At 37.7% G+C, this 513,851-nt stretch overlaps 4 long non-coding RNA genes and 1 pseudogene across 5 annotated transcripts, besides 10 other annotated features; 3 read left to right on the top strand and 2 right to left on the bottom strand.

Annotated features, from left to right (window-relative positions):
• The first annotated feature begins 12,402 nt into the window (after positions 1-12,402).
• Positions 12,403-25,691, top strand: LINC01030 (long intergenic non-protein coding RNA 1030). The gene is made up of 3 exons (NR_104062.1): positions 12,403-12,698; positions 24,495-24,634; positions 25,363-25,691. It is a non-coding gene; the product is annotated as a long intergenic non-protein coding RNA 1030 (long non-coding RNA).
• Positions 38,122-39,084: an enhancer, noted in NCBI's record as "OCT4-NANOG-H3K27ac hESC enhancer chr8:91591610-91592572 (GRCh37/hg19 assembly coordinates)". NCBI's record gives its function as "activates a minimal SCP1, AML or CMV promoter by ChIP-STARR-seq in naive H9 embryonic stem cells {active_cell/tissue: H9 hESC(naive)}" and the evidence as "EXISTENCE:reporter gene assay evidence [ECO:0000049][PMID:30033119]".
• Positions 48,867-49,368: an enhancer, noted in NCBI's record as "NANOG hESC enhancer chr8:91581326-91581827 (GRCh37/hg19 assembly coordinates)". NCBI's record gives its function as "activates a minimal SCP1, AML or CMV promoter by ChIP-STARR-seq in naive H9 embryonic stem cells {active_cell/tissue: H9 hESC(naive)}" and the evidence as "EXISTENCE:reporter gene assay evidence [ECO:0000049][PMID:30033119]".
• On the top strand, positions 56,126-323,357 carry LOC124901975 (uncharacterized). Of its 2 annotated transcripts, XR_007061002.1 has the most exons (8): positions 56,196-56,237; positions 63,800-64,115; positions 83,840-83,924; positions 258,463-258,536; positions 260,851-260,920; positions 261,488-261,654; positions 297,129-297,275; positions 322,819-323,357. It is a non-coding gene; the product is annotated as an uncharacterized LOC124901975 (long non-coding RNA). The 2 variants fall into 2 exon arrangements; XR_007061003.1 differs by lacking the exons at positions 258,463-258,536; positions 260,851-260,920; positions 261,488-261,654; positions 297,129-297,275; positions 322,819-323,357 and adding an exon at positions 169,209-177,777 and having other exon boundaries at positions 56,126-56,237.
• Positions 81,431-81,725: a silencer, noted in NCBI's record as "tiled region #14354; HepG2 Repressive non-DNase unmatched - State 24:Quies". NCBI's record gives its function as "represses a minimal TATA promoter and a strong SV40 promoter by Sharpr-MPRA in HepG2 cells {active_cell/tissue: HepG2}" and the evidence as "EXISTENCE:reporter gene assay evidence [ECO:0000049][PMID:27701403]".
• Positions 81,431-81,725: an enhancer, noted in NCBI's record as "tiled region #14354; K562 Activating non-DNase unmatched - State 23:Low". NCBI's record gives its function as "activates a minimal TATA promoter and a strong SV40 promoter by Sharpr-MPRA in K562 cells {active_cell/tissue: K562}" and the evidence as "EXISTENCE:reporter gene assay evidence [ECO:0000049][PMID:27701403]".
• On the bottom strand, positions 107,226-107,338 carry RNA5SP273 (RNA, 5S ribosomal pseudogene 273; annotated as a pseudogene).
• On the top strand, positions 111,833-114,201 carry LOC107986955 (uncharacterized). Its single transcript, XR_001745994.2, has 3 exons — positions 111,833-112,204; positions 112,906-113,063; positions 113,972-114,201. It is a non-coding gene; the product is annotated as an uncharacterized LOC107986955 (long non-coding RNA).
• Positions 150,659-150,778: an enhancer, noted in NCBI's record as "active region_27612". NCBI's record gives its function as "activates an Ori minimal core promoter by ATAC-STARR-seq in GM12878 lymphoblastoid cells {active_cell/tissue: GM12878}" and the evidence as "EXISTENCE:reporter gene assay evidence [ECO:0000049][PMID:35858748]".
• On the bottom strand, positions 230,507-396,978 carry LINC00534 (long intergenic non-protein coding RNA 534). Its single transcript, NR_051989.1, has 4 exons — positions 396,720-396,978; positions 372,196-372,286; positions 266,800-266,925; positions 230,507-230,899 (listed from the first exon to the last, which is right to left on the bottom strand). It is a non-coding gene; the product is annotated as a long intergenic non-protein coding RNA 534 (long non-coding RNA).
• Positions 402,699-403,338: an enhancer, noted in NCBI's record as "OCT4-NANOG hESC enhancer chr8:91227356-91227995 (GRCh37/hg19 assembly coordinates)". NCBI's record gives its function as "activates a minimal SCP1, AML or CMV promoter by ChIP-STARR-seq in naive and primed H9 embryonic stem cells {active_cell/tissue: H9 hESC(naive and primed)}" and the evidence as "EXISTENCE:reporter gene assay evidence [ECO:0000049][PMID:30033119]".
• Positions 430,375-430,809: a transcriptional cis regulatory region, noted in NCBI's record as "candidate enhancer chr8.2225 targeted for multiplex CRISPR interference". NCBI's record gives its function as "positively regulates DECR1 gene expression in K562 cells {active_cell/tissue: K562}" and the evidence as "EXISTENCE:mutant phenotype evidence [ECO:0000015][PMID:30612741]".
• Positions 450,151-450,519: a transcriptional cis regulatory region, noted in NCBI's record as "candidate enhancer chr8.2223 targeted for multiplex CRISPR interference". NCBI's record gives its function as "positively regulates DECR1 gene expression with high confidence in K562 cells {active_cell/tissue: K562}" and the evidence as "EXISTENCE:mutant phenotype evidence [ECO:0000015][PMID:30612741]".
• Positions 450,224-450,368: an enhancer, noted in NCBI's record as "145 bp enhancer 124 fragment used in the MPRA reporter construct; PK_construct_4643". NCBI's record gives its function as "activates an SV40 promoter by MPRA in K562 cells {active_cell/tissue: K562}" and the evidence as "EXISTENCE:reporter gene assay evidence [ECO:0000049][PMID:23512712]".
• Positions 450,287-450,304: a transcriptional cis regulatory region, noted in NCBI's record as "GATA motif; MPRA enhancer 124 activity is reduced when this motif is scrambled". NCBI's record gives its function as "necessary for full MPRA enhancer 124 activity {active_cell/tissue: K562}" and the evidence as "EXISTENCE:site-directed mutagenesis evidence [ECO:0005528][PMID:23512712]".

The following is a 513,851-nucleotide window of genomic DNA, read 5'->3' as shown; positions in this document are numbered from 1 at the left end:
AGCAGAAAGATAAGGTAGAAATAGAAGCTGTGGTGTAACTGTTCAGTGTATTTTTCTTGCCCACTGCCCAGATAGAGCTGATTATTAAGACAGGAGAATTAAAGAGTTCAATACACATAGAGCTGGCTAAATGGGAGACTGGAGTTTTATTACTCAAATTAGCCTCCCTGAAAATTTGGACACTAGGGTTTTTAAAAGGTAGTTTGGCAGGCAGGGGCTAGGAAGTGAGTGCTGCTGACTGGTTGGGGATGCTATCATAGGGGTGTAGAAAATGGCCCTGTGCACTGAGTCCACTTTCGGGTAGGGGCCAGAGAACGAGTTAAGAGTCAGGCTCAGGTGGGGCCATCCTGTTGTCAGAAGTGCGGAAGCCTAAAAAGACACCTCAAAAGGCCAGTCTTCAGTTTATAATAGTGATGTTATTTACAGAAGTAACTGAGGAAGTTGTGAATCTTGTCACCTCCAGAATAATGGTGGACAATTGTTTATGCCTGTGTTTTAGCAGAATTTAGGCCCCTAACTTGGTGGACATTTATTAGTTTTATAAAGGTGGTTTAGTTTTGGGAAGGGCTATTATTATTTGAACTATAAGCTATATTTTTTTCCAAAGTTAGCCTTGGCCCATACCAGGAATGACCAAGGGCAATTTGGAGGTTAAAGGCAAGTTGGAGTTGGTTAGATTGGACCTCTTTTACTGTTATAAAAGTTGACACAAGTTGTTCTAATTTTTGCAAAGATAGTTTCAATCCTCCCTTTTGGGTTTTACCACACTTTATTCTTAAGGTGTGAGCTTTGGAGATTGTATTAGTCACTTCTCATGCTAATAAAGATATACCCAAGACTGGATAGTTTATAAAGGAAAGAGGTTTAACTGACTCTCAGTTCCACATGGCTGGGGAGGCCTCAAAATAGTGGTGGAAGGCAAATAAGAAGCAAAGTTATGTCTTACATAGTGGCAGGCAAGAGAGTGTGTGCAGGGGAGCTCCCTTTTATAAAACCATCAAATCTTGTGAGACTTATTTACTATCACGAGTACAGCACAGGAAAGACCCGCCCCCATGATTCAATTACCCCCATCCCACAACACGTGGGAATTACGGGAGCTACAATTCAAGATGAGATTTGGGTGGAGACATAGCCAAACCATATAATTCCACCTCTGGCCACTCCCAAATCTCACATCCTCACATAAAAACCAATCATGCCTTCCCAGCAGTCCCTCAAAGTCTTAACTCATTTCAGCATTAATTCAAAAGCCCACAGTCCAAAATCTCATCTGAGACAAGTCCCTTCTGGCTATGAGCCTGTAAAATCAAAAGCAAGTTAGTTACATCCTAAATACTATGGGGTACAGGCATTGGATAAATACATCCATTCCAAATGGGAGAAATTGGCCAGAACGAAGGGTCTACAGGCCCCATACAAGTTCAAAATTCAGTGGGCCAGTCAAATCTTAAAGCTCCCAAATGATTTCCTTTGACTCCATGTCTTACATCCAGGTCATACTGATGCAAGTGGGTTCCTGTGGTCTTGGGAAGCTCCACCCCCATGGCTTTGCAGGGTACAGCCCCACCTCCTGGCTGTTTTCACAGGCTGGCATTGAGTATCTGTGGATTTTCCAGACACACGGTACAAGCTTTCAGTGGATCTACCCTTCTGGGGTCTGGAAGACAATGGCCCTCTCCTCACAGCTCCACTAGGCAGTGCCCCAGTGGGGACTCTCTGTGGCAGTTTCCACCCCACATTTCCCTTCTGCAGTCCCCTAGCAGAGTTCTCCCTCAGGGCTCCACCCCTGCAGTGCACCTCTGCCTGGACATCCAGGCATTTCCATACATCCTCTGAAATCTTAAGTGGAGATTCCCAAACCTCAGTTCTTGACTTTTGTGCATCTTCATGCTCAACACCATGTGGAAGCTGCCAAGACTTGGGGCTTTCACCCTCTGAAGCCACAGCCAGAGCTGTATGTTGCCCTCTTTTAGCCACAGCTGGGATGCAGGGCACTAAGTGCTGAGACTGCACAAAGCAGCAAGGTCCTGGGTCCAGCCCACAAAACCATTTTTTTCCTCCTAGGCCTCCAGGCCTGTGATGGGAGGGGCTGCTGTGAAGACCTCTGACGTGCCCTGGAGACATTTTCCCCATTGTCTTGGCAATTAACATTTAGCTTCTTGGTACTTATGCACATTTCTTCAACTGGCTTGAATTTTTTAAAAGAGAATGGGTTTTTATTTCTATTGCATCATCAGGATGCACATTTTTCAGACTTTTATGCTCTGCTTCTCTTTTAAGCATAAGTTCCAGTTCCAAACCAGATCTTTGTGAATACAAAAAACTGAATGTCTTTAATAGCATCCAAGTCACCTCTTGAATGCTTTGCTGCTTAGAAATTTCTTCTGTCAGATGCCCTAAATCATCTCTCTCAAGCTCAAAGCTCCACAAATCTCTAGGGCAGGGGCAAAATGCCACCAGTCTCTTTGCTAAAACATAGCAAGAGTCACCTTTGTTCCAGTTCCCAACAAGTTCCTCATCTCCATCTGACACCGCCTCACCCCGGACCTTATTGTCCATATCACTATCAGCATTTTGGTCAAAGCCATTCGGCAAGTCTCTAGGAAGTTCCAAACTTTCCCACATCTTCCTGTCTTCTTCTGAGCCTTCTAAATTGTTTCAAGCTCTGCCTGTTAGTTCCAAAGTTGCTTCCACATTTTTGGGTATCTTGACGTCAGTGCGCCACTCTCGGTACCAATTTACTTTATTAGTCTGTTTTCACACTGCTAATAAAAACATACCTGAAACTGGGTAATTTATAAAAGAGATTTAATTGACTCTCAGTTCCACATGACTGAAGAGACCTCAAAATCATGGTGGTAGGCAAATGAGGAGCAGTCATGTCTTACATGGTGGCAGGCAAGAAAGCGTGTGCAGGGGGACTCCCCTTTATAAAACCATCAGATTTTGTGAGACTTATTCACTATCAGGAGTACAGCGTGGGAAAGACCTGCCCCCATGATTCAGTTACCTCCCGCGAGGTCCCTCCCACGACATGTGGGAATTATGGGAGCTACAATTCAAGATGAGATTTGGGTGAGGACACAGCCAAACCAGTCAGAGATGGAAAAAAGTCAGTGACTGCTCCAACTTCCTGCTGACAGGGGGCTTAGTGGAGATTGGGGTTAGTCCCAGGGTAAGAGAAATAAAACTGCTTTGCAGCTGTCTGCATGCCTAATATAACAAGCAAAAGTTCTGGCTGCAGGAGTTCTTGTAGAATTCATCTGAGGCCCTGAGAGATTCTGGTGAATAGCCCTGAGAGCCAGTCAGAGATGAGTTTGCTAGTAGAGAGAGATTTGGGTCAGAGGTTGTTAGAAAGACAAATTGGGATAAACAGGAAAGAGTACATTTAAATATACCATATCTTTTATAGTCAGTTTTAGTTCTGTGACTAGATCAGTTAAACAACTGTGTCTCATTTCAGGAGGTTAGGCCTCTATATATGATGGGCTAGGCCTCTATATATGATGAAGGCAAAAGTTTTTAATAAAAGGCATTTTTATAGAAATAAAAGCCAAGGTTAATGTTGGGTACAATTTATCCAGATATTAGACTCAAAGCATTTTTAGTTACAGAGGAAAAAGGTGGTGGCAGTCTGATCTGACATGATTTTCTTGCCTGTATTACAAGGAATAAGTTCTAGCTTTCAAGGTCTTCGGGAAAAGGTAGTCGCAATGTCATTGTCAGAAAAATGGAAGAAAAATTTGAAAACGTTAAGTTTAGGGACCTGTAGCCTGGAAAGAATTCAAGATTCAGTCCAAATTGCAGAAAATAATAAAAACCCCAAAACAGTGGACAAGACTAGAACCTAAAAACAGATGTATTATAGTTTTTTTATTTGAAACATAATGTTTTTCTCTCTCCAGTTTCTATTTTATTAACGACAAATCATAGTAGGACAAATTTATTTGCAAAATGAGTCTAGTTTTTTAATACTTGGCTTGATTATTTGCATTAAGTGCAGCAAGAACAATTATTTGCCATACAGGCTTTCTAAACATTGGCTTTGCTGGAACTTTTTAAAATAAGGAATTGCAGATTTGAATTTTTAAAGCCTTGAGCCAGCCATGGATTTATCTGTGCCTGCAAATAGTTGTATGAATTGGATAATTTTTCTTTTCTCCAGGTCCCAAGATAACTTGAGGCTCCCAGGCCTATCAGAAAGTGATTTTCTTTTTTTAAATCATAGGTCGGAACCCTGTATAGGGACTAGATAGACAAGGTATGAAGTTGATTTTTTCAAGGGGCTTTTATCAACTCTGTAAGTCAATTTGATTCCTTAAAGCAGTCTCTTTATATTTGAAAGCATGCCATTCTAGTCAAAGCCTTGGTAAAATAACCAGTGGTATCTTGTCATAAAAGAAAACAGATTTTTATTGAACTTATGCATGTAACTATACTGTTATAAATTAAGTATATGCTTACAAATAGTTTTTAAATTCTGGAGAAATAAGATAGAAAGAAATGTGTTTTAACTTTTACTTCCATGAGTATACTCTGTAAATAGCTTAAAAGAAAAAAGCTTTCTAGACTCTGCAAAACAAAAGAATTAGCAATATTTTAAACAAAATGTCATAAATATTATTTCAGTCTTCTTTTTTTTTTTTTAAGAGACAGAGTCTCCCAAAGTTGCCCAGGCTGGTCTCAAACTCTCGGGCTCAAGCAGTCCTCCTGCCTCAGTCTCTCAAAGTGCTGTGATTACAGATGTGAGCCACTGCACCTGATGTTGGTCTTTTATTAATTCAGTCCATGCAATTCCTGTTTTGCCCAGTATTGGACCAGCAGTCCTCATGAACACACTAGCTCTCTATGACAGTCCTGGAAGTTAATTTTTTTTTCTTTTTCATTTTAATGGCACAGTCTCTACAATTATCAGACACCTGCATCCAAGAGCACCCATTAGCATCTTATAGCTGCTTATAAACCGCCTTTTGAAAAGGATCAAAACAAGACAGTTATCTGTGGAAGACAAAAGTCAGGACAGCCACAGTTAAAGATGCAACTGAAAAGGAAACCTGGTCATTTTTATGGCACATAACCATATAGTAATTATTATTATTTATAACATATACTCAGTCATATCAGAATTATAGGAAAAGTATATAATGTTGGAACACATATTAATAACACATTTATTGACTGCAGCCAAAAAAAAGTTGAATACCATTTTATATTTGACAATGCTCTCTGTATGATTTTAGTATACCAAATAAGTCAAATACGTCTCTTTTGGACTTCAGGGGACCTAATACTTAAAAGTTAATGAGGTCAAAAATATACTTAAGTCAGAATTTGATTTTGGAATGTTTGTCAAATATCTAACGTTTAACACTTGATATCACAAAATAGAATTCTAGGTCATTGTAAGTCATTTATTTAGCCAAAATAATAATTTAAAATTTCAAAAAGGCAAAAATCTTTACTTGTTAATAGAGAGGAGTCTCAACTTGTTAAGACCAATACAGATAGCATGAAGCCAACTGAAACTGTCTTTTCTCTCTCCCCTGTATTTAAATGACAAATAAATTTTTTTTATTTCTCAATGTTATGAAAATCTTATTTAAAAGAGAAAGCCAAATTTTAATTTTGCATTAGTGTATTCTTAATGTTATACTCAATTTTTAATATTTTGTAAATAAATCTGTCCAATTTTAATTAGTTTGACTATGAGGTATAATTTTTATGTCTATTTTTATAATCCTTTCTAATTTTTTATTAAAGGGAATATCAGTGTTCTAAGGAAACTCTGTTATTTAGACAGATGGACCTAGATTCTGGCCCTGCATCAGTGTACTCTTATTTTAATATTTTAATTTATGGAAGAACTAAGTAATATCCTTTTAATTTTGGCCAACTTGCTTATATACAGAATTTTGTTAAAGCCAATTAATTACAGTTCTTTTATGTATTTTGGTAACAAAATATGTTCCCAGCATATATAAATAGACAGAAGCAGATCTGGTGGGGGGATAAGATGATGATGATGATGATTGTTATTATTATTATTATTAATTAAGACAGTGTCTCTGTTGTCCAGGCTAGAGTGCACTAACATAATCATGGCTCACTGCAGCCTTGACCTTCTGAGCTCAAGCAATCCTCCCACCTCAGCCTCCCAAGTAGCTGGGACTACAGGTGCACACCACCCTGCCTGGCTAACTGTGATAAGATTCTTTGTCAGTTTTTAAGTTTTCCTTTTTGACCTCAGACCATTAGTCTCTTGATTATCTGTTCTCTGATCTAAATAATTGTCAGCCAGGCAATTCTAAATTTGTGTTTTTAAATGGATAATTTTTAGGTGAAACAAAATAAAGAACTTATATTTTATTTAAACCAAGGGAAAATGGTGTGGATAAAAGTTTAGTCAAGATGACCAGGAAAAACAGACACGCTTACACGGGGAGATTTTTTTTTTTTTTTTTTTTTGAGACGGAGTCTTGCTCTGTTGCCCAGGCTGGAGTGCAATGGCGTGATCTCAGCTCACTGCAACCTCCACCTTACACAGAGAGACTTTTTAAAGATCTGTTTCTTGATTGGATTATTGGCTTCAGGTTGGAGTCTTTTAGGGAACAGGGTCAGGAAAGCATGCAGTTTTTAGGGTCCAATAAGCAGGCACAGCTGGAAGGCAAAACAGATCCCCAAGATCAAGGATCTCATTTTTACACCAAATCCTGGGGTCTCCAAAAGAGGGAAATACTATAAGACAAGACAGTGCAATCATTCCACAGTGTATCTCATTGAAAGGACATTTCTCCTAGGCCGCTTGGCAACCCAATGCCAATCAGCCTACGCTATAATCACCCCATCTTCCATTCTGTACCTTCTAGGTGTTTACAAGCATGCTTTCCTTATTTCAACATAGAAAGAAAGACGTACAACCCTGTGGTGATCATCGTTCACTGTAAGCAACTGACATCAGCCATTTAAAAAAGTATATCTCTTATCTAGCTATTATACATTAAGGTTAAATTTTCTCATAATGCAAATTAATCCTGGTGCCCCCAAAAGTCAGAGATTAGATACAGTGGAAGGAGGGACAAACAGGAGTAAATGAGAAACAGAATTCAGTTGACTGAGTAGTTTTTACAGAGGGAGAGCAAGAGCCTTAAAACAATATCTGTACCCATATAGTCCAAATTAAATCAATTTTAACTACAGAACTTTCAAAAAAAATCCTTTAAAAAAATTTCTTATTACCAGATTTCAGCAGGAACAAACAGTGGATATTTTCAGCTTTTGAATTTTTTACCAAAGGTAACCTCCCACATAAAATTAATAATCCTTAACTCAGGCTATGACTTAACCACAGACACATGAGGTGTCTCCAAAGAGATGGCAAGTGAGCTTTACAAGATCTAAAATCACCCTAAAGGTAGCTCAGGGAAAGAAAAATTTAAGACAGGATATCAGAAGCTGTACATGGAGGAAAAAATAATAAATGGCAAAAGTCCCACAATTTTTAAACCAGAAAGGACTTGTTCCCTAATCTGGGAATTGAGCCCAGGCCACCATTGTGAAAGGGCAGTGCCTTAGCTACTGAACTACAGCATGGGACAATTGTCATTGCTCTCCCAGAAGGAGTCTAGAGTGGTCATTTTTAAGCTTGTAAAGGATTTTAACTGCTCAAGAGAATTCTTAAGGCTAGCCATGACATGAACCTGAAAATTCTTTCCCGCCAAATGGCAGAGACCAAGAGAGAGTGCCTCCATGTAGTCACAAAGTCAAGTTTTTAAGGTCATAAGACAAGAGGGAAACCTCATGATTTTGTTTCAGGGATGTGCAGCAAAGTTTGTATCCGATCAGTCTTCAGGGTGGGCTCGAACAATGGGTTTATAGGGGTCTTAGGCCTACATTCTATTCTGTGGTACCCCTCTCCACAATAGAACAACACAGAAAGACAAATTTTGGTACAAAATACACCAGATTTGCTACAGCCTAAGTCTAGTCTCACAAATCTTTTTTCCTATTAATCAAAACCTTGCAGAGGAGACTTCTTTGTTACCATTCATTCAACCAACTGGTTTGCTCAGATAGAGGCCAGAAGCCTGCCTGGTAAGAAATACTTACCCTTTTGCCAGTTTGACAGGTTTCCAGGTTCCCTTTCTCTGAGTGACTTTGGTGACTATGTTTGCTGTGCCATAGATAGAGGGGCCAAGCTGCATTACAAAAGGAAGTCATCCTTCTCCACTTCATGGAACCATAGGCAAAAGCCTCTCAATTTTCATGGGGGAGCTGAATTAACATATCTTATTCTGACTGGAACAAAATACACATAACAAAACACACACCAGTCACCCCACTCAGCACTTGAGTATCGACCTGGCAAGCCTCAAAGTTGCTCCTATTGGACCTTGACATCTTTGATCTACTCAAAGTGGAGTCAGATGATTTCTGACCAGGAATTTCAACAGGTGGTTTCTGGGCAAGATGGAAGAGCAGACGATCACCCTGAGTTAGACCTGTTGAACTCCTGCTAACAGTTCCTTCAGGGCTCACCGAATGTGACCCACCAGACAAACTAGGAGAGGCTGCTAGACTTCAACCAGCAATTCCTTCAGCGATCTCCTTTACATAAACACACGCAACAAATTAAAGACATAAGACCTTCCAAACCAGATTCCAAACCAGAAGAATATTCCTCCAAACAGGTCCCCTATTCTCCATACATTTGGGGAGAAATATCCCCACAGCAAAACTCTTCCTACAATCTACGGAGAGCCAAACAGTCCTCATGATAGACTACACAGCCAGTCTCTGTGATGGGAAAAATGGAGGAAAAAATAATAAATGCCTCTAGAGAGGCCAACAGATCGAGAGAAGTAAGGGGGTGTTGACAGTGCCTGGAATACTCACCAATATTTCTCCATTGCAATTAGATCCATCCACTATAGGTCAACAGCACCCCGCTGGTAGCTGCAGTGCCAGAAATAGCCCTTAGTCCAATAGACTGAGGTGGCCACTTGGGCTGGCCTCCAGACCCATCACCAGTGAGGGGCTGCCAAACTGCAGGCAGGTGCCCGCAACAACTATCCCAGATGAGCTCCCAAATATGTAACTACCCAATGGGTTCCTCTTGCCCTCTGCTGAGATGAAGCCAATTTATCAAGACAGGAGAACTGCAATAGAGAAAGAGCTCAATACACATAGACCCAGCTAAACAGGAAACTGGAGTTATGTTATTACTCAAATCAGCCTGCCTGAAAATGTGGAGGCTAGGGTTTTTCAAAGATAGTTTGCTGGGCAGGAGCTAGAGAATGGAGAATGCTGATTGGTTAGGGATGCAATCATAGAGGTATGGAAAATTGGCTTTGTGCATTGAGTTCACTTCTGGGCAGGATTCACAGGACCAACTGAGTCAGAATCACAGATTCAGGTAGGGACATCTGGTCATCAGAAATGCAAAAGCCTGAAAAGACATTTCAAAGGGTCAGTCTTCAGTTTTATAATAGTGATGTTATTTACAGAAGTAATTGAGGAAGTTGTAAATCTTGTGACTTTTAGAATAATGATGGGTAATTGTTTAACTGTGCCTATATTTTAGCAGAATTTAGGCCCTTATTTTTTTAATCTAGTAAATGTTTATTAGTTTTATAAAGGTGATTTAGTTTTGGGAGGGGCTATTATTATTTAAACTATAATCTAAATTTTTCTCCTAGCTAGCTTGGCCCACACCCGGGAATGACCCAGTTTGGAGGTCAAAGACAGGATGGAGCTGGTTAGATTGTCATAATTTTACTGTCATAATTTTTTCACGGTTATAATTTTTGCAAAGGCCGTTTTGGAGGTAGGGACAGAGGGCACTGGGGGTGCGAGGGGTTGAACCAGAGTTGGAAGGTATGCTACAGCTAGTGGTTGCTGAATTGAATTTGGAAGAATAAACACAAATAGTCCAAGGGGAAAAGAGGAGGAAGGGTGTTCTAAAGACAAAAGCACAGGAGAGAATGGCAAGTAGTTCAGTATAGCTAGAACATAGAGGGCTAGAGGGGGTTATTGAACTGAGGCTGGAGATTTGCATATAGGGGTGTGTGTGTGTATGTCTGCGTGTTACAACATGTATATAAATAGAGTAATGTAAAATATTAAGAATAAACAAGTGTGGGTTTTTATTTTTATTTTATTTATTTGAGATGGAGTCTCGCTCTGTTGCCCAGGCTGGAGTACAGTGGCGCAATCTCAGCTCACTGCAAGCTCTGCCTCCCAGGTTCACGCCATTCTCCTGCCTCAGCCTCCCGTGTAGCTGGGACTACAGGCGCCCACCACCACACCTGGCTAATTTTTTCTTTTGTATTTTAGTAGAGACGGGGTTTCACCATGTTAGCCAGGATGGTCTTGATTTCCTGACCTTGTGATCCACCCACCTCAGCCTCCCAAAGTGCTGGGATTACAGGCATGAGCCACCGCACGTGGACAAGTGTGGGTTTTATATGTATGGATGAGGTGATATTAAAGTGACAATTGTGTCTACATTTTTAAATCACACTCATAGAAGTTTGGAGAAATTGAAGAGGGTCAAAAGTACCAGTCTGAAGACTGACTACAGAAGAAATAATGAAGGCCAGAAATAGGACATGACAACAAATATAGGGAGTGGTTATATTTGAGAGCCATTAGCATAAAGAAAATAAATTTGGCAAGGATAGGATGAATGGTGTCAAAAGAGGGAAGAAGCTGTGATGGCTCCTCAATTTTTGGAATGGATGGTGTCTTAGTCTGTTTTGTGCTGCCATATCAGAATACCTGAGACTGGGTAATTTATAAAGATCAGAAATTTATTGGCTCATGGTTCTGAAGGTTGGGGTCTAAGGTCAAGGCTGGCAGATTTGGTGTCTGGTGAGGCCATTCTCTTCTTCCAAAACTATGCTTTGCAGACTCTGGAGTGGAGAAAGGCTGGTTACTCAGCAAAAGGCAGAAGAACCAAGAGACAAAAAGGGGTTGAACCTGTCCTTTTATAACAGCATTAATTCTACCCAATCACATGTTAAATGTCCCACCTCTTAATACTGTTACAATGGCAATGAAATTTCAACATGAGTTTTGGATGGGACACACATTTAAACTATAGCAGATGGGATGTAAGCATGAGCAATTTGGAGGCAGAGGAGACAATATTTTATTTGAAATGCCTATGTGCCATGGAAATCAAGAGACACTGGGTAAGTGGACTTACGGAGCTGAAACTCAAGAAGAGATAGAGGCTGGAGATAGAGGTTTGAAAATTTATCAACATCCATAGGTGATACATCAAGCGTTTGGTGTGGATTTGGTACCAAGTGAGAAGAAATGGTGACCAAGACTAGGGCCAGGCATGAGAGTCCCACAAAGGAGTCAGATAAAAAAACAGCTAAGAGAAAGTGTTGAGAAACAGGACGCTGTTAAATACTACAGAGAGGCCAAACGTGTTAACTTAAAAACACTGATTGAGTTTGACAATTTAAGCAGTCATTGGTAGCTTGCCGGCAGTAATTACACACAACTTGGGAACACAGAAGTCTTGCCACAGTGCTGAGTTGCGAATGGGAGATGGGAAAATGTAGACCACTCTAGATAAGCTTAGCAGCGGCAGTGGAAGAATACAATATAAACATTGAGGCTTGTTAGAAAAGGGCCTGCTTTTCAGAGACTTGAATTTCTTTACCCTTTACTGTAAATTTCACCTCTTTTGAAGTTTTTAATATAGTTATTATGTCATTGTAAGTGTTAGAAAGTCAGACTGAGTTAACGAGAAAGCAGTAGCTCAGGAATGGGAAAAGATGAAAGAGGTAATGAGAGGTGACAACATGCCAGCAGCCCTCCCTCGCTCTCGGAGCCTCCTCGGCCTCAGCGTCCGCTCTGTCCGCGCTCGAGGAGCCCTTCAGCCCGCCGCTGCGCTGTGGGGGCCCTCTCTCTGGGGCTGGCCTAGGCCGGAGCCGGCTCCCTCTGCTCCTTCTGCTCAGGGAGGTGTGGAGCGGGAGGCGCGGGCGGGAGCCGGGGCTGCGCAAGGCGCTGGCGGGCCAGCGCGGGTTCCAGGTGGGCGCGGGCTCAGCGGGCCTGCACTCCGCACGGCTGGCTGGCGCCTCCTGAGCTTGATCAGTGGTCAAGCTCCCTCTGGGCTGCCAGAGTGCCCAGGCTAGGTGCCGCACAGTCCCCATGGTAAGTGCCAGTGAGAGGTGAAGCCGGCCGGGCTTCTGGGACGGGTGGGGACTTGGAGAACTTTTGTGTCTAGCTAAAGGATTGTAAACGCACCAATCCGTACTCTGTCAAAACGGACCAATCCGCTCTCTGTAAAGTGGACCAATCAACTCTCTGTAAAATGGACCAATCAGCAGGATGTGGGTGGGGCCAGATAAGGGAATAAATCAGGCCGCCCCAGTCAACAGCTGCAACCCGGTAGGTTATCTTACTCAGCTGTGGAAGCTTTGTTCTCTCAGTCTTCTCAGTAAATCTTGCTGCTGCTGACTTTTGGGGTCCGTGCTGCGTATGAGAGCTGTAACACTCACTGCGAAGGTCTGCAGCTTCACTCGTGAAGTCAGTGAGACCACAAACCCACCAGAAGGAAGAAACTCCGGGCACGTCCAACTGCGGACACACCATCTTTAAGAACTGTAACACTCGCCGCGAGGGTCTGTGGCTTCATTCTTGAAGTCAGCGAGACCAAGAACCCAGCAATTCCAGACACGGTAAGACTGTAGTTCTCTCATATTAAAGTCACCTGGAGAACTTTAAAAAAAAAAAAATAGCCTATACCTGGCCATTACCATCAATTAATCATAATCTTTCCAGGTAAGGCTTGGGCGTTGACTTCTATGTAAGAGCTCCAGCTAATTCTGATGCCTAGTAAGAGGGTGAGACTGGAAAACCGCAGAGGAAGGGCTTTTCAGTTAAGATAGGAGTGAGTGAAGCCTACTTAAATACTGAGAGAGATAAACCTTCTATAATTTATATTAGTGTGTTGTAACTCATTGATTAGAGATACCTTTAGCCTATATCACAAGATACTGGTATTATACAAGTAAATGCAGCATTGGTCTGGGAGTTAAGAAACATAATGCATTTTAATTCTCACTCTTGCCAGTTAGCTACATAATTTTGTGCAAGTAAATGATTTCCACATGGGCCGGGGGCGGTGGCTCACGCCTGTAATCCCAGCATTTTGGGAGGCCGAGGTGGGTGGATCACGAGATCAGGAAACCGAGACCATCCTGGCTAACATGGTGAAACTCCATCTCTACTAAAAATACAAAAAATTAGCTGGGCGTGGTGGCGGGTGCCTGTAGTCCCAGCTACTTGGAAGGCTGAGGCAGGAGAATGGCGTGAACCCGGGAGACGGAGCTTGCAGTAAGCCGAGACTGTGCCACTGCACTCCAGCCTGGGCGACAGAGCGAGACTCCATCTCAAAAAAAAAAAAAAAAAAAAAAAAAAAAAAAAAAAAAAAAATTCCACATGTATACAGTGTGGAGGCTGAGATCCTTTACCTAAGGTCCATTTCAGTCTAAATTTGTTTTAGTTTTCAACCACCTTTTTAGCAGAATCATGGCTCTCTAGAACAGGTAACTGATTTGTCCCCGGGGTTAAATATAATTCCAACTCTAATCAATCTTAGGATGCTTTAACATTTTTTCTTTAATTTCCTAAAAAAAAAATCAAAAGATTCATGTGATGAAACACATCTGATACCCTCCTTGGAGAACTGCAGGGCTTAGAGAAAACTCATTCTGTGTTCTCTACCGTCAGCATTTTTATTCCAGTGAAATTTATTTTAAAATTAGTTTAATTTTAGAAAAACATGTTTTAAACCTGAAAGTAATGAAGATTATCTAGTTCAGATTTTTCATGTTGAAAAAAGGGTATTTCCTAGGGTGAGAGAAAGTTAGTGGCAAAGCATTTCAGTATTTCCTTGTCCCATTCTGTGCTTTCCATGCTAGTCAACTCAATGGCAACAGGAGGCCAGCAGAAGCAGTGACAGAACAGCATCCAGCCTGTGTTGCCTTGGTGATACGGGAGGCTCCAGAGCACCTTTAGAACTTCCTAATTTATTGAAAGTTTTACTCCACAACTACTTAAACTACATACAATTTGATTAAAGCTGAATTCTTTAAAAGTATTAAGCTGGGCTGGGCACAGTGGCTCACGCCTGTAATGCCAGCACTTTGGGAGGCCGAGGCGGGCAGATCTCGAGGTCAGGAGATCAAGATTATTCTGGCTAACACGGTGAAACTCCATCTCTACTATAAATACAAAAAATAAGTCGGGTGTGGTGTCACGCGCCTGTAGTCCCAGCTACTCGGGAGGCTGAGGCAGGAGAATCACTTGAACCCAGGAGGCGGAGGTTGCAGTGAACCAAGATCGCGCCACTGCACTCCAGCCTGGGTGATAGAGCGAGACTCCGTCTCAAACAACAACAACAACAAAAATATTAAGTTTTGGAAAATTGCATATCTAATAATAACAAATAGTTTGAGACTCATGGTATATATATATGGGGTGTGTGTGTGTGCGCGTGTGCCACAATTCCTTAGTTTTAAATCTTTGCCATTGAAATAAAAATGAATTTTAGGGTATTTAGTTAGTGATACACAGAAAAGTTTGTTACATGTCAAAGTAGATACACTTTCTACTCAGCAAAAAAAGCAAAATCTTGAAAAATACAGAGACATGTATAAGAAGTAATTGAAAAGAAAGGAAAATTATTCCTAAGGAATAGTTGCAAGCCTTATCATATCTCCTGGCTGTATATATAGGACATTAGGTCAGACATAATTTTTGCTCTAGCATTAGTTTCAAGTTTAAGAAATGATAAAGTTCTGGAGATGCATGTATTCATAATATGCTTTCAGGGTTAAAATGTGTGCTAAACACTTAGGAGCAGATGTTATCAATGGAATTCTTCGAATTTAGCTTACAAACCTTTTGTACTTATTAATTTGATAGACACAATTAGAAACAAAGGATTTATTCAAACAGATCAAAAGAAACAATTGTAATACTATGGAAAGATTGAAGTGTATATAGGAACTACTTTCACTAGTCTTTTAACCTAAGGTTCTGAATTACAGTGCTCAATGAGTTAACTCTGATGTCAGAGAAGTGAAACTTGATTTGGCTTCGGATCACAATTTTTGTGCTACATTCCCCCCCACCACCAAAAGTTATGAAGTGATGATAACATACGCAGACGACCTAAGCTATCCATTATAGACACTTGAGAAACGTGAATTTCTTTCCTCACTGCTTTGCTTTCTTTAAGTGACAGAATTAATGACCATTTCTGCAGGACACACTGTATGGAGGAACATCCAGTGACAAAAGAGGCTCAAATATTTTCACTAAGGTGTAAGAGACCAAATAATTTACAATTACGTGGCCAGGCACGGTGGCTTACGCCTGTAATCCCAGCACTTTGGGAGCCAAGGCGGGTGGATCACCTGTCAGGAGTTTGAGACCGGCCTGGCCAACATGGTGAGACCCGGTCTCTACTAAAAATACAAAAATTATCTGGATGCAGTGGCGCGCATCTGTGGTCCCAACTACTTGGGAGGCTGAGGCTGGAGAATTGCTTGAACCCGGGAGGCAGAGGTTGCAGTGAGCCGAGATCGCGCCACTGTACTCCAGCCTCGGTGACAGAGCAAGACTCCGTCTCGAAACAAACAACAACAAAACAATTACAATTAGTCTTTTTTGAGTGTCAGTTACTCTTGACTAATAAGTTAAGAATTAGCTTGTTTAGGTGCAGCTGTTACCATTTGGTAACACTTGAGTACATTGAATTTCTTGGCTTCATACTTCTGACAAATGAGCTGATTTAATTCGAGGTCTTTTAACCTCTGGATTGATAAAGCATTTTTTTTTTATTTTACTTTAAGTTCTGGAATACATATGCAGAACATGCAGGTTTGTTACATAGGTATACATGTGCCATGGTGGTTTGCTGCACATATCAACCCTTGATAAAGCATTTTTAAATTTTGTAATCAAATTAGAACTACCTTTCTTATTATGATTTACTGTATTTCATATCACCCCTTTAGAATAAAAAAGAAAAAAGATGCCCTATTGCTTTTCTTACAGGGCTTATTATATATTTGTTTTGTATTTAAATGTCTAACTTTTAGTTGGGAATGAGTAGCCAGGACTGTGCCTTTATTGTGAGATGAGAGAGGCCAGTTGAGTCACATCACGTATTGATTTCTTTCAACTTATCCTATCAATGTAGTTTCCTTACAATAAATATTCCAAAGCATTGTTCTTGTTTTTTAATTAACAAAATGATGCAAGGATCATCTGCAATAAAATTTTGTGAAAATGGCCAGGAAAGCTTTAAAATTATAAAGAAGGACTTCCTGTACCAAAATTTAATATGTAAAGTCATGGAAATCAGAAGAAATAGACTAATGGAACCGAAGAGAAAGTCTAGAATGAGACCTAGGTGTACATAGAATATATTATATTTAAAAGGTAATATCAATAAATAGCATTTAGAAAACAATCTTTTGAAAAGTTTAAAGAAAAATCAGAGGTTTAAAACGGGAAAAATTAAATATAACATGCTACTACCAGAATGAAGGGGCATGGATAAATTTAAAATTTTTAACTTGAAAATCCAAGCCTTAATTCCACCTCCATAAAATACTTAATTTATTCTCATCTGTTATTCTATACATACTGTCTAATGCAGAAACACGTGTTTATTACATTTTATATTCCATTTTATTTAGTATTATGCTCTTTCTTAGGTCAGTGTAGTATTTTAAATTACCATTTTAATGGGTATTTTAACAGTCATCTTTTTTTGCAGGTATAGGTAATTCACAGCTAACAGTTTGCGTAAAATACTTTGGAGTTTTTTCTTTTTGTGTACAAGTATATAAAAATATGTTTGTATGCATTTGCTTCACTGACTATAATGGGATTGTGCTATATACATTATTATCTTTAGTTTTTTTTTCAGTGCACAACATATTTTGGAAACAAGATGACCTTTAAAATCACATTATTTACTGTCAACTTCAAAGAAACAAGGTCTGCTGTGATTTTATTTGGAAATCAAATTGTAAAGAAGTTTTTTGTTCTAAATTAATGTCTAGGCTATATTTATAAACCTTCCTACTTTATCTGTTTTGAAGAATGTACTGTTGCATATTATTCTAATTTCTAAAATTCAAAACCTTAATAGTGAAATCAGTAGTAGTATATTGGGTTACTCGATAATATTTACCATTTCACAGAGCAAAACAAGCCAATCTCTTTTCATTTCTTTTCCTTTCTCTGTGTAGCCTGTGCACAATTGCTTTCTCTTTTTCTGGAGTAGACCAGGGACTCCAATTAGGGTTCAGCTGAGGCAGATATATGGAAATAGAATGTTTTATGGAGCTTTAGCGATGCCTACTAAGGTACACTCAAGTTCTCTTGCTTCAACATCCTTGCCTTCTCAGAAGCATTTGTCTTGTTCTCTGTCTTGGTCATTACCATATGGCAGTACCTAGTACATACAGTGCCTGGTACCTAGTAGATATATTATACATTTGTTGACTTGTGAAATAGTAAAATTATTATTACTTTTTACAGTTCAAACGTTAATATTATTTGCTTACTTTATTGGATTTAATAAATATTTAAAAGTGTTGATATTAATCATTTTTCACTTTTAACGTGTTATGTAAATGCCAGGGTATATAATTTAATACTCACAATTATGCTATACTAAGGATGTTGCTTTTTCTGGGTTACTGAAAACAAAAACATTTAATTTCTTGTGAATTTGATAGAAACTTTCTGAATTTTTAAAGTAAATTTATTAAGGAGTGTTATTATAGAATTCAATGTAATAAATATGGTCATTAGGATTTAGAAATTAATTTTCTTGCTTGTACTTTCAGTAGTTCCAGTGTTTGTTTAAAAATCTACTTTTATGTTAGACAATTTTATATTTCACAAAAAGGAGAGGAGTTTATTTTAGATGTATAGACACAGATTTTTAGAAATGAGGAAAAAATACATCAATTACCCTGAAAATATCTCCCCTAAAACAGTATTTTAAAACTGCAAGCATTCTTTGTGGAACTAAAAATTCATATTAATTAAATGGGTTCCAAAGAATCATTATATTTATCAAGATGATTTCTAAGTATGTTTAAATGACACATAGTAATAATTCATATAGATTATATAAATGAATAAATATTGTCCCTTTGCCTTTGTAATAAGAGATATTTTTGTCCTCTGATGATAGAAATAATTTAGTAGAAAGAACATTATGTGATTGGCTTGACACTACTCAATTAAAAATAAATGCTTGATTTTCCTAAACTTAAAAATACCTTTTTCTAATTAGCATGGCTTGTTGCCTCTAAATTTTTATTAAAATTACAAAAAAATGGGTTGGGCATGGTGGCTCATGCCTGCAATCCCAGCACTTTGGAAGGCCAAGGTGGGTGGATCACCTGAGATCAGGAGTTCAAGACCAGCCTGGCTAACATGGTGAAACCCCCGTCTCTACTAAAAATACAAACATTAGCCAGGTATCATGGCGGGCAACTACAATTCCAGCTGTTCAGGAGGCTGAGGCTTCCTTGAACCCATGAGGCAGAGGTTGCAGTGAGCCAAGATCATGCCACTGCATTCCAGCCTGGGCGACAGAGCAAGACTAAGTCTCAAAAAAACAAAAACAAAAAAATAAAAATTACAAAAAATGCACTTATGTTTCCAGGAGAAATTGCTGCATAAATGAGCTGAATATTATTACCGTCATTATATATGTAACTGGGAAGGAATACTGACAATCCAGCCAATATAAAACAAAAAGTCACTGAAATGTTTGGGACTCAGTCAAAGCATATTTGGATAAATTCTATCGAGCATGTCATGTGATATCTCTTGCTTCGGATATATGAACTTATTCCTGTCACTAGAAATAATGACAATAAATGTATCCTAGTATTTTTGCCCAGGTACCTTGATAAATTGATATTGAAAATGTGTCCATCTTGAGTTTTCTTCTTAGGAAAATGCATAAAAATGCTTCTTGAGATTTATATTATTCTAGAGTAGAATTATTTTTTAATTTTATAAAGAAATTTCTTTGCAGCAAATTATCGACGTGAAAACACAGAAAACTCAAAATAATTCTCAGCAGATTTCAGATACTGATTTTATGTTCTAATTTTATCTAGTGGAAAGTAAAGTACTAATTAAATATCCTTCTATCACAGAACATACGAATTCACTAAATGATGCTAATTACACATACAAGGTAGAGATGGAAACTTTGAGAATTAAACTCTATCTAATATTTAAGTATTAACATTCCTTCCATATTAACAACTACTCTGTTTATTTCATATGTTATGGCCCCTTTCATAAGTAAAATTACCTGTTGACTTCATTAAATTTACATTCAATCTTATAAAATTTTCATATTAAGTTGTATTGCAAAGCCCATGTTATTTTAGGTTTACATGCTGGTATGGTCAAAATAAAAAAAAAAAATTTAAATGATTTTTTTTAATGTAGAACATAGAGTTATTTCTGAAATAAGGATCTGTGTTGTGAATCCTGTAAGTTGATTGTTTGCCCATTGAGTTATACTTTCTTAATGTCTGGAGTTATTCTTTGGAAAAATAAATGCCACCATCTAGCTTAGTTGTGACTTTGCTCTCAGGAGAAGAGCACTGAGATTTCCACAGTAACTACGTAGCATTTTCTCTCCTGATCCACCCACTCATCTCCTGGGAAGCTGTGTGCCTTTCTGTTCCACTGCAGCTGATCTGGCTTAACCATAGTCTTTTGGGATAATCCCAGGGTTTGGAACAATGCAACAGGTCATGTTTTTTAAGCTCCAACTCTCCAGGCACTTAAGAGGAATAACCTTAACCATATGAGGTAGACTTTATTAGACCTTTATGGATGAAGCAACTGAAGGGCAGTGAGCTCTAGTGACTGAGAAGTCCTTTAGTTTGATTCTAGAACTGATCTTAGGACCACTATGAAATATGCCTTCCCATTTTCTAGACTAGAGCTTCTCAGCCACGAATGTGCTACAGGTATACCCAGGTACTGATCCCCTCAGCCTTTGACGTTGCTGGACAGGACCTGGAGCCCAGCATTCCAGGTCTCTTCTTCTATCTGTGAGAAGCTTCATCCACTTAGACCAGTGTGCTATACAAAGATGATGGTTTTCTCATGTGCTGTGAAGCAAAAAAGTTTGACAAGCACACACCCTAGAGCAAAGAAAACATTTAGAAATATATTAAATATGTTTTCTAATTTTTAGCTAACATTAAAATAAAATTTCAGATTCAGCAATCCTCTGACAAGGGATAACTCTTATACCTTGTATAATTCTACTTTATTTTGGTTTTTGTCTAAGTATTACATATGAAAAATGGTTTGAGTACAAAGACTTAATTTTTTCCATTGATATTTTGTTATGCTGCATGTCAGTTATTCTTAACTGCTAATTAGGCAACATTTATCCTAGTTAGAGTTAAAATGAAGTCTTTACATCATTAAAATTGAATTCATTTAATTATTATTGATACTTTTTTTTTTACTGTTCTTATGAACTGTCTACTTCCCAATTATCAGAATTGGCAAATGTTTAGGCTTAAATGTTGAAGTACCTAAGGGTGAATGAGGTTAATACGGGAACACTTTGTAAAGAAATGATACTTGCAAGTTTAAAAAAATATGATGGAAAGAATGTGTATACTGTCTTGATAAGGAATGATTTGTGTTGTTCAGGAGCCCTTGAGTAGCACTGAAGTGGTGTTGGAGACTTTATATCACTTAGTACCATTAATGAAGAAAGATAAAATAGTTCAGAATTTCTGACACCAAAGGAACAGCTCAGGAGAACCCAATTGGTAATCCGGATTGGCTTAAATGAGATTGTAGTGACGCACGAACACTTACACTCAAATGTTTTCATTGTGTTTAAAATGATTTTTTTTTTCACAATGCATTAATCATGGAAGCTCATCTGAAAGTGTGTGGTTTGTGGTTTTCCAGATGTCTTCTCAATAGAAGTTTCCAGGTAAAGATAAAACATGTTGCAGATAAATCAAAGAGGAAAAATTCATTTCCTCTTGATTGCAATAGCCAGAGAATGTCCACTTACATACATCTGATCTAGTTTAGTGACTTGCTAGGGACTGTTTAGGGAGCTTTGACTATTGGTGATCTGGTCTGAATACCCGATGACATATGAAATACAAGGCAGGGGGAAGCAAAGAAGGTGACTCAGAGCTTGTAAACCTCATAGACCTAATAAAGTGGGCCATTATCAGGGAAAATATTACCAGGAAGACGAGGTGAATGGATGTGCTGTGAGGTGGAGAGGATGTTGAATTCATTGGGGAGCATGGAGATCTGGAGAAACTAGGGAGAGACCCAAGAGGAGAGTTAATGAAAGCAATCGGAAATTCTTGCTTGGAGTCGTGTGCGGAGATTAGGACTGGAGGTTTAGAGTTAGGGTACTCTACTCATAGGTACTCATAGCAGGAAGGGTGAAAGAGACCTACAAGGAAGAAAGGATAAAGATAAGCTTGATAAAAATAGGCCTCATCACATTACCTGGTTAACCACCTTAACAGGAGGAGAAAGTCAAAAGTTGGGCAGCGAAGGAGACAGGCCAGCTGGCCTCCTTGGTGTTCCTAAACCACCAAGCACAACCCTACTGGGGCCTGCACCTTCCATCCTCAGCCTGCAGTGCTCCTCCCACAGGGGTTGAGGTGCTTCCTTTGTGCTCCCGTAATACTCTATGTTTCTGACACTGCATTTACCAGAATATCATACTTATCTGTTTATGTTCTTGTGTCATAAGAACAAAATTCAGTGATATAAAATATTCATTGAATAAATAAACGGAAGAAATGAAATGAGAAAAGATTGTACTTAAGGCCTCATTTCAGAAATCAAGATCTTGGAGTTCTGATAAAGTGGTCTGATGAAATGTTATTTCAAATAAAATATAATTGGACACCCATTTTGTGCCAACCATTCCTGGAATAAAGGTCAGACATTCTTAGACAATGTCAGCAGGACTCTCTGCATCTCTCAGCTCTGGTGATCTAGGTACTGGCTTCTTTTCAAGCAAGCTCTCTCTAAGTGGCAGCAGATCAACATCTACTTCTTCAAAATGATTCTGTCTCTTGGGGTCACTTGCCTGTCAAGGAGGTAGAGCCCCTGGTGGGACTACCCATGGGAGAAGAAGTGAGTTTGTGAAGCAGGGTGTGATATGGGGCAAAAACAAACTTAACAGAAGTCCATTCTAGAAATCATATAAGAGGCCCTCAGGAAGTGGAGGTGAGAGGATGGCTTAAGCCAGAAGTTCTTGGCTGTAGTGTGCTATGCCAATCCGGGGTCCACATTAAGGTTGGCATCAATATGGTGATTTTCTGGGAGCAGAGTCCCATAAGATTGTCTAAGGAGGAGTGAACTGGCCCAGGTTGAAAAAGAGGCAATCAGGTGCTCATAAGTGGCAGCATGATCTGAAACCAATAGTGGAGGACAGCTAGGGAAATGGAGTGAATTCGCTTTTCTCTTCTTCCCTCTTATTGTCAGAATTACAACTGACTATCAGAGAAAAGGATGCTAGGCCTGGAATTGCCTTTGTTGTATGTTTGAGGTTCCACAGATGAAGGAGAGTTTAAGAAGAGAAAAAGATCAGCTGACAGTAAGGCCACTTGTTGGCATTAGAACATTGAGGCTTGGTGATTTTATTTATTTAAACATTGTTCTTCATTTGATATGAAAAAATAAAAATGAGAGTTTCACCTAAACTTTAAAAAGTTCTATAAAGTCCTAAACATATAATGATAATGATATAGTGTGGGCTTTGCAAATAAACTTAGGTCCAAAGCCTACTCTGCCATTTTCTACCTGTGTAAAGCTTAAGCAGGTAACTTAAGCTTTTGTATCATGTTCTCTGCAGTGCTTAACTTAGGGGTTAAATAACAAAATTCATGAAAAGCACTTAGCATATCATATAGCAGGGCATTCAAGGCTAGTGAATACTATTGGTGGTGTTATTGCTTAAAAATTTTTTATTTTGGGAAAATATACATAACATGAAACTTACAATTTTAACTATTTTAAATGTACGGCTAAGAGACAGTAAGTACATTTACATTGTTGTACCATCATCACGATCATCCATCTTCAGAACATTTTTGCATCCCAAATTGAAACCATATACTCGTTAAACAAATCTTTATTTCTCTCTTCCCTGTACCCTGGTAATCACTATACTAACTCTGTCTCTGTGAATTTGCCTATTCTAAGTACCTCATGTAAATGGAATCATACAATATTTGTCCTTTTGTGTCTAGCTTACTAAGATTTTTTTTGGTAGCAAAGGCTGAGTGAATCCGGACTGGTTAGTCATTGGTTGCCGGGCTTTCTGTACTGCATGGGTCCCAATCCATAAACTTAAATTCTATCATCTTCGTGATAATATCTACTAATTACAGGCATAATGTTCCTAGGAGAAAAGCAGTCTTTATGGCACACACTTTAGGTGTCCAAATATATTTCAACAACATTACAGGAGCAGAACTTTTTTTTAAGAAGACTGTATAAAATCTGAAAACACTTCTGAAAGGTAGCTTTGAAAAATTCTTGGGTACTTTAATTGCAGGTGAGGATAAAAAATTTCAGCCTGTGGATAGCACCCTTTTATTTATCAGCCTCTTGATTCCTCTCCCAAAGTGACTGTATATTGTGCAGTTGGTAAGCAATTAAATAGTTGGCAACACGGTATAAATATTTAAAATTTATTAAAAACTACCAAGGCCTAAATCAAGAGATGTGATTAATTATTCAGGAAAAGTTCTATTTAAAAAAAAAAATGTGCTCACAGATGTGTAGTAATTACACAATCTGTTTCTTTTTATCATGTATATGAGCTAAATGTAATGTTTCCCTGCCTTGAAAGTCTGCATTCCCTCAGTTCTCCATAATGATGCCAATTCATTCATGGAAACAAAGCAAGAGTCATTAAGCTTATAACCATCAGATACCAAGGAAGTTGTTTCTGTAGCAATGAATCAGCCACGTGAAATCTCTTAAGATTTTTACCTCTTTACTCCAGTGACTTATCAATGCAAATAGGCCTCTGTCCATCAACTGGTATGTTTTAAACCTACAACTTAAAAATCAGTTTCTAGTTGGTTCAGCTCCTTCACACTTGGCCTTTCTGATATCCATGGCACAGATTATGATAACTGTTACTACAACCAACAAATGCCACTTCTAACTGCAATTTTTGCTTTCTTTATATAATCTTGGGTGAGCAGTTTATTGTCTCCAAACCTTGGTTGATTCATCTGTAAGACAGGAGGAGAAAGATAGCTTGTGAGAATGAGTAGCACAGTATGTGTACAGGTAAATACTAGATTTAGGAAAGAAATACGTGAACATGTACGTTGTACTTTTCCAGCCTTCTTCCTCCTGGAAACTGTTTCTCTTTTGTCTCCTAGTAACTATATTGTAGCTGCTGGCTCCCATATTTGAGAACTGAAGTTTCCACCTCATTTACCCGTCCACTCTCAAGGCTTTTTCAACCTTGGGCACTCTTCCTGGCATAAGCAAAGACTGCCGCTAGAAACCACTACATTTGGTAATTTAATTACTTTTATCTTATCCATCCATCCCCTTGGCCCTCAGGACTCTGCTCATTTGCAGAGCAAGTTTGACAGCCTCCTATCTGTACCTTTTAATCTAAAAAAAAATGGCATTGATTCAGACAGACATCTGAAAGGACACCGTGATCACCAAGGGAGACAAAAATTCTGTAAGAACAAGAGCAAAAAAAAGTGTTTATAATTTACATTAACCCTGGGCTCTTTATCAGAAAAGGCAATGTTTTGTTTCACATATCCTTTTACTTCTTTGAACAATTATGCTGGTTTATTGAGTACTTACAGTAGCCCAGACACCGTGCTAAGCACCTCACATTATATTATTTAATGTAATACACCCAGGAATCCTAGGAGGTGTAGGTGCTGCTATAACCCATTTTATAAATAAAGAATCAAAGACTTGGGTTAGGTAACTTGCCTAACATCACACAGTAAGTGGCAGAGCTGGATCCAAACCGGACAGACCTGACCCATGGTCTGGCCACTACAGCAGAATATTCAGTGGTATGTTTAAAGGCAGTTACTCAATAAGGGAAAGATAATACTGAACTATTTATTTTATTTAGGAAGCTTATGGAGAGGTTTAAATGATGGTCCTTTTTACTACACATTTTTTTCTTCTTTCCGTCTTTATTTTTCTTTTATTGAGGCCTTTAGTGTTATTTTTTAAATATTAAATCTATCTATTCTTCTCTGTTCCTTGCAGTAAGAAACATAAGGCTTCGAGAAGGCCATACAACTGTACATGTTTGAAATTCCTTGTCCAGGATGTGGTGACATAATACACTGAATCCATTCAAGAGTCAATGGTGATCTCAGTGATGCTTGTGGTTGGAATATTTTTTGTAATGAAAATAGTTAGAATCTGTTGATTAAGTACCTGTTAAGGTGTGCCTTTAAATTAAGAATTAGGAATGCTGCATGCATAATATTATATTTCTTCAAATCAGAAATAAAATATCCCATATGTAGAACTTGTCTATATGAAAAAAAAATCAGGAATCACTTATTAAAATATTTCATGTGGTTTCCAGAGTGGTCCACAAGATTGCCTCTTGGGAGGGTTCTATTTCCTCTATTAGTTTCTGGTTTTGTTTTTTTTTTTTTTTCTTTTCTCATTGTTTTTTATTTTCTATTTTTGTATATATTTTAAAATATACATAAATCTTTTATAATGTGCATAATAGTAATTTATACTTGAAATTATGTACTATTACTATGATGTATGTATCAGGTACAGCTCAAAAACAATTTGTTGATGAAATACATGATCAAAAATGATCTGGAGTGTACTAGTTTATAGATTTGGAATTATAAAGTATTAGGAATTCTTATAAATTTGATAGTTACACTTCTAACTTTTCTAAAATATAACAAGCATTTATTTATTCGTGATCCAACCAACCAGTAGTCCAAATAACCAGAACTTAAAAAAAAAAAAAAAAAAGACTTCTGTAAGAAACAGCTAAATCATAGTACATATATCAGGTGATAAAAGGTCATTTGTAGGACGTGCTGGGTTCATCTCCAGTAAAGTATAATGATGACTGAAAGCCATAACAATGTCCTTGGGGCCTTGCAAAGCTCTTAATTACCCTCTAGTCTAAATTTTCTTAATTGCCTCTAGTTTAAAAGTAAAATTATATATAGTGCCAGTCATTAAGTGATTTTTATTTTTTCAAGTTATTTGCTTGCACTCTCTGTGGCTCCCATTGTCCCTGATATGACCTCCAAGCCCTTCCAGTATCCCGATGGTCCAATCGTACCTGGTTGGTCTCCAGTACTCTCCTCCAAGACTACTTTCACTCCATCTTTAACACATTTCTTGCCTTTGGGCATTTACAGATTCCATTTCCCTTTTCTCAAAGAAAACACCCTTTCCTTGCTTTGCCTGTCTAACTCCTTCCCATGCTTTCAGTCTCAGCTAAAATATTTTCCTTCCCCCAAGTTTAAATGAGTTGCCTCTGCTATGTGTTCCGTGGCATCCTGTAATCTCTTCTCCTTTAACATTTATCACATCACATGTTCAGATGTCTGTCTTCCAGTCCTACATTTGTAACACTCACCTCACATTTTTGCAGATGGGCCTGTCTGGACTCAATTCCCTGGACCCACATTTAGGTGGAGAAATAATGGTGCATGACTGAAGCCTACCTACTCAGGAATTGGGGAAGCTTCTCTGGCCCTTACGTGGTACCGCACACTCTCCCTCATCAGCTGATTTAAGCTTTGTAGACTGTTAATTACATGCTTTGATATCTTCACTTGAATCAATGATTTTGAAGCGGCCTCGTTTGGGGTAAATACCGTAGGTTCGTCCTCTCACGCCAAAGAAATCAAGTACGCAGATACACCAAGAAGTGGGTTCAGGAGGGGAGGTTTAATAGGCAAAAGAAAGAGAAAGGAAAATAGCTGTCTCTCCTGCGAGAGAGAGAGCGCGCGCGCAAAGGTTTTATAGACCGGCTTGAGAAGGTGGTGTCTGAGTGACATGGGGCCCATAGATTGGTTGGACCAGGTGTGACATTTACACAGCACACAGGGAAGCTGGCAGCCCCACCCTAATCATGATGCAAATGGAGTCCTTGCCTGACCTGCAGCCATGTTGTCTGCTCCCTACGGCACACGTGGTTGGCAAGGAAAAGGAAAGATGGAGCTGCCATTTTGAACATGCCTAGTTCCCGGGTAGCCCCTTTCCTATTGGCACAACTGCCAGCATTCGCCTGTGCAAGCTTCTAGCTTACTTATCTGTCTGCAGCTCGATTTTGTGGGCTGTTCTTTGTGAGAAAAGAAATAAGTTTGGAACTGCTTTTCATTAAAAGGGAAACCTTACCAAGGACTTCCTTACCCTATCTGCCCGAATAATTTCTTTTTAATTCCCATCTCAATTTCTTCATTCTTCCTTCCTTTTTCTTTTTCCCTTCTCTTTCTCTTTTCTGGCTTTTCTGTTTATTAGAATGACAGACTAGTCCTGTGAATCCTTCTGGTTTTTCTCCATCTACCTACACTTTATAGAAAATTAATCTTGGTTCTTTAAGCAGTGTCAGCAAAGCATGTGTAGACCCAGCGGCCAGCTGAGAAGTGCTGCTGAGCAGAGAGCCCGCAAGAGAAAGCACTTGGAGCCTGAGAAGAGATGGCGAAGTGGATTTTAGATGGGACAAGATTCTGTAGGATTTTTGACCCTTGAGCTACAATCAGTCTTTTAATACAAATTTCCTCTAATTTGGGAAAGCACTAGGTTTTTTGTTCCCGTAAATTTCGAATCTATTTTTTCCTAAACAAGAAAATGCATTTTCTCTATCTTTATATTCACTTGACTCCAGTGCACGGATGATAGAAATTATGCTGTCAGCAGAATTGTATTTGACTATGAAGGCAAAAACATTGCTGAATTACTTGAAATTCTGTTTTGTTTATGTCCTAATTCAAATATGACTTTGACTTTATTTAATTGCAAGAGATTGTATATTATAGCCACTCTTCAGCCATTTTTCTGGATCGTGAATTCAGATTTATGTTTTATTCCTGTTAGTCGATTTGGAAAGTATTTCATTTAAATTTTTGTTGTGTTGAATATTTCTTTTGTGGATCTGGATTACAGATTTGCTCTGCCCCTCTTTCCCCAGTGCTAACTTAAACAAAATAGATCGTTTAAAAATAGGCACCATCTTCAAGATTTATTTTTACAATAATTTTCTGTTGTTTGTAGGGCTATTGTTGGCTTTAATGTCTTTGCAAGATTGTGCTTTAAATTGTTTGTCAATTTCTTAGTGTACAAAGCTTTGTTTGAAATACTTTAATAAGTAGGAAAAACTCTTTTAACTAGCTGTAAGTGTAACTGTGAATTTTTTTTTTTTTTTTTTTGGTTAAGAGAGAGTCTCTCTCTGTAAGCCAGGCTGGAGTGCATTGGTGTGATCTCAGCTCATTGCAGCCTCCGCCTCAGCCTCCCAAATAGCTGGGATTACAGACATGCGCCACCATGCTCGGCTAATTGTTGTATTTTTAGTAGAGACCAGGTTTCACCATGTTGCCCAGGCTGCTCTTGAACTCCTGACCTCAGGTGATCTACCCACCTTGGCCTCCCAAAGTGCTGGAATTATGGGCATGAGCCACCATGCCTGGCCTTAACTGTGAAATTCTGACTTAAAGATATCTTCACTTGCGTTTAAATGGTTTTTACATGATGAAGTAAACATCCTAAGGCTTTTGTTAGTAGAATTATCATAGTAAATGTCAATAATTTATTTCAATTAAATATACAAATGATTGATTGGAGGACCATGTATATGTGAATCATGTTGCATTTATGAATTAGTGAGTTTATCTTTTCACCAATATAGTGACTTAGTTATCTGATTTGTTTGAAGAGTGATGTCTCATGAGTAATTTTTTAAAGAATAGTTGAAGTAATTCATTTTTTTCAAGTTATACCCTTAAAATCTTTTTTAATGCAGAATATAAGGAATCTAGAAAATACAGATAAACAAAAAGAAAATAATCATCCATAATCCAACTGTCTAGAGACAGCCACTAATTTCCTAATATATATTCTGTTTTTCACTTTCTTTTAATCTAAAATTGTGTGTTGTGTCTATAAAATAAAGTGAAAAAAGCAATAGTGTATAAATAGAATATCTTTGTGAAAAATGAGAGAAAAAGACTACACAAGCAAATTCTTACCAGTTTTTTTTTGATAGAACACTTCCTGATTTTTAATAGTCAAACTTTAAAATACATATTTTTCAAAACTTCTGGAACAATTTTTATAGAGAAAAATACATATTTACATTCTCAAAACTCAATACAAACAATTTTAATAAAACAATGTCAATTGGCCATTGGTATTCTTCAATAAATTGTTTGCTGATAACTTTCACTCATTTTTCTATTAGGTTTTTTGCCTTAGTTCTTGATTTGTAGGAGGAGCTCAATATTTTCTGTCAACTTTTGGCTGTGATTCATGTAGTTCAGCTTTGAACTGCCTTTTACTGCATGGAAATTTACATTATTGTATGTAAACAAATCAGCAAACCAAGTATTTCCTACGTGGCTTCTGAGTTCTGGGTCATACTTGGAAAGGCCATTTTCTCTTCAAGATTATACAAGTATTCACCTCTATTTTCTGGTATATTATACGTGTGTTTATATCTACATATATTATCTATTATATTAAATTTAGATACTTCATACATATGAAATTTGTTTTTTAAATGATTGGGGTTTTTCCCTATATGGCCTAGTTGTCCAAACTTTGCTTTGAAGTCCCACCTTTTTTATAGATGACTTCCCATATACATCTGAGTTTATTTTTGGCCTCTCTGTTCTGTTCCATTGATACATTTATCTATTCTAATATACCAGGGCCAGATTTTTAAATGTCTGTAGCATTATTTTACATTTTTAAATCCAGGAGGACAGCTCCTGTTTTATTATTATTTTATTATTCTTTAAAAAATTTCTTAAGGATACTGGAGTATTTACTCTCTAGCTAAAGTTTTGAATCAATTTGACATTTACTATAGTGAGCTTTCTGATTCAGGAATATGTTATGTTACACCAGTAATCTGAGATTTTTACAGTGTTACTTGAAAAAGTTTTAGAGTTTATTCCTGGATTTTTTTTTTATAAAGAGGATTTCTGGTAAGTGAGGTTTTTTTTTTCTTTTTACAATAAATGTTATTATTTTGATATGTTTGTCATATAGGAAAGTTATTATTTATACTACCTTTTGGGGGACTATCTTATCTAACATACTGTTTCTAAGCAGATGACTTTTGTTACCTGTCCTGTAGACGATTGAGGAGAAAATGATCGGGGAGTGAGCTAAGAAAGGATGCTGAGGTTTTCGCAACCTTGTGTGTCTCTGAAAGTTTACTCAGTAGGCTGTGATTTTGTGTGACCTATTAATGGTTCACAAAAGGAAAATGAGTTGGGTTCCCAATACTCTTGTCCTATCCAGGAAACTCTCAGGACTAGGAAGTGTTGATAACATACCTTTTAAAGCAAATTAACCACTAATTGAAAATAAATTAGAATGTTGGCATTGCATTCTCAAAGGGACAGCAGCGCTCAATTTAAAGCGCTGAAGAAAATGGAAATATGTACTCTCTGTTAAGAATGATTGTATTAAGCAGCACTGATTTGAAATGTTTGCACTGTGATTCAGCATTTTATTAAGGTAGAATTTAAAAAAGTTAATTGACCAGCAACTTGAACCAATTAAACCCATGTTTTATACACAACCATGGGATTACATGGGAAGGTGAAAAATACCAAAGCTCTTTCGAAAGTGAATTCTAACAAATATTTATTTTAGCAGTATTAACCACTAAAATTTTACAGAGCTGTGTAGTTTATGTTACTCTTTATTTGAGGTCATTTAATCCTCATAGAAATCTCTGGAGTTGAAAAAGGAGGTTCTAGTTTTGTTCTTTCTTTGCCCAGGTTAAATGAACTGTCCAAATTTGTATAACTGACTCTCAAATGGTCAAGGGTCTAAATGCAGATACCCTGATGCTTCCACCAGTGTACATTGGAATCCACACTGCTGCCTCCCCTGAGATTCAGCTTATTTTAAATTGAGATATGAAATATTCTGCCTTGCCTTTGCTTGATTGCATAGGTGTGCGGCTGTATCGGATGTTAACATTACATGGGTCAACCAGAGTGTTTCACCAAGCAAGTCTGATGATTGCTTTTCTGCCATGGCCAGTGAAAGATTTCATTAAGTCCTTCCAATGTATATCATTTATTTTTGCTACTCATTGACTTTATGCTGAGCAATTGTTTCTTATATTTTAATTAATTGCAATATAATTCTAAAAGAAAATTCTCACAGTTTTTTTTTTTTTTTTTTGAGACGGAGTCTCACTCTGTGGCCCAGGCTGGAGTGCAGTAGCGCGATCTTGGCTCACTGCAAGCTCCGCCTCCCGGGTTCACGCCATTCTCCTGCCTCAGCCTCCCGGGTAGCTGGGACTACAGGCGCCCGCCACCATGCCCGGCTAATTTTTTTTTTTGTATTTTCAGTAGAGACGGGGTTTCACCATGTTGGCCAGGATGGTCTCAATTTCCTGACCTCGTGATCCGCCCGCCTCGGCCTCCCAAAGTGCTGGGATTACAGGCGTGAGCCACCGTGCCTAGCCAAATTCTCACAGTTTTAACAACCTAAGTTCAATGAGCTTTCAATCTTGCCATTGCGGTATAACTACTTGATGCTGATAAGGATTCAATAATTTTTGGTGAATTTTAGAGTCCACAATATTTTTAAAAACACTTCTGAACTTTCTTTGCATAACAGTCTTTTTTGTGAGGCTCCAAAACTTTTTGAATATTATTTTCCCCATCTCAAATACATCTTCCCAGTGAGAGGGTGTAGGATGAAAGAGGATGGAATATTAGTGGATTATGTTTATCTAAAGTGGTCTGTACTTTTTTTCCAAGGAGTTCCAATGGATATCCTATTGCTGACTGGGGAACATACTTTGAAATAAATGGGCCAAAGGAATTCATTTTCTTTCAAAATTTTTAAAGTTCAAATCTTTTGAGTAGAAGAGCACAGTCTTGACCCATATACATTTATGTTTTTAGTTAATTATATCCTGAACACTTAAAACATTTTTTGAGATCTTGTCATCATCCTTATTTCTAAATATCTCATTTTCTCTCTTCTTGTCTGTTCTTATCCTACTCTATAGATGACCTATCACTTTTTCTTCAGTTCTTCACCAGACCCATAGGACTAACCAATTGATTTAAAGCCATCTGTGTACAACAAAGTATTGGATCAGAGACATGAAAAACTTAAAAGTTTCTTCAAGTTGAGGAATTTTCGATGATAAAAGAATATCTCATTAAGGAAAAACTTTAGGACTCTCTTTTGTTCTGGGTCCTGTCAACTTTAATAATGTGGACTTTGAATAAAAGAATATATGACTTCAAAATTAGTAATCAGAATGAAGTAAATAAATTACCCTTTTTGTGAAACTCAGAAGATTCCACTCAAATAAGGGAAAGTCAGTATTCTGTATACTGTGTTAGTCACTATTTTCAGACCACACGTCAAGGTTTAACATTGCAAACTGTCAACCCAAATTAAGGCTGGGTACAAAGCCTCTTTCCAGACAAGTGACTATAATAAGAGAAGGGAATAAATATCACATTAAAATCCTTTATTTTATTAATTATTATTTTTGAGACATGGTCTCTGTTGCCCAGGCTGGAGTGCAGTGGCATGATCATGGCTCACTACAGCCTCAACTTCCCAGGCTCAGGTGATCTCCCACCTCAGCCTTCCATAGTAGCTGGGACTATAGGCACACACCACCATGTCTGGTGCTAATTTTTTATAGAGACAGGGTTTCACCATGTTGCCCAGGCTGGTCTTGGACTCCTGGGCTTAAGCAATCTGCCTGCTTTGGCCTCCCAAAGTGCTGTGATTACAGGGTGTGAGCCACTAAAATTCTTTATTTTAAATAAAAACTGTGATGCATAAAGTTTTCTAACCAAACCTTTCTTTGTTTCATGCTTATATCTAAAATCCTTTTAGAGATACATTGTCAGGGTATTATGTCTCTAGCACCTCAGGGAAAGTGTTGCCTTATTATAACAAACTAACCTATGTATAAATACATAAAACATTTACTTTTTTTCTATATATCATTCTAGCATCTGTGTAATTTTCTCATTTAGTATTTCTATGAGTTGCTTACTGTTCATTTGGTTGAAGAGTAATATATTACCATAATGAGTCAGAACAGCATATTCGCATATTCCTTTGTTACCAGTAAAGAATTCTCTCAAGGTTTGGTTTCTTAGCATCAGTTTTTGCCTGGTTTTTAGTGTTAACAAGAATGCTTCAGATGCTTTGAGTTTGACTGATGTTAGAAATATTCCAAAAAAGGTTTTAACTGATAATTTGGATATGAATATCTACTCCCTATATTTCTCAACCAATAACATGTGGAACACAGCCACTTTATCAATTAGCATTGAATTGCAGGTTTTTCTTTTCTTCAGAAAAAGTAAACTTAACAATAATTATTCCTGGAAAATATTGGCATTTAATATGTACCTGGAACTATGCTAAAAATCGAATAGCAGAGAATATGTAGCTGCCTCCGAACAGATTCTTTAAAAGATAGATCTTTTTAACAAGAAAAATAGAATGTTATGTTGATGTGATGCTTGTTACGACTATGACAGTGGCAGCAGTGTGAAAATAATAATGTTAAAACCTGGTATCAACCTTGGCTTTAATCACTATAATATAGTGTTTCACAGGACATTGAGTACTTCTTCTTCATGAGGATTTTTTTTTTCTGTTTTATCTGTCCACCCATTACCTGGTTATTTGCTTATTACCTGGTTGTTATTTATTACCGGGTACCTGTATTCTAGTTTTAGAAATGTCTCAGAAGTCAGACATTGGGGGGGTGTTATTGTTTTTGTTTTTTAATTCTCACATTTGGAGAGGAAATATGTGGCCTCCTTCAAATGCTAGAATCGAGGGACTGTATCTTTCTTTCGCTATAATAATAAGCCTATCTTTTATATGAAGCTTATGTCAGTAGATCATGAAATGAAGCTACTTTCCCTGCTAGTGATAGTTGCTGCACATAGACGTAGTCCTATTCTTTCATTTATTCTAGAGGCATGTTTTTAGGACATCTGGTAAGATCCAGAAAGTTAGAGAAGCTTGGAACAATCTTGGAGTATTGAGGTGAAATTTTAATGGAGTGGGTATGGATGTATCCACTTAATCATCATTCCTGGAAAAATAATTCAGAGTGTCCCTTGTAGTTAGAATCTCATTCCTAAGCTGTCAGCGACAAAGACTTTCTACATACACATAGGTAGGAATTAACCATGACCTAGGACTTGTCCAAAGTTTGCTTAAGACATTGTGCAGTGCTGTAGTCTATTTAAGTGCTGCAGGTCTGTGTCTGTGTTGGGACAGCTCATTTGCAACTAAAATATTTATCGTACCTCATCTGAATCTGTTAGGGGTTGAACTGTGCCCCACCCCTGCCTCGCCCAAATTCATATGTTGAAGTCCTAACTCCCAGTACCTCAGAATGTGATCTTATTTGGAAATAGGGTCATTACAGATGTAATTAGTTAAGTAAACATGATGTTACACTGGAGTAAGGTGGGCTCCTAAACGAATATGACTAGTGTCATTAAAAGGGGACATTTGGACACAGGGACATACATACAGGGAGAATGCCATGTGAGCATGAAGGCAGAGGTCAAAGTGATGCATCTACAAGCCAAGGAACCCCAGATTGCCAGCAAAACACCAGAAGCTCAGAGGGTGACATGGAGCAGATTCTCTCTTACAACCTTCAGAAAAAAACAATCCGGCTGACACCTTGATCTTGGATTTCTAACAATAAATTTCTATTGCTTAAGCAATCTAGTTTGTTATGGCTGTTTTGGCAGACTGATATATGTTCCTTCAAAAAAAGACTTTCATTGATTTAGAATTAAATATATTTCTATATGCCTTCAGAATGTTGAAATGAAAATGTTATTTTTAAATAAGACTTTGTTTTGCAAAGCTATTAATATACTGACATGCTATAAGACCATTATAATAAATTTCTACTTGAGTTTAGTTGTGAGAATAGTTTCGTATGCTAATATGTATGCTTTCCTTTTTAAAATCTCAATGTGTTTCCCTTTTTACTCTAGGCATCCAGAATGCTTAGAGCCAAGTGTATTGCTCCAAAGCTATAATCCGTCAAACTCGTGCCTGAACACCTACTCTGTTTCTTCCTTTAAATGTTCTCTCATATTCTTGTCTCATTTTGACTTAATTCATAAGCAGTTTTAAAACCTTTCGGAAATGAAAGAAAAAGTAATTGCAATGTTTACAGAAATAAATGATAGTACATCTTCCCTAGAAGTTAGTCATTATCTGCCATTTTCCCAGAGAAATTAGAATTAATAGCTAGAGAACGGTGTTTGGACCTTGAGTCCTGAACAGCTGTTGATGAGGGAAAAAGGGAGTGGGGGAGGGAATCATGCCTTTTGGATCCAGGAAAACTCTTGTGCACCCATCAGTAAAAAGCAGCAAAGACCCAAAGATATTCCCCATATGGTGTTTGGTCAGCTTACCAATGGTATTACTTTATGTGATTAGTTCATAATGTCTATAAAAGGCTCACCTTTTTGTGTGATCTTTAAATGAGTAGGGCTGATGCATGACCATGGCCTCTAGGAAGTACAAACAACAAGCAGTCAGAAGAAGAGGGCTAATGGTGGCAAATGCCTTGACAGGAAATCTCAATGATGATTGTGGCAGCAGCCTGCAAAACAGGCATCTTGATGTCAATATGAGGCAAGTCAGTGAGTCAATATTGAGTATTAATGAAGTCTTTAATCTGTTGCTACAAACTGCAGCTTGCACCCCTACACGAAAGCTCATTAAGCCAGAGACACAAGAAGTCCAGAAATATAGAGCATTGGCAGTGATGCCACAGACTCACGTGTGCAGGGAAGATAGCATGGAACCTTGCTACACTTGAACCTTAGTAACTCTTTAGGTGACCATTGTGCCATACACAGCAGTAAACCAGGACATGACAACCAATACGCCTGGCAGTGTGGCAATGGAGGCAGAGGTTTATAATCACTGCCTATAGCTGGATGCCCTTAAGCTGTTTCATTAGCTCCACATCATACTCCTCCCTCAGCTACCACTGCCCTTGTACTTACAGCTACATGAACAACCGTGTGTTCCAGGCACTCAGATAATATATGATCTCCTGTTACCTTACCATAATCCTAAGAAATAATTTTATTTTATCTTGCTATAAGGTAAGAAATCTAAGGCTCAGAAAATAACTTGCCTGAGGTAACCCAGCTGGTGAGTGGCAGAGCTGGAATTCAGGCTTAGGTGTGTTAGTATTTAAAATGTTCCTATTCAGCCTGTTCAGGGAATAATCATTGTCATTTATAATACCAACTTAATCACTGTCACTGCCCAGTTCAGACATCTCAAGATTCAATACCATCTGACCTACTTCTTTTAGGAGAGTATTTACAGGTTTTCTGCAAAATGTTCTCCCACCCCTTCCAGCTATCCTTACCATTTCATTAATATTATTTTTTCCCTCATAGTGCTATTGACTGCAGCTTAGCTCTGGGTTCAAGGGCTTTCATGAGAGGGCAGATAATTATGTCCACTTGGAATGTGCTGCAAATATGCCTCCTGATTTCTAATCACCAGCCCAGGATGATTGTCTTTGTTTTTGTCAGCGTGACCTAGCTGGCTTGCCCCTTTAAAAGCTGCAGATCTGGAGTCACAGAGATTTGGGTCTGAACTTGTTTTGTGTAGGAACTTCAGTAGTTCTAGGCTTGCACAATGGACAATGACAAGATGGGTCTTAGCATCACTGGGGATAAGGATCTAACCACCACACTGCGCCTTCTTTCTTTTGGCTCACATTATAGGATTTAAATCAAACAACCATATGGACACTCATTGTGGTAGCCTGAATAATGGCCATTTATGTTCATGTTCTCATTCTGAAAACCTGTGAATGTTACCTTATATGGCAAAAGGGACTTTGCAGATGTGATTAAGGATTCGAGGATGAGAAAGATTATCCTGAAATATCTGGGTGGATACTAAATGTAATTCCAAGTGTCCTTACAAGAGAAGGCAGAGGGAGCTCTGACTACAGAGAAGGCAATGTGTTGGAAGCCGAGAGTCATTTCAAGAGGCTATGCTACTGTATCTGAAGATGAAAGAACAGGCCATGAGCCGAGAAATGTAAGGAATGCAGCTTTGAAAACTGGAAAAGGCAAGGAAAGGGATTCTCCCAAGAGCCTCCAGAGGGAGGGTAGCCTGTCAACACTTTGACTTTAACCCAGTGAAACTAATTTCAGACTTCTAACATTCAGAATCGTAAGAGCATAAATGCGTATTGTTTTAAGCACCACATTTGTGTTAATTTGTAATGATGCCGGTGGGCTGCGGGAGGCCCCCAAAACACCAGTGGGACCTTGACCCCGGCTGGTGTCCAGGCTTTTGACATCATTACAAGAAGGAATTCAAGGATAAGTCAGAAAATAGTGAAAGTATAGAGATCTATTGCAAAGCAAAGAGTACACACTCAAGAAAGGGGAGTGCTGGTGTACTCATGAGAGTTGAGTTGTGCCAGAGGGTTTGGGGTTTCTGCTTTTATGGGTTTCTTTAACCAATGGGTAGAATATTCATGAAGATTCCTGGAAAAACTTTAAGATTTCTCGGAACTGTAGTACCACCCATTTTTTACACCAAATATGGGTGTTTCCAGAACTGTCATGGCCCTGGAAAGGTGTGTGATTTAGCATGGTAATGAGCATGTAATGAAGTTCTAGGTGAAACCTAGGTCAAATCCAGCACCATGTTGGGTCCAGTCGGTCTAGCCAGCTTGGACCACGCCCTTGTTCTTCGGGGTCTTATCAGCCCCTCGCTTATGCAGCTATTTCAGCAGTTTCCTTTTGCTTAGTCATGTGAAACTGCTGCCTGGAATTTTCTTTTCTCCTGTGACCACCCTGTATTATTCCTGCCTCAGTCAGAACAGCCATAGGAAACCAATGCACTCATATTTTGAACTTTAAATAGAATGAGGCTAAGATATCTGAAATGTTATCATTTTTTTCTTTTTCATCAAGACAATTTCAGGAAATAATAACTCCTTCACAGCATTTCACTCAGTTTTACTAATAAGTGGCTGAGTAATTGTCACTGGCAGCCCAGTAATGGATCTTAAAATAATACACAACTCTTCTTTTGAGGAAATGTGTGAGTTAACATGGGTCACAAACTTTGTCTTTTAATATTCTTTCCTCAGTTGACATAATGCAGTGGGTGTCCTACGTTTGCAAGAAACGGCAGGGGGAGTTCTTGAGTGTCCTTGAGAATAACCCACTGACCTCTTAGTGCTGAGGCTCAGGCTGCAGACCACAAATTTATCTACTTGTGTGCATTTCCTATTACTCTCTTCTGTACACCAGGTCTCTATTAGCTGCTTATTTCTAGCATCTGGGCCAAATTGTAAGTCTGGGAAAATGCTGAATAGCCCTTCGCAAAAGTGAAGCAGAGGAAAGGTTATCAAAGAATGTCAAATAAATGTGCATACTAATTACCAGTCTCTTTGGTTTTTATTATGTAAACCAGTTGGAATGTTATCCCTGCTCCCCCGCTATCCCCCATCATACCTTCTTGTGTCTTTTAGGAATTTATATTCAAAACCTCTATTCCAATTAGACTTCACAAAAGACCTTTGGATTCAGCTACTTTCCTTTTCAGATTTCATTCTCAGGAGAGTGTAGTTAATGATAGCAGATCAGCAAGTGGATATTTTAGAGAGGTTCTTAGGCTTTGACCCAGTTCTGCTGCTGCTCAGATTTCTGAGTCCTACCTGGTACTTAGCCAAAAGTACCTCAAAACCACCTTCCACTTAGCCATGGTGATCTCAGGGCTCCATGGTGCTGGTTTATCTTAGGCTAGTACCTTACTGATGAATACACTCTGAAAAAGGAAACACAAAGATGTCTTCCAGCCTTATTTAAAATGACTTGTTGCAAGATGCCACTTTGTTCTTTGTGGCAAGTGATCCTAGTTTAAGAACATCAGTTTTCCAATTTGACTAGGAGTTATTTGTTGGAATGCAGAAATTAATGATTGAAAATTTTTTCTTCAATAATGTTTATGTGAAGATTTGCTGTTGCCTCAAACTTCCTAATAAAGACATTTGGGACAAATGGAATTTTGTCCATATTTGAACCTGCTATCAGTTAAAGCTTTAGAGTTCGTATACATTTGGGTGTTGTTTTTATGGTGCAAGTTGAAAAGCAGTTACTGACTGTAGAGCTAAACTTGAAGTTGCCTGCTCTCCGTGGGTGGTGAGTCCTTTTCATAATTCATTGTGTACACACTTCAAGTCTCAGTGGAAATCTAGGAATACTAAGAAGTAAAAGACAAGATGCTTGGCTAGCAGGTCGAGTATTTGGGTAAGCTTAGCTAGGTTACAGGGAGCACTGGCTAGAAAGAAGGGTTCAATTCTGAGAAGAAACTAAAAATACAAAGAAAAGAGGGGGACAGAGACACAAGTTCAGATGAGGCAGGAGGGCTCAAGGAAGGTTAAATTTGTGACAGAGGAGGGGTACAGTCATGGAATTAGAAGAGAAAGGGAAAAGGTGGGATTAAGTGTTGATTTGCTAGCTTTTGAAATGAGAGTTGAGGGATTTCAGAGGGTATCTATTTCAGTGAGGAAAATACAAATGAGGTTCGAATTTGAAGAGGGGAAATTTCAATACAGTATTTGTGAATAATATGGCAGAAAGTCAATATTTAATGAATGAAAATGTTGTGGATCAGAATGAGAGCCAGGGTGAGGCTGCATATCACAAGTCTGTAATAAAACAATCCGTTAGGCCATAGTGTCCAAATCCAGGTTTCCACACCCTTGGGTCTGTGGACCTTGTGCCTAGGATACATGTGACCATGGAACATAACACATCTTCCTCTAGTGTCAATTTTACTTGGAACATTTGCAGTGAAATTGCAATTGCTTAGATCAATATTTTAAAAATCATTTTAATATAGAAGGATAGGATGAAAATCAGGTTTGTTAAATTTTTAAGGTAAATGAGAAACTTCAAACAAATACTGTAGTAAGCCTTTTTTTTGTTCTTTTCTGTTTTTCTTTGCTTTTTTAGAGATGGGGACAGGGAATCACTCTGTCACACAGGCTGGAGTGTAACGGTACAATCATAGCTCACTGTGACCTTTAACTCCTGGGCTCTAGCAATCTTTCCACTTCAGATTAATCAGTAGCTGGGCCTACAGGCGCACACATCACTACACCCAGCTAGGTTTTTTTGCTTTATTTTTAGTAGAGACAAGGTCTTACTATGTTGCTGATGTGATTGGACTGTGCCCCTATCCAAATCTCACCTTGAATTATAATGATCCCCACGTGTCAAGGGCAGGGCCAGGTAGGAGATAATTGAATCATGGGAGTGGTTTCCCCTATTCTGTTCTCATGGTAGTGAATAAGTCTTATGAGATCTAATGGGTTTATAAATGAGAGTTCCCTGCACAAGCTCTCTTGCCTGCTGCCATGTAAGATGTGACTTTGCTCCTCATTTGCCTTCCACCATGATTGTGAGGCCTCCCCAGCCATGTGGAACTGTGAGTCTATTAAACCTCTTTCCTTTATAAATTACCCAGTCTCAGGTATGTCTTTATTAGCAGTGTGAGAACAGACTAATATGGTTGCCCAGGCTGGTCTTGGATTCCCAGACTCAAGTGATCCTCCCACCTCAACCTCTCAAATTGTTGGGCTTGCAGGCATAAGCCACTGATCATGACCCAGTAAACTGTTCTGAATGATAACCACAACCATCTCTGGGAGGTTAAGGGCATCTGTTCAAATCTCTTTTGCTATTACAGGAAGGCCTGTGGAGAAGTTTGAGAAGCTGGGGTGTTGATCTTCCTAAGTGTAGACAATGTGAGCAGGAGCAGAGAAAACAGAGGGTGGGTTTTTCCCTATGATTGGCAGCAACCATAGACCAAAGAGATTTAGGATTCAAAGGTGCTTGTGTAAGGCACTACAGGGGTTCTTTACTCCATGGGATAAAGTGATTCTCATAATCCCTCTGATATAGATGTTATATTATCCCCATTCCCTCTGATGTAGATGTTATATTATCCCCGTTTTAGAGATACGGAAGCTGAACTTCAGAGTGGTGAGCAATTTCCGTAAGTTACACAGTTGATCATCAGCAAAGAAAACTGAGTATGGTTGGAAAGACTAAAGGCTCACAAGACTAGGAGGCAACAGAGGAACTGCAGGGCTGGATGAGGCAAAAGCCAGGGTCAGCAGGAGGCAGAGGCTGGGCCATGCAGAAAGGTGGCAAAGGGAGGCACTGTTATTTATTGGTTGGTCGATGCCAAAATCATAGCTTAGATTTAACAAAATTCTGTAAGCCCCATTCAAAAATTTCAAAATGGCTCTAAACCTCCATTCAGCTCTTCAGAGTGGCTGCTCCTCTGTCTCCCATTTCTCTTTCCCAACCAACAGAAATTCTGCGATGATGCTGAGGTTTCCTCCTTCTGTTGTATGTGGATCACACATTATACAGACTTTAAGAAACCAGAGTAAATGACACTGGATTAGTTCTAAGTAGCTCAGTTACTTCTCTACCCATCCATTTTGGAGAAAGAATAAACTCTGGCAAATTGTATCTTCCTGCTTCTCCCTAATAACATAAATATATACACATACACTATATATACACACATATATATATACACTATATATGTGTATATATACATATAGTGTATATATGTAGTGTGTATGTATGTCTATATACACTATATATAGTGTGCATATATGCATATATATACACTGTGTATATATATGTGTGTGTGTATATATATATACACACAGCACCAAAGATTTGGAGGCCTATGAGAATTTGTTACCCCAGCTACACAGCACTGAGTTTTTTGCGGTGTGTGCCCAGGCTCTTACATTACTTTAAAAGACTTTTCCAGGTGAACATTAAAAGAGACCTTTTTATTCTGTTGGGGATTTAAAATCATTGTTGTTGTGCATTTAATATGTATTTCTTGAGCACAAGCTACATTTTCAACATTCTGCTACATTTTTATTTTTGGAAAGGCCTCAAGAGACTTATCTACAACTCAGGATCAACTTTAACTGCTACCTAGTTTACTTGGTGAGTCAGTCTTGAAACCATTTGCTTTCTGATAGATGGAAATTCTAAATTAGTAGGGTCAAATATACAGGGAGTTTTTAGTAGCCCTGGTTGGTCCAGTTTGGAATCTGGTGTTTCCAGAGAAGCAGGATCCAGTGTAGGAGTTAGAGGACTCAGGATACTATATGTGAGCTAAAATAATGTGTGCAGTAGAGCTGGAAGATCACAGTGAAATTCTCACATATTAGGGAGCTCAGAGATGCAGATGGTGTGCTGGAAAATGCATTCATGAGCTGTGTGCCAGGCAGATGGGAGTCAGTCAGGGCAGCTCCACCCTTAGGCAGGATTCCCTTCCTAAGTTCAACTCATCAGCAGTAGCAGCTGCAGATTAAAAACAGACATGGCAGCTCTGTGTCTGCTAGCCCCACCCTTCTTCCCTACCCCAGAGAGGCCCTTGGGTCTATATATTGAATGATCCTTTCAAAATATCTCCTTTTGACATGAGATAAGCCTGGCAGAAAGAAGAGGGAATACTGATTAGAAGACCTTGTCTCTCGTGAGCTCAGAAGATTTCTTTATTAAGAACAAGGAGCAATCTTGGTGCATTGTCTTGGAACCAATATTTCTAGATTTTTTTTTGATATATTTTATCCAAACAGTGGAGGCTGATCAGAGGAATGTGACTGATTTTCAGAGTAGGCAAGTTAATTGTTAACCTAATACAGAATTGGCTAACCTAACCAGTGTGAGTCTGGATGGACCAGGAGGCCCTTACCCCATGGGAATCAGTTTTCTGATCAAAATAATTTTTGTGATCATTATCATTTAGCTAAAGGCAACATGAGCTAGCTTTTCATGGAAAATACTAAAAACGTAAGTAAGGCTAAGACGTGAATGATTCGTGATGGTATTTTGAAGTCAAGTTGGTAAAAACTCAAAAATTATTGCTATTCAAAAATAGTATTGCAGAAATGTCCTGGGGAACATAAACACCGAATTCATAACGTACCGTCATACAGACATTTCAGGGGAATGGTAGCAGTATGATTTAAGCAACAATGGCAATAAAGCCTCCAGGGTTCTCTTGTCCTTCCCATCAGAGATTTACACAGCAAGTCTGAGGATGTTTTTACAGGCAGTTTGGATATTTTACCAGAATGACTTTCCCTTTCATGGATTCGAAGGAAGGGACAGACACATGTGCATGCCATTTGTGCAGTTATTGAAGTTAAATATTCTCTTTAGGAGGATGCAGCATTCATTAAATATCACGATATGTGAACTATGTTCCAAGCAGTGGACTAACTGAACATCTGCTTATTCTGTTTTTCAATCATTAAATGGAAAGAGGGTGTGTAGGGAATAGGGCAGTGTGAAGATGGCACTAAGAGGGAGATACTCGGAACACAGGGCAAAATGGAAACAGCTTCCTCATGTTTGGGCAAATTCCAGTATGCTTAGGATAGGAAATTTAGAAACCAGAAGTATAGCATGGCTGGGAAATTAGATATCAGAGTTTGTTTTAAGTCTGTTAACACAGATATAAGTGGAATTTAATATTTAAACTTGTGCTTATATTTACTAAACCAAGTTAAGAACATAATGTGTTTATTTTTTTGAAAATGAGAATTACCTTTATTGATTAAGGCAGTTTTATTGTGAGCAACTACTGTTATCTCCCCAAACTCTGTTCACTCGCTCCTTGGCTGAGTGGAAATGCTTTTTCAGAAGTTGAATTCATGCAGCCTTCAATTTTCTCAATTCTTTGGAGAGGTCCAAGTGGCAGATTGTTTTAGGGAAGGCAACAGTTGGTTGACAGGCAGTGGGTCACTGAAAGTCAGCCGTAAGGGACATATCACTCAGCCTCTTGAGGTCCACCCTCACTGGGTCCTGCAGCCCTGGTGTCCTTAAAGCACCAAGCACTGTGGCAGCAGGATGCCTCTTAAATCCATCCCTCTTCAGCTCATGCCCCACTTTAAAGCAAAAAGCAATATATCCCTTGTCCTCACTGTGGAATTGACCTTTAATGTAACAATTTGTTCTAAATTTAGACTTCACCAACTTTACACTGGAGACAGAGATTGGATTATAATAGCAACTATTTAACTTTTGTTAATCTGTGGCATTCAAAAAGAGAGGTTGCCTCCCTTGAGCAATTTGCCATCTAAAAGGAAGAAGGAAAATTTTAATGGGAAAGGCATTTTGACTTTTATACTCAAAAATAATTTTTAAGTGAATAACATTTAATGTGATGATGACAATGACAAAGAGGAGGAGGAGGAGGTGGTGGAGGAGGAGGAGGCGGAGGAGGTGGTGGCACTGATAGGCATTCTTGCTATGAGCCAGATACTATAAAAGGCTATTTACAGGGGCTATGTCTTTTAACCTTCAGATTAACCTCATGAGGTCTCTCCTAGTGTTTTAGTTTGCAAATGAGGAAACTGAGATTTAAGATTACCTTGCTGAAAGTCCCACAGCTGAAGAACAGTGGAGCAGGAGTCAAACTCAGGCCCATGTACACTTAACCACTGCATTTCGCTGTTCCTGCTTGTCATGGTTTTCAGGTTGAAGGAAAAGGGAAGAAAGGATACTACCTTAATAAATATAGAAAAGCATCTAGAAACAGGAAGAGAAAAGAGAAAGTCAAGATGTGAAAGGAAGAAAGATAGACTGAGAAAGAATAGAAGTCAAAGAGGAATAAGAGTAGGGATGTAAGGCAGAAAGGGTCACCAAATCCATAGCATTTGGGCAGTGTGCATATAGCACAGGGTGCTGCTGGAACAATAGGGAGGTCTGGATTCAAATCCTGGCCCCTCTTCTTATGGGTGTCTTCCTGTGGTGCGCTATTTAATCTCTGGGGCTTGTTTCCTCAGGGGCAGCTGTCTGTCAAGTTTAAAACCCCAGCTTTGTAGCAAGTTCTTTCACCTATCTTGTAACTCAGGTTTCTCATTTGTGAAATGGAGATCAAATTAGTACTTATCTCACAGGGTGATTGTCAGGATTAAAAGGTTATATGTAAAATGCCCAGAACACACATGGTGTGTGCTCAATAAAGATTCACATTGTTGTGTGAAAAATGGGAGTCTCAGTGTTGGGCATCATTAGAGGATTAGATACTAAATTCAGAGCATAACCTAAAGACTCAATGAGCTATTAGCATTTCTTTACTGAGGCTTAGATCTTCCTTTCTTCCTTCCTTCCATCCTTCATCCTTACCTCTCTCTCTCCCTCTCTCTTTCTCTGCTTCCTTCCTTCCCTCTCTCCCTCCCCCATCCTCCCTCCCTCCCTCCCTTCCTTCCTTCTCTATCTTTCTACCTTCCTCTCTCTTGTCTCTATCATTCTATTTCCAGCCCTTAAATCAATGTTTGCAGTCATTTTGAGTTGAACCTTTAAAAAGCTGGCTTTACCAAGGTTACTTCTAATCTCTGCATGTAAATCTTCTCAAGACCCTTGCCCTCAGTAAACCAGTTTGACAATTTAGCTTTAAAGGTTCAGATTAAGGGATACAACTTGCCTGTTCCCACCACAAAGCAAATACAGAGCGAAAGCAGGCTAAAGATCTGAGCTGACCTCTGCCAACCTGTGGCAAACTTACCTAAGCCTCACATTGGAATCTTTTATTTTTATTCAGTGTGTTATGGAGGACATATAAGTCAGATTGTGATGGAGAGTTGAAGCAAAAGACGCCCAGAGGGGGAAGTGGGAATAAGAGCTACAGATGAAAGCAGAAAGCAAAGCTAGAGAAAAGGGAAGGAAGAAGCCTGGAAGAGTTGTAAAGGGACCCTAAAAGTGGGATAAGTAAATGTGTGCACAATGAAATCACAGCCTGATCTTTATTCCAATTTGACCTGAACAATAGTTTGATATAAATTTTAAATAACCTTTTATTTGTCCATTAAGTTCACCAGCTAGATTTATAAATGTACATATTGGCAAGCTGTGGCCCACTTAAAAGCTGAGTGAAAACAAACTGCAGATACTTCCACATATCCAACATTTGATGGTTCTTAGAACAAGATATCAGCAAGTTTTACTAAGTTGTTACTTCTCTAATGGTGCAGGTGGGAATATGAAGATTGTTGTAGATGGTTGCTCATAATTTTTTTGCAGTGTTTACTGGTGGTGGCTGCTGGAGGCCTTTGTAATTGCTTGGCACTGAAGGCGGCTTCCTAACTAGATTTGGGAAAGGTATTGTGTCCGGAATTGGTGGGTTCAACAGTATTCAACTAAATTTAGAATGACAATTCTGGTCCTTCACTCTTTGATAGATGTTTTATTTTATGGGCTTAGTGAAATGTGGGACCCTAGCACAAAATCTGCATTATAAAAATAAAAACCTATTATCTGCCTCTAGACTAAGTTAGGCTGAGGCAGAGGGTGGAAGACTGGGGTAATAAGAGGCTTTACTCCTCTTCAAGCCCAAGAGCTATTCCTAGTGTCCTCCAGATACTTGCTAATCTTTTCAAAGTATCAAACTCACCTGTTCAGTTAAAGATCAGTGCTATGCTTAGAATATTAAAATCATACTTTCTCTGCTTGGTCTGAAAAGATTTTCTGTTTATTAAAATGTAAAAGCTTTAGCTTATTGAGATGTTAACTTGTCATTCATGATATCTGTTAATTGCTTAAGTATCTGTCAAAAACAACATTTAAAACACTGTACATATAATGACAACATTTTCTTTCAGGGACCCAAATCAACCAGGAAGTTTTTATATTTTAGGATGAAATAACTTTGTAGATCCTTTAGAATGCTTCCTTATGTTCTGAGTTCTTTTTAAAGTTAATTTATTGGTGAAGCTAACTGCATTTCTGATTCTTAGGGATACTCAGATGGAAATTGCCAAGACAATGCTGTAGTACTGTTCCTAACCACAGGATGGCAGGACACTAACACTTTTTCACTTAGTGCTTCACTAAACCTGCCTTTATCTTTTTAGGAAAGTCTCCTTTTCTTTTTTTTCTTTTTTTTTTTCTTTTCTTTTTGAGGGAGAGAGTGTTTAAAAGAAAAGAAATGTGAGTGTATATATTTGTTTATTTATTTAGAGTGATAAGTGGATAAATGTAATGCCAATCAAATATTCAGCTGGTAGAAATACATTTTTATTAATCCTAACACAAATAATAATTTTCGTAACTTTTATAAACTTCTGGACTAAATGGACTCTCATTCTAAAACCCCAAAGAAAGGCCTAGTGTGAACCATATATGTGTCAGTTAGTATATAGCTCCATATGGTAGAAGAAATGATACACCTTTCTTTTCATTTAATTATTTTATTTTTTCTTTTTATTTGGATTTGTCATAAGATCTTAAACAAAAGTACAGTCATATACTGCCTAATAATATTTTAGTCAATGATAGACTGCGTATACAATAGTCCCCTAAGATTATAACGGGCTGAAAAATTCCTATCTCTTAATGACCTCATAGCCATTATAACACTACAGCACACTTATAGTGAGTGCCTTTTGTTTTTAAAGTTTGGTGCTTACCTAAGGAAGAGAGTGAGAATTTGCCATACTTTTATTTCCAAAAGTTGTATTGAAACAATACAACTGATTCCACGTGCGTGGTGGCGCATGCCTGTAATTCTAGCTACTTGGGGTGGCTGAGGCAGGAGAATTGCTTGAACCTCATGAGGCGGAGGTTGCGGTGAGCTGAGATCGCGCCATTGAGCTCCAGCCTGAGCAACAAGAGTGTAACTCCGTCTCAAAAAAAAAAAAAAAAAAGCTTAAATACCCTTAAATTTACATGGGAATTAAGAAATTGTTTTAATACTTAGCACTAATATATTATGATTACATGTTTGAAAAAATAAAAGTTTAGAAAAAAATTGAATGAAATTGAAATAGTAATGTGTAAATACTTACATTATCTGGACATGGTAATATTATAAGACTTTCTTTTTGTCATTGAATTTTCCTAAAACTTAATAATTTGATATTTCAAAATCTCTACCATAGGGTAGAGATTTTGTTTGCCTTATTTATTGTGATATCCTCAACATCTATTAGAATGCCTGCCCAGTAAAAATTGTTGAACAAATGAATTACGCACTGGAGGACATACTGAAATCTTCTGGTAAAGCTTCATGTGTTTTTTTTTTGTTTTTTGTTTTTTGTTTTTTTTTTTGAGACGGAGTCTCACTCTGTTACCCAGGCTGGAGTGCAGTGGCATGATCTCGGCTCACTGCAACCTCCACCTTCTGGGCTCAGGCAATTCTCCTCTCTCTGCCTCCTGAGTAGCTGGGATTACAGGCATGTGCCACCACACCCGGCTAATTTTTTGTATTTTTAGTAGAGATGGAGTTTCACCATGTTAGCCTGGCTGGTCTTGAACTCTTGGCTTCAGGGGATCCACCCACCTTGGCCTCCCAAAGTGCTGGGATTACAGTCGTGAGCCACCATGCCTGGCCACCTCATGTGTCATTGATTCTGCAGCAGCCTTGGTAGGATTTTAATCTCCACTGTCATCAGTATTTTCAAAGTCAGAAAAGATATATTTGCTGATGGCAGAATTTCACTGGCACAGAATAGGAAGAGAGTTTCTCTCTCTCTCTTTCTCTCTCTCTCTCTCTGTGTGTGTGTTTTGGGATCAATAGTGTAGTGCAGGCAAAAATTTACCTCTGCCCTTCTAGGGTCTCTGCTGGGCTTGAGAATTAAATTGACGTAAGATAAATTAACAAGAGAAAAGCGTATAAATTTAACATATTTTACATGACACAGGAGCCCTCATGAGAAAATGAAGATAAAAAAAAAAGCAAGGCTTACATGATTTTGTAAAGAGGCAATTGTGGAAAAGTATCTAAATTTTGTGGGGAGGCCAAAGGGAGATAATTCTTTTAACAAGGTCTGTTTATACGGAATTATCTCGGCTATGAGTCTTCATGGAAGAATGTTTCTTTTCTCTTGGCACAGGGAGGGCATCTTCCACATGATAGTTTTTATCTCCTACCTTCAGGGAAAAGAAAGGGAAGATTAGAATACATGTAATCTTCTTGAATCTGCTCTTTTTCAAGTGCCTCTGGCTTGAAGTGATCCTTATGTCAAAGTGGCATATTTGGGGGTGGCATAGCCTGCCACCCTTCAGTAGTGTGACTCAAAGCTGAGTCAGAAAAGTGCATGGTATTTTGAGGGGTAGGGAGCAAACCTTTGTTGTCAGGTAACCCTATAAGCACAGCATGGGGAAAGGGTCTGTCTCCTAGTCTTGCTAGTTCTCCCAAGAGGCATCTTAAGTTGTGCAGAACTCTCAGAATTCTCATATGACCCTTTTGAAAATCAGCAGAGGCCTCTATCAGAATCAGTGAAAGCAGGTGTGCTTTCTAGACCTTAGAGAGACATGGAAGATGCCAGGATCAGGTCCTGGAGAATTTCTGTTTCAAAATGTGCAGTCTCTAGTTTTTTTTCCAAATGAGCTTGAGTTGGAATCTCAATAAGTGGATCCACGTGCCAGTCAAACAAACCAGGTAAAAGTGATTCAGATGGGAAATCTTCTGGGTAAGAAAACTGAATAAGGAATAAAAGAATTTACCCCAGGCAAAACTGACATTATGTTCATTCTTTAAAGGCTCACATATAAACAGCGATTAACAGAGATCCCACAATGCTGGACACTGTGAGAGAAAGATTTACTTTTAGTAGAAATGCACTTACATTTCTTGTTATGCTTGGAAGCAGGGCAGCTAATTCATCCTTAGGAAAATCAAAGAAACATTTGGGAGGAAGGAAACATTGACAGTACCACCAACTGACCCCTTTAAGAACTATCTATAGTTATCTATAATTAGTCAATAAATGATCAGAAACATGTGAGTTCTTTCTTATTTGGTTGAGGAATGTGGCCTTGAGAGCACAGAAAAGCCCTAACATTTAAGTGTGTGAGCAACATGGGAAGAAGGCAAAATGGCCAGTGACCAGGACAGAAAAGACAAACTTATGCAATGGCATGATTTTACATAACCTGGGTTCTCCTAGTACATGGCAGGGATTAAGTTACCAGGTTCACACAAGCTCCACCTGGGATACCAGTCCCGATTAATTTTTCATGGCTTCCTGCAGCACAGCATTGAGATATAAGATGATAAAGATTTCAGCTGTGTAAGAGACTGTGGACAACGTGTTAATGTCTGTCTGGAATAAGGGAGGGGGAGTGTTGATGCAGTGTTTGCCAGTGCTGAATGGAAGCTTGGTGGAGCTTTTTTGTCATGAATGAATTAGAAGCACAACTTGCAAAGTTTGCTTTTACAAGTATTGAATACGGACAACTTATTTTTTACCACATATTTTACTTCTTGTACATTAATCTTTTTTTTTTTTTGTTGTTGTTGTTTTGAAATGGAGTCTCGCTGTGTTGCCCAGGCTGGAGTGCAGAGGCACGACTTTGGCTCATGCAACCTCCACCTCCTGGGTTCAAGCAATTCTCCTGCCTCAGCCTCCCAAGTAGCTGGGATTACAGGCACCCACTACCAAACCTGGCTAATGTTTGTATTTTTAGTAGAGATGTGGTTTCACCATGCTGGCCAGGCTGGTCTCGAGCTCCTGACCTCAGGTGATCCACCTGACTAGGCCTCCCAAAGTGCTGGGATTACAAGCGTGAGCCACTGCACTCAGCCACATTAATCTTAAAGTTTCAGCAAAGCAGATATGACGTGCTTGGTTTCCCTCATTAAAAAGCTCAGGAAGATATTAAAACCCTGTAAAACTATCCTTTGCGGGCTTTGTGTACTGAATTGAGGTAGTGAATGCATTTTTCTTCTCATTACTCAAGGAAAACCTCACTATTTGGTGGCAGTTACGACAAGTGTATTCCCCAGAAGCTATAGCACATTAACTGGGTGACCAAGGTTAGAATGTTCACCAACGGCAGCCCCTGTGCTGCTTCACTTGTTCTGCAAATTCAGTCTCTGGAGATCCCCATATTAAGCTTTCTCCGAATCCTTGATTATTACAGTTTGGAAGTTTCTGTTCAGGCTACCACTCTCCCTTCTGAATTGCCCTTTTATTTCTTGCCCACTCCACTCTCCAGGTACCAGGGTCTTCATGGGCTCTCCCAGGTAATCCACATGTATGGCTCTTTCATGGATCCTTCATCTCACCCTTTATTCCCCAACATGACCGATCTAGTCTCCTCCCATTCTTGTCAGTGGCCTTTTTGAACTAGCCCCAAAAGAGCCACCTAACAAACATATTCATTCTAAGGCATTAGCAACAACTGAATGTGTTGTCCTTCCATTCTAAGAGGTGAGCAATGAGTTAGACAGTACCCTACTCAGTGTCATCCCATCATGTGAGTTCTTTCTTATTTGGTTGAGGAGTGTGGCCTTGAGAGCACAGAAAAGCCCTGAACATTTAAGTGTGTGAGCAACATGGGAAGAAGGTAAAATGGCCTTCTTCCATTGGTCATGCCCTAGCCAATGTCATCCCATCAAGTGATGGGAAGAGGGCTATTTGGGCAGAGGGCACACTGATGTGGCCTCTGTTAAGGCATAAAACCTACCGTCCCACAGGATATATTGACAATTAGGGGTCACAAGTTCTTACTGCAAAACACTGATGAGCAGAAATGTTCTGTTTTCTTCCTAGAACGATGTGTCAACATAAGCTGAAATCAGAAAATCAGAAACAAAATATCTTTATTTTATTTTATTTTATTTTTTTACTTTTCAGTACAGCAGGAAGCTTTTGTAAATGACTGAAACATAAGTTTTTCAAGGTTTCCCTTATGTCTTGGTTCCCGTAACACAGGAAAATCTTCAAAACATTTTAGAAAAAAGGCAAGTTGTCTGTGAAGAAAGAGTTTTAAAAACTAAAGAACTTTATACAGAAACCATTTGAAGGATGGGAAGAGGCTAACAGCAAAAAAAAAAAAGTGAAGATTTAACTTGGAAAGCAAAGCAAAAAATAGATGCGAACAACTAGAAAAGAAAAGAACAAGCAGTTGAACATTAAGCCACTTCCTTTTTAGAGATTAAATACAAACCTGAACACTGAGAAAAAAAAGCAAAAAGAAGAAAAGAAAGAAGAATTTAGAAGTCTTTAGAAAAAGGGCATTAGATAATATTATGCTATAAATGTTTTGAATTTTTATTTTGTCTGAAATTTTTTTAAATATATGGCATCATACTTAGGGTTCCACTGAATTGCTTTTATTGCAACATTTTAAATTTCTGTTGAAAATTTAATCCAGTACCTGACTTAGTCCCTTTATGAAGAGAAGCAGCCCTAGGACAGGACATGACTAGGAGGAAGGAAAATGGAAAATAGAGGAAATTAAAAAAAAAATCACAATACTGGCTAGGCAGGTTGGCTCATGCCTGTAATCTCGGCACTTTGGGAGCTGGAGGCAGGAGGATCACTTGAGCCCAAGAGTTCTAAACCAGCCTGGACAACATAAGACTCCATCTCTACAAAAAAAAAAAAAATAGCTAGTCATGGTGGCATGCACCTCTAGTCCCAGCTACTTGGGAGGCTGAGGTGGGAGGATTACTTAAGCCAGGGAGGTCAAAGCTGCAGTGAGCCGTGATTGCACCACTACACTCCAGCCTGGGCAACAGAGTGAGACCATGTTAAAAAAAAAAAAAAAAAAAAAAGAGAGAAAGAAAGAAAAGAAAGGAAAGAAAGAAAGATAACAGTACCACAATTATAAAAGTTTACTTGCAACATGTGGAAGGAAGTACTGGGTAGTGGTTAGCATTTTTGTAGTTAGAGATCTTGATTTAAATTCAGACTGGCGCCTGATGGTAGTGTGGCCTGTGGACAACTTACTTAAACTTTTCTGTCTGCTCAGCTGTAAACTCTCTGCCTGGAATGGTGTCTGTCACACAGAGGGAATGGAATTAATGTTTGTTGAATGAATGAATAAAAGACTCATACAACATGCATAATTCTTTCCTAATGGGATTGTGGTAAGGATCAAATTAGACAATATCTAGTAGCTTATGACTATTAGAATATATCAAATATATCTGGAATTGAAACTGGCCTATATGTTGGGTAATGTAGAGTTACACATGCAAAGGGCAGCTTTTCCTAGGCCCTTGACACGTGTTCTAAGATCCAAAGTTATACCTGGGCATGTGTGGCCTCAGAGCTTCTGCTGTGTTGTCACCTCATGGATGGGTCATCTGTACCTCACAATCTTTAACACCCCTGCCCTGTGGATTATTATATACCTCATCCCATAACAGAGTGTATAGATGAACGATGTATAATCCCATATACGGTGATTAGGGAATTATTACTAAATGAAAATGAGAGAAAGCTAACAGAGGGTGAGAGGGATGTTAGGGTATCATTGCCTGGAATCCCTTTGCAACACATGCACCTCTTGACCCTCACTACAACATCCTTCTCTTGCCAGTCCAGCACAGTGGAGGTGTTGCAGGTTGCCAGCCCTAGGTATGCCCCCTCCACGTTCAGATCACACATTTTGTTAAGGTACAAAATCCTTGTTTTCTTTCTTTCTGTCTCCTTAAACTTAGGTGTAAATCTTTCTTTTTTCTTCAACTTTAATTTTAAGGTCATGGTTACACGTGTAGGTTTGTTACATGGGTAAATGTGTGCCATGGTGGATTGCAGCACAGATCATCCCATGACCTGGGAATTAGACCCAGCATCCATTCAAAATCCTAGTTCTCTTATAAATCTAGTCATCATTTCCTGAGGTAAAACCAACGTGGGTGAATGTGGAGTATGGATAAGTAAAATTACATGAATTCAAGGAAGTTTGTCATTAAGTGAACAAAAACTGACACAGTACGCAGGAATTCCGATAAGGGATAAAATCCTTAGAGTGAACGTGGAGTTAGCACAGTATCTGCACATCCTTCTTAACCTTTAAGACTCTGCTTCATAATTGTAGAGGCAACAAGGTGGGCTGAGCAGATATGGAAACTGCCACTCCATTCCTCTGCCCTGCCTAGGTCTATACACAGAGAAACACTGGATAAAGTAGATATTAAAATATTACATCTTAGATAAGTTCAACTGAAAGAACAGGAACAAATTAGGAGTCTGATGCAAAGAGAAAACTCAAAGCCATTTTGATGAATGAAAGTGGATGCCAAGTAGTCCTTTGTGGTATGTGTTATGGACTGGTCTCCCAACACCTACAAGGTGTTAGGAAGTTGGCATTGGACTCCTTAAATAGTGGAGCTTTCAAGGAATTGTGTAGTTCATGAATTATGAGTAAATTAACTGTATTCATTAGTAGCAATTCTTGGGCACAGTTGGATGCCAGATGACTGTACTAGACTGTGATAAACAGGCATCCACAAGAAATGTGAGCACCTAAGACTGTGGGTGGGGCATGGATACACACTACTTGCCAGGGCAGGGACTTGGCTGAGAAGCCAGTGTTGAAACTAGCATGGAACCAATGAAACTCACAAAACTTTGCTAGAGGCACATACCAAACTGCCCTAGGCAGGAGGCTACCTGCCCCCCTCATTTCAAAGCAGAGGAAGCATTTCCACAACTTCTGCCAGAAATGAGCTCAGTCAAGTAATATAAAAAAAAACTCACCACCAATAGAGGTTCAAAACACAGAACAGCTGTGACCATTCACGTGCAGAATCTACAGACTGTTGAATTATATGAAAGGAATTTTTCAAATAAATATTTTAAATCAGAGAAATGAATGGGACCTACGAAATAAATTCAGGATATTGGGGAAAAGCACAATTGGATTTATTAAGAACATAATAGTTCTAAAAATGGAAATATGATAGTTGAAGTATGATGATTGAAACTTAAACTAATTAATACATAAATGGTAGGCTAGACCCACCTAAAGAAAGCATTTGTGAATTAGAAACTAGATTTGAGGAACTCACTCAGAATGCAAAATAGTGGAAAAAAGAAATGGAAAATATGAAAAAAATTATAAGATGAATAAATTAAGTTAAAAAGTTAAACATAAGCATCAGTAGAAGTTCCAAAGGTGAATGGTAGGAGAACAGGGTACAGGCAGTGTTCAAAGTGATAATGGCTAGGAGTTTCCAGAACTGAAGAAAAGTAGATGGGGCAGAGGAAGGATTTACATCAGAGCTTAGATTTTTCGAAGACCCTCACCTGATCCCACGAATTGGGTTGGCTGCCCTTGATCTATGCTCCAATTTTATGTATTTTGTCATTATCCCTGACACTCTAGGCTCAGGAGTGGTTTCTTATTTATCATGTACATCAAGTCCCTAATATCCTTGGCACATAAAAGGAGCTTAATGAATATATGTGGAGGAAGCAAAGAAGAAAGAAAGGAGAGAAGGAAAGAGGGAAGACAATGGAAGGAGGGAGAAAAGGAGGGAAGAATAAAGGCCTGGGTGAAGGAGGAGGAAGAGAAGGAGGAGGAGGAGCCTTAAAAACTAAAACAACTCCTGGAAACAGTTACACATATATGTGTGTATGCATATACCGAACATATATATATATATATATATATATATATATATATACACACACACCCATACATATCCACACATACACTGGGTATTGCATAACAAAACTTACAGTTTCACATACAAGCCTATTAAAATTTTTACATAAAGGACTTTATTTCCAGAGAGGTGGGAAAACAATTTCCAAAGTTGGAAATGCTATATACTCAACATCTTTTCAAAGTTCAGCCATGAAGAATAGTAACAAGTAACCAGTTGTATCAAACACAAGTACAAAAGTTAACAAGTGCCGTGAACGCTTAGTACTAATTTGGTAAATGACATCCTGCCTGACTTTTTTTTTTTTTTTTTTGAGATGGAGTCACCCAGCCTGGAGTGTAGTGGTGCCATCTCAGCTCACTGCAACATCTACTTCCCAGGTTCAAGCAATTCTCCTGCCTCAGCCTCCCAAGTAGCTGGAATTACAGGTGGGCACCACCACGCCTGGCTAACTTTTGTATTTTTAGTAGAGACAGGGTTTCATCATGTTGGCCAGGCTGGTCTCAAACTCCTGACCTCAAGCCATCTACCTGCCTCGGCCTGCCAAAGTGCTGGGATTACAGGCGTGAGCTACCACACCTGGCTGGTGCCTGACTTTTGAATGTATCTTGAAGATTTGGGTGATTGAAGTATTTTAACTTTCTATTCAAAGTTGAACCAAGCTGTATCTGCATACCATTTAAAAGCTAACATATTCTACCCCCAGATACTCTGACTTCTCAGCAGTGGTTGACAAGATAAATGCTGATGTTCAATTTATAAAATAATTTTCTTTTTTAAGAGTGAAAATTTGAAGTTATAAAAGTCATGAGAAAAATGTTTGTGGAGGAATTTCAGTATATTTTATTGAATAAACTTTATTCTTTCAAAATAAATTTTAATAAATGTCATAGAAGTATTTGAGGAATAAACTTCCACATATTGAAGACCTCTGTGTAATGTTCTCCAGTGGTGATTCAAGTACATCATATCCTTTAGTCTTCTCCCAAACCCCCCACTTTAGAGATGAAGAAATTGAGACCAAATGTGCTGTGTATATTGCCTAAGGTCACACAGTAGAAAAAAGTAAAGTTGACATAGGCGTGGCTGTCTTCGGATCTCTTCCTCTGTGCTTTGTCAAGTACAGATGTCATAGATTTATTGCCTGGATTGTTGTAACAGTCTGTGTGAGCCATGTTTGATATATTAACATGAGTACTGTGAACATTTAATGTGATATTCTTTCCTGTCCAGCAATGAGGGAGTAAGTGATTGTGAATCCACCCTCCTGCTGTAAACTAAAATGAAACCAGATCAAATACATAAAGCAACTCTTTCAGACTTTAGATATAGGCCACACAGGACCATGTTCCCTAAGAAAGAAGAAACACCTACCTAAGTGAGTCAACAATCATTCTATTCTTTTGTCTGGAAGCAGTTTTTGGACCAAAGCGGGGGTTATAGAATCCAAGCAGATCATGGAGGTCTCACTAAGCTGATGGGGAGTTCAGACAGTGGAAAATCTGGGATGAATTCTAGAGTGTTGGATTGGAATTCAGGTTTTAATGTGAGCTCATGGTTTATAATATAGAAATAAATGTAGATGTAAATATGTGTTTGTATATACATATATATTTTTCAGTCTTATCTACTGAGTGGGATTGGGAGCAGCAATAATCCAATTCTGATTAGCATAACTAGAGCCTAAATCTTGTCTTCCAACTACCATTTTCATCTAAAAGGAACTAGGGCTTCCTAAAAGAATGGTCAATTTCGGGGCTGGATCAGGAAAAGTACAACACAAGCCTAAGTTATCTTATTGTGCCAAAAAGTAACAAAATGTCAAAGAATGCAAAAGCTTAATGACAATAAAAAGAGAGAGAGAAGAGAGAGAGAGAGAGAGACAGAGACCCTCTCAAAAACTGCAAAAGCTCCTACTGGTCTAAGCAGGGATAATTTGACTGTGAAAATAAATGTAGTCAGTAATACATTTTAGCTCATTGAATTAAATAAGAAACCATGAGACCATAAAGATGTAAATAAATTAGTGAATCAATAAAAAGTTTAGTGAAGAATAGCATATTTGCGTAGTTTCAAAGTAACTTCTCACAAAATACATATTAATTACAAATTGGAAAGAGTAATGTCACCTGGCAGACAGGATCCTAAACAAGCGATCAAAGTGCACATCATGAGAGGAGGAAACAATTGATCTTGTGCACTCTCTGATAGGAAGCAACAAGAACACAGTACTACCTCTGATATTCCTGCCAAAGACATAGCACCCAAATGTAATGAGGAACAAGCATTAGACAGGTCCAAACCAGGGGGCTTTCTACAAAATAATTGGCCTGTAAATGCCAAAAGTGTCAAGCTCATGAAAATCAAGGAAATTTTGAGAAAATTTTCCAGACTAAAGCAGACTAAAAAAAAATGACTAAAAATAATGTAATGACTGTTTCTCAACTGAGTCCTCATTCTGTAAAGGTATTACTGGAACAATTGAAAATTGGCCCTGAGTATTCAATGGTAGCGATATGTCAGTATCACCTTCCTGATTTTGATGGTATTATCTAGCTTATATAAGATTGAAATAATACAAGTTTATTTTCTGACCACAACACAGTTAAAATAGAAATCAATAGCAAAAAAAAAAAAAAATTCCTGGAAAAATCCTAAAGTATTTTGAAATTAAATAACATGTTTACAAATAATCCATGAATCAAGAAGAAATAATAAGAAAATTATTAAAATTTTTCAAAATGAATAAGAATGCTAACAAAGTTACAAGTTAGTAAAATTGAGAAAAGAAGTAAAAGCAAATATTGATCTGTTTAATGAAAATCTGTATTTATTACAGAGGTTGAATTTATAATAAAAGCTTTTCCAAAAAAGAAAATTCCAGGCCCAAATTGCTTTGCTGGTATATTCTACAAAATATAGTAGAAAAAAGTAATATAAGTCTTCTGTAAACTCTTTCAGAAAATAGAGAAAAAAGAATTCCCAATTTATTTTAGTAAACCAGCATAATCGTGGTAACTAAACCAGAGAGGGACATTACAAGAAAAAAAAAAATTATGGATCAGTATCTCTCCTGAATATATCAGTTGAATGAAACACTTGGTATCTTGAAGGAATCATTTACAGAAGGAAAAAAAATGACTCCTCGAAGAAACATTCAGCAAGCAAAGATTTTTGAGCACAGCTTGGTAAAAATAAAATTGTTAAGCGGGCACAGACTAGAAGAGAAGACAAAAGCAATCAGTGTGAAAGAGTTTTCAGACTAGGTCATTGAGATTGCATGATATCATTGGCAAGCAATAATATACTTGTATTCATGTGATTTTTAAAAATTGAAATCAAGTTCACATAACATAAAATTAAAAATTTTAAAGTATACAATTCAGGGGCATTCAGTATCTTTATACACATAACCATCACCTTTATCTAGTTCCACAACATTTTCCTCTCTCCAAAAGCAAAATCTATGCCTATTTCCCCTTCCTCCAGCCCTAACAACCACTACTCTATTTTCAATATCTCTAGATTTACTTATTCTGGATATTCCATATAAAGTGAATCGTATGATCTGTGACCTTTTGTGTCTGGTGATTTTCACCAGGGTCTTTACCCTTCGTGCATCTGATTTCTTTGCCCTGAAGGCAGGAGAAAATTATTTATTTCAAAATATCATTCAGTTAATTTAAGCCTAAATTAGAGCTCTGACTTGAGCTTGCATCTTGGAGAGTTGTAAGCAGAGCTCTTAGCACCTGTCTTGGAATGTTATAATGTCCAGTTTGAGTTAGTGGGTTGTGGTGGTGTTGGTGGTGGTGAGAACAGGATTGGAACCTTTACCAGGCCATATGCATGAAAGACCAAGCAGTGTGTCCCAAAGAGAGATCTGGGATTCAGGGCAGAAGCTATACTCTCAGAAAACATTTCTGCGGGCATCCCCACTGTGTGGTGAACAGGGCAACTGCATGGGAAATGGAAGCGCTGCTGCTAGCTCCTGCGTGGTTGCTGCATCAGTGAGCCCATAGGCCATTTCACTCATCTGGGTCCTGGATTTCTCATCATTAAATTGAGCAGGTTGGACTATATCATGTCCAAAGTTGCTTCCTATTCTACACTTTCTGGACTCTCAACTGGAATGCCATTCCCAGAAATAAATACAATGACTGTGGGAACAGACATGGTAGCCTGGAAGCTGATGGGCACAAAAGAAAATTTACTGTGCTCTGTTATGTAATAAATTGTTACATAACAGTTTATTATGAGGAAAAGAGAGATGCATGACAGGATAGTCACCATTCACTTAGTGCTTTTTATGAGTTACTGTGGTAAACACTTAGATTTACTAATTCATTTGTATCTTACAAGAATCCATGATGTAAAAATTGTTATCCTCTTTAATTTCAGAAAGCTGAGGTTTAGAGAGATTAACTTTTTAATCTCTCTAGTAGAGACAGCTAGTAAGTGGGAGGTTGGCATGTCACCCATAGCTTATTTTCTTTTGGTAAATTCACTCATGGTGGTAATTAAATGGAGACATGTTGACTAAACAGAGACATGTCAGACAGGGCTCTTAGGATGGCCATGTGAATGTTCAACTTCTGAGACCTCAAAATTTCATTCAGTCAATAGTATTCCAAAAGCTATATTAAGAGAATGTTGGGCACTTTTTATGGAACTGGAGATTTCAATTCTATGTGTAATGCTCCTAACCCCTAACTCTGAATCTAGAGAGCACTAATTTAAACTCTCTCCCTCTTATTTATAACATCATTTGCCAGGAGGGATTGAATTGTGGATTGGCATTATGCACCTGGAAAGGTCTTCCAAATAGTATTAAATATATGACACTTTTGCATTGGTCATAAGTAACTTTTTAAGCATTTGTAGTTTATGAAAAGAGATTAAGTATAGAGTCTATTTGCAGCCTTTCAACTGGCTGCTAAATATCAACTATCTGTTGTTAGTCAGACACTGTATCAGTCAGAGCCCTGTAGGAAAGAAAGGGCATTCTCCAGCTGGAAACTTCAGTAAAGAGGCATTTCCAATGTTTAAGAGACTATTTACTCTAGTAAGGGAAACCAATGAGAGGTAATAAAACACTATGGGGCTAGCAATTGCATGGAACCGACATCAATCCTAGAAGGAGCAATTAATGCAAACTTGCTGAGTAACTGGAGGTAACTTCCTGCAACCTAGAGGTCAACCTACTGGACGTGTGGACTTCTGTAGAGAGGCATCTTACCTGTTGTAACCCACAGGGAGGGAACCAGTTGGACAATTGTACAGAACCTTTTCTCCAACCTCTGATTCACTGTTCATGCAGCCTATGAACAAACCTAGTCAGAAGAGATAAGGGAACTTGTAGACACAGTTAGTAAAGGTCAGCTCCCAGAGTCAAGAGGAGTAGAGAATGGATATAGAAAGGCAAATGGAAATATTCCAGAAATATATTTTTATATAGTCACATATACATTGCTATCTCTCCATGCCAACTATATCCCAGAAGATGGTGGATGAAAATGGGAAAGAATCTTGGAATTATCTTTCTGATATAAGCTCTGGCCATCTCTCATGCTAAAAATGCAAACAAGGGAAGATAATTATGCATTATATATTTACAGGATGGCATACAACAGATCAATGCTAAGAAAAATAAAGGTGATTTCCACTGGAAGATGACAACTTTGCCTGGTGCTGCTACTGGGTAGTTGACTAGTTAGTGGAGCTAGCTGAGCCCTTGTTAAGGTCATCAGGCCACTGCATTTATAACTATTAAAATATAATCCAAAGCGCTGTTCGAGGGAAAAAACAATGAAAGTTGAGATTTGTCTAATAGATATACATACATATATATGTATATTATAAAAACAGATTTATTGAGATACAATTCACATACCATAAAGTTATTTATTTATTTATTTTTGAGACAGAGTCTCATTCAGTTGCCCAGGCTGGAGTGCAATGGCGCCATCTTGGTTCACTACAACCTCTGCCTCCCGGGTTCAAGTGATTCTGCTGCCTCAGCCTCTCAAGTAGCTGGGATTACAGGTGTGTACCACCATGCTCGGCTAATTTTTGTATTTTTAGTAGAGACGGGGTTTCACCATGTTGGTCAGGCTGGTCTCGAACTCCTGACCTCAAGTGATCTGCCTGCCTCAACCTCTCAAAGTAATTACAGTTCACTCTGAGCTGTGTCTGAGCTGGTATCCATGATGCAAGACAAAGTCTTCCCCCACTCTTTTCTCTCCTTTCCTCAAGCAGAGGGAAAAGGTCTCTTTTAAAGCTATGAGCTGTGCAGCTTGGGGTTAGGGGAGTGGTAATGCCAGCACTCCCTTAGCCACCCCTCTGGTGTCTCTGTAGGTGGCGTGCCCCCCCCACCCCAGTTTATTGTCTCTGGGCCCAGTTTAACATTAGGACTTACCAAGGATTTCCTGTCCATGTCACCTAGATTGTCTTTTTAGTTTAGGTAGAACTCCAGAGTACTTTAGCCCACTGTAGTGAGGTTTGTAGGAACTGACGTTTGGGCCACTGGGATCAGTGATACCCCTCTGGTTAGGGATGGTTTAAATGCTCCCTCCACGGGTGAGTGTCAGCTGAGTTTGGTTTAGTTTTGTTTTCTGTTATAATATGGCAACAATGAGTTCAATGCCTCATAAATGCTGTGTCTTCCTCACCCCAGCATGGCAAAATGCTGTCTGCACCTCATTGCCACTGTGGGGAGATGGGGAAGGGGTGGCGTTGGTGATTCAAGATTGTTTTTCCTATCTCTTTAGTGCTTCTTTCAGTGATATGAAGTTAAAACCAGGTACTGACTGTGGGTGCTCACCTGATTTTTGGTTCTTATGAAAGTGCTTTTTTTGGCGTAGATAGTTGTTAAGTTGGTGTCCTTATTGGGGGTGCAATTGGTGGAGGTCTCTATTCTGCTATCTTGCCCTGCCCCTCTGTCCTTACCACTTATTCGTGTGTCCTTTGGGCCTCAGTCCTATGTTTTTATGCTATATCTGGCTATCTAAGACCTCCAGCGTGGTATAAAATCCAGGTCTTTGTTCATTAAATAGCCCATAATCTGAATATATTTTTAAGTTTTAAAATCTCAGCTCTTACTAAAACACTTCTTCTGGGTCCTATTCTGATGGAGTCTGCATAACAATTTGATGTGCAAACTGAGAAACCAATCCAAGAAAGGCTGTGTTTAATGGTGAATATATGTTTAATACAGTGCCCCATTTGCAATATGAAAGGGATATTCAATAGTTCAACACACACAAGTGTCTGAAGTAGGGGACTCTTTGCTTACACCTATCAAATTGCAATGGAAACCATCTTGACTACTCTGTAATATGATATAAGGGTTTTTTTAAAATTGTCTTTAAACAGTCATTCATTTATTTAAACAAGCATTTATTCAATGTCTGCTACACGCCAGGTATCATGTAGTATTAAGCACAATGAGAAAAAGCAATTTTGTCACCCACAAGATGCTCACAATCAAAATGTTCTGGACCATGTCAAAGGTATACAATGGAGTGAGGTCTATGAGTGTGGAATGCCAGGGGCTATTAGAATGGAGAACAAGAGCAACAATTTCAAATTGGGAAGCAGAAGGTGATGGAGATTCAGAAAAAGCTTTCTGAGTTGACTCTTGAACTGAGCTCTGAGAAGCTAGTAGGAAAGAGTTAAGTGAAGAAATGGGGAAAGGTTTTTCAGACCCCCAAATTGGCATGACAGCATGGGACATTTTGGGAATAAGGACAGGGAATGCCTGTGAAAAGCACCAAAAGCTGAGTCTGAAAAGTGAGTCAGGAATAGAATCTTAAGATCACTGAAGGTCAAGCACAGGACTTGGGACTTTATACTGAAGGCAATGAGGAGTAATTTTTATGTGTAATACAACCCAATAAATTACCCACAATGTGTTTGAGTTTGTATTACTCTGATAAAAATTGTAACAGAGATAATACTTTATAGTCACTGTGCTATTTCATTTTCATTCTAGGCACACAACAAGACATTCTCCAGATCACCTGGCATCTAGCTGGGGCCACAAGGTTTTTTTCTGCCAACGGAATATGTGCAGAAGTGATGTATATGACCTCAGAGCCCAGCCTCTAAATATCCTGTGTCATGCTCCACATTCTGTCCATTCATCTCTCAGTTAACTAAATAGAAGTGATGCAAGGGAGGACTCCAAGGAAGCCCTAGGGATCATGAAGCTACAGAATGGGAGAATTGCTGTCACCACAGTTCTGGAAGAAGAATTGTTCAGGAGAACAGCCATTGGACTATGGCATGCCAAAGAAATCTCTGTTGTGGTAAGTGGCTGGGATTTGGCAATTGCTTTTTAGAGCAGATAACATGAATTACGTTAATACAAGAAAGTCCATCAGATCCTCAGCAAGGGAGTAATATAATCAAGTTTTTATGTTAGTAAGATTCCTCCAGCAGCTGCGGAAAGCATGAAGTAGAGATGGTGTGAGAAACTTGAAGGGAGGGAAGTCAGTCATGTGATCAGTGCAACCGTGCAAGCAGGAAACGATGTCTTGAATCAGAGCAAGGGCAGTAAAGATGACAAGACGATGCAATTACAGGATGTTAACAGGACAGAGTCAAAGTGTTCAGTGATTAGCTTCATGGATCTAGAGCAGTGGTTCTTAAATTTGGCTGTACTCTAGAATCACCTGAGAAGCTTTTAAAAAGGACAATTACCTGGCTGCACCTGAGATCAGTTAGATCAGAATAAATATTGTTTTTACACTCCTCAAATAATTCTAATGGACAGCCAAGGATGAGAACCATAGGTATAGAGCAGTAGTTCTCAATATGTGGCCCCTGGATCAGCAGTATATGTATCATTTGGGAACTTGTTAAAAATGCAAATTCTTATGCTGTACCTTGGGTGAACAACTAGACTGGCTTACCTGAGACTGAAGAGTTTCTTGAGATAAAAAAGCTGGGCAAGGTGGCACACATGTATAATCCCAGCACTTTGGGAGACCAAGGCAGGAAGATTGCTTGAGCCTAGGAGCTCAGCACCAGCCCCAGCCTGAGCAAAATAGCAAGACCCCTATCTCTACAAAATTTTTTTTAAAAAAATAGCCAGGCATTGTGGTGTGCACCTGTAGTCCCAGCTACTTGGGAGGCTGAGCTGAGAGGTTCCCTTGAGTCCAAGAGTTTGAAGCTTGCAGTGAGCCATAATCATGTCACTACACTTCAGGTTGGGCAACAGAATAAGACTCTGTATCCAAAAAAAAAAAGAGGGGAGGCTGGAGAGAGAAAAGACTTTTAGTGCTAAAACTTGATAGTCCCAGGAAACGTGGGATAGTTGGTCATTTTAATCTGCCACATCAGACCTACTAAAACAGAAACTCTGGAGGTGAGGCGTAGCTGTCAACATTTGAAGACCACTGGTATAGCGTATTCTGAAACTGCATACTTAAAGGCTGTTTTAGTCCATTTTGTGATGCTTATAACAGAATATCTTGAACTAGGTAATTTAAAATGAACAGAAATTGACGGACTCATGGTTCTGGAGGCTGGGAAGTTCAAGATTGAGGGGCTGGAATCTGGCAAACCACCTTTATAATCAGCGTTAATCCATTCTTGAGAGCCAAGCCCTCATGATCCAAACCTCCCATTAGGCTTCTCTCCCAACACTGTTGCATTGGGGATTAAATTCCAACACCTGCTTTCTGGGGGACACATTCAGACCATAGCACATACTGATAAACAACCACATGGAAAATGTGGCCTGAAGAGAGTGAACAAAGGGAAAATTATGGGGGAAAGGAAAACATCTCTTTTTTTCAACAGAATGACTATGGAAACAAACAGAAGCATGCCTATTGTATTTTCAAAACTTTCCTAACATTATTATCTAATATAATGAAACCAGATAAAGGCTAACATTTATCCAGACAGAACTTCTGAGTTCATAAAATTTAACTAGCCAAATGACGATTTTTAGTGATCATGCATTTTTAGTTCCCTCATTTTACTTTAAGGAAACCGAGACTCAGAAAAGTTAAATGACATATCCAAAGCCTCACTGCACTTATATGGCAGTGTCAAGATCAGACTGATATTTCCTCCAGGCAAGGGTTATGTTTTTACTTAGTTGTATCATCAGCCCATAGCAATGTTTGGCACATAACAAGCTCTTGCCAATCCGTTAAATGAATACATGAATGAAGACTCTAAGATCTCTTGCCAATGCTCTTTGTACAAACTCAAAATTCCTTTAAATCAGGTCACATTGTTCTCAGTGTCATACTGGTTGGAGGTACCCAAGTTAGCTGTTTAGTCTTGAGGACTCAAAATTAAAAAATGTTTTGAATTAAATTAATTCTTTCTTTCTAATTGGCAGCCTTTCTTGGGCATTGGTTTTGTTTTGTTTTATTTTTGCAGTACTGATTGTCTGGGCATTAAGCCTACTTGGAATTAACTTGCATTTGTTTTCTCTTGCACAATTTCAATTTAATATAAATGTGGTCAGTTTATAAATTGCTGTAGTTATTACTTTATTTACTAGAATAAAAATGTCCTAATCTAGCACAGACCTTGTTAACCATTACGGGGTTAAGTCAGACCTCTGAGTTTTCCTTCTGCCTCTTACTAAATGATCCTAATACTTTGGACAAACAGTCGGTCAAACAAACACAAACACACCCACTACAACTAGAAGTGAATTTAGGGATCAGCTCTTGTAGCCTCATTTCGATACATAAGTTGAACAACAATCTACTGTGGTTTGCCTGGCAATATCGTCCCAGTGTAATTATTAATAGGGCCCCCCTTCATTGCTAAGTGTCCCCATTTGGACAATTAATTATGTGATCACCCACCATATGAGGAATTTCAAGTCTGGAGAGTTGATGTGATCTAACCCTTAGACATGCAGTAGGTTAGTGACAGAACTGGACAAATTTTTAAAAATTGCTTTTCTTTACCACTTTACATATTAATCTGCTTTTCTAACAGTTCAGAAAGGGATGGTTTTTAGTTTCCAGTTTTGATTATAAATATCACTGCAATAATTTCACAAAAATATAGCATGTCTACATTTCCCACTTAGAATCCTAGAGGATTTCACAAGATTAGTTTCAGTCTAATGGCATTGTATTTAAAGTTTCTGATTTTAAAATTCAACTTACATAAAACAATCTCATGCCAGCAGTAGGGTGGTGGAGAAGCATATAGATTCGGCAGCCAGATGCCTGTGTCTACATCCCAACTTCATCAATAACCAGCTCTATGGCTCTCATTATTTTGTGTTTCAGTTTCCTCATTTGTAAAACAAGAATGATGATGGTAACAATAGTATCTAATTCCTAGAGTCTTTTGAGAACAAAATAATTATATGTGAGTTGTATGTAAAGGACATACTGTCACCTGGCACATAGCAAGCACCATGCATGTCTTAGCTTTGAACACTGTTTTTATTATCTCATCTGCCATGAGCCACTCTTCCCTGATGTGCACTTCATACTCCTGCAGTGATAAACCTTGGCCAGATCATGTAGCTTTATGAACCCTGCATGCTCCCAAAAGTGAGTATTACAAAGGCAGAGGCTTTGTGATACTGTATCCCAAGTAACCAATTTCCATACTGGTTACTTGTATCCCAAGTATGGAAAAGACAACAAGGTAGGCTCTTAATACATACTTCTTAAATAAAAAGGAATAAAAGGATGATTAAGTTAGTTGACCTATATAGAAGACAGCTACTCCTGTTCCACATTTCTCTTGTAACTTCACCTCACCTCCTTTAAGAAAAATAAATCCCACAAAACCCTGGATTTTGCAAAGAATCTTGCAAAGAGTCTCTGACTAAGGAATGGAAGAAGACAAACTGAATGAAGAGGCAGTTAGGGATGTGGACACTAGGGATAGAATCCGATAGGGAATTTTCCTGCTCTTTTGGTGGTCCATTGTACACATATCTTTAGAATTTTAAAATCTCATTTTTCTACACTGCCTGTAATTCTAAAGGTTGGACAGTAATTTACATTAATAAGTATCTTCTTTGAAAGACCAGAAAACCTATAGGGAGGGTAAAAGTATTATTAGTCAAAAACATTCATACATTTGAGTTCCATCTGATTACACTTTTCCTGACACCAGCTAATTCACTTGCACTGAATTTATTGGAGGTTTTTACTGCTAAAGTGGAGAAGATGGAAGGAGGAATAAAAAATTTGGAGCATGGTATACGTCATGGATCAGGGATCAAGCCTGGAAGTGATTCTCAGACAGGCTTAGAACCTGGAGAGAGAGGAAGTAAGAGATAAGAAAGAGGTATAAAAGGAGAGAGGGATATTAAAATAATATGCTTTCTTGGTTCCAGGATTTATTTTTCTAGAGCCATCGTTAAACATAAGAAATAGAAGGAAAGTTAATTTTTCTGACTTATTTTCTCTCATAACTATGTGGACACTGCTTCCGTCATAGAGTTTATAATAAATAATAAGAATAGCAGAAAAAATTACATATATATATGTATATATATATATGCAGACATACAGGCAAGAATGAGTCATTTATTTAAAAACACAGCTGGACATAATGAGGGAGAAATTATTGTTAACTGATCTATTGTAATCAAAGGCGATAGAGGTAAGGCAAGTTCAAAATAACCAATAAGCCGAATATTTCTAGACCTTAAGCTTCTTGGATATGGAAACTAAGTCTTAGTTATTACTGGGTTACCAGCATCTGGCCCAGGGCCTAGCACAGGGCCTCTGTAGAATGAATGAGTGGATGAATTTTGGCTTCACAATCAAGGCAGTGACATGTTTATTCTCCCTTTCTCATTTTTCTCCTCTCTTCCCCCTTTCACCTTTCTCTTGGCTTGCATCTGGTCCCTTCTTGACTTACTTCTATTTTCTGAGGTAAGAATTCTTCGAAATTTTTTACTCCAGCTTATGTTAAGGCCACAGACTATGTAGAATCCCAAACAAACAAACAAACAAAAAAGAGGGGAACAACCACCGAGCCCAACAAACGGCCCACATAGAAGCAAGACCCACTACAGTGCTCTGCCCTTAAAGACAACGTCCTCCTTTTCAGCTTTGCCTTTTGGTTCAGATTTTTGAGAAACTCTTATTGGCTGCTGGACAGTCAGTGGTTTTGCTCTCTTGGATTAGGTGTACTCCTCTGGTGCAATCAGCTGTGAACAGGAGGGATGGAGTCAGCTAGGCCTAGGTGTTCCTGCCTTGGGTTGACAGAAGAATGCTGTGTTAGTTTGCTAGGGCTGCAATAACATGGTATCAGACACTGGGTGGCTTAAAAATCGGAAATGTATTTTTTCACATTTCTGAAGACTTGAAGTCTGAGATCAAGATGTTAAGCCATAAAGGAATGGTCTGTCTATTCCAGGCTTCTTTCCTTGGCTTATAGATGGCTGTCTTCTCCCTGTTATGTTCACATCATCATCCTTCTGTTAGGTGACTGTCCAAATTTCCTCTTTTTATAAAGGTACCAGTCATACTGGATTAGGGCTCACTCTAATGACTTAATTTTAACCTAACTACATCTGTAAAGATCATGTCTGTAAATATGGCCACATTCTGAAGTGCTGGAGAAACTTAAGCATATAAATTTTGTGTAGGGCAGTGGGGAGTAGTGCATTTCAGCTGCATTCTTTTAAAAAAATTTTTTTAATTTTAGATTTTGGGGGGTACATAGTGGGTGTATGTATGTATTTATGGGATACATGAGATATTTTGGTACAGGAATGCAATGCGTAAAAATCATGTCATGGAAAATTGGGTATCCAGCCCCTCAAGCATTTATCCTTGGTATTAGAAACAATCCAATTATATCCTTTTAGTTATTTTTAAGTGTACAATTAATTTATTATTTACTATAGTTCCCTTGTTATGCTATCAAATACTAGGTCATTCATTTTTTTCTATTTTTTTGTGTGCCCATTAACCAACCCCACCTCTCCTCCATCCTCTCCGCTACCCTCCCCATCCTCCAGCAACCATCCTTCTATTCTCTATCTCCATGAGTTCAATTGTTTTGATTTTTAGGTCCCACAAATAAGTGAGAACATGTGATATTTGTTTTTCTATGCCTGGCTTATTTCACTTAACATGATGACCTCCAGTTTCAGGTGCATTCTGTAATACAGTAGCAGAGAAGTGTGAGCATCTTTGGTATTCCTATTAATGAAGGTTCTACCATGACTGATTATCTAGGGAAAGCAATTGAATGATACAAGGAGCATAGAGTTTTGGACATAATTTTCTACAATCCCTTGTAAAATGAAAACATTTATTTCCAAAATAGTTAGAAAAGATATATTTTCCCAAAAAGAGGGCTATAAAATTCTCTTTATCATTCTTGACATTTATTAAGATATCTAAAACTATTCCTAATGATGTAGGAAGTCATCTGTGTCCCCTGTTCATTTTTGAGGTGTGTCACATATGGGGTATAGTAATTATTCCTGACATGGGAGCCTGGCCCTTGATGTTTCAGAGAACACAAAACCAAATCAGCATAAAAAACCACTTCCAAGGCATACCAAATTAAGCTCATGTTCAGTTTTCAATTATTCATCATCCCCAGGGCAGGAGGAATAGATGCCAGAATCTAAACAATGGAAACAAGCAGTCTGGGTTCAGACTCTGTGGTATAGAGCTGTGTACATGGAGTAGAAACAAGAAGAATGTGACAGAATGAATATGCAGTTCCAGCACCACTGCTGCTGCCTTTGAACCCTACCAGGCAACAGCAGCCTCAATCAGTGGAATCACAGTTCTCATAATCTATGCACATGCACAGCAAGCAGGGGACAAATATGAAAACAAAATGAGGAAAGGAAGGAGATGCAAGTGAACAATTTCGGAATACTTGGAATCTGCCCATGTATCATCGGAAGAGTAGGGACATAACATCATGGGACGCTTACTGTGGACCAAGTAGAATCTAAAAGTCTAAGTACTTCCCTCTGTACCCTGATTCCCTTATCTTTACCTAAAAGTGAGAAACTAATATATATATATATATATATATATATATATATATATATATATATATGCATTATATATCTCATATATATCTTATATATATAGTCACAATTCTCACATCCACATTATCTGCTGTTTAGTTTAGCCCTAAATCAGGAAAAGAGTGGTTTCTAGGTCATAGTGGAGCTATGAACATGAAGATGAGCTTAGGTGGAGCACCAGTGGGTGACAGTACCTCACAGTGCCTACCGTTATTTTCTAGGGCAACAGTGATATATATCCCCTCATAGAGTTAATTAACACTGCAAGCTCAACTGCCTCATAGCAGTAATAAATGAACTTGGTAATGATAAGGCTGACCCACAAGCCCTTTCCACTGAAAAATTAAAGGGTGGTACTTTTTCTTTTGTTCTAAATGTTGAAATTTGATCAACAATTTTATTTCTGTAGAATTTTGTAAAGATTCATGGGCTAAAGTTTGAAATTCAGAAGAGAAAGGGTTTAGAAAGATCTTGGAAAAGGCACTCTGTGTTTTACCAACATACAGGTAATACTTCATTTCTTAATGAAAGTGTAGGAGAGAGAAAGGAGCTTATTTAATGAGTACTTAAGAGTCAGAATTTCTTCCAGAAATATGAATTTTCCCATTAAACTCACAACCATTCTATGAAGTACATTATCTTTGTGCCAGAGTATGAACATAATTGTTTAAGTATGAAAACTTAGCACTGTTTTTCATTTTCCCTCTTCTTTTTTTTTTTTTCTACATTGGGAAGTCAAAATGTAAAATTTCCTCCTTACCCTCCACTCACTGGGAGGGTTTGAAAATTCCTTCTTCCAATCCTTGATGAAAAAGAAACTCATTTTTTGTTGGTTGATTTTCCTTGTAATGGGCCACTGAGGTCAATTAGGAAACAAACAAAAAGAATAGAGATATTTCCCAAAGAAGCAGAGTGACTTGGAAGAAAAGGGAAGTAGACAGGAGCCCACTCCTCCAAGCCCTTATGCCCCTGCCTATAAAGAAAAAGAGAGGCTGGGCGCGGTGGCTCACGCCTGTAATCCCAGCACTTTGGGAGGCCGAGGCGGGCGGATCACAAGGTCAGGAGATCGAGACCATCTTGGCTAACACGGTGAAACCCCGTCTCTACTAAAAATACAAAAAATTAGCCGGGCGCGGTGGCGGGCGCCTGTAGTCCCAGCTACTCGGGAGGCTGAGGCAGGAGAATGGCGTGAACCTGGGAGGCGGAGCTTGCAGTGAGCCAAGATTGTGCCATTGCAATCCGGTCTGGGCTAAAGAGCAGGACTCCGTCTCAAAACAAAAAAAGAAAAAGAGAACTCCCTCACTAGGGTTGATGGACAGAGGGCTGAAGCACTGGAGCAGGGTACTCGTAACACTTTTCCCTGGCGCAAACTCCTGGGAAGCTGAAAGACTCCAGAGAAGAGTGCCTGATACTGCCAGGACCAAGACTTATAGGACCTTAAACAGATCCTCCACATTGACCAAGATGCCTTCATTCTTCCCTGCAGCCTGACTATATTTCAGATAGGTTTCTTTCTGACTGTTAAGTCCCCGGCATCTTTTTTCTTAGCGCATTTGCCCTAGAAAACTTGCAATTTCAAGTTATTTTTCTGCCCCTTTGAGATATAAATCTCTCAGCCTCTTGCTAGTTTTACACCCAAAGAATGTAATTTTCAAGGACCTGTGAGTCATCCCCTTGAAATGTAATCATCAAGAAAGATAGGGTCCTATCTCCTCATCTTTGTAGGAGGGTAGGGGCCTGACTTATATCACGCCAGTGAGAAAATACCAAAGGCCTAATCACATTTGTCAATCTCCCCACTCAATGGTCCTCCAATACTTTTCCAGCAGCTCACCCCAATGCTTAAAAGCTGTCTTGCTTTTCATTCCAACAAAGTTGAGTTCAACATCTCTCCCCTATTGTCATAGTCTTGATCCCTATTGCCATAGTCTCGAATAAAGTTTCCTTGCCTATTTAAGTTTTTTCAGTGTAATTTTTCTTTGACGACACCCTAAGGCTGGAAGAAAAGAACACAAAGAGGGGGTTATGGAGCCATTCACATGGACACTTCAGAAGAAACCTATGTGGAGAAATGACCAATAACCAGAAAGATCCTCTACTTAACTCTTTGACACTGCATAAAATACAAAATGTGGCATAGACTGGGGGGCCTTCTGCATGACTTTTAAGTTTCCTATCATCAGTTCAGCAGAATGGGAGCTCATGGTAAAGGTACACACAATAAAGTGTTCCTTCTCACCCTCACAGCTGTTCATGCTGTTGTCACTACCATGATGCCCTTTTGTGATGGACTGAATGTTTCTGTCCCTGTATAATTCATACGTTGAAGCCTTGCCCTACAATGTGATGGTATTTGGACATATGGCCTTTGGGAGGTAACTAGGTTTAGATGAGGTCATGAGGGTGGGCCCCCATGATGGGATCAGTGCCTTTATAGGATGACAAAGAAGGGAAAGATAGGAGCTCACCCACCTCACCACATGAGGGCCCTCACCAGAACCCAACCACACTGGCACCATAATCTCAAACGTGCAGCCTCCAAAACTGTGAGAAATCAATTTCTGTTGTTTAAACCACCCAGTCTATGGCATTTCGTCAAGGCAGCCTGAGTTAAGTTGCTGATCAGTGGAGAAAGAGCAAACAGAGGCTCAGATTTAGTTCATGAGTCAAGAGATATGAGGATGGGGTAGAGCCATCTGAAAAAGAGAAGCCAAGAAAAGTTAAGGAGGTTAAGTAACAGACTGGTAGATGAGAAATAATCACCTGGGGAAGTGGAGGAAGAGTTCATGAGAAACTACAGGTAAGACAGGGGATGTTACAAGAGATGAGGCACAAGCAATCATGCTTAATTCTGGAAAACGGGCAGGGTTGGCCTAGAATTATTTTCAATACATCAAATTACTTTTGCATCATGACATAATAATAATAGTGATGCTAATATCTTATGACTACTGAGGACTTTTATAGTCTGGGTTTGTACATTGCAGTCCTTTTTCCACAATAATAACATGAAATTTAGATAACATAAGACACAGAACATTAATCAAACCACCATTCACTCAGTAGTTTCAAATCATCTCTTTTCCTCATCCTTCTCATTGTTTATGAACAACCATCCTTCTCATCATTTGTGAATAAGCCCTGACAATCTCTAAAATAGTGGATTCCAACCACTTCTCACCTTCTCCACAGCTGTGGACCCAGGCCACCCTCATTTCTCCCTTAGACTATTGCAACAGCCTCCCCTCTGGTCTCCCTGTTTCCATGCTTGCATGCCTATGATCCACTCTCCAGAGAGGAGCATGAGTAAGTTAAAAATTGTATATTTTATCGTTTCACTCCACTGCTTGAAACCATCCAGTGGCTTCCCATTATCCCTAGATGAAATTCCTAATTCCTTATCGTAATGTAATCTGCTTCCTGCCCACATCTTAGGCCACATTTCAGATCTCTGCTTTAGAATAGTCTCATTTTCTATATCTCATACACAGTATGCCTTTTCCTCAGCTTTTTTGCCTCCTCATTATTTGGTTCTTAGCTTCAATGTCCCCATTTCAGACCAGTCTTTCCTGATATGTCTAGCTGCATAGCCCAGTCACTCTTTATCCCACTGCCCTTTCATCAATATACTTCTATTTAAAATTGTTATTTACTATTTATGTAATTATACGTTACCCCTCACCCCCAAATCTAATGAAGGCAGGGCTTCCATTTGTCTCCTGTGCATTGATATGCCCCCAGTACCAGAGTAGGGGCTCAAGTTCCTTGACTGAAGCCATTCAATTACAAGCAAAAGATCTGAAAGTCAAGAGAGGTTCTGATTGTCACCGAGTTTATGCTATTTAAGTCGTGCCATAATCCTTTATAGTGTATCCCTATTTCTATGCATCCCAAATATCTCATGATGCTGGATCCAGATCTTTGGATGGGGTTCAAGGCTGACTCTTTGTCCTGCCTCCCCATCTAGCCTCAATTCTCAGCAGTTCTCTCCCCTGTCTCTTGTCTTTGCATGCTTCTGTATGCTAGGATTTGTGACTTCTCTAAGTGCCTCAGATTTTCTGGTTGGAATGCCCTCACACTTGTCCTTCTGCCAGAAATACCATTTTCCTTCTTTCTGAACCTGCATGAGTCTTACACACCTTATGATCTCAAGGGTAATCACCTCCTTTTCCTGACAGGATTGACTATGAAGCTAATGTTTCTGCAGCAGATGTCTACATGCCCTCGGACTTATGTGTGCATGTGATGGGAAGTACTGCATATCTACCAAGCTTCTAACAGCCAACAACTGCCTCTCTTTGCCTGAAGGCCTTCTGAAGCTCACTCTTTGCTTCTCATATGCAGGTGGAGAATGCTGGGAAGCTTATGGCCCTCCCAGACTTTGAGGTGTGTGTTCCACACTGTCACGCTGAGTTCCCCAGCAGTGGCTCACAGCAGTACCTTGCTTTATATTGCATCCATTATTGGTGGCCTTTCCTTCCTTTCTCACTTTTTTTTTTTTTTAAATTCCCAACTGGTGTTTCCTTCACCTCCCAAATAAACAATGTTCACTCAAATCCTTGTATTAGGTCTGGTTCTTGGGGGAAGCAAAACTAAGAAAGAATCCCATCACACTTATCTCAGTATGTTATAATTATTTGTTTGCTGTTGACCTGGCTAGAGTGCTTTCAAGAGCAAGGTTTGCATTTTCTATCTGTATTCCCTGCACTTAGCAAAAACATGTGCCTAGCAAGCATGGAGTAAGTGTTCACCAAATCAGTGAACAGTGCTTAATAGATACCTGCTGAGCTGAACTAGAAAATAGGATTTCTTAATCCAAGAGGGAAGGAGACATGTATTTCTCACGTGACTTGGCTTGGGGATGCTTTTTCAGTTTCTTGGAGCATTTCTGCTAGAAACTGTTGGTGGATATTTATAAGATAACTTTTTTCAACTCTTATTTTGTTCATTCCTTAGCACTGATTATTCGTAACATAATTTAGTAGCTCTCAGTGGTCTGGGTTGCTCTTCAGAAATGGACAAATATGCTGTGATTAATCTCAGAAAATTCCTTTTCTTTACCTTACAGCATAGCCATCGCTTCAGGGTAGTGAACTCTGTACTTATTTTTAATTCTGGGAAATGATGTGTTTTGTTCTTTATTTTAATTTTGGTTAAATTTTTATCCAAATCTATTCAGAAAAAAATTTCACAGAGTATAGTACAACATGGTGATGATAGTTTATAGCATTGTATTATATTTTGAAAATTGCTGGAGAATATATTTTAAGTGTTCTTACTATAAAAAATGGTAAGCATATGAGGTGATGGATATGTTAATTAGCTCAGTTGAGCCATTCCGCAATGTGTACGTATTTCAAAACATCATGTTGTACACAATAAATATATTCTATTTTTATTTGCCAATTAAAATCAACAGAAGAGAAAGTGTTTTATTTTTTATGGTAACAATTTTAGACTTTGTTCTTTCTGGATAGGACTAGTCAGTAACACAGTAATTACATTTATTGCAAGCAACAACATAGCTTTAAAAAAAACTTAAAGCTGAAAAAGTAAAACTAAAACTCCAAGAAAGTTTTTATCCTCAATGTTGTCTTTTGGAGCAGAAATTTTTAAAAATATGCTGTTTGCTCTCCTCTGGTGATAAGCTCAAATTGCATTCCACAGGGATTAAAACTGCCCCTGCTGGAACAGATTAGCCTGTCTGATTTCCTCCTTATGTCACCACTCACTTTCTCTTTCTCTGGAGTCCTGGCCTTTGATTATCTTAGATGTTTATGATTTTGTATATGTAAAGTATTTTTGAAACTTCCAAATAAAATTTTTCTTTTATATTTTGAACTTCACTTTTAACTTTGCAACTGTTGTTTAGTAAATATTCACTGTTCCTTTTCCTCTTCTCTAATGCAAAAAGAAAACATTCTTGTTCCATTGATGTTGGACTTGACTGTGTTCCTTGCATTGGAGTATGAGTGATTGTGATTTCACCAGGCTTTCTCGGGCTTTTTATGGACTTCCATGGTTATGATTTGACTCACTTGGCCTTTTTCACTGCTGCCTCTGAATGGGAAAATGAGAAAGGAATGTCTCAGGGGATTGCTGCCCCTTTGACCTGGGTCCTGCAATGACAGACAAAGGAAGTCGACCTAAACATGACTTTCAGCCTGAAGTGGAACCATTGCAGCCCATCTCTAGATGTGTGAATAATACCTTAGCTTATGTTGGTGGCCACTGCAATGTTTTTGGGGTTGTTTTATATGCAGTATTAGTATCCCCAAAACCAACAAACAGAGAAAATCTCCATGCAAATAAGTAAAACAGTTAAAATTTTAATATTCACAAACTGGTTTAATATTTTGCCACAGTTTATTATGTGTATTCACTTAGGAATAGCTGAATTTGTGAATTGATCTCATAAAACAGCATTAATAAACACATGTGGAGCACCTGGAAAATGCCTTTATGTCAATGAGTTTTCATTTTGTATTTCTTCCTTTTTGAAGTCTGAGTTATTACATTTGTTCACTTGTGCTTTCTAATACCACCAAATATAGCTAAATACATTTTCATTAAAATATCACAGTTAAAAAATGAATCTTAGGCAGTTTTTGTTAGAATACTTATGAGACTAATTTGGGCACTAAGCCTCTGAGTGTAGGCTACATGCTGTGGGAGGAAGCAGAAAATTCACCTTTCCTTGTATTCACAGCATTTGCACTGTGACTGACACACGGTAGGTGACTTATAAGCATTTGATTGAATTTAAAATGTCTTGATGCTATTCTATTCTGTGGTTAACTGCCAGAAATAGGGGAAGTGCTGTGACAGAATGATTCAGCTATGGACTTCCAGACAGCAGCCCTATGATCCACCTGTGTTTTCCTCATCATGTGTTGAAAATTATTATTCAGGCTTTACTTATTCATAAATATATACTGATCATCAATGTGGCCTGGGTATCTATGCTCCTTTCCCCAAGCAGTGCACAGTCTAGTTGAACAGAAATGCAAATATGAATCTGGCAGAAAGGTAAGGGATGTTCTCTTGCCTGCTACTGAGGAGAGCATGTTTTGTTTCCTTTCAGTACTAGGAGAGGGAATCAGTGGCATGGTAATTATGCTCATCTTTGGGGAGGAAGAGTTTTCAACACATTGTGTGATTCTGCCTAGGCTAATTCTGAAGATAATTTTTCTTGACCATTCATTGCCAGTTTAGCTTCTAGTAATGATGTCAGTAATCTTGACATCTGCTTGAAGAAAGGATGTAAAAATTTTCTTTTGAACTATACAATATTAGCACATTTTACAAAAAAATCAGAATTTGGAATAGATGCCTGCAGTGCCTATTTCTCACCGAAGAACACAGCACTGTGCTAGTTTCAGGTCTTACTTACAATTTACTTGATCAGGGAATTAATCCTTTATGTAGTTAATTAATCAAGATCAAACCTTAACTTTACATTTTCTTGCTGTTCAAAGGGCTTTAAAGTTCAATTCTAACGTGCCTGAGGCCCTGCTAATTCTAAGAAGAAAAAGTCTTTGTGAGACTTATACTCAATAACAGAGATGAGCAAACTATGGCCTACTGCCCAAATCCACCCACTGTCTGTTTTGATAAAGTTTTATTAGAACATGGCCATATTAGTTTACGTATTGACTGCAACAGAGACAATATGGACTGCAAAGCCTAAAATAGTTTCCATCTGGACGTTTACAGAAAAATGTTGCAGATCTCTACTCTATTAGCTGTTTCATGATCAGTGACAGACTATGATTTTTTTCTGCATTATTGCCTGAAATCTAACTGATTTAGGCATTATCTCAATGGCAATAAATTAATTCAAAATTGATAAGCGGTTAGAAAGGAAATAACACATTATACTTGAAAGTCTCCTTTGCTAGGAGATTTAAAGGGCTTTTGCTATGTTGTTTATTCATCTCTTCAGCAAGCCTGAAACTATTGGGTCTATTTAATTCCACTTTGTAAAAATCCTGATGGGAAATGTGTGGCTATATATTGAAAAATACTAGTGTATGTTGGGTGCTAAGAGGATCAGAAAATTTTTCAAATGATAATGAGTCTCTTAAATTACCTGTAAACATTTTCTGTAAATGTGGATAAACAGGAAGGAAACAGGAAGAAAATTACATTTCTTTAAAAAATACTCTATAATTCATTCCAAAATAGTCTTTTACTCTTCTGAAACATTCTTTTCCTGTACAGTCTGAATTTAGTGAGTTCCCATAATATCTATTGATACCGTCTCTCAATTTCTGCATTACAGCATCTATTGTCTCTACAGGAACAATCTGAAAAAAAAAAAAAAAGTGATTTCTTGACTTGCTCTTGGCTCATGTTCATATATTTATAAGATGCTGTCATGATTACTTGACAAATCTACAAAGTGAACCACATCTGCTGGTTTTGAGCTAGCACAGCTGGAAGTTCCTTAGCTTCTGTACTAAACTTTTTATATGGGTATGATTCTTAGTTGCCTATTCTGTCTGTATTTATGCAAATTACAGTGTTATTTATAAGCAAGTAAATAATCATTTCTAAGACAACATCTGCACTACTGTCTGCTTATTAGACACCTGCAGAATCAGCTTGCTCTGAATAGAAGGCCATATAGTGCATGGATCAGACCATAGCTTGAAATAAATTGCAATTATTTGTGTGCTTATTGATTTCAATCTTAATTTGAGGCATTTCTTTATTAGTGATTGGTTTTAGGGATGCCTTTTATTTCGAAGCCTTTTTAGATCTTCCAAATATAAAAATGTAATGGGATGAGAACTAAAGAAAGATACAAACTTTAATTCTGGTCTCCCAAGTCACTTACAAAGTATGTGACCTTATGACTATGTGATTTGACATCTTAATTCATCTTTCTTCATCTGTGAAGTAGAAATAATAGCACCAATCTCACTGGGATATCCTGAGGATTAAATGAGAAATGTACATAAACACACTTTATTGCCTGATAGGCAGTGTATGCAATAATTACTGCTTCTCTTTCTTTACCTTTCTCTTACTCCTTCCAAAGCATAAACTATCTTTTCCCTCAGCCACCAAAAATGTTAGAAAATGAGTTATAGGAAGAGTCTGTAGACAGGAAGAGGGAATCCTAAGCTATGCCTAGAACTACTAGAATTAATTATTATTCAAATTTACAATGCTTTCTTTGGAGAAACAATAAAAATCTTAAAAAAAGAAATAAACTGGAGGTAGCAATTGTATCATTTCAATATCTAAATGACTTGCAGGTAAGAGGATGGAGCCGAGAATAAATCATTGTGAAATCCATTTATGTAATGAATATAATGGTGTGTAGTAGTGTACCATCTATCTGAAGACTCCGTCAGACACTGAAATAGAAATTAGGGATTATATTTATTTTAGTCTTATCTCTAGCATTAATGTTTCTATGAACTGAACAAGTTCACAAGCATGCTTATAATGGGAAATTGGATTAAAGGAGAGTTTATAATAAACTAAAAGTTACCTCAGTTTAGTATCTATGCTGTTTAATGACATTGATCTTTTTTAATCCATCTCCTGTATTCACTCTTTGTATGACCACTAGCCAATTATAGAAAAATTGTTTCCACTTGTTTTCCTAACTAATTTATTGGTCATTCCTCTATCAGTTGTGCTCTTACATCTATCCTACTTATGAGCTTTTTTCTCTCTAGTCAATGCTGACCTCTATTCATTAGAGGCAACATCTGTGGACTGAAAAGCAAAATAGTTCTGTTCCTACCTTTACCCTACCACCAGTTAGTCATATAATATAGAAATAAATTGTTCTTCAAGCCTTAATCCCCTTGTTTGCTGGACTCTTATATAATCATGGAATTGGATTAGTTGGATTAATTGAAAAAAAAATGGACCAAAGGTCAGGACACTTGAAGTCCAGCTTTGTGTTGACCTTAGGCAATTCAATCAACCCTGTTAGGCTTCAATTCCCGCCTTTGTAAACTAGTAGATCTCATAGTTTCGTGGAACTTCAGCTCCAGAATGATCTTAGGGGTCATCTAGTCAACCCTCTTGCTTTGCTCATGAGGAAGCTCAAAAAACTTATGTCCTGCCCAACGTCCCAGCAGTTGATTGAAGAGTAGCAGACCATGTCTTCTGACCCCTGGGCTGAGCTCTTCTCACCCTAGCACCTGAGGCCCTTTCCATCTAGATCATATAATTCTAATAAGTATCAAATGAAAAATTGTGGAGGCTTTTCTGGCATCTAGGTATATGAATTTAATTAACAATAATAATAATAATTCAGTTATATATTTTAAATGGTTCACAGATTATGGTAAAATAGTCCTAAACACTGCTTAGTACTGTCCTCCAAATTTAAAAGCAGGAGATTCTGAATATTTGCAGGGTGACATCTGTCACTTCTCACCTGCCTTCTCTTTCTGTATAATGAAAGAGACGGGTTGGGGAGGAAAGCCTCAGGGGACTCCAGTTAGCTGGTATGGCTGATGAGGCCGCAGAAATTAAGTATTTTTTAGTTTGTGATTTCATAGCCAAGGAGACATTCTAATATTTGCTGGGCTATCAGACACAAAATCTCTGGTTTCACCTGGATTGGCTGCAAGAGTAGAGAGGGGATAATTCTGGCCTTCATTTATAGGTTGTCTTTGGCTTATGAGACCTGATATTCTGGGTTTACTGACTTCTTTGGAGCACATGAGAACAAAACAGTACTGGAGGTAAGGCGGAACTGAGTCATCCTAGAAATGCAGGCAGGGTTGATTTAATCATCCATCGGGACATAAAACACATTTTTTGAATTTATGCCCAAATTTTCCTCACCCAGAAGGGAAAGTTCAGGAAGTCAGTGTTGTACTTTCTAAGGACTACTAGACATTTACTCACTTGCTAAATCTCAGAGTTGTAAGGTACTTCAAGTCCAATTCCCCTATTTTGTGTATGGGAAAACTGAGTAGTAGAAAGAATTGAGGTTAATTCACTCAATTAACTGGACATAGGCACTCAAGAACAGAAGCAAGCCTAGATTCTGGGTCTCCTTAGCCCAGTTCATTTTCTGTTATATCACATCAAATTTGAGAAAAGAAAACTATTATGTTGATGGAATAAAGAACACACTTAATATGTGTAAGTGAGTGATCCTCCAGAAAAAGTGACACAGTGAAAGATGAGAAGAACTTCAAGTCAATCAAATACCATCTGGATAAAGAAGACTCAAATCTAAAAGAAACGTTCAGGCATGAGACTCTTTGAAACAAATGCATATTGGACAGATCCTTATTTCAGGAGTATATTTTGGTAAAAGTTTTTACCCATCAGGCTACCATGTTCTGTGTCATTGAGTAAATTACTGCGAAGTCTTAACTCTTGTTACACTTGCCACTAATGGGTAGTGACAGAGTTGAACCCCTCCTTTCTTTCCTTTTCCTTTTCCTTTTATACTAAAAAGCCTGAGTCTGTGTTGGGAGGGGACAGCTCAGAAACAACAAAAAGAGCCATAACATTTCTTCAGGCTGGAGGGCAGGAGCTCTCTTTGCAAATGCAATATGTCGCCAGATGAGCTTGTTATAAGGCAGAGCCCCATGCTTATCCACAGGTATTCTGAATTGGTCTGGGTTGGGGACCAGCTACATCAGCTTTTCTACATTTTCAGACATGCTGCCCTTGGGATTGGGTGTCATTACCTCGATCCTATGGCCAAGGGCCTGAAAAAAGTAAGTTATCTTTGACCTTGATGAATTGAAGATCATTCTGGAGCAGCTTAAGATTTTGTTAAGAGTAATGAAAACAGTATAAGGCAGAATGAATCTATTGCATCTTACTTTCACACAAGTATTTCTCACAGTTACTGGTACCATGTACATTCCTAACAACTGAGCATTGGGTCTATGAGTGATCCATGGGAAACAGGAGGAATGCCCTGACTACGAAAGTCAGTTTCCTTAATTTAAGGGATTGCATGTCAGTTGGTCTGCTTATTCTGGGTACTGAAATTCTGAGTAGACTTTTATCTTTAACAAAATAAAAATTACTTATGATTACAACAAAATAAAAAGTCAAGAATAATCAAACCACCCTCTGGGATAAGAATTGTATGAAGTTGCTATGCAGGAAACAACAACAAAATGAAGATCTAAGCAAGGGATTGCAAATGAATTTAGTGGAATTCTGTCATAAACTTCCTGACGTCCTCCTATGGGAGTGGTAAAACCCCTCAGCAGGTGGGACTATGGGGTGGTTTTAGTAATTGGGTCTGTAACTGGGTCTTCAGCTGTCTTTGTTCATTGATCCACTTTTTTCCCTCTGTCTCACTGACCTTCTCCCATGCCAGTCCGTGCTGCAATGCTTGTTTCTATGGATTAAATTTCTAAATATCTCTTGTAGAGGATTCCTCAGTTTCTCTTCCTGCAGTTGCTCAATGGTTAGATTTTAAAGAAATTGCTTGTGAAGTGAATCACTAAAAGCACTTGCTTTTGCTTATATACTGTACAAAATTGTATTTTTGGAAATTCTGGTTGATAACCCCTTTTTCGCCCTTTGTATCTCTACCAATTTGCAGCAATGTTTCAGGAGAATAACATTACACCCTCTATTTGATCCATAAGGAACTTGTACATTAAAACCTGCCTGCATTTACTCTGACATTGGTGGAATAACAGCCTCACGGTCTTTCTTAAGAGACATCTTCTCTGATTGTAGCAGCCTGAGGCTTTTCTATTTACTTCTATGTGTATGTGTTGTATAGGTGCAGTACGGTTTTTATAAGCACTGTCCTAACTCAGTTTGGAGATCCTGGCTTGAGGCTAGTCAGTTTTTCTTCTAGAGAAGCTGATTAAATCCAAAACTCCAACCACCTCCCTTCTTGGTCTTTTCTAATTTGGGTCACTATCAATGAGCTCCAATCACCCCAGGGCCAGGTACCAGATAACCAGGGACAGCCCCTGTGCCCCAGAACCTGCTGATAGTATTCAAAGTAGCCAATTCTAAACCTGTTTACCATGCCTTGTCTGTTTCTTCCTGCAGAAACCACAATTAAAAGTTGTTCTTCCTGCCTCTGCTTCTTGACCAACCCCTGAGTGGCCCTGTATAGTGTTCTCCCTAGGAAACTGTGAGTATAACAAAACTATAAAAACCGTGCTTTTTCTCTCTTGACCTGCATCTGGCCTCACCATAGCCACCATACCTCACCCATGGTAAAATGGTCAAAACAATAGTTCATGCATGTTCCAAGTTTTCTCGATGATTATACTTCTTTTCTGTCACTCTAATACATACCGAAGAAGAGAAGAAAAGGAAATGATATAATAGCAAACAAATTCTCCATGTTCTAACAGATCTTCAATAGTTTTAAGGTAAATACCTAAAACAATTTGATGTAATACATGTGGGAGCAGGCTATGAGCGATTCCATTGGAATTCACTCAACATTTTTCAGATGGTTTGTTTTTACAGTTGTGTTCCACATAATGACATTTCCATTAATGGCAGACTGCATACATGACGGCAGTCCTGTAAGATTATAACACTGCATTTTTATTGTCCCTTTTCTGCTTACACATGTTTAGTTACACAAATACTTTCATTGTGTTGCCACTGCCTTATGGTATTCAATAGAGTAACATGCTGCATGAATTTGTTGCCTAGAAATCATGGGCTATAACTGTATAGTCTCAGTGTATTGTAGGCTGCACCATCTAGGTTTGTGTAAGTGCACTGTATGATATTTATATACCAATGAAATCGCCTCAGGATGCATTTCTCAGAATGTGTACCAGTTATTAAGTGACACATGACTGTATTTCATCATTTCTAGCATTTGAAGATTCACACTTCGTGGCATTATTTAAGGTTTGTAAGCTCAACTACTCTTTTGAAAAAGCCAAAACAACGTACAAAACATCTAAGCTTTCAGCAACTTCCAGGGAATAGAAAGTTAGTTTCATGTTAGCTGAAGTTATCCAAGGTTCCCAGCCTGGGACCCTGTGGCTGTAATCTTGTAGGCTGTCTCTGACTTCTAATGAGTTCATTCCATCCCTAGTGCTTATTCAGTCCTTCAAGGGACCCAGTTGTTTTCTCAAGTATATTATAATCTGAAGTAGGGGTGGACACAATTTTCCTGTAAATATCTTCAATGCCTTATCTACTTTCTAAACTTATGAGTAAAGGAAATTTGGAGAAATTGAAAAGAAGAAAAAAGAAAACAATAAGTAAAGAAGGAATTGCTGTTTGTTGCAATAAATTTAAAATAGTGATACATACTGCTTATAAAATAATGAAATATACCTAGCTATAAACTTCAGATATACATAAGAATGGTACTTAATATTGAGTTATATCTACATTAATACTCAACATAAAATGAAGAATTGAAATAGATTCTTTAATTAATTTACCTCTTTCCATCTCCCTTCCTCCAGTGTTTTCTCAGGAGGTTTTATTCTATATTTTTCTTTGCTTGGATAACTAGTAAGTGCTGTATAATTTTCTGAACAAATTCATGAGGGATAAATAATGTCACCAAGTTTACTATGGATCAATATTTCGAGTATAGTTAAGAAAAAACTATCCCCAACAGAATCTTACTTGTAATATGATTCATCATTTAGAGCTACTGTAAATAAAGCACTTTTGAAATTTAAGATAAATCTTATCACTGTGGTCTTATGTGCACCTGATGAACAATTCATCAATAATTAATCTAAAAAAAATTCCCAGTTGATGAATTCAAACAGAATTTTTCTCTCTAATTAGTTCACTGTAGAAATGGGTATTTCCTACTGTTATTGTATATTCTTGAATATGCATAAAACTGATGAAAATTACATGACTTGCTTTGATAGCTTAACAATACTGAATTGTGGTAATTGGGCTAAATTTTTTATGCCTGGATTCATTCAATGAAGTATTTCCTGTGCATATAAAATAAGATTCAGTTTCTAAAGCCCATATATATACTACACAGCTCATACCTCAAGAATATCATTTTAAATAGTGGGTCACGTTTGTAAGAGCAAAAAAGACTATTTACTAGAAGAAGTGGAATATTTAATTTTTAATTTTTTAAATAAACTAACAAATATTTGATATATACCAAAGAATACATTTAACATATATGTAAGTTACAGGGCATGATCAATGGATTTAATGACTGGCTTTTATACTTTAACTCTTAACAGGTCCATCAATGGATCTGTCTTGCATTTTTCCTGTTTGGTCCATGAATGGGCATTCTGCTGGAAAGAGGTCCCCAAGAGGTAGCTTGATCTCCTTGTGTCTCTTCTCTAACCTTCAATCACTGCTTTCATCACCCATCTGTCTAAGAGCCAGCCTTCTTTGTTTCAAGGAATAGAAACCAAGTTCCAGGAAATAGAAATAGAAGATGCCCCCTAACCACATCTGGCCATCCCACAATTCCTGTATTTGCATGTCAATGGTCCAGTTGCATTTGTAGACCAGTTCCTACGTGTATGGCTCTGATTGACCCAGTTTTATTGGTCCACTGTTGGATCAAACTACCATTTCCAGAGACATAGGGTCACAGGGTATAAATGTGGCTGTTGAGGCCAGACCTGGGGATTGAAGGAAGCTTCCAGAGGGAGATACACAGTTAACTGAGTACACAGTCTAAAGTTGTCCACAGTGAAATATCCATTTCCCATTTCCTAGTGTTTTGCCTGTAGCAATCATTTCTAGGTGAAGAATCAGAATTTCTAGCTTTCATTCAGGTGATAGCTCTGAAGTAGCTACTGCATGTGGGCATTATAAATATTGGATATTTTGCTTCAGACCCGGATTTTTTGAGAGAAAGCAGCTTATCCACTTCTTAGTTGTACAAAATGCTTGGTAGTTAAGCACCATCTGATTATTGGTCATCTCTTTCCAGAACCAATTTCTGTAGGGTGAATTGGATTTTCTCTAATTTTCTAGCTTGCTCTTTGGCATTTGTGCTAAAAGTTGAAGGCTGCAGGGAAGAAACTGGCTGGGTTGTATCTACCTGGATCCTATGTTTTGATACATTTAAATATTGGGAGGAAAATATTTTGTTTCCACTCATCAAGAAAAATTGCAGTGCACGAATCTGTATCTTTATCTGAAGTATAGCCAAATATATGTAGTGGTTATGGCATAAATATTCTAGACACAGAGAAAGAAATTTCTATTTTTTTTCAGAGAATTTTGGGTTAAGTCGGTAAGCAAAGAGTAAGTAAGGGATCAATTTGTTTTCCAGAAGAAACTGGCTGAAGCTACCTAGCATTACCCTGTGAACCCCACCTCAAGGCAGTGGGGGAATATAATAGATCCAGTAGCACAGAGTTATTCTATAGTAATTTGCCATTGCTTTTAATGGCAAAAACCACAATTACTTTCGCACCAACCTAATACTTCTTACTTAACATATGGGGAACTTGGTGATTTCTCTATGTCATTATCAGCACCTCACACAACACTGCAGGAGAGCATACTTGCTCAGATCTTGGACTCTGCATCAGTCAGAGTTGGGCTGGAATCTTTCCTCCATCTCTGTTTGTGTAATGTTGATCAATAACCCAGGCTCTTTGAATTTAATTGTCTCCATCTAAAATAATGTAATAGGCTCACCCTGTGGATCATATTAATGTTGGAAAAGGACTTAGTATAGGATCTAGGATCTGATTAACACTCAACAGGAATGGCTAACATTTACTGAGTACTTACAGTATGCCAGACAGAACACTATGTACTTTACATACACACTGAATCCTCATTATGATCCTATGAAGAGGTGCTACTTCACAGATTAGGAAATTGAGGCAGAAAATGTTCAGAACCTTGCCCAGGGCAACAGTGACAAAGCGAGGCAATCTGGCTAACATCTATGATCTTAACACTCTGTCGTGATGCCTTCTCAATGAATGATAGTTACTATTATTGGTGTCATTGCTGTTATTGTTGTTGCTGCTGTTACTTGGAAATTAGAGAATTCTGCACTCAAACTGAAGCACCAGTCACTAATTTGGGAAAGAGCTCTCACTATTCCAAAGGGATAACCAAGTTAGGTATATCTGGAAAAGGGTATTTGATGATATTAGTGTATAGGTAAAGGATATTCTATATAAGCACAGATCTTATTTTCCTCAAGCCCTCAATCTGCTTCCAAAATATCCCAGAATCTTCAATACTGTCTTTGGCTACTCAAAGTCTCAAAGTTGGCTGTCCTCCCCAACTTCCTCTTGCTCCTTAATTACTTCCACTTTCTGTCCATCAACAATACTCCTAAATCCCTTGGTGTGACTCACATCTCAACCATGTGCTAGAATGAAATATAGCTAGTTATCTAGTTAACCCCAAAAGGTAGATTACCTGAAAGGTTCCCAAAGAAATAATATTTTGAAATAAGAGCATATTAACAGAAATAAAGTTATAATCTCACACACTGTGTTAAAGTTTTGATGAATTTCAAGTAGCGTAGGGATTGGGGTAGGAAGAAGGGTTTGAAAGGAGGGGGGATGATTTTCTAACAGTTAAAATCACACTGAAGATTTTATCCTGCTATTAGGTTACACTGATTATAAAATTATTCCTAGAGAATAAGATAGCCTCTGGACCGTGCATCTCACTCTCCTCAAACATTGAGTACTTTTAATTTGACCAGCTGAAGGGGTACATTCAGCTACTCTCATTTAATCATTATGTTTCCAAATTAGCTCTTTACAGTAAGACTTAATACCATCAACTCTTATTAAGAAGAGGGACGGCCGGGCGCGGTGGCTCACGCCTGTAATCCCAGCACTTTGGGAAGCCGAGGGGGGCGGATCACGAGGTCAGGAGGTCGAGACCATCTTGGCTAACACGGTGAAACCCCGTCTCTACTAAAAATACAAAAAATTAGCCGGACGTGTTGGCAGGCGCCTGTAATCCCAGCTACTCAGGAGGCTGAGGCAGGAGAATGGCGTGAACCCAGGAGGCGGAGCTTGCGGTGAGCCAAGACAGCGCCACTGCAGTCCGGCCTGGGCAACAGAGCGAGACTCCGTCTCAAAAAAAAAAAAAAGAAGAGGGGGTAGGGCATATGAGCTGTCACTAGCCTCTCCGTTAAAGTCAGTTTACAAGAAATATGGATCTGAATAATAACATGACCAGGAGAAAGCTTGATTAAATCATACCATAGACTTTGCTTTAGGTAAAGAGTCAATTTTGATAAACAGATGAAAATTGTGTGTTTATGTAATAATGTTTTTGTTAAAAAATTATATTTCCTATCTTAGCATTGTGGTGTGTTGAGACATATACAATCACAGACTTACATGACATGAAGACACACTTTTAGGAATCAGTGCTAATACGTAACCTAAAGACCCTCATACTCAATGCTTATGAGAATTTGTTAGACAGTGGCTGCAGGAATTGATATTAAACATATTTTTTCTAACAAGTGGGACTCAGAAACACTAAGAGTTTCCTGCATGGCATCAGCTGTTCTATGGTCAAACCAGGAACTGAGCCCAATCCTGGGAAAACAAAGGTCAGGCTCTTTTCAGGATACCTTATGGACCAGAGGCCAGCTTGTCTTGCTGTGCCATGCTTGGGGCATTTGCTCAGCTTGTGTATATGCTTCGACTCACCACTTCATGTCTGTTTCTATCTTCATTTCTTGCCACATCCCATCTGCTTCTTTGTCTTACAAGAGCACCATACTATTTGTAATTTCCAGAACACATTACAATTTTTCTTTTCTTTTTCTCACAATGTTCTCACTGATAGGCTTGACCCCCAAACTCAATTATAAAAGAATGACATAAAAATTGATAGAAATAGAATTTTCTTGTATTTTCTTCCCCCACCCCATTGTCATGTGCACTCCACTTGGGAGACCACTGACCTAAAGCAGGTGGTTCTGAAATTTAAAAAGGGTAATTCTGTGAGCTCCATTGTGGTAATCATTTCATAATGTATACCTATATCCAAACAACACACTGTGTACCTTGGATATGTATAATTTTTATTTGTCAATTATACCTCAAGCTAAAAAAAATAAATTGGAAACACACACATACACACACACATAATAATCAGCAGATGCTCTTTGTGAAAGTGCAAATTTCCAGGTTTTCTCTCAGACACTGTCTTCAGTGGAGACAAGATGGGGCCAGGAATCTGTAATTTTGAGATACTCCTCAGGTGATTCTGATGCAGAGGCTTCATAGATCACATTTGAGAAAAACTGTTCTAGAGAAAAGAAGGCATTTGAAACCATCCCTTATTAAAATATGAGTTCATCCCAGGATTCTTCTGTTAGTAGGATTCTTGTAGTAGAAATCACATGAGCAGATGTGTATTAGTTATGTGTTGCTGTGTAACAAACGATGACAAACCTCGTGGCTTAAAATAAAACCCATCTTATTTGCTCATGATTCTGCGGGTTAACACACTGGGCTGGTCCCAGCTGAGTTGTTCTGCTGACCTTGTTGGGGGTCACTTCTTGCAACTGCAGTAGCTGTCAGGTAGGCCGAGCGCAAGTGTTCTAGGAATCCTGAGCTGTGATGTTTGCTTTCTGCTCCATGTGTCTCATCTTCTAATAGGCTGGCCTGGATTTCTTCACATTTGTGGTTTCAGGGCAGCAAGAAGGGACAAGACCCTCCACACAGGCACCTTTCGAGCCTCTGCTTGCATTGCATTTGCTTATATCTCATTTGCCAAAGCAATTCACATGGCTAAACTCAGAGTCAATAATGTACAAGTTAATCTACCAGGGCATGAATGCGGGCAGGTGTGCATCACTGGGAGATTCATTTGTATGTAGACCACTCATGACATAAGATAACATAACATTTTTAAATTAAATACAAATTGAATCTGTAGTACAGTCATCCCTTGGTATCCACAAAGAATTGTTTCTGGCCGGGCGTGGTGGCTCACGTCTATAATCCCAGCACTTTGGGAGGCGGAGGCAGGTAGATCATCTGAGATCAGGAGTTCGAGACCAGCCTGACCAACATGTTGAGAGCCCATCTCTATTAAAAATAAATTAGCCGGGCATGGTGGCAGGCGCCTGTAATCCCAGCTACTTGGGAGGCTGAGACAGGAGAATTGCTTGAACCTGGGAGGCAGAGGTTGCAGTGAGCCAAGATCGGACCACTGTACTCCAGCCTGGGTGACAGAGTGAGACACTGTCTCAAAAAAACAAAAACAAAAATAAAAATAAACAAAAACAAAAAAGAATTGTTTCCAAGATCCACCACAGAAACAAAAATCCAAGAATGCCCAAGTGCTGTGGTCTGCGGATCCTGAAGATAGGAAAAGTCTGCCCTGCTGTATTTTCATTTATGGTTGGTTGAATCTGTGGATGTGGAGCCCATGGATATGGAGGGCCAACTGTAATTTTTCTGACAGTACTTTACAAACAAATGTTTTCTAGAAATTACTGAGGAGACTTGAATATTATACTGCTAGATGCTTCAAATACACATTATAGAAAAAAATATGACTTAGGTGAGGAAACTCTTCTGCATCATAGTTGGAATTAGAGAAGTAATACAAGGTTTACTCCCTCTTCAAATTCTGCTCAATAGCAGCTTTTAGGTTTTCATGGAGAGGAAGCCTGATGACTGCTGGGTCAGTTGATGTCAAGCACTAAAAACCAAAGAAGTGGTTTATCACCCTCTATGTGTGGAGTTGGCCAAGCAGGGAACCTGGGTAGAGGGGTGCTAAGAGGAGAGTGAAATATCATATGACATAGGATTTTAAGCATGTTTGAGCTGATGCTATATCTATCAGAGGAATAAAGCTTTGTGTTCATTAGTTGGTAACACCTTAGGATTTTTAAAATAAAAAAGCTACCAGGCAAAATCAAGAGGTAAAGCATAAATGGATTGTGGAGTAACATGAGATAAATTTAAGTCATATTAGCCAGTATAGGAAAGCATTAGATTTTTTTCATCCATATGTGTCTAATTTAATCTAGAAAGTTAAAGTGAACATCTGTTGGGTCAATTAATCAATATTATTTCATAAGTGTCTCCTGTTTATGTAAAGCACTGATTGTGTTAAGTATGATTTTCAAACTTATATGAAAAAGCTGACATTTCAGTTGGCCAAAAGGCAAACCATCTCAATTCTTGCTTTTAAAATTATGTTTATTAACAGGGAAAATGTTTACATTAGGGAATTTGTGGGAACCATTTATTTAATTTTTGCTCTGAATTTTATACTTTATATTTTACCTTTTTGTCTTTTTGGATAATTTTGAAGTGCAAGGTTACAGTTTTCTCAGTCTCTGTTCATGGTTCCAGGTTAACAACATTTGGTAAGAGTAAAGAAAATCTTTCATTTGTTTATATCAAACACGTGTGTTTAAATTAACTATGTCCAAACACTAAAGCTGTTTCTGTTCTAAAGGGATATTTTTTAACTTTCCATATCTCTCTTCTGTTTCATAAGTCTTTGTTAAGTACAAACTGTCCAGTATAAAACGAAAGATATCTTGGTCAGTAAATAATTTATTTGATCCATATAGACAGCTGGACCAGAACATCTCACCCCAGAGGAACAATGTTTCGCCACTTTTTAGTGTTGAGAGCATGGATTCAAAGCTCTGTTTGGTACTGTAGAAATCATTCCCACAAAGCCAAGAAATAGGGCACTCAAAGCAAACACCAGATGAAGGGGTTATTGCCTCAGAGCTAATGGGCCTCATTCCAAGGTTGATGCTTTCCTTTCATAGAACACAAATACAAACCTCAGTCACTGCTTCTCTTCATTCCTCACTTCCTGCCTCACCTGCTTCTCTTTTCTGCTGAAATTCATTTTCACCGTAATGATCCGGAGTAGGAATGGGTGCAATGTATACATGTCTAAATGAGGCTGAGTACTGCATCTGCAACATACCTTGATTGAGGGCCTACAATATGCCAGGCATATTTTTAGATGCTGAGGATACAACTGTGGAACATCACAAGGTCCTTACCCTCAAGGGGCTCGCATTCTCTTGGGAGAGACAGACAGTGTATAATTCTATAGATTGGTGAGTGCTTTGCATCAAATAGAAACCAGACTTAGGGGACAATGTGATGGTGGTTATTATTTTAGCTGCATGGCTAGGAAATATCTTTCTGAGGAGGTAATGTTTTACATAAATATGAATAAAATGAAATAGAAAGTCATGTGTAAATTGAGGAGAGGGGAATTCCAGGCAGGGGAAACAGCAAGAGCCTAAGCCTAAGATGTGAGTTTGCTTTGGTGGAGTGGAGTGAAGCATGGTGGCCAAGAATCAGATCACATGAGGTCTTGCAGGCTGTGGTAAGGAATTTAGACCTGATTCTAAAAGTCACATGACCAGATTTACATTTTAACTATTTCACTTAAGACCCCCACTTTAGCTAATAATAGTATAGCTCCAATTTATTGACCAATTCCTTCATGGCCGCCATTGTTTAGTTTTACGTATTATTTTCTTTCATCTTTGCAACAACCCTATTAGGAGATAGTCTAGCCTTAAAGATGGGAAAATAGAAGAACAAGGGGTTTAATAAACAATTTGTCTCTGCTAATAACTGATTGAGCTGGGATTCAAGCCCAGGGCTGTCTGGCTCTAAAGCCCACACTCATTTCACCACAATGCTGTTTCTTCTACATAAGGAATCCTACAGAGACAAAGTATCCAAGGAAACCAAGAATGACTTGGGTATTGATCTGTGTATTGATGGCAGGAGAAGGATGAAAGGATTCTAAATTCCTAAGCATGAGTCTTGTTTACTAGCCTTGAGCTGAATGTTGCATGGGAAAAAAAAATAAACTTCTGCCTTATTTTGGAGGTCTCTATAACAGGGGCTGAATCTAAATTCTAAACGATACAGAGCTCTAATACTTGAGAACAAAGCTTCCATTTTGTATAACTCTCCTTTACCATCCACAATTATCATATACTGTTCTTTACATTGTAGGTGTTACTTTTTTTAAAAAGTACATTTAAAAGTATACTTTCAAAACATCGATTTCTATTTTTGTCAAAGTCATATATGTACATAGATTTAACAATGCTATAAGGCTTATCATAAAACAGCTGTCTTCTGCCTCGTCACCAACCTGCTCCCAATTGCATTCCCCATTTCCAAAGCCAAACCCTTCTAATTGTTCATATTGTTTTTCTCTGACTTTTGTCTCTATGTTTCAAATAATGTGCTTACACTGCTATTTTTTGATTCTTCAGTTGAAAGGTAGGATTTAGTTCTTTTATAACACTCACGACACACACACACACACAGAAACACACCCAACACATAGAGACATCTTTCTTTTTATCTCCTCAATGTATTTCTATTACTATTTTGTTTTAAATCAACATTCAGAGTTTACATTATTTTATAAGTTATATTGTTTTATTGTCATAATATGGCTGTCCATTCCAAATACATCCAAAAATCTATCTACTTCTCATCCTCTTATATCATCAGTCCAAGATACCCTCATTTTCCAAATTTTTGCAGTAGCCTATTAACTGGTCTGTCTGCTTCTGCCCTTTTCTACCTGCTGAAAATTTGCAGCACACCAGTCAGAGTGAGCTTCAAAACTCTTACATCAGATCCGGGCAGTCCTGCTCAAAACCCTTCAATGGCTTCCCATTCATTCTAAGTAAGAGCAGGGGCCTTGCAATGGCAGTTAAGTTCCCAGATGGAGCACCACCTGCCCCCACCCACCTCTCCAATATCACATCATCTTCTGTCACTCTTACTAATCTTTTTCAGCCACACTGGTCCCCATAATGGTCCTAAAAAATTCCAACTCTGTTGCCCCCTCGAGGATTTACTTTCTTTCCTTGAAGACTCCTCTTTCAGATGCCTCATAGCTCAATCCCTCACATCCTTTAAAGCTCAGTACAAATGTACATTTTATGTAAAAAATAGCTGCTTCCCATGGCAAGCCTTTTTCCCTCTTGCTTTATTTTTCTCTGATTTACTTGATATAGTTACTTGATATTTATTTATTGTCTGTATCCACACACTCTAATAAGTGCTGATTACATATCTGTTGAGTGAATAAGTTGCTGATACTTGAGTCATATAGTATACTACTATTCATTTCTTATGCAACTGTTTCACTGCCTTGGTGTTAATACCACTTTCGTTTGTTAGATTGTTTGGTTTTCTAAATATTTAGTCACTTTGGGCTAAATTATGCTGAGGTAACAAATAACCCCCAATTCCCAGAAACTTATAACAGTGAAGGCTCATTTCTTGCTGGGTTATTTTCCATGTCAAAATGGCTGCTGATATCCTCCAGGTTTCCCTTTTCTAGGACCTGGGATGAAGAAGCAGTCTTTATCTAGGACCTGCTGGACTCCTGGCAGGAAGAAAAGAATGAACGGAAAATTCTGTCATGGCTTTTCAAACTTCCATACAGAAGTGGCTGTGCTACTTTTGCTTGCATTGCATTGGCCATTCCTGACATCGATAATTCAGAAAATGTGCTTTTCCCCTAGAGTAGAGTATTAGGGAGATGCAGCAATATTTTCGAACAAATAACACTGTCTACCACAGTATCACCACTTCTTTCCCAAACTTTCTCACACTATGACACCACACTTTTCAACAGGATTAAACACAGCAGGTAATTTTCTTCTGGAGACATCCTTCCTGGAGCATCTGGCCTCCAATGTGGGCTCTTGACTTCTAGTCCTGCTACTCATATGTCATCCTAACACATCCTGGGTATTTTCTTTCTCTCTTTCCTGCACTTGATCCCCTAGCTGCTAGTCTTTCACCTTCTTGGTGTCCTCTCTAGACTTGGGGGATCACATCCTCCAGTTGCTTTCTGAGAAAAAAAATTCCTCCACAGCAGTACATTTTAGAGGACCTTTGATTTTTGTTAATATCTCTATCTTCATACATGATTAATCATACTTCTAGATTTATAATTCATGTTACCTAAAAATATTATGTAAGAATTGTAAATTCTAGGCTAGAAATAATTTTGCCTGTTTTGAAGGCATTACTTCATTTACTTTTAGTGTTCAGGGTTGAGCACCTGAGGTCATTGTGATAGTAAAGTTTTGAATGTTTTCCTCTCATCTCATCTCTGACAAGCTTTTAGGATTTCTTCTTTTATCATTGGTGTTTGGGAATTTCATGCTAATGTACTATAATCATCAGGTTTGTTCAGGAATGTAGAATCAAGTATTCTGTATCATCTAGATATTTCTAGAGTATTTCAAGGAGGAAGGGGTTTAATAAATTGGGTTATAAGTTTACAAAACTTTGGAAAACTGAGGAGTGAAAGTGAATAAGTATAGGTCCCTCAGGAAGGTGGCAATTATGAATCTCAGCTTTCTGCAACACCAAAGTGGATGGTCCTCAAGAAGAATCTAAAACTGTGGGGAAAACTCCACTTTTGCCAATACCTGTGAGCCACTCCACAGCCGCTGCCCAGGAATAATAGTTTTCCCTTCTCTTCTGCCTTCCAAATCTCTCATGAGCGCTTCTCACTGGTAAAATTTAACCAAAATCCTGAGGTAAGGAAACATGGGAAAAATATAGTTTCCAGGCTCTATGCCCATGGTGGAAGAAAGAACTTAGAAAGGCAGGGATGACCCTTTGCACAAGTTGCCTTGATTCAGTCCTTTATTTATTCTGCTTGCACTTGGTGAGCTTTCTAATCTGGAAACCCAGGCCATAGGAAGTTTTACTGACTTCCTTATTTGATAAGCTCCTAACTTATTTTTTCTTGGCTATATTTTTTAGGAAATCGTATCAATCAATTGTTGAAAACTGGAGTTCTTCATTTTTATAGGCATACTCTCTTCTTTCCCATTTTTTTCTTTATATTTTATTTTTTAAAGGTACTTCTATTGAATTTCTTGAGTTTTCACTCTATTGAATTTTCAAGTTTATATATTATATGTATATAAATCTAATATATATGTTATATATAATATATAAATTCTGTTTATTAAATACAACTTAATATAATTATCTATAATTTAATTTTCAAAGGCAATTTATGTTCTTCGTCTATTTTTTATGACATTCTCTTCTTGTCTAATGGATACAATATTTTAAAATGTATTCAAGTATGTTCGTTATAGCTTAAAATAAAACTTTCCATGAATTACCTGTTTCCTTTTTGTAGGTGCTATTCACTAATATTTTCACATTTCTGCCTTCTTCATACATGGTAATATGCTGCTTTGGATTCCTGTGTTGTTGAATGGAACCATATGACCACTTCAGGACAATTGTAATGAGCAGAAAGAACACGTGTCACTTCCAGTCCAGAGAATTTAACTGCTCATTCCAGCCTCTCCAGTTTTTCCCTGTACCTGGCATGGTGATTGGCCAGGGTCAAGAGAATGGTTTCTCTACCCATCTAGGTCACTGAGTTACTATAATGTGCAGAGCCTGCCTGGCAACCCATGAGAGCACATACAGAGAAGAAAAACCAGTTGTCATAATTTTATACTGCTGAAATGTCGAGGTTGTTGTGTAGCATAAACTTGCCTATATTTAATAATTAAGACAGGGATTTCACTTTGTTTTGTTTTGGTCTTAGTTTTCAGACTATATAAATTTCTCAAATACCTAGTGATCCTTGGCCATTCTTTCGGATTTGACAGTGAGGCTTGAAAAGCTGATACATACTTAGTGGCTGTGGGCAGGCTTTTCACCAGGCTGACTACACAGGGATGTGGCTGCTGTGCATTCCTTGAGCCTGTGGTTGGCTGGTATTTCCAGAGGAATTCTCCAACATTCTACTTGGTGGTGAAAAGGAGATGAGAAGTATAAATCTGGACTCGAGCTTTCTGAAAACCCAGAGGAGGAAATTTGGAGTTCTCACTCTGGAGTCAGTATACTTCCCCTTAACATTCCATGTTTTCTGCCCAATTTCTCACCCTTTTCTGTATCCCAAGTTAGAATCTTGCTATTTCTTTCCAGAGAATTAACCTCCTCTCTCTTACTAGGATTGGAAAAAGGTTTGTTATCTGGGAGCATGGGATAAGGGATAGGAGTTAGACAGGTTCTAACTTTTAGATATACAGACTTTCAGTTTTCTTATACTTAATTCCACCCTAATCCTCCAAATCTGAAATCCCTTGGCACCTGAAAAGCCAGGTATCTTCTCCTGCAAGGCATTTCAGCATTCTGTCTTTCAAAAAGCTATTGACATTTCTTGTTTGTTGTTATTTCCTCTCTTGTTCTCTTTTTCTTTGTGGTTTTATAGCATTTTTATTTTCTTACTGCTTTACTATTGTTATTTGATAAAGAAATGGTGATAACTCTGTTCAATCTTACACTTTTAACCAGATATCCCTCAAAAATGCATGCTCTTCTTAGTGTAACTTGACTTAAAGCTTCTGGCAATCTTCAACAAAGTCAGAACCCCAATGCATTTTATGCCATCCAGCTATGTGTTTACTATAGTTACTATTCCCTAATTATTAGGCTACACGGCAGAAAGAAAAAAGTTATGTTAAGTGACACTCCATGGGAGGCAATTTGTTATAGAATTTATTTCTCACTGACATTCCTATAGCATAAAATTCACACTTTTAAATTTTAAAAATGTAAGTATAATGCATAAAATTTAGTGATTTCTAATATAGCCACATATTTGTGCAACTTGCTATGTGCTTTCTACAGACTTCATTTCATTTAATTCTGTCAATCTTAACAGTAGCTGTATTAATCTGTTCTCATGCTGCTATAACTACTTGAGACTGGGGACTTTATGAAGAAAAGAGGTTTAAGTGACTCACAGTTCTTCAATCTTAACAAGAAGCATTAATAGAAGGCCTCAGGAAAGTTGCAATCATGGCATAAGGTGAAGGGGAAGCCAGCACCTTCTCTACATGGCAGCAGGAGAGACAGAGGGTGAAGGGAGAAGTGCCACACACTTTTAAATCAACAGATCCTGTGAGAAGTCATTTACTGTCATGAGAACAAGGGGGAAATCTGCCCACATGATACAATCACCTTCCACCAGGTCCCTTTCCCAACACTAAGAATTATAATTCAACATGAGTTTTTGGTGGGGACACAGACCCAAGCCATATCGTTACTCCCCTGGTCCTTCCCAAATCTAATGTCCTTTTCATATTTCAAAACACAATCATGCCTTCCCAACAGTCCCCCAAAGTTTTCATTCATTTCAGCATTAACTCAAAAGTCCAAGTCCAAAGTCTCATCTGAGACAAGACAAGTCCCTTCTGCCTATGAGCCTGTAAAATAAAATAATAAAAAAAGGTAGTTATTTCCAAGATACAATGAGGGTACAGGCATTTGGTAAATACTTCTGTTCCAAAAGGGATAAATTGGGCAAAACAAAGGGGCTACAGGACCCATGCAAGTCTGAAACCCAGCAGGGCAATCATGAAATCTTAAGACTTCAAAATAATCTCGTTTGACTTCATGTTGCACATCCAAGGCACCCTAATTCAAGGGGTGGGCTCCTAAGGGTGGGCAGCTCTGCCCCTTTGGTTCTGCAGGGTACAGCCCCCTTGGCTGCTTTCAAGGGTTGGTGTTGAGTGCCTGCAGCTTTTCCACGTGCACAGTGCAAACTTATGAATCTATCATTCTTGGGTCTGGAGGACAGTGGCCCTCTTCTCATAGCTCGACTAGGCCATGCCCCAGTGGGGACTCTGTGTGGGAGCTCCAACCCCACTGCACAGTGCAAACTGTTGGTGAATCTACCATTCTGGGGTCTGGAGGACAGTGGCTCTCTTCTCATAGCTCGACTAGGCAGTGCCCCAGTGGGGACTCTGTGTGGAAGCTCCAACCCCACATTTCCCCTCTGCACTGCCCTAGTAGAGGTTCTCCATAAGGGTTCCACCCCTACAGCTGCCTGGACATCCAGGCATTCCCGTACATCCTCTGAAATCTAGGTGAAGGTTTCCAAACCTCAGCTCTTCTCTTCTGTGTACTCACAGGCCCAATGCCATGTATAAGCTGCGAAGGCTTGGGGCTTTCACCCTGTGAAGCAATGGCCCAAGCTTTACCTTGGCCCCTTTTAGCCACAGCTGGAAACAGAGTGGCTGGGACACAGAAGCCATGTGCTGAGGCTGCACAGAGCAGCAGGGCCCTGGGCCTGGACCACAAAACTTTTTCCTTCGTAGGCCTCTGGGCCTGTGATGGGAGAGGCTGCCACAAAGGTCTCTGAAATGACCTGGAGGCATTTTACCCATTTTCTTGGCTATTAAAGTCTGGCTCTTCTTTACTTATGCAAACTTATGCAACCAGCTTGAATTCCTCCCCAGAAAATAGAAGGGCTGCAAATTTTCCAAACTTGTATACTTTACTTTTCTTTTAAATATGTTATCTTTGTTTATGCAAATGAATATAGGCTTTTAGAAACAGCCAGGCCACATCTTGAATGCTTTGCTGCTTAGAAATTTCTTCCACCTGATACTCCAAGTTATCTCTGTCAAGTTCAAAATTCCACAGATCCCTAGAGCAAGGGCACAATAACACCAGTCTTTTTGCTAAAGCACAGCAAGAGTGACCTTTGCTTCAATCCCCAATAAGTTCCTCATCTCTATCAGTGGCCACATCAGCCTGGGCTTCACTGTCTATGTCACTATCAGCATTTGGGTCACAACCATTCAACAAGTCTCTAGGAAGTTGCAAAGTTTCCCTCATCTTCCTGTCTTCTGATCCCTCCAAAGAGTTCCAACCTCTGCCCATTACCCAGTTCCAAAGTTGCTTCCACATTTTCTGGGATCTTTATAGCAATGACCCATTTCCCTGGTACCAATTTATGTATTAGTCTGTTCTCACACTGCTCTAAAGAACCACCTGAAGGCCGGGCGCTGTGGCTCATGCCTGTAATCCCAGCACTTTGGGAGGCCAAGGCGGGAGGTTCACAAGGTCAGGATATCAAGACCATCCTGGCCAACATAGTGAAACCAGTCTCTACTAAAAATACAAAAATTAGCTGAACATGATGGTGTGTGCCTATAATTCCAGCTACTCGGAAGGCTGAGGCAAGAGAATTGCTTGAACCAGGGAGTCGGGAGGTTGCAGTGAGCTGAGATTGTGCTAGTGCACTCCAGCCTGGCGACAAAGCGAGACTCCATCTCAAAAAAAAAAAAAAAAAAAAAAAAAAAGAACCACCTGAGACTGGGTAATTTATGAACAAAAGAGGTTTAAGTGACTCAAAGTTCCACAGGCTTAACAGTAAGCATGGCTGGGAGGCCTCAGGAAACTTGCAATCATGGCAGAAGGTGAAGAGGAAGCAAGCACATCATACCATATTGGAGCAAAAGAGATAGAGAGAGAGCAAAGAGGGAGGTGCTATACACTTTTAAATCATCAGATCTCATGAGAACACACTCATTATCATGAGAACAGCAAGGGGGAAGTCTGCCTCCAAGATCCAATCACCTCCCACCAGGACTCTCCCCCAACATTGGGGATTACAATTCAACCTGAGATGTGGGTGGGGACACAGAACCAAACTGTATCTGTATCAGTAGCTATCATTACCACCACCATACTGGATCAGGCTCAAAGAGACTAAGAGGCTTGCCCAAAACCTCACATGTAGGAAGGATGGGTTCTGTATTTGAACAAAAGTCTGTCTCCAAAGTCCAAGATTTTCCCTCTTATTCATTCACTTAATCACTTCTTAAGTCCCACTTACTCACTCACTTAGAAATAGTGAGTTTTCATCATGTTCTTGATTGTACCAGTGAGCCTAGAGAGGTATTTGTTAAACCCTTTTTGTCCAGTTCTCTCATTCAGATGATGGAAAAAAAGTAACTACCATCACACTTTTACATTTGTATTGAACTCTCTTTCTGAGCTCCTTCACATATATTGCTTCACTTGATTCAAATGTAAATGATGGGAATTTAATATGTAACACTAAGCAAATGTAATAAAATTCATATCTATATAAATTAAATGAAAGATAATGTAGCTAAATTGAATGTTAGATGGATTTATCCAAAATTATGTTTTCATCTCTATTCCTGTAGGATCTCAGGTCAGTGACTTTACACTCTTTTCTTTTTCTTTCTTTTTTTTTTTTTTTTTGAGATGGAGTCTTGCAGTGGTACCACCTCAGCTCAGTGTAACCTCCACCTCCTGGGTTCAAGCGATTCTCCTGTCTCAGCCTCCCAAGAAGCTGGGATCACAGGCATGCGCCACCATGCCCAGCTATTTTATTTTATTTATTTTTTTGTATTTTTAGTAGAGATGGGGTTTCACCATGTTGGCCAGGCTGATCTCGAACTCCTGGCCTCAGATGATCCACCTGTGTCAGCTTCCCAAAGTGCTGCGATTACAGGCATGAGCCACTGCACCCGGCTGACTTTATACTTTTTATAAAACTCATTTAAAATCAGGCTGAGAGTAAAGAGCTCTGACTCTGCTAGAGAGGCTTGGAGTATAGACTGAAAGTTCTCAGAATATAATACTTAATCTTTTCTTTGATGACAACTTTTACACATTTTACAGATAATCCCCTGATATCGCCTTCTGAGAGTTTTATTACAAAAAAACTTCATGTTCATTCATTAATGTGTGCCATTGAGGAAGGAGCACATAATCCCAATGTTTATGTGAGATGTGCCACTATTCCTTGGGCATACTGCAGTCATGGTAACAGGAATTAAAGGCACCAGTGTTGTATTTCATATAACTGATCTGTGGCCTTATTTCTGTTTGGAGGTGGAGGCGTGCTTATGCCATTAGTATCTGTTATCAAAAATTTCCATTGAAGGGAATGAGAAGTACTCCCATCCCCCTACCTCCAAAAAATAAGTGACTAGAGTAAATATTATTGATGAAAACAGATGATCTTCTGCTTTAAGTAAGCTTACAATACCAGTTGAAATGATCAGTGTGGAGCAGTGGCTTTCAGACCAGCAGCATCAGAATCACCTGAGACCTTGTTAGAAGTGGGAATTCATAAGTGGCCCCAGACTTACCAAATCAGACACTGTGAGGGTGCACTATAATAATCTGATTTGACAGGCCCTCTAGCCTGGTGATTCTGACACCTGATAAAGTTTGAGACCCGCTCTGGAGAGTAATGTAAACATGAAGATGACAACATAAGCATAACAAATAATCACATAGAGGTAGCAATATATTCAAATTATTTTGTAGCAGTATTCTACACTATTATCATAATTGTGTCTGAATGAAACTGAAGGTCATATTTGATCCCAGTCTTCACATAAAATCAGTCATATGTCTAAACAAAAGACAACAGATTTCTATTTTCTCACTGATGTAAAGAAAGGAGATTGCTCTATTGCCCCCATATCTACTTTATACTACGTGTCATGTGGGCTAGAAAAACCTGATAAGATCTAATTTATAACTCAAGATCCAATTTATAACCCAATTTACACATGAAACAAAATCAAAGGAAAAATAACAAAGATGCTAATTATAAACTGTATTTTATCATATGAAAAGCAATGACTTCTTTATATCTACTACATTCTTTTGTATTTTAATTTATTCTCCAATGAGTATAGATTAATTGTTCTTAATGATTGCTAAAGTGATACTACTGTGATCACAGACTGGAAATTTTCTGAGAGCTCATCTGAACTGTATATCACACCAGACTTACATGATGTATTTGCTTAGTTAAAATGTAATATGTATTCATTATTGCATCTTTGGGAAATACAGAAAATTATATGGAAAATAAGTTAACTGTAAAGCCCCCAGAATTAACCAATATTAATACTTCACATACAGTCTTTCAGTTTTTAATCTATGCATTTCAATGGAATTGACGTATGGTACTTACAACTTTGTATTCTTTGGTTAATCCAGCTCATATATCATAATTTTTTATGTTGTTAAGAAATCTTCACAATTATTACTTAATACAATCACATAATATGCCAACATATACATATACCATGATTTACTTATGTACTTATAATTTGGGGAATTAGAACTATTTAACTATTTCATTTCCTTTTTCTTTTCTTTCTTTGCAATTATGCAATTACATGTGTCTGTGATGAACATCTTTGCACATAAGTCTGTATCTAAAGTTTTGGTCAGTTACATTAGATGTTTTCCCACACATAGAATTATTAGGCATGGGACCATCAATATTTTAAAAAAACCTCCTGAGACTTATTGCTAACTTTTCCCTACAATACTGTATTAATTTATATGCTTATTGGCATTTTTTCAGAGGTCCTGTTTCATTTATCTTCACCAGCAAGGTTTTCATCTTGTTTTACTTACAAGTAAGTGGATGCAGGAGGATTGCTTGAGGCTGGGAGTTTAAGACCCAGCCTAGTCAGTTTAAGACTAAGCCTAGTCAACATAGTGAGACCCCATTTGGGAAAAAACATTAGCAAGGCATTGTGGTGCGCACCAGTAAGCCCAGCTACTCTGGGAGGCTGAGGTGAGATGACTTGACTAGGAGTTTGAGGGTGCAGTGAACTATGATCATGCCACTGCACTGGGTGACACAGAGACTTCATCTAAAAAAAATTATTATTATAAAAGTTATTTTATTACATTAATATGCATTTATTTTATTACTAATTAGGTTGAGCATGTATTCAAATATTTATTAACTATAGTTGCTTTTTAAAGAATTCTTTTTTCATATTCTTTGTCCATTTATCTATTAGAGTCTGATTGCTTTTCTTTTTTTTATTTCTAACTTTTAAGTTCAGGAGTACATGTGCAGGATGTGCAGGTTTGTTACATAAGTAAATGTGTGCCATTGTGGTTTGCTGCACAGATCATCTTATCACCTAGGTATTAAGCCCAACATCCATTAGCTATTCTTTCTGATGCTCTCCCTCCTCCCACCCCACACTCTGACAGGCCCCAGTGTGCGTTGTTCCCCACCATGTGTTCTTGTGTTCTCATAATTCAGCTCCCACTTGTGAGAGCATGCAGTATTTGGTTTTCTGTTCCTGTGTTAGTATGCTGAGGATAATGTCTTCCAGCTTCATCTATGTCCCCACAAAGGACATAATCTCATTCTTTTTTATGGGTGCATAGCATTCCATGGTGTATATGTACCACATTTTCTTTACCCAGTCTATCACTGATGGGCATTTGGGTTGATTCCATGTATTTGCTGTTGTGAATAGTGCTGCAGTGGACATACATGTGCCTGTATCTTCATAAAAGAAAGACTTATCTTCCTTTGGGTACATACCCAGTAATGGGATTACTGTGTCAAATGGTATATCTGCCTCTAGGTCTTTGAGGAATCACCACACTGTCTTCCACAATAATTGAACTAATTTACACTCCCACCAGCAGTGTAAAAGCTTTCCGTTTTCTCCACAACCTTGTCAGTATCTGCTGTTTTTTCACTTTATAATAATAGCCATTCTGACTGGTGTGAGATGGTATCTTGTGCTTTTGATTTGCATTTCTCTAATGATCAGTGATGTTGAGCTTTTTTTTATATGTCTGTTGGCCTCATGTAAGTCTTCTTTTGAGAAGTGTCTGTTCATATCCTTTGTTTAGCTAAAGAGAAGTAAAGTTTGATTAAGTTCCTTGTGGGTTATGGATATTAGACTTTTGTCAGATGAATAGATTGCAAAAATTTTCTCCCTTTCTGTGGGTTGTCTGTTCACTCTGATGATAGTTTCTTTTACTGCACAGAAGCTCTTTAGTTTAATTAGATCTCATTTGTCAATTTTTGCTTTCGTTGCAATTGCTTTTGGCATTTTTGTTATGAAATCTTTGCCTGTGCCTATGTCCTAAATGGTATTGCCAAGATTTTCTTCTAGGTTTTTTATAGCTTTGGGTTTTACATTTAAGTGTTTAATCCATCTTGAGTTGATTTTTGTATATGGTGTAAAGAAGGGGTTCAGTATCAATTTTCTGCATACTGATTTTTGGAACTTTTTTTGAGAATTTTTCTCTAATAAGAGTATTGAGATTTTGGTCTATATTAAATAATAATATTAATAAAAATGGGAACAGTCAATTATAAACCCAAGCAAAATTCAATATTAAGGCTTTTTTGCAAAGAGTGTCTTCTCAGACTGCTCAGTGGGTGGCCCCTCTGTATCCTGTGCACAATCAAAACACCTCTTCAGCTACAAGACATTCCTTTCTCTCAATCTCTGTAACAATCCTTCACCAAGACCTGTCATATTGCTTTCTCAGCATCTTGGATTCATCAACTTTACTTATCTCTAGCTAAACCATCATCAGTGATCCCCTGAACTATTTCAAGAACCTCCTGATTCCTAAAATTATATCTGGTCTCAATTTAACGAAAATATTATATCCCCTCCCCCTGCTCAAGCTTAAAGCCTTTCAGAGTTCATCTATTGTCCTTAGGATTAAGAAAAAGCTCTCTATTATGTCTTCTTCTCTAGTTTTATTCAGTGCTAGCTTTTCCCCTTTTTCCTGGGTCCATCACAGTCTTCTTTGAGCTCTTATTACCATGCCTTCTTTGGTTACAGGGCCTTTGCTAGTGTTCATCCCTCTTCCTAGAACATTCACTAGCACCTCGTCCCTTTACACTCCCTTCACCTTGTTGACTCCTAGCATTTCACAACTTTCACTTCTCAGCCCAAACGTTCTTCCACACCCAAATATCTAGGCTAGTTTCCTTTGATATGTGCATTCAGAGATCTGTGTTCTATTCCATTGGGGTACTTTTCTTATTGCAATTATATATTACTATGAATTTAATTAATATTTGTCTTTCTCACTATGTGGCTAACTTTGTATCTTCATGACAAGAAGAACAAGGTGTCCACTAAAGTTAGGCTCCTACCCTCACAAAGAGACTGGAAAATAGAGGTGCCATCTTCTTTGATGACTCCATTTCAAAGAGTTGGTTTCTAGGTCCTCGAGAAAGACATTCTTGCATTTACTGGTGGCAAGAGGCTTTTTAAAAGATTTATATCTCAAAGGGGTAGATAAAGCATTTATAAATATAAGTTTTCTAAAGCAAATGCTCTAAGAAAAGAGAGGTCAGGGTCTAGAGTTAGGGAGAAGCCTGTCTAAAGTTCAGCCAAACTGCAGGGAACCTTAGGGCTGTCTTGGCTGTTTGCCATCACGCAAGCTCCCTTCCTACCTGCTGCTCAGGAGGCTTGTGACTGGGTTCAGGGACTGCGACTGTTGATCAGTAGTCATTTCCAAGCAGTGACTCTGTTAGGGTGTGGGTGTGGGTGTGGGTGTGGTTTTTTTGAGACAGAGTCTCGCTTTGTCATCCAGGCCATAGTTCAGTGGCACCATCTCAGCTCACTCTAACCTCTGCTTCCTGGGCTCAAGTGATCTTCATACCTCAGCCTCCCAAGTAGTTAGTTGGAACTACCAGTGTGAACCACCATGCCAGGCTAATTTTTGTATTTTTAATAGTAGAGACAGGGTTTCACCATGTTGGCCAGGCTGATCTTGAGCTCCTGGCCTCAAGTGATCTGCCTGCCTGGGCCTCCCACAGTGCTGGGATTACAGGCACGAGCCACCATGCCTGGCCAAGCCTATAGCACCCGGTATTCCCAGGTGGTCTCCCATCAAAGTACTAACCAGGCATGACCCTGCTTAGCTTCCACATTCAGACAAGATCAGGCCTGTTCAGGGTGTTCGAGACTTCTTTATCTTCTGAGATTCTGCCCTAGAGTGACTGCATCTTCTCATCTTCCTCCCTCCAAATTCCTCCTCCTTTCATTCATTTTAATTTTACTTCACTTCTTCCCTTTAGGCTGATATTATCTAATAGCTTGAAAGCTTTTTGTTTTTTAAAAGACCCTGTACAGATGTCTCCAAGAAAAGAATCTTTGTCTTGAATTTGGTGCAGCCATTTTTTGAATCTTTGTTAGTAATGCGGTAAAAAGCTGGAGAGAGGGAAAAATGCCCTCTGGTTATGAGTGAGAGAGAAAGATAGAGAGAAAGATAGAGAGAAAGGGGTCAGAAACATCACATACAACCAGGTTCATACTTTGAGATATAACCTTGCCTCACACTCAGGAAGCTAAATCCTTTGTAGAGTCTTTTGGGGTTCTGCCTACCCTAACTTCTAATCAGGCTCCCTTGTCCAAAAGTAGTATTTGCTCTGTAAAAACTCTTCTCCCAACCTCTAGACTGTATTTCCACTGATACTTTAGATAACCCCATGCCTCACCCCCAAAGTGTGTTCTTAACCCCAGAGCCCATTCTTTTCTTCCCCCGGATATCAAATATTTACTGAGAACTGGGAAAGCTGCAACCATGAACAAAACAGAAACAGCCAATCCAATAATAATTTTCCACCCTCAGAGAATTTATATTTCAGTGGAGAGATGCTGATAATAAAATAATAAGTAAATGGTTCAGTAGAGCCAACAGTGAGAAGTACTACAATAAAACAAAATCAGAGAAGGAGCTGAGGAAGTGCCGAGACGGGTAACAATTTTACACAGAAGGCAGTCGGGCTAAGCCTCATTAAGATGATATTTGAGTAGAGACTTAAAGGAAATGGGTGACTGGAGGAAGAGCGTTCTGGGCAGAGTTTCTCAACTTTGGCACTATTGACATTTGGGGCTATTTCTTTGCTGTGGGGGCTATGCTGTGTGCATTGTTGGATGCTTAGCTGCATCTCTGGCCCTACCCACTAGATGCCAGTAGCATTCCTTCCCCAGTTGTGAAGATCAAAAATGTCCCCAGACATTGCCAAATATCCTCTGGGGTAGAGGGATAATAAATGCTTGTTGACTAAGTATTTTCTGAGCCTCCTTCAATGTCTCCATCATCTGAAGAAGAAGAAAAAACAAATAGAATGTAGTAATGTGTTTTCTTTTTTATTAATAGAAAGATTACTTCCTGGTTCTCGTGTATCATAATAATCTTATATCTCAGTCTCCCTAGTCTCCTGGGAGAGCCAGAGTTTGGTTTATTCTGTCTCTTCCTCCTTCTTAATTTAATCTTAATACCTTTCTCTCTCCTATATTCAATGCTATTTGTTACTCCTTCTTCTTTTTCTTCTTTAGTTCTTGCAAACTTACCTGTTAGAATTCCTCTAGTGAGATCTCTGGTGCTTGTCACTAGAGTAAGATCAGTTCTGTGAATCTCAGAGAACTTTAATAGATTCTCAAATATGTGAGGATAAGAAAAGGGCAGAGAAGAAAAAAGAGGAGAGGAGGAAGAAGGGAGTGATGAAGGGAGAGAAGATGAAAGAGAAAGAGATTATTTAGAGTAGACAATTTAGCCCATTATTATAACTAATAGAAAAGCAATAGCCCCTGTGTATTGGAGAACATACTGGTGGTGAATATTTAATTTTCACTTTGGTGATTAATTTGGTTTGACTTATTTATCCACTCATCTGATTTTTAGATTAGACTCCAATTTTTACCAATGTGCAATTACCTTTATTATCTGGCAGTTATAAATCAATAAGCAATAACATCCTTGCCTGAAAGAATATCCCCATCTCTGAACTCCCTAACACTTTATTTTTCATTATCTCATCATACTTATCACTCATTCTCTTTTATAATCATTATTGGAATATGTGTCTTCTCTCTTCTGTTAGATTACACAAAGATAGGAACTTTATCTTGCATACCTTTCTGTAAGCCCTTAAGTACCCAGTTTACTCAGTAAGTTCTACATTCTCAGGAAACAATAGAAAAATAGCATCAGGTAGCAATTTATATTTCCTGACCTAAACCACTCTATTAAATATACTTTCATGTAAGTCTTTTCTGATCTGCTTTCTGAACGGCTACCATCTTCCTATCCATGGCTAATTAAACTTCTGGTGCCTGCCCTGCTTCTGAGCCTCTCTCACCTCTCAGTAGACATCTGTCCATAATGTATTCCTTTCCTCTCTTTTATTTTTACCATTTCTCTCTTTACTGGCTTATTGGACAGGTGAAATGTTTGTCTTAACTATTTTTCAAACAAAGGGAGGAAAATGAGAGGAAGTGAAGTGGGTGGAAACGGCAAGGAGCAGGAACAGAAGGTCTCCATTTCCCTAATGACCAGGCCCTTCAGCGCTGAAACATAGCGTCCTTATCTTCAGGTTGTTTTTCCTTTGAGCATTCTTCCCTACTAACCTCATTTAATTAATAACTGCTCATTCTTCGAGACTCAGGCCAAGACACTTCTTTCAGGAAGTCTTCTGTGGTATTTCCAGATTACGTTAGGCACCCTTCTTCTGTGTTCACATAATAATTATCCTAAGATAGTTAGCAAATTGAATATAAGAATTGCATCCTTCATGACTGTATCCTTGTGTGGATAAGCACTCAATACCTACTTGTTTGCTGAATGGTTAGATTATTCCCATATGGCTTGATTTCGAAATATTGCAAAATTGTATTCTAAGAAAAAGCATATATCTGAACTCTACCAGTGTTCATTTCTAGGTTCCATTTAGAAAACTTCAACTTTTTAATAAAGATTTTATATCATGTTTTTAATGCAAGAATATAGTGTTCCTGTTATTAAATACTCACATATATAGAAAAGTATTTTTTAAAAAGTCATCTTTCATATCCCTGTCTTCTTCATTTTCATTCTCCAAAATAAACCATTGTTAACAATCTTTTTAAGCATACATAAATAAATAGAATTTAGTTTTAAATATGAACAAAGACCACTTTGGAGTTTTCTTTTCTTTTCTTTTTTTAACAAACAGTATTTTCTTTAAAAAAAGAAAAAGAAAAAAAGTGCTGTTACCTATTACTCCACATCTACTGCATCTTTAATCACTGCCTAGCTACCAGCTATGAGGGCAGACTTCATGTAGCGGAGACAAAGGACAACACATGCATTTTCCTGGGGTAATGGTATTAAGGAAGAACACAGAATGAAATAAATTAGGATATGAAAGAGGTGGCTTAAAGCAGAGCTTCTTAACCTCATCACTATTTATATTTTGGACCAAAATAAATCATTAAAACATTAATCAAGCAAACAAACAAAAGTTCTGTGGCCTAAATATGTCACTTTTCTCTGGGCTTTAATTTTATTTAACATGACTGGCCAGATTAATTTCTAAGATTCTCTATAATTACAGAATTCCAATCAAGGAGAATTTAAAAAGAGTACCATAAATACGAGATCAATAAGTTATTTCCACCTATGAAATGGGAGTAGATTTTCTGCCTCAGAAGATTAATATAAAGAAAAAAATAATACAATATATATGACCCAGTGACTTGATAAATATGAAGCACTGTCACTGTTACATCTTGTGTTGGGTTATTCTTACTATAATTCTTCCTTTGTAGTAACTTTGCACATTAAGATTACAAATGAGTTAGTAGAGTTAAGATGTTTTAATAGCCTTAAGTAACTACATCATGTAAATAATACATAATTATTACTACAATTAAGACTTACAATGCTATTTTTAGATTTGTTACCCAAGTTTACAAGCACTTCTTCCAGAAAAATTATAAACATATATTTTAACTGCAATTAACCTTGAAGGATAGAGCCGGCCTATATTGTTCCCAAATGACAAGGGAATTGCCTCAAACATTAATATTTGATAGCTTTTTACACTAACAAAGCTAGCTCAAAATTCTATTCAATTTGCTGGAACTATCTAGAACAAAGTAATAAAATAAAATTTTCCTTTATTTAGATGGGGAGAAAAAAGTTATTAGAGAAAGCATCAAAAAAGCGAAAATGATATTTTTATCCATATATGGACACAAATGGTCACCCAATGATAGAGGCACTCCACACAACTTGCAATGTTGTGAAACCATGCTCTCCCTTCTTCTAAATACTGCTGTATTAGTCAGGGTTCTCTAGGGGGACCGAACTAATAGGATAGATGTATATATAAAGGGGAGTTTATTAAAGAGTATTGACTCGGACAATCACAAGGTGAAATCCCACAATAGTCTGCAAGCTGAGGAGCAAGGAAGCCAGTCTGAGTCCCAAAGCTGAAGAACTTGGAGTCCAATGTTCCAGGGCAGGAAGCATTCAGCCGGGGAGAAAGATGTAGTCCAGAAGACTAAACCAGTCCAGTCTTTCCATGTTCTTCTGTCTGCTTGTATTCTGGCCATGCTGGCAGCTAATCAGATTGTGCCCACCCAGGTTGAGGGTGGGAATACCTTTCCCAGTCCACTGACTCAAATGTTAATCTTTTTGGGAACACCCTCACAGATACACCCAGGAACAATACTTTGCATCCTTCAATCCAATCCAGTTGACACTCGATATTAACCACCAGAACCCCCAAATAAGCATTTGCCTGTCCTTGCTAAATCCTACCCTTTCCCTCTTGCCTTCCAGATGCATTTGTTTCTCTTTCTTTAATTTCTCTGTGCTCTGTTCCTGGTAAATCTCTTAAATCATCTCAAACTTCTCAATTCTCTTCCCTCATCCCACAGCTCCCAGTTTATTTATGATAGTTGCAGACACATATGGAGAACAGTGTGCTGCCTCTCAGACCCAAGTCTAAATTCACTGGAGAGAGAATCTGTTTGACTCAACATGGGACAGTTATCCACCACTGGTCAGTCTCATCCCTATTTTCCGAGGGACAAGATCACTCAGCATGTACACAGCTTCTGGATTTTAACCTCCAAGGAGCTGGTATATATAAAGGGGAGTTTATTAAGGAGTATGGACTCGGACAATCACAAGGTGAAATCCCACAATAGTCTGCAAGCTGAGGAGCAAGGAAGGGGAGAACAATTTACAGAGAAAGAGGACTGTAAGAACACCTTAGAAAGCATTATCCATATAAAATGCAACAAGATAAAGTAGAAAATATAAAAGTTCACTGTAAACTTTCTAAATCAAATGCTATTTAGAAGGAAGATAATACTATTGTTCTAAATGAAGACATGACGAGAATAGCTGTTATTATTAGGCTTCTGTCAATTACATTTCCAAAGACAGTAATTGATTCTTTTTACAAAAAAATTACTGTCAGAACATTTCTTTATTGGCTTTGATGAAAAATAAGTAAAAATTATCAAGCTCTGTGTGTGGTTCATGGGAATTAATAACATTAAATCTGCCCTCAAGGAGCTTATGGTCCAATTAGAAATAATTATAGGCTAACAGTGGCTACGTGTTCAACGTGTATTTATTAAGCATCATTTATGCCTATCTAATATATATAATATACATATTTTTTAATCTCCCACTAAAATATAAGGCTCATAAAATCAGATGGTTTGTCTCTTTTGTTCACTTTTATGTCATCAGTGCCTAGAACAGTATCTGGTACAAATTAGACACTCAAAAACTTTTGATACGTGAGTGGATGGATGAGTCTTCTGTGAGCTTGGCACTGTGGTATGTGCTGGGATATTATGAATAAAATGACAGGAATTTTGCCTTCAAGGAGCTTGCAATATAACAAGGTAAAGAAACATTAAGCCAATATATTTATAAGTATATAATTAAAGCAATGTGATAGGAAAGAGTGTACAATTCTACCTGAGCTTTGAGTAACAGCATATTCAGAAATGCACAGAGAAGAGATACAGCCTGAGCCGTCTTCAAAGATGACCAATAATTGCTTAGGCAAAGATAAAATTCCCCCTATCTGGGGAAATAGTTTTATCACAGAAAGGAAGCAGCATGCATAAAGGCTTAGGGTTTTAAATATCCAGGTAGGTTCACAAAACTGTAAGACATTTGAGGTGTGGGAAGTAAACAAAGATGAAATAGCTCAGTGTTAAGAGAAACCACAAGTGGTCTAGGGAGACTGGAATGGAAGGTGCTGGGTGGGCAAGATCAGGTCAAGCCCAGCTTTAGGCTGTTTCCCAAAGGCAATGAAGAGTTTTAAGCAAGTGAGCTCTAGAAAGACCACTTCATTTATATTTTTATGTAACATACAAATAAAGGAACATTATATAAGCCAGATATGGAAAGTCTAAAATCTGAAATTAGAGGAGGAATGGCAAGGATACTGGTTAGAAAAAATGGTTAGAATAGAAAGGAGAAACACAAAGTGTTTAGATTTTTCATAGACGAAAATTTGCAGAATCTACTTCACTTAAAATATAGTAAATTGGGTTTCATTTTTATTTTTCTGAACTATGAACCTGTGGAATATAGAGTTGGTTTATAGCTGTACTGGAAATACTCTACCTTTACCTGAGGGGAATCCTGGGTACTTGATTTATGACTCTTGGCCAAGATAAAAACAGTGCTGTTTAAGGTATATGCTGTTTAAAATTCTAAGCTCCCTTGGTTGACCCTCGGGGTCAGAATATTTACCAGTGGCTTACAATTGGCATAACCTGATCTGTTCATATGCCCATAGGAGCATAGAACCACCAATGGGAACTCCTGCTTTGAGCTCTCCTGAAGCCTGGATTCTTTACAGAGATCTTGATGATTCAGTCTGGAGACAGAGCGTGATCAGATCCTTTTGTGACTAATGACACTGGGAACTTGCTCATGGGATGCCAGTCGGACCCCTAATGATTCCTGCCCTTTCTTTCTCTTGAGGCATTGTATCCATTGCCTTTGAATAAAAACTGTACATGACTATGCTCTGTGCAGTGTGGTGAGTTCTTTCAAATATCTGAACTAAGGCATTTTTTTGACTCTGACAGAGAGAGAGATGCTTTTACTGTCCTTCCCATTTCTAATAGTCTTTTAACAGCATATTTTAGAATTTTAAGGAAAAGATAAGTCTATTAAAATATACCCTTTAAATTTTAGTAATTTTTAAAAAGTGAACTTTAAAAAACACAGTAAACAAACATAATTAAATTCTAGAATTTCATAATTCAATTTGGCCCCTTAAATAAAACATATTACAGAACATATTTAACTACCTAGAATATTTTTTCTTCTGTTCTAGGACTAAAGCTGCATTTTTTGAGGCAATGAATCCTCCACAACTTAAATATAGTGTAGGTGGCTTTAGCAAATAATTTCTATTTTTGATATCCATGTTTTTACTTTATAGGAGTTAATTCATTTTAGGTGTGGCATAATGTCTGATAGGCTGTGGGTCCCTGTGTAATGCATGGTTAGAGGAAAACAACTTTGAGGAGTCAAAATTCAACTAGATATATATTCTTTTGAAAACAGAAAAAGGAAATTAGGAGTTCTTCTTGGTGGCTCTGTACTCTGGTTTCACATAAATATCACCTGAGGATGGGTTCTCGAAACAGGGCCAGGCAGGCTCAGTCCCCAGAGTCTGACTGAATCATTTGTTCGTGGGTGTGACCTGTATATGTGTATATATATTTTTAAAGTTCATCAATTACTTTATGTGTAGCAAGGGTTGAGAACTATGGAGCTAGAGGAAGTGAAGTAACTGAACAGTTAGCTCCCCAACACCGTATCTCTTTTTTTTTTTTTTTTTTTTTTTTTTTTGAGACGGAGTCTCGCTCTGTCGCCCAGGCCGGAGGACTGCGGACTGCAGTGGCGCAATCTCGGCTCACTGCAAGCTCCGCCTCCCGGGTTCACGCCATTCTCCTGCCTCAGCCTCCCGAGTAGCTGGGACTACAGGCGCCCGCCACCACGCCCGGCTAATTTTTTGTATTTTTAGTAGAGACGGGGTTTCACCTTGTTAGCCAGGATGGTCTCGATCTCCTGACCCCCAACACCGTATCTCAAGCATGAGGTGACATATGGGATGGCCGCTCCTTAGAGTCTGATGTTCCTGGGATTACAAAGATATGAGGACTAGCATGATGCCTGTCTGACAGGAAATAAAGAGGTTATCTTGACATGATTGTATTTTGAAACCATTTGAATTGATCCATTAGTTATTTCCCCAGCTTTTGTCTGATAGTCATACAATTTAAATTTACTTTAGCATTCTTAAAAATTACCTTACAATGGGAGTTTTCAAACTGTGTTCTGTGGAACCCTGGAACTCCTGGTGGTGTCTCAGGGATCATTTTAGGGATTGGGTAGGATAGCAGGAAGTCTGTGGGTCCCCTCCACTTCAACCAGAGCAGCTGGGCTCTATACTTGTGCGTGTGTTTATGTGTGATAGGTAGGTAGGTAGGTAGATAGATTCTTTCCTTTGGAAAAAAGGAGGCCTTGAAACTGCAGAAAATATTTAAAAACATGGTGTTATAAAACAAATGTTTGTGTACCCCTAAAATCCTTATGTTGAAATTCCAACCTCCAATGTGATAATATTAGGAAATGATACCTTTGGGAGGTGATGAGGTTATGAGGGTAGAGGTCGTGTAAATGGGATTAGTGCATCATAGAAGAGAGAGGAGCTCTCTTTTGCTCTTTCTTTCTCTTCTCTGCTATGTGAAGATGCAATGAGGAGATGGCTATCTGAAAACCAGGAAGTGGGACCTCACCAGACACCGGGTCTGTAGGCACCTTTACCTTGGACTTCCCCGCCTCCAGAACCGTGAGAAATAAATGCTCGTTATTTAAGTCACCAAGTCTATTGTAATTTCTTATAGCGGCCTGAACTAACACATATGGTTTTAGAATAATTGTAATAGGTCAATAAAGTCATGCTCTCCAATAGCTGGTATTTACTTGTCTCTTCAAAGACTCAAATATTTAACGTACTAACTCTTGAGCTGGTGGTAGATAGGAAAAAGAGAAACCCTTCTTTGGTATAAGTATGCTAGCAAATAATTGTCCAAGCCTTTTCTTTATTAGAAAGATGACCACTAATATCTTCTAGAAGAAAATAAATAAATATATATATATATATCTGTGGATGGATACACACACACACACAAACACACACACCAGAAAGTATTAACACTGGTTGATTATATGTATAAATATATGTATATTTGTATAGCAGAAAGTAGTAAAAGTGTTCATGCAACAAAAGATAAAAAAACACTCAATAAGAGTAGAAATTGTTAGTTCTGAAGAAAAACAGCAGCAGCTAAGAAAAAAAAAACCCTTAGGATTACTAAAATTTCCACTGTAAAAAGAATGTTGACCACTCAGTAGAGTAAAAATCAAAATCATTTGTCACAGGGCTGGAGAGGAAATAAGTGAAAATGAGAACAAATAGCCGAAAGATCCAGCAAGCCCCCACAGTGAGCGTTTGGACTGGGAGCTACCTGTTAGTTGAGGAGATGATGATGAGCCCCCCAAGGGGACTCTAGTGGGTTTCTTTGCCTCCAGTGAAAATAAGAAGGGAAAAATGGGAAGTAGCAGGCGGTAAAAGATACATTAAAGAAATATTAAACTGATGAGCTGGTTAAATAGTAGACAGGGCATATATAAAGTATATTTTAATGGATGGAAATGTACTAAAATGCTGAAAATTGCTGCCACCTCCTGGAGATTGTTTTTACAACTTCATGTTGCCATGGTCACTTCTATTCTGTGAAATAGACATTTCCATTAAATAGAATAATGAATAAACAGGGCTGGTTTTGCAGTGCTTGCTGACAATGCTGATATTTAAAAAGAAAAAAAATGAGTCTCTCCCAAGATCAGATAACAGATATCAGCTATTTTCAACAGAGCCAGTCAGGAAATAACACAATAAATGTCTCATTAATTACAGAAGGAAAACGAAACACACTTATGAACAGGTTTAAAAAGGTTCATACAGCTAAGGAAAGGTTGAAAAGACTATGCAAATAATCTTGAAATAAATATTGACAAAAAACTTGAAAAGAGCTTAGAAATAGGTGAAAATCTTAGCAGCTAAGAAAAATTGCTGTCTGAAAATCTGATGTGGTTGTTTCTTGAAACTTCGTGGAATGTTTTACTGTTCAAAAAAAAAAAAAGTAACCACAACAACAAAATATTCATGCATTTAAATATTCATGCTGTTGCTTACACTATTTATTCAAACCTGTCTGTTAAAAATCATCTCCTACACTGAGTTACACAATTTATGTTTCATAAAAAGTTAGAACATAGAAACTTTACTAAAGCTTCTAGTTTTTTGGCAATGATGCATGAAGGCTTCCATTTTTTTCCTGTCTAATTGGAGGACCCACGTAAGGAGGTAAATCATCTGAAAAAAGCAAGGAAGATTTTCTTCAAGAAAACCCAGCTGGCTATACAGAGAAGGCTGGGAGCTAGCCAACAGACTACAAGGCAGTTATTCAGATGTGTGCTGGTACTAATGTGGAGAGAATTCTGCCAGCTGCCTGTTTAATATTTGCTGATTGTTAAATATCAGATATTAAATACACACACACACACACACACACATGCACTTTTCCCCAAAATCATTTGATTCCATTATATACTTCCTTACATATTAAATTATATTTTCTTCATTCAAAGGAAACAAAAATTATTATATTAATTTACTATTACACTAATTTTTCTTCATCTTTTATCCTTTCCTTTCTTTTTATTATTATTATTTTTTTGAGATAGAGTCTCGCTCTGTCACCCAGGCTGGAGTGCAGTAGCACTGTCTTGGCTCACTGCAACCTCCGCCTCCTGGGTTCAAGCGATTCTCCTTCCCTAGCCTCTTGAGTAGCTGGGATTACAGGCCTGCACCACCATGCCCAGCTAATTTTTGTATTTTCAGTAGAGACGGGGTTTCACCATGTTGGCCAGGCTGGTCTCAATCTCCTGACCTCAGGTGATCCACCCTCCTCGGCCTCTCAAAGTTTTGAGATTATAGGCATGAGCCACTGCGCCTTTCCTTTCTTTTCAAGCATACCATTGCAAAGGCAAACTCATGGCTTGATCCCCTTCTCCAAAACTCCTGGGGAAACATGCCCTCTGGAAGGAGAAAAGAGAGACAATTTTCTCTCTACATTCTCAATTTTTTTCTTTTATCTTTTTTTTTTTTTTTTTGAGATGGAGTTTTGCTCTTGTTGCCCAGCAGTGGTGTGATCTTGGCTCACTGCAATCTCCGCCTCCTGGGTTCAAGCGATTCTCCTGCCTTGGCCTCCTGAGTAGCTGGGATTATAGGCGCACTCACCACCACACCCAGCTATTTTTTTGTATTTTTAGTAGAGATGGGGTTTCATCATGTTGGCCAGGCTGGTCTCGAACTCCTGACCTCAGGTGATCTACCTGCCTCGGCCTCCCAAAGTCCAGGGATTACAGGTGTAAGCCACCATGCCCGGGCACATTCTCATTTTTTTTAATGGAGAAATCTTAAATAGGATGATGGGAAATATAATTTTCTTAATTTGCGTTTTATGGTCAGTTTTATCTTTATTTTCTAGCTTCAAAGAATGAAAATATTTTTAAAGAAAACCTACTGATCACATTAGTCCCATGAAAACAATCTATTTGTAGATGAAGGGGTGTTTAGTTTGAATGCATGCGAGATAAAGTAAGTGGGAAGGAAATTCTGTCCCTTTAGGTTTCTCCATAAAGCCTGTTTTTACCATTTTATTTCATAAATAAAAGGCCTATTTTATTCTGTTGATTTTCTAATGACTTAAAAAAATCATGAGGGTAAACATCTATAATCCAACCAAATGGTTTAGAAATAGGTAATAGTATTATGCAAATAATTGTAGTGAAACATTTTTTCATCCAATTATTTGCACAATTGCATGATCATTTTCTTAATATATTGTAAGCCTTACAACTTAAAGAATGAGAATGAAAATACAGGTATATTTTCAACATGCTGATTTCAATTCCTTTGGATATATACCCAGAAGTAGGGTTGCTAAATTATATGGTAGGTATATATATATTTTTATTTTCGGGGAATCTCTACCCAGTTTTCTCTAATGGCTTTACCAATGAACATTTCTACCAACAGTGTAAAAGGGTTCTTTTTTCCATATCCTTGCCAACAGTTGTTACCTTTTGTCTTTTTTATAGCAGCCATTCTAATAGGTGTGAAGTGATATCTCATTGTGGTTTTGATTTGCATTTTTCTGACATAAATGTTACAACATTTTTTCATACACCTGCTGGCCATTTGTACTTCTTTTGGGAAATGTCTATTTTTGTCCTTTGATTTTCGAATCAGGTGATTCTCTTTCTTGCTATTGAGTTGTTTGCGTTCCTTATATATTTGGGATATTGACCCTTTATCAGGTACATTATTTGCAGATATATTTCTCCCATTCTGTAGATTGTCTCTGCCTTCTGCTGATTGTTTCCTTTGCCTTGAGGAGCTTTTTAGTTTGACGCAGTCTCATTTGTCTGTTTGCTTTTGTTGTCCGTGCTTTCGGTGTTACAGCCAAGAAATCGTTGCCCAGATCAATGTCAATAGATTTTTTCCCTATGTTTTCTTCTAGTTTTAGACTTAAGTTCTGGGACTTATGTTGTATTCACAATAGCCAAGATATGGAAATAACCCAGGTGTCCATCGATGAATGAATGGAAAAGGAAAATGTGGTGTGTGTGTGTATATATATACACGATGGAACATTGCTCAGCCTTAAAAAAGGAAATCCTGTCATTTGTCATGGAATTTTTTAATTTTCCTTAAAAAAGGAAATCCTGTCATGGAGGAACCTGAGGAACATTTAGTGAAATAAGCCAAGCATGAAAAGACAAATACTGCGTGATCTCATTTTATGTAAAATCTAAAAAAGATGAACTCACAGAAGCAGAAAGTAGAATGGTGGTTACTAGGGGCTGCAGATGGGTTGTTGGAAAGATGTTGGGAGAGGGTACAAAGTTTAAGTTAGACAGGAGGAACACATTCTGCAGATCTAATGTACAGCATGGTGACGACAGTTAATAATACTGTATTATATACTTGAAATTTGTTAAGTGAGCAGATTTTTAAATTGTATTTTTTATTTTAATTTTGGAGATTAAATGCTAGTTTGTAGCAAAATAATTTTTTAAATTTCAATAGCTTTAGGGTTACAAGTGTTTTTTGGTTACATGTATGAATTGTCCAGTCTTTTTGATATAATGACTTATTTTCCTGTGGGTAGATACCCACTAGTAGGATTGCTGGGTCAAATGGTATATCTACTATTAGTTATTTGAGACATCTCCTCTTTTCCACAGAGGTGGTATTAATACACATTCTTACCAACAGTGTGTAAGTGTTCTCTTTCTACCACATCTGCACCATCTATTGTTTTTTGACTTTTTAATAATGACTATTCTGATTGGGGTACGGTGGTACCTCATTGTGTTTTTTGTTTGTTTGTTTTTGAGATGGAGTCTCACTTTGTTACCCAAGCTGGAGTGCAGTGGGGCTATGGAGAATTGCTTGAATCAGGTCCAAGCAATGTTCAAGCGATTCTCCTCCCTCAGCCTCCCAAGTAGCTGGGATTATAGGCTTGTGCCACCATTCCCAGCTAATTTTTTTTTTTTTGGTGTGAATAGTAATTATAATTAACCCTTTCTAAAAGAAAAGGTAAATGTAATAGTACATAATAGAGTAACAATTGTAACTCAAGTCTTTTTTTTTTCATTTTTACTCAAAAGCATAAACCGGAGACAATATGTTATACCAGATTAACATGCAACTTAAAAAGAGGTTAATGTACATATTAAGCATGGAAATTCACCAGTAAAACCTTATTTGTCATTTTACCCCAACTACCTTGACATTATTCTTCCATTTCATAATCAACAAGGTTCTACTTGTGGTCAACTGTAGAACGCCTTGCATTCCTGGAGCTTGACATTTCAGTCAATTATGGACACAAGAACATTGTTACAAGTATAATGAAAAAACACATCTACAAAACAGCTGACTGCACTGCTTTCAAAGGAAAGATCCCCAGTCCAACCTGCCCACTCCCTCCCTTTTCTCAGCACAAACATAAATATCCCCCAGTCATTTATGAATCTGTGTTGTCAAAAAGGTCCTGAAGCATTATTTCCCTAGACACCTAACACATCAGCACTGACCAAATAAAAACCACCCAAGCACTCTAAAATTCTCACTTTTTCAAACATTCCTTGTGTGTAAAATTTTCTTAGCACACAGAGAAACACAAGTTCACAAAATGATAAAAAGATGAGACAAAATTTCTGCCTCTCCTTGAATGCAAATCTTGAGTCAAAACCTATTGTTTTGGAAATTCAAATACAAGAAACCTAAGGTTTTCTTATTTGCTTGTCAGTATGCATAGAGTCCAATGGATGGGGAGGGGACGGGGGAAGGTGTTACACAAAGAGACTAGGTGGAACCCATTTTTATCTAGGCTTCTCTAGGACAATATGATAAACAAGAAAGATTAATATCTACAAGAAGAATTTGTCATTTAAAATCAATAAGTAAAATGTATTTTAAGTGCAAATTAAAATGGTTAGTATACATTTCACTCATCTCTAGCAACCAAGAGAGCCCTCATTAGACATAGCTGCCTCCTCAATGATGTATCTTGGACATTAGCCTAAAAAAAATCTTTAAAAGTGCTTTGCAGGTATCACCTCATCTCATGGAAACATAGAGGGATGTAAGAAAAGGCTACTCCAATCTAAAGGACTATTTTCAAGCAAAAATAGAGGAATTCTGTGTATCATCAATGAAAGAAGTTTAGGGGAAGGGTATAGTACATATTACAATAATTTAAAATCATATGCACATTTCACTTTCCATGCACGATGATTTTAACACGAAACAATGTAATTATACATCACTGAAAATACAATCAAGCTTTGCCCCACTCTACAGTCTGTTAACAGAAACCCTGGAGAATATATGATAAATGTATTCAGATTCTATTAGTTTGATTTGTAAGCAGAATCTAACAAAGAGGAGGAATTTGGGCACATATACACATGCACAAATGAAATGGCTCAACATCTAAATGATATGACACAAAATTACCACTAACTATGAGAATCAAGAGGCTACTCTTATGCAAGCAACAAACTTTTACTTATGATTTCAAGCATACAGTTTAATTTTCTGTTAAAACTGTTTTAAAAAAACAGTAGTAGGGTTCAGTTTTCTAGTCTCGGCATGAACTAATGCCAGGGACATATTTGTATTAGAAAAGAGACAAAATGGTGTGACTCATGCTTCATTACATCATGGTTTGTTGAGGATTAGGTGGATATCTTCAATTTCAAGACTTTTTATTCAGGCCAGGTGCAGTAGCTCACACCTGTAATCCCAGCACTTTGGGAGGCCGAGGTGGGAGGATTACGAAGTCAGGAGATTGAGACCATCCTGGCTAACATGGTGAAACCCCGTGTCTACTAAAAATACAAAAAATTAGCCGGGCGTGGTGGCAGGCGCCTGCAGTCCCAGCTACTTGGGAGGCTGAGGCAGGACAATGGCGTGAACCCAGGAGGCAGAGGTTGCAGTGAGCTGAGATTGCGCCACTTCACTCCAGCCTGGGCGACAAAGTGAGACTCTGTCTAAAAAACAACAACAACAACAACAAAAAAGACTTTTTATTCAAATAAAGCACAAATTGTGACAGAAACCCTCTAGGCTGTGTCATCAGTTAAGACAAGCCATACAATACCATAGAAAATACATATAATTTATTAGATGGGCTTAAAATCAACAAATCCATTTTTAGGCACTTCTTGAGTACAGATTTGGGAATTTTCTACCAAAGAATGGGATATCTACTAAAGTTTACATCTTTATGCTGTTGCCTCCCAGCTAATTTTTTATGTTTTTAGTAGAGATGGGGTTTCCCCATGTTGACGAGACTGGTCTCAAACTCCTGATCTCTAGCAATCTACCCATCTCGGCCTCCCTAAGTACTGGGATTACAGGTATGAGCCACTGCACCCTACCTCATTGTGTTTTTAATTTGCATTCCCCTGGTGATGAGTGATGTTGAACATTTTTTTCATATATTTATTGGCCATTTGTATATCTTCTTTTGAAAAATGTCTGTTCATGTCATTTGCCCACTTCTTAATGGGATTATTCTTTTTTTTTCTTGCTGATTTATTTGAGTACCTTGTAGATTCTGGATGTTAGTTGTTTGTCAGATGCATAGTTTGGGAATAATTGTTCCCATTCTGCAGGTAGTTTATTTACTCTGTTGATTATTTCTTTTGCTGTGGAGGAGCTTTTTAGTTTGATTAAGAACTAGTTCTTTATTTTTGTTTGTCTTGCATTTGCCTTTAGGGTCTAACTCATTAATTCTTTGCCTAAGCCAATGTCCAGAAGAGTTTTTCCTAGGTTTTTTTTCTACAAATTTTGTGGTTTCACATCTTAAATGTAAGTCTTTAATCCATCTGGAGTTAATTTTTCTATATGGTGAGAGACAGGGATCCAGTTTTATTCTTCTAAGACAGTAGATCTTAAATATTCTCACCACACACACACACATACACACACCACATACGGTAACAAAATGAGGTGATCGATATGTTAATTATGGTACTCATTTAATCGTATATGGATATATCAAAATATTACATTTTATGACTTAAATCTATACAATTTAATTTGTCAATTATACTTTAATAAAGCTGAGGAAAAAAGAATGATAATGATTTATATTAAGAATTTGTTATTTATCAGTGTGAAACTATGTGCAAGGCATAAAAGACATTATTGTCTGTACACTAAGATTCCTGGGAAATTTGGTCAAGTCTCCAGAAAGAAAGATATGTTCCTGTTGGAGAGGTCACAATGGAGAGGGCAATGACCTTCGTACCAGGACAATTGGTTAACTGGAAGGACAAGTATTTCCTTGCCTAGAGAATGCTGGACTTTTCTGGGATATTTTTACCCCAGAAAATTTCAATAGGTTTTTGAGGATCAGGTGGTGTTTGGTTACATAAATAAATTCTTTAGTGGTGATTTCTGAGATTTTGGTGCACCCATTATCTGAGCAGTATACACTGTACCCAGTATGTAGTCTTTTATCCCTTACTCCCCTCCTACCCTTTCCTCAAGTCCCCAAGTTTATCATTTGTTTGCCTTTGCATCCTCACAACTTAGCTCCCACTTTTTAGTGAGAACATATGATTTTTGGTTTTCCATTCCTGAGTTACTTAGAATAATGGTCTCCAATTCCATCCAGGTTGCTCCAAATGCCATTATTTCACTCCTTTTTATGGATGAGTAGTATTCCATGGTATGTATATATACCACATTTTCTTTATGTACTTGATGACTGATAGGCGTTTGGGCTGGTTCTATATTTTGCAATTGCAAATTTTGCTGCTATAAACATGTGTGTGCAGGTATCTTTTTTGTATAATGACCCCTTTTCCTCTGGGTAGATACCCAGGAGTAGGATTGGGAAAAGTAGATGAAATGGTAGATCTACTTTTAGTTATTTAAGGAACCTCCACACTGTTTTCCATAGTGGTTATACTAGTTTACATTCCCACCTACAGTGTAAAATTGTTCCTTTTTCACCACATCCATGCCTACATCTATTATTTTTAAATTTTTTTATTATGGCCATTCTTGCAGGAGTAAGGTAGTATTGCAATGTGGTTTTGATTTGGATTTCCCTGATAATTAGTGATGTTGAGCATTTTTTTCAGGTTTGCTAGCAATCTGTGTATCTTCTTTTGAGAACTGTCATTCATGTCCTTAGCCCACTTTTTGACAGGATTGTTTGTTTTTATCTTGCTAATTTGTTTGTGTTCCTTGTAGATTCTGGATATTCGTCCTTTGTTGGATGTGTAGATTGTGAAGATCTTATCCCACTCGGTGGTTGTCTGTTTACTCTGCTGATTATTTCTTTGGCTGTACAAAAGCTTTTAAGTTTAATCAGGTTCCATCTATTTATCTTTGTTTTTGTTGCATTTGCTTTTGGATTCTTGGTCATGAAGTCTTTGCCTAAGCCAATGTCTAGAAGGGTTTTTCCAATGTTATTTTCTAGAATTGTTATGGTTTCATGTCTTAGATTTAATTTTTTGATCCATCTTGAGTTTATTTTTGAATAAGGTGAGAGATGAGGATCCAGTTAAATTCTTTTACATGTGGCTTGCCTATTATCCCAGCACCATTTGTTGAATAGGGTGTCCTTTCCCCACTTTATGTTTCTGTTTGCTTTGTCGAAGAACAGTTTACTATAAGTATTTGGCTTTACTTCTGGGTTCTCTATTCTGTTTCGTTGGTCTATATGCCTGTTTTTATACCAATACCGTGCTGTTTTGGTCACTACGGCCTTGTAGAATAGTTTAAAGTAGGGTAATATAACGCCTCCAGATTTGTTCTTTTTGCTTAGGCTTACTTTGGCTATGCAGGAACTTTTTTGGTTTCATATGAATTTTAGGATTTTTTTTTCTAGTTTTGTGAACAATGATGGTGGTATTTTGATGGGAATTGCATTGAATTTGTAGACTGCTTTTGAAAGTATGGTCATTTTCACAATATTCATCCTCCCCATCTCTGAGCATGGGATGTGTTTTCATTTGTGTCATCTATGATTTATTTCAGCAGTGTTTTGTAGTTTTCCTTGTAGAAGTCATTCACCTCCCTGGTTAGGTCTATTTCTAAGTTTTGTTTTGGTTTGGTTTGGTTTTCTGCAGCTATTGTAAAACGGATTGAGTTCTTGATTTGATTCTCAGCTTGGTCACTGTTGGTGTATAGCAGGGCTACTGATTTGTGTACATTAATTTTGTATCCTGAAACTTTGCTGAATCATTTATCAGTTCTAGGAGCTTTTTGAATGACTCTTTAGGGTTTTCTAGTTATACAATTATATCATTAGCAAATGGCAACAGTTTGAATTCCTCTTTACAGATCTGGATGCTCTTGATTTCTTTCTCTTGTCCAATTGCTCTGGCTAGGACTTCTAGTACTGTGTTGCATAGAAGTGATGAAAGTGGGCATCTTTGGCTCTGTTCCAAGATGGCTGAATAGGAAAAGCTCTGGTCTGCAGCTCGCAGCGTGATCAACACAGAAGATGGGTGATTTCTGCATTTGCAACTGAGGTACCTGGTTCATTTCACTGGGACTGGTTGGACAGTGGGTGCAGCCCATGGAGGGTGAGTTGAAGCAGGGCAGGGTGTTGCCTTACCCAGGAAGTGCAAGGGATCAGGGATTTCCTTTTCCTAGCCAAGGGAAGCTGTAACAGACTGTACCTGGAAAAATGGGACACTTCTGCCAAACACTGTGCTTTTCCCAAGGTCTTAGCAACTGACAGACAAGGAGATTCTCTCCTGTGCCTGGCTTAGCAGGTCCCACGCCCACGGATCCTTGCTCACTGCTAGCAGAGCAGTCTGAGATCGAACTTCGAGGTGGCAGCCTGGCTGGGGGAGGGCCATCCACCATTGCTGAGGCTTGAGTAGGTAAACAAAGTGGCCAGGAAGCTCGAACATGGCGGAGCTCACTGCAGCTCAGCAAGGCCTACTGCCTATATAGACTCCACCTCTGTGGGCAGAGCATAGACGAACAAAAGGCAGCAGACAACTTCTGCAGACTTAAACGTCCCTGTCTGACAGCTCCAAAGAGAGCTGTGGTTCTCCTAGCGTGGTGTTTGAGCTCTGAGAACAGACAGACTGCCTACTCAAGTGAGTCCCTGAACCCTGAGTAGCCTAACTGGGAGGCACCCCCCAGTAGGGGCAGACTGACACCTCACATGGCCAGGTACCCCTCTGAGACAAAGCTGCCAGAGGAAGGATCAGGAAGCAATATTTGATGTTCTGCAATATTTGCTGTTCTGCAGCCTCTGCTGGTGATACCCAAGCAAACAGGATCTGGAGTGGACCTCCAGCAAACTCCAACAGACCTGCAGCTGAGGGACCTGACTGTTAGAATGAAAACTAACAAACAGAAAGGAATAGCATCAACATCAACCAAAAGGACATCTACGCCAAAACACCATCTGTAGGTCACCATCATCAAAGATCAAAGTTAGATAAAAACCACAAAGATGGGGAGAAACCAGAACAGAAAAGCTGAAAATTCTCAAAACCAGAGCACCTCTTCTCCTCCAAAGGATCACAGCTCCTTGCCAGCAATGGAACAAAACTGGATGGAGAATGACATTAATGAGTTGACAGAAGTAAGCTTCAGAAGGTTGGTAATAACAAACTTCTCTGAGCTAAAGGAGCGTGTTCGAACTCATTGCAAGGGAGCTACAAACCTTGAAAAAAGGTTAGATGAATGGCTAACTAGAATAAACAGTGTAGAGAAGACCTTAAATGACCTGATGGAGCTGAAAACCATGGCATGAGAACTTCGTGACACATGCACAAGCTTCAATAGCCGATTCGATCAAGTGGAAGAAAGGGTATCAGTGATTGAAGATCAAATTAATGAAATAAAGTGAGAAGACAAGTTTAGAGAAAAGAGTAAAAAGAAATGAACAAAGCCTCCAAGAAATATGGGACTATGTGAAAAAACCAAATCTACGTTTGATTGGTTTACTGAAAGTGATGAGGAGAATGGAAACAAATTGGAAAACACTCTGCAGGACATTATCCAGGAGAACTTCCCCAACCTAGCAAGACAGGCCAACATTCAAATTCAGGAAATACAGAGAACACCACAAAGATACTCCTCAAGAAGAGCAACCCTAAGACACATAATTGTCAGATTCATCAAAGTTGAAATGAAGGAAAAATGGTAAGGGCAGCCAGAGAGTAAGGTCAGGTTACCCACAAAGGGAAGCCCATAAGACTAACAATGGATCTCTCAGCAGAAACCCTAGAAGCCAAAAGAGAGTGGGGGCCAATATTCAACATTCTTAAAGAAAAGAATTTTCAACCCAGAATTTCATATCCAGCCAAACTAAGCTTCATAAGTGAAGGAGAAACAAAATCCTTTACAGACAAGCAAATGCTGAGAGATTTTGTCACCACCAGGTCTGCCTTACAAGAGCTCCTGAAGGAAGCACTAAACATGGAAAGAAACAGCCAGTACCAGCCACTTCAAAAAATGCCAAATTGTAAAAATCGTCGATGCTATGAAGAAACTGCATCAATTAATGGGCAAAATAACCAGCTAACATCATAATGACAGGACCAGATTGACACATAACAATATTAACCTTAAATGTAAATGGGCTAAATGGCCCAATTAAAAGACACAGACTGGCAAATTGGATGAACAGTCAAGACCCATCAGTGTGCTGTATTGAGGAGAACCATCTCATGTGCAGAGACACACATGGGCTCAAAATAAAGGGATGAAGGAAGATCTACCAAGCAAATGGAAAACAAAAAAAAGCAGGGGTTGCAATCCTAGTCTTTGGTAAAACAGACTTTTAAACCAACAAAGATCAAAAGAGACAAAGAAGGCCATTACATAATGGTAAAGGGATCAATTCAACAAGAAGAGCTAACTATCCTAAATATATATGCACCCATTACAGGAGCACCCAGATTCATAAAGCAACTCCTTAGAGACCTACAAAGCGACTTAGACACCCACACAATAATAATGGGAGATTTTAACACCCCACTGTCAATATTAGGTTTATCAATGAGACAAAAGGTTAGCAAAGATATCTAGGACTTGAACTCAGCTCTGCACCAAGCAGACCTAAGAGACATCTACAGAAATCTCCACCCTAAGTCAACAGAATATACATTGTTCTCGGCACCACATTGCACTTACTCTAAAATTGACCATATAATTGGAAGTAAAACACTCCTCAGCAAATATAAAAGAACAGAAATCACAACAAATTGTCTCTCAGACCACAGTGCAATCAAATTAGAACTCAGGATTAAGAAACTTACTCAAAACCACACAACTACATGGGAACTGAACAATCTGCTCCTGAATGACTACTGGGTAAATAACGAAATGAAGTCAGAAATAAAGATGTTCTTTGAAACTAATGAGAACAAAGACACAACATAGCACAATCTCTGGGACACATTCAAAGCAGTGTGTAGAGGAAAATTTATAGCACTAAATGCCCACAAGAGAAAGCAGGAGAGATCTAAAATCCACACCCTAACATCACAGTTAAAAGAACTAGAGAAGCAAAAGCAAACAAATTCAAAAGCTAGCAGAAGGCAAGAAATAACTAAGATCAGAGCAGAACTGAAAGAGATAGAGACACAAAAAACACTTCAAAAAAATCAGTGAATCCAGGAGCTGTTTTTTTGAAAAGATCAACAAAATTGATAGACCACTAGCAAGACTAATAAAGAAGAAAAGAGAGAAGAATCAAACAGATGCAATAAAAAATAATAAAGGGGATATCACCACTGATCCCACAGAAATATAAACTACCATCAGAGAATACTATAAACACCTCTATGCAAATAAACTAGAAAATCTAGAAGAAATGGATAAATTCCTGGTCACATATACCCTCCCAAGACTAAACCAGGAAGAAGCTGAATCTCTGAGTAGACCAATAACAGGCTCTGAAATTTAGGCAGCAATTAATAGCCTACCAACCAAAACAAGTCCAGGACCAGAAGCATTCACAGCTGAATTCTACCAGAGGTACAAAGAGGAGCTCGTACTATTCCTTCTGAAACTATTCCAATCCATAGAAAAAGAAGGAATCCTCCCTAACTCATTTTATGAGGCCAGCATCATCCTGATACCAAAGCCTGACAGAGACACAACAAAAAAAAGATAATTTTAGACCAATATCTCTGAGGAACATCGATGCAAAAATCCTCAATAAAATACTGGCAAACTGAATCCAGAGCACATCAAAAAGCTTATCCACCAAGATCAAGTCGACTTCATCTTTGGGATGCAAAGCTGTTTCAACTTAACACAAATCAAAAAACATAATCCATCACATAAACAGAACCAATGACAAAAACCACATGATTATCTCAATAGATGCAGAAAAGGCCTTTGATAAAATTCAACAGCCCTTCATGCTAAAAACTCTCAATAAACTAGGTATTCATGGAACTTATCTCAAAATAATAAGAGCTATTCATGACAAACCCACAGCCAATATCATACTGAATGGGTACAAGCAGGAAGCACTCCCTTTGAAAACTGGCACAAGGCAACGATGCCCTCTTTCACCACTCCTATTCAACATAGTGTTGGAAGTTCTGGCCTGGACAATCAGGCAAGAGAAAGAAATAAACGGTATTCAATTAGGAAAAGAGGAAGTCAAATTGTCCCTGTTTGCAGATGACATGATTGTATATTAAGAAAACCCCATTGTCTCAGCCCAAAATCTCCTTAAGCTGATAAGCAACTTCAGCAAAGTCTCAGGATACAAAATCAATGTGCAAAATTCACAAGTATTCCTATACACCAGTAACAGACAAACAAAGAGCCAAATCATGAGTGAACTCCCATTTACAATTGCTACAAAGAGAATAAAATACCTAGGAATGCAACTTACAAGGGATGGGAAGGACCTCTTCAAGGAGAGCTACAAACTACTGCTCAACGAAATAAAAGAGGACACAAACAAATGGAAGAACATTCCATGCTAATGGATAGGAAGAATCAATATCATGAAAATGGTCATACTGCTCAAGGTAATTTATAGATTTAATGCCATCCCCATCAAGCTACCAATGACTTTCTTCACAGAATTGGAAAAAACTACTTTAAAGTTCATATGGAACCAAAAAAGAGCCTGCATTGCCAAGACAATCCTAAGCAAAAAGAACAAAGCTGGATGCATCATGCTACCTGACTTCAAACTATACTACAAGGCTACAGTAACCAAAACAGCATGGTACTGGTACCAAAACAGATATGTAGACCAATGGAACAGATCAGTGGTCCCAGAAATAACACCACACATCTACAACCATCTGATCTTTCACAAACCTGACAAAAACAAGAAATGGGAAAAGGAATCCCTATTTAATCAATGGTGCTGGGAAAACTGGCTAGCCATATGTAGAAAGCTGAATCTGGATCCCTTCCTTATACCTTATACAAAAATTAATTCAAGATGGTATTAGACCTAAATTAAATATTAGACCTAAATTAAATGGTATGGTATTAGATAGTATTAGACCTAAATTAAATATTAGACCTAAAACCATAAAAACTCTAGAAGAAAACATAGACAATACCATTCAGGACATAGGCATGGGCAAGGACTTCATGACTAAAATACCAAAAGCAATGGCAACAAAAGCCAAAATAGACAAATGGGATCTAATTAAACTAAAGAGCTACTGCACAGCAAAAGAACCTACCATCAGAGTGAACTGGCAACCTAAAAAATGGGAGAAAATTTTTGCAATCTACCCATCTGACAAAGGGCTAATATCCAGAATCTACAAAGAGCTCAAACAAATTTACAAGAAAAAAATAACCCCATCAAAAAGTGGGCAAAGGACATGAACAGACACTTCTCAAAAGAAGACATTTGTACAGCCAACAGACACGTGAAAAAATGCTCATTACTGGTCATCAGAGAAATGCAAATCAAAACCACTATGAGATACCATCTCACACCAGTTAGATTGACAATCATTAAAAAGTCAGGAAACAACAGATGCTGGAGAGGATGTGGAGAAATAGGAACACTTTTACGCTGTTGGTGGGAGTGTAAATTAGTTCAACCATTGTGGAAGACAGTGTGGCAATTCCTCAAGGATCTAGAACTAGAAATACTACTTGACTCAGCAATCCCATTACTGGGTATATACCCAAGGATTATAAATCATGCTACTATAAAGACACATGCACACGTATGTTTATTGCAGCCCTATTCACGATAGCAAAGACTTGGAACCAACCCAAATGTCCATCAGTGATAGACCGGATTAAGAAAATGTGGCACATATAACACCATGGAATACTATGCAGCCATAAAAAAGGATGCGTTCATCTCCTTTGCAGGGACATGGATGAAGCTGGGAACCATCATTCTCAGCAAACTATCATAAGGACTGAAAACCAAACACCGCATGTTCTCCCTTATACGTGGGAATTGAACAATGAGAATCCTTGACACAGGGCGAGGAACATCACACACCAGGGCCTGTTGGGGGGTGGGGAGCTGGGGGAGGGATAGCATTAGGATAGATACCTAATGTAAGTGACCAGTTGCTAGGTGCAGCAAACCAACATGGCACATGTATACCTATGTATCAAACTTGCATGTTGTGTACATGTACCCTAAAACTTAAAGTATGATAATAATAATAATAAAGAAAGTGGGCATCTTTGTCTTGTTACAGTTCTCAAGGGGAATGCTTTCATCTTTTCCCCGTTTAGTATAATGTTGGCTGTGGGTTTGTTATAGATGGCATTTATTACCTTAAGTTATGTCCTTTCTATGCTGATTCTGCTGATGGTTTTAATCATAGAAGGATGCTGGATTTTGTCAAATGCTTTTTCTGCATCTATTAAGATGATCATCTGATTTTTGTTTTTAATTCTGTTTATGTGGTGTATCTTATTGACTTGCATATGTTAAACCATCCCTGCATCCCTGGTTTGAAACGTACTTGATCATGATGGATTATCTTTTTGATATGCTGTTCAATTCACTTAGCTAGTAATTTGTTGAGGATTTTTGCACCTATGTTCACCAGGGATATTTGTCTGTAGTTTTCTTTTTCTCTTATGTCCTTTCCCGGTTTTGGTGTTAGGGTGATACTGGTTTCATCAAATAATTTAGGGAGGAATCCCTCTTTCTATATCTTTTGGAAGAGTGGCAATAGGATTGGTACCAATTCTTCTCTGGATGTCTGATGGAATTTAGCTGTGAATCCGTCTGGTCCTGGACTATTTTCTGTTGGTAACTTTTTAATTACCATTTCAATCTCACTGCTTGTTATTGGTCTGTTCAGAGTGTCTATTTCTTCCTGGCTTAATTTAGGAGAGTTGTGCATTTCCAGGAATTTATCCATCTCCTCTAGGTTTTCTAGTTTATGCACATAAAGCTGTTCATAGTAGCTTTGAATGATCTTTGGTATTTCTGTGGTAGCAGCTGTAATATCTCCCTTTTTTTTCTAATTGAGCTTATTTGGATCTTCTCTCTTCTTTTCTTGGTTAATTTAGCTAGTGGTCTATCAGTTTTATTTATCTTTTCCAAGGACCAGCTTTTTTGTTTCATTTATCTTTTGTATTTGTTTTTGTTTCAATTTCATTTAGTTCTGCTCTGATCTTGGTTATTTCTTTTCTTCTGCTGTGCTTGGGTTTGGTTTGTTCTTGTTTCTCTAGTTCCTTGAGGTGTGACATTAGATTGTCTATTTGTGATCTTTCAGACTTTTTGATGTAGGCATGAAATATGCTATGAACTTTCCTCTTAGCACTGCCTTGCTGTATCCCAGAGGTTTTGATAAGTTGTGTCACTATTATCATTCAGCTCAAAGAATTTTTTAATTTTCATCTTGATTTCATTGTTGACCCAGTGATCATTCAGGAGCAGGTTATTTAATTTCCATGTATTTGCTTGGTTTTGAGGGTGCCTTTTGGAGTTGATTTCCAATTTTATTCCACTGAGGTCTGAGAGTACTTGCTATAATTTCGATTTTCTTAAATTTGTTGAGACTTGTTTTGTAGCCTATAACATGGTCTATCTTGGAAAATGTTTCATGTGCTGTTGAATAGAACGCATATTCTGCAGTCGTTGGGTAGAATGTTCTGTTTATATCTGTTAAGTCCATTTGTTGTAGGGTGTAATTTAAGTCCATTGTTTTCTTGTTGACTTTTTCTCTCTTGATGACCTGTCTAGTGCTGTCAGTGGAGTATTGAAGTTCCCCACTATTATTGTGTTGCTGTCTATCTCATTTCTTAGGTCTAGTAGTAATTTTTTTATAAATTTGTGAGCTCCAGTGTTAGGTACATCTGTATTTAGAATTGTGATATTTTCCTGTTGGATGAGTTCTTTTATCATTATATAATATTCCTCTTTGTCTTTTTAAACTGCTTTTGCCTTAAAGTTTGTTTTATCTGATATAAGAATAGCGACTCCTGCCTGCTTTTGGTGTCCATTCGCATGAAATATCTTTTCCACCACTTTACCTTAAGTTTATGTGAGTCCTTATGTATTAAGTGAGTCTCTTGAAGACAGCATATACTTGGTTGGTTAATTCTTATCCATTCTGCCATTCTGTATCTTTTAAGTGGAACATGCAGACCATTTATATTCAATGTTAGTATTGAGATGTGAGGTACTATTATTCTATTAATCATACTATTTGTTGCCTGACTACCTTGGCTTTTTTTCATTGTGTTGTTGTTTTATAGGGCCTGTGAGATTTACGCTCTAGGGAGATTCTATTTTGTTGTATTTCAAAGCTTTGTTTTAAGATTTATAGTTCCTTTCAGCAGTACTTGTGGTGCTGGCTTGGTAGTGGCAAATTCTCTCAGCATTTGTTGGTCAGAAAAAGACTGTCTTTCCTTCATTTATGAAGCCTAGTTTTTCCAGATCCAAAATTCTTGGCTGATAATTGTAAATCAAAAACACAATGAGATATCATCTCATGCCAGTTAGAATGGTGATCGTTAAAAAGTCAGGTAACAACCGATGCTGGAGAGGATGTAGAGAAATAGGAACACTTTTACACTGTTGGTGGCAGTGTAAATTAGTTCAACCAATGTGGAAGACAATGTGGCAATTCCTCAAGGATCTAGAACCAGAAATACCATTTGACCCGGCAATCCCATTACTGGGTATATACCCAAAGGATTATAAATCATTCTACTATAAAGACACATGCACACGTATGTTTATTGCAGCACTGTTCACAATAATAAAGACTTGGAACCAACCGAAATGCCCATCAGTGATAGACTGGATTAAGAAAATGTGGCACATATACACCATGGAATACTATGCAGCCATAAAAAATGATTTCATGTCTTTTGCAGCAAACTAACACAGGAACATTAAACATGAGTTCTTGTCTCAGCAAACTAACACAGGAACATTAAACCGAACACTGCGTGTTCTCACTCACAAGTGGGAGTTGAACAATGAGATCACATGGACACAGGGAGGGGAAGATCACACACTGGGGCCTTTTAGGGGATGGGGGGCTGGGGGATGGTTAGCATTAGGAGAAATACCTAATGTAGATGACAGGTTGATTAGATGGTATCTTATTGTGGTTTTGATTAGCATTTATCTGATAGTTAGTGATGGTGAGCATTTTTTCATATGTTTGTTGGCCACTTGTATGTCTTCTTTTGAGATGTGTCAGTTCATGCCCTTTGCTTTTTTTCTTTCTTTCTTTTTTTCTTTTCTTTTCCTTTTTTTTTTTTGAGACAGGTTCTCATCACTCTGTCACCCAGCCTGGAGTGTAGTGGCACAATCATGGCTCACTGCAGCCTTAATCACCCTGGGCTCAGATGATTCTCCCACCCAAGCCTCCTGAGTAGCTGAGTCTACAGGTGCACACCACCATGTCTGGCAATTTTTAAAATTTTTTTGTAGAGATGAGGTTTTGCCATGTTGAACAGGCTGTTCTTGAACTCCTGGGTTGAAGCGATCCACCTCTGTTAGCCTCCCAAAGTGCGGAGATTACAGGTGTAAGCCACTGTACCTGGCTTCTTTGACTACTTTTTAATGGGGTTATTTGTTTTTTTCTCTCATTGATTTAAGTTCATTATAGATTCTAGATATTAGACAATTCTTGAATACCTAGTTTGTGAATATTTTCTCCCATTCTGTAGGTTGTCTGTTTATTCTGTTGATAGTTTCTTTTGTTGCGCAGATCTTTAGTTTAATTAGGTCACACTTGTCAATTTTTGTTTGTATTGCGATTACTTTTGAGGACTTAGTAATAAATTCGTTGCCAAGGCTGATGTCTAGAAGGTTATTTCCTAGGTTTTTTTCTAGAATTTTTATAGTTGGAGGCCTTACATTTAAGTCTTGAATCCATCTTGAGTTAATTTTTGTATATGATGACAATTAGTTGTCCAGTTTCATTCTTTACATATGAATACTTATGCTCTAATATTTAACAGTAGCTTTAAGTGACAAGGATTTTGCATAATATTTGTATTACTAGTGTAGGGAAGTTAGAACACTTTGTCTTGAATCAGAAAATTAAAATATTATATATATATATATATATATATTCTTTCTTGAGCGTATGGGCAGGATGTTACCTTGAAATTTAAAAATATTGTTTTCTGTTTGGAAAAAATTATCATAAAGATATATTACAATGTAATTGTATTTATGTTATGCTTTTTTATTACTAATTTACATATAGGAGAAAACTGAGCTGTAAAAAATAATTTTAAATCTTTGTGAAATTATTCTAATAGTTAAGCAAGGAAGAAATCCAGGGAAGTGAGTGGCTGTTATTTTGATAGAGATAAAAAAATAGCGGCTACCATTTATTGAGCCCTTTGATTGTTCCATGTCTCAAATAAGTAATTCATATGCTTTCATTTAATCCACACATTCATTCAACAAATATTTATTATGTGCTTACAATGCTGCAGATATTGTTCTAAATGCTGGAGATACGGCAGTAAACCAAAAAAGTGGTGGGGGTTGAGCAGACGTGGGGTCTCTGGTCTTGCTCCATTATTCTATCCTCCACAGAGGGTTCCTTCTAAACATTAAATCAGATGGTCTCTCTTTGCACAAATGCCTCTACTGGCTTCTTGTCTCATTCAGAGTAAAGCTTTCCTGACAATAGTGCTAAAGGTTCTGGAGGATCTTTAGTCTCCCTGTCCTACCCCATTTTCTACCACTCTCTCTTTTGCCTGGCCCACTTCTGCCATCATAACCACCTTGCTTTCCTTTGAATATGTCAAGAATATTCTTGCTTCAAAATTTTTATACTTGCTACTTCCCTACCAGAAATGCTCTTTCACTGAAAGATTCTCAGTCAAGGTTTTGGGTCTCTCCTCCACTGTCAGTGTTTCAAAGAGCTTTTCCATGACCATCTTAAAAAACAGCAATACCCTACCCACACCAATTATTTACTATTTCCTTTAACTTTCTTTAATCCTCTCTATGACTCTTATCACCACCTGACATAAGATCTGTTTTTTGGCTGTGTTTTTGAGGTCTTACCTCAAAAAATCTTTGTTCACACCAATGTCCTGAAGTGTTTCCAGCATATTTTCTTTTAGTAGTTTCATAGTTTGAGGTCTTATATTTACATCTTTACATCAGTTTGATTTGATTTTTGTATGTGGTAAGAGATGGAGGTGTAGGTTCATTCTGCTGCATATGGATACTCAGTTTTTCCAGCACCATTTATTGATGAGACCAAAAGACATACAAATGGCCAACAGGTATATGAAAAAATGCTCAAAATCACTAACCAAGAGGGAAATGCAAATCAAAACCACAATAAGATATAATCTCACTCCAGTTACAATGGCTATTATTAAAAAAAACAAAAAAGTAACAATTGCTGGCAAGGATGCAGAGAAAGGGGAACTCTCCTATACTATTGGGGGAATGTAAACTAGTGCAGCCACTATGAAAAACAGGATGGAGTTTCCTCAAAAAATTAAAAATAGAACTACCATATGATCAGCAATCCCACTGCTGGATATATATGCAAAAGAAAGAAAAGCAGTATGAGATATGCTTGAGGAGATATTTGTACCCCCATATTTATCACAGCATAATCACAATAGCAAAGATATGGAATCAACCTAAATATCCAACAATGCATGAATGAATAAAGAAAATGTGGTATATATACACAAAAGGATATTATTCAGCCATACACAAGAATGAAATCCTGTCATTGGCAGCAAAATGGATGAGTCTGGAGGACAAAAGTGAAACAAGCCAGGCGCAGAAAGACAAATATCACATGTACTCTCTCACATGTGGGAGCTAGAAAGAGTTGGTCTCAAACAGATGGAGAGTGGAATGGTTGCCAGGAGCTAGAAAGGGTATGGGACAGGATGGGATGAAGAGAGCTTGGTAATGAGTGCAGAAAAATGGTTGGGGGACTATAGTTAACAATAATTTATTTTATATTTCAAAACAGCCATAAGAGAAGATTTGGAATTTCCCCAACACAAAGAAATGATAACTGTTTGAGGTGATGGATGTCCCAATTACTCTAATTTGATTATTACACATTGTATGCATGTGTCAAAATATCACACATACACCCTAAATATTTACAAATACTATGTATCAATTGAAAAGAGAAATGAAATATGGGAAAAAAGCAAGGCTTAGTAAATCAACCTCCAGAAAGACACACGGTAAATAAGTGGTGGAACTGTGAGTCACACTCAAAACCTATTTTATCTCCTGGAAAACCGTAAGGTTTATAAACTCCAAAAGGAATATCAACTCTAAGAGCCAAGGGGTCATTGACACTTCTATTATCAAAGGAGGGGAATTAAAAAATCCTTCTCACTAACATTACAAAGGAGAAAAGAAGACATGGACAATGATCCATAATTCTTAAGGTTCATGTATAAAGATATGTAGGATTTTGCCTTTTAAAAAGTACTTGTATTTTAAGTATTGTGCTCAACTCTTTTGCTTTTGGTGAGTACATAACTGGATACTTTAATATAAGAGGTCTAATTGTAAGGAGAAGAATAATTGAATGAAAAACATGTTACTCCATGCATTTCTATTAAGCTGATCTACAGTGGGTCTGGTTGTTTAGAATGGCAAGCCACAATCCAGATTTCAATATTCAGTTGGGAGTAGCTTAATCTAAGCTTTATTATGAGTCAATAGTTTCTTAAAAACTCAAAAGTAGAAAAGAATGGCACATGTCATAATGACTTACTTGGATTTTTTTTTTTTTACCCTAAAAAGGTTTCACTTTTGCTTTACAGACCTATTCAAAACAAAGGATCAATTATTTTAGTAGAAGATTAGCACTCTCAGAAAAGTTACTTCTCTTCAAACAAATTCTAGTTTGGGAATTATGGCATTTCATTGAGTTTCTTTTAGCCTTTGGAAGCTATGATTCTGTTGGGAGTTTGTTGGTTAGGACATAATGTCAGTGAGGACAATGTCATAGATTTTAAATTTCTCTAGACTAATGAAATTCATTCAGCCTCATAAATGGAGACTTCACATTTCTGCATTATTTAGGCTACAAACAAACCTGCTGCAACAGCTATTTGTTGACTTAAAATAGAAGTTTATTTTTCTTTCATAGATAGTTCAGAAGTGAGTGGTTCAAGGCCAGTACAGAGGATCTTTGAACCTTACCATGTGGCTTTTGGGTTTTCTTCAGTCATTGCAATTCTCTAGCCAGTGGGAAATGAGGAAATCAGGGTAAGCAGAAGTTGCACCTATCACCACTTATATCCTATTGGCTTAACTTTTTCATATATCCACTCTAAGCTGCAAGCAAGGTTGGAAAATGTGATGTCTAGCTTAGGCATCCATTTCCCAGCTAAAACTCAAGGAGGTCTACTATAGGAAAGAAAGACGAGAAAACAAATATTGGGGCATAATTCACAGTTTTTTGACACAACTTGTATTCAGAAAGTCATGCCACAAAAGCCATAGCATGAATGCCATCATTGATGAATTGATGGCAATTAATAAATGGATTGAAGCAGTATTGTCATTGGAGAGAAATTTCAAAGCTTATCCGTTATTCCAAGTCTGTAGTTTTAGCCTTATAAATGAAATACCATATGTTATTGCAATTCTAAAGTTACAAAGATTCCAGTGCCCCATTCCTCTAGCCATGTTAGCACTCGCCTAAAACAAGTCTTTAAGCTTTTTTGTATATACTACATATCTATTTTATTATTTATTTATTTATTTTAGATTCAAGGGATACATGTGCTTGTTTATTACATGGGTATTACATACATAATAGTGGGGTTTAAGCTTCTAGTGTACCTGTCATCTAAATATTGAACATTGTAGCCATACACTACACATTTAAATACTAGCATTTCAGTGGTGCATAAGAAGGAATATAGCACTCATAATAACACTGAACAAGTCAGCAATAATGGTGATGAAATCACTATTACAGAGTTACAGTGTCTTCCAGTGACTATAAAAGCTGCACAATAATGACAACAATTCCTTGGTTGACCCTTCAGCACTGTGTTATACTGAATCTAATTATTCCCTTCCTGAGCTGTTCTTCCTTATATGTTTCATTCTACCCTAGAGCTTATTTTGGCCCTGACTTGACATTTTGCTATGTCTCTTAACTCATAGTGAGCCTAATTCTACTGCTTGCAATATGCAGTGGAGTCAACACTTCACTTGATAGAATGCTACTGAAACAATAGGTAAGCTCAATTAAAGCAAAAATAAATGTTATATGTTGAATGAAATTTAATGGCAAGCACATAAAGTGTTCCTGGCACTCAGAGAGTATGTCTGCATGACATAAAAATGCCCAAGCTGCTCAGACCACTCTGAATGGCCAGCATGGAAAGGGTTTTTCAGTGGTGTTCCCTTAAATACTGGCATTCTTTTGGAAGAGCAGATATTTGCAACATTAACAAGTTGAATGTCTTGCTCTATAAGTTGACTTAGTGTGGAAGCATAAAAGGTCATACAGGAAAACAAGCATTTTATGGAGTGGACCTTTAAAGGTTAGTACTTTGTATATTTGGATTAAAGATACTATTAGTCCTTTTATCTCTCCCAAAAGGAAGAGACTTGGGGGTCTAATATAACCAGTGCACGTTAAGACAGAAGAAAGAAAAGCACCAAAGACCCAAGCAAAGGGAAGTGCTTTTGCACAGATCCCACTAAAAATTGGGAGATTGCTTTTATAAACTGCTTTCATAAACTTTCCATGTTAATTAGAAAACTAATTCAGGACTTACAATAATGAGACAATTGATTTTTTCATCATTCATTGGGAAATTGAAATTCTTTGTTGACTTGAAAACTATCAGAAGTTCTTGACTCTGGCAATAGCTGCCTGACATTGGACAAGGCACAGATATACAAAAGGCTTTACTTTCTCATTTAGAAACTGTTGTAAATGTCAAAAGAGCTGATGTACTTGAAAGTGCTTCACAGACTGTTAGGCATATGTAAGTATGAGCTAGCTGTAATGAAGATGAAGTTCCTACTGAAATGTATTTTACGTGAACATAGCATTCAGCTAAGTGCATCATACACAAATATACAGTAGGTAAAATTTGTCTTCAATCTCACACCCTTTTTAAAATATTATATTTTTCCTCTTTTCTGTAACCATTTCCCTTTAAGCATATGTTTAATGTCCCATTCTTGCTAACTTTTTAGCTTAAGGATGGGAACATTTGGTGTCTGTGGCTTACTTCTCCCTAGAAACCCGTCAGATGAAATGAGAGGTACTTACAAGGCATGTGTCACAAACTCTTAGGTGTATCTAGTGCAAAGTAGAAATAAAGGATAGATAATTTACAGTTCTCACAGACAATATTAACTGAACATCATTTTAATAGAGGCATCATTGCTTTACATTTGTGTGTACACATAAATATAAACATATGTAACGATATGTATAACTTTGAAAAGCAGGAAACAATTTGGCTTCTTAAATTAATTTTCAAATCTGGAGCACATATCAGCTAGAGGAGTGGCAGAGACAAACAGGACTGAAAGAAAAATAGGTCATTGATTATAAAAACTTATAATCTTCATCAAGTTTGTTACGTGATCATGGAATTTTCACTCTGAATTCAATATTACTGTTCCTGGATATAAAATTTTTATTCAGAATATATATCACTTAATTAAACAAATGTTATTCACCTGACTAGCATAGAAAACACTTGACAAGATATGATAGGAAATAAAATGTAAATAAAACTTGTATATTGACCATGAGATGTTCAGAGTCCACTGAGAGACAAAAGCATATAAAAATCCTCAATGAAAGAGAGGCTCTAATTCAAAGAAATGAATAAATAATGTGCTGTGAGGGGAAAAGAGTAATTTGAATGTCATATTAATTTATAAAATAATTAATGGAAACTGTAAGTCATGAATAGAACTAGGTCCTAAAAAGTTAACCTCCACTAATATCAAGAAACCAACACTTCACTAGATTTTACATGTTTATATATATATTTATATATAATATAATTATATAATGTATACATTTTTTAATCAAGGCACTGCAGTTACTACAAAGAAGGCATTATGAACTGATTCCAGCTCTACAGTAATTTAAAAGCTTCTTGGTGAAGTAATGTGAACAAAATAAAAGATTTGAATCACATTTCAAGACCATGAAGTTCCACAAGGCAGATTATTAATTGCTGAAAATATCCTTCAGATGCTAACTAAAGAAATGCTCACCTCAGCTGGGGACAGAAACGATGTATGGGAGAGGTGCAATTAAAGTTGGTACTGAACTTTGGGAGGGCTTTGCATAGTTAATCAGGAGGCAGGAGGTCATGGGCAGAAGGAAGCATGAGGAAAAACAAACAGGTGTGTAAATGCTAGGCCGGAAGTCCCATCCTCTGTGAAGGCTTCTCCAAGCCATTCTCACTTCTGGTCCATCTATGTCTTTTGCACATTCACATTTTGTTGTATGTATCACGTTGCAATGTAATTACTGATTAGACAGTTGTTTCCCCTACTTCACTGAGTATTCCCTGAAAACAGGAATTCTGATCTACCTTTGTATTTCTAGTCCCTCCATGGTCCCCGGCACATTGAAGACGCATTTAATAACTTAACCTTGAAATGAGCCAATAGAACTCTGTGGGAAAATTGAGATGACAAGTATGGAATAGCAAATTGGAATGAGTTTGAGAAAGACTTTAAAAACACAAATATAAAAATTTTGAACTTCGTACTACAGACAATCGATTTTATTTTGTTAAATTGAAAAGTGGCCTCAAAAATTATTTGTAAGCATATTCTCCCAGGCGTCACCAGCCTTTGATCAAAATGTGTACATTAACAGCTGATTTTTTAGTATATGGTCTCTACCATCACTTCTTCAGGAACTCCAGAACCACCCTCCAAGGCTAATTAATTGTGGAGGTCCCAGGGAGTAAACTGCATATGCTTAGCAACAAACTTGTTCATATTCTTTTCCTCTAGCCTTTTGTATAGGTTTGCTGCTCACAAAGTACTGGAGAGAAGCAACTCAAGAGCCTAAATTCCACAGGTTCCAACAGGTTCTTGCTTCCCTCTTTCTTATACAAGGGGCAGACCTGGTGGTTCAGACTCTCTAAGAAGTGAGCCCTCTCCATCTCTCCTGCTCACCCTAGATTTCTCTCCTTCAGCTATTATTCCACTTCAGGTATCCACTCATGCCTCAAGCATTATCTCTCTTTTTTGCAGTCAACCCCTGTCCTAAACAAAATCATCATTATACAGACATATTCCTAGTCAGAGAAATGGGTCATGGGTCTACAAGTTCCACACACCCACCTCCCAATTGGCTTATTTAAGAGATTCTACTAAGAAAGATTGATCTGACAGTAGTGTGCAGATGGAGGAAAGAAAAATAAACATGGAGGCAAGAGGATTCATTTCAAAGTTTATAATGTAGGAATAAGTTGATAATAAAGGTCTAATAGGACTGTGGTTGTCAAGATCACATGGGAGAAAAGATGAATGGGAAGAGTGTGTGGAGTGGCGAGTGATTGCAAATATGAGTAAGAAAGAAGTTGAATATGCTGTGAGCAAATAATATGGCCGTTCTCAGGAAACAGAGGAGGAAGGAGAGACCATTATTTTGATATTCAAGTGAATTGGGCTTGGGGTGCTGGCAACATTTCAAATGGACATACTCAGCAGGAAATTGGAAAACATTGGAGAGCATGTAGAATGAGTTGTTCGAATTGTTTAACAATGTTATAGATTTGTTTTGTTGTTCAGGAACATCTTGAGTATTCTTGGGATACCCGAGAGAGGGTACAAGGAGAGAAGCAGAAGGGCAGAATCACCTAAGTTCCACTACATTTCTAAAAGTACCCACATTTTACTAACTCGATGTCTTCACAATGCTTGATGTTATTCCGTAAGCATGACACAGGGTTTTTCCTTCCAGGACAAAGGTACCAGTGGATGAGAATAGTACCAGGCAATAAATAATTAAAATTGTTACTTAAATTTGCTTGTAAACTAAAAATATAATTATATATGGTATATCCTATTCTATGCATATTACAGATAAAGAATAATTCTGTCTCTTTATTTTTTCTTCAACTAAATACTTCTGATTCTTGAGGATTTGTGTCACAAATATAGCAAATATTAATGTTTCCTAAATCTACATACATAGAACCATCCCTTGTTCATATTCAAAGTCAGCAAAAGAAAATAATCTCTGAATTCTCAATGTCTAGCAAGGTGTCTGGCACAAATCAAGTGCTCAATAAATTTTTATTGACTGAGTGAATTAGAGAAAAAAATTGGTGTAATTCTTAAATGAGAAAATTTTTAAAGTATCCAAAAAGCTATAAAGAAAATTTAGCATACGGTGCTATTTAGAAAACATGGTGCAGTTTTTCACTTTGAAAAAAAAATTAAACATTGTACCTTCAAAATAGATTTTTAAGGCTTTTAAAAACCCAAATAGCTTATTTATTTCCAAAAATGAAATTGCAAACATCTGGAAGCAAGATGCAAACTCTTGCCCTTGGAGATTATTTCTTATTTTAAGATTTATCCTCCTGTGTTGCCATGACTACTGACCATGAACTGAAATTGCTGTGTAATACATTCTAACTCCCATAGTGATTATACTGAAACCAGTGGTAAGTTTCTAATAATTAGAGGAGACAACTTCAAAGGTGGACTTGACAGAATCTTCATACATTATGTTAAAATCTTCTCCAGGGTTTTGGGCTATTGGTTGTTTATTCAAATGTGGCATTAGTATGGACAGGGTAATTAAATATGGAGCAAGAATTTCTGCCAAATATAAATTCTTTTGTCACATTCTAATGTGTCAAGTCATGTCAAAAAGGAGAAAAAGAGACAACCCAATTCAATGTTAGTTGGATGTGCAAGAGAGTGGTTGTGTATTTGGTAAACAAATGCTCATCCTCTGAGAGCTCCTAAAATAGTAATTTCTACTCTGAGGCATATAAATTCTCAGTTGGAGAGAAAGAAATAATGTTTGGTGTTCCAGAAAATAAAATGAACCCACTTAGGCATACTGACACCTATAATACTTAATAATTTACTCTTTCATTAGCACTAGGGTGATTTACATTATTTTTATATAAGATTACCAAGCTTGTGAATCATGTAGGAGAAAGTTATTTGTGCTTTAATAGCATATGGTTTCACATAACTGCATTCTTCCTGAAGGCAGATAGATGGCTACCTTTAGCTAGTATATTTCAGACTGACCAGGAAAAGGGAAAGACAGAGTGAGATATTGTTGAGATCGTATCTCACAACTGCCCTAATCTATGGGCAAGAGTGATGTATTTGTTTTCCACTGGGGCTAAGAACCATGCATTTTCCAAAATCAGACGTATCTTTTGCTTCCAGAAATGTTGCATTCTCATCGCAGTATTTTAACCTAAAAGTAAGCACTAGGAGTATTATTCTAATTGTGCTTCTGCATTGAGTTAGATGATGGGTGCGCTATCAAGAACAGGAGGGAATAAGCCGCTTCCCTCATGCTGATGGTGCTTCCACAGTAGGAGTGGATGAGATAAATCGCAAAAGGAAAGAGAGAGAAGGAAGGAAGGGAGGGAGGGACGGAGGGAAGGAAAGAAGGAAGGAAGGAGGGAAGGAAAGAAGGAAGGAAGGAAGGAGTTGGGAGAAAGGAAGGATGGGAGAAAGGAAGGGAGGGAGGGTGGATGAGAAAACGAGTTGATAAGTGTCACGAAGGAAAGAAGACAGGATGCTGAGGTACAGAATGATGGGTGGCAGTGGAAGGTAGGAGAGACAGCTACTGTAGATAGGGAGGTCAGGAAAAGTCCATGTGAAGAAGTGACATTTCAGAGGGATCCAAAGGGCTTATATGCTATAGGCAGACTGTTGGAAGTGAAAGAATGAGAAGTTTGAAGTTTAAATCCTGCATCTTTTATTTAAACTCTTATTAATTCAATGAATATTACACCGGGTATCTGCTACCTGTAAGTCACTGTGTTGTGTGCAGGAGGGTCCCTCATAGGACAAAACAGACATGGCTCCTCATTTATGGCACTTACAGTGTCATAGGGAAGAGAGCTGTTAACCAAGGAGTTTCCACTGTGAGGTATGGCACTGTAAAGTTGACTACATCATTGTAGAATAAAGTGAATCACAGGAAGTGTGGAATACAAGATTCCAGAGAGATGAAACTGATGTTTTGTCAGCCTCAGGACACATAAGCTCCTCCGGGTCCCAGGAGATGTGAGAAGAGACCTTGAAAAGGACCTTGAAAAGGGCTTTTTGTGCATAGACTAGAGTTCTATTTAAGGAACCTAAAACAAAGGAGGAACAGAGCCCTCTTTTCCTCTTCTCACCTGCTCCCCAAATCTCTACTCTTTGCACCTCACATTTGATGTGTGTGTGTGTGTGTGTGTGTATGCGCACAGGAGCACCATACACACATCCTGGGAAGAGAAGCTTTTGGTTCACTCCTTTTGCAAACAAGTGTGAAGAGCACTGCACCTTGTCACCAGCTACATATAAAAGAGAAAATCTAAAGAAATAGAGCACAGGATACCCTACATGCACTCTGAACTTAACTGATTGACTTGCTCATCAGAATGAAAGCACTGTTCCCAAAACTGGAGTTAAATAAAATGTCCTTGTCCTTGACCTTGATCTTTCCTTATGGAATAAGTGAGTAGAAACGCATATGCTCTCCTGGCCAAAGACAACGATGATTGAACCTCTTTACTCAGATTATGACCAAAAGCAACACATACTGTCTATCCTCTGTGGATCGTGCTCTCCTGAGCACTGAATCATCCCTGTGGTGTTGTAGGCCTCCACACTCCCATGTCTCTGTCTTAGAAAAATAGCCTCTGAGGATCTCTGCTCAATGAGAAAATAAGAGAACTGAGATCTAAAAAATATTGCCACAGTTATATTGATTCTTTTATCAATGATTGACAAGAAATATTTTTGTTAAATTGAAATAGCTAATTCATAGGTTTCTATAAGTGATATATAATATCTCCCAGTCAATTTGAGTCAATATTTTATGATAAAATTAGAATCCTTATTTAGTTTGCAAGACCTAGGACATTATGGTCTGTAAGTCAAAACAGTGGTCTGTCTTCCTCAGGAAAAGTACAAACTAATAAGCTTAGTGATAATTAAAAATTTGCTTGAGCAAGGACTTTTTATTAATTTGAGTTCAGAAGCAGTCTATTACTAATACAGATTGGAGAAGCATAAAAGTATCATAAAATATGGCCTCCCCACCACTGTTCTCCAAGTTGTCTCTGAATGGAAAGGTATTTGGTGATATATAGATGACAAAACCAATCATATAACAATAAACCACAGCAAAGCTCTTACATATTAAAAACTAATAAATACAAGTAGATAAGACACTGTCAGTTTATGTAGTTCATAGTACTCAAGAATGCATTATTTTCACAAGAGCAGAAATTGAATCCTAGAAATGTAACCTTCGGAGGATAGTTTCATTCTAAGAAGAATCATCAACCTTCTAGGCTTCTAAGCTAAAGGAGGAAGAAAAATGATTTGGAGAATCCCATGTGACTTTCATCATATGATTGCTTTACTATCATATTTATTTCCTAATTTACTGTGCATTGGTAATTTACTGTGCATTGGTTAATGTTTGTTTCAAAATAAAGAGGTGGTATTGAGTTGAAATAGCCATTCCTATATAAACAAGTCCTTGGATGTAAAGAATTAAAAATTAAATTCATAGTTCATAAGCAAATAATTGAAAGATAAGAAATTACAGGCCATATAAAACCCTATCGAAAGATTATATGAAATACTAAGGCTTGAGAATTATTTTTTAAGAGTTTCACCATGTATAAAATAACTTATGTCAAGAATATTCTAATTCTGAAATTTAAATGTAATACATAAATGTACATGTAAATATAAATGAAACTTCAAAAAGAATAATTATTACAACTTTAAGAAAAAGTTAAAAAATTATTACTATGATAAATTGACAGTAGAGATTATAAAATTGTATCTGAGTCAAGTTATTCATCAATTGGAAGGATCATAGGTAAAGCTATCAAAAGTCATTGCCAATTTCTGAATACTGTTGTTACTATTTTATTTTTATGAAGATTTATTCCTATATTTGAATAAGGGTATGTAACATTTTGGAGTAGCCATCCTTTAAATATGACATTAACATTATAAAATCCAAATGGTATATTTACATTTCTTTCTACTAGATTCCTAATCTCCCTTTCCACTGGGAAGAGACTGCATTACTATTAAATCAGTGAAAAATTCTGGCCTAAAACAAAACTAACCTTTATTTCTAAACCTCTTTTTTCATACTTTTCTTAAATTAGAAACCATTACGTTGACTTAAAATCATGCTCTTGTAGCTAATGCCACGCTATTAAAAATCCTACCTTTATCAATAAAAAATGAATTAAGCAGAATAGATGAGAATACTGCAAATTATGGTAACTTGAGTTAACTCTATTAAAATGTATCTTATCAACTATTAAAAAGGTAAATACAAGTACAGAGCTAGTAGTTGGTCAAATATAGGAACAGCTTAAATGCTTAAAGAAAATACCTTAGAATGGTAAAGAGGAAGAATTTGAGCCTTTGACGTGTCAACCATTGCAACAAAGAAAGGAAGCTCAGTTTAGAAATGTAATAAATAGAAACTGAGTGATAGCCATTAGATACTAAATAGCCAGCATAAATTTCTAAACAAACATTGGTAGTCCCAATACCTCTTGGTACAAGTAGCATAGCATGACAACATGCGGGGGCTTACACCTGTAATTCCAACACTTTGGGAGGCCAACACGGGTGGATTGTTTGAGCTCAGGAGTTCGAGAGCAGCCTGGGCAACATGGCAAAAGCCCATCTTTACAAAAAATACAAAAAAAAAATTAGCCGGGCATGGTGGCATGCACTTGTAGTCTCAGTTTCTTGGGAGATTGAGGCGGGAGGATTGCTTGAGCTGGGGAGTTGGAGGTTGTAGTGAGCCAAGATCATGCCACTGTACTCCAGCCTGGGTGACAGAGTGAGACTCTGTCTCAAAAACAAAACAAACAAAAATAAACTTATCTCACTTGACTCTATTTTTGTTTTTATGGCTTGAATCAACCAATACATTTTATGAAAAGTACTGAGATATTTATAGCAAACTAAGGAAATTTCAATAGAAAATAAAAAGAAAATCTAAACATGTACTCAGAATTTCCAGATAAATGTCTCAAGAAGTTTGCAGATTTAAGACACTAATAAAATAAATAATAACATTTCTAGAATTTAACTATCTTTTAACAGAAGAAAGATGCTGCTACAACAAATAGGTCTATCTCTGCACCCAATTCATATTTAAGAATACATCAAAGATGAAAATGTTGAAATGTACAATGTTTAAATTAGTGGGAAGAGTATGTGTGACTAAAATCTGCACCTGGCTCTGCCATTTACAGCTATGTAGCATGTCATGTATCTTTCTACATGTCTGTATACATGTCTGCAAAATGAAAGGGGTTGTCTCATTAATTAAATTAATGCTTAATGTTTTGGTTTTGAGAGGTAAGGATTATTTGAGACAATGTATATGAAGGTACTTTAAAAAAAATCAGACGTAGCACAAATATAAGGTATTGTTACTATGTTTAAAGTACTGTTAAATATATGAAGTAGGATTTATGTAGCAAAGAATAGAGATCTGGTAACCTAATTAAGATACAAAAACTAGGCTATCCTAAAATTTTTTTAAATGATATAAAGTTGGAGTTTGTCTCTAAAACTTGAAAATTTGACTAGATATTTTGAAGATAAGAAGCAGCAAAAATTAGTGAGTGAGTAAATTTTTAATCATGAAGAATTAGGATTGGTCTTTATTTCCAGACTTCTGTTTACACTGAATGCTTGCTGCTCAGAAATTGGTCTGAGAGAGAGAGAAAAAAAAAGTGAATTAGCCCTTTATGGGATTTCAAAAGGAGGTCAGTGCCTCCCTTAGCATATCTCAGATTACTCTGGAAAAGTGCCACAGTGAACTGTCAAGGAGAAGGCATTTTGAGGTGTGGCTGCATCGGGTGCCACAGCCCTAGCATAGACACACAGTTGACCCCTGGACATTGGTGGAAGCAATGGGCACTGCCATTTGAATGGGATGGATTTGCTAATTGATGGCTCAATTTGCCCCCTTGCTAAAATCTACTCTTGAATCTAGACACAGATGAAACTCAATGTGGGCCATGTACTTAGGAGCTGTGGTTAGCACACGCTGAAAGCCATGCTCACAAGCACAGGAAGTGAGAGCCCCTTGTGCAATCTCACTTGGTTTGACGTCATTGGAAATGCATGTTTTGTAAAAAGCAGGCATCGTGTCTGACTAATTACAGATCTTCTGGCTCTTTTACACAAGGAGAAGTTCATGATGTGGGTCCTAGCAGCATTTCTTTCAGGATTTCAAGGAGAAAGTCTTATGAAACCCTCTGATTATGACTCAATTTAATGTATTAATCAGTATAGAGATAGCTCAGTGCTCTCATTTATGAATATGAGCTTAGCTTACACCTCTCAGTGGCCTACATGATACTCTTTATAAGAAATGTACCAATATTTCTTATGCTCTCTCTGGTGGTTTAATTGTTATTTACATGCTAATAATCAGAATCTCCCTCACCTTCACCTGATTTCTTAATAGGCAGGCTGGCCACTGAACTCAGATTTCGTAAGAAATGACCTTGTTTTGTGTTTATAACTAGCTCTGTGGTAATATAAAAGATCCAAAAGATTGGAACAAAAGGAATGACAGTATATTTAGAACACATAGTGAAGGGTCTCATTCACAAATGCCAAGATATTTGAATATGTCTTCTTAGAAAATTATGAAAGTATTCAAATATATTGAAAACAAGTTGATGAAAACCATCGCTTTGTTTCCTGTGATGAGAAAACTGAAGTGAAAGCATTTCTAGCCTAGATTTGTAATGAACACATATTTCTCTGAATCAGAACTCTTAAATTAGTACTGATGATGGGCAAGGCTGAAATCTCTATTATGAAACACTTCACCAAAAAACGTCAAAGCCAGTCATCCTTTAAAATGGGTATGTTAATGACACTAGAAATATCAAATTGGAGCAGATAACAAATGGCTTAACACAGAAAAAGCATCATATGGAGCTTTCCCTAGATAATTTATTTTCCATTAATGAACCTATTTAAAGTGGATAATATATATCAGACAACATCTATATCTATATATCTATATTTATATCTATCTATCCATCTATCTATTTATTTACAATCTGGGGCCATAAATAATTTCAGAGTACAAGTTTATTTTAGGTAAGCAGCCTTTAGTAACATCTATTGAAAAAATTAGATACTACTGTTTCAGAATAACTATGAAAAACAAATGACTATACTCACTATGGCAATAAGGACTTGATTAGCTAGGTTACAGGGAGAGTAGCAAAAAATAGACAGAACCCTGAGCTTCAAAGTCAGATTCTACCCAGGTATGCTTGGGTTATATGTTTGTTGTTTTGAAGACATGATGTCTCTTTCAGCAAACAGGCATCATTATTTTATTTCTTTTATAAAAATAGATGATATTACTTAAATACGTCTTTCCAAATTACGCCTACTGTCAGAATACAACTCTTTTTCTTTCCTGTTAACATTTCCACATTTTTACACTGCTATTTTGGAAAGTTTAAGAAATTCTTCTCTGCATGTAATAGTCATAACTGCTCTCCCGCTTCTCAGAGAGCAGCACAGCATGAGGGGTAGAATGCATACAGCTTGCCTGGGATGTGCTAAATGTAGCCAAGAAAGGGTGTGTTCCTGCCCTTGATATAAGTATAAAGTGATGGAAGCACATTATAAACCCAGAGCAATCAAAAGGAAAGGATGGATAAATTAACCTAAAATTGTGTTAACATAATCCACTTTCCCCCAAACATGATTTTTTTTCCATTTCAATCCCCAAAAGTTGGGAATTTGATCATTGTTTCTAAATATTATCATCCTTTATCTCTTTTGTTTTACCTTTGAATTCCCATTACAATTTAAAATATTAATTTGACAAAAGACCTCCAAGAAGGCTTCCACTTACTTAAAGAAAAGTGTGGTATCATAGTATACAAATAGAGTCTAGATTTGGGTATTCATATTACCATCTATGCATAAGCACAGACTTATTTGTAAGAAAAATCTGATGTGTGATAAATGTCATTATTAAGAAAATTCTTATCAAAAGTAATTGAAAGAATACATGGGAAATATGGGCTTTTACCATGAAGGGGTCACTTCTCTACAGCCTACAGCCTCACTGAAAAGTATATAAGACTTTTAAGACTTAATGTTATATTAGCCTGCTTTTACACTGCTGACAAAGACATACTGGAGACTGGGTAATTTATAAAGAAAAAGCGGTTTAATGGACGCACAGTTCCTCGTGGATGGGGAGGCCTCATAATCATGGCAGAAGGCGAAAGTCACGTCTTATATGGCAGCAGGCAAGAGAGAATGAGAACCAAGTGAAAGGGGTTGCCCCTTATAAAACCATCAGATCTTGTGACTTATTCACTACCACAAGAACAAGATGGCAGAAACTGCCCCAATGATTAAATTATCTCCCACTAGGCCCCTCCCACAACATGTGGGAATTATGGGAGCTACAATTCAAGATGACATTTGGGTGGGGTCATAGCCAAACCATGTAAAATGCCCTCATCATTTTGCAGGTATTTATTGCAAAATCCTCTTAATATCTTCCTACATTTCCCCATCCAGCCCTGTTCCAACCTGTTCTCCACACTTTTCTAGATGAATCTTACAAGGTCTCCATGAAAATCTGACTGAATCATACATCCTTGTATAAAGTCCTTCAAAGACTGGTGCTGGTAGCAGCAGCCTGCCTAACAGCATGGTTTATAAGGCTTTTCCCGACGTGGAACTTGCTTAATTCTGCAGTCTCATCTCTCAGCACTGTCAGACCCTTCACTGAAGCTTTTCTGAATTGTTTTTCTTACCTTAGTCTTCTAGCTTTATTACTTCAGTGCCTTTGCAAATGCTTCTTCCACACTTGAAACCCCAACTCTTCTCCCCTCTCTGCATATTTAACTCCTGCTCACTGTTCACCCCCTTCTCATGATGGAATCTGACATCCTCCTTGATATTTCTGTAAGATCCTCTGCTCACTACACTCATAGAGCATACTACCATGCTCTATTGTCATTATACACTTTGCTTTGCTCTCTTAATAAAATATAATTTCCCCAAGGGCAGGGATAATATAGTTTCTGTTTTCATGACTACCTTGTTGGTTTTATTGGAGGCAGTACCGACTAGTAGCTATGTGCACAGACACTGCGGCCAGAGTGCTTGGGTTCAAATATCAGTGCTGCCACTTCTTGGCCGTGTGATTCAGTGAAAGTTACCTAACCCTTCTGTGCCCCAGTGTCCTCATATGTAAAATGGGAATAATAAGAGTATTTACCTTATAGCATTGTGAGGATCAAGTAAATTAACATATGTAAATGCTCAGAACATGCTTCGCACTTATATTTGTGTGAGCTGTCATTCTGGCTGCAGCATTTCCAGTGTCTGACTCATAGTAGGGGATGCACACAACTCTGTTGTAAAAATTAAAGGATGATGAAATAACAAATATAATGCTTTTTCAATTATCCCCTTTTTATTGTCTCGTCTTCTACCCTTTATTATTAATAACTGACCCATTCATTCAACAAGTATTTATTATCTACTCTCATAGAACTGAGGATTATCTTTAAAATACCCACTTCATTTTGTGGAGGGCTTTGGAAAAAAAGTACCTGCCAGAAAAATGATAGAATTGGGTAAAAACTCATTCTCCTAGAGTGCTCATAATAATAGCCTCCAGTTAAGTTTATACTGGGAGCTCTCTGGGGTCTTTCCAAAGGTGAAGAAAATGATTACAACTTCTGATTTTTTTTTCATTTCCAATTTGTATGAACTTTTAAACTTCTTTTAGCACTTCACCTAACTATTATGAAATCAAGATCAAAGGCAATTTCTTAAAGAAAAAAAAGACGTAACTCTACTGTGAAGCTAGTTATTTCATAAAACTACATCTTCTGAAAAACCACATAAAAGAAGTGACCAGGAGAAAAGATTGAAAACCTCACAAGAATAGTCAGAAATTTCAATGAAATTAGAACTTGTTTTCAAAAAATCCAATTAAAAACAACAATGGACATGATCAAGTGTACCATTGCCCCATTCTGCACTTTTTAACTTTCTTACAAAGGAATGTGCTAAGCGAGGCTGACTTTTTCTAACTCTATTTCCCACTGCCTTCCATAATCTTTTCTTCCTGTTTTGTATATGTTCTCTTCAGTCTTGAACCCTGTTTTGGGGGACATAAGGTTCTGGTAACATTGTAGGTAAATGATCTGTATTCTCTGTGTGATGTGAGTGTGTGGAGGCCTTTCTGGAGAGTCATGAGAGAGCAGAGGTTAAGTGTCTCTGTCTCCAATCATTTCTTTCTGTGCATCTCTTCTCTCCTCCAATACTTTCTGGCTATGTTATTCCACCAATGTCATATGCCCTATGTCCACCTATATTATGGTGGCCATAATATAGGTTCTAAGTTATCTCTCTATCTGGTTAACCAGGTCTAGCATAGCATAGGGTGGCTGTAGGCACAGGTAAAGTAGCCCATGACAGGCAGAGGTTGGGGTCATTTACTTTATTTTGAGTTTCACTGTATCCCAGCATGTGGTGAAGCCCTGGCACTCAGTTTCTACTGGGTGAGTGCCTGCTACATGCCAGGCATTGTGCTAGCTGCTGGGTATTAAAAGATGAAAGGCAGTACAGCCCTTTCATGTACTAGCTCAGTGACCTGGGCTAGATAATTCACTCTCAGCAGAAATGTCTTCATTTTCAAAGAGGGCTGATGCCCATTCTATAAAGCTGTTGTAAGGACAAAATAGATAAAAGTTCTAGTACAGTCCTTTGTACATAGTAGGTGTTTAAAAATGATAACTGTTATTTTTGGTGATGACAGTGATGATGATGAGGAGGAGGATGAGAATGACAAGTCATCCTAGCATTCCAAGAGCCTAATGTCTAGTGAGGTTTGATGAATGCACGAGTCTCCCATACCTAATTATTGTGCTTGAAACTTAGAAGACAGTGCAAACCATGACTATTTTTGGATTATTTTGTTCCTTAATTTTGTACGATGGGTCCAAGAGTAAGCTATTGAATGATCAAAGATGCCACTATGAGAATGACAATTCTGACTCCTGCACAAGTGATCCTCGATAACTGGGGAGTGAATCCACCTCTTCTGGTAAAGAGAATCCCAGCAGAAAAGGAATGTGATTCTCAGAGAAGACACAAGGTACTTTGTAGGTTGATCACCCCTAACTTGAAGACAGAGAAGGCTGAGGTTCCCCAGAGCTAAAGCCTACATATGCAGAGAAGAGAGACTTGCTTAAAGAGGCTTCCACTGCGGGGATGAGAAAAAGCCCTTGAGAAGATGCTGAGCTTCTCACAATTAACATAAATTGAAAGATTTGTAGGGAAGCTTAAATCAATTACATTTTTTCAGTCAGCAACATTTATTGTGTTCTGATTACAGGCCAGGAAACATGGTCAGGCTGCTAAGGAAACAATGATGCACAAAAATCTGGGTTCTCATTGTTTCAGGGCTCATAGGTTAGTGAGGAACTCAGGGGAACTCAAACTAAGACCTTGTGAGAGAAAATAGAATGCTGGGGAAGGACAACCCAGATCTGAAGGACGAAGAGGTGCTAACAAGTCTAGGCACAGGGAACTGTGTATACAGATCCTGCAATACATACACAAGATACTGGCGAGTGTGTGGAACAGAAAGCTACTCAGGTGTCTGGGGAGCAGCCAGTGGGGTGATGAGTGGCTGCAAACAATACTGCAAAGGGAGGCAGAAAGATCTTATTATCATGTTCTTCTAGGAAAGCAAGGAGTACATATTGCTAGTATTCTGTAGCAGAGAGTGACATGGGACCTGGAAAGATGAACATCATGACATTTTGTGCCAATGAGCTTCATGTTTTTTCTAGCCCAAGGATTTTATCATTCCTGCAGGTGGGGTTTTGGGTATATTCAAGATACAGACTCTCTTCTCTTTCTCTCTTGCCAAAACACCTTCAGTAACCTGCTTAATATTCACGGCATTTTTTAAAAAACCCAAATTCTTTTTCACAGTATACATGGCCATCTCAGTCTTGGGTTTGACTCTCCATTCTGTCAGTTATAGCCTCATGGCTGGCCTTTAACAGGCTGCTTAAACAGTCTTTACTCTTCTTCATCTGATAAAAGAAATAACCACCTCATAGAGACATTGTGGATATTTTTCGAGCAAATATATTCATTAAGCACTTAACTCAGCATTTGACCCATAGTAATAGCTCAACAAATGGTAATTTTTTAGCAGTAAAATAACAATGTACATATTAGAACACCTATAATTAGAAGGAAAACATGTGCCTAAAAGATTTAGCTAAGAAATTTCATTGCTATGTTCAAGCAGAAAAATCCGTGTCCTTTCAGGTTGTAGTGTATTGAATATGTGAAATTGAGTTTCAGAAACACCTATGTACTCCTGATAAAAAAAAAGTTGTGAATGTCACTTGAACATATACTTTACAGATTTTTTTAAGACCATGGCTCAAATATGTAGCTTTGTGTATAATTGCTCTGCTTTCTGATGGGTAACAAACAATAAAATCTAGTAAGGTTTTCATTCTAATACTGTCTTTATTTAAATCTGATCAAAGCCTCAAATATATAGTGTGGTATTAAGAGTGTGATGGCTTCCACACTATGCCTATGCATGTTTAGAAGAGCCTCCTAGAGGATGGACTTCCTTCTGGAGGTGAATAACTAGTGAGAACTGCACACTGTGAGATCTGTAATAAAACACCTTGAATTCTGATTTTCCAACTTGCTCAAGTACTCTCCAGTTGATGCTATGTCCTGAATTAAATTTGAGTTACTGATCTCAAGCATTTGATTTTTTTATGGCTATGATGCATTTCATAGGGTTAAGATAACTCCTTGAAATAGAAATTATCCAAATGGGAAAGCTTGGGTGAAAGTATATGGATAAGCAATTCTGTCCTCCTACAAATTCGCTCCTCTTGAAAAGTCATTATCATTCTTTTGTTGCATATTTGAAGCATCCTGTAAGTAAGCACATTGCTGCTTGAGGAAGTTGCTGTTGGAAAGGCCCCATTTTCATGGTTCATAATAAAGAAATACTGCAACATTATGAAAGAATATTCACCAACTGGTGCGCTCTCAAAAAAGTATTCACAGCCATTGTGTATGATTTGTGAATAAAATAAAACATTAAAATGTGCATTCAGAATATTAGCATGTTAATCATATGCTTCCATATGGTGCTTACAGTTGTCTCCATTGTGTCCATTCAAAGTTATTTGATTTTAAACTTGTACAAGGACTTTATAAACACTTGGTAACCATCATTCATTGCCTTAGCAATATGTAGCTATTCTGACCTAAAGCTAAATGAGACAAAGTATTTTACAGCACTGGTGTGCTGTAAAAATTGAAATATTTGGTTCTGGTCTAAATTTTTAGGTTTGGGGGTTACTTAACAGGAAGAATATAAATTTCAATACTAGCTAATAATTGCAGTTTAACAGTGGATTAATAAAAGCATTCTTTTTCAAGAGTCAAATCACTTACTGAGCAATAATCAGCTATCAAAATTATGTCATGGGTTGCTTGTCCACAAACTCAATCAGATCTTTGCGTAAATTGTACTTTCACATTTCCATTCTTGTGTCCAGAGTCAACAAATGTCAACTCCGTAGGCAGGAGCTGACGCAGCCCTTGAGCCTTGTTTCCTAAATATGGCTTTTGCACAAAAGCATTAGAAAGCTCAATGAGCTTATATTTATTGAATTCTTACTGTGTCCCACTAAGCTAAACTCTGAAATGGATAATCTTATTTAATTCTTACATATCAATGAGTTAAGTACTATTTTTAGCATTTCCACTTAAAAAAAAAAACTGATGTGCAGAGATTAAAGAGCATGGCAAATACATAGTGCTAGTGAATGGCAGGAGAGGCACTTGGAGTGAGCTCTCTATATCCAAAGCCCACAACTTTACCCACTGTGCTCGTCTGTGTTTTGTCTACAACAAACTTTTCATGACCTCTTTTACTGCCCAAAAAGCCCATCCAGTTCAGGAAAGAACAAGCAGACTGGAACATTCTGCATAGTGCTCCCATTACTGCCACATTATACCCCTGGGCACTGACCTGTATTTCATCAAATTTCATACATATTGATGCTGGAGTTTTCTTTATCTTACCAAAAGGTTTTCACACAACTGTATCATGTCTATCCCATGACTGATGGTAATTTTGAGTTGTCATTGCTTTTAAGATGTATCCTAACTTCATTGTGGTTAATTTTTTAAAATTTAATTTTTTAAAGTCAATATAGTGTAATAAATATTGATTAGTATTGTCAAAGCCCTTTAGTGTAGTCTGGGGCCTTACTCAGCAACCTAATTTTGATTTACCTGTCACTAACATATTTTCCAAGAAAATAATCATTTAATTCTAACAGAGCTTAATCCGCTTTTTCAAACCATGCATCATGTTTACTAACTCACGTGTGACTCTCATCCAAGCAGCCACAATTAGAGTCAGCTGCATCCTTTTTCTTTCCAGAATTAAGTACATATATATTTAATTAATTAATATATGTGCGTATATATATGTAGTGACTGTAGAACTTAGTAATTGGTGACAGGTTTCATGATAACTGCTTTAGTTGAAAATAATTTTGAACTTTCAATGATTATATAATCACAGAATCTCGAGTCTGAGGAAATCTTTACATTCCAACTGGTCCAATCTCCCACCCTGGGTAGGAATTCTTGGCTGTAGCTCATCATCCAACCTTGGTGGCTGTGATATATGATACAGCAAATAACATTCTCTATTGATTTAGGTAGGTAAAATGTGATGTATTTTATGTTGCAAAATAAAAGATTTAAAATATTGGGTACATTATGTTGCAAAGTCTCCACCAAGTATCTTTATTTCTTGTTACATGTGGTAGCAACAGCACCAAGTGCCTCAGGGCCTAGACATCTCAGTGATGACTGGCCCTAGGAGACCATCGCTGAGTCCTGATTGCTGCAAATTGGGCTGGCAAATAATACCTGCCTGTACTTAACGTGGTATCCTTGCAACAGTGAATCCTGCTGTGCCCCTATGGGTTCCCTGAATAGCAGCCTCTTGAGTATCTTTTTGACAAGTTCTCTTTAGTTGTCACTGCAGGCCTGGTGTTTGGCCAAGCTTTACATCCATGCTATTAGTGATTTTATTATTCCAGTCAACACATTTCTGCAATAATGATAAAGTACCAATTATGTAATTCTATATTGTTTTGTTATGAATAATAATTAAATGGCTATGAACAATAATTATAGCTACCACTTTTTTATTGACCAGTATGCTAAGTGTTTTGTAATATATTATGTCACCATTATCACTTATTAAGCTTTCATAACTTATCCATAATCAGACTACCTGACCTAATGCCCAAATTTTCAACCTCAACCCTAACTTACTGGGAAGAAAGAAAGTTTATGAAACTTGGCCTAGAGAATTTATAGGAAGTGTGTAAGTTCACACAGCCAACAAGGGGTGAAATTCAGACTTGTGTTACAAGTCTTGCTTTTGGTCCATAGCTCCTTCTAAAACTCAACATTTGATGAAACACATGCAATTTTTGAATACATGGCTGGCTTACTTCTAGTGTAATTAAATTTAGTCTTTGATGTTGCATCCATTTTAATATGTCAGAAATTATACACAAATGTCTGTCTTAGTCTATTTGGGTTGTTCTAACAAAATACTATAAACTGAGTGGCTTTTTTTTTTTTTTTTTTTGAGATGGAGTCTCCCTCTGTCGCCCAGGCTGGAGTGCAGTGGTGTGATCTCGGCTCACTGCAAGCTCTGCCTCCCAGGTTCACGCCATTCTCCTGCCTCAGCCTCCCGAGTAGCTGGGACTACAGGTGCCCGCCACCATGCCCGGCTAATTTTTTTGTATTTTTAGTAGAGACGGGATTTCACCATGTTAGCCAGGATGGTCTCGATCTCCTGGCCTTGTGATCCGCCCGCCTTGGCCTCCCAAAGTGCTGGGATTACAGGCGTGAACCACTGCGCCCAGCCAACTGAGTGGCTTATAAACAACATAAATTTATTTCTCACAGTTCTGGAGGCTGGGAAGTCCCAAGATCAAGGTGCCAGCAGATTTGGTGTCTGGACAATGCCTACTTCTTGGTTCATAGATGGCCATCTTCTCACTGTAAACTCACATGACAGATGTCTAAGATTGAACTAAAAGTCAGAATCAGGAATGATTGGTCTGAAAACGCTGGATTCTATTTCTGCAGCTCCTCCCAAACTAAAGCAGTGGTACCAGGTGGCTCAAAAGTCACATAACTACTTCTGAACCTGACAAATACAGAATTACAATGACAAAGCCAATATTTGAAAGTAGAATAAAATCCATTCCTAAATCCTACCTGTGTCTTTGTGTAAAAGGTATAAACTAAATTTAAGTATTCATTAATGAAAGAAAAATTAAAGCTGTCTATCTAGCCAACATCTCAAGAAAATGTAAATTATAATTCAAATTTATATTCTTGTCTTTAAGTTATAAGGAAAAGGGTGGTTTAACATGTATAAAATAAAAGTCAATTACAAAATAAACCAGAGAGAATAAAAGTTCAAGAGAAGGAATTGGGAAATTGCTTCTTCATTTGATCAATGCTGGTCCCAAAGAACAACTAAAAAAATATTGAGGCTATGAGTCAAGATTGACAGTTCATTAATTGACATTTACAACTTTGTTGACACTTAGTAGACTAAAGTTAGTTTTTGGGTTCCCCAGAAGACAGAATATTTTTTTCATCATTAAAAGCCCAGAGGGCCTGGATTTCATAGTATTTTATTCTTAAGAATATTAGTTCTTTCAGCAATCATTTAAAATATCACAGTGTCTCCTATGAGAGCACTTATATTTTATTGTGTTATATTTTATTGTGTTACTCTCTGGGTTATGACCTTTCAAGTCGATTATTTCCCTCTCCCTTCCCAGAGGCAATCTCATCCTGATTTATATCACCATGGATGGTTTTGCCTGTTCTAGAACTTTCTGTAAATGGAACCATATAATATGTACTTCCTTCTTCCTGTATTTTTTACTCAACATAAATATATTGAGGTTCATCCATGTTAATGCCTTCATCAGTAGTTCATTCCCCTTTGTGTGCCGAGTAGTAGTCCATTGTATGAATATAGTACAGTTTCTTACTCATTTTTCTTTTGATGACCATTTGGATTTTTTCCATTTAGGGGCCACTATGAAGAATGTTTTGAAGATTATTATTCTTCAAGTTTTTGTTTGTTGGTTGGTTGATTGTTTGTGGACATATGTTTTCATATATTTTGAGTAGATCCTGTTAATATTTTCTCTCCTCACTGATTTAATTAACCATTTCCAGAGAAAAAATCCTCAGTTTTAAAAGGCCTGAAATATTTCCATTAAAAAAATAGAAAATATATTTGTTAATAAAACCAGGACCAGCCAATGAGAAAGAATTACAAACAAACTAATATTACTTGAAATACACATTTTGCTGGTCTATCTGTTCTCATAAGATTTTAATGAGAAAATAGTATATTGTCCTTGTCAAGATAGAACTGATAATCTGATTTTTGCTTCCTGCACCAGGAGACACTGAGGGTACTAGTTAGAACATTTGCCATGACACATTTTCCAATGTCAAAACCTTAATATACATTAGGAAAAAAGGAGGGAAAAAAACTAGAAAAGGAAGAAAACACTATTTTTGTGTTTCTATGTAACATATGTTGTGTCAGATATTTTCACATACTTTTTGTAATAATAATTATAATAAACAGCTACCAAACACAGGGAATTTGTTTTTTGCCAGGCACTGTGCTTCATGCTTTGTAAGCATTTCCTCATTAAATTCGCAGGATTCATGTAATTTTTCCAAGATCATGAAACTAGTAAGTAGTATAGCTAGCACTCAGATCCAGTGCTGTGTGAAACCAGATTCTGAGTTCTTCCTACTATGCAATCCTCACTCCCATTTTTGTCACTTATTACTTATAAGACCTCTGCAAAATAGCTGTTTCAAAACTCCTTTGCCAATGAAAACACTGTTGCCTGAAGAGGTTACATGATTTGCCCATAGTGTGGGTTACTGTTTCTTAGTGACATATAGTTCCTAAATTTGTTTCCTAGAAATGTCTTACTTATTGCTAATACTGGTGAGAGAAAAATACAAAAGGCTTATAATCTGTCTCTTTAACACGCAGAATTTTATATAACACTCCACAAGAACTCCTTTGTTATTTAACATGAAATGATGGAAAGTGAGAAAAGAATGGTAGAAACAGAAATTGTCATCTTGAAGGGTACCTGGCAGCTTCATAGTTATAGCATGGACCCTGCCCTTCTTTTTCAGGTTATGGCTCCCCAGGAAAACAAGGTGATGACGTGTGCTCTTTAAGCTGCACCACTGCCTTTGTAGGCTGCCCACTACTTACTGTGACCATATCTGTGCTTAGACAGGAAAGACAAAAGCAAAGACAGAAATTTTGACAAGAGAAATGGTTCCTAATTTCCTCCATGCAATAGACCCTATTCATGTTAGTCTTGTCAATCAGATTATGCAACAACAAAAGAACAATTCATTTCTTGTCAGAGAAGAATGCTAGTGAAGGATTCTGAAAATCCAGAAGGCTTTTGATGTGACAGCTTTAGTGATTCCACTTACTAACAGTGTAATAAACTGAAGCAAGGCTGTGATAGTGCCAATCATAAGAAGCAACTCCCTAAACAGAATATGTCCAGGATTCAGAACATGTTGATTATTTGTGTTTTAAAAGAGGCCATTGTCTGACCAAAGGCTAGCATTATGAATAAATGATTACAAAAAATAAAAAGACAGCAATTTGTTTCTTGCTAATAAATACCTTGAATGAATGGTTTATGAAAATTATTCAGCTGTCCTGACATTTTCATTAATGAAAACTGATAGGTGGGAGACATTTTTTATGACTTTGAGAACTCACTCCCATAGAACCCAGATACACGTTCCCTGATGCTTTGTAGGTGACTATCTATGGAGTATCGTTCAAAAAGTGCAAAGCAGATGAAACAATTTTCTCCGGATTCTTATACCCTCTCCCTTTTCTGTCATTCCATCCCATTACCCCATAAGCATGTATGCACATATATACATACACACAAGCTTTAATTAAAGGGTACCACTAACACAGATTAGTTCTTGGAGGGGCTCCAGCCTAGAAGGTGTTGAGGCCTGGGTGCAAGCCCAAATTGTTATGATGCCTAAAACTTATGTGCTATCTGAAGGAGAAGCATTTCAAGGGGAAAATTCCAAAGTGCCTGTGTTCCAAATTTAAAGGGTTTTATTTGCCTAAAATGAAAGGCTGATGAGGGCACAAAGGAAAAATGAAGTTAAATAATAGAAAAATAAAGATGGCTACATACCTTGCATGCCTTCATTTGAGGGTGGCGAAAATGAAAAGGTCTTCAGATATCTGGTCTCACTTGAGCTGATCTCACTTGAGCATAGGATTCATGATGTTCAATAGAACTTGGTGGCCTGATGAAAAAGTTCTATATTAGTCTATCCATTATGTTAGCCTGTAGCCTCATGTAGCCATCAAGTTCCTGAAATGTGACTAGTGTAATAGAGGAACTACATTTTAAATTTTATTTAATTTTTAATTAATTTAAATGTAAATAGCTACATGTGGCTAGTGGCTACCATATTAGACAATATAAGTATAAGTCATTGTCTTATCTCATTGTATTTTACGAATGAAGAGACAAACTCTGAAATGCTCTGAAATACCTTAAAATTATGTGGCTAGTAATGAAAGATAACATCTTGATTCCTAGACTGGAGTCCTAGGAAGTATGTTCCTTACCTTCCAACACTTTAGGAAAGATTATTTAGGCTAAGATTAAGGTTCTAGGAGAGTGAGCCTGAGCAGGGATATTTAGGAGTAGGCAGAGGCATTGTCAATATAAGAGGGATTTGGAAAGGGAAGGTAGAGAGGGCCAGTGCCAACTCCACTGTTTTCATCATGTCTAGTACCATTGTTTCCCATGCGGCCAAATCATCATCTTCTGAACATTAAAAAAACATAAAATGTCAAATGCCATTCTCAGAGAACTACAGTTTTAAAAGTCTCCTCTGGTCATTCTGATACACAGTCACATAGGAAACCACTTACTGAGATCACCCCTTGGAGAGTAAAAACCTGCAGGAACGGCCAGGAGCAGTGGCTCACGCCTGTAATCCCAGCACTTTGGGAGGCCGAGGCAGGCGAATCGTGAGGTCAGGAGATCGAGACCATCCTGGCTAACATGGCAAAACCCCGTCTCTACTAAAAATGCAAAAAAAAAAAATTAGCTGGGCGTGGTGGCAGGCGCCTGTAGTCCCAGCTACTTGGGAGGCTGAGGCAGGAGAATGGCGTGAACCTGGGAGGTGGAGCTTGCAGCGAGCCGAGATCGCGCCACTGCATTCCAGCCTAGGTGACAGAGCAAGACTCCATCTCAAAAACAAACAAACAAACAAACAAAAAAAAACCCTGCAGGAACTAGTGGAGTGAAATGACCAAATGAGTGCTAATAAATATTTATTGTGTGGCTTCTATATGCTACTGAGGGGCTGTGTAGTTGCATGTGGTTTCAAATCCTAGCTCTGTCACTAGATGTGCTACTTGGGCAAGCTATTTAACCTCTTTATGCCTCAGTTTCCACATCTATAAAATTAAGATAGAAATTATATTTTTCTCATAGAGTTTTTGTCAGGATTAAAGGACATAAAGCACTTACAAAAGTGCCTGGCAGGTGGTACCTATTATATAGATTTTGGATATTACAGTTTTGTGCATGAGACCAACACTTAAACAGAAACTGTCACCACAATAGGAAAGATGTTCATGGGCACCACAGAAGAGGAGCCATTAGCTCAGCAGGAGCTAACGGAAGGACAAGAGGGACTGGAGAGACAGGAAATCAATTCCTGCATTGTCTGCTTGAACTAGACCAAGGCACTTTCAAAAGAAATCATTTCTCTGGATTGCAGGGTATCCACGTCTAAATTTTTTCTACTTCCAGCCTTACTGTGAAGGATGCATGAAGGCCAGCACAATGGGCTTTGTTCCTGCAGTGGACATGGGTTGGCCCTGCCCTGCCCAGCTGTAGCTCAGAGGCTGGATTTGAGACCACCCAAGGACAGGCTGCCCGTAAATGGGAAAACAATTATCTCCCTTTCTTTTCCTTTGACAGAAACTTCAAAATCATCCTGCTGTGGGTTCACATCTGTATGACTTCTACCCAAAGCGTTTTATGTGTGGATATAGTGTGCATGGGAGAAATTAAGGCCACTGGCATTTCATGTTCCTGTCATGGTTTTTATGATAATATCTCATAGGGAGAAATGTCATGCTCTGCAATGACCCATTGCAGTTCTTATTGAAATTGAAGGACAACATAGTCTTCAATTACACAACGTGTGGCTAATTCAGGGAGGGTTAGCATTCATTTGGCTTCCTTTTAAAAAGGCAGGACTACTGCATTTCACTGATGTCCAAATATCTCGAAAAAAACACAGTGCCTGGTGCTCAGTAGATGGTGAATAAATTTTGTTAAAAGAAGGAATGGCTGTGTCACTGTGTCTTCCTATTACAGAGGACAAACACTCCCTAGAAAAACCCACAGCCATTTTTGAGTAGATCCATTGGATCAATTATGAATATTCCTTTTAATATTGCTACTGGTTTTTGTCTTCTTTATCAGATGTAAGCCTCATATGTTGAAACACATCTGACTTATTCACTGGTTTATTCCTACAGTTTATCAAAGTATTAGGTATATAATAGATGCCCTGTAAATACACATTGAAGGAATGAAGAAGTAAAGAAAGAGGTTGCTACCCTTCCCAGGTTGATGTAAGCTTTTCTTCTCTCCTATATGTTAGAGAATTGATCTTCTTTTGAAATTTGTCAGGGCAATTATTAGGAGTTACTATGTCCAGGTGAAAACCTTCTGATAGTGGTGTATTTTAAATCTTAAGGGTAGTGAAAATTTTCAGTGCAAAGAACTACAGAATGTACCAGCAACTCTGCGTGTTACTGATTCATCTAATGGAAACACAAGGAGCCTACGTTATAGTCCCTTCCTTAGTGAACATCCGTATTGTGTCTCAGGCTGAAACAGGCACCATGAAAGAGGGATGGCTGGGTGCTATAAGGAGGACCTGGTTCCACATCGAATTGTGCCAGATTTGAATTCTAACTCTGTTTATTGATCTTGCTTTACTCTAAAATATTATTTCAGGTTTTCCTTACTATCTCAGCCAAATTTCTAGCCCAGAAACTGTTTTTAGGTCCCCTGAGAACCATGCATTATTCCAACTAAAAGACAGTGATTTACAGGCATATCTCATTTTATTGTGGTTCATAGATACTGCCTTTTTGTTAAAAAAAAAAAAAAAAGGAAAAGAAAAAAGTGGAAGGTTTGCAGCAACCCTGCATTGAGCAAGTCTATGCAAAGTCTGTCCATGCCATTTTTCCAACACTGCGTGCTCACTTCATGTCTCTATGTCACATTTTGGTAATTCTCACAATATTTCAAACATTTCCTCATGATTATGTCTGTTATTGTAATCTGTGATCAGTGAACTTGGGTGCTATTTTAATGGTTTTGGGGCACCAAAAACCATGCTCACGTAAGATAGGGAACTTAATCCCTAAATGTTTATGTCCTGGTCCTTCCACTTATTGGCCCTTCCCTCATCTCGCTCCCTCTCCTGAAGCCTCCCTGTTCCCTGAGAAACAACAACATTGAAATCAGTCCAATTAGTAACCCTGCAATGGTTGTTACATTAAGTTTAGCCTAAAGCTGCCTCCATGTAATTTTGGCCTAAAGGTTTCTCATACATAATAAACTGTATCCTAACTGGACATCTAAACAGACTGTAACCTACTCTTATGCCAATCATGGAGTTTCAGCCAATCACAGTCAGCCAGCTGTTCAAATAAGGCAAACACCCCAAGCTGTAACCAGTCCAGCTGTTTCTGTACCTCACTTCAGTTTTTGCATTCACTTTCCTTGTTCTTCCCAGAAATCTTCTCTAACCACGTGGAAGTGCCACAATGTCTCTGAAAGCATTCTGGCCTGGGAGACAGCCCAATCTTGAATTACCCTTTTTTGAATTAAACTCGGTTAAATTAGAAAAAAATAATCTTACAATGTCATCTAAGTGTTCAAGTGAAAGGAAATTTCATACATCTCTCACTTTAATCAAAAGCTAGAAATGATTATGCTGAGTAAGAAGAAGGCATGTTGAAAGCTGAGATGGGATGAAAGCTAGGTGTCTTGCATCAAACAGTTGGCTAAGTTGTGAATGCGAAGGAAAGGTTCTTGAAGGAAATTGAAAGTTCTACTCTAATGAACACACAAATGATAAGAAAGCAAAATAGCCTTATTACTGATATGGAGAAAATTTTTGTGGTCTCAATAGAGGATAAAACCAGCTACAACAGTATCTTAAGCCAAAGCCTAACCCGGAGCAATGTCCTAACTCTCTTCAATTCTATGAAGGCTGAGAGATGTGAGGAAGCTGCAGAAGAAAAGTTTGAAACTAGCAGAGGTTGGTTCATGAGATTTAAGAAGTCATGTCCATAACATAAAAGTGCAAGATGATACTCTGGTGATTTCTCTTCAGATCATATGCATCTTTCTCCTTTTACTAAAAGTGCAAGGTGAAGCAGCAATTGCTGATGTAGAGGCTGCAGCAAATTATCCAGAAGATCTAGCTAAGATAATTGATGAAGATGGCTACACGATACAACAGATTTTCAAAGTGCATAAAATAGCCTTATATTATATTGGAAGAAGATGCTATCTAGAACTCTTACAGCTAGAGAAGTCAGTGCCTGGCTTCAAAGCTTTGGAAGGACAGGCTGACTCTCTAATTAGAGACTAATGCAGCTGGTGACTTTAAGTTGAAACCAACCTTAATTTCCCATTCCAAAATCCCTAGAGTACTTAAGAATTATGCTGAATCTAATCTGTCTGTGCTCTATAAATGGAACAAAGCATGGATGACAGCACATCTGTTTATAGTATGGTTTACTGAATATTTTAAGCCCATTAGTGATACCTACTGCTCAGAAAAACAGATTCCTTTCAAAAATATTACTGCTTATTGACAATGCACCTGGTCACCCAGGATGCGTCTGATGGAGACGTGCAAGGAGATTAACATTGTTTTCATGTCTGCTAACACAAAATCTATTCTGCAGCCCATGGATCAAGGAGTAATCTGGACTTCAAGTCTTATTATTCAAGAATGACCTTTTACAAGGCTATAGTTGCCATCGATAGCGATTTTTCTGAAGGATCTGGGCAAAGTAAATTGAAAACCTTCTGGAAGGAATTTACCATCTAGATGACATTGTGAACATTTGTGATTTATGGGAAAAGGTAAAAATATCCACATTAATTGGGGGTTGGAAGACACTGATTCTAGTTCTCATGAATGACTTTGAGGAGTTTAAGACTTCAGTAGAGGAGTAACTGCAGAGATGGTGGAAATAGCAAAATAACTAGAATTAGATGTGGAACCTGAAGACATTACTGAATTGCTTCAATCTTATGATTAAACTGTAATGGATGAGGAGTTGCTTCTTATGGATGAGTAAAGAAACTTTTTTTTTGTTGTTGTTCTTTTTTTGAGGTGGATTCTACTTCTGGTGAAGATGACGTGAACATTGCTGAAATGGCAACAAAGGATTCAGAAGATTACATCAACTTAGTTTGGCAAAGCAGTGGCAGAGTTTGAGAGGACTGACTCCAATTTTGAAAGTGGGTAAAATGATGTCAAAGAGCATCACATGGTGCAGAGAAATCTTTCATAAAAGAATCAACTGATGTGATCAACTTCATGGTTTCTTATTTTAAGAAATTGTCAAAAGCACCTTAACCTTCAGCAACTGCTGCCCCATCAGCCAGGAGCCATCAACATCAGGAAGACCCCCCCACCAGGAGAAAGATTAGGTCTCACTGAAGGCTTGAATGGTTGTTAGTATTTTTCAGCTCTAACGTATTTTTAAATTAAAGCTTTTACACTGCTGTTTTAAACATTATGCTGTTACATACTTAATAGACCATGGCATAGGGTGAACACAACTTTTATATGCAGTGAGAAACTAAAAAATTCATATCATGTATTCTATTGTGATATTCACTTTATTGCAGTGGTCTGGAACTAAGCCCCCAATATCTCTGAGGTATGCCTGTAATTGAGCATTCCCATAATTATAAACTGTGATACAGGCTATGAAGGAAAAGTGCAACATGTCAGGAGACTGTGTAACAGAGATATCTGGTCTAATGGGGCGAGACAGTCTGAAAAAATTGCTTTAATTGCTGAGAGCTGGAGAAATAATAGTTAACCAGGAAAGGGAGAGGAATCTGGAGGAGGAGCTTCTGGCAGCAGGAATAGAATGGCAAAGTCCAAGTTGTGGGAAGGATAGGGGCCCATTTAAAGAATGGAAAGGAAAATAAAATAGGAACACAGTACAGGAAGGAGTGAGGGATATGAGAAGAAACCAGAGAAAGAAAGGGGCTAATATCGAGGTTCTCTACCTTGGCACTGTTGATTAACATTTGGGGCTGGATGATTCTCTGTTGTGGGGAGTGGCCCTTTGCACAATTTTAGCAGCACCCTCTGGCCTCTACACACTAGATGCCATTCACATCCCTTCCCTTCAGTTATAACAACTGAAAATATTTCCAGATATTGCCACATGTTCCCTGGTGGGGGCAAGGGTGAAATCATCGCCCCCAGGTAAGAGTCACTGTTTTTGATCATGCAGAGCTCTTTAGGCCATATACGGATTGGGGCCTTTATAGGCAGAGCACTAGGAAACTCCTGAAGGATTTCAGTAGAATCCTGTCAGAGAATGTGATAGATCTATGGCACACAAGATAAGGACATCTTCTTTTTCCTGTAAAATAATCATTTTACCTCCTCACATAGCCCCCTCCAGCTATACCAAGATAAAAACTTTTATGTGTGATTCTTATCACCTACCACTAAAATGCATATGCTTAGCTATCAATTATGTTCAAAGAGTACCCAAACATTGCTTTTGAGCATATTGTTGTGTCATGATTGCAAAGTTATAATTATGAATCCTGCAGGGTTCATTAGCAATTCATATCTTCACTAGCTTAGAACTTTCAGAAATGTGTTTTTTGGGGAATCAAATGTATATTATGGCTCTAATTCTGAAAGAGAGATGTTTGGAGAGCTTTGTGACTATTTGATTTTTCTTGCATTAATCAAATGACAACCCTTATTTAGCTAGAGATGCTCTTCAACTTCTTTTACCATTTTATTCCTAAGACTCTTAAAGTGGTGTATATTTTTTTACATTTGGACTTAGCATTTGGTAAAACCAAATACAGAACACATACTCTGGCCAAAGGAAAATTGGCCTTGATTCCAGCCTCAGATATTTAAATAAATCATCGTTGGTGGATGTATTTTTCTTCTGTAGATAGAAGTAGACATTGAGGTAAGAATCTTGGCTCAGAGATGATAAGGAAATACTAAAGAGTTATGTTTAAATATGCAACTTGGCTAGGCACAGTGGTTCATGCCTGTAATCCCAGCATTTTGGGAGAACAAGGTGGAAGGATCGCTTGAGCCCAGGAGTTTGAGACCAGCTGGGCAACATGGTGAGACCCCGTTTCCACAAAAAATTAAAAAATAAAATAATAAAAAAATTATCCAGGTATGGTGGTGCATGCCTATAGTCCCAGCTACTAGGGAGGCTGGGGCAGGAGGATCACTTAAACCTGGGAGGTTGAAGCTGCAGTAAGCCATGATCATGACACTACACTCCAGCCTGGGTGATAGAGCAAGACTCTGTCTCAAAAAGTAATCAGACAAATATGCAACCTTTTGGAGAGCTAATGGTTGATTCTTCTCAAAAGGCAGAACCTCTGGGGATTGGGTGGAGGGAGGGAGAGGAGAAGGAAAGAGGGGCTAAAGCTGCTGAGGGCAATAGTAGGGAGGAAGGATAATAGAATCCAATGCTGTCATAGAGGAGAGGAACAGAAAAACACTGCATGATGCTTGTTGGTAACCTATTTCATCCCTTCAGGAGAGTGGTGTTGAGTGATACAGAATTCTAGCAGGAGAAATTGACCTAAAATGCTTTAAAGAAAGAATCAGGAAGTAGACTTAGTGCCTGGTGTAGGAGTTGGTGGATGCAGAGTCTCTAACACACTGCCTGGAAGAAGGTTCAGCTGTGCATATATGTCCCAGTGACCAACTATTCCAGTTTGCTTGGGCGTTCAGGATTTTCTGAGACATTGGACTTCCAGTGCTTCAAACCTAGACAGTCACAGGCAACCAGGACAGCTGGTGAGCCTACACACAAGGACACTTTTCACAGAGGATCATGGCAAAAATGCAGGGGGCAGACACAGCTTCAGTTCTGATACCACCAGCAGCAGCAGCAATGGAACCGATTTGGGGATGAGCCACAGTACACAGAACAAGTGCTGCTTGGGCTCAAGTAGTTGGTGGTGTGAGCTGTGCTGAAGGTGGCTGCAAAAAGTTTTTGTGAACTCTTCTTTCCCCGTAGAGCTCTACCATGTTACAGAAAGATCTAGGGAGCAGAAATAAGTGGAGAGGTGGAGAACCAAATAAATGATCCATAATTGAGATTGATTGTAAATCTTTCTGGTCTCATATTTAAAATTGATACAGATTATTAAAATTATTATGGATCTACAAAAATATAAATTAGTAAAACTCTTGTTGTACTCATAAAACTGTGAGCAGTTTGAGAGAAAGAACAATGTCCTGTAGACCACTGGTACTCAGTTTAGTTTAGTGCACAACAGACAGTCCAAAGATTTTCTTGAAGATGGAAACAAAATACGAACTGTTTCATGATGTCTTCCCAGGCTTTTATACATCTGTGTTTTCTTAGACTGCTCTCCGGGACACTAGAGCAGCAAAATCAAATGCAGAGAGCAGCCCCATAAGCATAGATTCCCGTGGAAGCCAACTGACATCACACCCACAGATTGGTGGGTGCAGAGTAGTTGGGAGGAGAGGTTTGGCTTAATGGCACTGTACCTGCTTTTTATTACCCTTATTCTAATTTATTTTAAGCCTGGAGCATTTAGGCTGGAGCCTGTTTTCCTAGGTAGAAGGATACCTTATAAAAATTAGTACACACTTGAAGTCACACCGTCCTCAAGATGCTTATGTCTAACAGCAGAAATAGCTGCATATGTGAAATAGCAGCAAATGTTGTAAGGTAATATACAATTAAATGCAATGGCTGTTTAGAAGAAGAGATCATTAGGAGTTAGAGAAACTGGAGATTGTGGTACAGCATTGAAAGATGGCACAGATTGAGAGCATTTTCCAGGTGGGAGGAGAGACAAAAGTGAAAAGAAAAAAAAATCTAAGAAACACAGAATAGAGAATGAGAAGGCTGAAGTTACCAAAAAAAGCTGACACTTTATTATTATTATAAATACAATGATATTTATTTGTATATAACCTATGTATTATGCAATTATTGTGCACTCACTGTGCCACAATTAATGCCCTAAATGACTAAAATGTATTCATTAATCTTCACAGGAGCCCTCCATAGAGGGTAATGTTATTGGCCCATTTTAAAAATGAGAAGAGGTTCTTAGAGGGGTTGAGCAACTTGCCTGGAGCCTCTTAATCAGGACTCAAAGCAATGAATCTGGCTTCAGAGCCTTTGTCCTCATGCAGAGACTCTAAGTGACCTTGATATGTGCCCAAATCAAGCCTGTATGTTGGGAAATTGCAGAGAACTATTTTGGGAGAAACATGAAAGACCTTGGTATTTAGGCAGAGGCATATAGACATGGATATTGCAAAAACAATTCATCAACCTTGTGGAAATGTAATTCTGGGTAGGTCCACATCGGTCAGAGCAAGGTCATTTTATCTGACAACCATGATAGAGAGTATCTGTGTACTCTGCCCTTTCAAAAGCTATAGAAATTCATGTGTCATGAAAAAAAGGTAATGGCTTTAAAATATGAAACAGTACAATGTGTATTTCAAGTGTAACCTTAGTACTCACTACAGATTTGCAACTCAATTTTCATATCTGCTAATAGAGTACGGAGTGAGCTTTCTACAATTCTTTACATACAAGAAAACAAACCAAAGAATCAATACTCATAACAGTGTTTTAGTGAAATATAGATATTTACTGGTGGTACTTTAAAACTTTTGAGAAGCATCGCCTGCACAATTTACTATTTTTGTCAGAAAAATTATCAAAAACTGGAAAAAAGGCATAAAATTGTGGTATGCTTTTTTCATATAATATTGGGGGAAAGGCCACTCAAGGACTGGCTAGAAGAATGTTCTTAGTTCATCTTATTGTTAGTTATTGACAAAAGGTCCCAGACTTAATGAAGTTACCTTACTGATAGATTTTTGTCCAGTAACGATGAAAATAATTTTTGTTTAGTGAAATAAATGGTGCCAAAGACTTATGATCTGTTGGACTATAATGGAGCCCGTTTTTTTTTTTTTTTGAGACAGAGTCTCTCTCTTTTGCCCAGGCTGGAGTGCAGTGGCATGATCTCAGTTCACTGCAACCTCCACCTCCCACTTTCAAGCAATTCTCCTGCCTCAGCCTCCCTAGTAGCTGGGATTACAGGTGCATGCCACCATGCCTGGCTAATTTTTGTATTTTTAATAGAGACGGGTTTCACCACATTGTCCAGTCTGGTCTCGAACTCCTGACCTCATAATCTGTCCACCTTGGCCTCCCAAAGTGCTTGGATTACAGGCTTGAGCCACCGTGCCCAGCCCCTTTCGTTTTTCTTTTTAATCAAAATCAGCAATCTTATCCTAACATTTCTTTGCTAAATCTCCTATAAATATCCTAGCATTTTGAATATTTTTGAGGCAGTCATAACACTTATTGAGTCCCTCATAAATTGAAGAGTTAAATAAAGTTTTTTAGAGTCATGATTTTTATCTTCCGATACGTATACTTTAACACTTTGAAAATATATTTTGGTGGCAGTTTTCTCACATCTGTAATTCTAAAAGACAGAAAAAGGACACCCTCTGACTGTTGGTGTGGATTTGACTGTAGAATCTAGAACTCAAGAGTGAATTTATTTTCTCTGTTTTACTCACTGATTTTTGGAATAAGTTCATAAAATATTCTTAAAACATCTCATTCTGAAATTGTTGCTCTCTCTCTTTACTTAAGATGATCTTTATGACTGGTGGGAAAATCATGGTGTCTGTTGTGAATGGGAAATAATGAAAATGTCTTATGGTGGTAGCAGTGTGCCACTTGCTTGTATAGTAATGATCTATTTTAACATACAGGCCTCTGATTCCACACTTGCAATTTATCAAATTTTCTGACTTGTACTTATAAAAATGAAATTCTAGAAATTTATTTGGCAACATTGCCACACCTATAAAAGCACTATAGTCTTTATCTGTACCCTATATAAAAGATAGAAATAAGACTTTTGGATAACCAAGCACTTTCTTTTTCAGGAAATAATGTGAATAAGATGACTTCAACTCTCAGGAAAAAAAAAAAGAGCTTTAATGAAAAGATTTTTAAAGGGTTTGACATTTAGCTAACAATGGGGTTCAAATTTCAAATGTGGCCACAAATGTATATTTGGGTAAAAAGGAATTTAGTAGACTTTAATGCATGCAAAGATATTCAAAACTATTAGAAGGAAGAATTCCAATGAAGCAAATTAGAATAAATTAAAATATTGTTCAACAATTCAATTAACCTTTCAAAATTGCACAAGTAGTGTCATACTGTGCTCATGTTACCTTAATAAAATACTATATACATATAGATGGTGCTCAAATTATACCATTAGTAGCATTTTTCTGAAGTAAATTCTAACATTATTGACACTCAGCAGTGATATTTACTATATGGAAATAGAAAAGTTCAGGATAAACCTGTTCACTAACAATCTGGGGTATTTTACCACAAACACCCCAGTTTTATTTATGTATGTACTTATTTATTTTGAAAGGAAAAAGGGAAAACCACACAAACAATTTATGAAAGCTTCCAATTAGGTACATTTTAGCAAAAATGCATATTACAGCTTGTCATTAACTAAGACTGTTTTGGTTCATAGGTTGAGCATATCCATATTGTCAGCATGAATAATATGTATGGTTTTCTCTCTAAAAACATTTCTTTCCAAGATCCAAGAAATAGAACTTTCTTTTCATTATCTGGAGCAGGGGAGTTCATTAAAAGGAATTCAAGCTCAGTACTGTCCTTACTTTCCCATCTGGGATAACTAATTCTGTCTCACTTATGTTACAACCAGCATTCTATAGCATTTCTCAAACTAAGGACTGGAGGAATTAGAAAAATTTCCCATTATATCCATTGTAATTTTGAGGAAATTGCTGAATATACTTAATTCTTAATGTAAAAATGTCTTTTTTTTTCAAAGGAAGATAAATAGCATTAATGAGCACTTACTCTGAACCAGACATTGAGATATTTTATGCTATTTGGAGCTGTTGTAATTCTAATGTTGGGGGCTAGTGGGGTGAGGCATGGAGAAGTTATATAACCTGTCCAGGGACACACTGTGTATAAATGGCAAAGCTGGTGAGCAACCTCAGGACTTCTAGCTGCAATCTGCATGTTTTTTCAACTGTACCATGCTGCACTCAGTTCAATGAGCAATACATCTATCTGTTTACCCATGACCTCAGTTGAACTAAGGTATCTCTAAAGAATATTGGACAGTTTAGAAAAAGACCTTTTTGTCATGCTTTGTATTCATCCTCTCCTAGGAACATTTCAAATGTGACATGTGTAACTGCATTCTAACAGAGAGGGCAAGAAAAAAAAAAGACTCATTCAAAAACAGATTATTCTCATTGCAGAAAGCCTGGTAAAAAATGTCCCCAGCTCTGCCTCCTTTTACTAGTTCTATAACCACCCCTTCTACTTCTGTTCCTTCTTCTTCTCTTTTGGCTTCTGGAATATAACTATACATTTCCCTCAAATCAAATACTCTGAGTTCATACTACCAAAAGAGAAAAGAAGACAAATATAGTATAAGACTTTAACTTAAATAAAATAGAAGAAAGAGTGAAGCCTGATAAATGAGGACATTACCCATTTATTTATTGAACCTAGTTAGAGATATGAATAGGAAATAGGAAATAATGTAATCCAGTAGACGACTAAGACAGGTAGACAGTTACGTAATCATGCTATAATATTATTAATGCTCTCATAAAGGCCTACACAAATTATTTCAGGAGCTCAGAGGCTGTAAAAGTTAATTTTGCTTGAAGGGATCAAGAGATTCTTCAGAAATACTTTAACTGAGCTACATATTGGAGAACCAAGAGTTTTACCAGAGAAGCAGGTGCAGGAGGCATTTCCAGGAGATGGAATACAGTGAGCCAAGGCATACAGAAATGTGAAAGTAAAAAGAAGGTTGGAAAATATTGAATTGTTCCCTGTGTTAGAGGACACATGGGTTAGGGTAAGGAGTAGTTATTTAAAGATTTGCTATTCTTGAGAGTTTGGATTTATCCTGTGATCAAAAGAGAGCCAAACATTGAAACATGGAAGGGCATGCCTTTAATGCTATGAAGGACTGGATGGATTTTATCTATCTAGGCAGATTTCTTGCATGGTATTAGGCATATTTATGTGATGACTTTAGGGGAAGAGTTAGTTCTCTCAGTTGATATCTGAGATGTAGAAGGAAAAAGGACCAGTCTTCCCAAATTCACCCATATTTTCTAGAGCAATCAACTAACACCTCCAAGGCCATCCCTTCTAGACACTGCTTTTCGACAGAAGTATTACAGGGGCCAACTCTATGCAGTGTGTATACTCTATGCCCCATGGTGATCAGAGTCAGCTAGGTATCTGTGGTGGCCAGCTCTGTTCACATCCTTTCTAAGCCCAAGGAGTGGCCTTTTGAAAAGTCTAAACAAGCCGGAGTCATATATAGAGGAACTAAATACCTTGCATTGTGCCACAGAATATAACTTGGTGCAGAAAGACTTGAGTCTAAATTCTGACTCAACTACTTACTAGCTGCGTTGGGTATGTTATGTAACTTGTTTGAAGCCGGGTTCTCATTTGTAAAATGAAAATATTTATCTTGCAGGGTTCTTGTGAGAATTCAGCGTGATAATACATGGAAATAACAGATTCTCAATAAATGATACCTCTGCTGCAGAGGCTTAATTTTCTTTCCTTGACCTTATAAAACATTACACTCCATCAGGGTGAGAATCACACAAGAGAGAGAAGAAAGTTTAGCATAGCATGCATGCTAATTGCAGCTTAGATACAGCATATTTTCTTTACTTTCCTGAGATTTCCTGAAAACAAATGACATTATTCCCTATCCCTTGCTGATTAGTCATTTACTGTTGAGAACGGTCGTGTTGCTATGTAATAACATGAAATAGCCAATTGTCTAGTTGGAAGCTAAGAGATGTATGCCTTAGTGAAGCTGGCAGACAAGCTCATAATTTTACATTTCCTCTGAGGGTTTTTTTCATTTTGATTATGAAGCAGAAGCAGAATATTTTCAACATTAGATCATTTTACACATGTTAACTTATTTAAACACCACTAAGGCTTTTTGGCAGAAACTGAAATTTGTTTCTCTGCTTTCAATTAACCATGGTGAGATTTTCCTGAGACTGTCAACTGACAGTTCACTGGTATCTCTTGGTTCCAGTTAAAATCAGACACTATTTTGACAAAGGTCACAGTTGAGTACTTTCTTTGTCTGCCTCCCATTTAGATATATAACTCTATGCATAGAGTTTGGGTTCAATTTGTATTTGTTGAGTAAGTACAAAAATGCAAGACCATCCTAAAGATAGACATCTGGGTCATCAGCTGTGTGTGCTTGGGATTATGTGCGGTTGCCTATTTTCCTGTCTCCACCTTTATTAGATCAAGATCTTCTTGATGGAGGGGACCATCTCCAGTATTAGTACAGATAGAAGGCAGATTAAAAAACTGTTGGAAACAAAAACGTATCATAATATCTATGGCATTTTTCATCTGCATTGTTTTCTGGAGGTGTCGTATGATTTTAGCATTCTTAGTGGGTTGGATAGGGTAGACCGTGGTAAAGGGACAAATTCAGAGAATGTGGTCAGTGGAATGAAGAGGAACCATTCTAAGGACAGTCTTAGTGCACATTGGGACCTGGAAATGAAGTGTCTTCTCTCCAGGCTCCGCATTCCCTGCCATCGGTGTGACTCTGTGACTCTTGACATCTTAACAGGACCTTGCCAGGAAGATAAGTAGAAAACAGATTGGGAGAGAACCCACAGTCTGTTTCCTCCTGCCCCACAGTCCATTCCTTTTGTTTATATTCAGAAAAACTGAAGAAACATCCAGGTAAATGTGGGGCCAGAAACTTATGTAATTTGGGAGTAGGCCCTTTAAGGAAAAAAATACAAAATTATATATACAAAATTAAGTATAAAAGTTATTATCTATTAATTATAAAAAAGAACTCATTAAAATTACAAACTTTAAAAAACTGACTAAAACAACAAACATCAGAACATCCAGAAAAATAATGTAATATTTTAATTAGTTAATGACAACTTACTTGAACAGAAATAACTGCCAATTCAACTAGTATATCCCACGAAATCCAAACTAAATGTATCCAGGATTCAGTTTCCCCTTAGCCAGTTTTCAGAAATGCCTCCAGCTAATCCAGCATGACAGGATAACAGGAAAAATAATGACAGAAGAGAAGCTGGAGTGAAAGAGACCACTGTGGTTAAAATACTGTGCTTTTTTAAAATTTACAATATCACAGGACTGTGATTACACTGGTAGGTCCCTTCTGGGACTTTGGAAGATACTGTGCATCTGAGGGGCTCTGAAATTTCAGCTCCACCAGCTTCACAGTAAGTCTTCCTTAAAGGGAAATCCAGGTGACAGTTTTTCATCTGCCTAATAACAGGGGTCACTACCTAAGATCTCTCAGCATCTCATATAGCATTTAGTCAAATGAAAAACTCAAAAGCCTTCTTGGTCTACTATAAATATTGCTAGCTTTAGTTCCATTTAGAAGTTCTACAGTATGCATACATTTATTTATTTAAAATGCCAATAAGTACATGTAAAGTGTGTACATATATATATTTATATATAAGTATATATATATTTTATATATATACTTATATATAAATATATATATTTATATATAAATATATATATATATCAAGCATTCATACATGTGAGACAATGGTGAAAATAATAGAGAATCTTAGCCCTCAAAGGCTTACTGTTGATGGAAGGTTACAAATAAGTAAATATCACAATACAAAGTGATTAAGGGATATTACAAGAAAAGTACCGCATGGCAACCTGCTGGAGGGATACAACTCCTCCACAAAGTCAAAGCCAAGACTTGAAGGATGAATTAGGAGTTTCCCAATGAAGGTGGGAAGGAAATGGCAATAATGTAAAACTCCTGATAGAAAGAACTGGATGTAACAGAGTTCATGGCATGACTAAAAAATTGGAAAAAAAATTAGATTACTAAATTGTGCTATGAGATGCAGGAATGGTATTCAAGGGCATAGGTTTTGGGGAGGAGATGAGAGTAGGAAGGGTTATAGGTATAACATCAGGCAGTAACTTATGGGCCATATGAATGGGTGGGCTTTCCTTCAAGAATATTGGGGAAATCACTGAAGAGTTTTAAGCAGAGAGAGTCCTGATAAAAGCTGTATTCTTTTGTATTATTTTTCTTAAAAATCCCACTCCCAAATTATATATTTTTAAAAAGGTGGCTCTGACTGTACTGTGAAGAATGGTTTGAGTGGGATTTGATTAAAACCAATAGAGAGCAGTTAGGCACCTTTTTTAGTAATCTAGGCAAGAGTTAATAGGGGGTAAATTCAAGTGATAGGATATATCATAATAGAACTTAGGAACTTAGGATGAAGGTAAGAGAGAAAAAAAGAACAAGAGGCAAGTGCTTTGCCTGATAATAGGATGCCATTCACAGAATAAGAAAACAGACCAATTTTTGAGATCTTGAGTTTGAAGTGCTAAAAGATTTCAAGAGATAAGATCCACGAGGCAGATGGATGAAAGGTGGCCAGAGCTTCTAAACAGATATCTGGCTTGCTTTAGAGATGTCTAAGTCCTTACTACAGAGGAATTTGAATTAATTATTTCTGGCAAAATCATGGAGTGGGATGGAAGTGTGTGATTCAAACCTGGTCTTGGTTCATGTTGGGTCTCACTCATCAGGTCCTTGTTCACATTCAGTTTCTCAGTTACACTAGACTGTAAACTCTATAAGGGAAGGGGCCAAATTTGCCTTGTTGATTGTTGTATGCCCAGTGCTGAGAACGGTGCCAGCTACATGGTGGATACTGAACAAACATTTGTTAAATGAAAGAATAAGTAGCATCAGTTACAGAGCAAGCAGTAGAAGAATTCATAAGAGAGATTGAATTGCAAAAAAAAAAAATAATAGTAAAAGTATCAGAATTTTTTAGTGTCATGAGATTCCACCAAAAGAGAGGGTTTAAAGGAAGGAATGGTCAACGAAGTCACCTGTTATAGGTCAAATATGAAAATGTCTAAAACACATCCATTAGATCTAGCACGAATGACAGTTGTTGCTTACCTTGACATAAATTTCAGCCTAGATATTTGGTTATGCTGTTTCAATTGCACATGTTAGAGAGACACAAACTATCACCTCTTTTGGAGGCTTCTCCCATCTTTGGGATCTAATCAAGTTTCGGAGGAGGTTTGGCACTCGGGAATGTTGCGAGAGGGTGTTTTTCACCCATTGATACATACAGGATGCTTCTAACTTAGACATCCCCTGTTTGCGCTTTCAGGGCCTCTTAAGTTCTGAGGCTCCCACTCAACTTCTATGCCACACTTTGGAAACAAGCATTCATGGTCCCAATGGCTAGATACACAAGGAAGACATTTCTTTCTGGGGCCTCCTAAAGAGCGAGGCCTTCTACCTTTGTCCTCTCAATCTACTGCCCTCACTGGGAAGTGCCACATCTATGAGGCTACTTGCCCTTCTTCTTTCCTACCCTCAACCCAAATGCATCCTTCAACAGGGAGAGGGAATGACAGGGCAAGCACAGCAATTCTTTTCTCTCCTTCCCCAAATATTTTATCTACAGTCTGAACATCTTTTTTCACAATGGAATTAAAGAGAAGACTCAAAGTCACATTCTAATTTCTCCCCGGTCAATCATTCTCTTGAGAAAATGATCAAAAAGGCAATTACCTGCTTAAATAGGGAGAAAGAGATGTGTGAAATATTGTGAGTAATTATTTGGTATTAATAACTTAAACATACTTCCATTCATATAAGGACAATATTTTTTCCAGAAGCATGACTATAAAAGAAAGGAGCATGGAAGCTGGAGGCAGATGTGGGTTTAAGTGGGGGTTTCATTTTGTAAGAAGAAAACGACTTAAGCATATTGAAATAATAGTGGGAAGAGGCCAATAGAAAGAGAGAAGTAGAAATAGCAAGAAGGAGAGATTTATCAATAGAGCGAGGTCCCTGTGAGAGTTATAGGTGCTGGGACCCAGATCACTGTGGAGTCCAATAATCTTAGACTGAAAGAGTAATGTCTCTTACAGTACAGAATGAAGGAGGGAGGGTGGTTTTATAGGCTCCTCAGTGGGAAATAGAGGGATATCCATTGCAGCAGCATCTAGTTTCTCAGTGAAGTAGAACGCAAAGCAGCACACATGGGTCTAGGATTGAGGAGAATGGAGCTTTGGGAGAATAAATAAATCCTGAGCGTTGAGGGCCCAGTTTGGGTCACTGACTGTAGTTTTAATCATACTCATCTCAGTGGTTCTATAATTTTCTTTAGCAGGACTTGGCAATACAGATTTAGACAAAGAGCAGGCTTGAGCCTAGTTTGGAGTTTTGCTAAGGTTGAGCCTAGTTTGGAGTTTTGCTAAGAAAGTATAATGGATGAGCAGAAGAGTTTTCTCAACTTGTTTATTAAAAAAAAAAAAGAATAATGGGTAGAGTGGCTTTCTTTATTTGCTTAGAAATAGTTCACCTTTCTGCCCAAGTCCAATATCTTCCATTTTTCTCTTGAATTTGACATCATAAAATTATATTTTTAATAGATCCCCTTAAGCCTAATGGCCCAAAAGAATTGTAGCAGCTGTAAAGCGAATTTAATTAACTGAAGTCTGATTTAGTGAGGCATATGCAGTGGAAACAACTAAGGAGTCTCTGGGAATCAACAGAGAAGTTGAATTTATGTTCATTAAAAGGGAAAAAGAATGTTTACAAAAGTTTCAGTAGCAGTAGAGAGACTGTGAGCAAACCATGTCTTGTGTTTTCTTACAAATGAGATGACATTTTGGTAATTTGTAATCTAAGCTATACATTCTAGAGGGACGTGTCCTCACTTGACACAAAAGTGAACTCTCATTAATACATTTGTGCTTCAAGTTGGGTGCATTTTCTATTTGTGTAGACAGTTCTAACTCAATGCAATTATTTTTTAAAGTAAATACATTAAGTAATACATAAGTATTAAGTAATGAAGATATTCTTACTCTAAAATATTCAGTGATATAGAAGTATACAAAGTGAGTATTTTTTCTCCTCCCTTCTCCAATCTTACCCTCCATCTCCTCCAGAAGTAAAACTGGTGTGAGACCTACCTAAATTTGTAAATTTTCTCTAATCAAAATATTGGGAATTTGTGTTCTAAAAGTGTCAGCCCAATTTATATAACCACAGAGAATATGAAATTTGCCCATACTTCAATTTTGAATGTTATCTGTTGACTTTTAATATTATTTTTGTCAATCTAATGAGAAAAAATTGTTTGTATATTAATTTGCCCTTTCTTGAACACTAATGAAACTGATCATTTTTCACTTTTTTTATGTACATTTATATTTCTTCTGCATATAATTTTTGTTCAGTCTTTGTCAATTTTTTCAATTATATTATTTGTCTTTTTCCTAAACGCTTATAAAACATTATACACTGTGAATATGTATCTTCACCTTTTAAATAGATAACAATAAATACAGCTATGTTGCTGTTTTGCTCCGTGTGTTGCTTTATTTTTTACTTTGTTTATGGTATCACTCATAGATCAGCAGCTTTTAATTTTAATGTAGTAAAAGCTCAGTCTTTTCCTTTATGTCTTTAGGTTGTAAATCTTATATAGTAAGGACTTTCCAACCACCAAAATTACAAAACTTGTCCCCTGTATTTCTTTCTAATATTTAACCTTTTAATGTGTCTGCAATTTATTTTTGTACATGATGTTATTTAAAAACCATTTTTTCCCTTGCTTTGGTTGCCAATCATCTCTGTGCCATTTGTTGAAAGCTCTATCTTTTGCTCACTGATAGAACAAATTTTCTTTACCATAAACTAAATATCACATACAAATGAATATTTTTATGACTCTCTTGTGTTCTACTAATCTGTCTGTTTCTAAAATAATACTTTAATGATTTAATCTTTCTAGCTTTATAATATGTTTTCATATTGAGTAGAAATCATTCCTTATTTTATCCCAAAAAGTTTTCTATTTCTGTGTATTTTTCTCAGATGACCTTTAGAATTATCTAAAGTTCTATTGATAAATCCTCTTGCAATTTTTATTACAACTTATTAAATATATAATCTATAAATATATAGGTGCTAATGTATAATTTTAAAGTAGTAAATCTTACCTTTTATAAACACAGGATATTTCTCCATTTATTCAGGTATTATCTTTGTTCAGTAAAGTTTTATAGCTTTATTCATAAAGGTTTTGAAAATTTCTTATTAAGTTTATCTGTACTTATTTTGAATTCATTGTTATTATAAATATTTTGACCGTTGCTGGTGAAATTTAACCATTCTTATCTATATCTGCTTTTCTTGTTGAACTCTCTTATTAGGTGTGAAAGCTTCTCAGTTGATTCTCTTTTGATTTCTAAGTAGGCAATCATTATGGCTGCTAATAATGATATTTTTTGCCTTTATTTAATTTTCTTATTATATTGCATTATTAGGAGCCCTGCTTGAATAGTAGTGGTAATAGCATAAATTCTTGTCTTATTCCTGATTGTATTAGGAATGTTTCCAATGTTGCAACATTATGATGCTTACTGTAGATTTATAGTCAATAGCCTTTTCAAGCTAAGAAAGTGTTTTTTTCCTTTGTTTGCTAAAATAGATTTTTAAAAATTAAGGCATGAGTATAAATTTCATTAAGTTATAGTAGCATTAATGAGTCTAGGGGATTGTCCTTAGAATGTTTCTAGGTAATTATATTTAAACCTTTTCTGAAGAATTGCACTTATAATTTTTTCAAATGTTAAATAATTATTTCATTCTTGGAATCAGTTCACGTCTTTATGTTTTATATTTTTGATACCTTTGTATTCTATTTACTAACAATTTATTTAAGACTTTTCACCTCCTTTTATAAATGAGTTATAACATATGGGCTTTTTTTTAGTGCTATTCTTGTATGGCTTAAATATTAGTATGATGCTAACCCTTTTGAGTGAATTAAAAAATTATCCTTTTTTCCTAAAGCTCTCTATGCTTTGGGATAGTGTATAAAGTATCAAAATTTATCATTCCTTGAAATCTACCCAGATCCTTTGCCTTCTTTTGGGAGCAGATCTTTTACCGATTTTTAATTACCATAATTGTCACTAGTATGTTTTAATTTTCTTTTCCTTTGTGATTCAAATTTAGCAATTCACATTTTCCTAGAAAATTGTCTGTCCAATCTATATTCCAATCAATTGTTTTAAACTATTATACTATTTTATTTTAAAATTCCTTTCATGATTCCATTTATGTCATCTTTCTCATTCCTAATATAGTTTGTTTGCATCACCTCTTTTGTCCTTAACCAAACATTTTGTCTATGTTGCATAGAATCTTCTGATTTTATTAAGTCTACTGTTTTGTTTTCTGCTTGTTGTTGCATTTAGATTTTTAATTACTGTTCTTTAAAGGATTTTCTTTATTAATCATGTTTGGCTTCTTTACTTAAATGTTTAGTTTATTCCTCATCTTTCTCCGTATCATATAAGCAGTGCAACAATGTTTTTAATATTATCTTAAGCACCAAGGCTGTAAATATTTCTCTGTTTTGGCTGTTTCAAACAAGTTTTGATATTGCAGATTATAAGCAATATCAGAGATATTTTGGGGTCAATTCCAGATCACTGCAATAAAGCAAATATTGCAATTAAGTAAGTCACACACGTTTTTTGGTTTTCCAGTGCATATAAAAGTTATAATATACTATGCCGTAGTCTGTTAAGTATGCAATAGCATTACGTGTAAAAAATAATGTACATGCCTTAATTAAAAATACTTAATTGCTAAAAAATGCTAACAATCATCTAATCCTTCAGTGAGTCCTAATATTTTTGCTGGTAGAGAGTCTTGACTCCATGTTATTGGCTGCATGTTGATGGCTGCTGACTGGGTCATAGTTGTTGAAAATTGGGGTGGCTGTGTCAGTTTCTTAAAACAAAATAACAATAAAGTTTGTTGTATTGGTTGTTTATTTTCTGAAAGAGTTCTCTGTAGGATGCAATGCCATTTGATAGTATATTACCCACAGTAGCATGTCTTTCAAAATTGAAGTCAACTCTCTCAAACCCTACCACCTTATCAGATACATTTACGTAAGCTTCTAAGTCTTTTGTTGTCACTTCAACAATGTTTACAGCCTCTTCACCAGGCTGAATCCATCTCAAAAAACACCTTCTTTGCTCATCCATAAGAAGCAACTCCTCATCTATTATAGTTCAATTCTGAGATTGCAGCAATTCAGTCACATCTTTAAGTTCCACTTTTAATTCTAGTTCTTTTGTTGTTCACCAGACGTCTCTGCAGTTACTTCCTCTGCTGAAGTCTTGAATCTTTCAAAGTAATCCATGAGGGTTAGAGTCAGCTTCTTCTAAACTTCAATTAATGTGGATATTTTGACCTTTTACCATGAACCATGAATGTTTTTAATAGCATCTAGAATGGTAAATCCTTTCCAGAAGGTCATTTCAATTTACTTTGTTCAGGTCCATCAGAGGAACCATGGTATGTAGCAGCTATAGCCTTACAAAATGTATTTCTTAAATAACAATACTTGAATGTCAAGATTACTCCTTAATCCATGGGCTGCAGAATAGGTGTTGTGTTAGCAGGCATGAAAACATTGTTAATCTCCTTGTACGTCTCCATCAGGGCTCTTGAGTGACCAGGTGCAATGTCAATGAGCATTAATATTTTTAAAGGAATCTGTTCTTCTGAGTAGTGGATATCAATAGTGGGCTTAAAATATTCACCCAACGATGCTCTAAACAGATGTGCTGTCATCCATTTGTGCACAAGGGAGAGTAGATTTGGCATAATTCTTAACGGACCTAGGATTTTTGGAATGGTAAAGGAGCACTGGTTTCAACTTAGTCACCAGCTGGATTAGCCCCTCACAAGACAGTCATTGACTTTTCCTCTTTAGCTATGAGAGCTTTTTGTTTTGGGGGGGTTTGTTGTTGTTGTTGTTCTTTTTTTGAGACAGTCTTGCTCTTCCACCCAGGCTGGAAAGCAGTGGCATGATCATGGCTCACTGTAGCCTTGATCTCCTGGGTTCAAGCGAGTCTCCTACCTCAGCCTCGCAAGTCTCAAGTAGCTGGGATTACAGGCACATGCCCCTACACCTGGCTAATTTTTATATTTTTGGTAGAGACTGGGTTTTGCCATGTTGCCCAGACTGGTCCTCAACTCCTGGGCTCAAGTGATCCTCCTGCCTTAGCCTCCCAAAGTGCTGGGATTATAGGTGTGATCCAACGCACCTGACTCGCTATGGGAGTTTTATATGGCTTCTTCTTCTAATACAGGATAAGGCTGTTTCATCTACATAAAAAATCTATTGTTTAGCATAGTCATGTTCATTAATGATTGTAGGTAGATCTTCTGGATAACTTACTGCAACTTCCCTATCAGCACTTATGGCCTAACCTTGCACTTTTATGTTATGGAGATGGCTTTTTTCCTTAAACCTCATGAACCAAGCTCTGCTAGCTTTAAACTTTTCTTTGCAGCTTCCTCACCTCTCTCACTCTTCACAGACTTAAAGAGTTAGGTTCTTGCCCTGGATTAGACTTTGGCTTAAGTGAATGTTATGGCTGGTTTGACCTTCTATCCTGATCACGTGGACTTTCTCCATATCAGAAATAAGGTTGTTTTGCTCTCATTCTTATCATTTGTGAACACACAAATAACATTTTCAATTTCTCCCAAGAACCTTTCCTTTGCATTCACAACTTGGCTGTTAGGCACAAAAGACCCAGGTTTCAGCTCATGGTGGCTTTTGACATGCCTTTCTCTCTAAGCTTCATCATTTCTAGCTTTTGATTCCAAGTGAGAGACATGAAACTCTTCCTTTCCCTCAAACACTTAGAAGCCATTGTAGGGTTATTAATTGGCCTAACTTCAATATTGCTTTGTGGAAAATAGAGATGCCTAAAAAGAGAGAGAGAGAGATGGGAAATGACCAGTGAGTGGAGTAGTCAGAACACACCCAACATATATAAAGTTTGCCATGTATATGGGACCACTTTGTGGTGCCCCAAAACAATTACAAGAGTCACATTAAAGATTACTGATCATAGATCACCACTACAAATATAATAATAACAAAAAGTTTGAAATATTATGAAAATTACCAAAATGTGACACAGAGACATGAAATGGGCACATGATGTTGGATAAATGGCACTGATAGACTTGCTCGATGCAGGGTTGCCACAAAACTTTAATATGCTAAAAAATGCAATATCTGTGAAGCACAATAAAACAAGTCCCCCCGAAAATGAGGTATGGCTGCATTTCTAAAAGTTTTTAATTTCTGCTGTTAACTTCTTCTTTAATATAAGTTACTAATGGGGTAATTTATTAGTATTATTTTATTTTAATTTTTACTTTTATTACACTGTGCCCAAAGAATATAACTGCTTGGGACTTATTGAGAAATTTTTTGTAGGTAATATAGTCAATTTTAAATGTTGACTGAGCAAAAATAATGTGTATTCTCTGAATGGGGGTTATACCAAATTTTGTGTTTACTATATATTCAGGTTTGTGAATGTGGATTGACTGAAAATAGTGTGTATCCTCTGATTTGTGGTATCTCAACACAGAGCAATCATTTGTGCTACTTAATTTGTTTTATATCAACTTGATCTGTTGATTTCTGAAGAACATATGTTAAAGACACATTAGATGATTGTCAATATGTGGATTTTTTATTTTAACCATATCAGTTTTTATGTTACATATTTTGAAACTATCATCATGATTTTAATAATATTCTTGATAAATTATACCCTTTTGTCAATACGAGATATCCTTCTTTGGTTCATAAAGTGCTTCATGCACTAAAGATTATCTGGTAATCAAATTCTGGTCCAAATCTCCGGTAACTTGTCCAAAGTCTCAGAGGTGGACCTGTTGTTGGACTTTCAACTCCATTCTTTTAACTTTAATTCCTGAGTTCTCTGCACAAGACAGTCCTCTATTTATAAATAGGGGAAAGTTGAATGACTTTCCCAGGAAACATTTTTTTTTTCTCTCCAGGCAGATATGGCAATTTTCATTTGTTCATTATGGTGTGTTGATATTTAAGACATCTTAGAAATATGAATTAACTCTGGCAACACACAGTAGTTTTCTGACAAGATGGAATGGAAACCAAAGAAAACAAAGCAGGAAAATAAATATAGCCTAAGAAGAAAATAGAAGCAATGTTTTGTCATTCACTTTTCTTTCATAGTCTTTTGCAGGTGGAGCCTTCACAATACTAAAGAAATTTTAAAAAAATACTTATTGCAGTCTAAAATGAGACTAATAATGTTGCATCTTATCCTTAAGACTCAACTTCTTTTAATTAATAATTTACACTGAAAATCCACACACCTTTAGATAATATATTAGGGAAGAAAGAATTAATAGTTTAAAGCTGTGCTTCCTTTTCTTCCTGACAAGTCTCCTTCCTTCTATCCTCCTTGTAGCATAAACCAGAATCACCTAGAGAGCTCCTTAAAATGAAGATCACTGGATTCCATCCCCAGAGTTTTTGATCAGTGGATTTAGGGTGGGGCCTAAGAATTTGCATTTCTAAGAAGCTGCTAGGTAGTCCTGATGCTGCTGGCTTAGGATCCACACATTGAGAGCTACTGTTCTTAAGTAATAGCAGTTTTATTTGGGTATACAACCATGAAAGACTTCCTTTCCCAGTGTCTCTTGCAACTGGGTATGCCATGTACCTGAGTCCCAGCCAACGCATTGTGAGTGAAACAGATGTTCTCTCAACATCTAGGTCACAATTAAAGGCAAGGCAGCATGCCCTCTCTTTCCCTTTCTGTCTTCCTGCAGCCATGGGGCTGAGCCATTTTTGACTCTGGAAAGGTAGGAAGTACCATGCAAATAACAGAGTCCTGACGCTGTGTTATCATTTTACCAGTCCTGATCACAACCTAAACTGCTTTGGGAAATAATAATCTGTCTTTTCTAAGCCATTGCTGTTTAGGACCTCTTATGACTGCAACCTAGACTAATCCTAACAAACACACAAAGATTTTGGTGTTTTAGAATCTACTTTCAATACATCAGCCAGAGCGATTCTTTTAAACTGTAAATCAGATCTATGCGCTTCTCTATTTTAAAGATGAGCTCTCACTCCAGAATAAAAGCCAAAGTCATTACACTGGTCCAGGAAGTTCCATAACCATCAGCTACCCTTCATCTCCTACTTCTCCCACCCTTGCTGACTCTGTTCCAGCTACATGGGCTAGCTCGCTGTTCACAGCACATCCCACCAGTCATACTTCTGCACTCAACTTCCTCCTTCACCTCCTTCAGGTCTTGCAGCAGCACCTTCTCAGTAAGGCCTTCCCCACCTGATCTGAGAGACCAAAATAGATGCCCCTTTACAAACTAAGATGGACTTTAAGGTTAAAGAAACAAAATGCTACCTATGGGTCAGGGGTTTAGGGCCTTGCTGACATGGCAAATTTCTAAATCCCTACAAGAAAAACCACACTCTTGTTAAACTCCCTAACAATCGGAGCTATCAGGTATCTAACAAATTGTCAGAACTGATTTACAACCCAGATCACTCCAACTCTTACTGGACAGAGGACTAGCCTTATATGTTTTTCTGATAAGCAACTGACCTCTAGACAGTTTTGGCCAGTTTATAAAGGCTACACACAAACTGTCTTTGTGTCCTATATTTCACCTTTTGATGTAAAGAACCAAAGTCCACTTCACTTTAATGCTAAATCCCAAAATGAACCTGGGATGTATGTTACATATATCTTTATCCATTGCACATGTGCTCAGCTACCTTTATAAATTTGTATCGCTTTTAGCCCAAACGTACTGAATATGTATGACTCTATTGTCTAATACAGAGCTTCTGAGGCATAAAACCCAATCTGTGTTTCCCCTCTTCAAACAGAAAGCACCTTGAGTACATTTTGGAGAATTTCTTTTCCTGGTTTGCAAGCTGATATCACAAATGAAGCTCTCTTTTTTACTATTTAGCCATCCTGGTGGTCTTTCAAATGACATCGAACTACCCCTATTTAAAATGATAATGGTAATTGTTTTCTCTCCCCTGGTGCTGCCTATAATCCTTCCCTGGTCTATTTTTCTCCATATCACCTGTCACCTTCTGAGACTATGTATGGTTTATTTATATTATTTAATGTCTAGAGAATATCCTACTTCTCTAGAATATAGCTCCTGGAGGGTGGGGACTTTTGCCTGTTTTGTTCACTGCTATGTCCCAGAACCTACTATATATAACCTGGAACATATGATGAGTGCTCAAATAATAATTAATGAATACATTCTTTAATTCAGGCATCAATGAATGAATAAAAATATAACAAGTGGGATTCAGCATTGCATGATGAGAAGCAATTTTACATGGAAACACAAAAGTCCTTGAATAATCAAAGCAATCCTGAGCAGAAAGAACAAAGCTGGAGCCATCACACTACCTGACTTCAGAATATACTACAAAGTTATAATAACCAAAACAGCATGGTACTGGCATAGAAGTAAACAGGCACACAGACCAATGGAGCACAATTTTTAAAGCTAAGAAATAAATCCATGTATTTTCAGCCAACTCATTTTTGACAAAGGTACCAAAAACATATAGTAGGGAAAGGACACCCTTTTCAGTAAATAGTGCTGGAAAAACTGGATATCCACATGCAAAAAGAATAAAAACTAGACTTCCATCTCTTACCATATGCAAAAACCAGGCCAGGCATGGTGATTCATACTTGTAATCCCAACACTTTGGGAGGCCTCACTGGCATGGCAAATTTCTAAAATTAATTTTTACCATTCCTGACCCATCTCAAAGTTAGTTTTCCCAGTATGGGTTTCCAGAACAACCTCTATCAGGATCACCTGTTGTGCTTTAAAAATTTCATATTCCCATTTCTCCCAGATCTACTGAATGGGGGGGCTCTGAAGGAGTGGAGCCTAGGAATCTGTATGCAATAAGTTTTCCCAGTTTTTATTATGCATGTTAATATTTGAGAATGATATATAAAGTCTTATCAAGTTTTGATTACTCACTCTTCAGACAATGTGGCTAAACAGGGTCACAGTGCTACAGGCATGAGTTATCTGAAGCAAAAGTTTCTCAGGGTGCTTTTGATTTCCTCACTAAGAAATGAAGACTTGAGCCTGAACTCAACTAAATCTGTATAACCCTCTGGAAAAACAGATACCAAGCATTACATGCTTATTTGTGTCAAATATTACATTTAGATAAGCATAAAATTAAGATGAGATCATTTAAGAACATACAGCTAGAACCAAGTTAACAAAAAAACTTCTATTTAAATAGATGCTGAAAAAGCATTTGATAAAGTTTGACATACCTTCATGATTAAGAGGTCTCCACAAATTGGGTATAGGAGGAACATACCTCAAAATAATAAAGGTCATATATGACGAACCCACAGCTAACATCACACTGAATGGGGAAAAATTGATAGCCTTTCTTCTAAGATCTGGAATAAGATAAGGATGCCCACTTTTTCCACTTTTATTCAACATAGTATTTACTGGAAGTCCTAGTCAGAGCAATTAGGCAAGAGAAAACAACAAAAGGCATCCAAATTGGAAAGGAAGAAATCAAATTATTCCTAGTCACAGATGACATGATTCTATATTTAGAAAACCCTAAAGATTCCACACACAAAAACTGTTAGCACTGATAAAGTATTTAGTAAATTTGTGAGATACAAAATCAACATACAAAAATCAGCATGGGCCTGATGGCTCACGCCTGTAATCCCAGCACTTTGAGAGGCCAAGGTAGGCAGCTCACTTGAGCCCAGGAATTGGAGGCCAGGTTGGGCAACATGGTGAAATGCCACCTCTACAAAAAATTTCAAAAATTAGCCAGGCATGTTGCCACACCCCTGTGGTTCCAGACACTTGAAAGGCTGAAGTGGGAGGATGACCCAAGCCTGGGAGTTCAAGGCTGCAGTGAGATGAGATCACACTACTGCATTCCAGCCTGAGCATTGGAGTGAGACCCTGTCTCAAAAAAAAAAAAATTTAAAAAATTTAAAAAAAATCAGTAGCATTTCTATACACCAACAGCAAATGACCTGAAAAAGAAATTGAGAAAGCAATCTCATTTATGATAGCTATAAAAAGTTTAAAAAACTGGACATACATTTAACCAAAGAAGTGAAAAAAAATCCCTACAATTAAACCTATAAAACACTGGTGAAAGTAATTGAAGAGAACACATCAAATAAATGGAAAGATATCCTATGCTCATGGATTAGTATTGTTAAAATGTCCTTACTACCCAAAGCAATCTATAGATTCACTGTAATCACCATCAAAATACCAATGACATTCTTCAAGAAAAAAGAAAAAAATGCTAAAATTTACATGGAACTGCAAAAGTCCTTGAGTAATCAAAGCAATTCTGAGCAGAAAGAACAAAGCTAGAGCCATCACACTACCTGACTTCAAAATATACTACAAAGTTATAGTAACCAAAACAGCATGGTGCTGGCATAAAAACAGACAGACACACAGACCAATGGAACACAATTTTTAAAACTCAGAAATAAATCCATGCATTTTCAGCCAACTCATTTTTGACAAAGGTACCAAAAACATGTATTAGGGAAAGGACACCCTTTTCAGTAAATAGTGCTTCCATCTCTTACCACATGCAAAAATCAGGTTAGGCATGGTGGTTCATACGTGTAATCCCAACACTTTGGGAGGCCGAGGTGGGAGAGGATTATTTGAGCCCAGGAATTTGGAAAACCAGCCTGGGCAACATAGCAAGACCCTGTCTCAAGAAAAATTAAAATATTTTTAAAAAATCATTAAGCAGGAGCGATGGCACATTCCTGTAGTCCCAGCTACTCAGGAGGCTGAGGTGGGAGGATTGTATGACTCCAGGAGGTCAAACTTGCAGTGAGCTGTGATAGCACCCCTGTACTCCATCCTGGGTGACAGAGTGAGAATCTACCTCTGAAAAAAACAAAATAAATCAAAATGGATTAAGACTTAAAGGTAAGACCTAAAACTATGAAACTACTAGAAGAAAACACTGGAGAAACATTCCGGGACATTGGTCTAGGCAAAGAATTTTTAAAAAAATAAGACCTCAAAAGCACAGGCAACAAAATCAAACATAGACAAATGGGATTACATTGAGCTAAAAAGCTTTTGCACAGCAAAGAAAACAATCAGCAGAGTGAAGAGACAACCTACAGAATTGGGGAGGGGGAGGAATATGCAAACTATCCATTTCATAAGGGATTAATAACCAGATTACATAAAGACATCTAACAACTCAATAGCAAAAAGCCACAAATAATTTGATTTAAAACAGGGAAAATGATCTGAATAGACATTTCACAAGAGAAGACATACAAATGGCCAACAAGTGTAGGAAAAAATGTTCAACATCATTAATCGTCAGGGAAACGAAAACCAAAACCTCAATGAGATATTATCTCACCTGTTAAATGGCTACTTTCAAAAACACAAAAAGTAATAAATGTTGGCAAGGATGTGGAGAAAGGGGACCACTCATACACCGTTGCTGGGAATATAAATTAGTATAGCCACTATGGAAAATAGTATGGAGGTTTCCCAAAAATCTGAAAACACGCCTACCATATGATCCAGCAATTCCACTGCTGGGTATATACCCATAAGAAAATAAGTCAGTACATCAAAGAGATTTGCATTCTCATGTTTATAACAGCAGTATTCACAATGGTCAAGATATGGAGTCAATCTAAATATTTGTCAATGGATGACTGTTAAAGAAAATGTGATATGTATACACAGTGGAATATCATTCCTCCACAAAAAAGGAATAAAATCTGTAATTTGCAGCAACATGAATGGAAATAGAGTCATTATGTTAAGTGAAATAATTCAGGCACAGAAAGACAAGTATCACACGTTCTCACCCAAATAGGGGAGCTAAGTTGATCTCAAGGAGGTAGAGAGTAGAATGATGTTTACTAGAGGCTGAGAAGGGTAGGGAGAAGGGAGGGATGAATAGAGGTTGGTTAATGGAAACAAAAATATAGTCACACAGAAGAAATAAATTCTACCATTTGATAGCACAGTAGGGTAACTATAGTCAACAATAATTTATTTGTATATTTCAAAATAGCTAGAATAAATGATTTAGAATGTTTCCAACACAAAGAAATGATAAATGTTTGAGATGATGATATCCTAATTACCCTGATTTCATCATTACACATTGTATGAAAATGTGTCAAAATATCACATATATCCCTAAATAGATACAATGATTATGTATCAATAAAAATTAAAATTAGAAAAAAGCAGAAGAGGAAGGCAGAAGAGCCCTTCAGAAGTATGTGGAGGAGAAGGTGAAGCAGGAGAGATAAGGTAGAAAAGGAGAGCAGAGCAGAGAGAAGTGTTAGAAGAACTCTACCTACCATTTCTATGCAGGCAGACTCTAGTAGCTGGGAATGACCCCCAGGCAATAGCCAGCAAGGAAACAGGGACTTCCGTCCTTCCATTGCATACAGCTGAATTCTGCCAATATCTTTTTCTTTTCTTTTTTTCTTTTTTTGAGACGGAGTCTCGCTCTGTTGCCCAGGCTGGAGTGCAGTGGCGCAATCTCAGCTCACTGCAAGCTCTGCCTCCCAGGTTCATGCCATTCTCCTGCCTCAGCCTCCCAAGTAGCTGGGACTACAGGCGCCCGCCACCACGCCTGGCTAATTTTTTTGTATTTTTAGTAGAGATGGGGTTTCACTGTGTTAGCCAGGATGGTCTCCATCTCCTGACCTCATGATCCGCTAACCTCGGCCTCCCAAAGTGCTGGGATTACAGGCGTGAGCCACTGCGCCCGGCCTGATCCATGAAAATTGAGAGAGAATAAATGGGTGTTTTAAACAAAAGAAAATAAAAATTCTTTATATAAAAAGCCAAAAAAAAAAAAAAAGAAAAGTAGCATTTTAAATTTCATTTCTTCTCAGCAATCCCTGAGACACTTCATCTATCCTGGCTGGTTCCACTCCAGCTCTGACTGGGGAGCAAGTGTAGCAGGAGTTTCCATTCACCACATGGTATAGATTTGTATTAGTTCTGTTGCCAAAGGCCTGGTATCCTCTCTGCTCACAATCTTCCTTTGACCACCCCCAATCATGTTGGCCAATTCACATGACCTGTCCCTCTGAGTATCCAGATTCTAACTGGGGTTCTGAATTGAAGATGTTGACTATTGTAGCTATAGTGTTACTTGATCTAATGTATCACTGGGGCCTGAAAACTCCTGGTTTGCAGTTGAAACCTTTGGATGTTGACACAGCCACAGGCTCATATCAGGAGCAAGATCACCAATATGTTCTCTGGTTCTCAGGCAACCTTCCCCAGAGCATCTGCTCAACAGCAAGGTCAGTTTCCCCAACCCTAATTCTACATGTTTCTGGCTTCTTCCCCTTTCATGCTAGAACAAACTCCTGGGATCCCATAGTCTTTCTGGCTGAATCCAGCTGAGTATGACATGTTTTGCTTACCAAGGGAATGCTTAGGGTTATTGACAAAGATACAACGTCAGAACCCGACCTCAAGTGAAATGAGTTAGAATGAGGAAAGCAGAACCAGGGGATTTAAGCAAACTAGGAACTCTGATTAAAAGCAGTTGTGTATCTGAGTTCTACCCCAAAGGATAGTGCCTCTATTTGAGGGATGATTATGGAGAAATGTGAGTTGGAATAAAGACTCAAAAGAGCAAAGTCAGCTTATGGGGAAAGGGGGCAGCAAGATGCCAGTATCATTAGCTAAAAGACCAAGCTGATGTCAAAGCCAGGGTGTCTCCAAGGCCAGAGTGGCCTGGTTCTTGATAGTAATTGCTGGGATCAAAACATATAGTGTCAGACAGATGTAGAATCAGATATAAGTGGTGTTGTCTTAAGGATCCCAAGGATGGAAGTGTCACAGTGAGTAGAACTCAGGGTAACAAAGGTGAGAATAAGCTCAGTGACCCACAGGTAGGAAGTCCCAAGTTGGCATGGCAGCAGGCAGGTGAGATGGGATGCTTCATACCCTCTGGTCCCAGAGTGGAGCTTTGGGTAAAACCCAATTTGAAATTTGAGGGATCCACATAGGAAGGTTTAGTCTACAAGAAGCAGCCCTTTTCTAATAACTACTGAAAAGTAAGACCTATAAAGACAAGCACAGGAATGCAAATCCATTCAACTGACTGAGGATTTAACATGGTCAGCTTTATACATAATCCCAATTGGATTTTTTTTTTTTTTTTGAGATAGAGTCTTGCTCTGTCTCCTAGGCTGTAATGCAGTGGTGCAATCTCCATTCACTGCAACCTATGCATCCCTGGTTCAAGCAATTCTCCTGCCTCAGCCTTCCAAGCATCTGGGACTACAGGTGCCCACCACCACATCTGGCTAATTTTTATATTTTTTTAGTAGAGACAGGGTTTCACCATGTTGGCCAGGCTGGTCTCGAACTCCTGACCTCAAGTGATCCACCCACCTTGGTCTCCCAAAATGCTGGGATTACAGGCATGAACCATCATGTCTGGCCCCAGCTGGAAATACTAACATAAATTTGTGGCACCCTATTGGGAACATTTGGATCACACTGGAGGACAAAGTTATTAACATTATTTTTCCTAGAGCCTCTGCTTCTCCTCTGTAAAATGAATGTTTTTCACAAGTTTGCTATGAGTATCAAATGAAATATGTTTATGAAAATCCTTCTCATCCAGAGGTAGGTTATTCTCTTTATGATTTTTATATGTTATGGTTATGGATGGATGAGGAAGAAAACATGTGGATATCATGGAATGTTTTCGGAAATGTAAGGAACAGTGGGGTGGAACTAAGCCAGCTGGACTAGAAAATTTATCCTGAGGCAATAGGTAATTTACAAAGCAGTGCTGACCAATGTCAAAGATGGCAGCCAGGGCTAACATACATGGAAGCTGCCTAAAGCATAAGGACAAAGACCAAGGCAAATCTATACATGGAAAAACCGTCTGAGAGCCGGAACTGGTGTCAGAAATAAATTTGAAAACAAACACAAGATGAGCTCTGGTCAAGGCAGACCCTGAAAACATTTTGGGGGCATCGGGGACCATGTTTTTGTGATGCCAGCTCTGTGATTTTGATAGGGACAGGAGGCAGAGAAATTCTGGGCAGAAGAGTGTGGGTCCCCGACATGGTCCCCACCCTCAAACTGAAAAGCCTGACACTGTGGCCCAAAGTGAAGACTTACATCCCTGTTTTCTTGCTCGAATGTTGCCTTTTCCAAAACCACCCATGGCCTGCCCTTCCCCGCATCCTGTGCCCATAAAAACCCCAGGCTCAGCTGATAGAGGAGAAGCAGCTGGACATTGGAGACTGTGGTTGGATGTCAGAGAGAAGCGGCTTGACATCAGAGGGACAGTTCCCAGCCGGACTTCAGGAGAAGATTGCTTTCCCACTCCATCCCTTTTTCAGCCCCCACCTTTTCACTGAGAGTCACTTTCATTGGCAATAAAATCCTCCGCTTTTACCACCTTCATTCCTCCTGGATGCCGGACAAGAACTTGGGTGTCACCTGTGTGGGTGCAAGAGGCTGTCACACTGACCCTCCACTGAGCTATTAACACTTAAGCCATCCACAGACAGCAAAACTAAACAGGCACTTCTACACTTCCTCTGGGGCTTCAGGGGTCGCAGGCACCCTCTTCTAGATGCTCCTAGATGCTGCTGAGGGACCACTACAGAGTTTGTTCTTGCCGGCACCCAAAAATGCTCACCCTAGCTCTTGCACCTGCTCACCTACGCTCCCCCTCCCACAAGGGGTAGACCAGTGAGTGAGTGGAGTGAGTGGAGTTCACCCCTGACAGTGCCTGTGCACTCCAGTTCCCACCAGCAAAGGGGTCAGGGAAATATCCTGCTTCAGTTTGGGTCAGGTCTGCTGGATTTATGAGGCCTTAGACATTCAGACATGCTGTAATGAACATCATCCTGATTATTCCAAGCTGCTATTGGTTTATACTTGTCGTTCCAGTATAATAATTCTACTTTCTAATGGCTTCTGGGAAGTTGAGAATGTGTGGGAAAATTGAGATCAGATTTAGAAGAGAACACCAGAAAAGATTGCAAAGGGAGCAAGAAACACAGGTGAACCAGGAAAAACCCCCACCCATTCCACTGGATTTAAGATATGTTGGATGATGTTTTAGGCCTCAATGATATTATCTGTCCTAGAGCCAGCATGTATTTTCCAGAGTGAGCAAATATTTTCTCCTCATATTCTGTGATGCTCTGCTTGGATTTGGAAATGTCCCAGTCAGTACCTAACAGGGCGCTAAAAAGTTTAAGAATAAACAGCAGTTTAACATAACTTTAAAAGTTAAAAGAGGTTTTCTGTTTGTTTGTTTGTTTGTTTGTTTGTTTGTTTAGTAGCCCTATACCTGTTTCCATGTTGGCCATTCAGAGGCACCACCTTGAGTGGTTCTGACAGCTCATTTGGACTACCTGAGCCTACCGATAATTTGTCTGCAATGTTGGCTTCTTCCAGAGGCATTCAATCAAGAATTTGCACTGTGGGGAGGTCATGGAAAACCAGAACAATAAAAGCAAAGGATGGATTGGGTTAAAAGGCAAGGTTAGGGAAATTGTATTCATAATAGGAGAAAACAGTTCAGGATATGAAAACAGGCTGAAGATCTATACCAGGTTGACACAGAAGGTGATGCAGAAATGATTAAACATGAATCAAAGGCAAATAGATACTGTAAGTTGCAATATGTCACATAGTGTGTGGTCCTGCACTCTGCTCAATAATTTATTTCTCACTTGGATGAGGGCACAGATATCTAAGACATTTATTTTTTTCCCTCATACTATTCCAGTCCTTTGGCATGTGCTTGGTTTTGTGTAATTCACACTAACTTTGTTAACGAAGTCACAGAGGTTCATCCTGTCCACCTCCTGGCATCTATGGAATCCACAGCCTTGGCCTGTCAAAGCCTCAGAGATTCAGGCTCCATCTCTGTCCCCTCCAGGCCTAACCCTATCTATTTTATATAGCAGAGCATCAAAAGTGAATGTCTGTTATCTTTGCAACAGTATGTGAGGATACTTAAAATTGATACTTGGTGAAGGAACTTCATCCCTTCCAGTGACATGGTTATTTATTGAATCTTTCATTTAATTCTGTGCTGAGTCATGTATTGCTCCAGCCAGGTAGGTCTTTAAACTAGGACTGACCCTCAGGCACAATCTTGGCATTGAAAAGCCCTGTTGTATGAGGACAGGGTATTTGAGTGCAATGCTGGATGAAAGTATATGAATAGAGTATACCCAGAGACAGAGCCCCAAAACTCAACTCGGAGAACCTCTTCTTGTCTTGTAATTTCTAATGGACTGCATTCTTCATTTGCTGAACACTTTCTAAGAAATTTGAAGCTGAGTATGATTCTCCACTTTGTGGGAGACTGATGAAAAGCTTTGAGGCAGGCAGTAAAGAGAATTGGCGAGAGAATGTGTACCAAAGCACATTATTAGGGGATTTCATGAGTGTAAGAAAGTGCTTTTCTGTCTTTTATCCACCTTTTTTTTTAACAACCTTATAAAACAAAGCAGATGAGAAACAGAAATACAGAAAACACTTCCACAGGCTCTGAGACTTAAGTAAGCATCTTAGCTAAGTTACTCAGTTAGAGATTCATGATGACAAGATTTACTCTGTATTTTTAAATTTAATTTACATTATTAATTTTTTCTTGATTTTAAGCTTTTGAAGCCTGAAATCTGTAAACAGAGCTCTGAGATCTTCCACAAACCAGGGATGAATATCAGGACTTCCTGGGGGCACTTTCAAAATGGAGATGCTTCGGTCTCACTCCACACCTCCTAAATCTAAACTCCCAGAAGACCTCACCTTTACAGAGTGCCTCAGGCGACTCTGATGGGTTGCAGAGTGAAGAACCATTAAACTATACCATGTCACCAAAAACAAGAAGAAAACCAGTAGAAATGACTATATGCAGTTATTTTTCTGTCATTTTCTAAGATTAAAGATCCTTATGACAAGAACAGTTTCCCTTCTCTCAGATAAAGTATATTTAAGGTTAAGTATCTAGAATAACGAATGTAAATATATCTTATTCTAGGAATAGATCTCAGAAATGCTGACTCCTTAGCCTAGTAAAAAAAATATATATGTAGAAAGTTGAACTTAGATTCAGCCACACTTACAGTAAATAATAGCAATGAGTTGATGTGTTATTGAAGCTGACCAGTTGGCTGGATATAGCCAGGAGGGTGTCTTGCAATAGTTTTTATGTGCTCTGGAGAACCTTTTTTGTTTCAACCCACCATAGTTGAAACAAATTTTAAAATATATTAATCACTCTTTGTAGTTCCCTGTAATGGTTAATACTGAGTGGCAACTTGATTGGATTGAAGGATGCAAAGTATTGATCCTGAGTGTGTCTGTGAGGGTGTTGCCAAAGGAGATTAACATTTGAGTCAGTGGAGTGGGAGAGGCAGACCCACCCTCAATCTGGGTGGGCACCATCTATCAGCTGTCAGTGAGGCTAGGATGAAAGCAGGCAGAGGAACGTGGAAGGACTAGACTGGCTAAGCCTTCTGGCCTCCATCTTTCTTCTGTGCTAGATGCTTCCTGCCCTCGAACATCAGATTCCAAGTTCTGCTTTAGGACTCTTGGACTTACAACGGTGATTTGCCAGGGGCTCTCAGTACTTCAGCCTCTGACTAAAGGCTGCACTGTTGGCTTCTCTACTTTTGAGTTTTGGGACTCAGACTGGCTTCCTGGCTCCTCAGCTTGCAGACGGCCTATTGTGGGACTTCACCTTGTGATCATGTGGGTCAATTTCCCTAATAAACTCCCCTTCATATATTCATCTATCCTATTAGATCTGTCCCTTTAGAGGACCCTGACTGATACCGATTTTGGTACCAGGAGTGGTTCTAGAGGAAAAGAATTTTGAGGATGGAGTTCTTTAGTTGGTTTTGGGTTTTCTGGAGTTGGCTGCTTAATCCGCTTAACCTGATTCAACCCAAAAATGCTAAGGACTCTATGTGTTTTTTGTTTGTTTTTCATTTTTGGGTTTTTTTTTTTTTTTTTTTTTTTGAGACAAGGTCTCACTCTGTCACCCAGACTGGAATGCAGTGGTATGATCTCAGCTCACTGTAACCTCTGCCTCCTGGGTTCCAGTGATTCTCCTGCTTCTGTCTCCCTAGTAGCTGGTATTACAGGCGCCCGCCACCACGCCCGGATAATTTTTGTATTTTTAGTAGAGACAGGGTTTCACCATGTTGGCCAGGCTGGTGTCAAACTTCTGACCTCAGGTGATCTGCCTGCCTCGGCCTCCTAAAGTGCTGGGGTTACAGGCATGAGCCACCACACCCGGCCAGAGACTTTACTTCTAATAGTATGGAGAACACTGATAGTCATTGGTGTGAACCATTTAGAGAGTTATGCAAAATAAATGTATTCGATACTCCTGTTTCACTGCTTGTGAGAGGCAAGGAGTTTGGTGACTCTATACATAATACCTTTGACCATACATAGAGGACCAAGGAATATAATGAAGTTGGTTGGTTGCTCCTAAATTCACTGCACAATGTGATGAAAGAAAAGGATGAACTCAGAGATTCTAACTCCTAGCTCCAGAAGCCCATACTGAGCCTCAAATCTTCTAAGATTGCCCTGGGTGAGAATTTTATCTCCTGTAGAGAAAGAGCTGAAATTGTGGAAAATCATGAACTCATCATGCGAGTGGCTGACCTGCAATGAAAAGTGCATGCACAGCCTCACCAGATGTCTACTGTTAAAGTGGGGGCATTGACTGGAAAAAAATTGGGACCCTGCAACTTAAAATGGGGATGTGTGGGAGGACCCTGGTGCAGCTGGGGACACTGAGCTTGTAAGCTCTGATGAGCCTTTTTTGCCAGAGGAAACAGCCTCCCCACCCCCAGTAGTGGCAACATCCCCTCCCTGACTCACACTGCCATCAGCCTTTCCACCTTTGTCTGATGAGATTAACCATGCACTGCCTGCGGCAACAGTGATGGCTGCTTAATCTGCTTAATCTGATTCGACCCAAAAATGCTAAGGACTCTATGTGTTTTTTGTTTGTTTGTTTTTTGTTTTTTGTTTTTTGGGTTTTTTTTTTTTTTTTTTTTTTGAGACAAGGTCTCACTCTGTCACCCAGACTGGAATGCAGTGGTATGATCTCAGCTCACTGTAACCTCTGCCTCCTGTGTTCCAGCGATTCTCCTGCCTCTGTCTCCCTAGTAGCTGGTATTACAGGCGCCCGCCAGGCAAGTGGGCAGTTGCCTGGCAAGACAATGTTGATTCTCCTCAGGACCCACCCCCACCACCCCTGTTTGCTTCTAGACCTATAGCTAAAATCCCAGAAAGCCCCTAGAGGGGAGGTTCAGAGTGTGACCCACGAGGAGGTGTGCTACACTCCAAAAGAATTGCCTGAGTTTTCTAATTGATATAAGCAGAAATCTGGAGAACAGGCATAGGAATGGATATTAAGGGTATGGGATAATTGTGGAAGGAACATAATGTTGGATCAGGCTGAATTTATTAATTTGGGACCAACAAGCAGGGATTCTGCATTTAATGTTGCAGCTCAGGGAGTTATAAAGAGGCTGTAATAGTTCATTTGCTTCTTTAGCTAAATATGGATCAAAAGATGGCCCACTGTGAGCAAGCTGAAAATGCCTGATCTCCCTTGGTTTAATGTAGAGGAAAGAATCCAAAGGCTTAGGGAGATTGGGATGCTAGAGTGGATTAGTCACTTTAGACCTACTCATCCCAGCTGGGAGGGTCCAGAAGACATACCCTTTACCAACACTTTGTGAAATAGATTTGTGAGGGCAGCACCTGCCTCCTTGAAGAGCTCTGTGATTGCTCTTCTCTGTATGCCAGATCTAACAGCAGGAACCACAGTCACTCAACTACAAAATTTAAATGCAGTGGGAATAATTGGATCCCAAAGTGGCAGGGGACAAGTGGTGGCACTCAACCATCAAAGGCAAGGTGGGCATAGTTACCATAATGGACAGCAGAGGCAAAGCAGCAATTAAAATAGTCTGACTCATGTAGAGCTCTGGCATTGGCTAATTAATCACGGTGTTCTAGAAGTGAAGTTGATAGGAAGCCTACTGCATTCTTACTTAATTTATATAAGCAGAAAACTTCCAGGTCGACTGGAGAAAAGACAGTTTGAATTATAAAAACAGAGAATCATAGCCCCTCAATCAATTTCCAGACTTCAACCAGTTCACAGACCCAGAACCCCTTGAATGAAGGGGAGACCAGGTCCCCTTGAGGAAGGACCCCACTACACTACTGACAATTTATGCTGTTAATCTTTCTTCCATCCTTCCTCAAGGAGACTTCCGGCCTTTTACCAAGGTAACTGTGCATTGGGGAAAGGGAAATGATCAGACGTTTTGGGGACTACTGGACACTGGCTTTGAGCTGAGGTTGATTCCAGGGGACCCAAAACGTCATTGTGGTCTCCAGTTAAAGCAGGGGCTTATGAAGGTCAGGTAATTAATGGAGTTTTAGCTGAGGTCCAACTTTCAGTGGGCCCAGTGGGTCCCCAGACTCATCCTGTCATCATTTCCCCAGTACCAGAATGCATAATTGGCATAGACATATTTAGTAGCTGGCAGAACCCCCCCATTGGCTCCCTGACTGGTAGGGTGAGGGCTATTATGGAGGGAAAGGCCAAATGGAAGCCATTAGAGCTGCCTCTATCTATAAAAATAGTAAATCAAAAACAATAAGGAATCCCTGCAGGGATTGCAGAGATTATTGCCACCATCAAGGACTTGAAAGACGCAAGGGTGGTGATTCCCATCACATCCTTCATCAACTCTCCTATTCAGCCTGTGCAGAAGGCAGATGGATCTTGGAGAATGACAGTGGATTATTGTAAACTTAACAAAGTGGTGACTCCAATTGCAGCTGCTGTACCAGATGTGGTTTCATTGCTTGAGCAAATTAACACATCTCCTGGTACCTGGTATGCAGCCATTTATTTGGCAAATGCCTTTTTCTCCATTCCTGTCCATAAGGTCCACCAGAAGCAATTTGCCTTCAGCTGGCAAGACTAGCAATATACTTTTACTGTCCTACCTCAGGGGTATATCAACACTCTGGCTTTGTGTCATAATCTTGTTCAGAGAGATCTTGAGCACTTTTTCCTTCCATAAAATATCACATTGGTCCATTACATGGATGACATTATGCTGACTGGATCCAGTGAGTGAGAAGTAGCAAACACACTGGACTTATTGCTGAGACATTTGCTTACCAGAGGATGGGAAATAAATCCAACTAAAATTCAGGGACCTTCTACCTCAGTAAAACTTCTAGGGGTATTGTGGTGTGGGTTCTCTCAAGATATTCCTTCTAAGTTGAAGGATAAGTTGCTGCATTTGGTTCCTCCTAAAAGCAAGAAAGAGGCACGACACCTAGCGGGCCTATTTGGATTTTTGAAGCAACACATTCCTCATTTGGTTATGTTACTCCAGCGCATTTATCAAGTGATCCAAAAGACTGCCAGTTTTGAGTGGGGTCCAGAACAGGAGAAGGCTCTGCAACAGGTCCAGGCTGCTGTGCAAGCTGCTCTGCCACTTGAGCCATATGATCCAGCAGTTCCAATGGTGCTTGAGGTGTCAGTGACAGATAGGGATGCTGTTTGGAGCCTTTTACAGGCCCCTATAGGTGAATCACAGCAGAGGCCTCTAGGATTTTGGAGCAAAGCCCTACCATCTTCTGCAGATAACTACTCTCATTTTGAGAGACAGCTCTTGTTCTGCTACTGGGTTTTGGTAGAAACTGAATGTTGACTATGGATCATCAAGTCACCATGCAACCTGAACTGCCTATCATAAACTGGGTGCTCTCTGACCCATCTAGCCATAAAGTGGGGCATGCACAGAAGCACTTCTTTGTCAAATGGAAGTGGTATATATGTGATTGGGCTTGAGCAGGTCGTGAAGGCACAAGTAAGTTACATGGGGAAGTGGCTGAAATGCCCATGGTCTCCACTCCTGACACCCTGCCTTCTCTCCCCTAGCCTGCACTGATGGCCTCATGGGGAGTTCCCTATGATCAGTTGACAGAGGAAGAGAAGACTAGGGCCTGGTTCACAGATGGTTCTGCACAATATGCAGACACCTCCAGAAAGTGGACAGCTGCAGCACTACAGCCCCTTTCTAGGACATCTCTGAAGGACAGTGGTGAGGGAAAATCTTCCCAGTGGGCAGAACTTTGAGCAGTGTACCTCATTCTGCACTTTGGTTGGAAGAAGAAATGGTCAGATATGCAATTATATACTGATTCATGGGCTGTAGCCAGTGGTTTGGCTGGATGGTCAGGGACTTGGAAGAAGCATGATTGGAAAATTGGTGACAAAGAAATTTGGGGAAGAGGTATGAGGATGGACCTCTGTAAATGGTAAAAAACTGTGAAGATATTCGTATCCCATGTGAGTGCTCACCAATGGGTGACATCAGTAGAGGAGGATTTTGATAATCAAGTGGATAGGATGACTCGTTCTGTGGACACCACTCAGCCTCTTTCCCCAGACATTCCTGTCATTGCCCAATGGGCCCATGAACAAAGTGGCCATGGTGGCAGGGATGGAGATTACGCATGGGCTCAGCAACGTGGACTTTTGCTCATCAAGGCTGACCTGGCTACAGCCACCGCCGAGTGCCCAATTTTCCAGCAGCAGAGACCAACACTGAGCCCTCGATATGGCACCATTCCTCAGGGTGATCAGCCAACTACTTGGTTACAGGTTGATTATATTGGACCTCTTCCATCATGGAAAAGGCAGAGGTTTGTCCTCACTGGAATAGACACCTACTCCAGATATGGGTTTGCTTATCCTGCACACAGTGCTTCTGCCAAGACTTACCATCCATGGATTCATAGAATGCCTTATCCACCATCATGGTATTCCACATAGTATTGCCTCTGACTAAGGTGCCCACTTTACAGCTAAAGAAGTGCAGCAGTGGGCTCATGCTCATGGAATTCACTGGTCTTACCATCTTCCCCATCATCCTGAAGCAGCTGGATTGATAGAATGGTGGAATGGCCTTTTGAAGTCATAATTACAATGCCAGCTAGGAGACCATACTTTGCAGGGGTAGGGCAAAGTTCTTCAGAAGGCTGTGCATGCTCTGAATCAGCATCAAATATATGGAACTGTTCCTCTCATAGTCAGGATTCACAGGTCCAGGAATCAAGGGGTAGAAGTGGAAGTGGCACCATTCACCATCACCCCTAGAGAACCACTAGCAAAATTTTTGCTTCCTGTTCCCACAACATTATGTTCTGCTGGCCTAGAGGTCTTAGTTCCAGGGGGAGGAATGCTGACACCAGGAGACACAACAACAGTTTCATTAAACTGAAAGTTAAGATTGCTACCTGGACACCTTGGGCTCCACCTACCTCTAAATCAACAGGATAAGAAGGGAGTTACAGTGTTGGCTGGGGTGATTGACCTGGACTATCAGGATGAAATCAGTCTACCACTCAGCAATGGAGGTAAGGAAGAGTACGCATGGAATACAGGAGATCCATTAGGGGATTACCATGCCCTGTGATTAAGATCAATGGGAAACTACGACAGCCCAAACCAGACAGGACTGCAAATGGCCCAGACCCTTCAGGAATGAATGTTTGGGTCACTCCACCAGGTAAAAAACCACAACCTGCTGAGGTGCTTGCTGAAGGCAAAGGGAATACAGGATAGGTATTAGAAGAATGTAATCATCAATATCAGCTACAACCATGTGACAAGTTGCAGGAAATGAGAAGTGTAATTGTCATGAGTATTTCCTCCTTTTGTTGAAAACATGTTAACCTTATGTAATAGCATTTGGGTTAGGGATTGGTGTGCTTCCAGTTGTATGAAGGATAGTTGTATTATATTAGGCATAATTATGACCTATTATTGTCTTTATTTGAAGATTTTGTATGATTTCAGGAGATCTGTATGGGTTCAAGTTGACAAGGGTTGGACTTACGATGGTTGATATTGAGTGTCAACTTGATTGGATTGAAGGATGCAAAGTATTATTTCTGGGTGTGTCTGTGAGGGTGTTGCCAAAGGAGATTAACATTTAAGTCAGTGAACTGGGAGAGGCAGACCCACCCTCAATCTGGATGGGCACCATCTAATCAGCTGCCAGCGTGGCTAGGATAAAAACAGGCAGAGGAACGTGAAAGGACTAGACTGGCTAGGTCTTCTGGCCTCCATCTTTCTCTCATGCTAGATGCTTCCTGCCCTCAAACATCAGACTCCAAGTTCTTCAGCTCTTGGACTCTTGGACCTACACCAATGATTTGCCAGGGGCTCTTGGGCCTTTGGCCACAGACTGAAGGTTGCACTATCAGCTTCCCTACTTTTGAGGTTTTGGGACTCAGACTGGCTTCCTGGCTCCTCAGCTTGCAGATGGCCTATTGTGGGACTTTACCTTTTGATCATGTGAGTCAATTTTCCTAATAAACTCCCCTTCATATATTTATCTATCCTATTAGTTTTGTCCCTTTCAATAACCTTGACTAATATATTCCCTTATAAGTGAACGGGAAAATCAGAGGTAATGCACTGAATGAAATGCAACAGGGTATATATAATATTTCTACTTGCGTAATCTTGCCAACACTTGGAGCTGTCAGTCTTTTTAACATTAGGCATTCTAAAAGTTGTACAGGGTTTCCCATTATAATTTTTATTTTTTAACTTTTTTGCAGGCAGATAACCCTTATGAACATTGATGCAAAAATCCTCAAATAAATTCTAGTAAACTACACTCACCAGCACATCAAAAGGTTTATCCACCAGAATCAAGTGAGATCTATCCATGAAAGGCAAAGAGAATTCAACATATGAGTCAACATTTGTTGATTACAACAATTAGTGTAACACAAACAATGTGAAATAAACAACATATTACAACAAACAGTGTAATACATCACACTTGTAGAATGATGGAAAAACCACAATCGTATTATTTGATGCAGAAAAAGCATTAGACAAAATTCAAGATCAATTCATGACAAAAACCCATGACAAACCAGGAATAGAAGGAAACAATCTGAACATAATAAAGGCCATATATGAATAATCCACAGCACCATTATACTCAATGGTGAAATTTGAAAAGCTTGAAGTAGCTTGACATAGCATTGAAAGATCCAGCCAGAGGAACCAGGCAAGGAAAATAAACAAAAGGCATCCAAATGGACAAGAAAGAAACAAAACTATCTCAGTTCACAGACAACAGGATCTCATGTGCAGAAAATTCCAAAGATTACACATACACAAACTGTTTGAACTAATACATGAATTTAGCAAAGTTGCAAGATACAAAATCAACATGAAAAAATTGTATTTCAACACACCAACAATGTGATTGAGATTAAGAAAACAATAACATTAACAACTATATATATATATATAAAACCACTAAGAAATTAACCAAGAGATTAAGAAAACAATCATCAACAAATATATATATATATACATATATATAAAACCACCAAGAAATTAACCAAGAAGACAAAACACTCAGACACTGCAAACCACAAAACGTTTCTGAAAGAATTTAAAAAGATACAAACAAATGGAAGATGTCTATGGTCTCCTCAGTCTGTCTCCAGGCTGTACTCACACTTCCTATTCTTTCTTTGCTCACAGTTCTGTTATCCACTTCAAGCAATTCTCCTTCCTTCCTCCCTTCTTTTCTCTCTCTTGCTGTCTCTATTTCATTGGCTTTTCCCCAACTTCCCTCAGTAAAACAAATGTTCTTCCACTCTCTTTCTCTTCCTCATTCCCATTCACTTGGGAGCCAAAAATTTCCCCCGTACCGTATATGAATTATATTAATTGTCCAATACAAGAAAATCTAAAAAAAAAAAAAAGTAAATTAGTTGTTGCTTCAGGCTAGTGGAGGAGGCTGGGAGGAATAGGAGGGTAATAGCTAAAGGTTGTGGAGTTTCTTTTAGAGATGATAGAAATGTTCTAAAGTTGACTATAGTGTTGCTTGCACATACACATGATTGTTATGATAAACATGAAAAAGCGAATTGTATGTAAATTGCATCTCAATAAACTTTTTAATTTAAAAGTAAAAACAAAATATTATGAACAATTTTATACATACAAATAGACACACATACAGCTGTCCTTCAGTATCTATACAAAATTGGTTCCAAAACCTCCCACAGATAAAAAAATCCTAGATGCTCAGGTCCTTTATATAAAATGGAGTATTACTTGCATATAACATATCTCACTTTAAATAAGCTCTGCATTACTTATAATACAATGTAAATGTTATGTAATTAGTTATTAAACTACTGTTTGTTTAGAGGACATTGTTTAGAGGATACTATATGGTTTGTTTAGAGGATAACACTTGTTATCAATAGTTGTTTAGGGGATATTGATAACAAAATATCTGTACATGTTCAGTACAGATAAAACCATCATAGGCCTAACTACATATTTGATTCATAGTTTGTTTGAATCCACAGGTGTGGAACCCATAGATATTGAAGGCTGGTGCTGTGTGTGTGTGTGTGTGTGTGTGTGTGTGTGTGTGTGTGCAGAAAAATAAAATCAACACCCTGTATCTGTTATTTGCTTATTAAAATTTTGCCATTACTTTTGAAGTTGGCAGTATGGTCTTTCCCAAATACAACTCTTTGCCTTCCCATCATTCATCTTAAGTTTTGAAAAATTATAATTCCTTTGATTTTCATTTTAATTACACTTCATATGTAGGTATCTCTAAATAATACGTTGTTTAACTTTGTAAGTTTTAAAACTTTCTATAAAGGTACATGCTATACATACTTCTGTAATTTTCATTTTTCATTCAACATTATATTTTTGAAAGCCTTCTATGAATGTTTTAGATAATTTCTTATTCAACTATATGTATTTCACAAATTAGCCTCTAAATTAAAGATACTAAAACTGACCTATATATATATGTATGTATTTCATAACTCTCTCTATATATATCTTTCATAAATTAGCCTCTAAATTAAAGATACTAAAACTGACCTCAGAGAGAATTATTGGGAGATAATGAAAGTAAAGTGCTTATAGGAGTACCTGACCCATTGTAGGCATTCAATAGTACATATGTAATATTAATAGTATATACCACATTATAATTATTAATAATTATATATTATATTATAGTGACTGCACCTTTCTTTTTGAATCTATATTATTTTGTGAGCTGTACTATGCATAAACAGTTTTTTTAAATTTAGTTTCGGGGGTACATGTACAGGTTTGTTACATGGGTATATTATGTAATGCTGAGGTTTGGGCTTCTAGTGAATCTATCACCCAAACAGTGAACATAATATCCAATAGGTAGTTCTTTAACCGTCAACCCTCCCACCTACCCTCCTCCCTTTTGGAGTTCTTAGTATATATTATTTCTATCTTTATTCCTATGTGTAGCCATTGTTTAGCTCCCACTTATAAGTGAGACCATGCAGTATTTGATTTTCTGTTTCTGAGTTATTTCATTTAGAATAATGGCCTCCAGTTCCATTCATATTTCTGTGAAGAATGTGATTTCATTATTCGCTATGGCTGTGTAGTATTCCATGATGTATATATACCATGTTTTCTTTATCCAGTCAACCGCTGCTGGACACTTAGGTTGATTCCTTGACTTTGGTATTGTGAATAGTGTTGCAATCAACATATGTCTTTTTGATAAAATGATTTCTTTTCCTTTTCCAATAAATGGGATTGCTGGATCAAATGGTAGTTCCATTTTTATTTTTTTTGAGATGTTTCCATACTGTTTTCCATAGAGGCTGTGCTAATTTACATTCCCATCAACAGTTTATAAGCATTACATTTTTTTCACATCCCCATCAACATCTGTTAGTTTTTTGGCTTTTTAATAATAGCCATTCTGACTGGTGTGACATGGTATCTCATTGTGGTTTTAATTTGCATCTCTCTCATGATTAGAAATGTTGAGCATTTTATTCATCCTTATTGGCCAATTGTATGTTTTCCTTTGAGAAGTGTCTGTTCCTGTCCTTCACTCACTTTTTATTGAGGTTATTTGATTTTTGCATGTTGAATTGATTATGTTCCTTGTAGATTCTGAATATTAGCCATTTGCCAGATGCATCACTTACAAATATTTCTCCCACTCTGTATGTTGTCTGTTTCTTCTGTTGATTTTTTTTCTGCAGTGCAGAAGCTTTTTAGCTTCATTTAGTCTCATTTGTCTATTTTTGCTTTTGTTGCATTTGCTTTTGAGGTCTTAGTTAAGAATTCATTGCCTAGGCCAATGTCCAGAAGTTTTTCCTAAGTTTTCTTCTAGAATTTTTATAGTTTGAGGTCTCATACTGAAGCCTTTAATCCATTTTGAGTTAATTTTTTATATGATTGGAGATAGGGTTCCAGCTTCATTCTTCTGCATATGGCTTACCAGTTTTTCCAGCAACATTTATTGAATAGAGTGTCCTTTCCCCATGGTTTCTTTTTGTATCTTTGTTGAAGACCAGTTAGTTGTAGGTGTGTGGCTTTATTCTGGGTTCCCTATTCTGTTTTATTGATCTATGTGTCTACTTTTGTATTAGTACCATGCTGTTTTGATTACTATAGGATTGCAGTATAGTTTGAAGTCAGGTAGTGTGATGGCTTCAGCTACCATTACAATTTTTGTTTGAATTTTCCAGATGCTTAAAGACATTCAGCATTTTTTATATGTTTATTGGCTATTTAGATATCCTCTTTTGTGGAGTTCCTATCAGGTGTTTTTCTCATTGTTTTCTTAGATCATCTGTCTTTTCTTACTGATTTGTAAAAGTTCTTTATATTTTTTGAATATGAGCTTTTTCTCTCTTTAGTACTGTCTTTCAATGAATAAAGTTTCTAATTTTAATCTAACCCAATATATAAATATTTTCTCATATAGTTGGTGCTTTTTGTGTCCCGTTTAAGAGAGCATTATCTCCACGAAAAGCTTAGACTCTGGAGCCAAATAGCCAGAATTTGAATCCCAACAGTTCACTCACTGAAGCGTAGCTTGAACACATTATTTAACCTCTATATGCCTCAATTTTCTGAGATAATAGTAGCTCCTAACTCGGGGTTGTTATAAGATTTAAATACCTTGATATACTTAAAGTGCTTAGAAGAGTGCCTGACACGTAGTAAGAACTATATTTGGCATTTGCCAGAATGTGCCTTTCCTAATGCACAATCTCATAGACTCTCTTTGTCATTTTTTAGCTTCCAGCATGAGAGTTTTGGTTATTATTATTTGACTAGATGATTACCTAGATGCCTGCCTTCAACATGAATACATATGAACTTGTTACCTTAATTCCAGTGGTTTCTCCTGACTCAGCTGGAGAAAAACAATCAGAGATATAAAGATAATCGCCAAAGTAGCAGCATGTCTGCCAATGACAGTTACCATATCCAGTTGGTTTTCCCTCTCTTCATCTTGGCTGTCAGTGACATTATATGTTAAGTTTAAGGTCTTGATTTCATTTTTTAGATAATGAAAAGGCACAATCCTAGCTGTCTTTGAGATTATTATATTTCTAATTTCTCATTACTGTTCTTGAGCTTTGGTAAAACACAAAGGAGAGCTTCGTAGCTTGCCATGCCCACAATTCTGTCCTACAGCCATTGTATTCACTTCAGCTCTAACTTAAGAACCAAGTACTTTTATATGTGGTTCATTCAACAGGCTAACAAAGTGAATTCCTTTAGGGAGGAAACTGGGTCTTATGGCGGGTATAATTTTGCTGTCACTTAGTAGCTCATCATGAGTTGATGATATTGATTTAATGAATATATATAGCAAATTGTATATATGTTATGACACAATATAGCATACATTCTTTGCGGATATGCTTCTAGTTGGATAAATAAGTGAATACCTCACTTTTCTAATTTAAATCTTGATCAGGGCTCAGCCCACTATTGGGGTGGGGGGTCTTGTTGTAACCACCAATTATATGTAGCAGGCTTCAAGCCCATTTAACTCTTAAGATGATTCCAACCCTGATTTATCTATCTGATCATCAAAAAAAATTTGTCAGTCACATAATATGTGTAAGGCATTGTATTAAATGCTGTGGAGAACAAAGGAAAATAAAAAGATGTGTTCCCTACCACTTAGAGGAATCTTGATCCAGTTGAATGATACTTATAAGCCAATATTTATCAAATGTTGGTTTTACAGAAATTGCATGGAAAATGTATAAAGTGTCCACGCTCTTATCTGCAAAACTTTTGATTTAGTAGATCTAGGTCTCAGACTAGAAATCTGCATTTTAAACACAGACTCTGGTAATTCTGAGACAGAATGATGTAGGGCCCATAGTTTAAGAAGCATTGGTCTATACTGTAGATGCAAACTTTAGAAGCAGGATTCTAACTGCTGCATACTATTAAAGCCAAGCCAGTAGGCTTCAGTGAGTGGTGAAAAATATTTTGGTCCATCTAGATCACAGTGGTTCTCTCAATCTTCTTATCTTGAGAATTGGGCTAAATAACAACTGAGCACTTGGAGTTCTGATAACATAATCCTCAAATAAAAATAGTAATACTTCTAATATTTAAACTATAAATGATAGATTTAAAATAAAAAATTTAATAAATCTTAATCTACAGCTGAGTTTGCTGGATAGTTAACGGAAACCCACAGTTGTCAGATAGAAAGATAAAAGAAGAAGTTTAAGTAAATGAGCAATCTGGTATTTCTTCAACTATGGAAGGTGGAGAGTAACACCCAGACATGTGGGCCTATATGAGGCTGAAAATTAGAGCTCAGGCCTTGCATAAAGCAGGAGCTCCAGTAACTCACTAACTTAGAAGGGAGTAGGAATCTTGTTCCCATCAGGCCTTTGTGGAAAAAAGTCTGTCATAAAAAACTGATGCTCTGGCCTGTGAGTCTTATGGGTTTGGAGTCTCATTTTACATTATTCATGTAATTTTATGGTTCCCAAGACAAAAAACTAACAAAAGATTATGAGGTGAGTGGCAGAAGAAAACAAAACCACCGAGGAGGAATACTTACAAATTTCAAAACATAAAGATTTCCACAGGTAAAGAACAGTCCCAGTGAAGATTAGATCACAGTAAAAATTTACAAAATATATGAGCAACAATCAGTCATGAATGAAAAATCAGATGAAATGAATATGACATTAAGCACTTAAAGACTTGAAACAATAGAAAGGTAGTCATAAAGAAAATTTTAAAATAAGTGACTTGAAAATGATTAATGAATTTTAAAAAATAAACATCTTACAGAATAAAACCAAGTAGGAATTTAAAATAAATAATTAGTTGAAATTTAAGACTTGATGATTATTTAAATAACATAGTGGCAATAGCTACAGCGAAATCAATAAATAAAAAAATGGCTCTGAGAATACAAAAAAAAACCAGGTCAATATTTATATAACATTTGTTCTGTGAGGAGAGAACACTAATATTTAAAATAAATAGGCCGGGCACAGTGGCTCACGCCTATAGTCCCAGCACTTTGGGAGGCTGAGGCGGGCGGATCACGAGGTCAGGAGATCGAGACCATCCTGGCTAACACAGTGAAACCCCGTCTCTACTAAAAATACAAAAATTAGCCAGGCATGGTGGCGGGCGCATGTAGTCCCAGCTACTCAGGAGGCTGAGGCAGGAGAATGGCGTGAACCCAGGAGGCGGAGCTTGCAGTGAGCCCAGATCGCGCCACTGCACTCCAGCCTGGACGACAGAGCAAGACTCTGTCTCAAAAAAAAATAAAAATAAAAATACAGAATCATTGTATTATTTGGGAGAAGGATGGAGTTTTTTTAATAAATTTCAGACATTGAAAGTCAAATATTCATGTTAAGTATTTAAGAATAAATAGTAAAAAGAAAATAGAAATAGATCGTATAACTTTTAAACTAATAAAGGGCAAAAAGGAAACAATAAAAGCTTATCCTATTTCAAGGATGCCCATTCAACGTGGGACTAAAAGACCTAGCCAGAACAATCAGACAAGAGAAACAAAAGAAGGCATCCAAATTGGAAAAGAGGAAGTCAAATTATCTCTGTTTGCTGATGATGTGATCTTATATCTAGAAAATCCTAAAGACTCTGCCAAAAGATTCCTAGATTTGAAAATTAATTCACTAAAGTTACAGGATATAAGCCCAAAATACAATAATCAGTACTATTTCTATACACCAATAAGGCTGAGAATCAAATCAAGAAGTCAATTCCATTTACAATAGCTATAAAAAACAAAACAAAACAAAACCCAAACCTAGGTATACATTTAACTTAGGTGAAAGGTGTCCACAAGAAACACTGCAAAACATGAATGAAAGAGATTGTAGATGACACAAACAAATGAAAAGACAGCCCAAGTTCATGGATTGGAAGAATCAATATCTTTAAAATGATCATACTGCCCAAGGTAATTTACAGATTCAATGCAACTTCTATCAAAATGCCGATGTCATTTTTTACAGAATTAGAAAACACAATCCTAAAATCTATATGGAACCGAAAAAAGATCCCAAAGAATGACAGCAATCTGAAGCAAAAGAACAAACCTGGAAACATCTCATTAACTGACTTCAAATTATACTACAAGGCTATAGTACCCAGAAACAGCATGGTACTTGTGTAAAAAAATAGACATATAGATCAATAGAACAGAATAGAGAACTCAGAAATAAAGCCACATACATACAGCCAACTAATCTTTGACAAAGCTGACAAAAAACATACACTAGGGAAAGGACATCTTGCTCAATAAATTGTGCTGGGAAAATTGGATAGCCACATGCAGAAGAATGAAACTGAATCCTATCTCTAGCCGTATGCAAATATTAACTCAACATGGATTAAAGACTTAAATGTAAGACCGGAAACTGTAAAGGTTCCAGAAGAAAACCCAGGAAAAACTCTTCTGGACATTGGCCTAGGCAAAGAATTCATGACTAAGACATCAAAAGCAAATGCAACAAAAATGAAAATAGACAAATGGGATTTAATTAAACTAAAAAACTCTGCACAGCAAGAAATAAACAAAAAAGACAACCTACATACAGAATGGGAGAAAATATTTGCACACTACGCATCTGGCAAAGGATGAAATATCCAGAATCTACAAGGTGCTCGAACCACTCAACAACAACAAAACCCAAATAACCTTGCTAAAAAGTGGGCAAAGGGTGTGTAGAGACATTTTGCAAAAGAAGATATATAAATGGATGAAGAGCATATGAATAAAATGCTCCACATCCCCAATCATCAGAGAAATACAAATTAAAACCACAACAATACAGCCTCACATCAGTCAAAATAGCTATTACTAAAATGTTAAAAAATAGCAGATGTTGGCAAAAGTGTGGAGAAAAAGGAATGCTTATACATTGTCAGTGGGAATGTAAATTAGTGTAACCTCTGTGTAAAACAATATGGAGGCCAGGCACGGTGGCTCACGCCTGTAATCCCAGCACTTTGGGAGGCTGAGGCAGGCAGATCACGAGGTCAGGAGATCAAGACCATCCTGGGTAACACAGTGAAACCCCGTCTCTATTAAAAACCCAAAAAAAACTAGCCAGGCATGGTGGTGGGTGCCTGTAGTCCCAGCTACTCAGGAGGCTGAGGCAGGAGAATGGCAGAACCTGGGAGGCAGAGCTTGCAGTGAGCCAGATGATGCCACAGCATTCCAGCCTGGGGGACAGAGTGAGACTCCGTCTCAAAACAAACAAACAAAAAATATGGAAAGTTCTCAAAAAAACTAAATATTCAACTACCATTGGATCCAGCAATCCCACTTCCTGTGTATCTTCCTAAAGGGAAGGAATCATTATATCAAAAAGATACCTCCACTTGTATGCTTATCATAGCACTATTCACAATAGCAAAGATATGGAATCAACCTAAGTGCCCATCAATGAATGAATGAAGAGAGAAAATATGGAATAGATGCTATATATATATATATAATCTGTAAATATCTCTATCATGACATCTATCAGTCTATCCATATATACACACCATGGAATACTACTGTACCATAAAACAGAATAAAATCATGTATTTTGTATCAACATGGATGTAACTGGAGGACATTATGTTAAGTGAAATAACTCATAAACAGAAAGTCAACTACCCCATGTTGTAACTTGTAAGTGAGAGCTAAATAATGTGTACACATGGACAGAGAATATGAAATTATAGACAGTGGACCCTTGCAAAGATGGAAGAGTAGGAGGAGAGTGAGGGATGAGAGATTATCTAATGGGTACAATGTATATTATTTGAGTAATGGTTACATTTTAGCCCAGACTTTACCAGTATGCAATATGTCCATGCAACAAAACTGCACTTGTACCCCTAAATCTATAGAAATAAAAATTTAAAAATGATGCAAATTATAAAAAGAAAATGTGTTCTATCCAATAGAAGGTAAGAAGAATGAAAAATAAAGCTAATCTTAAATAAAACAGAAGAATATGCTAAACTAAATCCAAGAATATGAATAAGTCCTACTAACGTAAACAGACTAAAAACAGTGTTAAAAGAAATAGCTTCTCAAAAAAAAAAAAGGCCAGCCGTAGGCTCTATATAAAAAATGCATCTAGAACAAACAAGAAAGCTTGAAGGTAAGTGAGTGGAAAATGATATTAACAAACCACACAGATGGGGGGAGCCAAGATGGCCGAATAGGAACAGCTCCGGTCTACAGCTCCCAGCATGAGCGATGCAGAAGACAGGTGATTTCTGTATTTCCATCTGACTTACCAGGTTCATCTCACTAGGGAGTGCCAGACAGTGAGTGCAGGACAGTGGGTGCAGCGCACCATGCACGAGCCGAAGCAGGGCGAGGCATTGCCTCACTCGGGAAGCGCAAGGGGTCAGGGAGTTCCGTTTCCTAGTCAAAGAAAGGGGTGACAAACGGCACCTGGAAAATCAGGTCACTCCCACTCTAATACTGTGCTTTTCCGACGGGCTTAAAAAACGGCGCACCAGGAGATTGTATCCTGCACCCGGCTTGGAGGGTCCTACGCCCACAGAGTCTCGCTGATTGCTAGCACAGCAGTCTGAGATCAAACTGCAAGGCGGCAGCGAGGCTGGGGGAGGGGTGCCCGCCATTGTCCAGGCTTGCTTAGGTAAACAAAGCAGCTGGGAAGCTCTAACTGGGTGGAGCCCTCCACAGCTCAAGGAGGCCTGCCTGCCTCTGTAGGCTCCACCTCTGGGGGCAGGGCACAGACAAACAAAAAGCAGTAACCTCTGCAGACTTAAATGTCCCTGTCTGACAGCTTTGAAGAGAGCAGTGGTTCTCCCAGCATGCAGCTGGAAATCTGAGAGCTGGCAGACTGCCTCCTCAAGTGGGTCCCTGACCCCCGACCCCCGAGCAGCCTAACTGGGAGGCACCCCCAAGTAGGGGCAGACTGACACCTCACAGGGCTGGGTACTCCTCTGAGACAAAACTTCCAGAGGAACGATCAGACAGCAGCATTTGCGGTTCACGAAAACCCGCTGTTCTGCAGCCACCACTGCTAATACCCAGGCAAACAGGGTCCGAAGTGGACCTCTAACAAACTCCAACACACCTGCAGCTGAGGGTCCTGTCTGTTAGAAGGAAAACTAACAAACAGAAAGGACATCCACACCAAAAACCCATCTGTACATCACCATCATCAAAGACCAGAAGTAGATAAAATCACAAAGATGGGGAAAAAACAGAGTAGGAAAACTGGAAACTCTAAAAAGCAGAGAGCCTCTCCTCCTCCAAAGGAACGCAGTTCCTCACCAGCAATGGAACAAAGCTGGATGGAGAATGACTTTGACGAGTTGAGAGAAGAAGGCTTCAGACAATCAAACTACTCCAAGCTACAGGAGGAAATTCAAACCAAAGGCAAAGAAGTTAAAAACTTTGAAGAAAATTTAGATGAATGTATAACTAGAATAACCAATACAGAGAAGTGCTTAAAGGAGCTGATGGCAGTGAAAGCCAAGGCTCGAGAACTATGTGAAGAATGCAGAAGCCTCAGGAGCTGATGCGATCAACTGGAGAAAGGGTATCAGTGATGGAAGATGAAATGAATGAAATGAAGCGAGAAGGGAAGTTTAGAGAAAAAAGAATAAAAGGAAACGAACAGAGCCTCCAAGAAATATGGGACTATGTGAAAAGACCAAATCTACGTCTGATTGGTGTACCTGAAAGTGACAGGGAGAATGGAACCAAGTTGGAAAACACTCTGCAGGATATTATCCAGGAAAACTTTCCCAATCTAGCAAGGCAGGCCAACATTCAGATTCAGGAAATACAGAGAACACCACAAAGATACTCCTCGAGAAGAGCAACTCCAAGACACATAATTGTCAGATTCACCAAAGTTGAAATGAAGGAAAAAAAGTTAAGGGCAGCCAGAGAGAAAGGTCGGGTTACCCACAAAGGGAAGCCCATCAGACTAACAGCGGATCTCTCAGCAGAAACTCTACAAGCCAGAAGAGAGTGGGGGCCAATATTCAACATTCTTAAAGAAAAGAATTTTCAACCCAGAATTTCATATCCAGCCAAACTAAGCTCCATAAGTGAAGGAGAAAGAAAATCCTTTACAGACAAGCAAATGCTGACAGATTTTGTCACCACCAGGCATGCCCTAAAAGAGCTCCTGAAGGAAGCACTAAACATGGAAAGGAACAACTGGTACCAGCCGCTGCAAAATCATGCCAAAATGTAAAGACCATCGATGCTAGGAAGAAACTGCATCAACTAACAAGCAAAATAACCAGCTAACATCATAATGACAGGATCAAATTCACACATAACAATATTAACTTTAAATATAAATGGACTAAATGCTCCAATTAAAAGACAAAGACTGGCAAATTGGATAAAGAGTCAAGACCCATCAGTGTGCTGTATTCAGGAAACCCATCTCACGTGCAGAGACACACATAGGCTCAAAAAAAGGATGGAGGAAGATCTACCAAGCAAATGGAAAACAGAAAAAGGCAGGGGTTGCAATCCTAGTCTCTGATAAAACAGACTTTCAACCAACAAAGATCAAAAGAGACAAAGAAGGCCATTACATAATGGTAAAGGGATCAATTCAACAAGAAGAGCTAACTATCCTAAATATATATGCACCCAATACAGGAGCACCCAGATTCATAAAGCAAGTCCTGAGTGACCTACAAAGAGACTTAGACTCCCACACAATAATAACGGGAGACTTTAACACCCCACTGTCAACATTAGACAGATCAACAAGACAGAAAGTCAACAAGGATACCCAGGAATTGAACTCAGCTCTGCACCAACCGGACTTAATAGACATCTACGGAACTCTCTACCCCAAATCAACAGAATATATATTCTTTTGAGCAACACACCACACCTATTCCAAAACTGACCACATAGTTGGAAGTAAAGCTCTCCTCAGCAAATGTAAAAGAACAGAAATTATAACAAACTGTCCCTCAGACCACAGTGCAATCAAACTAGAACTCAGGATTAAGAAACTCACTCAAAACCGCTCAACTACATGGAAACTGAACAACCTGCTCCTGAATGACTACTGGGTACATAACGAAATGAAGGCAGAAATAAAGATGTTCTTTGAAACCAATGAGAACAAAGACACAACATACCAGAATCTCTGGGACACATTCAAAGCAGCGTGTAGAGGGAAATTTATAGTACTAAATGCCCGCAAGAGAAAGCAGGAAAGATCCAAAATTGACACCCTAACATCACAATTAAAAGAACTAGAAATGCAAGAGCAAACACATTCAAAAGCTAGCAGAAGGCAAGAAATAACTAAAATCAGAGCAGAACTGAAGGAAATACAGACACAAAAACGCTCCAAAAAATTAATGAATCCAGGATCTGGTTTTTTGAAAGGATCAACAAAATTGATAGACTGCTAGCAAGACTAATAAAAAAAGAGAGAAGAATCAAATAGACACAATAAAAAATGATAAAGGGGATATCACCACCGATCCCACTGAAATAAAAACTCCCCATCAGAGAATACTACAAACAACTCTATGCAAATAAACTAGAAAATCTGGAAGAAATGGATAAATTCCTGGACACATACACTCTCCCAAGACTAAACCAGGAAGAAGCTGAATCTCTGAATAGACCAATAACAGGATCTGAAATTGTGGCAATAATCAACAGCTTACCAACCAAAGAGAGTCCAGGACCAGATGGATTCACAGCCGAATTCTACCAGAGGTACAAGGAGGAACTGGTACCATTCCTTCTGAAACTATTCCAATCAATAGAAAAAGAGGGAATCCTCCCTAACTCATTTTATGAGGCCAGCATCATCCTGATACCAAAGCCTTCCAGAGACACAACCAAAAAAGAGAATTTTAGACCAATATCCTTGATGAACATTGATGCAAAAATCCTCAATAAAATACTGGCAAACTGAGTCCAGCAGCACATCAAAAAGCTTATCCACTACGGTCAAGTGGGCTTCATCCCTGGGATGCAAGGCTGGTTCAATATATGCAAATCAATAAATGTATCCAGCATATAAACAGAACCAAAGACAAAAGCCACGTGATTATCTCAATAGATGCAGAAAAGGCCTTTGACAAAATTCAACAACGCTTCAGGCTAAAAACTCTCAATAAATTAGGTATTGATGGGACGTATCTCAAAATAATAAGAGCTATCTATGACAGACACACAGCCAATATCATACTGAATGGGCAAAAACTGGAAGCATTCCCTTTGAAAACTGGCACAAGACAGGGATGCCCTCTCTCACCACTCCTATTCAACATAGTATTGGAAGTTCTGGCCAGGGCAATTAGGCAGTAGAAGGAAATAAAGGGTATTCAATTAGGAAAAGAGGAAGTCAAATTGTCCCTGTTTGCAGATGACATGATTGTATATCTAGAAAACCCCATTGTCTCAGCCCAAAATCTCCTTAAGCTGATAAGCAACTTCAGCAAAGTCTCAACATACAAAATCAATGTACAAAAATCACAAGCCTTTCTATACACGAACAACAGACAAACAGAGAGCCAAATCATGAGTGAACTCCCAGTCACAATTGCTTCAAAGAGAATAAAATACCTAGGAATCCACCTTACAAGGGACATGAAGGACATCTTCAAGGAGAACTACAAGCCACTGCTCAATGAAATAAAAGAGGATACAAAGAAACGGAAGAACATTCCATGCTCATGGGTAGGAAGAATCAATATCGTGAAAATGGACATACTGCCCAAGGTAATTTATAGATTCAGTGCCATCCCCATCAAGCTACCAATGACTTTCTTCACAGAATTGGAAAAAACTACTTTAAAGTTCATATAGAACCAAAAAAGAGCCTGCATCACCAAGTCAATCCTAAGCCAAAAGAACAAAGCTGGAGGCATCACGCTACCTGACTTCAAACTATACTACAAGGCTACAGTAACCAAAACAGCATGGTACTGGTACCAAAACAGAGATATAGACCAATGGAGCAGAACGGAGCCCTCAGAAATAACGCCTCTTATCTACAACTATCTGATCTTTGACAAACCTGACAAAAACAAGCAATGGGGAAAGATTCCCTATTTAATAAATGGTGCTGGGAAAACTGGCTAGCCATATGTAGAAAGCTGAAACTGGATCCCTTCCTTACACCTTATACAAAAATTAATTCAAGATGGATTAAGGACTTAAACATTAGACCTAAAACCATAAAAAACCTAGAAGAAAACCTAGGCATTACCATTCAGGACATAGGCATGGGCAAGGACTTCATGTCTAAAACACAAAAAGCAATGGCAACAAAAGCCAAAATTGACAAATGTGATCTAATTAAACTGAAGAGCTTCTGCACAGCAAAAGAAACTACCATCAGAGTGAACAAGCAACCTACAAAATGGGAGAAAATTTTCGCAACCTACTCATCTGACAAAGGGCAAATATCCAGAATCTACAATGAACTCAAACAAATTTACAAGAAGAAAGCAAATAACCCCATCAAAAAGTGGGCAAAGGATATGAACAGACACTTCTCAAAAGAAGACATTTATGCAGCCAAAAGACACATGAAAAAATGCTCATCATCACTGGCCATCAGAGAAATGCAAATCAAAACCACAATGAGATACCATCTCACACCAGTTGGAATGGCAATCATTAAAAAGTCGGGAAACAACAGGTGCTGGAGACGATGTGGAGAAATAGGAACATTTTTACACTGTTGTTGGGACTGTAAACTAGTTCCACCATTGTGGAAGTCAGTGTGGCGATTCCTCAGGGATCTAAGACTAGAAATACCATTTGACCTAGTCATCCCATTACTGAGTATGTACCCAAAGGACTATAAATCATGCTGCTATAAAGACACATGCACACGTATGTTTATTGCGGCACTATTCACAATAGCAAAGACTTGGAACCAACCCAAATGTCCAACAATTATAGACTGGATTAAGAAAATGTGGCACATATACACCATGGAATACTATGCAGCCATAAAAAAGGATGAGTTCATGTCCCTTGTAGGGACATGGATGAACTTGGAAATCATCATTCTCAGTGAACTATTGCAAGGACAAAAAACCAAACACCGCATGTTCTCACTCATAGGTGGGAATTGAACAATGAGAACACATGGACACAGGAAGGGGAACATCACACTCTGGGGACTGTTGGGGGGTGGGGGGAGGGAGGAGGGATAGCATTAGGAGATACACCTAATGCTAAATGATGAGTTAATGGGTGCAGCGCACCACCATGGCATATGTATACATATGTAACTAACCTGTACATTGTGCACATGTACCTTAAAACTTAAAGTATAATAATAATAAAATTTAATTTAAAAAAACCACACAGATAAAGAGCGCCATTACATAATGTGAAAATAAACAACTCACTAGGAAAACAAAATAACGTTGAGCCTGTAGACTCCTAACAACACAGCATAAAAATTCATATAAGCAAAAAATGAGTTACAAAGAAAATTTGACAAATATGCAGTGATAATGGAGAATTTTAACCTGTGTCTTTCAGTAATTGATAATGAGAGCTAAGTCAGTGGAAGCATTTTTAAAAAATTAGTCAGTGGCTGAGACTAGTCACTAGTCTCATTAATTAGTCAGCTAGCTGTCCACCAGAAATGTGTGCTCCTTCCACAATGTGGAGTTGGCACTGTGGGGTGGCTGTCCAAGGCCGGACTTCATTTCCCAGTCTTTTATGACCATGTGACTATTTGTTTTCTCCCAAAAGAAGGGGAACAGAAGTTAAAATATCATTAAGGCATTATCTTCTGCCTATCAGGGTGGGGACTTTTTTTTTTATTATTATACTTTAAGTTCTGTTTACATGTGCAGAACGTGAAGGTTTGTTACATAGGTATATACCTGCCATGGTGCTTTGCTGCACCAATCAACCCAACATCTACATTAGGTATTTCTTCTAATGCTATCCCTCCCCTTGCTCTCCAGCCCCCGGCAAGCCCCAGTGTGTCATGTTCCCCTCCTTGTGTCCATGTGTTCTCATTGTTCAACTCCCACTTATGAGTGAGAACATATAATGTTTGGTTTTCTGTTTTTATGTTAGTTTGCTGAGAATGATGGTTTCCAGCTTCATCCATGTCCCTGCAAAGGACATGAAATCATCCTTTTTTATGGCTGCCTAGTGTTCCATGGTGTATATGTGCCACATTTTCTTTATCCAGTCTATCATTAGTGGAAATTTGGGTTGGTTCCAAGTCTTTGCTATTGTGAATAGTGCTGCAATAAACATACATGTGCATGTGTCTTTATAGAATAATTTATAATCCTTTGGGGATATACCCAGTAATGGGATTGCTGGGTCAAATGGTATTCCAAGTCCTAGATCCTTCAGGAATTGCCACACTGTCTTCCACAATGGTTGAACTAACTTACACTCCCACCAACAGTGTAAAAGTGTTCCTATTTCTCCACATGCTCTCCAGCATCTGTTGTTTCCTGACTTTTCAATGATCGCCATTCTAACTGGCATGAGATGGTATCTCATTGTGATTTTGATTTGCATTTCTCTAATGACCAGTTATGATGAGCTTTTTTTCATGTTTGTTGGCTGCATAAATGTCTTCTTTTGAAAAGTGTATGTTCATATCCTTCACCCACTTTTTGAAGGGGGGTTTTATTTTTTTCTTGTAAGTTTGTTTAAGTTCCTTGTAGATTCTGGATATTAGCCCTTTGTCAGATGAGTAGATTGCAAAACTTTTCTCCCATTCTATTAGGTTACCTGTTCACTCTGATGGTAGTTTCTTTTGCAGTGCAGAAGCTCTTTAGTTTAATTAGAACCAATTTGTCAATTTTGGCTTCTGTTACCATTGCTTTTGGTGTTTTAGTCATGAAGTCTTTGCCCATGCCTATGTCCTGAATGGTATTACCAGGTTTTCTTCTAGGGTTTTTATGGTTTTATGTCTTACGTTTAGGTCTTTAATCCATCTTGAGTTAATTTTTGTATAAGGTGTAAGGAAGGGGTCCAGTTTCAGTTTTCTGCATATGGCTAGCCAGTTTTCCCAACACCATTTATTAAATAGGGATTCCTTTCCCTATTGCTTGTTTGTGACATGTTTGTCAAAGATCAGGTGGTTGTAGATGTGTGGTGTTATTTCTGAGGCCTCTGTTCTGTTACATTGGTCTATGTATCTGTTTTGGTGCCAGTACCATGCTGTATTGGTTACTGTAGCCTTGTAATATAGTTTGAAAACAGGTAGCGTGATGCCTCTAGCTTTGTTCTTTTTGCTTAGGATTGTCTTGGCTATATGTGCTCTTTTTTGGTTCCATATGAAATTTAAAGTTTTTCCTAATTCTGTGAAGAAAGCCAATGGTAGCTTCATGGGTATAGCATTGAATCTACGAATTACTTTGGCCAGTATGGCCATTTTCAGGTTATTGATTCTTCCTATCCGTGAGCATGAAATGTTTTTCCATTTCTTTGTGTCCTCTCTTATTTCCTTGAGCAGTGGTTTGTAGTTCTCTTTGAAGAGGTCCTTCACATCCCTTGTAAGTTGGATTCCTAGGTATTTTATTCTCTTTGTAGCAATTGTGAATGGGAGTTCACTCATGATTTAGCTCTCTGTTTGTTTATCATTGGTGTATATTAATGCTTGTGATTTTTACACATTGATTTTGTATCCTGAGAGAGACTTTCCTGAAGTTGCTTATCAGCTTAAGGAGATTTTGGGCTGAGACGATGGGATTTTGTAAAAATACAATTATATCATCTGCAAACAGAGACAGTTTGACTTCCTTTCTTCCTATTTGAATACACTTTATTTCTTTCTGTTGCCTGATTGCCCTGGCCAGAACTTCCAGTACTCTGTTGAATTGGAGTGGTGAGAGAGGGCATTCTTGTCTCGTGTCAGTTTTCAAAGGGAATGCTTCCAGCTTTTGCCCATTCAGTATGATATTGGCTGTGGGTTTTTCATAAATAGCTCTTATTATTTTGAGATACATTCCACCAATACCTAGTTTATTGAGAGTTTTTAGCATGAAGGGGTGTTGAATTTTATCAAAGGCCTTTTCTGCATCTATTGAAATAATCATATGGTTTTTGTCATTGTTTCTGTTTATGTGATAGATTATGTTTATTAATTTGTGTATATTGAACCAGCCTTGCATCCCAGGGATGAAGCCAACTTGATCATGGTGGATAAGCTTTTTGATGTGCTGCTGGATTCAGTTTGCCAGTATTTTATTGAGGATTTTTGCATCAGTGCTCATCAGGGATATTAGCCTAAGATTTTCTTTTTTTGTTGTGTCTCTGCCAGGTTTGGATATCAGGATGATGCTTGCCTCATAAAATGAGTTCAGGAGGAGTCCCTCTTTTTCTATTGATTGGAATAGTTTCAGAAGGAGTGGTACCAGCTTTTCTTTATACATCTGGTAGAATTCGGCTGTGAATCCATGTGGTCCTGGTCTTTTTTTGGTTGGTAGGTATTAACTACTGCCTCAGTTTCAGAACTTGTTATTGGTCTGTTCATGGATTCAACTTCTTTCTGGTTTAGTCTTGGGAGGGTGTATGTGTCCAGGAATTTTATCTATTTCTTCTAGATTTTCTAGTTTATTTGCGTAGAGGTGTTTATAATATTCTCTGATGGTAGTTTGTATTTCTGTGGGATCAGTGGTGATATCCCCTTTATCATTTTTTATTGTGTCTATTTGATTATTCTCTCTTTTCTACTTTATTAGTCTGGCTAGTGGTCTATCAATTTTGTTGATCTTTTCAAAAAGCCAGCTCCTGGATTCATTGATTTTTTTGAAGGTTTTTTTGTGTCTCTGTCTCCTTCAATTCTGCTCTGATCTTAGTTATGTTTTGTCTTCTGCTAGTTTTTGAATGTGTTTGCTCTTGCTTCTCTAGTTCTTTTAATTGTGATGTTAGGGTGTTGATTTTAGATCTTTCCTGCTTTCCCTTGTGGGCATTTAGTGCTATAAATTTTCCTCTAAATACTGCTTTAGCTGTGTCCCAGAGATTCTGGTACATTGTGTCTTTGTTCCATTGGTTTCAAAGAACTTATTTATTTCTGCCTTCATTTCATTATTTACCCAGTAGTCATTCAGGAACAGGTTGTTCAGTTTCCATGCAGTTGTGCAATTTTCAGTGAATTTCTTAATCCTGAGTTCTAATTTGATTGCACTGTGGTCTGAGAGACTGTTATGATTTGCATTCTTTTGCTTTTGCTGAGGAGTGTTTTACTTCCAATTATGTGGTCAATTTTAGAATAAGTGTGATGTTGTGCTGAGAAGAATGTATATTCTGTTGATTTGGGGTGGAGAGTTATGTAGATGTCTGTTAGGTCTGCCTGGTTCAGAGCTGAGTTCAACTCCTGAATATCCTTGTTAATTTTCTGTCTCGTTGATCTAATATTGACAGTGGAGTGTTAAAGTCTCCCACTATTATTGTGTGGGAGTCTAAGTCTCTTTGTAGATCTCTAAGAACTTGCTTTATGAATCTGAGTGCTCCTGTATTGGGTTCATATATATTTAGAATAATTAGCTCTTCTTGTTGCATTGATCCCTTTACCATTATGTAATGCCCTTCTTTGTCTTTTTTGATCTTTGTTGGTTTAAGGTCTGTTTTTATCAGAGACTAGAATTGCAAGCCCTGCTTTTTTTTGTTTTTGTTTTTGCTTTCTATTTGCCTGGTAAATATTCCTCCATCCGTTTATTTTGAGCCTATGTGTGTTTTTGCACATGAGATGGGTCACCTGAATACAGCATACCTATGGGTCTTGATTCTTTATCCAATTTGCCAGTCTGTGCCTTTGAATTGGAGCATTTAGCCCATTTACATTTCAGGTTAATATTGTCATGTGTGAATTTGCAGGATGGGAACATTTTAAGTGTTACAAACACCAAGTATTGGCAAGAATATGAAAAAGTAGAAACCAGCATACTGTTTATGTGAATATATACTGGTAAAACTACTTTGAAATGCAACTTGGCAATACCCTAAAAAGCTAAAGATGTTAGTGTTAATGATTCAAAAAGTCTATGCCTAGATTTCTAGACAACTAGAAAGCAAAGAAAATTTTAAGAATTGTACAAGGATATTCATTACACCAGTGTTATAGCAAAAAGAAGAAACAGCCTAACTGTCCATCAGTAGGAAATAAATATACCATAGTTTATTCATATATTAAGTACCATAAAGCAATTGTAGTGGAGTGAGGAGATCTACATGTACCAAGAATAAATTATCCCCAAAAAAGAAATGAAGAGTGAGAAAATCAAACTCACAAATGATATGCCCTCTGGGATGTTACTAATGAAACTATATAAGAACATTAAAAAGTAGTACGAAGTTAATGAATACATACATAAGTAGAACATGTACAAAGCCAAACATGGAAATATTACATACCGACTTCAATGTAATAGCTACCTCTGGAGAGAAGAGGAAGGGATTGATAGATGGGGTTTTGGCTGCATCTCTAGTATTTTGTGTGTGTGTTAGAAAAGTCTGAAGCAAACGTAGTAACATCTTAACATCTCTTAAATCTGGATGCTGAGACCATGGTGTCTATTATATTATTTTTGTGCCTTATTGTAAGTTTGAAACATTTCAAAATAAAACACTATTGGCCTATAGGCATGACCAAATCAGACAATAAACACATAACCTTTATGCAAAAATGAGCCACAGGTCTACAGTGTCCCTGGTCAGCATAGTTTTCAGTTCTTAATCAGAAAAATTAAGTGCATTTAGAAAACCAACATGTGAGTATGACATAATCATTTTATACTAATCAATTAAGTACTTTGTGTTCCTGGGAGCTATTCTAGGAAGTCAAACCAGCAAAGCTATATACACAAATATCCTATAATTTTTTAAATGTACAAAAACTTTTCCTGGCTGAATGTGGTGGCTCATGCCTGTAATCCCAGCACTTTGAGAGTCTGAGGCAGAAGGATTGCTTGACTCCAAGAGTTCAAGACCAGCCTGTTCAAGATAACAAGACTGCGTCTCCACAAAAGAAAAATTAAAAAATTAGTGGGGCGTGGTGGCACATGCCTGTAGTCCTAGCTGCTTGCGAGGCTGAGGTGAGAAGATTGTTTGACCTCAGGAGATTGAAGCTGCAGTAAGCAATGTTCACGCCACTGCATTCCAGCTTGACTGACAAAATAAAACCCTGTATCAAAAAAAAAAAAAAGTAAAAGTTTCAATAAAACAGAAAGAGACTTAAAACTTTTCAGTAAACTTATTCAGCATTGAGATTCCTATTGTGAAAGCAGGAGAATAATTTACCTATCGCTACCAGTGAGACCAACAGTATCCTGAGATGTTGTAGAAGTGGAAGACAGACTATTGGCAGGGCAGTGAGATTCATGCTCAGTGTTGTAGATTCTTCATTCATGATCAAGATTTTGATCTACTTGATAGAGTGTATAAAGCCTTATTTCTTTTCCTTTCCTTAATTTCCTTTTTCTCCTCCTCTTTCTTTTCTCTTAATTTTTCTCCCTATTCCTCTTCTTATTATTATTCTTTTTCTTCTGCTTCTTGTTCTTGTTTTTGTTCTTTTCTTCTCCATCAAATAACTAGCACTTGCTAAATGCTGGATACAATGTTTTACAAACATTATCTCATTTAATTTTCACAGCAGTTAGGTAGATATTTTTATTCCCATTCACCAGATGCTAGAATTGAGGCTTCAAGAAGTGAAAAACATGTACAAGTCATGCAGATAGTACTTGGAAAAGTCACGATTATAAACCAGGTTTGGGCCGGACATGGTGGCCCATGCCTGTAATCCCAGCATTTTGGGAGGCCAAAGCGGGAAGATCGCTTGTGGCCAGGAGTTTGAGACCAGCCTGGGCAACACAGTGAGACCCTGTCTCCACAGGAAAAAAAAAAAAAACAAAAAACAGGCAAGGCATGCCTGTTGTCCTAACTACTTGGGAAGCTGGGAGGATTGCTTGAGCCCAAGGCTTTGAGGCTGCAGAGAGCTATGATCACATGGCTGAACTCCAGCCTTGGCAACAAAGAGAGACCCCATCTCCCATCTCAAAAGAGAAAAGAGAAAAGAAAAAAAAAGTTTGCCTGCAGTTTCAAATGCATGGATATTTGTAACTGCTGTGAAATGAGACCTCCTAAAAAGTTGAGTGACCTGAGGCACCATTTGAAATGAGTATCTTTGCCAAGTTTTATTTTTTAAAAAGAGAAGCTTTTACGCTGGTTGGACCTTTTAACTATAAATCTACTAGAAAACATTCTGAATGAGGAAAGAAAAATCCAGAAAGTTCTGATACTCTCGAACAGAATTTTTAGATGTCAGTTAGGACCCTTTCTTTAAAAAATTACCAATTCAAAATAGCTCTAGTGAAAGAGGTAATTCATTCACTCAAAGTGTCATCTCCTTTGATCCAAGGTAAAGAGTTTTCGTCAGGCATGGCTCAATTTGGGTTCCATAAAGTATCATCCAGACTTGCTTTCTCTCAATTCTCTCACTTGATGACTTCCAACACAGCCAGATTCATCCGTGGGGGATCAGAAGAGCTACAGCAGCCTCTGATTCATAACCTCCCCACTGCAAGTGCAGAAGAAAAGATCAAAAGCCTTTTTTGCAGGGGTAGGCCCCCTAAAAGGAACATGAAGTAGCTTAGGTCAGGTGACAAACTCTAAAATGGTCAACATTCCTTGGAAAGCATTTTGATTGTCTAGACCTTTGTCAAATGCTCCACCACTGGAATCAAGAGTGTAGGCCTGACAGAGCCTTCTGAGGACATTCCAAGACAGTATACAGTCCTGGGTTCTCCTTGGAAATCTGTATAGATAACATTTCAAGGGCAATACCTTGTTGGTTTTGACTGGATATTCATATAAGATTTTTAAAGAGTTGAGTGATAGAGGTAACTCTTATCTGTAAGTTTTGAATTTATACTGTTTCATCCCATGGACCAAATCATTTTTTCCTACAAATTGTTTGGGTTTTCATTGTTTTTTTTGTTTTTGTTTTTGTTTTTTTTTGCATTCGGGGGGTTGTAAAAGAAAAGAAAGCAGGATGTTTTATCATGGTTTTTGCTTCAGCAGCTTTAGGACAAATTAAAAGTCAATTCTAGTGCCAGGAAAAAAAAAAACAGTTGGAGTAGATTCTGGGGCACCAAGCAACCCTATCCACTAAACCTACTAAATTACAGGATCCCAGTGTCCTCTCTCTATCTCTCATCACTCAACCCTTGTCTCATATAATCAATCACCAAGTATTGCAGACTACTTCTTAAATAATCCCTTTCTTTCCATCGATATTATAACATCGATATGTTACCTTGAAACATTTCATTAGTTCATTTCTTCAACAAGTATGCATTATCTATAATGTGCCAACATTATAAATTATCACTGAGTAAGGATATATAGATGAAGCAAACTTAGATTTTGCCATTAAGGAGCTCACAGTCCGTGCAGGAGAAAACAGATTATTATTATAAGATATGTTGTGATACAAATATACACAGGGTGCTATGTGAATAGAATTTAAGGCTAACAAAGAATTACTAAAGGAGGTGATGTCTGACTGAGACTAGGTAATGAGCATTATTGCAAACAGAAGGATCAGCTTGAGCAAGGCTACTGAGGTAACAAACAGCAGAGTTAACATTCTGGTTTCAATGATGCATTATAGTTATATAGGATGTCATTGCTGGGGGAAACTGGGTAATGGGTACACAGGACCTCTCTGTATTATTTTTGCAACTTCCCATGAGTCTACAGTTATTTTTCCCCAACAGGTTTTTTAAAATCAATATAGCATGTGAAGTGTTCTAAACTTCTTGGACACTGCTGGTGCATCTGCTTGAAAGGCAGAGTTTTGAAAATGTTGCAGAAAAGGTGGACAGGTGCCATCTTGAAAAGTAGGCTTACTACTTTTTTGGCCCCATACCATAGTATTGGAGAAGTTGGTGGGTTTTAAGCTGGAGATTGACTTGATTCCTGCTTATTTGTGTCATCTTTTCCTTGTGTATCAACGTGGACACTAGTCCTTACTCTGCAACAGCTTCCCGAAGCCTCTAGTACTTTGCTTGTTTTTCTCAGATTTTTTGACCGTTTGAACTTGGTAGGGAGATTATTGTCTTATCCTCTGAGGGACTTCAGCTAATTCTCCAAGGCCTAATTTTCTTCCCCACCATGTGAGTCTTGAAGCAAACCTTGCCAACTCTCTACTACAGGCTAACCTTGATACCTATGTTAGAATGTAATCACAACTGTGGAGAAGTCAGGCTGGATAAACACAGCATTACCCAGGGGTCTAGCCAACAAAAGCCCAGCAACAAAGAGACATGAAAAACAGTTTTCAGTTTCTTCCAGCAGTTTATTCATTAGCTATTAATATTTGTTTAAAAACATTTATCACGCACTAACTTCATAGTAGATTCCATAGAAAAATGAGTTGGACAAAATCTCTGTCCTGGATCACCTTCAGCTGAGGGATCAGGGATATAAAATAGTCTCAGTGGAAGATAAGAGCCGTGCTTGTGGTTTATAAAAGCAGAGTGTTGTCACAAAGAGAGAGAATCAATTCATCCCGAGATGGCTGGGTCACCAAGGGGGCAAGGAATCAAATCTAACATATGAGGCATGGAAACAGCAATGAGTAACAGTGACCTGAAGTATATAAACTGTATTTATCTTCATGTCCTAGAGAGTCATCAATTTTGCATGTTACAAAAGCAGTCTGTTACCCTCTCCAGAGTGGAATGTGAAAAGACTTCAGCAATGCCTTCCTGTACCCCTGCACATTAGAGATTAGACGTCCCAAGACATAATTTTAATAAAAATTCCAGAGGGAGAACTTTCCCTAGAAATGAAAGAATCTAAATGTGTGACAACCATTTTAGATGAAGGACAAGACAGAGACTAAAGGAAAGAAGGAGATTCATTCATGGACTCATTCAATGAATATTTATTGAGCCCTACTTTATGCAAAGCACTCTAGTAGTATCTCAGTATTCTGAGAATTACAAAAATCAACCATTGGCATGAGTCTCTAAAAATACTTATCTTGTTAGCAAGTTCTGATGCAGCCTCTCACAACTGCCTTCCCATTCAAAAATAAATTAAAACACAGTGAAAAGAGGAACAATTATCTTAGAGAAAGTAGGAAACAACATAAACATTCTTTGTTGTCTTGTTCAGTTTAGAGACCTAGAAACTACTCACCCTGAAAACCTAGGTTGACATTTCTTTACTGGTTAGGTGCTACATTTTAGGTTTGCCAGAGAAGTGTCCCCACAACACTCATCTTTGTATAGCTAAACAGAGAGAGGGAAGAAAGGGCAGAATATTATGGGAGTGAGGGATGGAGGTGTAAGGATGGAGGAGAAAGAGGAATGGAAGAGGAACTGTACACTCCCAGGGCTATAGATTCTATTAAAACAACTGAAGCATAAAAAAGAGCCCTGTGCTTCCCAAAGTTTGCTGTATGCTGTGGAGAGTTTTTGTTTTTTTGTTTTGTTTTGTTTTTCAATATATTCTATCACTTCCATAGGAGAAAGTCCCAACTTGGTTATGCAAAGTTGTATGAGATACAGGACTCCCAGTCTCTAGAGTGTTTAGTGGGAGCTATCACAACGAGACTTCCAATCAAGTATATAAGGGTCCAAGCATCCAGTTAGTCACAGAGCGAGGTCACTAGCAACGCACACTCCTCACCTAAAAAAATGGCACAATTTGGAGAAATTTCTTCTCATTTGAGGATGATTGTTAATATTACTATCAATAATGAGAATAAGAATAATTAACATTAATTAAGGACTTTCTATGTGCCGAGCACTGAACTAAACACTTTAAATGTTTTATCTACTTTATCATTTCAACTCCATGAAATAAAATCTATTACTCCCTAAACTGGTTGTATTTAAAAATTCACAAAAGAGAAATTTTATGGTATAAATTATAATAATTTAATGACAATATTTTGTTAACAATGGTAAATTCTCAAACAGAATGGGTAAATAATAGGACCAAACATTTAAAAAAGAAATACAAAAGGTCAGCAAATAATGGAAAATGGTACTTTCAACTGATTAACAAAAACAGCAAGTTAAAAACAATAGGTAACAATCAACTACATTTTAGGAAACATTACAGCATTATAATATCTAACGTGTTCTTAAATTCAGGAAATTTTCAAGCATGCTGGTAAGGCTATTATATTTTCAGAACTTTACTAAAAGCCTTTTGGACTTATGTCTCAAAACCTGCAAGTAATTCATACATTTTCCCCTGGTAATTCAGCTCCCCAAAACTTATTCTAAGGTATCAAAGATCTGCATAAAAATGTATAAAAATATTATTGCATTATGCAAAAAAGTGAAGACCTCCTAAATATTCAACAATTCAAAATTTGTTTTGAAATACATTGTGCATTGAAGTAACAGAATGTTATGCAACAATTAATAATAATAATTTTGAGTTCTCCCACTTTGAGTTTCTTTTTCAAAATGGTTTGGCATCTCTTTCAAGATGGTTTGCATTTCCATATGAACTTTAGGATCAGCCTGTCCATTTTTGCAAAAATACCAGCTGATATTTTGATAAGGTTTTTGTCAAATCTGCAGATCAATTTGAAGAGTATTGCCATCTTTACAGTAATAAGTGATATGATCCATATCATGGACCCATTTATGGATTTCCATTTATTTAGATTTGCTTTGATTTCTTTCCATGAATTTTTGTGGTATTCAGTGTACAAATGTTGTACTTATATCACTAAATTCATGCAAAGTGTTTTATTATTTTAGATGCTATTGCGAATATAATTATTTTCTCAGTTTCATTTTTGGATTATTAACTGCTGAGGTATAGAAAAACAATTGAATTTTGTAGGTTGATTGGTATGTCCTGCAACATTTCTGAATTCATTTATTAGCTCTAGTAGATTTTAGTGAATTCTTTAGGATTTTCTATACACAAAATCATACCATCTTCAGATAGACATAATTTTTACTACATCACTTCTAAACTTGATGTCCTTTGTTTCTTTTTTTTTTTGTAATTGTCCTGGCTAGAAACTTCATTAAAATGTTGAATACTAGTGATGGAAGCAGACATCTTCTCATCCTGATGTTATGAGAAAAATATTACTCACAATTATTATATTAACTATGAGGTTTTTTTATTATTATACTTTAAGTTCTAGGGTACATGTGCACAACGTGCAGGTTTGTTACATATGTATACATGTGCCATGTTGGTGTGCTGCAACCATTAACTCATAATTTACATTAGGTATATCTCCTAATGCTTTCCCTCCCCCCTGCCCCCACCCCATGACAGGCCCATCCTGTGTCCCTTCCTGTGATGTTCCCCTTCCTGTGTCCAAGTGTTCTCATTGTTCAAATCCCACCTATGAGTGAGAACATGAGGTGTTTGGTTTTTTTCCTTGCGATAGTTTGCTGAGAATGATGGTTTCCAGCTTCATCCATGTCCCCACAAAGGACATGCACTCATCATTTTTTATGGCTGCATAGTATTCCATGGTTTATATGTGCCAAATTTTCTTAGTCCAGTCTATCATTGACGGACATTTGTGTTGGTTTCAAGTCTTTGCTATTGTGAATAGTGCCACAATAAACATACGTGTGCATGTGTCTTTATAGCAGCATGATTTATAATATGTTGCTTATATACCCAGTAATGGGATGGCTGGGTCAAATGGTATTTCTAGTTCTAGATCCCTGAAGAATCGCCACACCGACTTCCACAATGGTTGAAATAGTTTACAGTGCCACCAACAGTGTAAAAGTGTTCCTATTTCTCCACATCCTCTCCAGCACCTGTTGTTTCCTGACTTTTTAATGATCGCCATTCTAATTGGTGTGAGATGGTATCTCATTGTGGTTTTGATTTGCATTTCTCTGATGGCCGGTGATGATAAGCATTTTTTTCATGTGTCTGTTGGCTACATAAATGTCTTCTTTTGAGAAGTGTCTGTTCATATCCTTTGTGCACTTTTTGATGGGGTTGTTTGTTTTTTTCTTGTAAATTTGTTTGAGTTCTTTGAAGATTCTGGATATTAGCCCTTTGTCAGATGGGTAGATTGCAAAAATCTTCTCTCATTCTGTAGGTTGCCTGTACACTCTGATGGTAGTTTCTTTTGCTGTGCAGAAGCTCTTTAGTTTAATTAGATCCCATTTGTCAATTTTGTCTTTTGTTGCCATTGCTTTCGGTGTTTTAGACATGAAGTCCTTGACCATGCCTATGTCTTGAATGGTATTGCCTAGGTTTTCTTCTAGGGTTTTTATGGTTTTAGGTCTAACATTTAAGTCTTCAATCCATCTTGGATTAATTTTTGTATAAGGAGTAAGGAAGGGGTCCAGTTTCAGCTTTCTACATATGGCTAGCCAGTTTTCCCAACACCATTTATTAAATAGGGAATCCTTCCCCCATTTCTTGTTTTTGTTAGGTTTGTCAAAGATCAGATGGTTGTAGATGTGTGGCATTATTTCTGAGGGCTCTGTTCTGTTCCATCGTCTATATCTCTGTTTTCGTACCAGTACCATGCTGTTTTGGTTACTGTAGCCTTGTATAGTTTGAAGTCAGGTAGTGTGATGCCTCCTGCTTTGTTCTTTTGGCTTAGGATTGTCTTGGCAATGTGGGCTCTTTTGTGGTTCTATATGAACTTTAAAGTAGTTTTTTCCAATTCTGTGAAGAAGCTCATTGGTAGCTTGATGGGGATGGCATTGAATCTATACATTACTTTGGGCAGTATGGTCATTTTCACGATATTGGTTCTTCCTATCCTTGAGCATGGAATGTTCTTCCATTTGCTTGTGTCCTCTTTTATTTCATTGAGCAGTGGTTTGTAGTTCTCCTTGAAGAGGTCCTTCACATCCCTTGTAAGTTGGATTCCTAGGTATTTTATTCTCTTTGAAGCAATTGTGAATGGGAGTTCACTCATGATTTGGCTCTCTGTTTGTCTGTTATTGGTGTGTAGGAATGCTTGTGATTTTTGCACATTGATTTTGTATCCTGAGACTTTGCTGAAGTTGCTTATCAGCTTAAAGAGATTTTGGGCTGAGACGATGGCGTTTTCTAAATATACAATCATGTCATCTGCAAACGGGGACAATTTGACTTCCTCTTTTCCAAACTGAATACCCTTTATTTCTTTCTCCTGCCTGATTGCCCTGGCCAGAACTTCCAACACTATGTTGAATAGGAGTGATGAGACAGGGCATCCCTGTCTTGTGCCAGTTTTCAAAGGGAATGCTTTCAGTTTTTGCCCATTCAGTATGATATTGGCTGTGGGTGTGTCATAAATAGCTCTTATTATTTTGAGATACATCCCATCAATACCTAATTTATTGAGAGTTTTTAGCATGAAGTCCTGTTGAATTTTGTCAAAGGCCTTTTCTGCATCTATTGAGATAATCATGTGGTTTTTGTCTTTGGTTCTGTTTATATGCTGGATTACGTTTATTGATTTGCATATGTTGAACCAGCCTTGCATCCCAGGGATGAAGCCCACTTGATCATGGTGGATCAGCTTTTTGATGTGCTGCTGGATTCGGTTTGCCAGTATTTTATTGAGGATTTTTGCATTAATGTTCATCAAGGATATTGGTCTAAAATTCTCTTTTTTTGTTGTGTCTCTGTCAGGCTTTAGTATCAGGATGATGCTGGCCTCATAAAATGAGTTAGGGAGGATTCCCTCTTTTTTATTGATTGGAATAGTTTCAGAAGGAATGGTACCAGCTCTTCCTTGTACCTCTGGTAGAATTTGGCTGTGAATCTGTCTGGTCCTGGATGTTTTTTGGTTGTTAGGCTATTAATTATTGCCTCAATTTCAGAGCCTGCTATTGTTGTATTCAGGGATTCAACCTCTTCCTGGTTCAGTCTTGGGAGAGTTTATCTGTCGAGGAATTTATCCATGGCTTCTAGATTTTCTAGTTAATTTGCGTTAAGGTGTTTATAGTATTCTCTGATGGTAGTTTGTATTTCTGTGGGATCAGTGGTGATATCCCCGTTGTCATATTTTATTGCATCTATTTGATCTTCTCTCTTTTCTTTATTAGTCTTGCTAGCAGTCTATCAATTTTGTTGATCTTTTCAAAAAACCAGCTCCTGGAATCATTGATTTTTTCACGGTTTTTTATGTCTCTATTTCCTTCAGTTCTGCTCTGATCTTAGTTATTTCTTGCTTTCTGCTAGCTTTTGAATGTGTTTGCTCTTGCTTCCCTAGTTCTTTTAATTGTGATATTAGGGTTTCAATTTTAGATCTTTCGTGCTTTCTCTTGTGGGCGTTTAGTACTATAAATTTCCCTCTACACACTGCTTTAAATGTGTCCCAGAGATTCTGCTATGTTGTGTCTGTGTTCTCATTGGTTTCAAAGAACATCTTTATTTCTGCCTGCATTTCGTTATGTACCCAGTAGTCATTCAGGAGCAGGTTGTTCAGTTTCCATGTAGTTGAGCGGTTTTGAGTGAGTTTCTTAATCCTGAGTTCTAGTTCTTTGCACAGTGGTCTGAGAGACAGTTTGTTATAATTTCTGTTCTTTTACATTTGCTGAGGAGAGCTTTACTTCCAACTATGTGGTCAATTTTGGAATATGTGAGATGTGGTGCTGAGAAGAATGTATATTCTGTTGATTTGGGGTGGAGATTTCTGTAGATGTCTATTAGGTCCACTTGGTGCAGAGCTGAGTTCAATTCCTGGGTATCCTTGTTAACTTTCTGTCTCATTGATCTGTCTAATGTTGACAGTGGGGTGTTAAAGTCTCCCACTGTTATTGTCTGGGACTCTAAGTCTCTTTGTAGATCCCTAAGGACTCACTTTATGAATCTGGGTGCTCCTGTATTGGGTGCATATATATTTAGGATAGTTAGCTCTTCTTGTTGAATTGATCCCTTTACCATTATGTAATGGCCTTCTTTGTCTGTTGATCTTTGTTGGTTTAAAGTCTGTTTTATCCGAGACTAGGATTGCAACCCCTGCCTTTTTTTGTTTTCCATTTGCTTGGTAGGTCTTCCTCCATCCCTTCATTTTGAGCCTAAGTGTGTCTCTGCCCATGAGATGGGTCTCCTGAATACAGCACACTGATGGGTCTTGACTCTTTATCCAATTTGCCAGTGTGTGTCTTTTAATTGGAGCATTTAGCCCATTTACATTTAAGGTTAGTAGTGTTATGTGTGAATCTGGTCCTGTCATTATGATGTTACCTGGTTATTTTGCTTGTTAGTTGATGCAGTTTCTTCCTAGCATCGATGGTCTTCACAATTTGGCATGGTTTTGCAGTGGCTGGCAGTGGCTGGTACCTGTTGTTCCTTTCCATGTTTAGTGCTTCCTTCAGGAGCTCTTGTAGGGCAGGCCTGGTGGTGACAAAATCTCAGCATTTGCTTGTCTGTAAAGGATTTTATTTCTCCTTCACTTTTGAAGCTTAGTTTGGCTGGATATGGAATTCTGGGTTGAAAATTCTTTTCTTTGAGAATGTTGAATATTGGCCCCCACTCTCTTCGGGCTTGTAGAGTTTCTGCCAAGAGATCAGCTGTTAGTCTGATGGGCTTCCCTTTGTGGGTAACCCGACCTTTCTCTCTGGCTGCCCTTAACATTTTTTCCTTCATTTCAACTTTGGTGTATCTGACAATTATATGTCTTTGAGTTGCTTTTCTCGAGGAGTATCTTTGTGGCGTTCTCTGTATTTCCTGAATTTGAATGTTGGCCTACCTTGCTAGGTTGGGGAAGTTCTCCTGGATAATATCCTGCAGAGTGTTTTCCAGCTTGGTTCCATTCTCCCTGTCACTTTCATGTACACCAATAAGACGTAGATTTGGTCTATTCACATAGTCCCATATTTCTTGGAGGCTTTGTTCATTTCTTTTTACTCTTTTTTCTCTAAACTTCTCTTCTCACTTCATTTCATTCATTTGATCTTTAATCACTGATACCCTTTCTTACAGTTGATCAAATCAGCTACTGAAGCTTGTGCATTCATCACGTAGTTCTTGTGCCATGGTTTTCAGCTCCATCAGGTCATTTAAGGACTTCTCTACATTGGTTATTCTAGTTAGCCATTTGTCCAATCTTTTTTCAAGGTTTTTAGCTTCTTTGCGATGGGTTCAAACTTCCTTCTTTAGCTCGGAGAAGTTTGATCATCTGAAGCCTTCTTCTCTCAACTCGTCAAGTCATTCTCCATCCAGCTTTGTTGCATTGCTGGTGAGGAGCTGCATTCCTTTGGAGGGAGAGAAGTGCCCTAATTTTCAGAATTTTCAGCTTTTCTGCTCTGTTTTTTCCCCATCTTTGTGGTTTTATCTACCTTTGGTCTTTGATGATGGTGATGTACAGATGGGGTTTTGGTGTGGATGTCCTTTCTGTTTGTTAGTTTTCCTTCTAACAGTCAGGACCCTCAGCTGCAGGTCTGTTGGATTTTGCTGGAGATCCACTCCAGACCCTGTTTGCCTAGGTGTCAGCAGCAGAGGCTGCAGAACAGCGAATATTGCTGAACACAAATGTTGCTGCCTGATCCTTCCTCTGGAAGCTTCATCTCAGAGGGGTACCCTGCCGTGTGAGGTGTCAACCTGCCCCTACTGGGGGGTGCCTCCCAGTTAGGCTATTCGGGGGTCAGGCACCCACTTGAGGAGGCAGTCTGTCCGTTCTCAGATCTCAAACTCTGTGCTGGGAGAACCACTACTCTCTTCAAAGCTGTCAGACTGGGACATTTAAGTCTGCAGAGGTTTCTGCTGCCTTTTGTTCAGCTATGCCCTGCCCCGAGAGGTGGAGTCTACAGAGGCAGGCAGGCTTCCTTGCGCTGTGGTGGGCTCCACCCAGTTTGAGCTTCTCAGCTGCTTTGTTTACCTACTCAAGCCTCAGTAGTGGCGGGCACCCCTCCCCCAGCCTCACTGCCGCCTTGCCGTTCGATCTCAGACTGCTGCGCTAGCAATGATGATTTTATAAGGCATTTCTCCTTTTGCTTGGTTCATTCTCTGGTGCGTGCCACCATGTAAGACCGTGCCTTTCACCTTCCACCATGATTGTGAGGCCTCCCCAGCCATGTGGAATGGTGAGTCCATTAAACCTCTTTTTCTTTATAATCTGGTGCGTGCCACCATGTAAGACCGTGCTTTTCACCTTCCACCATGATTGTGAGGCCTCCCCAGCCATGTGGAATGGTGAGTCCATTAAACCTCTTTTTCTTTATAAATTACCCAGTCTCAGGTATGTCTTTTTCATCAGTATAAAAATAGACTAATGCAGTAAATTGGTACCAGTAGAGTGGGGTGCTGCTGTGAAGATACCCAAAAATGTGGGTGCAACTTTGGAACTGGGTAAAAGGCAGAGGTTGAAACAGTTTGAAGGGCTCAGAACAAGACAGGAAAATGTGGGAAAGTTTGGAACTTCCTAGAGACTTGTTGAATGGCTTTGACCAATAATGCTGATAATAATATGGACAATGAAATCTAGGCTGACGTGGTCTTAGATGGAGATGAGGAACTTGTTGGGAGCTGGGGTAAAGGTGACTCTTGCTATGTTTTAGCAAAGAGACTAGTGGCATTTTGCTCCACCCTAGAGATTTGTGGAACTTTGAACTTGAGGGAGATGATTTAGGGTATCTGGCAGAAGAAATTTCTAAGCAGCAAAATATTCAAGAGGTGACTTGGGTGCTGTTAAAAGTACTCAGTTTTAAAAGGGAAACAGCATAAAAGTTTGAAAAATGTGCAGCCTTGCAATGCGATAGAAAAGAAAAACCCATTTTCTGAGGAGAAACTCATACTGGTTGCAGAAGTTTGCATAAGTAATAAGGAGCCAAATATTAATTGCCAAAACAATAGGGAAAATGTCTCCAGGGCATACCAGAGACGTTTGTGGCAGTCCCTCTCATCACAGGCCCAGAGTCTAGGAGAACAAAATTGTTTCCTGGTCTGGGCCCAGGGCACCCCCTGCTGTGTGCAGACTAGGGACTTGGTGCCCTGCATCCCAGCTGCTCTACCAATGGCTAAAAGCGGCCAAGGCACAGCTCGGGCCATGGTTTCAGAGGGTGCTAATTATTGATTTCTGGTTGTTTTTTTTTAATCCTTATTATTTACTTCCAAATTGCTTTCGGTTCATTTTATTCTATCTTTTCTATTTTCATAGGTAAGAGCCTAGATTAATGATTTGAGACCTTTCCTCATTTCCAGTGCAAGTTTTAGTGCCTTAAATCCCACCCACCCTAAGCACAGCTTTAGCTATATGCCACGTTTTGATATATTGCATTTCATTTTCATTCACTTCTATTGGTTTTTAATTTTCTTTGAGACTTTTTCTTTGATCCATCAATTGTTCAGAATATGTTGTTAAGTTCCACGTGTTGAGAGATTTTCCTATTGTCTTTCTAGCTTAATTATATTATGATCAAAGAGTGTACTCTATAATTTCAATTCTTTTAAATTCATCGAGGTTTGCTTTATGGTCCTGGATATAATCTATGTTAGTAAATATTCCATGGGCATATTAAAATGTGTGATTCTGCTATTGGTGGGTAAAGTGTGCTTTGTATATCAAATAGATCCTGTTGGTTGGCTGCATGCATTAGATTTTCTATATTCTTGTGGATTTTCTTTCTGATAGTTCTATCTGTTGCTGAAAAAGAAATGTTGAAGTCCTTATTTAAGACTGTTGATTTGTCTATTTCTCCTTTCAGCTCTATCAGCTTTTGCTTCATACATGCTGACATACTGTTTCTTGGTACATAAACACTTAAACCATTATGTCTTCTTGGTAGACTCTTTCTTTTATCGTTACATGGTGTCCCACTTTTATTTAGTAATTTCCTTTGCTGTGAAATTTAATTTATCTGATATCAATATGGCTGCATGTCCCTTTTCAAAATAATGGTTGCATTAAATATATTTTTCCATCCTATCTATCTATGTTGTTGAATTTGAAGTTAGTTTCTTATAAACACCATATTGTTGGCTTTTTCATTATGTCCACTCTACATATATCTGCCTTTTGATGGTAAATTATACCATTTACCTTACAGCAATTACTGATACTTAGTGCCCACATTTGCCATTTTATTACTTATTTTCTGTTTATTTCCTCTAAGTCTTATTCCTGTATTTCTTTTTTCTTGTCTACCTGAATATTAATTGAACTTTTTGAAAAAAGAATTTTTATTTCTTTATAGTGGCTTTGAGTGTATCTCCTTCTATAGTTTTCTTAGTGGTTGCTCTGAATATTTTTTTAAATGCATATGTGGCTGGATTAGCAAGCTAGGGCTTCCATAACAACATATTACAGACTGGGTAACTTAAACAACCGAAATTTATTTTCTCACAGTTCTGGAGGCTGGAAGTCTATGATCAAGGTGTCAACAGGTTTGTTTTCTTCTGAGGCCTCTTTGACTTGCAGCTGGTTGCCTTCTTGCTGTGTCTCACCTGGTCTTTTCTCCATGTGCACACACATCTCTGTCTTAATCTCGTCTTCTTATAAAGACACTGGTCATATTGGATTACAGCCCATACATATGACCTCATTTTCCTCTAATTCCCTCTTTAAGAGCCCTATCTCCCAACACAGCCACATTTTGAATTATTGGGGGTTAGGACTTCAACACATAAATTTTGGGGAAGCACAATTCAGCCTGTAACAGTGACTGACTTACAATCTACTGGTATCAACATTTTATTACTTCAAGTGAAATGTGGAAATTTTATGTACATTTAGGTTTATTTACCATTTCTACTTTAAATATCATTGTTTTGAGTATTAGAAGTTGCTATAATTTTTGCTTCTATCCTCAAACATGGTTTAGAAAGTTCATTAGGAAAATATACCCATATGTCTGCTGTCTGTTGTTTTTCTTCCTTTCTGATGCTCCAAGTTTGTTTCTTTTATGATTTCCTTTTTGTTTGAGTAACTTTCATTTGCCAATCTTTTTTTTTTTTTTTTTTTTTTTTTGAGACAGGGTCTCACTCTGTTGCCTAGCCTGGAGTGCAGTGGCATGATCACAGCTCACTGTAGTCTCAAATTCCCAGGCTCAAGTGATCCCCCAACTTTATCCTCCTGAGTAGCTGGGACTACAGGTGTGCACCACCACACCCAGCTAATTTTAAATTTTTTTTAGAGACAGAGTTTCACCGTGTTGCCTAGACTGCTCTCAAACTCCTGACCTCACTGATCTGCCTGCCTCAGCCTCCCAAAATGCTGGGATTACACGCATGAGCTACCACGCTCAGCTTTTTAAGAGAATGTTTGCTAGTAACAAATTCTTTTAACTTTACTTTCTCTGGGAATGTCTTCAATTCCTTTTTATTCCTGAAGAATAATTTCACTGAGTTTAGACTTTGCAGTTGACAGTTCTTTCTTTCAACACAGGAAAAATGTTGTGCCACTTCCTCTGACCACCATGATATCAAAAATAAATTCATTCAAATTGGTATTCCCATGTAAGTAATGTGTCATTTCTCTGTGCCTGCTTTCAAGATTTATCTTTGTTTTAAGTTTTCAGAAGTTTAATTATGGTATATATTGGTATAATTTATTTGGATTTATATTATTTATGGTTCACTCAACTTCTTGAATCTGTGGATTCATGTCTTTCACCAATTTGGAAAACTTTTAGGCATCATTTATTCAAAGTTTCTTTCAGTCTAGCTCCCTCCCTTGCCTTTCCTTCTAGGGTTCCAATGATACAAATGTTGGATCTTTGGTTATTGTGTTAATAGGTTCCTGATGTTCTATTTTCTATTTTATTGTTTTGGTGTAGTATATTTTCTCTCTGTTGTTCAGACTGGGTAAATTTTATCATTCTAACTTTAAGTTCACTTATTCTATGTTTTGTTATCACTATTCTACTATTAAGTCCATCTAGTAAGTTTTAAATTTTCTGTTGTATTTTTTAGTTCTGTATTTACCTTGTTTCTTTTTTATACCTTCTCTTTCTTTGCTACAATTTTCTATTTTTTCATTTGTTTCAAGAGAATTTATAATTGATTGTTGAAACATTTTTATTATGATTGTTTTAGAATCCTTGCCAGATAATTTCAACGTGTGATTTACTTAAGTGCTGGCATTCATTATCTCTCTGCTCTCAAGTTTTGATTTCCTTGATTCTTGATTATCATGTTTGGTTGTCAATTGCATTCTGGATATTTTGTCTCTTACTCTAGTAAACTCTAGGTTCTACTGAAATGTTCTATTTTAGCAAGAAATCAGCACATTTAGGTTTAGCAAGCAGATCCTGGCCTACTTCATGGACTGTAGTTCCAATAACAGTTTAATTTTCAGAGCCATTGCAATGTTATTTTGGTCTGCTTTATCTGTTGCCATTGTTCCTATTTGTGCCTGCTAATGCTCTCTGAGAGGATGGAAAGTGTTTCCCTAGGTCAGGCTGCTAGATGTGCTTCGTTGTAGAATGGGGAGGCAATGTGGGTGTTGAAGGAGGACTACTGGGACTGTGGTGATGAAGATGCCTCCCAGGACAGGGGCTTGTTGTAGTAGCATGATAGGGCCCTGCCATCCCAGGTGTCTCTGGGTAGGGAAGAGGAATCTCAGGTTCACAAGTACAAAGTCAGGCTGCTTGTTGTGGCAGGGTCTCTTTTGTTGGTGCCACAAGGACATCTCAGTTTCTCTCAGCAGGGGAGTAGTCTCAGGTCAGGTGTGAAAGGAGGGCACTTCCCTTGGCCCCTTACTATTTGCAGGGCAGTTGATTCTACTTACCAGTGGTGCTGGGCTCACATGGTATTGTTGGAGGTATAAGCATTCTATCTAGGGAGAGGAATAAGCTTCCCTGGGCTGCCTTTTGTGGAAATTGCCTGGTCTCGGTCACATTCTGCAGCTGAGTGAAGGTAGAAGGAATAGTTCACCATACTGCTGTGTTGTTCTTCCAGTCCTAGGGTTTCTAAATAGTTTGTCATTCTCTTACCACTTTTCAAAGTTTTCCCTTGGTTGCCCCTTGTTCTGTTTTCCAGATTTATTGTTATATTTATCAGGAAGGAGCAGAGAGTAATGTATCCATAACAACGTTTTCCAGACTATAATTCCTTTCTTCCTGGGTGACTTTTCAGGCTTATGAAAATTTTCTAAAATCAGAGTGTGCTGATGGTTGTATAACTCTGTGAATATACTAAAAACCACTGAATTATATGCTTACATGGATATTTTAATGGTATGTAAATTGTATCTCCAGAAATATATATATTTTTAAAAAGAAGCCAAGGTTCTTTTCATAGAAAGTGGCTTTGGACTTTGCAAAAAAAAAAATGTGTTTCATATTTCACAAAGCTAAAGTATATTTACAGTGAAGCTAGAAGAATGCTTTTATCAGTTCCAGCAACAGGCGACTATCTGGATACCGTGGTGGTGATGTGAAGTGTAACAAGAAGTGTTTCTGACTCCCTGGGTAGTCTGTTGAAATCCATCAAACCCACTGCCAGGTCTTAGTGATCACTGACTGGATGATACATATATAAAGACAAAGTGTCATTTCTGTAATGTTGAAACCCTCAACTAAAGAAATTGCCACTCAAGTACAGAAAAGGTTTTCATTACTTTTTCCAGTCAAGGGAAGGATGTAGTACAACTTGAAAATGTCAGGTTTAGTATTTTAATCACTGGTTTTAATCAAGAGGATTTCAAACTTCACATATTTCTATAGTGGTTAAAAAATGTCTATGAAAAAACACAAAACAGCAGCATGGAAGACTAAAGATATACTAGAAAAATAAGCCCAATCATTCTAAGGAAATAGTAATAAATCAAAACTAATTTCTAGAAAAACAGAGAAAGCAATGTGCAAGATATAGATAGATAATATATAGATATATAGATAAGTAAAACACTGAAACTTTTAACATCCCAAGAAAATATAAACAAATAGTTATTAATGAGAGATTTGAGGGGATATCTCATTCTTGAAATAGAACAATAGAAATTTTCCTTTTCAAAAGAATCAGCTGTAATAGTAGAAAACAATATTGCATGTTAACTAATGCATTTGTAGGACAAGATGCTGAGAAAGTGCAAATTGAGCAATATTGAGTTAAGATAAAAGGAGAACCAGACATTCTTTGTGGTATGTACTACAAATTTTGTAGCCTTCACTTTGGACAGGCAAAGCATAGGAATGATGTTTTCCTAGTGTCCATTATGATACCAGCACTGAGGGAAGGCTTTAAATCTCCAAGTTTTTGATGACCACTGTGGTTTTGAGTCCCAAGCAACTAATTTTTTTAGAAATTGTATACTGAGGGTGGGGTCAAAACAATGAAAAGTGGTGCTGTATACAAAGAAAAACAACACTCCTATAATATTCTGCCATAGTCCAGCCACATACAGGGACCTGAATTTATTTCCAGATTCTAAATTTTAGTAGGAAGTTTGAAAATTAAAGCATATTCCTAGGAGAGTGACAGGAAGAAGGGTACAGATACCATGTCATATGAGGAATTCTGACAGACATCTTATCATGGGAGGCTTGGAAATAAGGCTTAATGAGACAAGATAACAAGATACCTATCTGAAATTTGGCCCCATGAAAGGTAGACTAACAAAAGATAAGATACTTAGGGGAAAATATCTAGCAACCATAATGATGAAAATAGTTGACCATTCCAGCTCAGCTGGAAAATAGTTATTAACTTACATTTTTGTCTCTAATCAGACTTAAAACCAATGAAAATTTAGGTTGGAAGTGGGCTATTATCAGAAGGATCTGAAAGTCATTCTTTGATGGATGGGTGAATAGATGTAGATAAGTAGAATTCTAGAATTGAACTGAAGCTTTCTATCTAATATCTAATCTCTTTTCCTAACTTCTTTCTGGCCTTGGTTTATTCATGTCTTTTACATTTCTTCATACCCATCTTCATTTGTTTAGAATTTTGCCTCAAACTTCAGCTAAGATATGAGGAATTCTCATTCCCAGCTATTGCTTAACTATGGGGTCAGAAAAGACTGTCAGGCCTCTCCCAGATTCACAGCTGGACTCAAGATACAAACAAGGTGCCAGGGCTAGCCGGAAGTCTGGATAGCATATACCACCTTGTCCCTTCAGATGAGATGCCACAAATATTAACAAATGTTAGGAACTGACTTGAGCCTGTTGAAACTCATTTGTTTAAAATAATTTGTTCAAAAGCATATTTCAGATATTTTCAAAGTATTTGTGGCAAATGCAAGACTGTGTGTTTACCAGGCTCTCTTTCTTTCCCTCCTGGGCACACAATTTATTCACATTTCTGAGTCTTGCCTGCAGCTAGTTTGGGATGTGTAACTCATTTTGTCTACTTGAGTATCAGTGGGAGTGGCATGCTTTACTTTCCAACCTTCATTCCTCCATACTTTTCTCTTTCCACCCTCTGAAAGCAGAGGAGCATGAACAGAGGATGACAGAGCTACATGATGTGTGGATCCTGGATTCCCTAATGACTGTGTGGAGCAGAGCATCCCACTGGTCCTCATTGGATATAGTGTGAGAAATAAACTTTTACTGGGTTAACCACAGAAATTTTGGCATTGTTATGCAGTCAACCTATCTTGCTTGATAAGACAGGTATTCATTGCTTGAAAAGAGTGCTGCCGGCCAGGCAAGGTGGCTCATGCCTGTAATCCCAGCACTTTGGGAGGCCAAGGCAGGTGGATCACGAGGTCAAGAGTTCAAAGCTAGCCTGGCCAAGATGGTAAAACCCCGTCTCTACTAAAAATACAAAAAAATTAGCCGGGTGCGGTGGCAGGCACCTGTAATCCCAGCTACTCGTGAGGCTGAGGCAGGAGAATTGCTTGAACTCGGAGGGCGGAGGTTGCAGTGAGCCAAGGTGGTGCCACTGCAACTCCAGTCTGGGCAACAGAGTGAGACTCCATCTCAAAAAAAAGAAAGAAAATAAAAGGGTGCTGCCAAAACAAAACCTAAAATGTGTGAAATTGGCTTAGCAGTCAGATAGTACATGGTAAGGAAAATGATACTGGAGGTTGGAATATTGATAATTCATGCAGTGTCAAAAACATTTGGTAAAGCTGTCACCTGCAGCTGGGCACAGTGGCTTACACCTGTAGTCCTGGCACTTTGGGAGGCCAAGGCAGGCAGATCACTGGAGGCCAGGAGTTCAAGACCAGCCTGGCCAACATGGTGAAACCCCACTGCTACAAAAAAAATACAAAAATTATCTTGGTGTGGTGGTGCATGCCTGTAGTCCCAGCTACTCATGAGGCTAAGGCATGAGAGAATCGCTTGAACCTGGGAGGTAGAGGTTGCAGTGAGCTGAGATCATGCCACTGCACTATTGCCTGGGCAAAAGAGTGAGACTCTGTCTCACAAGAAACAAAAACAAAAAAAAATGTCACCTGCAATAACTTGGAAGACAGATGATATGCTATTATGGGTTGAATTGTGTCTCCCAAAATAAATATGTTGAAGTATTTTTCTTTTTTTTTTCCCAAGATAGAATCTCGCTCTGTTGCCAGGCTGGAGTGCAGTGGCACGATCTCAGCTCACTGCAACCTCTGCCTCCCAGGTTCAAGTGATTCTCCTGCCTCAGCCTCCTGAGTAGCTGGTACTACAGGCGCCTGCCACTGCACCTAGCTAATTTTTTTTGTATTTTTAGTAGAGACAGGGTTTCACCATGTTGGCCAGGATGGTCTTGATCTCCTGACCTTGTGATCCACCCACCTCGGCCTCCCAAAGTGCTGGGATTACAGGCGTGAGCCACCGCGCTGGGCCAATATGTTGAAGTCTTAATCCCTAGTACATGTGAATGTGACCTTATTTTGAACTAGGATCTTTGTAGCTGTACTCAAGTTAAGAAGGGATTATTTGAGTAGGCCCTATTCCAACATGACTGGCGTCCTAATAAGAAGAGGGAAATTTGGACACAGACAGAGATACATATACACAGAGGGAGGATGATGTGAACACACATAGGGAAGACACCACGCGAAGACATAAGTAAAGGTTGGAGCAATGCATCAACAGCCAAAGTGACATCAAGGATTGCCGATTACCACCAGTAGCTAGGAGAGAAGCATGGGACAGACTTTCCCTCAGACCCTTGCAGTAGAAACCAACCCTGCCAACACCTTGATTTCAGACTTCTAGCCCCCATACCTGTGAGACAATACATTTCTATTGTTGTAAGTCACCCAATTTGTGATACTGTTATGGCAGCCCTAGGAATTTATTAATAATCCATATACCTATTGAATCTGTTGCTCTAGGGGAAGTGATTAGCATTAGAGTATCACTATATTTTTATTATCATTGGTTTTCAGTATCTTATTTTTAAGCAGAAATGAAAGGGAATACAGAGTCCAGAAATATGAAGCTTCCTAGAGAGAACAGCTGATTGCTTCAGATCCCAGTTAGTAAGATAAAAAATTAAAAGATCTTGACCAACAAGGCAGCAGGAAACATTCTCAGTTGATCAACCCTACAGTAAACCCAACTGCACAGCACTAGTGTGGTCTTCCTAATCATTGTTTTGGATGATATTATGGTAATTTATTAAACTGAGAAAGACATGAGGAAAATAAACTTTAAAATAAGGCATATTTTACAGCTATGATTAGAAAAGTTCTGTATAGTCATTTACATGTGGAACTGACTGGGACCAAATAAATCAGAAGCCTACTGATTTGTTGAGACAATCATATTGCCAAAGACACCACGAGTCTTTGATGGTCCGAACTATAAAACAAACTTTATGTTTTCCACTTGCTCTGGCTAGAAGCAGTTGAGAAAGTTGTGCATATTCCTCAATTCCCATTTCAGATATGGTCCAGTAGAATAATAAACCAAAAAAAAATCTCTTACTGTTGAGCCAGATGCTGTGGAGGAAAAATGGACACTGGAATTCTTCCCAAAAAGGGAGATCAGGCCCTAATCAAGCAACTCTCCCCATCTCTAAGTTAGGCAGACTTCAGAATGTTTGTCTCAAGCATAGATCTGTAGACTACAGGCCAGGTGCATGTGTACTGTTTTTATAAATAAAGCTTCATTGAAATATAGCGGGGCTTTATATATTCTCCATAGCTTCTTTTGAACTACAATGGCATAGTTGAGTAATTGCAGTGGGCAGTATATAGCCTGCAAACCTAAAATATTGGCCATTTTAGGAAATAGGAACTGAATGTTCTTTAGGAAAGCATTTGTTTGGGAGGCTGAGGTGAGAGGATGGCTTGAGTCCAGAAGTTCAAGACCAGCCTGGGCAACATGGCAAGATCCCATCTCAAAAGGAGAAACAGAGACAGAGAGAGAGAAGAAAAAGAGAGAGGAAGGAAGAAAGAAAGAAAAAAAAGGAAGGAAGAAGGAAGGAAAGAAGTGAGGGAGGGAGGGGAAAATATTTGCTGACGCCTGGCCTAAAGGATTTTTATATGCTATGAATAAGTTACTGCTGCATCTTTTATTTTTCACTTTTCTGAATGGGAGATATTATTGCAGTTATTTTGTTCTTGTTGTACCACTGTACATTGGGTGCATAAGATTAGAATGGGGTGGCACTTGCAGAAAACTTGTCTTTCTAATTCTTAACTTACAGGATCATGGTGGAGAGAACTGAGCATCACCAAGAGATTCTGAACTTTGAGCTGTACACCATGATTGAATGGGACTTTGAGTTGTCTCTCCTGTGAGAGAAAGAATGATATTTGGTGGCCAGAAATGTGTATTGTGGTATAAGTAATCCTTTGCGTTAACTAAATGACATTTCTTCTTCTTCCTGACCTCACAGTTAGACTTCATTTTCCAACTCCCTGGCAGTTAGGTGGGGACAAGAGACTAAGTTCTAGTGGGGACAAGAGACTAAGTTCTAGTCAAAGGAACACACACGGAAGTCATATATACCTCTTCCAGGTCTACCATCTAAAAAGTAGTATACCTCTGCCACAATTATTTATTTTTTTCTTTTTCTATTTCCTTTATAAAGGAGAAGAAAATAGAAGTCTAAAATATGGCAGAGTTGAATCATAAAAATAGCCTGGGTTCCTGAATGACTGGGTGGAGCATAGCCTCCACTGACCCAAATTGAACGATAATGTGAGTAAGCAATAGATGTTTATTCAATAAATATTTACTGAGTCAAGCCATTGCAATGTTCATATTGTTTGTTAAAGGAGTTATCCATCCCTGATGAATACTGTTAGACACTATATTTCAACATGAGGATGAATAATTTGTGGACCTGTCCTTCAACGAGCTCACAATGCAAAAGGAGGATGAATAATTTGTAGACCTGTCCTTCAAGGAACTCACAATACAATGAGAGAGACACGCACCCACAAAGTGATGATGATAATTAAATATTACAAGTACAAAGATAATTCACTTGATACTATGGCAGAGACAACTGACCCAGTATTGGAGAATTAAGGAAGGCTTTCTAGTAGAGGTAATGCCCAAACTTGACCTTGAATCAGGAAAACCCACAGAAAGAAAAGGAAATAAAGCAAAGAGACAATAAACATAAAGATGCAAAGGCAAGAAATGGCAATGTATTTGCTCAGTGGACTCCAAGCAGGTGTTGATATTAATTTTTAGGTAAGGATAGGCAGAAGTGAATGTCAGGACCAGATCATGATGAATCACACATTCATCATGTTGGGAGAACAAGAGGGTGAAGAGGTTGGTGGAATAGTTCATACTGTTTGCAAATCTTATGAATTTGTGGGATTCATCCCAGATTGCTCAGATACTGCTGATGGCCTGGGAAGAAGTCAGTTTGCCCAAGTCCGTTGTCCTCATGAGCTATTGCTCAGGTCCCTGCTCACAGCTCCCACCCCACTGTGGCAGATGTTGTGAATGGTCAACTCACTTGATGTGTTTAGACAAATGAAACGTTAAAAAGTCTATTTCTAAGGTTCCAGTGGAGGAGGTTCCTGATTTGTTAGAGTCCACCAATCAGACACACTCATGCAGGGTTTTAATTTGAAATGTAGTTAAGAGTGGAGAGAAACAGCTGAAAGGCATTCAGTCAGCCATGCACACCCTGGTAGACTTGGTATGGTTCCAGAGCAGGCAGCAGGAACTCTCTCACCCTGAACCATTGGATCCAGCAGCAGCACAAGTAAAAGCCCAGTTGTGTGGTGCGGTTTGGGGCTTTCCTGGAAACAAAGAGTCTGTTTCTTCAGGCTACTCAATGATTCTATGCTGTTTATGACTCTTATCTCCGTTTAAACATGCTAAAGTGAGTTTTATTGTCTGTAACTAAGAACCCGGGCCAATACATTCACCAAATAAGTTTCTAGCACATATGAAACTGGCACTGTGCTTTAAAAAGATTTATTGACTCAACTAATAGTTACTGAGGCCTTACCATGTGTTGGATACTGTGTACCACCCTTTGTACATTAATTATTTGTTTATTCATTTAATAATAATAACAATATTAACAATACTTAGAATGTGGAATTTATAGCATGAGGTTTAAATGAAAAAGAACATAAACCCATACAATTGTTCGTTGTGGTATCTGTGATACTTAAAGGTGTATATATAAATGCAACCTTTCCTCAAAAGGACTGGATTATCAAGTAGGTTTCCCACTACTAAAGTTGTTCAGAGATAGAATAATAATCTGACACAGATATTGTGTAAGAGATCTCTGCATTGTAGTGAAGTTTGATTAAATAATACTCTGAGAATCTCGGCTTATCCAAGTAGGGAATCCATCTTTCAGCCCCTGCTTCACACCATCAAAGCAAAGCAACAACAGGTCGGGCGCGGTAGCTCACGCCTATAATCCCAGCACTTTAGGAGGCAGAGGCGGGCGGATCACGAGATCAGGAGATCGAGATCATCCTGGCTAACACAGTGAAACCCCGTCTCTACTGAAAATCCAAAAAAAAAAAAAAAAAATTAGCCGGGCGTGGTGGCGGGCGCCTGTAGTCCCAGCTACCAGGAGGCTGAGGCAGGAGAATGGCGGGAACTCGGGGGCGGAGCTTGCAGTGAGCCGAGATCGCGCCACTGCACTCTCGCCTGGGTGAGAGCGAGACTCCGTCTAAAAAAAAAAAAAATCATACAAAGCAAAGCAACAACAATTTGCAGTGGACTGTCTCCAAAATTCTTCATCTCCTTTATATGTGCAATTGGAGCTGGTCTGTGGCTCCTTTTGGGAGACAGATGTAGCTTGAAGGGTTTCTTCCCTCCTTGTTCTTAATTCTTCCTGCCCTGATACGGCATTCCATTTCCGAACATGGCAAGCATCTTCCCCCTGGTGCCGCCCCCACCTCGCCCACACTAGGGGAGTGTGGGAGAGCAGTATGCAGCCAATGTGGACACTCTGTTCTATATTTTTGTCTCCTCCTCCAGGTGTCTGAACCTATCCTTACTGGTAATTACAGTACCAGATTCTAGTTGGAAAAAAAAAAAAAGAAACCCACAGTTTCACAAAACTCCATCTCCACTCAGACTCCTAATATTCTGTCATTAGTCGCAGTTCATTTAGTTGTGTTTTGATGGTGGGAATGGTTTGGTGTGTTTTCCATTGGAAGAAAAATGAATTTCAGCAAAGAGAGCTACATGTTCTTGTTCCTAATGTATTTATAAAATCAGTTTATCTAATCCTAGAGAGTTGCAGTTTGAACACTTTGATGTTCAGGGATCACATAAGGGGAACAATAGTAAGCTTAATGAAGAAATGTTCCCGGTGATCTGCAGGTGTCTCTGTCTAATGAACCATTCACATAACAATTAAGGTCATCTATAAAGGTCCTTTCTGTCTGAAATTGCTGCCCGCATGAGAAACTCAAATCTGGTTGGTCCCATTGGCTGGTACCGAGTATTGAAATGTGCCCCTGAAAAATATGACTTAGGAGAAGCCTGAAAACAAACACTAATCTGTGTGTCCGGGACCTAGAAGAAAACCAGGCAGTGGGCCAACTCCTTTTATATTTGGTTTTCATGAGAATCTGTCTGTGGGGGAGCTCTGAGTGTTTTTAGTGCAATAACAAGCTTGTGTTCTCTGAGCCAATTAGTATGTAATTAGGTGTTGGCTAATGAGGGGGAGGATAAAAGGTGGAGCTGGCAGAGAGAGCGGGTGTGGGTGTGACTCATGTGTATGCAGGTGGTGAAGCGGCACATGTTGAGAACTAAATTGAATTTCTAAAACCCAATAATTTGTTACACACTATTAGTAAGTTCTGTGCTAGACCTTCAGCAGCTTTTTCACATCTCTATTGAAATATGCTTCTATTCCTCTCTGCAAAATAAGATGTGTTCAGCAAATGCATGTTAACATTTTTCCCTGGCCATCTTCTAGAAGTTTAAAATGAGAGTTGGTTGGGATGCTTGTTAGTATTGAGTTACCTATAAGAAGGACAAAAGAAAACCATTGGTTTGTTCTTCCACTCAACATATATTTCTTTGCGTGTTCATCAGTGAACTAAACAAAGATCCCTGCCCTCCTGGAGTTTGCGTTCTAGTGAGGAGAGATGGATTGTGAACAACAAACATAAATACAAAAATTATATACTACCTTAGAAGGTGATGAAAAAATTTAGAGTGAGACAGGGGATCATCACCCCCCACCATACACACACACACAGACACCCAATGTTAAGGGATGTGTGCAAGTTTCAAAAGATAAACCTCCCTGAGAAGGTAAGATTTGAGCAAATACTTGAAGAACTTATGGAAGGAAAAGGTTGAGGGAAAGGAGGTAAGAATTGACACAAATAAGTAATGTCATGTGCCTAAAATGACTGAAGATTCAGTAAAGACCAAATGGAAAAAAATCTCATTTTTTTAATTCCTCTCATATTTGATGTTTGTGAAAGTCTGTATTGGTGCAGGCACTTTGGGTGTTTCTGTGGCCGCAAGAGGCTCCTGATCTTGCCCTCAGATGAGTTTTTTTTTTGAAAAAAGGAGCACAATGGAGAGCAAGAAAAATAAAGGGAAATACAGCCTTTGTGAATGGGAAGGAACTGTGGTTTCAGTTGCAGAGGTGGGCCAAATAGTTTTGGCCTTTTTTTTGTCAGGCAGACACATGCACACGTATGTTTATTGCGGTACTATTCACAATAGCAAAGACTTGGAACCAACCCAAATGTCCAACAATGATAGACTGGATTAAGAAAATGTGGCACATATACACCATGGAATACTATGCAGCCATAAAAAACGATGAGTTCATGTCCTTTTTAGGGACATGGATGAAATTGGAAATCATCATTCTCAGTGAACTATCACAAGAACAAAAAACCAAACACCACATATTCTCACTCATAGGTGGGAATTGAACAATGAGAACACATGGACACAGGAAGGGGAACATCACACTCTGGGGACTGTTGTGGGGTGGGGGGGGGGAGGGATAGCTTTAGGAGATATAGTTAATGCTAAATGACAATTTAATGGGTGCAGCACACCAGCATGGCACATGTATACATATGTAACTAACCTGCACATTGTGCACATGTACCCTAAAACTTAAAGTATAATAATAATAAAATAAAATAAAAAGTTTTAAATGTAAAAAAAAAAAACAGAAAATGTGTTTTAATTCTGTGAGTCCTTCCCGAGTACACTTGACACTGTGACGTGTGCTTTTCATGAATGCACCCTTCACCATGTCTCCTGTTAGCTCATCCTGGTCTCCATAAAGCTGCATAGTTAGGAAGGTAATCTTCTTGGTTCTCCTGACTTCTGCGTGTCGGAGAGCTACTGCAAGTGAAAGCACCCAAGAGAGTGTAAAATACTTTAAAGATGTGAGATACTACTTTATTGTTAATCTGTGTTGTTAAAAAAATTCTAAATGATGATGAATATGCTTGTTCTCCTTCTCCAGGCAAGCAAGATGATAATTTGATTTTTGAGTTAACCTGATGAGTTTTTGTAGCTGTCAAGAGCTCTTAAATTGAGGTAAGCCCCAAATGATAAGTAAATTATGATATTATGGTCTGTTTTTCACCAGACTAATTCAGTAAAGCATCATCCCCACTACTTATCAAGGTACGTCTTACACTGCCTGTGCCAAAGGATTCGCCAATGGCAGAAACCAGAAAAAAATCAAATCCTTTTATTCATAGGTTCTCTTCCTATTAGCACCTCGCTATTATATTCATACATCATCAAGGAAACCACATTACCAGGAGATGTTTGCTTTTGCTCTTCTGTGCCTCTGGCAAGCTGATAATCTGAAACTAATATCATTTTATTATTTATACAACATTTGGCGAGAGTGGAATAATCACCAGTAAAGAGTGTTTATCTTTTGGCTTTGTTTTAAATTTCTACTCAAGAGTGCTTCTTTATTGGAAAGGGAACCAATTTACACATCTCCAATTTTGTAAGGAATTTCATATGACAGTATGGTTTAATTGACATCATAGATCCAAATTATTCCAGTCATATTTAGTCCTTCTTATAACTAGTTCTGTGGCAGTAGCCTCACCAAGCTCCTGCTTGAAATCTACTCACTGTGAACTTCCTTTCCAATCTAACTTTGCTCTTTCTTAAGATTCTGCTAATTCATTGACTTCTCCCAATCCTCAAAGTTAACTGCAAGTGAACATTTTATTTTTGAGCAGACGGACTTAACATTAATATTGCTCTTCATGTATGAGGCTGACCTTACTGACTGACCAGCCTTGGGGCAGACATTTTGATTTTTTTCTCCAGTAATGGATATAGATTTATTCTGGCATACTTATGCCCTTGCCGAGTAAAGCTGAGGCCATGAATCAGAGTAAGGCTGATTGGCCTCCATAGAGCATTGACCACATACCATACAGTTGTTAGCACCATGGGCTAATTTGCTGCATTAATGGTTACAGATGTTGTGTTTAATGTCCAAGTCAAAGCTGACCTTTACAAAGCAGAACAGACACTGTGCTAAGTACCAGACATAGACTATTTTCTATGCTCTACAACTCAGTAAGATTGGTAGTCTTAATCTATTTAGAGTGAGAAGATGAATACTTAAAAGGATTAGGTAATTTGTCTAAGGTGACAATGAGAATAAGTAGTAAGCCCAGGATTCGAATCCAGCTTTACTATAAAGCCATCATTTTTAACCTCTACACTAAACTGTGTCCTTCACTAATGGTATACCTAAATTTTAGCCTGTAATCTATAATGTAGTCTAGCCCTGTAATAATCAGGAATAAGATGACTGCTATACAAGGGCTATGTTATACTATCCTTGACCAAGAAATATCTCAAAGTTTCAAACAAACTCTCAAAGCTTCAGGTCAAACGTCCTCTTGAGAGATGGCCAGAGAGAATCTAGGCCAATATATGGTATATTGTCTTGATACTTAAAGTATTTTCTGTAAGCAAAGATTTATCAGGAAATTGATTTACTGAATGGCCATGAGGGCACCATTACATCCACTACTGCTTCAGTGAGCTGACCAATTGGGTCCTTTATTCCTCACAAGCAGGTTGCTTGCTGAAAGCTAATTTATTGAATCCATCAAATTTTGGTTTATAGTGAATACCCGACAAAAGCAAAAAAATCTCAATTTCAAAGATAAACTTATACAAATTGTATAATTCATGGAATAGATTGCTCTACTGATAATCAATGAATAAAAATATGTCATATTTTAAGATGGTTTTGCAATTGGGGAAAAAGGTGATTTTCCTCAATTAAAAAAATTAGGAGGCATATGTAGAATACAGAATGTTTTAAGTGAAAAATCAGAAACATGGATTTAGAAATTATTTCTTCATCTTTGAAGGGTTTAAGCTATTTTAAAGAGAAATTTAAACCTTTGAGCTTCAGAGGAGAAAATGGTCCATCAGTAGTCACAAACATAAAATGTAAATTAACTTTTGCTTTAAGAAGCAAAATATGAAACGTTCCACAAGATTTATTTTTATGCAGTTATTTCTTTTTTGGTTTTACTTTGAGCAAGAGACACAAAGTGCCATGAAATAATTACAAGTAGTAACAAATTTTTTATAAGACTGGAAAACATTGCTCTCAGATGAGTTTGAGGTGTAATCTCAACTCTAACACTTACTGTATTACTTTATATGCGTTAGTTAACTCTCTAAGTCCTAAAAAATGTTTAATGTAAAGTAGGACACTCTTCCATAGAATCTTGGAATAACCAAGTTGTGGCAGACTATGTATGCAAAGGGGTCGGCATAGTGCATGCCTTATAGCAAGTGCTCGATGAGTGTAAATTGCAATCTTTTTAAAATTTCTATTTATTTTCTATTTTAGCCAATGAAAGCAAAATTCAATAGAAGAAAGCAAAAAAATGAAGAAGACAGCATTAAAGGAAAAGATCAAGGTAATTTTACTCTAAGAGATTGTAGAAAAATACAGAAAGTAACAGGAAAAATATGATTTTTATAGAAACATAATATTGATGCTTTCAAAGTTTTAAGAAAAAGACAGTTAATTTATTAATAATGTAATACCCAAATTTCATCATGGGAACTAAGCAATCTCAATATGAGTAATAAAAGTATTTCAACTGATACATAAAAGATGGACACATAAGACTTCCTGAAGGCTTTTTTTAAAATTTCCAACAGAGAAAGCCCTAAATTTCCATTTTGAGTAATATGACATCTAATTATACAAGGAAAGCCGTTCTAATTTCATTGAACATCATCTACATAACATAACCTTTTAAGAAAGCATTGTTAAAGCACTTAAAGCTATGTATTGTTTTCACAACTCTGAGAATAAATGAAGATTATTGCCACTTGGAATTTCCCTATCATGTCACTGTCTGAGTAACAGACATAGCCACGTTTCTAAATGTTGCTCCACTATTGACAAGCTACTATTTGATCCTGGCAGAAGTGGCTTCAGTTTTTTTTTTTTTTTTTTTTTTTTTTCTGTTTTTCAGCTTTCTAGAATCATACTGGCTATTAATAATGCCTTTGGCTTTGGGATTGGGAATTTTTGATGTGACCAAACAGCCATTTATGTTCTCAGAAAACTGGAATAGGAATATCCTATGGTGGAAGAAAAGAATGGACCATGATGAAAATTTCTACACCAGAAGAGTTTAAAGTAATTATGTCCTTCCTCCCCTCTAGCCCCAACTCCCTACCCATCATCCCTAATTTCACTACATTTGATACATCAGTCAAGGGACTGATGTGATTTAAATAGCAAATAGAGAATCTTCCAAGAACCCTGACTATTTGAACATTGCTTCTATGGTCTGAGCAGCTAAGCCCTTGCCCACCCTTAGTAGGGCAAGGAAGAGACCCTTACTCCTAAGCTTTTGATGCCAAATACATTTGTCTTTCTACTAACATTAGTGCAAACAATAAGATTGAGATTGTAAACACCTGAATCTCTTTTAGCTGGATCACATTTGATAGGTAGTAGCTATGATCAGAGTAACCTAGTTGCTCATTATGTAGTAAACAGTGCCCAGGGCACCCTGGGGCTGTGGAGTGACCTCTTATGACTAAATTGCAAATGGTAACCCTTGATGAGACATTTATAAGTTGGTATATTATTTCTACTTCAAACAGCTGCTCTTAACTTATATCATGATTTTCACAATGGAGAAATAACAACTAAATAACGAACTAATGGAGGTGAGGGTTTGGAGTGTGTATGCACTGTGCACTCTCTGATCACAGCTGGGGTTTTTCCCCTTAAATTGTTTGAAGCTATTATACTATATCATTTTGTAGTAACAAATGGTGTTGGGATGATGAAGAATTATTTAAGTGAAACATTATAAGTTCTCTATAATAATAACTTCACCGTATCATTTTGAAAAGTCACATAATAGAGACATCTGAAATGTCGTATTCAGTGGCAGTGTACTCATCAGACCAGGGCAGTAAAACAAGATGCTCCACTGAGATTTTGAATAGAATGTAATGGTCTTTGTGCATAGATGTGAGTGGATCCAAGGGAACCAACAAGTATGTTGAGGTACCCAGGGACTCAGAACCCATTACTGCCCATGGGCATGAGAGGCTAAAGAGAGATGATGATGTCACTAGAGCCCAGTGACAGAGTCAAGAAAGGAGGAGAGCATGACAAAAGCAACCACTGACAGAGCCCCCAAAGTTGAGGAAGAGAGAGAGTAGAGAAAACAGTATCTTGACCTCTCCCTGCTTCCACTCTCAGATCCCCTTCCTGTGTCTTACCACTGGCAGATCCAACCAGAAGCCAAAGGGAAAAAGTGCTCCATTTATGTAGTCAGTAAGAGTAAATTTCTGGAGCAAAAGCAAGGTAGAAAAGGGTAAGCAGATTAGGGGTAAAGGCGTGGCACGAAATGTGGAATAATCACAACTCCTCACTGCTGGTGAGCCCTAGTGTTTGCTTTTGGTCCTGCTCAACATTTTTAACCACTTGGGTAAAGAAATAGTGCCAGAATATCAGACTGTGAATAGCAAAAAGCTGAAATCTGTGATTAACCAAGAAGTTTTCTGTCTATCAAGATGCAAAATTATCTTGACAGATAGAAATCTACAAAATAAAAGTTTATAAGAAAATTAGATAAGTTTCCCAGTTAGGATAATAAAAAGCTTTTTTTCAGGACAATGGGAGGGGTGGGAAAAGTGCTTGATAACAATACACATCCTAAAAGATGTGAATGTCAGTTGATGATGGGTCATGATTGCTTACAAAGCAAATGTAATTTGAGGTTGCACTTTCATTGGCTGCTAGACATCTCCAGCTGCCTATTCCACATGTTCCTCAAATGCAGTTTGCCAAAGCCTAATCCTGTTACCTTCCCAATCTCCCTGTGAAACTGTTTGAACTCCTCTGTTCTTTCTTTGGTTATCGGTATACTGCCCACAGGGATCTCAGCTAGGAGCCTTGGAATTATCACATTTCTCCTTCCCGTCCCATGTTTAATGCATCACTAAATCATGCTGATTCTATCTCAAGACATCACCTGAATACCCAATTTTATTTCTGTACTCCATTGTCCTTGCCTTTTTCAAGCCCCACTGTTTCCAGTCTCTAGACTTCTATACCAGCTTTCTCATTTTCGTGACTTCAGTCCAGTCTCCCTACAGCTGTCAGTTACCTTCAGATAAACAAATGGGCATTTGTCAGTCCTAACTTTATAAACTCTGTTCTCATGGTGGTATTTAGGACTAAGGGCGGACTCATTATTTAGTATAAAAGACACATGCCAGTCTCATGTCCATGTAGGACTTGACTTCTAGTACATACACGTCTTTACTCCAGCAACAAAGAACTGCTGTTCTGAAAATACCACAAGGCTTTGTGCTTTTGTGCTTGTGTATTCCCTCTGCCTGAAGTGCTTCTCCTCCTCTGCCACTCTTGATACACCCATATTCAGCTTTCCTGACACCTCCCAAGCATCTACTTCTGATTTCCTCCTAGAAAATGTGCAGCCACAGTTCTTTGCTCTAACTTTTGCAATAACACTTGCCTGTTTGTATGTATCCTTCCACCACTATTTCTAATTTATTTTTACTCCCCTAGCACTCAGTAGAATATCTTCCATATAGATTTCATCCAATCTAATTCCATTAGATTTCAACTAAATCTTTGTTGACTTATGAGTGCATTAATTAATTAATTGAAATGTATTGTCTAGAATATAGAAGCTAATGATATCACTACATTGGTCAGGCTATGTGTATTTTGCTTGACTTGGCCATTTTAAGAAATCCACAAACTATATTATAACCAGAAGATGACACATGGCATAGAGACCATATCATATTTGGTCCTTCTATTGGTCTTTCTTCTGAAATAGGAATAAGATAATTTATTCTGAGGTTACCTCATATTTCTAATCATATAACAATATCAAGGCAAAAATAGTCCTCATGCTATGAAGTTGAAATACAGCTATGCAGCACATAATGACATTCCAGTCAAAGAAGGACTATATATACCATGGTGGTCTCATAAGATTTTAATGGAGCTGAAGAATTTGTATCCCCTAGTGATATTGTAGCCCCGTAACATTGTAGGACAATGCATTATTCATGTTTTTGTGATGATGCTGGTATAAACAAACCTACTGTGATGACTGTCATATAAAAGTATAGCACACACAATTATATATAGTACCCAATACTTGATAATAAATGATTGTGTTACTGGTTTATGAATTTATTATACTATTTATTATTTGTGAGTATGCTCCACTTATTAATATAAAAAATGTTAACTGTAAAACAGCCTTAGGCAGATCCTTCAGGAGGTATTCTAGAAGAAGGCATTGTTATCATGGGAGATGACAGCTCCCATATGTGTTATTGCCCCTGAAGACCTTCGGGTGGGACAATGTGGAGGCAAAAGACAGTGTGATATTGATGATCCTGACCCTGTGTAGGCCTAGTTTAATGTATGTGTCTGTGTCTTAGTTTTTAACAAAAAAGTTTAAAAAGTGAAATAAAAATAAAAATGTTTGTTTAAAAATAGAATAAAACCTTATAGGATAAGGCTATCAAAAAAGAAAACATTTTTGCACAACTGTACAATGTGTGTTTTAAGCTAAGTGTTATTACAAAACAATCAAAAAGTTTTTAAAAACTTAAAAGCTTATAAATTGAAAAAGTTACAGTAAACTAAGGTTACTTTATTATTGAAGAAACTTTTTTATAAATTTAATGTAGCCTAAGTGTACAGTATTTATAAAATTTATAGCAGTGCACAGTAATGTCTTAGGTTTTTACATTCACATACCACTCACTCATTGACCATCCAGAGGAAATTCCAGTCCTGCAAATTCCATTTATGGTAAGTTCCCTATATAGTGGCACCATTTTTTTATCTTATACCATATTTTTACTGTAATTTTTCTACGTTTATATATGTTTAGATACATACTTACCACTGTGTTACAATTGCCTGCAGTATTCAATACAGTAACATGCTGTACAGGTTTGTAGCCTAGGAGCAATAGGCTATACCAAATAGCCTAGGTGTGTAGTAGGCTATACCGTCTAGGTTTGTGTAAGTTCACTCTACAATGTTCGTATGACAAAATCGCCTAATGACACATTTCCCATAAGATATCCTCGTCCTTAAGTGACCCATGACAGTAGTAGAGCAAATGCATGCAAAGTGTTTACATACTTGATAAATACTAAGTATTCAATAAATATAGGATTAAAATTATTATTGGGATTTTTAGTAGCAGAATGTAACACTATTATCATATACTTTTTACTTAAAATGTTATTTTTACCCATTTTCAAGATAGGAGTCCTGCATAAGATAGCTGTACCTATGCAAGTTAACCTTTAGCTAAGAACAGTACTTTTCACTCAATTATATCAAGAGAAGAAAACTTCCAATGTTATTAATTCCTTCTGCTTTCAGGGTGGTTTCTCCTAAATGATCCAAAATGTTATAATTTACCTCTCTCTGCATTAAATGTCGTTTAATTGCAAGCTACAGAACACATTCAGCATAACAATACAGTATGTGCAATGTATTGGGAGGACACCAGGGATTTGCCTGTAACCTACAATCAGGAAGGACAGCCAGGTTTCACAGGAACTGGTCAGTCTCTGCTCTCCTCGGCACCATCGTCATTCGCTCTTGTATTTCTGTTTGTATAGGCTGATTTTTTCATACTCCAGAATTAACTTTGGCTATTCCTTGGGGCACATGATGGGCAATGCCATCACCCCTAGGTTTGTACTGCTTCCAAACCCGGTGTCCCAGGTAACAGGCTGTGCTCTCTAAATTCCAATGGCACATTTCTAAGAATTAAATTTATTGTTCTTGTTTTAGCCAGTTGTCTTCCTATGACCAATCTACTATGGCCAGGAACAGTGAGAACAAACTCTCCTGCAGGCACCCATCCCTGTCCTAAGGAGCATGACTTTCAGGGAAGCTAGGATGGCCAACTATCTCAACTCTTCCTACTCCACAGTGCAATTGCTCATGATGCCCAAGGCAGGAAACTAAAATAGGTTTAATCCCATTCTTCAAAAATTTCCATACATAAAGTCTTCTTCCTTAAATCTAAATTAAACACTTTCTGTTATTGGTTAACAACTTCAATTCTTTTTCTATTTCTACTGCATGTAAAATTGCCTGGTCATGTTAACTCTGCATAAAAACCTTTGGAATAAGATTACCAATTTCATTGCAGCAAAAGGCTCTGGGAAACTATTTTTATTTCAATTTCCAAATGTTTAAAGATAAAGAATTATAAATTTGCACTAATTTGACTATTATAAATACCTCTCTGGAGACTTCTGGGCTAGGAGGGCCATTTGCTGATATCTGGAAAGGGAGTGGAACTGTGAGAAAACCAACTTTCCATATAGAATAGGCCATAAGTTATATCCAGGCAGAGTCCCAGCTCAGCTGCCAAGAAAGAGAAAAGATAAACAGAATTGGATTTTAAACTGCAAGGATGGTGATCCTCTTTCTGATGATAATAGGAGCTGATGCTGTGTGAGGGAATAAAAATGCTGATGGTGTGGGAAAGACGAATAAAATGATGTGCTTGACCCAAAATGCACTAGAAGGGCATGGAGTCAATGTTCCAGGTAGGACTGATGCATCAGAGAAACTGGCCTCATGTAAAGATAGATACTGACTTAGTATTCTGGCAATAACTACATCATTAGGAAGTTCCATCAGAAGAGAAAAGTCAGGATTTGCTCAGGGGAAAAAATGCAAGATTTATAGTAGTGAAAAACACAAAGAGAAGAAAGAATAGACTCTCCTGGTGCCAGAAACAGTGGAAGAGTCAGCAAGAGGTGATGGAGGTCTCTCTGCAAGGTCAGGGTGGGATGGCAGGAAGCCAGTAGCACAGGCAAGAGAAAAACTTTCTTTTATTCACAAGGTTTCAGGAAACAGTGTATCTCAAGAGGGCAGAACTGGTGGACAGAGTACAAGCAGCAAGTTCTGATGCACGGAAAATCCTGGGACCCCTCCAGACACCCTGACGGGTATAGACAAGGCAAGGGTAGGACACCAGGAGTGGAGTTAGAGTTCTAATTAGATCCTCCTCTTTCCAGGCTAAGGCAGAGTCATAGGCTCCCATGAGTCACTGAAGGATAGAGGAAGGGCAGCCAAAACTGAGAACAAGACAAGACCAGCTGCAGATTTTGCAGGGGTGGCAATCAGACAGGAAGTCCAAGAACCTCTGGATAAAACTACATGAACTTAGATGTTACTAGATGTCTATGTGCCTTAATTTTCTCATCTGTAAGTTTGAAATAGTAATAATCTCTGTCTGATAATGCTATGAGAATTAAATAATATATAAATTATGTGTTGTTAACAGAATGTGTATATGTGTATGGGCAAGTGAGGGGCAAATTTAGAATCATTTATAACAGGTATAAGAGAAAAAACTCAAATACTAAGATTCTTTGAAATTTTAAAACTTTTCTCCATACATTCTTTCGTATTTACCAAGCATTTAGATGGGACAGAAAATGGGAATCTGAGAGATGATCTCTAGAGAAATACATTTTCGCAGACGTTTTTATTGGGATGAAAATTGGTATAAACTTTTGATGGGCAATTTTTTAATGTTAATCAAAATTTAAAATTCATACACATTTTGTTGGAGGAATTTAGCTTCTAAAATATGATATAGCTGTATTCACAATGAGGCAATGGTTTTCACTATAGCATTTTTCTGCAATAATAACATACAAAAAAATTAGCCCAAACATCATCAATTAAATCAAAATTGGTTAAAAAAAATTCAGCACATTCATAAAATGAAATACTTTGTAAAAGTTAAAAAGAACAGTGTAAACTTACACTTCTGGCCAAGATACATTGAAAGTGACTGGATTTATTCTCCTACCTGAAACAACCAAAAGACATTCAAACCAGGCAGTGAAGAATAGCAACCACTGGGAGAAGAGAACAGATGAGATGAGCCCAACTATTGCTTCAGCTTCTTGCCTTGAGAGCATTTCCAGGCCACAGTCCACGGGAGTGGCCAGGGGAACTCAAGCAAAACCTGGTGGACTCCTTAAAAAGATGGAGATGAGAGTCTGGGAAAACCTAGACAGTGAAAGCTCACAGAACAAAGCACTAGAGTAGAGAGAGTTCACAGAGAGAGAAGTCTGAAAGTCTTCAAAAGGGGTCTTCAAGTATTCAGATGAGTCATGGTTAGTGCATGTACCTGTGGCCAAAGAAAGAGTCATATCAAAGGATTAAAGGCAGCAGTGCCTTCTGCTCATATAGAGCTGAAAATAGTGCCCTCTTCCCACCAGTCAAACTGTAAGGTCTCAAGAGTCACAGGATGTTGGATAGAGAACACAGGAGCATCTTATATCAGAAATGCAGAACCATTTGCCTTGGACTTAGCAATGTTCTGCTCACACTTAACAAATCTTAAAAGCAACAATTGAAATGATAAATTGTTTTCAACTAACTTAACTACATCACAGAAAAGTTCAAAAGTATTTATAGGAACAAAAAATACATATAGCACCCAACAAGGTAAAATTTACAATGTCTGGAATCTCATAATCAATAATTACCAGGTATGCAAACAAACTAGAAAATATGACCCATAATGAGTAGATAAACCAATCACTTGGAATTAACCCAGATCTAACACAGATATTAGAATTAGTACACAAAAATATAAAAAGGGTATATATAACTATATTCCATGTGTTCAAAAGATAAAAGTAGAGCATGGACACAGAAAATATTTTAAAATTCCAAATCAAACTTCTGTAGATGAAAACCACAATGTACGAGATTTAAAATGAAGAAATCACTAGAATAGTTTAGCCTCAATTTAGACAGTGCAGAAGAAAAAAAAAAATAGCGAACTTGAAGAGATAGCAATAGAAACTATCCAAAATTAAGTACAGAGAGAGAAGTGAATTTTTAAAAAATAAATAGATCAGCAGAAATCAAAGTATGTTGTTGTAAGGTTCATATACTATATGTGAAGTGGTATACTATCATTTGAAGGTAGAATTTGATAAGTTAAATATGTACATCATAAAACCCTAAATTAACCATAAGATAAGAAAACAAAGAGTTATAATTAACAAGCCAACAAAGAAGATAAAATGAAATAATAAAAATAAGAGCCAGTTCTTCAGAAAAACTAATAAAGTTACTCAAATTCTTGCAAGCCTATTTAATTAAAATAAAAAAACCCACAAATATAGAATATTAGGAAAGAATTGTGGGTATCATCATAAAAATGAAAAGATTTTAAAAATTGGGTACACTTATTTCTACAATAGGAGTTGGCAATGTTTTTTATAAAAGTCCATATAGCAAATATTTTATGCTTCGTGTGTCAAATAGAGTCTGTTGCATAATTCCTTTGTTTCGTTTTACAACCCTTTAAAAACCGTAAGACTCATTCTCAGCTCATGGGTGATACAATACAGTGTGCATGTCATATTTGGCTCACCATTTAACTACATTATGACCCTTAAAGCAACCTGTAAAATTTTTTAAGTGTTATATTAAAAAGGCGATAAAATTGAATCATAATACATTTACAATAAATACAAAATACAGAAAAGAGGAAAAAGGGAAGAAAGAATGAATTGGACAAACAGAAAACAAACAGAAATATGGTAAATTTAGAACTAATGATATAAATAAATTAAATATAAGTGGTTTAGATACTCCCATTTAAAAAGCAGAGCTTGTCAAAGTAGATGAAAAAGCAAGATCCAACAATAAACTACCTATAAGAAATGCACTTAAGATATAAAGACACAAATAGGCTAAAATAAACAAAAAAATAGGCAGTATTAGTACTAATCAGAAGACAGCTGGTGATCTATAGATTCAACACAATCCTGATCAAAACTGCAGTAAGTTAGTTTGTAGCTGTCAAATAACTGAATCTAAAATGTGTATGAAAAGGCAAAGGATCTAGAATAGCTAGCACAATACCCAAGAAGAACACATTAGAAGGATTGGCACTACTTGACTTTAAGACTTACTGTAAAGCTACAGTAATGCTGACAGCATGGTGTTGGTGAAAGAATAGACAAATTGATCAGTGGAACAGATTGGTAGACCAAAAATAGATTTACACGAACTGATCTTTGACAAAGGAGTAAAGGTAATTCGATAGAAAAAAGGATAATCTTTTCAACAAATGGTGCTGTGAAAATTGGATGCCCATATGCAAAAAAATGTGAATCCAGTAGACACAATCTTTATGCCTTTTACATACAAAAAATTCAAAATGGATTTTAGCCTTAAATTTAAGGCAAAGCTGTAAAACCTATGGAATAGAACAGAAGAACATCAAGGTAATCTTGGGTTTGGTGATGAGTTTTTAGATACAATATGAAAAGGGCAATTCACAAAGAAAAAAATGGATAGGTTGGACTCTTAAAATTTAAAGCTTCTGCTTTGTTAGAGAATGAAGAAACATTTTGGGAAAAAAAATGTTTGCGAACATATATCTGATAAAGGACTTTTGTTTAAAATTACAAAGAACACTTAGAACTCAACAGTAAGAAAATAAGCAACCCAATTAAAAATTGCACAAATAATCTGAGCAGATCCCTCGCCAAAGAAGGTACACAGCTGCAAATGAGCATATGAAAAGATGATAATCATATGTCATTAGGGAATTGCAAATTAAAACAAGATACCCTAAATACCTATTAGAATGTCCAAAATCGGAAAAGCAGATAACATCAAGTGATGGTAAGGATGTGGAAAAACAGGAATACCCATTCGTTGCTGGTAGAAATGTAAAATGGTGTAGCCACTTTGGCTGTTTGGCAGTTCCTTATAAAGATAAACATAGTCTTACCACACTATCCAACAACCATGATCCTAGATATTTACCCAAACGATTTGAAAACTTAGGCCCACATAAAGACCTGCACACAAATGTTTATAGTAGCTTTACTTATAATCTGCAGAAATAGGAAGCAACCAAGATGTTTTTCAATAGATAAATGGATACACTGTGATACATACATACAATGAAATTTTATTCAATAATAAAAGGAAGGCCAGGCGTGGTGGCTCACGCCTGTAATCCCAGCACTTTGGGAGGCCGAGGCGGACGGATCATGAGGTCAGGAGATCGAGACCATCCTGGCTAACACGGTGAAACCCCATCGCTACTAAAAAGTACAAAGAAAAAAATTAGCCGGGCGTGGTGGCATGGTGGCTGGCGCCTGTAGTCCCAGCTACTCGGGAGGCTGAGGCAGGAGAATGGCGTTAACCCGGGAAGCGGAGCTTGCAGTTAGCGGAGATCGTGCCACTGTACTCCAGCCTGGGCGACAGAGCAAGACTCTGTCTCAAAAAAATAAATAAAATAAAATAAAAGGAAATGAACTAACTATCAAGCCACAGAAAGACATAGGGGAACATTAAATGCACATTGCTAAAGAAAAAAGTCGGTTTTGATATGGAAGAACGCTAAATGCATATTGCTAAAGAAAGAAGTCAGTCTGAAGAGACCATGTACTATACGATTCCAGCTGTATGACATTTTAGAAAAGGCAAAACTATACAAACAGTAAAAATATCGGTGGTTGCCAGGGGTTCGGATAAGAAGCAGAGTATAAGTAAGGGAGGAATGAATGGGGAAAGGACAGGGCAATAAAAATATTCTGTATAAGAAAAAAAAAACTATAATAGTAGGTACATGTCATTATGTAATACATTTGTCAAAACCCCTAGAACCATAAAACACAGAGTGGAACTTAATGTAAACTATGGACTATAGTTAAAATTAATGTATCAATATTTATTAATTTTAATAAACATACTACACTAATACAAGCCGTTAATAATAGGGAAAGCTGGGTACAAGAGCAGGGGGTGGGGTTGAGCATATGGAACTCTATGTACTGTCTGTGTAATTATTCTGTAAATCTTGAACTGTACTAAAAAATAAAAATTATTTTTAAGTGGGGGGTGGAGCTATTTATCTATTTTTATACTGCAGTAGAATTTTTCTAGTTACAAGAATGTGAAAGTAATGATTATCCCTGGAGGGGGAGCCTGGAAATCTAGGGTGGGGAGGACAGGAATATACTTTTCACTAAAAACTCCTTTTTACTATTTAAATTTTTAAAACAAAACGTGTGTATTGCCTTTCCAATTAAACAAAAGGTAGCCTATCAGGACCCATTCCATTAACATTGGGATTGCCCAAAGACGTTTTGGGGGTTTGGAATTTTGAAATCCAGTGAACTTGGGAGAGGAGAATAGTTCACAGCTTCAGAACAGGCAGATGAATAGTGACCAGTAGGATGAGCATTTGTGCTTGCCTTCACTTCCTAGGGCTGGTCTGTGCAGTCCTACACAGTCATTTCTATTAGAATCAAATTCGAAGAGCCTCAGTGGCAGAGCCATGTTTTCCATTTTTTTTTTTCCATTTCCTATAAGGGCTTTGTACTTAGTAGCCACGTAAGCCCACCTGTGGTCATTATACTCTTGGCATGCTGTGTGCACCACTCTGGTGTTCAAGAATAATTTGTTGACTGTTTTTGAAAGCGATTGCAACTCTATTATCAATTCCAAACCTGCAGAGCTTTTAAGATGCAGAACAAAAGAATGAATGAATCAGAAATGATGAATGCCTGTAAAGCTTCCTGGCTCAAGAGAAGTCTAAGAAGCTGAGTTGATTGAACCAGAAGAAAAAGGATGACTCAATGCTTATTTTAGAATAGCAGAATTAATAGGTGTTCTGTATTTGGATCCATTTTGGTGAGGGTGAAAGGGGCAGAACAAGATGAAAAATTGACTTTTTGGGTTTTATAAAATGCTTGTTCCATGCAAGAACATGGTGTTTCAGGAATCCACATGCTCTCCATCTCAGTGGCATGAATATTGTCCTTCATATACATCTTATTCATCAAACTTCCAATTATTAGGGCTGGGGCTTTGATTAGTGATGTATTTATCCCAAAGTGTTATTTTCCATGTATATTCTTTTAAAGCCTGTCTGTCTCTGGCTTCCACAACAGTTTTGTTTTTGTTTTGTTTTGTATATTCACTGTCATTAACATATTAATAAGGCTATTTTCCTACTTAAGAAACATATCTCTTCCTTTCACAAAAAGCAGTAGAAAACTTTATGCTCTTTAGATGATCTTTTCCTTTATTTTATTTAAGTAGGATGAGCTATAAGCAACTGAAAGATACGTAAGCATAACTATGAATTGCTATAGATCAAAGTTTCTATGTGCAGGTTATTATTTCTGTTTTAATCTTTCAGCATGGTATTTTTAAGGCATCTAATAGATTTAGACCTTTATTAATAATAAAATAGTACAAATGACACTCTTAATATAATGAAATGCTTCCTTTCACATATATATGTATCTGATTTCTTAGAAGTATTTCATAAACTCCTGAGGTCTTCCTTCTTGTACTCACAAATAACATCATACATCACAAGTTTTCTTACAGCTCTCTTGAAGTGTGAAAGCTGTCCTCTGTGCCACTTCTTGTGTACTTAAAATATCATTCTGCCTTCCTTACTGCTGTTTATTCAAAAGATTATGCCCCAGATTTTCCCTGGCTAGCTCTTTCCTTCAATGTGAATTTTATTTATTTCCTTAGTGGCCATTTGTCATATTGACCAAGTCACATGCTCCCACAGACACATAGAACACCTCCAGAGAGATGCAAACCCACAAATGTAAGGTCTGCTCAGAAGTGCCCAGTCTAAGGTGTCTTCACCCTCCCTGCCCTGCAGACATTTGTAGACACCAGAGTTTACAGGTTCACTGTTCCCTTTGTCCTTTTCTTCTTTCATGTAAGCCTCCCTATTCTCATTTTGATCTGATGGTAACCTAGTTTAAATGACCCATTTATTTTTATATTGTAAATGAGCACGTTGTTGTCTAGCAGTTAACAGTCCACTTGGAAGAAATTTAGCTTTGTGAATGTTTTCAATATGTGTTGGTGCTTTTGCACAGGACCTAAATCTCCCTTCTGAGGATTGTACACTGTAACCTAAAAGGATATACCAAGAGCTCCCACTGCCACTGCCTTCAGACATCCCTGTAGTGAAGCATGTAATCCACCAAGCATAAAATTTCACTTGCTAAGTTTGAAACCTAACTTCCTTTATCTGGTTCTGCCTTAGTTCCCTCACTCTAAATGGCCATAGTTTGGGACAGATCTGTATTCTCCTTACTAAATACTTGAATACCCTTACATAGTTTTCCACTGGCCTTGTTATGATATATTTTAGGCAAATTCAATTCCTATGATAGGCTAATGGCTGATTTATTTGATTATCAAATCCTAAGACAGGAAGAAACTGTTATAGGTCAACTCAAAATGAAATCATTTTGTGTTCAAAATCCCTAAAATGTTATATCTCCTGTGCAGATTGCTTGAGCTTTGCTAGGCATGTTCATAGTGAAAGAAGAGGTGAGAGTTAACTTGTAAACATGTGACTTATAATACACTTCTAACAAAAGAACTTCTTAGTAGGGTCATAGTTCATGGAAGTCTGAAAAACATCCCAGAATATAACATCATTCTCTGCAGCCTATGAAACAGCTCATAGTCTTGCCAACAAGACTTAAGTGTAATCCTTATGAAAAATTCAGCTTCAATTAATGTTACTAATAGATGATCTTCTTACAAGAATACATTATAAACAAAAATGGAATGTTGTTACTATTCAGTCAGCAATGCTATTCATAAGTATCCCTTTTAAGAAGCATTATGCATGGAAACATACAGGCTGGAACAAACTATCCTTTGTCCCACTCTGCACATAATAACACATGCTAAGTTTACATTTTGTAAAAGGTGCAACCAAAGCACAGTTCAGTGTGAAGGATGCCAGCTGGGAAGTAAGAGACTCCAGAGGGTCAGACAGGGCTAAGGGATATGGTCCAGAACCTCAGATTTGAAAAATCTTTGGCGTCAGACAGAAACTGCTATAAATCCCAGTTTTACAACAATTATCTCTATGACTTTGGGAAATAATTTTTTTCGAGACAGAGTCTCGCTGTGTCACCCAGGCTGCAACGGAGTGTGGTTGTGTGATCTTGGCTCACCGCAACCTCTACCTCCTGGGTTCAAGAGATTATCATGCCTCAGCGTCCCGAGTAGCTGGGACCACAGGCACGTGCCACCATGCCCAGCTAATTTTTGTAATTTTAGTAGAGATGGGGTTTTGCCATGTAGGCCAGGCTGGCTTCAAACTCCTGACCTCAGGTGATCCACCTGCCTCAGCCTCCCAAAGTGCTGGGATTATAGGTGTGAGCCACCGTGCCCAGCTGGGAAATAATTTTAATTCTTAGTTTTTCTTGTCTGTGAAGGTGAAATAATATTACCTACCAATAGAACTGCATAGTTAATTAAATTAGGAATTAAATTATGTAACATATATTAGGTTCATCACGGTTTCCAGCACAAAGTAAATTTTCATTAAGTAATAGCTATTTATTATTATTACTTCCAAAGGGCTCCAATGCATGATGTTGAAAGGAGTAATGTGAGGTGTACAGATTTTGATGGAAACCAAATTCAAGACCAGCAAGGCCCTAGAGGCTCAGAATCAGGAAATACTTGGCATGTTGCTCACATGCCCCTACAATACCACTAAGACTGTGGCAGACATCATTAAATAAGCATGATGTCCTTCTCCACTGAGCCCTGAAGGCCTCCCAGTGCTTTTCAACACAAAACTTTAGTATCCACTGCCAATCATCAGAATAGACCCACTTTGCTGGGAGTGAGGATCCAGGTATCAGGAAATAGAACTAAAATCAGAGAAACTAGAAAAGATTATTTGAAAGGTAAGATAGTCTTTGAAGTAAATATGGCAGTAGCAGCCATCTACTACATTTTAATTGGAAATGTGGTTGTGAATTTGGGCAAGGAACATATTGTGGAAGCCACTGTATTAGTCCGTTTTCACATTGCTGATAAAGACATACCCGAGACAGGAAAGAAAAAGGTTTAATTGGACTTACATTCCACATGACTGAGGAGGCCTCAGAATCATGGTGGGAGGTGAAAGGTACTTCTTACATGGTGGCAGCAAGAGAAAACGAGGAAGAAACAAAAGCAGAAATCCCTGACAAACCCATCAGATCTTGTGAGACTTATTCACTATCATGAGAATAGCATGGGAAAGACCAGCCCCCACATGACTCAATTACCTCCCCCAAGTCCCTCACCATATCATTCTACTCCTAGCCCCTCAAAATCTCATGTCCTCACATTCCAAAATCAATCATGGCTTCCCAACAGTCCCCCAAAGTCTAAACTCATTTCAGCATTAACTCAAAAGTCCACAGTCCAATGTCTCATCTGAGACAAGGCAAGTCCCTTCTACCCATGAGCCTGTAAAATCAAAAACAATCTAGTTACTTCCTAGATACAATGGGATACAGGTATTGGGTAAATACAGCTGTTCCAAATGGGAGAAATTGGCCAAAACAAAGGGGTTACAGGGCCCATGCAACTCCACAATCCAGTGGGGCAGTCAAATTTTAAAGCTCCAAAATGATCTCCTTTGACTATGTCTCAAATCCAGGTCACGCTGATGCAAGAGGTGGGTTCCCCTGGTCTTAGGCAACTCTGCCCCTGTGGCTTTGCAGGGTACAGTTGGCTGCTTTCACGGGCTGGCATTGAGTGTCTGTGGCTTTTCCAGGTGCATGGTGCAAGCTGTCGGTGGATCTACCATTCTGGAGTCTGGAGGATGGTGTCCCTCTTCTCACAGCTCTACTAAGCAGTGCCCCAGTAGGGACTCTTTGTGGGGGCACCGACCCCACATCTCCCTTCTGCACTGCCCTAGCAGAGGTTCTCTGTGAGGGCCCCACCCCTGCAGTAAACTTTTCCCTGGGCATCCAGGTGTTTCCATACATCTGAAATCTAGGCGGAGCTTGCTAAACCTCAGTTCTTGACTTCTGTGCACCCACAGGCTCAACACCATGTGGAAGCTGCCAAGGCTTAGGGCTTCCACCCTCTGAAGCCATAGCCCAAGCTGTACATTGGACCCTTTCAGCCATTGCTAGAGCAGCTGGGACACAGGGCACCAAATCCCAAGGCTGCACACAGAATGAGGACCCTGGGCCCAGCCCACAAAACCATTTTTTCCTCCTGGACTTCTGGGCCTTTGATGGGAGGGGTTGCCATGAAGTTCTCTGACATGGCCTGGAGACATTTTCCCCATGATCTTGGGGATAAACATGAGGCTCCTTGCTACTTATACAAATTTCTGCATCTGGCTTGAATTTGTCCCCAGAAAATGTTTTTTTCTTTTCTATTGAATAGTCAGGCTGCAAATTTTCCAAACTTTTATGCTCTGCTTCCCTTATAAAATTGAATGCCTTTAACAGTACCCAAATTACCTCTTGAATTCTTTTCTGCTTAGAAATTTCTTTTGCCAGATACCCTAAATCATCTCTCTCAAGTTCAAAGTTCCACAAATCTCTAGGGCAGGGGCAAAATGCCACCAGTCTCTTTGCCAAAATGTAACAAGAGTCACATTTGCTCCAGTTCCCAACAAGTTCCTCATCTCCATCTGAGACCACCCTAGCCTGGATTTTATTGTCCATATTGCTATCAGCACTTTGGGCAAAGCTATTCAACAAGTCTCTAGGGAGTTCCAAACTTTCCCACATTTTCCTCTCTCTTCTGAACCCTTCAAACTGATCCAATCTCTGCCTGTTACTCAGTTCCAAAGCTGCTTCCACATTTTCAGGTATCTTTTCAGCAGTGCCCACTCTACTAGTTCCAGTTTTCTATATTAGTTCTCTGTAGGCACATACCCAAGACTGGGAAGAAAAAGAAGTTTAACTGGACTTACCATTCCACATGGCTGGGGAGGCCTCAGAATCATGGTAGGAGGCAAAAGGCACTTCTTACATGGTGGCAGCAAGAGAAAATGAGGAAGAAGCAAAGGCGAAACCTCTGATAAACCCCTCAGATCTTGTGAGACTTATTCACTATCATGAGAATAACATGGGAAAGACCAGCCCCCATGATTCAATTACCTTCCCCTGGGTCCCTCCCATAACACATGGGAATTCTGGAAGGTACAATTCAAGTTGAGATTTGGGTGGGGACACAGCCAAACAATATCAGGCACCAATCTGGACTGACCATGGAAATGGAGTAAAAATAAAAGCTAGAATATATAAAAATAACTACAGGAATATAACACACATATGATACATAAACTTGGTCAGTGTTATGGGTTGAATTGTTTCCCCCTCAAAAAAGAAATGTTGATATCCTAACCTCTGGTACCTCAGAATATGACCTTATGTGGAAATGGGGTCTTTGCAAATGTAATTAGTTAAGATGAGGTCATGCCGGAGTAAGATGGGCTTCTGATCCCACATTACCAGTGTCCTTATAAGAATACAGCCATGTGAAGACACAAAAATACAGGGAGAACACGACGTGAAGATGGAGGCAGAGATTAGAGTTACGCTGTCACGAACTAGGAACACCTGGGACAATAGAAGCTGAAAGAGGCAAGGAAGGCCCCACCCCCTAGAGGCTTCGGAGAGAGCACTGCCTAGCTGACACTATGATCTCAGACTTCCAGCCTCCAGAACTGTGAGAGAGTACTGTTCTGTTGTTTAAGCCACCCAGTTTGTGGTACTTTATTACGGCAGCCCTAAGAAATTGATACAGTTAGTAAGCAAGCAAGGTTATTGCACACAGACCACAATAGGCACCAGGAAAGCTAGCCTCAAATCCTCCAGCTGAGCCTCAGTATGGGAAGCCAGGCAGGCAAGGAAAGCTTCCTCTTAACAAGCGGTTTTGCTTCACCTCCCTGAACGTGCCACAGGTGTCTCTAGGAGATGGGGACAGAAGTTCCATGATTCTTTTTTTGACAGGCAAGTAGAAACACCCAGACACAGTGGGAAACACCCACTTTATGTTCACAGAAAATATCACAGGAACATAAAGTGGGAAACATCCACTTTATGTTCACAAGAAATATCTCACATGATAGATGGTGGGGAGCTAGGATGTCGGTGAAGTTTCCCTTGTAGCTGCCCCGGACCGGGTAACTCATGCCATCTGTGGTGGGCAGAATAATGGCTCCCTGAAGTGTCTTTTTCCTAACCCTCATAATCTATGAAAAGGTTAGCTTATATGGCAAAGGGGGCTTTGCAAATGTCATGCAATTAAGGACATTGAGATGGGGAAGAGTATCCTGGTATTGTCCAGGTGGGCCCAATCTAATCACAGGAGTCCTTAAAGCAGAAAATCTTCCCTGGATTTGGTCAGAGGGAGATTTGGCAAACACAGTAGGGTCATAGAGAAGGAACGTTGCAGGCTTTGAAGATGGAGGAAGAGGCAGTGAACCAAGGAATGTGGGCGGCTTCTAGAAGTTGGGAAAGGCAAGGAAATGGATTCAGCCCTAGAGTCTCCAGAAGCAATGTGGTTCTGCTAATGCCTCGGTTTTGGCCAAGCGAGACTCATGTTGGAATTCTGAACTGCAGAACTGTAAGATAATAAATTTGTGTTGTTTAAGCTGCTAAGTTTGTGATAATTTGGCAAGTGGATGGGTGTGCTGACAGCCTTTGGGGGATCTCTGTAGGCACATTCCCTCGGCTGACACAACATTATGCCAGAACCCTCTGTTGTCTTCACACTCTCCCTACTCTCTATCATGTGCTCAGCCCTTTCAGTCCTCTTTGTCTGTCCCTCCACCTCCAAATTTCCACTTCTCCCAGCTTCCTGGGATGACTCCTTTCACACCCCCAAAGCATCTCTTTTTTCAGATGCTGGAAATCTTTGGCCTCCTAGATGTTCTTCCTCCACCCATTTCTATTGCTGAGAAGAGACATTTTCTGAGCTGCAGAAAGGAGAAATCTTTTAAAATACATTTTTACAATGTTTATAAATTCTAAATTTGGGGGCCGTGGGAACAAAATCCCAATTGCACTTTCCTTGCTAAGGCACCAACTCTATGTCTGATAGATTCATTCTAACCAACTCTGCGAAACTGCAGCCAAATCAATCTTGTAGCAGTTTGCACAAACCCATTAAAATACTCAAAAAGGACAGATAAGGGTTCATTTATTTCGAAAGATTAGAAATGGTTCCTGAGTTGTCATCAGCCCCAAATCACTTTATTTTCCATTTGAAAGAACTGTATTAAAATGTTTTTTTTGTGGGTGATAATGCTTCTCAAATGAAAAAGAACTGAAATGATTTAAGGTTTTCAAGCAACCGCTAGGCACTTAAAACAACTAAAAGTAGAGCATTTTTTAAGTGGAGATGAGTGAGCTTTCTCAATTTGTAAGTGGGACAGGATGAGTTGCCAAGTGTCAGTGGGGTGGAGTCCTTCCCGTTACTGTGGGTTCTCCCATCTGGAGGCGAAACCTACTGGTTTCCAGTGTATTGTAGAGGGCTCACCCCAACAGCAGAGATCCTGACCCTAAATTGCTACATCTAGAGAAGCTCTATTCTTAATGTAAAACCAAAAGATTGGAGATAGTTTTGTGCATAGAAAAAAAAATTGATCGGGTTGGTGTGGGGAAAGGGGGGTGTAGAGGGGGATGGTAAGAAAGGGAGTAGTGACCATTGCAAGCACAAAACAGTGTAAGTACAAACAGTGAGAAAACTGATGGATTTTGTTCCCCTTGACCTCTTAGAGCAGAATTTTAAGGGAGTAGGGGTGAGAGAGGTTGGGACGGAGGGAACAAAACACAAGTAAGCTCCTCATGAAGTTTAGAGGGCATTTAAAAGAACAGGGGTTAGAATTATTTCCTGTCTACGCCTTTAGAGTGACAAACCTACAAATTGGTCTCACCCAAATGAGTTGGAGGAAGCCAGAGATATGGCAGCATGGCATGAATAGTTATACCATCGACCTCAGACTCTCCCCTACTGTCTCTTGGTGAATGGTGGCCCTCAAAACATAGGTTCACATCTTAAGCTCTGCAACCTGTGAAAGGGAGCTTATTTGGAAAAAGGGTCTTTACAGATGTAACTAAGTTAAGGATTTCAAGATGAGATCATCCTATATTATCTGGATGAGCCCTAAATCACAAGAACAAGTGTCCTTATAAGAGACAGAAGACATGGACACAGGGAGAAGAGAGGCCATATCAAGCATGAGGTAAAGTTATGCAGCCACAAGTCAAGGAACACCAGGAGACACCAGGAGCTGGGAGAGGCAAGGGAGAATTCTCCCCTAGAGCCCTGGAGAGGCCCTGTGGGCAGGTTGATCTGGGATCTCCAGCCTCCCAAACTGTGAGGGAATATATTTCTGTTATTTTAAGCCACCAAGTGTGTGCTAATTTGCTAAGTCAGCTCTAAGATAATAGGATTCATCCTTTCTGTAGTGACTGAGGACTCAAGAGGAGTGTGGGGAGGACTCATTCATAAGCTTGCTGGGCCTCCAGAATAAGGAGGGAACTTTCTAGTTCCAGAAAGGTGTGCTGCAAGGGCAGGCAGAAGCAGCTGGATCACTTACAAGGGATGGGGGAAGAAGAGAAGCTGCATCACTGTGGGATTTTCTGTCTCCTGCACTGTATGGTTACACTGGAACCAAACATGCCACCCAGCAAAGCCACCACTAGGTATCATCTGCACCATGAGTGCAGACCACAAAGACAATGATTGTTGATCACAGTGTGGGAGCCTGAAGTGGAAGAAGTCCAAGGAGTGCATACTACCCCTCCCCTCAAAGCCGCTTTTGAATGTGTTTGCACTTGCTTCTCTAGTTCTTTTAACTGTGCTGTTAGGATGTCAATTTTAGATCTTTCCTGCTTTCTCTCCTGGGCATTTAGTGCTATAAATTTCCCTCTACACGCTGCTTTGAATGTGTCCCAGAGATTCTGGTATGTTGTGTCTTTGTTCTCATTGGTTTCAAAGAACATCTTTATTTCTGCCTTCTTTTCGTTATGTACCCAGTAGTCATTCAGGAGCAGGTTGTTCAGTTTCCATGTAGTTGAGCAGTTTTGAGAGAGTTTCTTAATCCTGAGTTCTAGTTTGGTTGCACTGTGGCCGGACAGTTTGTTATAATTTCTGTTCTTTTACATTTGCTGAGGAGAGCTTTACTTCCAAGTATGTGGTCAATTTTGGAATAGGTGTGGTGTGGTGCTAAGAAGAATGTATATTCTGTTGATTTGGGGTGGAGAGTTCTGTAGATGTCTATTAGGTCTGCTTGGTGCAGAGCTGAGTTCAATTCCTGGATATCCTTGTTAACTTTGTGTCTCGTTGATCTGTCTAATGTTGACAGTGGGGTGTTAAAGTCTCCCGTTATTATTGTGTGGGAGTCTAAGTCTCTTTGTATGTCACTAAGGACTTGCTTTATAAATCTGAGTGCTCCTGTATTGGGTGCATATATATTTAGGATAGTTAATTCTTCTTGTTGAATTGATCCTTTTACCATTATGTAATGGCCTTCTTTGTCTCTTTTGAGCTTTATTGGTTGAAAGTCTGTTTTATCTGAGACTAGGATTGCAACCCTTGCCTTTTTTTGTTTTCCATTTGCTTGGTAGATTTTCTTCCATCCCTTTATTTTGAGCCTGTATGTGTCTCTGCATGTGAAATGGGTTCCTGAATACAGCACACTGATGGGTCTTGACTCTTTATCCAATTTGCTAGTCTGTGCCTTTTAATTGGAGCATGTAGCCCATTTACATTTAAGGTTAGTATTGTTATATGTGAATTTGATCCTGTCATTATGATGTTAGCTGGTTATTTTGCTCGTTAGTTGATGCAGTTTCTTCGTAGCATCGATGGTCTTTACAATTTGGCATGTTTTTGCAGTGGCTGGTACCTGTTGTTCCTTTCCATGTTTAGTGCTTCCTTCAGGAGGTCTTTTAGGGCAGGCCTGGTGGTGACAAAATCTCTCAGCAATTTGCTTGTCTGCAAAGTATTTTATTTCTCCTTCACTTATGAAGTTTAGTTTGGCTGGATATGAAATTCTGGGTTGAAAATTCTTTTCTTTATGAATGTTGAATCTTGGCTTCCACTCTCTTTGGGCTTGTAGAGTTTCTGCCGAGAGATCAGCTGTTAGTCTGATGGGCTTCCCTTTGTGGGTAACCCGACCTTTCTCTCTGGCTGCTCTTAACATTTTTTCTTTCATTTCAACTTTGGCGAATCTGAGAATTATGTGTCTTAGAGTTGCTCTTCTCGAGGAGTATCTTTGTGGTGTTCTCTGTATTTCCTGAATTTGAATGTTGGCCTGCCTTTCTAGATTGGGGAAGTTCTCCTGGATAATATCCTGCAGAGTGTTCTCCAACTTGGTTCCATTCTCCCCGTCACTTTCAGGTACACCAAGCAGATGTAGTTTTGGTGTTTTCACATAGTCCCATATTTCTCGGAGGCTTTGTTTGTTTCTTTTTATTCTCTTTTTTCTAAACTTCTCTTCACACTTCATTTCATTCATTTCATCTTCCATCACTGATATCCTTTCTTCCAGTTGATCGCATCGGTTACTGAGGCTTTTGCATTCACCACGTAGTTCTTGTGCCATGGTTTTCAGCTCAAAATTTTTAACTTCTTTGCCATTGGTTCGAACTTCCTCCTTTAGCTCGGAGTAGTTTGATCTTCTGAAGCCTTCTTCTCTCAACTCGTCAAAGTCATTCCTCGTCCAGCTTTGTTCCATTGCTGGTGAGGAGCTGCGTTCCTTTGGAGGAGGAGAGGCGCTCTGATTTTTAGAGTTTCCAGTTTTTCTGCTCTGCTTTTTCCCCATCTTTGTGGTTTTATCTACCTTTGGTCTTTGATGATGGTGATGTACAGATGGGTTTTTGGTGTGGATGTCCTTTCTGTTTGTTAGTTTTCCTTCTAAGAGTCAGGACCCTCAGCTGCCGGTCTGTTGGAGTTTACTGGAGGTCCACTTCAGACCCTGTTTGCCTGGGTATCAGCAGCAGTGGCTGCAGAACAGCAGATATTGGTGAACCGCAAATGCTGTTGCCTGATTGTTCCTCTGGAAGTTTTGTCTCAGAGTAGTACCGGGCCATGTGAGGTGTCAGTCCGCCCCTACTGGGGGGTGCCTCCCAGTTAGGCTACTCATGGGTTAGGGACCAACTTGAGGAGGCAGTCTGCCCATTCTCAGATCTCAAGCTGCGTGCTGGGAGAACCACTACTCTCTTCAAAGCTGTCAGACAGGGATATTTAAGTCTGCAGAGATTATTGCTATCTTTTGTTTGTCTGTGCCCTGCCCCTAGAGGTGGGGCCTGCAGAGGCAGGCAGGCCTCCTTGAGCTGTGGTGGGCTCCACCCAGTTCGACCTTCCCGGCTGCTTTGTTTACCTGCTCAAGCCTGGGCAATGGCAGGCGCCCCTCCCCCATCCTGGCTGCCACCTTGCAGTTTGATCTCAGACTGCTGTGCTAGCAATGACCGAGGCTCCGTGGGTGTAGGACCCTCCGAGTCATGTGCGGGATATAATCTCCTGCTGTGCCATTTGTTAAGCCCATTGGAAGAGCGCAGTATTAGGGTAGGAGTGACCCGATTTTCCAGGTGCCATCTGTCACCCCTTTCTTTGACTAGGAAAGGGAATTCCCTGACCCCTTGTGCTTCCTGGGTGAGGCGATGCCTCTCCCTGCTTCGGGTCACGTGCAGTGCACTGTACCCACTGTCCTGCACCTACTGTCTGGCACTCCCCAGTGAGATGAACCTGGTACCTCAGTTGGAAATGCAGAAATCACCTGTCTTCTGGGTCGCTCACGCTGGGAGCTGTAGACTGGAGCTGTTCCTATTCATCCATCTTGGCTCCACCCCACAATGGCTATTTCAAAGACAATAACCTGTTCTTAGTGTCTACTTAATATATAAAAGAAGGCAAGGCAACGTGAGAGATTTTGGATGGATATAAAGGAGGACTTTCCAATGGGTATTATAATATTAGAAGAGATTATAGATAGAGATGATAAAATTCCTTGAGCTAACCTAACAAGTTTGTGGAGAAAGGTAAAATAAGAAAAAAAAAAGATGTCTGTGCAAATTTTATGGCCAAAAAAATTGTCTACAATGGAGTAATTAAAGAAATGTAAACTTAAAAAAACTGAGATTCATAAAATATGATGCTGTAGTTAGAAATAATATCACAATTGAGAAAAAAGAAATAAGATATAATTAAAATAATGTACAGTGTCTATTGAGATGAAGAAAATGTGACTATGGCACACAAAAGGAACAGTGATAGCTTAAGTATAGAGCTCATTAAAGCACAGCTCAGCTCTCATAGCATACCTAAAATGCAGTTATTTTAGCAAGTTTCAGTGATATGCCTTGTAAAACCTATCATCCACAGAACTGATTTACAGTTCCTTCAGGGTACTTTGAATATGATTTCAAAGCTGTCATTTTAAGCTTGCCCTCAGCAAGTTGACTTGCTAAACTTACCTGTGTATGCCCTTTACTACACTCCATTTCTCACCTACACTCTAATTTTGCCTCTGTCAAGTCATCTACTCTTTCAAACTCTTCTCAAGGTCTATCTCCTTGGGGAATCTTCCTAACCTTTCAGGAAAATTAGACAATATCCACTGTTTCAAATACCTGATGCATAAACAGACCTCTGTATCTATTCACAACCCAACATTTGAAAAATTTTTAAAAGTCAGTAATCTAAGAACAAACCTTGAATAATACTCGTGGTTACAGGAATAAAATTTAAGATAAAGGTCACTCTTGGATCTCATTTTTCATTAAACAGGATGAAATCTTATTATTATTGCTCAAATTTGATGATAAAATATTTCATAAGGTAGGCTAATGATCTTTTAGCAATCTGAAAGACTCTTACTGTATTGAAACACTGAATAATTATCTAAATCTTTTGTTCCCCAGGAAGCTATAAAACTTTGGTGAACTCAAGTCATTGCTAGTAACATCAACTCACCTCCTTCTAGAAACATTTCAGGGAATGCCTAGACAGCAGTTGCTGCTTGAAAACTCTGTTGGAGGAAGCTTGTTCTAGAAATTTCCCTTTTTCCGATTGCAAAAACTAGTTATATTTTCATCAGCATCATGATGCCACTTTAATGTTCGCTACCCTTTCTCTGATGCATAGAAGAAAAATAAGGGCTCTAGTGATGTTGAAACCTTTGGAACTTAAAAGGAATTGCCAAGTAGAAAGCACTCAGAAGACTGATTCATTTGGAAGATATACTTGAAGGAAAAGCTGTGGGGATTCATAGTGAATTTTGATGGCCAAATATCTTAAAAGAAGGATCTGATAGCAATTTAACAACACCAGTGTGTCAGAAAGAAGCATTCTAATTATGGTTCTACAAAACATGGTTGTATGAGTAAGTCATAATATCTAAGATTAGTAAGTTGCAGATACTTTTGTCCTTCCATACATCTTCCTTTTATTTTCCCCTCTGTGGGATTTCTATTGTTTAATATTTTAGATTAGTATTAATAAAAATTTCTAATTACCAAACATTTGATAAAACAAAATGAATTTAACGTACATTCATTTTAAAACATGAAATGTTTTCTCATTTCCCCTAGCTTTCCACTAAGATCATATAATGTGACTGGTGCATAATCCAACTCTAGATAAAATTCTTACTGATAAACAACCACGTTAACATGAAGGAGAACTGTGAAAGTAGAAACTAGGTAATCAGAGAAAATATTTATATTCTTGCACTGAAAATATTAAATATATGCTGTTTCCACAAATCAATAAAGATAACTCAATAGGAAAATAGGCAAAAGGCTTGAAAGGTTTCACAAAAAGCACATCTACGTATCTACATGACCCATAAATATATGAAAAGCTGCTAAGCTTTGTTAACTACCAGAGAAATGCAAGTTAAAAATACAATATAGTAGCAGTATGTACCCATCAGATTGGCTAAATTAAAAATTTTAAAGAATGCAGTGATGATGGTGAGGATGTGGAGCAACTAGAACTCTCATTTTCTTCTGGGAGTGTAAATTGGTACAACTCTGGAAAATTCCATGGCAATATTGTGTACAACTATAATTTTCTTTTAAGTACTTTAGTATAAATAGTTATGTGTATGTGTAGTTAATCTATATCCTAGATGCAGTTAATTAACATTTGGAAGATTTTAACTAGAAGCTCACACTGTAATAGCAGCTAGTTAACATTTGAAAGATCCTAATCAAGAGTCTTCTTAGGGCTTGCAAGCACGTCAAAAATGAAAGTGCTTTCTAAAGCATTTCTAACTGGCAAAGACAGTATCAGAAATGATTTTTCGTTGGTAAAATGAGTGGTGTTCAGGAAATGCGGTTGCTTAAATATGTTCTGCAGGTATCTTCACCTTTCCAGGTGTACAGTAAAATAACCTGGTGAGCCCAGCAACTTAACATCTTCAAGTTATGTCTTAGAATCAAAACTCAGCTTCTAGTTATCTTCCTTATGGAGAATTTAATATCTAATTCAGCTGGAAGGTTAACTTTTCCTGCCATCATCATGTACTTTTCATTCAAGGTGCTTGTGGCATACCCAAAATGACAGAGAAAAGGGACGTCAGGAGCCAGCAGAACAGGTTACATCACTGTGTCGCTTGCTGAGAAGTGTTCAAATGTGTGGCACACTCTCATCTGAGACCCACTTTCATTGTAATATAACACCCATATGTGGCAAGGTTGTGGCAGCCCAGGCTTTTTGTCCTTATCCACCTCTAGTCCTTTCAGATTGTAGATACCTTTTTTTTTCTTTTTTTTTTTTTTTTTTGAGATGGAGTCTTGCTCTGTTGCCCAGGCTGAAGTGCAGTGGTGCAGTCTCGGCTCACTGCAACCTTCCCCTCCCAACTTCAAGCAATTTTCCTGCCTTAGCCTCCCAAGTAGCTGGGATTACAGGCATGCACTACCAGGCCCAGCTAATTTTTGTATTTTTAGTAGAGACTTGGTTTTGCCATGTTGGCCAAACTGGTCTCAAATTCCTGATCTCAAATGATCCGCCACCTCGCCCTTCCAAAGTGCTGGAATTACAGTCATGAGCCATGTGCCCGGCCTTGTAGATATCTTCTAAAAACAACTGGACAATTATAAAGGCCAAACCAACTTAGGTTAGTTCATAAGTGGAGAACAAAACTCCTGAAAGCAGAATCAATAAGCACTGTTGGTAGACAATGCCAAATAAATCCATTAAGGTACTTATTTACAAAACATCAAACTCTTAATTTTCAGCTATTCATTGAAATCATAGCCATAGCCCAGCATAAACCTGAAAAGTAATCTGACAAAAGAGCATAATAAGGCGTTAGGATTATTTCAACAAATATGTGTCAACCACAGAATATATTATAGCCACATGCTCAATGCTTCAGGAAACTATAATGTTAATTCGGTCAGTCCTTGACCCCACATTGCTAATTGCCCAATGAGAGGGACAGATGTATCAATTACAATCAATGTGGGTACTATGATAAGGGGCATATGCAGTACAATAGGAACCCAGAGGAAAACAGAGAGGTTTCATCTGAGTCACAGTGATGGTGCAATTTTATTTTGGTCAAGAGCAGCAAGAGCAGAGGAAGGCCGAGCACGGTGGCTTACACCTGTAATCCCAGCATTTTCGGAAGCTGAGGCGGGTGGATCACCTGAGGTCACGAGTTCGAGACCAGCCTGGCCAACATGGTGAAACCCCATCTCTATCAAAAATACAAAAATTAGCCAGGCATGGTGACGGGTGCCTGTAATCCCAGCTACTCGGGAGACAGAGGCCGAAGAATCACTTGAACCCCAAGGCAGAGGTTGCAGTGAGCCAAGATTATGCCACTGCACTCCAGCCTGGGTGACAAGAGCAAAACGCTGTCTCAAAAAAAAAAAAAAGGCAGAGGAGGGAGAGTATCATCTTCAAAGTCTTAAAAAACTCCAGGATCATGGTACTCTCCCTGCAGCAATGCAGGAAGTCAGAGGTGTCTCAAGCTTAGAACATAAAAAGGGGTGTGGCAGGCAGCACAGAGTACATTCAATCTCAATTCCTTTTAAATTTGCATTTCTTAGTAAAGTAAAAAATAAAATGCAGTAGCACTACATACCCACCAGAGGCTTAGCAGCCATTCATATATTTATGGGTCACGTAGATATGTAGATACACCTTTTGTGAAACTTCAAGTATTTTGCCTATTTTTGTATTGAGTTGTCTTTGTTTCCTTTATTGATTTGTGGAAACAGTTGATATTTAATATTTTCAGGGCAAGACTACACATAACTTCTCTGATTACCTAGTTTCTACTTTTGCGTTCTTTCTAGCTATTTAACACAACATTAAACCTCTCTACTGCAGCTTCCCCATCCACATACAAGAAATAAAAGTAATACTGTCTTACAGTTGTTGTGAGTACTAAATAAGTTTAAAAACATAGACCATATCAAACAAAACATGGCACACACTAAACACTCAAAAACCATACTAGCTATTATTATTTCTCTCTTTTTTTTTTTTTTTTTTTTTTGAGACAGGGTCTTGCTCTGTGGCCCAGGCTGGAGTGCAGTGGCACGATCACGGCTCACTGCAGCCTCAAACTCCTGGGCTCACATCGTCCTTTCTCCTCAGCCTCCTGAGTAGTCAGGACCATAGGTGTGCACCACCACAGCCAGCTAAGTTTTAGTTTTTAATTTTCTTTCTTTTTTTTTTTTCTGTAGAGGTGAGGTCTCACTACATTGCCCAGGCTGGTCTTAAACCCCTGGGTTCAAACAATTCTCCCACCTCACCCTCCCCAAGTATTGGGATTACAGGCATGAGCACTGCGCCCAGCCTATTATTATTTCTTATAGTAGCATTGTGTTAGTTTGCTAGGGCTACCATAACAAAGTACCACAGACTGGGTGGTTTAAACAACAGAAGCTTATTTTCTCACTGTTCTAGAAGTCAAAGATCAAGGTGTTGGCATGGTTGGCTTATTCTGAGGCTTCTTTTTTTCTGAGGCTTGTAGATGGCTGTCTCTTCCCTGTGTCTTCATGTGATCTTCCATCTCTACATGTCTATATCCTGATTTCCTCTTCTTACAACATACCAGTGATTTTAGGTTACAGCCCACCTTAATTACCTTATTTTATTGTAATCACCTCTTTCAAGACTCTATCTCCAAATACAGTCACATTCTGAGAAACATATTTCAACTCATAACAAATATATCAGAGATACTAGCAGGCTGTGTATCTTGGCAGTGAGAAAGGTTTAATCTTTACTTTTTGTAGAGATGGGGTCTCACTATGTTGCCCAGCCTGGTCTCAAACTCTTGGACTCAAGTGATTCTCCCACCTCAGCCTCCTGAGTAGCTGGGATTATAGGCAGGCATGTACCATTTGTGCCCTGCTGCTTTAATTTGGTTGGGTTTGGTTTGGTTATATTTGTTTTGTTTTTAATAATCTACCCTAAATTTAGGTCTTGATGATTCTTTCTTCCAGTAAGCCTCTCCTCTAGCATCAGTGGCTATACTACCCCCTTGAGGCTGAATACAAGAGGAGAGTAGATGGAGGAGTAGGTTGGTAGAGAGGTAAGGAATTAGATAGACCGAGGGACCACGGAGAGGGTAAGAAGCAAGATGTCCCAAACAAGAGCTGTATCTTTCCTTCTCAGCCTCAATTTGCACTTTCAAAGCTACTGTTCTCATCTTGACTCTGCAAATTTGGCTCTCAGACTGCTTCAGTGTGAGAAATGGAAGGCAGGTAAAGCAAGTTGGCCACAACCATTTTACTATTATTTTTTAAAATATTATATTGGTATGGATAGACAAGAGCTCTGTTTGAAAGAGCTTGCCAGCCATCTTGAGTTTGGATTTTATATTATGAATGATAGAAAGCTGATCTATATTTCTAGATACCGCATTAAGATGGTCAAAGTTTGGAGAATTATAATCTTGTAAATAAAGAGGAAGAAATAAACAGAAGAGAGAAAAACTAATGGCAGGGCAGGCAAACAAGGCAGGTGACACACACCTAAGATAAAGTAAAGGCTGCAGAGGTAGAAGAAACAGCTGGATTAGAAAAATGATCCCTAATCTCAAGTGGGCAGGGTTTGGGTGAGTGCAAAGTAGCAATTGCTGATTGTGAATTACAAGTCAGAAATGATGTCATTAACTAAGACTCAGAATACAGGAAGAGAAGCAAGTCCGGGAACAGAGCCTATCCACTAGGCTGTGGAGTCTTTTATTTATTTATTTATTTATTTATTTATTTATTTATTTATTTTCCTCTCGTTTATTTTCAAATATAAACATTTAAAGCCTACAGGTGTGTCTTGGTCCATTTAAGCTGCTATAACAAAATACCATAGACATAACAACAGAAATGCATTTCTTACAGTTCCAGAGTCTGGGGAGTCTAAGATCAAGGTGCTGGTAAAGCTGGTGTCTGATGAAGCCCTGTTCCCTCATAGACAGTGGTCTTCTCATTCTAATCTCACATGGCATAGGGGCAAGGAGCCTCTCTTGGACCTCTTTTATAAGAGTACCAATCCCATTTATGAGGGCTTCAACCCCATGAGTCCCCACCTCCTAATACCACTACCTGAGAGGTAAAGATTTCAACAAATGAATTTTAGGGAGATATAAACATTTATACCATAGCAACATGTAACTCAAAAATGTAGAGCCATTTTTAGACATGTTGAGTTTCAGGAGCCTGTGGAACAGTCAGGTGCTGATAGACAAAAGTCAGCTAGAAATGGGTTTGGTAGTTAAGGTAGAGATATGTATTTGGAAATATATTAGTTTTTGATTACTAATCCTGGAATTGATACCAACCAGGAGGAGGAAATAGAGTGAGAAGAAAAGACAGCTGTGGGTATTGCTATCTAGAATGAGACAAAGGCAGTGGGCAACATGAGGACAGAGAAGAGAAGGCGAATGGTGCCCAAATGAAGGCTAATCAGGAAGGGCAGTAGGAAAAGCACAGCTGACACTCATCAGAAGAGGCAAGGTCACCGCATGCTTGACTGTACCTTATTGTCCTTCATTCTCCACTCCAAGACATGTGCAAATCCTATTTTTTTTCAGGCTCCTGATACAGTTTGGGTAGTGGTTAAACCACATAGGCTCTGGAGCCAGACTACTGAATTTCAATATCCATCTCTATTACTTACCAGGTATATGACCTTGGACTAATTACAGAACCTCTTCCTTCAGTTTTCTCATTTATGAAATGAAAGTAATTTATGAAATGATTTTATGAAATTTTTTTGAAATTTCATAAATTATGAAAGTATGAAATGATTTTATGAAATTATGAAATGATTTATGAAAATAACTCATGAAATTAAAGTACCTGTATCATGGGGTTTGGTCATTTAAAAAATGGGAAACTATATGTGTAAGGATTAACACTCAATAAGTGTTAGTTGTCATTAATATGGAGCAAAGGTACCATGTTGTAAGATGGTTGCAACTTAAAGCAGGTCTTGCCATGGGACCCCAGAGAGAATCCACTGAACTAATGTGCAAGTGAATAAATGCACTTATTCCTTTCAATTTTAAGTCTTTTCTAGAAAGAAATATGCCCAGGAGTTTTACTCAGCATCATCTATTATGTTGCTGCCACTTGAGCCAGTGTAGGGAAACAACTAAATAAAAAACTTGAAGCAGAATATTCAAATACACAAATTCCTAACTCCATACCTCCTCATAATTATAAGCAAGGAGACTCTTCCAGGTATCTGGCTAGACAACCTCAATGGCTTCATCTCTGAAGACATGCTACCATTAAGCAAACTTGGGTTTACATTACCATGACATGTTCTTGTCATACATCAATTATTGCTGCCCACAGCATACTCAGAGTAGAATAAGTATTTTTGCTTGGACTTTCACTCATATACAATAAGCACTTAAGAGTCAAAATCCGTAAGGAAACAGTGGTTTCAGTGCAGCACCTCGGGTACCTTCCATTTCTAGATTTAGTACAGCCTTCTTCACAGTTTACACAGGGTTTGGTTCTCTGATTTACTGTACAGCATTTTCTTCCCCAGACAGTTCAGAGAAAACAAAGTGTTCCTGTGTTTTCTCCACTTTCACATATGTGAGACAAGAGCACCCAGGGCTGGAAATGAGTGAAATCTAGGCACAGCAGGGCAGGACTGGAGCTCAGGTTGGCCTTGGCTGTCATTCTTCCCACTTGAGCATTTCAGCCCAGTGTGTTATGGAGTGGTGAGAGAATCCCGTTTCCTATTAGCAATTTGTATATTTCCTCACACTCTCTCTGCAGTGGAAACTCACCATTTCAGCCTTCTGCCAGCACCTGCCACTTCCTTTTCTTTTGTGTATCTTTTATCTCCTCTTTATCTCTCCTCGCTCCAACAATGAGGTTATATTCCAGTTCCTTTCTTTTTAATATGAAACTCTGATATCACTAGAGCCCAGGCCTCACACTTCTGTCAAATTCCCAGGACATTCAACCTTCCCCAGAGTTATAGGGAGTGGGAGGAAGCAAACAAGGCTGAATAGGACGGCCACGCTGCATCGCACTGACCTCTGAGTCAGTTTCCAAGTGGGGATAATGATGTTCCATGATCAGGACAGGATTAAAGCAGTATATAAGAAAGAGCAAAATGTATGAGTCTGTGATAAATACCAGGAGGGGAATGAGTCACGATGTTCTCTCAGAATCCATTGTGTTAACCCAGCAGGGGTCAGGTAGAGAGGTTTTCTGGTGAACAGCTGCTCCTGTTTACCTTCAGCTCCACTTTTCCAATCATTTTGAACATCTTGTAAAGAGGATTAAAATTCATGGACTGAATCTAAGGGATCAAACTGCTAATAACGTATGCATTAAATCCAGAGGTCATCATTTGCTCTAGATGGAGGACATCACTTGAACTTGGATGTAGAGCTGTTACAAGTCCTCCATGGTCTATAGTTTAATGAGGATCTTTAATTCATGAGCTGGACTGATTTTTAAAAGTCACATTTTCTCAATTAAAAGTGTTATTAAAGCATTAATTTAACTTAGCTCATGTTTTCATTTTATCTAGTAGTCTCTGAAAGATCTAATTTTTTTTTAAAAAAATACCTGTATTACCAAATCTAATAGGTTAGTCTACATCCAGTGGATGAGAAAAGACAAAGTCCACAAAATATGTCTGGGGACTTTATCTACTCTTGTTATTTTGTTACAACCAAATATGGTCAAAAATCCTCAGAGTTGGGGAGCATCTATTTATGATCTTCCCACCCCATCCTGCAAAAAGCCACACCGTTACACTAGTCCTGGAAAGTACTTTAATATAGCAAACAATTGCCATTTGCAAGGATGAAGCCAATGATATAAGTATGTGCAAGATCCACAGGCTGTAAAGAAAACAGAATAAATAACTGAAGGTGAAGGTGTAGTGATAAGGAAGTCCCATAGAGGAGAAAGGAACAGATGGAAGGATTAATAAACTCTTTTCTTGCCGCACAAATGAGAATCCAACCTATGGTCACTGGCTAACAATGCTGCCTGGAAGCCAGATAAGATGGTATGTATTAACCATATTGCCAGGCTACCTTACCGGTGGTAGAATGACCCCTGATTGGTAAGTTGCATTTAGAATGGGAGAACAATAAGTGAACTACAAATATCAGATGGGGAGCCATAGCTTCAAGCTTCTCTGAGTATAGTGACCTGTGGAAGCAGTGACTATGGACTTTTTACAAGATCTATTGGCCCTGTGAGGCAGGTATCTTCTTCTATGCCAGGGCAGAAACTGAACTGCCCAGATGTGGATTTCATCTCCTTGCCCTTGAGCTGTCCCTGGGGACATGATAGTCGTATGGGCTTTTTCCCTGAGATTTCACTTGGTTATACCCTGCTGGCAAGCTGTGCTTCCTATGTGGCACCTTCTGATAAGTTGATGCCAACTGTGGCCTAGTCTAGCCTTGTGAGCCTGTGTGTTTAATAGAGCCTTAGAGGATCCTTTGATGGGCATAGCAAAAGGGAACCAAAGGTGTTGGCAAATCAGACAAGGCAGGAAAAAGGTATTCCAGGAACAGAAACACTTTCACAGGAAGGAAAAAACTCTGGGAAATTAATCAGTGTTGCTGGGTGGAGAAGAATGGTAGAAAATTAAGTAGGGAGGTGGGCAGGGGCCAGATCAAAGCTTGAGAAGCTGTGCTGTCATCAATGGGAAGCTACTGGTGTATTCCAGGAAAGGGAGTGGTATAATTTGCATTTTAGATTATTCTGGCTATAATATGAAGGATGGACAGAAGGGGATATGATCAGAGGCAGGGAGACTACAGAAGAAGCTATTGCAATAGCCCACGTGACAGACGGTGAGTACTTGAACTAGGGCTGTAGGAATAAATTGGAAAAGAGGAAACTGATTTGACAGCTACTTTCATGAGACATAATTTAGTGACTGATTAAGTGGAAAATGAGGAAGAGAAGTCTAGGTGATTCTCAGGTGAGGCTTGGATGACATCTTTAGTAGCAATAATGAGCCCATTATCCTGAACTTTGGCAGACTTCTTTTACAATGAAATATTTAAAAAGATATTCAGCATTTCTATTTATCATTATACTCCTGGCATTTTATTTCAGAGAACTGTACGAATCCTGCTGCCTTGCCATTTCCTAATTAATAAGGGCTATTTTTAGTTCATTTCATTGTATAAATAATGTTTATTGAATGGGCGAACGCAGCTATGCCGATCAGAAAAATCTTTATTTTTCTTCTCCTGAAAGTCCTTCAAACCCACTCTAGCTAATCTCCCTTCTAATCTCTCCTCCCTGCCTCTAATAATATCTCTGACAGATCCCAATTTTAAGCAATACAGCAATCTCCTTTCCAGGTGTTAACATAACAAGTCAGATGTATATAAGCACTCCAACTCCCTTGCAGTGTCAAGATTTTCTCCCTGCAGTAGTGGTAGGGGAGGTAACGTACTGCTTTCCGCCCCTTCCCACCTCCTGCCCACTGACTCCACTGCCTCTGGCTGGTCCAGAATAAAGGAGGGGACTGAGATGAAAGATCTCACTTGGTTGGGACTGTTGTTCTCTGGCGTCTTTGTCTGGAAGAGAATTGGTACTACCTTGAAATTCTTGGGAGAACTAGCGCTGTGTCCACTGGAATACGCAACGATGTGTCCCGGAAACTGTGGTGTTTGACTCTCTCTGGAAAGGCCTGAAGGTAAAGGGCTTCCAGGCAGATCAGACAAGGCAGGAAAAGGGTATTCGAGGAACAGAAATGCTTTCACAGAAAGGAAAAAACTATTTGGGGAATTACTCAGTGTTGCTGCGTGGAGAATCTGTCTGGGTAGTAGATGGGGCTTTTCTGTGAGTTCTGGGACTGCGTGGAAACCCTGGAGTTGGCCATGTTTCCCGCTCCAAGCAATTGCCTCTCCCTCTGTCTTTTTGGCAAGGTCTCAGCAATTGCTCCCAAGGCACAATCTACTTTTCTCTGACAGGCAGTCCTCCCCTACAGTGTTCTCCCGCCCAGCTACTTGTACATTCTGGTCCCTGGGAAGCAAAGCCCATCTGTACCCTCCCCCACCTTGCATGTGCAGAGTCTTTCCTGTGGTCTTGCTGCTCACTCTCCCTCATATTGTCCCCACCCAGCCCTTTATCTTCAGGTCTTTCCAGGGAAAGTCAAACACCACAATTTCTGGGACATATTCCAGTGGACACAGTGCTAGTTCTCCCATGAATTTCAAGGTAGCTCCAATTCTCTTTCATTTATCTTATCAATTATTTTTTAAACTTCCATTTCTTACATAGGATGAAGAAAGCACCACAGAAGCAGTTCATGTCTCACTAAGGCTAGACACTGATGGATCTAACGTCTCTCTTTGGAATTTATTGGCATTTAACACCTATTATCGTCAACTCTGGAGTCCTCAGCTAAACTCTAAGAGAACAGGCAAGGTACCATTAATCATCCAGTTACATGCATTAATTACATGTCAATGCAAGTAAGCCAAACACTTTTACACTGGACCAGAAGCCCAAGGGGGTAGTTAATGGCACAATGGGACTTGCATGACCAGGCAGATGGAAATAAGGGTCCACCTCAGGGAGGGGAGCTCAGTGATTTTTTTGGTTTTGATTTTTGTATTTACCTGGCAACAAGGGTTATTATTTGCACGTTTATAGCTAGTGTGCTAAATGGCACTTTGACAGCCTGCCAGGAAGGTCAGTCAGAATTTCCCACTGATGAATGCTTCTAGGCTTGAGTTTTGTTTTCCTTTAGGACCAACAAATAACTAGCAAAAACAGCAACAAAAAAGAGCTATGCAGCTCACATAGAGTAAAGCAATTACCCTAATTTGGAATTTTATTTTTGCTTTTTGCTTTGGAAAATCATCAATTAATTTTTTACAGACAGCCAATATGTAGAACAACAACCTCTCTTCAAAAATGTTTAATTCAGCATCTGGGGTGTATATTCATTATTATGAAATTTTCTTGCAAGGTTTACTCAGTTTGGACACCAGCTAAAAAAACTAAACAAAGCTGTGGGTATTGAAAGAACTGAGGTGGGGGCAGGGAGTTATGAATAGTTATTTTGCTTTTAGACAAGCAATTCATTCCACATTTGTTAAAGCTTGCTGGATTGAGTCCTGTAACAGCTTTTATGCAATAGATTTGTTCCTGTAAAGTTGTATATAAATCAATTTTTTATAAATTGATTCATACTTTGACTGCATTGAAGTCTTGCTATTTAAAGAAACCGTACTCTAAATCTTCTTGTAACATGAAGAATTCATCTTGTGAAATGGATACGAGACAGAGAGAACAGCTTTATTTAAAGACATGCCTATGTAATTGGTCATAGGAGACGATTTGAAAAAGTATATAGGTTTATGACTTATTTTTAAAGCAGCCTAGCACTGGGGTCACAGAAACTATAATGACTAACAGTTTTGTGACAAAATTGTATTCCCCAAATCCTGTAAAGAAATCTTTACACTACAGTACATGTCCAGAGGGCTCTTGTTCTCATTTCTGCTTTTATTTGAGTATCTCACATTGGTGAATGGAAAGGAATCAATGAGATCACTTTTTTGTTCCCTCGCAGCAGGCATGAAAATGCCCAGAAAGTTAAGAACATTACTGGAGATGCAGGACAAAATTAATCTCAGTATTCAGAACAGTTCTATGCCATGCCAACTGCCATTAGCCACATTTTACAGATGAGGAAACTGAGGCAGTGAAAGGTTAAGTAAATGCCCAAGGATGCTTCATTAATAGCTATGAGTCAAGGTTTGGACATCAGCAGTCTGACACTCAAGCTCAGATTCTTTAATAACCATGCCACATACCTCAGAGACATATGTGTATTGATGGATGGATGGATGGGTGGGGGGGCTGGGTGGACGGACAGATGGACAGATGGACAGACAGATGGACGGATGGATGGACGGATGGATGGATGGATAAATGGGTGGATAGGTGGATGAATGAATGGGTGGGCGGGTGGATAGATAATTTGAGATAATTATATAAAATTTTTATGTACTAATAAATGATATAAAATTATATAAATAATCTATAACTAACATTTTTAGTGTTAAATGAAATAGTCCTTGTCAAAATGGATCTTGGATATAGCTCATTGGTTTTCACTGTTCAAGAGGCCAAACATTTGTCACATTTATAAGATATAAAAGTTTACAAGGGATATCAATGTTGATCCTGAAGCCTAGATCCCCTCATAGCCTTGCTTTGTAGCATACAAGAGTTTCTTTCATTGGGAAATTCTGTATCAAATTTCAGCATTTTAGCTTCTCACAAAATTGAGTATTTGGCAGTAGTAGCTCCCATTTTTATAGGAGACAATCAGTTTGGGAATAGCTATGCTCTTCAGTTTACCATCTTTGCTGTAACGCCTCTTAGTTTTCCCCATGGCCTTCCTCATGCATTCACTTACCTCTTGGCATCTCTGGGTAAGAGAGTTTTTGAATCTTGAACCAAAAATGCAAATAAACAAGCCTCATTGTTAGAGAGCTCAAAGTAAATTTGTGCACATCAGATGACTATTGTGTGCAAAAATATACATAGTTCTTCTAATCAGAAAGAACTTTCAAAAAATTATAAAAAACACGAACCACATGCACATAGTTTTAACATAATTATCTATTTAATTAATATTGAAAATTTCCACTGCAAGGCAGCATTTGATATCTTAGTCCTACCAGATTTGTTTTAAGCATTCATGGCTCTGCAGATGAATGAAGGAGTGAAGAAGTTATAGAAGAAAGATAAGGTCTCCTAGAAGCCCTTGCACACAGGAAGAAAACTGGAGAGTTTACATCATTTTTGTGTATATTCCAAGTATGAACAAAAATGAGGTAGCAAAAAGGATCTCTATACACACATAGACCAGAAACTAACAAAAAGAAAGCATGACATAAAAAATACTTCTTTCCATACATTCCTTAATTCACAACTAGATGGAAATTATCACTTGAAAGTTATAGTTCTAATAGACATGTATTTTAAAATCCTATCATTTGATAGAAATATTAGCTGGCTTAAGCCTTTCATCTTATTTTATTTGTACTCTATTCTATCTGAAATTAGGTTCTGATTGTCTCAGTAGGAGACTCGGGCAATATTTGTAGGAATTATAGTACTTTAAAGGAAGTCTATGAAAATAATTGTGTGCTGTTATATTTCTTTTCACAACTCTCCAAACACCATTAATGAGGAATCAAAAGTGCCCTGCAATCAGAACAGGAATATAAATACCCACTCACCCTCCCGCGTAGCCAGCACAAACAATGGGTGAAAGCTTCCTGACTAAACAAATATGTTCCCTACTTCCTGTTCCGTTGGGAGGAAGATGCCAAACGTACGAGGCAGCCATGAATTTCGTTCACTGAAACGGCCTCTTTCAATGTGCTGCTAGTCGTATTTTAAAGAATATTTTGTAATCAGCCTTGACAACTGCCTTCCAGAAGAGAATAACTGAACCATTTTAACACCCAAACATTTGGAAGCCAGTTGAAACAACATACCACTTGTGAAGAGGTTTATCATGCTTGGATATCTACCACCAACTGAACAGGAAGGAAAAACAACTTAGTTGAGGATGAAATATTTTATAAACTCCTTCACAAAAACCAGGACTTGTTTTTTTGTGAGCATGGACAGAATCATATGTTTAAAATGCCCTTCAGACAGTTTATGAAATGCTTGATAATTTCTTCTTCTACACCCAAGATGAATGCTTTTATCTGTGATATTGCTTTCTGTGAATGCCTTGGCTGAGTTGGTATTCAGTATTTATTAAATTTAACTTTGCATTTGCCCATGCTGTTCACCCAACCTGTTATTTCCTCCCTTCTTTTTTTTGTGCTTAGCTACATATTACCAAGTCTAGAAGCATCCGTGTATTATATCAGCCATTAATGATCCAGTCTCTGACCTATGTATGTATACTTACACTAACACTTCAATATCTAAAACATTTATTCATGTCTTGCCAGTTTTTGTATTTCAACTGTAAATGTATATGTGTCTTCCTTGCCAAGCCTTATTTCAGTTTTTGAGTGGAAGAGACTATATATTATGCTGATTGGTATTCTCCACAACATCAAGTATCATATTCCTAAGCTTTAAGTGAAATAGAGAATGATCACATTTTAAGTTAGTAAAGGACATACATAGAATTCCTTACAACATCATTATGAAGCTCCATTATCATGAAATGAGCTAAAAACTGAAAATCTAAACCCTTAATATTTCAGGCTTTTCTTTTTCTGAAGTTATTTTGTTTATGGGGCAAAAATCAACATATTGGTCTATAGGTACACAAATCTAAATGTATGCTTACTAGGTAGAAATTCACAAACTGGACAAAATATGAGCAGTCATGTTAGTAAGAATTTCTTGCATTGAGGTATTATCTTTTACATGAGCATCTTAAAATATGTATTTTCCCCACACACTATATTGTAGAAGTCTCTTCCTATGCCTATAAAATTTGGAACAATTTATAAAATTGGCAGTTTATATATAAACACACTGATGAAGAGTTTGTGATGCTCAAGTTTTAACTCCTCATCCAGAGCTTTCTCCACAAGACCATCTTTTATTCCTTATTTGATACCTCAGGTCCTATAAACCAGGGAAAGAACAAAAGACAGCATCATTTGAGAATCTGAAGGATGGATAACCATCTGGCTGCTGGATTAAGAGTTGAGAAAGGGAGAGCTGGTCAATAAGTCAATGAAAGGCTGTTGTCGCTGTGCCTGGCAGTGGATATGAGATTAGTGGTATGGTCACTACAAAGCTGGCAGTCGGAAAGAAGAGGTGGTTGCAGAGCAAGGAGGGCAAAGACAGCTGGACCTTGCTGGGACTTCTGTATGCTTTCTCAGCACATTTACCCACTAGGACCTTAACAGAGCAATGGCTGCCTGCATAGGGCTGCCTTCCAAACCCTGCCATATTTCTTTTTAGGACAAAACTGGCCATACAGGAAATGGGATTCTGGAAAGTATAGTTCTAACTTAGCCCTTTTCCTCCTTAAATCAATCTTTCACTTGGGTTTCCAGCAGGTCACTGCCTCATCTCTCCCTTACTGTCTCTCTGAATGCTGCTTCTTAAACAAAAATAGATAGGGACATGAGTGTGAATATAAATATGGATATGTATCTAGATATATGGATATGAAGATTAATTCTATTTGGACTTGGATTTGCTTAGATATATTTAGATAGATTACAAAACGATTCAAACCAATTAGGTTACTCAGCAAATGTTAGATTCTTTTAGTAAATGTTAGTAGACTCTGTAAATAGTTAAGTGGCAATTTTATATATATCCCTTGTCTCACAAACTTACTAATAGATGCTATCTTACAATAAAACCAAATTTCAGACCAAGTTCCATCAAACTTATGATCATTTGTTACCAAAATGGCTCCTAAGTGGTTATGCAACAGTTACACAGCTTGGAGGAAATCCAATTTCTGCCTAGATACATTGATTTTACCACCTTGTATGAGAGGCTTACTGAAGTGAATGCACTGATGTTCTGACAGCGTATCAAGTCAGGCTTAGAGTAGAATCCTTCATCTGATTTCTCCAGGAAGTAGGGAAACAGGACCAATGAGACTGTAGACTTTGGTTATTCCACCAATGACATTAAACTGCTGGGCTTGTTGAACTTTTGTATTTCACTTATTCAAGGTGGTGAGGCTTCTATAATGTATTTTAACCATGCATCTATCTTGAAAATTGTCATTTTACCAATTATGATTAACAAACACTGTGGGATATATTTCAATAAATATATGTCACATGTTAAGTAACCATTTTGAAAATGTTGATTCCTGGTTAAATGGACTTCAAATGCTAATAACCACACCTAAAGTGGTTAGAGTTCATTTACACACTCACACACATACACACACACCTGTTTATATAAAACTATTGTAAAGTAAATCAACACATAAGCAATAGAATTATAAATAATTAATAAACAATCTAAGTATAGCTATGTATAGCTGTATAACCCACCAGCTGAGCTACTCTAGGTTTGGAAAGGCAAAAATAACAATTATGTTTGGAATATAATTTACTATAACTATAACATAGTCCATTTTCAAAAACCTTTTGCTGTTATTTAAGCAACATCCTTTACACAGAGGACATAAGATAATGCTTATGTATGCTTATGGCTAGTTTAGCAATTCGTCCCAGTTTGCCTCAATGGATGGACCCTACAGTCTTCTTAAATCAGAGTTCTAATCATAGGATATCTGCTTGACAGCCTCTAGTAGCTCATTGTCCATCTCCTTTTATCTTTTACCACACCTTGTTAAGCTGTCAGTTCTCTGGGAATAACCTGGAAATAGATCTGCTATGTTTTACCAACCTCAGATTTAACGAAATTGGAAAATCCATCCTGCCTCTTTAATCATGGAAGATGGGGGAGGATATACATGTGGCCTAGACAATGGTCTTTTGTGTGGCTGTGGTCTCCTTCCGCTGCACTGAGTGTATGTATCTGGCTTCCTTTCTCAGGATCTTCTTTGTCCAAGATCTTCTCTCCTCACATGATTTTTTGGTATCCTTCATACCCGAGGACTCCCTCGAAGGAAACCTTGACCAGATATAGTACACCAATAGACTTATTTCTGAGAGTTAAAAAAAAATTCTACAAATCAGGTACTAAAAGGAATGTAAGAGAATTCCAAATATGGGAGGAAGAGCAGGTCGAGCAAGAAGTGGCATCCACATAGTAGTTACACTCTATGACACAAAGCTATTGATAATACCATGAGATTTTCTGAGAAAATACTATTTATTTTTTCATACGTTTATGTTCTGCATCCCCAACAAGGTCATAAGCACTTAAAAAGCATGAATTTATTCTATCCTCCCACCATCAGTTTCTAGTATTATGCCAAAACTACCAGAATGACTTGTACCTATTAAAACCTCAACATTTTAGACATTTTAAGAAGATATCTTATTCAATTTCTCCTTTAGATAAATTTTAGAGACTTTAGATGTTTTGTGGATTCAATTACAGAAAAGGAAGAGAAAATGAAAATGGCTGGTAAATGTAAAAGTCATTACTTATTAATGACATTAGAGAAGAGGACTATTTATTCCCTGTGGCCAGATGCAAAAATAAAATAAATAAAATAGTTAAAACCTATTAGATGCATAGTATGGGAACATTTATGGCAATTATACTGTTGTGCTAGTTACAGCCTAGCAGTACTCAAGTAATCACATCTAAAACAAACACAGCATGTAAATTTATCTAGTTAGCACTGAATATATTAATTAATGTGATTTCATTAAAGCTTATTTTTGTAAAGGATACATTCTGATTCAATGAAATTTAGTTCATATTAACTTTCCATTCTTATCCATTTTTATTAGATGTCTTGATAATTGCAAACGTTTATTGAACATATGAGTCATCCTTTCTTCCAAGCTCCCATTTCTTCAGGCAAATAATAATTTTCAACATTCAAGTCTTCAACTTCCATCTGATTATTTGTATATTACAGATAATAAATTATTGAAATTCCTGGCTTGGTAGCTGTGTAACAAGGGCACTGTGGTCTCTGTAATGTAGATTAAATTGAACAGGCATTCCCTCTTTTTGCATTAATGCCTGGATTTCTAAATGTATGATGGATTTACTAGAAGGTTCACAATGTGAGGATCAATTATTAAACAAGTTACCCTAATTATTAAGCATACTCAAATCACAGAGATATTTTATCAAACAGGCTTATTATAGAATCATAACCACAGTACATTTTGACAGGATGAATCTTGAAGAAAATAATTTTTGATTTTACAGTATAAATGATTTTATAGTTTATAAAAGTCAGGGCTCTTTAAGCAGATGCAGATGCTCTATGCTGGCACCATGAGGATGAATATTTCTCATTTATAGCTGTATAGTCAAGAAGGACTGAGGGCCTGTAAACTATCTTAAATTATTTTTTCCACAACCTCTGTGGTGTACCACTGGATCACCTTCATTAAGCATCAGTTAAGTAATATAAGGATCAGTAAAGGGATTTTCTGACCTGTCAGACCACTCTACCATTTGAGTGTTACTATTCATGAATACTTGAAAACAGGGTGCAGAGTCAGTTCTAAATTTTGAGGCTGGCCTGGCATCCACTGGCTGTGAAACCTGAGATAAGCCACTCAACCTCCCTGAGCTTCTGTGTCTTCTTTTGCCCAGCCTAACCCTTAAGATTGCTTTGGGACCAAATGAGTTAGTGACTGTGAGAGTTCTATGACCTGTCAAACAAATGTATACCAGTTGTATTAATGTTCTATTGCTGTGGTAACAAATTACTGCAAATTAGAAGCTTAAACAATACACATTTATTTTCTTACAGTTCTGAAGGTCAAAAGTCTGACACAAGTCAATCTGGGCTATAAACAATGCAAGGATGGTGTTTCTTTCTGGAGACTTAGGGAGGAATTGGGTTTCTTGCCTTTTCCACATTCTAGAGGCTGCTAGCATTCCTTAGCTCACAGCCATTTCTTCCATCTTCGAAGTCAGCAACATTGAGTTTTTCTCTGACCCTTCTTCAGTCATCACAAATCTTTCTCTGACACCTAGGTAAAGTGTTCTGCTTTTAAAGCCTCATATAATTAGTTTGGGCCCAGCATGAAACTCCAGGATAATCTCCCCATTTCAAATTCCTTAACTTTGATAATATCTGCAGAGTCCCTTTTGGCATGTAAGGTAACATATTCAGAGCTCCTGGGATTAGAAGCTGAATATCTTTTGGGGGCTCATTATTCACCTTACCATACTTCATATTGTTCTTATTAAATCAAGTCTGAAATGATTAAACTTTCCCCAATAATTTCTCTCTTCTCCACCGAGATTCTTTCTTATAAGTATTTATGTATATGGATTGATCCATATAATCATCTATTTGTTCACAGATTGTATATTAGTCGATTTTCACACTGCTATAAAAATACTACCTGAGAATTGGTAATTTATAAAGCAATGAGATTTAATTGACTCACAGTTTTGCATGGCTTGGGAAGCCTCCGGAAACTTACAATCATGGCAGAAGGTGAAGGGAAAGCAAAGCACGTCTTACATGGTGGCAGGAGAGAGAGAGTGAAGGGGGAACTGCCACACACTTTTAAACCATCAGATCTCATGAGAACTCACTCACTATTGCAAGAACAGCATGGGGAAAACTGCCACCATGATCCAGTCACCTCCTACCAGATCCTTCCCTCAGTGTGTGGGAATTACAATTCGAGATGAGATTTGGATGGGGACATAGAGTCAAACCATATCAGGTTGCTTTATAATCACATCATTAAATCTAAATCTGCCTCACACATTCATTTCTTCTCTCCCAATTAGTAATCAAGTTCTTCTAGTACACAAAGTATACTCTATAGATACTCAAAAAATGCCAATAATTAAATATAGATTAATGAATGATATGGGAGGTTTTGAGAGACTAAAGGTCTGACAATTCACATACATGTGTTTTAGATAGGTCAGGAGCATATGAGCAGCATTGCAAGTGGTTAAGTGGGTGGTCTTTCCCACCAGACTGCCCGGGTTCAAGTCAAAGTTTTTTTTTCTAGTTAGTTGCATGATCATGGTCTACTTATGCCTCCATTTTCTTAGCTATGAAATAGTGTTAATAATAGTCACAACTTAGGGGTTTTATGAGGATATAAGAAATACAAGTAAAACTCTCACAGTCTTGATAAGAGTGGCTAGCACATAGTAGGCACTTGATAAGTATTGCTGGACAGTGGGCCCATAAATCCAGTCATATGTATTCTTGAGGCTTCATCTTACACTTATCTTTTCCACAGCTTTTTAATAATAGCCATTTATGAAAAAAAGACATGAGGATTTTCTCTTTGGATTAGAAAAATATTGACCATTTTTTTGCAATTTAAAATTACACACAGATTTGCAATTTCTACTTGTGAATTATTTGGCCCTGTTCCTACTCCTTTTTACTACTACTGCCTGACTTTGGGGCAATGCTTTGCTATTATCAGCTGTGGGGGTCCTTCCCGCAGACCCTGACCCAATGACGGATGAATAATGTACTCTGACATAGATATTATGCTTGTCAGTCCAGCTGAGAGTTGGGGCCGGCCGCTTACAGACTCCCAGGAGAGTGCTGTAAAAAGTTGCAACTACGACCCTGACTCACTGGCCTTCCCAGCATTTATTCAGCACACATTAAATGATAAAAGTCTCAAGTAAACATCACTAGAAGGTAATTACCACTGCTGACCCCCCAAGTAGAGAGCAATCACACACCCACAGATGGTTAAAGGTTAGTCTTAGGACCACATGAGTAAACAAGCTATTTAGATAGACTCTTCTACATTCCTGTTAATTACCCTTGCTATAGCTCAAAGAGGATTAGGCTGCCTTCAGCCATAACTCTATTCTGAGGCTTTTGCAAAAACCTTCTGGCCTTCCAATAAGGCTTATTTTACAATTTTTCCCACCATCGTGACTGAACCCCTACAATCAGCTGTAATCCAGAGTGGGCAGAAGGAAGGTAATAGGAAGAGAAACCCAAATCAGTCTTTTTGGGTTTCTACTGAATCAATTTGTTTGAAGCTTAAAACTGTTGGCCATCAGAAAGTCTTGCAATTATCTATGAATTTAATATTTTTGTATTTTTCTTGTCCTTAAAGTATAAGAGAGAATTCAAATTTGAGATTCCTATATTTTTTCCTATTCAATGACATAAAACCTAGACATTCACAACATCATGTTCCTGAGAGATTCTGAAACTCTTAGTTGTATGAGTCTGAAAGAAACCACTCTGTGTCTATCCATACAACACAATAAAACCTCCAGACCCTGGAGACTTTAAGCAGAAGTCATCCTCTTGAAAGGGAAGCTGTTATAATGCTTTTTCAAATCCATTTATGTGTAAGGGCTTTACAGACAAGCACACTATAGTTCTTGAGAAGTCCATAATTATTTCAATGATTTCAGTCCATTCCGAGCAGGCTGTATATTATCTTCCTTTTTGTGGGTGTGCTTTGGAAAGCTGAAGCTCTCTCTAGTAATGTCTGCTCTTCTGTTCTATTAACACCTCCCAATGCAGAAACATCTCAGGCCCTGCCAGGTTCTTCATTATAAATTCTAGTTTTCAACAGTTTATAAATCATCTATAAATATTCACTTGTGGTACGAAGAGACTTGACAGGATTTTCACAGTGATCATTTGAGGAATTATGGAACAAGAAATTATGTCTTACAGTTGACATGTTAGAAGAGAGAAGAAAAGAAGGGGATCATGTGGATAGAGCAAAATGAACTATTTGGAAATTCAGAAGTTTTAAACAATATTTTCACAGTATAAATTAATTGCTCATGATCTTATCAGAATCAAAGCAAATTCAAAAATTCTTTTGGTGAGATACCTACAAAAATAAATACTTGAGAAGGTATACATTTCCTATGTGTGTTATTTAATCCAATCTCTTTCATGTGGGGAGGGCACACTGTTTATGTTGATGTTGGAAGACCATTTGTAAGTCAAAACAGGGGAATTCTATTGTTGCAAACTGGCTGTCACCCAGTTTCTCCAACATATTTTGGCAAGACTTGTGATGGCATACACACAAAGAAGCCAAAACATGCACTGGAAGTAGCAAAAATAAGTAAGTAAAACACTGAACTTGCAAGAACAGAAAAATGACAAAGATCCCAAGAAACATTATTATGGTTCTTTCTCCACCAAACACTCATTTTATTTTTATGATGAATCCCGACACTGTTTTTAGGTTTTTGAAGAAAGAAATAAAGGTTAAAACAACTCTTTAAATGAATCTCTTTTTAGAAAAATACACAGAAGAAGGTGGAAAAAAAGAAGAGTCCTAACAACAACAAATGCAAACCAGTCAGTCCTCTGTGATTACTGATTTGGGTGGGAAGGAAGCCTTTGTGGGCAGCAAATGTGTTTTCTCTAATTAAATGAACAGAAGGAGGAACAGAAGAAACAGAAGAAAGGCCAGCTATGCTTACAGAGGCTCAGACAAAGCCATATACTTCAAAGGGCAAGATTTCTTTAAATGAGATAAAATAGCATTAAAACAAAATAAGACTTTTGAAAATAAAGATACAGTAGCACAACATCTTAGCACCTTGCAATTCTAATTCTCAGGGTACTGCAGACCACCCATTTCTCTGTGTGTGTGTGTGTGTATCTATGAGTTAAGTCACTGTGGTCATTTTGATGTTACAGAAAAGCAAACTAAAACGAAACATAGAGAATAGACATGCCAGAACAAAGGTCAGACATAATTTAGGGACAGACCTAACTGAGAACTGCAAAATTCGAGATGCTGGTTATTTCATTCTCCATTCATTTTGGCCATACAAACATATCTTTTTTACCTTGTTACTTATCTGCAGGTATAATCTAGTTTTCACTTTTTAAATAATATCTGGAACAGAATCATTAATATGTAGGACAGAAGAAATTGAAAGTCTATGACCTACCAATAAACAGCATTAAGAATACAAATAAACAAAACTTGAAAAACATAGCAGTATATGAAAATATTTTTAAAAATTTTCAATGGACATCTTTAAAGTAACATTTCCATCTGAAACCTACTCCTGCTTTAAATGTAAACACGAGGATTACCTTATCTCTAGGTATATTTAATAATTCCATTGTTTCATTCATTTATTCAGCAGATATTTATTGAATATTTCTTCATAGCAAATATTGTATTAAACACATAAAGTATGAAGATAAATATGGCTCAATTTCTGCCTTCAAAGGGCTTACAGGCAAGTGAGGAAGAAAGGTAAACATATCATGGCAATGCAGTATGATAAGGGCAATCATTACCCATTATTGCTGTTTGCAGTTACTGTTGGTGACAGACAACAAGGCATGCACTCTTTTTTCTGCTTCTAAGAAAGTGGTTCACAAATTTCAATATTCCTAAAAATCACCACAAGAGTTTAGTAAAAGATAAAACATTAAAATCCTGGATGCACACAGACACTATTAAATTCAAATTCAGTAGGTAGGGCTCTGTCAAGGTGATACTGCATCAGGTGGGCCACTTTGAGAGACACTGATACATGAGCAGTATGAGCACACATGATCCCTGAGTGATATGTGAAGAGAGCTAACTGCAGAAATTAAGGGCCAGTATTTAAGCAATGCATAACACTAGGAACCAAATGGCCCTTTATATTGCTTTTTATCTCCTAGACATCAAGAGCCAATGCAATTTTGAAGGAGAAAATTATCTTTGGAATCCCAAATTGGAATTCTGAGCATACTTTTCCATAGAAATATTATATGCTTAGTGGTTAAATTCAATGACTGCTGGTTATATTCTACAAGACTATTGGTTAGGCTTCTCAACTGTCTTATAGATTTCATGGATTTTGTTAGCCAAGCATGAAACCAAGCCAATTCTCTATAATTCAGTTTCTGTGAGGAAAGATTTTCTCAGGTGTGACAGTGCACCCTGTTGGAAATTGAACGTGATTTTTATCTCACTTTTGATAAGAGTGACATTGCTATGACATGGAAAATATTTCACTTTTATGCAGGGAACAAGTTTTTTTTTGTTTTTTTTTTTTTTTTTAATGTGTGGAAGGTATGGGCTCCTGAAGACAACCTATACACAGAACTTCAGCATATGAAATGACTGCTTCCCACTGAAAACAGTCAACTTTGATTGTCCAGAAAATGGGCTACAGTCAATATTTTGTTTTCTATGATTTAAAAGTGGAGGCTGTGGGATCCCAGTGGATGACTGCCTTTCCTGGGCAAACTATCACTGACTGATAGATTCTGGCCCTCATTAGCATTCATGTGCACTGAATGCCTACCCACAAGTCCTTATCAGTTTATAAAGGACAATTTCATAAACACCCTTAAACCTCACAAATAATAGACCTCACTGAATGTGTAATAGAGACAAGTGGTTAAAAGGTGGTTGATTGGAAAGTGCTGCCTTACCAGTCATGTAGTGAAAACTTTAATACCTATGATCTTGGGGTCAGATGTGGTACACAGAGCTGGAGGCAAAGAGATGTGGACATCACTATTACAAGAACACAAAAATAAATTTGAACTCCCACTTGTAGTGTCATGTGATCATTCAACAACTCAACTAACTATAGATTTTTTAAAAAAAGATTGCCTCAATCAGTTATTGAATTCTCTATTCTAAGCACCTTTATGTTTTTTGTTTTAAAGAAACTCATGAGAAAAATTAGGAAAAATGAACAAGTATGTATTTGACAAGGACTTTCTTAACTACTGGAAACAACCTCAGATCTGAGGTCTTCACCCTTGAAACATTTGGGTGTCCCTGGATTTCAGTCACAGAGTGGGGATGCCCTGTATGCATTAACCTTTTTCTCCATTCTGGCTGGGCTGCAAGATGGCATCTGCCAATTGAGGGATGCCAACGTCATGGCAGAGTAACTGTTACTCCATATGATTTTTAAAAATCTTGTCATTGAAGATTTTAATGTATATTCATTGATGAGAAGTTTCCCATCAGTGAATATATATTAAAAGGTAAAATTAATAAAAGTTCTCATTACTTCAGACTAGTGATTACAGAGGGCAAATTTCAGTAGGATTTCTTGTTCCTCGTTTATATGAAGGAGAAAGGGTAACAGGGCTTCAAATGAATGGCATAAGAATGAAAGGTCTACTAAATGACATTGAGCTCAAGTATGAGCAATCACTAATATAAATCCATCAGTGATAGTTTATGTCAAGAGGTTGCTTCATAAACCTAGTGGGTTTCTGTTGCTCAGAGGTATCGTTTACATTTCAGCCATCCAATAATTTAAAATTGTTCATTTCTTTGGATTCTCAAGAAAATCTATGATCAGAAACTTTTCCCCACAGGCATCTACTGTACAAATGAGTGAAGGAAAAATATGTGAATGAAATTTCAAATCACATCATAAATACAATAGTTGTATTTGGGTGATGCTGTGGGAGAGATTGTTCAACAATTTTACCATTTTGATATTCCTATGGAATATGTCACCATAATTTTTTAATGTCAACCTCTCTAATGCATATTTATCCCAGGAGAAAACTTCCAATTTTTGTTTTTTAGGCTAAATTCAGTGGAATGCAATTTACATTACATGGAGAAGACTTGGGAAAGGAAACTGTTAATTGAAAATAAGGATTTTTTTTTCAACAACTCAAGCTGGAGTCCAGAGATGGTATCACCAACTAAAAATAGAAAATCAAACTCATCCTCAACTTTTCCTGCTTCCTTATCTTTTAATTTCAATTGCTTACTGCTTATTTTGCTTTTTAAGTCTTTCTTTCATCTGACCCTTCATCACCATTTCTATGGTCTTTATTATCTCTTATTTAACTACAATCATCCCATATTCTTTCCTCACCCTTGTCTGGGCTCTATAGTTACTTTACTTAGTACTATTCTATCAAGATGTAATTCACACGCCATACCATTCATCCATGAAGCATGTACAAATCAGTGGTTTCTAGTATACTCACAGAGTTATGCAACCATCACCACAGTCCATTTAAGAACATTTCATCACTCCAAAAAGAAATCCTCTACCCTTTAGCAGTTACCCTCCATTTCTCCCCAGTTTCCTCCACAAGCCCTAAGCAATCACTAATCTACTTTCTGTTTCTATGTATTTGCCTATTCTGGACATTTCAGCTATATGGGACCATCCAATATGTGATCTTTTGTTACTGGAATTTTCCACTTAGCATAAACTTTTCTGAGTTCATCCAGGTTGTAGTATATATTTCATTCCTTTTTATCACTGAATACTATTTCTTTGCATTATATACCACATTTTACTCAACCATTTATCAGTTGATGAACACTTGGATTATCCAAGCTTTTGGCTACTATGAATAATGCTGCTATGAATATCTCATGTGCACCATTTTTGTGTGGACATGTTTTTATTTCTCTTAGGAGTGGAATTTCTGGGTCATATGGTAAGTCTATGTTCAATTGCTTGAGGAACTGCCAGACTATTTGACTGCTCCATTTAATTTTCCACCAGCAATCTATGAGGAATTCTCTACATTCCAGACATCACTTATTGTTTGTCTTTTTTATTATTGCCATACAAGTGGATGTGAAGTTGCATCGCATGGTTTTGATTTGCATTTCCCTGATGTCTAATGATGCTGTGTACTTTTTTATATGCTTATCAGACATTTGTATGTCTTCTTTAGGGAAATATCTACATCATTTGCCTATTTTTAATTAGGTTGTCTTTTTATTATTGAGTTATAAATGTTATTTGTATACTCTAGATACAAGTCCCTTATTAGATATACAATTTGTAAACATTTTCTCCTATTCTGAGGCTTGTTTGTCATTTTCATGATAATTTCCTTGACTCTTCACAAAAGGTTGAGATAAAATAATAAAATATCTAAGTGTTTAAACCATGAAATTATGACAGCAAAGCTGAAACGGTAGTGGCAATATGGAGGTGTGATTTGAAGACATAGCCTGAAAAACTCAGGTTAAAGAGTGAAGAACTTTTCCTGTATTTGGTAATTACACAAACAATAAAATATGTGTGCTTCACGTGTCTTCAAAATAAACAAGTGAAGTTTAGCAAAAGTGAAATGGAATAAGTTTGAGTAGGAGTTACATATTTCATATTTATGTACCTAGACTCCAGTTATTTACAAAGTACATTGTGAGACTACTCCAATAACAGCACTAGTACAATTAAATCCAAAATACAAAGTAAAAGACCAAATGTCACAAATAAAAGGAGACAGAAGCAGAAGAGCTATGTTACAATTTTCTAACTCAGGAAATCTATACCTCAGCTCTCAGCTTCTGGATCAAAATGAGGACCGCCAGCTTAACTCCCATACTCTGACAATAGAATAACCTATCAGCTTAGTAGGAGAAACTAAGTCCTTTCATCTCAGAACTTTCAGAGTAGCTCCCATTCTGGAGTTTTTTTTCTTTGTTCTCTATCAAGTTACAGCTTCTTAGTACATGTGAGAAAATTTTCTTAGGTCTCCACCAATAGAGATTCAAATAACTCATAAGTTTAAGATTTGTAGTATGGCTCTCCTCAACCTAAAAGGCATTTGGAAGCCCAAAAGAGTTTAGCCAAATTTCCTAGCATTCTTTGATGAAAAATGTAGCTGGCTGATACAGCACGACGTCCCAGAGAGAATGATTTTTTCACAAAACACCAATGAGAAAAGCAAGTGAAAAGTCTTAGTGTACACATTTTACAGATTGGAAAACTAATGCCCAGTCAATCAGTGTATCAACGAGCACATTGAAAAAGCATCAGAAACTCCTGCTCATGTCCCAAACCTGTCTTCTTGGTATTAGGCAGTTTATAACATGCTTAGCAATGTGGAGAGTTATTTTTCAGAAGATGGAAGTGTTTCCCTGTCTCCCCGCAAGATAGAATGAAAGTTAATGGGTTTAACAATTTCCAGCCAAAAAAAAAAAAAAAAAAAAGATTGGTTTAAATTGAGTAGGAAAGACCATATTTCAATGGGGAGGGTATCAGAGGACTGTATTTCTGTGCTTGGAAATCTTTTGAAATAAGAGCTCTTCTTATCTGTGTGCAGTAATGGAAATGGCATTGTAACTGCAGCAGAAGGGAGCTGGATTATAATGGACTCTCACAGTCCGTCTTATCTTCAGACCCTATAACTTAAATGCCATACCTTTATGGCAAAAATGATAGAGAACAACATTTACTTTCCATCCTTTCAAGAGCTATCTGAGTGTGCATCTTGACAAATTTCTGACAGCATCAAGAGTTCCATTTGGTCTACAATGAACAAGGAAAAAGCTACTCATGTACCCTCCCTAGAGTAAATTGTCTGGTTGGTTGATTTACTCATGAATGCCTTTGTTTGTGTTACTTATTTTTTGAATGTTTCCTCTGAACTTATCTGCAGCTAGAAATTGTTAGCACACAAGTTTAGCACACAAGTTTAGAATAAATGCAAATTTAACTGATGACCCTTTTTTTCCTTTACATTAGCTCAGTTTCCCCAAGAGCAGTGATGGGGTTCTTAATCAATTATAACCAATAATTCAAAAGTTCTCACTGAAAACTCACTCATGCTTGATGAGGCGATCATGGATATTAAATGTGTTATATTTCTATATTTTTTGTCTAGAGTTAATGTTGTAATTGGCAATTATGCATGCCTTTGATAATTAGTATTTATAAAATTCGAAAATATATTGCTTATAGTAAATCCTTGTGTGCCTGAACCTAGGGAATCTGGCCTTGGAGCTTGTACTCATACCCGTCATGCTCCACTACCTCTAAAGTATAAAAGTGACTATTTGTAATATGTGGTAAGTGTTATGATGAAGAGATGCATGGGGATCTATGGGAACTGACTGAGGCATGTGGGCAAGGCTTCATGAAGGCTGTGGCTCCTACTGGGAATAGAAGTGGTCAGGTAGGGTCTTGTGGTGGGGGTAGTGGTAGGCATTTGCTTATTCTAGGCCAAGGGAACTTAACAAACAAAAACACAGAAGAGAAATAAAGTCAAGTTTTATAGGAAACTACAAATATTTTTGTAAGATTTTGCACTGACAATGCAATGGATGAGGTGTGAGAAAGGTGGCCTCTGTTGGACATCAAGTAGAGTACAGGGTTTTGAATAAGAGAGATTTTGAATTTAGGTTCTCAGTCATACCAGACACATTTCAAATGTGCAATAACCGCATGTGGCTACTGGCTATTGTATTAGTACAGATAACAACATTTCCATCATTGCAGAATTCCATTGGCCAATGCTGTTCTAGACAGTACATAAATGTATCTCTTGTTCACAGCTAAATCTCTAGTATTAAGAACTGGGTCTGGCACATGTGAGTGATCACCAAATATTTATTGAATGAATAAAGGAAAAAACATCAGATTATTATATGAGCTGTCTATCAGCAGTCTTTACATAGAAACTCAATAGCATTTCTTTGTAATGGAACTTTGATGAAGGTATCCAGAACTTCTCCAAATAGGCAGTGATATAATGTGAGTGCATATCTCTTCAAACATGTACCAGGGTTTCTGAAGTGGAATGTGCACAGTCCTGGATGCTGATACATAGTCTCATCTCATCATAGCAGTTTTCCATGTCACCCCTACTGTTGATTCTTTACACAGACGCTAAGAGTTAAAACTGTCTGACACTGTGAGAAAACTTTCATCTCATTACTGCCTTGTTCCAGGCCCTATAAAGCCTTTGAGAGCCAGTCATATCAGTTGAAACTCTTAGCCTAATCAGAGACAACCTAACCTCTTCAATCTTTTATCAATATTCCTCCGCAGGTATGACATTCCAGTTAGGCGTGTCAATGTGAAAGCCACATCGATAATCATCTCCCAAAATATTTGTCTCAGGAGACCTGGGCAGACCCCTCAAATTGTCACAAGCTTGAAGAGACACGAAAAAAGACACTGCTTCAAGAAACATATCAAGCACATCCAAAGCTATCTCTTGCTCTGGCTTTTGACTCATGCTTTGTATGACATACTGTTTATTTGGAGTTCGACTTATGCAGATCTTTTTAAACACACCTGTGACTCTAATCCCAACATCTGACACCTAGAATGGTCCAACATCTATAGCCTGAGTGGCAGCCCAGCTCTAGGAAAGGACTGTCTCTACATCTGCATCACGTATTTCACTAATACTTTACCCCAACACAGTGTAAACATGTAGATAATCTGCTTTAGTGATGTATAGACACTGAGCTTCTTTATACTCCTTAGGCTATAGGAAAAGTGCATTTATCACTTCTTTAGTCTACTCATAGTTGTTGAGTGCCTACTATGTGTCATACATTCATGTGTCAAGATACGAAGATGGTCATGATGGATATGATACCTGCTATCCTGTAGCAAATATGAAACAATATCAAAACTACTCTGATAGCCTTACAGGGTGCTGTTGGAGCCAAATGGAAGCATACACTCTACCTCATATAAGGGAAGACCTTCATCCCTGAAGATTTGATGTTTAGGTTATGGACTAATGGGCTTACAAGACTTTATTGAAAAAGGAGAGGATGGTGGAAGATGGAATGTTTCTGAGAAAAGAAGCAGGAGTCAAGAGGTGAGAGGAATTCAGTGGAGGAATAAGAGTGTGGAGCAGAGTGAGGAAGTAGACAAACCCGAATTGTGAAGGGCTTTGTCAGCAATGTAAGGGTTTAGGCTATTCTCAGGCAACTGGAAGCCAATATATTTCAAACAGTATAGTGACATCATGATATATATGTTTGAAAAAGGTCAGCCTGCCTGCAGTGGGAGGCTTTGTAGTAATCCAAATAGTACCCAAGAGCTTCATCAGCTTTGACATTGATCGCTGTCCCTCTGACGGTTCTGAACATATATGTATTATTCCAGAGTCAGCTGTTAATCTGTACCCTTCACCCTGCTAAAGCAGATTTGTATGAATGGCGATTTCACTAGACGAGTGTCCCTGTCTCTACAGAAGTTTTGATAAGATGCTTAAGCATTCACGCGAATCACTTCTTTACAGTCTCCATAAACCCTAGATAGACTTTATAACCCAGCCCCACATGCCTCTCCCTCCCCTCAATTAAACTTCCAATTATGGCTCATTCTTATTCCAACACCAAAATCAAGCACTTTTTACTCTGCCATTATGCTGACTGATATGTAAAAATTGTTATTTGAGCACAGTTCTACCATTACAGGTGCCACCTGCACACTTAGAGTCCTAAAACCTTACTGGGGGATGCTTTTCCTGCTGTGCACACTGGCCAATGAGTGCTTGTATTTCATGCTGTCTCTTAGCTAAGATTTCACTCAGAAGGCTGCACTATCACTGAAGGGTCTTGGATGAAGATGACTCTTAAAACATTTTTATTTTTAAAATGTATATTTACCTCTGCAAAATATTTAATTAAAAATACCATGTGTCATCTCGACCTGAATTGCCCCATAGCCATCATGTATAACTGTGGGGTTTCCTGTGCACCAGGGGGTTTAGAACATTGTTATTTATTCCCAAGGTGGGATTCATGGATGTGCAACCAGTGCAGTCCCATAGTCCCCTGTACTGAAAGAGCCCTGGGCTCAGGGTTTAATCCTCTACAGCAGCCTTCTTGAAATGCTTAATAATTTTATTTCTGAACTTAATATTTTGTAAGTGAAGTCTATGGAAAAATGGAGCATGAGAGCCTTGGAGCCTCAGGTCGCATGGGTCCCTCCTCTGGCCAACTTCCTCCCTCCCTGGGATAGGTTCTCGCCTTACACTCCCCCACTTGTGGTGCTTGGAGTGCCAGACTGAAAGTGCTATGGGCCCATTCACTGGATGACTCCTGAGCCTTTGCTTGCCCCAGGTACTGAGCACATCTTGGCAACCTGGTCACAATCCTTTGGCAGTTGCCAGTCTATCTTCAGTTGGAACAGGAGGCCCATGGAAGGGGAGTTCTGCAGGAGGGGTGGCTCTCCCTGTGGGAGAGCACAACATAGCAAATAAAAACACTGCAACCAGTGTAGAGAGAGATCAAGGAAGAAAGGAAAATCTTTTTTACTTTTAGTACCTTCCATAGCACTTTTTTCTTGATTAGTGTCTATACATCACTAAATATAGAACAAAAGATTCTATATTTTTATTTTATGTTGGGCCCCGAAAATTATGTAGCCAGCCCTGTTTAACCCTCATCACAATCCTTTGAGGCTGGTATCTGGGGACTCATTTTACCAAGAGTCTAAGGCTCCAAAAGCAAAAAGATGAGTCCAGAGTCACAGAATTGTAAATGGTGGGGTTAAGATTCAAACCCAGAGTAAGCAGGCTCACAGCAGGCTCTAATACCTCCAGCCTTTCTTACTGTAACCTGCACTTCTTGTCTGTCAGAATATAGCCTGAGTTTCCTGGGATTTATATGTGTACAAATCAGAGGTGCCATCTTTGAGAGTTTCATGTCCTTGATGTCAGCTGATGTGGAGTTGTTTCTATGAGAAGAGTTCAAATAACAACAAAGAGGTCCTAAATCCTACATTTCATTCTCATTTTTGACACGTATTCTAATCTTCTGGTGCTTCTCCACAAAAATGCAGTTTTATATGAGAGATTTCAAGAGGGATCTTGCTCTTGAAATCTTTCATACAAAAGCTTCCTCTGGTCAGTAACTGAACTATACTTTACAGACTTCTTTCATTAAGGGCAGTTCTGAGAAAAACCACATCTGACTTTTTTTTTTTTTTTTTTTTTTTGCTAAAAATGGTGATGAAACTTACAACCATTATTTTTTGACTTACTTTTTGTTCAAATTTTCCCAAAGATTTACCTAATGAAGTCAGAAACACACAGGCCTGAGTTTCCACAGTGTTTCCGTGAATTTCAAATTCCTTTCTAAGTATTGAGCTTTTATGTCTCTACTTTTAAGGTGTACAAATCATGCACTTAAACACCACCACCATCAAAATCGAGAGAAATATAGATCCCTTAACTGAATAGTCCTTTAAAAAGACATCACAATTATGGGAAATAAACAAGCAATCATCTTCCAGATGTATATGTAAATAATTCTTAATACAATAAAACATTACCAAATAATACCTAGAAATCTAATATTCATCTATATTTATGGGGTTGTCTCTTACACATTAAATAGCAAAGCAAATCTTATTAACTGAATGGACAGAAATATTATATAATCTTTAAGAGTGAAAGTTATCTTGGGAGACATGAACATGGTCTTATCCTGGGTGAATTCAAAAATTATTTCCGTTTCCTCCTTCTGTCAGAGAATTTCAGATTGAAACTGTGGACAGGTGAGGATAGCCAAGATGCAGTTTTTAAAAAGAATTTATTAAAGATCTGAGACGGGGATTAGTGATACTTGTACCCCACTAAGTCAGCATAAAGTGTCAACAGCATAAAAGAAAGTGAACTTAAATTACATGAAAAGTTGGTTTGAGGCAAAATGAGAAGTGAACAGAATTTTCTTCTTTGTATCTTGCCAATTCTGCTTTCTCCCTTTTTCTGAATTCAATGATATTCTTCCTTTGCTTAAGGCCATCAGTGTCCTCATAAACTCCTGGAATCCCAAGGCTGGAAAGTCCTCTGAGCCTGTGTTTCTTCTCCCTCTCCTGGAGGCTGCAGGGGGAAGTAATGCCCTAGGCTTGCATCTAGTGGGAATGCAAATTCATCTACACAACAAACATTGACTGAGGTCCTACAATGTCCCTGGGTGCTTTGGATACAATAGAGTACATCTGAGTCATCTTTGCTCTCAATAAATTTACATCTCTAGCAAAGAGGGACTGTCGAGTAAATAAGCAACTAAAATATAGTGCGAAAACTGAAATGGCAGCACATTTTTGTGGTGTACATTGTAGGGCATCTGATCCAGTCTCCAGGGTCAGGTGAGGCTCTGCATAGGGGTCAATATCTAAACTAGACCCAAAGGACAAGTGGGAGAGAAACAGGAGAAGGGAGAACCGCATTCTAGATAGACGGTGTGGCTTGTGTAAACACCCAAAGGTGACAGAAAAGCTGGAGCCTTTGTGGTCTGCACCCAGTTCAGTGGGGCTGGGGCAGGAGGAATGGGGCAAGGGGTCAGGAGTTAGATATGGCACTGAAGAGGTCCTCAGGGGCTAGATCCTAAAGGGCCTTGTATGTCATGCCAGGGAGTTAGATACTAAAATGTTTTAAGTAAGAATGTAATAAAATTAGATCTTTAGGGATCTCTTTGGGTACAAAGCACATAATAAAATGGAGTTGGGAGAAACTAGAAATCCACTAGCCTAATTGAGAGGTCATAGTGAAGGTAATGGTAGATAAATGAACGTTCTTGGGAAATAGGAGGCAGAATCAACAAAACAGAGTGATGGATTGGGTGCAGTGATTATTGTGGGGCAAACTAAGGAATAATGAGAAACGAGGGAAGATGCCCAGGTTGCTGTCTTGGGCCACTTGAAGGGCCATTGTGCCACTGCCTGCAGTGGGGAACTCCAGTGGAGAAGTTGTTTTGTGAACATTTCTGCAGGTGACTACTGAGAACCAAAGAAACTTGCTCAGTGCTTTGAGTAAATGATGTGACACCAAAGCACATTAGGATATTCAAGGCATTTCTCCTTTTTGAAGATATGGGATCTCTTCACTACATGGCCTTTTACAATTCTCTTCTGCTGCTGTCAAAAACTGTCCTCAGAATGGTATCTAACAAGCATATTCATCCTAACAAAAGTAGAGCCTTATGAAGACTCTGCATAGTGACAAGACAGCAAATATAGTTCAATCCTTATGTGTAATTAAGGGGAGTCATTTCGTAGCTGGCTTTCCTCTCTTGATATATGGCACATCCAAGGAAGAACAGTGATCTGCATTGGCTGTGTCCCCACCCAGATCTCATCTTGAGTTGTAGTTTCCATAATCCCCACATGTCCTGGGAGGGACCTGGTGGGAGGTAATCGAATCATGGGGGCTGTTACCCTCAGGCTATTCTCGTGATAGTGAGTGAGTTCTCACGAGATCTGTTGGTTTTATAAGTGTCTGGCATCTTCCCTGCTGGCACTCATTTTCTCTCCTGCTGCCCTGTGAAGAGGTGCCTTCCACCATGATTGTAAGTTTCCTGAGGCCTCCCCAGCCATGCAGATCTGTGAGTCAATTAAACCTCATTTCTTTATAAATTACCCTGTCTTGGATATTTCTTCATAGCAGCATGAGAATGGACTAATACAAACAAGTCTAACACACATACCACGGTACAGATTTCTTCTCTAATCTGCCAACTGAGAGAGATTCCCTCTTCTGGTCTCAGCCTGCTTTGGGGATCTTTTAAAATATAAATAAGGTGGAAATATCTAGACATCAAGAGATCTGGAGTTCAATGAGTTATTCTGACACTTTAAAAGTTCCATTTCGAAACACTTTCAAGGGTTAACACATGGGTGTCAGCTGTATGTGGGTAATAATTATTTTCTTTTATGTCAGAGATGACATGGATGTCCACCTTCCCAGGGCAGGGCCAAAAACATTTTCCCTAGAACTTATGGAGGTGTTTTTGACTCCTTTTATCACCTCTTTCAGAACTGAAATGGCTGTTGGTGGTAACATCCAGTTGTAACTCCATCACTTCTCCATTTGTAGTATAATTTTATGCTTGCTTGATCATTTGATTAATTTTAAATAACTGTAAGCTTCATTTGGGCAGGGAAGGTGTTGATTTGGTTCTCCCAGAGCTGCCTCATAGCCGATGCTCAGTAAACATTGCATGTGTGTATGAATGGATGGGTATCGATTCTCTCTCTCTCTGCTACAGTGTGGTGGCCTGAAGAGTTCTAACAGATACCCCACACACATAGACACTTTTTACATCTGCAGTGAAAAGAACATCTCTCAAATTGACTGGCCCTGGACCATATTTCATACCTGCTTCCTTCCCCAAGAAAACTTGAAGTTATCTGTTTCATAAGCTCCACAGTTACGTTTCCTTTTCACTTAACATTTTGCATTCTTAACCCTTACCTTTAATATTTACAATATTTTAATCCAAGGAAATGATCTTAAGCGTAAGAACTTTAGAACCATGAAAACCTTGTTCAATATGGGAACATTCTGAAAGCTTATTAAATAATCCTACAGGTAACCACCCCCTCTGCCTAAATACAGAACTCCTCCTCCAAAAACCTCTAGAAAGTCTTTATGAACTCATTGTGACAGATTTAGATATGTGACATGCTTTTAGTTTCTTGGAGGAACCAACATGTATTAAATATATATAATATGTCAATCTTTTGTGTAGTTTATTTAATTATAACATCCTATAAGAAAGATAATATCCACTAAATTTTTAAATGAGGAACTTAATTCCAGAAGTTAAGAACTTGCCCAAACTTAAGTGTTAAGGAGAACTTAAATTCAATCTTGACTTTATGTAATTCACAAATTTCAAATTTTTCTGTCCAGATTTATATCCTCCTGGGAAGAAAAGAAGTTCAGCCATGAAGTCCTGAAGTTTGAAGGAAGAAAATAAATCACATTCTCTTAGAAATGACTTTTTATAGGAGAATATGAAAGTAGGTAAAGCAATGTGATAATCCAAGATGCCCTCCAACAGTCCAGTAAGTGTGAAGAGAAAAAGATAGCCTTAAAACACCATCCACCCTGTTCAGGGAGCCAGTGAATGAAGACAGACACCAACTACAAATTGCAAAATCTCTCACCCCTCATCATCAACTACCTTTCTCTCTTTTGTCAGTTACTTTTCCTTGATGACTCAATTGTAGATTTCAAGTATGAGTACACTGGACAGACCATCTCTCCCCATTTTCCCTGGTGCCTAACACATCCCTAAGACACAGTAGATGGGAGCCAATAAAAACAACCCTAATCTTGCACTGGGGGAAATTTCCTCCTAGCAGGAGCTGGAGATTGACTTTAAAACTGACAGCTATGATAACCTCTGGCATTCTTACTTTCACTAGACTGTCTGAAAACACTTTTTTTTCAACACTGTTAATACAGTAGCTCTTTATTGACAGGTACGCTGGTGGTTCTTTTCTTTTTTAATTGTGACTTTAATTTAACTGTGAGTTTAATTTAGATGAAACACAGTATTTCCAGTAGCCTCTTACCAATAAATTTTTTTTTAAAAATCAATAAACATAGCTTTATATGGATTAAATCATTCCTGATCATGTGTGCACTATTTTTAACTGCCAGCTCTAGAGAATGAACTTGACTGAGGAGATCTGTAGATAGACTATGATTCTTTTCAATGTTTCTTACAGCCAATTGTTCAAAAAATCAGGAAAATCTTTAATTTACATCTGTGTTAGTGGTTAATTATAGCAAATATGAAATTAGTCTCTTAGCCCAAAGTTGAGCCTCTCATTGCATAAACTGAATAGGAAAAAAAAAGTCCTCTTTTTCCAATAGAAATAGATCAATTTTTAACACCAAGGGTCTTCATTGCCTTCTTTTTGAAATGTTGAAGGTAAAGCCTCAATTCTTAATTGTGCTTTGTACTTTTTTCTCTTTCTCAGCTGTACAGCTGAAAGTCTAACTGAGAACAGGCAGCCCAGAAAGCACAAGTAGTACTTGAAGGAGGCACATGCGGGCCTAGTTTTCATTCCCAGCCATGCACCACCATCTCTTTAGAATTCCTGCTTGAAGACAAAATAAAAGGCTGCTGCATACAGGTAGAAGAAAAAAGAGGAAGGTTGAGTTTGCTCATTGTTGCTGTAAGAATTTCTTCATCTGATTTATGAAACTTTAGACACCAGTCATAATTGACTGACTAGAGAGGGTCTTCTTCCGTAGTCACTATTGTCTTAACTGGCATTATCATCAATTTCAGCTTCATTAAAGTTTTTAGAAGATCTGCATTGTATATTTTAATCACTGCATATGTATATTTTTCTTTTATCACAAATAACAAATCAATATGTATGTTTTAATCCAGTATACAGAGCTTCACAATTTAATTTTGTATTATTATGCTTCTAATCTTTCAATTTTTTTTATTTTCTATGGAACAGTTACATTTAGACTTAGAGGAAAGGGAGGAGAGGGGTATAGAGAGAAGGGAAGTGTCTCTCACAAAAACACAAATAGAGTTAAGAAGGAAGGTGAGTAACTTAAGAGAAACTATGACTTATACACCAATGGCAGCTCAATTTAATAACCAGAGTTCACCCCCATGATAGCTTCTGACACATGAAGGATGGAGGACTCTACTATTACTGGAAAAGTTTAGGGAAAAGGTTCAGGATACATTGGCAAAAATAAACTGATAATTGAGAAAATTTTGCTTTTCTAAAACACATCAGAAAATCCCCACCAGAAGAAGAAGAAGGAAAAACAGGAGAAGGTAGAAGACAAAGAAGAATGACACAAAATAAGGAAGTTTATATTTATTAATACTCTTTCTCTTCATGTCCTGATACCTTTTCATTCATGTGCTTACTCTGGGGCTCAATTCCCATAGGTTTAATCCTTATTCAGACATTCCTGGCAAAGAAAATGCAAAGTCTCTAAAACAGGAAACTGGCTTCATTTTCAAAAAACAGCAGAGAGACCAATGTGGATGGACAGAGTAAGGAGTGGAGCAAAGCAGATGGTGTCAAGGAGGGAAAAAGGCTGGGCTCTGGAAGCTGAAATGGTAACTGTCGTTCATTGCAAGTGTTTGATTAGAAATGCAACTTGATTTGATCTGCATTTTAAGGTGTCCACTCTGGCTTCTGTATTAAGAATAGATTAAAGGAGGCAAGTTGGAGACAGAACACTTCATGTATGAACAAAAACTTGAAGTACAGAAATATTATCCATGTGGATATCTTGAGAAAGAGTATTCCAAGCAGAGGGAAGAGCAGGTGCAAAGGACTCAAGGCAGGAGGATGTTTGGTGTGTTCAGGGAATAGTTAGGAAGCCAGTGTGAAAGGAGCGAAGAGAATGGGGGGAATATGGAGATGGATATTAAAGGCGATGTGGATCAGGATAATGTAGGGCCACGTGGGCCATGGAAAGGGCTTTGGTTTTCACTGAGGTTGAAATGGGGACTATTGCTATGTTTTTAAGAGAGGTTTCAGATGATCTGGTTTAGGATTCAATAGAATCACTCTGGTTGCTGTATTGAACTCAGACTGTAGGTAAACAATTAAAAGCAGTTAGATAGTAGTAGTGGCTCAGCCAAGAATGTGAGCAGTGGAGTCAGTGGGAAATAATTAGATTATGGATCTATTTTGAAGGTAAATGTGATATAAGAAAAAAATAACTCGCAAGTTTTTTGTTGATTTAATTTTGGCCTGAACGTTGGAAGAATGAAGTTATCACCTGAGATGGAGGCTGCGCATTGAGATACTAAGTTTAAGATGCCTGTTAAACATCTAGTGAAGACGTTTAGCAGGCAGTTGGCTATGTAAGTCTGGGTATGTGGAAAGAGATACTAGAGATGTAATTACTAATTTGAGAGTCATTTTTATAGAGGTAATTTAAATCCATGAGACTAAATGAGATCATCAAGGGAATGATTTTATATAGAAAAGAAAAGGGAATCTTAAACTGCAACATCCTGGGATATTCAACACTATGAGGTTGAAGAGGAGAGGATTTGGCCACAAGAGAGACAGAGAAGAAATGATGAAGGCAAGAGGAAAACCATAAGGGTGTGCTATCATCGAGCCAGTTATAGAGAGAGTAGTGATATGGAGACTGAGAGTTGAACATTAGATTTATCTGTGACTTTGACAAGAGAAATTTTTTGTGGAATGGTAGAGGTGAAAACCTAGTGGGAAAGAGTTTAAAAGGCAATGAGAAGAGAAGAATCAGATACAATCTGAATTGGAGGAATTTGCTGCAAAATGGGGCCAAGAAATTAATGTGGTATTGAGGAATAGAAATGGAATCAAAATACAATGTTTCGTTTTTATTTTTTAAGATGGGAAGAATGCCATAACATTTATATGTTAATGTGGATGATTGATCCAGTGGACAGTGAAACATTGCTAATGTAAGAGAGAAAAGGGAGAATTGCTGGAACAATGCTCTTAATTGGTCATGAAGGATAGGATCTGGTCACAAGTGGAAATATTTGCTTTAGAGGAGTATAGATAATCCATTTCATGTAACTGGCATGAAAGCAAAGGATCTTGGTATAAATGCTGATAGTTGGCCAGAGATGGCAACGGAAGTCTATAGAAGTTCTTTTCTAATTGTTTCAATTTTCTTAGTGAAGCAAAGTTTCCCAACCGAGAATGGGGCTGGGAGAGGAAATTTTGGGAATATGAGGAGAGAGAAATAAGTCATCTAGGAGAGTATGTGAGTGTATGGTTACCTATCAGAACTTCAGTCTCACTTAGGGTTCATTCATGAATGTATAGTGAGTCAACATGGTGGTATGGTGGACAGTTGAATTATTCAGGGTCGTTGTTTTAACAAGTGAGATAAAGCAAGAGAAGTGTAAGAAAGGATATACATGAGAAGTGTTTGAAGAATTAAGCCTGTAAGGAATAGTGGAACACAGCAAAGGGACGAGCACAGTCAAAAGTGGTTAATCAATTTTGGACTGAAGGATTGTTATGTTGAGAAAACCATGGAATGAACTATACAAGTTGGAGATGTGGTCAGAGACACTGGGGTGCAGGAAGTTGAAATTATGGAGGATTGCAGTTATTGGTAATGACAAGATCTCATTTACGACTTTGAAAGTGAATGACTGTAGTTGCTGTCATCCAAGATGAGGAAGATTATGGAAGGGCCAAGTTTGGGGAAGATGGTCAGGAGTTTTATTTTGGACACATTCATTTTGAGATATCTACTGGAAACCCCAGTGATGATACAAATCTGGTTTTCAGAGAAAAGTTGTAAATTTCAGCATAATCAACATACAATAAGATAGTATTTGAAGCCATGAGACTGGATCAGCTCACATAAAATTACTATAAAAGAAGTTAGTATCTGCGATTTCCCCACGGAGTGTGGTGCTTTCCAGTGGCCTTAGAGTCAAAGCATCCAAGTTCAAGTCCTGGCTCCCTCCTACCTGTAAAACCTTGGATAAGTTTTTAGCTTCATGTGACATAATAAGACAATATCTATCTTACAGGGGATGTGTGAGAGTTGAATAAGGTAGTCTATATGACGAACAGTAAATTACATGGCATGTCATGAGTTCTTAATAAGCATTGGAAAATATGATAATAACCAAGATACAGACAAGATTCGGGGGAATATAAAATAACACCATCAGTTTTCCTAGATAAGGTGGAAAGGTTTGTACAAATGAGATAACATTTGAGGTGAGTCTTGGCACAGGATATGGAGTTTTGCAGAAGAAGATGATTAAAGGAGATGGAAAGAACAATCAAGGAAAATAACAAGTGCTGATTTTCAGAGCAGGATGAGAAAAGGTCTGGAATCCACAGTGCAGACATAAATTAATCTGTGACTAGCACCCATGAACAGACCCCCTTTCAGGGAACCAAAATGTGTCTAATAAGAAATACTCTTTAAATGCTCCTCTTCTGAGCAAACAGGCAGCTTCCTTGAAGCGTGGGATGCTTCGGAAAGGTAGGCTTTAGTAATCTTGTTTGTTTGTTTGTTTGTTTGTTTTTGAGACTGAGTCTCTTACTCTCGCCCAGGCTGGAGTGCAGTGGCGTGATCTCAGCTCACTGTAACCTCCGCCTCCTGGGTTCAAGCAATTCTCATGTCTTGGCCTCCCAAGTAGCTAGGACTATAGGCATGCACCATCATCTATTTTTAGTAGAGATGGGGTTTTTCCATGTTGGCCAGGTTGGTCTCGAACTCCTGACCTCAGATGATCTGCCCACCTCGGCCTTTCAAAGTGCTGGGATCATAGGCGTGAGCCACAGCACCCGGCCAGCTTTAATAATCTGATAAGTTTACACTTAGAGCTCTTAAAAATACAAGTTGGGTATTTTCTTTAGATTATGATGTTGCTTTCTAAATGTTTAAATATATATACAATTCTGCAACATTTAATATTCAAACCCTCATAGTATGGAACAAATTTCAATACAGGAAAATGGAACTCTGGACTGTGTATCAGAAGTCAGAATTATTAAAATGACCTATTTTTAACATCTGAATCCATTAATGGGAGATGTTTTGCATGAATATTACAACATGCCTGTCTCTCTGGTACTTATTGACATTTAATGAATAAAGGAAATTGAACTTTTTAATTGTGAGACTCTCTTGAGGCTACTGGGCATTAAAGTGTATCTAAAGTGTTCGTTTACTTATATTTCTTCATGAGCCAGATATGTGAGCTAAAAATAAAACCCTCTGGGATGAAAAAAAAATGTTGCCATTGAAAAGGCCTCTCTAAGTCAATTTGGAAACCTCAGTCATAAAATGCTATAAAGGGGTTTTCAGCAAGTCCCTGGTTGACGGTGAAAGCTACACATTTTTAGAGACTTTTTAAAAAAAAAATTATGCTTGTCAATAAACTGAGTATATGATAACACAGAAGTGGCATCATTCAAGAGCTGGAAGACCGGTATAGGAATCAGTCACATCTGAACACAAAGACAGCTATGAAACAGGAGTTCTAAAAGTCCCCTTGTGCCTCCAACGCCTCCTTTCCTCACTGGCCTGGAGGTTACTGAGGGCAACTGCAAGTGAGCCTTATGGTGGTGTCAGACATAAAACCACTAACAACTCTTAGCTCCAGAGATTGAAACTGGAGACTAGAACGGCCTGGAAAGCACTTAAAATGAGCAGACTTTCAATGGTGGACTCCAGGGTGAAGGAATAGACTGAGAGGGAGTGGTTCTAAGGCAGGGCAAAATCTGGGAGGACATACCTGGGTGAAGAGCCCTGAGGGTGGTTCTAAGCCCATGGGGAGATGTATCAGACTGCACGGGATACCTGTCAGAGGATCATGTCCCTACTCTGCTAGGTTAACTAGGGTGACCCTGGCCAACCAATCAACTCTGGGCATCTTATCTGACCTTATCATGAACTGTTTTTCCATCCATAAAATGGAAGTGGTAAAATCTGCCTGACCTGTGTGGTGGAGAACATTGTGTGAATAAACACGTTAATATAAACTTACAAACCTAAGGCTTTTCTCAGGAAGTATGCTACATGAATTCAAGGAATGAATAAAGTTAATTATTATTGCAAATTGAGTTATAGTTACCTAAAAGATTGCAATCATTTAGCAGTTAATCTTTATCTTGTGTAAAGCGCCAAGAAGCTCTCTATTTTCTAGGGGTAACAATTGCCTTTGGTCAATGAGATAATACATTTTGTTTAATTTTGTGCATTAAGAGAAGCTTAAGAATAATATTTCAATATGTCTGTTGAGTAATCAAATAAATAAACTATACAAAAATGTTTTAAAAGCTAAAAAGCACTATAAGCAAATAAGATATTACTATCGTTTAGTGCTATTTTAAATCATTTATCCTGCCACTGGAAAAAAATTTTTAAGTATACAGAAGCAAACTTGCAAAATCCAAGAATTAAGCTACACTGCATACCTGTTTAAGAAATGATATAAAACTAGATAAAAGTGTCTGCTTGTTACAATTCTATTGTAAATGGAATATATTTTCAGAACATTCATTTAAGCAAATATAACATAATTTTAATGTAATTTTTGTTTTTTATTTAAATTCACATTTAAAAATGTTCCATCTTTTGATTTTAAATACATTTCATTTTCCAGAAAAGTTCATTCATATCCTGAGGTCATAGGCAAGAGCTAGGTTAGAGCTGCCATCTCCTATAATCACAAGATAAAAGATAAAGGGAAGTTCCATTTTCTTCAGCCCATTTAACTAGGAAAAGTTGAAAACTGAAAAGCAAGACTGGAATATGTCAATAGACTAAACGTTCAGGCATCTCAGAAACTACTTGAATTTAATAGGCCATGAGAGTCATTTTGTGTCTGTGAAAAAGTTACTCTATGTTCTGGAAGCATACTCCCAAGCCAGCAATCCAGATATTGTGCACCATTATCACCACATTCCCTCTTTCTGAGTAAGCCAACATTATTTCCCTTCAGACTCCTAGATGAACTTTTCTGTAGCCTAAAAACTTTCCCTAAGTGAAATATGTTGACAGTGCAGCAAGGTGAACTCCCCAATGTCAAAGTAGCAGGACAATCAAAATGTTTTCCCACATTGTTGGGAAAACATGTGACTGAAGCGCATTGTGCAGCATTGGATGATCTCCATAATGCAACCAGGACAAAATCTCAGAGAGCCTGAAACCTCCAGGTCAAGAGCTACAGTCACCCTCCTATGTAAACCACCCAGGGTACCATTTGTAGGATGGTTAGCCCGCAGATCACTGAGCAAATTCCTAGATGTTCAGGTCTAGCTCAACTTCAATGACCTCTTTGAAGAATCAAGGTCTTGAATAGAAGGGAGAATTCCCACACCAAAGCCCAGTCAGATCATCATAATGTTTCTGCAGTCCTCACTGATTCTGATGGGTGCTAGGTTTCCTCTAGTAACTCTGAAGGATAAGGAGCAACTGCAAAGTTCTGAGCAGAGATGAGGTCATTCCAGTCACAACCTGATATAACACCCTACATTTGGCAAAGTAAATGTCCAAACCTACTGAAAATCTGGAAGATCTTTAGGGACTCAAACTCCATAATCTTCATAAGAGGTCCATTATGATACAATTTTCCTCTTGGTGATCAGGAAACCTAGATAATTTCTTAGTGAAATCATCTACTCTTTAAAGTCTGTTCGTCCTTATTTTAGTTGCTGCTGACAAGGAAAGCTGTTTTAATTTTTTTAATTAAAATATTTATAAATTAAAAGTAATCTCTCACCTTTTTCCTCCCTTTGAAAAGCAAAATAAAATAGGCAAAACAACATAAATAAGTGAAAAACTAATTACTTTGATACTTCCTTATGGGACCTAGTTTTCCTCCCTCTAATTCTTGTCAAAAAAGAAAATGACTATGTAGTCAGCCATGTTTTTAAAATAGTATTTGACACTGTAGTCCTTTGTTGGAAGCTTCTGGTGCATAGTAACAAATTAAAGGCTCTAAGGAGACCAGCCATAGATAAACAACAAAACCTGAAAACATATATTCTAAAAATGATTGTTTCACATCACTGTTTAATATATAAAGAACAGCGAAATATGCATAGGAGTTATTAGATCAGTAAAGCAATAGGCGAGGGCATGATATTGTTCAAAACCTGCTAATTGAAAGGCAAAATTGATGGGAGATTTCAGAATCAGACTGCCCAGAATCTTGACAATGTTTTAAGATACTGGGTTTCTTTCTCTTAAGCAGTAAGTAAACTTGATAATATTATAGAGATTCTTCTAGGAATGGGAATCTTTGTTTATTCCTTCAGAATCAATTTTACTATGACATAGCTTAGTGCATTTCAGCACCATAGCCACTGTTTCTTATGTACAGCTCTGTGCACACATAGAAATTGGCTGGTGTTGAAAACTATTAAACCAGTGTGAATTTTTTTTCTGCTATAAATTAAGCTCACCTGAGCTGTTCTGCCATTCTAGCCAAATGTAATGGGGAAGATGGATGCCATCTCATGAAAGAGGATGGTATAATGACTGCAAGTTCCATAAAAGCAAGAGGGCAGGTAGGAACCTCACTTCTACCATCTCTACCTCCCAATGACACTTGACCCTGATTCCTACACCAGGAAAAAAGGGAGGGAGGCAAATTTTAGACCAATGGCTGCACTGTTCTAGCCTTGAGAGAAAAGATGTCTGGGTGGAGTTGGAGGGAGGAGTTCAAATCAGAGGAGGCTTTGGGGTTGCTGGAAGGATACTCTTCACAAGGTGTCTCTACAGTAGCCTGGGGTGGGCTCTAGAGTTTGACAAGCGGCATCACATGAGTTTTGGCAGCTCTCCCAGCCCACCCAGTTTTCCCTTGTAGGTCAGAAGGATCACTGGATTTTCCAAGCAGCTCCAGTGGCTTACAGAAATCACTAGGGTCTCACTGGGATATTTGACAGAGGGGATTGGAGGGGTGCATAGAAAGTGACCCTCCAGCCAAAGGTTCCTACCCTAGACAGTGACAGGGACAAGAGGCAGAGAAACTCTGGGCAGAAGAGGCCAGGTCCCTGGTAAGGGCCCCACCCTCAAGCCTGGAACCATGGCCCAAAGTGAGCATATACAACCCTATTTTCCTGCTCGAATGTTGCCTTTTCCAAAACCACCTATGGCCTGCCCTGCCCCCATCCTGTGCCCATAAAAACCCCAGGCACCACTAGCAGAGAGAGGAGAAAAGGAGAAGCAGCTGGATGTTGGAGACTATGGTTGGACATCAGACAGAAGCAGCTTGACTTCAGAGGGTTGGCTTGAGAGTGTAGCTTTGGATGGACTCCAGGGGAAGATTACCTGTAGTCCCCAGTCAGACTCCAGAGGAAGAATATCTTCCCACTCCATCCCCTTTTCAGCTCCCCATCCCATGGAGAGTGACTTTCGTTGGCAATAAAATCCCCTGTGTTTACCATCTGCAATTCATTCGTGTGACCTCATTCCTCCTGGATGCTAGACAAGAACTCTGGTGCAGGTGCAAAAGGCTGTCACACTGACCCTCCACTGAACTGTTAACACTTAAGCTGTCCACTGATGGCAACGCTAAAAGAGCACTGACTGTAACACTCCTTCTGGGGCTTCAGGGGTCATGGGCAACCCTCTAGATGCTGCTGCCAGGCTGGTATGGAGTTCATTCCTGCTGGCTCCCAGAAGCACTCACCATGGGTCCTGCACCCACTCACCTGCATGCTCCCTCCCACAAGGAGTTGAGCACAGCAGGTTTGAGTGAGTGAGTGGAGTTCATCCCCGGCCAGTGCTGGTGCACTCCAATTCCTACCCATGAAGGGATGAGGGAAATTATCGTGCTTCACCAGGGACTAGATAAAAGCCTCATGCAGATCTGAGCCATTGTTACTGAAATGCCAGGGTTTTGTCCTGCTGCTCTCAGCACAGAATGCCAATCAGTGAATCGATGAGTATGGCCTTTTTTTCACCCATAATGTGAGGAATAGGGCCTTAAAACTTCAGGAGGACTAAGGGGGAATAAGTGACAAGGCATTTGTGGATGCTTGAGAGAGAGAGAAAGGTTTTAATGTATCTTCTTTCCCAGCTTGAACTTTAAACAGTTTTTCACTGGCAAATAAAAGTTCGAGAGGTTTGGGGGTTCAAATGCCCAGATGCATTTTGGATTTACTTCACATTTATCTTTCTTGGGAAGTGACACATTGATGCTCCCTAGGAGCCCTGAAGCTGATGGAAAATTGAGGTCACAGAGTAAGACTGTGAAGATAGAGGGAAAGGAACTTAACCTTCAGTGTTCTCAAGCAAAAACACAAAATGTGGAAAGTTCAGCCTTTGAGCTGAAGAAAATATTCTCAAAAGCTCAGGCCATTTCCCTACCTTCCTTGAAGGCATCCTCATTCATCTTGCTTTTGTTTTCCTTACCAAATGCTATTTCCTTTGATCAACTAACAATGTGTACTTGGCTATTACTCATCCAAGGTTGCAAGGAAAAGATTCCCATGTCTATTGAAGAAAAATATCTATGGGAATCCATAAATTTTTATAGAAAATATGTCCAGTTACCTTATCCGTGAGTTTTGGGGGCAAAAGTTCAGATTCTTACAACTATCAATTGAAAATATTTTTTTTGTTTTGCATCAAATTGGCTATTAGAAAACACATAATTCCTACTGGAGAAGATTTTGTGTTGCAAGTTATCATGGAGGCAAACAGGACTAGAGTGTGCTGCTTATGGGGATTATATCCCTGAAGCCCAGTCCTCTTTAAGACAATAATGGTCTCTATCTAGTAAGCAGTGACATCCTTCAGTACATCTTTGAAGCAGGATATTTCCCTGACCCCTTCATGTGTGGGAACTGGAGTGCCCAGGCACCAGCAGGGGCAAACTCCACTCCCTTGCTGCTCCACCCTTCATGGGATAGGGAGCTCAGGTGAGTGGGTGCAGGAGCTAGGGTGAGTGCTTTTGGATGCTGGCAAGAGCAAACTCCATACTGGCCCCACAGCAGCATCCAGGGAAGGGTGCCCATGACCCCGAAGCCCCAGAGGAAGTGTTACAGTGCCCTTTTAGCTTTGCCATCTGTGGACAACTTCAGTGTTAACAGCTCAGTGGAGGGTCAGCGTGACAGCCTTTTGCACCCACACTAATGGCACCTGAGTTTTTGCTCAGCGTCCAGGAGGAATGAGATCACATGAACAAATTGAAGGTGGTAAATGTGAGGGATTTTTATTGCCAATGAAAATGGCTCTCGGCAGGAAGGGGAGCTGAAAAAGGGACAGATCAGGAAGGTAATCTTCCCTGGAAGATTAAGTGAAGCTACACAGTTAAGCTGTCCCTCTGAAGTCAAGCTGAATCTCTCCAACATCCAACCATAGGCTGACATCCAGCTGCTTCTCCTCTCTTTGCCAGTGGAGCCTGGGGTTTTTATGGGCACAGGATGGGAGGCAGGGCAGGCCATGGGTGGTTTTGGAAAAGGCAACATTTGAGCGAGAAAACAGGGATGTAAGTTCTCACTTTGGGCCGTGGTATCAGGCTTTTGGACTTGAGGGTAGGGCCCTCACCAGGGAATTTCTGCCCAGAATTTCCCTGCCTTCTGTCCCTATCATCTTGATATAATCTAATTTTTTGTCATAAATCAGATACTATTTTAATGTTTCTTATTATTCTTTTCTTATAACTCTAAGAAAGATGATTATTTCCCTTTATAGATTGATATTTCAATAAACGTATGTTTTATTTGGGCTTATTCCCTGCAGCTTTTTATCTTTTTTAAAAAAACTATAAGCCATAAAAATATTAATTAGCTCATACTTACCACAGTAAATTCTCTGATTGTATTCACAAAACTGTTGAGTAAATTCAAGCTGCCAGGATTACCAGTGGTTTATTTGGGGTTTAATGGCATGGCCCCTGAACTTCATTCAATTTTCTGGAAACTTGGGTGCAAAAACTCTGAGGGATAATCAAATATAGCTCCAAGTAGTATACTAATTTTTATCTACTTCTTAATAGAGTGCAAACTCACAGTTGTTTGAAATAGCATAACAGCAGGGTATTTTGCAAATTATAATCAAGTAAATTAATCTTCAGCTCAGGGAGTTAACTAAGGAATATTCAGACCACACTGCAGATTGCAGGACTTTTCTCCACCTTTCCTTCTGCTACTTCTGCCTTCATGGGTGCATCTCCATGAAAGATGCTGTCTATAGCCCCCCAGATTCAGCAAACTCACAGCAGAAACTGTCCATCCCTTTCTTTCTTTGAAATATATATTTTTTTGTTAATAATATGGCCAAAAACTTTAGTGGCCAGATAACTCAGTGTTTCAAATCCACTCAACAACAACAACAAAAAAAAAAACACACTAGAAAACTATAACCACTATTACTACAAAATAGCTTTACCTGGAAATTTTTGTATTTTATTACAGATACTCCTTATGTATCATTTTAAACCTGGCCATTTCTGTTTTTTTTAATCTAAGTACTAAAATTTTAGTTTTTTAAAAAGCAATCAAGAGTCTTAAAGTAATTTTGAAGCAAATAGTTTTAATTATGAATATTAAATATAAAACTGGTTCTCCTAACACTAGTTGCTCAGGCTTTCTTCTTTGTCTTTTTTTCTCTCTGTCAATCAATGTATTTGTGCCAGACAAATCCAACTTTCATGTTATTTAAATTCATCATCATTTTTTATGGATGGAAGTGTATGTGACAGTCCTAGTGTTGATTAATAACCCTAAGATGTTTAAGTTTACCAGTTCGTAGATGCGTAGTCTGACAATTTGAGTTTCTGCCTATAATTCCAAAGTAAGCCCTATATATTTTTAAGTTTAGGATATAATAGACAAAAATAACAGGAAGCCAATCCTGTAAATATATCAGGTTAATTGACCTCCTACTATTGACATTAAAGGAGACCACTGCTACCTGCTGATGATGAGAATACTGATGATGAGAATGAAAACCTATGACTTTGTCAAGATGTCATCATTCAGTGTGAGACAGTAGAGCATAGCATAGCCTTTTAGAGCTAGGATTTGGAAAGAGAGCCTGGTTTAAACCCCAGTTCTCCCCATTGCTCACCAGCTGACTTTGGGAGAATTACTTATATAATTGTCACTGCTCATCTATAAAGTAAGAATAATAATAGTGCCCACCCAGCAAAAAGCTGTGATGAGAATTTAGCAAGATAATATGTGTAAAATATTGCCTTGCTTAATATCAGTTTTTTGCAGGGTGGGCACAGCTACAAAACAGACTTTTTGTTGCAATAAGACACCAAATTCCAGCCTGACTCTAGCATATTCAATCAGGAGCTTGCAAATTGCAAGTCTTTGTTAAATATGCATTCTCTTTTAGCCTGCAAATGGCCACATATATGGGTTCAAAGTGTTTCAATTTCTTTAGACCCCACCACTAGAGAAGTCTTTCCATACCATTAGCATTCACTTAGCCAAGCAACATAATTAAAAGCCCCACCATTCACTAATATTATAAGATAGAGAGACAAAAGCTAATTAGCCTCAGATCTTGCTCTCAAGAGGTTTGCTCTCTAGTAAGATGAATGACATGAACATACACCACTGAAATGCAAAGCAAATGGTAGTAAATGCCTTGAGCTAACATGCTGTAGGACAGTGGTTTCAAAGTGCAATTCTTGTACTCACAGCATCAACACCACGAGGTAATTCTTAGAAATGCAAATTCCCAGGTCCCATCCTATTTCTACTGCATCAGAAACTCTGGGGTTGACTGCTGCAATGTGTGTTGTAACAAGCTTTCCAGGTGACTATAATGCACACTAAAGACTGAGAAGTATTTCTATAAGAAAACACACTTAAAGCTGAGGGGATCCAGAAAGACGTGGAAGGGGCAGCATTTGACCCAAGTCTAGGAATAAGTGTGATTTGGACATGCAGATATGAGCGAAGCAAATAATTTATAACGAGAGTAACAAGTGATTCACTGTGGCTCAAACATTGATTATATAAAGTGAAGGTTAAATTGTAGATCTGATTGTCACACTAAGACGATTCAGTTTGGACCTGTCTTGTCTTAGTCTTCTGCAGAAAAATGGAAGATTTTTAGACAAGGAAGCCTCATGATCAGATTAGTTTAGTGTAAATTAAAAAGAAAATTCGAAGCCCCCAACCATTTGAATGGACCCTTCCTCTCAGCCAAGGGCGTTCCAAAGTTAACCTGAAAAACTAGTTCAGACCACGAGGAGAAAAGAGGGTTGGATGTGCTTCATAATATTCTCCTCCCTTTGGAATTCAGGCACAACTAACCAGCATTAACATTAAAACAGAGATCTGGCCAGGTGCAGTGGCTCATGCCTGTAATCCCAGCACTTTGGAAGGCCAAGACAGGCAGATCACTTGAGGCCAGGAGTTCGAGACCAGCCTGGCCAACACAGCATAATGTCGTCTCTACTAAAAATATGGAAAAAAAAATTAGCTGGGCATGGTGGGACAGTTGTAATCCCAGCTACTTGGGAGGCTGAAGCACAAGAATCACTTGAACCCAGGAAGCAGAGATTACAGTGAGCCAAGATCACACCACTGCACTCCACGCTGGGCGACAGAGTGAGACAATGTCTCAAAAAAAAAAAAAAAAAGAAAGAAAGAAAGAAAAGAAAAAAACAGAGATCTTAAGACTGACGAAACAGACCTTTTGTAGCAATGAGACATCAAATTCCAGCCTGACTCTAGTATAGCATCACATGATAGGTAGCAGGCCCTGGAAGAAGTCCAAGTATTTTACCCTAAAGTATATTTCTTTGATATTTTGAAATGGCCCTGAAAAGCTGTCTTTTGTGGGGAAAATCTACATTCTGTAGAGAATCCCCTTACCTTTCTAGGTCTTTTCCCTGATCCTAAGAGTCTGGCAACTTTTTAAGTCTGATAAGCAACATTTAAAATTTATTCTCTCTGAAGCCTGCTACTCAGAGGCTTTATCCATACAACAAGAATCCTGGTCTCCAAAATCCCTTATCTTAACCCACACATTTTCTTCTGCTGATTCCAACCAATTACCAATCAGGAAATCTTTGTATTCACCTATGACCTGGAAGCTGTCCCACCCACCCCACTTACCCCCTCTGGCTTCGAGTTGTCCCATCTGCCTTTCTAGACAGAACCAATGTATATCTTACATGTATTGATTGATGTCTTATGTCTCTCTAAAATGTATAAAACTATACTGTAGCCCAACCACCTTGGGCACATGTCTTCAGGACCTCCTGAGGCTGCGTCACAGGCATGTCCTTAAGCTTGGTAAAATAAGCCTCTAAACTGATTGAGATTTGTCTCAGATACATTTTTGTTCACATTAGCAACAGTAAGTACATTTCAGTTTATAGTGGTATACAATGGATACAATATGTAGATGAAAATAAAAATGAGTGATTGAAGCAAAGATATCAATCAATTGAGGTTGATTAAGCCAGCATTAGGTTATGTCTAGGAAAAACTCAAGCCACAGATGCATATGTGGCTGCTTTTCTGAAAAAGTTTTCAGGAGATTTAGTATTTGTACACTTCCTTAAATGAGGGAAGACATGTAGAAAGAGAGACAGGCAGGCAGTAAGGTGAACATAAGTCTCCTTATAAATTTATAGATTTACTGGGCACTAACTAAAGTCTCACAAGGTTACATTCTTGTGTACACAGAATAAGGTGAATGTTTGAAGAGAAAAAGGGAATAAAGGAAGAATCAATTATGCAGACGTCTCTGAATAAGTGGAGGAATGATTGATCTGGCCTTGTCTTTGTTCTGCACCTGGGAAGATAAGCTTGCAATGGACATTATCAGTGTAGAATCAGACAGACTTTAGTTTTAGAAGCTAGACTTAGATTACAGACCTAAAATTATAATTGGCATGCCCTTATTTATGTGGGGCCAGCAAAGAATTTTCATATGAATGTTCTGTGAGGCCAGTCTTTTGTAGATACCTGAGGCCTTTTACTTTTTCATGGGGATCTGGCTATTCACGATGCTAGTAACAGCTATTCATTTGGAAGGGGTGTTGCATGACTCAGTCTCCAGGCATAAGGAGAATGGGGTCCTGAGATTTTTTTTTTTTTGAGATAGCATCTCATTCTGTCACCCAGGCTGTCATGCAGTGGTGCGATCTCGGCTCACTGCAACCCTTGCCTCCTGGGTTCAAGTGATTCTTCTGTCTCAGCCTTCAGAGTAGCTGGGATTACAGGTGTATGCCACCATGCCTGGCTAATTTTTTTGTGTTTTTAGTAGAGACGGGGTTTCACCATGTTGCCCAGGCTGGTCTTGAACTCCTGACCTCAGGTGATCTGCCCAGCTCGGCCTCCCAAAGTGCTGGGATTACAGGCTTCAGCCACTGCACCTGGATGAGATTTTTTAAATTTTCCTTTACATAGATTACAACAATGTGTGGAGAAGGCTTGAAGACTATTTGAAGATTGTTGCAATAATTTTTGTGTTTTATAAAGACATGAATTCAAATACATCTCTGTTCAGGTTCTTTGTACACCTAAAGTCTTATGCCTAATTTCAAAGGAGTTTATGATAGTATTATTGAACACTTAATAAGAGTCAGGCAAATGCTTTACATGATTTATCTCATTTAATCCTCACAACCGTCCATTGTCACTAGGTAGGCCATACTGTCTTCCTTATCCTATAAGTGAGGAAATTGAAGCCTTGGTAAGATTATGCACACTGGGCAATAACTCACAGCTAGTATATGTAGAGTTTAAATTTGAATCCAGGTGGTCTGAATCTAGAAGTTATATTCATGAACAATTTAACCTTTTATAATGTAAATGGACTTGCTTGAAGACAGAAAGTATTAACAGGAGTATATGATGCCTGGAGTCTAGGAATAGAACCAGAAACTCATGGTGAAGGAGTTAACAGCATGAGATTTGGGGACAAGAGGTAGCCCTTGGTTTCATTTCCAACCAATACTTATTACTTCTGTAATTATGTACAAGTTCCTGAAGACCTCTCAGAACTTTTGTTTCTTCATCTGCAAAAGAAGTTCATTGTGATGATATATTTTATGCAAAACACATAGCACAGAATATAACACATAGTAAGTCCTTAATAAATATTAAACAAAAGAGGGAAAGATATTCTAACTTTACCTGTAACTAACTCTGAATGTTTATAAACAGAGTCCCTAGGGAAATACAAGTGCTGCCTGAATATCTGTGCTGAAGTATAAACCCATCTAAATAAAATCAATTAAACTGGAAGCAATATTTCATAAGGAAAAGACTAGAGGTTTCAACTCTTACCCTGCCTGCTGTTAACTAACCCTGGGATCTTACTTAATGTAGGACTTCATCATTATGATGCAGTTTAAGAAACTGCTTCCTGAACCATCTATTCCAGACTTATGCTGTGTCCTGGGGATGTAAGAGGGCTTATACATTGCCCCTGCCCCAACTTCACTAGACCAAGATTTTTCTCACTGATGAAATAGGTAGGTGGAAGGTGAGAAAGGTTTTACTAAGCTGATTTAAATTATTTTGATTTTAAAATTAAAATTATTTTTATTTTCATCATTTAATTTTTTTGCCAGATGCTCTATTGGGTATTAATGTAATGAATCACAATTAAAAGTTTTCCCAATTTTTATTTTTCTTTGAGGTATTCAAATTTAGATCAGAATGATAAGAGGAACTATAAGGCTTACTAGTCCTGAGGTTTCATTAGTGGCTAATAGCCCAATCTATATTATTTTGTATCATTATTTCATGAACTATAAACTAATGTCAGTCTTTGTTCTAATGTTGACATTTTATGAGCTAGATATGACTGTATAAGAAACAACCTAAGCAAACATTTTATTTTCCTATCATTACATCTTTTAAATATGGTTTTCTTATTCTCTATGTTAAAAAAATGATTCTTCTTTGGGACTCACATATCTTTGTGGATAGTTCAGTGTTTCCTTTTCTTCCTGGTTTTAGATGTTAGCACTCAGACAAACAGTTAAGCAAATGGAAAACTAAACAGCTTGTTATGGAAGCCATGAGCAGTAAGACTGGAAGAGCAGCCAGCTGGGTCCCAACAACTCTGTGACTAATAGCAAAGGTTTTAGAATTAAAAATGGACAGACCTTGTTTTTAAACTCCTCTTTGCCACTTATTGACTGTGACTCTGGACAAGTTACTCATCTGTGCTGAACCTCAGTTTCCTTGTATATTAAATGGAGATGATGGTACTATTGTCAAGAATAAATGAGATGCTCTAAAAACAGCCCTCAGCACTATTTCATAGTGCAGAGTCAGCATGCAATGTAGTATAATTCCAGAGAAATCTAAAGTTGTCTTTTATTTCCTTCCCTGTAGTACTCATTACAGTGATCTGCACACTAAGAGTGCTCAATAAGGACTTATTAAATATGTCAAACTCCAATACAAATTATAATATAGGGCTGCCATAGCAAGGAGGTGACCTAATGAATTAGTTGAATACTTTAAAATAAAAACTGTACTTCCCTGTCATTCTTGGTCAATAGTGTCACATAAGGATAGAAAAAGAATGGCAGGCACAGATTCTCTGTTGATAAGTGACAAGCTTTTAGTTTTTCCATGGTGGTGAAGCATTAACACTTCCCACTCCTCTGCTATACCACCCCCTACCCTAAGTTACATTGATCAAAAGCCCCATTGTACTCTGAATATGCCACTCGTATGGTGTATTAGTCTGTTTTCACGCTGCTGATAAAGACATACCCAAGACTGGGCAATTTACAAAAGAAAGACTTAATGGACTCACAGTTCCACATGGCTGGGGAGGCCTCACAATCATGGCGGAAGGTGAAAGGCACAACTCACATGGCAGCAGACGAGGAGAACTTGTGCAGGGAAACTCCCCTTTATAAAACCATCAGATCTTGTGAGATTTATTCAGTATCACAAGAATAGCACAGGAAAGACCCACCCCTATGATTCAATTACCTCCCACTGGGTCCCTCCCACAACACGATGGAATTGTGGGAGCTACAATTCAAGATGAGATTTCGGTGGAGACACAGCCAAACCATATCATTCCACCCTGGCTTCTCCCAAATCTCATGCCATCACATTTCAAAACCAATCATGCCTTCCCAACAGTCCCCCAAAGTCTTAATTTATTTCAGCATTAACTCAAAAGTCCACAGTCCAAAGTCTTATCTGAGACAAGGCAAGTTTCTTCTACCTATGAAGCAGTAAAATCAAAAGCAAGTTAGTTAATTACTAGATAAAATGGGTATGCAGGCATTGGATAGACAAAACAATTCCAAATGGGAGAAATTGGCCAAAACAAAGGGACTACAGGCCCTATGCAAGTCCAAAATCCGCAGGGCAGTCAAATCTTAAAGCTCTAAAATGATCTCCTTTGACTCCATGCCTCACATCTGGTTCATGCTGATGCAAGAGGTGTGTTCACATGGTCTTGGGAAGCTCTGCCCCTGTGACTTAGCAGGGTACAGCCTCCCTGCTGGGTGCTTTCATGGGCTGACATTGAGTGTCTGCAGCTTTTCCAGGCTCATGGTGCAAGCTGTCAGTGGATCTAACATTCTGGGGTCTGGAGGATGGTGTCCTTCTTCTCACAGGTGTACTAGGCAGCACGCCAGTGGGGGCTCTGTGTGGTAGTGCCTACCCCACATTTCCCTTCCACACTGTCCTAGTAGAGGTTCTCCATGAGCACCCCACCCCTTCAGCAAACTTCTGCCTAGGCATCCAGGCATTTCCATACAGCTTTTGAAACCTAGGTGGAGATTCCCAAACCTCAATTCATAACTTCTGTGCACCCATAGGTTCAACACCACGTGGAAGCTGCCAAGGCTTGGGCTTGCACCTTCTGAAGCCATGGCCCAAGCTGTACCTTGAACCCTTTTAGTCAAGGCTGGAGGTGCTGGGATGCAGGGCACCAAGTCACTAGACTGCACACAGCAGAGGGACTTGGGCCCAGCCCACAAAACCATTTTTTCCTTCTAGGCCTCCAGACCTGTGATGGGATGGGCTGCCAAAAGGTCTCTGACATGCTCTGGAGACATTTTCCCCATTGTCTTGGGGATTAACGTTGGCTCCTTGTTACTCATGCAAATTTTTGCAGCCAGCTTGAATTTCTCCTCAGAAAATGGGATTTTCCTTTCTATCACATTGTCAGGCTGTAAATTTTCTAAACTTTTATGTTCTGTTTCCCTTTTAAAACTGAATGCCTTTAACAGCACCCAAGTCACCTCTTGAATGCTCTGCTGCTTAAAAATTTCCTCCACTAGATACCCTAAATCATCTCTCTCAAGTTCAAAGTCCCACAAATCTCTAGGGCAAAGGCAAAATGCCACCAGTCTCTTTGCTAAAACATAACAAGAGTCACTTTTGCTCTAGTTACCAATAAGTTCCTCATCTCCATCTGAGACCACCTCAGCCTGGCTTTCATTTTCCATATCATTATCAGTATTTTGGTCAAAGACATTCAACAGGTCTCTAGGGAGTTCCAAACTTTCCCACATTTTCCTGTCTTTTTCTAAGCCCTCTAAAGTGTTCCAACCTCTGCCTGTTACCCAGTTCCAAAGTCACTTCCACATTCTCAGGTATATTTTCAGCAGCGCCCTACTCTACTGGTACCAATTTACTGTGTTAGTCTGTTTTCATGCTGCTGATAAAGACATACCCGATACTGGGCAGTGGAAAGTCTGGGCAATACCTGAGATTTGCGCAGGAAAACTCCGCTTTATAAAACCATCAGATCTCAAGAGACTTAGTCACTATCACAAGAATAGCATGGGAAAGACCCAACCCCATGATTCAATTACTTCCCACTGGGTTCCTCCCACAACATGTAGGAATTGTGGGAGCTACAATTCAAGATGAGGTTTGAGTGGAGACACACACAAACCATATCATATGGTAAATGTACATATTACTTTAAAAGAAACTTCCAGATTGTTTTCCAAAGTGGCAGCAAAATCCTGCATTCCTATGAGCAACATATGAATGTTTCACTTGCTCCATGTTATTGCAAGCACTTAGGATCATCAGATTTTTAATATTTGTCATTCTAATGATCTCTTGTTGTGATTATAATTTGCATTTTCTCAGTGACTACTAATTTGAAACACTATATGTTTGTTTGTTTGACAGTCATCTATATATCTCTTTAGGTGAAGAGTCTATTCAAATCATTTGCCTATTTTTTTAAATGAGGTTGTGAGAGTTCTTTACATATTCTTTGTACTAGACCTTTATTTGGTGGGTAGTTATCAAATATTTCTTTTGATGTGTGGCTTGCTTTTTATTTTCCTAAAAATGTCTTTTTACAAGCAAAAGATGTTGTGGATCCCAATTTACCAGTTTTTTTCTTTTGTGATTTATATTTTTGTATCTTGGCTAATAAATCCTTATGGTTAGCTGGAAAGATCAAGGTTAAGAAAAATGAGTGCTTTGGTTCCACTTCACTTACAAGGAACTAAAGTGGCATGTAATTTATCATACATGCCTTTGGTATAAAGCACAGTAAAACTCTTTCTGTGTTTTTCCCCAAATAAAAGAGCAGTTCCAGAACATCCTATAACCGGCTGAAATTTGGCTGCTGTTTTATTTTTCCTTGCTTCAGAAACAGAAATTCTAAATTGCAGCTACCTTAAGATAAGCAAGAGATGAAGTTTGGGCCATGCAGGCTTACCTCCAGGATCTCTGTCATTTTACAGAAGACTGGATTCCTCAGGAAGAAGTGCTCATCCTATTAAGTAACATGAAAGTTTTCCTTCCTGGCATTATCAATTCAGATGGTATGAGAATGGAATGATGGTACTTTCTAACTAGAAACTTCCTTGCTTTTCATCAGCTTGGTCACATCTGCAGAGAGTTTTTATTTCTGTTTTAAGAGGGCTCCCAAGTAGTAAGCTGTGATGCACACGGCTTCAATGAGTCAAATTACTGAATTAAGTCAAACAGGATGCACAGCCAGATGGATGGCACCTGGCCAGCTTGAATGGGGGCCAAAATACCCTTTCTGGGGGTGTCAGTGGATACACGTTTGTTTTGTCCTTTGGGAGGAATACATGCTTCTTGAGAAACTTAACTTGCTTTCTGTAATGGGCATGACCTAGAAAATCTTATAAATTTATCCCTATAAAGAAGAACAGAAAGTATGGCTAGTCTTAAGAATGATGAAATTATATCATCATACCACAAAGATTATGTAATGGGAGAGCACAGCATGATGGTTGAACAAGAAGCCTCTGAAGTCAGATGGCACAAGGTCAGATTCTATTCTACCTCTTACCAGCCCTGACTTCAGTCCTTACTCTCTTGGTCTATAAAGTGATAAGAAGAGAGCCTACTCTACAAGATTTTTGTGAGAATTAAGTGAGATGCTTTACTCATTTAACACCATGCCCAAGGCCATAGACACTACCAACTATCTTTATTATCACCATATATATATATAATGTGTGTCCTAATAATAGAGCCTTTATTTCTAGGTTTCAGTGACTGTCCTCTACTTTCTAAAGGCTGGTTCTATCTCTGCCATTTTATGTCAACAGGTCCAAGAAATCCTGTCAAACTTCCTTGCCTGCAGATTTCAGGGTCTGTACACGGCTGCTTTTTCTGTGTCAGCCTTGAGACCACCCCTTCGGCTAAGGCTGAACCTTTCCCTAACAGGAGCCTCTGACCTCTCTTCCACCTTCATCTTTCACTCCTCATCACCACTTGTTCCCAAGACGGTTCTCTCCTGCTGCTCCTGCTAGGCCACTGACTTCAAAACTTCTCCTTAAAGAACCATATTTCTTTTTGCCCCAAGTGGAAAAATTATTTCCCTTTATTGATCACCACTCCTTTAAACAACCTGAGTCTTGTGGCTCATACCTTCTAATAATGCAGAAGTTACTCTTGGTCTTTCAGTTTTAAGTCTTCCTCATGGATAAACTTTAGACAGTATCTAAAGTCTGGCCTGGGAACAGTTTGGGTGAGAGCCCTCTCAGCTAGGATGAGTTGGTCATATGTCTGTTTTCCTTCAGTTAAGGTCCCTTTCGTGGCCCTCTCCTGTTCTGACCACTGCATTTTACATTACCCAGGCTCTCTTAGGAGCTTCTTTTCTGTGAGACTGGGCAGTAGGAGGCTCTGGCAAAAGACAAGTGTGGACAGGTAGGAGAATCCAGGATAATTTTCCCCTCTCTTTGCTTCAGTCAGCATCTTTGTGAGAGCTCAATTCTTCTCTGTGGTTCCAGCTCCCACCAGGCAGACCTACCCTCTAGGACCCAACTCCTTCTTGGTGGCTGCCTGGTGGTCTCCGCTCTGGTGGGTGGCCCCAGCTTCAGGGCTCAAGTGAATCCACTTTCCTTCCCTTTTGGCTCTCCAGACAGAGAAAGCAGTGGCTTCCTGTAGTTTGTAATGTCTGAGTCCCCTCACCTTCCTCTATTTCCTCTGTTGGAAAATTTAATAAAAGCACACTAAATTGCTTTTTGGGGCCACCTGTTCCTCATTGGACCTTGACTGACACACATTGCCCCACCCTTCTTCACTGACAATAATTCTGAACGCTGTTAAAGGACACTTAGCTTTTGACTCTCTTCCGCATCCAGCAAAGCTCCTGTTCCTCTGGAATACACCTATGCCCCAGGTGGAAGAAACTTCAGATTTCTCCATGTTCAAAAAGAGTATTAATTCCGCATCTGAGGAACTATCAGTCCTCAAGTAATCCTCATTTACCCAAGGGAGTCTAGACTCTCCTGTGCAAGTAGAATCCAGGTCAGATGTGGGTAAACAGATAGAGCTCAAGCTGATTTGGCAATAATAGTACCAAAGTATTGTTTCATACAATTTTTTAAAATATATAGCAGTTGGGAGTTGAAATGACAAACCTCCCAAAAACAGATTCCCAGTGTTACTTCTGGGAAAGATTACTATACTAGAAGGTCTGAATTTAAATTAAAATGGGGTATTTAAAAAATCTGTTTAAATACATTAATTCTCCATATATATTGGTTTGGGAAACCTTACCTAACAATTCAGAGAAGTACGAGATATCCTTAATTGGCTTCTCTGTTGTTTAACCCTGACTAAAACATAATCACTAAAGGAGGGAATTTCCAACACTGTGGATCCCACGTAGCCCCCACTTGACAGATGCTCCCATATGCAGCAAAATTCTAGTTTTAAAATGAGACATGCATTTCTTTTCACTTTAATATACAATTTGTGTTCTATGCTCTTTCAATGTCGATTTGGTTCCTGTAAAAAGTTTAAATCACGAATAATAATGTTTATTTTATTGTGGTTGCTGACCTTCAAGCTAGTAATAAGACCTGTCTCGTTGCTCTCCCATTTTATTACAAGGTGGCACACTTGACTTTTTCTTTTTGAAGGTCATGAAATGAATCATTGTATAGGTCTTTGTCTGTCCTCAATAGTAAAGGTAAATGTTGCTTTTATTTAGAAGTGAAATGGAATTCTTTTAAACAGAATGTAGTGATTTCCATTTTCAATGCATCTTTTCTCAAGAGAGCTAATTTAGGAAGTATATGTTAATAAGGAAAATTTTTTATATCTCTCAATACTCATGTCCAGATTGTGTTCATCTACAAATCTCCCTTTTTGTGTGGTGTTAATATTTTATTACAGGAAATAGTGGAGTTTTAAATTATTCTACAGAGTGGTTCTAAAACTTCAGAGCAATTTCTATAGATATGAAATTGGTAAGGAAAAGAGAATCAAGAGATATCAATGAATAGAAAGACAAAAAGAGAAAAAATAACAAGAAGGAGGTCTGTTTCAAAAATAAAATGAAATTCAAAAGAAATTCAAAATTTCATTAGAAACAAGATGTCTCATGAATTCTGTTTATTTATTTATTTTTTTTATTATACTTTAAGTTTTAGGGTACATGTGCACAACATGCAGCTTTGTTACATATGTATACACGTGCCATGTTGGTGTGCTGCACCCATTAACTCGACATTTAACATTAGGTATATATACTAATGCTGTCCCTCCCCACTCCCCCCACCCACAACAGGCCCCGGTGTGTGATGTTCCCCTTCCTGTGTCCATGTGTTCTCATTGTTCAATTCCCACCTATGAGTGAGAACATGTGGTGTTTGGTTTTCTGTCCTTTCGATAGTTTGCTGAGAATGATGGTTTCCAGCTTCATCCATGTCCCTACAAAGGACATGAACTCATCATTTTTTATGGCTGCATAGTATTCCATGGTGTATATGTGCCACATTTTCTTAATCCAGTCCATCATTGTTGGACATTTGGGTTGGTTTCAAGTCTTTGCTATTGTGAATAGTGCCACAATAAACCTACGTGTGCCTGTGTATTTATAGCAGCATGATTTATAATCCTTTGGGTGTATACCCAGTAATGGGATGGCCGGGTCAAATGGTATTTCTAGTTCTACATCCCTGAGGAATCGCCACACTGACTTCCACAATGGTTGAACTAGTTTACAGTCTAACCAACAGTGTAAAAGTGTTCCTATTTCTCCACATCCTCTCCAGCACCTGTTGTTTCCTGACTTTTTAATGATCACCATTCTAACTGGTGTGAGATGGTATCTCACTGTGGTTTTGATTTGCATTTCTCTGACGGCCAGTGATGATGAGCATTTTTTCATGTGTCTTTTGGCTGCCTAAATGTCTTCTTTTGAGAAGTGTCTGTTCATATCCTTCACCCACATTTTGATGGGGTTGTTTTCTTCTTGTAAATTTGTTTGAGTTCATTGTAGATTCTGGATATTAGCCCTTTGTCAGATGAGTACATTGCAAAAATTTTCTCCCATTCTGTAGGTTGCCTGTTCACTCTCATGGTAGTTTCTTTTGCTGTGCAGAAGCTCTTTAGTTTAATTAGATCCCATTTGTCAATTTTGGCTTTTGTTGACATTGCTTTTTGTGTTTTAGACATGAAGTCCTTGCCCATGCCTATGTCCTGAATGGTATTGCCTAGGTTTTCTTCTAGGGTTTGTATGGTTTTAGGTCTAACATTTAAGTCTTTATTCCATCTTGAATTACTTTTTGTATAAGGTGTAAGGAAGGAATCCAGTTCCAGCTTTCTCCATATGGCTAGCCAGTTTTCCCAGCACCATTTGTTAAATAGGGAATCCTTTCCCCATTTCTTGTTTTTGTCAGGTTTGTCAAAGATCAGATGGTTGTAGATGTGTGGCATTATTTCTGAGGGCTCTGTTCTGTTCCATTGATCTATATCTCTGTTTTGGTACCAGTACCGTGCTGTTTTGGTTACTGTAGCCTTGTAGTATAGTTTGAAGTCAGGTAGCGTGATGCCTCCCGCTTTGTTCTTTTGGCTTAGGATTGTCTTGGCCATGTGGGCTCTTTTTTGGTTCCATATGAACTTTAAAGTAATTTTTTTCAATTCTGTGAAGAAAGTCATTGGTAACGTGATGGGGATGGCATTGAATCTATAAATTACCTTGGGCAATATGGCCATTTTCATGCTATTGATTCTTCCTACCCATGAGCATGGAATGTTCTTCCATTAGTTTGTATCCTCTTTTATTTCATTGAGCAGTGGTTTGTAGTTCTCCTTGAAGAGGTCCTTCACATCCCTTGTGAGTTGGCTTCCTAAGTATTTTATTCTCTTTGAAGCAATTGTGAATGGGAGTTCACTCATGATTTGGCTCTCTGTTTGTCTGTTATTGTTGTATAAGAATGCTTGTGATTTTTGCACATTGATTTTGTATCCTGAGACTTTGCTGAAGTTGCTTATCAGCTTAAGGAGATTTTAGGCTGAGACAATGGGGTTTTCTAGATATACAATCATGTCATCTGCAAACAGGGACAATTTGACTTCCTCTTTTCCTAATTGAATACGCTTTATTTCCTTCACCTGCCTGATTGCCCTGGCCAGAACTTCCAACACTATGTTGAATAGGAGTGATGAGACAGGGCATCCCTGTCTTGTGCCAGTTTTCAAAGGGAATGCTTCCAGTTTTTGTCCATTCAGTAAGATATTGGCTGTGGGTTTGTCATAAATAGCTCTTATTATTTTGAGATACATCCCATCAATACCTAATTTATTGAGAGTTTTTAGCATGAAGGTTGCTGAATTTTGTCAAAGGCCTTTTCTGCATCTATTGAGATAATCATGTGGTTTTTGTCTTTGGTTCTGTTTATATGCTGGATTATGTTTATTGATTTGCACACGTTGAACTAGCCTTGCATCCTAGGGATGAAGCCCACTTGATCATGGTGGATAAGCTTTTTGATGTGCTGCTGGATTTGGTTTGCCAGTATTTTATTGATGATTTTTGCATGGATGTTCATCAGGCATATTGGCCTAAAATTCTCTTTTTTTGTTGTGTCTCTGTCAGGCTTTGGTATCAGGATGATGCTGGCCTCATAAAATGAGTTAGGGAGTATTCCCTCTTTTTCTATTGATTGGAATAGTTTCAGAAGGAATGGTCCCAGCTCCTCCTTGTACCTCTGGTAGAATTCGGCTGTGAATCCATCTGCTCCTGGACTTTTTTTGGTTGGTAAGCTGTTAATTATTGCCTCAATTTCAGAGCCTGTTCTTGGTTTATTCAGAGATTCAACTTCTTCCTGGTTTAGTCTTGGGAGGGTGTATGTGTCGAGGAATTTATCCATTTCTTCTAGATTTTCTAGTTTATTTGCGTAGAGATGTTTATAGTATTCTCTGATGGTAGTTTGTATTTCTGTGGGATTGGTGGTGATATCCCCTTTACATTTTTTATTGCGTCTATTTGTTTCTTCTCTCTTATCTTCTTTATTAGTCTTGCTAGCGGTCTATCAATTTGTTGATCTTTTCAAAAAACCAGCTCCTGGAATCATTGATTTTTTGAAGGGTTTTTTGTGTGTCTATTTCCTTCAGTCCTGCTCTGATCTTAGTTACTTCTTACCTTCTGCTAGCTTTTGAATGTCTTTGCTCTTGCTTCTCTAATTCTTTTAATTGTGATGTTAGGGTGTCCATTTTAGATCTTTTCTGGTTTCTCTTGTGGGCATTTATTGCTATAAATATCCCTCTACACGCAGCTTTGCCTGTGTCCCAGAGATTCTGGTATGTTGTGTCTTTGTTCTCATTGGTTTCAAAGAACATCTTTATTTCTGCCTTCATTTCGTTATGTACCCAGTAGTCTTTCAGGAGCAGGTTGTTCAGTTTCCATGTAGTTGAGCGGTTTTCAGTGAGTTTCTTAATCCTGAGTTCTAGTCTGATTGCACTGTGGTCTGAGAGACAGTTTGTTATAATTTCTGTTCTGTTACATTTGCTGAGGAGTGCTTTACTTCCAACTATGTGGTCAATTTTGGAATAGGTGTGGTGTGGTGCTGAAAAAAATGTATATTCTGTTGATTTGGGGTGGAGAGTTCTGTAGATGTCTGTTAGGTCTGCTTGGTACAGAGCTGAGTTCAATTCCTGGATATCCTTGTCAACCTTCTGTCTCTTTGAACTGTCTAATGTTGACAGTGGGGTGTTAAAGTCTCCCACTATTATTGTATGGGAGTCTAAGTCTCTTTGTAGGTCTCTAAGGACTTGCTTTATGAATCTGGGTGCTCCTGTATTGGGTGTATATATATTTAGGATAGTTAGCTCTTCTTGTTGAATTGATCCCTTTACCATTATGTAGTGGCCTTCTTTGTCTCTTTTGATCTTTGTTGGTTTAAAGTCTGTTTTATCGGAGACTAGGATTGCAACCCCTGCCTTTTTTTGTTTTCCATTTCCTAGTAGATCTTCCTCGATCCCTTTATTTTGAGTCTATGTGTGTCTCTGCATGTGAGATGGGTTTCCTGAATACAGCACACTGATGGGTCTTGACTCTTTATCCAATTTGCCAGTCTTTGTCTTTTAATTGGAGCATTTAGCCTATTTACATTTAAGGTTAATATTGTTATGTGTTAATTTGATCCTGTCATTATGATGTTAGCTGGTTATTTTGCTCATTAGTTGATGCATTTTCTTCCTAGCCTCGATGGTCTTTACAATTTGGCATGTTTTTGCAGTGGCTGTTACCAGTTGTTCGTTTCCATGTTTAGTGCTTCCTTCAGGAGCTCTTGTAGGGCAGGCCTGGTGGTGACAAAATCTCTCAGCATTTGCTTGTCTGTAAAGTATTTTATTTCTCCTTCTCTTATGAAGCTTAGTTTGGCTGAATATGAAATTCTGGGTTGAAAATTCTTTTCTTTAAGAATGTTAAATATTGGCCCCACTCTCTTCGGGCTTGTAGAGTTTCTGCTGAGAGATCAGCTGTTAGTCTGATGGGCTTCCCTTTGTTGGTAACCCAAACTTTCTCTCTGGCTGCCCTTAACATTTTTTCCTTCATTTCAACTTTGGTGAATCTGACAATTATGTGTCTTGGAGTTGCTCTTCTCGAGGAGTATCTTTGTGGCATTCTCTGTATTTCCTGAATTTGAATGTTGGCCTGCCTTGCTAGACTGGGGAAGTTCTCCTGGATAATATCCTGCAGAGTGTTTTCCAACTTGGTTCCATTCTCCCTGTCACTTTCAGGTACACCAATCAGACATAGATTTGGTCTTTTCACATAGTCCCATATTTCTTGGAGGCTTTGTTTCTTTTTGTTCTTTTTTCTCTAAACTTTCTCTTCTCACTTCATTTCATTCATTTGATCTTCCATCACTGATACCCTTTCTTCCAGTTGATCAAATCGGCTACTGAGGCTTGTGCATTCGTCACATAGTTCTCATGCCCTGGTTTTCAGCTCCATCAGGTCCTTTAAGGACTACTCTGCATTGGTTATTCTAGTTAGCCATTCGTCTAATTTTTTTTCAAGGTTTTTAACTTCTTTGCTATGGGTCCAAACTTCCTCCTGTAGCTCGGAGTAGTTTGATCATCTGAAGCCTTCTTCTCTCAACTCATCAAAGTCATTCTCCGTCCAGCTTTGTTCCATTGCTGGTGAGGAGCTGCATTCCTTTGGAGGAGGAGAGGCACTCTGATTTTTAGAGTTTCCAGTTTTTCTGCTCTTTTATTTCCCCATCTTTGTGGTTCTATCTACCTTTGGTCTTTGATGATGGTGACGTACAGATGGAGTTTTGGTGTGGATGTCCTTTCTGTTTGTTAGTTTTCCTTCTAACAGTGAGGACCCTCAGCTGCAGGTCTGTTGGAGTTTGCTGGAGGTCCACTCCAGATCCTGTTTGCCTTGGTATCAGCAGCGGAGGCTGCAGAACAGTGGATAGTGGATATTGGTGAACAGCAAATGTTGCTGCCTGATCGTTCCTCTGGAAGTTTTGTCTCAGAGTAGTACCCGGCCGTGTGAGGTGTCAGTCTGCCCCTACTGGGGGGTGCCTCCCAGTTAGGCTACTCGGTGGTCAGGGACCCACTTGAAGAGGCAGTCTGTCCATTCTCAGACCTCCAGCTGCATGCTGGGAGAAACACTACTCTCTTCAAAGATGTCAGACAGGGACATTTAAGTCTGCAGAGGTTTCTGCTGCCTTTTGTTTGGCTATCCCCTGCCCCCAGAAGTGGTGTCTACAGAGGCAGGCAGGCCTCCTTGAGCTGCGGTGGGCTCCACCCTGTTAGAGCTTCCCAGCTGCTTTGTTTACGTACTCAAGCCTCAGCAATGGCGGGCGCCCCATCCCCCAGCCTCACTGCCGCCTTGCAGTTTGATCTCAGACTCTTGTGCTAGCAATGAGTGAGGGTCTGTGGGCGTAGGCCTCTCTGAGCCATGTGTGGGATATAATCTCCTGGTGTGCCGTTTACTAAGACTGTTGGAAAAGCGCAGTATTAGGGTGGGAGTGACCTGATTTTCCAGGTGCAAACTCTCACCCCTTTCTTTGACTAGGAAAGGGAATTCCCTGACCCCTTGCACTTCCTGGGTGAGGCGATGCCTGGCCCTGCTTTGGCTCACACTCGGTGCGCTGCACTCACTGTCCTGCACTGACTCTCTGACACTCCCCAGTGAGATGAACCCGATACCTCAGTTGGAAATGCAGAAATCACCCATCTTCTGCATCACTCACGCTGGGAGATGTAGACTGGAGCTGTTCCTATTTGGCCATCTTGGCTCCACCCGCTCAAATTGTGTTTAAATAGAAAACACTTCACTTACGGATGGGATTAGTCACATTGAGGCAGGAAGATTGTTAATATTAATGCCCTCTTATTTTCAATCATAGATATAATAACTACCTGAGAGAAACTGAAAAGGAGCTCAGGAAATATGGGGAAATTAGCAAATTGCTGGGAAAACAAAATAAATAAAAGGAAAAGGCACATGGCCTTACTGAATTGTGTCTAATAATTTATTGGCTAATTCTAGTAATAAAAGAATGTGATAAGAAGAAATTTTCAGCTTCCAAATACCCTGAGTAGCAGGGTATACAGTGCAACACAGCTGCAGTTTTATTTTACCAATGGAAGTACTAAAGTGATGATATAAATATAGGACAGCTTTAAATACATGTGGTAGTGTTTATGCATAGAGAAAAATACCTGAAAGAAATACTCTGAAATGTTAACAGCAGCTTATTCCTGAGTAGCAGGAATATGAACAGTGATAGATTAGATAGATAGATGGTAGATAGATAGATAGAGAGATAGACAGATAGATAGATAATAGACTTGAAAGAAATACTCTGAAATGTTAATAGCAGCTTATTCCTGAGTAATAGAGATATGTGTGGTGATAGAACGATAGATACATACATACATTCATACATACATATGTAGAAATACCTAAAAGAAATGCTCTGAAATGTTAATAGCACCTTATTTCTGAGTAGTAGGGATATGTGTGGTGATAGATTAGATAGATGATGGAAAGATAGATAATAGATAGATAGATAGATAGATAGATAGATAGATAGATAGATAAATAGATAGACCTAAGGAGATAGAGATATGTAGATATATAGCATTTCTGGTTTTTCTAGATTCTCATTGTGATACTTTCATAATAGAAAAGACAGCTTTAAAATATTCCATGCATTTTTTCTTTCATTAGTGATGTTATTTTTAAAATGTGCCTATCATCTCTGTGAATTCTATTTAAACTTGGTGTGAGATAGAGAAAAATAGCTTGAGCTATGAATGGCCCACACATATTACACAAAATGTAATCTAGAACTTATGGGAATTTTTTAATTTGTGCTTAAGTAGGTGTATGTATTCGAACATAAGACAGGCCATGTTTCATGCAGATTGTGTACATTATGAGTGAAGACATATTTTGTGCAAGTCAGAAAGAGGCATCACTTTCACCACAACTCGCCTGAGGTAACTGTCTCTGTTGCAGAGCTTCTTGGTGACCAACATCTGTTAGTCCCTTAGGAAGCAACCTAAATTAGACAGGTGGCTGCAAGAAAGAGAGTGACTCTGTGTGTGTAGCTCCAGAAAGTCAGATATCTTCAAATGGTAATCTTAAGGTAATTTGGGGTACTGTCTTATTTTAGTAAGTTTTTCTGATTATAAAAATAATACATGGTAATCATAACATTGGAAAATACAAAAATATACAAAGAACAAAATTATTTAATCCTGTGATTCCACCTCCAGAGATAACAACTAATAACTTTTAGATTTCTTTCTAGTGAATTGATCTTTAAAAGCCAAGGACAGGAAGATAAGAAAAATGAAGATAAATCTAGTAAGATAAATATTTACTTTTAGTCTGTATTTAAGTGTGCATCATTGAGGTAATCCATAAAAACTTCAGGAAAGTTTTAGTAAGGATAGAAGTTATACTTGCCAACACATTAACAATTTATGTTTAGAAACAAGAAACTCAATCTCAAGTTATATTACACTCTATAAGCCACATTTAGCTTTTTAAAAATCAAGATGTTGAGATATATTAGATATATTGTGAAATTGACATTTTTCAGTGTACAGTTTTATAAATTCTGACAAATGCACACAGTTGTGTTTACAACACCACAAACAAGAAATAGAACACCAGAAGGACATCTCAATGGAATCCTATAGTACGTAGCCATTTGAGATGGGCATCTTTCTCTTAACATATTTGAGATTCATCAGTGTTGTTGCATGCATCTGTACTTCATTCCTTTTATTGCTAAATAGTATTCCATTGAATAGGTTTACTACAATTTGGTTTATACATGCACCACTTGATAGACATTTTTGTTGTTTTCAAATTTTGGCAATTATGAATAATGACAATATAAACATTTATGTTCAAGTATTTATACAGACAAGGGTTTTCATTTCTTTTGATTAAATTTCTATGAGTGAGATTTTGGAGTCATAAGGTAAATGTATGTATAAGTTTAAAAGTAACTGCCAAAATGTTTTTCCAAACTGGTAGTAAAAATTTGCATTGGCATTGGCAACGTATGATAGTTCCACTTGCTCAACATTACTATAAGCACTTAGGATCATTCAATTTTTAAAATTTTAGCCATTTGAATAGATGGGTGTGATTATAATTTAAATTTCCCTGGTGACTAACAACAATGGGAATCTTTTCATGATTTTTTTTTTCACCATCTGTATATCTTCTTTGGTGAAGTATAGGTTCAATGCTTTTGCCGATTTTAAGATACAGTGCATTTGTTTTCTAATTATTGAGTTGTGAGAGTTATTTATATATTCTGCATACAAGTGATTTATCAGGTAAGTGTTTAACCAACATATTCTTCCCACATGTGACTTGTTTTTCTTTTTTTTTTTTTTAGGTTTTTTTTAACTTTTAAGTTCAGGGGTACATGTGTAGGCTCATTATATAGGTAAACTTGTGTCACAGGGGTTTGTTGTACAGATTATTTTGTCACCCAGGTATTAAGCCTAGCACCCGTTGGTTATTTTTCCTGGTCCTATCCCTGCTTCCACCTTCCATCCTCCAGTAGGCCCCAGTGTGTGCTGTTCTCCTCTATGTGTCCATGTTTTCTCATCATTTAGCTCCCACTTATAAGTGAGAACATGGGATATTTGGTTTTCTGTTCCTGTGTTAGTTTGCTAAGGATTATAGCTTCCAGCTCCATTCATGTTCCTGCAAAGGACATGACCTCATTCATTTTTTCGGCTGCATAGTTTTCCATGGTATATATGTATCACATTTTTCTTTATCCAGTCTGTCATTGATGAGTATTTAGGTTGATTCAATGTCTTTGCTATTGTGAATGGTGCTGCAATGAATATATGCATGCACGTGTCTTTATGATACAACAATTTATATTCCTTTGGTATATACCCAGTAATGGGATTGCTAAGTCAAATAGCATTTCTGTCTTTAGGTTTCTGAGGAATCACCATACTATCTTCCACAATGATTGAACTACTTTACACTCCCACAAACTGTGTGTAAGTGTTCCTTTTTCTTCACAACCTTGCCAGCATCTGTTATTTTTTGACTTTTTCATAGTAGCCGTTCTGCCTAGTGTGAGATGGTATTTCATTATGGTTTTGATTTGCATTTCTCTAATGATGAGTGATGTTGAGCTTTTTTTCATATGATTGTTGGCCATATGTGTGTCTTCTTTTGAAAAGTGTTCATGTCCTTTGCCCACTTTGTTTGTTTTTCTCTTGTCAATGTGTTTAAGTTCCTTATAGATGCTGGATATTAGACCTTTGTCAGATGCACAGTTTGCAAAAATTTTCTCCCACCCTGTAGGTTGTCTGTTCACTCTGTTGATAGTTTCCTTTACTATGCAGAAGCTCTTCAGTTTAACTAGATCCCATTTGTCAATTTTTGCTTTTGTTGCAATTGCTTGTGATCTTCATCATGAAATCTTTGCCCATTCCTATGTCTAGAATGGTACTGCCTAGGTTGTCTTCCAGGGTTTTTATAGTTTTGGGTTTTACATTTAAGTCTCTAATCCATCTTGAGTTAATTTTTGTATATGGTGTGAGGAAGGAACCGAGTTTCAGTATTCTGCAGATGGCTAGCCAGCTATCCCAGCACCATTTATTGAATAAGGAGTCTTTTCCCCATTGCTTGTTTTGTCATTTTTGTCAAAGATCAGACAGTTGTAGGTGTGTGGCCTTATTTCTCAGTTCTGTATTCTGTCCCATTGGTCTATGTGTCTGTTTTTGTACCAGTACCATGCTATTTTGGTTACTGTATACCTGTAGTATAGTTTGAAGTCAGGTAGCGTGATGCCTCCAGCTTTGTTCCTTTTGTTTAGGATTGCCTTGGCTATTAGGGCTCTTTTTGGTTCCATATGAATTTTTAAATAGTTTCTTTTAGTTCTGTGAAGAATGATATTGGTAGTTTAATAGAAATAGCATTGAATCTACAAATTGCTTTGGGCAGTATGGTCATTTTAACAATATTGATTCTTCTCATCAATGAACATGGAAGGTCTTTCCATTTGATTGTGTCATTTCTGATTTCTTTGAGCAGTGTTTTGTAGTTCTCCTTGCAGAGATGTTTCACCTCCCTCATTAGCTGTATTCCTAGGTATTGTATTCTTTTTGTGGCAACTGTGAAAGGGATTGTGTTCCTGATTTGGCTCTTGGCTTGACTGTAGTTGGTGTATAGGAGTGCTGGTGATTTTTGCACATTGATTTTGTATCCTGAGGCTTTGCTGAAGTTGTTTATCAGCTTAAAGACTTTTAGACCAATACTGTGGGGTTTTCTAAATATAGGATCATGTCATCTGCAAACAGGGATAGTTTGACTTCCTCTCTTTCTATTTGGATGCCTTTTATTTCTTTCTCTTGCCTGATTGCCCTGGTCAAGACTTCCAATACTGTGTTGAATAGGAGTGGTGAGAGAGGGTATTCTTGTCTTATTTCAGTTTTCAAGGGGAATGCTTCCGGCTTCTGCCCATTCAGTATGATGCTGGCTGTGAGTTTGTCAGAGATGGCTCTTACTATTTTGAGGTATGTTCCTTCAACATCTAGTTTATTGAGTTTTTAACATGAAGGAAGGGGTGTTGAATTTTATCAAAAGACTTTTTTGCAAATATTAAGATAATCATGTGGTTTTTGTCTTTAGTTCTATTTATGTGACAAGTCACATTTATTGATTTGTGTATGGTGAACCAACCTTGCATCCTAGGGACAAAGCCTACTTAATTGTGGTGGATAAGCTTTTTGATGTGCTGCTGGATTTGGTTTGCCAGTATTTTTTGAGGATTTTTGTGTCGATGTTTATCAAAGATATTGGCCTGAAGTTTTCTTTGTTTTGTTGTTGTGTCTTTGCTGGGTTTTGGTATCAGAATGATGCTGGTCTCATAGAATGAGTTAGGGAGGAATCCCTCCTCCTCAATTTTTTGGAATTGTTTCAGCAGGAATGGTACAATTTCTTCTTTTTACATCTGGTAGAATTCAGCTGTCAATCTCTCTGGTCCCGGGCTTTTGTTGGTTGGTAGGCTATTTATTACTGACTCAATTTCAGAGCTCGTTGTTGGTCTATTGAGGGATTCAATTCCTTCCCAGTTCAGTCTTGGGTTTTTTTTTTCATTTTCTTAACATATTTTTTCTCTAATGATTCATGCTTTTTGTGTCCTACCTAATAAATAAATCCTGGCCTAATACAAAGTCCCACAGATTTTTTTCTTTGTTTTTTGTTTTGTTTTGTTTTGTTTTGTAGTTGTTGCTGTTTTTTCAGAGAAAGGATCTCTCTTTGTCACCTGGGCTGGAGTGCAGTGACACAATTATAGCTCACTGCAGCATTGAACTCCTGGGATCCAGGGATCTTCCCACCTCAGCCTCTTGAGTATCTAGGATTACAGGTATGCACCACCATGCCCAGATAATTTTTTTTAATAGGCTGGTCTTGAACTCCTGGCCTCAAGAGATCCTTCTGCTTTGGCCTCCCAAAGTGCCAGGATTATAGGCATGAGCCACTGCATCCAGCTCTTCTTTGCTTTTTATAAAAGTTTTATAGAGTTAGGCTTTACATTTTTTTTTCTGTGATTCATTATGGGTTCATTTTTGTACACAGGGTGAAATAGAAATCTAAGTAATTTTTTCTTTTTTCCAATTGGATGTTCAGTTATGTTGGCATCATTTGTTGGAAAGATGATTTTTCTACCTTAAAATATTGATCCCTTTGTTGAAAATCAATTGCATGATTCTATTTCTCAGTGTTCTATTCTGTTCCATTTATCTGTGTGTTTGTTCTTTCACTGACATCACACTGTTCTGATTACTATAGATTTAGAGTGAGTCTTGAAATCAGATAGTTTGAATGTTCCAACTTGTTCTTCTTTTTCAAAGATTTTTGGCTATTCTAATTCCTTTGCTTTTCCACATACATTTTAATATTTACTTGTAAACTTCTACAAAAAAACCTGAATATAGATCAACATGTGGAGAATTGACATTTTAACAATACTGAGTATTCCAAACTCAATATTTCTAAACCTGATTATAGTAAATATCTCCATTCATTTCAATCCCCTTTGATTTCCTGCTCAATGTTTTAAAGTTTTCAGTATTCAATCTTGTACATATTTTGCTATATTTACAAAATATTTTGTGTTTTTGATACTATTATAAATGGTAGTATTGTAAAATAATTTCAGATTTTTATTGCTGGTATATAATAATACAGTTAATTTTACATCCTAAACTCTGCTAAACTTACTTATTAGTTCTACTAGCTTTTTTCATACATTTTCAAGATTTCCTACTTAGACAATCATAATATCTGTTAATAGAGACAATTTAGTTCTTTTCCAGTCTGCAAATATTACATTCATTTGTCTTGTTTTGTTGGACTGATAGAAATAATGAGATTGAGTAGGAGAGGTAAAAGCAGACATCTTTGCAATATTCCCAATCTTACGAAGAATGCATTCAATCTTTCACCATTGAGTATAATGTTAGCTATAGGACTTCTATAGATGCCTTTTATTATCTTGAGAATGTTCTCTTCCATTTCTAGTTTTCTGAGATGCTTTTTTAAATTCATGAATGGATGTTGAATTTGTTAAAAGTTTTTTTTCATCTATTGAGATTAGTCATATAATTTTTCTTCATTTTTATCAACACAGTAAATTGCATTGTTAAACTTTCAAATGTCAAATCAACTTTACATCCTGAGAATAACCCCTACTTTTTCATGATGTATATCTGTTTAATATACTGCTGGTTTCAGTTGGCTAATATTTTATTGAGAATTTTTGTGTCCTCTCTTTATGATCGATATAGTTTGTAGTTTAACTGCAATGTCTTTAGCTGGCTTTTCTACAAAGATAACAGAAAATTGCATTGGGAAGTGTTTTCTACTCTCCTATTTTCTGGAAGCGTATGTGTAGAAGAATAATTTCTTCTTTAAATGTTTGGTAGAACTTTTCAGCAAAGTAATCTGGACCAGCAGTTTTCTTGAATAGAAATAGGACTACACAGATTCTCTATTTCTTATTTAGTGATTTTTGGTAGTGTCTTTCAAATAATTTGTTCATTTCATGTAAGATGTTGTACTGTCATAAAATAGTTCATATATTTCCTTTATTATCTTTTTAATATTAGTATGATCTTTAGTGAGGACCCATCTTTCATTTCTGATATTGGTCATTTAAGCATGCTTTTTTTTTTTTTAATCAATCTGTCTAGAGAAGTGGTTCTAAACTGGGGGCAATACTGCCTTCCAAAGAACATTTGACAATGTCTGGAAACATGTTTCATCATCCCACAAGTTTGGTGGGATGCTACAGGCATGTAGTGGGTAGAGGTCAGAGATGCTGTCAAATATCCTGTATAGGGCAGCCCTTGAAAAAGAAAATATTACCTAGCTTGAAATTTCAGTTGTGTCAAGGTTTAAAAATTCTAGTGTAAAGATTTATCAATTTTATTAATTTTCTCAAAGCACTAGCTTTTGATTTCAGTGACTTTATTGCTTTTCTTTTTCATTCTTCAATTTTATTAATTTCTGTAACAAATTACTTCTGATTTGGGGGGAGTTAATTTGCCCTTATTTTTCTACTTCTTAATAAGGAAGCTTAAATCATTGATTTGAGACTTTTCTTTATTTAATACAAGCATTAACATTTAAAGCTGTTAATTTCTCTTGAAGCAACATTGTCAATGTCTCTCTCAAATTCCAGTATGCTCAAATCAAATAAATATACATATTCATTCTCATTCAATTTAAAATACTTTCCAATTTTCCTCGCGGCTTCAACTTTGACCAAAGACTCAATTAGAAGTATGTTGTTTAATTTCCAAATATCTGGGAATTATCCAGGTAGATTTCTCATTGATTTTTAATTTAATTGTAATATGGATAGAGAACATGTTTTGTACGGTTTTAATTCTTTTGAATTTGTTGAGGTTTCTTCACAGTTCAGGGTATGGCCTATCCTGTTGAATATTCTGTTTTTACTTGAAAAGAATGTGCATTCTCTGTTGTTGGATTAAATGTTCTATAAATGCCAATTTGGTAAAATTGGTTGTTCAGATCTTCCTTGTCATTACTGATATTTTGTCTATTTGCTCAATCAACTATTGAAAGAAGAGTGTTGAAATCTTAAATAATAATTATGCTTTTCTTTATTTCTCCTTCAGTCTATCAGTTTTTGCTTCATGTATTTTAAAGCTCTTTGGTAACCATATATACATTTAAGATTTTATGCATTTTTGGTAAATTAATCATTTTATCATTATGAACTGTCCCTTTCTTCTGTGGAGATATTCCTTTTTCTGAAATCTACTTTATTTAATATCAACACAGTCTCTCTTGAATTGTTTTGATTCATTTTTATTGTATATCTTTCTTAATCATTTTACTTTTAGCCTAGCTATGTCTTTATATTTGAAATTAATTCGTTGAAGTAAGTCCTGCCTGCTGCCTTCCTCAACTTTGGCAAACTTGTCTTTTAATTTGAGTGCTTAGGATCATGTAATACAATCATTGACATAGTTAGATTTAAATCTACCATCTTGCTAGATTTTGTTTTCTATGTTTTCATCTGTCCTTTGTCCTCTTTCTCTGCTTTTTCTGCCTACTATTGGATTGGGTACCTTTTAAATGATTTGTTTATCTTCACTATTGACTTATTTATCCATCTATTTCTAATTGCTTTGTGCTTTCCCTAGCTACCACCTTGCTAGATTTTGTTTTCTATTTTTTCATTTGTTCTTTGTCCTCTTTCTCCCCTTTGTCTGCCTACTATTGGATTGGGTACTTTTTAAATGATTCCTTTATCTTCACTACTGACTTATTTATACATCTATTTCTAATTGCTTTGTGGTTTCCCTAGGCAATATACATCTTTAACTTATCACAACCTACCTTCAAATAATATCACAGCACTTCAAGTAGACTGTGCAAACCTTATAGCAGTGTGTTTGCAAACCTTTCTCCCATCTTTGTGTTATTGTTGTCATACATTTTAATTTTATGTTATAAATACCACAATATTTTACAATTTTTCTTTAATCTCTTATCTTTTTCAGTAAATAAAAATAAGAAAACTTTTAAATATTTACCTTAACTTTTTACAATATCTGGAACTCTTCATTTCTTTTTGTAGGTACATGTTTCTGATTCACATCTGCCTGAAAGACATTCTTTAATATTTCTTCTAGCATGAATCTGATGGAAATCACTTCTCTAAACTTTAGATTGTCTTAAAAATGCTTTAGTTCATGTTTGCATCTGAAATAAATTATCACTGTCATAGAATTAAGAATTGACAGAGGGTTTGTTTTTTCTTTCAAAACTTTAAAGATGTTATTCAATTTTCTTCTAGCTTGCATAGTTTTGGATGAGATGTATACAGTCATTTTTATCTTTGTTATTCCATATGTAATGTGTTTAACCCCCTCTGGTTGCCTTCAAGATTTTCATTTTATCTTTGGTTTTCAGCAGTTTGAATATGATGTGTCTAGTTTATATGTGTGTTTGTGTGTGTTTGTGTATGCGTATTTTAATTCTTGTTTGTGATTCTTGGTATCTCTTGAACACATGGCTTAATGTCTTTATTTTGGGAAAAAAACTACACTATTATTTCTTTAAATATTTCTTCTGTTTTGTCTTCACTCTTACTCATCTTGGATTGTAATTACACATATTTTAGACCAGTCTATGGTATTGTTTGGAAAAGACTGAGGTAAATAGTATATGTGCCTATAAATGGGCACAGATCTTTTCAGGCACTTAGTAAGAGGGATTGTATCAATCTAGTCAGAATTTAGTTATTTAGTTGAGTTTAGATTTCCTTGTTGGTATGAATATCTTCAGTGCTCTATAAAGCATCTAATTGTTCTAAGAATGCCCTGAGTTTAGGCTGGGAAGTGAGATTGCTATGAGGTTTTTCTCAGTATTTGTGATTCATCCTCATCTTACAATCACTCCTTTATACCTTTGCCACAGGGGTGAGAGGGAGAGGCCTCTCCCCAGCCTCTTGCCCTTCCTTCAGGGGTAGGCTGAAATAGGCTGTCACTGCTTGCTAGGCTAGCAGAGAGAGGGCCCTGTTGTCCTGGTTGAGCATCAATCCTAAGGAAGCCCTGTGAGCCTGAGCCTTCAGGTGGAGTTTTATCATATTCCTTTCCCTCTTCCCCACAGCAGTCAAACTCTGCCTGTGTCTGTGGTGGTGCTTTGTGAGAGCATATGTTTTCTGTCCCTTCCATAGAAGCAGGAGACCTCTAATGGTATTAGTATTGGTTCAGCCCTCTTTCCTGCCCAGGAGTAAGGGAGTTTTTTTGTCTCTTTCTCCAGCAACCCTGATTCTTTGCCCTGAGTGTGACAGACCTTTCCTCATGTTCAACCCCTAATTGTTTTTCATGAACACTCAGTGGAAATGGTATATAGTCTGTGAGGGTGCTGCAAATGCCCCTTGGGTCTGAGGCTCCCAGAAAGTCTATACTGTCACACTAGCTGAATCTCAACCTTTGACAATTCATACAATTTTAGCTAATTCTTTCTTCCCTCTTATGGGGTGGCCCTTTCCTCCTACCATAACTCCCACAGTGGAGGTAGTACATGTGTTCCATCTCTCCTTGCAGGAGGTTGGGGGGTGGGGGATCTGCCCTCCCGGGATTTGAGGTGACTTGATTTATCTAGGACCTCAGCCCACTGACAGATTTAAAAAAGTCATATTTGTAGTTTATATGTATTTTCCTCATTATTAGTGAGGGAGCAACATTCTTTCTATTACATTCTATGCAAAAACTTATTTTTATTTTTATTACATAGTCTATTATATGTCTCATGAACTGAATGTTTGTGTCCCCCTAAAATTCACATATTGAAACTCAGTATGTTGGTATTTGGAGATGAGGCCCTTGGGAAGTAATTAGGTCATGAGGGTGGAGCTCTCAGATGGGATTAGTTATTTTATAAGAAGAAACTGGAGAGAATGCTCTGTTTCTCTCATTTCTCTCCATCATGTGAGGATACAATGAGAAGACAGTAGTCTGGACGCTAGTACTCCAGCCCTTAATAGACACCAGATTTGCTGGCACCTTGACCTTTGGAGGTCCTTTCAGCCTCCAAAATGGCGAGAAATAAATGTGGTGTTTAAGCCACCCAATCTATTATATTTATGTTTTAACAGTCCAAGCTCAAACAATAAGTAAACATATTTCTTAAAAATATGGTATAATAGATTATGCTAAAAATATCAGCTTTTAAAGTTAACGTCTCTTCCACAGAGATTAAAAGCAAGACTCTTAGAGATTCGAATTCAAATTGTGCTTTCCCTAGGTGATAAAGCTTAATGGTCATGGAGTTCTGGCTAGATTTCCTAGTTCTTCTCAAGTATAACCCTACTGAATCTGAGTTCTCCTTTTCTCTTGACCAATTGTTTGTATTATAATACAAAGGGACCTTTTACTTTAGAAAAAGTAAAGTAAAATTATATTTTTCACCCCCTTGTGGATGAAAAATATAATTCAGTTTACTAAAATTCAAGGTATAAACAAACAGTGAAAAACAATATTATAGGGTAAGGTAAGGGACTCCTGTTTGGTACACTAACAGAACTGACCATATTTACACTGCCTTCCTACCACCATAGGCATTCTCAGCACCACAGACACCCGCTCATAATATAATAAATAACAAAGGAAATAGAACAGCAAGAAACTGTCACTTGTCAATTAAATGTGTGGTTCCATTACTGACACAATAAAGCAGGTTTGTCACAGAGGAGCCTGGCTGATTTTTTTTATCACATAAAATGGGAACAATTAATTTGAAATATGTTCCCCTTTGGCTTACCAAGCTGCTGAAGCCTCATGGGAATTTATAAAACACATTCCTGATAGAAGCTGGTTCATCAGCATACGGTTGCTACAGTTACGGTATCACTGCAACAGCAACCCAAATAGTGATGCCTTGACAGCTTTTCATTTAGAAAGACCAGAGAAAGATTATTTCCAAGTGTCCAGTTGCCTTTAAATTTATTAATACTGGGTAGGGGAAAGAAGATTATTAAAATGGTCTGAACTTTTCTCAAGTCTCACTCTAGTGCCCACAATATCTCATATGAATTAGGATGAATTACTCTTTCCCATATGGATAGTTTTTAACTAAATTTTTTATTAAAAATTAGATGCAATTACAGTAGGTAATTATACAAGGGATGTTTTTCTTGACTTTTAATATATTTCTGATTTAAAATTATGAAGTCAATCTTTTGTTTTTTCAAAGAAACTGATTAACATACTTAATCTTGACTTAATAGAAATCACATCAATTTTTATTGTCTTTTTAAAAAAGAACTCCTTATTTTTCATGGCCCTCTAACTAACAGCAAAAAATTACCTTTTGAAGAACATTGATTAAAGTAAAGGAGCTCTGTTTGGTTTTGGGTTTTTGTATTTTCTTTTCATTTTTTAATTAGTTCCTACCTTTTGGCACCATTCTCAAATTAGTACTCATTTCTAGCCAAATTTCTCAAGTTTCAAAATGAGCATCTGACAAAGAAGGTGGATTTTGGCAAATGTGAACTTTCTAAATCAGGATGAATCACAACAATTCTCTCCTATATTTCGACAGTGTTTCAACCAAATCAGAGGCTTAACTATGAGACATAAAGCAAAGGAACATGTTGGCCCCCTAGACTGGCATTTGTTAGGATGGGACTTATTACTATAAAATCACTGCCAAATGAGAAAAAAAAAAGATCAGATACAGAAAGGAAGTGACATTACTGTGTTGTGCCAATGAGGAACAATGTTTTTGGATGCTGTATCTTTTATTTCAGATGAAGTATAAATATATTTGCAGAAGTAATTCTAGACAAATTACATAAGACACCAACTCTAATTCTTTCAGAGATATAGCTCTTGAGCAATTATACTCAACAAATATGAACAACGGCATATATTCCCTACTAAACAGTGTGGAAAATAACACAGAATGAGACAATGGCATGTTTCCTAACATTCAAGAAATTTTATTCGGGTTAAGAAAAAGAAGATTAGAAGATAAAACAAAATTTGAAAAGCATGAAAATTATGTAATTGAATACTAAATTGTGTAGCAAAATCTATGTGTGGAAGAAAAGAACATTAGTAAATGCTGAGAATAATGGGAGAAGGCTTCATTGGGAAGGTTGAACTTAACTTGAATCTTAAAAGGCAGACATTTGTTCATTCATTCATTCACTCATTTGGCATTCATTCACTAAGAACTACTCTCTACCAAGCACTCTGTTAATTTCAAAGGACATAAAGTTTATTTATGCCCTGACTTAATGGTACACACAGTTATTCTGGGAAACATAAATATATAAAACGTGATGTCAATACAATATTAGGGCAATTATACAGATAGGGGAGCATTGTTGAAGTACAGGGATCAGAGAAAGCTTTCTAAATCAGATAATGCCAGAACTAAATTTTTTGTTTTTGTTTTCTGTTTTTTTGTTTTGTTTTGTTTTGAGATAGAGTCTCACTCTGTCACCTAGGCTGGAGTGCAGTGGTGCGATCTCGGCTCACTGCAACCTCCGCCTTCCGGTTTCAAGCAATTCTCCTGCCTCAGCACCCCGAGTATCTGGGACTACAGGTGCCCACCACCACACCCAGCTAATTTTTGTATTTTTAGTAGAGATGGGGTTTCACCATGTTGGCCAGGCTGGTCTCTAACTCCTGACCTCGTGATCCACCAGCCTTAGCCTCCCAAAGTGCCAAGATTACAGGCGTGAGCCCCCACGCCTGGCCTGAACTAAGTTTTAAAGGATAATTTGCCAGCTGTATGTTTGCTGAAGCATGGAGCTATATCAGGCCAAAGGTGTAGAAATAACAGGTAGGACCTGGACAGATGGAGGAGATAATGCAGCAGCATTTCAAGTGAAGGCCACATTTCAAGTCATGGAGTGAGGAATGCACATGGCATTTCTGGGATAAACCAGCCTGACTGAGTGGAGGGTTTATATTGATAGAAGGGAGAAATTTGATTAAATATGTAAAGCTGAATCTGTATATTCTAATTAATAAAAGCCAGGAAGAGATGCTTGAGTTTTGGTAGCAGTTAGAGGTGCACTTCTAGAGGGTTAGACTTTTTAACAGGAATCCGATAATTTACTTAGGAATATTAATCTAGCAGGTGAATGTAAGAATGATTTAAATCCCTACATCTTAGTGTTAATGCGGTGAACTAAAAAGCTATGACTACAACCCATGTGTGATTGACTGAAAAGTGGTACTGGGGTAAGGACATGTTTTTTTGCAAGAAACAAAATCTCAATCCAGTTAACTTAAGTAAAGGGAGACAGTACAAGAATTCAAGCTGCAAACTCACAAGTATCTCAGGACAAGAAAGAAACTAGGTCAAGCCACCCAGAGGCTTGACCAGAAAGCCAGCAAGTGAGGCTCCTCCCTCAATATCTCAGGAAGTCACCTGACTCTTGGCCCAGCCCCTTCTCTGCTAGGTAGCAAAACATTCTTGCTTCTCTTAGTACCCTTTAGCTTGCCTATCACCTACACAGTATACACATAGACAAAAAGCAGTTATTCCCATCCAACATGACCTTTGTTCATCTGCCTGTCATTTGAGACTCCAACTCCAAATTCCTGGCTTAAATAAATTGCCCAGCCATGCTCCAGTTGGGGACAGGATGTGGTAAGGCACATGCTAGGGAGCGCTGCAAGTTCCTGATTTTGGGGATGGAGCAGTCGCACTAAGCGGGAACAGTGAGCGAGTGACTGAGATAATCCACAAGGAGAGCCTGAACTTTGACTACAGCAATGGGCATGGGAAAAAAAGGCATTTTTTGGAAGAAACAATAAAAGAAGTTGATGACTAGCTACACACAAAGGGTGAAAAAAGAAAATATTTTGAAGTTGATATAAAAGTTTAAATTTAATTAATCTAGAGAATGATGGTGCTTTGGTAAGGCTAAAAAATTTAGGAGAAATATCTGACTGGAGCAGAAAGGTAATATATCCCAATGGAAAGAACAATAAATTTGAGATAATTAAAGGCATTCACATGAAATTAAGTAGACAACTAAAAATATGGAACTGAATCTAAGGTTAAAAATAGAATTGGATGTTATGCATTAAAATCAGCTATATGATGATGAGAGTTAAAGCTATTTAAAAAGTACAGTGGGAAAAGGTATTTTTTTCTGAAGAAGAATATGGAAAGGGAAGAGCTAGGAGTCAAGAACTGAGACTTTGGGAATAACTACAAGGAGGACAATTTGGGACCCATAAGTAAATGTCCTGTCCAGCAAAGAAAATAGAGAATGGGAGGCCAGAGAAGTATGGGGAAAATACAAATAGAATCATGCCATAAAAGAAAAAAAAGCACCAACTTCTCTCGAACCCTTTTTTAAATGCTATGTTTTATGCCAAATTCAAACTCAGAATGGGAGCCGCTGACCAGCTACAATTTTTTTTTCCATTTCTGGTTTTTACTTTTTCTGAAACTAAGAATTTTGTTTTTTCAGTTTTAAATATCACTTATTTTTAAATTCAATATTTCCTAAAAGAGTTATCAGGACTTTTTTTCTGATTGGAAATTAGTAAGCTAGTCTATGTAGATAGCTAGGAAAAAATAAATGGTTTTCATTTAAGCCATTTTTTTCCTTCAGTAATCTTCTTACCTGAACTAAGACTAAACTTATGAACTTTTAAGTTCAAAAGAGACCCATTTCAAAATATTAGGAGTTGGTGAAAGAGGCATGAACAATGGAAGTCAATTTTCAATGGTAAATGCTATAAGAAGAAATTGGCTACAGCTTCCTCCAAGCTGGAAAAAGGAAAGAGAAACTACAGGAAAAAGTTTGCTGCTCTTAAATTAAAAAAGAAAAAAATCAATGAAATCTTTCTGAAGTAAAATTAAAATAGACCAAATGAAAGACTATGTGCTTTATAGTTAAATCTGGCTTTGGTATAATAAGGAGGTATTGGGAACATGAACCCAGCCTCCTGCTAGGCTCCTTTCTTTCAAACACTGATATTGCCTTTAAACTAAAAACGTAGCAAATACCGTGACTGTATTAAATCTAAATACTCTACCTCTCTATATAAAGCTCATAGTTGTACTAATTGTTCTAGCAGTCACTTCATACTATTCATTCATATTGAACTAAAACCCCCTAAGAATTTTTCACATCAACCTCAACAAAGACTGTTTGTCTCGATTCTGTATTTAATCAAGTGACTTTTGAATCTGAATTTGAAAATTTGCATTTTCTTTATGAGTTTTATCTCTTTCATTTTGGCACACACCTTTCAAATGTTTTTTGAATTCTTATGTTGTCAAAGACATACCAGTTATGTTCATAGCTTTCTGGTTCCCAGAAATGTAATTACCAAGCCATATTTTTTCCCTCGTTCATTTTAAAATTGAGTTTCTGCTGAATGTTAAACTCTTTTCTAGATGTCAGGGGTACAGAAAGAAATCAAATAGCCTCTGCCCTTAAGAGCCCCACAATCTTGTTGGGGAAAAGGGAGAAAATATATATTTTGCAAACATTGTGACAAATGCAATAACAGAGATAGGCTCAGTTGATTATAGAATTAAAAGGGTGATGGCTTGTGAGAGTGTGAAAACAGGGAAGTTGGAGGATGGTGTAGGGGGCAGAAGAGGCCTTACTACATGAGAGTAGGCTTCCTGGGAAAGGCAGTGCTTTCTATTGTTTTCCTGTTAATCAAGGGTATTGATCTGATTACAGGGTCCTGCAGACAAATGCTGAGGAACTCTAAATCAGTGATTCTCGAAATGTGGTCTCCAGACATCAGCATTAGCACCATCTGGAGATGTGTAGAAATGCACATTCTTGGGCCTCATCCCAGACATGCTGAATCTGAAACTCTGGAGTAGGATGCAGAAATCTGTGTTTCAACATGCCCCCCGCAGGTGACTCGGCCACCCACTCAAGTCTGAGCACTGCTGCTGTAAATGCCAATCCTTTAATTAGTATCTCATAGGTGGCCAGTCACTCTTACGGTAGCAATGGAGAAGTGGAGACACCTGAAGATGAAGTCAAAGGCTCTGCTTGGGAATACCAGCTCAGCCACTCACTAGTCTGGTTGGAGCAACTTACTTAACCTTACCATTCGGACTACTGATTGATCACATCTTCCTCAGATTACTATAAAAATAAAATGAAAATATGTGTTTGTAAGTACCTAGCCCATTACCTAGAGTAGGCATCTTTTGTTTCTTTCACAACAGACTAATGAGTTTACCTATGTTGATACTATGAAAAAGCCATAGAAGAGTCTGAAGAATATAGAACTATGTAAATGTTTTCCTCTGGATAAGTTGACATGAGAGTTATCTTCAACTTTTGGAAAGCAGTACTTTAATCCATCTTAAGATGGATTTTCACTCATCAATCTAAAGGGAAATAATTGATAAAAGGAAGATTCAATTCAGTACAGCAGGAAATAGTCTAACAATGGAAAGGACCAGGGCAGAGGGGTGGAGAGTCACTGCAGTTTTCCAGATAAGAAGACATTTTTACTTTGGTGGGAGAAACCACCATACACCTTCCCAAGCAAGCATCAGAATCTAATTCTGTATGATTATTACCTTTAGCAGGTTATTCTTCATGGTTTCTGAAGATTCCCAAATATTTCACAGCAAGAGGCAATGGCTCTCCAACTGAAGATGCTTCTGCACTCTGCAAATAAGAGAATTTTTACAAATGAGCCATCACATCCATATTGTCTATATGTCACAAATATAAATACTTTCTGTATATCCTGAAAATCTTCATGACCCACTTTATTTGTGGCATCCTACTAGCTAATGCTCCAAGTTTACACAATTATACTTTGTGTCCCATTCTCTTCTGGGTTTATAAAAGAGGAAATAAATGTGTAACTACGCTAACCTTATTAAAATTTATTTACTTACCTATTTTATGTCTTAGATATTGAAACATGCATCATTTTAAAACAATATATTTTCTGTTAATATTCTTTTGCATGATGTAGTCTTTACTCTTTGCTAAAATGAGGTAAATGCATTTTTTTTTAAATCTGAGAAAGGCCTGGGATCTATAAAAAGGGGACATTTCCAATGAGATTAAATTTTAATGTTCATAGCACTACATCCAAGCAATTAAAAAAGAGTGAGTTAAATATAGCTTTCCCCTGACAGAGATGCTGCCCTTAGTAGGACACATTGCTATATTCTGTAACCAAATACACTGCCCCAGTTTACTTTAATTCTATCTAAATCTGTATACCCTCCAGAGTGGTATCCTTGAGAAGTTAAGCACCACGGTTATTTAAATCAATGATAGTGTGAATAGCAATAATGGGGCTTGCCAAGTGCAAGTGATTGGCAGATCTGCATACCAGATTCAAGCAGACTATACACACTGACCATATAGGCCACACCCAGGAAAACATTGTGATAGCAAATATTGTAAGGGCCACTGATCAGAGGCCATCTCTTCTAACAATTACTTACTGTGCTAGCACAAGGCATGCTCCCAAAGTTAAACAATGGTACTAAAATTATGATGGAGCTATTTGCCATGTTAGGTGAGTTTCTTAAGAGCAAGAACCTTGATTTTCCCATTTCTATATCCCCTAGAACTTGGCAAACACTGAATGTTTAACGAGTTATTAACAAACAAATAAATGAGTTAATTTGTAAGAGTTGACATCTCCAGATTGCCATTTTCTCCCTTTGATGCATTGCTTTTCATGTGGACTCCCTCTGCTTTAAAATAACCGCCAGGGGTTGCTGTTTTATATTTTTTAACTTGCAATGTCTTTAGCGTACTTTTTAAAAAACTCTACCACACTTCTGCAAATTGTATTTTTCAAAGAAGTCCACGATAATATATACCATCCCACATAATATTCTTACAGGTGACATTGACTTTCCTGCCATTGAGCAGTGAGGTCTATGCCCTTCCTTTGAACCTGAATAGACTTCCCTTAACCATTGGAGTATGGTGGAAGCAACACTGAGTCACTAGATTATAAAAATACCTTGCTCTATTAGTAGGCTCACTCTTGACACCCAGCCACCATGCTATGAGAAAGCCAAGCAGCCATATGGAAAAGCCCTTCGTAGGCATTCTAGCCAAAAGCCTCAGATGAGGCCCCAGCCAGTAGTCAGCATTAACAGGCAGATATGTGAGCAAGGAGTCCTCTGATGATTCCAGCCCTCAGCCTTGAAGCCTTCTTGGTCTTCAAGCCACTCCAGCTGATGAAGCAAGGAACAGAGACAAACTGTCCCTACTAAGCCCAGCCCAAATTGCAGATTCATAAAAATGATAAATGACTGTTCTTGTTTCACGTCACTGCAATGGAGATGATTTGTTGCAAAGCAATAGATAACTGGAACACATACATACCAATAAGTGGCTAATAACTGTACAGTTCAGTCATCACTAAATGAGCACACCTGTGTAATCATCATCTAGTTCCAGAAATAAAGCGCAGCTAGTATCCCAGAAGCCTGTCCAGATCGCTTCCTGTTGTAACCCCCCAAAAGGTAACCAATATCCTGATTTCTAATACCAGAGATTAGTTTGGAATATTTTGAATTCTACATTAATGGACTCACACAATAGGTACTCTTTTGTGACCAATTTCTTTATCTCAATATTATGTTTGTGTACTTAACCCATATTGTTGCAAAATCTGTAGTTTATTCAATTTAATTGCTATGAACTATTGTATAAACATACAATACTTTCTCTGTTCTACTGTTGATGAATATTTGGGATTCTAACAAATGATACTACTGTTAGTATTCTTGTGCATGTCTTTTGGTGTACATATTCATTGTTTATTTGGGGGTGTTATGCCTAGGAGTGGAAATTCTGATTCATAAAATACACAAATGTTTGTTTTTTACTGATAATACCAAACTATTTTCCAAAGTAACCGCACCAATTTACACTCCCATCAACAATGTATAATATTCTTCCCCAGCACTTTGTAATTTGAGTCATTCTGCTGGACAATATTAATGTGCATTTTCTTGATGTCTAATGAAGTTGAGCCCTTTTTATGTTTGTTAGCTATGTGTGTATTTTCTTTTGTAAACTGCTTGTTCAAGTCTTTTGCCAATTTTTATATTGGGTGATCTTCTCATTTTCTTATATGTTTAAGAATTCATTATATATTCTAAAAGAGACTTGTCAACTGCCAACTCCCCTCAGAGACTATTAAATTAACCTAATGATGAAGCAAAACCAAATATCTTAACCTACTATTGTGATGAAAAGCATCAGTTTGACACTCTTCAGTCTCAGAAAAGGGAAGACAAGAGCGGATATCCGTGGAATTTTTTAAAATCTAAAATCAAATGATTTATGAATCTTTCAATACAGACATCTGATTGGGACTGGGAAAAATTCATAATAAATTAGTATAGGATTGAGGGACAACAAGGCAACGGTCATAAAGTGAGTCTTCATAAACAAACAGTTGTTTTATGAGATTTTCCACTAAGTAAGCAAACTACCGTCCTGAGAAGGGGGCCGTTTTTCTAGATGAGCAATCTACTCTTTGGAAAAATTAGTTTTCATGAATTTCCTGAAGCAAGTAGTGAAGTTATGTATTGTTTTCAGTCTTATCTTTCTTGGCAAACTTTTCAGAACAAATTGTAAGTGGTCTGTTTCCAGTCTTGAGAACTAAGCCCTGTAGATGCAGGTGGTCCCAGTTGTCAGATCCTACAGACATTTTGCAAATATTGTCACTCCTTTGTTGCTTGTCTTTAGAGTGACCATCCTGATTTGTCTAGGACTCTTCCAGTTTTAGCACTAAAAATTTATGTTGCAAGAAAGCCCTTAGTCCTGGGCAAACTGGGATGGTTGGCCATCCCACTTGCTTTGTTTCTCTTAAATGTATCTTTTGACAGACAGAAGTTCTTAAATTTAATGTAGTACAGCTTAACAGATTTTCTTAGGATTAGTGCTTTTTGGAGTCCTGTTAAGAAATCTCCTACACAAGTCTTTACATATAGCCTAGATTTAATAAACATATAATGTAAACTTTTATAAGAGTTTGATAGTTCAAATGGATTTCCTATGCTTAAAATTCCTTGTATATATTAATTTTGAAAATGATTCTTCAGTGCCAAAAGCTAAGCTACTTAAAGAATCCATTAAGTCTTTTTTATATTGTTATTTGATATAATGAAAGGATGAGCAAATTTTGATAAATGATGGTAGAAATTTCATGAAAAGATTGTGCTATTAATGATCAAGCTTCATGACTCATAGTCTTTTTTTTGTCTTTTTTTTTCCCCAAATACTGCTGAAACTAGAGCCTAACATCACAAATATCACAAGCTGCTGGTACCATTAAATTTTTTGACAAAATACTTGCTGATCACTTTCTGATTTATTTTTCTTTCTTTTTTTTCTTTTCTTTTCTTTTTTTTTTTTTTTTTGTTGTTGTTGTTGAGACAGGGCCTCACTCTGTTGCCCAGATTGAAGTGCAGTGGCATGAAAATAGCTCACTACAGTCTCAACCTGGGATCAAGTGATTCTCCCATCTCAGGGTAGCTGGAATCACAAATCACAGGTGTTCACCACCATGCCCAGCTAATTTTTTTTTTTTTTTTTGGTAGAGACGGAGTCTTGCCATGTTGCCCTGACTAGTCTCAAATTCCTGGGCTCAAGTAATCCTCCTGCCTTGGCTTTCCCAAAGTGCTGAGATTATAGGCATGAGCCACCATACTGGTCTTCTTTTTCAAAGTTAATGTCCTCAACAAGATGGGTCCATCTCATCTCCATCTATTCCAGTCTTGATACCCTACAAAATGTTCATCATCTGACTAAAACAATTACAACAGGACTCACTCTTGATCTTTTTCATACCAGCTCAGTAATTTCATTGCAGTCATTATCAGTTGAACCTTTCTTTGGGCATTTATGTCATTACTATGTGTAAGGCACTGTACTAAACACCATTAGAGAGACAAAGATATATAAACAGCAGTCTGCCAGGCAATTCTCCTCCTTAGCACTTTGTAGTCTAAGTTTCAGAAGTCTACGCATTTTATGAGTTTTCTCAAACCACTTATCACCTTTGCTGCCTCCACCTTCATTATAATACCAAGCCTTATATCTCCTTATTAATGTTCTTTGATGTGAGTTCAATTACTCCAAAAGTAAAGTGTCATAGTCCTACACTAGATGGAAACTGAGACGTTGTTGATTCAATTACTTAATTTATTAATCTTTCCATAGATAACCATATACCTTTTTATCTTGTCTCATATTTCTAACTTCCTGGATTTTTCATTTTATACTTAAGATACTTAAATATTTAAAACCTGCTTCATATTTCCAGAGTTGGCCACAATGGAGTAAGCACACCCTTACTTGTTTTTCGACTGATTATACCTAAAAATTCTGGTCAAAATTTAAAAAATCAAAATCTGAGAACTCTGAAAAGATGAATTGGAGAGGTGTGCCAAAACCTGAAGAATGAACCATAACAGGCATGATTTTCCTGGTTTTTTCATTTTTTACCTCCTGACTCTAACCCAATAGAACCTGAGCCACAGAACTGCACTAAAGCAATGGAAAAATAGTTCAGATACCTTAAACCAGTCTTTCTAGCCAGAAGAACTGACAGAGATGGGTCCTGTGATCCAATTAATGTAGGGGAATCCTCATTGTTTTCTTCTCCTTCTTTTCTCACAACTTTTCCCCAAAGGCAGCCCCACTCAAGCAGAACTATGTAGCAATATGAGCATATAAAATGCTAAGATAGATTTTTTTTTTCTATCCAAGTGACGGAAAGAGGAAAAATTATATGCCTGTATTTACCCTTTTAAACTAGAGACACATATCCCTCATGAAATTTTGAAAAAGACTGTGTTATTTCTTCCAAAATTTTCTGTCATCTGTTTCTCTGTTACTTTCTGAAACTCTTTTTAACTAGATATTGAGCTTCCTGGCTTGGTCTTCTAGTCTATAATATTTTCTCATTTATTTCCCAATGGTATAGGTTTTTTATATTGTTTTTGTTTTGTTTTGTTACTTGCTAGAAAATTTCCTTGATTTTTGTTTTCAACCTTTAAATTTATTTGGGTTTTTTTTCTTCCATTCATCATTTTTTGCTTTCCCAAGGGTTATTTCGTATGTTTTCTAATTGTTTAGATATTGTTTTTGTTTAGTGTCCTATTTTTGCATTATCAATGCAACCTTCTCAAATAACCCTAGAATACTAATTAGTGTTCTATTATGAAATATTTTCTTTTTTTTATTATTATTATTATACTTTAAGTTTTAGGGTACATGTGCACAATGTGCAGGTTAGTTACATATGTATACATGTGCCATGCTGGTGTGCTGCACCCATTAACTCGTCATTTAGCATTAGGTATATCTCCTAATGCTATCCCTCCCCTCTCCCCCCCACCCCACAACAGTCCCCAGAGTGTGACGTTCCCCTTCCTGTATTTTCTTTTAATTTTTAGAAATTTCCTATTAGTTGTGTTTTCTATTTCCTCTGTGGTTATTTTTTTTCTCTCTTTCTGTATTTGCCTCACTCTTTCACATTTTATACTTGATTTGACTAGTCTAGGGATAACCATTTGTGTTCTTTGGAAGCCAGATTGGCAGATTTTGCTTTATGGCATGAGAGCAGGCAACTGGCCACCATGCTGGAGAGTCTCTGAACCACCAACATGCAAGTCAAAGCTCTTAAAGCTGCCTTGCCTCTGCAGAGTGCAGATGATTATATTTCTTCAGAAAAGTGACTTTGCTATTTTTTGACTTCAATTGTAGGCAAACCTGATGATGAATATTATGTGTGAAGAAAGTTAGAAAAAAGGATAGGGCCATTAACTTTTTTTTCATATAGATTTCAACTAATGACCTTCTCTATTAGTTACCTGTTGCTGCCATACTAAATCACCAGATATACTCAGTAACTTAAAATAACACAGACATATGATCTCACAGTTTCTGTAGGTCAGAAGTCCATGGGACCTCAGCTGGGTCCTCTGCTGATGGACTCATAAGGCTGCAATCCAGGTGTTGGCAGGGCTGCATTCCTTACTGGACACTTTGGGGAGAATCCACTTCCAACCTACTTCATGGAGTCTGTTGGCCGAGTTCAGTTTCTTGTGGTTGCAGGAATGAGACCCCCATTTCCTTGCTGGCTGTCAGTTGAGGCAGGTTTTTACTCTTCTATGATACCTGCATTTCTTCCCATGCTTTCCATGTGGTCCTCTGCAGCCACAGCAGGTTGAGTCTCTCTCATGCTTCAAATCTCTCTGACTTTTCCTTCTGTCTTATCCCTCTGACTCCATCCAGAGAAAGTTCTTTGCTTTTAAGGTCTCCTGTGATTAGACTGGGTCCACCCAGATAATCCAGAATAACTTTCCTGTCTTAAGGTCTGTAAATTTAATTATATCGGTGAAGTCACTTTAGCCATGTAATGTAACATATTCACAGGTCCTAGGAGTTAGGGTATGGATAATTTTGAAGAAGCCACTCTGACTACCACACCGACCTTTTAGTCCTATCTCTTGTTTCTACATTCTATTATTATTGAAATGTCATAGTCCTAGCCAACTACAGAATTTTGCAAGGTAGATAGATCAGCTGGCCTCAATTTCAACCCACTCCATACATGTTCTAGGTAATAATTACAAAGGAACTGGAATTAGACTACTTATCAGTAACATGAGATGTTAAAAGTTATGGAAGAATGCCTCCAGAATTTTGAAGGAAAATTATTTTCAATCTAGAATTCTATACCTAAAAAACTATCAACCAAATGTGACTGCAGAATAAAAAATATTTCTAAACAACCAAGAACTGAAAACTATGTCTCATGTATCCTCTTTTATAATATTACTTGAAAATGTGCTCCAGCCAAATAAAGAGATAAATCAAACAAGAAAAAAGACATAAGATCCAGGAAATATCAGCCAATGCAGCAGATTAATTTTAAAAATCCCAAAAAATTGGCGGTTCAATGAGCCTAAGAGAGCAATCAATTCATACTGGAGTTAGAATATGAAAGGTTCCAAGAAAGATATCTGGGAAATAGAGATTTCATAGATATACTATCCTTGAGAAATTTTAAGAATTGAAGAATGCAATAATGATAGAAAATAAAATAAAAATATGTAAGGCAAGTAGTAGCCCCAGGGAAAACAAAAAGTTGTGTCAGAAAGGAAACTTAATCAGAGTTTGATTCTTGGCAGTCAAGTGAACAATATTTAATAGTCATGGTACAAATATTGTTTACATTTTAAAAGTTTATAATTATTCTGTATAAAAGTATTAAAAGTTATAGTTAGGGAACTGAATACAAATAAAAATAACACTAATGTTGTAAAAGTAATTGCATAAGCTGGGAGATGAAGCTAGAGAAGGAGAGATAACAGGAAGGGAAAAGACACCAATAATCTCATTTTACAAACTGTGGAGTCCAAAGGCACTACCCACAATTAATAGAACAGAAAATAGAGCTATTAATAGTTGTATATTACTTACAGTTGCAAATTTCATTAATAGAGAACTAAAAACTAAATACATAGAAAGGGACAAAGGTGAAGTGAAAGTGAATTATATTCTTCTCTAGCACAGATAAAAATCAATAGATAAGGTCCAATGTTAATAAATTATTTTTAAGGTATATATTGTTAAGAGCAGGGGTCAGCAAACAATGGCTCGCAGGCCAAATCCAACCCATGACCTGTTTTTGTATGCCTGGTGAACTAAGAATGCTTTCATTTATCTTTAAAGAGTGGTCAAAACAGAAGAATGTGTGACGGAGACTATATGTGGCCCATAAAGCCTAAGCTATTTGCTATGTAGCCATTTAGAGAAAAAAAAAGTCAAATCCTGATTTAGAGATGTGGGAGACACTCCTCCTGGGGTCTCGTGCTCAAACACACCTTGCTGGGTATGCTAGAAATGCAAGGCCCAGACCTGAACCACATGTCAGACTGCGTTTGCTGTCAGCAACCTTAAATAATGAAGTAATATCTCCCACAGGTCAGAGAGCAGGCTTGTTTACTGCTTATAATGAAACAGTGGACTCCCTAAGCTCAGTGATCCTGTCACACAATTCACTGCATGTGCGGCTGACATTTGTCTGGACCCTCCTTGTCATCCCGTGGGACTTGAGAGGACAAAGGGAACTAACACAAACAAGACAATGCACATGTTACTCGCTGTGCTGTCAGTAATGCATCATTTTTCACAGACCTAGGAGCATCACTCGAACAGTAACAGACTAAGTCATTCACTTGTCAGCAATGTACATTCAAATATCAGAGGCTGAGGTGGGAGGATCGCTTGAGCCCAGGAGTTTGAGACCAGCCTGGGCAACACAGTGAGACCTTGTCTCTACAAAAATTGTTTTAAACATAAAACAAAATATTAAATTCAAATCCCAGACCCTGATTGAGACAGCTATCAAAATAACTGAAAACAGTAACAAGTAAGTGTTCATCTTTGCAGTGGAGCAGAGAGTGGAGGCCAGTCAGGGACTCATTACTTTTCACACAAGACCTTCTTACTATTTGATTTTTAAAATATATATGCATATATTACTTTGATTATACATATATATAGTAAGATACTCCCACACATCACCACTGTAAATTGAATCTGGCCAGATTCAAAACTAGTTTTGACAAGTAGAAAGCAGCAGATGTGACAGGTGTAACTTTTAAACTTGGGCCTTAAGAGATCTTCAGCTTCTACCTGGAATTCTTAATATTCAAACCCAGCCATGGTGTTGTGAGAAGGCCAAGATATATGGAAAACCACATGGAGGAACAGAGAGGCATCTTGGTCAAGATCCCCAACTGAACTTCCAGCCAACTGCTAACCAAGTGCTCTCAACAGTCCTGCCCACTTGAGTACTCAGTTGTCTTCAGCCCCTAACAACTCTTCACGAATGAGAGGAACTGCACAGCTGATCCCAATCCATCCATAGACTTCTGCACAATAATGTCATTATTGTTCTTTAAGCTGCTAAATTTTGGAGTGGCTTATCATATAGCAAGAGATAGCCAAAATAGTATACATTAAATGTATTTAACCTACATGATAGATTAAAGAATCTGCATTAACATATCATCCTTGGATTGTTTATCCAAATACCTTCTTTCTAACCTTTTATATCTTTTGACCATTGACTGGTCATGCAGAAATTATTATTTCTTACTAGTAGTCATGAGTGAGGCATATGTCTTGTCTCTTTTCAACACAATTTATTGCTTTCCTAGAAATAGATCTGCCACATGTATACCACTATTAGAAAATTTGCTTTTGAGGGACAAAAATAACTACAGTTTACTCTGACATGCCTTATTCAGAATGTTTATTTTGCTATCATCTTACCAAGGACCTTTACATAAGCTATTTTTATCCTAATTGTTTTGATTCATTTTGATACATACATACACACAATTTTTAAAAACCTCTATTACCTACAAAGAGTACATGCTTAGTTACCAAAAAAATGCTAAGATGGATCTCCAGATGTATACCCTATGCCATCTAGTGACCTTTAAAGCTATGCCTTGCATCTTCTCATTCACATGCAATACACTGACTTTATGAGTTAGGACCCTGTATTTCAGTTGTAATCATGGCCCCCAAGTCTTTCACCTCAAACAGCCTTACCTCCACTAAGCCTGTTCTTTGCTTTCATTGCTTTTGCAGGCTTCTTTCTCCTTTATATTCCCCCATCCATTAACCTTTTCTGGTAGTATTTGCATGATTCCTCTCCTGTCTGTCCTCCACGATCAACCGTTTCAGCAATTCTACACAAGCATCACCAGGCCTCTTGATTCTCTGCAGTGTTAATACCTATGGCATCTGAGCATGAATAGAGAAAATCACTGGTGATTTGTTTGATTATGACTCATTCCAGCTTCAACTGAGACCTCACTGCTACTGAGCAATGATTTCTCATCTTGTGTCAGTTCCATTACATATTTCTCTCAATAGCTGCTTAAAACCTTTACCTTTCCTCTTGCATCCCTAGCTTACCTGAAACCCATCTGATTCTCAGTCCATGATCTCATCTCTTCTTATCCAGCCTCCATTATTTTCTTTTGCTAATATTTGGGAAAAGTGTGTCTTCTCTTTTCCAAAGTCAAGTTATTCAAATGTAAATCCCTAATTATTGCTTCTTTTTTAAGGACCTCTCCATTAATTTCTTTTATAGGACCTACCAACACATTGGATGGCCTTTCATAGACTTGTGGTCTTCATGTGGCTCTCATGGCCTTCCTCCTGGACTTCTGTAATAATATATTAAAATTCATTTTTCCATAGGCCTTATTAGGGTCCCATTAGTAACATTAAGTCAAGTTTCTCTAGCTTGAAAGCCTGCCACTCTGCTTCATTATTTCCCAGTGTTCACTGGATTTCTTTCTAGATTTCAGAAACTTATTCTGATCTCACATTTTCTAGTTTCTCACTCCACTTATGTAGGTTTATACCTTTTTATTTTACTATTGTTTTCATGGAGTCAATAGGAAAAAGAGATCAATGCATGTGCTGATCTGCCATCTTGAATTGGAATTCATTTTTTATTTTTTACAATATGCTTATCTCATTTGCATATGTAGTATAGTCATAAAAATATCTGAGGTCACCAATTTAAGGATATAATTCTTTTTGCATTATTGAAATTTTTCCTGTTTTTCCTGATGCATTTTTTTCATCCAGTCTCTCTTGTGTTGCAGGCTTTCCTCAAATATCTATGATCCTTTGTTGCTTGTTTATATATAAGAATAAGGCAACAGAAAGGCTGACTGGGTGCTGTATGTGAGTTGAGCTTGCTGGCTGGCAGACTTTGCTTTAAATTGAGTGAGAAGAAAGCCAGTCGTTATGCTGGGGATCTCTTCTTTAAATCTATAGCACCTATGGGACCCTACAGGTAGATTAGAGGCCTCTTTCACTGCAGTGGCCCTCAAGGATATTCTAGGCTATGGTTTCCTTCACTCAATTCAGTAGTCACCATCCCTTCCTCAGCTTTCTGACTTCCACAGATTTTATTAAATGTTATGTCCACTGATGATCCCTTCTACAGTTCATTATTTCTGTTGGAAATTATGTCACTTTTATGTCATTCTTTAATTGGTTGCCTTCTTTAATGTCATTCCTGTTTCTGTAATTAGGTCATGGGAGGAAGAGTTGATAAACTTGTCTTTAGTCTGACATTGAAAACTTGAATCCATTTTTAAGTTTCTGTGATTGATTTTTTGATACATGGATCTCACAACACCTCTGCTTCTTCTCTCTCCTGCCAATCATTAGCTCTAGAATTTCCCTGATTTCTGATTATTAGCATATTAAAGAGTAATGAAATAATTGATCTTAGTATTAACAGATTAATGTAGTTCAGTCTTATCTGACTGTGCACAGTGATTTATTCCTGGAGTGCTGAGAATATAGAAAGATTTCCTGTCCTTTAATATCTCTATTCACAAGGGGTCTTACCATCTTGGTTCCCAGCAACAGTAATCTGAGACTGTATTGACCTTTTCTAGCAATTTATTTACTTTTACCTCCCCTGAAGTACCTACAACCTTAGCCCTTTGTTCTCATGAGATCTTAGTAACCCCAATATCTTGAACAGTATTCTAACCCTTCTCACCTGCTTTTGTAAGTTTCAAGTGGTTATTTTCTACTCTAACATACCCATGTATATCTAGATAGAAAAGAGGATGGCAAAGTCGTATTAATTTCCTAATGATGACTGATGATACAGAACTAACTGGGACAAGCAATTCTGCTTCTTCTCTCTCTTACCTCCCAGGACTCTAATTAAAAGTCAAGGAAGTAACATTAAAAAAAGAAACACAGTTGAAGATATAAATCACTTAATTGTTTATAAATTTAGCACATATTATAATAGGCAATTTGTTCATGGTGGAGCTAATGCAGTCCCTACAAATTTGTAATGAAACACAATTCTTGGTCACACACAATTCAAACATGTAGAGAATATTCCCCTGAATTGACATATAATATAGTTTGGTTCTTTATTTAGGTTTGCAGATCAATGCAGATATAAATTACTCTGATAATAGGTTGCTGAAGTAGGAAAATTTTCTAGCACTCTGTTCATTTAGGTTTTACTATACTCTTATAACAAAGAAAAATCTTTCCATTTTTTTGCTGTTACATCATTTAAAAATGACCTTGTTAGGATATTCAGTCTCTTTGTTAGCTGCTCATCATGAAATCTTGTATATAAGTCTGAGAGTAGTGTGCGTATATATATATACACACACACACATATATATGTGTATATATATATATATACATATATGTGTGTGTGTGTATATACACATATATATGTGTATATATATATAACCTCAATGCAATTTTTGTCTTTTATACAAGATCACGAAATCTTGTATAAAAGTCTGAGAGTAGTGTGTGTGTGTGTGTGTGTGTGTGTGTTTATATATATATATAAATATATATATAAATATATATATAAATATATATACATAAATATATATACATAAATATATATACATAAATATATATATAAATATATATACATAAATATATATATAAATATATATACAAATATATATACATAAATATATATATAAATATATATATAAATATATATATATATATATAAAACCTCAATGCAATTTTTGTTTTTATAATTTGTTACAGGTAACATCAGTCTTTTTTGTTCCTTAGCCTTATTTCATCAACATAGAGAGGAATATTGGAATCCTTAAGAATTGCAGGAATGCATTTTGACCCCAAAGGCAGCTATCTTGGGTGTACAGCAGCCAAAAAATAAAAATAAAGAAACATGAACTAATTGTAGTGGGATGTTTATTTTCATATAGTTCAGTCCTGAGTCAGGAACTCCCTCAAGGAGCAATAAATTATTTTTATAACTGAACTTTCCATATATAGTGTTTTATCATCACTTACACCTGGACACAGATGCCACCAAAACACCCAAGCTGCTGTTAAGTCTTGAGAATTTCCTTTTATTTTTTAAACTTTTTAAACATTTATTTACTTATTTATTTATTTTGAGATGGAGTCTCGCTCTGTCACCCAGGCCGGGGTGCAGTGGCTTAATCTTGGCTCACTGAAACATCTGCCTCCCAGGTTCAAGCAATTCTCCTGCCTCAGCCTCCCAAGTAGCTGGGATTACAGGTGCCCACCACCACACTAGGCTGATTTTTATATTTTTAATAGAGATGGGGTTTCACCACGTTGGCCAGGCTGGTCTTGAACTCCTGACCTCAAGTGATCTGCCTGCCTCGGCCTCCCAAAGTGCTGGCATTATAGGTGTGAGCCACCATGCCAGGCCAAGAATCTCCTTTCAAACACATGTTGCCAGAATAACTGGTTACCCAAATGCAAAAGAATAAAGTTGGACACTTCTCTCATATTATATACAGAAATTAATTCAAAATGGATCGTTGGTATAAATTGAAGGCCTAAACTCTAGAACTCTTAGGAGAGAACATAGAATAAATTTTCATAACATTGGGATAGGCAATGGTTTCTTAGATAACAGTAAATGTACAAGTAACAATAGAAAAGATATATATCGGATTTCAACAAAATTAAAGATTTTCATGCTTCAAAGGACACCAAGTAAACATACAACCCACAGATGGGAAGAAAATTTTGCAATCATCTATCTGATAAGGGACTTGCATCATAAATAAAGAACTTTTAATTAACAATTAAAAAGTAATTAATAAATGAGAAAAGCACATGAATATACATTTTTCCAAAATATATACACAAGTGGCCAGAAAACAAATGAAAATATGTTCAACATCATTTGTCATTAGGGAAATGCAAATCAAAATCAGTTTACCAACACTAGGATAATTAAAATAAAAACAAAAGGTAATAACAAGTGTTGGTGTGGATGTGGAGAAATTGGAACCCTCATACATTGCTGGTGGGAATGCAAAATAGTGCAGACACTTTAGTAAACACTTTGGTAAACACTTCCTCAAAATGTTAAATATGCAGTTAGTATATGATCCAGTCCTAGGTTTATACCCAAGAGAAATGAAAGCATGTCCACTCAAAAATTTGTACACAAATGTTCGTAGCCACATTATTCATAATATCCAAAAATTGACAACAACCCAAATGTCCATCAAATAATAAATGTATCAACAAAATGTGGTGTATCCATACAATGAAATATTATTTGGAAGTAAAAAGTATGAAGTAACAGTGGAAACTACAACACGGATGGATCTTGGGAACATTATGCTGAGTAAAAGAAACCATATACAAGAGGTGATATGTTGTATGACTCTATTTTTCACTTTCTTTTCTTTTCTTCTTTTTCTTTTTTGAGACAATGTCTCACTCTGTCACTCAGGCTAGAGTGTGGTGGCGCAACCACAGCTTACTACAGCCTCAACCTCTGGGGCTCAAGTGACCCTTCCACCTCAGCTTCCCAAGTAGCTGTGACCACAGCTGCATGCCACCATGCTGACTAACGTTTTTGCTTTTTTGTAGAGATGGGGCTCTCCCTATGTTGCCCAGGCTGCCCTGAACTCCTGGGCTCAAGCAATCCTCCCGCTTCAGCCTCCCAAAGTGCTAGGATTAGAAGTGTGAGCCACTGCACCCAGCCACTTAACTTTTATTAACTGTTCAGAATAGGCAAATTCATAGATACAGGAAGAAACCTCTGGTTTCCAGAGGTGTAGGTAGTGGGCAGGGAATGGGGATGACTGTTAAGAGATATAGGGTGTCTCTTGAGGGTGATGAAACTACTCTAAAATTAGTTCTGATGGTTGCGTCATTCTGTGAATACACTAAAAAACAGTGAGTCATACACGTTTTGAAAGTTGAATTTTGTGGTATATGAATTAAATCTCATTAAAGTAGTTAGGTTTCTTAAAAAACTCAATTGTGGATTTTTTAAAAGAGTATTTCTGCAATTATGTATTCATTGCGCATCCTTTCTATAAATGCTTAACCATCTAGCCAAGCTGCTAGGTGTTAAAATTGATATTTCAACTAAACATTAACTTATAAAAGATGAGGGGCTCGTGGTGAATTGCGGAATCATTAAATGCAAATTTTCAGAGGAAATTCCCAAGAAATTCTTCCTTATCTCTTGAACCTTTTTATGCACTTTGAAATATTAAATGTGTGCAAAAGTGTAGGAGGGAGAATCCTGTGAGGAGGATTTGTTGAGATGTCACTGAAGAAAGCTCGACTTTGAGCCCTCTCCTTTAACTCATGAGAAAGGTGGCAGATGCCCCAAGTCTGGTGAGAGTGAGTCCATGGGGCTACTTGGAGTGCCTATGTGACTGCCTAACGTGGAGGGCAGGACAGACCGGGATCTGACACCTACCCAGGAAATTTAGACAGTGAGAGCCAAGTAATACCTAGATAGGAGTCAGGAGAAGAGAAATAGACTCCTATAATTTGTTGGGGGACAGTGGGGAATCAGTGCTTCCCTCAACAGAGAGGGGTGCCACATGGTAGAGCAGATTCCAGATCACTCTGGGCTCTTTCCAATAGCATAGCTTGCAGGTGCAGAAGAGGCACAGAAGCAACAAGCTGGGGATAAATGGCTGTGGAAGAAACTGCAAATCTACCCAGAATAGGATGCATCTACTTGGGTCAAGAGGATTGCTGGGAAGAAAGAATGAGACCCAGAAGGTACACTCTTTCAGCCTCTGAAAAATGTTTTTCACAACAGAAAGGGCCAGCCCCAGAGGGCAAGAAGCCATGTTACTTTGATCTAGTAAGACCTAGACCCTACCCATTTATTTCTTCCTCTCTTCTCCCTGCTACTTCTCCACTCCAAAGTGTTTAGAAACTAGTTAGCAAGAGGGAGCCATGAGGCAGGAAAAACAAATAAGAAATTAACTCCATCCCACCACTTTTCTACTAGAATTTTCCAGACCAAAGTAAACCCAACCTGTCAAAAGGAGTTTACCTGTTAAATAACATTTGGGGTTTTGATTACTATTTTCCAAAGATAAGCCTAATTCCTGAACTGAAAACATTTGCATTTTAAAATGACTGTAGAACTGTCTGTTATCTCAGTGTGGGCACAAATAACATGAGATTAGTTTAATAAATTTATTTGTCTTGCTCTAAAATTTAAAACTACTTTTGTATCTTAATGTTAAACATTCTCTTCTGCAATGTATGGCTTTAGAGTATCTATAAGATTTTTTTCCAAAACAGTCTTAGAGCTAAAAGACACAGTGGTGATAATACCGTCCACAGAGCAGGACCAGGTCCAAGATGTGGAATGGCTATTTCGAATGTGTAAAAGAGACCATTCTTCTTGACTGCCAGCTTAGGACTTTATAAAACCAAATATCAATTTTTTTATAGAATTTGCTGTGTGCAGAACCTAGCACAGAATATATATGCTTTAAATGGGCTTGTTTCATTAGGACAATTACATCTACAGGACCCATGGCCTATAGATGCTGACGGACTATATCATGGGTTGATGGACTCCACTTTATGAAACTCATGTATTTTAAGGTTTTCTCACATCAAATTATGTCTACAAGGCTTGTAATACATTTTCTTTTCTCTTTTTAACATAATAATTATGTGGTGCAGTATAACTGGGAAAGAAGATGACATCAGCTCAATCCTCAAAGGTTTTAGGATGATAACATTCAGATTTATGGGCATTTTTAGTTCTTTTTGATTGCAGAGTTCAAAAAGTTTGATACACCTTTTTGTGGTGATAGAACCATAAATTATCATTGACTTAATGACTGCCTACAGTTGCAAGGACAGTACCTTATGGTAGCAATAAACTATGTTTACCTCAGTTATTCAAATGCAGGATTATATCTGTGGAGTAAATTGGATGAGTTGTCCTGCCAGCTGCATGAGGTGGTGCTAAGTGTAATTTTACCCTGGGGGCAGGGGCTGATTCAGACTTCTGAAAAAACAGTGGAAAGGGGACAGTTGTTTCTTTAAATATACAGTTAAAGCTCAACTTTTGTGAAGGCCAGTCCTCAAAACAGTCTTTTGGTGTGGTATGAAGAGTATGATGTATAAAACTAATTTGATGTAAAAAACTCAAAAATATAGTAGCATGGAGGATTGGTTCAGTGTTTATATAACAGAGTAGTGTGGTCCAGCTATAGACAGAAAAGCATAAATAAATGGCCTCTATAAACCAAAATTTATTAAATAACCCAGGCAAATACATAAAAGCTCTTTGCCTGTAGAAACAAATCCTTCTAGCACAGCAGTAACATTTCCACACGCTGCTGAATCACCAGAAGGTTTTAACATCCATTTTCTGGGATTGCTTAAAAAGCGGAGCAGGTGCCAGCCAACAATTCTGCTATTGGGAGAACATACAGAGGCAAACTGAGTCATCTGTTAATAGTTGTGAAGAGTTTCTTGTGAGCACTGACAGTTTTCTAAGCCAGCAAGCAACCTCAATACTCACAAAGAGATTTTAGAGAATCCAGATTGAAATTCCCAGTCCCATGGCTCTTGAGTTTACCCAGATAGCTGAGCAATTTCAGGAGCTTCTGCCTTTCCACTCTTTCTAGCAGAAAGCATATTTGCTAGGTAACTGAAGAGCCAATAATGGCCTGAGTTGCCCATTTGGGGAATTCAGTAGAAGATGTGCACATTTTTCTCAGTTTCTTGACTCACATTATTTACATATGTACATGCAAGCTAAGGTGGGAAAGATGTGTGCAAAGGGTGTGATATAAATGGCTGAACCCACTGCTTCTTTATCTCTGGCTTGGTTATAAAAAAAAAATCATTATAAGACATTCCTTAAAGGGAGCATTTTTGAGTTCCAAACAGAATTTCCAAAACTGGAGAGTATGCTGTCTGTGGAGGATTCTAAAGAACAATGCATATAAAAATGCTTCTAAAGGGAAAGGGGAAAAAATGTTATCTTGGGCAATTTGGACTACATTTAAATCTTAAACTGACCCAGCAGACTCTCCTTAAGCCCCTCAAATGATAAGAATTGTTATTTAATTGCTCTGACAGTTAATTAACATCCAAACAAGTACAGCAATAAACTAAGACATACTGTTCATTGAGAATCTATAAACAGACAAATAATTATACTATTAGGCATCACTGTCTTTGAGACTTAATAATGATAGAACTTAGGTTATTACTCTATTTAAAACCGCCATAGCGAGGTGGCCATAAAATCCATCCTTTTCTTTTACAGGTTTAAGATGCCTGGATTGTGGACAACCAACGGCATTCAAAGCTGAAAGTGCACTAATTAATGGCACATAGGGGTTGGATTTTGTGACTATCACTGAACATTTCTTGTTATCTAAATGCACTTTAAAATGTCTTGACCTATTTTTCCAGTTGTAGTGCACATTCTTCAAAAGACAAATTTTATTTCTATAAGCAGAAGTGTTGTGAGCCATGGGATTCTAAGAAAGTTACTATTTTCACTGTTGCAGAACTTCAGGCAGATTGGTCATAGAATTGACACATAGGCTTTCTGTGGCCCCAATGCCTACTGCTAGGTAACAGCACATCAGCGTCTTGGACAGCAGCCAAAGCTGAAATAACAGCCGTGTCTAACCTTTTCTCCTATTCCCATTCGAACTGGAAGACTATTAATTTGAGTACCGGTTTTTAATGAAAACCCTTGAGTATCTGATAGCTATAAGAGTGAGTTTGCTATAAGCAGACCATATGAAAATAACTTATGCATTCTTCCAGTGTAATGATTAGTACATGTTGAGAATAAATAATTATCAATTCCCCTCAATATATATTCATCTTTGCCCTTTTCTGGACAGTTTTTTAATTTTTAATTTGAGTATGATGGAAATATAACTTAATTTTACTTATGTTTATTTGGGGGTGGCCACTGCCAGATGCAGAATGGTCTTTCTCCACTCACAAATAAGTGCATTGCCTTGTCATGATCTAAATAATTGAACTCATGCTCTCGTCTAAGATTCACATTCTTCTCCTTTCCAACCTTCATGGACATGGTGTACAGGTAGACTAGCTCCTGGCTGTAAAAGATTTCTATGCCCTGAAGAGACGGCAATAAGGGCAGTTTTAAAACAGCACATTCATTCAAAGTGTTAACCAACTACCATTTCAGTAATATATGTGGAACACCAGCAAGGTAGATAGCATCACCATTACCCCTTTGCAGCTGAGGAAACCAAGAAAGCATGACTATACAACTCACCCAAGGTCAGCCCATTCATCTGAGTCTGTTTCCCCAGGTAGCAGCACTGCACTTCCTGGAAGTAGCATTACACACAGTATCACACTCTGTTACTGGGCTCACTGGATTTTCCATGACCTATGCTAATGCCAAGCTGATACTCTGAAGAATATTTTCTTGTTTATAGGTGAGAAACTTATAGGAGTGGAGTAGGGAGGCAGAGACAGAAGTGTTGAGATAAGATTTATCTCTAAAATCTGAGCTTATATATTCCACATAAAGAAATGTCATTTCTAAGGCTACTTGTTTTGCTAATATTTAATTGGTTTGTGGAATGTGCCAAAGTGCCATACTCCCTTTTTTCCTCAAGTGAAGTAATTACCTTGGGTTCTCATTTTGAAAACGTAATGTTTCTTCCATAAGCTCATAAGCAAGTTCTCATTTTTCTCCTTCTACCTTGGAGCCATTAATGTTCCAAAAAGAAATGACTTTGTTCAAAATAGCCAGAAACAAGTGCTCCTAATATTTTTTCATTCAAATTAATTTTAAATTACAAAAGTTAAAGAGCTTGTAGCAGTCTGGGTCAGCTTTCAAGAAAAAGTCATCAGGTTTTGTACAGTATGTCTAGTTCTTTAGTTCAATTCAGCTTCATCCTGCCTCACAAAAATAATAACTTTGGATAATGCTGGAATAACAATGTCAAGCTTTCACAATGGGTCTTGATGGTAAACTCAGGTTTCTTGTGAGTGTGACATCATAACAGCATCTACACTTACGGGCAATTTTAAAACCAAGAGACCAAAATCACAGGCATGAATCATAGCATCCTCCCTTATTTCTAAGATGTATACATGAAGATGAGATAAATAGCATTTTGTAAAAGGATAATTGGCTGGTAGTAATTCTCCTAAGTGAAGGAAAGAATGAGTCTTTAGATACCTAGTCTGTTACATTGTCCCACCCCTTTACTAATTAAATGCTAACCTCATGATTCGAATGGGAGAAAACCTGAAGCTGACTGAAGACTTTCTCATCTATCCTTTAGCACCACAGTATCAAAGGTGTTTCATATTTATTCTGTGAGCACATTCCCTGTTATAGCCTTTTAATTACCTATCACTCTAAAGATTGTAAATTAACAGGAGAAATGTTGGCTTCAAAGGTGATATTTAAAACCAATTGCCTCAGTGAAGATCCTGTGTAGGTAGTGGTTATTCAACTACAAAGGAGGTCACCAAAAAGCTCTATTTTATCTCTAACTCAAAGGACCATCTTTAGTTTATAGTTGCTAACATCTAAAAATCACTTCTTTAACATACAAAAATTCCTGAAACTCTCTCCTTTCTTGTTATGTTGGTTAATTCAGTAAACCAGTGGAAGTAATAAACATAGATGCTTTTCTTCTTTCCATTTTGCCAATAGTGAGATTTAAGACATAGCAAAGTGTCTGCTTTTAGACTGACTTGCTTCAAGGTCTCCAGATGGCTGCCACAGTTCTAGATATCCCCATGCAGATGACCATGCCCCAAAGAAAACTTTAAAATCACTTTATTTTTTGCAATTATCTTCATGTATCATTTTCTAGTTTCACCCTAAAATGTTCTCCTATCTCGCTTTGCGTGGGTAGAGCTGACTTTCACTAGGGCATGTCTGCATTGTCCTGAGCAGCAGTGGAGAGTGATTGGGCGAGAACACAAAGTTCTGCCTCTCCCTAGAGACTAGCTTCTCAGATTCTATAGAATGCCTGCCTGGGGCTCATGTGAGCAACAGGGTCCATGTTCTGGTTTAACCTTTGCTGCTTGACTTCTTTTGATATAATGTTTATTTCCAAAGTGCAGGTGCCTCCACTGTCATCAGTTCACCAACAAGAGCTGACCTATAGATGACCAGAAGGGCTCGCTTCAGCAAAAGCAAAAAAGAAACCCTTTTTTTTTTTTTTTTTGGCCAAATTTAAGGCTAGCCATCTATGTTACAAATCATGCTGCAAAAAGTAAAAAATTTAAAGCTCAGATTGGATCAACATTAAGGAGAGGTAAAGATGGGTGGGTTTCCTGGTCTTTTCAAAATAAATGTGACTTTTAAAAGGATGAAAAAAATGTTTTATGCTCCAGTATATTTGACTCACTGACCTTGACCTTAAGAAATCTGATAACAATCCTAATGCCCTAGAACAATGGAACTTTAAAATTAAATGGAAAAGCATGCACAGCAGCAATGGCAGCCCATAAAGCCCCCAGCATAAATGCTGCATAACTGGAGTAATGGGGAGTTTGAGTGAAAGGCAGTGGAAAGTTACAAGAAATTCAGAAATTATTAAAAGAGAGAGCCTTTATTCTAGGTCTTTTTATCAGTATCTGTTTACAAAAAGGCAAAACTATCCACAGTTATTTATCTATTTCCCCAATTTATGAAGCTTTGACACATGACAGTCACTTTACACCATGTAATCCTCATAAAGAGAGCATTGTTGTCCACTATCTAACATTTTTTTTCTTAATGGAGACTCTTGAGATGGTAAACAGCTTACTCAGATTATACAACAAATCCATTTTTACTTAACAGACAGAAACTCAGATCCAAAAGTATTCTCTTCCTCAGGTCTCTTAACTACCTCATTTGATGAGAATACACAAGTGATCACTCAGAAATTTAGTCAAGAATTTTAAGGTCACTTAATTATTTTAAGATTTGATTGAAAACTTGGCCTATTGCTTAAATCCTCTAGTGGACTTCCTCATTGCATCAGGTCAATTGAGTCAATCTTCAGATAGCTTCACACTTTTTTTTTTTTTTTTTGAGACGGAGTCTCGTTCTGTTGTCCAGGCTAGAGTGCCGTGGCATGATCTCGACTCACTGCAACCTTCGCCTCCTGGGTGCAAGCTATTCTCCTGCCTCAGCCTCCCAAGTAGCTGGGATTACAGGCACCCGCCACCACACCCAGCTAATTTTGTATTTTTAGTAGAGACAGGGTTTCACCATGTTGTCCAGGCTGGTCTCGAACTCCTGACCTCAGGTGATCCACCCGCCTCGGCCTCCCAAAGTGCTGGGATTACAGGCGTGAGCCACTGCAGCCAGCCACCTTCATTTTTCAAAATGATGAATGTGTTATAATAGAAACTTCTAGTCTTCTACGGTACCCACCATAGAGAAAGTTGCCTTATATAAATTTAAAACAAAAAAAGCATGTGTTACTGCAGCAAGATTTCCAATAGAGAGCGAAAACCTATTTGACATTAATCAATCACTTTTGAATCCTTGCCACAGCAAGTAAAATGTGAGGACAAAGGAACACAGACTGGGTCATGATTCATTAGTACTTAACTTAGATCAAGCTAAAGCAGACAAGAGGAGATAAATTTCTTATCAAACAGCTTTAGTGATGATGGAAGATTTAGACTCTATTTCAGCATTTTGCTTATTGAATTCCACATAGACAAATTTATCATTTTGAATCTCCCCAGTAAATTTTCTCTGCATTCAAATAAATGATAAGCTATGGGCGAAGAAATTCTCTCCTTTAATACTTTAATACCATATACAAATCTAGTCATCACATTAGTTGAATCCTAGAACCTCCTTCCTTTTGTGAATTAAAAACTTACAGCTCTTGGAAGACCAAGATATCAATACTGAGAATAATCAAAGGGTACATGTATAAGGATGGTGATGGGAGGTTAATCTCAACAGATACAGAAGTAAACAAAGCTTGGCTTAATAAAGCAAATGGTTATTTTAAGCAACATCAAATTTTTATAACGAGATCAGTAATGGAGAATATATAATGAAGCTTTTCAATAGAGTTCAAGGATTGAAACGAAGTGTGAAAAACACGACATTTTAGAAGCACACATCTATACAACACTGAAATTAAGATTAGGGATAGTAAGTGACATGGCAGGAATTTCTTTCCATTTTTTTTTAATTTCATAATTTTTTTTAATTTCACAGATTTTTTTGTTTAATTTCACAAGGATTAGTACATGAGCCATTATTTATCTGGCTTAGTAAAAAGTTTTCTGCCTATCTTAGCTAAGAGAAATGGAAGGCAACACTTTGATATGAGTGAATATAGCAATAATCAAGAAATTCCTATTCTATGAGATGTGGCAATGGTCGCAAATAAAATGTGACTAGTGTCCATGGGCAAGGTGAATAATTAATATATTCATTCACTGGGGACCTACATATAGTTCCCAATGAATGGGAACTTTTGGTATTAAAAAATTTGTATAAAGGTAATTTTTTGGTATAAAAGAAAATTATTAGCTTAAATTTCATCCTGTGCTCTCAGGAAAAAGAAAAATACTATTGGTCGTTTTTTAGAGAATGATACTAGGTATCAGCTAGCGTACTCAAGACCTGTGATATATACACATCATGTAAAATTTAAACACACCAACACTTACTAACATACAGCAATAGCACCAATATATTGAATAGACTTTAAACAGATTATTTTCATTAATTAAAGAAAATACCTGATATACCTCACACAGCTACCTGCAAAATGCTGCAAACACAGCAGAAGCTCAATAGAGATATTAATTAATCCAGTCAGCTAATGGTGATACCGTAACTACAAAAGCTGTATCCAAGATGATAGAGTTCTTAACTGGCCTCTCTGTCTTCAGTCTCACTGAAGTCCCACCCTCTAGACTGCAAAATAATCTTTCCAAAGATGAAATTTCTACTATGACACTCTATTTTTTAAATATTTAGTGGCCCGCAAAATAAGTTCCAACTTCCTTAGCATGTCTTCCTCACACGGCCCTTCATGATTTGGCTGTTATGTATCTAGACACCCTTAGATCCTGATACTTCCACACTTATTCCCTACACTCCCAGAATGCTAGACAACCAGCAATTCCTTGAGTATACCTTGTAGTCCCGTTTCATGCCTTGATCTCTATAGCAGCCATCATTGATACCCACCCATATCCGTTCAGCACTCACCATTTCTGTGAACCTCTAACTGCTGGCTTTCACCTGCGACTCTTTGCCTGAGGGCTTTCTCAGGTGGCCAGAGCTAATGGGGCCCACACCTGTGGAAAATCTAAAATAGAGAAGAATTAACATCCATAGGGAGCAGCTCTCAACCACAGAATGACTGGAACTGGTGAGCAGCTCCAAGTCATAGCCACACTGTTTCCCAGGGTGCTCCCAAAGAACTGAGAGACCCAGTTGCTCACAGAAGTAATCTGCCAGAAAAGACACTCTTTACAGTCATTCTTCCCTTCCTTATCTCACTTCCCACTCCCCTACTAGTGTTTCCTCCCAAATAAACTGCTGTACTCAACTCTTTGCCTCAGAGTGTGCTTCTGAGGAGAATCTTGTCCAAGATAGTCCCTTTACAAGTATCGTTCCCACTTCTGGAGAATATTTTTCCTTTCCTTCAAACCTACTTGGGAATTCTTCACCATCCTTTAAAGCAAACCTTCTTAAAATTTAATGTCATACAAATGACCAGAGATCTTATTAAAATAGAGATCCTGATTTGGTATGTCCTGAATGGGATCTGAGATTCTGAAGTTCTAACAGGCTTCTGGAAAAGGCGAATACCCCCAGTTTGAAAACCACACTTTGTGAGTAGCAAATATTTAAGACACAGTTCAAAAACCTATTTCTTTGGAAGTCTTCCCTAAAACTCCTTCATTCCTATCCTGATGATTAATTTTTCTTTTTCCCCTATGTTTATTACTGTGTGTGGTAATTCTTTGTTTACAGGTCTATCTCCAATGAGTTTGTTCCTTTAAGATGAGGATTGTCTTTTTCTTATCCATGTATCCACAATAACTAGCATATAGCCTGACATATTACCCATACCTAAGAAATGTTTGTGAACTGGTAAAATTAATGAACAAATTATAATTTTATGGCATACTTCACCAAAAATTTTATATGTACACATATTGTGTTCTGACACATTCAACTAAGTCAACTGTGTTATAAATATAAATTGTATAAATTCTTCAGATTTCTGGTCTATTTTTACATTAAATCATAGACTTCAGGACTTCTGAACAATGCAGATTATAGAATTTCTGCTGTAGAGATATTTAATAGGCTATGTCAACATCAGCTTAAAATGGTTTAGTTAACTGTTATCTAAAGGTCAGGAAAAGTATCAATCACTAGAATCCCTTCTTTGTATTCATATTTAAAATCTGTGGATGAATGTTGTGCAAGTTAGTCATTCATTGGGTTTAGGGAAGTGGAGAAGGTGGTGGCAGTGTGTGTGTGTGTGTGTGTGTGTGTAGGCACTTGCATGCATTTTGGGGGTGGGAGATATATTAGAGCAGAAATCACAAGAACATCCTAGGAGGAAGTACTTTATGGACTGCTCTCTTACCTGCCACAAATTGCTTGCAAATGCCATTGCCCTCAGAATCTCAGGATTGAACTTCTTGTTTATTTTAGTTGCTTCCTTCTTAAGAAAAATTCAATGTAAGGTGGTGAAACTAAATCTATCAAGGGAATAGCTATATGGTATCCTTAGATGGACAACTAATGGAAATAGCATCTGATCTTTCTACTTTAAGATGCAAGAACAGAAACTAGGGTGTTTTGAGCATATCAAGTTCTGAACTAGATAATAGCACTGATAATGGACTAAAGAAAAGTGATATGTGGAGCCCACAGTGTTGACTGGAAGTCAGCTCCTATCTCATTCCAACCTCATTCTCTTACCATTAGAAATCAACCCTGAGCATGTTAGAAAGATGTTCTCATGACAAGGAAAATGGCAACTGAAAGCCCTTGACATATTAAGATTTGACTAGATCAGAACTTGAATAACATTTTGTACTTTATTTGCATCTACCACATTGTATTTTAATTCTTACTGTCTAGGTCCATGTTTCCAATTAGGTTAGTCAAGTCCTTGAGAGCAGGAATCAATTTAATTCAGTTTTTTATTCCTGGAATATCGCTTGACCTATTGCAGATGTTCAGTTATCACTGTTGAGTTAATGAATCAATGAATGAATTGATCAATGAATAAATTATAGCCACATCATAATTGTTAAAAGAACACTAAACAGTGGATTAAAGCTTTGGGAGTCCAGAGAGCTAGGGAGGAGTCACAGTTTCTCAAAGATTTTACTAGTTCGAAAGGGTGTATTTAACATTAAAACAACAAAGAGATATACTTAGAACCCACTCTAAACAAAGACTAATAATAACAAGGACTGACGAGAATGTAAGAACTGGAACTCTCATGCATTGCTGGTGGGAATGTGAAATGCTACGTTTACTCAAAAATTATTATTTACTATATAACCCAGTAATTTCACTCTTAGATCTATACTCAAGAAAAATGAGAATCTGTGTCCAGACAAAGACTTGTGCATGAATGTTCGTAACAGCATCATTCATAATAGCCAAAATTTGGAGACTACTGAAATGTCTATCAACTTGTTAATGGAGAAGCAAAATATGGTATGTCCATATGAACGGATATATTCAACTATAAAAAGAACAGACTTACAGATAGATGCTACATTTATAAATTTTACCAAATGTAAATTTTTCCAACAGGACTGTTGCTACTCATTATCTCTTTTGTTATCCTGAGAATTTCCATAGAATGCTTTAACTATCCATTGAACACTTCCCACAAAATCTTGTTATTGCTCATAGTTCTAGTTTTTCCCTTTTAAAAAGGGGTATTTATATTTTTATGATTAATGTTAAAGTAAATTTACCAATACATGTTCTAAAACTGTAGTTCAACTCAGAAATTCTTAGACCCTCACCTTCATCCTGAGTTCACTGTCTTATTGCTAAAGCACAAACTTTAATAGTTCTTTTACTTCAGTTATGTGGACAATAAATTGTATTATTCTTTTTGTGTGCGAAAAATGCTTCTATTTTGCCATTACATTTGAATAACAGTGTTGGTGAGGATGTGGAGAAATTGGAACTTTTGTGCACTGTTGATGGGAAAGTAAAATGATATAGCCACTATGGAAAACAGTATGGCAGTTTCTCAGAAAATTAAAAATAAAATTACCATATGATCCAGCAATTCTGTTTCTGGGTGTATAACTAAAATAATTTAAAGTAGTGTCTAATAGAGATGTTTGTACAAATATGCTCATAGAAGCATTAATCACATTAGTCAAAAGGTAAAAATAACCCAAGTGCCCAATTGATGAGAAAATGGATAAACAAAAGGTAGTCTATACATCTACATATACAATGAAATATTATTCAGCCTTAAAAAAATGAAATTATAATGCATGCTACATACGTATAAACCTTGAGGAGACTGTGCTAAGTGAAATAAGCCAGTCATGAAAACACAAATATTGTATGATTCGCTTTATAAGAGGTATTTAGAGTAGTTAAATTTGTAGAGACAGAAAGTAGAAAGGCACTTGCCAGTGGGGCTGAGAGGAGGTTGGAATGAGGGGTTGTTGTTTAAGAGGGGTAGAGTTTCAGCTTTGCAGGATGAAATGAGTTCTGGATTTTGATTGCACACCAGTGTGAATGTACTTTACACTCCTGACTTAAAATGATTAAGCTGGTAAATTATATGTTACATATATTCTGTCACAATCAAAAATAAAAATAAAGGAAATGAGGGAAAAAAGAATGAAGAGGACTGAAACACATGGCAGGAAATTGACAAATCATAAATAGGAAAAGAAAAATAGAAATAGCGTCTGAAAATCTATTCTTTCACAAATTGCCATTGAGGGAGACTCTCTGCTCACAAAAGCATTGAAGGAAAATGCAAAGTTAAAGATCAACAAATCCAGCCACCTAAAGTTTAACACATTTGAAGATTAAAACCTTGGATAAAAGGAAGAGGCAAGTATTAAATGAAGAAGGATATTTTTTAAAAAGTGATCCACAAGGAAATAATATCCTTAATATTTAAATAGCTAATAATAATAGATAACATTTATGGAGCATATACTATGTGCCAGGTAGTGTTGTGAGCACTTAATATATTTTATCTCATTACTCCTCACAACTACTCTGAGACATAGTCATATCTACTATTACCCATTTTAAAGATGAGAACTGAGGCACAGTCATTCTGCAACTTGCCCATTGGTGTCCCATAGAAGTGACAGAGTCAGCATGATGCTCGGAAAATCGGTGCTAGAGAGCCTATGATTCTAAGCACTAAACTCTGTTAAGAAAAAATAGAAATACTCCAAAAAAAGACAATTATAGGAATAGGTAATACTCTAGGAAAGAAAGAAGTGATCAAAACTATAACCATGTTCAACTCATGAGTCATCAGAAAAACACAAATTAAAATAATGTTACCATTATTTACCTTTCAAGTTAACAGAGTTCTTCCAATTATAGCACTCATTGAGTGCAAGGCTACAAAGAGACAGATTGCTGAAGAAAGTGAGAATGGTTGGAAATTGGTAAGACAAGGCTTCCAAACAAAACAGACCAAAAAAAAAAAAAAATGATGTGGAGGTAGGGGAGGAGAAAAGTAACCAAGTAAGAGTTCAAGCAAGGGAGAAAGACCCTGCATTTGTCCTTTTGTTTCCATTTCCATAAGAGTACATAAACCCTTAAAATAATCCATCTAGCCTGTCATTACAGGGAGAACACAGTTTATTGTGGAGCTGACAAAAAGTAAGAGTCAACTCTAGGATATTTGATTGGGGTCCATCCAGGTGGGGCACTGGTCATCCTCATAGCAAATAAAAGCAATTTTTCTCCCTTGTGACTCTGTCTTAATCAACTGTCAGCCAACCCAGAGTTAGTGTTTGCCACCTCTGCCCTTTCTGCCTTCTCTGCCCGCAGTCTTTGTTTCTGCTCACACTTGAGTTTGGTGTAATCAAGCCTCAACTCTAAACTTCACACTCTGCTGGTTTCAGGGGACTTGGAGGACAAAGAAGGGAACGCTGTGTGCATTAACTACAACAGGCTTCCGGGCAGTGACTCTTCTCTTTGGCTTCATTCCTGTCATTTTTCAATAACTTCCCAGTTACACTATGATCCACCACACACTCTTCTTCCCAACAGATGCTATTAGCATTTCCTAATTTGTAGTCAGTCTTCCACTGTTTCTTCCATGAAGAACTAAAGATATTCAAAGAGCAGAAGTGTTCATATTCCACCATATCGAACATTTTGAGAAGAATTGAAGTGTGATAAAGTATTTTTTTCAATAATATAAAATCAGGTTGTCAATAAGGAAGCAATCATTTTAAGTATTTTATCTTTTCTTAGCCTGAACTTAAATTCAGCTATGATTTGTATACTAGCTATGATTATTTAGGCAACATTTTTAATCAAATATTTATTATCTACTATTTGCCTAGTATAGTCTGGACCCTGAAAATACAGCAATCATGAAATAAAGTCTCAGCCTTCAAGAGATTTCAGTGGTCGAAAATGTAAAATAAGCAGAGTAACAATAATTTCATTTATTCCAGAAGATAGAAGTGCTTTAAAGAAAATATAATGGAGGAGGTAAGAAGGAATTCATTTAGACACGATGACCTGAATGCCTAGAAAGTCTCGGCCTTGAGAATTTCTGGAGTCTCCAGAGCATGAAAGAGCTAGGATAATCAAGGAACTGGAAGAAGTCAAGGTGGCTTTGGCCTTGTGAAGGAAGGAGAGACTGGAGAAGAGGAGATCAGAGGAGTGAGCAGAGGCCAAATGAAGTAAAGTTTAGGGCCACAGTGAAGAGTGTGGACTTCATTCTGATTGTGATAACAAACCATTGAGGGTTCAAAGGAAGTGACACAATTTTCCTGGAAATATGAGGATATACAAAATGTTTTCCTAAATTTTCTACCATCCCAAATCTTGATGTGGTTCTCCCACCACTCTGGGAATAAGACTAATCAGAGGTCAATAATTCAAGCCCCAAAGAAGCCCTCTCACACTGAAAGATGTCTCGCGGGTATCCAGTTAATATTAAAGTTTCAATAATAGAAACTGATTTATATCATTTTCAGAGATTCATACTGTGATGCAACTATTAGGTCATAATACACTATTTAAGTCATTAATAAATTAGCGTCCACTAACTTGTCAATTTGTATAGAAGAAATAAGTGAATTGAGGAGTGAGGGAGAATATTCAAAAGGAGAAACTCCCTCAGAATGGCAGACCATTATTAGAACATCTCAGTGGGAGAGCTTAGAAGTACTGATCCTAGGGCAAGGAAACACCTCAGACAGGAGAAGAAGGGACAGATGGCAGACAGAAAGGCACTGAGGACAAGTTTAAAATATTTGCATGAGAAAAAAAGTAGTCTTCCTAAAAGTCAGGACTATACTTTCAGTAGAAACTATTCATATGCTGAGCAATCACATAGCTCTTACAGGTGGCCCTTATTGGCAATAGCTGCCCACAAATCAGACTGAGGAAACCAGAAACTTTTATCTCATCTTTCTCACTGATGCAGGGAAAACAAAATCAGGAAAGCGTCACTCTCCTACCACTTGTAACTTCTATGCAATTTAATCAAAAACTAGCTGGTATCATCAAAACTGTGAAAACAGAAATATCAACATGTTTAAAGCAGATAAACTGCCCCTTCTTCCAGTTTCAACCTCAGAAAGCTAAGCCAGGATTTTCTATCTATGAGTGGGTATTTAAAGATACCTTGCTAAAGAGCTTAATAGTACTAAAGGCATATTGACTTAAAAATCTGAGGAGTTTTTCTCAAATGCTTAAAATAAATCTTCATATTTGTTTAGGTAGTCCTCTAAATAACCTCTGAAAATAAGTGACATTTTCCTCTGAACTTTCAAACAAAAGAAATTACAGAACCTAAATGTCTTTTGTTGTTGTTGTTTTATCAGAAGGCTAGCCCTAGACTCTATGACAACCATTGCGTATTTTTTCATTTGTTTGCCTTATCTCTCCCATTTCATCATAAACTCCTCAAGGACAGGAGCTGTTTCCTTTATAGCTCCCCAGAGTACACAGTGGACGCTCATTAAATGCTGTTGACTGACTGGCTATCTGACACACACGAACACAGAAGGAAAATAATTGACACCATTCTTACAGAAAAGGATTAAGGAGACATAAATTTGACATGTCACATTGTTGATACCTACCCTGTGTCATTCACAGATTAAGTAGGGTTTTGATCTTTAGGGTGGCTCCACAAATCCCAAATAGCATTCCTTTTAAAAAATCAGTTTGTCATGGCCAGTAAGCACTGGACTGACCTGGATAAGATGTGGCCAAATTTAGACCCCATAGATGGATCTGAATGTTGTTAAATATTTGATGTTTTGTTTCCAAATTTCAAAGGCAGGCACTTCACATTGAGACTTTTGCAGATGCTTTCCTCTCCTTACCCTTGTGAGCTGAGATGAATCTTCCTGTGGATTTATCTTGCCTTAGGCATTTTAGCATTATTGAAGTGGAATATGCATGTGTTGCTATGGTCAATATGTTCTGATTTAATAATCAGAACAACCAAGGCATATTTCTTTTCTATATCTTTTACTCTGTGGATGCCTCATGATTATGAATCATAATGATGAAGTTATATTTGATCATATTTATATCCATTTATATTTTGAAATGATGATGTCCATTTGTCTTTCTTATTCAGTGACGATAAAATAGTTGATTGAAAGCAAGTGTGTAAGAATGCTTAATTTGCATATTATCTCAATGCCATCAAGTTATTTCACTTTCCTCTCCAAGGATCCTCCCTTATGACAGGAAAGAGTTTGAGAGAAGTTCCTGCTGAGCAGCATTTCTGAATGAGAAGCCAATAATATCTACAAATAATCAGGTCATTTGAATCCTGCAAGAAAACCACTGTGGGACTATATCATCTAACAAGCATCTTAAATTCTGATTTACTATCCCTGTTCTGAAGGAATTCCAGCTCTTCAGAAAGACACTCTGTAAGAAAACAGAAATCTGATTCAGATGTGGGAGCTTCTTGCCAGGGATATCTTCAGTTGAACAGATAAGAGATTACATGTAAACTACCTTAAATCTCAAAGAAGACACAGCAAACTGTAACTTTCCTACTAGGATAAAAGATCTCTTTCACTTTTGAGACTGAAAAAAAATGACTTCTTTAACTGGTAAGAAACCCTCATGGGGGTTAAAGCCGTTGATATCAAGTGAAACTGTAATCTCTTTGCCTGTCTGTGGCAAGGAGAAATCAGCAGGAATTCAGAGAGAATTTCAGGTCTTTCTGGAGAGTAAGAAGGCTGAAAGAGAAATCCCAAGCCCTCTTTTATTTGCATCTATTAGCCTCCTAATGAATAGCCCATACGGGAGTGAAGAAAAGGAGTATTCCTTCTTTCTCAAACAAATATTGTCAGGCACAGTGCTAAGTGCTCAAGTTTCAATGGTGAACAAGACACTCTGATCTCTGCCTGCACAGGGCTTATATATGTGTTAGAAGGGAAGATGGACTTCAAGGATGCTTTTATCAAATAGCCTCCTCTGTGAGATCCAATAAGTCTTGATGGGGAAAAAAAAATGATTAAGCTATGACCTGAAAGATGAGAAGCAAAGGGCCAAAACAGGAGAGAATAGTGTTTAAGAAGGGGTTATGGCCACAAAGTCAAAAAAGTTTAGAGGCCCTTTTTATATCAAACTAAGCTAACATTGGCCCTTCCTTGGAGGTACCTATCTTTCTTCTATCCAACATAACCTCATAAAGTATTCTAAGCACTTTATAAGACTAACTTATTTAAACTTCAAACAAACCTGTGACATAAGGACTATCTATAATGATTTTTCAGATGGGAAAATCAAGACAGAGGCTAAGCAACTTGCTCATAAGGTAGAGCAAGTCAAGGTAGAAACAGAGATTCAATCCTATGCTGTCTGCTTCTAAGTCTCTGCTCTTCATCACTATAGTAAACAATCTTTCTATCTACTTCCAAGATAAGATGGTTTGGTGAGTTTGAGCCCAGACCTAGAAATCAAGATTTGTTTGAGTAATGACTGAAAATAGTTAACAATGATAAATAAATTACCCAATTACACTTATTTTTAAAAGAAAGTTATACCATTGAATTCACTTTTAGATATTCTAGGTCCAAGTGCATAATAATATGTACATTCCACATATTAGCTTATTGAATTCTCAAGAAAACAACACTATGAGGTAGGCATTATCCTCGCTTTATGGATTTTAAAAATTGAGAATCAAAGAGATTAAGAAATCTCCCAGTGATTACACTTTTGTAAATAGTAGAACTGGGAGTCAAACCACATTGGCTTATACATTAAAATCTAGATTTTTTAAAAATTATAATGATTATAAACCCAAAAAAGTTTATGTAAGAATTAGACCTTCAAGAGTGACCATTGTATTTTATAGATTAAGATCTTTTAAAACTATCTATTAACTACAAAACCTGGCCCATCCTATTAAATTATAAATGTGATGCAAGCATTAGGAAACTCACCAGTATACCATTTTCCTACACACTGACTTCCACCCATGTCAGAATTCAGGCTTTTATGGATTCAGATAGTAGAGGTGTCAGGGAAAAGGGAACCTTTCCAAATACAGGTAAAATAGCTACCTGAGAAATTAAGAAAAATAGATGCAAGTGCTTACAGGAGAAGAATCTGCAAATGCATGTCAGAAATGTAGGCGCTGATCTGAGCTTATGGGAAGAAGGTAACCCAGAGGAAGAGGAATGCTGAAGGATGAATCAATATCCCTGTATCAATCAGAAGTATATTTAAACTCTTAAAATGAGGAAAGGTAATAGCTGCATAGTCCTTCTATAAAAATTTTAGGAGATTTATCCTATACAAACCCTCTGAAAAAAATAAAAATAAAAAGCATGTTGCTATGTTTGGATCTGGTTGGTTTGTCTCCACCAAAACTCATGTGGAAGTCTGATCCCCAGTATGGCAGCGTTGGGAGGTGGAGCCTAGTGGGAGTTGTTCAGGTCACAAGAGCAGATTCCTGATAAATGGCTTGGTGCTCTTCTCACAGTAGTGAGCAAGCTCTTGCTCTCCTGAGATTGGATTCCATCTCTCAAGAATAGATTCGTTCCCATGAAAGTGGGTGGTTATAAAGCCAGGATTTCTTCTCTTTGCACATGCCAGCGGCTTCCGCTTTGACTTACTATTCCATGTTGGGACACAGTATGAATGTCCTTGCCAGAAGCCAGGGCTATGCCCTTGAACTTCTGAGCCCACAGAACTGGGAGATAGATAAGTCTCTTTTCTTATAAATTACGCAGTCCTGAATCCAGAGGCAGTGGCACATGCCTGTAGTTCCAGCTACTTGAAATAAGATCACTTGACCCCAGTAGTTCATGACTAGCCCAGCCAACATAGTAAGACTGCCTCAACTAAAAAAAAAAAAAGAAAGAAAAAACATAGAGAAATAAAGAAATTACTCAGTCTCAAGTATTTTTTACAGCAATACAAAATAAACTAAAACACTTATAGAAAAAAAATATTTAAAGTTTTTTGTTTGTTTGTTTTTTCAGACAGGGTGTTGCTCTGTCACCCAGGCTGGAATGCAGTGGTGCGAACAAGGCTCATTGTAGCCTGAAATGACTGGGTTCAGGTGATCCTCCTGCCTCAGCCTCCCGTGTAGCTGGGAGCACAGGCACACCACCAGGCTTGGCTCATTTTTTGAGTTTTTGTAGAGACAGCCCTGTTGCCCAGGCTTCCCTGGGCTCAAGCAATCCTCCCACCTCAGCCTCCAAAAGTGCTAGGATTTATAGGCATGAGTCAGCACACCCAGCCATTATCTTTTTCTTAATTTTGGAAGTTTAAAAATATATTAACGCATTTAGCTACTAACATTTTGTCGCATTTATTATTTAAGAGAAAATGTTCCATTATTTGTATAAAATTGATTTATGTTTACAATAAAAAATTAATGCTGAAAAGAACAAAAGTTAAAATTTTAAAGTAATTCTAAATTCCATTACACAGAAATGACTGTCAGTTATTTGGTGAATGTTCAAGTTATCATTCAGTATGTATATTCAAATAATTTATAATAAGATAAACAGAATGAGAGAAAATCTTTCATGAAAACAAGATCATATATAAATTCTAACATTAAATTTTATTTAAATTAAATAATAAAACTAAAATTGAAAGGATTGTTGAATTGCAAACAAATGTTTTTCTCACTACGAAAGTATGATTTCTTAAGAATTTCTCTAAAATTAAAAGAGAATGAGATTGCAATAATAATAATAAAAGGTTGCAGTTATGGCTTTTATACTCATGTTTCATTTTAGATATCATAACATGAAGGCTTTAGCACTCTCACACTTTCTCTAACCTCCCAAAATATACTTGCACTGCTATCATTGCATTATTTAGGTATATAACATGCCCATTGTGCTCTATAGTCCTAATACCAATAGTTGTGTACTCTTAGGTTAACATTTATTTATTTATTTATTTATTTATTTATTTATTTATTTATTATACTTTAAGTTCTGGGATACATGTGCAGAACATGAAGGTTTGCTACATAGGTATACATGTGCCATGGTGGTTCACTGCACCCATCAACCCGTCATCTACATTAGGTATTTCTCCTAATGCTATCCCTCCCCTTGTCCCTACCTCCTGACAGGCCGCCCGATGTGTGATGTTCCCCTCCCTGGGCTCATATGTCCTCATTGTTCAACTCCCACTTATGACTGAGAACACGTGGTGTTTGGTTTCCTGTTCCTGTGTTAGTTTGCTGAGAATGATGGTTTCCAGCTTCATCCATGTCCCTGCAAAGGACATGAACTTTCTTTTTTATGGTGGCATAGTATTCCATGGTGCATATGTGCCACATTTTCTTTATCCAGTCTATCATTAATGGGCATTTGGGTTAGTTCCAAGTCTTTACTACTGTGAATAGTGCCGCAATAAACATACATGTGCATGTGTCTTTATAGTAGAATGATTTATAATCCTTTGGGTATATACCCAGTAATGGGATTGCTGGGTCAAATGGTATTTCTGGTTTTAGATCCTTGAGGAAGGGCCACACTGTCTTCCACAACAGGTGAACTAATTTACACTCCCACCAACAGTGAAAAAGCATTCCTATTTCTCCACATCCTCTACAGCATCTTTTGTTTCCTGACTTTTTAAAGATCCAATTCTAACTGGCATGAGATGGTATCTCATTGTGGTTTTGATTTGCATTTCTCTAATGACCAGTGATGATGAGCTTTTTTCATATATTTGTTGGCCGCATAAATTTCTTCTTTTGAAAAGTGTCTGTTCATATCCTTTGCCCACTTTTTATAGGGTTGTTAGTTTTTTTCTTGTAAATTTGTTTAAGTTTCTTGTAGTTTCTGGATATTAGCCCTTTGCCAAATGGATAGATTGCAAAAATTTTCTCCCATTCTGTAGGTGGCCTGTTAGCTCTGATGATAGCTTTTTTTGCTGTGCCAATGCGCTTTAGTTTTATTAGTTCCCATTTGTCAATTTTGGGTTTGTTACAATTGCTTTTGGTGCTTTAGTCATGAAGTCTTTGCCCATGCCAATGTCCTGAATGGTACTGCCTAGGTTTTCTTCTAGGGTTTTTATGGTTTTCGATCTTATGTTTAAGTCTTTAATCCATCTTGGGTTAATTTTTGTAAAAGGTGTAAGGAAGGGGTCCAGTTTCAGTTTTCTGCATATGGCTAGCCAGTTTTCCCAACACTGTTTATTAAATAGGGAATCCTTTCCCCATTGCTTGTTTTGGTCAGGTGTGTTAAAGATCAGACGGTTGTTGATGTAGATATTTCTGAGACCTTGGTTCTGTTCCATTGGTCTATATATCTGTTTTGGTACCAGTACCATGTTGTTTTGGTTACTGTAGCCTTGTGGTATACTTAGCATGACGCCTCCAGCTTTGTTCTTTTTGCTTAGGATTGTCTTGACTATATGGGCTGTTTTTTGGTTTCATATGAAATTCAAAGTAGTTTTTTCTAATTCTGTGAATAAAGTCAATGGTACCTTGATGGGAATAGCATTGAATCTATAGATTACTTTGGGCAGTATGGCCATTTTCATGACATTGATTCTTCCTATCCATGAGCATGGAATATTTTTCCATTTGTTTGTGTCCTCTCTTATTTCCTTGAGCAGTGGTTTGTCGTTCTTCTTGAAGAAGTCCTTCACATCCCTTGTAAGTTGTATTCCTAGGTATTTTATTCTCTTTTTAGCAATTGTAAATGGGAGTTCACTCATGATTTGGCTCTCTGTTTGTCTGTTATTGCTGTATAGGAATGCTTGTGATTTTTGCACATTGATTTTGTATCCTAAGACTTTGGTGAAGTTGCTTATCAGCTTAAGGATATTTTGGGCTGAGAAGATCGGGTTTTCTAAGTATACAATCATGTCATCTGCAAACAGAGACAATTTGACTTCCTCTCTTCCTATTTGAATACACTTTATTTCTTTCTCTTGCCTGACTGCCCTGGCCAGAACTTCCAATACTGTGTTGAAAAGGAGTGGTGAGATAGGGCATTCTTGTCTTGTGCCGGTTTTCAAAGGGAACGCTTCCAGCTTTTGCCCATTCAGTGTGCTATCAGCTGTGGGTTTGTCATAAATAGCTCTTGTTATTTTGAGATACGTTTTATCAGTACCTAGTTTTTTGAGAGTTTTTAGCATGAAGCAGTGTTGAATTTTATCGAAGGCCTTTTCTGCATCTATTAAGATAATCATGTGGTTTTTGTCATTGGTTCTGTTTATGTGATGGATTACGTTTAGTGATTTGTGTATGTTGAACCAGCCTTGCATCCCAGGTATGAAGCTGACTTGATCATGGCGGATAAGCTTTTTGATGCGCTGCTAGATTCAGTTTGTCAGTATTTTATTGAGGATTTTCACATCCATGTTCATCAGAGATACTGGCCTGAAATTTTCTTGTGTGTGTGTGTGTGTCTCTGCCACGTTTGGTATCAAGATGATGCTGTCCTCATAAAATGAGTTAGGAAGGAGTCCCTCTTTTTCTGTTGTTTGAAATAGTTTCAGAAAGAATGGTACCAGCTCCTGTTTGTACCTCCGGTAGAATTCGGCTGTAAATCCATCTGGTCCTGTGCTTTTTTTTGGTTAGTAGGCTATTAATTACTGCCTCAATTTCAAAATTTGTTATTGGTCTATTCAGAGATTCGACTTCTTCCTGGTTTAGTATTGGGAGGGTGTATATGTCCAGGAATTTACCCATTTCTTCTAGAGTTTCTAGTTTATTTGCATAGAGGTGTTTGTAGTATTCTCAGATGGTAGTTTGTATTTCTGTGGGATCAGTGGTGGTGTCCCCTTTATCATTTCTTATTGTGTCTATTTGATTCTTTTCTCTTTCCTTCTTTATTAGTCTGGCTAGCAGTCTATTTTGTTAATCTTTTCAAAGAACCAGCTCCTGGATTGATTTTTTGAAGAGTTTCTTTGGTGTCTCTATCTCCTTCAGCTCTGCTCTTATCTTAGTTATTTCTTGTCTTCTGCTAGCTTTTGAATTTGTTTGCTCTTCCTTCTCTAGTTCTTTTGTGATGTTAGGGTGTTGATTTAGATCTTTCCTGCTTTCTCCTGTGGGGATTTACTGCTATAAATTTCCCTCTAAACACTGCTTTTGCTGTGTCCCAGAGTTTCTGGTACATTGTGTCTTTGTTCTCATTGGTTTCAAAGAATTTATTTATTTCTGCCTTAATTTTGTTATTTACCCAGTAGTCATTCAGGAGCAGGTTGTCCAGTTTCCTTGTAGTTGTGTGGTTTTGAGTGAGTCTGTTAATCCTGAGTTATAATTTGTTTGCTTTGTGGTCTGAGAGCCTGTTTGTTATGATTCCTGTTCTTTTGCATTTGCTGAGGAGTGTTTTACTTCCAATTATGTGGTCAATTTTAGAGTAAGTGTGATGTGGTGCTAAGAAGAATATATATTCTGTAGATTTGGGGTGGCGAGTTCTGTAGATGTGTATTAGGTCCACCTGGTCCAGAGCTGAGTTCAAGTCCTGAATATCTTTGTTAATTTTCTGTGTCGTTGATCTGTCTAATATTGACAGTGGTGTGTTAAAGTCTCCCACTATTATTGTGTGGGAGTCTAAGTCTCTTTGTAGGTCTCTAAGAACGTGCTTTATGAATCTGGGTGCTCCTGTATTGGGTGCATATATATTTAGGATAATTAGCTCTTCTTGTTGCATTGATCCCTTTACCATTACATAATGCCCTTCTTTGTCTTTTTTCTTTGTTGGTTTAAAGTGTATTTTTTTAAATTTTCTTTTTAATTCTCAGCAAGGCAAGTTACTTCTATATAGAAGGGTGCACCCTTACAGATGGAACAATGGTGAGCACACATTTGGACAAGGGAGGGGAAAGGGTTCTTATCCCTGACGCATGTGGCCCCTGCTGCTGTGTCGTTCTCCTATTGGCTAGGGTTAGACCACACAGGCTAAACTAATTCCAATTAGCAAATTTAAAGAGAATGACGGGGTGAGTGCTTTGGCAAGAGTCAGGGCAGAGCAGGTAGCAGGTAATCAGAATGAGTTAGGGTGGAGCAGATGATCAGAATGAGTTAGGGTGGAGTAGGTAATCAAAAAAGGTTGCTTTACAAGGAAGTTAGGTTTAAAAGTAGAAGGTAAAGAATTGAACATACTGACATATTAATTCTTTGAAAAGAAATTTATAACTCATATCTAACAATCCCTGCCCTTGTATTTTCATACAGCTTTCTTTTAAATTGTTTTACACATGTTTTGGCTTAGTTGTTTTGCTTGATTTTCCAAAAGAAGAAGCTTCTCTGGATAAGGTGAGGATAATTAACGGAGGTTTTAGTAAGTGCCATATATATATTTTTTTGAGACGGAGTCTTGCTCTGTCGCCCAGGCTGGAGTGCAGTGGCGCAATCTCAGCTCACTGCAAGCTCCACCTCCTGGGTTCACACCATTCTCCTGCCTCAGCCTCCCAAGTAGCTGGGACTACAGGAGTAAGTGCCATTTTTATGAGCCTCAGCATCTACTTATGGATGCATAAGTATGCCATAGCACTCGACAAGAATAAGTACAACTATTACGGCTGTGAGGGAAATAAGAGTTAAGGCTATTATTCATTTCCATTTACTGAACTACCTTTTTTTAGCCATTCTGTAAAGGAGTCATTTACCCCTGGGTTGCTGGCTAACTCACTGGATATAGCAGTCAGACCTTGCAATACGTTTGTTATACTTCTATAAGGGGCAGTGTCATTTGTGATGAAGGTATAACGTTGAGTTTTAATCATGACGCAAATTCCTCTTTCTGCTAAATCAGAGACTAGGATTGCAACCCCTGCTTTTTATTGCTTTCCATTTGCTTGGTAAATATTATTCCATCCCTTTATTTTGAGCCTATGTGTGTCTTTGCACGTTAGATGGGTCTCCTGAATACAGCACATTGATGGATCTTGACTGTTTATCCAATTTGCCAGTCTGTGTCTTTTGATTGAGGCATTTAACCTGTTTACTTTTAAGGTTAAAATTGTTATGTGTGAATTTGATCCTGTTATTATGATGCTAGCTGGTTATTTTGCCCATTAGTTGATGCAGTTTCTTCATAGTGTCAACGGTCTTTACATTTTGGTATGTTTTTGCAGTAGCTGGTACCGGTTTTTCCTTTCCATATTTAGTGCTTCCTTTAGGCATTCTTGAAGGCAGGCCAGGTGGTGACAAAATCCCTCGGCATTTGCTTGTCTGTAAAGAATTTTATTTCTCCTTCACTTATGAAGCTTAGTTTGGCTGGATATGAAATTCTGGGTTGAAAATTCTTTTCTTTAAGTTTGTTGAATATTGGCCCCCACTCTCTTCTGGCTTGTAGGGTTTCTGTTGAGAGATCAGCTGTTAGTCTGATGGGCTTCCCTTTGTGGGTAACCCAACCTTTCCCTCTGGCTGCCCTTAACATTTTTTCCTTCATTTCAACCTTGGTGAATCTGATGATTATGTGTCTTGGGGTTGCTCTCCTCCAGGAGTATCTTTGTGGCATTAACTGTATTTCCTGAGTTTGAATGTTGGCCTGTCTTGCTAGGCTGTGGAAGTTCTCCTGGATAATATCCTGAAGAGTGTTTTCCAACTTGGTCTCATTCTCCCTCTCATTTTCAGGTACACCAATCAAACGTAGGTTTGATCTTTTCACATAGTCCCATTTTTTTGGAGGCTTTGTTCATTCCTTTTCATTCTTCTTTCTCTAATCTTGTCTCCATGCTTCATTTCATTAAGTTGATCTTCAATCTCTGATATCCTTTCTTCTACTTGATCACTTTGGCTATTGATACTTGTGTATGCTTCATGAAGTTCTTGTGCTGTGTTTTTTCAGCTCCACCAGGTCACATATGTTCTTCTCTAAACTGGTTATTCTAGTCAGCAGTTCCTGTAACTTTTTATCAATGTTCTTAACTTCCTTGCATTGGGTTAGAACATGCTCCTTTAGCTCAGAGGAATTTGTTATTACCCACCTTCTGAAGCCTACTTCTGTCAATTTGTCAAACTCATTCTCTATCCAGTTTTGATCCCTTGTGACCCTTTGGAGGAGAAGAGGCATTGTGGTTTTTGGAATTTTCAGCCTTTTTGTGCTGGTTTTTCCCCATCTTCGTGGATTTATCTACCTTTGGTTTTTGATGTTGATAACCTTCAGATGGGGTTTTTGCATGAGCATCCCTTTTGTTGGTGTTGATGTTATCACTTTCTGTTAGTTTTCCCTCTAACAGTCAGGCCCCTCTGCTGCAGGTCTGCTGGAGTTTGCTGGAGGTCCACTCCAAACCCTGTTTGCCTGGGTATCACCAGTGGAGGCTGCAGAACAGCAAAGATTGTTGCCTGCTCCTTCCTCTGGAAGCTTCGTCCCAGAGGGGCACCTGTCAGATGCCAGCTGGAGCTCTCCTGTATGAGGTGTCTGTTGACCCCTGCTGGGAGATGTCTCCCTGTCAGGAGGCACAGGGGTCCGGGACCCAACTGAGGAGGCAGTCTGTCCCTTAGCAGAGCTCAAGTGCTGTGCTGGGAGATCTGCTGCTCTCTTCAGAGCTGGGAGGCAGGAACATTTAAGCTGGCTAAAGCTGCGCTCACAGCTGCCCCTTCCCCCAGGTGCTCTGTTCCCAGGAGATGAGAGTTTTATCTATAAGCCCCTGACTAGGGCTGCTGCCTTTCTTTCAGAGATGCCCTGCCCAGAGGGGAGGAATCTAGAGAGGAAGTCTGGCTACAGGGGCTTTGCCACCCTGAGGTGTTTTCCACACCCTGTTAAAACTTCCCGGTGGCTTTGTTTACACTGTGAGAGGAAAACTGCCTACTCAAGCCTCAGTAATGGTGGATGCCCCTGCCCCCATCCCAGGTCGACTTTAAACTGCTGTGCTGGCAGCGAGAATTTCAAGCCAGTGGATCTTAGTTTGTTGGAGTCTGTGGCGGTGGGATATGCTGAGCAAGACCAGTCAGCTCCCTGGCTTCAGCGCCCTTTCCAGGGAAAGTAAAACTAAGCCAACCATTTCACACCCTCTAGATTTTAGAAAACTTAAAGCTAGATGTTCATTAAGTGTAGGAAACAATACCTAGCATTCGCAGATGCAAGTGGCAATGCAATTTAATATCATGTCATGATGTTAAGATGCACCAACCGGCCGGGCGCGGTGGCTCACGCCTGTAATCCCAGCACTTTGGGAGGCCGAGGTGGGTGGATCACGAGATCAGGAGATCGAGACCATCCTGGCTAACACGGTGAAACCCCGTCTCTACTTAAAATATAAAAAATTAGCCGGGTGTGGTGGCGGGTGCCTGTAGTCCCAGCTACTTGGGAGGCTGAGGCAGGAGAATGGCGTGAACCTGGGAGGCGGAGCTTGCAGTGAGCAGAGATTGTGCCACTGCACTCCAGCCTGGGCGACAGAGCGAGACTCCGTCACAAAAAAAAAAAAAAAAAAAAAAGATGCGCCAACCTTCCCACTCCCAGCGTGTATCTTAGAAAAATTCTTGAACAATTGCACCAGAAGAGAGGTAAATAATATTTATAGCAGCATTTTTTTACAATAAAAATAATAAAATAATACTCATTGAAATACCCATCAATTATAGAATGAATACAAAGTTTTGGTATAGTCTTACATGAAATACTCTGCAGCAGTATAAATGAATGCATTTCAGCCATATATATTAAAATAGAGTCTCAGGGACATAATGCTGCATTCAAAAAGCAAATCACAGAAGAATGAATATAGCATAATTCTATTTATGTAAATTTCAAAAACACAAAACCAAATATTATTTAGAAATACAAACATATAAGGTAGAGGTATGGAATTGAAGAAGGACACACAGAGAAACTGAAGTGTACTGATAGTGTTCTATTTCTTAAACTGGTTGACAATACCTAGATATTGATCTTATTGCTATTCTTTTTACCTTATTCAAATATTTTACTCTCTTTATATATTCAATATTTAATAAATTAATTAAAAATACATCAAGTGAAGAAAAAGGAATCAATTTTTTCCCTGCTCCAATGCGGTATAATTGCAAGTCACTATCAGAATGCTTCTTCATAACAAGTGACTCCTGAAGAATTCAGTTCTGCACAACACACAATTTGTAGGCATAAAGATGAGATGGCTGCAGAGTATGCACAATTTATTGTCATCCTTTGAAGATCAATGTGCTTCTTAACCACTTTGTTAAGCAAGAAAAAGATGCACAAGCAATAGTTTGTACCTTTCCAAATGTCCTGCCTGTCTCATTCACTTTTGCTAATCTTCCTATCTTAGCAACTTATTCTGTACAATGTATTTTTCATCTTTTTTTCTCTACCTCAAATGTCCAAGGACATATGGATAAAATGGTGAAATTCATCTTCAAATCAATATACAATCCTAAAAAATAACCTGAAGATATTGCAGTAGTCTCATATTTCATGTTGCTAGTAAATTTTCTGCTTCCCGTTTTTTTGTGCCCGCAATATTTAAAGATTTGGGACACGTGAAAATAAGAAACTGTCCACTAGAAGAAATTTATTTTTAATCAAGTTAGCACAATAATTTCATTACTATTAAAGCAATTAAACACATGGTAACACAAAGCTTTCACCTAAAGTCATATAATCTATGAGAGAATAGCACCTTTTTGTTAAAATTCAGTTTCATATTTTAATGTAGTATTGATAGAGTAACTCCTAGGTTTTTACCAATAAATTAATCCCATTTAAAATATTTTCTACCTTGGATACTTACTTATATTTTCCATATAAATATCAGTGTAAAATAGTCTATGTAGTACCAATTTGGGGGTCTCTTGAAGTTTAAAGTGGTATGTTTTTCTATTCTTACAAATTTGGTCAGGGTTTATCCATTTCCAAGATATCCATCGAAATTTTAAAATATGAAAGCCTACAAATGAAGAGTATGGTGGCAACCAGAATGGGTGGGATACAGAAAGAAACAAACGATGCCATACAACTTTAGTGAAGAAATCTAAGCATTGCTTTTTAAAATTAAAATAATAAAGCATCAAAGCAAAGATCTCACAATAATCAGACAATTTTCTTAGGAGTGTAATGGGAAGAGGTTGTTGCAGATATGGCTAATCTAGGAAGTCTTACTGGAAAACAAGATATGAAAGCTGGATATAAAACAATGGGTACGATGTGGATAGATAAGGAAACATTTATGTTCAAAAATTTAAGCAGATAATAAAGACAGAGAAGCAAAAGATATTTAAAGACAATGAGTAGGAAAGTATAGTAATTGTATGTCTGTCTTTGCTTTCACAGGAGAAGGGGAAAATAATGTGACTACCTCTGGCCAAAGCACTGAATTCCACTTCAAGACCCACCTTTTCCCTCAGCTACAATGACTGGCACTGTTTTATAAAGTGGTTGTTTTATCAGCCTGGGATCTGGCACAAGGACAGTGATGATCAGAGGCCCAGCTGAGCCTCAAGCACACATAACATGCATTTTCAACTCCAAGCCCCTGAGATTTGGGAGCTGCCTATTAAGAAGCGTAACCTATTCCATCCTGACTATTTCACAGAGGGAACAGTTAAAAGAATAATGAGATATTATTTCAAATAAGGAAATTATGGAGAAGTTTAAATGACAGGCAAACATATTTGAAGTTTATTAAATAAAAAGTCAGTAGGAAATTATTGAAGCTTTGTGAAGAGGGAAAGCAATTAGTCAATGGAGAGTTTTAAAATCAGTGTGGTCACAGCAGTAGGACAAATTAAAGAAGGAAAGAACAGAGATATGAAGACTAACTAGTTAACAGTCCATTGCAAAATCCCAGTGAAAAATGGTAAGCTCTCTGAACAGAGAATGATTGAAAATTGAAGAAGAGAGAGGGAACAGTGAGAAATGAATCTAGCATTTCAAGCCTGAGTACCTGGGAGAAATGTAGGACTATAAATAACAGATATAGAATAGCGCAATTAAGAGGACTGTCTATTTCTGTTGATAATAGTATCATTTTCTTAAATTTGTTTTGACAAAAATTATTTTAGATATGTCAGGTTTGGGGTGACAGACAGTGAGTCAGATATGTTGATGTATCCAACAGGAAAGCAGAGATATGGAAATACAGAAAAGTTCAAAAGTCAGTGGTAAAGAATTGGACCTGGTAGCCATCTGCGTACGGGCTGGCTTGGGTAGTTGTCTAGAAGTGGTGATGTTATCCAAGATAGAAACTGCACAATGAGAAACAGTTGCGGGGTTGTATCCATCAGGGTTTAGTGTAGAAAACAGAATTTACAGATGAGGAACTGCTCTTTCCACCCTGCAGTAAGGGCACTGCTGCCAACATCACATCTGGGGCATTCAGAGCGCCTGATGCCAGAAGTTTTGTCTGCTGGAGCTGCTTTTCTGCCCACAGCACTATAAAAAAGAATCACCTCCGTTTTCCAAATAGTTCGTGAGTGCATTTCATTGGCACAACCTTAATCACATCCAGGACCCTAGCCACAAAATGTCTTTAAAACATAGTGTTTAGACTAATAGCCCCTATAATATTATGTTAATGGTGGAAGAGTGTAGGAACATACAAAGGAGATACAAATGGATGCTGATTGCAAGTAGACAATGCAAAGTCCCCATGGGACATCAAAGTAGAGAAATCTAACATCCCTTAGGTAAATTAAAAATGAAATTCTGGGACCTTAGAGAAAGATGGGGAAATATCAACATTTAGATCAGGGGTGTCCAATTTTTTGACTTCCCTGGGCCACTTTGAAAAAATTGTCTTGGACCACACATAAACTACGCTAACACTAACAATAGCTGATGAGCTAAAAAAAAAAATCACAAAAAAAGTCTTATAATGTTTTAAGAAAGTTTACGAATTTGTATTGGGCAGCATTCAAAGCCATCCTGGGCCGCATGCACCCCACAGGTCGTGGGTTGGACAAACTTCACTTAGATGATAAGTTGAAGCCGTGGAACTAATTGAGATTGTTTAGAGAGAGGATTTAGATCATTTGAGGTGTTAAATCCCCATCCTGGTGACCACAGTGTTTAAAAAGAAAGCCTATGTTTAAAAGGCAGGAAGAAAAAGCTGCATCAAGGGAAATTTGCTCCATATCAGGCTTTAGTAGCCCATTTCTGACAAGGAATTTCCTAATACTGTACTTAAAATACCGTAGATTAACCCTATGTAGTGAATTAAAAGAAGAACATGTGAAGGTGTATGTGGTTTGAAACAGGAAGAACTGAATGGAGCTGATAACCAGTTAGAATTAACCAGTTAAAATATAGTAATGTATACAATTTCCCAGTGTGAATGTAAATATGCCATGCATGTTACCTGAAAATTAATATTAAGCTCTGATAAGATTCTTATTTCTAAAAGTTGACACTGTTGTATTGCCTTTAAATTTGAAGGTGAGGTATAAAATTAAAACCTATACTATTTTTTCATAGTTTTCCACTTGGACCAATTTCACAACTAAATTGTTTTTTGAAAAAGTACTTTTTAAATGAGCACTTATTCTGTTCAAACAGTATTAGGCATTATGTGGGATCCAAAGATAAGACATTGTCCCTCCTGTCAAATGCACCAAAATTGATTAAATTAAGATGTAACTTGGGGTCATGCTTATTGCTAGAGCAATTTTTTCATTTTTCCTTCTTATTTTCAGAGAGAATAAAGTCTCCTTCTACTGAGGTAATAGCTACCACAAAGATTTTATAACTTAAACTGTTTTGTAATAATTTTTATTTCTCTATAATTTGGGTCTAATGAGACTGCAATTTTATTTTACATTTTATCCTTTTTTGTTAAGTATATTCTTCCTATTACTTTAATAAAAAAACAAAATGAAGTTTTTAACATTGTTAAGAAGTGTCTGCTTGATTCTTCTGTTAGTTCAAATCTAAATCTGTTCATAAGCTTTATGAAATTACATGTAACAAAATACATTATCTACACATAGACAAATATACCCATAGAATTTTGAATTAACATTATTAATGGTTAATAAACAAATTCATCAATCATGTCTTCATTCGCACTTTTATTGTCAATGCTAATTATTTGTTATTATAAAGTCAGAAGTTTCTATTGAATTAGGATTACTAGTGATAATGAATAAGTTAAAATGTGTTTGAAATTGCACAGTGCCTACATTAGGCAGCAACTCAGATATGAACAGCATTTTCACATGGTAATATCAGTTGTCTTGGGACATCAAGATTTCTGACCTTTAAAAAAAGTCAGAAATTTACTTTTCCAACACCTGTTCTGTGTGTGCATGCGTGTGTATGTGCAAGACCCCATTATTACAGCAAATATATCTATAATATTGTAAATATTTAGGCATTCTACATTTGCACAAACTTGAAAAATTGTAACCTAGAGCTTTCTATCGGCCCTTATTGTTTAACTCAGACATTTAGGGTTGCTTTATTGATTTTTCATTCAGTCCTAAAGTGGATTCTAAACACTGTGAAATTACAAGGCCAATAATTGCTGTCTTAAAGTTTTTACACTTACTGGAATAGTTAGCATTTGTTTGTATTTTGATTGGATTTGAACAGGAAACAGGGAGAGGTCCTGCTGACAGTTTGCTTCCATGGAACTGCATAAGATTTCAACATGTCACTGTATTCAGTTTGGGGACTAAAGGGACAAATCCCAGACAAGTTAAGTAGAAACTGAGAGTAAAAATGCCCAAGAAACCAAATAACAATTATATCCAAATTGCCAAGAGGCAGAAGTCTGAAATAATCATTATCAGAGTAAAAACAGATAGGAAAAACAAAAAAAGTGATGGTTCAGTGGCAGTTTCTGGCAACAGCTTTATGGTGTCTGTTGCTCGACCGCATTAATAGATAAGAGTACATGAGGAATTATGACAGCCTGGCTTGAAGGTAGGGTGACCAACTTTTTAGAAAGCCAGCCTGGGACACAGTCAAACCAAACCAAATAACCCACAATAAAACACTATATAATAAATAACACTCATATGTGCCATTACTTTAACATTAAAATATGAATAATAGGTGTTTATCAAAATTATAGATTATTCTGTATTATTTATTTTTCTTTTATGTAACTGCTATAATTTAAGCAAAACAACAGTAGAAATAGTTAATAGGCAATAAACAATAGTTACTTATAGTAGGACAAATTAAATAATATGTGAGCAAAATATATATTGATATTTTTACAATGTTTCTTTAAAGGAATTTTTAAATTCTTTTACAATGTTTCTTTAAAAGAATAATTTAACTTTTTAACTTCATTGGATATTTAAATTTTGTAGGCATTATTACTGTGTACTCCTTAAATATATAAATGTGACTTTAAAAGAAGAATGTAAGCATTGCTAAACAGATATTGCCTGTATTTATTGAAAAAAAAAGTTGACATGTTTTTCTTTGTCCCAGGATATTTTTTCTCTTTCTAGTTTGCTTTCCAATAATACTTCTCTGAACTGACTCAGTCTTTAGGCATCCGTTTTTCTTTTATGTAGTAGTAAAATTGAATACAGTCCAACATAAAATTCACTTTGACTTGCAGCTCTTCTCATATCAAGCCCACATTGCACTGGCTCTTGGTGTCAGTCCAAAGCTATAGTATCAAGTTAAATATCCTTTCCGCCCAAGTGTTTAATCATGGAATACTTAGAATTTTGCTTACTTGCAAGAGCAAGTTTTTAGATTTGAAGGAATTAGTTTCCAGTGCTCCAAAACTTTCCAACCACTTGTATCCTCAGGCTGGTTTTGATAGAGTAGTTATCTGTCAAGCGGGTTATTTGCATCTATAAATTCGTTATAATGACTATCTATGTCTGAAATGCCCATCATCATTAAACTCTTTATAGCACAGTACACATCATCCTACCTTATAACCTCTTTTTCTTGGGAAACAGGTTAATATGTACTTGAGGCTTTGAAGTTAAAATAATTTGAATTCCAGATAAATTAGTTCCAGTAAAGAAATTGAAGAAATTATTTCTGGTTGGTTTCCCTGTTCATGATATTCAGGAACTGAAGTGCAGTTAGTTCATCCTTTTCTAGGCACCTTATGTCCTCTTGAAAAATTATCAAACAGTTTTGAGAAAACTGCATCCAAATTTCTCTTTTACTCTAATCCTCTTCTCCATTTTCACCCTCAACATAATTCCAAATTAGAAAAACTCATTCGTCTTGTCTCACACTTTGAAAACATGATTTGATATCAAGTCAGAATTTAAAAATCTTTCCTATGGGCAGCAAAAATTACATTCATCTTGTAGGTACATGTTTAAGGAAGCTGTCTCCTTTCATTTCTATAAAGTCAAATATCTCATTAAGTGCTTCTTCACATTTTAAGAAAACTAAAAAGTAACCAAAAACTTTTATTATAAATATTTCAATACTACAGGTAATCATATCATGCCCCTATTTAGCAGTATTCTGTACAAAATGTTCAGGACATTTCCCTGGTGAGATCTTCCTCATTATTTTGGGGAAGAAGTTTATAGATGGAATGGAATTTCCCAAAATTTTTATTTGCAGTGTCTACGGAATGTGCAGACAGATAAGCAAAGCCTAATTTGTACTCGGACAAGGTATCAACCATCTTTTGTTTTATGTTTTCTGAGACTTCACTAAAATCTTCATAGAATTCAAGATGTTTTGCAACTCCATTTTTCGGATTAAAGTGCTTAAGAGCTAGGAGGAATATTTTGTGTTACTTTGATTTGAAGCGTCACTTGATATGTTAATACTATAGAAAGAATGAAAGAATAAATGTTAAATCTGATAGAATCGGCTGAACCATTTGTTATCAAAATTTCTCTTTTCTGAGGTTAGTTGCACAAGCCATTCTGAGCTTAGGGGCAACCCCAGAAACTAACTTTACTCAGTTTCACAGAACAATCATGGGAACAATAAAATAATGTGTGTTCTTTCGTGTACTTTGTACAAGCAAATTCCGGAGCTACTATTTTTGGTTGAGCATTGGTTTCTTTTTGCTATCCAAAACAACTTTTGATTGACTTAGAATTACTTGCTTGTCTCATCCTGACTTCTGAGACCCATTCTCCATTAGGAAGTTCTCCAACTTATGATGGTTTGACTTAACGATTTTTCTACTTTACAATGGTGCAAAATCAATACCAATTCAGTACAGACAATTCTTCTTTTGCAATGCTGGGTAGCAGTAGTGAGCTGCAGCTCCCAGTCAGCCATGCATATTCAAGTTAGGGTTATTGGGACAGAATCCCACTGTCAGTCAAGGAGTATCTGCATATGCTTTTATATCATCTTCTCTACCATGCCCAATCCCCAATTTTTTTCTGCATATTATACAGTCCTATTTAGGGTGTTTGCCCACATAATCTAGTTCTATTTTTCCTTCCACCTATCATTAAAATAGTATATTCATTTCATCTTCATTTTTATAATGTTTGGGTCATTGGCACTGTAATTGGCACTGTAATTGGAGTTGGCACTGTAATCCTTCTCATTGTCATTTTCTGAACTATTAGAAAATGTGAGCCAGGCACTGTGGATCACTTGTAATCCCAACACTTTGGGAGGCCGAGATGGGAGGATTGCTTGAGCCCAGGAGTTTGAGACCAGACTGGGCAACATACTAGACCCCATCCCTACAAAAAAAAAAGTCAAAAAATTAGCCAGGCGTGCTGTCACACATCTGTAGTTCCAGCTACTCAGGAGGCTGAGGTGGGACGATCACTTGAGCCCAAGAGGTCAAGCCTGCAGTCAGCCATAACTGCACCACTGCACTCTAGCCTGGGCAACAGAGCAACACCCTGTCTCGAAAGAGAAAAAGAATCAAATCAAATATGGTTGTGCATAAAAAGCAATAGCAGTTTGCAATCTTAAAAGTTAAGATAGTACTCTCTCAATACAAAAAAACAGTGATTAATCCACAGGCAAAGTCACTGACTGTTAACATTCACAACCATGATTGCAACACGGAAGTTGCACATTTCCATCACATCCATTTCTATGAAGCACAAATCATGGCTGTCAGCATCAGTGATCAGGGGAAAAGGAAGGAAGAAAAAATAGTGACAGCAACTATAAAAGGTAGATAATCTATGCTATATTCATTTAACACTCAAAACAGTGTTGTTTCCAGGCCCTTTTTTGGGGCCACTATGTGTAATTTGTACTCTCCCCAGAAACTTCCTCACTCACCACTGAAAACTGGGACTTTTCATATTCTAAGGAGGAGTTTCCTAGGACTCAAAGCTTTCAATACTAAATCGTTGACAGTACCAAGACAATAGATCACCTACCTACGTAAAGAGCCAGAGACAGTCAACCATACCTACACAACAAAACCATGTTGCATAAAGTAAGTAACTATTTAATACCTGATTGTTTCAACAAACAAACACAGACTACAAAATGACCTCAGGTTAAAAGAGGTCATTTAACCTGAGTGGTTGAGCTGTGTGAATACAAACTGAGCAATAGTGTTCAGAAGAATATAGCACTTCATGCGGGGCCTGATCCACTCTGGGTATGAAGGAGTCTGCTTTTGGCTGATGTGAAGAATGTGATTTCTTCATAGAAATCAGTAGAATTTAAAGTGTGTTTGATAATTTGTCTCAATAACCAAATATGAAGGTTGAGGTTTCTATGCTATGATACCTGTAAGTTTGAAATATGGCCAATGGAATGTCCTTATCCTGTTATAAGCTAGATTTCCATCTTTCAGATCCCAGGGACCACATTTAGCTAGTCTGCTTACCATTTTAGCAAATTTGATAAAGCCTCTGGGTAAATGACTGGACCAACTGTTGTACAATATGCATAATCACATTAGGCAACATATATAGGTACCTACACTTTTGGAAAGCAGCTTCCCAGATAGGACTTCCACACAGGCTCAGAGTTTCTACTTAAATCATTTTACAAGCTATAAACAAAAAACCAATAAGCTAAAAACAACTTGGCTCTCAGACACCTGTGCATTTCGAATTTTTAACACTTGCTGAGAGCTCTTCTTTGGGAGCCTGCTGAACTAGGAGAACTTCAGAACACCACGTAATGGATGCTCCATTTCCTTGTAATATATAGCTTGGGCAAAGTGCTCCTTAACCAAGACCAGGGTAAAGGGTTATTATCTCTCCTGTGAAAGGCAACCAGGTATTTAGTTTCAAGCAGAAATTCAGACAATTTTATAGAATTCATAATTTCAAGCCTTTGGTACTCAGAAATGAGCTCAATCACTGAACATAAGCAGGTAAGTTCACTATTTAACTTCCTTTCTCCCATTTACTCTGAATAGAAAGTGCAATTGTGAGAGATTTATATTTAAGGTATAGTTATTTTAAAACAGTATGAAGCAGGTTATTTGAAACACTTCTTTTTAAATTGTTTGTTATAAGATTCTTTGTTCCTCGTAAGAAAAGCAGAAGAAACATACTAGAAGTCAGGAAGACCAGAAGTTGGTCTCAGCCCAGCCGCTCTGTCTCTGACCTTCAGTGAATCAGTTGACCTCTCTTCATACACAGAGGTCCATCTTCCACCAGGCCAGTGAAACAAAGTCTAAAGAGTCAGTGTCTCCTGTGTGAATTTCACCTTCTGATCAGGGATAGCTTCTCAGTAATCTATTTTAAGGAGTCCGGGGGAAGATGTTTCCTTTCCATGCATACAGTACTGAAAACATTGCCTATGATACTTCACAGTATACACTGTATAAATAAATATATAATGATGATTATATAAAGTGTACAAATTAAAAAGTGATTACATTAGTAAATGTTATAATGCGGTTTTATCTAATATTTCTAAACTTTAACCCTAAATAGACTGGTCATTTATAATAACTATGATGATTAAAAGACTGGCTTTCATATATGTAGAAAAACCACCCAAATAATGAAAAATAATAATACTCAATATTTATTGAATCTTTAACATGGATCAAGTACTGTACTAAATGTTTTATGTGTATCAACTCATTTATTCCTCTTAGTAAACTTTTGAAACACCTACAATTATTTACCCCATTTTTCAGATAAGAAAACTGAAATACACAGAGATTTAAGTAATTTGGACAAAGTCATATGACTAGTAAGTGAATGATCCAAGAAAAAAAATGTTTGTTATTCTAAGAATGTATAGTAATGAACTATTCCCACTGGGCAATAACTCTATTTATTTATTTTATTTATTAATGCTTTTGAGATGGAATCTTGCTCTGTCACCCAGGCTGGAGTGCAGTGGCGCGATCTCGGCTCACTGCGACCTTGGCCTCCCGGGTTCAAGCGATTCTCTTGCATCAGCCTCCCAAGTAGCTGGGATTACAGGCACGTGCCACCACACCCAGGTAATTTTTTGTATTTTTAATAGAGATGGGTTTTCACCATGTTAGCCAGGATGGTCTCGATCTCCTGACCTCGTGATCTGCCCACCTTGGCCTCCCAAAGTGCTGGGATTACAGGCGTGAGCCACTGCGCCCGGCCTCCCACTGGGTAATAACTCTAAATATTTATACTCCTTAAAAGAACCCTCAATTTTAGTGACATTTTAATATGATTTGCCAAACAGCTGATTTGACCATAGGCTGTTTTGGCCAATATGAAGATGTCATCAAAATCACTTAAGCCCAAAAGTTTAAACAGACTGCCCTACAGTACATCTATGTCCCAGAAAAACATATTTTTTCTCCATCAAGCTATGTTGGGGACAACAACCTCTTTTACTTTTATAAGGAACCTGGCAAAGAAGCTCCAGTTTTCACATCTAACCATCCAGCAGAGTGCTAGTGGCCCGCTAGTGCTTCTGTGAATCACTCGAAGCACTTGTCCTGTGTGGAAGCACCCGGGACAAGCTGGATCACAGAGATTTTTCAGTTGAGTGTGTAACTGTACTTCCTTAGTCCTTATTTCATCTTTGAGTCCTCGAACAACATTCAGAATATAAGGACATCTATCAATTGTCCACAACCTCCTTGAAGCCACCACTAAGATCACTCTCCGAGGCTGGGTGCCCTGGCTCACGCTTGTAATCCCAACATTTTGGGAGGCCAAGCCAGGAAGATAGCTTGAGCCCAGGGGTTAAAGACCATCCTAGGCAACATAGCGAGACTCTGTCTCTACAAAATTTTTTGTTTTGTTTGAGACAGGGTCAAGCTCTCTCACCAAGGCTGGAGTGCAGTGGCACTATCTTGGCTCACTACAACCTCCACTTCCAAGGTTCAGGGGATTCTCCTGCCTCAGCCTCACAAGTAGCTGGGATTACAGGTGCGCACCACCATGCCTGGCATGCCTGGCTCAAAATTTAAACAAACAAACAAACAAAAAACTAACCAGGTGTAGTTGCATGCACCTGTAGTCCCAGCCACTCAGGAGGCTGAGCTAGGAGGATCACTTGAGCCCAGGAGATCGAGGATGCAGTAAGTTGTGATCACGCCACTGTGCTCCAGCCTGGGTGACAGAGTGAGGCCCTGTCTCAAAGAAAAGAAAAAAGATCATTCTTTGGCATTATTTAATTTTTTGTTTTATATGTGAGGAAATAGAGGCACAAAAAGATACGCAGTGTCTCCAACCTCGTCCAAACTATCCAGTCACTGCATGAAAATGTGCTCAATTAATTATTAATGTGAACTTTTATTACGTTTATAACACTCCTTCCAAGTTCTAATGTCTTAATCATAGACACCAAGAATCAAAAATTCAGTGAGTGGGGACCGAGACAAATAGAGAAACTAAAGGAGGTGGAGCTATTAGCCCAGAAACAAGAAAACTCCTTGGAAACTTAGTGACTTTCTGCAAGACTTACTTTAAAGGTGTTCCTGACCAGCTATTTTCCGTCCATCATCATAGAGATTATAACTAAAATAAATGACTTTAAAGTGCCTTAGAGATTACAGTTGATAAATGGAGGATCTTTTTGAGAAGCAAGAGTAGCTGAAAACAGTTGTTGCGACTAGTGCATTTCCTTCTGAAGAGCTTTTTAAAGCAATTATATATTCTACATGGATTATAGTTAATTTTATTTTTTCTAAGCCTAGGCTTTGGACTAAACTGGTAGTTCTTATTGTTTTCAAGGGCCATAAATCTCTTTGAGAATCTTATGAAACCTACAGATCATCTCAGAAAAATGCATACAGTCACACAGATCCTGAAGCTCTTTAACAACCTCTGGGTAGGACGACATCTTAAGATTCCTTCCCACTATGAGATTTTGCAGGGAGCTCTGAGATGCTTGTGAGAAAGGAACTCTCTGTTCTAAATATCACAAGCATGTGGATATAAGAGAAATAAGAGATTTCCAATGATCTATGACTTCTGGGATCAGGTTGGAATTCCTAAAATGTCTTTCTTCTTGCTCCGTATCTCATCTAGACACTGTAGGCTACAGCTGAAATGGTGCATGCTGCTTGGGTGGGAAAAGGAAAAAAATACTCTTGTTAAAGCAAATATAGATCTTTACTGTTCCAGCAAACATCTTCCATAGCTCTCTGATGTTCCAATCCTCAAAGGAGGAAACCATGGCCATGGCCATTCCCACACTCCATATGCCCTTCATCAGGAGTCAGCCAGAGCTGCCACACTGAACAAATGCTTTTGCACAAGGGAGAGGCCATTAAGCCCTCCTCAGTCAGCTTACCAAGCATATTAAGGCTGGCCTGGCTGAAGGGGTTCTGAAAAGAACTGTGGTTTAGCTTGAGCCCAATTTGCCTTAACAATCTGAGTACATAGCAGCAAGTTTGAGGACAGGTAAAACTAGCAGACTTTCTACTTACATTTTATTGTCTCTCTAGTGCTCCCTAAGGTTCCCCAAGCTGGTGTTCCTGAGCACCCACTATAATCACCACCTTAAAAAAATTATTGGTAAATTTTAACTTCTCTATCCTTAACATATCTCCATCAACCATCATTCATAAATTAGTTCATGTTTGACGTTAGAGAAGCATTTGAGCATTGCAACAGAGAACCTATATTCTGGAATCATACTGAGTAGTTTCAAGTTCCAGAGGTATCACTTACTAGCTGTGTGACTTTGAGCAAATCACTTGGTCTCTGTACTTCAGTAGCCTTATAAGTAAAATACCAAAAGTAATTCTCATTTCATAGAGTTATTATAAAGATTGAGATAAAATTCATAAAGTTCTTGAAAATGTGCCTGGGGCACACAGTGAGTTCTCCCTATACCAGTGTTGGTTAATATTTTCACACACATTATCTTATTTGAACCATATGATAGTACTTGTGGAGGAGGCAGGACAGTTAACTTTACACATATTGGAAACAAAGGTTCATAGAGGTTAAGTGACTGATTCACATACAGAGTAAGTTTTGGAGTGGAATGGTGCTCTTTCCTTTGACCTTTGGTTCATAAACTTTATTGGATCATAGACCCTTTGAGAATTTTTTTTTAGTCAGAGTCTTGCTGGAATGCAGTAGCATGATCATAGCTCACTGAAGCCTTGAACTCCTGGGCTCAATCCATCCTCCCGCTTCAGCCCCCCAAGTAATGGGGACTATAGGTATGCACTACCATCACCACCATGCCCAACTAATTTTTTTTTTTTTTTGATAGATGTGCTTTCCTAGGCTGGTCTAGAACTCCTGGCCTGAAGTGACCTTCCCATGTTGGCCTCCCAAAATGCTGGGGTTGAAGGTGTGAACCACCATATCAGCCCCTTTAGAGAATTTTATAAAAACTGTGAGCCATTTCCTCTCCCCCAACCAAAAAAAAAAAAAAAAGCATATCTGCAAACCACTCGAATGTTTGCCTATATTTTTAAGAACTCAAGAACAAAATGGAGCCCATTCATGAACCCTCTTTGGACCTTGCTTCAGAATTCCCTGTTTTTTCCAAGAATTTCAGAATTACCCATTCTTCTCCAAGAAAATCATTTTTTGTTATGATGTTTCTTTCCCAGATTTCAAAACTGCTGTCTACCAGTGATTCTCAGGCACTATGGCAGCTAACACATCTTAAATTGTGGATCTCCTGACTCTCCTGCTTCTACATTTAAATCAAAAAGTTTATTCCATTTGTGTTTGAACTATCGGCACCCATTACCTCAGTCTCTGCATTATTTTTCATTTGTTTCCTGATTGCCTTCTGCTTCTATAAACACAAATGAAGGTAATAAGCCCCAGTTGCATTTCCACTTTAACCCTTCTTTATTTACACCAAAATTAGATAAAGCTGGCTTGACCAAAAATCATAGAAATTCAAGCAACTATTAGCTTTTCTGAGGCTCAATTAGTTCACTTTTTTTTTTTTTACTGGAAAGTTAGAGACTATGTTACATGTGAACTCATTTTACCCAAATCTTTTTGTTCTCATAACCACCATTTTGCTTTTCAAAACATCTGTATCAGTCAGTATCACCACTAAGTTTAGGTAATTTATTTATATTTGCTGTTTCTTCATATTTGCATGGGAGTAGACCATGGGGAGAAAAAAATGCATTCACCAGGAATTTGACAAGAAAATCTTACTTATCTTAGTTACTCATGTTAATGAGTCATCTTCTTGGAAGACAGGCAGTTATCTGCATTTGCACAGCTGATGTCAGCTGAATTTTATGCAATTTCAAAGAACAGAAATAGGAAAAGTCTAACTCTGGAGTAATTGGATCTCAATCATAGATGACCATAGTAACATTTTCTTTAAAAACAAAAGTACAATTATACACTGAGCCAAAGCAGTTTAAGCTTTGCTTTAAAATCCACACTTCCTAGGAAGAAAAAAGTGGCTTAACAAACTATGGAAATAAATTTGCTCTTGACATAGTTTGTTAACTTTTCAGCATCAGTTAAAACTCTCTTCATTTTGGTAACATTACACTAGAATTCTAAAAACTGGAATAGACAATACCTCCTGATCCATCTATTTCTAAGCTAAAATAATACCAGCATTTCTATGAATTTCTGAGCCATGCAGTGATATATCCATGAGAAATAAAAATAACATTTTAAACTACTTTAAAATAAGTAAATCCATTATTAGCTTCATTGTCATGCAAAAAAGAAAACATACGTAAACCTTTTGAATCAATGCAAGATGTTCTCAAGAAAGAATAGAAAATAATTTACTCCAAGAACGGTGGCTCACGCCTGTAATCCCAGCACGTTGGGAGGCCAGGGTGGGTGGCATTCCAGGCCAGGCTGGGCAACACAGAAAGACCCTGTCTCCACAAAAAATTAAAAATTATCCAGGCATAGTGACACAAACCTGTAGTCCCAACTACTCAGGACGCTGAGGCAGAAGGACTCCGTGAGCCCAGGACTTCAAGATTACAGTGAGCTATGATTGGTCCACTGCACTCCAGCCTGGGCAACAGAGCAAGACTCTGTCTCAAAAAAAAAAAAAAGAAAAAAGAAAAAGAATTTAACAAGTAAGGAAAACAGTCTCCAAGGGTGCCAAACTACCCTTTTGCTTTGTTTCTTTTTCTCCCTGAGTTACTTTGAGAAAGAAAAAGAGGTCTGCACTAAAGGCAGCACACCTGGCATGGAACAACATATGGTGGAAGGCAGCAAGGAGCCTCATCCAGGAGCAAGGACATTTCCCAGGCACTGCCGCAATGGTGGCTCTGCAACATTCACCAGTCCCTCTAAGGGCTTCTCCAGAGAAGCAGAACAAACAGGAGATATAGACAGATATAGATATACATATACATATAGATTAATTGATATATAGATAAGATATAGGTATAGATAGATAGATATCTAGATATATCTCTATATATCTATATCTAGACATATCTCCATATATCTGTATCTAGACATATCTCCATATATCTATATCTAGACATATCTCCATATATCTATATCTACACATATCTCCATATATCTCTATATATCTATATCTAGATATATCTCTATATATCTATAGATAAATGTCTATATAGATATACATCTCTATATCTATACATCTATATAGAGCTGTAGATCTAGATAGATAAAGATATATCTCTATCTATAGGTAGATATCTATCTACATACATATACATTTCTATATCTCTCTGTAGATAGAAATACAGATGTAGATGGATATAGGGATGTGTATAGATATGGAGATGTATAGACACAGACATATACATATAAATTTATTATGAGAATAGTTTCATGTGATTATGGAGGCCAAGAGGTCCCAGGATCTGTCTGCAAGCTGGAGAACCAGAAAAGCCAGTGTTGTAATTCACAAGTCAAAAGGCCTGAGAACCAGGGGACTACTTGTGTGAGTCCCAAATCAAGTCCAAAGGTGCAAGAACCAGGAGTGCTGATGTCCAAGAGCAGAAGGTGGAGGTCCCAGTTCAAACAAAAAGAACAAATTTGCCCTTCCTGCCTTTTTTGTTCTTTTCAGTCCTTCAACAGATTGGATGGTATCCACCCACATTAGTGAGGGCAATCTTCCTTACTCAGTCTACTGATTCAAATGCTAATTTCTTCTGGAAACACCCTCTCAGGCACACCTGATAATTGTCTTAACAGCTATCTAGGCATCCCTTAGCCCAGTTAAGTTGACACATAATTATTAGCTATCATGAGTAGCATGTGCCAAGTAATCATTGTTTCATTTCTGAGCAGTTACCAGGAGTCAAGACATTTTCCTAGGCAGAGGGGACATAAAGATACATCCAGCATCTCTCCTACCTCCACGTTGACATAACAAATAATTACGTGTAGCATAATAAGTGCTATAAGATTTTTACCAGCTGCTAGGGCAGCTACTGTCCAACACCATAAAGCATATTAAGTCAGGAAGTTGCCCCAAGGCCACGGCATTTATGCCAACCAGAACCCTCAGATAGGGGCTACCTCAGCCTGCATCTCCAAACTGGATTGCGTGTGTGGTCTTTAAGACCCTTTGGGGATATGAATCTCTAAGCCTCAGGTCCAAGAGGTCAGTGGCATTCTAAAGCCAGAAAACTTCCTCTGTTAGACACAGAGGACCCTGAAATTGAATCCAACACCACCCTTATAACCCTGTGAAAGAGTAATTGTGTTTAAATTTACATAGCACATTGTATTTTTCAAAACACTTTTATAAATTTTGAGTCTTACGCCTTTTGTGATGTTTAGGGGAAAGACATTATACCTCTTTTCATTATAAACTTATTACCTGAAATATATCATATATTATATAACAGCTTTATATATCTTATAATTACTTAACAGGCTATGTATTAACAGATCCCAAATATATGAAGCACACATTTATCATATGGGAACAATAATGTGTTATTCATTCATAACGTATGTTTGCATTTTGATTGTTTAATATCTACCTATCCCATTAGAATTAAACTCTCAGAAGTCTTCTCTGTTTTTTCCATTGTTATATGCCCATGTTAGAGCAGAGCAAAGCACAGAGTGGGCATTGATTGAATGAAAGTTTAATGAATTTTACATTTGAGAAAACAAGAGTTAAGTGACCCACCCATAGTAAACCAGCTATTTAAAAGTACATGGAAGAGACAAGAGAGAACAAAAGTCTCCTGGCTCCTTTAAGTTTCTACCAGGTTTCTCCCACCATCGTAGAAACTTAATGAGGAAATGGCAAGCAGTATGGTTTTTCCTTCCTTCCCCCTGTCTGCCCACACTGTCTTCTCTCTGTTATACCCAACCTCTCACAACCACTGGATCCATCAATCACAAAGGCTTATGGATACCATCTCGGAAAACAGCACCAATGAAGGGCTTGGTTTAACAATCTGATCCTTTCAGGCTTGTGACTTACCATGTTGCCTCCATTTCCTTCACTGTAATGAGCTGGTACAATATGCCTTTGGTTAAATCCTATCCTGTTGTTTTTTTTTTTTTTAAGTTTTCCATTTAACTTTGGATCACTCTGGTAAAAATATCAGAAGTAGAGTCAGACAAAAATATCTAACACCCTCTGCAGTAGCACCGGTGTTGTTTTAATAAAAGAATTTCCGTTTTTCAGACTACATAGAACAGTTACAGTGTTTTGTAAAATATGGGCTATGGGATGAAAGCAGGTGCCAATATCAACTGTGATAACTGTGTACAGAATTATTCAAGGCTTTACTTGAGCATAAGAGAAATAAAGAAGATTTTCCTTCCCCAAAATATTGTCTTCATGGTCCCTGGATGGTGCTTGAAATGCTCATATTAATAAAGCCTTTGATTTAGGCATTGAAAACACTGTTAAAACATCAGTGGTCTTTGGTGAGGACATCATAAAATAGCATCATAAACCAAAGAACCCTTGGGTCAAATTAAAATATCAGAAAAGTTAACAAGTCATGTGACAGTACTGTCAAAGAATGAGATACAAAACAGGGAAGTTTAAGAGGAACAATTACAAATGATTCATTTTTTTCTCTATTCTCAGTCCCACTTCCTTTCATCAACTTTTATCTGGATTATTAATTAGTTCCCTGGCTCTAGTCTCTTCAAATTTCCAAACTTCCGATTTATCCTCTGGCTGCCAACAGAGTGATAAATGTAAGCATAAATCCGATTGTGTCATTCTCATATGTAAAATTAATATGTAGTTCCCCATTTCTAAAACTGAAATCCAAACTCCTTGGCATATAATAAATAAAATGGCCTGCTTCTTGACTGCTTTTCAAGATACATCTTCTCCTACTCTTTCATGAGTACCAAGATACTTTTGTTAATCATTTCCAAGTGAGACAGGAGTGGCCTTCCACTACACCTTGTTAGGCCTTTCAGGGTTTTTTTTTTTTTTACAGCTCAGTTGACAATATTAATAATTAAAAGTTTGTGATCCCCTACAAAATTCCAGGCTCTGTTCTAAGTTATTTAAATATCTCATTTAACACTCCTGTATGTACATCTTTGTAATATAACCTTTATTTTTTTTTTTTGCATGTGGAAAATGGAGCTTGCAGTGATTAAGTAACTTGTCCAAGTTGGTGGTAAGTGGTAGAAGTAAACCTCAAACTCAAGTCTGTTTGGGTTTAAAGCACCAGCAAACAACTATGACATCATGGTTACTAAACACATACAAATATGTCAAATATATCAACTCAACAGCTAATATTAGGTTCTGGAATGGAAACAGAATTCAAACAGTGCCCTTGTAGTTCTCAAAATTTGATTGAAAGAAGAGGTATTTTTGGAAATGTGACTTGCATGACATAAGGGATAACATGTTTTTATATGCTACTGTATATCAAGTACTGAGCCCATTAATTGTTCATTATCGATAATAAATATTTGTGAGTAAACAAGTGGAAGACCAATTGCTAGAAAAATCTGTGGTTTACTCTTTCCTCTATTCTTAAAATAGACTATGTTCAGAAACACTGGCAGAGCACTAATGCCTAAATAATATATTAGATCATTTTAGAATTGCTAATACAGAATTATGCCGTGAGATGTCACGGCCTATTGAAGGACACCCTGGGAGCTACTAAAGATATTCCATTACCTTGCACTGTGCTTTTCCTTTTTAGAACTCTTGGGGAAAGTGGCTCTCTGGAATTAATTTGCTTTGCCTGAGAAACTGCTATGCCTTAATTTTGAGTCAGCATTTTGAACCATGACACTATTATTTTTTTTCCCCTCTCACATTGTCTACTGTATGCCTTAGAGTCAAATTTCTGATTTACCCTAAGCAAAAATATTGATGTTTGATGTTCAGGATACATCATTTAGCCTAAATCTTAACTTCATTTTATAACTCTACCTTTTTTTTTCCATTTGTCTAATTATTCTCCACTGCATTCATGTTATATAGTGTGTCATTTATTCATTATTTAACAAATTAATATGCCTGAAGTGTCCTCATAGGATTAATTATGTTGTTCATTCATTCATTCAATGATCTACCTAACTGTAGATCACATATTCTGAGCCAGGAGCTTTTCTAGGTACTGAGAATAATACAGAAGTGAACGAAAAAAACTAAATAATAAAATGCCTGTGAGGTTTGTATTCTAGTCGAAGAGGTAGACAACAAATAAAGTAAATACTTAAAATATGGAGCATGCTAGGTAGTAATAAATGCAAAGGAGAAAAATTATCCTAAAATAGGAGCTAGGAAGTTTTAGGAGCTGGAATGGTGAAGAGCAGCAATGATATAAAGGGAAGGACTCATCAGGAAAGCAAGATTTCATTAAAGACTTGAAGCAGGTGAGACAGTGATCCATGAGGATATCTGGTAAATGGAAATTCAGAGAGCTAATGGGGTCCAGAGTATTCAGAGCCTTGAAGATTATTTTAAGAATGTTGACTTCTACTCTGAGGGAGATGAAAAGGCACTGGAAATTTTTGAGTAGAAAGCTGATATGATCTAACTTATGTTTTCACAGAATCACACTGGCTTCTCTATTGAGAATAGACCTTAGGACATAATGGTGCAAGCAAGGTGACCTGTTAAGAGATAATTTTATATTACAGGCAAAAGATGATTGTGTCTTAGACCAGGAAGATAGCAGTGAATGTGAAGTCATCAAATTCTGGATATATATTTTACGATAAAGGCTACATTATTAGCCAATGAATTGAATGCTGGTTGTCAGATAAAAAGAGAAGTCAAGAATGATGCCAATGATTTTAGGTGTACACAATTGGAAAAATGGAGTTGCCACTAGCTAAGGTGGGGAATACTGTGAACAGAGCAGATTGTAGAGGGGTTAGGGATAGCAGGAGTTCAATTTTAGTCATATTAAGTATAACCCTTTTATATGTATCCAAGTGGGGATGTCAAATACACAATTGAATATACTTTGGAGAGGTCCAGGATGGACAGATATGTGGCACATGTAGAAAGAGAGAGGTCCATGGACTTCCCTGGGGGCACTCCATGTTTAAGGTTTAGGAGAAGATGAGGAAGAACTAGCAAAGACCGATACTGAGGAGAGCAGCCAGAAAAGTAGAAGCAAAACAAGGAAAGTGTCTTTCTTCAGCACCTAGAACAGCCCAGGCAATGGTAGGTCCTAAAAAAAGCACTTGCTGAATGATTGAGTAAACGAATGTGCAACTGATGTCAAAAAAGATGGGAACTGAAAAAGACCATATAATTTAGTAAAATGAAGATTTATTGTTATCTTTGATAAGTGTACTTTCAGTGAAGGCACAGAAGCAAAATCCTGACTGCAGAAGAGATAAGGGGATATGTTTATTTGGAAACAGTGAGTATAGGTAACTCTTTTAAGGACATGAAACAGGAGGGCATGAATAAAAAGGAAGACATAAATAGCTGGAAGGAAAAGAGACTGTGGTTTTAAGATACAAGAAATAAGAGCGAGTTTGATCTAGTCGAGAAAGAAAAATCGGTGAGGCAAGAAGGGTTGGAATCTAGTGTGCTTGCGTAGGTGTTGGCTTTTGCTAGGAGCAGAGACAGATCAAACATAGTAACCCAGGAGAAAAGTCACTTGGAACCGATGCAGATGGGAGGATGATGCAGCGTTGAGAGCTAGTGGAAGTTTTCTTCTGTCTGCCTCTATTTTCTCAGTAAAATACAATGGAAAACCATGAGTAGCAAGCAATGATGTGCAAGAAAGTCTGGGAGGTTTGAGAAAAGTGAAGATATCAAAGAGATGGTGTAGAGACAGAGAGAATGACTGGGCCAGGAAAATACAGTATACTTGCTGAGTAGCATTATGAATTCACTTGAGACTGGGCATGGTGGTTTATGCCTGTAATCACAGCATTTTGCGAGGCCAAGGCTGCAGCTCACTTGAATCCAGAAGTTTGAGACTAACCTGTGCAACATGGCAAAACCCTATATCTACAAAAAATACAAAAATTAGCCACACATGGTGGTCTGCAGTCGGGAGGCTGAGGTGGGAGAATTGCTTGAACCCAGGGAATCAAGGCTGCAGTGAACAGCGATGGTGCCACTGCACTCCAGCCTGAGCAATGGAGAGAGACTCTGTCAAGAAAAAAAAGAAAAGAAGAAAGAAAGAAAGAGGGAGGGAGGGAGGGAGGGAGGGAGGAAGGGAGGAAGGAAGGAAGGAAGGAAGGAAGGAAGGAAGGAAGGAAGGAAGGAAGGAAGGAAAAGTTGAAGGACAAAAGACAACATATTGGGTAGAGTGTACACTGCTTGGGTGACAGGTGCACTAAAATCTCAGAATTCACTACAAAACAATTCATTAATGTAACCAAAAACCCCGTGTACCCCCCAAAATATTGAAATTTTTAAAATTATAGTTACAAAAAAAGAAAAAGAAGAGTTCACTTGATCTTAGTGACCACATATGTGAGGTGTATGTTTTCCTCCAGCGTAATTTCACCTTGCAGGCCTAGATGCAGAGGAGACATGGGTTGCATTCAACCTGGTTTAGGAAGTCACCAAGAGAGGTGAGACACTGAAAAGATATTATAGTAAAATAAGTGGATTGAAGGTCCCAGTCAAAAAGTTGTTGGCATATCAAAGACTCTATCTTTCCTGCACCTTTGAAAGTCATCTTAAATAAATCTTTTTTTATAAGTGGGCGTAGCATATAAAATTAATTAAACTAATATTCATCATACAAGACTCCTGTCTAGAGTAGGAGTCCCTCGTATGTTCTTTCATCAACCTTTGTATTTTGTTTAAATCAAATTTGTCATGTTTTGTTTGCTGAGATGTCTACTCCATTAGATTTTGGGATACTTGAAGGATCAAGCCATTTTCAACTTTTCTTTATATCATTAGAGCTAACACAATGCAAGGACATGGTTTGTTTACTTAACATACATACACTTGTACTTATGGATGACTGGATAAAAAATGTATCTTTGCATACAGCCCAGTGGTAACAATGATGGCTCAACTAGGTACAAAACCACTTTTACTACTTACTGCTTGTATTTGACAACTTAACCTCATTGTGCCCCAATGGATACAGTAGGAAAATGGCAATAGTATTGCTACTAATAATAGGGCTGTTGTAAAGATGAAATAAGTTTAATATATGCAAAGTCCTTAGAAAAACTAGCAGCTGGTAAATGCTCGATGAATGTTAACTGTACAATTGGTATATCCTTCCCCTCCTCTCTCCTATTCAACCTTTGAAGACTTCCTTAATCCCCCAGTATCCATGTAGAACTTGGTTTATATCAATAGATCACTATATACCCACTCTGAATGGTTTTAGAGTAATGCAGGGGAAGGGGTCTCACTAAATTGCAAGACTCCTTTGAAGCATGGATTGTGCTTTATTCAATGTTTAATTCCCTGGGTCTGGGACAGTTCCTGGCATGCAGAATGTACTCAATATATGTTTTTTGAATTGAATTGAACAGGACTTGGTACAGTGCTATATTTGGTTGATAAACTCGGTTCCTCAGAGGCAGTAATGAAGATCCTGGGTGTCTCAAGGTGGGGAAAATCCTAGAAAAAATCTACATTAAGAGAGGTAGAAAGGTAAGAAATGTAAAGTGTTCCTATTTCACAACTTGCCTTGGCATGGACTGGGAACTTTTCCTCCATCCCCTTGGAATGTCTCTGCTTTTTAAACCTGGCCATTTATAACACAATTTTTCCTACCTGACAAGTTGAATCAAAATAAATATCCACCTGGAATTAAGGGGAGATATTAGAATGATTTACCAATAACATGTCAAAATTCCACCTAGAGGGTGTTTGAGGGTAAATAAAATTGACAGAGTAAGAATCATCTTAACTCTCCGCATCTTTTTCTTTCTCCCTATTGTTGTCTTTCTTTTCCTCAAAACACCAAAATTCCAAGTACAATACCATGTACTCCCCACTTCTTTTGACAAAGTCAGTTTGGTAAAAGTATACCTCCCAAAAAACACTCCCTAGACTCCAAATCTGAGGAACTACCCTTGAACAAAGATACTTAAAAAAATCAATAAACTTAATAGCCACATTAATAAAAGCAAGACTTATTTAAAAAAAAAAGAAAGAAAAAAAGAACTGTAGCACTTAAAGGTAACTATTCAAGATGGAGGAAGATGTGAATGCCTGAAAAAGTTTCCACTAACCATGCACTTGAACAATCTAAAGGAAGTCTTTGGTTTACCAGGAAACCAAAACAATAGCTGCCACCAGCAATTGTCCTACCCAAGTTACACTCATGATGCCAGAATTTTGTGCAAATCTCCCCTGAAGGTTTATAGTGACAGGGATGCTTTCACTTAGAGTAAATATTGGATTTGCTGCTGTTCTCAGGGGCAAAATACTAAATGTACATAAATAAATGTCCTCACTTTATCCATTAAGGAAGATTTCTCACATAGTCAAAGTAAGATGAAAGCCAGTCTCCACTGTGAATATTACTAGACATCTGATATTTATCAAGTGGTATGTGGGTGACATTATTCTCTGGGAGAAAAAAAAAAAGCCCTGATTAATAGCGTTTGCCAAATTCCTTGGTGTAAATACTCCCACTATGACCACACATCTAACAAGATGTTACTAAATGCAAAGATGCAAGCCAGTACCAGCCAATGCCAGCATATCACTGGCGTTACCTGTAAACTAATTAATTGCCCCCCTCCCCAGAATTAGAGCTGAAGTGGTTATCAGTCTAAACACCCTGCCCCCCAACCAACTGCAAAAGAAGAGATACAAATAACAAAGCATCCAATTCCCTCATCTTTAAGTTATCTTTCGGATAGAGCAGGTCCTTGTCATAGGGTGAGTTTGCAAGTTTGAGAAATTCATGGAATGCCCCATCAGAAAAGAAAATACTTGATGCTGGCTGCTGTCATTTAATTGCACGTTCAGCCATACACTGACATTAGCTGTAGCAGTGAAAAAAGTAGCTGAGGAGTAGGTGCTGGTTCTATCTTGGTTTCCCACGCCTCCTCGTTCCCATTGACCACACTGTTAAATCCAGAGCTGTCACCCCACTGGTCTATCATTGGAAGAAGGTGGGGGTGTTTAAAGAGACCAGCAAAATAATTTCATTCCACCTCTTCACAGTTCTGCCCATACTTGGGGTTATATAAAATTGGCCAATAGGAATAAGGAGAATTTAAATAATGAGATCTTTATAGATCGTACATATTCTCAAGGAGTATATTTTCTTTTTTAATATAATTTTCCTGCTACAGCTAAGCATCAGTCTGCTTCTGAAGGCATGCCATCAACACTTGCCACTCCGTGGTTTCCTGGGCAAAGATTAACTAATATTGTCTGAATTGTGACAAGCTTTCTATTTGTGGCTGCAGACAGATGGACCCAGTTCTGTGTGTGCCTCCATTGCAACCATTCTGCTCTGAAATTCTTTTAATTGTGGAAAAAAAAAAAAAAAAAAAAAAACCCTGAGCAGGGCTAGTCCAAGGATCTATATTTCCAGTTTACTTACACTCTATAAATAAATTCTATCATATATCATCAGACATCCCCTTTGGAATTTAAGAAATCAAGTATCTTCTCATTCTTTCATTTTCCTAAGTCTGGGTAAATCTATGGGGAAAAAAATCTGCTCCTATTAACATCCCATGCCCTAATGAACAGCACAGCATGTGGCAAGTCTCAAGGTCAGGCTGTTAAATTTGTTCAGAAAATGAAGTTGATTTTCAGAGTTGCAGAGCATAAGGGACAGTGCAGCATATCCTGACTTCACAAGATAACTGTTCATGTGTGTGTTATTTCTTTGAAATTACTTTAGTTCTGGTGAAAAATATCCAGAGAGAACAGGGGAGGTGAGGATCCTCTTTCCGTTCTTAAGATAGCTATAGCATAAGCATCCAAACAAATAGTTTTTTGTATCTTTGCCACAATTCTCTCAGCCTCTATTTTAGCCCCTTTCATTGTAATTTACAATTTTTCTGTCAGCTTACACGTGTTTACTTTTCTTTCCCGAAAATGCACACCCCATGAGGCAGTGATCAGATCTGTTTCCAGATTATTTTATGCCCAGTGCCCAGCACCAGGCCTGGCACACACTAGTTGCCCAGTAAATATGTTGGTATTCGTGTATTTCATCTTTGGAGGCAGGGTGTCTGCTTAGTGCCTCAGTCCCTCTTTACTACTTGTCCTACATCAGGGCATTACCTCTCTAAATGACTAACTATGATGTGTGAGACAGATGGGTGAAAAATACAGATTTAAAACTAGATCCTCCAACTCCAACAAGGGTACAGACCCTGCTGCAGGATCTGACAGGGAATTCCACTCTCCCCTCAAGCAGTCACCATTGGGGAGCTTCATCACAGGGTGGCGAACGACAGCCCACTCTCAGAAACACCTGAAGAATAAGACAGTGAAGAGATTCAAGCAAGCAAGAAATGTCAGGTAAGTCTGAGAAAATGAGCAGGTAGTTCACGAGATTCTAACTTGGACACAGGGGTAAGGTCGGGATCCAGGGGTTCAAACTATGGAGTATGTCAAGCCTCGGGAGTGGCAAAGAAAGCCAATGATTGTAATTGATGGACCAAGTCAGAGCCAGAATGGGAACCAAGGAGATGATGCTGATCTCAAGAGCATGTATCTATGGCTCTTTAAATCCCTTATTCGCAAGGTCAAAGCTGATCCTGAATCCAGAGTGAGGCTTGACTTACATTTGGAAGTTGAGTGGCCCCAGCAGCAAAGTGTAAAGCACAGTAGCTAATTACAACACAAAATACCTATTCAACATTCCAGATAGCCAACTGTACTGAAAAATAAGGAAGGCATACACACACACACACACACACACACACACACACACACACTCACACACACACCACACATTTCCCTCCAGGATATTAAATCTACTTTCTCACATCAGCTTGACCCTACTCCTCAGAGAGAAATAAGTGTACTTTGATTACAGAAAGAATATAAAGACCATATGAAAGCTCAGACAATAGAAGGTAGAAGGTATGTGGATGCAGGGACCTCAGTCCCCTGATTATCTGATTCAGTGCTCTTTTCAAAAGACGCTGCTGTTTGCCTTTTGTAATGTGGAAGTTTATACCAGTATTGCAGTATCAATTTAATTTATCATTAGACAGCTGTGCCTGCAAGCATTGCAGCCTGGATTTGAAGAGATGATCCCAAGAGGAAAAGGTCTCAAGGGGGTGCAGTGATAACAACACTTATAAATTGGCTTCCACTGAATTTGATTCTTATTGTTCTGTTTTTCTTCAGAGGGAAAAAATGAAAACTAAAAAATTTTAGTAAGGGAACTAAGAGCACAGGAGACTGAGATCGGTTTCTTCATGACTCACCTTCACTAAGCACACATCACATGTTAAATGAAACCGAACAAAACCAGATTCTCTGTTGAGGACTATCCCTAGTCTTCTGTCTGGAAACCCAAGGCCACAGGCAGTGATAAAGGCCAGAGGTCATCAAAGTAGTGCCCCTGCCCCCAACCAAGCGTACTGTCTCTGGACTCACTCTACTCCTGCTGCCTGGCGAGAGTCACTGACTTGGAGGTTAGTCTTACAGTGGTGCTTCTGGAACAGAAAAGAGAAGTCTTGTTGGCCACCAGAAAAAAATATGCCCATCCTCTAACAACTCCCTTTAGGAGACAATGTACTCTTCTCTCAAGCTCTCCTCTAAACTTTTCTGGGTCTCAGAGTCCCCATTTCTTGGACACATATCCAATCCCAGTATGCTTTGCAGGATGGAAATGAACTTAAATCTGAACATCTAAAATAAAAGCCTTGGAAAACATAGGGATAATGACAATGGTTTATGCAAATGCTGAGTAGAACAGAAAATGCACACAGTTGTTGCATTTGGCCCAAAATTTGAATCTCTGGATACTAGGTGAATCAATGTTTTTGAATTATAGTGCAGAAAGGGTGCCCATAAAAGCCAGCAGAAACACATAGTTTCTGTGTAATCGAATTTGTCAGTGTAGTCACTACTTGTAGTACCTGTCACGACCAGTTGCTAATTGCCCCAGGATGGAGCTCTGAAACCTGTGGAGATGCTTATGACTCCAGGAACTCGTAAAGCAGAACTGTAAAAATATTCCTGCTGCCTGTGCAGCAGGAGCCCTGGGAAATAATTAGCTCTAGTAGCCCTGTCCAGATACACCAGACTCTCCAGTTAGAAAGCAAACTCCTTAATAGATAAAATATAATGTATAAGCACAAGGAAATGGATGTGCAAACGTGCGCCCACACTTGAGACAACAGAACACTGCTTCTTTCCAGGGATTTCATGTCACTGTTTCCCCTTCCTTCCTTCCTTCCTTCTCTCTCGCTCTTGCTCTTTCTCTTTCTTTCTCTTTCTCTTTCTCTCTCTTTCTTTCCTTCCCTTCTTTCTTTCCTTCCTTCCTTCCTTCCTTCCTTCCTTCCTTCCTTCCTTCCTTTCTTCTTTCTTTCTTGACAGGGTCTCACTCTGTCACCTGGGCTGGAGTGCAGTGGCACAATCATGGAGCAATCACTGCAGCCTCTACCTCCTGGGCTCCAGCCTCCCAAGTAGCTGGGACCACAAGCATGCACCACCACACCTAGCTAATTTTTTAATTTTTTTGTAGTGATAGGGTCTCACTATGCTGCCCTGGCTGGTCTCTAACTTCTGAGCTCCAGCAATCTTCTCACCTTGGCCTCTCAAAGTGCTGAGATTACAAGCATGAGCCAACATGTCCGGCTACACTTTCTTGATTTGACATAAATCTTGGATAAATAAATGTTCTATTCCTTGTTTCAATAACAAATAATGTGTATTAATTATTTATTTTCCTTTCTCATTGAATTTTTTTGTTATTTTAAGGTATAGATTCTTGCCTTCACAGCAGACAAGGCCTCAGCATCAGTCCTGGCCTCTGTCCCATCAGGGTTTCCAGTTTCAAACAATAATATCCCATTTATATTAAGAAATTCATATTTTACAAAGGGTTTTCCTGGATATAATTCCACTTGCTCTTAACAATAGCCCTGTCATACCCATTTCAGACATGAGGTTTGTATGTGCTTGGCGTTCTTCAAAGCATTGGGTTACAGAGAGAAGACTGAAAGCCCAAAGAAGTTTACACTGTAATAGAAAGAGGACAAATACAAATAAGTAAATAAGATGCATTCTGGTAGTTGTGCTTCAAAGAGAAAAGATGGGGGTAGAGGGGTTGATGAGAGCTCTGGAGGTGGTGACAATTGAAGTGAGATTTAGAGGACAAGAAGGAGAAAACCATACAAAGACCCAGCAAGGTGCATCCCAAGAAAAAAACAGCAAATTCAAAAGCCTAAAACAGGAAAGAGCAATAAATTGGAGGCCAGCATGGCTGGGGTATAGTGAATAAGGTGGAGACGAGAGAAAGAAGTAGGATTCGAGATTAAATCAAAGAGGTAAGTAGGAGCCAGGCCTTGCATCCCCCATAAGGAGCCTTTAGAACATTTTAACCAGATGAGTGACATAAAAATAATAAAATACAGTATTTAAGAGCTCAAGTAACAGACTTCCCACATTCAGATCCCGCTTCTGTCAATTACTAGCAATATATCCTTGTACAAGTTTCTTATCTTTCTTATGCCTCAGTTTTCTCATCTATAAAATGGAAACAGATATAATATCCAACTCAAAGGGTTCAAAGGAACAAATTCAGGTAAAGAGCTTAGAATGGAACCTGGTATTATAAATAATAAGTACTCAGTAAATATTATTGTTATTATGTTTAGAGAAATCATTCTGAAAGCTCTGTAAGGATGGACTGTGAAAGGCAAGAGTGAAGACAGAGAAGCCAATTAGGAGTCTGTTGCCATGTCTAGGTGACAAATGATAGATGCTTAGATTAGGGTTGAAATGGTGGAAACAGGGAGTAGTTAAAATCAGAATCTATTTTGAAATTCTGCCAACAGGACTTACTAACAGAGAGAAAGCATGGTATGAAGGAGAGTCCAATTTGACTCCCATGTTCTTATTATTTTTCCGGAGAACAAAATGGAGGCTGGTGCTCTGAAGCCTGTGAGCATATGAGGACAGGAAACCAATGGTTCTGCTAGTTGGAGGTATCTATTAGATATCCAAATGGGCGTGAACATATGGGTCTATATCCCAAGAGAAGGGTAGAAATGTGAATTTTTTAAGTTATGGGACTTGATGGAAATAACTAAGAGGTGAATGTCAATAGAGGAAAGAAGGCCAAGGATTGAGTCATGAGGATATCCAGCATCAAGAGGTGTGATGGAGGGGACAGAAGGATCAGAAAGGAGACTGAGAAGGAGGGACAGGTAAGATAGAAGAAAATCCAGAAGCATGTCTCAGAAGCCTAGAGAAGAAACCATCTCAAAAACTTGAGCACATCTGTGGCTGTGTCCATTCTACAGATGAGCATTCAGAGCTGTAAGCATCGAGGTGCTAAGTATAGATAATCAGTGACCTCAATAGTGAGAAAGTAGTAAGTCTCAATGAACGTGGAGAAATGGTGGAATAGAATGACAGTCATGCATCGCTTAAAGACAGGGACACATCCTGAGAAACGTGTTGTTAGGCAATTTTATGGTTGTGCAAACATCACAGACGGTGCTTACACAAACCTAGATGAGATAGCCTACCACACACATAGGCAACAAGGTATAGCTGTTTCTCCTAGGCTACAAACCTGCACAGCATGTTACTCTACCGAATGCTGTAAGCAACTGTAACACAATGGCAAGTATTTACATATCTAAACATATTTAAACATAGAAAAGGTACAGCAAAAGTATAGTATCATAATCTTATAGGACCACCATCATATACGTGGTCTGTTATTGACCAAAATGTCACGTGGCACATGAATATAACAGAATAAGGGAAGTCAAGAGACAAAGAGAGTTGACTGACTGAAACAGATTTCGGAAGTCGAATAATTATTGGTGTTGGTCTAGGATTTTACCATGTGAAGAAAACTGTTAGAGCTGAAAAGATCCAAGATCAGAAACAAGGAACTGGGACTTAGGGAAAGGAAATGACATGTCTAAGAGAGCAAGTTGAGCCGTGGCAGCATTTACTAGGAATCCTGTGCTCTTGACACAAAGGTATTGCAACCTTAAGTATTGGCAAGAATAAAGGTGACATGTTGTCAGATGAAATGGAGAATATGACCTATTTTAATTGTTTCGACCATGTCATACAACTTGGATGCTGGTTTAAAAAGTATCCTTTTATCTTGAAAAAATGGAAGGAAATGTTTCAAAAGAAGAAAAAGCTAAATATCCAAAGCTGTACATTGCATCATTACTTACAATAGAGAAAATGGAAATGATATGCAATGGAAAATCATTCAGCATTGTGGTTTACTAGAAGAGACCTTCAAAGAGCAGCTGATGCACCCACAAAATCTAGAAAGTCATCCCCCACTTGTTCAAAGCAGAAAACACACATTCTGTGCCTAAAGAATTCCAGGGTAGAAATGCCTTATAAAAAAGAATGGGGACAGCATGTTCAAACTTCTTTTTATTAGAAATAAAATAAACCTTTTTGGAAATAGGCAGTGACATTTTTCAGAAAGCTTAATTTTGGTTCTAGTAATATCTTCTTTTAATAATCACTAACAGCAGAATTTTAATCAAAGTGTGCTTATATTTTACTTCTGTAAAAAGAAAATTAGTTTGTCTTTAGTTTTTTAAAAAAAGGATTCAATGAGATATCCGTGTAATTAATTTTGAAATTATCTTATTTCCAGACTTATCTTTAAATAGATATTGGTGAAATAGATATTTTCAAAACCTCTTGACAGGATATTTTTGAAAAGTAAAGTGTTTTGTAAATAGATAGAATTGTATAATATCTCTAATGCAAAAAAATGTATAAAGGACTTTAAAACTTATGATATAAACTGTTTTTGCTGTTCTAATAATTTGCTTAGAAATGACATCCACCAAAACCCCCCAAAATATTTAACATTAATTTTGATGAAAGATGTCATTGAAAAGTTTTCCCTCTTGGAAGTAAAACATTAAAAATTGTATGTGTGTGACGGTTGAGGGAGAGGAGTTGCAGGACTTCATGATGCCCTCATCAGCTGAAGACCAGGAGAGAAACTTATGTCTGGATGTAATAGAGGCTCCATTTTGAAAACTTCAAAAGGCCAAGAAAATTAAAATGTAGCTCTGGCCTAATCAAAATTGGGTTTTTAATCAGTTTCTAGCACTTCGTTAGCTCTTTTGCCATAATAATTTCATTTTCCAATTTTATGATAACTTGTGGACATCTCATCATGCCACTATCAAAATGCATGCTCTTTGGGGACTAGATCTGTTTTTTTTTTTCTATCACCCACAGAAATGCACAGTTCCTACAGAAATCTAAATATTCAATAAATATCGATTGTTTTAATAAATGTCTGAATAAATTGTTAAAGTTGTAGCATATAATTTGCATGCCTTCTGTGGCTGATTCCTGTTAGGAGTTCTGCTATGCATAAAATAAAATGTTAGACTAAAAACACTACATGACCAGTATACTCTTACCTATAGATTTACGGGAACATTTGGACTCTAACTTGCTAGGTTTTTAAGGTTTTTAAATTAAAGAAAAGTTGTATCTAATATTATAAATGAATCAATGTTGAGCTTATTGTTCCAGAAAAGATAGCAGTAGTAGAAACTGTTGGTTGTTAACTGCCTACCAAAATTCATCCTCCCCAACCTAATTATATTTCCCTATCTCCATTGCAATTGAGTATGGCCATGAAACTAAGTTCTCTCTGATGGAATGTGAGGGGAAGTGGTGTATCTCTTTCAGATATGGCCCACAAAAACCGTCTCAGGAAGTTGCCTTCATCACTCCAGCTTACAGGGATGATGACATCCAGAACATTACAAGTTAAAGATGGCACTACCACTTTTACTTTGGTTCCCTGAATGGTTGTGTGGAGCAGAGTCCCCTTTAGTGATGTGTGACATCCATTTTGGGCTGTTTTGTAAAGAAAAAATAAACTTCTACTGAGTTTGAGTCAATTATATCTTGAGTCAATCTGTCATAACACTTTAGCCTATCCTAATTAAAATACATAGGACTTATTGAGTGCCTCCTCTCTGCTAGGCAAGAGGCTAGAGAGACATTTCCATTCCATTTCCATTTCTAAGACATTATTAAATACTATATTTTTCAATCTGGTTTTGAACTCTGATGTGTCAGGCATCACTGAGTATTTTATATTTACTGTCTTATCCTCCCAATAGCCCTATGAGGTAAGTACTGCTATTTCCCCACTTCACTAATAAGAAAATAGAGGCTTTGGAAAATTTAGAAATTGGTCCAGAGTCACACAGCTAAGAAGTATTGTAGCAATAACCAAACATAAACAAAATCCATGGGGCCATCCACTGAGCTATGCTGTCTTGGCCAGACACTGTATCCTTAAGGGATACCTCCAAATGCAATTGCTACATCAGAACTGATGTTGAAGGATGTAGGTCCCTTTGTGCTAAAAACTCTGATTTGTGCCCTAGTGTGAATTCTAAGAGGTATGTTGCAACATGACTGAAAATGGTCAAGTGTTCTGTCTAGGACAAGTGATTGATTCCCATCAGAACACTTTTATACTCACTTCTATGCTATGAAGCCCCATACATCAATAGACCCTGTGTCTTATTCTATGCACATCAATAAACTGGATTAGGAGTTGGGGGTTACAAAAAAAGGTCAACAGTACAAATTTTGACTTTGTGGGGAGATCACAGAGACTAAGTACACATCTACATGAAGCAAGTAATCAATGATAAGTGATCCTAAAGGTTAAATAACCATGGAACATAACTCAGGGTTTGACATCTCCAAGCCCGACCTCTGCTGTGCAAGAGATTTTCATAAGCAGTAATGCCCTCAGCAGCTATTGCAGTTTTTACACTCTTTAGAGAAAGATTTGAGTATAAACACACTGGACACAAGAACCTTGAATGTGATACTAACAGTGGTCTGTATTTGAGTTTCCTTATATAAAAGGAAACTCTTGGGATGAAAGCTATCAAGAACATTTTAATTTGCTTGGTTTAGTAAAATAAATGCCCCCATCGGTGGATACAACAACACATAGATACATCTATAAGTAATTTCTTTAAATCACTCTTCAGATACAACTTACATTGAAGTTTCTCTATTTTTAATTAAGGCAGCTGCTTGTTTTGCTATGATATAAATTTTATTACCAGCATTAAAGCCAATAATGTAACTAGCTTTCAAATAGTGGAGTGCCTTTGAAACTCAAATTCTCATATCTGGAGTTATGTTTGCTAGGTTTGAGATTTTGCCTTTTGCAGCATCAGCTTTTGGTTCAGACTTGCCCTTTGAATATGGTCTTCTGATGAGTCTTCTGCCTAAAGAAGTAGGACTACACAGCTAATTTTTCTAGGAAGAATTTCTTGGCCAGCCATGCATCATCTCTGTGTTGACACTGTAGTATATCTTATCATCCTGCCACAGCCTTCTTCACTTTTTCCTGAACTTTTGTGACTTTGGCAGCCTCACAGGCTCCCACTGCTAAACTATGTAGGAACTCATGCCCCTGAAGAAACAGACAAGTAAGGCAGAGGATTTTAGTATTGTTTCTCCATCTCCAGCTGGGTACCCTCAACCACAAGCTTATCTCTTCTTGCTTTCCTGTAGAATTATTCATCAGAACCGTTAGATTCCAGATCCTTAATGTAAGTTTCTGCTGACTTCATCTTACTAAACATGAGATGCTTGAGAAGATAAAATGAGATAATGCATACAAATTGCCATAATCTCTGATGTCATTAGAATTTAATTATTATCACCTTTTTTTCAGATCATTTATTGAACCACAGTTCTTTTTTTCAGACAGGGTCTTGCTCTGTAGGCTGGGCTGGAGTCCAATGATGCAATCTTGGCTCATTGCAGCCTTGAACTCCTCAGCTCAAGAGATCCTCCCACCGTAGCCTCCTGACTAGCTGGGCCTACAGGCATGTGCCACCACGCCTGGATTTTTTTTTTTTGTTTGTTTTTATAGAGATGTGTTTCACCATATTGCCCAGGCTGGTCTTGCAATCCTGGCTAATTTTTTTTTTAATTGTAGAGACAGGGTTTCGCCATGTTGCCCAGGCTGGCCTCAAACTCCTGGGCTCAAGCTATCCACCTGCCTTGGCTTCCCAAATTGCCAGGATTACAAGCATGAGCCACCATGCCCAGCCTGGACCATAGTTTTTAATGGGTGATATTACTATACTTTCACAGGCATGTGGCCACTCTCCACTCCCTCTTATATATCTGATTGATTTCACTGTGATGAGGTTGGTCCACCTTCTTGGACAAGGCTTAGCATGTGTTATTTGGTGGGTTTGTCAGTTTGGTCCTTAGGGAAGCAGATGTCATGATGGAATTAGAAGCACAGGAGATTTACAGGGGGTAACATCTATGAAAGATAAAGGGGATCAGGAGTAGACAAAGCCTTCAGATAGCAATATGGGCCTCATGTTCTAAAGGAGAGAAGGGAAAAGGTGAGTAGTAGGAAACTGCGGTGCAGCTCTCAACAGCCTGGGACAGCACAATGGAACATCAGCACAAAGTTACCTGTAGAGGAGTCCTGAGCTGGGCAGAATGGTCAGACTGTGTGCTCCACTGAGCTTGGTCATTGGTCGTGAGCTCCCAAAAGAAGCATGTCCTCAGCTCTAACGCTGTGGCAGATACCAAAGGCCTACAGCTAGAGAACTGAGTGGTGCACATTCTTGATGGCCTTGATGCAGTTCCATCTGGGATGTGAGCGCAAGTGGTTTTTGTGGGGAGGGGAGCCCAGAAAACACCAGTAGGGGGATGGGAAGGGAGCAGACCAAGAGTGTATGCCTTATGGTATTCATGTTCTGTTGAAGTCATAGCAAGTTACCACAAACTTAGGGGCTTTAAACAACACACATCTTTTTATCCCATAGTTTTTGTAGATCAGAGGTCTGGGCACAGCATGGCTGAGCTGGCTCTCTGCCAAGCATTCCACAACACCAAAACCAAGGGGTTTTCAGGTCTGGACTCCTGTCTAGAGGTCCTGGGAGAGAATCTCCTCCCTGGAGCAGAAGCTCATTCAGATGGTTGGCAGAATCCAGTTTCTTGTGGCTATAAAACTGAGGTCCCATTTCCTTTCTGGCTATCAGCTGCAGATCACTTGTAGCTCCTAAAACCTTTCTCTGATCCTCGAACACCGGTCCTTATATCTCAGCTCTAGCAAAGTTGCATCAACTCCTTCTCCTGCTTCAAACATCTCTGGACTTCTCCTGCTGCTGCATCTCATCTGCTGCATTTCTCCAAATAGAGAAAGTTCTGTTTTTAGGGCCCATATAATTAGACTGGGCCCACCTGGATAATCTAGGCTACTCTCCCTATCTTAAAATATATAACTTTAATTACATCTGCAAAGCCTCTTTTCCCACATGTGCTCCCACAACTTCACAGGTGCCAAGAATTAGGATGTGACCCTCTTGGGGAATATCATTCTCCCTGTTACAATTATCAAGCAGGTCAGCCACTCTAGGCAACTGAGTTTCACCTCTGATGGAACTCTAGGAGAAAGTGCAGAATATGCTCCAGACTCATTCCACCTGGGCAATGAAGGAGCTGGGGTATTTATCCTTCAACTCCCAACAGCTAGGGCTGTTTCAGGGGTGTTAACTACCCAACATTTGCAGCAGGCCCCGCTGAGCATAAACCCTCACGCAGAGAATCCTGGGTGTGTGCCATAGGATCCTTTGGTATACACCAAGAGGGTTAAGTGCTGAGAGGGTATGGGTGGGGTATTGCTAGTTTCCATGATCCTGTGCATGTGTAGGTATGCTCAAAGTGAAGCCCGGTCATCCCTGGGGGACCAACAGGCCAGGCAAGTTTACCAGGGCCTATTGGTCCCAAACTTTCCATTTTGAGAGGCAGGACATGAGGAATAGATGATAAGGCCTTGCTTAAGCCTCAGTGATAAGCCTCAGGCTTCAAGTCAGTCTTTTACCAGAGCTCCAGTATAGGTTATAAGATTTATGCCCAACTATGACTAAGGTGAACTTTGCCTCATATGTTGCTAGATTCCTTATTTGTGGTATTTCCTTTGAGGCCCCACACAAAGGAGGTGTGATTAACAAGTCAGGATCCAGTTATCATAATGTCAGGAAAACTCCTCTATTCCTTATAATCTTCTGACAACTGAGAAGAGAAAGACATCGATATGACAGAACTTATCTATATGATGAATCCAAAGGGCTGCCTCTGGAAGGCAGAAATACCAAGCAATGGCAGTGAGGCACAGGGTAAGTGGTGCCCATTTAACACACACTAAGTCAATAAATAGTCCTGGCCGTTCAGATGTAGACTTCAACAATACTCAGTATGTTTCAGAATCATTTGGTGGGTGAATTTCCCCACTTGTGACAAGTTCATCACTGCTTTTGTCTGGCTGAACTTTCAGCCCAGACAGTATCACAACACCATCCTCAACAGATAGTCTGAGGCTGTCTTGGGTGCTAAGATTATCCCTGCCATTGAGTACATTCCTCAAACGCAGAACAAATAACAAGACTGGAGAACAGGGGCTTGGAGTCAGACAAAACTGAGTTTAAGCCCCAGATTCTATACCTCCATAATGAAGGATCTCACTCACCTCATCTTACTAAACATGAGATGGTTGAGAAGATGAAATGAGATAATGCATACAAAGCAAATTGCCACAATACCTATGTAATCAGAATTCAATTAATGAGTTGCATTTTTGTCAAGTTAGTGCAGTCACCTCCTAAGAGCTGAAAAGTTTGTTTTGTCTGTAATGTTCTTTGGAATTGGAACTAATTCAAACAAGAGACTTAACTGGCTGGGTGCTGGCCTCATCTCTCATCACCCTCACTCTGCACTCTGCACCCTGCACCCGCTTGAGAGCTGGAAGCTGCTCTGGGTCTGCACTGCCTGGTTCCACGCTGAGTCAAAGCTGCTGCTTTCTACCTCATGAGAAAAGAAATATGCTCTGTACTCTATTGACAGAAGATTCTTTGTGTACACAGAAGAGGTTCTTATTTATCCAACAGAAATGTTATCCTCTCGAGTGTTAAAAGGAGCCACAATTCTCATCATCAGGTTTAGGAAATCAAAGTACATTTTAATACTACTTTACAACCTACTGGGGAAAGAACTGCTCTTAGAGTAGCATTATTATTCATCAGGAAGTAGGTTTGGGATCACATTTTGAATTTTCTGTGCCCCTACTCAGCTGTTAGGATGGTTAACTGAGAACTGTGTACATGCCACCTCCTGGATTTTTGGGATGCCTTGTTTTAAGGGCCTCATGTTTATAGGCCTTTCTAGTTTCCCACATCCAGCTATTATCACAAATTCCCAGAAATTTAGTTTCTCAAGAAGCAAATTAAAATGCTCTTTCCTGTGTAGCAAGATGCCTTAGTTAAGTTTTGTGTCAGCTACCTTTCAGGGGTGAGTACTAGAGATGGCCCCCTGCTGTATGATTTTGGGGAATTGAGAACACAGGTATTTAATTATACTACAAGGAATGCTCTGGTTTTGTTAAAAACAAAGTGATTTCCAATTTTAATCACATACAGAAATCTATAGCTCCAAAAGAGCTAACAGAATAGGGAAATACAATGCTGTTTTGATAAGATCTTAGGGTATTTCCAAGGTCCAGGTTAATATAACATTTTAGATAAACAGTTACTATATTTACTGAATATTCACTTAGAGATCATTGTGCAAGATGCTATGGGTGATTTTTATAATACATGACAAAATCACTGCCTTAAGGGAGTTTATAACCTAACGGAAAAAATAAGATTATATTAAACATACTAAACATTGAAGTATAGTATATGATTAAGTGCCAGTTGGAACACCTGCAAACATTTGTGATAAAATTAACAGTGGGAACCACAAGATTGCCAAGGAAGGGAAGGTTGTGGGAACCTTGTGTCCCCAACTTTACCTTCCCTTTGGAAGTTATTGCTAATGGCCCTTGTCCTAGCTTCACTGACCCCACTGGGAGGGAGAAGAGTGTCTGAGTAGGGGGTTTAGGTGGGCTAGAACCCAATAAACATCAAGCTCAAATAGGGAAAATCACAGTTTCTTTCATGGCCCATGGCAAATCTGAAATGAGATGAAAATCAAACTAGACTGAAAAGACTGGAGGAACAAAAGCGAAATGATCTGTAATTTGATCATCTGACCTACCAGCCATACTTCATATATCTTCAGATAGTCGCCACAGAGTTACCTCCTTGTCCGTATCCCTGTATGGCTCCTGAACTAGCTTTTCCTCACCCAAAAAATCATCTGGACACTTCTAAGTCCAGATCTTCGAGAGAGGCAGAAGTTACTTTTCCAGCCTAAGACCCAGGTCTCCTGAGTTCTGGTTTCCTTTCTGAGGGTCTGGCCTCCTCCCCAAGTGATTGACATAATGCCTGCCCCATTGAGGATGGCTCCTACTGTTCCTATGTGGCTACCATTACTATTATTTATAGTGTTACTGCTGCTACTACTGATGAAATAATAGCTACCATTTATTGAGTGCTGATGCCAGGTACTGTGATAGGCTCTCTATACAAATCATCCTCACTGTAAGTCTATAGGTTACTAAGGTTTAGAGAGTTTAGGGTGACTGGCCTAATACTGTATCTCATGCTCCCATTCACCACACAACTCTATCCCCTTGAGGCCCTACCCCATGACTTGAAGACAATTTTATAAAACTCTCGCCATTTAAGGAGCACAGGAACATATGATATGGCTTGGGTTGGGGGCTGGTTTTATTACAGCACAAAGATAAGACAATAATTATGCTGTATGAACAGTAATTGCTACCTAAATACCATGTTTTTCTTTATTGTGGATGGTGGGGCACCACCTTTGATTAAGGTAACTGGTCTGTTGATAGGCCCAGACATTTTCAAATAAACATACCTGAGCAGGTGGGATTCAGACATTGGGGAAGACAAGTCCTTATCAACCCCTTGTTGTTTTTTTATTTTCTTATAAGGAGATATAATTATTCTCCAGCTCAGATTCTGACGTCAAACTTTGGTTTTCAATGACCCTCATCAAATTCCCCTGATTGCAGGTTTGTTCCCCTGTCTCAGTCCTCTCAGCTGTGCTTGGCTTGCTGCCACATAACCTGCCATTATCACCACTGTGATTTAAACAGTGCCTCTTCAGACACACTGAACAATGAGAAATGCTCATATTTATAAATGAAAGATACAATTGGCACCTTTCACACTAACAGCCAGTTTATATTTTCACAGGTACAGAAATTGTCACACCAAACTAGCCAAATAACAGGTTATTTGGCTCAACAAATATTACTTGAGAACTATGGGGCCGTGCACTATGCTAGTTGCTGGGGCTAGAAAAATAAATGTTTTATGCCCAGGAGTTGTCTGACTCGGGAGAGAGACTATTACATGTCGTACTATGTCCACAGAAACAGCCTCAGTGAGAGAGGGGTTCAGAGGGGCCCTGTGAGCACAGTGAAGTGGTATTTACAGCAACTTGCAGGTTCAAGGCTTCTTGTTCTATGCGACAGTAGGGATCTGCGCATGTAGTTAAAATCGCAGGTATACTTTCCAATGGAGCACTGGATTCACTACAGCTAGAAAAATGACACATAATCGTAAATGGTCCTGAAATGAAGACACTCTTCACAGATGCTATAATTTTGTAATTCCACACAGATACTGACATGATGACTATTCTGTCAGCATCATGGTTGTCTTTATACAGGCTAACAATAGGTTTTGGCAGAATAGAGGACTGTCCAAGAACAAATTCAGAGGGCCCCTTTTTTCCACTAGGCCTCTCCAGCCTGTTTTCAGAATATGAAACCCCTTTAATGAAGAACAGGGTCTTATAGTACACAATTAGAGATAGAAAATGTAAATGTAAGCCCTCCTGAGAGTACTAATCATAATAAAAAGACACAAGAAGGGCCTACCCTGGAAGGCACTGCACTAAACATTTTTGTGTAATTTTCATTTAATCCTCACAATTAGGTGGATAGGCACTAGTATTCTTCCCCCTTCACAGTTGAAACAAACAGGAGGCTCAGAGAAATAGAGGAACCTCTCTGAGCCTCACAGCCTGGGTCAGGGTGCAGATCCAAGACTATTCAACGTCAGAGCAAACAGGCCCAGCTGATATGAGTGAAGATTGGGTGGAAATGACTGATACAAGAATATTTCCTTAAAAAAAAAGTCAAAGTGCTAGGAGATTAGGAGGGCCTCAATAAAACTATATCTTTTTGCAAATTTTGATGAGTGAAACTTACCCAGGCTTTAGTAAGTGTGATCCTATTACATTCACCCTTCTTGATGCCTCCCCAAACCCCAACACACACACACACCTCCCTACATACTTTGAAGAGGCTTAAAACTCAATTTATTCTTCCACCTAAGAAATTCCAGGATCAGTGCACATTAGACTTATAATAGGCAAAGGCCCAATTCTTCCTCCTCACACAGCAGACACATTTGGGGTACTAAGTTGCAGGAAGCGATCTTTATCATTTACAACATAGGAACTATCTTTTTAAAAGCTTGTCTTAGAGTGAACAACTGTGGAAGCAGCTGTTGAGCATGGACCCCCTGCCAAGTACTTGCCTACAGAGAGGGCTCTGCAAAGCCCTCATTCTGGGAAGCCGCGGGAGTCATTCTGCAGGGGTATCTATACATTCCTCAAGGCCCTCATCACCCCCTCCAGGAACTAAGACTTCTCATACAAAGAAAAAGCATTCAACAACTCTAGAAACTGAATCGGACAAGCTACATTCTAGTCTATACTTTTCAACTAATTAGCATGTGACCTTTAGAAATTCATTCTTTTTAAAATCCCACTGTCTGTATGAAAAGAAGAGAACTACATGATCACTGAGGCTTTTCCTACTTTAAATGCATGATTCTATAAGATGTCATTCTAACACATAGGCATAAATCCACACAGGGTTCAAGGCACTGTACTATGAGATGAGGGACACAGAAACGGGTAAACCATGTCCCCTCTCCACAGAGAGTTGCTTTACCTTAAGAGCCATTAGGAATACTAAAATTACAAAGTTAAAAATTATTGCTGTGATTTAACATTTCAATCATTATTTCATGTCCTCATACTTCTTATAAAAATATATATAGTGTATATGTACACAATCATATGGACTTCACATCATGGCTGTCAGGGTTAAACAAATACATGAAAGTGCCTAGAACACAGTGAACATTGAATAAAACAATAACCACCATATGTTAAGAATTTTCTATTCATCAGGGTTTTTTTTTTTCTTTTCTTTTTTTTTTTTTTTTGAGACAGAATCTTGCTCTGTTGCCCCAGCTGAAGTTCAATGACATGATCTCAGCTCACCGCAAGCTCTGCCTCCCGGGTTCATGCCATTCTCCTGCCTCAGCCTCCAGAGTAGCTGAGACTACAGGCATGTGCCACCATGCCTGGCTAATTTTTGTATTATTAGTAGAGATGGGGTTTCACCATGTTGGCCAGGCTTGTCTCAAACTCCTGACCTCAAGTGATCCATTTGCCCCAGCTTCCCAAAGTGCTGGGATTACAAGCATAAGCCACTGCACCTGACTGCATCAGGTATTTTTAATACATTATCTTTTCATATGTTACCTAATGTCCAGGACAGTCCTTAGAGATATGTATACTCACACCCATTTTATGGATAAGAAACATAAAGCTTAGAAAAGAAAATACCTTGCAAACCTCACGTCAAACAATAATTTGAATTCATTTCTGTCTGATTCTCAACTCCTATACTTAACCAGCTCATTATTTTTGCTTTCTCACCACCCCTTCTATATTCAGTGGGCTATGTTCTGTATCTAAAAGCATGGTCTCTCTCTTCAGTTTTGCATCTGAATTTCTATGTATACATACCTGGTAAGCAGTATTGGTAATTGTAGAGGCTCTCAGCTTTAAATCTACTGTTCTCTTTTAAATATAAACTTAACATCATTTGTTCCATTCTGTGAAATATCTCAGTTTTTCTCACTGTATTAGGTAAAATAATGGTTAAGACTTTCTTTGAATCTTCCAAAGTTGTAAGAAGTCAGCAGAGGTTTCCATAGCCACAGGAAACTCTCCACGTCCACAGTCATTTTATACTGTTTATTCCTTGGGCTGTGATATCTATTAGGAAATTCCCCCATTTTGGACTGAAACCCTAGCACTAATGCACATGCCTTTGTCTCCTGGATAAATCTGTTATTGCTTTTGAAATAGTTCTTTAAACATCTCCATTCATCATCAGCAAAAACAACTGGTTAAGGAGTAGTTGTCTCTCTACGACAATTAACACACATTGCTTTTACAAATGTTTGCAGAACGCCTCCCCTACAGTACATTCTCAGTGTTGATCCCTTCCTTGTCTTCCCACATGCATTAAATTTTTCATGCCCCCAAGTTCAATAACACCGACTTTTATCTTAGCTTGTCTTCAGCAGAACAAAGCTCCCTCCTCCTGGTTGTCCCTCTTGACATGTTTTCTATTTCTTGCTGTTCTAATAGGATTCTGTCACAGTTCCTCTCTTTTATTGCCACCTCAAACTAGTGCTAAAATGTCCATTCCAGCTTTTACTACTTTCAGGTTAGAAGAGTGGCATCTTTTACTTTCCCTACATCAACCTCAGTTCTGTCTTTTGCACAGATCTTGTCACCCCTACCTGCCCACTCCTGGGCTGTCGACATATTTATCAGAGGGTTTTAACCTGAGACTTGAGTTTCACAAGCTTGGAAAACATCCTGAACCTGGAAAAATGGTGTGTGTGTGTGTGTGTGTGTCTGTACTTTTCTAATGCGAGTATGAATAGCTCTCATGAGATCACAGAAGAATCTTTAAACAACAACGACAAAATCTGAACTTTCAGATATAGATGTAACTAGAACCAGAGAATGTTGAGCCAGGGAGAGATTTTAAAGAGAATTTTAGTTTGGTGCCCCTATTGAGTTACAGACATTTGGAATTCTGTAAGAAGAGAAATAGGAGTACTGAGCTATTTCAAGCACTTTCTATACTTTATTATATTTAATCATTGAATAGCAAATATTTTATGATTGTTTTTTCTATGATGGAACTGAGGTTTTTTAAAAGAATCCCTACCTTTGCCCCTGGTCAAATATACCAGACAGCCAGGATTTGATCTGCAAATGCAGTTGGTCTATGAAGCGAAAGACTTTTATTTGCCTCATGCTCTGTCAGTTACATGTGTTTGACTAACATTATGTCAGTTACATAATAAAAATAGATAACTATAATATTAACAAATATATATTGCTTAATTTTTGTTTTCCTTTAAAACTCTGGTTCTCAACCAGGGATGATTTTGCTTCCCAGAGGACATTTGGCAGTGCCTGGAGACATTTTTGGGGGTCACAAAGGAGGATTCTATTAGCATCAAGTGGGTAGAGGCCAGCAATGCTGTTAAATCACCAACAGTGAAGAAGACCGCTTCCCACAACTGGCCCAAAGTGTCAGCAGTGCTGCTGTTGAGAAATCCTGCTCTAAGCATGGTTCATAAATTAACCGGATGATGGGAATAACAAAAATGATTCTTTGTGATGAAAATGTTGAGATCCATTAATCTTGTTTAACCATTGTACAGTAAACAATCAATAACTTTTTGTTGAATACACGGACCTCTATATTTAAGGAAGAAAATTGTTTTCTTCCTTTTTGGATTCACTTTATTTTTGTGATATCATCCCATGTGCCCTCTAACCCAGTACTCTCAAACTTCAGCGTGTAATAGAATCACCTCGAGGGCTTTAGAAACACAGATTACTAGACACCAACCACAGAGTTTCTGATTCATTAGTCTTGAGGTGGGGCCTCCTGAGATTCCATGTTTCTCACAAGCTCCCAGGTGATGCTGCTACTGCAGGTTCATGGCCCACACATGACTAGTAAGGCAGTTCACCCTGTCCTTCTGGAGACTTCCCAATCCTGCAGAAAAGAACACACTGCTTCTGAATCAAGCCACTGTTCTTTAATCTTTTTGCCTCCCTTAACCTGGTAAATATTCTACTTGTTTGGAAGGGGAAGCAGCCACAAATTTTAAACGAATTCTTTCAGATTCTTTATGAATATCCTTTCAGAGTATTCATAAGACTGATAACCACTTTCTGATAACTTTTAGTAAATTATAGGGAGACCTGTAGTCTCCTAACATCATGGTTTTCTTATGCAAAAAAAAAAATTGGATCTCCCTTCCTTTAATTGTCTGTAAATTCTTTTTTTTAATATTCCTTTTATTCTTTTTCCTTTTGGGCTTTGGAAAAGTGCAAACACATTTTTAAAGTATCAAATCTTCTCCCATTTCAATCACATGCCTTCTAAAACAGGTATTACACAACATTTAGACATCTACATTTTGTATGTCTGCACGTGTGTGTCTATGTGCATGTGTGTGTATGGAGTCCTCATTCCAGTGTGCCTTTCTTCTGCTTTGTAAATCAGGGAAGGAAAGTCATGACCTCTTTCTGAAATTTATTTGCATTCAACAGATTTCCTCTTTTCTATAACGAGAAGTTGCCAGTTTATTTTCTCTGTGAGAGACTCTAGAAGTTCTTCTAGCTTTCTTGTGTGCTGTCTGTGTTACATGTTCCTACCTGAGGTTACATATTTTCCACACTTGTGTAGAATTTAACTATCATAGATGCTTCCTTTGAACATCTTCTATTTCTCTCCCTTTTAATTATCCTCTATCTGAATATTTTAATCACCTTGAATGCAGTGCACGGCCACATCTTTCCATCTATATCGTCTCCTCTGTAGGTTTTTTCTAAAACTTCTTCCCATCTTGTTTTCTTACCCTATAGATCTTAGACAACATGCCCTTTCCCATGGGAAATCTTCCTTGTCTCCTCTTCTTGGCTACCCTCTCCTTGATAATTTAGTGCTGTATATGATTTCTATCCTGACAGTTTTATGTAAACATAAGGTTGTTATAAGGGCTAAAATAAATAATACAAAGCCCTTAGCTCTCAAATGTTAGTTATTAATATTATTCTCCACAGACATATTTATTTCCCTAACAACGCCTTAAATTCATCTTGCTTTTTTCCTATTCCATCACGAAGCCCTCCCCACATTTTTCACAGCCTCCCCCTGCCCTGCTAAGATATTTCATTTCCTTTTTCTTTCCACGCCCCAGAGCAGATCCAGGTTAACTATCTCCCTGTATTAAAACGTGTTATTGGGCAGTTTGCATAATAATGCACCTCTCACCACAAATACTGAGTTTCACCTTTCACCCAGGCACAGATTATTGGGTTCTTTCACATACATCCAAAACATGTACTTTAAAGCCACAATAATTGTATAAATCATTTTTCTCAGCAGAATTTAGGTTATTTGGGATTTTCCCCTCTACCAGTTATAATTTATCTTTGCCTCTGAATGAAAAAACGCCATCATCATTGTTTAGCAGGGTTTTGTTTTACATGTATCCAAAATTAAGTCTTTCACCATAACTGGAGCTGCAAATATATCACACATTCTGGTGGACTGATTGTTCTAGCCTTGTTTTGTTGATACTTCTATATCCATTGCCTTTCATGTACTATTCTCACACAGGCTGGGCTTGGCCACCTAGCTTTTGGCCAAATGGTTAGCAGAAACTGTGACACAAGCAAATAATTGAAAAGTGCTTACGCATTAGGAATTTGTTTTGCTGCTTCTCTTGGAACTCTGAGTGGTATGAGAACAAGTCCAGGCAAACCTTCTAGAGAATGAGGTCACAAAGATTGCATAGCCATTGATGAAAACACCACTAACCTCTCAGCCGTTTCTACTTATTATTATTATCATTTTTTGAGATGATTTTTTTTTTTTGAGATGGAGACTCACTCTGTCACCCAGGCTGGAGTGCAGTGGTACTATCTTGGCTTACTGCAACCTTTGCCTCCTGGGTTCAAGCGATTCTCTTACCTCATCCTCTGAGTAGCTGAAGCTATAGGTGTGCACCACGACACCTGGCTAATTTTGGGTGTTTTTTAGTAGAGATGGGGTTTCACCATGTAGGCGAGGCTGGTCTCTATCTCCTGACCTCAAATGACCCACCTGCCTCAGCCTCCCAAAGTGCTGGAACTACAGGCGTGAGCCACTGCCACGCCCGGCCTCAATTCTACTATTGCCATCATCAGCCACCCTCAGGCCTGTCCAAGCCACCAACTAGCCACAGGCTCTGAGTGTACCTAGCCACAGTGAGCCAAAGCCAGCCCAGAGCAGGCTTCTCACGCTCAGAATGGAGAGCTAAATAAATGATCGCTGTTGTGAGCCATTAAATTTTGGAGTAGTTCCTTAGTTTAAAAAAAAAAAGAGAGAGAGAGAGAAGCGATAAAACATACTTTCAACCAACTGACATTATTTTCATTGATATTGCTTTATTTCAAAGAGGAAGAAGTCCGTCTTTGGCATAATCTGTGAAATCCCCATAAAATTCTCTGAACAGTTTAGGTCCACTTACTCCTGACCAAGACTCATGAGCACTTCTTCCAAAATAAAAATCTTCATTGAATTGAACAATTCTATGCTAATTTGTTTCTTTCTAAAATTTACTTGAAAGGGAAAATCCTTGAAAAATACAACTGACTCATAAGACATGGAAAACACAAAATACTGTATCAATTGCATGAATTATACTGATAATTTAAAAATCTTCCCCAAAAGGAAATGTTAGGCCCTGGTAGCATCACTAATGAATTATTTTAAATATTTAAGAAGGAAAGAATAGCCATCTTACAAAAACTGACTCCAGAGCTCCAGAGCATAGGAAAAAAAGGAAAGACTTGGGTTGGTTGGTTGGTTGGTTGGTTGGAGACAGGGTCTCACGTCACCCAGGCTGGAGTGCAGTGGCACGATCTGGGCTCACTGCAACCTCCACTTGCCAGGTTCAAGTGATTCTCATGCCTCAGCCTCCTGAGTCGCTGGGATTACAGGCATGAGACACCACACCCAGCTCTTTTTTTTTTTTTTTTTTTTAGTAGAGACGGGGTTTCACCATGTTGGCCAGGCTGGTCTCAAACTCCTGACCTCAAGTGATCCGCCTGCCTCAGCCTCCCAAAGTGCTGGCATTATAGGCATGAGCAACCGGGCCCAGCCTAAGACTTCTTGTTTTAAAAGGTTAACATAAATTTGATACCAAGGCATGATAAATATTATAATATAGAAAACTTACAGGTCAATGGCTCTCATTAATATAAACACTCATTAATATAAATTTTAAAAATTAAAATATCAGGAAATTGAATCTAATAAAGGAATCTTTATTCCTGAATCTTTAAAGGAATAACATATCACAACTAAGTTGAATTTATTCCAGGAATGCAAAGTTGGTTTAATATTCAAACTCCATTAGCAAAATACAGGGAAAAATTTTATGATCCACTTAGATGCAGATAAAATTTAACAAAAATATCCATTCATGTTTAAAATGTTTAAGCAAGGTAGAAATAGAAAAGAACTTCTATCTCCAATAAAATAAAAAAGCCACAGCAAATACCACACTTAATTGTGAAATAGTGAAAAAATTTTCCTGTGAGATTAGACCAAGGAAACAATGGCTGCTGTCACCACTGCTCTTCAACATTGCACTACAGGATCTAGCCAGAGCAATAAATGAAGAAAAGGTAATAAAAAGTTTAAAAATTGAAAAGCAATAAATAAAACCTTCATTATTTGTGAATGATACAATTATGTACCTAGAAGATACAATAAAATCAACTGATAAGCTACCCTAGAACTAAGTGAATTTATCAGGGTCCCAGGATCCAAGGTCAACACATAAAAATAAACTATATTTCTATATTCCAGCAAAATGCATTAAAAACAAGTTTAAATACAATGTATAATAACATCAATAAAATAAAAAGATGTGCCATATTCATGGGCTGGAACACTCAGTATTATAAAGATGTCAGTTCTCCCCAAATTGATCTCTAGATTTTACACAATTCCAATCAAAAGCTTAATAGGCTTTTTATAGAAATTGTAAAGCTAATACTAAAAGGTGTGGAATTTCAAAGAACCAAGAATAGCCAAGGAAATTAAGAACTAAGTTAAAAGATGTATACTACTAGAGGTAAAAACTAAGTATGAGCCACTAGTAATTACAGTAATGAGACAGGACAGGCAGAAAAACCAATGGAACAAAAAAAAGTCTATATTTTTATTTACGCACACATAATAACATAATTTAAGGCAAAATTATTGCAATGAAACAGGGTCTTAAAAATAAATGATGTTTAAGTGCTTATCCATTTCAAAAAATAACAAATGTTAAACACTACCACAACACATAAAAAATCAAATCAACTGGGTGTAGTAGCTTGTGCCCATAATCCCAGCTACTCGGGAGGTGAGGCAAGAGGATATCTTGAAGCCAGGAGTCCAAGACCAGCCTGGACAACATAGCAAGACCCTCATCTCTAACATTTGTTTTTAATTAGCTGGCCTGGGTAGCAGTCAGTTGTAATCCCAGCTACTCTAGAGGCTAAAGCAAGAGAATCTTTTGAGCCCATAAGTTCAAGGCTGCCCAAAAGTTCCTGAGCTATGATCAGGCTACTACGCTATAGTCTGGGAATCAGAGTGAGAACCTATCACTAAAAAAAATAAAGAAGAAATCAGATGGATCAGTGGATCCTAGGCCCAAACGCGAAAGGTCAAATAATAAAGCTTTTAGAGAAAAACATACAAAAAAATCTTCATGACCTTGGAGTGAGCAAAGGTTTCTGAAATGGGGCACTAACCATGACAAGCACTAATCCTAGGAAGAGCTTAATAAACTGAGCTGCATTCAAATTAAAATCCTATTTTTATTTAAAAAAATTAAAAGGTGAAAATGCAACATATAGAATAGGATGAAGTATTTACAATATATACGCAAGAAATAGGACTTGGATTCGATACATAACTCTTACAATAAGAACTGATAGATGATAACTTTTTAAAAGAGAGACAAAAGACTTGAAAAGCACTTCACAAAAGAGGATATGTAAATTGCCAGTATGCATATGAAAAGGTAATCAACTCATAATTTTCAGTGAGCGCAAATTAATACCAGTAAGCGCAAATTAATACCAGTGAGCTACCACTACACACCCACAAGAACAGCTACAATAAAAAGGACTGACAACACTGTTACCAAGAATGTGGAGCAACTGGAAATTGGTAGAAACACGTTAGAAAACTTACTGAGGGTACCCATTAAAGCATTACTTATGGCCCATTATTCTACTCAGATTAAAGCCAAAATAAATGCTTACATATATGTACCAAACAACATACTAGGATATTTATAAAATATTATGTGTAATAGCCTAGAGATAGAAACAACCCAAATTTATTTAGTATGAAAAAATAATTTGTGATATAGTCATATATTCGGACTACTGTTATCCAAAATGATATAGATGAATGATAGATATATTGTGAAATGAAAGAGACTAGACAGAAAAGAATACATGACTCAACTTACATAAAGTCCAAAAGCAGGCAAAATTAATCTTTGGAGCTAGAAGTCAAAGAGCGGTTACATTTGAGGGTGTGTGATAACTGGGAGGAAGAAGAAAGAAAGCTGTGACAGTATTGGAGATGTTCTATTTCTTTTTTTTCTTTTCTTTTTTTTTTTTTTTTTTTTTGAGACGGACTCTTGCTCTGTCGTCCAAGCTGGAGTGCAGTGGCGCGATCTCGGCTCACCACAAGCTCCGCCTCCCGGGTTCACGCCATTCTCCTGCTTCAGCCTCCTCAGTAGCTGGGACTACAGGCACCCGCCACCACGCCCAGCTAATTTTTTTGTATTTTTAGTACAGACGGGGTTTCACCATATTAGCCAGGATCGTCTCTATCTCCTGACCTCGTGATCCACCCGCCTCGGCCTGCCGAAGTGCAGGGATTACAGGCATAAGCCACTGTGCCAGGCCAAGATGTTCTATTTCTTATTTTAGGTGGTTACCGGAGTGTCTTACTTTGTTAAAATTTATAGATCTTATTGGGGCACTTTTCTATATTTATACTAAGCTTTAATTAAGAAATACAAAAAAAGAGAAGAGCTTTATTCTTTACTGGTCAACTATTTTCTTTCTCACCTACTTATCTTTGTTTCTTCCCTTTTCCTTTAGGTCAATTGTTTTTTCTTAGAAATCATTCAAATATCCAAATAGATATTCTGCAAATGTACCAGACCCAGCTACTACATTCTCTCCCTTCTTGCCATTTGATAGAAATTTTTCCTTTTTTTTTTTTTTTACTAGAACACAGAATAAGAAGTCATAAGCTTAAATGACACTGAAAGAATTTTTTCTCCCAGCACTTACTGCATACTTGACCAAGCTACTCATATTATTTGGCCGTAATTATCTGCCTGTGTGTTGGTCTTCTCATTTGGTCTAAACTTCTTCAGATAAGAGGACGTATATAATTAATCTCTGTGACCCTGCTCCTATCTTTAGTCTTTGCCACATAGTAGGAACTCAATAAATTGTTGTCAACCTAAAAAATGTATAATCCATTTTAAAATCTTTAAGAGAAGCTGGGGGGCTAGAATTGAAAGAGGCTGAAATATCCTATTTCTCCAGGGCAAAGAACTAGATTATATGACCACTTGAGAGCCCTTCTCTCTCCCAGAGTCTATGATTGAATGACTTGCTTAGTAACTTTTATAGCCTTCCTTAGTTACTCATTGTACCAGTTGATATACCACTGAGATTTGCTTTGTTCTTGTTCTTTTTCTTTATTTTCGTTTTCAAACACACACACACCCACACAGATTTGTATTTGTTGGTCCTTTCCAAATTACTGCTATCTGAGCCACATAGATTTAAAAACACCCTTTTTAATTTCACAGCTTATGTTTGAAATTCGGAGTTCTGAATATTATGTCAGTGACCCAGATCCATTTCCAGATACAAAACGAGGGCTTCAAGTTTCCTGCAGCTCTCATTTGCTAATAGGAATGTGTTTATTTTATACCTCATTTTTTTCCCTGCTCCAGACAATAGCTAGTGCTTATGGTATCACGTGTTGGAACAACAGAAATTATTAATTATAAAACAGATTAACCTGATCTAGTAGGATCTAATCAAGAAGACTTGATGGTGGAAGACTTTTGTCATAGGGAAAAAAAAGTTTGAAATGAAAGGAAAAGAAAATAGAAATTGGAAAGTATCTGTCTCTAGGCATTTAATATATTTTTTCCCTTTTTATCTCCAAAGCAACACTAATGACCTCTCAAAAATACTTGTTTGTTATTAAATAGACAGATTTTGAATGGTCCTAAATTCACTCGATAGCATTTCATGCTTCAACCTTAGTGAAATTCGGGATATGAACAAATGTTGAATTTCTTAAAATGTATTATTTTATTATAAACTTTTTTATTTGATTATAAACTGTAAAATTTAATTTCTCAGTGAATTTGTTTTCATATACTAAGCCATATATGCAAGCTATGAACTTACAGAACAATTATATTCAAAAGTCTAAATATATTTTATCAAAATAAGTACTAAAAATTACTAGGCTTCAGCTCTGCACTTTGATTCCCTTTGTTCACAACATGTCATCAAAAATAGATGAAATATCCTTTACTATTCAAGTTATTTCAAAGTTAAAGAAATATATTTGACTTCAAGTTTCTTGTAGCCCTCATTTCTCATTACAACGCACTTTCTTGTTAAAAGGTACAAAATACTCACTCCGTCTCCCTCTCTCATTTACGAGTAAAAGAAGATAACTTCCATTTTCTGCTACTGATTCAACCAGTTGAAGCCTCTTTTCTCATTCTCCAAGTAAAAATAATAAGATCACATATTATTCAACCTTAACCCAACTCTAAAGCTGTAGGATTGTGACATCCAGTTAGATAGGGATTATTTCAACAAATGTAACAATGATTGATAGAAGACCAGTAGCATTCATTCTAATTGTGGTTTGTCTTGGAGTATTAGAACTAGGCCTACAGGGAAAGAAAAGTTATTCTTGATGTAGCCTCATGTAGTCAGGGTATTGGCAAAGCCAGCCTTTGGCACAAGCTGAAGAGGCAGCTGACTGGTGTGGTCTGAAGAGTTTGAAGTGTTTTCCACTGTTTCTTCCAAGGCACTTGTAATTCCCACATTGCTCACTCTTTTGAGTTAAAGTAAATGTTACCTAGGAACTTTAACACTCTGATGTGAACTCATTTTCTAAACTAAGTTACCCAAGAACTTATGGGTTGAACAGAGAAATATAATAATTTGGGGGCAAGGAAGAGAGAGAGAGAGAAAGTGTTTAGAAAATCAGGAGAGAGGGATCAGCCAAAGCCAAGACATGGAGGAGAAAATCTCAATGTAGAACTAAGAGGAAGACAGTAAACTGACCACAGCAGACTTTAGAAGAGTTCTAAAAGATAGGTCTCAAAGATGACATAATATTGAATGTTTTCACTGGGCAGCAACATACAGTAGAAAAGAAACCTAACACAAGATATCCCACAAAAATGCAAATTTTCAAATAAATGACCAAAAAACTTGTTTGGTGGTTTTGAAGATCCCTCAGCCACAAAGACATATAGCAGCGTGCAGAGAAAGCAGATGAGGAGAAAATCTGTGAGAAGGCTGTCTTTGGAGGAAGCCAGTGACTGGTGGGGTACAGGCTGCTCCACTACAAGCCTAGTGAGAAGAGCTTCAGCAGGAGCACTCAGAGAGGGTCTTACATGTCTCCAGGAGCAGGGCACAAGGTGGCCGGCATTGGACTCCTGCTTGGAAATTCTCAGAAGCAGCGATGGGCTCCCTGGCGGCTTGAGAAGCAGAGAAAGGGAAATAGCACATTCATTGACATCTGCCTGGAGTCCCATCATTTTTCAGGGCAAAAGAATGCCACATAGGAGAAAGAGCTAGCCTGAAGCCACTTTAAATTCTTCCCTAGAAGACCTCTTGGGAAAATGGGGCGGGGGACATGGAAGAACAAGAGCAATTTAGAGAGAAGCAGCTGGAAGAAAATATGTTGTCCTTGTCATACAAAGTAAGCTCAAATATTCTCAGTGAGAGACTTTTACAAACCACACAAGAGGAGGCACCAGGTTGACATCTTTTCAGTGGGATACAGAAAGTCACTTTCCAACAGTACCAGCGTATAAGACCTTTCCTGCTCTTTTCCCACCTTCAACCAATAGGGATAACCTCGATTAGAAAGATAGAGGAGGACAGGGAGAAGAAACCGTTCTGGGTTTTCTGTTGTGGATTCTTTCTTAGCTTAATTCTAAAAGTGGATTGATTGCCCAAGCTGGAGTGCAATGGTGTGATCTTGGCTTACTGCAACCTCCGCCTCCCAGGTTCAAGCGATTCTCCTGCCTCAGCCTCGTGAGTAACTGGGATTACAGTTGCACGCCACCATGTCCAGCTAATTTTTTGTATTTTTAGTAGAAACAGGGTTTACCATGTTAGCCAGGCTGGTCTCGAACTCCTGACCTCAGGTGATCCACCCGCCTCAGCCTCCCAAAGTGCTGGGATTACAGGCATGAACCACCCCGCCTGGCCTAGAAGAGTATTTTTATGTGTGCATTTATTATGTGAAATTTCTAAGGAGAGCATCCTTCTACTTGCCCTCTTCATAAACCAGATTTCTCATCTGCAGCATGTTCCAGCTGGAAGGAGAAGAAAATATTTAACAAGGTGATTACTTCATGATCTATACAGTTTTAAATTAATATTATGTGACTTGGAGTGAACATAACACTTTGTAATTACTAATAATGACTGGAAAATTAATGGTACTGTCTACATTTCAAAAAGAGGCTGAAGCAGTTCCACCAGTAAGCATATTCCAAGGGGACAATGGAAAGCAACTATATTTTCTGATTAAATCCCATGAATTTTCCTTATTCAACATCCCTGTTACAATATTAATAGTAATAGCAATAACAATGCCCCAAAGTAGCTACCATTATTAAAGACCTATTATATGTCAGGCAGCATGACATGTACTTGGCACATATTATCTCATCTAATCTTCATGACGATCCTACTTAATATTATAGTTTCCATTTTAACGATGAGCAAAATGAGATGCAGAGGGGTAAGCAATTATCCTAGATTGCTCAGTTATAAGTGATCAAACCATTATATGACCACAAAGGGGACTTCAAAGTGATAAACTCTCATTTGACTATATCACATTGTATCAATGCCAGGTTACAGAATTTTATTCAACAAGCACTGAAGGGTGATTACGATAGGTATGAAAGAAAGAGAATGATAAGAAAAAAGAGGTGTTTTAAGAAAGAACTTAGAAGTCCTTTTCTGCATTGTGGCTCTACAGCATACATTTCTGCCACTCTGGCCACCATGACATGGCAACAGACAAGAAAATCAGTCACTACTCAACCCCCTTGCCCATCCCCAGAGCTTTATAAATGAGTCATAAAACATGCTTCAGAAGAAGGGAGTGGTATTAGAACCCATTCTCAGGTCTTATTCTTCCCAAAGCATAGCTAGGATACTCCACTTAGAAATTTCACATCATAAATACACAAATTACTAATATTCTTCTATTGCTAATCAATCCGCCTTTAGAAACTAAGAAAAAGTCTACAGTAGAAAGCCAGGAGGCCATTTCAAGAAATGTGTCCTCCCTTTTTTGTTCTCCTTTCATTATTATTATTATCATTATTCTCTTCAAGGACACTAGAACTGCATGCTAATGAGAGAAAAATCCATGAGCAAGTCTAGCCAGTCTTTTTAAGTAAATAATTCAGACGTTGAAAGTCTGATCTATGGGCTATTGAGTCACATAACTACCAACAGTTTAGAAATCAAGGCACAAACCTTTAAGCCATTTAATGGGTTCCTCCTTACTAAGATTAGAAGTCTACACCAAAATATATGAAAATTACAAATAATAACTTGAGATAGTTTTAACTATCACAGTGAATGTAAATTCTTCATAAAATTATTTAAATAAATCTTAACTTTTTAAAATATTACAGACCAAGGAATTTTCAGTCACTACTGGAAAGTACTGCAAATCAAGATTTTAATTTTCTATTATGTATTTTTTCACCTTGCTTACTCACAATGACTCATGCAAAGATCCAAAATGCAAATTCTACATCAGCTAGAGTTTTCCTTGACCAGAGACACTGCTGCCTACAATAAGGTTATTGTAGTCGATTAAATACTTTGGGTTCATTTTGCCCTTTTTTAAATCCAAAAAGATGTTTCTGTCTTAAGGCAATCAAATTAAGCAAATAAACAGAACTAGGCATTTTTCCTATTCAGTTGTCCAAAAAACTCTAGTTGACAAACTTTTTTTTCAATATGCCTACCTATAGAAGTACCTAGATAGAATGTCAGATATTTGGATAAAGCTCCAGGAACATTAAACCCAAGGTGAATTCTGAAACAACTGTGTCACATTGAAACTAAAGCTTCATTGATTAGTATCAGCCAACCACAAGGTATACATTCCACTGAGTGCCTGAGGATGAAATCGCCTCCTGGTTCCCATTACCTATTGGCAGCAGCATAAAAGCATTGCACCTGCAAATGTTTTACTTTACTGGGAATCTGAGTAATGAAAAAAAGATAAAACCACTGAAAAATCTTATTGTTGACCACGAAAGAAGGATAATAACTTTGGCCTCGAGGTTCTGAATGTATGGAGCAAAGTGGAAATGATGCTTCACTACACCTTCTTAATCCCAGAAGTGCTAGGAAATAAGACACCGTGACAGTCTCTTCAATATATGGTGTTTGGGAAAATTGAATATCCATATGCAGAAGAATGGAATTAGAACACTGTCTTTTGCCAGATACCAAAATCAAATCAAGATGAATTAAAGATTTAAGTCTAAGACCTCAAACTACAAAACCACTACAAGAAAACATTTTGGAAAACTCTCCAAGAAGTTGGAGTGGGCAAAGATTTCTTGAATAATATCCCACAAGCACAGGCATCCAAAGCAAAAATGGACACATGGGATCACATCAACTAAAAAAGCTTCTGCACAAAAGGAAACAATCAACAAAGTGAAGAGACAACCCAACGAATGGAATAAAATATATATAAGCTATTTATCTGATAAGGGATTAATAACCAGAATATATAAGGAACTCAGACAACTAACTCTATAGGAAAAAAAATCTAATTATCTGATTTTAAAATGTGCCAAAGATCTGAATAGACATTCCTCAAAAGAAAACATACGAATGGCAAACAGATATATGAAAAGGTACTCAAATCATTGATTAACAGAGCAATGCCAATCAAAACTACAATGAGGATATCATCTCACCCCAGTTAAAATGGCTTTTATCCAAAAGACAGTCAATAACAAATGCTGGAGAGGATGTGGAGAAAAGAGAATCCCCTGTTGGTGGGAATGTAAATTAGTACACCCACTGTGGAGAACAGTATGGAGGTTCCTCAAAAAACTAAAAATAGAGCTATCATATGATCCAGCAATCCCACACCAAAAGAAAGAAAATCATTACATGGAAGAGACATCTGTACCCCCATGTGTATTACAGAACTATTCACAGTAGTTGAGATTTGGAAACAATGTAAGTGTCCATCAACAGAAATATGATGGATAAAGAAAATGTGGTACATATACAAATGGAGTACTATTCAGCCATAAAAAATAAAGATATTTTTAATGAGATCTTGTCATTTGAAACATGGATGGAACTGGTGGTCATTATGTTAAGTGAAATAAGCCAGGCATAGAAAGACAAACTTTGCATGTTCTCATTTATTTGTGCATGCTAAAAATTAAAACTCATGGAGATAGAGAGTAGAATGATGCTTACCAGAGTTTGGCAAGGATAGTTGAGGGGGGGCGGCAGTAGGGGAAAAGTGAAAATGGTTAATGTGTAAAAACAGATAGTTCAAAAACTTGAATAAGATCTAGTATTTGATAGCACAACATGATGACTATAGTCAATAATAATTTAATTGTGATTTAAAAATAATTAAAAGAGTAAAACTGGATTGCTTGTAACACAAAGAAAGGATAAACGCTTGAGGTGATGGACACAACATTTACCCTGATGTGACTGTTACACGTTGCCTGCCTGCATTAAAATATCTCATTTACCCCATAAATATATACACCTGCTATGCACTCACAAAAATTAAAAATTAAAAACAAGTAAGATAAAAATAAAACTCCATGGTGGATAACAGGAAATAGGAGGGCACCAAAAGATGACAAGAAGATGTACACAAGCATGACTTGAACATGGAGACTCTGGACCATCTCTAATAGTCTCCTTCCTGGAATCAGTAAGTAAACTACAAAAGATATGCTTTGGGGACTCTAGTTAGCAACCAAAAGTAGAGAGGTAAGAATAGTAAGTACATGGATTGCTCTGCTCACTGGGGCTATTCACTGATTGATTTCTAAGTATTTATTAAATATTGCTTTAACTTTAAGTCTGAATTTGTTCATGTTCAGTATTTGAATCAGGAGACTTAGTGAACTCTTCTTGGCTGTATTATTGTTGTGTGACTATGAAAAGTAACCCTCCTTCCCTGCTTCAACTTTCCTCACCTGTACAATGTGGAGAATAATAAATCCCATCTATCTCTGGTGGACGTAATGAAGAGGATTCCAGGTTAATAATTCATAAGACTTACGGGGTGAATAATTCTATATAAATGCAAGCATGAATGGAGAATCCAGTAATAAACCACAGGTTATTTGACACCCAAGTTTAGTATTTGATCCACAACAATACCATTGTTTTTTAAAAAGTAACTGTAAATAGTCTCTCAGAGATTGCTTTTCATCTCGTCTGAACCACATCCTGCATGACTTTCTATTTACTATTTTGAATGAAGTTGTGTGTTTTCCAACAGAAAATAGATGAGTGCTGTCAATTGCTTTATTTTTGCTCTTTAAAATTTTTAGAAAACTTATTCATTGGATGAGTGATCACTTGCTCAGCTACTGAGTGGCATTTTAAATTTCTAAGTAAATAAAGTATCTTCAGGTTTCTGATTATATATGTCCACAATTGAAATCCAGCCTAGGAGTTTATCCTACTTAAATAACAGCCTACCCAACTGACAGTAACAGTGTGCATCTATTAGCTGGACTATACTCTAGTTTGCTTACTAAACTAGTGTCTGTCATAATTTAAAAGTAAAAGGGAGAAATGATAAACAACATAAGTCAAAATTTTATTTTGTTTCACATATTATTATATACTATTTGTATACATATATGTACTAGGAATATTACTTGAAAAATCCATATTTTTATCACATTTTCCTTTTTAGAGTTGTTAATAACTGATACATTTTTTAAAACCATAACAATATTATACAACCAAGCTACTTTACTAGTATGAAAGAAATAATTCTGCTCAGCTGTTTAGAACGTATCAGGCATACAGGTAACAAAAAATATTCAAGTGGCTCTTATCTGATAACAACATTATAGAGTAAGGCAGAAAGAATAGGAAACACTGGTAAGAACGTACTGAATCAGAACTTTAACATAGATGACATAAGTACCGAGAGGTTCCTGAAAACATCCTCAGCAGGCAGACAAACCTTCCACACAAAAATCAATAGAATTGGGCTCCTTTTGAACAGAAAAAAATAGTTCTATCAACAAGGCATTGGATAAACAAGTGAGTACCCAGCTGGAATAGATCCTTAAAATATTAATAGCAACCATAGCCCTGAATCAACAGTCTTCATAGGTAGAATTAGAAGTTAACACTTTCATTTGGTCTTTTCCGTTATAATCAAGCACAGATAACAACATATTATTGATTTTAAAAATCTGTACATAAATAGAAATACAAATATTACTTTTTTAAAAAAGGAGCAATCATCTGATTCTTCAAGGCAAACCATGGAATTTGTTTTACACTTACCAATAAAAGCAAGTCTTTAAGTTCTACAATAAAATCATGGGAAAATATTCAATAACTTTAGTTAAAACAGCAGGTCATTTCAACCCTCAAATTATGTGAGTGCATCCTGATAAGCACTGAGCACAATTAAATGTTGTTTCACATTTTTAAAATAATGACAACTTTTTAATAGTAAAAGTAATTTGTAGAGTCTGTCATTTTGGAGTAGACAAAAGCTCATTGAAAGCAACAATCATTTAGACATTAACAGCTTATTTCAATTGCAGCAGTCATTACTGTAATTGTCTGGTTATCTGTGGCTGCTCAACAAATTACCCATAAACTGGGTGGCTTAAAAGAACAGTTTCTTATTATATTTCATGTTTCCATGAGTTGAATGGGCTTACATAGGCAGTTCTTGCTAGATTTCTTATGTGACTGCAGTCATATGGTCGCTGGGGCTGAAGGCTCGCTTGGGCTATATGTTCAACATGGCTCCTTCACTCATATATCTGCCACCCCAGCTGATATGCCTGGAACATCTGAGGAATGGCCAAGCCCAGTATTCTATTCTCTCCTCCTTGCCCCTCCCTTCCCTTCTCTCTCTCTCCTTCCTCTCACCCTCTTTTCATGCAACCTCTCCATATGGCACTGTGAGAATTCTTAAAATATGACAGTCTCAAGAGTAGATGGTTTCTAATGTGGGGGGTGGATTTCCCCAAAGCACATGTTCCAATAAAATGTGGAAGATGCAAATCCTCTTATAATCCAGACACACAACTCTGTAGTGTCACTTTCACTGCATATTGGTTACACATGGCAAGCCCATATACTATGAGGAAATATATACTATATATTATAGTATATAGCATACAATATATACTATATATTATAGTTTATAGCATACAATATATACTATATATTATAGTTTATAGCATACAATATATACTATATATTATAGTTTATAGCATACAATATATACTATATATTATAGTTTATAGCATACAATATATACTATATATTATAGTATATAGCATACAATATATACTATATATTATAGTATACAATATATACTATATATTATAGTATATAGCACACAATATATACTATATATTATAGTATATAGCACACAATATATACTATATATTATAGTATATAGCACACAATATATACTATATATTATAGTATATAGTATATAATATATACTATAAGGAAAGAGGTGTGAACATCAAGAGGCCTGGTTCATTGAGAGGCCATCTGTAAAGATCAGTCACCACAGTAATGAGACAATAAGATCAATTAATCTTTTTGTAGTTGTTCTTGTTGTTACTCGTAAAAGTATTATAATTATTAATTTGTCCATTCAAAAAGGGCTAAGTATTATAGAAAGAACTAGATTTATTTCCAATGAAAGATTTTACATTCTCATAATTAGCAGCTGTGAAAAAAGGAAAAATAAAATGGTTAATTCTAAAAGCACTGATAGTCCAATATTGCTATTGCTTTGCATTGTAACCTTAGATAACGGAAAGTTCTTAAGCTTTGGTTCTATGATTGGTGTCATCACCTAATATGGCTTCTATCATTATATACAAAAAAAAATCTTCTCTCAGAACAGTAAAAGTCAATAGGTTGTATTTAACTGATATTAAATTTTAAAGTATTTAGTATCAGGTTTTTTTAAAGGTAGCATGCAAAGGTTCTATGGTAGTTCAATGTGGAAGGATTGTCTTTTAAATAAATTATGCTGAGTTAACTGGCTATTAATAAGAAAAAATGAAAGTTGTTGTTTACCTCACAACATTAAGAAAAAAATACAGTAGATTGCACTCCTAAATGTAGAAGTTAAATCAAGTAGGACTTCTGTCTTCAGTCATGATGGATTAGCTTTTACCAGAGCAACACAGTGATGATAAACAACAATAGAAATTTAAAAATACGTGAGTTGACAGTTTTCTACTTTTTAACAAAAGATGGTACACGACTGTGATCCCTGAGAGAAAGGAAACATGAGGCAAGCCCCAAGATCAACACAACTTTCTATCTAAAAGCACTTCTAGACCATGGCCTGGAGAACTGGAGTACAAGTCAGAAAAAAAAAATCCTGAGGAAAGAAAGATAAGAGTTTGGGGTTGCTGAGTGGCAGAATGGCAAAATGTTCCAGAGCAGGATACTAGAAGAAGAGAACAGAACAGAGAAGACACTCCGGAAATCTGCATGGGGGTCTCCTTCAGTCTTTCACTGATTATTAAGCTGTTAGAGTGAGGCTCTAAGGTATTCTGGGGAGCTGAGAGCTGAATGAAGATTCTGGAAGTCTCCCAGTATTAGGATACATAGGATACAGAAAAGGCATGCCTTAGATTATGCCAAGTCTATTACTAGTGTAGAGACTGCTTTAGAGTTGCCTGAACTGAGCTTAAAAATGGCCATCACAAAAAGGAGACTAATCCACTAGTAAACTTATTGTTTACCAGAACAAAAAGCAATACTCAAAAAAAAAAAAAAAAAGACAAAACTGCAGCAACAAAAGGCCCAGACTCTAGGCAATGTAGTAATCACTATGTCCTTAGGCAATAAAAATTACCAGATATGTGAAAAGTTCACAAAGTATAATACTTACCCTGGAAAACAAAAGAATAGTCAATATAAATCAAACTTGAGATGACCCAGATATTAAATTTTCTTATAAAAATTTATGTAGAATAAATATGGTCAAAGACTTAAAAGATAGTCATAATGAATGCACAAATGGAGAATGTCAATTTTAAAATGGAAGCTATGGCCAGGTGCCGTGGCTTATGCCTGTAATCCCAGCATTTTGGGAGGGTGAGGTGGGTGGATCACTTGAGCCTAGGACTTCAAGACCAGCCTGGACAATGTGGCACAACCACCCCATGTCTACTAAAATTACAAAAATTACATAAATTAGCTGGGTGTGGTGGCACATGCCTATAGTCCCAGCTACTGAGGACACTGAGGTGGGAGGATCACTTGAACCTGAAAAGCAGAGGTTGCAGTGAGCTGAAATCATGCTATTATACTCCAGCCTGGGTGACAGAGCAAGACCCTGTCTCAAAAACAAAAAAAACAAACAAAACAAAACAAAAAAAAAATGAAAACGTGAAAATGGTAGAACTGAAAATTACAAATACATGAAATAAAATATGCATGGGTGGGCTAGACACTAGATTAGAGATAGAAAAAGAAAAACATCACTAAACTTTAATATAGATCAGTACAATTAAGGAGTGAGAGAGAAAGAAAGAGAAACTAGGGAAAAATGCACAAAGCCTCAGAGATCTGTGAGACAATAGAAAATGGTGTAACATAGTATGATTGAAATCCCAGGAGAAGGAGAAAATGAAGAAGAAAACTCAATAATGGCCATAAATTCCCCAAATTTGGACAAAAGCATAAATGTATATTTACAAGAAGCTCAGCAAATCCTGAGAAAGATAAATACAAAGTAAACCATGTCTAGGTCAAACTGCTGAAAACCAAAGACATTTCACCGGTTATAAAACTCTTGTTCAATCTTTTATTTTTCTCAATACTTTAAAGATGCTGCTTTATTGTCTTCTTACTTGCATTGTTTCTGATTAGAAATCTGCTGCCATCTTATATTTATTCCACTGTATGTGATATGTCATTTTTTCTCAGGATCTTATTAAGATCTTCTCTTTATCACTTGTTTTGAGCAATCTGGTTTTATAATGGGCCTTGGTTGAGTATTCTTTATCCCTCCTGAACTTGGGGTTTGTTGGCTTCTTGGATCTGTGGGCAAAGCCTCAGATATGTGAGACAACAGAATTAAATTTATAAAATTTTTATTAAGTTAAATTTTTTATTTTCATTACATTTAGAAAAATTTGGTCATCATCTCTTTAAATATTTTTGTTCTCACTTTTGTCCTCTCCTTTGGGGACACCAATTACATGTACATTAGGCCACCTGAAGTTTTTGCCCAGCTCATTCATGCTCATTCAGTCTCTTTCCTCTCTGTTTTTGATTTTGGATAGTTTCCAGTGCTCTGGCTTGAAGTTCATTAATCTTTTATTCTGAAATGTCTAATTTGCAATTCATCCTGTCCAAAGTATTTTATACTTCTTATATTGTAGTTTTCATCTCTGGAAGTTCAAGTTAGGTCTGGTTATATCTTCCACGTCTCAACTTAACTTTTTGAACAAATAGAATACAATTATAATAAGTACTTTAACGTTCCTATCTGCTAATTCTGATACCTGTATCAGTTCCAGCTTAGTTTTTATTGATTATCTCCTCATTGTGGCTTATATTTTCTTGCTTCTTTACATGACTGGTACTTTTTTATTGGAAAGCAGACACTGTGAATTTTACCTTGTTAGGTTCTGGATATTTTTGTATTCCTGTACATATTCTTGAGCTTTTTTCTGAGACACAAGTTATAAGTTATTGGAAACAGTTTGATCCTTTCATATCTTGCTTTTAGAATTTGCTAGGCAAGACTGGAGCTCAGTCTGGGGTTAATTATTCCTAAGTACCAAGGACCCGCTGTGTAATCTACCCAGGGTTTCATGAATCATGAGGTTTTCCATGCTGGCTGGTGGTAACTGACATGCAAGTGAGCATTGGGCACTCTTAACTCCATACTTTGGGGCAGTTCTTTCCTCAGACTCAGCTTGTCTCCTAACACACATGTGTTAATCAGTAATCACCTGACTACTTCAGGAAGATGATCTGCAGATCTTCAGAGTTCTCTCTGTGCAGATCTCTCCTTTCTGGTACTTTGTCTTGTAAATTATAGCCCCTTTGATTTCCCTGGCCACTCAGCTCTGTATCCTTAACTCAGGGAGTCAGCCAATCTTTGCCTGCATTCCTGCTCCTTGCATCATGGCCTTGTAACTCTCTTAAGGCAAAAAACTAGAGCAATCATAGGAATCATCTCATTTTTCTCATCTCTGATAGATCATTATCATTCATTCCCTTTTCTTCAGTGACTTGAAATTTGTAGCTCCTTATAATTTGCTCATTTGTTAATGTTTCCAGAAGGAGGGTAAATCTAGTTCCTATTATTCCATTTTGGCTGGAATTAGAAGGGTATACTGATGTAAAGCTAACTAAAATTCTATGTGTAAAATATTAGGGGACAAATTTTTAAATGGAAAATTAATAAATGTAATAGTCAAGCTTAATTTTAGAAGAATCAGTTAATTTGGGGAACAAGTTAAAGAAAATATTATAATACAGTCAGGTCAGTTTGAAGGCCTGTCAACTTTAATGGAATGCTTTCTTAAAAATATGCCATTCTTCATCCCAGTAGTGTGTCGCAGAACATTTATACATGGAGACAGATGGTATTGAGGGACTTAAAAGCCACAGTAGAAAACACTTAAGAGAGCAAAGCCAGATGGCCAAAGAAAACCTGAATCCATAAGAAAATGCTTATTGCTCTGAAGGTGTAAATATAGATAGGTTAAGATTGGTAGAAGATTTTTGCTCCAGGACAACCTGTACCCATTTCACATATTTTGCTTTGAAACAATGCACCTACATACTATGTGCTATTCATTTTTAAATGGTAAAATGACTATCCTAAGATTCCAAACATTCTGGCCTGTGAAATATATGTTCTGCTTTATTTTTATATAATTAATATTTTTTTCTTTCTCTTTCACAAAAGAAACAGCACTCTCTCTGTGTGCAATGGCACAAGCGAAGTTCAAGTGATTCTCCTGCCTCAACCTCCCAAGTAGCTAGGATTACAGGTGCCCACCACCACACCCGACTAATTTTTGTATTTTTAGTAGAGACGGGGTTTCACCATGTTGGACAGGCTGGTCTTGAACTCCTGACCTCAAGCAATCCACCTGCCTTGGTCTCCCAAAGTGCTGAGATTATAGATGTGAGCCACCGTGCCCAGCCAGAAACAGCACTCTCTTGATTTCATCCTCATCCCCTTGTCCAAGGCATCACCCAACAATTCTTCTCATCTCTTGCGTTTCAACTTGCCCCCTATTCCAATCTTTGTCCTTAGCCTCCAGGTGTTTTATTTCTTCACCAACCCTAAATAAATTTCCTGTCAACCATTTTCCTCTTCAAACTCTAGCCTCATTTCTCCTTTTCTCTTTTGCCACCAAATTTCTTTTCCTGTTCCCTCTTGAATTGAAACCTCTTTTCAGACGGTTGCCCTCTGAAAAGGGTTTAACAAATTTAAAAATCTCTTTACAATACTCATTCTTCTCAAACTCTCTAATCTACTAAATATCTTCATGAGATATGAAAGATCTCATGAAATTCTATTTTCTTTGGTTTTTCTCTGCTAAGGGATAAACACAGATCATCAGACTCATGGTTACAGAGCACTACTCTTAACTGGCTAACAGTCAGTGTCATACAGAGACTTAAGCAAATGAGCTACGGCTGATTCCAGGCCTGCTGGAATTAATCCTCACAGGACAACCTTTACTAAAATATTTATCAAAATCTGATGTGTGGCACATATCTGTCTTTAAAAAATAGATTCCTTGAAAGCAAGAACTAAAATTTGCTCATCATGATCTTAAATATCCAGGTCAGTATCATGCATTCATTAAATGAGTTCTTCCTAAACTATATTAAAGACTGAATAAACTAAAGGACAAAAGCAGTGATAAGTGTTGACAAGTAAATAGGCAAATGGAAATACAATGAAAATTGTACAACCACTTAGAGATTGCATAATTAATAAAACTTATAGTTTCAAATTTGAAATTTGAAATTGCAGCAGCATAAGAAAAGCTACTTTTAAAAAGCTATTGAAAAACCTGGTTAGAAGACATATTTTTAAAATATTTTATTAATAGAAAAATTTAAACACTCACAAAAGTAAAACAAATTGAAAAATGATCCCATTGTCAAACCATAATGATCAATTCATGGCTACTCTTGGAAAATATATTTTTAAAACAAAAGAATCAAATTAGAAAAAATTTTAAAAGCAAAAGCATGTAGTTAATATTGTGGCTAAAATAAAAGAAAAATATTTCACAAGCATCAGCTATGTTAAGGGCCATGTGCTTTTTGCTATTCTTTGGAAATATAGTGTCTGTATCCATCACAGCCAGTGACACGCTCTTCTTAATAAAAGCAACTCCTTTAAGGGGTAGATTTCTGTCTTGATTTAACTTGCTGGCAATTGCACAGGCAGAACTACTTACCTTGCAAATAAACTCAGCTTCACAACAAACTGACAATGCACCTAAAGGACTTAATTTCACTATCACCTAACTTATCAAGCAGCCTCCAAGATAGCACTGCCCAAATTACAAAGAGAGTAGATGTTATATGTTCCTGAGTTACCACAAGTATCAGCTCAGGCTCCAGTTACAGGATCTGCTCCATCTTGCTGATACAGTAGAAGGATATTGTGGTGTACAATATCCCAAGTGCAGTCTCTGGAGGAGGGATGAGAGTAGATGCATCCTTCTAGGTAAGGCACAGACTTCTAGCTACATCAGGATTATATGTGGTGCTGTGTAAGGTTTTATTTGGTTGATGACATTCGTGTCTTCTGGGAGCTAACTCACTTGGCCTCCAGAGTTCAGTGAAGTATTAACCCATTGTAGTTATCAGAAGAATATCACGAGCTGTCTCGCTGGTGTAGTGACTAGAAGACGGGGAATAAATCTATTGTGAAGCTCTACTATGTCACTTGGCTTTTCTTGCTTTAAGCAAAACAATGAAAGAGGACCAGAAGTAGCAGTTGCCAACTATTACTGCTTCTTGGTATATTTCAAACTACATGAGAACCTATCTCTGATCTCTTTTTTGTTGTTAACAGCAATGTAGTTGGGAGTCTAGATAAAATCCACACTCCAAGTTTGAGCTTCACCTTCTTCCATTTTGGTTTTGATCCCCTCAACTGCCCTATTTAATTTCTGCTTTGTAGATGCATCAAGTGTTTCTTTGCTGCCCTAATTATCTCAGAATTCAAGGCTTTGAAGTGTTAGTTTTATGGGTTTTTTAAATATCCCACAACATTTGACTTTGTCTCTTCTTTTTATTAAGGAATACTCTGAAGAAATAATATATGGCTTAATTTCTCAAATCCCCTCTCTAGTAAGCTATTTCTCATGAATTTATATCTGAGAAAAATTGAAACAGGAAGTTCAACTTGCCCAGAGAAACTAGCATGATTAGAGGGTGTTGTCATAGGTAATGTGTTATTTCAGGGGTCCCCAACCCCTGGGACCGGTATCAGTCTGTGGCCTGTTGGGAACCAGGCTGCACAGCAGGTGAGCGGCTGGTGAGCAACCACCCGCCTGAGCTCCACCTCCTGTCAGATAGATCAGCTGCAGCAATAGATTTCTCATAGGAGCATGAACCCTATTATGAACTGCACATGCGAGGGATCTATTTTGTGCACTTCTTATGAGAATTCAATACCTGATGATCTGAAGTGAAATAGTTTCAATCCTGAAACCATCCCTCTCCCCTCAGCCCCATCACTGTCCATGGAAAAATCGTCTTTCATGAAGCTGGTCCCTAGTGCCGAAAAAGTTAGGGACTGCTGTGTTATTTGAAACTCTTCATCTGATGTAAGAAACACAGAAATAAAGTCTTGTCAGAGCCATTAAGACTTCTAGTCCGAGGAAAAGGCACTAATTTGGTATACCAGCTGTTGGATAATTGTTGTTGGACAATAAATGATTGAAGAAGAATCAAAGAGAAGACTCTTGCAATTTTGTAACACATGGATGAAATTTCAGGAGAATCATTTCTATGATGCCATTGCTGCAGTAGGAGCTACCAAATTCACTCCATTATGTCAGTAACCATTGTTATTCTGTATGATGATAATTACCTTAGTCGTAGCATCACTAAAATGGGACTGTTACTGTCTATTTAGGTACCTCATTTTCTTGAAGAATTTATGATTGTAGACTGTAGCATAAAACACAACTGTTTGCATATCAGATATCTCCTGGGAGAAGTTTAAAGATTACTCAGCATATTATTTGCCAACCTAGGTTCATTTACCTTTCTTATGAGTTCCAAATTAAATGTGAACTAGTCCATTCAGGCCATCCTTCACAGGGATTTTCTAGTGCCACAGCGATTTTTATCCTCCTTCTAAAAGTAACCTTCATTAGTATGAACAGTTAGTTTCCCTTTCCAGAGAGAACTGCCACATCCTTGAAATTCACCCTGGATAGGCAATATGTTGACGATTATTTCCTTTTACTCCTTTTTTTTTCATCACAAAACCTGCTCTTTTGGTATTTTCTATATCTGTTACTGGTATCACCATTTACTCATTCGTCCAAGGTAAACTTAAAAAAATCTTGTAATTGTTCGTTCTTCCTATTTAGAGATTCTGCTATGTCATGCCCATTTTGCCTCTTCTATTCCTGCTGCCTTAGTTCCAGCCATCCTCATGTCTTACCTTGACCACTGAAGTAGTTAAATAGTTTAAGAATGGGATAAATTTGCCTTTATTTCTTCCCTCTTTCACACTAATGCCTGAATTAATTTTTTAAGAGTTCCTTCCCATAAAATACTCAGTGATTTTTCTGTGGCCTACACACAAAGGCATTACTCAAGAAATATTTACAGAGTGTCTACTATGTATTACAAATTAAAGAGCTGAGTACACAAAGGTAAAAAAGATAGAATCCTTTGCTCTCACGAAGCTCACAATCTAGAAGGAAAAACAGCATATCAACATATGTGACAAGTGTTATGATATTAGAGTGATATGCAATGGACAGTGGTAGAATGATATGAAAAAGAGAGAATGATCCATCTCATCTGGAGTTATTGGAGAAAAATATATGCACGTATGCATTTGACTCTATCCTGACATATGTGTAAGTTTTTTCTAGGAAGACAAATCAGAGAAGGCCTTTCAGGCCAAGACAACAACATGTGCATCGGTTGCAATACCAGAGTAAGCATTGCTTATTTAGAAAACCATAAGTTATTAAACAATGGGTAAGAGAGTATAAATGGTATTAGATGATGCATGTAAAGAAATCTAAAAATTTGATCTGAAGGTTATGATAAGCCATTGAAGAAATTTAAACAGGAGTATAATACAGGTCAGGTTTTTGTTTTACAACAAAGAGGCTGGAATGAAAGGGAGAACAACTGGGATGTTATTACAAGAGGTAAGACATGACAAAGCCCTGAATTAAAACAACAGCAATTGAATTTGTCACGGCTGGAGTTAGGGCAGAGAGACAATGAATCATTACCAAGTAATAATACAAGGCTCTACAAATTATGGTCAAATTCTAGCATAGTGATTTCCACACAGTAAATACTTAATAAACCCAATAAATATCTGTTGAATGAATAAACAAAATTACCTTCTGTATCTATTACTTATCACTGCCTAAGAAACCATCCTGAAACTTAGTAGCTTAAAACAACAATGTTTATTACTTCTCACAGTTCTCTGGGTTAGTTGGGTGCTACTTCTGTTGATCTTGCCTGGGTTCACTCACATCCCTGCTTGTCAGCTGGGGCTGGTTCCTCCCAGATGATGTGGTCTTGTTCTTTCCATGAGAACCTTCTCTTCATGTTCTCTCTTTCCACATGGTCTCTCTCACTTTTTTTTTGAGGGGTGGTGGTCACTCTTTGTCTATGAATCTTTCAGCCTCAAATAGGATAATCTGAACACTTTCAGCCTTGATGATTTCAAGGCTGTAAGCAGGCAAGCCCCATGCATGAGCATTTATCATGCTTCAACTTACATCACACAGTCAAGCTTAGTCAATACTGGTAGGTGTGATTCTTTGGATACCATCATTAGAGCAACCACACACCTCTCTATTTATTTTATACCACTTCCCTCACAAGAACCTCATGTTTTAACCCATTGGTGTTCTCCTTTGTTCCCAGAAATGTCATGTACTTTCATGCCTTCTTGACTTTAGTCAGGTTTCTCCCCTTATACCTCACAGTGCTCCTTTCTGCACTGGAATATTATCTGCTCACAAATAAAAAGTATCTATTTTCAAAAGTTAGCTCAGATGACATCTCCTCTGAGAAGCCTTTCCTGCAAAACACATAGAAGGAAGATCTTTGCCTCCTCTCACTTACTTTGTTCATAAGTTATAGTAGTAACTTCAATGTGGAGGGTAACCCTGGCATTCTTGGCAGAACCAATACAGTGATTCATAACTAGAAATAACTTATATACAGCCTACTTCCAAAGAACTTATTTCAGGGCAGAAAGAAGAAACTTCTTGAACAAAAGAGGGATAATATATCAGAATTTACTTCTGGGCCCACTTTTGAGACCCATCCTCTTAGCCTCCCACAGGATCTACTACCTGTGTCAGAGACCATTTGTCCATGTGGTACTATTAATCAAAATAATTCAAAAAGCCTTCTAGATTACTTCACATTTCATGCTTGTATCAAAACATCTCATGTACCCCATAAATAAACATACCTACTACGTACCCATGAAAATTAAAAATTTACAAAACAAAGAGCACTCTAAATTATCACTTTAAACAATGTGACACAACTGTGAATGTTCAGGATACCCTAGTGCATGATGTACGTAGCGGTCAGGCTTATAGTCATTTTAGGGAATGAACTTCTTGTTATATACACGGACATTTGTACCAAAGGGTCTGACAACACTTCTAGAAGCTACATGCAGCAACTGCAGGTAAGAATTAGTTGCTAGTTTGCTTACCATGTTGTGACAGAGATAGTAATCTTCATTAAATATTCTATTTGCTCTCCAATGCTCCCCAGCCTCTTTGCATCTAGGTAAAGACATATAACTACTTTTAGCCAAATAAACAAGTGCAAAATAGGCTATGCATGAGTCTCCAGTCTCTCTCTTCCATTATTATAACATCTAAGTGGAGACCACTAATCTAGATAATACTGCTACAAGAGCATAGTCTCCATCAATCCTGGTGCAGAGCCCTCTGTCAACCATGATGACACATTGCAGAGCAAGAAATAAACTTTTGTACATTAAGTCACCAAAATTTGGAGGTTGGTTGTTACCAACAACACAACTTACCCTAGCGTGACTAATATATATTCCTCAAACATTGGATTTTGCTCCAGTCATCCTTGAAATAATATTTGAACAGACATTTATTGAGTGCCTATTATGTACCAGGCCATCTATTAGGTATTTGAAGTCAGTTGATGTTTTTAAAAATACTATCTTCTGGAGTTTATATTCTAATCAAGAAAATCATAATTGCTATCAATAATTGTGACAATTAAGCACAAACAACTTTGACAGGAGATACTGTCATAATATTAAGAACATGACTATATGTATATTTTTTAGAAAACATAAAAGTTGAATATGCTTATCTTAGCTGGGAACATAATATAATATTTATTTACATTTTATTCAAGTCTTGCTCTAAATTATTTAAAATGGGTAGCCTCTTGAAAGGGGCACCAAAAATTTTAGAATTCTGAGAAAAGGTGAATGAAAAAATAAATAGTCTCTACCTAGCCAAAGACTACTGTCATGCCAAATATAGTAATCTGTCTATACCCAGACAGAGAAGTCAGTCATCATCAGCTTCCACTCATTATTTTAAAAGCATGTAGACAGCAAAGCCAGATTTCTTCTTGTCATTTGCTAAGGCAAATCACTGAGTTAAGGGTCTCAAATCCAAATGCCTATAGTACAGGTAGAAGTAGAAAAGGAAAGTAAACCAGGTGTTTGTTTTTGAAGTATCAGCTGCTAAAAAGATTACCATTTTTTAATTTTTACTAAATTATGGCTCAAAAATATAATAATGCAAACATGTATTATAGTGGAGATTATATTTTAAATTGTGCATTAGACATACACATGAAAAGACAGAAGTTGCTAAGATTAATTTTCTTTTTTCTAATTCTTGCTTCTTTCTTTCACACCAAGATGACCACATCTGCTTGCATATTTTACTTGGTACATGCAGTACAGAATTTAGCCTTGAATCTTTTAGTAGAGAGTTTGACTGAGTTTTATTCAGAAAATAGCTATTCACAAACATATATATATCTGGACATGTATAATATCTTTGTACAATGTTTTTTGCCATTAATAAAACTGCTGCACAGAGATATTTGTAGAATTTTAGTATTTTAGACCTTCTATTTAGTTTTTAGTGACATATTTCTGCAATTCAGAAGATTCTTTCTTTGCATGATTAAAATTAATTGAGAAAGCTTATGTTAATTAAAACTGAATGTTAGCTTATTTTTATAAACTTTGAAAACAGAGAGTGTTTTCTAGAATTCAGTCTCAACTTCAATATCAGAGGGAACGTAGTTTAAGCCATAACTTTCACCTGTGGAAACCACTTCATCAGAAGAATATAAACCAATATTCCTTGTCAGATGGGTTTCCCTAAGATTCAATTTTGCCTAAAATGGGCACATTAAGTCATTTTTAAACACTTGTGAAGGTCATTTCAAGGTATATAGATATATTTTAACATCAACCCAAAAGCCTAAGATGTATCCACTAGTCTCTGAAGATGAAGCAAGGATTTTCCCAAGATGGCATGAGTCAGTCAATTTCTTTCACTCTTAAAAACACAAAAGTCTCTTCAACAGCACAGCTAAAGTGGTACAACTGAGTCACTAGTCTCTGCATAATACAACAGAAGACTTACTGAACAGTGCTTCTAGCACATAAAGTAAAACACTGAGTTATCTACATTTCAAGCCACAGAAGTATTTCCAGCTTGAGTGTCACTTACCCCAACCAAGTCAGAGTCTTTTTTTTTTTCCCCACCATTTAGTACAAAGTAATTCCTGGCAAATTGCAATGTATTCCTCCAAAGTTTACCCCCTGCGATTTTTATCCCAGGAGTTTGATGTTAACACAGACTTCCACAGAGGTTCCAGCTAGAGTCACTCCCTGGTATTTCTTGCCCCATCTTCATTAAGCATTGCAAGACTTGTTTCAACAAGTCTTCTGTTTTCTGATGTTGTACCTCTCATGGGCTTTATTTCCAAAAGTTATTAAGTTTCATTTATAACACATATAAATGTATCTAACCAGGTGATACTTGTTTTATCTCGGTTTTCATCAGCTGCAATAAAACATGACACAAATATTTTAACTTCTTCCCTCAACTTCTCCATTAGCTTCTTAGCTGTTTCTTCAAGACCTTGAGCTCATATTTCAAGTTGGAATGAACTTGCCAATCTAAACAATTATTTATGTTTAAGACGCATAATTTTCTGTGTCTTTATACTCTTTGATAAACTCCCCATCTATAAAAGGAGTTTCTGATGCCAAGGTAATTTTTGTAGGTAATACTAGAAAAATTGATAGCAATATGACTCAGATATTTTAAAATTCAGAAGCAAACCAACTAAAAAAAATTTCAGAACCTTTTCTCAAATCATTATGTTTCTCATCAAACAAGGTTTCCATTCATCAATCATATTTCTTATTGTGATTGCTTACATAATAGTATTAAAAGCTGTATTTTTAAAAAAAAAACACATTTTGTATATTAAACAGATAGGAATAATCTTCACTTTTGGAAAGAAATATGCTCTCTGCCATATGCTCTCCTCTTAGATTATTATTTGTTTTCTCTCTTTGATAAGGTATTTGTAAAAGAAATCATCTTTCTTTCTGCAAAAGAACATGACAATACAAATGCAATAATATATGGCAACTGAAATTCAGTCTCTTTATTAGGAGGGCAAAAAGGAAACTACATTCACTCTGCTACTGAATTTGAGCCTAGTGACGTCAGATCTTCTGATTCTCCAATGAAAGGCAAAACCTGAATTTTCTATAAAACCACCCAACTTTTACAGGTTCAGAACAAATTCCTATAATGTTTAAAATATTGTTCAGTCTAAACAAAAGTCAGAACAACATTCTGGCTTATGGTGGGTCATGTTTTTACATCACATAAATTCAGTCCCTTGTCCAACTTCCCTACATCTCACCTCAGATTGGGCTGCAGAGCCTGATTTCATAAATTCTTAAGTACATCAGTTATGTGTGGCCACTATCCATTGAAAGTACTGCTTGACATTCAAAGAAATAGTGAAAAAATGAATTTATCCAATAACTTATCAATGTTACATTAACATACTATCATCAGCATACATTGAAATATTTCAATGTGTTAAAGGAATTTTAATCAAGAACAATATGTCAATCATGGCCTATATAACCTGACTCACAAATTAATAGAATAAAGATCAAAACATTATTCTTATCCATTAAAACAAATAATAATTTTTTTCATCACATAGCCAAAAACAGTCTGAAGAGAGTTTGTTTTACAAATCCTACACAATAGTTTTTACAAATCCAGATACATGCATAAAAAATATCAGACTATTTCATTCCATGAGAAACAATGTGCAAGGATTGGCTTTCTGACATTCTTCTCCAAATAGGGAGACAAACTAGCAAATAAATTATTGAATCACAATGAACTATCTGCATGGTCTTCAAATTCAACTATCATTTAACATGTAAACATTCAGGACCAATAAGGCCCAGGAGATAAAGCCTTAAGGAAAGGCCAGGTATTCAGCTTGGAGAACCCAAGTAAGAGTAAAAAAGAGTAAAAAAATAAATTTGATAAAATATTATAAATATATGAAAAATGTTTTACACACATACACACACACACACAGTTTGTCTCCAAAAGACAGAACATATTATGTACTGTATTTAAAAAAAAAAAAGGTCTTGAAAGTTACATTTTCTGTTAGCTACCAGGATCCAAGAATATCTTCTCTTAAATTCAGAAAGAGCCTTATATATCATTAAACATTTAGTCTCAAGGTCGACATTATGTCATACAAAAAAAACTGACCAAATGTGACCATCCCTTTCTTCTAAGACAAGATTTTATCCTGGGATACATTGACAGACATCCTGAATTCCTGAAGTCCCTGAAAGTATGGATAAAATTTTGTGTGTATGTAAATTTTTCTAAGAACAGAGCTTACAGTTTCCATGAATTTTTTTTAAAAATAACTGAAAACATCCCATTGGTTTTAAATCATTATTGTGCTAGGAGCTGTAATGAAAGAAAAAATTTGATCAGTATTTCTGATTAAGAACCTAAGATAGCCAAACCTTATTTAAAAAATAGCTTTCAAGTAAGTCATTAATAATTATTTGGCTGGGTCCTCATTAAATATGCAGTAAAGAATTAGGGCTGCTCAATAAATTCATTAGAAAAAGTAGTGAAGTATTGAAAAAATATATGGATTGAGGAGCCAGACAGACCTATGTTCTATCCAAGTTCTGCCTCTAATTAACTACATGACAAACAAGGTACTTAAACATTCTGAGCCACTATTTCTCCCTCTGTCAAAGGTAATAATTCCTACCTCAACAATGACTACCTTACAGAGTTTCAGAAGAATTAAAAATTCTAACAGTTCCTGTGCCCAGTAGTAATTCAATAACAGTAAGTTTCCTTTCTCTTTTCTTTCCTACTGATTACCTAAAATATCTACTACATTCATTCGTGGTAACTGTGAAGGCCAAATCTAGGTAACTTGTAAAAGTGGCTACAGGATGTAAAAACACCTCAACAATATCCACCAAAATAAACAAAGGGAACCTAATATTCTTTCAACAATGCTAAAGCCAAGAAAGGCCCCATTCATGTGACAACTCTAAAAACTATTAACAAAGAGCAATAAATATTTGACCGAACCTAGAGAGTAAACTGTCACTTATAAGCCTAAGGCTGAGTCACAAAAGGGAAATGGAAAACATTTTCAAGGGTAGTATTCCCTAGCTGATGGAAGAGACTGCAGAAAAAAATTATGAAGTCAAGAGAGTACTTTTCCTGACCAAAACTGGCTTTGGGATGCAACTGGAGAGACTAAATTGAAGGATTTCAGGACACCCACCAGGGCCCCTTAGATAAAGGGTGTGGCCACAGTGTTTGCACTCAGGGGTCCCTTGGTATGGACAGCACACAAAATAAAGTGGAGTTTTGCCACCTGAAAATATCCACAACTACTCTTGAAGTGGGCAAGTGTAAGATGAGGCCGAGGGCAAAAATTAGACTACATTGTCTCCCAATGCCCACAAGAGAAAAAGCTGCCATTAATCTGTATGGAAGTGAGAAAATAAAGATCATTGCCCTTACATATGTATACCGCCAGATTTCTATTTAAGACTGTACTTTATATTTTCCTACTTCAGAGAAATTAAGATGTTCTTTCTTTTATAAATCTGTGATAATAGTAGATAGAAGCTTCTCAATTAACTTATACTGCAAATTTAAAAATTGACAATATTATGTCTGCACAATTTTAAAAAATCTTATTCTCTTTGAAAACACACAGTCTATAACTACTAATCCACATAGCTGCCAAGGGACAGCATGCCTGCCAACATTTATTATCAATTAATCTAAATTCATCGTTTTAATCATTATTAATAATGACCAGACAACAGAAGTTTCCCAAAAATGTGGGGGGAAAATACAGAAGGCAAAAAAAGAAATTGACCACACTGGGTGATCAGAAGAAATAACTACTAGTGAATATGCTAATTCTGGAAACAGGACAGAACTTTAAAAAAGTTCTAATTAGAATTCTCAATGAGATTTGAAAAAAATAATATTGCTTTTTTGAGAGTAAACTGCTACAAAAGAGCGCAAAAGGAGAACACTTTTTAATAATTAGAAAATTGATTGACAGATTAGATAAATCAATAGAAGCAATGATTAGCAGAAAGAGTATTGCTCTGAAAACCAAGTTTATGAATCAAAACTTGAGAAATTCTTCAAGAAAAGGATTATGATCCTAGAATTATGTATGATATGTCAAACTATCACTCTTGAGTGAAAGTGAACATTTACTCAAGAAACGAATGAATGAATTATAAGTACAAAGCATTACAAACCTATTAAAATTGTGAAAGCTGGTAGCAGATGTTGTTTCTCCCCTATGTGGGCCTGACTTCAACTGAAATTAAAAAAAAAAAAAATTAATGCTATCTTTCTCTGCCAGAGCCCATTCAGACTACAGATGAAGCAGGCCCTACCCCTGGTAGCCTTCAACAAGTTAAATAATAAGAGAAGGTCCGTAAATCCACCAGCTCTCTCATTCTTTGGACAGTATAACTCTGAAATGTGTTTTCTACACTGGCTCCCACAACTGTCCCAGAGTGATTAAGCTGCAGTTGCTCAAAATGACAAATGCTTGCTAACGCATCCTTTACTGGCTTTCCTACCTTCTCTTTACCAATTCCCCATGCCGCTACCTACACTTCCTAGAAATGACTTGCCCTTGAAATCCTGCAAGCCAAGCTGAGATTACACTTCTGCTCCAAACAATTAGTCAAAATTTATAAGAAAAAACTATAATCAATGCAAGAAAGAAAACCACAAGCACAACTGGAAATTTTGGCAGACCTCCCTGAGAATTTGATAGAGAAAGGAGATGTGAGTAACAAATGGCAAGTTTGATATAATGACTTGAATAAAGGAGAATATTATCAAAGATCTGCCTTTCCCATACAGCAGCAAACCAAGAAGACTTCATTAATTTTATGAAACTACTATAACCTTAATTCTAAAAACTAGTCAAATTTGCATGTCTACGTGTAAGCATGCACTCACACACTAACTATAAAGTGATATCATTTGAGAGTGCAATGAAAATCATTCTAATGAAAATGCTAGAAAATCAAATCCAAAATTATATCAAAAACCTATTACCACATGACCAAGCTGACTTTATTCCAAGAAAACAAGGATTACACAATTTAGGAAATCTAATACTTTAGTTTGTTATATTGATATGTCAATAGATTAAAACCATACATTTGTTTCTATAGATGATAGAAAGTCATAAAATATATCTATCCCTGTATTATGAATAGAGCTTCCTTAAAGTGATTCAGACTAACAGAAAAAAGAAAGCATCATCATCTCTAATGGTGAAAATGAGGCACTTCTATTCAAGTCAAAGAGAAAACGAGAATATTTGCTGTCACTTCCATTACCTGACATTGCTCTGAAGTTTCCAGTCAACACAATGAGTCAAGAAAAAGAAGAGAGGTAAATATAGGAAAGCAAGCAAGCAAATTATCAGGATTTGCAAATGATATAATTATCTATCCAAGAAAATTGAGAGCACCAAATGAAGAACTTAGCAATAACAAAGCGTAGTAGATGACTAAATTACAATATTAGTACACAAAATTAGTAAATCCCGTTAGCAATAATCAGATGTTTGAATGGAACAGCCCTATTCATAGTCCTATAAAAAATAAAAACTATATTATTCCTAAACATGAACCTAAAAAAAAACTATACCACTATAAAATCTCTGTGAAGAACACTATAAAAGTTTACTGAAGGGCATAAAAAGACTTTCTAAATAAAGTTCATGACATACGGATTCTTAGATGGGAAGACTCAATTTTGTAAAGATGTCAGTTTTTTCCAACATAATTTATAAATTTAATGCACTGTAGTTCCCTATAGAAATAATGGGGAGAATGGAACTTACCAAACTGATTATTAATTTCCTAAGGAAGAATGTATTTGTGAGAATGACCAAGACACTGTAGACAAAGAAAAATAAGTGAGAATTTGTTCTACTGAACAGCAAGATTTATAAAAAGCTATAGTGATTAAAACAATATGTCATTGGCACAGAAAAAGACAAATAGATGTAAAAGATAAAATAGAGATCCATAAATGTATGAAAACCTTTGTATTATAAATGTGGCACTTCAAATCAGTGGGGAAAAAGGATAGATACATATAACAACTTTGAAACAGCTGGCTGAACACTTGGAATTAAAGTTTTGTGTGTCTCAGATAAAATCCAGGTATATGAAAACTTAAATAATTTTAAAAATAAAATTATTATAATAAAACAAAGGGGAATCGTATTTTAATATTGAAGAAGAAAAGCAAAAAGTTATTTCTTAGGTAATAAAAAATACAGAAACCATAAAGTAATGTAACTATGTATTTAAACTTTTATAAGACAAAAACATTATGAATAAAATTTAAAAACAAGTAAACAGAAAAATATCACAATATATACAATAGACAAACAACATTCATAGTATATAATGAATGATGTCCTATAACAAAACCCTAATATTATATTATTTAGTAATATGATCATAATATATAATACCCTATTAGGAAATTAGGCAGAGATTAAAAATAAGCAATTTACTGAATAAGAAAAACAAATGACTGCAGGAAAAATTTTTCATTAGTTATTATAAAAATATCAAAATTCTGTTGTCTTTCAACCTGACAAATTTGCAGTTTTAAAAAGTTTTAAAATGTTTTAAAATATTTTAAGGTAAAGTGCTAGCAAGGATGCAAGAAAACAGACACATATATTTTTTATGGAAATGTAGTGTGAAAATAACTTTCAGGACAGCCATCTCAATATCTTTCCAAATTACATACTATTTAATTTAGCAGTTTATTTCTGAAAATATATTACAAAAATAATAGGACAAAGGTATATGCACAAAGATGTTTATTGAGACATAATAGCAAAGAACATTAACTGGGATGTTGCTTGTGGAAAAACATGAAATAAGTTCTCAAAAAGATCAAGCACCCTTTTGTTTTACACGGTAAGCAGTCTACAAAATGCCTTTAGTCGAAGAAGCATCTTATATTCATTTTGTATCATTGTGATTATATACACATAAAAAATATGAATAATTTTAAAGGATGGAAGTACCCTAAAAAATTAACAGTAAATAACATTATGAAGTGGAATTACAGGGGGATTTTTCTGTTTTTAATATTTACCATAATTTGTATTACAAAAATATTCCATTTTTAAACAAAAATGAATAAGAAATTCCAAATTTTATGTATTTTTTCTTTTTCTTTTTTTTTTTTTTTTTTGAGACAAAGTCTCACTCTGTCACCCAAGCTGGAGTGCAGTGGGGCAATCTGGGCTCACTGCAGCCTCCGCCTCCCAAGTACAAGCGATTCTCGTGCCTTAGCCTCCTGAGTAGCTGAGACTACAGGTGACCACCACCACACCCATCTAATTTTTGGGTTTTCTTAGTAGAGTTGGGGTTTTGCCATATTGGCCAGGCTGGTCTCGAATTCCTGGCCTCAAGTGATCTGCCCCCTCGGCCTCCCAAAATGCTGGGGTTACAGGCTTAAGCCACCACACTAGGCCTAAAATTGTAATATTTTTTAAAAAGCCATCTGACTGGCATCTTTATTCCTAACTGCTCTTCCAATGAAATCGCTGCTCTGCATAAATGTTTACATTATCCATAAGCAGTGTAAAATAGGGGATTTTTTTTAGAGCTTGTGAATACAGTTGTGACTTAAAAGAAAGCACATATCTGATACTGATCCAGTCTATAGCTGAGTTTTAACAGTTTTGAGAAACAATATCTACCAACAAAACATCTATAGTTCCAAGATATTTGAAATTCTTAGCAAAGAGACTATGCATGCAATAGAAAAAAATAATCAAGGGTTTTTTTTTTTCATTTTTAAAGGTTAATGTTGAGTAAAAGTCAGCAGATGATACAATAAATGACAATATTTTGTAGATAAGAGAATGACTGATTTTAATATTAGGCATTTCAACCAGTTTGGACACAGCAACTCATTTGCCCACTTACATTTCCTAGCTACCCAAGGAGGTCATTTACAAGATCAAAGGATCTGAGTTTCATTAGATTGATCAAAAGATGCCGTATATGTACGTTCTTTCACAGACAGCCATTAGCGTGAATGAAAAGAACATGCTTATGCCAAATAAATATATTTTCTTGGTTAGTCTGATAGAACTAACATGAAAGTAGTACAATATTTTTACTTATACTAAAATTTTACTGACACCACAAAAAGACATGCAGAATATTTTTTTCATACACAAAGGAGTACTTCTAACACAGTGTATATTAGCCTAGATACAATGTAATTCTATGAAATCGAATCAGCCAGCCAACCAAGTGAACTTTTAACGTAAATACTCTTAAGTCTAGAAGTGTGAAAGCTTTTTATGTTCCAAACATTTATTTACCCCCTCAAATGCAATAGTTTGTAAAAACAGCACTGTCTGCTGTGTAAATAATGTGTATAGTCTTTGAAAGTTCATAGTTACGTAATTATCCTTTAAAGCAATCTCAGGTTTTGTCATGGTAGGCTAACAAAGGAGTTTGTATGAAAAATATAAGAAATGTTCATTTAAAACCGTTTATTTATAACAAGTTCTCCAAGAGCAGAAATACTGAGTGGAATATTTTTTTCTGGAAGATACAGGACTCTATGTTTGAATTCATTTTGAATTATAAACAATTTAGTTGTATAAACAAATTCTTTGTTGATGATTTTCCTCTATTTAGTAAATTAATTTGTGGATGTAACCCAGTCACAATATAATTTTCATAAGCAATATTTTCAGCAACTATGTCTACCAAATAGCCAAAGTGTCCATCTATTATTCTGATTAAATAATGAAAAAAGCAGCCAATTTGATTTTTATAAAATAGGTTAAACATGTATTTGATTTTAAAAGCAAAAGCAAGAGGGTGATTGAGTACATTTCCACTGTCAACTTCTCTGACATTGGTTAACTCTATCTAATCGTTTCAAGATAAAGTTGTTACTTAGGTTGGGTGTATTTAAAGGTATTGTGGAAGAGTAGATGCACACAATAAATGTAAGGTTAGTCAATTACAACAAAGCATATAGCCGAAGAAGCAAGAGAACACCAAGAGAGCACATGCACCGTTTCATTTAAGTCTTTCAACAATGTAGATAAGTCTTACTATTCTGTACTTCGAAGGAGGAAACCAGCATATGAAAAATGGAATAATCTTTCCAAAGTCACAAACGTGATAAATGTTAGATTCAATTTTAAAACCACGATCCCAAACCTCTTCATGCTGCCTCCACAAAGCTCAAAGCAGTAGGTAATGTAGATGTTTTTGACAATATGAATTTATCTTTATATTTATTTGACTGTTACATATGAATAATTATATTTACAAACTAGTACAAGTAGGTGGAGCCCAAGTTTCCTTGGTTAAAAAGCAACAGGGCTCAGACTGGAGTTGAAAATATGAAAATATTAGCCTACTTCTTCCATGCACTTGGCTAATAATCTTTTAAATTCTGTACAGTGACGGAAAAATAACAAAATATTAAGAGAATGAAACCCTCTTTCCAGGGTCAGGTAGTTTATTCAAATTCAGAGTACCCTGGAGAGAATTGCTTTGCCTATCTCAGACTCAGTTTCCTAAACAGGAAAGGATGCTAGATAATGAATATTTTATTGCTATCTCTGTTTTTGCTAAGGAGATAATAAAAGGAAAATTGAATTAATTTAGACATTCAGGAGAAATTACGACATTTTAAATAAAATCTCTTCCTCTCAAGAGTTAAAAAATAAATAAAAATAGCTATTATGTTGCTCCAAAGTTACCATAACTTGATAGAAGAAAAGGAAAGAAGGTACAATGACTGGCTTAACCTACCTGATTCTCTCCTGGGATTTAACAGCTCTTCTGGGATTCTAATCAGTTGCTTCTTTCCCCCTAATATTAATACCCTAGTGGCATGAAAGAGTTACTGCATCTTCTTACAGGGAACAATTTTTCCATCAACCTGATTACTCCTAGTACATTGCTTTGTTTTGAACTCTTTGAATGAAGCATGGTATTCTATAGTATTCTAGCTTCCTATTGGTTGTGCTACCCTGCCTAGTTTTTATTAAGCAATGCAATCTCGACTTTTTTCTATCAATAAGAAATCACAGACCGGAGAAACTTACTTGCTAATTTACACTAATGATGATGAGGACTATTGAAAATTATCACATTTTGTGGATTAGAAGGTAAATGAACATGATAAAAATTAAAGATATTGCCCAACTAAATATACATTTTCTCAACAATTGCTTGGTTGGAATTATTTACATAAACATCCTTTGATCTAAACTGTACCAAGATAGTCAAATATCACCAAGTGTTAGTATGTAACACTTTCAACCATTTAATCTTTTCTAAGCAATGGGGTGAGACACTCCAATTTTTCTGAGAAAAAAAAAAAACAGTCTCCACATTTCTTTTCTCCAGCAGAGCAAAAACAAGAGGAAAGAGGCTTAAATTCTATTAACAAGGAAAAACTCATTTTAAATGGTTGTTAAATGCTGGAATAAGGATAAAGGTAAAAAATAAAAGAACAGAGATAGGTTTTAAGTAGAGAATAGACTTTCTGTTTCCTGGAAGGATTCAGTTACCATTCAAAGACATCAATTCCTACATATCTAAAAAGCCTTAGTCTACATTAACACATTAAAAGATGGGCCTTACCTATCTCTTCAATTTATAGGCAAGGAAAAAGACACAGCAGGATGAAATGGCTGCTCAACACCATACCATGAATTTGGGAATCACCAAAATTAGAATTTCAGGAGTCAGACCTATATTTTTCCACCTTGGAAAACATACTTTTCACTATCATCGTTGTCTAACTAACTAAGTAAATAAATGGCGCTTGTGGTTTGGGGAACATGGGTAGCAGAGCGGATGAAAACTCAAATCACAATGCTGTACCACTCCAAAAAATATTGGAGCTATGTTTTTGTTTTCACTCTCTTCTCTTTACGTAAATCTTATGTCGCTCTAAGACTCTTTACTCTTCAGGGACCTGATTATACAGCCACTGGCATAGCTTGCTTGGATTTGTAAGTTGTACTAAAGAAAAAGGACTTTGAGCTCCAAATGTAAAGACATATGAAAGAAGCACAAGTTTCCAATTTGTACAACATCAAGTATTGAAATTATTAATGACTTTTAAACCTAAGACCAAGGAGTTAATTTTGTCTCCAATTTGATAAACAGGTTTCTCAAAGAATTAGCAATCACATTCACCTAATATAAATTTGAATTCCCGCTATTATTTGGAATAAAGATAATTGAAGCTGTTATCAAAGGATTCACCCAAAAAGGATTTTTTTTTTTTGAGGCAGAGTCTCGCTCTGTCGCCTAGGCTGGAGTGCAGTGGCGCGATCTTGGCTCACTGCAAGCTCCACCTCCCGGGTTCACGCCACTCTCCTGCCTCAGCCTCAGCCTCCCGAGTAGCTGGGACTACAGGCGCACGCCGCCACGCCTGGCTAATTTTTTGTATTTTTAGTAGAGACGGGATTTCGCCGTCTTAGACAGGATGGTCTTGATCTCCTGACCTTGTGATCCATCCACCTCGGCCTCCCAAAGTGCTGGGATTACAAGCGTGAGCCACCGCGCCCGGCCAGGACTTTTTAAGTAAGTGTTACAGTAAGTTTAGCGTATAGCTGCCTCCTTTCCTATGTTAAGTCCAGCCTGAAGGTTTCACACAGTGAACTGTAACCTAATTGGATGTGTAAACCGTCTGTAATCTATTCTGGTAACAAGTAGCTGAGTCCCAACCAATCACAGCAGTCATACTTCAACCACTGACAGGCGGCCAACTGTTCAAATTCTATTTAAATAAGGCAAATGCGAAGCTGTAACCAATCCAGCTGTTTCTGTGCCTCACTTCTGTTTTCTGGTCATCACTTTCCTTTTCCTGTCCCTAAGTCCTTCTCAACTATGCAACAGTACTAGAGTTGCTCTGAACCCATCTAGTTCAGCAGGCTGCCCGATTCAGGAATCATTCTTTGCTCATTTTAACTCTGTTAAACTTAATTTGTCTTAAGTTTTTCTTTTAACATAAGTAAAATTCACAGCAATAAAAATGGGAAAATATATAATGGAGAAATAAAATCTAACAACATGCACTTATTTTATGGCAAACTCTAGACAGAGAAACTTAAAGGTATTTTAAGGTGGAAAAGAACAATAATAATCACAGTAGTAATAATAATAATAGCAAGGTAAGAAAATAGTGCCTTCACTTAAAAAGAAAGACATTAACAGGAAGTAAATTGGCTAAAAGGTTTATATATACATCAATTCATATATGTATACACACATATGTATGCATGTAGATATATGGGTATACATATATATGTAGACTATATATGTATACATACATATATTATACATAAATACACATGGTTTATGTGTATGTATGCATACAGACTAAATAGTTAAATAAATCCTCTTCATTCTAATTCTCATCACATGTCAATCCTTTCTCACTAAATCCTAAATTTTACATTTTTAAGACTCTATTAGCCAACAAAGTTCCTAACCACCCTATATGACTTTTAGTTACTTAATCTTCGCCTGCATAAAACATTATTTATAAAAATTATATAAGGATCGCAATTTGAACATAAAAGAATATTGAAAAATCTAATCTTCTGGCCATTAACAAACAAAAAGCCCTGCAGCGATATTGCTCAGTAAATCCTTAAAAGTAAAAAAACAAAACAAAACAAAACAAAATACCACTGCTTTGCCACTTCTCTCATTTTGCAATTCATGATAACTGCAAAGGGAAATAATTTTTCCTTCACTGTTTATGCTTTACACCCACCAATGTTAATGAAAATGACACTTGAGAACAAATGCCAAATTGGTCTTTAGTGTTGCTGGAGCCCCCAATGTGGCTAGCTGAAAATATGCATAGCTGATGACATGGCAAATAAGTCTCATTGGGGGTAATTCCACAGCTGAATAACAACAGATTTGCATTAGCAAATTCTAATTACACTGACTAATTTCCTTATCATCCCCTATGGCAATACAGACCTTTTTCAAGTTCACAGGAATCAAGAGATGAACTAGTTAACCTTTTAAGGGTGTGTACCTTAGTTTTTGGGGTTTTTTCCATATAACACTTTATTGAGATGCCCATCATATAATGTATTTGCTTTTGAATCACATTATATTATTTCCATAATAAAGAGCATTTGGAATTACACAATCCAGAATCTCCAGTATTTAAGAATGCTATTACCTATGGATCTCCCTAGTTCCAACATGTGGCTAAAATAAATATATTCTCAAAGGATAATTATGACTTCTCAGATACAGACAAGTGCATAATGGAATATTGTATTACATACATGTAGGCAAAAATTTATATTTCATTAATTGAGATCCAAATGTTCGTAAATCATTCCAAATACTTTGTTATAAATTCACACACACATTTATTTTATATAAAGGCCAATGCTTTCTTTTTTCCTGTCTAGGATACAGAAAAATTATGTGGGCTAAATATCAGAAACATTTTTATAACTGATCATGAAGTTTTTAGCAGGCCAAACACAATATAAACATCGTGAAAACACAGCCCAGCCTCCTGGGCTCTTATAAGCTACTTCACACTCCTTTACAACCCCACATCCTCCCTCTGCTATTCTTAATCTTTACTGTGTAAATAAGAAAACACTGCATAATGGAAGGATCATGGAATACATCTTCAACCTGTGATGCCTCAATGCCACAACTCTCTTCACTAAGGAAGACTTTCTGAAGCTGCTGGTTTCCAAATATCAGATATTTAGAGTTGAAAGAGACCTTTTAAATGTTAGTGCAATCCCTTTTCTGATTTTTTAATTTCGTCTACAACAGCTAATGACACAGAATATTCCACTTACTACGAATCCCACTGTCCAGATTCCATTTCTGGACAGTTCTGACTTTCACTCTTTTTCTCAAATTTTGAAATTAAAATCTCTAAATGTTTTATCCATTGGCCTTAAAGATAACTCTTTAATAAAAGGTGAAAAGGCATACAGATTTTTTAGAACACTTTAAGTGCTAAAGAAGCCAACAACCCAGAAAGCCAGTTAACAGGTTAAAAAAAAAAACAAGAACAGCCAACTTTTTGTAGCCAAAGGATCAAAAACAATGGCAGCCTAACAAAACAGAAGACTTACTACAACCAACCAAAGAGAGAAAACTATGGCACACCCCAGACCTGCCAGCAAAAGCCAAGAAAGGAACATAGACTTCCACTCTTATCCAGCTATAACAAGGCACCCCTCCCGCTGGGGGGTGGGAGGTTAATCAGAGAAGTTGGAGTTGGGGAGCAGGACTTTCATCCCACCTGACAGTAACTCCCACCCACATGATGTCAGTGGAAGACACATGTGGGCAGTAAACAGCCTCCCCTTCCCTCCCAACCAGAGTGGTGTCAATGCAGCCAGCAAGGAGGTTTGATTCCCACCTATATCCACCAACAGAGAGACACTCTACCCCTACTCTAGGGTTTCAGTGGAGGCTGAGGGGAGACTTGCACTTCTACCTTCCAGAGATAGTAATGAGGCTGCAGCCATGTTTGCCCAGAGCTGCAGTGTCAGAAAAGACCTACTACATCATAAGATTTAAATCAAATCCACAGTGTCACTACATCATGCCAAAAATATGCAGGATACAATAAAAAATCTCCCATCATACCAAGAATCAGGAAAATCACAACTTGAATGAGAAAATACTATCAACAACACCAACAGAGAGGTGACACAAAGGGTAAAGTTATCTAACAAAGATTTTTAAAGCAGCCATCACAAAAATGCAAAGAAATAGTTCTTGGCAAAGAAATAGGAAGTATAAAATATAATGTATAAAATAGAACCAAGTGAAATCTCATAAGACAAAAAAAAAATCAAAAAATCTCAGCAACAGCCATAATATCAGAATGGAGAGGACAGAAGAAAGTATTGGTGAACTTGAAAACAGAATAATTAAAATTATCCAAATTAAGGAATGGAGAGAAAATAGACTGAAAAAAAGTTAAACAGGGTTTCAAATGGTACTATAACAAAAGATTTAACAGTTGTGCCATTGAAGTCCCAGAAGCAGAGGAGAAAAAAGGTAGGCCTGCAAAAATAATGAACGAAACAATATTATAGTTGAAAACTTCTCAAATTTGGCAAAAGATATAAACCCACGTATTTAAAAAGCTAAACAAAATCACAAACGAGATAAACCCAAAGTAATTTACGCCAACACATATCATACTTAAGCTTTTAACAACCAAAAGACAAAACAGTTAAGAACATCTACAATGTTAAAATAAGGGAACTCCAAGTCTGAAACCAGCAAAGTATGATCTTGCAGCTTAGTTGAATCATAAATATTTAGATGGGGAGCAAAGAACTAAAATTAAGTGACTGATAGTGTAAAGAAATTGTAGGGTTAGGGAGATTCTGAGGATGGCTAATGGCTGAGGTGGGGAAGGCTGGAAACGTCATAGAGGATATAGAGGATATATAACTGGTTCTGCAAATATTAGTTGTAACATGAGCTTCGTTTCCTAAACTCTTAAAGAGTTGTGCTAGAAAATTTCAAAGATCTCTTCTATAATAATACTAAGATTCTAAGTTCTGCTCACACAAGACTGAAAGTATCCCATAGTAAAATGAGCTGCAGATTTTGTGAGTATAAAAGCATGCATTGGAGTTGAGGAGGTAAGGTTCAGTTGCAGCCTACAAAAGGAAAGGTTATAAAAAGTATTGCTGGGTTACAATAACCAGTACATCTGCTTGTCTTTTTATCTGTAGTCTCCATCCCAATATCAGATCTATGCTGATCTAGTCTCTAGCAGTGAGTTCTGGGATGAATGGAACCAGCTTGAACTGGCTCTCAAGAGCCACTTGTTAAATATCCAGAAAAAAACATTTTGCAAGCCAGTTGTTCAATTATCGGTAGCATACAGCCATGGTGGGAGTATTTACACCACAGAAATGGGCAAGTACTACAAAACAGAGCATTTTATTCCAAGAGCAGTTTACTAGCATACCACTGAATGGCAATTCTTCTTCCACAGGCTATAGATTTATTCTTATTTTGGCCCCTGCCTACCTCTCCAACCTCATATCTCACCATCAAACTCCGTCCATTCCCCCACATTAAATTCTCTCAGCAATACTTAAAAGATGCAGGCCCAGAAGGACCTTATGCTCCCTCTAAGCTCTGTGCTTTTGTACATGTTGTTCCCTTTACCACCACCACCATCACTACATCCACCATCAGCACTAACCCCCAAATCTACCTTCGACTCTACTTTTGCCTACATAATTCCTTCTTGTGCTTAGATACCATCACATCCAGGAAACTTTTCCTGCCACGGTTGACTGGATTAGGTACCCTCTGTGTTCTCCCATAGGGCTCTATAGTATCTTTCTATAACACATATCACATGGTGTTGAAATTCCTTGTTTACTTCTCTGTGTTTCTAGCTAAAGAAAAAACCCCTTGAAAACAGGGAGCGCCTGATTTAGTATTGCATCCCCAACTTATATACAGTGGAGGGCACATAGTGATTGCTGAAAAATTGTTGCTGAATAAAAACTTTATTAACAAATTCCAGACCAGTATTTGCTGTTCAGTTTCATTATCACCCATGAAAAACATTTCCAATTATGTAAGTGGAATGGGTTAGAAAATATGATTTGCTTTTGGAAAGTCAGTTGAAATTCAACTTCATTAACGTAAATATATTTCATAAAGTGAAAAATGGCTCTATATATGCTCACATATCTACATATATACTTAGTGCATGTTTATCTACTTATAGATAACTCTGCTTATCTTCAAATAATTTTTAAACAATGCTTATCATCATTAACATTATAATTATTGGTGCTTTAGTTAATTTGCATTTCCATGACACCAAACACCACGGTGCTGAGTGCTGTGCATATAAGAACATTCTAATTGCTTTCCATCTAACTAACAAGATATTTGTTTAGTGCTCATCAAGACTCTCCCTGGGCACATACATGATGTTAAAAAGGAAAAAAAGAAAAAACAATGAAAAACAACACTTTCCTAGAGGAATTAAATCTTTCAATCTGATTCAGCTCTGCGTATACCAAAACTTCATTATTCCCAGAAACAAAATAGAGAAGAATCCAACTTTCCAATGCTCCCTAATGGCCAGGGAACATTCTTAATGTTTTGTTTCCTGAAAATGCAAACACAAAGATCTTAGAATAAAATTTGTTTTGTGTCAGATGGATTTTCAGTGTTTCTTTCTCTCTTTTTTTTTATTTGTTACTGATTAGCATATTTTACTCTCATTTTTGTTGAGACCTTAAAATACTCCTTTTTCATCTCCCTTGAAGACATTTTTCCCAGGAGATTTATTGATTTTGTGCCATAGCTAATTGAAAGGGGTTTTGATAACCTAAGAGTCACTGAGACTGCACTCAGCTTTGGCAATCACAAAGTACCTCAAAAATGTACTTATCGCTTATGATCAACAGACCTCACTTTGCTTCATGCTGGCATTGTTTGCGATGTGGAAGTCAAAAGGTCATTCAAAATGGCACCTGTGGTTAATGAATTATGACCCATGAATGGAAATTAACAATAACCATCCAATAATCATGCACCAGTAAAATCACCATGGAATTTTTCTAACATAAAGGGCATGGGAATGGTTGCCCTAGTCAATTATAATGTATCAGGATTAGATGCATCTTAAGATAAGAATCTTGAGTCTAAATTGAGCACTTTAATATGTTAACCTTAATAGATGCTTATTATAACTGCATTAAACACCAGCTACTTGAACTGGCTAGCATCCCACCAAGCACTTTACATATGGTTCTTTTTTAATTCTTACAACAAAATGAGGTAGAAACCACCATTTTTCAGATTTTAGAACTACTCTTGACCAAGGTCACACAATTAGCAAGTAGCAAAATCAAGATTTTAAGTAGGTTTTCCTAACTGCAAAGCCTGTGCTTTTTCGATTACCCTGCAGTGCTTAATCTGGGATAAAAGTTATCTTTTAATGTATAATAGGATAACATTAAAAAATGCTGAATTGTTTAAACTCCCCAAACTCTCAAAAAGAGATGTAAGTCCACTATTGATGTTGTTATGAATTTTACCCATGTATGCTGTTCTATCTCCCTTTCTACATATTCAACTTCAACCCACATCCTCCCTAACACTAGTTAAACCAGAAATGAATGCATTTGGAATCTACTATTTTTCTTTCCCTAAACAAAACAAAAAAAAAGATGACATTTTGGGCTGGATGACTAAAAAATTTATTTTAAAGAAAACTGAAACTAAAAAAATATACAAAATATTTTTTATATTCTGATATCCTAGCTTTCTCATGTACAAGAACAGTTAGTTGGCATACCGGCCTGCTTCATGCCCACATTTACAGACTGTCATCCCTGGTAAAAAAATTTTTAATCATGAAAACAGACGAATTGTCTGTTAGCATAAGTGACAGTAAGACGTCAGCATTTTTTTTCTTTTATTGACACAGCTATAAACTCTTTTTTCTTAGAGGGTTCATTGGAAAAAGTAAAAAGAAGCCAGAGTTAAATGCCCACTAACATGTAAACCAAAAGTACATTCATAAAATACGACAGCATAAACTGGCTCCTTAAATTTTTTTATACAGGAGAATCTGATTGGATGGAGCGACTGGGAAACTTGACTTAAAACTTGACTGAATAGCAAGTAGACTGAGAATTACGTACTGGGGGTTGTTAAAGCCCCAGGAACTTGATTATAGCTACTGAAGAAATTTCAAAGTAAAAACAAAGTTTCCTCTCTTCCAAAATTCTAATGATGGGTTTTCTGGTTTTGCGTGTAAGGAGCTTGGAAACGACCACTCCATCCAAACAAGTAAAAAGTTAAATAGATTGAAAAAACAACTCTTTTTGTGTATGTAAGAGCAGTAAGGTCACTAGATTAAACTGCTGATCCCAAAACTGGAGAAACAGACAGGCTAAAAGAGGGAGTCACAAGTTTCTGGAGCAGAGAATGACAAGTGGAAACTGTGGAAAGGCAGGAAAACCTGAACTGTAATTGACAAGTTGCTGGAGACTCAGTGCAGACAAGTCTGAGGGTTAAAAACTCCAGAGAGACACCATCAATGGGCACCCCCTACAACACACACACACACACACACACACACACACAATATTGTCAGATTCACCTCTAAGAGTTCCCAGATTTCTAAGTAAATATCACAGAAAAATCCCCTCTTGCTCTTCGCCGGGGTGGGGGAAATTGAACCATTCTGAAATAAGCCAGAGCACTCTGTTCTTCTTAACAAAGCCTGCCCTCAGGGGAAACTAGTTAACCAGACACTAACTTGCTGGGGTATTATCAGAGCCTAGCTGACCTGGGGAAAAACAAATCTCTAACTCCAACACACTCTAGCCTTCTATGTGAAGGAAGAGAAACACCCAACTCCTCCAGCCCACTCTAACCATCCTATCCAACCTAAGGGAGGAGGAAAAAACCTGAGAAACATTTGTGAAGTTCACAGGCCAGAAGCACAGGCTCACTAAAAGACTGAGACATATTCATGGAATTATAGAATGCTTCCCTTCCCCACACACCTTGCCACCACATTATTAAAGGCCTATTTATAGCAGTTTTTCTACCCAGTACATGATGTCCAACTATCAAAAATAAAAAAATTATAGGGCACACCAAAAGGTAAAAAACACAATTCAAAGAGACAGAGCAAGTACCAAAGCCAGACATGACTGGGATATTGGAATTATCAGACCAGTAATCTAAAACAACATCAATGAATATGTAAAAGTTCTAACGGATAGACGGCTTGCAAAAACTGATGGACAATGTAAGTAGAGAAACAGAACTCCTAAGAAGAAACAAAAAGAAATGCTATAGATCAAAAACACTGTGACAGAATTAAAGTATGCCTTTGGCAGGCTTATCAAATAGATACAACTAAGGAAAGAATCTCTGAGTTTGAGGATATATGAACAGAAACTTTTAAAATTGAAAAGCAAAGAGAAAAAAAGTGAAAAAAAACCAGACTATCCCAGGACTATGGGACGATAATAAAAGATGTAACGTACTCATAATGGGAATACAGAAGAAGAAACAGAGAAAAGAACATAAGAAATATTTGAAACAATAATGTTTGAGAATTTCCTCCAAATTAATGTCAGACATAAAACCACAGATTCAGGAAGATCAGAGAACACTAGGCAGGCTAAATGCCAAAAAACAAGCAAACAAACCAAAAAACAAACTACACCTAGGTAAATCATTTTCAAATTACAGAAAATCAAAGATAAAGAAAAAAACCCTGAAAGAAGCCACAGGAAAAAAGCACCTTACCTGTAAAAGGAACAAAAAGAAAACTTGTATTCAGCTTTTCCTCAGACACTGTGCAAGCATGGAAAAATTTGAGTGAAATATTTAAAGTGTTGAGAGAAAAAACACCAGCCTAGAATTTTGTATCCTTTGAAATTATCCTTTAAAAGTGAAGGATAAAAGAAGACTTTCTCAGACAACCAAAAATGAGGAAATTTGTTGCCAGTACATCTGCCTTGCAAAAAATGTTAAGTTCTTCAGAGGGAAGGAAAATGATATGTCAGAAACTCAGATCTACATATAGAATAGAAGAGCATTGAGGAAGGAATAAGTAATGTAAAATAAACATGTTATTTTCTTAGTCTAACAAATGTTTGTTCAAAATAACAATAGCAACAATGTGTCTAATTATGTACACTTTTTATATATATACTTATGCATGCTAATATATGTGAACTGAATGACTACAATGAATCTGGGAATCAAATGGAGGAATTAGGATTATTTTGTTACTATAAAGTACTCACACTATCTATAAAGCACTATGGTGTTATTTGAAAGTGGATGTGGATTAGTTGTCAATGTATATTGAAACTGGATGTGGATTTGTTGTCAATGTATATGGAAAACTCTAGGGCAACCACTAAAAACAAAGTTTAAAAAGAAGTATTAACTAATATGCTAAGGAAGGAGAGAAAATGAAGTCATATAAAATTCTCAATTAAAACTATAGAAGGCAGAAAAAGAATGGAAGGCAAAGAAGGAACAAATAACAAGGGCAACAAATAGAAAACAATAACAGATATGTAGATATTAATCCAACTATATCAATAATCACTTTAACATCAATGGTTTAAGAGACAGATGTTGTCAGAGTGGACAAAAAAAAAAAAGGCCCAACTCTATGTTGTCTGGAAGAAACCCACTTTGAATATAAAGACACATATAGATTAAAAGTAAGAGGATGAAGAAAAATATACATGTAACACTAATCAAAAGAAATCAGGAGTGGCTGTATTAATTTAAGACAGAGCAAACTTCAAAGCAAGGACAATTATCATGGATAAAGAGCAGTACACAATGATCAAGGGGTCATTCTGCAAGAAAATATAACAATCTTTAATAGGTATGTGCCTAACAACACAGCATCAAACCACATGAGGCAAAAAATGATGAAAATGCAAGGAAAGGAAAAATAAATGAATCCACTATTATAGTTGGAAACTTCAACATTCCTCTATTTGAAGTGGACAGATCCAGCAGACAAAAAAATTATTAAGGACATAGTAGAACTCAACACCATCATCAATTAACTGATGTAATCAACATTTATAGACGACTTCATTTAACAATAGCAAAATACACATTCCTTTGAAGCTCACATGAAACATACACAAATATAAAGCACATTCTGCACCAGGAAACATATCTTAACAAATGTAAAGGAACAGAAATCATGAAATGTCTGCTCTCAGACCACGGTAAAATTAAATTAGAAATCAATAACAGAAAGATAACAGGAAAATAAAAAATGTGTGGAAATTAACATACTCCTCTTTTATTTATTTATTTATTATTTATTTACTTTTGAGACAGGATCTCACTCAGTGGCCCAGGCTGGAGTGCAGTGGTGCAATCATGGCTCATTGCAGCCTTGACCTTCTGGGCTCAGGCAATTCTCTCACCTCAGCCTCCCAAGTAGTTGGAACTACTGGTGCACACCACCATGCCCAGCCAATTTTTTTGTGTTTTTTGTACAGACAGGGTTTTACCATGTTGCCTAGGCTGGTCCTGAACTCCTGAGTTCAAGCAATCCTTCTGCCTTGGCCTACCAAATTGCTGGGATTACAGGTGTGTGCTACTATGCCTGAGCTACCATAGTTTTTAATAACACATAGGTCACAGATGAAATCTCAAGAAAAATCTAAAAACATTTGGAACTAAATAAAAATGAAAACACAACAAAATTTTTAAGATGCAATGAAAGTAGTGCATAGAGGGAAGTTTATAGCATTCAATGCATATAGTAAAAAGCAAGAAAAATAGAAAATAAATAATCTAAGTTTTCACCCTATGAAATTAGGAAAAGAAGAGCAAATTAGATCTAAAGTGGGAGAAAATAAACAATAAGAATGAGAGCAGAAATCAATGAACTGAAAAGAGGAAATCCATAAAGAAGCTCAACAAAACCAAAAGCTAGTTCTTTGAAAAGATCAATAAGATCAATATGACTCTTGCCAGGTTAACTAAGAAACAAAAAGAGAGAACACAAATTACTAATATCAGAAATAAAAGAGGGGACATGACAACAGATCCTCTGGACATTAAAAGGATAATAAGGGAATTCTTTTTCTTTTTTTTTTTTCTGAGTCTCGCTCTGTCACCCAGGCTGGAGTGCAGTGGCGTGATCTTGGCTCACTGTAACCTCCACCTCTCGAGTTCACGCCAGTCTCCTGCCTCAGCCTCCCGAGTAGCTGGGACTACAGGCGCCCGCCACCATGCCTGGCTAATTTTTTGTATTTTTAGTGGAGACAGGGTTTCACCATGTTGGCCAGGATGGTCTCAATCTCCTGACCTCGTGATCCGCCCACCTCAGCTTCCCAAAGTGCTGGGATTACAGGCGTGAGCCAACGCGCCTGGCAATAATAAGGGAATTCTACGAACAACTGTATGCTCATAAATTTGTAATCTAGATTGAGCCAATGAACCAATTCCTTAAAAGACACAATTTGACAAAACTCACTCAAGAAAAAGACGATCTGAATAGACTTTTATTTATTAAAGAAATTGAACCAATAATTAATAACCTTCCAGAGCAAAAAGACCAAGCCCTGATTAGTTCACTGGTGAATTCTGTGGAATATTAAGGAAAAAAATTGTATGAATTCTCTACAATCTCTTTCAGAGGATTGAAGCAAAAATAATATTTCTTAACTTGTTCTATGAGACCAGCATTACCCTAACACCAAAACCAGACAACAACATTATAAAAGAAAACCACAGGCCAATATATCTGGTGAACATGGATGCAAAAATCCTCAATAAAATACTAACAAACTGAATTTAAGAACACATCAAAAAGATTATACTCCACAACCAAGTGGGATTTATCCCTAAGGTGCAAGTTTGGTTGAACATACACAAATTAATCAAAGTGATACATTGCATTAACATAATGAAACATAAAAAACCCCTTGATTATCTTTATAGGTATAGAAAGCATTTGACAAAGTTGAACACCCATATGTAACAAAAACTCTAAATAAAATATATATGGAAGGAAACTTCTGCAACACAATAAAGGCTATTTATGAAAAGGCCAGAGATGTCATAATCAGTGAGGAAAAACTTAAAAGCTTTTCCTCCAAGATCTGGTAAAAGGCAAGGATGCCTACTATTACCACTTCTAGTCAACATAGTAATGGATTGCAAGAGCAATCAGTGTAGAAAGATAATCCAAATCAGAAAGGAAGAAGTAAAATTACCCATTTGCAAATGATCTTATACGTAGAAAATGCTAAAGACTCTACAAAAAAAATAAAAATCTATAGAAACTAATAAACAAATTCAGTAAAGTGGCAAAATGCAAAATCAATATACAAAAATTAGTTGCTTTTCTTTACACTAATAATGATCTAATCAAAAAAGAAATCCAGAAAACAATCCCACTTAAAATACATCAAAAATAAAATGTTTCAAGATAAATTAAATCAAAGAAGTGAAATATCTGTACACTGAAAACTATAAAACCTTGATAAAAGAAATTAAGGAAGGCACAAGTAAATGGAAATATATCCCAGGTTTATGGATTAGAAGAATGAATCTTGTTAAAATGTCCATATAACCCAAAGCAATATACAAATAAAACATAATCTCTATCAAAATTCCAATGGTATTTTTTCACAAAAATAGAAAAAAATTCTAAAATTCATATGAACTGTAAAATACCTTTTTTAGTCAAAATAATCTTGAGAAAGAACTAAGTTAGAATCATTACACTTTCTCATTTCAAATTATATAACAAAGCTTTAAGTAAGCAAAACAATATAGAAACAGACACTTAGATCAATGAAACAGAAAAGAGAGCTAAAAAAACCCAACCATATGGGTTGATGTATCAGCAAATCACCAAGGCACACGTTTACCAAGGTAACACAAACCTGCACATCCTGCACATCT

Source organism: Homo sapiens, chromosome 8, assembly GCF_000001405.40.
Source record: "Homo sapiens chromosome 8, GRCh38.p14 Primary Assembly".
In the NCBI taxonomy this organism is placed as follows: domain Eukaryota; kingdom Metazoa; phylum Chordata; class Mammalia; order Primates; family Hominidae; genus Homo; species Homo sapiens.
This window is presented reverse-complemented; position numbering and strand designations above follow the sequence as displayed.